Raw genomic sequence first — 491810 nt, forward strand, 5'->3', positions numbered from 1 at the left:
AGCATACTCACTCACCTATAGACCAAGAAGAAGATAATTTAGTTACTGTACAAGGCTTATGGATGCACATGAAATTTAAAAAGGAAAGAAGAGGGACTTCCTTAGTGGTCCAGTGGTTAAGAATCTGCCTTCCAATGCAGGGGACGTGGGTTTGATCCCTGGTCGGGGGCACTAAGATCCCACATGCCGTGGAGCAACTAAGCCCTCAACTAGAGAGCCCGTGTTCTGCACACTACAGAAGCCCATAACTAGAGAGAAGCCTGTGCGCCACAACGAAGAGCCCGTGTGCCACAGAGAAAGATCCTGTGATCCCGCATGCTGCGACTAAGACCCGACGCAGCCAAAAATTTTTTTAAAAATTAATAAATAAATATTAAAAAAATGGAAGAAGAAATATTTGAATATGTTGTAAGTTTCACCCACAACAATCAAATTTTCATAAGTAAAGACAGGGTGGCACTCCTCTCTGGCTTCTGCTATAGATCCAGGTGAATAAGATAAATAAAAAATGGCAGGGCTTCCCTGGTGGCGCAGTGGTTGAGAGTTCGCCTGCTGATGCAGAGGACGCGGGTTCGTGCCCCGCTCTGGGAAGGTCCCACATGCCGCGGAGCGGCTGGGCCCGTGAGCCATGGCTGCTGGGCCTGTGTGTCCGGAGCCTGTGCTCTGTAACGGGAGAGGCCACAACAGTGAGAGGCCCGCGTACCGCCAAAAAAAAAAAAAAAAAAGGCAATCAACACAGACATAGAGAGTAGACTTGTGGTTTCTAAGGGGGAGGGGGTGGGGCAGGGATGGACTGGGAGTTTGGGATCAGCAGATGCAAACTATTATATAGAGAATGGATAAGATGCAACAACATCTGGATAAGATGCAACAAGGTCCTACTGCATAGCACAGGGAGCCATCCTGTGATAAACCATAATGGAAAAGAATATGAAAAAGAATGTGTATATATATATATATATATATATATATATATATATATATATAACTGAATCACTTTGCTGTACAGCAGAAATTAACACAACATTGTAAATCAACTATACTTCAATAAAATAATTTTTTTTTAAATGGCAGTCATTACTTTGGCAAGGCTTAAAGCAGTAACGTAAGCAGTTAAGCCCATGAACCCTGGAGTCAGCTGCCTGTTTCAGGTATACAGCCAACACTCACTAGCTGTGTGACCCTGGGCAAATTTCCTCACCTCTCTGATACTTCAGTTGCCTGCTGTAAACTGAGATAATGATAGAATTTACCTTTCAGGGCTACTGTGATGATTAAACAGGAACCCTTGTAAGTGTTTAGCAAGTGCTTGGCACATGATAATTAACTGCTTTACAAATGTTAGCTATTATTTCTCCCTGCCTGCCAGAACTGTGCTTGAGAAAAATATACATGTGCCTTTCAGGATTCAAAGCTTTTGACTCAGCCAGATCATTTCTTCATTTAATCACGAGACAAATATTTACTGAGAAAGGCACTGGTGGGAGCTGGGGATGTATTAGTAAACAAAAGCCATAGATGTTTTTCCTGCCCTGAAGATTACATACTGATGGGTAGAAAAGTATTAAGTAACTAATTGGCCAATTACTCATATAATTACCATTGTGATTAATGCTTTGAAGAGAAAGTACAGGATATTATTAGAGTTATTACTGGCAGAAATGACTTAGTCTGGAGGACTGAATTAAGGAGCTCTGGAGGAAGAGCAGGCTATCTGAAGGAAGAAATACTTGAGGTGGGATGTGAAGTGTGAGTACAAATGAACAGAAATTGGAGGGTAGCGGGGGAAGAATAAATGTTCCAGGCAGAGGGTAAATTACACGTGGGAAAAAAACAATCCTCATATTTCAGTGGCTAAACCCAAGAAAGGTTTATTTCTCATTCACTTCACGTACGAATGTCAGTCAGAGGCGTAAGGGGGTGGTTGTGCGAGGGGTTTTGCCCTATCCAGTCGTTAAGAACTCTTGAATCCTCCCATTGGTGGCTCTTCCTTTTCCTGGCATCCCGGAGATCTCCCTGACATCCTATACGTGCAGCCAACAAGCAAATTTCAATGTCTACATATCACCTGGAGATCAGGTTAAAAACACAGATTCTGGGCTTCCCTAGTGGCGCAGTGGTTAAGGATCCTCCTGCCAATGCAGGAGACACAGGTTTGAGCCCTGGTCCGGGAAGATCCCACATGCCGTGGAGCAACTAAGCCCGTGCACCACAACTACTGAGCCTGCACCCTAGAGCCCACAAGCCACAACTACTGAGCCTGCATTCTAGAGCCCGTGCACCACAACTACTGAGCCTGTGCCCTAGAGCCCATGAGCCACAACTACTGAGCCTGCACTCTAGAGCCCGTGCGCCACAACTACTGAGCCTGCGCCCTAGGGCCCACGAGCCACAACTACTGAGCCTGCACTCTAGAGCCCGCGCGCCACAACTACTAAGCCTGTGCCCTAGAGCCTTCAAGCCACAGCTACTGAAGCCCGTGCGCCTAGAGCCCGTGCTCCACAACAACAGAAGCCACTGCAATGAGAACCCGCACACAGCAACCAAGACCCAACGCAGCCATAAATAAATTTAAAAAACAAAACAAACAAAACAAAAAAAACACCACCACCAAAAAAACCACACAGATTCTGATTCAAGTTGGTCTGGGGGTGGATATGAGATTCTGTATGTGTATCAAGCTGTCTGGTGATACTGACCACTGCCTGGTTTCTAGCCCCCCCACTCTGATCAGCAAGAGCAGGGAGAATCTCTTAGAAGGTGTTAGGGGCCAAGCACAGCGGGGCATGCATCATTTCTACTTAAATTTCACTGGCCAAAACTCAGACACATGGCGCATCTAGGTGCAGGGGCTGGAAAACCTAGTCTGACAACGTGCCAAGGAAGAGAGACATCCACCTCCTACCACAGTTTGCTGAAACACTAACCAACCTCTGCCACAGATGGGGAGAATCCCAGTGTCTGGCAGAAGATCACCACTTTACAGAACCCAGAGACAAGACAGCACGGCGTGTTCGAGGAACCTTAGGGAAGTCCAGTGTGACTAGAACCTAGGCAGGGAGAAGGCAAGTGCCAAGTAAGCCTGGAGACGTAGGTAGGCAAGGGTCAGAGCATGCAAGACACGGGAAGTGATAAAGATTTTGGACAGTGAAAAGTCATGTGGCTATTGAACATTTGAAATGTGCCTAGTGCAACCGAGGAACTGAATTGCTATTTTATTTAATTTTAATTAGTAAATTTACTAGCTACATGTGGCTTGTAGCTACCATTTTGGATAGCACAGCTTCAGGAATTGGAATAAAATGTTTACATGGGAAGATAACCAACAACACTTCACTTGACAGTATAGGATCAAAACCAAATAAATCACATAGCACAGTATACACTATGCAGGATAGAAGAGATTGCAGATGAAGACAGTTTATCCTGATATTGAGAGTCCCTGCATCCAGCCATACCCGGAGCATCTAGCCCTCATCTTTCCAATTACAGTGAGCCAATAAATTCCCTTGGTTACTTGAACCCCTTTGAGTTGGGTTTTTATAACTTTAAGCACTATAAACAGTACAGTGTCTACATGTAAGTGTTCAAGAAGCATCAGATGTTATTATTTTTTTTTTTTTTGTGGTACGCGGGCCTCTCACTGCCGTGGCCTCTCCCGTTGCGGAGCACAGGCTCCGGACGCGCAGGCTCAGCGGCCATGGCTCACGGGCCCAGCCGCTCCGTGGCATGTGGGACCTTCCCGGACTGGGGCACGAACCCGTGTCCCCTGCATTGGCAGGCGGACTCTTAACCACTGCGCCACCAGGGAAGCCCCCAGATGTTATTTTTATCTCAGTAGACTTGAGTAACCAGGTAAAATCCCAAATGGAGTCCTGACAGGTAGAAGATAATAGCGCAAACAGCAGAATCCACTCCAGCCAGTTTAAACAGAAAAGTAATTAATTCAAGGTTACCTGCTCACAGACCCTCAGGAAGATGAGACTGAGCAGTTTTGAAATCTCCTGGGATTGCACACAGAAACAATCCAACTATGGATACAACGAGGAATTCTGTGTAGAGCCTGCTTCCTCCCCTGTTCTCTTCCTAATCAGATTCTTCCGGATGTGAGGGTGGCTGGTGGAGCCCCAGATTGCACGTCCGGATCACAGCTTTTCTGAGCAAAAGTGAACTTGAGAATTGAGTCATCCCAGCTGCTCTTTTGGGGTAGAAAGACTTGTAATGTGGGATTTGCCCAAATATAGGAAGGGTATTTAGAAGGTCTAAATTTGACAGATGACCACAAAGGATGATGATGTCTTGGTGAAAGTGGAATGTAGGATAATGTAGACAACAATTGAAGAGGAATAGCTCAAGGATATACTGTATTGATGTGACATTGCAGGGGCCCAAATATGAGTGTTTTGTTGGCTTTTGTCGAGTTATTTGAATAAGCTTTTTCCTTCTTTTCATGTGGGGTTAATAAAGCTAGTGATATGCCCCAGATGTATGTATGATTCCCAACTACTTGTGAGTTTTCTCATAACCAAGATTAATAATAACCTCCTTCTCCCAGGAGATCAATGCAAGTCCCAGCTCTAGCCATGTGGTTTGAGTTATTTATCTGAAAATAGGAATGCCTTAGTGCTTTGCTACTTCAAGTGTGGTCAAAGTACCAGCAGCATCATCGACTTTTGCAATCTCAAGCTCCACCCCAGACCTACTGAATCAAGATCTGCACTTTAACCAGATTTCCCAGGGGACTCATATGCACATTTTATTCCACTTCCTCTTGTGACCAACCAGCCCGTCTCTGAAGACCGGCCCCTACTTCGCCCCAGCCCCAGCCATTAAGGAACTAAGCTAAGTGCCAAGATAGCCAGAGCAGGGCATGTGAATCATGTTTCTATTCCAGTTCCCTCCCATCTCCTGACAGCACTTAGGGGAAGAGGTCCAGACCAGATTAATAACCAGGATTCTCCTGATTCTCTCTCTCAAACAGTCAACAAATATTTGTTGAACAACTAATGGGTACTTGGGAATACAACCACAAGCAAGGTAAGATCTTTGATCTCATGGAATTCGTATTCTAGTGGTAGAGACAAAATAAACAAACAAAAGATCTGATAGTGGTGATAAGCAGAAAATTGAGATAAAGTGATTGTGTTTGGGTGGCTACATTAGACTGGGTGGCTCATAAAGGCTTTTCTGCTGAAGTGACATTTGTATGAAAGATAAAGGTGCTGGTCAAGAACAGAGCATTCCAAAAAAGAGGGAAAGAACAAGCACAAATGTCCTGGGGTGACATAAGACCAGAGATGTAGGCAGGGCTAGATTGAGTTTTGTAAACCAAGATATTTTAATAATAGGAGGTCACTGAGGGATTTGGGGCATGGGAAATGACATAAGTTGTTTATCTTTTAGATCATTCTGGCTCTGTGAAGATATGGGAACAAGAGTGGAAGCTGCGAGACCGGTTAGGAAGGCCATTTCAGTTCAACACAGGATGATGACAGCTTGGACCAGGGTGGTGGTAATGAAGATGAAGAGAATCCTCAGTATCCTGAGGGAAACTTCAGGATTTGGTTTGGAGGCAAAGTCAGTGGGGACTTTTTTTAACTTTTTTTTTTTTTGTCTGCGCTGTGTGGCTCGCGGGATCTTAGTTCCCCGACCACGGATGGAACCCGTGCCCCATGCAGTGGAAGCATGAAGCCTTAACCTCTGGATGGCCAGGGAAGTCCCTCAATGGGGATTTTTATTGGGTATTTGTGCTTGTGGTAAATTGTTTCCAAAGATGACTGCAACCATTATCTTCCATCCTACATGCCTTTTTGTCGCTTCTCTCATCAAGAGGTAGGGTTTATTTCCTCTGCTGTGAGTTGACCCTATGACTTTATTTGGTTGTGCCAGGTCTTAGTTGTGGCTCGCTGGCTCCTTAGTTGTGGCATGCGAACTGTTAGTTGCAGCATGCACGTGGGATCTAGTTCTCTGACCAGGGATCGAACCCAGGCCCCCTGCGTTGGGAGCACAGTCTTAACCACTGCACCACCAGGGAAGTCCCAACCCTATGACTTTTTAAAATGACATCTGGGACTCCCAGACTGTTACCCCAAAACTGGGTTTGCCTCTTGGTGCGTGTCCAGCCAAAAGACACAACCAAGACAAAGACTGGGAGAAGGAAGGATTTATTATTGCAGCAAATAAAGAGAACACCAGGGATCTTTCCCAAAGCAGTGTCTTCCCAAACAGCAAAATTGGGTACGTTTTAAGCTAAGGGTACATACATATTCGTGAAAAGGCTTGTGCAGAGAAGAATTCAGCACAGACAGAACTGGGGCAAAGGTTGACTGAAGTCATGAAGGTCAGGAAAGGTCAACATCATCATTCCATCCTCCACCTGGGTGGGAGCCTTACTTCCTGCAGAACTCAAAAGATATGTTTCAGATTGCTAGGTACATCCCTTGAAGAGGAAATAGGACTCTGTTTTATCACTGAACTACTCTTTCTTTTTCTTTTTTTTTTTAAAGATTTAATTTTATTTTTGGTTACGTTGGGTCTTTCTTGCTGCGAGCAGACGCGAGCGGGCTTTCTCTAGCTGTGGCGAGGCGGGGGTTACTCTTCGTTGCGGTGCGCGGGCTTCTCCTTGCTGTGGCTTCTCTTGTTGCGGAGCACGGGCTCTAGGCGTGCGGGCTTCAGGAGTTGTGGCTCGCGGGCTCAGTAGCTGTGGCTCGTGGGCTGTAGAGTGCAGGCTCGGTAGTTGTGGTGCACGGGCTTAGTTGCTCCGTGGGATGTGGGATCTTCCTGGATCAGGGATCGAACCTGTGTCCCCTGCACTGGCAGGTGGATTCTCATCCACTGCGCCACCAGGGAAGCCCCTGAACTATTGTTTCTTGACTGCTTTTCCTTTGTTTATGCATCATCTCTTAGGTTCCAGTTGATCTGGTGGTTGAGTGCTGGACAGGGGGGTTGAAATTCTGCAAGACAGCTCAATAAAGTGCTCAGGCTATCTTTACCATTGAAATAGAACTGGGAGTTTTTACTGATTTATTATCTTTGCTATTGTCACTTCTCTTGCCTGTTAACAGTTTGTTCTTTTGTTTCCTTAAGATCGTTATTACTGAGACCTGTTCAAGGGCAAGCATTGTGGCCAGGTTTACATCAAAAATGGCTTAGGCCAAAATGGCTTCTCTTATGTCAAGAAAGCCATGCTGGTTGTCTTTCTCCAGGGACCACCTACCCTGTCTGCTTACAAGACCAGGTTTTAAGAGGCCTTTAATTATCCCGTCACAGAAAAAGAAAGAAATCCTGCTGTCTGCAACAACATGAATGAACCTTAAGGGTGTTATGCTAAGTGAAGTAGGTCAGAGAAAGACAAATACTGTCTGATCTCACTTACATGTAGAATCTAAAAAAACCCTGAATTTATAGAAACGGAGAATAGATTGGTGGTTGCCAGGAATGGGGTTGGGAGGGATGGGGGAAAGAGGTCACAGGGTACAAACTTCCAGTTGTAAGATGAGTAAGTTCTGGGGAGTCAATGTACAGCATGGTGACTTATTTATAAAGTCCAGGCCATGATGCTGGAGAAAGCTATGTGGACAGAGATGCCTTGGAGGATGAGATACCTCGAGAAGAGAGCGTCCACATGGAGAACTGAGGCATGGAGCCCAGACATGTGAGTCCACTTTGGAACTTCCAGCCTAGCTCAGCTGATAGCAGGTGGAGAAGGGCCAAGCTGTCCTCGTTGAGCCTGACCCATAGGATTGGTGCTTTAAACCACTAAATTTGGGTGATTTGTTAAGCAGCAAGAGAGAACTGAAACAATGCTGGTTTTTTTTGTTTGTTTGTTTGTTTGTTTTGGGGGGGGCTAATGTAGTTGATAATTTATCTATTTCAATGCTTCCCCCTGCAAAGAACGAACGTCTTCAGTTTTCTGATTAGGTCCTACAGTCTTTTCCTTACACTCCTCCAATACGTTTATGCTGGTGAAATCAAACCAAAATGAATCCAAGTGTAGACACTAAAGGGGAAAATGACTTAACACATATGCAAAATGCAGCCGGAGCACATGTTGCCAAGGGGGTAGATTTGAAAGGGCTGCTGTATCTGCCTGTTTCTCAGGCTGGTAAGGACTATAGGCTGAATGAGTGCACCTATGTCTCTGGTTCTCTTTTAGTATCAGCTCATAAAGGCTGTGAGAATTCCAAGCAACACAGGGCCAGCTTTGAACCCTGCCACCTTCACGCTAGCGCAACACTGGTCACAAGTAGAAGATAGAATCTGTGCTCATTGCCTTTAAAGACAATACATACCACATGTCATTATCTGCTGGGCAGGCAGGAGACTGGGAATGTGGGGATCTAGCCGCCTTCACACAGGCCCTGTGGCTGGCCTCTGCTGGTCTTACGCTCGCATTTTTTCTGCTGCTGATGACGTGGAGAACCCAACTCTCTCTGCTTCCCGAGGTAGCTGTGGATGTGCTGGCTTGACTCTTCCCAAGCCACTCTGGCACTGTGGGCTCTATTGAGACCTGTAGGTTTCCACACTATTCACAGGTCACAGGTCCCTCCCTGGTGGAATAAAAAAAAAACAAACCAATTTCTTAGCTTGGGGGAGGGTTCAGATCCCTACTTTGTTGTCAGCTCAGATGACAAGCTAATTCTTTTAAATTACGGTTGGCAAACACACTTTGTACTCCAGATTCACAAAAACATACCCAGTATATCCATGTTCTTTGTGGACCAAAGGCTTAAAAACCTGTAAGCCAGGATTCTCCTGGTTCAAGCCCTGGGCTGGGAAGGTCCCACATGCTGCAGAGCAACTAAGCCCGTGCACCACAACTACGCAGCCTGCACTCTAGAGCCCACGAGCCACAACTACTGAGCCCACGTGCTGCACCTACTGAAGCCTGTGCACCCAGAGCCTGTGCTCCACGAGAGAAGCCACCGCAATGAGAAGCCCGAGCACCGCAACAAAGAGTAGACCCTGTTCGCCGCAACTAGAGAAAGCCCGTACACAGCAACGAAGACCCAGCACAGCCAAAAAAAAAAAAAACAACAAAAAAAACACGTAAGCCATATTCTCAGTTTTCTAATACATAAGGTAGCAGAAATGCCCACAAAGTTATTAAATACCCTCTATCATCCCCCAAGGGGCTGCTGGAGCTGCTAATATTGGCACAGGTAAGAATAACTCATCTTACTGATAGAAGTACTACCTTCCCCTAAATATGGTCAGTGCTCTGGGAAAACCCACAGCCAGGACTGTGGGACATCTGAAGCTGCCTTTAGGAAGGTTTAGGGTATGGGCCAAATCACACCTTTAAATGCCTCCTGTGTATGCTTCTTCCTCCCATCGTTTTTCTATAGGTGAAATCAGATTTTAGATCAAAACAGGAGAATATAGTGTAGGGAATGCGTGCATAGTTTTGTAACGTGTGTGGTGGTGGGGTGATGTCAACAGTATTCCCATGTGACTGTCGGGGGACAGGGGTGGAGTAGCCTTGCTCCGCTTTCCTCTGGACAGTCTTCAGCTCCTCCAGGGTAAACCAAGGGTCTAGAGCAAAACTTTAGGTGTAACGTACAGCACGATGACTAGTCATTAATACTGTGTTGTACATTTGAAAGTTGCTAATAGATCTTTAAAAAGTCCAAAAAAAGAAACCTTACATAGGTTTACCAGGCTTACTGCTGCAAAAGTTAAAGAGAATATTCAGAGAATTGAAATAGACCATAGGATTGTAGTTTTGTTTCCACCCCCATGATTAAATAATAATTCTTGCTGCAATGTTGGCCCTAATTACGTGTCCTCTCCATCTCTGACTCTCTACAGTCAAAAATTAAATTCACCAGTCCTCGAAAGTGAGCGATTTTCACAGTCCTCACTCTTCTTTCTCTGTGTATGGCTCCTTAATCTGACATGGTTTAAAGGCAGCTCCCACTTCTCCCAGGAGCACAACATTCATAATTGGGATGCACCAGCTTGTGGGGAAGTCCGGGATTCCCCGGGACGAAGTAGGGCTTTGCGAATGCTCTAGAAGGAGTGAACATCTGCACCAGAGCCTGGTTAACACCTACTGCTCTTGAGTTGCAAAGTAAACCCCTAGCCTGGGCTGGAAGCCAGTCAGGCTGATGGCTGACTGCCCTGCCTCCGACCCCTACTCTGGGTTTCTCAGCGGTTTGACTTTGCTGGGCTAACAAATGGTGAAAGCTTTCTATAAAGTATTTGAGCTAAACGGGACAACTGGGTGCTCAAAATACCAGCTAAAAACACAAATTCTTTACCGAACTGAACATAATGTTCTATTTTCATTGTAGATGAAATGTTCTATTTGTTCCTATTTTCATGTTCTATTTTCTGACTATAAGTTTGTTCATACTCAAAATTGTCTACAATTGACTGGAATTAACTTATGAGAGAACGAAATGACATGAGTCATACCCACAAGAAACACTCCCACAGAGAAAGTGATGCTTTGTGGAATATTTGTAAAACGAGGCAGTTTACTGTCTTTCATCTTCCTTAAGTCTGAAATTGAAATCTTCAAGACAGGTTAAGTCTTCAACACTGACTCTCATTGAAAAACATGACTTTAATTTACAAAAGACAAAGTGGGTATACATTTGTAAACATTTATTCTCTTGAACTGAAAAAGGCTTGCATCAGCACACATTGTACAGCCTTGCGAATTGAAAAAAAGGTTCCTTGTTCATAAGTGCAATGAATCTTTGATGTCCAGTGATCCGCTGCAAACAATGAAAACACATTCTAAACCACTTGAAGAAGTTTCCAGCATTCATCAAATGCATGTCCTCAGGTGACAAAAAAAATCCACAAGGAAGGGAATGAAAATAAGTAGCATTTAATTATTGGAGGGAGATGTAAAAAAAAAAAAAAAAGTGGAAGTATTTTCCTGCCTAGGATGATTCCTATTCCCCTTTGAACCTAAGTGGTTTGATTAAGAGGCGTTAAGAACATAATTTAATTTACCCTTAATATTCATACGACCTAAGTGTATAAGGAAAAGACCCTACGAGGGAGTTCTCTATTTTCTGGAAATTGTTTCTGTGTTTAGAGATACAGGGGAAGAGTAATTTTCTATTTGTGGGCTCTCCTTAGTCACCCTCCAGCCCCCCAAAGATAGTGCATGGTTGTGACTTGGTTATTACACTCCTGCATTCTTTTTCCCCCAAATTCTATGTTGGGTCACACTGTGCTGGCTGCAAAAAAGGAAATACAGGTTTGCAACTGGTCGTAATCATTCTGAAGAATGATTTGCTGTACAACAGAGCTTTGGATCTGATACAAGAATTCAGAAATATAAAACAAAATAACTATAAAAGTTAGGAGGCAGTTGAACAGCATTTCCTCAGAAAAAGCTGCTAACTCTGTATCATTCCGATGTGGATTCCTACAGTCATTTGGGGTGAATTTTCCCCCCTTTGCTGGATCACTGGCCTGTCTTCAGAAGTTGTTAACTCCACGACCACACATCCTAGGAGTCTCTATCATGTTAACATAACAGAAGCTCCAAATACCAAGCCAGTTAAAGATGGGCGAGGACGGGGGAATCACAAAGGCCATGGGTCCAAGGTGGCTGTTACTGAGAACTTGCCCTTTCCAAAATGTGAAAGTCATAGTGCTTCTGGCTCGTTCTCAGCTTAAACTTGTTAACCGAGTTAATCTGTTTCTTCAGAGCATTCTGCGCGGCGGAGATGGAGGGGAATGTGGCTAAGACAGTGTACGTGGAGGCCAAGTCACTGGGTTTAGAGCGTTCGGGGTTGACAGTGCTGTCCCCGCTGCCACAGCAGAGGGGGTGACGACGCAGCTGGGGCTGGGACTGGGGGTCCCGGAGCCACCGGATCTTGGCGCCAATTTTAAAGAGTTCCCCAAAAAGCTTCTCGGCTTCCACGCGAGTTATTCCATCTGGTAGTTCAGTAATTTCCAAGACCTTCCCAACAACTAGAATGGAAAAGGTGTACAATTAATAACCCCTGTTACCCATAGGTGGGCAAAAAGTACTGCAGACACAAATATGACACAGGAAACGAACATAACTTTCTGAAACCATTCAAATCCACAGAGTTATACGTGTTACGGCAGTCTTCTAAACATTTCCTACCTACTCCTCAGGCGGCCACACTGGCAGCCTCACGTACAAAACGCAGCCTGTGCAGTGGCGTCTCCAAACTAGGTGTGTGATCCTGGGCACACAGGTTCCTGCACTTTTAATTCCCATTGTAAAACTGCACAGGATCTTTAAAAGAGCACCTGCCCTAACGCCCCCAAGGCTGTTGAAAAGCAAGTTAAGGCACCGACTTGAAAACACCCTGCCATAGAAAGGCAAAGTATTTTGTTTGTTCAGCCTGTCGCCTAAAGGGTGTAAGGACTATTTCCTTTCTCAAAGAATACAGAGGCAACGCGTTTCATTCTACCTGTTCCTCTCTCACATCTCTTTTGAATCCCTTTGGTCCCTTCACCCCTCCTAAACCCACCTGTACCTCAGTACTCTCAAATTCTGAAACGAGACGGAATCAAAAGAACACGTTCAAGAACCCTACACTATAGATGGCATAATTTTCTAAGACTCTGTGCAGGACTCTAGAAGAGGAAAACCCGTTTCTGTGGTGTGGCAGTTTTACAGACTGTCAGGCCAACAGTTTGTAGAACCACATCCGGATGTCTCTTGGGGACACACCTGCTTCTCCTGCACCAAGGTCGGTGGATGCGGCTTTTTTAGCTTGTTTCCTTCCTCGGTTTCCATGCCTGCTGCCAGACTGACCCTGAAAATCCACAAACATGAATAATAAGGTTAACGATGCCGCAAAACGTGACTGCAATTGTTCGACCGCTTAACGCATAACCATACTCGGTCTGGGTTTTCTACTTCAGCAGAAAAAAAAACCCAGTTCCAGGCCTTCTGAATTCTGCCTCGGCGGCAGGGGTACTTTGGCCTGTCACTATCACCAGGCACTTGCCGAACAGTCTTTTGTAAGTGAGAGCGCCCAATGGCCTCCACCGCCCCCCAATATCTGGACTGCGCTCAGGGACCCCTGCTCTGCCAAGCGGCCCACCACCTTCTCCCTCTCTCTGCTCTCGGACAGGCCAGGACAACACCGATACATCTACTGGCCCAGGCACACAGTTCTCCTTAGTGTGCGGTGCCAACTCGGGGGCCAGGTCACTCCACACGCTCAGCAACAGAAGCATGATGCTCTGCCAACAAAGCCCAGGAGGTCAGACAGCAGGCTCTCACACCTGTTGGGCTGGTATGTGTCCGTGCAGAACAGCAGGAGGGTTGTACTGCAGGGGCTGGCCAAGTAACGGGTATCTGGCATCTCCTGAAAGTTGATAAAAAACGATTTTTACGTTTTCCTCGGGTATGAAGTACTTCTCAGTTTTCTCAACTGTCTCAGGATGAGACGGGGAAACATGCTTAGTATAATAAAATAGTGTAGGTATTGACATATTTTTTTAAAAGAATTAAAAGCCTCCATCTAGCCTTTAAAGAGCTGGGGTAAACTTCTGAAAGGACTAAGAACTAATAACAATGGTTATGAGGGAGGTTAAGTGGTACGAGCTGGGGAGACAGGTTAGCACGGAGAGAACAGCTCTGTAAACCTTAACATTCTATGAGAAATCCACCAAAGTAACTGTAATAGCTCATTACGCCCACTTGAGATGCTAAAATCCGCATTTTTCTCTGATGCTTAAAAATTAACAGAAGTTACATTTCAGGGGATGGAAAAAAACCTTGGAAAAACATGAAGCTCTCTATCTCTCCAAATTCATTATTAATTACTATAAACATATGCCTTTATACATATACATATCCTCATGCAAACATTTTTCTAGGCTTAATCAATGGGTATATTTACATTCTAGGTCTTGGGTCTGCTCTTAAGCTCGCTTTAAATGAAAGTCTGTAACAGTATTTATAATGTAAACTTGCTTAGAAAGACTGGCATAGTTCCTCAGTGTTGCTCATGAGCAAGCAACCCCTTCCTAAATCAACAAGTGAGGGGTAGTCAGGATGGAGATACTCCAATTATTTTCTTTCACTCATGAGTGCCTATGTCATCCCATGGAAAGGGCTTCATAAATGCTGACTGCAAAAGCCTTGTCCTGGAGAATAATGTTCTCACTTGTTATATTCTCATTTTATTTTAACTGTAAATCCCCCAAGGTAGCACACTCAGCGTCTGGAGAAGGGTTATGTGTAGCTGCTAGGACAGCATCTTCAGGAAACCATACAGTGTTTCTCCTGACACTTTCCTAACAGAGAGAACCAAGGCATGAACCTCCTGTCACTCTTTTCTTTTTCTTTTTTTTTTTTTTTTTGCGGTACGCAGGCCTCTCACTGTTGTGGCCTCTCCCATCGCGGAGCACAGGCTCCGGACGCGCAGGCTCAGCGGCCATGGCTCACGGACCCAGCCTCTCCGCGGCATGTGGGATCTTCCCGGACCGGGGCACGAACCCGTGTCCCATGCATCGGCAGGCGGACTCTCAACCATTGCGCCACCAGGGAAGCCCAGTAATTAATTATTAATTGTGATGAAACCTTAAGGTTAGGAGAGTGAATGGTAATAAATAAAGATGCCTGAGTGAGGTGAAAATGCAGTCCTGTGGAATAATGAAAGGTAGTGGTACCAAGTAAATCACAAAGTGACTGGGAATGGATGTCCTAAAATTCTCTGAGGCTGTGACTAGCTTTGTGCACACTTACCTTGCCCAGGGACAAAGGGTCTAGAAAACTGGGGTATGATGGAAAGTGGCGGTCCAGAGGGACGGACAGTTTTCAGGGTAGACAGCTGAGCTGGTGCTGGCGACTGAGCTGGTGAAATAATGGGACTACTGAGTTGAGGACTGTGCTGCAATTATATCAAGAAAAAAGGTCAGCATTTTAGGCTTTTTGCAAATTTCCTTTTGGACAGAAATTTTTACTCTTTCTGATTACAGATATGTACTTGTTACACCACTGCAATAGGTACTTTGTTATTAAAAAAGTTAAAACAGTATAGAAATTTATAATTTCCAATCCCCAAGGATAAACACTGGTAAACTGTTTCCATGCACATGCATCCATACATCTGTTTTACAAAAATGGAAACAGACTATACATCCTATTTCTGAATCTTGCTTTTGTACCTTTACAATAATATTGTAGATACTTTTCCATGAGAGAATATACACATCTACTTCATTCTTTTTTTCATATTAACTGTTTATTTTAAACTTCATCCTTAAAACAGTTGCAAAAATAGTCCAAAAAATTTCAGATTTCCCAAATGTTAATATTTTATTATATTTGCTTTCTCTCTCTATATATAGTTACTTCTTTTCTGAACTATTAGAGAATGAGTTGCTCACGATACCACTCTATTTCCAATATAGTTAGTGTCTATTTCCTAAAAACAAGGACATTTTCTTAAATAAATAACCACAGTGAATTATCAAAATCAGGTGACTAATGACATAATATCACATAATTGATATAATTTATTCAAATTTTGCCAACTGTCCCACTAAGGTACTTTATAGCAGAAGAAAAAAAGAAAGAAAAACTTCTTCCTTCTAGTACAGAATCCACTGTAGAATCAACTGCTGCATTTAATTGTCTTGTCTCTTTAACCTTCTTCACCTAGAAGAGTCTGTCTTTCTTCTCTCTCATGATTTTGACATTTTGAAGATCAGTTTCTGAAGGTCACTCTGAAGACCAGTTATTTTGTAGAATGGCTCTCAACTTGGGTTTGCCTACTGTTTCCTCATCAAAAAGCTTATGATATACATTTGGGGAAGGGAATTCCAGAGAAGTGATGTTGTGTCCTTCTCAATGCATCCTGTGAGAAGGTACATGCCATCCATTTGTCACCACAGTACTGGTGATGTTTCTTTTGGCTGCTTGGTTAAGGTGGTGTCTGCCAGGTTTCTCCATTGTCAAGTTACTATTTTTTCCTTTCTAGTTATAAATGTCTCGTGGGGAGATCATAGTATCTCTGAACAGAGACAATTTTACCTCTTCATTTCCAACTGGGACACATTTTATTTCTTTTTCTTACCTAATTGCATTGCCTAGAACCTCCAGTACAATCTTAGTTGGTGAAGATACTTTGTATGATATTTACCTTTTAAGATCTGTTAAGGCTTGGGGACTTCCCTGGTGGCGCAGTGGTTAATCTGCCTGCCAATGCGGGGGACACGGGTTCCAGCCTTGGTCCAGGAAGATCCCACATGCCGCGAAGCAACTAAACCTGTGCGCCACAACTACGGAGCCTGTGCTCTAGAGCCTGTGAGCCATAACTACTGATTCCGTGTGCCACAACTACTGAAGCCCGCATGCCAAGAGCCCACGCTCCACAACAAGAGAAGCCATAGCAGTGAGAAGCCTGTGTACTGCAATGAAGCGGAGCCACCACTCGCTGCAACTAGAGAAAGCCTGCACACAGCCACAAAGACCCAATGCAGCCGTAAATAAATAAATAAATAAATTAAAATAAATAAATAAAATCTGTTAAGGCTTTACATGTGGCCTAACAATAAAATCTATCCAAGAAGATGTGCAGTGTGCACCTAAGAGGAATGTATATGCTGTTGTTGTCAGGTAGTCTGTGTATGTTTGTTAGATCTAGTTGGTCACTGTGTTTAAGCTAATTTTTTACTTATCTTCTGTCTGGTTGTTCCATCCATTATTGAGAGTAGGGTATTATGTCTCCAACTATTAATGTAGAACTGTCTATTTCTCCCTTCAATTGTGTCAGTTTTTGCTTCATATATTTCGATGGTCTGTAATTAGGTGTGTAAGAGTTTAGAATTGTTATATCTTCTTGCTGTATTGAACCTTTTATTAATATATAATATTCTTTGTATCTTGTAAAGTTCTTGGATCTGATATTAGCATAACCACCTCTGCTCTCTTTTGGTTATGATTTTTTTTTTTTTTTTTTTTTTTATAAATTTATTTATTCATTTATTTATTTTTGGCTGTGTTGGGTCTTCGTTTCTGTGCAAGGGCTTTCTCTAGTTGTGGCAAGCGGGAGCCACTCTTCATCGCGGTGCGCGGGCCTCTCACTGTCGCGGCCTCTCTTGCTGCGGAGCACAGGCTCCAGACGCGCAGAGCTCAGTATTTGTAGCTCACGGGCCCAGCTGCTCCGTGGCACGTGGGATCTTCCCAGACCAGGGCTTGAACCCGTGTCCCCTGCATTGGTAGGCAGACTCTCAACCACTGCGCCACCAGGGAAGCCCTCTTTTGGTTATGATTTGCATGAAGTATCTTTTTTCATCCTTTCACTTTCAATCTATTTGTGTCTTTAGATCTAAAGTGAGTCTCTTGTAGACAGCATATAGTTAGATCATGTGTTTTTATCCATTCAGCCAATCTGTCTTTTGAATGAAGATTTTAATCCATTTCCATTTAAAGCGATTACCAATCAAGGGGGATTTAATTTTATCATTTTGCTATTTGTTTTCTGTATGTCTTATTGCTTTTTGTCCCTCATTTCCTGCACTACTGTCTTCTTTTGTGTTTGCTTGACTTTTTTGGTACTGAAATGTTAAAATTCCTTTCTCATTTCCTTTGGTATACATTCCATAGCTTTTTTCCTTCGTGGTTACCTTGGGGATTACACCTAACATCCAAAAGTTAAAATATAATGCTCAAATTTGAATTTATACTAGCTTAACTTCAATAACATACAAAAACTGTGCTCCTCTGTCTCTACCCCCTTTGGTTGCTGATGTCACAAAATTACATCTTTATACTCTATATGCCCCCAAACAAACTTATAATTCATTTTTTTTTTTTGGCCGCACTGCATGGCATGCAGGATCTTGGTTCTCTGACCAGGGATCAAACCTGTGCCCCTTGCAGTGGAGGCGCAGAGTCTTAACCACTGGACTGCCAGCGAAGTCCCAAACTTATAATTCTTTTAAGTGCATTAGTCTCTTAAGTTATGTAGAAAACAAAATGGGGAGTTAGAAATCAAAGTTATAACAACACTGTCTTTGAGATAATTGTTTAAAAAATATTAATCTCTTAATTCATGTAGAAAGCAAAAAGTGGAATTATAAACCATTGGAACAATATTACTAGCTTTTATAATTGCCCATGTACTTAACTGAGAGCTTTTCCCCCCATATGGCTTCATGTTACTGTTAGCATATTTTCATTTCACTCTGCGGGACTCCTTTGAGAACTTCTGGCAGGGCAGGTCTCAAATTTTCTTATCTAGGAATTCTTAATTTCTCCCTCACTTTTGAAGGGCAGTTTTTTTTTTTTTTAAATAAATTTATTTATTTATTTTTGGCTGCATTGGGTCTTCATTGCTGCACATGGGCTTTCTCTAATGCCAGTGAGTGGGGGCTACTCTTTGTTGTGGTGCGCAGGGTGCGCGGGCTTCAGTAGTTGTGGCTTGCAGGCTCAGTAGTTGTGGCTCGCGGGCTCTAGAGCACAGGCTCAGCAGTTGTGGTGCATGGGCTTAGTTGCTCTGCGGCAGGTGGGATCTTCCCGGACCAGGGATTGAACACGTGTCTTCTGCATTGGCAGGCGGATTCTTAACCACTGTGCCACCAGGGAAGGCCCTGAAGGACAGTTTTGCTAGATATAGGATTCTTGGTTGACGGTTTTTCTTCTTGTAGCACTTTGAATATATCGGCCTGTTGCCTCCAGTCTCCAAAGTTTCTGATGAGAGATCTGCTGATAATCTTTTTGACGATTCCTTATATGTGGTGAGTTGTTTCTTTCTTGCTGCTTTTAATATTCTGTCTTTGTCTTTCTTTTTTTTTTTTTTTTTTTTTTTTTTTTTAAAGGTCTATTTGTGTTATTTTTTATTTTTTTGCGGTATGTGGGCCTCTCACTATTGTGGCCTCTCCCGCTGCGGAGCACAGCCACTCTGCAGCATGTGGGATCTTCCCACACCGGGGCATGAACCCGTGTCCCCTGCATCAGCAGGCGGACTCTCAACCGCTGCGCCACCAGGGAAGCCCTGTCTTTGTCTTTCTAAAAATTGATTACAGTATGTCTCAGTGTGCATCTATGAGTTCACCTTACTTGGAGTTTGTTGAGCTGCTTGATGCTTACATTCATGTCTTTTATCAAATTTGAGAAGTTTTCAGCCATTATTTCTTCAAATATTCTCTCTGTCCCCTTCTCTCTTCTCCTTCTGAGATAGCCACAGTGTTGGTCCACTTGATGGTGTTCCATAGGTTCCTTAGGCTCTGTTCACTTTTCTTCATTCTTTTTTGTCTGTTCCTCAGACTCAAATCATTTACATTGTCCTATCTTCAAGTTCTCTGATTCCTTCTTTTGCCTGCTCAAATTTACCAATGAATTCCTTTAGTGTATTTTTTCATTTTAGTCATTGTATTTTCAGCTCTAGAATTTTTCCTAAATGTCACAGAAATTTATTTAATAATTTACCCACTACTGAATATCAGCTATTTTCAGATTTTCAGTGTTACGACAGAGAAGAAAGAAATATCCTTGCAAACGTATTCTTGCATGTTTGTTCCACAATTTTTACTAGACAAAGTTCTAGAAGTGAATTTCTAGAATCAGAGGCCTTCCACATTTTGAAAAATGTTACTAAACTGCACCCCAAAAAGAGTTGCATCAATCAATTTACCAAGAGTCACAAGAGAGTTTACAACTGGATATATTTGCCAACACTGCAAATTAATAGTCTTCCTAAATATCCCAATTATACAGATAAAAAAACTATTTTTATCTCTTTAATGGCCACTGGCCATTTATAGTTTGTGAGCTAGCTTATAAGTGACCGTTGCCTTTTTTATTTTGATATGATTTTGTCACGTGCATTGACAATTTTTTTTAGTTTGTCTTTAAAAAAAAATTAAAAACCTTTCAATGTTGTAAACAAACTTTCAAGTATATAAAAAATTTCAAGTATATAAAAGTATATACTCATCATAGACAGATAAGTATAACAAATTTCCATATACTCATCATCCAGCTTTGATTGTGATATCCCCTGCTTTTTTTCTTACTAGACAATTTAAAGGAAATCTCAGATTATCACAGCATTTCACTTGTAAATATTTCAGTATATAAATATTTCTAGCTAACAGATAAGAACTATTACAAAAAACCCCACCTTTATCACACTAACAAAATTAACATACTTAACTGTCCACTTTTTGCCCCAAAATGTCTTTTGGCTGTTCAGTATCCAAGGAAGATCGCCATATATTGCATCTGATTGTTATAACTCTTAAGTCTCTTTTAATCTACAACAGACTCATCCTTCATTTAAAAATGCCATTTATTTGTTAAAGAAATAGGCCAATTTATCCAATAAAATATTCCATTGTACATATAAATTGCTTTATATTTTCTTCCTTTATTTTCTGTAAATTAACAGCTAGACTTAGAGAGGCTTGATTAGACTCAGGTTCAATATATATATATTTTTTGGCTGCACTGCACGACTTATGGGATCTTAGTTCCCCGACCAGGGATCAAACCCGTGCCCCCAGCAATGGAAGCTCAGAGTCCTAACCACTAGACGGCCAGAAAATTCCCAGGTTCAATAGTTTTGACAAGAGTATATCATAGGTGATGCTTCTAAACCACATTAGGAAGCAAATAATGTTTGGTTGGCCCAATTTAATTGATGCTACAATTGAACAGTTGCTTCAAGTGCTGTCTGCCTAATCTACCCATTTTAAAGTTCCCCATAAATCGTTTCCTAATGTTTCTGGCATTTGCTGATGATGTTTCCCTGTTCATTACTTTAACAGGATTCCAAAATAGTGATTTTTAAATTCTATCATTGCTTTTAAATTTATTAGTTGTATTTCTTCTATGATGAAGAGCATTCCCTCATCAACTTTCTGGCTACAGTAAAATACAGTTCAGATGGGAAAGGTAGGATAACAGCTTAATTCATTCATTTTCTTTACCAAATTTCAGACCTAGTTTATCTTCTGAATTTTTAAATTAAAAAAATTTAAATTATGCAAACGTTGGGAAACATATTTAAATATTGAAATAAACTGTCTGGATATAGAGAATGTTCAAACTTCTTTACTAATTTGTTTGAGAAGATTTCAAATTCGGCATCAAGTCTTATAGGTTGGTCAATCTTATGTACCTAAATATTGAAAGTTTTAAAATTATAATAAAAGAAGCATCTTACCTGAACAATATTGTCTATACTGCTAAATTCCACACACTTCTGTCCTCTCTGGTGATCACAGTAATATTTGTTTTGCTTCCACAGTGGGGGTGAATGGGCACGAGACTGTGGATTGTTTGGTACACTGAGCTGCATCATCACCATTCCGCCACCAGCTGGTGGAGGTGGCACAGCTGAAAATCAGAATCAGGACACTGCAATTAGCAAACTTTAGCAAATAGCTGGTATCTTTAAACACCAAGATAATGGCAATAATTTTACATCTCTGAAAAAAATTTTACTGCTATTTATGCAAGCCAGATTTAAACTCTAATGCTTATACCACATACAAGTGCTGTGTTTAAAAAGACATTGAAATTGACTCTGTAGACCTAAACATCTCACTTAACCTCAACATAGTAAGTCAGGAAAGTCCAATTATCTACAACAAGACCTAGTATAGAGTCGGACAACTGCGACATGATCTACAAAAGTGCTTAATTTTTAAAATAAATTCATTTTCAAACGAGCATTATTCTAAATACATAAAGGAACACTGGGAAAAATTAGTATCCTATAGAAATTTTGACATACAGAGAAAAGTCGTCTTTTGAGTGAATCGGTCTCATGCGGTGGGAAAAAGTTTGGGATACAGGAATCAGAAAGCACAATTTCAGTGCCCTGAAATGTCCTATAACTCTGGGGAAATTATTTTTCCTCTTTTATCGTATTTTCTCGCCTGAAAAAGGCTAGGAAGACCTCCTTGGCTGACTTTAAAGAGTTATAATAATCGTATGCATGTACAAACACTGCTAGCTGTACAGTACCTGTGGACTACAATATCTACCTTCTTATCTGATTTATTCCTGCCATGGCACTGGTACTGCAGCACTACTAGTATTCGGAATGTAACTCTGCCACTCACCACTTCAGTGTAAGGTAAGGTGCCCTGTGCCCCACCTCCAGGGCCACTGTTTGCATTGCAGAAATCGTAATGGTAGTTTCCAATTCCCCAGAAATAGCACCACCCTGACCTGGCTAGGCACACCACAGAAGGGCTGACTGCTTAGGAACATCTCAAGGTTCTCGTTGGCCACAGCAGCCCATGCTGATGCAGCCACTATTAATCATGTATTTGATAATCATTTATTGTTTCTCTGCTTCTTTGAGATTACATATGTCAACAGATCATTACAATAAAATATGATAAAGGATTGTTTAAGACACTATGGAAGCAGAGAAAATGAAGCAACAAACTCTGTTTTAAGGACTGAGGAAGGCTTTGCAGAAGAGGTGATTTCTGAGTCAAACTTCAAGGATAAGCAGGATTCTGGCAAACTGGATGGCGGACAGGCATGCCAGGTGGAGGGAAGAACAGGTACACAAGTATCTTTGGCATGAAAGAGCATAGTATATTCTACAAATAGAGTTCTGTATGACTTGAGCATATACGTATAAATAGAAGGCTTAATTGCTAGGGAGTGTAGATGGAGAATCTGTGCAAATTTTTAATTCAGAGGAATGACATGAAGAGACATCTGTTTCAGGACAGTGATTCTTGAACTGTGTATATATGTGTGCATGTGTTGTGGAGGAGGAAAGCTGGACATGGGGCAACATGAAATAAGCAAAACACATAAGAAATTACTGTGAAGACATGAAAAGAACTGACCAAAAGTAGAGGCAGTGAGGAAGGAAAGACGGTACCAGCTTTGAGGAAATGGTGAAGCCTGAGTGTGAAAGGGGAGAACGGAAGAGAGTTATAATTTTGTCATTTGTATTGGACCCTAGATAGAAGGTGAGGAAAGGGAGGCAGGAAGAGGGAGAAATATTAAATCTAGTGCCCCTGACACATCCCTGAGTAGGAATGTCCAGCAGGCAGTTGGCTATGTGGTCTTGTCTTGGCAGAAATAAAATTTGGGAGACACTGGCAAAAAGCAGTTGTTGAAACCGAGGAAGTGGTTGGACCTCCGAGGAAGAAGCTGAAGAGTAATGAGAGAAGGTATCCCAGAGAACATCAATACTTATGAGGCAGGCAGGAAGGAGAGCCTGAGGAGGAGAATCGGAGAGCAGCGGCAGTGGTAGCAGGGGAAAAGGAAGAAGTGGGCGGAACCTGTTAGCTCTGATTTCTCATGGCACCCTGCATACTCTGGGTACATCTCAGCACCTAACAAGTTGAAAACCTTTATCTAGAAATGTCCAAAGAATTTATTTCTCAAATGGACAAACCATTGCCTTCTTTTTTTCCAATTGTCTATTCATACCTGCACACTGGTGGCCTTGAAGCTGCTGGGAATTGCATGGTGAAGTAGTTCGAGGCAACTGTACTTGTTCTGATCCTGGAGGTTGCAAGTAACCTACTGAGGAGCTATGGGGAAAAAAATCAAACATACACAAAAACACAGCACAATGAGATGGAGATGACTGTAAAGATTCTTTGAATGAACAGTCCTATAAATTTATTTAAATAAAATTATTTTTCAAGTAGGTCAGCTTAGTAAAAGTCAAAACTAACTCTTTTCTAAACTGAGAGTTATAAATAATTACTTTTTGGATAAAAGTCACCTTGTTTTTGACAATAACACAGATTTTTAAAAATAACTCCTGATTTCATTGCTCTTATTCTTTTACGACTTATTCTAAATATGATTTTTGTACTGTTCAAATAATTATTTTAAAAAGAAGAAAAATAACTCACTGATTTTACAGAATAAAAAGGTACTTTATTTGGATCTCACTAAGCTATACTTTAGAAGAGAGAATATGCAGTTAGACAATGATGAGACTCAGAAAAAAATACATTATTCCCTAAAAAATGTGCTATCTAAGGACATAAGGTACTATCTAAGGAATAAAATAAACAATAGAACATGATTCTGACATATTCTAATAGAAATACTGACAAAAATAGAAGGCTGTTATTGTAAAACCATTAAGCTATTACTGTATTTTTCAATGGTTAGTCTTTGAGAATCAAACTAATATGAGATTTGTCATAATATGTCTTTAAAGTTTTCTCCATTTAGCAATTTCAAGAAAATAGTGAAAATCATAGAGCAATACTGTGAATTCTTTCTGAGAATTCTCAAGGAATCAGAAATCTTAATTTATTATAAAACCCTGTTACCACCCTTTTTTAATCATTTAAATCAACTTTCTTTACATGGTATATTATTTCTTAATCTAGCTTTAACAACTTTTTGCATTTACATCTCACATAACTGCATCAAAAATACTACGTTAGATCCAAGTACTGAATTACAGAAAATACAGGGAGACATGTTAAACAACACCATGATTACACAATCAGTCAAATCCAGACTCTGGGACACTCTACAAGACAAATGTGTGAAAACATAAGCAGTACTTGTGAGGTAGCTGGTAATACAAAGACCAACTGGATATTGGATATAATTAAGAAATTAACTGTTAAATTTTTTAGAATGTGAAACAGTACTATTAAGTTAGGTAGGTTTAAAAAAACCTTTTAGGGATACCTATACTGAAATACTCGTGAATGAAAATAATATGATACCTGGGTTTATTTCAAAATAATATGGGAGGAGGATGACATAGAAGTTTAAACGAAAACAGATTAGTCATTAGTTGATAAATGTACAAGCTAAGTGATGGGTACATGGGGGTTCAGTACACTTCTGTTTACAATTATGTATATTTAAAAATGTCTGTAGGGACTTCCCTGGTGGTCCAGTGGTAAAGAATCCGCCTTCCAATGTAGGGTGCGTGGGTTTGATCGCTGGTCCGGGAACTAAGATCCCACATGCTGTGGGGCAACTAAGCCCGCGCGCCTCAACGAGAGAGCCCAAGTGCTGCAAACTACAGAACCCACGTGCTCTGGAGCCCTTGCGCCACAACTACAGAGCCCACGTTCCCTGGAGTCTGCATGCCACAACTAGAGAGAGAAAACCGCACACCACAACTGGAGAGAAGCCCAGGTGCCACAGCTAGAGAGAAGTCCACATGCTGCAAAAATGAGCCTGTGCACCACAACCAAAAAAAAAGAAAGAAAAAAAGATCCTGCACACCACAACGAAGACCCGAGGCAGCCAAAGGAAAAAAAAAAAAAGGGACTTCCCTGGTAGCGCAGTGGTGAAGAATCTGCCTGCCAATGCAGGGGACACGGGTTCGATCCCTGGTACGGGAGGATCCCACATGCCTCAGAGCAACTAAGCCCAAGCGCCACAACTACTGAGCCCGCACGCCTAGACCCCATGCTCCACAACAAGAGAAACCACTGCAATGAGAAGCCTGCACACCGCAACGAAGAGTAGCCTTCGCTTGCTGCAACTAGAGAAAACCCGCACACAGCAACGAAGACCCAATGCAGCCAGAAATAAATAAATTTATTAAAAACAAACAAACAGGGCTTCCCTGATGGCACAGTGGTTGAGGGTCCACCTGCCAATGCAGGGGACGCGGGTTCGTGCCCTGGTCCGGGAGGATCCCACATGCCGTGGAGCGGCTGGGCCCGTGAGCCATGGCCGCTGGGCCTGCGTATCCGGAGCCTGTGCTCCGTAATGGGAGAGGCCACAGCGGTGAGGGGCCCGCGTACCGAAGAAAAACAAAAACAAAAAAATCCAAACAAACAAAAACATTAAAAAAATGTACCAAGGACCTAAAAAACAGTCATATCTTATGATTTATTAATCCCACTCTAAAGACCCTATAAAAATGAAGAAATTCAAGTTGCTCACCAGGGTTAATAAATTATTGTATATTCATAAAATCAAACATTAAAAATTATATTTACAAAGAAATTTTTAATAACGTGAAAAACCCTACACCACACGAACAAAAAATATCCAATAGTATCACAACTATGTTAAAACTACATACAAAGACTTCCTTGGTGGTGCAGTGGTTAAGAATCCGCCTGCCAATGCAGGGGGACATAGGTTTGAGCCCTGATCCGGGAAGATCCCACATGCCGCGCAGCAACTAAGCCCGTGTGCCACAACTACTGAGCCCACGTGCCACAGCTACTGAAACCCGTGTGCCTAGAGCCCGTGCTCTGCAACAACAGAAGCTACCACAACGAGAAGCCCGTGCACTGCAACAAAGAGTAGACCCGCTTGCCGCAACTAGAGAAAGCCTGCGCGCAGCAACAAAGACCCAACACAGCCAAAAATAAATACATAAATAAATTTATTTAAAAAAACCAAAAAAACTACATATGAAAAGAAAAAAGATTGAGAGAATAATATGAACGTGACAGTAGCAGTTAACTTTTCCAAAAATGCACACATGCATTTAATAATTCTAATTACTAAAAATACCCTATGAAAACTGCCTGAAAAGTTCAACTTTTAAATGCTGTATCAGGGATTTAATATCAACTAATAATCTGAATCTCCTTCAGAAGTCTTCAGAAGTCACAGTATGCCGTGTGAAGACAATTACACTGTTCTTCTGAAATATAAGTCACCTTCAATTCATTTGAAGGGTAGACTTCAGTCAGGTTTGCTGTCTCTGGAAGAAAATATTAGCTTTCTGCCTTATAAGCTCTTTGCAATTCAAGGTGACTTCTACCTTATGTATTTTTGTGATGAGGATATCTAGCTAGGACAATATAAACAAACCCTCCACCAATTAGAATTTGACCAAACTATATGCTCAATTAATGAAAATAAATGCCAAATAAAACTTTTATTGTACAATATTTGGAGTTTTCCTTACATGCAAATGGCCAATTTTTCTAGGCTTTCTGGTTAAATGTTTATATTCCTAGAAGTATTCACTTATAGCTCACCTATTTCCAATGTGAAAGATTAAAAAAAAACAGTATACTAAAAAACAGAGAAGAGAAAACACTTAAAAGCAAAACAGAAATGGTGTAGGGACATCTGGGATAAGATTGTTGTGTTCACTGAGAACCGAATCTACTTTGTGTTTCCCGGCAGCTAAGACAAGTTGGTGAACCCAGAGGATACTAAGACTCTGCCAGGAAGATAAAGGAAGCAAACATTTAAGCCTCTGGCAGACGCTGGGTTACAGGCATATCATAATTGTATTCTATGTTGAATTTAAAGCAAGTAGTTAATTGTAGAGGAATTTAGTCCTTTGATAGAAGACATGAAACGCAGTTCATAACTTTACCAGGAAACTGAGAAGCTGAGGGGGAAATCTTGCCTGAAGAGAGGATTACTTCCTGTTAAAAAATAGGTAGGATGTAGAATTACTTGCAGTAAGGGCTAACACTTTCCTTAAAATGAACTTTGTAGTTTTCAAGTACTTGAATGAGACCCAAGGGTCTGCACTGCACATTTCACATAAAAGATGCCTTTGGCTTGAGAAATATAAGGGTAGCTATTATCACACACAATCAACCACAAAGATATCTGTGGTGCTCCTGGGAGAATGACTGAATTTGAGAAGGGCCATACTCTAACCACCCCACTAGTATAAACTGGTTATTATCAAGCAGCTCTGTCAGTGCAGAGCTAACGGATATATCACTTTAGTAGCTCACTGAAGTGGTAGCAAACATTCACCAAACAGTAATTTTAGCTTTAGTATAGCTGATCCTAAGGTGCTCTTTTTAACAATTACTTAGCTGCTTATTAAGTCTGTGAGATCGTAAAATTGTCACTGGCACTGAGGACGATGCTTGTATGCCTGTGTGATACAGCTGAAGAACACGTATCCCATTCCTCAAACAGCTTCATAAAATCTTTTAAATATAATTTCAAAAGACAGGATGCCAGAACAGTATAATTTCTTCTTTTTTGAATCAAATTTCACCAATTAGAGACTGATTTCTGGCATGACAGCATGAGTTTACCGATCTGCTTTCCCCACTGAAAGTGGTGAAAGCTATAAAAAAGCCACCATTGAAACCCTATGGAAATGATCCTAAGGATGAAGAGCAAACTAGAAACATCTATTCAAGAACATGTATGAAAACTCAGTAAGAAAAGTGAGTTTGGGGCTTTCCTGGTGGCGCAGCGGTTGGGAGTCCGCCTGCCAATGCAGGGTACACGGGTTCGTGCCCTGGTCCAGGAAGATCCCACATGCCGCGGAGCGGCTGGGCCCATGAGCCATGGCCGCTGAGCCTGCACGTCCGGAGCCTGTGCTCCGCAACAGGAGAGGCCACAACAGTGAGAGGCCCGCGTACCGAAAAAAAAAACCAGAAACAAACACGAAAAGTGAGTTTGATATTTGAACCAATACTACTCCTTCCTGCCCCTCCCAGTTTAGTGAAGTACAGACTCTACTCCAGACAGCTGTAGCCAAGAACACAGAGCTCCCTCTCCCCACAGCACCAGAGGGAGGATTTCTTCCTAGGAGGAGTGGTATGTCAGCTTTCTCATCCTGCCCTCAGGTACCTGTTGCTGAAGCTAAATCTGGGGTGAATGAACATGAGAGGCGGGAACTCCTTTCCACCCAACCTCCGCTTGTACAACAGAGGGTCTACTGTGGGTGTGATATGCAGAGAATACTGGGGCCCTGGCCTGATCACCCTTGCCCCAGCTCCTGAAGTGGTGATTTTTCACACTAGGAGAGGTAAGCCAGTGATCCTAGGCTGTGGTCTCCCCACCCTCTACCAAGTGCTCAGCTCATAGGATAGGGTGTCACTTTTAGAGAAGCTAATCACTGTCCAAATCCCCAGCTTCTGAGCCCTGGCTCAGAGATTTTTCTGGGGAGAAAAGAGGCTATAAAAATACACCTAATGTATTCTCCAAAGAACTGTCTTTTTAAAAATTTATTTATTCATTTATTAGTTTTGGCTGCGTTGGGTCTTCATTGCTGTGCATGGGCTTTCTCTAGTTGCGGCGAGCGGGGGCTACTCTTCGTTGTGGTGCATGAGCTTCTCATTGAGGTGGCTTTTCTTGTTGCGGAGCACAGGCTCTAGGCGCACAGGCTTCAGTAGTTGTGGTATGCGGGCTCAGTAGTTGTGGCTTGTGGGCTCTAGAGTGCAGCCTCAGTAGCTGTGCGCACGGGCTTAGTTGCTCTGCAGCATGTAGGATCTTCCTGGACCAGGGCTGGAACCCGTGTCCCCTGCATTGGCAGGCGGATTCTTAACCATTGCGCCACCACGGAAGCCCTCCAGCTTTTTTTTTTTTGTTTGTTTGTTTTTGCGGTAGGCGGGCCTCTCACTGCCGTGGCCTCCCCCGCTGCGGAGCACAGGCTCCGGACGCGCAGGCTCAGCGGCCATGGCTCATGGGTCCAGCTGCTCCATGGCATGTGGGATCCTCCCGGACTGGGGCACGAACCCACGTCCGCTGCATCGGCAGGCGGACTCCCAACCACTGCGCCACCCGGGAAGCCCTCCAGCTTTTATTAATTACAAATAATACTGCAGTAAACACCTTTAGCATTATCTTTGCACCTTTGTGCTGGTATTGCAACCAGATAAATTTCTAGAAATAGAACTACTGGATTAAAGGCAGATTCTTAACCACTGCACCACCACGAAAGCCCCAAAAGAACTGTCTTTAATTGCAACAGAGTGGGACGAAGTTCAAGCCTACAGGTGCTTTCAGGAACAGTGATGATTGTGGTAAAGACAACTGGGAAGAGATTCAAGATTCAGGCTAAACTGTAGGCTTGCTAGTTTGCAAGAGGGAAACAGGTAAAAAGACAGCAGGAATGAGCCTTCCTTATGTCAGAATAAAAATCAAATATTGACTACAGAAACTTTTTCTTCAAAGGAGACAGATTTTGATTGAATTACTTTGTAGAGCAATTTATGAGTCAGTGCATTATTGAAAACAACAGAGTAATCAGCTAGCAGTTAGTGGATGTTGTCAAGGAAAAAGAGAAATAGAGTCCAACCGAAACCACTGTGATTCCAGGATGACTGTGAGAATACCCAAAATAGTTTTCCCTGCTTGAGGAAAAAAATCAGAGGCTGAACATTTGCTGGTGGTGGGAGGTTTAAATAGACTTCATTAAAATAATCCAGTCAGTCACTAAACAAATTAACAAGTGAACAACAATAACCAGACCTGCTACAATACATTATCTAAGATGTCTAATTAAAAAAAAAATTTACAAGGCATGAAAATAAACAGTAAGGTGTAACCCATACTTTGGATGCAAGCAGGGAACAGAAACTGCCTGTGAGAAAGAACAGATTTTTCACATTTATCAGAAAGGCTGTAAAGTACCCATTACAGACATGTTCACAAAACCAAAGGAAACCATGCATAAGGAAGTAAAGAAGGAACGGTGACAAGGTTGCATTAACAAATAGAGAATATTGGGACTTCCCTGGCGGCACAGTGGTTAAGAGTCCACCTGCCAATGCAGGGGACACGGGTTCGAGCCCTGGTGGAGGAAGACAGATTAAAAGAGATTATATAAGTTAAAGAACAAAGAGAAAAAGGAACACAGAAAAAAGAGCTTCAGAGAAATGTGGGGCGTTGTTAAACAAACCTACACATGTATAATGGGATTATCAGAGAGGAGAGAAAGCAGCAGAAATGACATTCCAAGAAATAATGGCTGAAAACATCCCAAATTTATTGAAAAACAATAACCTACTCATCCAGAAACCTCAACAAACTCTAAGCAGAATAAATGCAGAGATCCAAAGAGATACCATAGTAAAAATGCTGAAAGTCAAAGACACGCAGCAAGAGAAAAATGACTAGTTACTTATAATGTAACCCCAGTAAGATTAACAGCTAACTTCCCAGCAGACCAGATGGTCAGAAGGCAGTGGGAAAACATATTCAAAATGGTCAAGGGAAAAACCTGTTAACAGAGATTCCTATATCCAGCAAAGCTACTTTTCAAAATGATGGCAAAACTAAGACTTTCCTTAGTAAATACAAACTGTGAATTTGTTGACGGCAATAGGCACTTTACAATAGGCACTAATTAGAACAAACACAAAAAGATAAAGAGTACAGTATTATGGACTGAATGCTTGCATCCCTCCCAAATTCATATGTTGAAACCCTAACCTCAATGTAATGGTATTTGAAGATGGGGCCATGAAGAGGTAACTAGGTTAGATGACGTCATGTGGGTGGAGCCCTGGTCCAATGAGATTAGTGCTCTTATAAGAAAAGACATCAGAGAACTTGCTCTTCCTCTGCTTGCACAGGCTGAAGAAAGGCCAAATGAGCCCACAATGAGAAGGTGACCATCTGCAAACCAAGGGGAGAAGCCTCACCAGGTATCAACCCTGCTGGTACCTTGATCTTGGATTTCCAGTCTCCAGAACAGTGAGAAAATAAATTTCTGTTGTTTATGCCACCCAGTCGTTATGGCAGCCTGAGCAAACTAATACAACCAAGAACAGGTAATTATGTAATTGGAAAGACTGTAGAAATACATATTTTCCCTCCTTTCTTCTGATTTTAGAGGCAAGTGTATAAAATAATATGTATATAATATAATGTTGGGCCTATAACATATACAAATGTAACATATTTTTTTTTTTTTTTTTTTTTTTTTTTGTGGTATGCGGGCCTCTCACTGTTGTGGCCCCTCCCGTTGCGGAGCACAGGCTCCGGATGCGCAGGCTCAGCGGCCATGGCTCACGGGCCCAGCCGCTTCGCGGCACGTGGGATCCTCCCAGACCGGGGCACGAACCCGCGTCCCCTGCATCGGCAGGCGGACTCTCAACCACTGCGCCACCAGGGAAGCCCCAAATGTAACATATTTGCCAATAATAGCATGAAGGATGTGGGTGGGAACAAAGCTGTATGGGCTAAGGAAATGCCTACTGATGGTAAGGTAATAGTTATAACAATGTATTGTGTTTGTAATATTAATATAATATGTATAACAAGAATACCAGAAAAAAGGGGGGAAGAGAATAGAGCAGTGTAGCAGTAACTTTTCTTTATATCACTAGAATTAAACTAGTGTAAATCAGAAGCTGACTTGGATAAGTTAAGACATATATGGTAAATCCTAGAAAAACCACTAACAAAAACCCTCTAGAAAAGTAAAATAGAAAGAAATTAAAATGCTGCATTAGGAAATATTCATTTAATGCAAGAGAAAGCAGGAAAAGGAAGAATAAAAAAACAAACACAGGAGATAGAAAACAAAAAGCAAAATGGAAGACATAAGCCAAGTACATTAATAATAACATGAAATGTGAATGGATTAAATGATTCCATCAAAAGACAGAGATTGTCAGGATAAAAAATGATCCAACTATATGCTGTCTACAGGAGACACAAAGGCTGAAAATAACAGGATGGTAAAAGATATATCACACAAACAGTAACCACAAGAAAGCTGGTATGTCTATATTAATATCCGACAAAACAAACTTTAAAACAAAAACTGTATGAGATAAAGAAAGCATTTCATAATGAAAAAGGGTCAGGGAAATATAATAGTTGTAAACGTATCAGCTCCTAGTAAAGGAGCACCAAAATACATGAAACACACACTGAAAAGAATGTAGAGAAATATACAATTCAATGATAGTAGCTGGAGATTTCAACACTCCACTTGCCTTTTTTTTGGCTGCACCGTGTGGCTCGTGGGATCTTAGTTCCCAGACCAGGGATTGAACCCAGGCCCACGGCAGTGAAAGCAGGGAGTCCTAACCACTGGACTACCAGGGAATTCCCAACACTCTGCTTTCGATAATGAATAGAACAACAATACAGCAGATCAACAAGGAACAGAAAACCTGGATAACACTATAAACTAATTAGACCTAAGAGACATCTACAGAACACTCCATCCAACAATAACAGCAACAATACAATCTTTTCAAGTGTACGTGGAATATTCTCCTGATAGACCATATGCTGGGCCATAAAATGAACCTCAGTAAATTTAAAAGGATAGAAATAATACAAAGTATGTTCTCCAACCACAATGGAATGAAATTAGAAATAAACAGCAGGAAAAAACTTGGGACACACACAAGTAAGTAGAAATTAAACACCACAATACTATGTTACCAATAGGTCAAAGAAGAAATCAAAATAGAAACCAGAAAATACTTTGGGATGAACGAAGATGAAGATACAACATGCCAAATCTTATGGAATGCCACTAAAGCAGTGCTTTGAGGGAAACTTATAGCTGTAAATGCCAATATTAAAAAAGAAGAAAGATCTCAGATCAATAACCTACACTTCCATCTTAAGACATTGGGTAGAGGGCTGGGGGACAGATCACCAAACCAAAAGCAAGCCAAAGGAAGTAAATAAGAAAGATTACAGTGGGAATAAACAAAATAGAGAACAGAAAAACAAGATGAAAATCAGTAAAACCCAAAAGCTGAAAAGATGAACAAAATTGACAACTTTTTGTTAAATTGACCAAGAAAAAAAGAGAGAAAACTCAAATTACCAGAATCAGAAATGAAGAGGGGAGATTACTAGACTAACTACAGAAATAAAAAGGATAATAAAATAGTATGCAAAATTGTATACCAAGAAAATAGATCAAATTCCCAGAAATATACCAACTGCCAAAACGAACTCAAGTAGAAACAGATAATCAGAATGGATCTATAACAAATGAAGAGATTGAAGTAGTAATCATAAAACAACTTACACACACACACACACACACACACGCCCCTGCATAGAAGGTTTCACCACTGAATTCTATCAAACATTTAAAGAAAAATTAACAATAATTCTTCATAAACTCTTCCAAAAAACATAGAAAAGAACACTTCCCAACTCATTCTATATTACCCTAATACTAAAACCAGACAAAGGTACCACAAGACCACAGACCAATATCTCTTATGAATATAAATGCTAAAATCTGACCAAGTGTGATTTATCCCAGGAATGTCAGGGTCATTTAATATCTGAAAACCAATTAATGTAATACATTATATTTTCTCAACATGATACAGAGTACCTATGAAAAATCCACAACTAACATCTTTATTAAGGTGGAAGACTGAATGCTGTCCAGTCATGAAGAAGACAAGGACGTCAGCTCTCACTACTTGTATGGAACAGTGTACTAAGCATTCCAGCCAGAGCAATAAGGCAAGAAAATGAAATAAAAGGTACTCAAATTGAAAAGGAAGAAATAAAACAATTTCTTCACAGATGACAAGATCATGTATATGGAAAATCCCAAGAAATCTATTTAAGAAGTATTATAACTAGTAAATGAGTTCAACAAAGTTGTAGGATACAGGATCAATACACAAAAAATAGTCTGCATTTCTATACACTTCCAATGAACAATCAAAATGAAATTAAAACAATTCCATTCATAGTATCATCATGAAGAATAAAACACTTAGGAATAAGTTTAATAAAACAAGTGAAAAATCAACTCTAAAAACTACAGAAGCATTGTTGAAAGAAATTAAAGATCTAAATAACTGAAAAACATCCCATGTTCATGGAATGGAAGAATTAACATAGTTAAGATGCCAATTTTCCAAATTAATCTACAGATTTGACACAATCTCCATCAAAATCCCAGTTGACTTCTTTGTAGAAATGGATAAACTGATTACAAAATCATATGGAACTGCAAGGGACCCAGAATAGCCGAAACAATCTTGATAAGAGAACCAAACTGGAGGACTCACACATCCTGATTTCAAAACTTCATCAATACAGTGTAGCACTGGCACAGGATAAACAGATTAGTAGAAGAGCACTGACAGTCCAGAAATAAACCCAGACATCTATGATCATCTGATTTTCAATAAGGGTACCAAGACCATTCAATGGGGAAAGAACAGTCTTTTCAACAAATAGCACTGGGAAAACTAAATAGTTATGTGCAAAACAATGAAGTTGAATGCTTGTCTCATACCATATAAAAAATTAACTAAAAATGGATCAAAGATTTAAATGTCAGACCTAGGGGCTTCCCTGGTGGCGCAGTGGTTGGGAGTCCGCCTGCTGATGCAGGGGACATGGGTTCGTGCCCCGGTCCGGGAGGATCCCACGTGCCGCGGAGCGGCTGGGCCCGTGAGCCATGGCCGCTGAGCCTGTGTGTCCGGAGCCTGTACTCTGCAACGGGAGAGGCCACAGCGGTGAGAGGCCCGTGTACCGCAAACCACCCCCCCAACAAAAAAAAAGATTTAAATGTCAGACCTAAAACTATAAAGTTCTTAGAAGATATAGACATAAATCTTGGTGATCACAGACCTGGTAATAAATTCTTTGATATGATACCAAAAGCATGAGCAACAAAAGGAAAAAAAGATAAAATGGACTTCATCAAAGTGAAAAACTTTTGTACTTGAAAGGACTGCGTCAATAAAGTGAAAAGACAACCCACAGAAAGAGAGAAAATATTTACAAATTATATATGTTAAGGAACCTGTACCAGAATATATGAAGAACTCTTACAATTCAACAATAAAAAGACACACAACCCAATTAAATTGAGCAAAGGATCTGAATATACATTTCTCCAAGGAAAATATACAAATGGCTTAAAAAGCACAGAAAAACATTCAGTATTATTAGTCACCAGGAAAATCAAAATCAAAATCACGAGATATTACTTCACACTTACTAGAACGGTTATAATAAAAAAGTCAGATAATTAACAAGTATTAAAGGATGTGCAGAGGACTTCCCTGGTGGCACAGTGGTTAAGAATCCACCTGCCAATGCAGGGGACATGGGTTTGATCCCTGGCTTGGGGAAGATCCCACATGCCGCGGAGTAACTAAGCCCACGCACCACAACTACTGAGCCTGCACTTTAGAACCCGAGCGCCACAACTACTGAGACCGCACACCACAACTACTGAAGCCTGCACACCTAGAGCCCGTGCTCTGCAACAAAAGAAGCTACTGCAATGAGAAGCACGTGCACTGCAATGAGAAGCACGTGCACCGCAATGAAGAGTAGCCCTCGCTTGCTGCAACTAGAGAAAGCCCACGTGCAGCAACAAAGACCCAACGCAGCCAAAAATAAACAAAATAAATAATTTATATTAAAAAAGAAGCATGTGGAGAAATTAGATCACTCATGCACTGCTTATGGAAATGTAAAACGTTGCAGCTGCTTTGGAAAACATTATCCTCAAATGATTAAACATACAGTTACCACATGACCCAGTGATTCCACTCGTAGGTATATACCTAAGAGAAATGAAAACAGATGTCTACACAAAAATGTACAAACTAACGTTTACAGCAGTAGTCAAAGGTGGAAACAACCCAAATGTCCATCAACCGACAAATGGATAAACACAATGTGATATATCCCTACCATGGAGTATTATTCAGCTATAAAAAGGAGTAACCTACTGGTAATATGCTACAACATGGATGAACCTTAAAAACATTATGCTGAGTGAAAGCAGCCAGTCACAAATGACTACACATAATTCCATTGATATGAAATGTCCGTATCAGGGAACTCTACAGAGACCGAAAGTAGATTAGTGGCTAGGAGATGATAGTGGTGGTGGAGGGGTTGGAGGGCGATAGCTAAAGAGTACGGAGTTTCCTTTTTTTCCCCCTTCATCAGTATATTCACATTGAAATTTTAAAAACTGTGAGGAAATACACATAGCATACAATTTATCAACTTAATCGTTTTAAGCATATAGCTCACTGCCATTAAACACATTCACATCATTTCACAATCATTACCACCATCCATCTCCAGAACTCTCCATCTTGCATAACTGAAAGTGAACCCATTAAATGGCAACTCCCCATTCCTCCTTTCCTCAGCCCCCGGCAACCACCATTCTACTTTCTGATTCTATTCATTTGATGACTCTAAGTAACTCAAATAAGTAGAATTATACAGTAATTGGTCCTTTTCTGACTGGCTTACTTCACACAGCATAATGTCTTCAAGATTCATCCATGCGGTAGCATGTGACAGAATTTCCTTCCTTTTAAAAACTGAATAATATTCCAGTGTATGTGTACACCACATTTAATTTATCCATTTATCTGCTGATGGACACTTGGTTTGCTTCTACTTCAGGGTTTTGTTTTTTCTTTATAAATTTATTTATTTTATCTTTGGCTGCGTTGGGTGTTCGTTGCTGCGCGCGGGCTTTCTCTAGCTACGGCAAGTGGGGGCTACTCTTCGTTGTGGTGCGCAGGCTTCTCGTTGTGGTGGCTTCTCTTGTTGCGGAGCATGGGCTCTAGAGCGCAGGCTCAGTAGTTGTGGCGTGTGGGCTTAGTTGCTCCAAGGCATGTGGGATCTTCCCGGACCAGGGCTCAAACCCATGTCCCCTACATTGGCAGGTGGATTCTTAACCACTGCGCCACCAGGGAAGCCCTACTTCAGGGTTTTTGTTTGTTTTTCTGGAGAGAAAAATGTTCTAAAATTGACTGTGGTAATGGTTGCTGCACATCTGTGAATATCCGAAAAACTATTAAGCAGTACACTTAAGTGGGTGAATTGTATGGTATATGAATTTTACCTCAATAATGCTGTTTACAAAGAAGATAAATAAGGAAATAGTAGAACGGACAAAAATGGTGCATATGTAAAAGGTACACACAAAGAAGTCATATTATATGAAGTCATCCACAAAATGGTTGATGATTTAGGAAAAGTAATAGTATTCAAAACCCTACATAAAAATGTCATTGCTATCATTCACCTCTTCTCTTTATGGTTTTGCAAATATAATGACTGTTATTTCAAATTATTATTATTTTTGATGGGAGAATAGGACCCAGTGTATTCTTCTTAAGCAATAATTAGTTCACTTGAAAAGCAAGTCTCACATGTGCTACAGTTTTTAGTGACTACTAAAGATGATGTCATTGAAAATTTATGAATATTTGGCAAGGTGTGCTTTGGTTTTCTGCCTTTTTAAACCATCTGACGTCTTACTGCCAGTGACAGTCAAACAAACTTCCTGAACTTAATAACATTGCTTAGTAGACATGTGCTGTGTTCCCTGAAGATGCTGTAAGTAATCGATATAATCCATTTGGGGACTATAGTAGTCTGGGTATCACACGTTTAATTCTTTAATAATGAATTAAAGAGACTGAAGCAGGTAACAAAAAACAAGCACTCTGAATCTCATTAGTCCCAATGACTGATTCACCATCTGTGACAACCTGAGCAAATTTCACCAGAATTTAAACCAAATTTAATCAGCCTAGCAGAAAAAATAAAAATTAAAAATGAAAGTAAACTATTCAAAGGTTACTCCATATTTCTCTTGGATCAGTTTTGTTGGATTTTCCTATGAATAACAACATTTTTTACAACTTGTTTTTGGAGCAATTTTAATTTTGGGGGTGGATTATATTTGTGGTAAACCTTTTAGAGGTAGAATTACAGAATTAAAAAGTACAGCAGTTTCATGTTTTGTTAAATATCATCAGACTGATTTATAGAATCAGTTTTCATATACCTAGCACCCAGCAATGTTTGTCTCTCTGCTTAGTGTTAACTGTTTTGTCCTCCTTTTTTGGTTAAGGTTGCCTTAATTCTCATTTCTTAAGATTGTTGGGGAGAGTGAACGTTTTCTCATGTGATAATTTATTATTAGTTCTTGTCAAATGGGTAAACTACTTATTTCCATGAATTATTTGTGGAGTTCATTCTACAACTCTACAAATAATTATCATTAATATTATTATTCTAGAACATACAGAAGTGATACAAATGTTTATACGCTTTTATCAGACATCTGTCACATTTCCCCACATCTCGACGCTTTCTTTTTGAAATCTGTCTTAATGTAACTGTGCTGAATCTTTATATCAAAACAACCTTTAAAACATTCATCTACTCTTTGATAATGCACTTCACATCTTGAATCCTAAATCAGTGAGAAAAATAAAGCAGTCAGAAAAGTATTTTCATAAACTCTTCACCACACCTATCTACATACTAACATCTGAGCCCATGCACTCTGCTTTTCCTCCATTTACCATACGCAAATCCTCTGCATTTTATTTATGGCTAACTGACTTCCATTTGAGTGTTTACTCTCATCCGCCTTGAGGACCTTACAACTCTACCCCCTCTCTCCTATAGCAACACACCTCTTTCTGGTGTCTTTCATTTCAGCATGCAAACACTTTTTTTCAATAAAGAACAGGACACTCTCTCTTAACCTCATTTTCCCCTCCCATATACTACTGAAATTCAATGCTCCCTTTAGGGATGCAATTCTCAAAAGTTGTCTCTATTTAGTGTCTCCAGTTCCTCTCCTCCCATTCTCTTGCCCCTTATCTCTTAAAGTCTTCCCCCATAGTTAATGATTTTATTACCTATTTAGGGGTTTGAAATATATATACAACAAGAGTACCCAGAAATATATTATACATTTTAAAGAATTATAAGATGAAGAACTATGTAACCTCCATTTGGATTAAGAAAAGAACATCACTAAGTTTCCACAACTTTCCTCACCATGTACCTCTAACTATTGTATAGCAGTGCTCCACACGTAGGTTTAACTTTTTAAACAAATTGTTTCTGAAGGTGTTTTTTTTTTTTTAATTACTGAGGTTTGAGAATTCTTCATATCCTCTCTACATAAGTACTTTTTCAGATATTTGATTTCCCAGTCAGTATATTGTTTGACTTTTCATTTTTATTGTTGTGTAGCCAGTTTCCATCTGGTATAATTTTCTTACCGTCTGCAAGACTTCCTTTAACATTTCTTGCAGTGCAGGTAAGCTGGTGATTGTTTCAGTTTTTGCATGTCTGAAATAGTCTTTATTTCATATTTGTTTCTGAAAAATATTTCTACTGGTATAGAATTCTGTTTTTTCTCTCATAACCCCAAATACAGATGTTGTACCACTGTCTTCTGGCTTGTATTGTTTCTAACAAGAAGTCTATCGAATTCTTATCTTGTTCCTCTATATGTAACGTGTCTTTTCTTCTCTGGCTACTTTTACAATTTTCCCTTTATAACGTTTTGAAAAGTTTCCTCCATACTTCTTTTGCCTGAGTTTGTTGAACTTTTTGGATATGCAGGTTTATGACTTTCATAAATTTTGAAACATTTCAGCCATTACTATTCAAATATTTTTTTGTCCGCCCTTTTTCTCTCTTTGGAGGATGCCAAATGCACATGCATTAGGCCCCCTGAAAAGCACGGATGCTCTGTTCATTATTTCCTAGTCCTTCTTCCTCTGTCTGAATTTTATACTGGCATTGTTTCAGTCAGTTTCAATTGACTGATTTTTCCTCATTATTGGCCTTATTAGTTTCTCACTTCCTTGCATACTTCCTAATTTTTGATTGGATGCCAGGCATTATGAATTTAACCTTGTTGACTGTTGGATATCCTTGTTTTTTTTTTGTTTGTTTTGGCTGTGTTGGGTTTTCATTGCTGTGCGCAGGCTTTCTCTAGTTGCGGCGAGCGGGGGCTACTCCTTGTTGCAGTGCATGGGCTTCTCACTGCGGTGGCTTCTCTTATTGCAGAGCACAGGCTCTAGGTGAGCAGGCTTCAGTAGTCGTGGTGTGCGGGCTCAGTAGTTGTGGCTCGTGGACTCTAGAGCACAGGCTCAGTAGCTGTGGGGCATGGGCTTAGTTGCTCTGTGGCATGGTATCTTCCAGGACCAGGGATTGGACCTGTGTTCCCTGCATTTGTAGGCAGATTCTTTTTTTTTTTTTTTTTTTTGCGGTACGCGGGCCTCTGCCTGCTGTGGCCTCTCCCGTTGCGGAGCACAGGCTCTGGACGCGCAGGCTCAGCGGCCATGGCTCACGGGCCCAGCCGCTCCGCGGCATGTGGGATCCTCCCAGAACGGGGCACGAACCCGTGTCCCGTGCATCGGCAGGCGGACTCTCAACCACTGCGCCACCAGGGAAGCCCGCAAGCGGATTCCTAACCACTGCGCCATCAGGGAAGTCCCCCTTGTATTTTTAAATAATATTTCTGAGCTTTGTTCTGAGCCACAGTTATCTGGAGACAATTTAATCCTTTTGGGTCCTGCTTGTTTAAGGCAGGACCAGAGCAGCTTTTAATCTAAGGCTAATTGTCCTCCACTACTGAAACAGTATTCTTTTAAGTCCTCTACTCAATGCCTCATGTGTTATGAGGTTTTGACATACTGGCTGGTAGGAATTTAAACTCTTCCTGTCTTTGTGTGAGCTCCAGGGATTGTTCTGCCTGTTCCTTTTGAATGGTTCTTTTCCCTGCCTTGAGGAGTTTTTGCACATAAATGCACCAGTCAGCAATCAACTAAGACTCAAAAGGGTCCCACTTAGATCTCCAGAGCAACCTCTTTGTAACCCTCTTCTCTTCAGTATTCTGCCCTGCAAACTCTAAGCCACCTTGGCTTCCTGGGACTCCTAATTCCATCTCCTTAACTTAGACAGAGGGTCTTGCTTGGGTTCCTCCTCCCTGAGATGTGGCTAGGAAACTCTCCCCAGGCAGCAAGCTGGGGCAATCGTAAGACTCACTTGTTTGTTTTCCCTCTCTCAGGGTTTACTGTCCCTCACTGCCTAACAAAAACTTTTGTTTCATGTATTTGTCTCTAGTTTTAAAGTTATGGTAGGAGGATAAATTTGGTTTCTATTATTCTATCATGGCTGGAAATGGAAATCAAGAGGATGTAGGTTTTTAAGATCCTTTCATCAACATGTCTGATATTGTCCCCAACACTGATAAGTAAAACACAGGAGCTGTTTTACACAGGAGTGTGAAACACAAGAGTTGTTTTACACAGCAGTGTAAAACACACTCTCAATAGAAATTATTCACAAAATAAAATAAATAGAATATGCCAAACGGGCACTTCCAACACAAACCTTTTCTGCTTCCTAAACTTGGAGTATCTCAGGGGATCGCTTGTTATCTAGGTTACCTATGGCCTGAAGAAATAACAAATAAAATGGCAAGCCATTCAAATTCTTGGGCTGTGAAGAAAGTCAGGATGGATTTTGAGAAACAATTTGGAAAAGCTTAAAATTTACTTGAGGAAGAAAGCTGTAAAAATCTAACGAATAATTCAAAAGTGGGTGGGACGATTAAGAGATGTACTCCTTTTTCCTTATGTTTAAACAAAAAACTAACTGAATTTCTCCTTACATAAGTTCTTTCCCTTCCGTCTTTCAAAAAGGTACTACCTATTTTTGAATAACTACTCTTCTTGACCTTTTATCTGTAAGACTTCATGAACTGCAGAACTTGTAATTTCCTTCTTAGAGTTCTTTATTTGTTATTTTGGCCACATTGTGGGGCTGGCTTATTTATTTATTCATTACAAATTATTTATTTATTTATTTTTGTCTGCATTGGGTCTTCGTTGCTGCATATGGGCTTTCTCTAGTTGTGGTGAGCGGGGCTACTCTTTGTTGCGGTGCACGGGCTTCTCATTGTGGTGGCTTCTCTTGCTGCGGAGCACGGGCTCTAGGCACGCAGGCTTCAGTAGTTGTGGCATGCGGTCTCAGTAGTTGTGGCTCATGGGCTCCAGAGCACAGGCTCAGTAGTTGTGGCGCATGGGCTCAGATGCTCCGCGGCATGTGGGATCTTCCCGGACCAGAGATTGAACCTGTGTTCCCTGCCTTGGCAGGTGGATTCTTAACCACTGCGCCACCAGGGAAGTCCCTGGTTTAATTTTTAAACCAGAGCTTATGAACAATGTAATTAAAAATATAGAAAATATAATGTCTAGAATATATGATTCTTAACAAAGTTCACATATTATGTGTACACTGAAAAATAACTTGAATGAAGACACCAAAATTTAACAGTGATTATCTCTGAGTGGTGAGATCGTGGCTGATTTGCTTTTTCACCATTTTTTACATTTTGAAAATTTTATATTTTCAAATTTTCTACAATGACTCTGTATTGTATGTATAATCAGGAAGACCCAAACAAGTTAAATAGAGAAAACACTCTTTTAACGGACAAAATGTAGATGCAGGAGAATTATTTTGCCCAATAGAAATTCACTGAGAAAGACTGAAAAATGAAAAGATTTTTGCATGAAATAACACCTCTCGTCCTTATTCTTTAAAGATATCTACTTAAAAATTATTAATCTAAAATAGAGACTTCCAAAAAAATAAAAGAAAATAGAGACTTCCCTGGTGGTGCAGTGGTTAAGAATCCGCCTGCCAATGCAGGGGACAAGGGTTTGAGCCCTCGTCCGGGAAGATCCCACATGCCATGGAGCAACTAAGCCCGTGTGCCACAACTACTGAGCGTGCGTTCTGGAGCCCGTGAGCCACAACTACTGAGCCCGCATTCCACAACTACTGAAGCCCGTGCACCTAGAGCCCATGCTCCGCGACAAGAGAAGCCACTGCAATAAGAAGCTTGTGCACCTCAACAAAGAGTAGCCCCTGCTCACTGCAACTGGAGAAAGCCCATGCGCAGCAAGCAAGACCCAATGCAGCCAAAAATAAATAAATAAATTTATATTAAAAAATTACTATTGAAACTAACACACCATTGTAAAGCAATTATACCCCAATAAAGATGTTTAAAAAAAAAAAAAAAATTACTATTATCACTCATTTTTGGTGAGTTTACAAGAAATGGAATAGCTATAAGCATCCTCTTCCCTTCCTATTTAACATTATTTTTGTCCATATAACTTAATTTACTAATTAATTTTGCTGATAAATAAAAGCTGTTATATCCAATGAAGAGAAAATAAACATTCTGAAAAGGCAATGTTTTAGCACCAGAAGTAACTTTCTCAACATTTTATTTCTCTAGGCTAAGTGTTAACAAGTTCCCTTTTAATAACAACAGAAGGAAAAGTTCACTAAAACATATGGTTCAGATTGAGACTCTGTTATTGACAAGTATTTCAAAGGATGGCTGAGGCAAACAAAAAACCAAAATGCAAAACTAGAAGTTTAGGAGAAATTAAATGAATCCAAAACAGTTCCAGAAGTAGGACAAAGGGGACACTAGAGGGATACTAGTTTACAAAATGAGGAAAAACAGACTATGCAGATGGAAAAAGGAAAAAGACTTAAAAGTAGGTTTTCTTTTTCATTATTTCATAAAGATTCTGTGAAACCTTTTTTTTAGAGTTCTGAAAAATAAAGTTTACAGTGTCTTCAAGTTCCCCTCTCTGTACGCTAGCCCTTTGAGATTGCAGATCAAAGACAAAAGTATATTCTCCTTCTGAGTGTCAAGATAAAAATGGGAAAATAAATGGTAATACAAAAAAATCCCAAATGGGAGCATTCTGAAAATATTATCCAACTAGCCTGCCCATTTTTGCAGACTGTAGGAATGAAATTAGATTTTTCTCTACATCATAGACAGAAATACCATGATTTGTTGTAAAACTAGTTTCTCTGACCGGTACATGGCTTGCTGAAAGGGACAAGACACATGATTTGTATCAGGCTATGCTAAATCCTCATAGTACACATAACAACACAATCCAATCCAAACACAAAATTGCCTCAGTGATAACTGATTGGTTGAGCTGAAAGTAAAGATAATTCAAATTCCACTTTTCTGCATAAGGAGCCGCCACAAGAAAATGGATTGCTAAGCAACTCAAGCTAAGGAAGACATTTTTCAGAACAAAGGCTCACTTAGTGTTCTTACAGAAATCTTATAATCTGGTAATGTTTTAGTATAAACATGAGTGTTTGGATCAGGACCCTATAGCTTAGAGTTTAAGATATACTTTCCCCCTGTGAACAAACTGAGATTTATTATACTTGCTGGTATGGAGTAATCAACACAGTTTTACCTTAGGACACTGGGTCTTGGATGAAATTTTACAGTGACAGATATTATGACTTTCTTGCAAATGTGTAAAATGTTACTGGGTTATGGCGACTTGTGCATAGCTGAAGTGTACAGATGAAAAAAAGGGCTGGTTAGCATAGGTCAGTGAGTCTCAACTCTTATTGCCAGAAGAATCACCTGGAAGGTTTTAAAAAATAATGGGAAATTTTAACACAGTATAAATTTCTATTTTCAGGACTTCCCTAGCAGTCCAGTGGTTAAGACTCCGTGCTTCCATTGCAGGGGACGCAGGTTCAATCCCTGGTCTGGGAACTAAGATCCTGCGTGCTGCACAGTGAGGCCCAAAAAATTTTTTTTAAATTTTCACTGTGCAGCAGCTCTACCACAAAAGAGCTGGGGCTCATCATTGTATAAAACTCCAAAGTTGCCTGTGAGATTTCAACCAACTTGTTTAAAAAGCCTGGGCTTGTTCAGTTTGTGGCATCCACAGAAAGGAGGAAATATGTGAGTTCCTCAGGTGTGTATGTATGTGTGTTTATGACAATAAATAAAATGAGAGTCAAGTCCCCATTTTCCCAAACAGATTCAATGGAGCAAGTACTGCAACCCCTTCTTCACCTCTAAATACCATCTGTAACCATAACTGGGTGACAACCTCTTATCAGCAATTCTACCTTCAGACTCCTTATTAAAAAGAGCACCAAGGCTACTCTGGCAACCTTACAGAAATGTCATGAGAATAAATGAAAGACTGTAATCCACTCTGAACAGCAGACTAAAAGTACCCAACTCAAAGGAAGACTATTTTTTTTTTTAACACATTAGGCTTATCAGAGAAGTTTCTGTTCTTTTAAGTTAAGTGGCTAATGGAATACTTCACGACTTGCTTTAATGTAGACCTACTATCATTTGCTTCTCATATGCCTCCCTCCTCTTAACTGATGAAAAAGGAGCTCCCCAGAGCCTGAAAGATTCCAGCAAGATATTTTGCTCTTGAAGTTATATACAGGAAATACATTCTCCCCAGACTCTTACAAAAACCTTAAATATTAACACATAAACGCTCTTCACTCTAAGATCTATGGCCAACTATTGATTCCACTTAGGTGAGTAAAAGGAGACTGGCCTACTACTTTCAGGCACATGAGAGAAAATTTGATTCTCCATTGGTTTACATATGGAATGCCTTGCTTATACTGATTTTGTTTAAAAAAGTGCTAGATAAATAGATTGTATTGTAGTTTTTCTGTTCTAGATTAGAGAATGATCTCAGGTAATGCCCCTTAGGCAACTTTAAAATTAGCAACAGACCGTAATCCTGATAAACAATGAGGAGCTATAAGATTAGGCTTTTTATTCATACTCACCTTAAATTATTTTGTTGGCCAGGTGGAATGATGCTATAGTAAACTGGCATTCCTGCTGTAGGCATAGATCCTTGATTAGACTGATTAGGGAACATAACAGGCTGTTGATAAGTCTGATGGGCAATTCCTTGAGAACCTTGAGGCAGTGAAACCTAAAATTTGAAAGGCAATTTAAAGGCAAAAAACGTTCTTTAAAACCTTGCAAATGTTAATGTCTCCAGCCTCCATAAACTTTCAAGTGTGAGCAGTTAGGAATAAGGTAAAACTGCCAATAGGCTGTCCTGATAAGTTAGTTACAGCATTACCACTTTATTTCAATGTTCCTTTTAGCTGGTTATTGTTTTTGGCTAGCATTTATCAATAGTACAGTAGGCTAGGAGTTATGACTCACATCCCAAAGTAGAAGTTATCTTATTATTTTTATTTTAAAAATTTATTTATTTAATTTTTCGCGGCGTTGGGTCTTTGTTGCTGCATGCGGGCTTTCTTTAGTTGCAGGGAGCCAGGGCTACTCTTCGTTGTGGTGTGCAGGCTTCAGTAGTTGTGGCAGGCGGGTTCAGTAGTTGTGGCTCGCGGGCTCTACAGCACAGGCTCAGCAGTTGTGGTGCACGGGCTTAGTTGCTCCGCGGCATGTGGGATCTTCCTGGACCAGGGATCGAAGCCATGTCCCCTGCATTGGCAGGTGGATTCTGAACCAATGCGCCACCAGGGAAGTCCCAGAAGTTATTTTTAAAAAGAAACAGTTTCCAAATAAGGATGACCCTTTCACATGGGAAGAGTAATGCAATTTACCTCAGGTAGAGAGAAGTAAAACTCAGATAGGGTACTAGTGAGATACACTGGATCAGAAAGTGTGAGCTCTGAAGCTTAAGATATCTAGATGTGATACTGACTCCAACAACTTTACTATATATGTGACACTGGGCAAACGACTTAACTCAGATTCTGAGGCCCCAGAGTTCATTATCTGCAAAAACAGGATGCCACCTCCACCTCAGGAGGGGTATTATCTCCATTATAATCTCCATTTACAGGATCTGGCACAGCAGGCATCTGATGAACAGTGGATCTTTCAATTCTGTTTTCCACATTCATCTACATAGAAACCACATGAACATAATCAGGACTTCCCTGGTGGTGCAGTGGTTAAGAATCCGCCTGCCAATGCAGGGGACACAGGTTTGATCCCTGGTCTGGGAAGATCCCACATGCTGTGGAGCAACTAAGCCTGCGAGCCATAACTACTGAGCCCTCACGCCACAACTACTGAAGTCCACAGGCCTCGAGCCCGTGCTCTGCAACAATATAAGACACTGCCATGAGAAGCCTGCGCAACACAACCAAGAGTAGCTCCTGCTCGCCGCAACTACAGAAAGCCCGCGCACAGCAATGAAGACCCAACGTGGCCAAAAATAAATAAATTAAAAAAAAAACAAAAACACATGAACATAATGGATTCATTTCTCTAGTTTCCAGTTTCTAAAATAGAAACCACAACGGCATAATGGTTTTGTAATTTACAAGTGCACCACATTAGTTGCATTACAATGATTTTGGTAAATAAAGCCTGTGTAAAAGCTTCTGATGATGATGTCAGCAACAGTAGTAACAGTGATAACAATCAAAGTTAACATTACCGAGTACTTACTACCATGTTCAGGTTCTGTTCCAAGAACTTTATGTATATTATTACATCAAGTCTTCCTAACAACCCTAAGAAGTTACTTTTATCATCCTTGTTTTATAGAAGGGGTTAAAAATTGAGGTTAATAACTTGCCCAACGTTGTATAGCTAGTAAGGAGAAAAGTCGGGGTTTGAACCCATGCCCACTGGCTCCAGAGCCTTAGTTCTTTAACCACTTCATCATTCTCTATACCTGGGCTCTGTGATTTATAAGTTGATGATTAACTTCTAAGTCTTGCCTTCATAACATGTTTCTAAACTAGTAACTAGTCCTTTCAAAATACACAGTAATCTCTTAAACTACTTTCAGTTTGGCTCAGCAGCAAAGATAAAGTTGTTGGTTTGATTTATCCAATTTTTTATGACAAAATATATTTCAGTCTTTTTGTCTACTGAGGCAGTGTAACATCCTAAGATTATTTCTGATTGTATCTAAGTTAGTGTATATGCAACATCTAGGAAAAATGGCAACTCAATCTAGATGATTTAAGCTACAGAATAGATTTGTAACTAGTGGTAAAGAAAAAAACTGAAGTACCAAAAGAGAGGAAACCGTACTTGAGAATGTACAGCCACAGAATATACTCTACTGAGTAGATGACTTTTCAGGCTTATTATTTATTTGTTAATTTAAAATTTTATTTTTTTCAGCCGTGATGCACGACTTGCAGGATCTTAGTTCTCCGACCAGGGGTTGAACCCAGGCCCTTGGCAGTGAAAGCGACGAGTCCTAACCACTGGACTGCTAGGGAATTCCTTCGGGCTTATTTTTTAGATGACAGTTTATTGCCACCTAGCTTATCTAACCAAATGTAGTAGGAAGCATGAAGCAGCCTGTCATTCACTGCTTATCAGAGCAATACATCTCACAGTCATTCACCCAGTGGAAGGATTACATGAAATACCATGAGAAAATAATTTATAACTTGTAAAAAAGTATGCTATAGAAATGATAATAACTGTCTTAGCTCTGAAACACTTTCAGTATCTAGCTCCATTTTTAAAAACTACACTAACAAGGATGTAATTTATTTTAAACTTATATTTCTTTTTTTTATAGTTAATCCACCAGTCAATTTTCCAGTGTTAAACTAATCTTTCTTTTATTTATTTGTTTGTTTATTTATTTAGTCTAGTCTGCACCGGGTCTTAGTTTTGGCACGCAGGATCTTTAGTTGCGGCATGCGGACTCTTAGTTGCAGCATGCATGCGGGATCTAGTTCCCCGACCACGGATTGAACCCGGGCCCCCAGCACTGGGTGCACAGAGTCTTACTCACTGGACCACCAGGGAAGTCCCTAAACTTATATTTCAAGGGAGATCTTATTTACACAGTGCCTGGGCATCTAACAGATGCTCAGCAGACTAGATTAGGTAGCATGACCAGTGTCCTTGAGAAGGGAGAGCTCCTGGCTTGGTAGTGATCCTGTCTAATATCTAGCTACAGAGGAAGTAGGGGATGGGCAGTCTCATGGGCCTCGGCTTAAGCAGGGTGGACTGGAGTAAAAAGCATGGAGGATTTGAGAGAAAAGAAAGATATAAAATCTAGTTTCAGGATGTATCTTCTTTTTTCCTTAGTTGCTTTCTATTATCAAGGGGCTTCAAAAGTAGACATATTCTTAGTGCTCAAAAGTCCTCAACAATTCCACATTTTACATTTTAATTACAATTTTCATTTTCTGAAATTACAAGAATATGCTACTGCCTTTGCTCATATCCTTCCCCATCCTCAGAATGCCTTAACTAATTTACGCCCATAATTTTCTTTTAAGAGCTGATTAAAGGTTTATACCTTTCTAGAAGACTTCTGTATTAAGTCCCTAACCTATTCATGGCCATATTTCACAATTCCTTCAGTTAGTGGTCTGTATATTATCATCAATTTGTTGACCTGTGTTTAGATGTACATTTACCTTCCCAGCTAGATTATTTTTACCTTGTTGAGATGAATGACAACGGCCTTTGGATTTCTTAACATTCGAGTCAGTTATGGGAAACCATGAGGCTAATAAAACAAACTCACTCGCAGGTTATTCCAGAAAGGTAAAGGAAGGTAAAATAAATTTCTGGAAATGTGCCATAGATGGGCTAAAGAAATCTGACTTATTCATGAAACAGTAGGTGTTTCTACTTTAGAACTATAAATTAAAATCCATGACATTTTCAATACATGACATACTCTTCCTTTTTTTGATTTAGTGAGGGGGAAAAAGCTCAGTTCCAGCATGGGAAATTGCACATCCTTCTCTATTCTATAAATACTGACTTATAATCTGTACTGTATTTCATATACCTACCTCTACCTTTATTTTTCCCTCCCATTCCATTCTCCTCAAGAGATTTTCTAAAGAGCTGAAGAATAGAATAAGACACTTGCTCATATATTGATACTTATGTATTGAATAGCTGGAAACACAGACAATGCCAGAAAAATCTACTTCTCAAAATTAATATGGTTCAGATATTTTTTTCTAAGTTAATGAAGTGAATGAATGATGCAATAAGTGAGGACAGAACAAAGCTGCAATGACTAATAAAACTCTTAAGACTATAAAGTTATGCATTACAGAAGCATTTTCCCCATATTAAAAGGAGAAGAATGTAGCTACACATTTTAGTTATTCAAAATCCCCTCTACCCAATGCAGGTAAGAGCGACCACGTACCTGATATGATGGCACTGAAGGATAGGGGATGACCACTCCTTGAATCTGATTTCCAATGCTGTTGGGCTGGCCACCAACTAGGCTCTGACTCTGGGGTTGCTGAACTCCAACTATCCCCTGGTAGTTTTGCTGCTGGTTGGGCATAACTTGATAACCTGTAATGGCACAGTGAGTTAAATCCTGCTTTGAATTTAATTTATTTCACTAGCAGTATGTTTTTGTATTTTAAGCAAGTACTTTGTGTTCTAAGATGACAGTTTTGTTTAAACAGCAAGTCTCAAAAATCTTCTGTTATGCGAGCTAACATTTAAAAGGTTTACTATGTAGGTAACCCAAGTCAGCTACCCTCTCTGCCCTCCCAAAGTAACACTCAAATAAAGTTTGGGTACAAAGATTTCCTTTGCAGTTGAGGAAATTTATAGGGCCACAGACTTGGTTTATATACACAATTACTAGTTAGTGTATAGTACAGTCTGTTATTAAAAATAGTTTCTGTGGGCCAGGACTGGCTACATAATTTGTGGGACCCAGTACAAAAGCAAAATGCAGGGCCTCTTGTTAAAAAATGGAGAGTTTTGAGTTGGTAGTAGTAGAACTAGTCCTTCTGGAGACTGAAAATAATGGTAGGGGGGAACCACTTTTATAGAATAGTTCTATGTTTGAAAAACCACACTAAGATACGAATCCTTATATTAGGAATGTGTCAAGGGCACAAGGAAAAATTGAGTTACCTAGCAATTTTTAAGGTTATTTCCCTATATTATTAAGGTCACTTAACAGAGGAACCGATCATTAGAGGGGTTAAGCAATCTGCCCAAAGTTCACAAATCAAAAACCTAAGGGACAGTTCTTCCTAAACTGAAGGCACTGTTGGTAATTTAACTAGTAAGTTAAAAGTATAAACATACTTTTATTAAATGAATTTATCAGTTATTTAAACAAGAATCCACAATGATAAGCTTTGAGTAGTGAATATGAATTGTACAATATGTGTCTCCTGACCCTAAGAGGATTCCTTTAAATAAACCAGTTAGCTCAAGACTTATGTAAATTACTAAAAACTACCACAAATCCTTTTTTTGTTTTTTTTTAAGAGAAACCAGATAAAAATAAATAACTGACCTTCTAATCAGGGTATCTAAAAAGCTTCCACAAAGATAATAAACCAAACTATGGCATTGCCTATACAAACTTCCACAACTAAAGGTCAGTGAAATGATTTCTCTGATAGCACCATAAATCTATTCTGCTACCTTATAAATATCAAGATTTCATCTCCATCCTTATTAATTCCTAAAGCAACAGGAATGGCAAAGATCCCATCTCAGGTATTGATTGTAGACAAGGGTATCACTCACTGCAGTTGCCTGGAAGCCTCAATGATTCCACTCAATGGCTAAATAATTGAATAAATTCTAACATCAACCTTCTCTAAAGATATGAATACAAAACATATCCGGTAACTAAGCAACATATTAACAACAAAGTAAGAATCAAGTACAAATCCAGTTATAGTGAATACTTTAATAGTGATGGGTTTTGCTGTTTCTGAAACATTTCTCCCTGTGAAATTCCTATAGTCCTCAAATCTGGTGGTAAAGAAGCTTCTTTCTTTCTTTTTTTTTTTCCTGGTACGCGGGCCTCTCACTGTTGTGGCCTCTCCCGTTGCGGAGCACAGGCTCCGGACGCGAAGGCTCAGCGGCCATGGCTCACGGGCCCAGCCGCTCCGCGGCATGTGGGATCATCCCGGAGCGGGGCACGAACCCATGTTCCCTGCATCGGCAGGCGGACTCTCAACCACTGCGCCACCAGGGAAGCCCAAGAAGCTTCTTTCTTGCTCCTTAGCCTAATAATTAACAATCAACCCTATTTTCAGTTTACCAAATAACAAGTATTTCAAATTCATACCCTAAAGTCCAAATGTCATCGAAACGTACACTGACACATTTCCACCCCTAGGAAAAGAAAGGGCAGGAATGGAAATGGGATGTGAAGACCCTTTTTTGTGTTGGAAACACCACCTCTCATCCACACATACATCTATTGCAGGGTCAGAATTTGGGCTCAGCTCTTTATAGACTGGGAAAGTAACTTCTTACAATGGTCTTGTCCGAATTACAGTCCACTAAAATTAAAAAGAAAAATGTGACCACCTAGCAGAATTCACTGTAACATAATGTGACTTAAATACCTTGACTTAAATAGTCACATCTCCCTAAGAAACTCAAGTGTTTTTCAAACTATTTTTGTATTTTATTCATTGTCAGTATTTGGAGGTTCACCTTGTTTGCCTCCTGCCTGCAACTCCCTCTTATAAAAAGAAATCTGACACAGAAAACTTCAATACATAGCTATAGATTTCATGACACAGTGGTCTAATGCAGCATCACCTGGACACTACACCATGGAATTTACACCGATAAATTTCCAATGGTATTTTAGATTCTTTAATGCAACCTTAACTCCACTAATATCCATTCCTACGAATGTATATATATATATCTCCACACAAACATCACAGTTTGAAAATGTGCAACATAACATAAAATCTAAAACATCTGACTCTAGAACCTCATTTGTCATAGACAGTTATGTAAAGATGCTGTGAGCTCAAGATGTGCCTGGAGGGTGATAAAAGGTGAGTGAAACACGGTCCCTATCTTTGAAATTAGGCATTCTTAGCCATGACACCATAACAGAAGAGCAGAATAAACAGGGCATTATGAAATTAAGAGGGAGACGTTAATCCTGGCTGGTATTCACAGAGGAAGTAACATATGAGCCTGGACTTAAAGAAAAGGTCTGGACAAAGTAAAAAACATGTTTGAGGAACAGGGAAGAAAAGTGGAAGATGAAGGCAGAATATTGGTGGAGAACCAGAGATTTTACAAGTAGAAAAGCAGTGAGAACTACTAAGAGGTTCCAGATTTTAAAGATTGTGAAAGTAGAAAAAATAACTAATATTAGTACTTCATTCAGAAGTAGCACAAATAAACTGGGAACATGTTTTTAAGTAACAGTGGAGCTAATAAAAATAAGAATGTCAAACACTTTAAAGAAAATACCTTCCTAAGAAGCTCTCTTATTAATCTTCTCATAATTTTGTTCATTGCCTTATTCCATATTTCTTTCTTTTTTTTTTTTTTTTTTTTTTTTTGCGGTACGCGGGCCTCTCACTGTTGTGGCCTCTACCGTTGCGGAACACAGGCTCCGGACGCGCAGGCTCAGCGGCCATGGCTCACGGGCCCAGCCGCTCCGCGGCATGTGGGATCTTCGCCGACCGGGTCACGAACCCGTGTCCCCTGCATTGGCAGGCGGACTCTCAACCACTGTGCCACCAGGGAAGCCCTATTCCATATTTCTTAAAACTCAACAGGTAATATAAAATTGTTCTTGTTAACTGTTCTCTCATGGCTTGTGTACACGTTTAAAAAACCCCCAAAATAGAAATGGTGTGCTTTTTAAGGGCAGGGTTAGAAGCTTTTAACACCCTACCCACCCCATTAAAGGAAAAAAACCCCAAAATATCCATGTTGGTTATCAAGCAAATAAGCCAAAAAAGTGGGCACTTAATATTTATACTTACTAAATAAACAGCGAGGAAGAACATATTCTTAACAGAATGGAATCAAAATAACACATGCTTCTACACAAAACCAGGCTGACTGAGAATGAATGGCCAGTTTCTCTCCACGTTTAGTGAATGGCTTTTGATAGCAAAAGCAGTACTTAAGTTTTAAGATAACATGTTTATATAATAAGGTTAAACATATTTGCCTTTTCATTAAAATGAAACTTAATCCCATGAATACAAATCACCTCAGTCTAGAATCATGGATCACTCATTATGCCTCTCCTTAAAAAATGCATAGCATGGGGCTTCCCTGGTGGCGCAGTGGTTGGGAGTCCGCCTGCCAATGCAGGGGACACGGGTTCGTGCCCGGTCCGGGAAGATCCCACGTGCCGCGGAGCGGCTGGGCCCGCGAGCCATGGCCGCTGAACCTGCGCGTCCGGAGCCTATGCTCCGCAACGGGAGAGGCCACAACAGTGAGCGGCCCACGTACCGCAAAAAAAAAAAGCATAGCAGCCGAATCACAGTAATTTTCATGTAATTAACCTCAAAGTGTTTACTTGATAAGGAAGAAGAGAACTGTTTTAGTTTATATCTAATATGTAAAGCTTGAAATGAAGGTTTAATTTGAACACTGCTGGGGAAAAAGGGACATTAAAAACACCTTTGAAAAAGCTTTATTTGATTATAAAATAGGTTTTCATGGAAGAAAATTTGGAAAATACAAAAAAGGGGAAAAGTCAGGGTGGAAAAAACCATTTTTGCATAACACACTTGTAGATAATCACTATTTACATATTGTATATATGGTTAACCTTATTTTCCCTGCATAGATAGCAACATACATACCCACTTACATTGTTTATAGAAATGGACCGTATGACACATTCTGTTTCAAAACCTTTCTCCATACAATGTTTCCACAGCTAATCAATAGGGCTTGTACAAAGCTATGGGAAGGAAGCATTTAAGTAAATTTTCTTAGAACATATTTAGACCTCAAGTTAACAATAAAAGGATGAGAAAAAAACTCAGCTGATCTGAACTCTCTACTGCCTTTTAGGAAGAAGGCATGTGTCAAGAAGATTACAAGACAAAAAGACCAAGTATTTTAGGACAAATTATGTCAGCTTCTGGTTTCCATTCTGCAACCCAGCCCAAACACAAATTTAGCCCAAATCCCTAAGCATTTTCATTCAGAATACTACATAATTATCATTTCTTCGATAGCACGACAAGGCAATAATAGTAGCTAAAATTTACATGACATCCACTAGGTTTTAGGTACTGTTCTAAGCACTTTCATATGCTAACTCTTTTACTGCTCCCAATCTCATGAAGTCTATCTCCATTTTTCAGATGAAAAAAAAAACAAAAGCACAGAGAGGTTCACATTTTGTCCAAGGTTACCAGCTGTTAAGTGCTGTAGCTGGGATTTGCACATAGTAGTCTGATTGTAAACTTTACTCTTCTCGGGGAAAAATGCTGAAGTAGAAAGAGTACTACAGTAACACTGCTCAAATAAGCAGAACACTTAAACACATGACCTCCTTCCATTTTCTGAGAATTTTAGTTAATGAAGACTTTTACTGTAGTTTAACAGAAGTTAAACAGAGTCTAAGTCTTAACAGAAATTTAATTATAGGAAAACAATTATTGTAAATAGTCAATCAACCAGGAAAGTTTTTTTTTTTCATTTGAAGATTATTTGTGAGTATTAAGTGTTGTTACCTAAAACAGAATCAGAGTGAAAGGTGGTTGAGCAGTTAGTCCAGACTGGAGCTATACAAACTTCCGGGCTGGAAACAAGACCAGGTGTCACAGGGTTTCCACCACTCCCCAGATGCATGGTTTGTGACCTCTTTATTTCAAGGTTACATTTCTTTGTCTCATTATAATAAGATTTCACATGTATATAAAACAACTGGGAAGGGGAAGACGACACTCAAATGGTAACACAGTTCAGGTTCCATGTTCCCTGTTCTGGGTCTCTCACTCAGCCTGAGCATTTCCACGTCAATCTCCAATGTTCCTCTTTGGGTTTTAGCTTTGCTATTTTACCTCAAAGCCTGCCTTTACTCAAAACGTATACTCTCCTGCCATATTCCGGATGAGTATACAGAAGATTTCTCCAGCAGAATTTTCATAAATGTGGCTCTCCTCTCCATCAAGTTGAACTGCTTTGCCAAGAAGGGAGCTTTTACCAATGGGGCAATGCCAGCTTTAACCTGGACACTGTGTATATAAAGGGGCATGTCCTGTAACAGGGGTGAGCCCTTCAAGTTCTTGTGAAGCAATGGCTCTTTTCTACATACTGAATAAGCTTTACATTCATTTTTACATTCCAGGCAGGAAAACCCACGAGGTTTGAGGTTTGAACCACACTGAACAGGAAGCTGTCAGGGGCTGAGGAATCTTTCTAACTTAAAAAAAAAAAAAAAAAAAAAGCAAAAAGCATCATTTAACATTTGATACATTGTATGGCTGGTATCCCAGGAAGGAAATTCTACTGGCATTAGGACAAGTACCTGAACTGTTTTTCAAGAAGTCATGATGTTTGATCACTCATTCCAATACTTAATGACAAACAACAGTCCAGTAACTAGTTACAAAGTATATAATTTTAGAGTATACTCTCTAAAGAACATGATATTAAATGCTGCAAAAAGATTACTGGACTTTTTTTGAATGACATAAGACCATGGGATCTATGTTGGTTATTAAAGTTACTATAATCACAAGCAAAACTAGAAATATTCACTTGGAAAGCACTAAAAAAGACAAGAAATGCACAACATCATTCTACTAATCCAATTAAAGATAAGCCCCTTACTATTGTTTATGCAAGACAAAATCATTAATAGTTTATTAGCAACATAAAGGACCATGTAATTACAGACATGCCTCACTTATGCACACTTGCTTAATAAAATTTACATCTTAAAGAACTGTTCAAGTTGCTTTAAACCTGTGTTTAAACATTCACGCTGCAGAGCATCAACTGTTACAGTGGCACTTATTAGAGAAGTGGCACTGTGCTTCAGGTTCATTATCTAAGTATTCAGACCAAAGGAAGGGAGGGACATAGCTCTGATAGTTTCAAAAGTATAGTTTGAAGACTGCCAAGTATGAGAAAAAAAATCCAATGATCTGGAAAAGAGGGAGAAGGTTGAAGATTAGGAAGGGTAAAGTGATTCCTAGAGAATGAAAAGTACCACTATGTTTGAAAAATGCTACAAGAAGAGTATTTCCAGTATTCTGACGCTCAATACATCCCCAACTTGGCTACTACCTAAATTATTCTTTCCTCAATAAAGTGTGTTTCAGTACATCATAATTAAAAAAAAAATCCTTCCTGTGATATATCTGGATTTAACCTGGGTGTAAGAGGAAAATAGAATATCTTTTATAGAAATTTGTGAGTATTGTGGGATAGCATCTATTTTGTAAAGCAAGCAATGCCTATATTAAGTGATACCAAACAACAGAATATAAACACCCAGATCTCAATATAAGGTATTATTTAACACTGACATTCTCCTTTGTTAAAGGACTGCACTGTGGCAATATTATCCCGTTTCTTCCAGCACTTTCAGAGGAAACCACAATCAATTTTGCAAGCTGAGAGAACTAGGACAATATAAATTGATGGCTCAGGCTCTTCCCCCGAGGGCTCCAAAGAATATTCTATTTTTAACTCTCTTTCACTTCAACAGAGAAGAGAGCAAGAAGGAAACACAGTGCTCAGCAGAAAAGTATTGCACCTGCTTTAACAGGCTAGTTTTATTTTATACAGGTGATCTCAAATAGCATTTGTGTTAAAGGAAAGCATTCTTAATAATACGGATTAGACATAATTAGAAAGATAATAAAAGAAATTGAAGAAGTGCTTAGTCAGAACAGCCATTTAATAAATCTAAGGTTATTTCATTTAACAGTATTATTAAATTTTTTCAAGACTGAATTTGTACAGCAGAAGCACTGTCAGGGTAGATTCTTCCTTTTTTGGATGAGCCATTTTGCCAACTTTAAATTTAATTGTAACTAGGTATCTACAAGACAGTTTGTGAGAACTGTTTCCAAATCACCAAAATCTCAAGTTTGCAATCTGGTTTGTCTTATGTTTGCGGCACTATTCTAGTGAGCAGGCAAGTTCAACTAAGGATAGTCTGTTAGGTGAATATGGAAGAACACACAGCTGCCAGCACATCTTTGCTATTCTTCTCCTCTATCACCCTCTGCTCTCCTACTTCTGTGCCTGAAATAAACATAAATACAAACATAAAAAACAAATCTAATAAAAACAGCCACACAGAGGTTATAGCTCAAAGCTATTTAAATGACAGTCCTGTGGAAGAGGGCATACGACTCAAGGAAATCTGTGGGTACTTACCAGATACATTTGGCTCCAGTGGCGGCAGGTTAATGGAGAAGGGAAAAGGGAAATAGGTGGATTTGTAGGTAATATACAATGTTTAAGTCTGAGCTGGTCAGGCAATGCTAAGAAATGTTTACAGAAACAATGAAAAAACAAGGATAGTCAGCGCTACCACCCAGCAATATAAATACAAAATTCCTATTACTCAAGTCAAAAGTTGTCAGTAAAGAAATTGACTGTGTAGATAGAGTCCCTATTTGACATAAGTAAATCTCTTATCAATATCACCCCTCATCCACTTATCCAATAGGGCCCTTTCTTCCTTGCTTGCCTTTTACACCCTGGTTACTTTTAAATTTGTGCCCTGCAATGCTGCCAGTATTCTGTGCACCTTACAGACTATTTAACCTGAAATGTTCCTCCTGTGGTTGTGGTTCATCAGGACCCTACTGTAGTCTGCTGGTTGGAAAGCTAAGATTAAAGGTATAAATGCATTGATAATCTTTGAATTTAACAGAGGTTGCAAAACTAAAATGATATTTAGTTCTATGAAGTCATTTTGCTTCCCACATGCATACAATATCACAGTTTGGAAAAAAATTAAATTATATCCCTTCAAGTAGCTTCAAATGCATTTACATGTCTTAGGTCCATTTAATGGCATGCATAATAATATTCCTAAAAAGTTATTTAGCAACAGGGAAAGAGATGTATTTGACTTTCGCTAATGAGTCTGGCATGCTTAAGACATTAAACTTTTAAGAAAAGCTCCAATCAAAATTAATCTACCATTCAAATCTGCTTTGGAAAAGAAATTAAAGCAATAGCTTTCATGAATTTTTAAAAGATAAATATATTAAGCCAAGGTTGTCACTTAAATTCAAATCCCTATTTCTGAGTATGATGCATGATTAAAAAGCATTACAATTAATGGAAAATATAAGCAAATGTTAATATACTTTAATACAGCATTAAAAAGAAAAAAAAAAAATGGCAGTGGAAACCTGAGTAAAAAGAAGCCAGGAAGCAGCTGAAAAAGAGACCGGTTCACTGTGAGAAATGTAAACCTCTCAGACAGTGCTACGGCCCCGAATCCAACAGCTCAGGAACAAGGCCAATTATTGCAAAATAGTCAACATATATGGTGAAGCTGCAAACTTTTCAAAAGAGTCATAAGAATGAAAGCAGCTGCATAGAAAACAGCCAGGCCTCATAAACCTAAAATCTCTGCTACAATTACTACCTGCCGGAAAAGTTTCTTTATAGTATACCAAGCTTCTTATATGTAGTATACTTCATAGTATTCGAGCTGTAAATTTTATGATAAAGGGTTAAGATAACAAATCCATATTACTGCAGCTGGCAAGTAACCAGATCTTTTGAGATCTTTTCTTGTATGGCTCCAGTTTTGACAGTATGTCACTAAGCTACTGCACACCAGTTCTCCAATGTTCCACCTTTCTGAACTAGAAATGACTCACGTAAGACAGACACACAGAATCATGGAATTTTAGAGTACACAGAGGCTTCAATAGACGATACAGTAAAACTCCTTTACTTTGCAAGTGAGTAAATGGAAACCCAGAAGCTTTAAGTGATACACCTAATACCACTTAAATACAAATAAGGGTTGTCAGGATTTGACTCCTATTTTGTTTTCTTTCATGTTATATAATACATTGTCCAAAAGGCCTTATGTAGCCAGAATTTCTTCTGCTTCTGTTGACAGGGGCTGACTCAACCTTGTTTTAATGACCATAGTAGTTTTACATTCATAACAAAGAATTTGTACATTTATTCCCCAGCAGTAATGTTAGTACTGATTTCAATTCAGTCCCCATAATAGATGGGTTTATTGTCAAGGAGATCAACAACTAGTGCAGTTCTCTGGTACACACTTGCATGGAAGACCAAAGGCATTTTATCCTTGAGATATTTCCCCAACCTCCTTCCTGCCCCCAAAAGGGAAAATAACAAAAAATCCTATATTTCTATTGCCCATACCCTACCTGATCTAAGAATATTTGATTCAATTGGGTTCGTTAATTTAGGGCAAAATTTCTTTAGAGTCATATACAAACATTTAAGAATTATTTTTTTGTATGTACCTCAGTGAAAAAAAATTGTTCCAAGTTTATCAATGCTTTCATCATTTGGCTGAATTATTAGTTTCACCCTTTTATGTAATAAAACAATATGCTTCTTGACTAAATGTTATTTGACAAGAAAAAGAAAAGTAAGGGATGTAACAAATTATTTCTAATTTTAATCAGATGGGGATGATGGAATGTAGAGAAATATTACAAGGAAAAAAAAATGAAATCCAAAAAGTATGATGTTTGCATATAAAAATGTAAATTACTGAGAAAGAAATTGCTATAAATCTGTACAGAAAATCAGAACAAAAAGTTCCTGTGTCCATTTCCCAGTGCATTTCACTTTTCTGTTAGGAGACACACAAACATAAACGCACATTTTTTCTGTCAAGTTTGACATAAAAAATAACCGTTGGCTAACAATAAAAAAATCTTTAGATTATATAATCATCCAACTCCTACTAATTCTTCAAAAAGGTTCAGTATAATTACCAACACAATACGTGGCACTGGCACAACTGAACTTTTTCTTTAACGGGAAATTTTCTCTTCTACTTATTAGCATAACAGCATTTCTTTCGCTTTCATGTAAGGGTGCTCTGAGGATTTATTTCTCTTCTATTCTTCAAACTGAATGACATGAAACCAACTCTAGTTATAAAGTGTTATATTATGACTGACTCTCTTCCCAGACCGGGGCACGAACCCCTGTCCCCTGCATCGGCAGGCGGACTCTCAACCACTGCGCCACCAGGGAAGCCCATGACTGACTCTTAAGAGTCAAACACAATGTCAAAAGTCATTCAGACACACGCACTTTTCTGTGCCTGTACTGTCTAGATGCAATCTGACTTACTGTTTCCTTCCTTCTCACCATAACCAGCATTAGGAAAAACCCCACAATTGAAACATCACCGATGACAAACATATGCCATCTGTCATGTAGATATTTTGGCCCTGAATTAGGAGGCGTAGCATTTACAGTTGCTGTCCATTAAGTGGGAATATTTTTGAAAGAGAGGCATTTGCATGAGCACACTGGTCCTACCTGTGATTAAAAGTTTTAATTTTGTAGGCAGTTTGACAATGGAGAGGAATAAAAATTTTGCCGTGAAAACGAACAGAACTAAGAAGCCCACACAAATACAGAACAAAGTTTCTTTGCCTGCCTCATTAATAGGGTGTACTAACGAACTAATAAGTTAACTAGTCACATGCAAGATATTTGAATGGGGAAAGTTAAGACAAATTTTTTTTTTATTATCGTAACATTAGCTGTAATCTGTATTGTAATTTTGGAAGAAAAAAATCATGACAATTATGATAATGAAAAGTCAGTCATGGAGGCTCAGGAAAACTTAGGAAATAATTTCTATTAGAATAAAACAACAATGTATTTAAAGTTAGTGAGCAGTGTCATCACCAATGTGCCCAGGTATAAAGGACAGCTTCTGATGCCTTTCAAAATTAGAGAATATACTAGTTTAGGTTATTTGAAGTGGAATGTATTATTAAAGTTTAGGAACAGAGGACAAATTCTAAGTTGGCCAAAATGACCATTGTATACACTCAACATCCTTTGGAAGAACATTTGTCACACATACAATACAAGGCCAGTAACATGAAAAAGGGGAAAACCTACACATTAAGTACAAGATAACTCCTGAGAGCAAGACTGAGGACCTGTAGGTTCCCCTGCTGGGGAGATATAAATAAGAGTAATATCTGGTAAAGGAAGTTGATGAGACACAATGATGAGTGAAGACTGCACAAGTGAGGAGAGGTAAGAACACTTCTCATCAGACCGCCCAGTGCAGATGTCTTTCTCCTGAAACTGTGGAACCCCTCAAGAGTTCCACACATTATCAAGAGCAAGAAACTGCGTAAGTAGAGGTGGAGGGTTATGTGGCCTCAGCTAATCATGTTGACATAGTCTGAGCACCCTCAAATGGTGACAAGCAGCTAAAAAGGATTCAAAGAAACCAATAAAAATTCTCCTTCAACACCTAGAGTTATAAAAGGCTGAAAAGAATACCTTATTAAACATCTGGGGCAGAAGTACACATGTAGGTGGGAAGCATAGAGAGGAATGAGTTCAGTCAAATTAGTAAGGTAGCTTTTATACTGAGATCACAGTTGTTTCCATGGAATGCTTAAAGAAAATTTGAAAGGGGCAAAAGAAAAACTATCTTTTCAGTTCTAATATGTTTGATATGCTTAGGATTAGACTGCATTTGGTTTCAAAATACCTTTCACTATACAACCACAAAAACAAAACACAAAAAAGATGTGTAAGAACTTCATTCCTTTTAAGGCACTCCTGCGGAGACTAAGACATCAAAATATCTTCACTAGACTAGAATTCTCAACCACAGTTAGGTCATTCTGGTCCTTGTTTTTGGTTAGCTGTTCAGCAGACATCTTAACTCGCCTTGTCTGCCTTTTGCTGTTTACCACAGGTGGATTACCAGGCTGTAGAGGAGGCTTCAGCTACAATGGCAGTGAGTACCTGGAAGCTGCTCACCTGGTACAATCTTCTCATTATGGCTTCCAACTCTTTAGTATAGAAACCTGACACTCTGGTATTCCCTGGAGGGTGCTAAGATCGGCCCACTCTTTTCATCTCACTGGTTTGCATATTCATAGGTATGCACCTGTCTGAAACCTTTGACAGACTGAGTGTGGCAGTATCTTAACAGTAAGACTGAAATAAAAGCAGGATGAAAAAACAGCAATACCGAAAGCTAAGAATTCCTAACCTCACATACTCACCTGCCTGCTGTGCAGGCTGTGGCAGTGGTTGGTTTAGATGTGAACTGTAATGGACAGAAGGGACTGGGCGATACTGAGGTTGACTGGAGTGGTAGTGGCCTGGAGCACAATAACAGGCTGGCATCTAGGATAAGCATTAAGGAAAAAAGAAAAAATCAATTTTACTTTTGCAGCAGAATTTTTTTTTTTCCTGCCAGGAACATTGCAGTGTAATAAGTAATAATTCTCCCAAATAGTAATCATCTGAAAACTGATTTTCTTAGCTTTAAATTTACCTGAAAAAAATTTTTTTAAATTTCAAACATAGTATACATAACAAAACACACCTACCAATTTGCCCACCGATCAGATTTAGTAGATTTAAATTTTGGGGCCATATTTGTTTCAGATTTTTCTCTCTTTTACCAAGTACTACTGAAATAGCTAAGTCTCACTCCAACATTCCTTTTGCTCTATATCCCATAGAAAAAGCATTATTCTGAAGTTGGTATATATCATTCCCATAAATGTTTTTAAGCTTCTAGTGTGTGTGTAATATTATCCATACATACAATTGTTGAGAATTTTAAAAGTGTACATTTATGGTACTCTATATAACTTCATGCAACTTATTTTGCAATTAACATTGTTTTTGAGACTCATTTTGGTTGAAGCACAAATCGCTAGCCCATTCAATTTAACTGCTGAACAGCAATCACCACATAAATAAGCCAGTTTATCCATTCCTACACTAATGCACACTTGCACTGGTTCCATTCTTTAATTTTTCTCATATTTCTAATACAAATTAAAATGCCAATACAAATTTTGTTTGTTAATTATACTTAATAAAGCTGGAAAAATGCCAATAAGACTGTCTTGATTTAGTTTTCCCTCCAGAGCTATCTGTATCAGCTGTGAATTTCTCTAAAAGTTATCTGATCTGGTTCGGGGTGAAGAATAAACAATTAATCCAACGATATGGAAGTATGTGTTAACTTTATTAGGTTCATGGGTTCTCTTAGGTTCTGCTTATCTGATTGGGTTACTTCTAAAAGACCAGAGATCTGTGGAAATCTTAAAGAGTGCCCATTTCATCTAGAAACCAGCCAAGCACAGAATTCCTGGATCAGTTGTAAGCCAAGAGTCGCCTAAATTTTCTGTAATATTCTTCTGTTTTTGAAACATTAGACACAATATACATGTGATCCCTTAATTTTTCCTGGAGGTATCAGCAAGCAACAGATATATCCTGATTTCGGATCTAATCCGTTATTATACTTTTCAGTATGTGTGATGTGTATAAATAATACATTCTTTTCTCCCAATTAAAAAAAGAAAAAAAGATACTACTAAGGCAAAAATTATAACATCAAATTTTTCTTTATAATGTATATACATGCAATAAATATGACAACAATAGCACAAACAATGGAGAGAGGGTAAATGGAATTATACTTTTAACATGACTAGTACATTTTTCTTGGAGTTTTATATGAACTCAAAGTAGATTTTGATAAGCTGAAGATAGCTATCATAGTCCCTAAGGAAACCACATAAGCACAAGATTCAAAGGGCTCTAGACAAAAAGGCAACAGAAGAGATAAAACAGAACCCTGAAAGAATTCAAATAATATAAAGGAACGAAAGCAAGAAGACAGGAGTAAAATACAGATATGACAAATGGAAAACAAATAGCAATGTGGCATACCTACATCTAACCATGTCAGTTGATATATTAAAGATAAAAGGACTAAACACTCCCAGTCAGACTGAATAAATCAGCAAATACCAACTATATACTGTATGTGAACAACATACTTTAAAGACTGCAAATAAGAGGATGGAAAAAGACATATCATTTAAGTGCTAATCAAAAGAAGCCACTAATATTAAAGTCAGATAAAACAGGTTTCAAGGACTTCAAGATCAAAATTGGAGGACTCACACTTTCTTTCTTTTTTTTTTTAACATCTTTATTGGGGTATAATTGCTTTGGAGGACTCACACTTTCCGATTTTAGACCTTACTAGAAAGGTACAGTAATAAAACAGTGTAGTACTGGCTAAAGATATAAATAGTGTAAAAACGAGAGTTGAGAAATAAACTCTTACACTTATGGTCAACTGATATTCGACAAGGGTACCAAGATTATTCAGCGGGAAAAGAAAAGTATCTTCAACAAAGAATGCTGAAATAAGTAGACATACACATGCAAAAGAATGAAGTTGGACCCTTACCTCATACCATACATAAAAATTAACTCAAAAGAGATAAATGCCCTAAATATAGGAGCTAAAACCATAAAACTCTTAGCAGAAATCAGGGATACATTTTTATGACCTTCGGTCTGGAAATGGATTCTTACATATGACACCAAAAGCATGAGCAACAAAATGAAAAGATGGATAAAGTGAACTTCACCAAATAAAAAAAAAAACTTTTATACATTAAAGACATTATCAAAAATGTGAGAAGACAACCTACAGAATGGGTGAACATATTTGTAAAACACACATCTGATAAGGGTCTAGAATCCAGAATATACAAGGAATTCTTACAGCTCAACAACTAAATGACAATCTGATTTAAAGACAGGCAAAGGACTTACACATTTCTCCCAAGATTGACAATGGCCAACAAGCACATAAAAAGATGATCAACATCACTAATCATTATAGACATGCAAGTCAAAACCATGAGATAACCACTTCACGCCCACACGATGGCAATAATAATAATAATGGTAAATAACAAATGTTGGCAAGGATGTGGAGAAATTAGAACCTTTATACACTGCAGGTGGGAATATAAAATGGTTCAGACACCATGGAAAACAACCTGGTAGTTCCTCAAAAAGTTAAACATAGAATTATCATATCATCCAGTAATTTTTTCCTAGGTATATACCCAAAGAAATGAAAACAGATATTCGAACAAATCCAAGAACCTACATGCTCATAGAGCACTATTTACAATAGGCAAAAGGTGGAAACATCCCAAATTCAATAATGGTTGAAGATGAACAAACTGTGGTATATATATAAAATGGCATATTATTCAGCCATAAAAAGGCATGAAGTACTCATACATGCTACAACATGGATTAACCCTGAAACATTACGTTAAGCTAAAGAAGCCAGACACAGAATATAACATATTGCATGACTCCATTAATATGAAGTATCCAGAATGGTAAATCCATTCTTTATAGAGAATAAAGACTGATGGTTGCCAGGGGCTGAGGTGTGAGGGGAATGGGTATGAACTTTTCTTTTGGGGTGATAAAAATGTTTTGGAACTAGACATAGGTGATGGTTGCAAAACACTGTGAATGTACTAAATGCCACTGAATTGTTCACTTCAAACTGGTTAATTTTACATTATGTGAACTTGATCTAAAAAAACAAAACCACAGGGCTTCCCTGTTGGCGCAGTGGTTGAGAGTCCACCTGCTGATGCAGGGGACACGGGTTCGTGCCCCAGTCCGGGAAGATCCCACATGCCGTGGAGCGGCTGGGCCCGTGGGCCATGGCCGCTGAGCCTGCGCTCCGCAACGGGAGAGGCCTCTCCGCACAGTGAGAGGCCCGCGTACCGCAAAAAAACCCAAAAACCGAAAAAACAAACAAACCCCCCCCCCCACGTAACACTGAAATGATAGAGTACAAATTCTTTTCAAGTACAGACAAATCATTCCCCAAGAGACTACATGCTGGGACATGAAATAAGACTCAACAGGTTCCAAAACACTGAAAGCTTAGAGTAGATTCCCTGACCATATGTGACTAAAATAGAAATCGGTAACCATAAGCCCCAAACGTTTGGAAATTAACATGCTTCTAACGTAAATCATGGGTCTAAAAAGTCATAGAGGGACTTCCTTGGTGGCACAGTGGTTAAGAATCCACCTGCCAGTGCAGGGGACACAGGTTTGAGCCCTGGTCCAAGAAGATCCCACATGCTACAGAGCAACTAAGCCTGTGCGCCACAACTACTGAGCCTGCACTCTACAGCCTGCGAGCCACAACTGAAGCCCGTGCACCTAGAGCCCATGCTCCGCAACAAGAGAAGCCACCGCAAAAAAAAAAAAAAAAAAAAAAGAGAAGCCACCACAATGAGAAGCCCGCACTCCGCAACAAAGAGTAGCCCCTGCTCGCTGCAACTAAAGAAAGCCCGTGTGCAGCAACAAAGACCCAATGCAGCCAAAAATAAATAAATAAATAAATTTATAAAAAACAAAACAAAACAAAAAAACCTTATATTAGTAATACTTCAAATAGAAAATGAATAAACAAAACTAATGAAGCCCTAAGTTGTTTTTCTTTTTTCTTTTTTTTTTTTTTGTGGTATGCAGGCCTCTCCCGTTGCGAAGCACAGGCTCCAGACGTGCAGGCACAGCAGCCATGGCTCACGGGCCCAGCCGCTCCGCGGCATGTGGAATCTTCCCGGACCGGGGCACAAAGCCGTGTCCCCTGCATTGGCAGGCGGACTCTCAACCACTGCACCACCAGTGAAGCCCTTCTAAGTTGTTTTTCTTTTAACATCATCAAGAGAATTGATAAACCTCTAGTTAAACTAATAAAGGAAAAAGAAGACTGAAATTACTAATATCTTTAGATCCTGAAGATACTAAAAGTATAAAAAGGGGATATTACATATGAGCAACTTTATGCCAAAAAGTTTCACAACATAAATGAAATTGATACAAACTACCATCCAAAATGAAAAGGAAATTGTAACGGCCCTATATCTATTTAATACTAAAAAATAAGAATTCATAATTTAAAAACCTTCCCTGCAAAAGAAATCCAGGTCCAAATGGATTCATTAGTGCAATTCTAGCAAATATTCAAGAAGAAATAACACCAAATCTACATAAACTCCTTTAGAAAATAAAGGAGGGAACACTATCCAACTCATTTTGAGGTCAGTATCACCCTGGGTACTACAACCTGAAAAAGACATTACAAGCAAACTACAGACTGATATCCTTCATGAACATACATGCAAAAATCCATAAGAAAATACTAGCAAATTGAATGCAGTGATATATAAAAAAGATAACTATATCATGATATATATATCACTATATATCGTGAGGTATGTTCCAGAAACAAAAGGTTAGTTTAACATTCAAAAGTCAAAGTAATTTATTGTATAAGTAGACTAAAGGGGAAAAAACCCCACATGATCACCTCATAGATGCCAAAAAATTTTTTTTACAAGATTAATATCCATTCACGGTAAAGACTCTTAGCAAACTAGGAATATTAGAAAATTGTACAAAAACCCCCACATATAGTATCACAGTTAATGATGAAAGACTGAACACTTACCCTTATGGGTGGAGACAAGGAAAGCATATGTACTTTCAAAACTTATATTTAAGTTAATACATGGATTCTAGAGATTTTTACTTCCCTCTGTTGTGTTGAAAGTATTCAACATAAGGACTCCTAGCTAATGTAATAAGGCAAGAAAAAGAAACAAAAGGTATATAGATTGGAAAGGATAATATATGTAGAATAATCAAATTTAGAAAGTCCACAGGATAAAAGATCAGTATATAAAAAACAATTATATTTCTACATACTAGCAATGAACAAATAGAAAATAAAATTTAAAAATAATCTCCTTTAGAATATCACCTTAAAACATTCAATATTTAGGGCTATATTAAAAAAATACGTGTAACACTTGTGTGATGAAAACTACAAAATACTGTTGACAAAAAATTAAGGAAGATCTAAATAAATGGAGAGAGATACCATGTTTGTGCATTGGACAATTCAATGGTGTTAAGATGTTAATTCTCCCCAAAATGATCTACCTCTTCTTAAAATGTATCATTTTATTTTCATAGTGCATTTACTTTACTGTGTTTCTCTTAAGCTAATTAGAACAAAAGAAACCTCTCAGAGTCAGAAGGAAACTCAAAGATCACATACTGTAACCCTCCAACTGAAGTGTCTATATGTCATGTGGTTGTCTAGCATGCACTTGAAAATCTCCAAAAGGGAAGATGACTACAAGCTTTGCTTACAGGTTCTCACAAATCCTATCCATGCGAAATTAAAAATAAGCTCTCTAGGGGCTTCCCTGATGGCGCTGGGGTTGTGAATCTGCCTGCCAATGCAGGGGACACGGGTTCGAGCCCTGATCTGGGAAGATCCCACATGCCGCGGAGCAACTGGGCCCGTGAGCCACAACTACTGAGCCTGTGCGTCTGGAGCCTGTGCTCCGCAACAAGAGAGGCCGCGACAGTGAGAGCCCCACGCACCGCGATGAAGAGTGGCCCCTGCTCGCCGCAACTAGAGAAAGTCCTTGTGCAGAAACGAAGACCCAACACAGACAAAAATAAATAAATTAAAAAAAAAACAAAAAACTCTCTAAAGTTAAAAGTGATCTTAAATGAGAGGCTTCCACAGGAGAGAAAAGATGAAAAACCAATGTACCTGTGGAGAGGGCTGTTGAATATATCCTTGCTGCTGGAGCACAGGCTGGCTGACAGGATGACCAGAGGCAGAATAGCCAGCAGTAGGGACTGGCTGCCCAGGTGGTAGCGGAGGAGGAGGCGGTGGCGGCGGTGGTGGAGGGGCTGCTGTCATGATATAACCAGACTGCTGTGGGGACTGAAGAACAACAGTGGACTGGAACATGGTGGCGTGAGGATCAGAACCATCTGCAGATGGCTGGCGGGCAAGACTCATGTGGCTAAACTGAGACCCAAGGTTGTCCTGCTAACAAAGGGAGAAGTCAGAAATCAGTAAGCTTTCCATACACAGACCAAACTTATCAAAGAAAAATACTTCATATATTTTAAGAAGAGTTGCAGTAGTATATATTATGGAAATCATGTATCTACAACAGACATGACTTAATAGAAGAACAGCTTGAAGAAAATTAGAACTCTAAGGCAGCAAGGTAGGACTATTACAATGCTATCATTGCAAATTACTCATAAAATATATCTAACGGAAATGTATAGCATGCAGAAAAGAGTAGGGTGTAACATTACACAATAAAAAAATGAAAAGACACTATCTAAATAAAGACTAAAGGCACACTTTTATATTATACAATTAACATTTTCTGAAAGGACTTCGAAGACCAGGAGTCTAGCAGCGCACGGTACTAATTACTCTTTACTTTAAATCGGTGCCCTTCTTCCCAGAAGGCAAGATTCAGGTTCTATGCATTTCTGTATCTCCTCCCATACCTAACAATCAAATATACTAGCAGAAATGAAATAAAATATATAAAATCTACCCTCCCTGATGTACACTCTAATCTCTCAACAATAATTTGGTCATAAACTCTTCCATAGTGTTTATCCGTAAGTCAGATGTTAGACAAATATAATCCAAATGACAGTTTCCTACTGCTTTTGCTACTTAAGAGAGCCGGCAATGGTGCCCAGCCAAGAAAGGGTTACGATTTATATGCCATCTGACAAATGTTTCTCTGACTCAACAGCGTAAGGATCAATTCTGACTAGTCTACATAATATCACTGATATGACAATAATGGGGTTAAAAAGGCATTCCCTTGCTCCCAAGGAGCCACAGATTGGCGACAATATGTACCGTATTTTGTTAAGAGGGAAAATTTGAAAAAACGTTACTTAAAATATTGTGGTAATTGAGTTGTTAGATCAAAGCTGTTGACATGTCTGCAATTTCTATAATCTGCTGGTTTCTGCAAAGTAAATTAAGGCTATGGAGATGATAAAGGGACTGAAAAAAAAGGGAACCTGACTTAGTGACTGAAAGTATATGGCTTTACTCTTCCCAGATGGCTGTTCTGACAGAGTCTAGCACTAGTCATAGAATTCAATGAATAGTTTCAGAAGAGGAAAATATACTTACAAATACCTACTAGCTGTAATTACAATGTAATGTGGCCAAATATTTTAAAAAGAGATACCATAACTATATACCACCATCAGAGTCATCTTGGTAAAAAAAGTCATTTTCTTAATCCAAAGATCTGCCATTTTTCCAAAACATTTTTGAGGCTTTTATGGTATTTCTAAAAATGTTGTCAACCTTCTCAATGCTGGCAAAATTTCATTTTTTCAGACTGAAAGTGATTTTCGAAAATCATTCAGAGCCAAGGCTGGTAAATAAGGTTGCCTCAAGCTCAAAACAAAAACACCCCCAACAAAACAAAACATTTCTAAAAAGTGGCAAGTGATTTTAAGATATAGCTTATAATTTAACCTGGATGTGATTTCAAAATGTGATGGCCAGATAGTCTGAAAAATAAGAGCATCACTGGGAAAAGTATGCTGGTGGTTAGGCAGATTCATTTAAAGGGAAGGACATTAAGACTTATTGAATATCTATATCATGTTAGGCACTATGCAGGAGGTACTTTATACGGTGGCCTCATATACTCAGTAACTAGAGAAGGTCACACAGAGAACACATGGCAACGGTGTATCTGAGTTCTTACTGAGACGTATAACTTGGGGCATACTTTGGATTCAATGAAGTACCATCATTTTTAGTCACAGATTAAATATCTAGAGATCTTCTTTGGAAGTATACTAAGGAGGATGTCTTATGTAATTGGAAGCTCCAATTCACCCTAATGACTGATACTAAGTCTACTGGACCTGGGGCACTGGGGAAAGAACAGAAAGCCTAAACCCAGATGAAAGCTGCCACCCCAGGACCACACAGACCTGCACTGGCCTCATTGAGAAAATTAGCTAAAACATCTTAGGACTTGAAAAGGGAGGAAAAGATTAGGCTTTATACAATCACTGTGATAAGCCAATATAACAAATATTTTATGGAAGAGAATATATTATTTCTAATACAGGTTAGAAATGCTTTTTCAAAATGTATGTAACCCTGACTTTAGAAAATCACAAAAGAACATATCACATCAATCACATTCACAAGGATTCATCACACATCTACCCACAGAAACAACGCAGGAGGTGAATAGAGATATAGTACCACGGAGTATTGCTGGGTGGGTGAGACTGGCAGGAACGGGGATGGGTAAGGGGCTGTAGAGTACTGAACAGGCTGTGAAGAGGGCTGCAGAGGACGAATAGGCTAAGGAATAACAGGTTGGCAAACAATGTTAATGTCGGAATAAAATGTTAGAAGAATTGCATAAAATGGAAAGTTATACTTTTTTTGGCAATAACTTAAAACTACAAAGTCACTTAAAATACAACATTATAGGAAACAACAAAAACAATACCAAGCGAAGAAACTCTACGTAGAAAAATTTTGAGAACATACATTTAAATTTAAAACATAATTAGAAAGATAATTTTTTTCATAAAAGTATTTATTAGATTCACTGCAACAGGTAATTTAGACATTTCAAATCCTATTATCTAACAAGACACCTGGGTTAAGTCAGTAAAAGCAAAACCATTTATCCTTACTTCCTGGTTTGATGACAGGGCTGTTCTACTTAGCTATGTAACACTAAGTAATAAAAGAAAAACTTCACTCACTCTTATTATCAGACAGTATATCTTACATAATACCTATGGCCAAGTATCCTCTCTATTTGATAAGGCATGATTAGATAACTCTTTTGGGACCAAACTGCCTAAATTTTAGCAATTTTTAAACAAAACTGTACTGTGAGTACCATTAATAGCCTAAAGAAAACACACACATACATATAAGCGCGTGTACACACACACAAACAGACCTTTTTACATAAGGAAGATAAACACAGTTTTCTTCTAACTAAACATTTTTATTGAGAGACTATTAGGAGCTGAGAAACTACACTTGGTCTTTGAACAACTCAGGGATTAGGGGCACTGACCCTCTGCATAGTCAAAAATCTGTGTATAACTTATGGTTGGTCCTGTGCCTGCAGATTCTACTTCACGGATTCAACCAATCACAGATCATGTATACTGTAGTTATGTATTTAGTGAAAAAAATCTATGTATAAGTGGACCCTCGCAGTTCAAACCCATGTGGTTTGACGATCCACTGTAATTATTTGAAATTCTTTTTACTAACGAAATACTCCTGCATTTCAGAGAAAAAAAATTTTAAGTTTTATGTTTCCCAAGGGCACTCAAAAAACAGGTGTTCTGAAACATGAAAGAGGTTTCAATCCTTTCTAAATTTTAGGGAATACAGCTGGCCATCTATAGGCTAATAATGGCATTTAGTTTCCCAGTCTTACATTTATATAGTTTATTACAAAGGACAATATATATATTGGTTTAATGACTATCATAATCTACCATTCAGGTGGCAATCAGGTTAAGGGAAATTAAGTGACCTGTATACAATCATTTAAACAAGCACTGGAGGAACCCAAGTCATTTTATCTAATGAAAACTCTTAGTTTTGGTTACATATACATACATGAATCTCCCTGGACAATATCTCCAAACAGTACACTTTAGAAACGCAAAATTAACTAAATAAGATTTAGTTAATTTTGGGAACTAAAATTAACTAAATTAACAGGGAATAATCTAGATAAGGAGAAATTCTTAGGACTAAGACGTATAATGATGAGTTTGCCCTTTCACCACAAAATCAACACAACAGTTTCTGGAAAAAATGAAAGGCTTAGATTAGTTTAGAATTCCACAAAAAATTCTAGAGCTAACATACTAAAAAAAAGTATAAGCTGAAAATCTACAGAGTAGCCACTGGTTCCTCACTAACCTCTTGACTAGAAATTAGCAAGCTTCCTAATGGATGACAGCACATATCACACTAAATGAGGCGTTGTGGCTTTAAAACTACCAAGTACAAGCTATATAATGTGTTATTAAGTCAGACAACCATTAAGACACAACTTTCTTCCAGAAAACGTGACCTACTAGGTCAGTGTCAGATGAAACAAAAGCCTTAGTCTGCTGGGGCGTAAAAGAAAGAAGAATACTGTAAGCACTAAGGGTAGGACTTAATGTCTGCTAGAGTGTCAAGTGGTAATGAGAAAAATGTGGGCTAGAAGACTGGCTGATCAAAGTGAAATTCTGATACTACGTAGAAAAGAAAAAGCGTTAGCACTTCCTTTTTCCTACTTAAATTGCAACTGGCTGTAAAATAACATCCACTTAAAGTGACTGGTTTCAAGAACGCAGCCCATTTGAAGGCTTTGGAAATCACAGCATTACTGTGTTTGGTTATTTGAAATTTCATGGATGAATTATCTCAGTGTGCAAGAGATCGCTACTGAGTATCATTTGTTCATCAATTCTCTATTCTTGTATTTGACGAAGAATTACCAGAAACACCTGAAGCAATGCCAGGAAAAACAGCCATGGAGTTTGAGGCATACCCCAAAATTTCAAGTTATAGTCTATTAAGACAGCATTTCTTTTTATTTTTTGCAGTATGCGGACCTCTCACTGTTGTGGCCTCTCCCGTTGCGGAGCACAGGCTCTGGACGCGCAGGCTCAGCGGCCATGGCTCACGGGCCCAGCCTCTCCGCGGCGTGTGGCATCTTCCCGGACCAGGGCACGAACCCATGTCCCCTGCATCGGCAAGCGGACTCTCAACCACTGTGCCACCAGGAAAGCCCTAAGACAGCATTTCTAAACTAAGCTGCCTACATCTTCACTTAGGGCTGTCTTTTAAAGCTAAATCAGTCAAAGCTATTTCTAAGAGATAATAATCTGAAACATATAACCACAGATAAACCCTTAGGATTTTTTGAAGGTGCCTGACTAACATTATTTCCATTGAATTAAATCAAATGAAAATCAGCCCTATAAAGCTCCTGGTGAAATTCACAGCACTGCAAAGATGACCATACGATAGCAAATGAAAGGGAAACACTTCAAGACCAAGTTGAATGAAACCAAGGCAGAGAAGGCCAGGGAGGGAGTTTTATGTAGTTTAATATGTACCTGAGTGTATGTAATCAAACGGGGTTGGGAAGTAGGTATGGGAGTCTTTGGAAGTAGTTTTAGACAGTTTCCTCTACATATATGAATTCATTTGTATGGTCTTGGAAGTGCATCAAACACCTTGAAGTCCTACTGCAGAGAAACTGCCTTGCCCAGTATTACAAGTCTTAATTGCCAGAGCAATAATTATTTGCATTAGTTTAAAAATATTTGATAACTTTATCAAACTGCTCATACATTTTTCACCCCTGCAGTACAAATATAACTTGTGAATAAAACTAATGAAATTTCTCCAGTTCAAGTTTATCACTATACTTCTTTCACAAAACATTACTCTGCGTGTTCTCACCAGTGGAATATTTAGATCGTCTTCCAGGGAAAAAGGGGTGCAAATAACTGTACAAACTGCCTTTGATATGCTACACAACCTTTAAAAGATAGAATGAAAGTAAGAATTTACACTAGTATAGTCAAGTTCAGCAAGAATGAGTAACACATCTACAGGGGAAAAGCTTGAATGTGAAAATGCATGTGTAAACTCTAAACATTTATACAAATTCAAGATATTATTAAGAGTACTACTGAGAATTCTAAGTCAATGTTTCTGTCTTTATCTTTCATAGAGCAGGTGGGGTGGAGAGTACCTTGTAGCGAGGCGAGTCAACTCAGTTTCTTCTAAGTGCTTGATCTGTTGAATCTTAGAACAACTCACTTTGCTCACTGGGGTAATGAACTATCTTAGTTTTGCTTTTTATTCCTCTGGTCCCTTGCCTGCTGTTGTGAAATGCAAGGTATAAAATACTCACCATACAGGGTCATGAGATAAAAATTTCCCTTCCTTCCAATATATATTCTGTTTTCATTAGCAGAAAAGCCCTTGAAGTTAACCTCTCTTCCTACGAGCGATGAGTAGGACATCACTGGTGGAGAATACTAAAGTTCTAAGAGACACTTACTTGGGCTCTCTCGATTATAATTAGTGACTTTAGTCCCAAATATGCAAAGGCAGGTGAACTTAGCATTGTGTAATCGTGGACGTGTGCACCTGTGAGAAGATGTGATGGGCTGCTTGCTGCTGAGGTGGCAGTGCTGGCAGAGGCGGCTGTGGAGGTCCAGGCACTTGGGCTCTAACTGGCTGTTGAGTCACAGGAGGGCTACACACAACTGGACTCCCATCTGGGTTTAGGAAGGGCTGACCTGAAAATTTTAAAAAGGAAGAACAAAAGATCATTTACGATGGAGACCAAATATAGGTCGCTCTACAGACAACTTTACAGCACATGTCTGCAGTCCTGATTCATAATTCCAAAAGCGTCAAGGTTCTGGAAACCAAAAGCTTTTCTTACCTTGGAAAGCAAAGCGTGACCTTACACGAGCCTATTAATAGTCTTTATATTTCCCACTTAGAGTAAATATTCAAAATTTTTGCTGTGGTGTTTTACTATGGGGATGCCGCGCCAGAAACCACTTGAGTTGTTTTATACTACACAGTATTTTCCAAGAAACTCAATTCTGAAACACATCTTGCTCAAGGGATTGAGTTACAGGATTGTGTAACATTTCAGTTTCAAGGGGAAAAAAAAAATACCTGACTTTGGGATACTGGAAATTTATTAATTAGCCTGTTAGATGGTAAGAAATATCTAATTTACAGGTCACACTGCATATATTTAACTAGTAAGATTAAAAGCTGATGAAAATTAAAATGGTTGATAACTTCAAATTTCAAATTGTGGAGCTGATGGCAGTGTCCTTATTTTATAACTTCTAACTTGTTAAAGTAGAAAATAATTTAAAAATTCTAAATAATTTTCTAAAAAAATTTCCTTTCACTTCCAATGAGCTTTACTCATAGGTAAGAAATAAAACGAGAGAGAATTTTAGTACTGATTTTGAGGCTTATTCTTATTGGTTACCAATTATGGGAGGAATACTTTTAAGTAACTCTCTACACATACATTCTAAACAAGTTTTTCTTATTATACAAAGTAATATTCTTAGAAATAACTAACAAATACAGAAAAAACCTAACAAATACAGATCAGAAAGTAAATAAACTCCCCATAATCTTATCATCAACAATTTGGATACCTTCCTCCAGACTTTTTCAATGTACACATAAACAGATTCAAAGAGTAGTATTTTTCCTTACTATACACTGAATGATTTAAAAAAACACACCAGATTATTAAAAAAAGAAAGAAAGAAAAATGAAAGGACTATGTGAAATAAAGAGATCATTGACTACATACCCTTTTAGGATGGGAAGAATATCTATGTGTCTTAAACTGCCTTCAAAACATCCTCTCTTTTTTAAAAATAAACTTGTGACATATAATAAAATAGTATTTGGGAAAGCAGAATACACTGTTCCATTGCTGTCAAGTGGGAAAAGTTCTCCAAAGTCAAATTATTTTCATCAGTTAATTTCCTGATAATTTATGTGATGGTTATAGATAACTAAAAGCAAGCCATGCTGGATATTTGTTGATTGTTATAAATAATTTTGAAAAAAAAAATGGTAGAGAAGACTTGAGTGAAAGCATGTTTAAAAGTAACTTAAGGATTGTGTGAAAAAAGCTGGATGTGTGGTGATGCTGTTCTCAAAAACAAAGAGATCACTTTTGGGCTAATTTAAAATTAAGTATACAATTTAATTTCAGGTTGCTTAGTTTCTCATTTCTACTCAAATGAAGCTTCCACGTTACCAAAACCATGTTAACTAATATTCTGAATTAAAAATAACAGAAAATAGTAAAATATTAAATCATCTTATATTCTGCCCCAGGAAAACAGGAAGTTTAGTAATATAATAGACTTGAAGGATCAGAAGATAACGGTTATAAAGCAAAAACTGAGTTTTTGAAGAGTCAGTTATTTACGCTAATTCCATTTTTACAACAGAAACAAAAGTTTGAATACTTTATCTTAAAAAAGAGATGCAAATGAAATCTGAAGGTAACAAGTTCCCAGCCATGGTTTTTTCTACAACAAACAAAAGGCAAGTTTCAGAACACTCAGAGACTCTGACACTCTCACCTGTATCTACCTTGCCCAACTGTTACCATGCTGGTATGACCACATTAGCTAAATCTGAATCTTTAAGGAAGGTTATTGAATGACTTAAGGTTATTTTCATTATCTTACCATATGATTGGGCTATGTTATTTTCATTAGAAACCAAAACTTCTTGCCATTTAAAAAAAATTTTATTTTCTCAATATAAGTCATTTTTGCCAATATACATAATGAAAGGTATTATGACTGCAGTTTCTTAATCTCTCTGAAGTTCAGTTTCCTTATCTGTAAATGTAGATCTCACCTACCTAACAGGGTTGCTATAAGTAATGTATTTAAAGCACATAACACAGTACATGATAAACACTCAATAAATACAAAGTACTATCTAATTGCAAAGAATGTGTTGTCAATATTAATTCATAACGACTATCTATTTTCTTTCACTACTAATAAGATGTTCTTTAGCTTTTCCTAAGTAGAAAGCAGTTACCGTATTCAGAAGAGCAATTACTTATGGGTTCTTTCCACCGCATTACGTAAGAAGTAAGAGCTGCTAACGTTCTCCTTCTTCATGAAATGCATACTATTTTTCCCACGGTAAAACTGTTCTATCAAATAAAGTTCTTTCAAAGGTGGTTGTCCCATTTCTAGGAAATGAATTGTTTCTTAATTATTTGGCCTAAAAGATGATGTCATGGATGTCACAAGGAGAAAAATACTTTCTGATATAAATGTCTTTTAACATTCTCTAGCATAAAGTGTTTTTATTAAAGTTCTAGGGAAAATGCTAATCACACATGAAATATAAAAAGCTGACAATGCATATACAGATAATACATTTAATACATATTCTTTAGTTTTCAGATAACTCCTGATATCTCAACTGAAATAAACCTTTTTCTGGATACCAACCTGTTTGTGGGTTGATCAGAATACTGCCAGGTGGTATGCCTGTCGCTTCCAAGGGAAGCAAAAAGAAGCTAGTGCTAGGAGATGCGACTTGCCCATTTAGGCCACCATCAAAGGAAAGAGAACTATGAGTGCTGACAGTTGGATAGACGACAGGTGCGCCATGAGAAGACTGGCTGAGAGCTGTACCTGGAAGAGGCTGCTGGATGTGAGAGAGAGAGCCCGTAGATGACCCTACACTACCAGAAGACTCAGAACCTAGGGGAGGAGTAATGAAAAAGAGGGAATTTTTTAAACCTCATATAAAAACGCAGGTTTTAAATATGTAACAATAAAATTCACATTGCATAACATGCAGTTACCACATAAAAGCATGAACTATTTTTGACTTACTGTACAATTTTGCTTCCCCTCCCCACCAAGAACATGTTTAACACAGCAAAACTGATCACATAAGTTGCAAGAGAAGTCATAGCCAAAGCATGCAACTAAAGCAAGTCTATAATACTGGGGTGGCCAAAAGATTCGTTCGGTTTTTTTCCGTAGGATGGCTCTAGTAGCACTTAGTTCTCTTTAACTTCATTTGAAACAAGTTTGTTAGACTGTATGTGACAGCTGCAGTTAAAAAAAACTTACCAAAAATTGGTGAATTTTTGTAAAGCCATTTTAATATTGAAGATGGAAGAAAATAGCAACATTTTCGGCATATTATGCTTTATTATTTCAAGAAAGGTAAAAACGCAACTGAAACGCAAAGAGAGATTTGTGCCGTGTATGGAGAAGGTGCTGTGACTGATCGAATACGTCAAAAGTGGTTTGCGAAGTTTCGTGATGGATATTTCCTGCTGGACGATACTCCAGAGATGAGTAGACTAGTTGAAGTTGACAGCGATCAAACTGAGACGTTAATTGAGAACAATCAACGTTATACTACATAGGAGATAGGTGACATACTCAAAATATCCAAATCAAGCATTGAAAATCATTTGCACTAGCCTGGTTATGTGAATTGCTTTGATGTTTGGGTTCCACGTAAGTTAAGTGAAAAAAACCTCGACTGTATTTCTACATGAAATTCTCTACTGAAATGTAATGAAATCGTTTTTTTTTTTTTTTTTTTTTTTTTTTTTTTTTTTTTTCGGTATGGGGGCCTCTCACTGCTGTGGCCTCTCCTGTTGCGGAGCACAGGCTCCGGACGCGCAGGCTCAGCGGCCATGGCTCACGGGCCCAGCCGCTCTGCGGCATGTGGGATCTTCCCGGACCGGGGCATGAACCCGCGTCCACTGCATCGGCAGGCAGACTCTCAACCACTGCACCACCAAGGAAGCCCCGAAATCGTTCCGTTTTTAAAACACATTGTGACGGGCGATGAAAAGTGGATACTATAAGATAATGTGGAATGGAAGAGATCATGGGACAAGTGAAATGAACCACCAACCACACCAAAGGCCGCTCTTCATCCAAAGAAAGTGATTGTGTAAATGGTGGGATTGGAAGGGGGTCCTCTATTATGAGCTCCTTCCGGAAAACCAAACGATTCACTCCAAGAAGTACTGCTCCCAGTTAGACCAAATGAAAGCAGCACTTGAAGAAAAGTGTCTAGAATTAGTCAACAGAACACACATAATCTTCCATCAAGGTAACGCAAGATGGCATGTTTCTTTGATGACCAGGCAAAAACTGTTACAGCTTGGCTGGGAAGTTCTGATTCATCTGCCGTATTCACCAGACATTGCGCCTTCGGATTTCCATTTATTTCAGTCTTTACAAAATTCTCTTAATGGAAAAAAATTTCAATTCTCTTGAAGACTGTAAAAGGCACCTAGAACAGTTCTTTGCTCAAAAAGATAAAAAGTTTTGGGAAAATGGAATTATGAAGTTGCCTGAAAAATGGCAGAAGGCAATGGAACGGTCACTATGTTGTTCAGTAAAGTTCTTGGTGAAAATGAAAAATGTGTCTTTTATTTTTACTTAAAAACCGAAGGCACTATTTGGCCAACCCAATAACAGCAGCCACAGACAGCCACAAAAAACACATTACCCACATTCCCAAAAGGACAAAGTTATGTATATTTTTACCTTTTAGATTAACACCTAGGAATATACAGATTATATTTTTTCCCCCAGGACAAAGAACTTAGCACAGCCAAATGCCCAAAACCTCTTATATCAGAAACCCCTTATCTATAAGAACACAGAAAGATTAAGAGTAGTGTAGGAAATAACAAAAATGATAATTCTCTATCAAGAGAAACAACTGTCAGGTTTCACTGCAGACTTTCATTTTCAGCTCATAATCATAGCATCTTCCTGTAACGTAAAGTCAACTTTCAATTTTTTATCATAGCAAGGGACAAAGGTAGAATAAAAATATTCCAAGTACTTACATTAGCATCAGCTTAAAATTTATTTCTCACTGTACTTAATAAGCTAATTTGATAATTTGTTTTTAACTGCTTTCCTGCCTCCAATCTACTTAATTTTCTATTATATAGAGACTGAAGAAGTCACTGACTTTCACTATAATGGCTTAAGGTAGACAATGAGACAATGAAAGAAAGGAAAAGAGTTTGATGATGTAAATAGTTAATTAGGCTTTGAATAACAGAATTGACTCTGGGATGGAGAATTAATTTTTAATGAATGACATAAACAAACATGATACACTACAGCGATTGCCTCAGAAGGATAACTTCTATTTTAAGTTGTGCCAAAAATGACTATCTCCAAGAACTATATGAAAAAAAAAATTTTCCTAATAAAAGAATTAAATATTTATTTTCATCTCTGAAGATAATATAGATTATAAATAGTACATGTTCTAAAAATGTTTTAGGGACTTCCCTGGTGATCTAGTGGTTGAGAATATGTCTTGCAATGCAGGGTCACTGGTTTGATCCCTGGTCAGGGAACTAAGATCCCACATGCTGCTGGGCAACTGGGCCCGTGCGCTGCAACTACTGAGCCTGTGCACCGCAACGAAAGATCCCACGTGCCATAACTAAGACTCGATGCAGCAAAAAAATATAAATAAATAAATTTTTAAAAATGTTTTAATTTGGCTGTGTGTCTAAATGACTTTCTCACAACACATGAGTAGTTTTTTTCCTGTTATGATGACATGATGACTGACCGTTTATCAAATAAATGCATATTTGGTACATATGCATATTTCTTATATTCCTAAAATTTACCTATCTTTAGCAAGAGTCTATCATATACACTAAGACATTTTAAATATCCACATTATAAGTTAAAAAGATGACAAGTGCAATTCACAAACCTTAAGAATTTAAAGTACTGAATTACAGTCAGAGATGAGAAAAATTTACTCTGTCACCTTCAAATTTACACCTCTCCCTTTAATTGTTATCTGTGTAAAACCATATATCTAGGCTTTACCCGAAAGGATAAAGAGCCATTTCTGCTGATTTTCATGCTTATTTTGGGATACAAATAAAGATCCGTGAGGATCCTAAAAGAGACATGAACTTTAGTATCGAAGCCAGTGAAAGTGAAAAGAGAAAAATGCTAGGAGCCTAAAAGTTATGTAATCTAAAAGCAAAGAAGCTAGTAGAATGAGAATGTTATTGAAATTTCTACTTATCCATAATAATTACATTGTATTATATTTCTTTAGTTTTTAAATTCCTCAAAAACTTCTCAGCAATTTTATATGTTTTTTGGAATGGCAAATGAACTTTATCATGAAATGCACTCAATAATATGATAGTATTAGCTGAATTTCAGCTAATGATAGTATTAGCTGAAAATGCAATCAATGTTAACTAATCCTAGGTAAGGTAAGATGCCTTCTGTAAATCTCTCTCACACAGAGAATAAATCCTAATGTCAGTAAACGCGTTACCTCTTAAGTACTTTGGAGGTGCTCAATGTACTGCTGGTAGGAATCCTATATTTTAGGATAACTACAGAAGCCACATGATGAATAAAGAGCTAAGACAACATTAGGGAAACTAATGTTTTGACTGCACAGTTCTAGACAGATATTTATACCTGTTTTTGAAAGCCTGCCTATGCTTTTGCTGCTTCCAGAACTATCACCTCTTGTCAGAACTGAAATTCCACTGAAGCTGCTGGCTTTGGTTACAGCGGGCTTGAAGTTTCGGAGAGAGCTGTCTGAATCTGTGCTGCTCCAGGGTCGTGGTTCAGAGTACTTCAACTCGTTCTCAGTGCTGCTTTGATGGCTATTTGTTGATCTCCCTGAAGAATCTTTATTAACTCTGTAATTTAGAAATAAAACTTTGAAAAGCTAATAGAGACAAAAAGGAAAATTATAAAAAAATGCTTTAAATATTCAATACTGTGTAGTGCATGAAAACATGCTTCCAATACCTAAATATCTGGCGCCTCTGCTGGGTGCTACTAGCATCCTCGTCTTGGATTCTGTTGGCATTTTCATAAAACATTTTTATTTTTATTTTTTTAAAACATTTAAATTTTTATTAGCATCAGTGAGACACTTAGCAAAACAAATATTAAAAAGCCTCTCACCTTTTGTCAATAATATAATTCTCTTGGGAACACAGGGACTAGAAAGAAAGAACAGATATAAAAAGTTGAGCATTTGTCAGATAATGCCATCTGGAAACTAATGATGACAACAAAAATCGCGTAATAATTTTAAAAAAGTAGTTACCCTCACCCCTCAAATCAAACATGGTGATAATTTGCAAAAATAAGTGACAATGAAAAATTATTTTGGCTTGGAGATAACTATGCTTATTTTTAACAGATATACATTTTTGAAGCCACTCATTTTTGTTGTACAAAGTAACTTGAAATTCAAATATCTCTCTAAAAAGTGAACCCATTTTCACTATTACATATTCGAAGTAAACACCTGTCTGTAGATTCCACCTCCTTCACTCAACAAATATTTTGATCACCTGTGCTTTGGCAGTAGCTGTAGCAGTGAACAAGCAGCTACGCCTCAATGTAGCTTACAGCCAAAATCCTCCAGTGCTATTAACCTAACTCAGGCAACCATCTGTTTTGCATCTTGTATTATTACAACAGTCTTCTAGTTTTCCAGCTACCAGTTTTGCTCTTTTCATCCAATTTAAACAGCAGAAGCCATAGCTATCTCTCTAAAATATCAATCTGATCACATCTGTTCCCTCCTTAGTAGCCCCCTTCATTCTAGCACAGGGGTCCGCAAACTACAGTCAGCTACCTGTTTTTGTAAATACAGATTCATCGGAAGACAGCCATGCCCATTCATTCGTGTATTGTCTATGGACGCTTTCATATTAAAATGGCAGATCTGAGTTGTTGCAATAAAGACTATATAGCTTGAAAAGCCTAAAATACTCATTATCTGTCCCATTATAGAAAAAGTTTGCTGACCCCTGCTCTAGCTAAAAGCCCCAAACTCTTTAACTAGCTTTCAGGAGCAAGTCACCTGCTTCCTGCTTATTTCTCCAATTGAAACGTCCCTCAATTCTTGTCACCTAGGCTACAATCCAGGTACTCTGAATCTTTCAATTCCTCATGTGTCAAGTTCTCCTTTATCTCTGGCTCTCTGCAGATGTTGACCCTGGACACAGAATACTTCACTCCTTCAGTTCTTCTCTTGGAAGCTAACTCTCCCTCTCACTCCTCAATTCTGTTTTGTGGTGCTTCTCTGCTGTGTTCCTTATTTTACCTTCATGTTTCTATACAAATCACACACCATATTGTCATTATCTGAATACTCATCATGGGTAAAGACCTCATCCATCTTACAAACTAGAGAGAGGAAATAGATCTAGGTTAGGCTCTGAGTTCAGAAGACATGCGCTGAAATCCCAACTCTGTCATTTTTCTAGCTGGATGATCCTTGTCTATTTTCCTTAGCTTCCTGGAGCCTCAGTTTACTTATCTATAAAATAAAAACAGTGATAGTATCTACCATATATAGGGCTGTTTGGGAGATAAATTAATGTAAATGTCCATGGATATGTTCTCCAGTGCCCAGCACAGCACCTACTATACATGATCAATAAGATTTGTTGAATATTATAAAGTTTTAACTGACAGTCTAGATTTTAATGTCATTTAGTTTTTTGTGTGTGTGGTACACGGGCCTCTCACTGTTGTGGCCTCTCCCGTTGCCGAGTACAGGCTCCGGACGTGCAGGCTCAGCGGCCATGGCTCACGGGCCTAGCCGCTCTGCGGTATGTGGGATCTTCCCGGACCGGGACACGAACTCGTGTCCGCTGCATCGGCAGGCGGACTCTCAACCACTGCGCCACCAGGGAAGCCCTACATATATTCTTATATCCTTGACTAGTACCCTGTACTGCACAGAGCAGGTGCTTAACAGATATTGGTAAAATCAAACTGATTCTCCCTTAAATATATGTGTAAAATAATCAGCCACTTAAAAGATCTCTTCCAGGACTTCCCTGGTGGTCCAATGGTTAAGACTCTAAGCTCCCAAAGCGGGGGGTGTGGGTTGGATCCCGGGTCAGGAAACTAAGATCCCACAGGCCGCACAGAGCAGCCAAAAAACAACAACAACAACAAAGATCTCTTCCATATAATCACTTATAAAGTAGAAAACAAATATTAAACTGAAAAATCAATTAGCTGTATTTTAAAAGAAGAAACAAGTTATTTATCAAGAAAAGTCCACTAACAAGTAGGATTTAGAGTACATGATTTTGTAGACAGTGAACAATGTTCTAAAAATCTCAACTCTGAGAAGTCTGGAAGAAAAAAATATTACATAAACTATATACTCAGTCTAATATACTACTCCTTAGTCGATCTGCTTTCAACTTTTGAAAAGTTTATACAACTGGTGCAAAGTAGTATTTTATAAATTACTAAATCATTAACATGAACAAGACAGACTGCAGTATTTCTAAAGGGGTGACTTTATATGTAACAAATGTAGTTAGAAGTATATGTGATCAATAGATTGAGGGAGGAGTGAACCCCTATAATGCAATTAGCATATATTTACACATGAAGAGCTAAATATAAGTTAGAACATACATCTTGGGAAAATATTCGGTCTCTAGCTCTCTGGTACTCTTCTTCTCTTTCTTCTATAGATTTGCTTCTCCTGTCATCTTTCAAACGTATTCTCATCTGAAGAAAAGAGAACAATTAATCTTGGGAAAATGGTCTGCTGGTATAAGTCCAGCACCTATAAAAATGCTCTAATCATGCTAGGTTACCTGGTTATCATCTTTGTCAAAGCTAGAGTTATCTCTCTTGAGGATATATCGTTTCTGAAAGTCTTCACCTTTATCATCCTTAATATGTTCATTAAATTTCTGATCAGGTCTAAAAAAAAAAAGCAAAAACCAAGGGAACAAAAGAGATAATACAAAATATTTACAGAAAAGTTAAATATAAAGTTTTATAGAAGGTGATAAATATAAGTTACCACTCACTAGTGCCATTAATAGATACTTATGTTATCTCAATTACTCCTCAAAACAATCTTATGAGAAAATATTAACTACCCCATGTCATGACTGAAAGGCTGTATGAAATACATTGTGGGCTCTGGAATTTGACTGCTAAGGTTCAAATACTCAGCTTTAACACTTAGTTGCTTTAGGACTTACACAAGTTACTTATTAACCTTTATTTCCCCTAGTTTCCTCATTTGTAAATAGGAATTACAGTGTACCTACTTCATAAGGCTGTTGTGAAGATGAAATGAATTAATAGATGACCAGCACTTAAAGCAGTAAACACTCAGTAGAAGTTTGTCATTATTATATTACTGAGAAAACTGAGGTTCAAATGGCTAAAGCAAGGGTCCAAGGTCAAAGGGCAAGTACATGACTGAGCCATACTTGGAGCCCTGGTATGTAAGACTCAAAGCCTGTATATCATCTTTGCATTGCCTTCTCTAAATCTAAGAAACAATTCTGGGACAAAGAAAAAAGGATAGCACAGTATTTTATGTTACATTCCTATAGTACCTGGCTTGGTGTTAATCAAATATTTTGTGGCTGAATTTAATAAAGCTTAAGAGACTACTTCAAAATGCAACCAAGTTACCAAGAATTCATAATTACAGCAGGGTACATCTTTGTTTTATATTAATTGAAATAGGTTAAAAAGAGAAGTTCTTTTTTGAAGGTTAATGTTACAACCTAAAGAAATGATTATGAACTCTTAACAACATATTTTATGGCTGACTGGCCAGTCTTTCCTCTATGGAAATGTTGCAAATTCTGCTGAGTTCCAGAAGACAGACATAAGGTTGTTGCCCTTGGAAAATTACAATTATATAAAACTTCACTTTCTGAAACGTATTCTCAGCTTCAACAAATTAATCCATTCAACACTCTTGAGACGTAATACCATCCTATTATAAAACTGAAATATGTGATATATAAAAAATATATTTAGAGGAAATAAAGGCTAATTGAACCCCTAAGCAATTTTTTACATATACTTTAAATATATATTATGTAGTCACATAATATATTATGAATACCCTAAATAAATTTCTAAACCAAATAAACCTGAGTAATGACATTTTCAGCAAACTTGACCAGATATTTCAATATGTAGTAATCAAGTAACACTTCTGAATATTTGTTTTAACCTAGTGAATTTTTAGTAAAATACTGTATCTACCTCCTGTCAAATGATGCAAAAGATTAAAAAAAAAATAAATTTATTTATTTTTGGCTGCATGGGGTCTTTGTTGCTGCGTGCGGGCTTTCTCCAGTTGTGGTGAACGGGGCCTACTCTTAGCTGTGGTGTGGTGGCTTCTCTTGTTGCGGAGCACGGGCTCTAGGCGAACGGGCTTCAGTAGTTGCAGCTTGCGGGCTCTAGAGCGCAGGCTCACTAGTTGTGGCGCACGGACTTAGTTGCTCTGCGGCATGTGGGATCTTCCCGGACCAGGGCTCGAACCCATGTCCCCTGCACTGGCAGATGGATTCTTAACCACCGCATCACCAGGGAAGCCTGATGCAAAAGATTTTAAAATGAGAATTATGGGGCTTCCCAGGTGGCGCAGTGGTTGAGAGTCCGCCTGCTGATGTAGGGGACACAGGTTCGTGCCCCGGTCCGGGAAGATCCCACATGCTGCGGAGCGGCTGGGCCCGTGAGCCACGGCCATTGAGCCTGCGCGTCCGGAGCCTGTGCTCCGCAATGGGAGAGGCCACAACAGTGAGAGGCCCGCGTACCGAAAAAAATAAAAAATAAAATAAATAAAATGAGAATTATGTAAGTAAGCTGAAGAAATCTCTATTTTAAAATATACTTAGATAAGTGAAACAGAGCACATCACATAAAGCGATACAGAGAACTAAAGAGAAAAATAAAAAGTAAAAAGATTTCATGAGCAAACTGATAAGAAAAAGATTGCTTTCTTTAGGAATTTGAAGGATTATCTATTTAGTTCTGACAATGGCAGCATGTTGTTATTTATTTGTCGATGATTGCCCCATTTACTTATATCAATTATTTCTGTAGCTGTTCAAAATCACATTTTCTTATTGAAGGAATTTGTACTTGGGTGAAAAAAGAGATGGTTATACCAATATGAACTATAAGATTTAACCAAGAGCCTGGCAACTTTTCTAAGAGCAGCTGGATCCCCACACCAAACAGCATTAGCAGGCATTTCAGCTAACCTTAAGACTGTCTTACCTCTGTCTTTTATAGATGCCTGAATTTACTGCCCTGCAATCGCCAACTTCCCGCTCCAATGAGACACCCCAGTGGACACCGGGTTGTTGACATCCACAACACCACTGGTTCAAGGCTGGAGCGGGTAATCTGCCTATGAGGAAAAGGCAAGTTTGTTTTTATTCATTGTGGAGCAGATCTCTAAGGTTTTCTGATTTACATCCTTCTTCATATTCCAGAAGAAATAAAATAAGAATACAGTGTAACTTCAATGATCTGAAATGTCTAGTAATAATTGCGCTGTTGATCCATTCTTCTTTAAGTACATCATAAACATCTGCATTTAGCTAAACTTTTCATTATCTGGATAAAGAGAACCTTGACATCACTTGCAGCATTCAAATAACTGAGGTTACACTGTATTGAAAACCTTAGAGAGTCACCAGTCGAAATGTTAGTCAAAATGCCTGCTAATGTACACATGCTTGGGCATCCAGCAGCTCTGAGTAATGTTGAAAGGTACTGGTTAAATGAAGTAGAGTCCTGTTCACCTTAAGTCCAGCTCATATGTTATGGTTACTATCCCACTTTAGCCATGATATAACTAACTAGGAAAAAGCTGAAAGATGAGGATATTTTCAAAAGACTGAAAGACAGGCATAGGAAAATTAAATCAGATTCCCACTTGCAGGTAAAATTTAATGCCCCTGAAAATATGGGATCCTTTTCAAAGACATCTGTCTTCATTAATTTAACTTTAGTTGTAGTAACAATCATTTAAAAATACTAGCTCCCACCAATATATCTATTTAGTTGACAAAATACTATTTGAAATGGAAGAAAACCAACTTAGTCAAGCAAACAATATGACAGCTACAAGGGTAAAGGCCATTATAACAAAAAGGAAATTAACGAATTTATTTATTCATTTATTTATAAACAGTGCAAACTGAAGGGTTCATAATAGACAGAACCCTGAGAAGTCTAGCTTCAAGGAAGGAAGAAAAACAATGAACTGAAAAGCATTATTTATGGCATCTGAAGCTGTCTGCTGCTCATTTTCACAGATCCACTGCTGCCACATATGAAATTAATATAGAAAATTCTTTTGATAGGAAACCACCGCAAAGTATAATGTTAGCTGAACTCAACTGCGTTAGCTTCACACATAGGCCTCTGCATTGGGCCTTTTGCTCCCAAATATCAGCACTGATTTATCTATTTCACCATACTGTACAGGTATCACTTTTTAAAGCAAACGATTCCTCTTAACTCCTTAAAATTTCTTCCTCAGTCAATTACACATAGCCCAGAAGGGTACAAAACATTATGGATGATACTGGATTAACCAGTAAGTCTCACCGTCCTGAGATTTGTGGAAGAAAAGGAGCAAAAACGAAGGTGGAAAAGACAGTAAACTGATAGAAAATTAATTAACTGTAAGGGTGTCAAAGTTTGCTCTCTTTTTCTTTTTCTTTTAAATTTGCCTGAGGTTGGCCACAGGTAACTAAATTATATTAATTTAAAAATCCACAAGAGAACGATTATTAAACATTACTGATATTATGACCTTTGAGGGTTTTTTAAAACCCATCCTCATTCATCTGTCTTATTTCAGTCCAGACTGGTGCATTTTACACCTCGTGAGTTAAATCTACTTTTTGGTCCCGTCACATACGGTTGTCACGAAGCTGAATTAGGCTGCTAAAACATGCGGAAAACCTGAGATAAAAGGTGCTACAGAAAGATAAAATAGTATCACACACATAGATAATATATAACTACATTTCTTGATACTTACATTCTTGTATTGCTAGTTTTGTTTACTATGACAGACTTCCCACTCTGATCAACATTGTGGTCTAATCCAAAGTAAGCAGCGACTCTGTGTAATAGCATCCTATGGTAAGATGTCATTGGGGGGAATTTTTTACGTGGAGACCTAAAAGTAGAAGAAAAACTAATTTAGTAAATCTTGAAGAACTGTGATGACAATTTATTTTCTTGTTAAAGGTTAGGACTTACTCATTATTACCAATGAAATCTAAAATTTCTTGTTCCAATTTCAACAGCATCATTCTGTCCCTGAAACAAAATATGAAAACTCTTATATGTAAAATTTAACACTGACCTAATCATATTATAAATGTTGAATTTACAGGGCTATTTTTTTTTTGGGGGGGGTAAAACCTGTATATTGAAGAACATCACAAGCTTGATGCTAGAATGTTTACATGCTTTCTAAAAATAAGTAATATTTTAAAAGATGACTTTTTAAAATTTTTTGGAAAATTTCACACATACACAATTGTAGAGAGACTATCATCCAATTTCAACAATTACCATCATGTGGCCATTCTTAAAACAGATATATCTTGGTCTGCTAAATATTACTATATTAGATTCTGTTCTGCAAATGTATGGATTATAACAGCATATTAGTCCTTACTTCCCTACTCAATAAAGCTAAGAGGTAGCAGGAAAACAGACATCTTTAGTCAGGCTCATGACTTTGTTATCATCCTGAACTCCACAGAAACAGTACTCTAAAGAACACGCAATGCCAGTAACAACAGGAATACTCCTATGGGAATCCAATGCTAGTCTATATAAGTGGAACTATAGCAGAGAAGTATGAACTATATTACTAACTCTAATTCAGAAGGAGAGGACTTTTCAAATCATTCTGAAAATCACTATTATATATTTCTAAGACTTTGGGAATTTTTCCCACAAAGAATCAAAATGAACCAAAGACCTCCAACATGTAAAATAAATAGGGACGCTAGGGAACACCTGCATGTGATCCTTTAGACCACTAGGGTCCTATTTAGCACACTTACAAAATAAGTTACTGGTACCACTCCCTTTCAAAGGACCTCCTTGCCCACACACCAAGAACATGGCTCAAGAGAGTATTCCTGTGCTCACTGTAAATGTCATGCGCATGTGGGAAAAACAAAACAAAACAAAACAGAAACAAAAAAAACCCTCAAAGAACCTTAAAGCTAGAAGTAGCTTTACAGATCATTCAGTTCTGTTCCTAAAATTTTATAGATCAAGAAAACTAGGCCAAGAGGTTAATGTTTCCCTCCCAAATAAACACTATATAGTAGATCCCTCTCAAATTTTAAAAGGAAGCAGTGCCCCTGCTTAAGTTGCCTGAAAGTCTATACATCAGCTCTGAGTTTGATCTTCTATATTGTGGAAGAAGTCTTATAAAAAACTGAGTAATATTAACCATACATCTTTTTATATCAGTTGAAAAAAATCAAGAGAATAACATGCCTATGTGGTGATTTCAAACCCAAAGCTGAAAACAGGATTACATTTTAACTCAAATTCTAGCAACATTCAATTTTGCCCCTAAACCTGTTTCTCCTTTAGTATTCTGCATTATCAGCATGTGGCACTACCTTTCACTTGGCATATTGTACTAGAAGCATTTTTGGCCCATTACTGTGCTTTTAAAAATCCTCCTATGCAGTTAATTACTATTGCAAAATTTATCTATCTTCAATCTATTTTTCTTCTATTTCTACTGCCACTACCCTGGATCCAAGCAATCAGGATCTCTGACTTGACTACTGTAATAGTAGTGTATTATCTCTCTGTATCCTCCCTTGTTCCCTCCTAATCTGTTCTACCTGGAGCATCCATAACAATCTTTTACAAACACACATGTGAGCACAACTCATGGCCTTGGTTAAATATTTATCACAGGTTTCTCACTGCTCATAGGTTATAATTGAACACCTGTAATGTGGCCTATAAGGTAGGCATGATCTGGTCTTCATCTACCTCTTTAGCTTCTTTTCCTGCCCCTTACTCACAAAACTCTTATCATTTTAGCTTATCCCTGTAATTGTCAAGCTGGTTCCTCGAACAAGCTGTTTCTTTTGCCTAGGACAGCTTCTTATATTCTTTCTTAGAACCTGTTTCTTTCATGCCTTTAATAGCATTTATCACAATTACCATTATATATTTATTTGGACTACAGAGAGGAGCTCAACAAATGTAATTGTGTGGAATAAATTAATCAGATTATTTCATCCATGTCTTTTAATATTTTTTTCCTTAAAATTTTGGGGGAGGATGGGAAATTTTTACTTCATAAGGTTTTCCCCAAAAAAGGACTTATTTACTTAACTATAAGACCCTCTTTTCTTCTAATTTTTTGGGGGTCAATTTGTCTTGAGATGATATAATTTTCAGTAACTTTCCTAATATATTTTATATACTTGTTGCAGGGGAAAAAAAAGGAATCTGAGGCAGGCAACTTATTCAGCATTCATGAAACAGTGCATTTAAATTCGTTTCCTCTGTTTGAGCTCAACAGCAGGCCTAAGATATGTGAAATGTTCTTCAGTGAATGAACTGGCATTGAAAACAAATTTCTGTTGTCTCCATGAAAGTAAACAAAATCTAACGATTTTACTAGCTATTGATACAAATTCAGGTTTTTATTTTTTTTTCCTTTCGCATGTAGATCTATGGATTGCAGAGGATTTTCTATTATTACCTGGGCCATTTATTTAAATAAGTTCCAGTACTTAGTTTACGAAATTTTCAGTTAGTAAAAAGTAGAACTTGTTAGGAAAATAGCTTTCCTAAGTTCTCAAGATTTACACTTCCTGCCTGTATCATATAGCTATGTATGTATATGATACATGTATGTATGTATATGATACTATGTATGTATATGTATATGATATATCTATAGCTTGGTCTAAGTTTCCAAATTTTCAAATCTGTAATCAAGGTTAGATATTTTGGTAATGGCCATAAGTTAAAAATTAATAATCCTTTATAGAAGCATTACATACATCAAACTAACAGACCCACAAATTCATTTTCTTAAGGCATAAGGTTTATTAGCGCATGAACCTAAAAGTAGGCACGCATTGAATTTATCATATAACCTTTAAAAATAGACCAATAAATGCTGTCTATTTATTAAAGAAATAATAAAAACAAAGATCTCAATCAAATTAACCAATAAACTACTACCTAAAGTGAAAATGAAGGGGCAAGAATCTTTTAGTTACCAGTGTTCTAGTCATTATACCAGAACTGACTTTAGAGAAAGCGTGTGCAGCTGGTATACAAGTGGCAAATAAAAAAGAAGAAAACAACAATGCTTCCATCTGACCACCCCCTTCCCAATGTTCCACATGACCTGGGTCAAATATCTGCAACAGGCAAGAAATAAGATGATTTAGACATTACCTCCAGTAAAAGTAATTTTAGGAAATATTTCAAACACAGAACAATTGTACGATATTCCCCAGAACAATACAGTTTACTTTTACAATATCCATTCTCAGGATTTATCCATGGGGCTGCTCCCCTCCATTAGCGATGTAATATAGTTGCCTATATTGTCCATGTTTCTTTAGTACACTGTGGAATTTACACAAAACGGGTATAAAATCAATACAAAAACAGGTATAAAAACCATGTGAGTGAGTGTAATCTCTATTTGGACAACTTCAGGTTCCCGGGTTCTAATCTAGTAATGAGTAGTTATTATAGTTTCCGATAATATTTCTTGAAACAGGAATTCCAGATAAACTGTTATTTAACACCTGAGGTTAAGTTTATTCATCGGGATGAGAACAAGATAAAAGATTAATGATCTGAAGAAAAAATTTGAAATAAAACGTTAGCTAAATTTTAGTATCACTAAAAGTAAGCCTGCTTAACATTTAGAAATCTCTGAGCAACATTCAATCTTGAAAAAGCTCTAATGGAAATTTGCCAGACTTATTACTAACTTTGTGCCACGTATATCTGGCAATTAATTGTGTGTTTCATTGAGAGAACACTGAGCCATCACTTAGGCAAATTTTGTTTCTCACAAAATTTAACATTAGCTACAACTTTCTAATCCACACTGACATTAGTAATAACTTATTCATTAGCCATTAAATGAATGATTCACCTATATATTTATTCAAATAAAAATGCATACACAGAAGGATTAAAGTTGTAATACATGCTACACAACATGGATGAACCTTGAAAATATTATGCTAAGTGAATGAAGCCAATCACAAAAGACCACATACATATGATTTCATTCACATGAGATATCCAAAACAAGGAAGTCTGTAGAGACAAACTAGATTAGGGTTCAGGGCATAGAGAGGTGATAGCAAAAGGGTTCAGGGTTTCTTTCTGGGGTGATGAAAAAGTCCTAAAATTGATTGTAGTAATGGTTGCACGTATCTGTGAATATACTAAAAACCATTAAATTGTACACTTTAAAAACACATATGCAGATAACTTTAAAACTTTTTCATTTATAGAGGAAAACAAGAGAATTGCACAAAAGAAAAATATTTTGGAATGTATAAATATAGATTTCTATATTTGTCCTTATTGATGTTTCTCCTACAGGCTCAGAAGAAAGAAGAATTCTGCCTGTTTAAGATCCCATCTTGTTTTACACAAACTAGCTATGTATTTTCTACCATGCTCCTATTCCTTAATCTGTTGAGTTCTAGTTTCCACCATCCTACCGCAAATGAAATGGTTTGTTAAAATAGCCAACAACTTCCTAGTTCCTCAATCTAATGGATTGTTTCATTTTACCTTTCATGATACTGTTGTCGATTGGCTGACTTCTAAGACAAGCGTTCTCATGATTCTTTTGCAATCTTTAACACCCACGGTCTCTTCCTTCACACATCTACCCTTAACACGTTGCCTTTCCACAGAACAAAGCAAGAGTCACTTCTACTGAAGACTGATGGCTGCCGATAACAGCAGCCAGGCTCATTTACCTGAAAACCAGAGCCTTTTAACTGCTGACACACTTCATCTCACTGTGGCTTTCCATCAGGCACCTCAAACTATACTTATTTATAACAGAACATGCCTTACTCCATTCAGGCTTGCCCTTATTTACTTCCCCTGTTAATGGGACTAGCTGTCAGTCCAGCCAGAAATCTAGCAGCTGTTCTGTTCTGCTCCAACGTGCCACTACTCTTCCATATCCAAATAATTACCAAGGCCTGCCACGGTACTTCTTAGATGTCTTTCGAATGTGTCCTTTCCTCTCTATTCTTCTCTATGTTCGTCAACCCACAGTCCTTGCTTCTGATCTTGGCCCCTCACTGACAAAGTAATCTTTCTAAAACATAAATCTCATTATAGCATCACCCTTTTGAAAATTCTGTCATGACTCCTCAACGTAGCATGCCATACTCAGTATTTCTCAAACGATGAACTACTGGCATCTCAAGTAAGACTATTTTTCGTCGATCATTGCATCCCTAGCTTACCAGTAGCACTCCTTACTCAGTCACCACCCCAGTGTGTTAGTACTATCCTAGGTTGAGGACAACTGCATAATCTGCCTTCATTCCTCAACAACACCCTCCACCTCATTTTCTACAATCACTTGCCACATGCCTCCCTGCTAGAGCCAGAGTGTACAATCTTGTCTTTGCTTGGATATGCCACCTCTCTCTCGTACGACCGTGCCCTGGTGATGCTCTTGTCTCCCTCGTGCTGCTCATGTCCCAGTTTAAAGCACTCTGAATTCAAGACTCAGCTCAGGCATTATCTTTTCAGTGAAGCCTTCCCATATCCTTTCAGAGGTTGGGATCCCCTCTCTGTGCTTTTAAAGCACCCTGAAAAACTTCTTTTACAACATCTATTCTATTTTAATTACATATCGTGAGTTTTTTTTTTTCTAGCACACAGACAATGAATATTTTAGGGTCAGAGATTATATTTTCTTCATCTTTATATCTACAATGTTTAGCACAATGCTTAGCACATGATATATACCCAAGAAATGCCTGTTCAATGGACTAATGAATTCATCTTTCAGCTGGGACCGCTGAGGAATAAGTTTGTGGAGTTGACTGACTTCTTCCTCACCTCACACTTATACATCTTCAGCCCATACTACACGGAGACCACTTTTCATTTTGGTGGGTCCCCTTTTGGGGTTTATGTTAAATGTAAAATAGGAAATCAAGATGGTACTGAAACAATAAATCCTGAATGAAATTAAAGGTGTATCTTGAAGCAAGACATGAGATAAGGCTCAATGATACTAAAGAGAGTTGTCTGTTTTCTTTCATGTGCACCTACCCAATGAACTGAAGATTTCACAAATTTTTACTACCACTCTGGGAAGCTAACATCTGGAGGAGGGGTTCTTAACCTTCAAGTCTTCTACCCCATGAACATGTTGGTCAGATATTTTGTGGATAAACCTCTCTGTGGGGAGACTGCCTCACTGGGGTCGATGACCTGCCAAAAAGCTAAATCTATTTACCTAGTACCTTGGCAAAACAAAGGACTTCACAATTAGTTAAAGTTGTGACTCAGATAAGCACCTTAAAAATCTTTGGGCTGGAGGTTTATAAACTAAGCAAGAAGAAACAAAAATACTGCATTCAATTAAGTCCAAAAACTTGTTATAAGTGAATACACTAAGTTATCTGGTTGAGTGCTTTATCATGAGGTATATTTCTCTCTCTCCTATTTCATGATTAATGATAACTCTTCATCTCAATTAAGAGTCAAAATAGCTTGGTGATTCTGTATTTCCCCAAATTCCTAAAGAGTATGAATTATCTTTATATCATGGTGATATACATAATGCCAAAAGATATTTATACATGTGCATATAGAGGCCAACAACATCTTAGCCCTAAGAAACTAAAATGTTTCTGGTGTACTTTAAATATTTTAATCTTATTCTAACTCAGTAATGAAAACATATATAACAAAATTATGGTACTCTAGAAGCAATGTAAACCTTATAAATTTAATTTTTACCTGGGATTGTTTTTTAATGTATTTACTAAAAATTCATGTAGATCTATGCCAGTTGAATCAGTGTATTCTTGACTGGAATCTAAAAAACAACAACACAAAAACCCAGTATAAAGTTGTTTGAAACAAATCCCTTTCCCTTTACACATGATGTATATTAAAATAAAATGAGATGCCCCACATTGAAAAAAAACTGACAAAGTAGGAAAATGGAATTTATGATGAATTCAGATGACCACAATTTTGCTACTCCCATATAATGAGCATGACATGGATTTACGTAACTGTATGTCTATGTACATTCTTAAAAAAATTTATCTCTCAAATGTGCCAGTTTAATTTGTTCTAAATTCTTAAAGATCCTTTTATATACTCACCACAATCCTCATATTCAAAAATGTCTCAAGCAAAAAATCAGAATGATTTAGACAATTAACTACGTTTGAAGCAAATTGAGTCTGCTTAGTTCAGTTACAAATATAAGTGCAGGCAATAATTTGGAGATAGGCAGGAACTGTAGCTCTGAAAGAATATTTAATTAGATTTGATCCGGTCTATCACAAAAAGCTCGCTTTCAAAATGTTTCTTTACAAACATTCATGTTTATTTCTTCCCCTTAAATGTAATAGCCTTATGCTGTTTATAAAACTGGCCAACATAACTGGGTCTATAAATTAAAAAAGTATTTTTATAGACTTGTAATGATATATGATGAAGTCCCTTAAAATTTATTATAAAAGATAAACATTCTAGGTTTCCAAGAATATTCTTACTGGATACTGAACATTTTGGCATCAGCTCTCTGTATCATAAGGAATTAAAAAATATATATATTTTTAGTGGAATCAGTATTCAAATTATAGTGATTCCATTATTTCAATACAAGAGACAGACCAATAAGTGATCATGACAGTTATCTTCCTTGGTGACTTTTGCATGTGTTGCAGTTTTTTGGCTAAAGCATCTTACTGATGTTCAGCAGAACCGCCTTATGCCATTTTGCCCAGAACAGTATCATCCCTTTGGTCTGTTCGAGATCATTTTTAGTAGAAATACACTATGTAAAATTATTCAAGGGGTAAAGGATGGAATTATCGACAGTAAAACTAAAATTTTGTTTAAAAAACACAGAAATAAATTGCAAACCTCTTGATAACATTTTTCTGGGCAACTTATCACTGGCTTTTTCTTTTTCTGCTTCATCTTTTGAGGGCTTCTCCTCTTTTTCAAATGATTGTGTTAACTGGATCTGAATTTTCTCCTGTTGGAAGGTAAAATCAGTTATTAAGTGAAAATATAAAGTGATTCAGTTAATACCTCACATTTGTATTTTTTTGAGTAATACAAAATTGTATGGAGAAAAAGATTTTTATTTTATCCAATTAGATTCTTCAAACTAGAATACAACTTAAAATATTTTTACCGTTTTAATCAACTCTTGATAAAAAATGTTAAAATTAAGGCTTTGAGTTGAATTTATCAATTGAAACATATCCTGAAAATTATCTTAGAGAAAATAAATGTTTTTTTAAGAATAGTTTAAATGAATCTACTTGTAAAACCCTTGGAGGACAGAACAAAGGTCTTTTTAACCTTTTTTTTTTTTTCAGTGGAGATGCCACGGTCAAGCAAAAGTATGACAATTATCATCAATCATGACAATAGGAACATATGAGTCAGGTCAACACTTATCAAAAAATACTTTGAGTGTCCATTATAAATTCATATTTCTTCATTTTCTTGCCACATAAAACTGTAAATAAAAACTTTCCAAAACCAAATCCCCCACTTTGCTTATTTCCTATTTGAGCCTACTATCACTGTTCCTCCTTCAATCACCACAAAGTTGTTTTAGAAAGATTTCAAACAAAATTGTTTTCCCTAGTGATATGTAATATTTACTTGTAAAGTAACTATATTCTCTAAGACTGAAAAGGAGAACTATGTCTACATTTTATTTTTGAAACAATGTCATTACATGCAATTTCAGAACCCAAAGGAATTACTGGAAATTAATTCATATAGCTCAAATAGATAAAAATCACATAGCTCTGTTTGTTTATTCAGGCAAACTTATAAAGAAAGGCAGACTAACTTCCAGACCATTTCTACTAAAGATAAAGGTACAGCCTATATGCAGGCTAAATTACTGTATACAGTTGTTCTTTAGAGATGAAAAATATTAATCAATTACTTTGCTTTTCTAGGTGAGGGTTGGTGGTGATGGTAGGTGCGATAAGTCAATATTGAAGAAGATATAAATTTCAGGATTCTTAAACTTGCAGCCACCAGGATTTCTATTACCCATTTTCTCCCCACATAATTTTTTTCAAAATAGTATTTGGCAGAAGAATTTCAGATCAAATACATACATATTTTTTCCTATGGGGTTGCTGACTGCTATTTTCATCTTTTTTCAACTCTGCTTCCCATTCCATCCCAGTTCAAAGTTGTGCTCAGGATATAGGACAAAAGCTATGCACTGGCAATTTCCACTAAAATGATGAACACCTGCTTTAAGCCCTCCTTTGTCTTGTTTACCAAACCTCATACGTTAATCAATGTCATACGTTCATCAACCAGTCATTTTTCTCATTATGACTCATTTTCTAATCCACTTTCCTCATTCTTTTTTAACTGTAAAATAGATATTTAAAAATGAATCCCAGAACTATGCTTCAGAAGTAGAATATTTAGAAGTTCTCCTGACTTACAGCTTCTCTATTGCTGTTACTCAAGGATAATCTATAAAATCCAGGCTGGAAGAAAAGATTTCACATTTACAACTTCACTAAAAGGCACTTATAATGACTATCAGATTTCATTTCCAAATTCTCTTTCTAAAGTCACATATTTTAATTACAGATATTAAACTATTTATCAAGATGAACTGTATTTAAAAATCCAGTATGCATAATGTACTGAGGCTTGTCTTCAGTTGGTACTGAGCCCTTGTTTTCAGTAGCAAATAAACAAGACATATTTTAAATGCCTAAGTCCTTATACACAAACTCTCCTGACTATAAATAACTCAAATGAGAGCAATATCTCCATAGGTAGCTGTAATTCCTTTACTCTTCACTTTGTAATTGACATCATTTATTGAGGTCACTTCCCTCTCATTAGCTCTCATCAGACACAAATGACATCTGTCTTTTAATTGCCTCTCAACCTTTCGAACAATGAGTTTTATTCCAGATTAATTCCTCAAAAATCACATTCTGAAGCAAGCATTATTAGTTGGAAAGTATCTCTGCCGTCAAGGATTTGATACTAGTACATTTTATAAGAAATAACTTATTTTCCAATTCCCAGTCAGATGCAATTTAGTTAACTCAAGACTGGGAAAAAGACTTTCTATCAAAAAGAATATCTTTTGTTCAGAGAGGGTAATAATAGGTTATTATCCCAAAAGAAAAAGTTAACTGTATCCAAGAGAAACTGAGAAAGACTGTATTACGTGGAATAACTGAACTCTGGCATAACCACCTTATTCATTATCCAAATGCTGTAACTCAGCTGTTTTGAACAATATATACATTAATATACAACATATACTTCTTATATTAATTTTTTCTCATAAATTTTCACTAGACAAATTTATGCAGTACTATAAGAACCCTCTCCCCCCTTCTGCCTCCCACAATAATTTTTCAGATAGGTGAAATGTACCAAATAAAACCAAAGATCATGTCTGTTACAGTTTTTCTCAAAAAAGGCACCTTTTCTGGACTAACAGTCTTATGAATGCCTGACCCTTCTCATTTCCTCTATCTCCTTGGACTAATTATTCCAAGAGGCTAAGATGGTATAACATTTTGGTCAACAAAACGAAGAAACTAATTTTCAAAAAACATTACATTGCCAACTGCTCCACCCTGAACAGGTGCATTCTTTACTCTGAATGTACAAAACAACTTTTAAAAATCAAAAGTAAATTTTGAACCCTATGTTGCTTGACACTTGAACAAATTTCAAAGGAAACTGATATTAAGTGCATTGACAATAAATAATCTATCAAAAAAATCCTTTTGTTATAATTCAGAGACAGAGTTGTAGTGCTTTTAAAAACAGAACACATTCTAAATATGTGACAACTATCTTCAGTATCTATAGGCTTCTGACGTCATCATCTTCTAAATCAAGGCAAAGCATAACAGTCTTTGCTTGAATTAACAAACGTACAATTAGCATTAAAAAAAAAAAAAGACATACAACCTGTCATGGCTTTTTTTCTCTTTTCCTTTATTCAGTCATGTGTCTTAACCACAAAATTGCCTCAATTCTTTGGAAACTAATTGTTGGAATACAGAGGGATTTTAGGTTATTCAAACTCTTAAAAAGTAGAACAAGCCACAGCCAAAGTTATCACATTGATAAACACTGGTAGAGGGTCCAAAAATAATTATATGTAAATGTCCAAACGTAGAATAAGACAAAGATCAATCCATAACTGAGATTAACAGAAAAGTAAAGTCATAGCATTAAAAAGAATATAAAAAGCAAAAACCAAACTATTTGCTTGAGCCTTGGTAGTTCTATACTTTGCAAACATAGACAGAAGAGGAATTAGAAATATTAGACAACTATTAGAGCCACGCTAATATGAAAACTGACTTCACCACGCATTCAGGTTAAGTAAAATGATATGTAAGCAGAAGTCTTAGGTAGTCTCCTCTTCACACTCAAGAGGTGTTTGACAAATTTCTAAAAGCCAAAATCAAATTTGGGCAAATTCAAGGGCAAATTTCATCACAATCACATTAACTGGAAGTAGTACTTTAATATAACTTTTCCATAACAACTTATAATTCCCTTAAAGCCATATTCTCAGTTAATTATACGATCTCTAAGTTTTTCCAGTGAGAAATCATTGCACTAAGCCTTAGACTTAGTAGTTTCACTTAGTAAAAACATATATAACACACGTACATGCACATCCAAATTTTATTTAACATTATGAAAAGATGTTCTCCAGGAAGCAGGTTTTTCCCATAACTTTAAATAATTAATTTTTTTCTTTTTTAATTTTGCTTATTGCTTTTGGTTTTTTTACCTGGTTCTCCTGTGATATCTCTGCTGTAGGGGGTGGTGGAGATTCTTCACACACTGCAAGGCTCCGAACTAGCTTTAACTTTGAGCTTGACTAAAGAAAAGTATTTAAAATTAACGCTACATTCCATAAATCTAGGGCATATCCAAAAGCCCCCTAGAGTTTCTTAAGTTTCTTTATAATAGTTTCTGCCATGTACAGACGTAGGTGAAATGTGCAAGTTAAATATATCATTAAATACCATTAAAACCTTTTGTTATGAGGGAAAACAATAACTGCAGTTTTGAAAATAACAGCAATAGCAAGAATGGGAATAACTCCAATCTCAAAACCCAAAGAATGATGAGAAAGCCATTTTCTCTACAGATGAAGAACCATTAAAGATATAAAAGCAGTGCACAAAAGCGACTAGGCAAGACAAAAACCCCAAATAAAACAAAATAAGCTTTCTGCCCCAAAGAAAATATGACAAAACTAAACTGAATGCAGTGCTCTATGAAAACAAAGATTCATCAAGCATGAAGGCCCTTGGCATGCCAGCACAAAATATTTACTATACCTTAGACCTTTTTCCTGTCTGTCCAAATGACTGCAGTGGCCGCTGAATACACAAGAAACATTTGTATTAAATTTCATACTGAAACAGAAAGATTGCTTCTTAGTTCATAATCCTAAACCACAGAGAAACTAACTGCACAAAGAATGGAAAACGAGGAAATCAAAGTTGGTTTCAGGTAAAGAAGTACTGATTCCTCCCAAAAGCACACTTGCAGAAGATTCTCTAAAATCCTTCTGTGGGTTGGCATGTCCTTTAAGTGAGCAAATAGCCACAATTTCTGTGTTAATTGAGCTAAATTGAATTTATAAGGTAAATTCTTAGACAGTAGCAAAATAAAATATACTTCTTTGGTATTCTATAACATATTACACTTTAGCCAAGGTTAGGGGGAAAAAAACCCCACAAAAGTCCTGAGGAATTTTAAGTGGCTGTGCTCAGCAAAGTTCCAAACTTACTAAGGAGAATGTTTCAAATGCCCATTGAGTCAGGGTACAACCACCTCTCTACTGAGCCTTTTCAGCACTGTACTTCATAGTACACCCCCAGTTTACTAGCACGGAATCCTACTTGCCTACTCTAGGGTAAGGCAATGAAGCAGAAATGAAGAAAAGTGGGCAAGCTTCTCAATCACGCGAATGGGGAACCCACTGGGGTGAGTAGCTCTAGTCTGTGATACCAGGCTTTGGCTTGGGAAAGCAGCTGAAGTCCCTGTGAACCGAAGCCAGACAGGTTTTCTTTCCTTCCACCTCCTTCTAATCTACTTGTTTAACACCAACCCCAAACAGTACAAGGTCCAGGTATCTATCATTTATACTCAATGCCAGGGAGCCAGTTTGGTATCAAACATAAAACAAAGTCCTTAATACCTAGATCAGTATGCTTCACATATGAAAAAAAGCCACCATTTCATTCTAACATCCGAAAAAACCTTCCTTGTAGACCAACAGAAATGAGAATCTACAGTACCAGGGTGTTGTCTCCCATTTTGAGGCTAAAGTTCTTGAGATAAGAAGCACTATATTCTTGGGAATTTTGACCCTGGATTATCCAACGTTAAAAATCAGCAGTAACAACAACAAAATGAAAATAGAAAAAAAAAGAAAAATGATCTTCTGTTTCTTACAGAGAAGAAAATGGTACAGATGTATGAACAAATGCACATGGCATTACTGCCTAAGAGAGCTTTTGCATGTTGCTTCTGTCTTCTCTATTTACTCACTTCTTTAATTTAATCAAGAGGATTTCTGTTACTCGCAACTAAAAATAGAATTAAAAGAAGTTATGTTACATAGAGTAAGGGTTTACAGGAAAAAAAAAATCCGAGAAAAGTCAATAGATGAATACGAGCAAAATGCACATGACTAAATGAGTTCTAAGGCAGCAGAAAAGAATTTACGATTTACTCCAGTCCTCTGCTTTAATCCCTTATAATTCTACGTATCAAGGGCACAGCACTTTCTCTTAAAAGTTTTTTTAAAAATAAGAGAGATGATTAACTGACAAGTAAAAGCTGCATTCACATGTAGGACTGGATTTAAATTTCTGGCTTTGCTTCTTATGAATAGGTGACCCTGGTCAAGTTATTTCAGTTTACTTTTACCGGTATAAAAGTTAATATTGTTTGTATTAATTCTCAAGGTTCCTGAAAAAGTTCAGTGAAAGGGTAGATTAAAAAAAAAGGAGGGGGGGGTTGGGAGAGGCTGTATATTGTCCCTACAGTAATGTTTTAGAATTTTCAATGACTTACACATGCATTAACCGTCTCAGTTTTAATTCATAAGAAAACTTTGATGAAGGAAGATTAAAAAAAGAAAAATCGGGCTTCCCTGGTGGCGCAGTGGTTGGGAGTCCGCCTGCTGATGCGGGGGACGCGGGTTTGTACCCCGGTCCATGAGGATCCCATGTGCTGCGGAGCGGCTGGGCCTGTGAGCCATGGCTGCTGAGCCTGCGTGTCCGGAGCCTGTGCTCCGCAACGGGAGAGGCCACAGCGGTGAGAGGCCCGCGTACCGAAGGAAAAAAAAAAAAAAGAAAAAAGAAAAGAAAAATCAAAGAGGGGTAAAATTATCTCACTGTGACTTAATATGTTCTAAGCTCCTGCTGTAAGCCACTCTGTGCCAGGCACTAGGCCTATAAAGATGAATAAGACACAATTGTTGGTCTCAAGAGCCTTATAGTCCAGTATCAGAGTTACTGAATAGTCAAACAGAACCCAAGATCTTTAGAATCTTAGTCCTGTGTACTTTATATCACACACCTATAAAAAATCTTGCTGGGAGTCAAATACTACTTGCGAGAGAGAGAATTCTAAAGATGGCCTCCTAACAGGCCCCTCCTCTGGTAATTTAATCGAACTCCAATCTAAAGAATGTTGTGAAGGGATTCTGCAGATGTAATTAAAGTCCCAAATCAGTTGATCTTAACATACAGATAATTCAGCTGGGTCTGACCCAATCAAGTGAGCCCTTTAAAAGCTGAGAGCATTCTTCTGTTGGGAGTGGGGCGACAGATCAGATTCAAAGGGTGAGAAGGACCTGACACTGCACAGCTGGCTTTGAAGATGGAGGGGACAGATGAAGAGGCCTACAGGCAGCCTCCAGGGGCACAGAGTGGCCCTTGGCCGACTGTCAGCCAGGAAACATGGACCTCAGACCTCCAGCTGCAAAACACTGAGGTGCCATTGTTGTCGGAATGAGTGTAAAGACAAATTCTTCCCCAGAGTCTTCAGATAAGGGCCCAGCCTGGCCAACCCCTTGGATTTCAGCCTTGAGAAACCCTAAATAGAACTCAGCTGAGCTCAACTAACTTCTAGTCTACGTAACTGTGAGCTGATAACTGGGCATTGTTTTAAGCCTCTAAGTTTGTGGTAATATGCGACGCAGCAACAGAAAACGAATACACTGCTACGTAAGTAAACTATATACTGCCAAAGTGGCATTATTCAACAAAAATCACTTATTATTTCATTTCAAATAGCAAAGAACCAAAATTACATAATAAATACCAGAAAATCTACCATATACACACGCACACACAACAACAAAGCAGAGAAAACAAGTTTGGCATTAAATAAGAATAAATTACTTTTTAAATGAATTTAGTTATTTAAAGCATGCCTTTCACTTTTCTAGCCCCATTTTTTTTTCTTTAATTTTTGACCCTGGATTAAGCAGGTTACATATATATTTAGATTAAGTAGGTTACATATATTTAGATTTTAGCCTAGCCCAAGCCAAGTCTCCTTCTCAATTTTTTTTTTTATTGTGGAAAAATACACAGGAAATTTACCATCTTAACCATTTTTAAGTGTGCAGTTCAGTAGTATTAAATACATTCATAATGTTGTGTCACCATCAGCACAATCCATAGTCGTAACTCTTTTCATCTCATAAAACTGAAACTCTGTACCCATTAAACATTAACTCCCCATCTCCTCTCATTCCAAGCTCTGGCAACTACCATGCTACTGTCTGTCTCTTATGATTTTTTAAAAAATTAATTAATTAATTTATTTATTTATGGCCGTGTTGGGTCTTCATTTCTGTGCGAGGGCTTTCTCTAGTTGTGGCAAGCGGGGGCCACTCTTCATCGCGGTGCGCGGGCCTCTCACTATTGCGGCCTCTCTTGCTGCGGAGCACAGGCTCCAGACGCGCAGGTTCAGTAGTTGTGGCTCACGGGACTAGTTGCTCCGCGGCATGTGGGATCCTCCCAGACCAGGGCTCAAACCCGTGTCCCCTGTATTGGCAGGCAGATTCTCAACCACTGGGCCACCAGGGAAGCCCTCAGCATTGACTCTTCTTGGAAATACCACGTTATCTCTCTGGAAAAAGTGAACTGTTCCAGTAACTTTCTTCCTGCTGTCTGCAAGGACAAGATCAGCATGTCACTGCTCTGGGATGCATGTTTCTGTTGTATACATCACAGCGGGCCTGTGATCCTGGAAGATGCCAAGGGGCAATAATCATTTGATTAGAGTAGCTTCCACAGCTTAACAGCTGTTTTCAGTGTTGTTCAAAGTTCTGCCCACAGACTGCCAACGGGCAACACCTGGGAGCTTGCTGAGGTGCAGAATCTTGGCAGTCTCACCCCACACCTTCTTCAATCTCTTTTGTGGTTTTACAGTCTTCATCCTTTGCCTCCTTAAAGGTGTTGATTTTAAATGGATCTGGCATCTCTGGCTCTGTGGCCCCTTCCCTCTTGGGTGTGCAGTTTATAGCAGGCATCCCTGGGCAATGGGGTGTCTTGGAGGTGGGGCTGGGACTGAGAAAGCTCCCTTGGCTGGCCCCTTTGGTGCCCTAAGAAATCATCGCCAAAACCAAAGTCATAAAGCTTTACCTCAATGTTTTCTTCTAAGAGTTTTAGGGTTTTACAGCTCTTAGGTTTTTGATCCATTTTGCGTTAATTTTTGTTTATGGTCTTAGGTAAGAGTCCAACTTCATTCTTCTGCATGTGGATATCTAGTTTTCCCAGCACCATTTTTTAAAAGACTGTCCTTTCTCCATGGACTTGGCACCCTTGTCAAAAATTGTTTGATCATATACACAAGGACTTATTCCTGGGCTCTCTATTCTATTCCACTGGCCTATGTGTCTGTCTTTATGCCAGCACCACATTGTTTTGATTACTGTAGCTTTGCAGTAAGTTTTGAAGTCATGAAGTGTGACTCTTCCAGTTTTATTCTTTTTCAAGACTGTTTTGACTATTCCGAGTTCTCTGAGGTTCCATATGAATTTCAGGATGGGGTTTTCTAGTTCTGCAAAAATGACATTTGGGTTTTGATAGGATAATTACATTGAATTTCTAGATCACTTTGGGTAGCATTGACATTTTAACAATATTAAGTTTTCCAATCCATGAACATAAATGTGTTTTAATTTAGTTATGTCATCTGTAATTTCTTTCAGCAATGCTTTGTAGTTTTCATAGTACAAGACTTTCAACTCCTTGATTAATTTCTAAGTATTTTATTTTTTAATGCTATTGTAGATGAAATTGCTTTTGTAATTTCCTTTTCAGATTGTTCATTGTTAGTGTATAGAAATGCAACTGATTTTTGTGCACTGACTTTGTGTCCTGCTACTTTACCTGAATTCATTTATTAGTTCTAACAGGTTTTTTTTTGAACATGTGTGGAATCTTTAGGGTTTTTGTTTTTTTTTTTAACTTTTTTACATTGGAGTGTAGTTGATTGACAATGTTGTGTTAGTTTCAGGTGTTAGGGTTTTATACATATAATATCATGTCATTTTCACAGATAATTTTACTTCTTCCTTTCCAATTTGGATGGCTTTTATTTCTTTCTTGTATAATTGCTCTTAGAATTTCCAGTACCATGTTAAATAGAAATGGTAAAAGTGGGCATCCTTACCTTGTTCTTAATCTTAGAGGAAAAGCTTTCAGTGTTTCACCATTGAGCATGAAGCTCAATGTGGGTTTTTCATATATGGATTTTATTGTGTTGACGTAGTTTCCTTCTATTCCTAGTTTGATGAGTGTAAGAACAAAAAATCTTAATAGGTTGTTGTGTTCAATTATGATGATCAGGTTACCTCCCCCCCCCACGCCCCCCACCTTCATTCAGTTAATATGGTATACTGCATTGGTTGATTTTCATATGCTGAACCATCCTTGGAACCCACTTGGTCATGGTGTGTAATTCTCTTAATATGCTGCTGAATTCAGTTGGCTAGTATTTTGTTGAAGATTTTTGCATCAATGTTTATAAGTGATAGTGGTCTGTAGTTTTTTCTTGCAGTGTCTTTGTCTGGCTTTGGTATCAGGGTAATGCTGGACACATAGAAAAATAAGTTACAAAGTATTCCCTGCTCTATAATTTTTTGGTAAAAGTTTGGGAACTATTGGTGTTAGTTCTTCTTCAAATACTTGGTAGAATTCCTCAGATCTAGGACTCTTCTCTGTCAGGAGATTTTGATTCAATCTCCTTATTAGTTATATGTCAATTCAGATTTTCTGTTCTTTGTGATTTAGTCTTGGTAGGTTTCGTGTTTCTAGGAATTTGTCTATTTCATTAGATTATCCAATATGTTGGTCTGCAATTGTTCATAGTACCCTCTTTTAATCCTTTTTATTTTATAGAATAGATAGTAATGTCCATACTTTCTTTTTTTTTTTTTGCGATATGCAGGCCTTTCACTGCTGTGGCCTCTCCCATTGCGGAGCACAGGCTCCGGATGTGCAGGCTCAGTGGCCATGGCTCACGGGCCCAGCCGCTCCGTGGCATGTAGGATCTTCCCGGACCGGGGCACAAACCCCTGTCCCCTGCATTGGCAGGCGGACTCTCAACCACTGCGCCACCAGGGAAGCCCCATACTTTCATTTTTTATTTTAGTAATTTGAGGTTTTATCCCTGGGTTCTTTTTCTTTTTTTCTCTGGTTCTCTCTTTTTTTCTGGGATCATCTAGCTAAAGGCTTGTCAATTTTGTTGACCTTTTTGAAAAACCAAATTTTGGTTTCATTAATTTATCTCTATAGTTTTCTTTTCACTTTTAACAGAATTTCATTCATCGTCACAGTAAAAATTTAGCAGCTCCTTTAGCAGACTTTTACTACTTCGGAAAGATCCTAATTAAATTAGAATTTATAAGGCTTAGGGCTAAAGATGCCAATTTATAATTTACATTGTTTGATACTACAGTGTAGGACAGGAATTAGGCCAATAAATGGGTTCAGAATATGAAACATCCCTAATATAATTTCAGTTTGAAACTGATATTAATACACTGTCAGAGCTACTAGCTCCTTGCTTAGAGAAAAACTGAGGTTCAATAATAAATGGTTAAGGTGTAATATTACAATAAACACAGACTGCTTTTTAACATACTGCCCTGTAGATCAACTTCGAGGGCAAAGAAAAACAAACATAACTGATGATTTCAGTACTTTGGTCTTTTGTTTACAATAAAAGAACTTTAAACAAATTTAAAATTTATTTCAGAATATGGATCTGGAAGGATCCTCAAAACATTACCCATGTCTTAATTGCTATCCCAAACCAGAGACCTTTACAATCAGTAACAAAAGAAGCAAAAATCTAAATCCATGTAGTCAACTTAATATTAAGGAATAATCTATAGGTTTTGTTTTCTAATGTTTCTTTGCTTATCATAATGGCTCTGTCTCTCCTTTTTTTTTTTTTTGGCTGCACCATGCAGCATGCAGGATCTTAGTTCCCCAACCAGTGATCAAACTCATGCCACCTCAGTGGAAGCGTGGAGTCCTAGCCATTGGACTGCTAGGGAATTCCCCATAATGTCTCTTTTGGTCTAATATTTTCAGTAATCTTCTTTGCTATCTTTGTACTGCTAGGACGAGTTTAGATCTGTTTAAAGTTTATTATGAAAGAAAATAAAGGAAAAAAAAACAAAAGCACTGAAATCATGAACTATGAGATTTATGTATTGCTAAGAAAGAACAAAATAATCTTTATGAGTTGTACTGTGTTTTCATAAAACTAACTACCAATTAATATCACTCAATTAAGAGTAAATCTAACTTATTTCAAAAAGAGGATCATTTTTTATTTGTAATTATTATGAACAAAATTAATGATAACAGTTGACACCTTTCAACTAAGGCTCTTAATATACTTTGAAGACCTTACTAATTCTCACTACTTTTCAAGATAATGTTAATTATATTTTTTTAATAACTTTTTTGATGTGGATCATTTTTAAAGTCTTTATAGAATTTGTTATTATATTGCTTCTGTTTTATGTTTTGGTTTTTTGGCCGCGAGGCATGTGGGATCTTAGCTCCTCAACCAGGGATCGAACCCCCACCCCTTGCATTTGAAGGCGACTGTTAACTGCTGGACGGACAGGGAAGTCCCCAATGGTAATTATTGAGAGAAGATAATGAATTGAAGTGTAAATGTCAGCTAAAGGTCAAGAATAGTAAGAACAAAAGACGCCCAGGCTGATATTTTCTACCGGAATAACAGAAAACAACAAAGTTTTCTGAGTTGACAGAGTGGACTTTTAAAAAACATCAATAAACTGACAAACCACCCCCAATCACTAATTTGTTTATACCATTTAATGCTCTGGGCAAAAAGGCACAGGATTAAAAACCCAAAGGCTGTGGAATCTAAAATTGATACAAATGAACTTATTTACAAAACAGAAACAGACTCACAGACTTAGAAAAACAAACTTATGGTTACCAAAGGGGAAGGGGGGGGAGGGATAAATTAGGAGGTTGGGATTAACATATACACACTACTATATATAAAAGAGATAAACAACAAGGACCTACTGCACAGCACACGGAACTCTACTCCATACTCTGCAATAGCCTATATGGGAAAAGAATATGAAACAGAATAGATATCCGTATATGTATAACTAAATCACTTTGCTGTACACCTGAAACTAAACACAACATTATAAATCAACTATACTCCAACAACAACAACAACAAAAATCCAAAGGCACAGGATTAAATATCTAAGGTAAAGTCCCTGGAGAAAGTCAAGGACTCTGGTTTATAGTTACCCCGTATATTAAATGAAGATAAAGGATCTTACCATCCACCATCCTAATGATGATATATGTGAAAGTTATTGGAGGAAGTAAAAGTATTATGTAAAAGCATTCTACATCTGCAAGATGTGGGGAACATCTTCTTTATACATGTCATAATAAAGCACTGTGAAAAGCAAATGTGCTAGCTATCATGTGTATATATCACCCAGGTTCAATAGAAAGAGCACCAAATCGTAGAAATAATTAGAAAAGTAAAATGTACTATGGGAAGTCAATTTTAAGTTTTAAAAGTTGAACTCATTAAATACTTTTAAAGACAAAAGTACAGTATACAGATAGGGAACTTAATACGTAGAAAAAGTACTGTATTGAAAATTTTGGGAGCTTATGTCAAGAAATAAATTTTACTTTTTTTTAATTACTAAAGAAAAAATCTGATGTTGCATGACAATAAAGGGATCAATCTGAGGAACAATATAGTTGTGCTATTGCTAATGAATAATTAGTAATGATTATGATGATGATTATAAATATCATATTACTAACAGCATCTACCATCTGTTGGGCTTTTACTATGTAGCAGGTATATTACATACAGCCTTTTATCTTTGAGGAAAAAATAGTTAAGATTTGTATGATTTTACATGGACATAATCTTACTGAGCCCTTTAAACAGAAACTTCTTTACATGTTTCCTCAATTAAGGAATTTGATGCCCATTAACCTCACGGTTGGAGAAGTGTGGTCTCCCCCCTGAGCTTTTCTGATAACCTTATTAGACTGTCATTGCTTTCCTGTCCCTTACTTGCCCTATCCTCCCCCTTTTAAATAAATACATTGGAACTAACTTGGGGAATACAAGATGTAAAAGTCGCATATTAATTATCACAGGGCTTGCTATAGAAGCTGAGGATATACTAAACACCTGCTTCAACTGATTCTGTGTATAGAAAATTCACTCATATATATCAGAAGCTGTTCATGCACTCTGGCACGTGAGGCCTACTTGTTAACAAAAATCAGTTCTATTATTTCCTCCATAACAAGGGTTACCAACACAATTTGGACTCGCCATCCTACTGTTCAGTAGTTTGTGGGAAGAGGGATCAATGTTTGAACTGCTCCGAAATACGTTTTGGATTGTATTTATAGGTACATGTATACAGATGATCATCCCTAGACAAAGCATTTGTCAAGTACAAAGATACAATTGTAAAACCATGGGAAAGCTGACTTTGAACCTTAGAGCATAAGATTCCTAATTTTACATTTCAAATAAATGGCGGAAATAAACACAAGTAATTTACCCTAAATTTAATGTGAAAAATCTATCTCTGAGAAAAATCAAACCACAACGACCACATGATTAAGTTATACAAAGGAAACCAAAGCAAACACTCCCCCCACCCATTTATCCCATGTTAAAGGTTAGTGGTAGTCTAACAAATTAAGATTTTTCTGGATTTAGAAACCTGACACCTCACTACCCCAAACCTTCCAAATATTTAATAATCATACAAAGTCCAACCTATCACTCAAGATTTGCAAGAGGAATGGTGTGTGTGTGGCAACAGAAAAATTACTAAGCAAAAACCCTTTGTACAATTATTTGGGACCATATCAACAATTCAGAACAACTCCAAAGCAATTATGTGGGAAAGTGAACTTCTTGACATTAATGCACACATACTGCTTGAATTACTTCTAAAGCATTCTTAAGAAATTCTTAAGAAAGTAACCCTAAAAATTCTCTAAAAGATTATATAGTTTCAAATAAAACTGAATAAAAAACACAATTAACATTTCTGAAGAACAGAGTCACAGAAGCGAAATTATTTATAGAAGAAATGGTCAAGGAGCTCTATGAGATAATATCTGCTTGGAACCATTCAAGGTGATGCCTAATGTCTGCTGGCCTCTCTCCAGCTTGATGAAATTATTATTATTTTGGTTTATGCAACTTTATTGAAGAAAAATCAATTAGTAGCAGAGCTACCAGTTTATCACTTATCCATTGACAACTTGCATCATTTACTCAGTGTTATATTAAACAGTGTATTGGAAGATAGATTAACTAATAGCTCCAAGCCTCCTAACAATGTAAATGAAAATTACAAAATGTGTGAGACCCTATTTTGGAATACAAAGAGTGTTTGACTTCCAATTTCCATTCTCTGTAGAACAAGAGCAGGTCATTCCTTTATTGACATGCATAAAACACATCACATTTTCCATTCTGCTGATGCTATCAATTCAATACCAATTCTCCAGCCACATCAGTTATGAGCATAAAGTATATCATGCAACCTCAAATCTCTAACAGTGGAGGGTTTAAACAAGAATGGATGCTGCTAGAATAATGCTGCTTGCTTTGATGTGACAACTCAGCTTCCACCTTCCTCCCCCTCAGATGATTCTTCAGCACATTAGAGCAGTCAGGAATGGTTTTAGTCTCATAACAAAGTTAGAGTGAAAACACTGGCCACATAATACACATGCTCCATTTTTTAAAAAAACACTTCTGAATCTTGGGTAACTGTTCTCTTGTAACTACTCTACAGCTTCTAAAAGCAGTTACTGTCCAAAGCTGGAAGAACGTAAGTATTCTCAGATGAGCATGTGAATGAATGGAGGGAGGTAAACAAAATGTAAAATGAAAAAAGATGAGGTCTGACAGGGGAGCAGCCAGATAAGAAAATCAAAAAAGGAACCATAATTTAAAGTTTATTCCAGTTGTAATGAAGGTTATTCTGACTTTAAGGTAGCATCACATGGCATACTTCTGAGTCCATTCCCGAGACAGCCTGCTGTACTTATCTCTGTTTTATAGATCCATGCAACCTCTGGCACTAGGGGATCATCTGGGTTTGGATCACATAGCAGTGAACAAATGAAGAACATTTTATGTAAATGTTATCCTTAACAAACAGTAGAAAATCATAAGATTTCTTTACAGTTTTATACTATGACATCCCTTCATTTAAAAATGAGTTTTTCTAAATAAAATATTAAGGGGATGGTCAGGAAATTAAGACTTGGAAATGGATGAAATGTATGCTTCCTTAGGAAAACATTTCCATTTCCCTAAGTCACTTTATTTTTTCGGTATGCGGGCCTCTCACTGTTGTGGCCTCTCCCGTTGTGGAGCACAGGCTCTGGACGTGCAGGCTCAGTGGCCATGGCTCACAAGCCCAGCTGTTCCGTGGCATGTGGGATCTTCCCGGACTGGGGCACGAACCCATGTCCCCTGCATCGGCAGGCGGACTCTCAACCACTGCGCCACCAGGGAAGCCCCCTAAGTCACTTTAAATATTACGATGCTGAAGGAAGACAACACACATAAATTATATTCACGGTAGCTAACTTTCAGAATGATAGAGAGGAAAGCAGAGAATATATTGACTAATTCAAAATTCTTAATAGGGAACCTACATTAATTGGTACATACATCTAAAATTTGAGTAAAAATAATAGTTGCTATTTAAAATTAAACCTTCAGGCAGTATCTTAGAGGTAACAAAAGAAGACGAAATGCCTAGTAGTATTTTTTAAAAAAGGCATTTCATAATAGGTAACTCCCTATTAAGTTAAGAGGTAACTGTATATTAACCGGATTATTTTTTCAACAAGACGCTCTATTCCCTGTTGATTCTTAAAACAGCTGACTTTATTTTACATTATGCGAAAACAGAATGACAATTTTTTTCTAGTTTTGTATACTTCATTCCTAGTTTCCATTACTTAAATCTCTTCTCTGTATATTATTCCAACTGTAAGCCCCTTGCCAGACACCTTGCACAGAGGCATCTTGGACTTCAAAATCTCCAAGCAGAGTAAATATACCCACATACAGTAAATTCTTAATAAACATTTGAGTAAACAACAAATATAGCATTCAGTGGATTAACATAAAACAAATTCTCATATTCTCCTTGTTCCTCCCCCAGTCGTTACAGTCACCATACTATACGGAATGTGATGTCAGAGACCAGGCCCATTTTTCCTTGCTACACTATGTCCTTGCCATGGAATAGGTTTTCAGTAAGTGTTTGGGGAATGCATGAAATTCTCCTGTAGTATGAACAACTGGGCCATGATTCAAGAATGGTCGTCAAAACGTTTTTGTGCTTATTGCCAAGGGCAACACAACAGACCTGGTAGGAAATGCAATACAGGCATACCTCATTTTACTGCACTTGTCAGATACTGTGTTTTTACAAACTGAAGGTCTGTGGCAACCCTGCAAGTCTATCGGCACCATTTTCCCGACAGCATCTGCTCACTTTTGGTAATTCTCAGAATATTTCAAACTCTGTCATTATTATTTTATTTGTCATGGCGACCTGTGATCAGTGATCTTTGATGTTACTACTGTAATTGTTTTGGGGTGCATCAAACCACATCCACGTAAGATGGCAAGCTTAACCAGTGTGTGTGTGTGTTCTCACTGCTCCACCAACCGGCCAGCCGTTCCTGTCTCTCTCCGTCTCCTCTGGCCTCCCAGTTCCCTGAGATACAATAACACTGAAATCAGGCCAGTTAATAATCCTATACTGGCATTTAAGTGTTCAAGTGAAAGGCAGAGTCACACGTCTCTCAGTTTAATTCAAGAGCTAGAAATGATTAAGTTTAGTAAGGAAGGCATATCGAAAGCTGAGACAGACTGAAGGCTAGGGCTGCTGTGCCAAGCAATCAGCCAAGTTGTGAGCACAAGAGAAAAGTTCTTGGAGGAAAGTGCTACTCCAGTGAACACACCGACAGAAAAGTGAAACTGCCTTACTGCTGATACGGAGAGAGTTGTAGTGGTCTGGATAGAAAATCCAAGCAGCCACAACATTCCCTTAAGCCAAAGCCTAATTCAGAGCAAAGCTCTGACTCTCAGCAATTCTGTGAAGGTTGAGAGAGGTGAGGAAGCTGTGGAAGATTGAAGCCAACAGAGGTTGGTTCATGAGGTTGAAGAAAAGAAGCCATCTCCGTAACATAAAAGTGCAAGGTGAAACAGCAAGTGTGATGTAGAAGCTGCAGCAAGTTATCCAGAAGATCTAATAGCCTTCTACTGGAAAAAGATGCCATCTAGGACTTCCATAGCTAGAGAGGAGAAATCAATGCCTGGCTTCAAAGTTTCAAAGGACAGGCTGATTCTCTTGTTAGGGGCTAATGCAGCTGGTGACTTTAAGTTGAAGCCAGTGCTCATTTACCATCCTGAAAATCCTAGGGCCCTTCAGAATTATACTAAACCTACGCTGCCTGTGCTCTATTAGTGGAACAACAAAGCCTAGATGACAGCACATCTATTTACAGCATGGTTAACTGAATATTTTAAGCCCACTGTTGAGACCTACTGCACGGAAAAAAAGATTCCTTTCAAAATATTGATACTACCACTCACTGACAATGCACCTGGTCACCCAAGAGCTCTGATGGAGATGTACAACAAGATCCGTGCTGTTTTCATGCCTGCTAACACAACATCCATTCTGCAGCCCATGGATCAATGAGTAATTTCAACTTTCAAGTCTTATTACTTAATAAATACATTTTGTAAGGCTATAGCTGCCACAAACAGTGATTCTTCTGACGGATCTGGGCAAAGTAAATTGAAAGCCTCTGGAAAGATTCACCATTCTAGGTGCCATTCAGAACACGTGTGATTCATGAGAAGCTGTCAAAATATGAACAGTAATAGCAGTTTGGAAGAATTTGATTCCAACCCTCCTGGATGACTTTGAGGGGTTCAAGACTTCAGTGGAGGAAGTAACAGCAGATGCAGTGGAAACAGCAAAGGAACTAGAATTAGAAGTGGAGCCTGAAGACATGAATGAACTGCTGCAATCTTATGATAAAACTTTTAACAGACGAGGAGTTGCTTCCTGTGGGTGAGCAAGGAGAGTGGTTTCTTGAGATGGCATCTACTCCTGGTGAAGATGCTGTGAAAATTATTGAAATGACAACAAAGGATTTAGAATATTTGATAAACTTGGATGATGAAGCAGCAGCCAGGTCTGAGAGGATTTAATTCCAATTTTTTTTTTTTTGGGGGTACGCGGGCCTCTCACTGTTGTGGCCTCTCCCGTTGCAGAGCACAGGCTCTGGACGTGCAGGCTCAGACGCCATGGCTCATGGGCCCAGCCGCTCCGCGGCCTGTGGGATCCTCCCAGACCAGGGCACGAACCCGCGTCCCCTGCATTGGCAGGCGGACTCTCAACCACTGCACCACCAGGGAAGCCCTAATTCCAATTTTGAAAGAAGTTCTACTGTCAGTAAAATGTTACCAAACATCATTGCATGCTACAGAGAAATGGTTTGTGAAAGGAAGTGTAAATTGATGCAGCAAACTTCATTGTCTTATTTTAAGAAATGGCCACAGTGACCCCAACCTTTAGCAACCACCACCCTGATCAGTCAGCAGCCATCAGCATCTAGGCAAGATGCTCCACCAGCAAAAAGATTATGCTTTGCTGAAGGCTCACATGATGGTTAGCAGTTTTTTTAGCAATAAAGTATTTTTAATTAAGGTCTGAACCTTAATTAAAAGTTCACTACGAATTAATACATAATGCTATTGCACCCTTAACAGACTACAGTAGAGCATAAACATAACTTTTATATATGCTGGGAAACTTCGTGTGACTTGCTTTATCGTGATATTTGCTTTACTGCAGTGGTCTGGAAACGAACCTGCAGTAAGTTCAAGGTATGCTATAATCCAAATTAATTGCTTGTTGATAAACGTGACCTGAAAGAGTGAACATTAGGTGTAGAAAAGAAACTAGAAGGAAATCTTTTACTATTTCAATCACAAATGCAATAGAATTTAAGCATTTTCTCTGATCCAATCAGGATACTGGCATTCTGTCATCACTGAGTGTACTGACTGCAGGCATGACAATTTTTTGCAAGTGCTATTACTAAAAATGACTAGAAAAATTATGTTATTCCTCCAAATTTCTTAGATAATTACCAACTTACTATACTGAATCAGTGGGGCCTAAATGCTTTTTTACTGCTGTATGAGTTGCTATCAATTTCTAACACATTTCTGGCATATAATGAAGAATAAAGTTTTTGACTGAATGAAGGAATGAAATAACCTTTAAAAGAACCTTCTTAAATTATTCTACAAAAATAAGATACAAGTTTTGGCATGTAGCCCTCAAGGTCTTTAGGATGTAGAAAGAATGACAGAATATTTTCTCCAAAAATGAATTCTTTATTCACAGGGTTAAACTGAAACAGAAATGTTTGGCTTCCCTGGTAGCGCAGTGGTTGAGAGTCTGCCTGCCAATGAGGGGCACACAGGTTCGAGCCCTGGGCTGGGAGGATCCCACATGCCGCGGAGCAACTAAGCCCATGTGCCACAACTACTGAACCTGCACTCTAGAACTTACGAGCCACAACTACTGAAGCCCGCACGCCTGGAGCCCGCGCTCCACAGCAGGAGAAGCCACCACAATGAGAAGCCTGCGCACCAGAGAGAGGAGTGGTCCCCGTTCACCGCAACTAGAGAAAAGCCAGCGCGCAGGGTCTTATGCCTCCTCCCTTGAATCCAGGCAGGCTTTATTGACATGTGTCATCAAAAGACAGCAGTGGAAGTGACATTCTGAGACTTCTGAGCCTAGGTCAAAAGAAAGCTTGCAGCTTTGCTTGGCTATTGGAACATTCTTTCTGGAACTCTGAGTTGCCCATAATGAGTCTGATTACCTGAGCCTACTGTGCTGGAGGGACCACAGGTAGGTGCTCCCAGTTCCAGCTGAACCTACATTCCAGCCATTCCCACCAAGGGGCCAGGTATGTGAGTGAAAGAGTTGTGGACCTTCCAGGCCAGCCCACCTGCCATTTAAATATCAGTGAGGGATCTCTTTTGACGCCTTGTATGAGAGAAGATTCACTCAGCCAAGCCCTTGTGCCAAAACCTGACTCACAAATCATGATCTATTAAAAAACAAAATGTTGTTTTAAAATTGTGAGCTTTGTTTTGTGATCAGCTGTTGTACAGCAATAGATAACAGGAACACTGAGAAGTGAACACTGTGAGTCCTACTTGAAACAATTTTTATCTATCTTGAATCTGTGGACCAACTCATCAATTTCTATCCATGCCTAGAATTAAAAGCCTTCTGAGTGGTTAGTTCTAAGTCATCATACATGTGTAGCATCAAAAGCCTCAAGTGACCTTTTCTTCCCCACCAACCTCTTTTCTCAGTCATAGTTGATCAATTGCTTCCCCTAGGGTTGTTTTTGCCAACACAACTCCTGCAGTTTCAATCTCTCTAATTCTAATCTCCTCTAATCTTAGGTTATTTTCGACTCTCACAACAGGGATAGGCACAGAACAGAACAAAAAAGTATAAAGCCACTAAAAAAACATATTGGCCACATACAAATAAAAAGAAATATATTACATGATACAAGCAAATCAAAGAGCTAGACTCAACAAGCTAATCCAGATGATTCCAAAAAACAGCTGGTAGGCATGTCTCAAAAGGTCAACTTACCCTTTTACAATTCTGAAAGTGAGTTTTGTATGAAAAGTATAATTATATATAGAATATTTAATATTTGTAGCCGGGGGAAAAATCCTGTTTACCTGCAAATCAATATTGTTGTCAATGCAACGTTCATTCTTCTCTGCCAAAATCTTCCCATAGTTTTCAGATTTGATAAGATTTTCAACTCCGGTTGTATCTTTCACTTCTGCCTCCAAATCCTTCATTGTTTCAGTTTCATTTTTTACAGTAACAGTATCAGACATCCTCATTAGCAAAGGTTATTTTAGAATTCTACAGGGAACCTGAAGCCTTAGCAAGCAAGAAAAAAAAAATTAATTCAGTTCGAAATATTTCTTACATTGAGTTCGTGCACAACACTGACTAAGTGCCTTCTATGTTCCAGGAATAATGTAAAATATACACGGATAGAAGCAAAATTCCTGCTTCTAAGGAGCTGCAAAATACAGTTTAGTGGCAGACATATTCAAAAATAAAAAATCATAAAACAATGAGATAAGGGCTATAATAAGGGTATGAGGTGATTTTGACGCGCGCACCACTTGTGAAAATTCCCAAGAAACATTAAGGAATAAGCCCTATTGAGATGTAATGGCTGGAGAATTATAAATGCATATTTAGATGACATCAGAAATCTTTTTCTCTGAAGGGATATTATAAGTATTACCCTGTGAAAAAAAATTTTCCTGTCATAGCTTTCATCTAGATTTCTGAAATTTCTAATTTGTTACATTAACCTGCAATTCCAAAAGGAAATAACTTAAAAAATAGACAGTAACAGTCTATACAAAACACAGTTGTGAATCTTCACTAGTAACTGTTCAGCGTTATGAATCAAGCATTGGAAACTCTCCTGACTCATGTGATTCAGGGCCAAACAACACGTATGGGCTCTATAGATCAAATATATAAGATGCCAATATATTTCATATCTTTAGTGAGTTTAAGACAACAATGGGGACTTTACACTGAATATCAAATAGGAATGTATCAGATAAAGCTGTCATTTTAGGACCTGTGAGAAATGTGAACCTGAACAGCAGAACTTGATGTAAACCACTCGGTTTTTTCTAGCCTTATTGAGATATACTTCATATATAACAATGTGTAAGCCTAAGGAGTACAACGTGATGATTTGATACACTTATATACTGTGAAGTGATCAACACAATCCATCACACCACATAAATAAATTTTTGTGTGTGTGGTGAGGACAAAGACAACTTATTTCAAAATGCATCCAAAAAATGTAGATGAATTGATGGAGAGGTAGAGGGATGGATATAGATGGACAGATGCAGGTTAAAGCAAGTAAGATAAAATGTTAATAATAGAATGCAGGGGTGGTTAAATGGCTGTTCACTGTAAAATTCTTTCAACTTCTCCGTATTCCTGAAAATTTCTTAATAAAATCTAGAGGGGGGTGAAAAAACCAGTAGAACTTCTCTTTCCTATATAGAAAATTCAAGAGTTCCTTTCCTGAAAGAATGTTTTGCAACTAAGTATCTAAACAGATTTCAGAAATCCATAAATACATCTGAAAAGCTTAAAAAAAAAAAAGTCTTCCTTAATTATATCCACACCAAAGTTAAGTGGTTCATTCTCAAAACACTAAGGTTACTAAGGCAGGAGGGGGTACTTAAAGTACTCTGGCTCCTTGCTTTTTGTATATAAGATTTTGAAAGAAAAAGTGAGATGTTTTTCTCAAGTGACAAGACAGGTTACCTGATGTGTTCTATGGATTTGGGATTGTGGTGTCCCACAAAAATAAAATAAAATAATCCAAGGTTCTTTCTCACAGTTGTCAGCCAGGATGTCAATTGTCTTGACCAATTTGGAATCTGGCAGGAGGAGTCCCATGTCCTTGTCACCACTGTAGATTCCTGGACTGAAATGGACTGTCTTGCATCAAATATATCATTCCTTTCAGTGGCCTAAAATTCAAACAAAAGAAAACATTATAACAAAACAGCCGAGGGAAATGAAACACTACACAGTAAATTGGAAATAAAAAATATTACTGCTGGTGACTTTATTATTTTCTTGTCCTAAACAAGAGCCAGAACACTTAATTACAACCAATTCTGACATGCATTGGTTTTGTGAGCCTGGGTAAACCATGAGGCCACCTAGAGAGTTTTGCAGTAAAAGCAGAAGGAAGAAGAAAGCAAGGGAATGTATTAAGAACCAAGTACGTGGTCTGTGCTGTAAGGGAGATATAATTTTCGTTTTAAAAGGTTTTCCCAAGATCAGAACCAGGAACACTTGCCTCCAAGAACTATGATTTTTAGAGTTTCTTCCAGAGCTACAACTCTATGGACTTAAGACAGTAATTCTGAAAAATAATCACATTCCAGGTTTTTAAAAGTCCAAAAGAACAAAAGCTATGATAAGCCATTTAACATTTTCAAAGAAACGCACATTGCCTATAAAGGGTGGTGTGACTATTTATAAAGACATCTGAAAGACTAAAGCCAAAATTCTCTCAGTGTCATCTGTTTTGAAAGTTAGTTTCATTTAAAACTTTTCTGGTGCAAGTGACTACATCACAGCAAAAAAACACTCTAAAAATCCTATATAGCTCTTCCATCTTCCTTTGACAATTTTGTTGTCAATAAACACAAAAGCACAATTTTAAGGTGAAACAATTGTGCATAATGAGGTCCAAGTATCAAGAGATAAAATACTAATACTGCCGAGCATGCATCACAGAAGAATTCACATCTTATACTAACTCTTCAAAAAACAATTTTGAAATGGAATTATTTAGAACCCTGATACAGATACACATTAGTTTTCACATCTCAATGTCACTCTGTTTGACTACAGGATAACAGAAAAGGAGGTATCATAAACAAATGTCAAAACTGTTTTTAACTGACATTGTCATCTCAATATGACCAAGGTTCTGGGCCACTAAATCAAATGGCTAGGCTTAAAAAAAAAGAAAAATCCACCCAAAACAAACCAAAACATACTTAAATATAATTTTTGTCATTAAAAAATTTTTCTCTCATAAAATGGTAGACACAAGATGGCAGCACTCACTAAGCAGCCAAATTCTTTGTGTTCCTGCAGACTTTGGGATTTAATCATGAATCCTTTAAAATCGAAATTCTAAAGAAGCATGGTTGTAATCCATTTAAGAAATGAATAAGGCATCACTAAGGTAATAGCTGCAAGGGGTAAAGAGGGAGAGGCACAATGTGAAAAGGTGAACGCATCAGAAGATCCTCTGAGGACCTGTGCAACCTTAGGGACCACCAAGTCCAATCATAATTTACCATGCAAGTTATTAGCGCCCAGGAGTATAATAAAATGACTTGTCCAAAGTCATACAACCAATCTGTAAGACCAATACTTGCTAATAAGCCACATCACTTGACCACAGATTTAATGAATGCTGCTGAACCAAATGGCCAGTTATTGCCTGGGAAGGAGACAACTGGTATAATAGAAAGATCAAATGCATTAGCCTTAGACCCGAGTTTAAGTCCCAGCGCTGCCAGTTAACGACCTCGGTAAACTGCTTAATCTCTCTGAGTCACAATTTTCTAAACTGTAAAGTGGGGAAAAGATACTTAGCTGATAAACTGTTAGAAGAACTGAATGGTTTAAATGTAAAGCACTCGCCACAGCCTCTCTTACACAGTGGGCGCTCCAAAAATGTTAGCTTCCCTCCATGGCTAGAACATGGCTAGGGCAACAACTGGCTGAGGCTTAGTCCGCTGTGTCCTGGCTACACCCTGCACGATGGGAGACTGACAGCAGGCCCACCACAGGTGCGCAGGGGCTTTGCACACCTCAGGCCTCCTCGTGCATGTACCCTACAAAGCTCAGCAGAGGAGAAGGACGAGCGTTTGTGTGGACGCGCTAAGTTACGGGAGGAAGTGCAACAGCCTCAAGGGGCTCTCACTAGCGCCTTCTCATTTAACGTCCAAAATTCACATAAGCTTTGCATTCTTCTCATGAATATTAATATCTTTGTCTTAAATACAAATGTTTTCCTCTCTAAATCTTTAAGCAAAAGAGGTATTCCAGCTTTCTGGTCTTCGCCAAAACAAAATCCCTTTTATCTTGGCACAAAGCCTACACTTTTACAGTTACCTAAGGCTGTGTGGACGTGTAGGCGTCAAGTACATAAAGGCACAGACACATCATATTACATCTCTGCCACAACACTTAGGAGTGAATTAAATGCATCCTAATGTAATAAATAGTTATACAGTAAGTCAAAGTGATTAAGGAACTTAAATGAATCTGGTAGGTTTCTACAATAGAAAGACAACTTAAGAGAAAAAAAAGTTGGCATTTATTAAGTGCATACATCTGAGTACCTACAGTTAGTGATGTTTAAAAACTGAGTTTCTCAGACTCTGTTTCAACCTAAAAGAGATGGATATATGTGCTCAAAATTCATACTCAACTTTGAAAAAACATTCTTCCATTCGGTAACATGTTACTTATTAGGGACATACCAAAGATTTGATTACATACAACTTCTGTGCTACCAGGTAGCCAACAAAAGAGAAATGCCACATGTATGTATGTAGACATAATAAAATCTTCAGAACCTTAGGCACAAAAACGTTGGCACCCCCTCAGCACCATAAGCAAAAGGGAATTAAAGGGAAAACTAAAGATTATAACCTATAAAAAGTAAAACTATAAAAGTACAGGAAATATAGGAAATATTTTATAATTACTGGGTGAAAGAGTCCTTCCCAAACATGATGTAAAAATCTAGAAGCTATCAACGAAAAATAGTAACAAAACTTACAATGATGTTTTAATATATTTCTGTACAACAAAAATATAACAGAGATTAAAAGGCAAATGATGTAATAAAAAATATTCCCAACACAGAAGTGCCAAAATCTGTAAAGTAAACAAGGTCTTAAAATCAAAGAGAAAAGGAGAAATAGGAACTGCAATTTACAAAAGAAACACAAATAACTACCACCCAAACTACTCATAAATAGCTCACCATGTGCAGGTACTGTTCTAATACCTTTCATAATTAATTCATTTAAAGCTCACAATAATTCTAGAAAGTAGGTTCTATAATATCCCTGTCTTACAGATTAGGAAACTAAAGCATGGAGAAGTTGATTTGTCCAAGTTCAAATAAGTCACATAGCTGGTAAGAGTGGGATATGAAGCAGGATATGAACTGGGGCAGACCGGTGCTCCACTGTAAGCTCTTACCCACAGTGCTGTATCATCATTCAGGTGTACCAAGAAGAGGAGCAATTTGGGCTTACAGAGCATCTTTATTTCAAAAATACTTAGAACGTGTGGTAACGGTAACGTGTTCAAGACAGAAAGTACTAAACTTATCCTTTTCACATAGATAGGAGTTATGTACTACTGACTTCTTATCCATCGTCAGTCAGGCTAATCACTACTGAGTTATCAGAACTGTCAGGTAATCATCCACTTTCTCTTATTCTCTCTATCTCTTTTGATCTTAAGTATTAAACTATGTAAACTTGGCTGGCAATAAGGATTCAATTTGTGGCAAAGAACAACATGAAGCCTAGGAGCTTACAAACGATAACTATGCATAGTTAAGTGCCTTCCTCCAGGTAACAAAGCAGGGCAGAATTAAGATCAACATTTGGAAAGTATACGCAGTCTATGAATGAATAGTTTCTCCAGTGAAAATGTCAGATACAATTTTTGGCAATAAAAATGAAACACTGATACTGCTAATTCAAAGGATCACCTTATTCTGCCTATGGCCTAATATTTGGTTCTACAGCACAAAGAATTGAAGAATTAGGCAATCAAAAATAATATTCTAATATTATTAGAAAAAATTCTAATTTCACACAATGAAAACCAGTTTATTCTAGATAAAACAAAAAAAATTATTTAAGGGAATTCCCTGGCAGTCCAGTGTTTAGGACTCTGCACTTCCAGTGCCAGGGGCCTGGGTTTGATCCCTGGTAAGGGAACTAAGATCCCACAAGCTGCATGGCACACACACATACAAAAAAAGTTAAAATTTTTGGGGGGAGGAAAGAAATGTGGCCCTACAGGTAAAAAAAGAAAAGGAGTTCTCTTCACATGAATATTGGGGTGGGGGGAAGAGTCACATCATTGAAGTTACCTGAATAGAATTTGGCAAAGCACACAGCATTGTTCTTCCCTTATTCAAGGTCATTTCATTAGACAGACACAATGCTGTATTTCTTCCCTTAGAGAAAAAATGTAATCAGGCAGGCACATTTATAAAATAAACCAAAGGCACAAAACCAACACACAGTTTCTCCTAAGGTTATGAATTGACACAATGAATTGGCTAATGGCCTCTAGGGAGAAAGGTGGAAACCCCCCCCCCCCCACTGTTTATGCTTTTCTTAGAAATGGTAGAAATTCACATTCTCAGAGTCAATCACTTGTCGGTTACTTGAATAAGAATACAAGCAGCAACATTTCAAAATGCTAAATGTCTATGTGATTTATAAACAGTTGCTGTCATCCAATAAAAGTTTACTGAGTAACCTCAGAAAATAGTACAGCTGCAATAAGTATTAGCTATACTATTTAAAATGACCAAAAGAGAAAAGAACTACCTTGACCTGAAAGAGTTTGTTAAACCCAAATGAGGAGGTTAATAATGACACTTATCAACAAATACATAAAATAATTTTAAGAGGATATTTAAAAAGAGAAGAAAAGGCTTGCTAAGTTTAAAGACCAGGAGGGAATAATTTATTAGTGGAGTCCTACCATATTACGAGACAAATTACTTTTATGTAAAAAGTTATATGGCGATGTAAGGTGTTACACAAATTCATTGCATTCTGAGTAGAAAAAGAGAGAAGGAAAAAGAAGCCCATTTAACGGAAATAGAGCGTATGAACGGAGGTTGAGGACAAAAAAATGTGATGATAGCTAGAGTTGGCAGGGCATGGTGAAACACTCTCAAACACTGTGAGTTCACATTAGTAAACAATTTATGATAACGAAGTTTAAATTCCTCCTATTCTGTGCCCAACAGATCCACTTCTGGATCTACACAGTGAAGAGACTCATACACGTACATGAGCAGACATACAATAATATTCACTGAATTGTTTTATTTTAAAGGATGGGAAAGACCAAATGTCTACCAATACGGAAACTGATTAAAATAAAAAGCTTAACAACTATGGTATACCCATATTGCACGACACGCTAAAACAATTAAAATGAATGAACTAAAGCTGTATCAATACAAGTCCCCAAAAGAATGTTAGACTGTTTAGTGAAAAAGCAGAATGATCTCTATAATACAGTGCAACTTAGGTAAAAATTTTAAAACCACACAATCATGAATGGGAAGGATACACACCTATTTCATGTTAGTAATTCTCTCTGGAGAAAGAATGGGTTTCTGGTGAGACAGTAAAGGGGTTTTAATCATGTCTTTATTATTTTATTTCTTAAAGAAAAAATCTGTAGCAAACACAACAAAAGGTTAACATTTGCTAATTCTGAATAGTAGGTACTGAATGTTTGTTATAATTAAGTACTGAATTTTTTTTTTTTGGTCTTGACATTTTTTTCATTAAAAATGCTCTAACAACAGGAGAACAACATCAAAGGGTGGATGTATTTGAAGTTGAGAAGTTTGGTATTGATCTCATAAGGGACAGAAAGCCTGAATAATAGAGGAGCATATTTTAAGAGAAGCCATGGAGAATTATTTTAGCTACAATATAGATGGACTGTGTTCTAGCAGGTAAAATGTTATGAGAATTGTGATGGAAAGTGACTACAGAGTTTAGACAAAGAATTAAGAGGTGAAGGCTGAAAAGGGAAAAGGAGATTTCATTCATTCATTCTCATCATTTGGTTGGTTGCTCTAAGTGCTGAGGATATAACTGAGCCACGCAGGCAGGATCCCCAGTACTCATGGTGTTTACATTCTACTGCAGAAACAAAATAAACAAGACAATTACTGTGATATGTGTGTTAAAACCAATAATATTAACAACAAACTCTTAAATAGCTACTTATTATTGATGAAGCACTATTCCCAATGCTTTAACTGTATTATTGATATTTCATTTAATCCTTATAACTACCCTTCAGATAGGTGCTCTTACTGTCTTCATTTTACAAGTGAGGAAGCTAAGGCAGAGAAAAATCAAGCAGCTTGCCCAAGGTTGTATGACTATTAAGTGGCAGAGTTAGGATTTGAATTCAGGTAGTCTGGCTCCAGAGCCCCTGCTATTAGCCACTACCTATATATACTGCCTCTAGAAATGAAGAGGTTGACATAACAGAAAGTAATTAACTGGGGGAAGCCAACTGGATACAGGGGTGGTCAGGGGAAAGTTTAGGGATGCGACAGAATAGTTATGACAGGATACAATAAAGGTGTAGGTGTGCTTGCTACCCACTAACAGGAAACACAGGAGGGGAAAAAGAGGATTTGGTGCAGAACAATAATTTCAGTTTTGTATACAGCAAATTTAAGGTACCTTCAGGACATTCAGGTGGAGAAATCTAACCATGAGTTGGATGATCAGGTGCTAAGGACAGAAGGCAGGGCTGATGCTATTTACTGGGTAGAATCGCTGTATAGATGGAAGCTCTGAATTATCAACCTACATGAAGTTGCTGAGAAACCACTGAGTAAGAAAATTAGTGGCCTTGGGATAGAATCCCTGGGGAATACCAAACCTTTAGGAGATAAGCAGGAAGGTGGAGGAACAAAAGGAGTCTACTGGATTTGGTAACAAGGTTAGCAGGAGATGCAAAGTTAGGGGAAGGCTGTCACGATAGAAAGCGTGTAGTAAAGAGAAAAGGCCACTAGAGAAAGGATGGAGAGAGGCTGGAGGCTTAAAAGGCAAAAAGGGCGAGACTGAGAAGGAAAATCTGAAGTGGAAAGAAATGAAGAATTGGGGTCACAAGCACAAATGAAGAGATATGCCTTACAAGTATTCACTGTCCTCAGAAACTGAACGGAATGTGACAGGAAACTGAGGGAATTCATATCTAATATAAACACTTTCTCTATTTTACCTAGAACATTAATTTGCTAAAAGTGAGGAAGCTGGGACAGCCGTGGAGTTTTGGAGGAATGATGGGTGAGGATAAATATTGGAGTGAGTCCATAGGGGGGCCTCATTATGGCTGACTCCAATATCCAGAACTGTTTAGGCACAGTCCTTCCAGGGGGAAGTCTGCAGATGACAAGACTGGAGGTTTCTGAGATTCTTTAACTGAAGTCAGTGCAATGGAAATAACTGAAACGAGACAGCTCAGGTCCTACTTGGCTACTGGACAGGCTAATGTCCTTTCACAGCCATTTCCAGACCTGATGTTATATCACCGTATATACAGCGCTTAAGAAGCCAAATCAAAATGTAAAAAGTTGGATGTTAGGTATGCTAGAGCCCTAAAAGAAGACTTTCTATATTTTTATGTAGTGGGGTTCTAGTCTGAGCTGAAGCGGAAGCTAAAGGAAGTGTTTCCATTAGAGAACCAAAGCAGGGGAGAGGGGGGAGACAGACAGCTCGTGGTGCGCAAGCAATTGAGGCAAGTACATTAGATTCTAGCGAATATGGCACCCTGAAGACTAATCACATTAGGGAGCTCTAGGAGACAGAACTTTTGGCAGGGACACGAGCCCATTTATGGCAAGCACTAGCAAAAGCGGCAGCGAGCCATGGGCCAGAGAAGTACAAAATTGAAAGAGCATGGAAGGGCTGTTCAGGAGCTAACGAGATACCTTGGAGAATTCTGGGACAACTTGGTGAGATTCGGAAGGTGTTTAGATATTGGCAGATGAAGGTAAGAGACAATGCAATTTTAGTCTGGGCCATTAATGTAACTCTGTACCTGAAGGCTTTATAAGTTACCTCCTAACAGAGTGCTAGTGAGGGGGAAATGCATTTTGCCTTAACTCTAAACCTATCATGGACCATATCGGGAGCTCCCGACCTATATGTGAAATGCAGGACTGAAATAAATCAGGCTGTGATAAGACCTCTTGGCACATAATAAGATTCCCTTTAAAGACCACGTGGAAGAAAAAAGACTGGTCTTACCATCTGATTGTGCTTTGGGAAATAAAGAACATTCAAAGGTTTAGACTTCTGGAAACTGAGCACAGATAATGAGGATGTGAGAGGATAAATTAAGATAATGGGCATGTATGAAGAGAGAATATAGATTTTTGTTCCATATTGAGTTTGAATTGATTATAATTCATTCTTTACATAGTATATTATCTACTTAGAGATGCTTTTAAGCTATGGAACCAGCTAAAGGGAGCTATTTAAAGGGAGACACATCTGTTTTTTTTTTTTTAAGTTGTTTAAAAAATTTTTTTTTAATTTTTGGCTGTGTTGGGTCCTCGTTGCCATGTGCAGGCTCTCTCCAGCTATGGCGGGGGCTACTCTTTGTTGTGGTGCGCAGGGCTCCCAATGTCGTGGCTTCTCTTGTTGCAGAGCATGGGCTCCAGGCACGTGGGCTTCAGTAGTTGTGGCTTATGGGCTTAGCCGCTCCTCAGCATGCAGGATCCTCCCGGGCCAGGGCTCAAACCCGCGTTCCCTTCATTGGCAGGCGGACTCCCAACCACTGCGCCACCAGGGAAGCCCAAAACATCTGTTTATTCAGCCTTGACTTCAGAGTTATCTCTTATAATAACCAGAACCAGAAAAGTAAATTATTTCCCTAATAAACAATACCAAAGACACTACCAACAGTTAGAAAATAAAATATTGTGTAGTAAAGCATTTGGCTGGCCTTTGTCCCTGGTTCCTGGGAGGTAGTTTCTAAATTTTTGGAATTTTGGGTAATTCCCTGGTGGTCCAGTGGTTAGGACTCAGTGCTTTCACTACCTTGGCCTGGGTTCAACCCCAGGTCAGGGAACTAAGATCTCAAAAGCCATATGGCAACAGCCAAAAAATAAGTAAATTTAAATTCTTGGAATTTTTGGAGTGAAGGGAATACTGATGGTGGGTCCTGATATTTTATGCTAATGAGGTAACTTATGGTGGGGCCCCTACATAATTTATGCTAATGAGATGACTCAGGATGGGGATTGGCCACACCTGAGAGACTAACCATGTGATTAGAAAGTTGGGGCTCTGAGCCAACATGATATCAGCATGACCTCTGGGAAGGGAAGGGGGGAGATTGAGAGATTGAGTTCAACTGACTGGCCAATGATTCAATCAACCATGCCTAAGTAATGAAACACTAATAAAAACTTTAAATGCTGACGCCTGGGTGAGCTTCTCAAACTGCAATATCCTGTCACACATCTCTGTACTGGGAGGGTAATACATCCTACCTCCATGGAGAGAGGAAAAGGGAAGCTTTGCATTTGGGATCCTCCCAGACTTTGCCCTATGTATCCCTCCTTTTGGCTGGTTCTGATTTGTATTCTTTACAATAAAACTGTAATCGTTAAGTACAGCGCTTTCCTGAGTTCTGTAAGTCATTCTAGTGAATTTTTCAAACCTGAAGGGGTAACGGGAACCTTCGAATTTGTAGCCAGTTGGTCAGAAGTGAGGGTAGATTTATGGAGGACCGTGCCCTTAACCTGTGAAGCTTGGCCTAACCCTGGGTTACTTAGTGTCACAAGCCATTGCAGTCATCAACCTTTTGCATAGTCTAGTCTCATTCATTACGTTCTTGCCAATGTATTTTGTGCTAGGTTATGATAATTTTGTGCTACAGATATGATGATGTCTGTAGTTTACAGTTCCTGAATGAAAGTGAATATCATGAGCATAATCCTAGTTTATTCAGCTATTCCTAATGCCATCAATGAGAAGGCATATCTTTATACAGACTGTGGCAAGTCCCAGGCCACTCTATCAGAAGCGTTCTGTCTTTATGGTATTTTAGCTAGACTCTGATGTGGTGTTCCCTTTACTCCTTCAGAACTCTATTTCACTTGATTTTTTTTTTTCCCTCTGTACTACAAATGTAACTAAATGAATTTATCTCTACGTACTTTTTATCCATGACTAGCATTTCATTCTTATCACAGGATCACAATGGAAATTCTTTGCGGGCCTTAAAAGTATTAAGCTCTGTCATCAAAGAGTCTTTGCAAAATTCATGCTGGGCTCCTGGCACATTTATCTAATCCACCCGAAGGTTCTTTGATGGCTTAATGTATTTCATCAACATGTGAAACTTCGTTTTCTCTAGCATTTGAATCACTAGGTCTAACATGACCCACTTCCTCCTTATGACAAAAATGTTTCCATTATAGGATTTTAATTTAGGTTACAATTGGCAGACATTCTGTTTTATAACTACTAATGTGCCACTCTTCACTTCTTGAACTGCCAACTACATTCTTTCTAACAAAGGATCACAACCCTCTTTCAAGAAAGCACCTAGGGATTTTGTTCAGGGGAAAAAGGCTCAAAAATGTTTTATTTCTTTTCAGTCAAAGAGCATTTCATAGTCAGTAAAAATAGCTTAAAAACAGCTTGAGGTAGAACAGGTGTTGTCTTTCAGTGGCCATGATCTACCTTCATACTCTATAAAAGGATGTGTACAACAAAGTGCAAACACTATTATAGCTTGAAGATGCTGCTGCTAGGCATGCGTGAACACCGCTGAGAACCTCCCGGTCTCTAGAAATTCACACTATCCACTATACTTGTACAGTGAGCAGATATAACTTCTCTTTAAGGTACCTAAGGTTCTGTCCAATTTAATTGGTTCAACTTCCTATGTCTGTGCACAAAATGAATAGATCCAGTGTAATACGTTTCACATTGAATTTTTTAATGGCTTGCTTTCATTATTCCTTAAGCTATGTCCACTACATCATACTGTTTTGGCAGTTATTAATATTTAATAAGTTTCTTTTGCTTTCTTTACAATTGTGTCACTGGAATTCAATGGGGGCATTCAGTCTACAATTTTTGTTGTCATTCATTTTCTACCTGTTAAAAGAAGTTGTGGTTTAGCTAGCACTTTCAAAGTACTGAGATAATAAAACATTGTGCTCTCTCTCTCTGGTGATCCTATATTATAGCCTGCCATCAGATGTGCTTGGTAATCAGCATTGCATATGTTCAAACTCCTTGAAAAAAACAAAACAAAACAAAACAAATGGTGTATGATTTTTGTGTAAGTGCCTGTTGTTGAAAAAGGAAATCATATACTCTTCTAACTATTTGAAAATAAAGGAAAAGAGAGATGTCAAATCAGCATAGATTAAATAATGATTTATAGATACCATAAAGCAGTAATTCTTTTTTTTAACATCTTTATTGGAATATAATTACTTTACAATGGTGTGTTAGTTTCAAAGCAGTAATTCTTAATTATTTTTAGACCATAAAAGAATCCTGCTTGAGAAACTTATTAAACCCAAGGATCCTTTCTGCAGAGATGCAACACTCAGGGACGTGTATGTTCACAGATATTTGGCTTGGTTTTAGGGGTTTTTGGTTGTCTAGAAGCACATACATAAAGCCTAGTTAGCAACTGTTGTTTTATATTTTATATATGCATGTTACATACAACATTTTTATATGTGTGTCATATATGATATAAAACAAGGGTTGTTAATTAAGATTCATGTATAGGCTCTGGAGAAACACACATATCCACACATGCACATGTATATACACACACACACACATACATACACATATATATATTTTACACAAGCTTGTAATTTTCAAGTGAGAAGTTGGGGCTGGATCGAGAGATATTTACTGGTCTTCAAGCTTTTCTCTAGTTACTAAAGTACACCTGTGGAACTCTAGGGCTTAGAGGAACTTAATTGAGAAAAATCATTATATTAACTCTATTAAAGATATCATATCAATTAGAATGGGGGTTGCTCAGCTATGGAGGTGTGACAAGAAGATGTGCAGAGACAATGTTTTTTGTTTTTTGTTTTGGTGCTATTTCACTCCTACCCCATGCCCCACACGACCAGGACTCTGATTATATAGCATAGACAAGAACTATGACAATCAGTAGAGGCACCAAAAGGATGCAGAGAAGTGCTACATAATTTCACAGGAGGGAGGGTTATACATGAAAGTGACGTTTAACTCAGCTGTGAAAAAGAATTTCATCTTATACATCTTTCTTTGTTTCTTAAACATATATAACTTGTTAATTGCAAATTTAATTGTGTTCCCTGATAGCTCTATGTGAGTTATACAAAACCACAGTGCCATTAAGACATACTATGCCTTCATCAACTTGCTGTCTTAATCTATTTTACAAAACAAAATAAAAACAATATGATGACATTTGCTAGGTTTGTGATTGTGTAAATAGGTAAATGCTAAGTGAATTTCTGTTCCTCAAACTATTTTAAATACGGAGATACAAGGCACAAAATCTTGAGAAAAACATTTAAATGTTAAAAATCTTTTAAAAATACACATGGGACTTCTCTACTATTTTTGCTATTTCCTGCGAATCCACAATTATTTCAAAATAAAAAGTTAAAAATCCCAACATATATCTACTCTACTATTATTGCTATTTATGCTATTTTTGCTATTTCCTGCGAATCTACAATTATTTCAAAATAAAAAGTTAAAAATCCCAACACATTTGGAAAATACAGAATGGTATATTTTTTTAAAAAAGCCATATAGGTATAAAAAAATACAAGTTTACCTATAACCTGGAACACAATTATGAAGTAGATATTGTCTTAAGAATCTTGAAAAGTGAAAATTCTAAAACTGCTTTCTAAAAAAACAGGAAAATTAGTAGAAAAATCATTTAAGAGAAAAAGAATTCCCTTTAACAGTCTAAAATGTGTATCTTTGGAAGGCAAAATATTTTAAATGACAATTTCAATATATGATCATTTCAATCATTTCAATCCACTTATAAGGCCCGAAACATAAATTTAAAAAAATTAAAGACATTGAGGAAAGGGTAAAATCTGTTTATTTAAAATATATTTAATTATTACCCAATAGTTTCTTTTAGTAAGTGCAGAGTTTAACATAAATTAAAATGCAACCAGTAACTGCTATTAAATAACTGTTATTAAATAACCAAAAAACATTTAAAGTCAAGTGCAAATTTGGTTCTAATGAAAACTGAAAACCTGTATGACAATGAAAATTTGGAGACTGCAAGTGTGTGAGTGAAGCTTGGACGGGAACGAGAAAGACCTGGGGGTAGGGTGGAAAAGGGAGCAAAATGCCAAGAGGGAGAGAGAAATGGAGGCAGAAAGACTAACAGAACAGCAGCAAGAAGACTGGAGACACAAACAGGGACAGAGAGGCAGGGAGAAGGCAAGGCACGGAGGAGTAAAAGGAGGGTGAGACAGGAGAAGGAAGGGGTGGGGGACAGACAGAAAGACGGAGGAAGGGGCACACTGGAGGGCACACCAGAGACAAAGGGAGAAAGATGGACAAGATTAACAGAGAGGGAGAGGGAGAGGGAGAGATAGAGACAGAGAGAGGGAAAGGGAGAGGCAGATGCAGAGACAGCTGGGCAGTGAGAGGGAGACACCCACAGAGAGAGGGAGATACCAGGGAGAGGGAGAGAGTGAGGTGAGCAGAAAAGGAAAGACAGACATACAGACAGAGAGACTGATTCCGTCAGAGCGCGAGAGGGACTCTGAGACTCCAGGCAGCAATGACAGAAAGGGAGACAGACTGAGACAAAGTGGGAAAGACCAAAAGGCCAGTGGAGGGAGACAGAGGGAGAGAAGAGACAGACAGCAAGGGAGACAAACACTCAGAAACACACACACACACACACACACACACACACACACACACTCTGTGCAGGGGGGCAGAAAGAGAGAGACATAGAAAGAAACCTAAAGAACAGAATAAATGAAAAAGAGGAAAGATATTTAAAAAAGAGAAAAGTGGAATGCAACAAAGGATGGATAAAGCAGCTGTAGGTAAGAACTAAGAGTATGTGCTGTTAATTTTCATTTTTTTCTTTCGTAGTTCAACACAAAATTTAAAACCTGAAGCTTAAAAAAGAAATGATGATGAAATTCTCCTGGTATTAGGTTGAAATAATGTATCTAATAAAATACAACATAAAATTTAAAACCTGAAGCTTAAAAAAGAAATGATGATGAAATTCTCCTGGTATTAGGTTGAAATAATGTTATCTAATAAAAAACCTTAAATTTAATAATAGCTATTAATATTTTCATGATCCTAATTACTTACACAGTTGGGAATGAGAAAGAAACAAAAGAAAGAGGAGTAATGATATTCAGCATTGAATAAAGGCCATTTAGTGAGTTTCCCCTTATTTCCTCTAAAAAAAGATGAGTTATTTCTCAAGATCAAAATAATTGTTACATATTGGAGAGGGGTTTGAAAACATCACAGCAATTCCAAATACTGTTAACATTTCGGCTAAATCCAGGTAAAAAAGCAAGCAAAAGTCTCAAAAATCTTCCAAACAAGTCGATTATACACTAATGGACATATTTTAGTTCACCTGTATGGCACGATTCTGGTTTTGAAGAATTATAAAATGTCAAGATAAATGTCAAAGTTTTTAGATAGTATGGTTAGAAACCAGATAGTTCTCAAAAATTAGTTTGGTTTTAGCACTTGCACTCTTTTGCAATGTGATATCTGATTATGCTAATCAGAGCAAGGACAAATCTAGGTTTTGCTGTTATAAGCACTTTAAAAACTATTCTACTCCTTCTCCCAAAAAGGAGTACAAAAATTAACACAGATTTTGAAAATTAAGGTTCTTAGTTTTTTACTTTCCAAGAGTCTCATCCACACTGTATTTGTTCCACAATGAAAATTTTAAGATGAAAAAACCACACAGCATGTCTGTTTTGAGATGAACCTGAAAGAGAAGTCATTTTCCCGACTGACAAATTGTTCTTCTATACAGAAATACCAGTGAGCACTCAGGTAAACCATTCTATCAACAAGGTATGAAGAGTATCACAAATCTGGGGGGTAGGGGAGAAGAAACTTGTACTACAGCTGAGAAGTAAATGAATCCTAATTCTATCAGTCTAAACAAACATATCTTTGCAAAAATAAACAAAAACCACTTAAAAACATGCTCTCACTTTGGACACAGTAAGGATTTTTACCACACATCTCCCTAGCAGAAATTAGGGTACTAAGCGAGCACGAATAACTCTTCATACGTTTGATTACCTTTTGTACACATTATTAAGTGAATTAAGAGGCACATACCTTCATCGTATTGGTATTTGCTTCATCATACAGAGTGAATGAAGATGTACCTTCCATAGTATCTGTAAACTGATGCTCTGCATTGCTCCTCTACAGAGCTCACCGCACGCACAGCCGGCTGATTAGTCAGGCATTGGGAGAGTGCTGCAGGAGTAGACTAAAGCACTTGCCGAGGACTCAGAGACAATAGAAAGTCAACAGCTGTATGTTATGATGTCAGTAACACTCTAGCCAGTCACCAACCAGAATATCTGAAATGCATCGGAAGCTATATTGAGCTCTTCATTAGCAATTCAGAAGCAATGATGCAAAAGCCCATGAAACTGTGCAATGTGCTAAGACTACCAGGATTTTTGAGATTTCTCACTATTAAATTTTTGTTGCATGCTGATGACAAAAGTTGAGATAATTATGTTTTCCCCTAATTCGCTAAAGAACAAAATGTATGGAATCTAGGCATGGTTAATATATCAGATTTTTAATAACTCCGTCTGACACTTTTAATGCCACTAACAAAAAGCCTTAAAAAAACAAAACTCAAAGACAATCTGCCTACAAAGGCTGACATCCCATGATAGTTTTCCATCTTCAAACTGACTTACCTGTCACAAAGAAAGAAAATGCAGTAACAGCACAATTCCTTATTTCTTAATTTGTTTCTGCTAAAATTAAAATGAACTGGCTTAATCTGGCAAGAGCATTACTTCTTCATACCAACAGATGGAGATAGCAATAGAACTGTGATCAGAAGACAATTCTGCCTTGTGTCAGATGCTTGTTGTCTATATTAGCTCAAGTGGCAGACTTAAAAGAAAAGGAATTAACTGAAACTCAACGTTCAATAACTATGAGAAGAAAAACAAAATAAAATGGGAAAAAAAACTAATTGTGTCTATTGGGTAAAATACTGAATAGACAATATTTTATCCAATAAAATAATGGGTAAAGCACATGCCTCTGTCTCCCATTTTGTAAAACAAAGATCATGCTTTCCATAAACATACAGGAATGCTCCAAGGATCCTAAATCAGACAAGACATACATTACCTATACTATCTGAAGAAAAAATGTATACCATTAATCAGAAATAATACTTTTCTCTGCCACTAAAAGGTTAAGTCTTACAGAGTTTATATAACTCTTAACATATCAGCAGTGCTCTGTATATCAGCTTAGCAAATGGCAAAAGAAAAGACACTAACTTTATAACTAGAAAATGTTATTGCTTTTTCAAAAATAGGCTATATTTTAGACCTATATACATAGATTTAAGTTTATAATATATATAAACCCACAAACCCTTCCCTGACTATTCAAACAACAAAGGTGGTAAGACAGTGATTCTTGTCTGAGAGATTTCACATTAAATTAAAGTTTCCCAAAATACCTATTTCCCCAGTGTACGATCTTTTACCATGTCCTGTACTTTTTGGCACTCATCTACTTGTAAGAGGTTAAAAATCAAGTACCAACCCAAGTACCCAAAAAACAAATAACCAAGTCCCTGACTATTCCATAAATGGTTACTGCTTCCATCAAAGGACACAAATGATATTTTCTCAGATAAAATTTTTGTTACTTATGAGAAATATAAATTCAAGGCAGCTTTCCTTAAAAACCATAACAAAAGCTCTTGTTATGAAACAGAAAAACAAACTGAAATGAATAATGAAGGAACACACTTTCATTGTAGCAAAATTAAAATGAGTATTTCTACTAGTCAAAAAGGTCAGGATAAATCCACTTGTATACATGGATGATAAAATTTCAAATGATTCTATTTATCTTTGAGCTTTGGAAATTGTTAGGCCTTATCAATTCAATTAACTCTGAATTAGTGAAAAATCATAATTAAGAATACTTTAAAATGTAGTTTCATCACTGTCAGGTAGAGGCCTCCCTCTAATTCTGAAAGGAAAGGACTTAGCTGTCAATAATGAATTCCATCTATAGTGAACCATGAATTTAGGAACAACCTACAACTTGCCCATAAGACACAAAATCTTCAACATTCTCTTTGGATACTACATCATTAATTACGTAAATTAGCTGTCTGTACCCTGTAAATGTTCAACATAAACAGTAGTGACACAGATTTAGAAAGGTTTCTTACAATATCTTGGGACTGCGCTTACAACTTGCTACCAAGGTCAGGCAATAGAGGAAACTCTCAAAGAATAAATCCTCATTAAGAACAATATGAATTAGTAAGATTTAATTTTTTGCTTGCACCTCAAATTTCATTCTGTACTTCTTAGAATGCTCAACAACTTCCTCTGCAAAAACATTAAGCACACTGACTCTATTAACACAGTATTTAAGTGTAGTTACAAGGTAAAAACATAATTCCCAACTGAATTATAGGAACTGGGGCAACTATGGGACTAATAACAGAAATTTAATTTTCTAAATCTAATTACTGACACTGCTGATAAACTTTCTTAATTTTTTGGTGCCTGAGCTCTTAGGAGGTGACTTTTTAAGTGATCAACCTTTAAAGGTGAAAACAGCATTTGAACTTAATTTTCTCACATATTTCCTAAGACATTCTAAATAAAAACAGTAAATGACTACCGTAACCAAGGGCCATCTTACAGGAGCTAATTTTTTTAGAAATTTAACATTTTCTTAGAAGTAGAAAATCAGTATTTTGCAACCACTAATGTAATAATTGATTCCAGCAAGGATCATGAATAAATGACAAAAACCTACCAGATGAAAGACTGTTATTGAAGAAGATAATCTTTGGTTACCATTAACTTTTAATTTCAAAGAGAAAAAGTTGTGTTTACAACCAGTAGACTCTACCTTAACGAAGTGAGCAAGTTTGAGCAAGTTTAACATCACCAGTAATAAGACAGGCTAACATTACATGCCTCCTGATGTAATGTAATAGGGGACAAAAAAAAAATCACCTATACAGTACTCCTCTGAAAATATTTAAACTGAATCTATCGTGAGGAAACAATCAAATAAATTTAGACTGTGGACCACTCTACAAGACAGCTAGCTTGAACCCTTCAGATATCAATATTATAAAAGGAAAAAAAAATAGGCAAAATTATAACAGACTAGAGAGACATGATAACAAAGTACTTGAGTGGATTCAATATCATAAATATCATAAAATGTGGCATATATAGTATGCCAGGTAGTAGTTTGCAAATATTAGTTATTCCTCATGACAATAATCTTAAAAGAAACATTGCCTCCCTACCCCAAGTTTTAAAGTTGAAAAGACACAGGCATAAATGGATTAAGTGATTTTTCCTGTGTACTGTTAGACCCAAGATGTGAGGCTGGATTTAAATTCTACAGCCTTTACTCTTAGTTGGTACCTATTTCCTCTCTATGCAGAAATTAAGACTAAATAAATATTGGCTTAATTATGAAAGACCTTTAAAATCAAACATCAGAGTTTGAAACAATACTTCCAATTCACTGAGATAATTCAACATCAAAGCTTAGAATCAACATAGTTCTTGCAAACCTAAGTTGAGGATAATGAGGCAGAGAAATTAAGAATGTAAATTGGGGGCTTCCCTGGTGGCGCAGTGGTTGAGAGTCCGCCTGCCGATGCAGGGGACACGGGTTCGTGCCCCAGTCCGGGAAGATCCCACGTGCCGCGGAACGGCTGGTCCCGTGAGCCATGGCCGCTGATCCTGCGCGTCCGGAGCCTGTGCTCCGCAACGCGAGAGGCCACGACAGTGAGAGGCCCGCGTACCGCAAAAAAAAAAAAAAAAGAATGTAAATTGGGAGGTTCTTGTAACAATCTAGATATAAGATGACTATGGTTGGGGTAAAATTTAGACAGTGGACAGACACTTCAAAGCAAAACCTGGTTAGTCATGAATGACTCATGAAAGAGAAGGTTAAGTCAAGGGTAATCCAAACACTTTAAAAACTGGTAACTGAAAGAACATTATGAAAGAACTAATAAGAAGTAGGGAATTTAGCATGGGAAACTGGTATAGGGGCAGAAAAACCACTAGTTTCTCATCTACTCTTGGCCACCACCCACCAAAAGCAAGTAAACAAACAAGCAAGTAAGCAAATAAACAAGCCCAATTATCCTCTTCAACTCAACATGTGAAGAGAAGATTCTACAGTGGTTAAGGAAGAATTGAGACATTCCCCAATTAGTCAGAAGAACTGAATCAACATTTCATAACCAGTGGGATATCCAAAGTGCCAGCCTCACAGACCTCTGCAGACAATTACAGAAATAAGGTATCAAGACAGTTAAGGGTATAGTGAAATATTCCATGCGCAGGAAACAGAATTGGAGTCATGATTATAAGGCAGGATTTGTGAGATTTTCCCTGCTATAGATCTAACGGCAAACAGGACAAACTGCCCTCAAGGATCTTACAAACCTACTTTCTGAGTATCTGGATTCCACCCCCTACTGCCAATATCCTAATGTAGGCAACCATTATTTCCTGCTTGGATTTCCCCAAGAGGCTTCTTACTGGTCTCTAACCTTTAAAATGGTCTTGCCCCCTTCTAATTTATTCTTTATACCACAGACAGTCTAGAGAAAGATACAAACATTATGACAACAGTGTGGGTAAGTGCTAGGACAGGATGCTACGGAAGCACCTAAGGGGGCACTGAAGGCTTGTTCTGGAGGGTCAGGGAATGTTTTGTGGAGGAAGTAACATTTAAACGATCATTTGAAGGAATTTGCCAGGCAAAGAAGTATTAAGAGAAAAAGAAGGATTTGGGGGAGACAGAACATTATGAGCAAGGGCCAAAAAGCATAGGATTGAGTGAATTCGGTAAACTGAAAGTAGCTCAGCAAGGCAAGAGCTTTAAGTGCAAGGAAGAGTGAAGGAAGAGTTTTTAACACGAGGCTGAAAGATGGTAAGTAGGAGCAGAAGAGGCAATGCCTTGAGAGCGAAGTTTAACAGGTGGAACTTTTCCTGAGGCTGATTAGGGAGACAATGTAGACTATCAGGTCAGTGGCATGAACAAATTCTTCCCTTAGAGTGACAGCTAATGCCAAATAAACGAATGAGCCCTCTATAAGAAGAGTATATAGAGAGAATAAGCAAGGAGTTGATGGTTGACTCCTGAGGAATAAAAATAAACCCTATTTAGGCCAAGTTTCAATAATATCGCAACAAAAATATCCATAACAGACACAGGTATCTTGTGAATCTATTCAGCCTAGTTCAAATAGTGAGAGTCCTGATAGCAGAGGTGTTATCAAAATCTGTTTGCTGAGTTTGGGTATCAAGAGTTCAGGCAGCAAGAGATACTTGGACCTCAAGCTCTTACTTATTTTTTAAACTTGGAAATAATTTTAGACTTCCCAAGTTGTAAAAATAGTAGACAGCATCTGTATATACTTTCATTCAATTTCCCCTAATGACAACATGTCACATAATTAGAGTATAATTACTGAAATCAGAAAATGAACACTGATAGAACACTATTAATTAGTAACTAATCTACAGATCTTACTCAAATTCCTTAAGCCAAGGAATTCTCCAGTTTCCCACTAAGGTCTTCTTTCCTGATCTAGGATCCAATCCGGGATCTCATATTACACTGTCATGTCTGCTTACTCTCCTCCAATCTGTGACAGTTCCTCGGTCTTTTGTGACCTGTATGCTTTTGAAGAGCACTGGTCAGTTATTTTGCAGAACGACTGTCAATTTAGGTTTACCTTATGTTTTCTCATGATCAGACTAGATTGACCTCATTATGCATTTTTGGCAAGAACACCACAGAAGTGAAACTGTGCCCTTCTCAGTGCATCATAATCACAGTATACATGATGTTGATATATCTTACAAATGGTGATTTTTACTTTGATTACGTGGCTAATGTGGTATCTGCCATGGTTTTCCTACAGTTACTGTTTTCCCCCTTGCAATTAATAAGTATCTTGTGGGGAGGTATTTTGTGACTTTGAAAATATCTTGTTTCTCATCATAATTTCTATCACTAATTAGCATCCACGGATAGTTCTTGCATGCAATAATTATTACAGTGCTGTCTGCCTACTGGTGATTTTAATTTCCCTGGAATTCGATTGTAAGAAAGTGCTGTCCCTTCTCCCTATTTATTTACTTCTATGTATGAATGTCTGGATATGTATTTTATTCTGTGGGTTAAAATCCAATATTCCCATTTTTAAAATGACTTTCTGGTACATGATGTTCCAGGCTCATCTTGTATTTTCCATACTCCAGCCTCAGACTCAACCATTTCTCCAAGGATCCATGGTTCCTTTTTCTGGAGAACGCTATTTAGAGAAGACCTGGGCACTAATGTGTTCACTGTGACTAGGGTCTCGTCTCACTGCTCTTTGTCACTCTCAGGATAGAACTAAGACATGTACATATGTACACTAACACACACATTCACATGTCTATGTTTATTTCTGAATTCTGCATCTGCATACATGTTAAAAATCATGGGTTCATATGAATACCTCCAACTCCAAAGAAAACAGTATTCATTATTGCTTATTTCCTTATCTATAACTTCCTTATCCAACAGAGAAAAAATGTACTTTCATTATCTACAATATATTCACTTATTTGTTCAAACTCAGTATGCACAAAGACAGTTTCAGAATTCCTAAACAATATCTCTGTGAGAAACACATTTACCACATAGAGTACCATATTTGTTCTTTTAATCTTTAGCCCTAGAGTATATAATCAAAATCCTGTTTTCCAAAGTTACTTAGTTCCTTTCTTCCCCACTCAAGTCAGTGTGATTTTGTCATTCATTTCTAATACAGCTAGGTTCATTTGTTAGTGTTTGTATTCCATTTTAGAATCACCACCCACCAAACATGTATCCAGGTTGAGTTTTACTTATTTTTGGAGGGTATGTGAAAAATTATGAGTTCTAAGAGTCAGAGTTATACAAAAAAGTGTTGCTCCTCTTTGCTCCCCCAGTGTCTTGTCCCCACTATTGCTAATCTTTCTACCCTATTTCGAACCCCTTCCCTGTAGGAAACCAATTTTATTAGTTTCTGGTTTATCATTCCTGGATTTCTTTTGCAGGAATAAGCAGATATCTGTATATACATCTCCCTTCTTACATGAAGAATGGCATATTACAGATACTCTCGTACTTTACTCTTCACTTAACTACACCTTAACAGTTCAGAAACTTTCCTCATTCCTTCTTACAACTGCATAGTTCTTCAACGTGTGGCTGTAGCGTAATTTATGCCGTCATTCTCCTGTATGAGCAGTTAGGTTATTTTCAGTATTTTGCAATTACAAACACTCCTAAAATGAATAAATTTGTGCACATGCAAGGGTGTCTTTAAAGAAGATTCCCAGAAGTGGGACTGCTGGGTCAAAAGTGCTTTGTAGATTTATTAACTATTGCCAATCGCCCTCCAGAAGAAGGGCTGTTGCCGGTTTGTATTTCTACCACCAGTGTATGAGAAGGGTGCCTACTTCCCAACACTTTTTTTTTTGAATTTTATTTTTTTATGCAGCAGGTTCTTATCAGTCATCAATTTTATACACATCAGTGTATACATGTCAATCCCAATCTCCCAATTAATCACCCCCCCCAACTTGCCCCCCTTGGTGCCCATACATTTGTTCTCTACATCCGTGTCTCTATTTCTGCCTTGCAAATCGGTTCATCTGTACCATTTTTCTAGATTTCACATATATGCGTTAATATACGATATTTTTCTCTTTCTGACTTACTTCACCCTCTATGACAGTCTCTAGGTCCATCCATGTCTCTACAAATGACCCAATTTCGTTCCCTTTTGTGGCTGAGTAATATTCCATCGTATACATTTACCACATCTTCTTTATCCATTCGTCTGTCGATGGGCATTTAAGTTGCTTCCATGACCTGGCTACTGTAAAGAGTGCTGCGATGAACACTGGGGTGCATGTGTTTTTCTGAGTTATGGTTTTCTCTGGGTGTATGTCCAGCACTGGGATTGCTGGGCCATATGGCAATTCTATTTTTAGTTTTTTAAGGAACCGCCATACTGTTCTCCATAGTGGCTGTATCAATTTACATTCCCACCAACAGTACAAGAGGGTTCCCTTTTCTCCACACCCCCTCCAGCATTTGTTGCAGATTTTCTAATGATGCCCATTTTAAACGGTATGAGGTGATACCCCATTGCAGTTTTGATTTGCATTTCTCTAAAATGCAAATCAACATGAGTGATGTTGAGCATCTTTTCATGTGCCTCTTGGCCATCTGTATGTGTTCTTTGGAGAAATGTCTATTTAGGTCTTCTGCTCACTTTTGGACTGGGTTGTTTGTTTTTTTATTATTGGCTGCATGAGCTGTTTATATACTTTGGAGATTAATCCTTTGTCCATTGATTCATTTACAAATATTTTCTCCCATTCTGAGGGTTGTCTTTTCATCTTGTTTATAGTTTCCTTTGCTGTGCAAAAGCTTTTAAGTTTCATTAGGTCCCATTTGTTTATTTTTGTTGTTATTTTCATTACTCTAGGAGGTGGGTCAAAAAAGATCCTGCTGTGATTTATGTCAGAGTGTTCTTCCTATGTTTTCCTCTAAGAGTTTTATAGTGTCTGGTCTTACATTTAGGTCTTTAATCCATTTTGAGTTTATTTTTGTGTATAGTGTTAGGGAGGGTTCTAGTTTCATTCTTTTACATGTAGCTGCCCAGTTTTCCCAGCACCACATATTGAAGAGACTGTTTTTTCTCCATTGTATATCCTTGCCTCCTTTGTCATAGGTTAGTTGACCATAGGTGTGTGGGTTTATCTCTGGGCTTTCTATCCTGTTCCATTGATTTATATTTCTGTTTTTGTGCCAGTACCATATTGTCTTGATTACTGTAGCTTTGTAGTATAGTCTGAAGTCAGGGAGTCTGATTCCTCCAGCTACATTTTTTTCCCCCTCAAGATTGCTTTGGCTCTTCCCAATACTCTTGCAACAGAATGTGCTATCATTCTTTTTAATTTTTCTCAGTTGGATAGATAAGAAATGTTATCTCAATGCTGTTTTAATTTGTAGTTCTCAAATTTTGAGTGAGATTAAACTTTATTGTGTGTTTAAGGGTTGCATCAATATTTACATTGTTCATGAATTCCTATCAGGTCTTTGTTCCTTTGTCTCAATTTTTTTTTTTTACCCCTTATTAAGAATTCTTATATAGTAGGAATATTAGCCTTTTTGTCTATGGTATATGGTGAAAATATTTCTCCTACTTTTTCAGGTCTTTTGACTTTTTTCATGATGGTTGTGCCATAAAAAATTTTCTTATTTTTATGTGGTTAAATTTACCAATCTTTTACTGCTTCTGGATTTTGAGTCACAGTGAGAAAGTCTTTCCCTAAACCAACATTAAAGAAGAAAAGCCATGTTTTCTTTTAGTACTTGTATGGTTGGTCTGTCTCTTTTTTTTGGCTACCCTTTGGGGCTTGCAGGATCTTAGTTCTCTGACCAGAGATTGAACCGGGGCCCTCAGCAGTGAAAGTGCAGAGTCCGAACCACTGGAAGCCCCAGGGAATTCCCCTGTTTCTCTCTTTAACATTTAGATTCTTAATCTATTTGGAGCTGCTGCTGCTGCTTCTTTTTTGTGTGTGGTAACAGCTTCATTGATATATAATTCAAATACCACACAATTCACCCATTTAAAGTATCTAATTCAATGTTTTTAGTATATTTATAGGGATGTATAACCATGACAACCAACTTTAGAACATTTTCATCACCTCAAAAAGGAATACTGTACTTTTTAGTAGTCTTTCCCCTTTCCCCAGACTCCCTCAACCCCTGGCAACCACTAATCTACTTTATGCTGCTGTAATTTGCTTGCTATGGACATTTCACATAAAGAAAGTAATACAATATGGGGCCTTTTGTGACTGCCATCTTTCACTTAGCATAATGTTTTCAAGTTTCATCCATTTGTAGTACCGGTACTTTTAACTGCCATATAATATTCCATTGTAAGGATATACCACTTTTTGTTTATTCATTTATCAGTTGAACATTTGAGTTGTTTCCATTTTTGGCTACTATAAGTAATGCTATGAACATCTGTGGACACATTTTTTTGTTGAGTTTATTCTTGTGCAAGATGTAGATCTAATTTTATCTGTTTGCAAATGGCTACCCAGATACGCTGGCACCACTTATTAAAAAGTTCATCTCTACCTCAGTGATTTGAAATGTCACTTTTATTGTTTCCAATGTGTACCTCGGTTTGTTTCTGGGCTTTCTATTCCACTGCTCTACTTGTTTATTCATGTGACAGTAGCACACTGTTTTTAACTGTAGAAGTTTTATAGTGCATGTTTTAATGTCTGGTAGGGGTAGTCCCTTCTGGCAATTTTTCTTTTTATAGTCTCTTTCTGGCTACTTTTAGATGTTTTTTTCCAAATATAATTTAGTATCAGTATTGTTTAACTTCATTTTTTTTTTTAAAAAGTACTTTTGCTGCAACTGAGTTAAATTTAGAAAAAAGGAGAACGGACATCTTTATAATTTTGAGTCATCCTATTTTTGTGGCTTTCAAAAATGTTAAAAATTTCTTCATATAGGTTTTGCACATTTCTTTTTAAGTTTATTCCTAAGTAATCTTTGTCGCTATTGTAAGTGGAGTTTTCACTACCATTATGACTGTTAAATGCTAACTGTTTTATATGAGGCTATTGATTTTTCTAAGTTAATTTTATATCCTGCTACCTTGCTGAAATCTTTTACTGTTTGAATTAGTTTTACCAGTGATCCTCTATGGGTTTTCTAGCTATACTAGCACATAACCTGCAAAGAGACAGTTTTACTTCTTTACCCATCATCATACCTCTAATTGAATTGGTTAATACCTACATAACAATGCTGAATATTAGTGGAAACAGTGGGCATTTACCTTATTTTTGTATATTGTGGAAATACCTCCACTATTTCCCAATATATAAGATTTCTGGCTTTAGGATTAAGATATAGATATTTTTTATTATTTTAAAAAAGTATCCTACAATTCCTATTTTCTTGAGTGTGTTTGTTTTATTTTTATCATGAATGAATTTTTTGAAGACTTTCTCAGCCAGTATCTATAGACATAAATGATTTTTTCTTCCCAAATCTATTAATATGAAGTATAATTATTAATGACTAACACTATTATTTTACTTAATATTTTGTATCGGTATTCATAAGGGATATTGATTTGTGGGGTTTTTTTTTGGTACCGTTCTTATCAGGTTTGAATACCAATATTATATTTGCTTCATAAAAGGAACTAGGAAGGTTTCTATCACTTTCAACCGTCTGGGACAATTTACAAACCAGTGGAACTATCTGGTCTTTGAAGGTTTGGTAAAATTCCTCTGTGAAACCATCCGGACCCGATGCTTTTTAGTGGGGTAATTTCTTAATAACATTCTTTATTTCTTCTATGGAAATTGGTTCATTCAAGTTTTCAAACTCAATCTTGGTAATCTGTATTACCCTAAGAAATTTTTCATCTAGGTTTTCAAATTTATTGCTGTGAGGTCTACGAAGTAATATCTTGTGATTTTTAATTATTTATTTATTTGGCTGCACTGCACGGCTTGCGGGATCTTAGTTCCCCGACCCAGGCCCTGGCAGTGAAAGTGCCGAGCCCTAACCACTGGACGGCCAGGAAATTCCCTATCTTGTGACTTTTAAAATAAAAAAATTGTTTTCAATAACTATTTTCAACCTTGTTATCTTACTTTTTGCATATTTATGCTTTACTCCTTTACATGATCAAAGTAGTGATTTGTCTATTTTGATAATTAAAAAAAAAATATCATAGTAGGGCTTCCCTGGTGGCACAGTGGTTGAGAATCCGCCTGCCAATGCAGGGGACACAGGTTCGAGCCCTGGTCTGGGAAGATCCCACATGCTGCGGAGCAACTGGGCCCGTGAGCCACAACTACTGAGCCTGCGCGACTAGAGCCCGTGCTCCGCAACAGGAGAGGCCACGACAGTGAGAGGCCCGCGCACCACAATGAAGAATGGCCCCCACTCGCCGCAACTAGAGAAAGCCCTTGCGCAGAAACCAAGACCCAACGCAGCCAAATAAATAAATAAAATAAATTAAAAAAAACATAGTATATATTAATTAGGTCTACTGTTTTTCTATTCTCTAACTCATTAATTTCTACTTTATTTTTTAAAAATTATTTATTTATTTACTTTTGGCTGCATTGGGTTTTGCTGCTGTGCGCAGGCTTCCTCTAGTTGTGGCGAGTGGGGGCTACTCTTCATTGTGGTGTGCCGGCTTCTCATTGCACTGGCTTCCTTGTTGCAGAGCACAGGCTCTAGGTACGCGGGCTTCAGCAGTTGTGGCACGTGGGCTCAGCAGTGTGACTCGTGGGCTCTAGAGCACAGACTCAGTAGTTGTGGTGCACGGGCTTCGTTGCTCCACGGCATGTGCGATCCTCCCGGACCAGGGCTCGAACCCATGTCCCCTGCATTGGCAGGCGGATTCTTAACCACTGTGCCACCAGGGAAGTTGTGTTGAACCGGAAATTTACCTCACTTCTTTTCATTTTTAAAGATAAATTTGTTTATTACTATGACTTTTCTTTTGCACACTATTTTACTGGGATGTTTTACAGATTCCTATTTTAATGGTGCCCTCTTTTGTCAATATTGCAAAGTCCAGATATTTTAGCCAATTGTTTTATTCTAAGGGGAGAAGTTGGTTATGAATCCTACAATTTTGTGGTTCTCTGTCTTGCTGGATTATGAATTTCCTCCCTTTGCTTTATTCTCCCTTCACTACCCACCTGCTGAAGGGTGCTTCTCCCTTCTTTGTGTGCCTTTTTGTCTCTCCTAGAAGCTATGCATTTTGAAGGCTGCCCTTTTAAACTGCATGCATTTTTAAGTCCCTTCCCTATAGTTCCTATTCCAATCTAGATCCTTTTTTTTCCTTTTAGAATTTTCAGGGTAAACTTAGTCTTTCTGGCTGAGTGTTTAGATCAAGCTTAGCTTCCCTCTGTGTTTTGCCCCCTTCTTTTTTTCAATTGAAGTATAGCTGATTTACAATATTATATTAGTTTTAGGTGTACAACATATTGATTCAATATTTTAATAGATTATACTCCATTTAAAGTTATTACAAAATAATGGTTATATTTCCCTATGCTGTACAATGTATCCTTGTTGCTTATTTATTTTATACATAGCAGTCTGTATCTTAATGCCCTGCCCCGTAATACCCCTCCCCCTTCCTTCTCCCCACTGGTTACCACTAGTATGTTCTCTACATCTGTGAGTCTGTTTCTGTTTTGTTATATATATTTGGTTTGTTTTTAGCTTTTAGATTCCACATATAACTGATAACAGACTATTTTTCTTTGTCTGACTTATTTCACTAAGCATAATACTCTCTAGGTCCATCTATGTTGTTGCAAACAGAAGAATTTCAGTGTTTTTTATGGTTGAGCTTTTTTTTTTTTGCTTTTGCTTGCCACGAAGTTTTGTGGCAGGCAGGAATGGAGTAAGAGTGTGAGAAATCACATGCTGAATTTGGTAAAATCTTTTTTTTACTTAAAGCTATTTTGAAGTCTGAAATTCCCTCAAATTATGCTGTCTTTAAATTTTTCTTTTTCTTTTTCTATATTTTAAAGGAAAATTGGGAAGCAGTATCTAGATGACCATCATTGCCTTCAGTTATCTGGAAGTCCTTGACATTTATATTTGGTAACAGCTTTAGTGAGATATAATTCATATATCACATAATTCGGCCATTTAAAGTGTACAATTCAATAATTTTTAGTATATTCAGAGAGTTAACTATTATCACAATTTTTAAACATAAAAATCATCCCATAAAGAAAACCTGTACTGTTTAGTCATTATCTCCTAATCCCTCCACCACTCCCCCACCCAGCCCTAGACAATCACTAATCTACTCCTGTTTTATAGATTTCCCTATTCTGCAAAGTTCATATAAATTGCTTTCTCTATCAGCTGATGGAGGACATTTGGGTTGTTTCTATCTTTTGGCTATCATGCGTATGCTATGAACATTCATTACGAGTATTTGTGTGGACGTATGTTTTCGTTTTTATTGACTGTATACCTAGGAGTCGAATTGTTGGGTCAAATGGCAACTCTGTATTTTCCCAAGTGGTTGTACAATTTAAATGCCCACCAGCAGTGTAGGAGGGGTCCAATTTCTCTATATCCTTGCCAATGTTTATTATCTTTTCAATTATAACCATTCTAATGGGTATGAAGTGGTATCTCGCTGTGATTTTTGATTTGCATTTCCACTGATGGCTAATGATGTTGAGTATCCTTCCATGTACTTATTGGCCATATGCATATCTTCTTTGGAGAAATGTCTATTCAGATCATTTGCCCATTTTAAAATTAGGTTATGCGTCTTTATTACTGAGTTGTAAGAGTTCTTTATGTATTTTCCACATATAAATCCCTTACCAGATAAATACTGCAAATACTTTCTCCATTTCTATGTCTCCCTATGTCTTTTCACTTTCTTAATGGTGTCCTTTGAAATACAAAACCTTTTAATTTGATGAAGTCTAATTGATCTCTCTGACATCTTTGAAAACAATTTTCAAAAAAACATTGTATACTACTCACTAACTAAAAAGTACATACTAACTCTAGGAATCCTGGTAGCATGAACATGTTTAAAATTTTTTTTTTGGCTGCGTTGGGTCTTCATTGCTGCACGCAGGCTTCCTCTAGTTGCGGTGAGCGGGGGCCACTCTTCGTTGTGGTGAGCGGGCTTCTCATTGCGGTGGCTTCTCTTGTTGCGGAGCATAGGCGCTAGGCACACAGTCTTCAGTAGTTGTGGCTTGCGGGCTCTAGAGCACAGGCTCAGTAGTTGTGGCGCACGGGCTTAGTTGCTCCGTGGCATGTGGGATCTTCCCAGACCAGGGCTCGAACCCATGTCCCCGGCATTGGCAGAAGAATTCTTAACCACTGCGCCACCAGGGAAGCCCAACAGCTGCATCTTGATGTTCTCTGGGATACTCCACTCTACCAGTGTGTATCAGATGTGGCAGCACTTAAGGCAAACAAGGAGCCCCGGCCCTCTCCTCTGCAGTGGTAAAAAGACTACACTTTGGGAGTGAAAAGTAAAGCTTATGTGTATATGCTTGCACACACACACACACACAAATAATTACCCATCTTTGGGAATAAATCTGTAAATATGACTCCAGAGTTGAACAGTATTCAAAGAACATGGATATATAAATTCAAGCAGTGATTACTAATTTTTTTTTTTTTTTTTTGTGATTACTAATTAATTATATTGAGCCCTAACTGGACCAAGTCTGAAAGAGAAGCACAGATTAGGCTACAGCATGGACTACCAGCCTACGGGATACAGATTGCTAGCGTACTGCTGATTTATAGCAAGGGATTCATATATCCATCTACATACAAAGCACTACTACTGAACTTTTTTGAACTTAAAAAGAAATTCTTTCACACTTGAAAAAGCTGAGAACCTGACTTTGGAGACAAGTAGAAGAGCCCATAGTGCCAATCTCAACAATGGAGAAAGCATTTCAGCCAGTCCTACACTTGACTGCTTCCTTTCCTATGACAGGTATATTCCTAGCAGACCAGCTAACCAATCAACTCACTTTAATCTGAACCCCTGCTTGTCAAACAGCCTTCTAATTACAATCTGGCTAGTCCATGCAGATTAATCTGAAGAGAATGCAGTGGTAATGCTGACAGGAGCAGAACTCAACTCTCACAGTAAATTAATAACTGACATTCACATTTATTCAGTCTCTATAAACTTCATTAACATATATGACCTGAGTATTTGCTTTACTTTATGTGATTCTACAAAAACAAAACTTTTGAGTTTTCAAAGCTGAGGCCCCAATCACTAGAGCTGTGTGAATCCATCAACATAAATGTGCTGTGAGGTCTTATGGCAGTACCACTCTTACCCCTAACTCATCCCCTTTCTAATAGTGGGAACATGTAAAATAACAAAGAGTTTTACACATATCCTAGATCAGTATTCCAAAGAAACTGTCAAGTTTACAAAGAAAGAAAATCTTGTATTCTATGTACTTAAATAACAAATGTCTAGCTCAGGGAGAGTAGAAGTTGTTTAGGAGACCATTTCAGATAAAATAAGATGCAATAGTGGTATCTGAATCTCAAATTAGTTAAGAAAGTTTTCTGCTCATTGTACCATTACCTACAATAGTCAAGATATGGAACCAACCTAAGTGTACATCGATGGATGAACAGATAAAGAAGTCGTGGCATACATATACAATGGAGTATTATTTAGCCATAAAAAAGAATGCAGTCTTGCCATTTGCAACAATACGGATGAAACTTAAAGGGCATTTAAGCTATGTGAAATAAGTCAGAGAGAGAAAGACAAACACAGTAGTCCCCTCTTATCCATGGGTGATATATTCCAAGACCTCCAATGGATGCCTCAAACAGTAGAAAACCCTATATATACTATGTTTTTTCCTATACTTACATACCTTTGATAAAGTTTAATTTATAAATAGATACAGTAAGAGATTAACAACCATAACTAATAATAGAACAATTAAAACAATGTACTGCAATAAAATTTATGTGAATGTAGTTTTTATTGCACAAGGCAGTAATTTAGCTTATTGTTATTGTTGAGACTGTAAATCTTCAGTTAGCTCTGTGCAGTAATAATTATCATTAAAGGATATTTCTTATTTTGCAAATAAAGAAAAAGATGAACATACCTGTGAAAAACAGCCAAAGAAATAAATAGGTATTTCACAGAAAAGAAATTAAAGATTTTTTATTAAAGAAAAGCGATTAAAAAAAAAAGTATTTTCCACTAGCAATGACAGATGAGAACTCTGCCTCTGCCAAGTGAATGGAGGGGTCAGAATAACTGACATTCTCATACACTGTTTGTGGGAGTGAAAAATGGTCCAAACTCTTTGTAGGTCAATTCAGCAGTATATATCATCAAAAGTCTCATACTGAACACAGCTTTGGTCCAGGGAGACCACTTAGAGGATTTTATCCCAAAGAAAGCATTACAATGTACATGATAGCGCTGTATAAAAGAATGAAAAACTGTGAACACTATAGGACTGGCTGGCTAAATGGAAATACACTCAATAAGCTGTAGAAACTCATTTGTTGGCAGCCAAGATGATGACATTTTAGGTGAAGGAAAAAACAAACCAGTTCATGAAACAGTATATACAATATGATCTGATTTTTTGTTTAAAAAAAAAAGGAATGACTTATTTAGTGATAACTGTTTGCCAGGGAATATGGAAAATACATTTTTAAAGGTCTGGAAGAATATATACCAAATGTTAATGGTTTTCTCTGGGTGACAGTAACTTACTGGTGGTTAGTTTTCATAGTTTTGTTTGTATTTTCTTATTTGTCTTCCATGGATGTATATTATGTATTTATTTATAAAATATCAACAAGAATCTATATGCTAGGATCTATACTTAGGGAAATGTGACTCTTTCAGATCTACCTTATAGCTGTCTCTTATTTGTAAGTACAAGACTTTGCACATAGGAAGTAAGCAACTGTACATAACTAACTTACTGCCTAGGTAGAAATACAAAATACACAGGATAACACATAATACAGAGCCAAACTGTAAGCATTAAAAATGATCTTAAGCCTAGTATTGGGTGGCTAGCTTATTTTTAGTGATTGGTCTTCTTTCTCTATACCAGGGTTTTAAAAGTATTCCACTGGGCTTTGGGTACTTTCCCCACTCAGACTCAGTTTATTTCAAAAACAGTAATGATTAACATTTATCAAGCGCTGAAAATGTACCTGTTATGATTTTATATCCAATACCTTGCCGAAAACTTAAGATGGTTAACGAAGAGCCAAAGAGTATATACTTTATAAAATCACTCCCACCAAAAGGAAGACAGATGCTAACCATCAAAATAGCTAATAGGGATACTTGACTGAGGATCAAATTTGAGTCTGAGTGTTACAGCAACAAGGGCAAAAGGGAAACAAGACAGTCACGCAGTTCTCATTCTCAGAAAATGAGGAAATGTACCAAATCCTTCAGAACAGAGAGAATTTCTCTTTCTTTAAATTAAAAGGTAATTCTTATATTTGCTTCTGCAGTGCATAAACAAAAATTAGATTATATGGCCCTTGCACAAGGATGGCACACACATTCATGAAATATTCCCCTCCTAAGGATTTTAGACTCTCCAAATATCATCTCATAGACTACTTGCTGATGTAAGAGATAAATGAAGGAATCAGGGTGCTATCAGCCAAACAAAATGGAACACTTTAATACGAGACATTTCTGCCAATCATTGCCAGAAGTGAATGATCAACAAGATAATCATACAATTTTTTGTCCAAACTGGGCAGAGTGAAAGGGGGTATGTTATTTTGCTGGACAACAGGTGTAAACTGGTACATGTGGTCACCCTAGTTTTCAACCTAACAGCAAATGGTAAAGGTAGCAAGTAAAAGAAGGAATAGTTCATTTATTTCCACCAGAAATTAAGTGAAATGAACAGTGAACACCAACTGAAGTTGAAACAGGATGTTTACTTTTCCTACAGTTGAGTTTGTCCCAGGCAAACAAGGTTAGGTTATTAAGGATACTTGGCTTTAAAAAGAAACCTGCTAGGGACTTGCCTGGTGGCGCAGTGGTTAAGAATCCGCCTGCCACTGCAGGGGACACGGGTTCAAATCCTGGTCCGGGAGGATCCCACATGCCACGAAGCAAGTAAGCCCATGCAAAACTACTTAGCCTGCGCTCTAGAGCCCACGAGCCACAACTGAGCCTGCGTGTTGCAACTACTGAAGCCCGCGAGCCTAGAACCCATGCTCCGCAACAAGAGAAGCCACTACAGTGAGAAGCCTGCGCACCACAACAAAGAGTAGCCCCTGCTCGCCACAGCTAGAGAAAGCCCGCGCACAGCAACGAAGACCCAATGCAGCCAAAAATAAAATAAATATATAAATAAATTTATTTAAAAACAAAAAAGAAAGAAACTTGCTAAAATACAGGAATAAGCTAGGGATAAAGAGGTGAATGCACCTAGCCAACCTAAAATTAGTTCAACTGTTCAGGTTTTCATAAACCTGAAAGTGTAAATAAGACTGAAATGAAAAGTTTTATAAAACTAAGAAGATAAAATTTTTCAAAAGGGACTTCCCTGGTAGCACAGTGGTTAGGAATCCACCTGCCAATGCAGGGGACACGGGTTCAATCCCTGGTCTGGGAAGATCCCACATGCCGCTGAGCAACTAAGCCTGTGCACCACAACTACTGAAGCCTGCGTGCCTAGAGAGTGTGCTCTGCCACCACAAGAGAAGCCACCACAATGGGAAGCTCGCGCACTGCAATGAAGAGTAGCCACCGCTCGCTGCAACTAGAAAGCCTGCACGCAGCAATGAAGACCTAATGCAGCCAAAAATAAATAAAATTAAATTTAAAAATTTGTTAAAAGAAATTTCAACAGTCTATGTACGGATAAGTCATCTCCCATTCTTCAACACATGATGTTAAGGATTGGTAAATGTGATATCAATCCCCAGGAAAATTATTAGGGCAAATTTAGGGCAACTAAAAATTTAGGGCAAATAAAGGGCAACTAAAAAATACATGATTACTAATTACTATGAACTAGCACAGAGTAAATCATGTAATACTAAACCTTGTATTTTTTTTTGATAGGGTTACTATATGGTTAATATACTACAGACTATATAATTTATGATTTCAGAAAAGTTACTGACCAAATATCCTATGGAAATTTGCCATACTGGAAAATGCTGGCTAGAAAGATCAAATGCAAAGCTAACATTCACTTTTTGGAGCAAGTGCTTAAAATGCACAAACCTTGAAAATCTGCTATCTCAGCCTCATCCAAAGCCTGGATGCCCATATGCCTTATCCTACAAACAGCCATTAGTCATCCTCCGTGAAGACACTTAAAGAAAACTAATAAAAGATGGATTTCATTATAACCCCTTGAGTATCACCATATGATGTCCAATGGCCTGTTTCTCTTTAAAAATAAATATCCATGATTCCTTTAATCATCCCCTCTGTGATATGGTTTCTAGATTTTCCTGGTAACCAGTCCTCTGGACTAACTTTGTCAATTTTTCCTTTAAAACTCTGTTGCCTTTAATTGAATAGACGTGGTTGGACTTGCTACCAGTACAACAGAAAGGTAACCTGACCTAAACAAAAAGCCATGTCTACAATTGGATTAACTTCTTAATTGTCATTTTACTGTTATAAAACAGTAAAGCTGAACAATTAAGATGACAGTCTTTTTCTCATGAACTGACTCAATTATCTAACCATTTGTGCAACTGATTTTTCTAAACTTAAATGCAGTTTATCATATTCTAGTTTACATAACTTTTACTTTGAGCCTTTTTTTTTATTGTTTAATATATTATTCTGTTTTCTTCTAAGTTAACAGACCAGGGAAGACCTAAAAACTATCCTAGGATAATAAAAAGCTGCCATAAAGTGTAAATTTATCAAGAGGTAGAAGGGGAACCAACAGATAAAATGGAATCAGGACTCTGGCTCACTAAAAAAAGAATAGTTTCTCTCACGCATGGAGTTGTCCAACAGTGGAATAGGCCATTTCATAGAGTGTGCAGTATAGAGACTCCTGACATCAGAAGCATTCTTCAGGAATCTGCTGGGGTTAGGGAGTCAGATGAGATTACATGTGTATTAGTCAAGTATGTTGTGATAATTAACACCTACAGCTCACTGGGTTAATACAAAGACTTTTGTCTCTCACTACATGTTTGATATCAGTCAGGTGACTGTCTAGTACAGTTAGTAACCTAGGGCCCACAGCTTGTTTTCATATGTCCTTTGAGCTACAAATGGCTTTTTTTTTTTTTTGCGGTACGCGGGCCTCTCACTGTTGTGGCCTCTCCCATTGCGGAGCACAGGCTCCGGACGCGCAGGCTCAGCGGCCATGGCTCACGGGCCCAGCCGCTCCGCGGCATGTGGGATCTTCCCGGACCGGGGCACGAACCCGTGTCCCCTGCATCGGCAGGCGGACTCTCAACTACTGCGCCACCAGGGAAGCCCTACAAATGGCTTTTTCATTTTAGAGATTTGTGAAAACAATATAAAACAACAACAACAAAAGAATGTGTGACAGAAATGGTATGTGGTCTGCAAAGCCTAAAATACACCATCTGCCCTTCATACGGTGACTCAGATTCGGCTACTTCCATCTTGTGGCTCTTTGCTTCTTTCTCAAAGCGGCTCTGCCATCTCAACACCTAGCCTCCACTATGGTCTCTTCTCACACTCCAGAATGAGTCATGCGGCACCACCTAACTGCAATGGGGCTGGGAAGTGTGCTGTTCCAGACGTCCAAGGAAGCAGAAGAATACCGGCATGGGAAAGCACTATAAGTCTCCGTCACTGCTTGTATATTTTATTCTAACTCAGAGATTCTATGATTCTATATATTTCAACTATAATTTTCATTTTTAGTATAAATCTTAATGAAGTGGTTTTAAAATTGATTTAGAAAGAACGTATCAAAATATCACAGCTGGTGGTAGAGTAAAAATGCTTTATGTTTGAGTTAGAACTAAGACAAAGGAACCTAAATATCATCTGCAGCATATCTGGCTTAAATTCTTTAGTTTGCATAGCCTTCGAATTTTAGTATGGCCACAATGTTACTAATGAATCATAAAAACCTGAAATTTTAAACATTACATGACTGGAACAGAAGAACTGATAGGTCTTGCAGAAGAATACGTATGTGTACCGACTTTGTAAATGGAAATAAAATAAGTTCTATGCCATTACTGCAGGGAAAACTTCGTAAATTGGTCATTTCAAAATCTCCTCACTTCTCACTGAATTGATTTAGTAAGTATGGAACAGCTGCAAGCTGAATTATACATGATGATAGTGAAATATTTTATAGATTGTTTAGCCATATCTACTGGGCATACTAAAAGACATAAATTAGAGTATCTCTTTTTCCTTTAGTCTAGCAAGTGAATGTTTCATTACTTTGAAGAAGACTTCATTTACACAAGCATACCAAGCATTAAAAAATTAGTTCAGGGCTTCCCTGGTGGCACAGTGGTTGAGAGTCCGCCTGCTGATGTAGGGGACACGGGTTCATGCCCCGCTCCGGGAAGATCCCACATGCCGCGGAGCGGCTGGGCCTGTGAGCCACGGTCGCTGAGCGTGCGCGTCTGGAGCCTGTGCTCCGCAACGGGAGAGGCCACAACAGTGAGAGGCCCGCGTACCGCAAAAAAAAAAAAAAAATTAGTTCATAGTTCAAACTTGTAGTCACACGTAAGTCAACATACCTACTCTATTCCAATCTGTCAGGCACAGGAGGAAACTATATAAATGTAGTAAGAAATACTTAAAAATGACAGGAAAAAAAGGGAAATTAATTGTACCAGAATATGCTTTTATACTAGGAAGACAGAAAAACAATTTTAAGAGTGTACACCTCACAAGCAAATCACAAAAAATGGGACTGCCCTTACATAAGATGTTAATAATCAACTGTCAATATGCAAAATGAGGAAGGAGGTATGAGAAATTAAATAAGAGGATGCATGAAAATATTTAACTCAACAAAGCTCACCAATATAACTATGAGAAAGCTAAAAACTTGAAATTGACTTCACCTGCACATTTCAAAAGGCTAAAGGGCTCTGTCAGGGCACAGTTCAAATATTCATTGGGATAGATCTTTCAAGATACTAGCAGTAAGAGACAATAAACTACGAAACAACTGTCTAAAATATTAAATTACAGAATTAATGGAAAAAATTACAAAAATCAAGGAAATCAGAATACAAAATGAATCCAGTGATTTTTCCAACATCTCAAAACATTTTAGGGGACAAAATATTAAACTGGTATTACAGAATGAAAATAAGGATGACAAGTAACATATTTTGTGAAATCATGAACACCAGTGATAAAGGTATCTTGGTTTTCAGGTTTCATTAAACAAATGATTTTAAAACGGAAGTAGATTAAAAAGTAGTAACCTCTAAGTTTTGTGTAATTGTATTTTGCCTTTCAAAGAAGTCTTTATGAATTTTCCTTAAAGAAAAATTCTGCTAAACATTTCTATTAGGAAGGCCACAGGTATTATTGGCAAATAACCTGAAACTGTTTAAAAGTATTTTTTAAAACATGATTATCACTTTAAAGATTTAAAAATACATTTATCTACCTTAAAGACGGAAAATACTGACCAAATCACCATGAAGTATGTTCAGGGACCTTGGTCTGATAAAACTAAAAATTTTTCCATTTCCCTTGGCAACCAATTCCAAGAACAATACTTAGTACTGAAATTTCTTCCCTAAATCTCCCCAAGCTACATTTTAACCCCATTTTCTGTACTCAGTAAACAATAATATATATATTATCAATAAACAGCCCAAGTATTACAGTTCCAAAGACCTCCAATAAAAAATTTTAATTGTTGGACTACTGGCCCCTCATTTCTTTAGCTTCCATTCCAAGGTGGTGGAAGGATGGGGACAATAAAGATGATAATGACTAACACTTGAGTGTGGCACAGCAGGTGCTATGGTCTAAATGTTTGGTCCCCCTAAAATCCTTATGTTGAAATCCTAATCCGATGTGATGGTGTTAGGAGGTAGGGCCTTAGGAAGGTGCTTAGGCCATAAGCCCATAATTCATGGAGCACTTATGAATGGAATTGGGGCTCTTGTAAAAGAAACCCCACAGAGTTTCCTAGGCCTTCTACATTGCAAGAAGTCTGAAATCTATAACCCAGAAGAAGGCCTTCACCAGAACCCAATCATACTGGCTCCCTGATCTTAGACTTCCAATCCAAATCTGTGAGCAATACATTTCTGCCGTTTACAAGCCACTCAGTCTGTGGTATTCTGTTATAGTAGCCCAAACTAAGACAGTGAGTGCCAAACACATGTACATGAATTAAGCCATTCAATCCTCAAAATAACCCATTGAGATAGGCATCAATATATATTTATCCCATTTTACAGATGGGGGAAATAAAGGCAAGGAGGGTTTTGTAAAATGCCTAATGCCTTAAAGCTATCAAATAGAGGGGGCAGGATACTATTCAAGGTATTCCAAGTCTAGTGAGCTGTGCTGTCTAATAAGGTACTTACTAGCTCATGTAGCTGTTTAAATTTAATTAATATTAAATAAAATTACATATTCAGTTCTTCACTTGCACCTGCCACATCTCAAGTGCTCAGTAGCCACATGTGACTAGTGGCTACCATGTTGGACAGTGAGGATATGGAACATTTCCGTGACTGTACAAAGTTCTATTGGACATTACTGATCTGTCTGCAGTCTTAGCCACCACATAATATACCTTCCTTGTATGTGAAAAGTGATATGTGCTTAAAGAATTGTCATTACACTTGAACGAATTAAACCATAATTCAATATTTCTACTGTTTTGTTATTCCTCCCCACCCCAACTCATTATCATTTAATGACATCTACCACACTGAATCTCTTAAAAGGTGTACTTCTCCAGTACTGTAGTCTCCAGGCCTCAATTTGAAGAAATATAGGGCTAATGTATTCTAAGATCTTATGTCAAAATTTATTTTGGACTGTAACATTCCTTCATTTATGGGTCCATTATTTTGTTCAATGAATGATGACTATATATATATATATATATATATATATATACACACATATACTGTCCTCTGTTATTTCTGTCTATTGAATGCCCTGTTCCTCTATTTATTCTATTTCCCCACTCATCAGTGGCCTTACCCTGCACTTGACTCAACATCCACTTCCAGCCCCAGGGGTGAGAACATGACCTAGGCATATACTATACACCATGAACTATACTGGACACATTTCAAGGTTGAACTTGTGACTTAAGTTGGGTCATTTAGAATGTGCCATAAGATCTTCCTTGTCACCAGCTCATTCCTACAGGGATCAACAGCTCTAAGGACCAAGTAAGCCAGGATTTATAGGCAACCACTTTTTCCTGGTAACATGGATGAAGTTGTCTACAGAATGCCTGCAGAGAGGACATAAGAGGCAGATAATAGCATTTGAGGCCTGGACATAGCATTCATATGAGTTATGAATTTCCCCTTTTGTTGAGTTAGTACGCTTTGGATTTCTGTTGCTTATAATTAAAGGAACAAGAGAAAACTAATAAGAGATGAGTTCAAAGACCTTTGGTATTGTGTGGGAAGGACAATAAGACACTAAAGATATACTTAGGTTAAACATGAATGGTTAAAAAGGGTAATCACTAAAAGAAATAAAAAATAAGAGTGCATAACTTCCACATTAGTAAAGCAAAAGCAAAAAACCCAAAAAACAGAAGCAAACCAACAACAATAAAATACTATCTTAAAATAACTATATTGCTAATTACCACTAATTAAGCCCGTGTACCACAACTACTGAGCCTGTGCTCTAGAGCCTGCGAGCCACAACTACTGAGCCCACGTGCTGCAACTACTGAAGCTCGCACGCCTAGAGCCCATGCTCTGCAACAAGAGAAGCCACGGCAATGAGAAGCCTGCACACCACAATGAAGAGTGGCTCCCACTCGCCGCAACTAGAAAAAGCCCACGAGCAGCAACAAAGACCCAATGCAGCCAAAAAATAAATAAATAAAAATTTTTAAAATGAACTTATCCCAGATTTATAGACTAAAATAATTATAAAATAGCCACCTAACATAGGTATCTGAATTTTGGTATCAGCATTTCTTAGATGCTTGACACTTTTAACCTGAATATGACTGAGTTGTAAAAAATCAAGTTATAAGTTTATAAGCCTTCTTAAATGTCTATTAAGGCAGAATTCGAATTGAGAATTAAAAAATCTTGTAATTATACTATACTCTTAGATTGATTTATTAAGAATTGACTGGGGACTTCCCTGGTGTTGCAGTGGTTAAGAACCCGCCTTTCAATGTGGGGACGCGGGTTTGATCCCTAGTCAGGAACTAGATCGCACACGCATGCTGCAACTAAGAGTTCACATGCCACAACTAAGGAGCACATGTGCCGCAACTAAGGAGCCGGCCTGCCGCAACTAAGACCTGGCGCAACCTAAAATAAATAACAAAATAAAATAAAATAAATTTAAAAAATAAACTTATTAAAAAAAAGAATTGACTGAACACTAGTTAATCTGAAAACCACACATACTATTTTTGCATGTCTAACGTAGACCTCTGGAAACAGCATGAAGCTATACAGTATTTAATTTTATTTTGATAAATTGCTTCAATAGTTGCTAAAAAAAATACTAATACTCCTCATTATATTATTACTTTACGAAGGACCCAATATTTAGGCTTCTAGTTACATGTACAGCACATTTTAACACATTTTGTGTCATTAAATAATAATAGAGTCTGATTTTTAAAAAGTATTACTTAAAACTGAAGCCCAAGAAAGCTATGATAAAAACAAAACACACCTACAACACAACAAAAAAACCAAACAACTCCATTCAAAAATGGGAGAAGAAGGGGATTTCCCTGGTGGTGAAGTGGTTAAGAATCCTCCTGCCAATACAGGAGACACAGGTTCGAGCTCTGGTCTGGGAAGATCCCACAGGCCACGGAGCAGCTAAGCCCATGTGCCACAATGACTGAGCCTGTGCTTCAGAGCCTGTGAACCACAACTACTGAGCCCACGTGCTGCAACTACTAAAGCCCGTGCGCCTAGAGCTCGTGTTCCGCAACAAGAGAAGCCACCACAATGAGAGGCCCGCGCACCGCAACGAAGAGTAGCCCCTGCTGGACGCAGCCAGAGAAAACCCGTGCAGCCAAAAGTAAATACACAAATAAATAAATTTAAAAAAAAGAAAAAAGGGAAAAGGAACAGAAATGTCTCCAAATTAAATATACAAATGGCCAAACAAGCACATGAAAAGGTGCTCAACCTCAATAATCACTAGGGAAAACGCAAATAAAAACAACAAAGAGATAACACTTCACGCCTATTAGGATACCTACTATTAAGAGAGCAGAAAATAACAAAGAGTAGGTGAGAATGTGGATAAACTGGAACTCCTGTGCATTGCTGGTGGAAATGTAAAATGGTGCAGGCACTGTGGAAAACAGTATGGTAATTCCACAAAAACTTAAAAACTGAATTATAGACATACCTCAGAGACACTGCAGTTTCAGTTCCAGACCATCATAATAAAGTGAAAGCTGCAGTAAAGTCAAACAGACATTTTGGTTTCCCAGTGCACAAGTCATATTTACACTATATTATAGTCTAGTTAGTGTGTAATAGCATGTCTAAAAAACAATGTATATACCTTAATTAAAAAATACTTTATGGAACTTCCCTGGTGGTGCAGTGGTAAAGAATCTGCCTGCCAAAGCAGGGGACACGGGCTTGATCCCTGGTGCAGGAAGATCCCACATGCTGCAGAGCAACTAAGCCCATGTGCCACAACTACTGAGCCTGCATGCCACAACTACTGAAGCCCGCGCACTTAGAGCCCATGCTCCACAACAAAAGAAGACACCACAGTGAGAAACCTGAGCACTGCAATGAAGAGTAGGCCCCGCATGCTGCAACTAGAGAAAGCCCACGTGCAGCAACCAAGACTCAACGCAGCCAAAAAGTAAATAAAAAATACTTTATCACTAAAACATGCTCTCATCTGAGCCTTTAGCGAGTAGTAGTAGTAATATTAAAGATCATCATAACAAATATAATAATGAAAAAGTTTGAAATATTGTGAGAATTACCAAGATAAGACACAGAGACAAAGTGAGCAAATGTTGGAAAAATGGTGCTGGTAGACTTGCTTGACAAAGGGTTGCCACAAACCTTCAATTTGTAAAAAGCGCTTATGTGAAGTGCAATAAAAAGAAGTATGTCTGTAGTATATGATCTAGTAATTCCATTTCTGGGTTATATACCCAAAAGAACTGAAAATGAGGTCTGAAAGAGATATTTGTATACCCATGTTCACAGCAGTATTATTCACAATAGCCAAAAGTGGGAAACAACCCAAATGTCCATCAACAGATGAACAGATAAACAAAATGTGTTATATACAGAAGACAGATTATTATTAAGCCTTAAAAAAGAAGGAAGGAAATTCTGACACATGCTAAAACAGGATGAACCTTGAGGACATTATGCTAAGTGAAACAAGCTAGCCACAAAGAGACAAATACTGTATGATTCCACCTAAGTTACCTAGAGTAATCAAATTCATAGAGACAGAAATAGAATGCTTGCTGTCAAAAGCTGGGGAAGAGGGGAATGGGGAGTTGTTTTTTAATAGGTATAGAGTTTTGGTTTTGCCAGAGTTCTGGAGATTGGTTGCACAATGTGAATATACTTAATATCAGAACTGTACACAAAAATGGTTAAGATGGTAAATTTTATGCTATGCGTATTTCACTACAATAAAAAACAAAAACTTTTCACCCACCAACAGTAACAAGATGTTTTTTGCCCTATGTTTAGGACTGCAGACACACAAACTCATAAAAGTAAATGAGAGCACATATTAACTATATATTAGTACCACATTCCAATAAGATTGTACTGGTATACAGATAATTGGAGTCGAAATATACATAAATTTCACACACATATATAGCTCATACATGTGAAATAAGGAATTACTGGATTTAAACATGTTGAAAGGTTGGGATTGATAAATCAGATACAGGAATCCTTACCACAGCAGAGAGCTTCAGCCTTTCTTCCTGCCACCACACACCTGAGAGCCCAAGAGATATAATATACTCCTTTCTGAAATCTTCTCAAATGGGAAGAAAGAAAAGGTATCATTTGAAAGACACTCCCTCCTCTTATCTCCTTGAGGGAAAGCAATCTTTTCCCTTCCCATTTAAAATTTCTCTAATTCTAGAAGTACAAAGAAAAATGCACAAATGACAAGTTTGAGAACAAATAATGGAAGGAGCAGGAAATGGGATCATAAACACAGGTCATTAAGCTTCTTAAGGGCAAGTCAGAATTCTACCCTAGTCCTTACAGGGTCTCCTAGAAATCCTATCATAGTCCCTGGTACACAGTTACGGATCAACACATTCTAAAGAGAGCTGGAGTAGGTTTGAAGAAAGGGACACCTCTTCAGTTGAGACTGGTAGAAGAAAAAAGAGGAAAAGTATTGAGAGAGGCTTTTAAAGTATCCACGGTTAATTCAGTGACCTCAAAACTATAATAAATAGCCCCAATATCTTCACTAAGAGAGGAGAGAAATTTATGTACGAAAAAAAGGGTAGGAGGTGGCAGGCGACTTAGAGAGAAGAAAAGACAATTCGTAAATGCAAGTTTGGAAATACAAAAGAGATAGTTATAAAAGGATTACAATCACCAAATCAAAGCAGAAAGTGATTAACACTTTTTAAAAAGGTTAAACCTGCTTAGTTCTCTATCTTCTTTCAACAGCCCCCACCTATCAGAAAAAGCCTAAAAAGAAGACCATGTGGATGACCCAGAAACGAAGGTCAGGACACTGGCCTCAGTGAAGTAAGACAGCAGGGAGAGTTTACCATGAAACAAAATGGGTGAGCAGGCGGCCAGCCCTCCGAAAAGGTTCTTTAGTGAGGTAATTTTAATATGGCTTGATAGAACAAAAGCATACTACAAAACCTTTTTTTCCAGTTAGTATTCTTTAGACTCGGCAATTACATTACCAGTTCCTTCTATGGCAGAATTCAAAACAGGACCATGTTAATCAACATAGTTTTGAAAATCAATTCTCTTAACTAGGCAGAAGCACAAGTTCCTCAAGCAGCCCTGAAGACATGCATCAGCCTAGAGGAAAAAACTGAGAATATCAGGAAGGATAAGGACAGTTCAGCGCTCACGCTCATATCAGCTAATGCCAGCGTTGAGACTGGGATATGGTATTCATGGGATACGGACATTAGGAGTAAGTCATCAGCTCATTCAATAAAGTTATCTCCCAGCTATCAGACTGTAATCACTTTTTATTGGAGACATAAAGGAGAGAAATTTTATGCAAGCCAAAGTTCTGACAGAATTTTAACTTGAAGTGGAGTATCTTTGAATTTTTGAAAAGGAAGTTTATTTTTCTAAATCTGTTTCTAAGTAATTTTTCTTGACCTGTAAGTTTGATCTCTACTATTATCTCAAATCAATACAAGATATCTAATTATATTCAAATCTACAAACATTTATTAAGTTCAATTGTGTACAAGGTATTATGATCAAGCTGACAAAGTTTTTGACTCAACTAATTTTAAAATGGAGCAGTGTCTCTGACTGGGTGTAGGGGAAAGGCAGGTGGTAGCAGAGGTTAGGGTTGTGTACATGATGAACTACACATAATCAAGGTACACAGACAGTAATAACTGATATGAAAATGACACACACACACATATATATAATGCCACAGGAAAACACATGGGAGAGTACACTTCTGGGTTTTTTTTTGTTTTTTTTTAACATCTTTATTGGAGTATAATTGCTTTACAATGGCATCTTAGTTTCTGCTTTATAACAAAGTAAATCAGTTATACATATACATATGTTCCCATATCTCTTCCCTCTTGCATCTCCCTCCCTCCCACCCTCCCTATCCCACCCCTCTAGGTGGTCACAAACCACCTAGCAGATCTCCCTGTGCTATGTGGCTACTTCCCACTAGCTATCTATTTTACGTTTGGTAGTGTATATATGTCCATGCCACTCTCTCACTTTGTCACAGCTTACCCTTCCCCCAACTTACCAAGTGGATTTGTAATGACTTATTAGATTGAGCTCCTCTGGGGCAAGAGTACATATCATTGATTTTTGTATTCTCAAAGCCAGGGCTTGGCACATGGCAAGTATTCACTAAATGTTTTTTTCAAGGAATGGCTGATTAAACAAATGAGTGAACAATAGAGTGGAATCAAATTAGAGAGTCTTAAATGCTTATTATTTTCTTCCATAGGAAAGTAAATGAAAATAATTTATGTCGTGTCACATTTAAGGGACAATTAATTCCTAGGAAATAAAAGAAGGGTAATATAATAACAAAAATGAAAATAGAAAATTAATATAAAAGCCTAAAAATGTTAAAAGCACACAAATTCCAGTGATTTACCACTGTGAAAAAACCTGCACTATTAGATTCTCATAACCCTTTAAAAGTAAAGCATTTCCACCACTTAGGGTCATGAATTCGGCTTTAAGATAAACAGTTGAACTGCTTATGTGTATTTCTTCATATTTTAAACACAGTTTTTATTTGTATACCTGAATTAAGAAATCAAACAATGAGATGAGAATAGGAAAATACTCTTCTCATTTTACCCTCAACTCTACATTTATAACTTCTAGGGATTCTTTGACATTCCAAAAAAGGGGGGAGGGATATTCTTAAGCTGAATGTGCTTTATTCTCTAAATATATATATTTTAAAATAAAGGTCAAGAAAGTAATGACAAGGACCTACTGTACAACACAGGGAACTATACTCAATATTTTATAACAGCCTATAAGGGAAAAGAATCTGAAAAGGATTCATGTATGTATATAACTATATGTTATACATATATGTATGTATATGTATAACTGAATCACTCTGCTGTATACCTGAAACTAACACGATATTGTAAATCAACTAAACTTCAATTAAAAAAAAAAGTAACGAAACAGTATAACTTTGGATCATCACATACAAGGAGGACCCAATATGTTTGAATCTTTCAGGACTCCAAATGTTGCCTACGATTCATATTACTTGGAAACTCATAATATTTTCTAAATTAAGCCATATTCTAATTCTATAATAGTAATGATATATCTTTCTCTCCCTCTCTCTTCTAGGTCTGGTATTATTACTTTAAGTAGAGAGATTTGAAAATACTTAGAAAAATAAAGAGGTGATAGATTGACTATCGAAGACAATTTAAAAATAAATTTCCTGACAACCACAATGGAAGTAGGAAAGGAAAAAGGTCTACAGCATAAAGAGGAAGAGGTGACATAGAAACAAAGAGTCCCAGTAACAATAAGGCAATGAAATCTGTATCAACACTATCTTGCTCAAAAGAATCTCCAGTGGTTTCCCCTTGACTCAAAGAACACAAGTCAATCCTTCAGTTTGGTATTTAAAATCCTCTACTATTTTGCTCAAATTTAACTTTCCACTGTGATTTCCCCTCATCCATTCTAGACCACAGCCAAGCTAGGCAATTCGCCTTTCATCACCTGTACTCACCGGTGCTTCTCTCTTTATCTAGAATGCTCTTCCACCCATTTTTGCCTGGTCAATCACATCTATTCTCCAAGCTCTAGCTCAAACTCGTACTTACTGTTTGCTCTACGTTTTCATGATCGACTTTCTTCCTCACAATTTCCCCTCACCAATCCAGTCCAGCCATTCCTTACTCTTTGGAACTTCTCAAGCATTTATTATACCATGTCCTTAATCTGGCATGTAATTATTTGCTCCATTCACTCAGCTAAATATGTACAAATGAAAAGTCACTAGCTCTTGAATTTTGGAGAGAAGAGTACCTGCTCTATAAATATGGACAAGTCTTAATAACAACTCAATGTAATCTTCTTCCCGTGCATAATTCGCAATGATTTCCTCAAGTTAAATTAATGGGTCATTTCAATTCTCTACTTAGTAACTGTATCCTTAGAAGACAAATTATAATGGCAGACTTGCCAGAGTATCAATTAGAAAACCAGCACATCTTCAAAATATACACTTTGAATACAGCTGATTGTACATCAATTGTACCTCAATACAGCTTTTTAAAAAAGTTCCTCCCCCCATCCAAAGAGTTTCTGGATGAGCTACTACAGTGTGGGTACTTAGATTTAAGGCTGTGTTGCTTGGTATCACAGCTAATAAGAGTTAGCTCAAGTTTCCAGTAATGGAGACATCATGAGGCAACAGCTATGCTGGGATACACATAAACTCCTACCTTTTAAGCCATTTCCTAACTTATTTCTTAACTCTGTTGCATTGGTGCTAAAAGGTAATCAATCATATAAGCAAGTATGAATGGCTCAGCACAAGACCCTCCACAATTAATGCATATTACTTTATACTGAGTCAAATGTGTTCACTCATCTTGAAGACAAAAACTGTACAATTAACAAAAAAATATATCTTAAAACCCAGATGGGCATCTCTGACACCTACTGTATAGATATCTTATAAGTTATGTAGATATCTTACATGTGCTTGGCTTACAAACAACCCTATGTGCAAATATTACCAAATCTCACTGACCCCCAAATAAATAAAACCCAACAGTACTACATTCTATCTTCCTTCTAACATAGCCTCAAAGTCTGAAAGTACTTCTTCTGCCTCCCTCCATCCCCATTAATTCTTTTTTTTTTTTTGCGGTATGCGGGCCTCTCACTGCTGTGGCCTCTCCCGTTGCGGAGCACAGGCTCTGGACGCGCAGGCTCGGCGGCATGTGGGATCTTCCCGGACCGGGGCACGAACCCGTGTCCCCCGCATTGCCGGGCGGACTCTCAACCACTGCGCCACCAGGGAAGCCCCATCCCCATTAATTCTTGCTCCTAGTTCTCAGGTATGAAGAACACCTTCTTGAATTCTTCTCTTACTCTCAGCTAACTCAAAGGAAAATATTATTGAGAAGCTCAGCTTTGTTCACTGCCTCTTACTAGAGGTCTGTCCTGAGATCATCCTACTTCCAGTAAATTATTTCACTTTACTTACTGTCTCATACCCTCCGGCCCCTACAAGCCAGTCCAATGTGCATGTTGATACTCCTCCCCTATCATGACTTTAAGGAGATGGGTGGTGCTAGGCTATCAGGTTAGATTATTTCTCTCCAATTTTAACTTGGAACTCACTGTCCCACTAAAACAATGATAATTGGTTTTGGGTCATAGAGCAACACCAGCATTCTGCTAGAATGATACATTACAAATGTGCTTGACCCTGAAATTGCTAGAAATATAGCTTCACACTCCTTTCTTCTGGAGCTTCTAATTTAGTAGATAGCAAGTATGTATTTAAATAAGTACTCTAGGTTAATTGTCAGTAGGTTGGCCGTATAATTTATCATCCAAATCAGGGCATACTTCAGAGTGAAAGATGGCACTTTTATAATTAAGCCAGGACAACAGGCATAAACTGGGACTATCCCAGGCAAACTAGTAACTGCCCTATTTATCAGTTAAGTTTGGAAAACACTAATGAATCACTCCAATTCTCCAATACGTCTCAGAGCTAATCCTTTAATGTGTTTGTATACATACTGGTATTTTATATGGAATACAGTGCCTATATACTGATTAACTGTAGAGTGCATAAGAGCTACACAAACAACATTTAGATATCAAAGTTCACATAAAATCAAGTGGCCAATAAGAAGCACGGGAGAAGACTCTCAACAACTTTAATAATTAGAGAAATGCAGATCAAAACCACAAGGAGATATTACTTCACATCCACTAGGATGGCTATAATCAAAAAGACAGACAATAACAAGAACTGACGAGCATGCAGAAAGACAGAAATCCTCTTATATTCCTACTGGGGATGCAAAATGGTGCAGCTACTCCGCAAAACAGTTGATGAGTTCCTCAAATGGTTAAACAGAGTTACCATATAACCCAGCAATTTCCACTGGTAGGTACACACCCAAGGGAAATGAAAACATATGTTTATACAAACACTTGTACAAGAATGTTTACAGCAGTGTCATTTATAATTGCCAAGAAGTAGAGACTACGCAGATGTCCCTCAACTGATGAACTGATGAAAAAAAATGTGGTATATTCATGTAGTGGCATATTACTCAGCCACAAAAATGAAGTACTGATTCATCCAACAACATGGATGAACCTTAAAAACCTTATGCTTAAGTGAAAGACAGTCACAAAAAATGACATACTGTGTGATTTCATGTATATGAAATTTCCAGAAGAGGCAAACCTATAGAGACTGAAAGTAGATCAATGGTTGTCTAGGGCTGCAGGAAGGGGAAAAGAACATGGAGAATGATTGTTAATGGATATGGGGCTTCTTTTTGAAATGATGATAATGTTCTAAAACTAGATTATGGTGATGTTGCATAACTTTGTGAATATATTAAAATCTAATGAACTGTGAACTTAAGTGTATTTTATGGTATGTGAATTATATTTCAATAAAGCTATATTAAAATATCAGCATAAAAAATTCAACATTGGCCAATAAATTTCAACATGATTTATATGTCAGGTTTTATACTAACTCTTTAAAAAGCCCACACCAGGGGACTTCCCTAGGGGCGCAGTGGTTAAGAATCCACCTGCCAATGCAGGGGACAAGAGGGAAGGTCTTTTAAGTTCGTAAGTAAATAGTTTTAAGCGACTGGCAGTTCTAGGAGTAACATTATAAAGTCTAGAAGAACAAAGTATGGAGTCTGATAGTAATTTGTCTGACAAGCTATCTATTTTGAAATATTCCCCAATAAATGTGCCCTTATTACATTCTGGGACTAAAAAAATAGGCACATTAAGTGACCTGATTAATTCCTTTATCCTTGATATAGTATAAAACTGGACTTGGAGTATAAAATCCTGGCTGGGCCATTAACTGGTTATGTTAACTTTGGTTAAACAATTTAATATCTCTGAAGTACAGGATGCCAAGTGAAAAGCTGTGCGAGAAATGAGGGCAAGACAAAAATGCTTGTATTTAAATTTTACCACAGGCTATGTAAAAGCAATTCAATTAATGGTTATCTGACCACCAACTTTCACTTGGTTCTCTATTGTGCATTTAGAAGGCGTAAATCTCATGTAATCCTTGGAACCTCATATATTTAATTAAAAAGGCCACCCACTGAGACTCAGTTTCTACTTTATCATAGTTCCATTAATCCTGTCTTATCTTAAGCAAATTTGTCCAAAGACGAGGGGAAGAAGAGGAGGACAAGTAGGATGAGGAGAAAAAGGAAATGGAAGCTGCAGCCATTTATAATACGGAAATTCTGACTCAAGTGGATCCCAGATTAAGTCGTGAGCTTCTTGAAGGCAGAGGTATGTCTTTAAGAAGAACAGAAGCAATTTAATTACTAGCCATTTCTGTGATCTTAGTGTAACTTTCACAAACAAGAACACCAATGATCCCTAACTAGCATTTCTGTAAGCATTTTCACAAATGCCACATAAACCAAGAAAAAAATGACACAAGAAAAGATAAACAAGCCCTTTCTAAAATTAAAGTATAGGCATTAGATGCAAATAAAGTAGATATAAGCTTCATTTAACATTTAAGTCAATCCTCTTAACACTGTCACCTGTTTTATCATTGGATTTTCCATTTTAGTAGTAAGGTAAATGCAACCGAAAAGTTGTGTAGCTGTATGCAGTTTTCAGAAAAGCCATGAAGTAACTTTCGTATGCCACAAATACAGCTTGAATACTATACTAAAAACCACTTTACTTTTTTTACTTGAATTAAATTTCAAAATCACCATTCATTAAAAAGAAAATTAACACTCACAAAAAGCTGTGGTATGTGTACACTGGATATTATAACAGTATAAAATCCTTTGTGTAATGCGGTATGGCAATGGGAAAATGTCATTCTTAATTTATCATATGGATTTAACAAAACTTAAAGAGCTACAAAAAACACTCCATGTCATGAATATAAAATTTTAAACTTGGGGACTTCCCTGATGGCACAGTGATTAAGAATCCATCTGCCAATGCAGGGGACACGGGTTCGAGCCCTGGTCCAGGAAGATCCCACATGCCATGGAGCAACTAAGCCCGTGTGCCACAACTACTGAGCCTGTGCTCTAGAGCCCATGCACCGCAACTACTGAGCCCATGCGCTGCAACTACTGAGCCCATGCGCTGCAACTACTGAAACCCATGTGCACTAGGGCCCATGTGCCGCAACTACTGAGCCCATGCACCGCAACTACTGAAGCCCATGTGCTCTAGGGCCTGCTTGCTGCAACAACTGAGCTTGTATGCTGCAACTACTGAGCCTGCGTGCCACAACTACTGAAGCCCGCATGCCTAGAGCCCGTGCTCCACAACAAAGAGAAGCCACCACAATAAGAAGCCTGCACACTGCAGCAAAGAGTAGCCCCCCGTTGCCGCAACTAGAGAAAAGCCTGCTTGCAGCAACGAAGAACCAATGCAGCCAAAAATAAATTAATTAATTAAAAATTTTCTTTTTAAAATGTAAACTGCCATTCCAAAATTACAACAAATAGAAGTAATAATCTTTATTAAAAAAGCAAGTGGGGACTTCCTTGGTGGTCCAGTGGTAAAGAATCCGCCTTCCAATGCAGCGGACGCGGGTTCAATCCCTGGTGGGGGAGCTAAGATCCCACATGCTACGGGGCAACTAAGCCTGCGTACCTCAACTACTGAGCTTGCATGCCTCAACTAGAAAGCCCGTGTGCCACAAACTACAGAGCCCACACGCTCTGGAGCCCGCGCCACAACCAGAGAGAGAAAACCTGCACGCCACAACCGGAGAGAAACCTGCGGGCCACAACAAAAGATCCCACACGCCACAATGAAGACCCAATGCAGCCAAATTAAAAAAAAAAAAAAAAGCAAGCAAAACGCATTCATAACTGAAAAAGTCATGCCTCTCTGGATCAAGGACGATTCACATACAACGTCAGACTAACATATTCTTTAAAAACTTCTATCTCTAAAATTCAACGACTTTATAAGCTGAAGTACTAACTTCTAAGTAAAGACGCTCTTAATTACACCTAATTACCTAAAGTCAATCAGTGGACTAGAAAAAACAGGTTAATTTTAAAGTTTCAACAAAAATATAAAAAAATTTTAAAAGAGGGGATGATTTTAAATAATCTTCCTACCTGCTCTTTATATTACTGAGGACAGCAAGAAATCATACAAAGTATGACAGTATTCTCAGCTAAGTTATGAGTTAATTTTTTATTAAAAATTCAAGAGTTAGGAAAAGAATGGAATAAAGAAGAAATGAAACGGGACTTCCCTGGTGGTCCAGTCATTAAGAATCCGTCTTCCAATGCAGGGGACTCGGGTTTGATCCCTGGTCGGGGAACTAAGATCCCACATGCCATGGGGACAACTAAGCCCGCGTGCTGCAACTACTGAGCCCATGTGCTCTGGAGCCTGCTCGTCACAACTTGGGAGAAGTCCACATGCTGCAACGAAAGATCCTGCATGCTGCAACTAAGACCTGATGCAGACAAATAAATAAATAAAGAAGAAATGAACCAATGTATTTCTGTGCAGTATATTGCATGTTAGTATGTATTTCTTATTTATTTGTTTGTTTATTTATTTATTTATTTATGGCTGCCTTGGGTCTTCGTTGCTGCACGCAGGCTTTCTCTAGTTGCGGTGAGCAGGGGCTACTCTTCGTTGCAGTGCGTGGGCTTCTCATTGCACTGGCTTCTCTTGTTGCAGAGCACGGGCTCTAGGCACGTGGGGCTCCAGAGCGCAGGCTCAGCAGTTGTGGCGCACAGTCTTAGTTGCTCTGCAGCATGTGGGATCTTCCCGGACCAGGGCTTGAACCCATGTCCCTGCATCGGCAGGCGGATTTTTAAACACTGCGCCACCAGGGAAGTCCCAGCACGTATTTCTAATTTGAAGATTTAAAATTTATTCTCAAATACTCTTGTGAGTCGCTTCATTTACAACTAAAAATCAGAAAGAGCACACAGGTGGCCATCAACAGAATAGAAACACCATCTATATATTTACTCAATAAAATACTGTTCTAGTATAAAAGAAACTATTCATACAAGCAACAACTTGAATAAATTTGAAAAACATGCTGAAAGAAGCCTTACACAAAAGAATACATATTGTATAATTCCATTTATGTAAGTCCTAGTACAGGAAAATATAACATATGGTGGAAAAGAATCAGAACTTTTGGTTCTTGTTTTGTGGGGTGATGATACTGTTCTATATCTTGATAGACAGGGATGTATATAATTTGTAAAAAACTCACTGAATGGTATGTTTGTGATTTGTGCATTTTTCTGTATGCATATCTACCTATAAAAATGTAACTAAATACTGAATTCTAGTTACTTATATGCAAGCCAAAGTGTTCAGGACTGAAGTATACTGATCCTTGCAATGTATTTTGAAATGCATCAAAAAATAAGATAGATTGATAAAGGATAAAGCTAATAGAACAAAATGTTAATAATTATAGAATTGAGTCATCCAAAAAATTTTGTACGCTTGGAAAATTTCATCAGTATATCTGTGAAAAGCAACCTAGATGTCACAAGACACTAGTGCTATGTCTAAGTACAAGGGAAAAATGATTTTGAATTTAGCATTCCATACTACCAATCAGGTATGATGGCAGAATAGAGACCTCAGGCATATAAGGTCTCCAAAGCTTTACTTCCTAAGCAATCTTTCTTAGGAAGATACTCCAGGCTACTATCAAGCAAAATCAGTGTAAAAATCAAGAGAGAGGAAGGATCCACAGGATCCAGCGAACAGTTGATTCAACCTAGGAGGGCAGTGAAGTCAAGTCCCAGGGTGAGAGCAGGATACAGAATCCAAGAGAAAATCTCTGAAGGAAAGAGGCCTCCATGAAACAGACATTGAATAACTTTGAGGATATGTTGATGGTACATTATTATTTGTCAATCAGGAAAAAAAGAAAGAAAATTAGAAACTCCAGGAAAACTGAAAAAAAAAAAAAAAAAAAAAAACCCTCCAAAAAAAACAGGAAATCCATGCTTCTAATGTGTAACAAAACAAATTGACATGGATTTTGATGAACTGATGGAAGCTTAAAAAAGAATCCATTTGGGCTTCCCTGGTGGCACAGTGGTTGGGAATCTGCCTGTCAATGCAGGCGACACAGGTTCGAGCCCTGGTCTGGGAAGATCCTACACACCGCGAAGCATCTAAGCCCGTGCGCCACAAATACTGAGCCTGCGCTCTAGAGCCCGTGAGCCACAGCTACTGAGGCCCACGCACCTAGAGCCTGTGCTCCGCGACAAGAGAAGCCATTGCAATGAGAAGCTCGTGCACCGCAGTGGAGAGAGGCCCCTGCTAGCGCAGCTAGAGAAAGCCCACGGGCAGCAACGAAGACCCAGTGCAGCCAAAAATGAATAAATTAAATAAGTTAATTTTAAAAAAACTAGTAAGAAAAAGAATCCATTTGACTTTTGATGCTAAGAACATTCTAGTTCTCTTCAAGTGACTCATCAATTCTGATAATAACAGTAGATAAGGGAATAATGATCAATTACAGATCCACTGTACTGTTTGATTTTTTCGTGTATGCATTGTTTTGATTTTTTTTGAAGTTTAAAAAATATATAAACTTTCCAAAAAGTTAAGTTTAGAAATGTACCAAGTTCTATAATAGCTCAGCTTGTCAGTTTTCTATTGCAGTAAAAAAAAAAACAAAAACAACCCAAAACAAAACAAAAGTTTACAATCTGTTGAGTGTACTGAATAAACATGAAATGCTTTTGATTTCGAAAGACACAGAAGTTGGCGCTATTACCTGAGTAAAACCACTCAAATCTAAGCATCATTTTTTTCAAATTGACTTGACTGTTATCAAAATGATCTAAAAATAGGTTTTAAAAGTGTCCACCAAGACTATCATTTCCTACAGTCATACCACCTTGAGGAAAACAAAATCTAAAATCACAAAGATACCATTATGGTCTAGTTGCCTGGTTCTCTGACAAGATCTAGTGTGCTTTGAAGACTAGCTGTAGCTTCTCTGCCCACAACAATATGGAATATAACCCAGCAAATCTAAGAAGGGCGCTAAACAGCCAGGGTGGGTATAAAGGGGCGAAGTACCTACTGAGGACATCTGTAGGATTAGTCCTCCAATTTCTCTCATTTTAGACAACAGGGCCAAGCAGGAGGGTCTTGGGCCTGGGCAACTAAAGTCTCCCATCCCTACCAACACTTCTGTTCTCTGGGGGTGTGAAGGGAGGGGGAGAAGGACAGGTGACTGATACTGATGCACCTTTATGATATAACATTTCAACTGTGTCTGGGACCAGCTGGATCTCCTCTTCTCTGACTATGCTGTCCTTCCCTACACTTCCCCGCCAATATATATATATTTATCTCTACCATATAGACATATAGTAGAGACAAGTCCCTTAAGAATGCAGTTCTGTCACTAGAATAGTTCAAGCAAAGGCTACAGGACTATCTGCTTGATTTTCCCGTCATGTAAGGTCCCCACAAGAGCTTGCTCAAAAAGGCATGAATCGGGTATGTACCCATCTCCCCATTCTAATACACCCTGAAAGAAAAAAGGAAAGGAAAAGCAGCTAACTTTATGAAAAGCTGCGCAGGTAACTGTCACTGGACTGATACTTGAGAACCACTGAAGTTGGACCAGATGACCTCTCACATTCCAATACAACAATTTACCTACTGGTCTATGTAAATGCAGGTAATTGTAAGAAAAACTACCGCATCTCTTGGTTTAGCACTGAAAAGACAGGAAACCTTTGATAAGTGGAGATTAAAGATTTGCGTTTAGACTTTGCAAATGCCCCTTAAAACTCAGTATGTTTGGGATTAAGAGGATCTACAGTGGAAATGATTCACTTAGCTAGTAAATATGCATAGTTGACAGCCCCAGAGCCACACTCTAGAGTGTTCTTAGTGTACTTGTTCCTTTAAATCCTAACTGTCTTTGGGAGAACACTGCTGAACTTCAGTAAACAAGTGTAATTTCCATCTCCATCCAAGTATGCCCCCGTGCCATGGCCTTTGTACTTTCTGTTCCTCCTACCCAGAATGTTGTTCTTCCCTCACATGACTCGTTCCCGCATTTCAGTCTGGTGTTTGTTCCAATGTCAAGAGGTCTTCCTGACCAACCTGTCCAAATTGGACCCCACACCTCATTCTGTTTCTCAACCTGCTTCGTAAAAAAACTGCAATAATGTCTATCTGAAATTTGGTTCAATATTTATAGAATCACTGAGGATTTGGAATCATTTATATTTTAATTTAATTTTATTAATTTTAACTGGGAAAATACATGCTGAAGAACCATTCTCTAATTTAAGGGCAGAATTTTTGCATTTTCCTTCATTCTTCCAAAAGTTAATAGCAGGACTGCAGTAAGGCAACAAATGGTCTTAAAGGAGACATCAACTTACTCTCCCATTTCTTAGAAATTCCTTTACCCTTTCTGTTGGCTCTTCTCTTCTCTACTTGTTTGCTATCGTAATATGTAGTTAAAAGGACTGACAGTAGAAAATTTTCTGAATAAAGTTCAGCTTTTAAGTAAATACTATACAATGAACCAAATTTACATGAAGGTTACCATGCTGTGGTATGTGCACTTTCAGTGGAAAAAAATTAGCTAACCCTATAGAATAGAGGTAGACAAACATAAATGAAAAGACAAGCCTCAGTTCTTTGGTGGTCTTTATATACCCAAATCTTTACAGGCATGATCTTGTTTCCTCCTTATAAAAACCCTAAAAGGGAGTGTCATTATCCTCATTTTACAGAAGAAGACTGAGAGGCTAAATAACTTGCTCAAAAATCACATCAGCTGTTAAGTGGCAGACTTATGACTTTCACCAAATTTCTGAGTTTCCAAAGATATTTCTTTCCACTGAACAAGCTGTTCTCAAAGTATGGACCAATGACCACTGCAGATCATCAAAATGCTTTCAAAGGGTGTATAAGGTCCTCCTCTTTTCCCCTACGTATCTGTATGAGGCCAAATTGTCTTATGTTTCTACCAAAACCACATATCATATTAGAGTGAATGCAAAAACATATATGAGAACCCGGCTATCTTCTTATAAACCAGACATTATGGAGATCTGCAAAAATGTAAGACAATGCCATTCTTCTCGTTATGTTTTTATTTTGAAAATATATTTTTCGTAAAATATGATACAGTTATCCCTCAATATCCATGGGCGATTGGTTCTAGGATCCCCCTTGGATACCAAAATCCATGAATGCTCAAGTCCCTCATATAAAATGGCACAGTATTTGCATATAACCTTCATATATCCTCCGGTATACTTTAAAGTCATCTCTAGATTATTTATAATACCTAATGCAATGTAAATACTATGTAAATTGTTGTAAACATAATATAAATTCTATATAAATAGTCTCCCAAACATGGCGAGCTGTTTTGTTTTTGGAACCTCCTGGAAATTTTTTTTTTTTTAAACTATTTTTTGACTCACTGTTCGTTGAATCCATGTATGCGGAACCAATAGATATGGAGGTTCAACTGTATTTAGGTTAACAAGCAGTAAGTTTATTACTTTTCAAAAAATGAATCACTAAATAGTAAAGAAATCCTCTCAATGTTGTTAAAATGGCAATACTCCCCATATTGCCAAATTGACCCACCTATTTGACACAACCCTATCAAAATCCAAGCTACTTTCTTGGCAGAAAGTGGCAAGCTGATCTTAAACTACATATAGAAATAAAAAGGATCCAGAATAGCCAAGCAATCTTGGAAGAGAATAACAAAGTTAGAGGACTCACATGTCCCAATTTCAAAACTTCTTTACAAAGTTACATAATCAAGCATTGTGGGACTACTGGCATAATGACAGACATATAAATCAATGGAATATGTATCCACCTAGAGGGATGGGATAGGGATGGTGGGAAGGAGATGCGAGAGGGAGGAGATATGGGGATGTAGGATATGGGGATGTATGTATATCTGATTCACTTTGTTATACAGCAGAAACTAACACACCACTGTAAAGCAATTATACTCCAATAAAGATGTTAAAAATAAATAAATAAATAAATGGAATAGAATTGAAAATTGAGAACTAATCTACAGTTATGGTCAACAAAGGTGCTAAAACAATTCAATGGAGAAAGAATAACAAATGGTGCTGAGATTAAAAAAAAAAAAAGGATACCTGCATGTAAAAGAATGAATTTGTACTCCTACCTCACACCATACACAAAAATTCATTCAAAATGGATCAAGATCAACCATATCACAGAAAGTGTACCTTCCCCAAGTTGGTGGCCTACAACTTTTACTTCTGACCTCCTCACAATCTTCCCACATTGCTTTAAAACATTTAATACTTTTGTATTAAAAGGTTCATGGTCGCATTATAACCATAGTATAACTTAACAAGCACTAATATAATTTTCTTCCCCCAAATTATACCTCATTTGCTGTCTTTACAAGAGAACAAAATCTTTTATTTTGTCTTACAGATGATCAATTGCTTAAAATGCAATTATTTAGTTGAATAATGAATGTACAGCCTCTCTTGACAAAATCCTTTTCTAGCAACAGGAAAATGAACAATATAGATGACTGATATCAGATTCTTTCTAGTTCATATTAAGTGAGCTTGTAAAGTGAAAGGCAGCAAGCCCTAATAAAATAAGAATGAACTGGCATTTAGGGGAAACAAGGCATATAAAATGAAAATGGAAACTGCGTGTTGGGTATGCTTGACGTAGAAGTATTTCTATTGCATGCAGATGTACATGAATAATAAGAAATGTATGACTGGTATTTTCCAGAGGATATTTGTTTAAAACAGAGGCTTTGGGACTTCCTGGTGGCGCAGTGGTTAAGAATCTGCCTGCCAATGCAGCGGACATAGGTTCGAGCCCTCGTCCAGGAAGATCCCACATGCTGCAGAGCAACTAAGCCCGTGTGCCACAACTACTGAAGCCCACGTGCCTAGAGCCCATGCTCTGCAACAACAGAAGCTACCGCAATGAGAAGCCTGCACACCACAATGAAGAGTAGTCCCCGTGTCACAACTAGAAAAAGCCCACATGCAGCAAGGAAGACAAACGCAGCCAAAAATAAATTAATTAAACAAAACGAAACAAAAAACAGATGCTCTTTTCCCAATACTATACAGGAACATACATGTAAGTAACGGGTATTTTTTTTCTGTAATTGACTTAATAATTTTAAAATAATTATAGATTCACATGAAGTGTAAAAAACAGTACAGCAAGCACTCATGTACTCTTCATCCAGTTTCCGCCAATGATAACATTATACAGTTGGCCTTCCATATCCATAGGTTTCATATCTGTGGATCCAACCAACAGACTGAAAATACTCAGGAAAAAAATTTCAGAAAGTTCCAAAAAGCAAAACTTGAACTTGCCATGCACTGGCAACTATTTATGCAGCATTTGCATTGTAGTTATCAATACAACGACTTACATAGCATTTGGTATTATAAGTAATCTAGATATGGTTTAAAGTATATGGGAAAATGTGCGTAGGTTATATGCAAATACTATGCCATTTTATACAAGGGACTTGAGCACCTGTGAATTTTGGTATCCAAGGGGAGTCCTGGAACCAATTCCCAGTGGATAACATGGGATGACTGTGTAAGTGTAGTTCAATATCAAAACCAGGTATCGACACTGATATAATCCACAATTTTATTCAGATTTTACCAATTTTACATGCACCCCTTTGTGTGTGTTTCTATGTAATTTTATCACATGTATATAGATTTATGTAACCACCACCACAATCAAGATACAGAGCTGTTCAATCACCGCAAAGATCCCTCATGTTAATCCTTTAGAGTCACAACCACCCTTATCCTCCCACCCCATCCCCAATGCTTGGCAACCACGGATCTGCATTCTTATTTTGTCATTTTGAGAATGTTATATAAATGGAACCATGTGGTTATCCCACTTCAAGACTGTTTTTTTCACTTGGCATAATTCCTTCAAGATCCATCAAGTTGCTATATACTATGGTTTGCTCCTTTTTATTGCTGCATAGTATTCCACGGAATGGATACAGCATATGTTGTTTAACCATTCAGTCACTGAGGGGTATTTGGGTTGTTTCCAGTAAAAAGACACTTATTTTTAAACACAGAACTTCTGCAATAAGCTGCTTCCCCAAGAGGACTTTTAACATGAAGGCCTTATGCTCATTTAAGCCATTGCTTTGCATATAGGTACAGATTTTTTTCCCCCACAACATGAAAACTTAAAGAAAAAAACCCCTTTAAATCCCATAGCTGCCCTCCCCAGTGAGGGCCAAGACAACAAAGTGAAATCTGCAGTTAGTTAAACTTCTAACTCAGACTGTAAGGTGATATTTTATACCACTATGGAACTTCTTTCATGCAGAAGGCAGATTAGTGAAGTTAATTGCACAAGCAGACCACAAAAGTAAATTATATCTGTCACTGATCAAGCTAAAGTTGGGAGAAGTCAAATTATAGTACTTTAAACTCTTAAGACAAGACAATATCAAATTATTGACTTTCAAGAACAAAGGTCAAGAGTTAAAAATGAATGTAGTTTATGTTCCATACTTAATTTCTTTTGGAGAGAAAGTAGCTTTAGGGAGTTGTAGATGAAAACTTTAGTCAAGCAGGCTACAAGAACAATCATTTAAACATGTTATGTGGTCTAGTATTTATGAAATAAGAAGGCTCAAAAACGTCACAATTTGCTTGGAGAAGTGAGCTTACAGGTAGAAATTAAGAAAAAAGTCACAAATCTACAACTCAGATGGCAAAGAGAATAACAAAAATCATGAAGTGTAGGCTTTCAAAACTCATAGGAAAAAATTTCAAGTTAATAGGTATGTGTGGAAACTAAAAAGGTAAGAAGAGGCAAAATAATAAAGGATAAAATCTGGGAATAAAAAAACAAATTGCAGGAAAATAAGGTAGAGAACTAGTTTTGAGCCAGGATTAAATAACTCATCTCTTATTTCAACCATCAGCCAATAACTATTGAATTAAATCCTAGAAAAATACACATACTTATCAGGTATAAGGAAATCTGTTACTATGTAACATATCCTTATTTGGAAAGCAAAGTTAACTTAATAAAATTGTTTGATTATATGATTTGACTCTTTGCCCATGTCTGTATTACTAGTAAGCATTATCAGAAATCACAGGGATCAGGTGGGAAAATTATTTTACTCCTTTAGAAAAAGACTACTATTATACCGAGAACAAACTGACACACTCCCTTCTCTTTATAATAACATCTTAGTTTATTCATCTTAAGTTATAAGTAGTAAGTTATCATCACTGTATGTAGATATGACTGAAAAGATAGTGTACTGATTCTGTGGTTTGGAGCAGCAAGTGCTATCTGAAAAGTTCACTACCATTTGGAACCACACCTTTTTGACATACAGGTTGCCCAACATATTTACAATAGATCATGAAAGTGTTAATAGTGAGATTTTCTAATGCAAATAGCAACAATATAATATAAACCTATCAGTCTTAAGGATTTATTATTGTAACATTTTCAAGAATGGAAAAAATAAAACTGTTATCAACTCTCAGTGCTTCTTTATTTCTAAGGAATTAAAACTTAACATTAGGGACTTCCCTGGTGGCACAGTGGTTAAGAACACACCTGCCAATGCACGGGACACGGGTTCGATCCCTGGTCTGGGAAGATCCCACATGCTGCGGAGCAACTAAACCCATGCGCCACAACTACTGAGCCTGCGCTCTAAAGCCCGCAAGCCACAACTACTGAAGCCCACGTGCCTAGAGCCCGTACTCTGCAACAAGAGAAGCCACTGCAGTGAGAAGCCTGCGCACCACAACGAAGAGTAGCCCCCGCTCGCTGCAACTAGAGAAAGCCCCTGCGCAGCAACGGAGACCCGATGCAGCCAAAAATAAAATAAATAAAAATAAATATATTTTAACCCACAAAACTTAACATTAACTCAAACGGGTATAATTATGTGTTCTATAGTGCCAGTACAAGAACATCTCTTTCATTACTTGGCAATTCTTATCTTCTGCATAATATTTGAAAAAGTGTATTTCAATTTACAAAATTTTCTACGCTGCTGCCATTTAATGTCCCTCGAAGGAGCATCCAACTGTACTGGGTTCAGTAACTTCGGAGGTCCACCATAACATTATATATTTCAACTCGCTATTCAGCATAAGGTGTAGCTGCCTTGAACCCTGGCCTGGAATTACTGTCAGAAGGCTTCATAATAAAACTGTTTTCAGGCTAACTTTAAATCTGTCTCACTGTACAAACTCCAAGGACACTATTATGTGTGAAGACCCAGTATGTTTTCAAAAGTGTCTGGGAGGAGAAAGGAACAGTGTGTCTGGCATGTTGTACCACAGAAAAGAAACACTTAAGAACTGATAAATAACGAGAACTAAAAACAGCAACAAAACAGTAGTAAGCCTATGGCCATAACAAATTCAAACAACTTGCTTAATCTTAACACCATAAAGAGTTCAACGGTTGCTTGCCCCTGGTAGCACAATGAATGTGGAAAGCAACTATATAAACTTGATCTTGAAACATCAGCTAAATAAAATGTAAAGGTATTATAATGATTTATCACTAAAATAATTTACCACACACTTTTATTCCAGATAATCCATTTGAAATAGTCAACAAACACCTGCATTTTACTGCAAAATAAAAAAATCTCCTATAGGGACTTCACTGGTGGCGCAGTGGTTAAGAATCTGCCTGCCAATGCAGGGGACACAGGTTTGAGCCCTGGTCTGGTGAGATCCCACATGCCACGGAGCAACTAAGCCCGTGTGCCACAACTACTAAGCCTGCACCCTAGAGCCCACGAGCCACAACTACTGAGCATGCAAGCCACAACTACTGAGCCTGCACTCTAGAGCCCACGAGCCACAACTACTGAAGCCTGTGCGCCTAGAGTCCGTGCTACACAACAAGAGAAGCCACCACAATGAGAAGCCCACACACAGCAATGAAGAGTAGCCCTGGCTCGACGCAACTAGAGGAAGCCTGTGCACAGCAAAAAAACCCAACGCAGCCAAAAAAAAAAATAATAATAAAAATAAATAAAACAACAAAGACTAGATGTTTCCAAAAAATTATTTTAAAAAAATCTCCTGTAAAATAAATAACTCTTTTGTACCTGATGATCAATTTCCCACAAACCTTTCCCTTTGAAAATGGCTAATTACAAACTGCACTTAAAGTCACAACATAAATGAAAATCCCCACAGTACTCCTCACTAACAGAACATGTTCTGAGGCTCCAACAATACTGTGTGCATTTGAGAAACAAACTCATTCTCTTAATGTGTGAAAATAACAATAGTTAATATTTAACATATTGATACATACTATGTGTTAGGCACAATGTGAGAGGCTTTACATACTTCATCTCTAATCCTCACAACTCCGTGAGTTAAGCATAACCACCCCCGTTTTATAGATGAGGAAACTGAACTGAGGCTCATAGAGGGGTCCTGCAGCTAATAAGAGAATACAGATGCCTCCTACATTTTCATCAGCCCTTTCTGTACATAAGGCACATGAGATCTGAAAGCATTATAGTAATTTATCAATTACCCAAACAAGTTTTAGAAAATGCTATGCTGAGTAATGTATGCTATGGGTACTTTTTGAGGGGAGCTGAGGGGACTCACCCTTCAGGGTTATACTCAGGGTTTCATTTTTTAATTCTAACACACCATCCAAATTTCTTTCAGGTCCTGAATCTGTGGATCTATGTCAATTCTCTATCTAGGTATATTAGTTATGGAATATGGAAGATCATTAAGCCATTATAGTCTTCTCAGACCCTGAAGAAATGGTCCAATGCTTAGTCAAAACTCAGCTATTTCTTCAGAACCCAAGTTTATTCTGGTAACAAGTAAGCCTCAGGACTGGGCCCGGGGTTTTACCTCTGATTACAGACATGTCTACAACAAATTATAGAATCCATTATTTAAGAACATATTCACCCCCCACAAAGAAGCAAGGGCTGAGAAGATGAGCACTCAATCAACGCGTAAGAAAGAAGCATTCCCTTTCAAATATGGCCAAATATGTCAAATTTTGTTAGCATTCCCTCTCAATTATGGCCAAGTATGTCAAATTCTGTTAAGCTGAGGTGTGTCCAATTAACCTAGTCACACTGGTATCCTACTATGTTAAATATTACACAGATTTTACTGTTTCAAATATTACAAGTAGGTGGGCTGCCAGTTTGACTTTAACCATCTTTTCATTATTCCAAAGTTCTTGTAATTATAGACATTTAGGCTAAAAGCAGAGAGTTTCTTCAGAATTACAATCAGGCAAACCATAACCTCAGAGAGATATATACATACATGCATATACATATATACAAATATACACATATATATACACACACACAGTTTTTTTTTTCACGAAAATCATATTAGAAAAATCATCTGCTATTTACTAAGCTCTCTTTGTCTTTTACTTAGTTGACTTGCTACCCCAATTATACGCGGGACCTGATGGCCTCAACAGTTTGTTTCTCCATAAGAGCAGAGGCACTCTCCTCTGCACCTAGCAACAAAAAAAGAGAGCGACGAAAAACTTCAATCACACAGGAATCTGGGGGGCAGGGCCTAAGGCTCACCCATAATGTGTGTAAATCTGATCCCCGAAGTCCGTGGCACTGACAGTCATTCAACTTTCTTTGTAATATTCCCATTGTGCTTTTTCTGGTACCACACGCAAAATGCACCACCTACCATTTCACCAAACGGTCGGAATGCCTTACTTCCTTTCTAAAAATTCTCGGGGTGCAAGGCCGGGGATGACGGCCGTGGGGTGGGCCGGGGAGCCTGAGGCACCGACGCCAGCCACCCGGGAGAGCAGAGCCACGCACGGCACCCGTTCCGGGCAGGCCTGCTGTGGCTGGTTCCCGAGTCCCTAAGGCTGCAAAAGCAAGCAGCAGCAGCCATGGCAGGGACTTGGGAACCTTTCCCCTGCCTCCTCCGCTAGGCCTCGAGGGGTTTGCTTTTCACATGGCCCCCGGGTGGGGGTGGTGGGCACAAGGTACTGGATGCAGATGCAGTCGCAGCCGCAGCGGCGGGCCAGGCGAGCCGGGGCTCCCTCGGAACCCGACCTCCCGGCGAGGCTGGCAGCCGCAGCACCTCGGCGGGGCCCTGACTGGAGCGCCGACCGCTCGGCGGGGAAGGCCACCTTCGCACACACCACATCTTCTCCCCTGACTGCCTCCTTCTCCGTTAGCGCTACCGGTTGGCGGGCGGGGGAGGGGAGCGAAGCGCGTTATTCCCGGGGAGCTGGAGGGAGGAAGGGAGGGCATCTCTTACCCGCGTTACTGAGGAGGAGGAGGAGGAGGAGGCGGTTGGAGCGCGGAGCGGCGGGGCGACGGCGGGGCTGGGTGGGTGCAAGTAAGAGTCTTACGAAAGGGAATTAACCCCATCACCAGCCCGGACACCGGCTCCAGCGGCAGCCACGGCTGGCAAAATCCCGCCCCTTCCCACCACGCACTAGCCCCGCCTCTTCGTTCTCTTTGAGGGGCAGTAGACAAATCATAGGTTGTACATCCTCGGAGTGACATGAGGATCATCCAATCACGCCTGAACAAATTGCCTTCTCTCCACCCCTTCATCTCCTCCCGGGCCGCGGGAGAGCCAAGCCAAGTCTTTCTCCACCCACAAGGGAAAAAGAGCCAATCGGCTGTAAGTATCCGCCCTTGAAGGACGCAAAGGACAACCAATGATAAACCTAAGAGGACAGCCATTTTGCCCACTTGTAAAAGACCCACCTTTTCCCACGAGTCGGAGCCCGAGGTGGGAGAGTTCTGGAAGTTTTTACTGACCTGGAGGTATTGGAAAGACAAACATATTTTTTCAAGGAGTATTTATATTGCTTTGTAGGAGTAAAGGAAAATTTTCGTCCTCCATGTGGTGGGAAGTGGGGACTGCTGCTTAACGACTTGGCTCCTCCCCTCAGCAGTAACAGGCTCTAAGCCGAACACCTGGTTCTCCAGCCTCAGCGAGGGAAGGCGGGGTGATTGCCCGCTTCGGCTTGCAGCCGACTACAGTTCCCAGCGTGCTTTGCCTCCGCCCATTTCAGCTCATCCGTTTGCTTCCCGCGAGGCCTGACGGGAATTGTAGTTCTTGGGAGGTACCCACGCCGCTTCATTGGCCAATGAGAAAGGACAAACTTTTAAATGATTTGGAGTTTGGGGCGGGGAAGTAGTCGCAGGGCTGTGGTGAAGCCTTTTCACCAACCTAGCAGAAGAGAGAAGGTTTACAAGCGAAAGGTAGTCGAGGAAGAGTTTTCTAAGAACGCCGTAGGAGTTTTAGATTCCTGGTATTTACACTCTCTTACTTTCAGTTTGTGTCTTTGAAGGGACTTCCGCTTTGCGGCGGACACAGGCCAAACCTGTGGCGGGAGTTGGAGATTCTGCAGCGAATACACCAGGTGTGGCCGTCTGGGAGTGGCGTGGCGGGCAAGTTGTTAGTTTCTTACGTGAGAGATACCTAAATGGAATTTAATTGCATTTTAATTAAGAGTGGGTGAAATGGGATGGGGGCAGTGTAGTTTCCAAGTCCAGAATGCCATGCTCCACCGCACTCTTCACTCCCCGAGTCTCACTTTTTTTGTCTTTTGAGTTGCTCAGGATTAGATTGCACCCCTATATTTGTGGAGGGTGCCTCTAAAACCTTCACGTCTTCAGTTTGACTAAAAAGAACCGGTTCAGAAGTTCTGAGCTAACTCCTCCCACTTACAAACTAACTTCTAAAGTCTAGTTCGAAGGAGAAACGCTACAGAAGGGCTCATGATTGATGAGAATCGTCCCATTCTTTTGTTTGTTTGTTTGTTTTTAATGTAAAGCATACATTAAACAAGTGTCGATAGGGTGCCAACTATAGTACACCGATGAACACAGGTCATTAGAAAGACGTTGGAGCCAAAAGCCTAACAAGCTTAGCACGTTAGGCCCTGGTTTATGCCCCCACGCCGTCGGGGGACAAAGTTGAGTGTGTTTTTACTGTTGGACGTTCCTTTTGAGGTTGTTTGGGAAACTCATTGAACAAAAGAGATGCAGAAGGTGTTATCAGGAAAGGCCTTCCCTCCCCAAACCTGATGGCTCTCATTTTAAACTCTTTCCTATCATTTTGACTGAGACTTTCTCAGATAAATTCTAACTCAATTTTCCTCGCGGTTTCACTAAGACTTTCTCTTAGAAATCATGTTGTAAATATTTATTGAGCACTTATACTGTATTAGGCACTATGCCAGACTTTGCGGGGAGAGCAGTGCCAAAAAGACAGGCTCCTCGTCCAAAAGTAGTGAGAACAGGCCAAACAAAATGAATCGTAGTGTTACTTGTTCTTCTAATCTCTCTAAACTAAGTCAAATCTTCATTAGTCATGTTTTGTAGTTACTTTTTCCATTCTACTTGTGGACTGAAATAAGCATATTTTCTTTATTTTTTTTTAAATTGAAGCACTAATAAGTCTGTGTCCTATATTCATGAGTTGTGTTTATGCATCAACTAGATGGTAAATTTTATGTTATAATCCTTCTAGATATAGGAATGTAATCATACATTTCAGCCACAGTGTTCTGGTTCCACCAAAGAAAGTGTTGACTCTTGCTTTTTAATGTAGCTGGGAATTTCATACAATTAAGCAGAAGAGTCTTATATAAATGTTTATTTTTATTTTGTCGTGAGGGCTTCTAGTGTAAATCAAGTCAATAAATAGTAATGGCCATCATTTTATTGAGTGTTTCCTCTGAGCCAGGAATGGTGTTAAGTGCTTTCAGTACATGTTCCCTTCAGCAATGGGCAAGTATTGTTCTGTGATGTTTTATACTTGAAGAAGTTGGAGTTCAGTGAACTTCAATAAGACTTAAAAAAAATTTTATTGTGGTACAGTTGATTTAAAATGTTGTGTTCGTTTCTACTGTATAGCACAGTGAATCAGTCATACATATGCATATATCCACTCTTTTTTAGGTTCTTTCCCCATATAGGTCATTACAGAGTATTTAATAGAGTTCCCTGTGCTATACAGTAGGTCCTTATTAGTTATCTGTTTTATATATAGTGGTGTGTATGTCAATCCTGATCTCCCAGTTTATCCCTCCCCACCCTGAATAAGACTTTAAGGCCTTGATTAGAAAATTTTGGAGCTGAGATTCATATCCAGATCTGTCTCATTCTTGAGCTCTTAACCACTGCTGCTTTCTGCCTCTCAAATATTTATTGATCCCCCAATATGTGCCAGGCATATAGTGAGAAATGTGAAGTTCCATCCTAGGATTCTGGAACCAGTGGTGGCAGTCACTTCCTCTTTTGAGCTATCCTTTGGCATCACATAATACATACTCATTGTATTTAAAAATACAGGAAAATGTAAAAAAGAAAGTAATCTGTATTCCTGTTAGAGATACGACTATTAAATCTTGCTGAATATACTTACAGATCTCTAATAGGTACAGACGTGCGTATGAGTAGTATAATACTACTTTGCTCTTTTTAAAAAAAGATATTTATTTATTTTGGCTGCGCTGGGTCTTAGTTGCAGCATTCAGGATCTTCGTTGCCTTGTGAGGGATCTTCATTGCATCCTGCAGGATCTAGTTCCCTGACCAGGGATTGAACCTGGGTCCCCTGCATTGTGAGTGTGGAGTCTTAACCGCTGGACCACCAGGGAAGTCCCCTACTTTGCTCTTCTTGTAAACTGTTTTTGACTCAGAAATAGGCTGTGGATATGACTGAAAATCAGTAGCTTTTTTAAAAATAAATTTATTTATTTTTAGCTGCGTTGGGTCTTCGTTGCTGCGTGCAGGCTTTCTCTAGTTGTGGTGAATGGGGGCTACTCTTCGTTGCAGTGCGCGGGCTTCTCATTGCGGTGGCTTCTTTTGTCGCAGAGCACGGGCTCTAGGCGTGCAGGCTTTAATAGTTGTGGCACGCGGGCTCTAGAGCGCAGACTCAGTAGTTGTGGCGCACGGGCCTGCATTGGCAGGTGGATTCTTAACCGCTGTGCCACCAGGGAAGTCCTCAATATCAGTTTTGATGGCTCTCTGGTATTACATTGTATGTTTCTAACATAACCAGTTCCTAGCTGATGGATATTTACATTATTTTTGATTAACTTCTTTTTTGATTGTGCTAAAAAATATATAAACTTTACCATCTTAACCAATTGTAAGCATACAGAACAGTAGTGTTAAGTATATGCACCTTGTCATGCAACAGATCTCTGGAACCTTTTCATCTTGCAAAACTGAGACTCTGTACTCGTTGATCAACAACTTTTCTTTTCCTGCCTCCTGCAGCCCCTGGCAACCACTATTCTACTTTCTGTTTCTAAGAGTTTGACTTTAGATGCCCCATATAAATGGAATCATGTAGTATTTGTCCTTCTGTGACTGGGTTATTTCACTTAGTGTCATGCCCTCATTGTTCATTCATGTTGTGGCATATGACAGGACTTCCTTTTCTTTTTTAAGGCTGAATTAATATTCCATTGTTTGTATACACCATATTTTATTTATCCATTCATCTGCCAGTGAATATTTAGGTTGCTTCCACTTCTTGGCTATTGTGAATGATGCTGCAGTGAATGGGTGCGTATATCTCTTCAAGATATGTTTTTAGTTCTTTTGGATATAGGTGTTCTTTCGGATATATGTATATATGTATGTATACTTCTGGGTATGTATATATATATATATATATATATATATATATACACATGTATTATTTACTTATTTTTGGCTGCGTTGGGTCTCCTTTGCTGTGCATGGGCTTTCTCTAGTTGCGGCGAGAAGGGGCTACTCTTCGTTGTGGTGTGCAGGCTTCTTGTTGTGGTGGCTTCTCTTGTTGCAGAGCATGGGCTCTAGGCACGCGGGCTTCAGTAGTTGTGGCACGAGGACTCAGTAGTTGCTCACAGGCTCTTGAGCGCAGACTCAGTAGCTGTGGCACACAGGCTTAGTTGCTCCGTGGCCTGTGGGATCTTCCCAGACCAGGAATCCAACCTGTGTCTTCTGCATCGGCAGGCAGATTCTTAACCACTGTGCCACCAGGGAAGTCCCGATATATGCATGTATATACATGTACACGTACATGTGTATGTATACTTCTGGGTATGTATATACATGTATGTATACCCAGAAGTAGGATTGCTGGATCAATTATTAACTTTTAAAAGCAATGCTGTCATGAACACCATTTTTGTATGCTTGCCTGATTATCCCTTAAATCTAACTTTTTAGAAATAGTATTATTTAGTGTTATTTATTAATACAATACTCTGTAATTCCTAAATTGCTCTACAGAAAGGTTATGCCTATTTTCTTTCCTAACAGTGTGTGAGGGCACCTGTTTCCCATCTTTTATTCTATCCAGTATGATTGTGAAAAGTGATCCCTCATTTATTTAATTCTGTCTAGTTGAATTCTGTTTGTGTTGAGCATCTTTTATGTGTATATTGTCCATTGTTGTCTACTCTTTTTTTTAAAAATAAATTTATTTATGTATTTATTTTTGGCTGTGTTGGGTCTTCATTTCTGTGCAAGGGTTTTCTCCAGTTGCGGCGAGCAGGGGCCACTCTTCATCGCGGTGCGCAGGCCTCTCACTGTCGCGGCCTCTCCTGTTGAGGAGCACAGGCTCCAGACTTGCAGGCTCAGTAGTTGTGGCTCACGGGCTTAGTTGCTTCGCGGCATGTGGGATCTTCCCAGACCAGGGCTCAAATCTGCGTCCCCTGCATTGGCAGGCAGATTCCCAACCACTGCGCCACCAGGGAAGCCCTGTTGTCTACTCTTTTGAATAGACTGTTATTATCTATCATAGTCCCTTAGTAATTTTAAAGAAATTACTTCCTAGGTTTTTAACTCCTTGTCATGTATTTTGCCTTTATTCTCATTTTGAAATTTGTCTTTTTAGCTTTTTAATGCTCTTTTTCTATGACATAGTGTAAATTATTTTAGTGTCGGAATTTATGTCTTTTCCCTTAGGGTTTCTAGATTATTTGTGATGCTTAGAAAAAGCTTTATGATGATTAGAAGTAGATAATAAAACATAATATGTATATATAATTTTTATTTGTTGTTACATTTGGTTTCACAATATATATACACTTGGTTTTGTTTGGATTCTCTACTCTTTCATTGTTCTGTCTTTTCTGTGACTTGTACCATACCCATTTTCTTAATTTCTATAACTTGATAGTATGTTTTGATATCTGGCATGTATGGTGTGCTTCCACTTTTTTAGACATTTTCTTGTCCTCGTCACATTTTCTTGTATTTTGGTGTCATTTTGTCAAATTAAAAACAAACATCTGAAAGAAACAAAACAAAACAAAACAAACATCTGCACTTTTAGTTTTTAAATTTTTTGGCTGCTTCGGGTAGCTTGCCAGATTTAGTTCCCCAACCAGGGATTAAACCCGTGCCCCCTGCAGTGGAAGCATGGAGTCTTAACCACTGCACCACCAGGGAAGTCCCAACATCTGCACTTTTATATTTTAACAAAATACAAATTTAACTTTATATAGATATGAAATACTACTTAAAGGCAATACAGAATTTTTCTTAGTACGGTCAGTGTTCAATGAGGCATTCTGTGCTTTGTTAAAACATGTTTTTATTACAGAGTTGGATGTAAATGGTGACAGTTTAAGAGCACATCTAATTTTTTAAATTATATAATCATTTTTTAGGGCTTCCCTGGTGGCGCAGTGGTTGAGAGTCCGCCTGCCAATGCAGGGCACACGGGTTCGTGCCCTGGTCCAGGAGGATCCCACATGCCGCAGAGAGGCTGGGCCTGTGAGCCATGGCTGCTGAGCCTGCGCGTCCGCAGCCTGTGCTCCGCAACTGGAGAGGCCACAACAATAAGAGGCCCGCATACCACAAAAAAAAAAAAAAAAAAAAATTATATAATCACTTTTTATACAGAGGCTAACATTTTGTAGGTGGCTTTCTGTAGGACCTGCTGACTTCTGAATTCTTATCTCTATTTTTAACTACTTATTCCACTGTACCTCATAGCCTTTTCAGAGTACTTCAAATTCATCATATCCCCTAAATCTATTCCTCTTCTCTTCTCCTTTCCTCTCTATCTCAGTTTATTTGGTCAAGAAATATTAACCATCTACTATGAGAGGTATTAGATAATGGTCAAGAGGATGGGATCCAGGCTGCCTAGGCTTGATTGTGCTTTCTGCCTTGTACTACTTGAGTGACCATAGGCAGATTACTTTATCAAGTATCTTTGTTTCCTTATCTGTAAAATTGAGATAAAAGAAGTCACAGGCCATTATGAGGCTTAAATGACTTAATATATGTAAAACACCAGAAATAGTGCCTGGTACTTAGTAAGTGTACGTTGGGTTTTGTTTGTTTTATTTTTAGTAGAATAAGTAGCTTTTTCAATATATTAATCTCCAATAAATCTTATTCCTATGTACAGAAATTTCAAGTTTGTAAAGTATAATTCTTTGGTTCTATAATGGAACGTTAAGACAAATTACTTTTAATACACATCACTTTCAACCAGAAAAAAAAGGGTTTTGTTAATATTGTTTCTGCTGACCTGGCTGATGCTAGAATACTGAAGTAAAACAGTGATAAACAGGACATTTGTGGTCCTTGACATTATGAAGGCATTCTAATAGGAGGGAGTAAACAGATGAAAATAATTGTCAATCACAGTTAAGTGCTTAAAGGAAACGAATTGATATTAAGGAAAATGTAGGAGAGTCCATTTGGGAACTACTGCAGTATTCCAGTTGAGCACTGATGGCTTGGGGTTGGTGATGGCAATGGAACTGGAAAGAACTGAATAGATTTGAGATATATTGGGGGAATAATTAATAATAAGTGATATAATTTGGTGGTTAAGAAGCAGAAATCAAGAATGAACTCAGGTTGCTGGTTTGAGTAACTTGCAGGGTTGCACTGTTACTGAGAGATTTGGTCACGGAGCACACAATTTGATACAGAAATCAAGACTTTGGTTTTGGACATTTAGGCTAGAAGTGTCTGTGTATGGTCAGGCCACTTAAGGTGGTTGTTCTCTTGCTCTCTGTACGTCCCCTGCTCCATCCCTGCATGCTTCACCTACACCCAACTCACCTGACTGACCTTCCTGTGAGTATTTCCCCCAGGCCCCAGCTGGTGATTGTTCTTATCAAAGGGGCAGTGAGGGGCGTGCCCCACTACTGGTTTCCTTGGTAACTAATGCCCCCACCTGCGTCAATTCCCCTATAACTGGTAATCTCCCCTAACCCCTGGGAGCGATTACTGCCACCTTGTCCTGCCCACCTTGCACTGCGATTGCTCCAGGACCCTGCTTCAGGCATGTAAACTCCCCCATCCATTAAACCACTGATGCCTCTGTTGCTGACTCCGGGCTCTTTCTTTGGTCTTAAAGCTGGGCAAGTACAGGCCTTGTAGGCCTACCAGGTGCAGCCCAACACTTCGAGATTTTCAAAATGTCAGGTAGGTAATTAGATGTAGGAGTCTGAAGCTAAAGAGATTATAAATTGTTCTACCTGGACTATTTGTGGTAGCCTTCGAAAAGGTTGTCCATTCTCCAAATTTGACAAGGTAATCTTTGTAAAGTAGCAACTTGGTTAAACTCTAGAAAAGGCTCCCAATTTCTTACAGACTAAAGTCCAAACTCTTTTTAGCATGGCATATGAGAACCTCCCTGACCTGACCTGTTTTTACTTCTTTACCATTCATCACAAAGCATCTTATTTTTTAGCTATACTAAACTGCTTAGTATTTTCTGAAACTGTGGTATTGGAAATATGGCTTCTTTCTCCCTAGAATATCCTTATCTTGATTCTCCACCGGCAAACTCCATTCTTCCTTCAAGTTTCAATTTAAGAGTGACATCAGATATTTAAATAAGGTGTACTATGTTCCAAGCATTTTTTTCTCCTAACTGAAGCCTTCTTTGATTGCTTGCTACCTTAGAGGATTCAACACTCCCACTTATGTTTGGTATTCTTATGCATACTTCTTTCATATGTGCTTATTGCCTTGTGTTGCAATTATTTGTTTATAACTCTTATTTTCATCTTAGATTTAGCTGGAAGGTAGGCTACAATGACACAAATTCATCTTTGTTTACCTGGTACTCTCTGTGATACCTATTATATGCCTACTACGTAATAGACACTCAATAATTAGTTGTTGAATGAGTGATTTTAAGAGGCAGTGTTGCATAATAGCAAACATTCAGACTTTCATGTTACTAACTGGTGATAACTTATTTAATATCTCTGAACCTCAGTTTTCTTGTCCTTAATGTGAGGATAATGATACTTATCTTTCTGAGTTGTTTTGGGAATTACAGGAGATTTCCTAAAATTTCCCAGTGTACTGCCTCACAGAAAGAGGTCAGTCAATAAGTGGGAGTTATTTTATCATTATTCTGAAAACAGTTGCCTGTAGAATGAAAGACTCTAGGGTCCTTGCTTTTTTTCTTCTTTATTTTTTCCCTTTTATTTTATTTATTTTTTAATCGAGGTATAGTTGTTTAACAATGCTGTGTTAGTTTCTACTGTACAGCGAAGTGGAGTTCCCTGTGCTATACAGCAGATTCTTTTTTTTTTAATTTAATTTTATTTATTTTACATACAGCACGTTCTTATTAGTTACGTATTTTAAACATATTAGTGTATATATGTCAATCCCAATCTCCCAATTCATCCCACCACTACCACCCCCACCCCGCCACTTTGCCCCTTTTGTGTGCATACGTTTGTTCTCTACATCTGTGTCTCTGTTTCTCCCTGCAAACTGGTTCATCTGTACCATTTTTCTAGGTTCCACATATATGCGTTAATATACGATATTTGTTTTTCTCTTTCTGACTTCACTCCGTAGGACAGTCTCTAGATCCATCCACATCTCTACAAATGACCCAATTTCATTCCTTTTTATGGCTGAGTAATATCCCATTGTATATATGTACCACATCTTCTTTATCCATTCGTCCGTCGATGGGCATTTAGGTTGCTTCCATGACCTGGCTATTGTAAATAGTGCTGCAATGAACATTGGGGTGCATGTGTCTTTTTTTTTTTTTTTTTTTTTTTTTTTTTGCGGTATGCGGGCCTCTCACTGTTGTGGCCTCTCCCATTGTGGAGCACAGGCTCCAAACACGCAGGCTCAGCGGCCATGGCTCACAGGCCCAGCCGCTCCACGGCATGTGGGATCCTCCCGGACCAGGGCACGAACCCGTGTCCCCTGCATCGGCAGGCGGACTCTCAACCACTGCGCCACCAGGGAAGCCCGCATGTGTCTTTTTGAATTATGGTTTTCTCTGGGTATATGCCCAGTATTGGGATTGCTGGGTCATATGGTAAATCTATTTTTAGTTTTCTAAAGAACCTCCATATTGTGCTCCATAGTGGCTATATCCATTTACATTCCCACCAACAGTGCAAGAGGGTTCCCTTTCCTCCACACCCTCTCCAGCATTTATTGTTTCTAGATTTTTTGATGATGGCCATTCTGACCAGTGTGAGGTGATACCTCATTGTAGTTTTGATTTGCATTTCTCTAATAATTAGTGATGTTGAACAGGTTTTCATGTGCTTCTTGGCCATCTCTGTCTTCTTCGGAGAAATGTCTATTTAGGTCTTCTGCCCATTGTAGGATTGAGTTGTTTGTTTTTTTAATGTTGAGCTGCATGAGCTGTTTATATATTTTGGAGACTAATCCTTTGTTCGTTGATTCGTTTGCAAATATTTTCTTCCATTCTGAGGGTTGTCTTTTCATCTTGTTTGTAGTTTCCTTTGCTTTGCAAAAGCTTTTAAGTTTCATTAGGTCCCATTTGTTTACTTTTGTTTTTGTTTCCATTACTCTAGGAGGTGGGTCAGAAAAGGTCTTGCTGTGATTTATGTCAAAGAGTGTTCTTCCTATGTTTACCTCTAAGAGTTTAGTAGTGTCCGGTCTTATATTTAGGTCTCTAGTCCATTTTTTTAACATCTTTATTGGAGTATAATTGCTTTACAATGGTGTGTTAGTTTCTGCTTTATGACAAAGTGAATCAGTTATACATATACATATGTTCCCATATCTCTTCTCTCTTGCATCTCCCTCCCTCCCACCCTCCCTATCCCACCCCTCCAGGCGGTCAGAAAGCACCCAGCTGATCTCCCTGTGCTATGCTGCTGCTTCCCACTAGCTATCTACCTTACGTTTGGTAGTGTATATATGTCCATGCCTCTCTCTCGCTTTGTCACAGCTTACCCTTCCCCCTCCCCATATCTTCAAGTCCATTCTCTAGTAGGTCTGTGTCTTTATTCCTGTCTTACCCCTACATTCTTCATGACTTTTTTTCTTAAATTCCATATATATGTGTTAGCATACGGTATTTGTCTTTCTCTTTCTAACTTACTTCACTCTGTATGACAGACTCTAGGTCTATCCACCTCATTACAAATAGCTCAGTTTCGTTTCCTTTTATGGCTGAGTAATACTCCATTGTATGTATGTGCCACATCTTTATCCATTCATCTGATGATGGACACTTAGGTTGTTTCCATCTCTGGGCTATTGTAAATAGAGCTGCAAGGAACATTTTGGTACATGACTCTTTTTGAATTATGGTTTTCTCAGGTTGTATGACCAGTAGTGGGATTGCTGGGTCATATGGTAGTTCTATTTGTAGTTTTTTAAGGAACCTCCATACTGTTCTGCATAGTGGCTGTACCAATTCACATTCCAACCAGCAGTGCAAGAGTGTTCCCTTTTCTCCACACCCCCTCCAGCATTTATTGTTTCTAGATTTTTTGATGATGGCCATTCTGACCGGTGTGAGATGATATCTCATTCTCATTTTGATTTGCATTTCTCTAATAATTAATGATGTTGAGCATTCTTTCATGTGTTTGTTGGCACTCTGTATATCTTCTTTGGAGAAATATCTGTTTAGGTCTTCTGCCCATTTTTAGATTGGGTTGTTTGTTTCTTGTTATTGAGTTGCATGAGCTGCTTATAAATTTTGCAGATTAATCCTTTGTCAGTTGCTTCATTTGCAAATATTTTCTCCCATTCTGAGGGATGTCTTTTGGTCTTGTTTATGGTTTCCTTTGCTGTGCAAAAGCGTTGAAGTTTCATTACGTCCCATTTGTTTGTTTTTATTTCCATTTCTCTAGGAGGTGGGTCAAAAAGGATCTTGCTGTGATTTATGTCATAGAGTGTTCTTCCTATGTTTTCTTCTAAGAGTTTGATAGTTTCTGGCCTTACATTTAAGTCTTTAATCCATTTTGAGCTTATTTTTGTGTATGGTGTTAGGGAGTGTTCTAATTTCATTCTTTTACATGTACCTGTCCAGTTTTCCCAGCACCACTTACCGAAGAGACTGTCTTTTCTCCATCACATATCCTTGCCTACTTTGTGATAGATTAGATGAGCATAGATGCATGGGTTTATCTCTGTGCTTTCTGTCCTGTTCCATTGCTCTATATTTCTGTTTTTCTGCCAGTACCATATTGTCTTGCTTCCCGTAGCTTTGTAGTATACTCTGAAGTCAGGGAGCCTGATTCCTCCAGGTCCATTTTTCTTTCTCAAGATTGCTTTGGCTATTTGGGGTCCTTTGTGTTTCCATACAAATGTGAAATTTTTTGTTCTAGTTCTGTGAAAAATGCCAGTGGTACTTTGATAGGGATTGCATTGAATCTGTAGATTGCTTTGGGTAGTAGAGTCATTTTCACAATGTTGATTCTTCCCATCCAAGAACATGGTATATCTCTCCATCTATTTGTATCATCTTTAATTTCTTTCATCAGTGTCTTATAATTTTCTGCATACAGGTCTTTTGTCTCTTTACGTAGGTTTATTCCTAGATATTTTATTCTTTTTGTTGCAGTGGTAAATTTGAGTGTTTTCTTAATTTCACTTTCATATTTTTCATCATTAGTGTATAGGAATGCAAGAGATTTTTGTGCATTAATTTTGTATCCTGCTACTTTACTAAATTCATTGATTAGCTCTAGTAGTTTTCTGGTAGCATCTTTAGGATTTTCTATGTATAGTATCATGTCATCTGCAAACAGTGGCAGCTTTACTTCTTCTTTTCCGATTTGAATTCCTTTTATTTCTTTTTCTTCTCTGATTGCTGTGGCTAAAACTTCCAAAACTATGTTGAATAATAGTGGTGAGAGTGGGCAATCTTGTCTTGTTCCTGATCTTAGTGGAAATGGTTTCAGTTTTTCACCATTGAGGACGATGTTGGCTGTGGGTTTGTCATATATGGCCTTCATTATGTTGAGGAAAGTTCGCTCTATGCCTACTTTCTGGAGGGTTTTTTATCATAAATGCGTGATGAATTTTGTCAAAAGCTTTTTCTGCATCTATCAAGATGATCATATGGTTTTTCTCCTTCAATTTGTTAATATGGTGTATCACATTGATTGATTTGCGTATATTGAAGAATCTCTGCATTCCTGGGATAAACCCCACTTGATCATGGTGTATGGTCCTTGTAACGTGCTTTTGGATTCTGTTTACTAAGGTTTTGTTGAAGATTTTTGCATCTATGTTCATCAGTGATATTGGCCTGTAGTTTTCTTTCTTTGTGACGTCTTTGTCTCATTTTGGTATCAGGGTGATGGTGGCCTCGTAGAATGAGTTTGGGAGTGTTCCTCCCTCTGCTATATTTTGGAAGAGTTTGAGGAGGATAGGTGTTAGTTCTTCTCTAAGTGTTTGATAGAATTCGCCTGTGAAGCCATCTGGTCCTGGGCTTTTGTTAGTTGGCAGATTTTTAATCACAGTTTCAATTTCAGTGCTTGTGATTGGTCTGTTCCTATTTTCTATTTCTTCCTGGTTCAGTCTCGGAAGGTTGTGCATTTCGAAGAATTTGTCCATTTTTTCCAGGTTGTCCATTTTATTGGTGTATAGTTGCTTGTAGTAATCTCTCACGTTCCTTTGTATTTCTGCAGTGTCAGTTGTTACTTCTCCTTTTTCATTTCTAATTTTATTGATTTGAGTCTTCTCCCTTTTTTTCTTGATGAGTCTGGCTAATGCTTTATCAATTTTGTTTATCTTCTCAAAGAACCAGCTTTTAGTTTTATTGATCGTTGCTTTCGTTTCCTTAATTTCCTTTTCATTTATTTCTAATCTGATCTTTATGATTTCTTTCCTTCTGCTAACTTTGGGGTTTTTTTGTTCTTCTTTCTTTAATTGCTTTAGGTGTAAGGTTAGGTTGTTTGTTTGAGATGTTCCTTGTTTCTTAAGGTAGGATTGTATTGCTATAAACTTCCCTCTTAAAACTGCTTTTGCTGCATCCCATAGGTTTTGGGTCGTCCTGTTTTCATTATCATTTGTTTCTAGGTATTTTTTGATTCCTTCAGTGATCTCTTGGTTATTAAGTAGTGTATTGTTTTGCCTCCATGTGTTTGTATTTTTTACAGATTTTTTCCTGTAATTGATATCTAGTCTTATAGTGTTGTGCTCGGAAAAGATACTTGATACGATTTCAATTTTCTTAAATTTACCCAAGGCTTGATTTGTGACCCAAGATATGATCTATCCTGGAGAATGTTTCATGAACACTCGAGAAATGTGTATTCTGTTATTTTTGGATGGAATGTCTTATAAATATCAATTAAGTCCATCTTGTTTAATATATCATTTAAAGCTTGTGTTTCCTTATTTATTTTCATTTTGGATGATCTGTCCGTTGGTGAAAGTGGGGTGTTAAAAATCCCCTACTATGATTGTGTTACTGTCAGTTTCCCCTTCTGTGGCTGTTGGTATTTGCCTTATGTGTTGAGGTGATCCTCTGTTGCGTGCATAAATATTTGCAGTTGTTATATCTTCTTGTTGGATTGATCCCTTTATCATTATGTTGTGTCCTTTTTTGTCTCTTGTAATAGTCTTTGTTTTAAAGTCTGTTTTGTCTGATGTGAGAATTGCTACTCCAGCTTTCTTTTGGTTTCCATTTGCATGGAATATCGTTTTGCACCCCCTCACTTTCAGGCTGTATGTGTCCCTAAGTCTGAGGTGGTGTCTTGTAGACAGCATATATAGGGGTTTTGTTTTTCTATCCATTCAGCCAGTCTATGTCTTTTGCTTGGAGCATTTAATCCATTTACATTTAAGGTAATTATCGATATGTATGTTCCTATTACCATTTTCTTAATTGTTTTGGGTTTGTTATTGTAGGTCTTTTCCTTCTCTTGTGTTTCCTGCCTAGAGAAGTGCCTTTAGCATTTGTTGTAAAGCTGGTTTGGTGGTGCTTAATTCTCTTAGCTTTTGCTTGTCTGTAAAGGTTTTAATTTCCCCGTCAAATCTGAATGAGATCCTTGCTGGGTAGAGTAATCTTGGTTGTAGGTTTTTCCCTTTCATCACTTTAAATATGTCCTGCCACTCTCTTCTGGCTTGCAGCGTTTCTGCTGAAAGATCAGCTGTTAACCTTATGGGGATTCCCTTGTATGTTATTTGTTGTTTTTCCCTTGCTGCTTTTAATATTTTTTCTTTGTATTTAATTTTTGATAGTTTGATTAATATGTCTTAGCGTGTTTCTCCTTGGATTTATCCTGTATGGGACTCTCTTTGCTTCCTGGACTTGATTAACTATTTCCTTTCCCATGTTAGAGAACTTTTCAACTATAATCTCTTCAAATATTTTTTCAGTCCCTTTCTTTATCTCTTCTTCTTCTGGGACCCGTATAATTCAAATGTTGGTGCGTTTAATGTTGTCCCAGAGGTCTCTGAGAATGTCCTCAATTCTTTTCATTCTTTTTTCTTTATTCTGCTCTGCAGTAGTTATTTCCACTATTTTATCTTCCAGGTCACTCATCCATTCTGCTGCTTCAGTTATTCTGCTATTGTTCCCTTCTAGAGAATGTTTAATTTCATTTATTGTGTTGTTCATCACTGTTTGTTTCCTCTTTAGTTTTTCTAGGTCCTTGTTAAATGTTTCTTGTATTTTCTCCATTCTATTTCCAAGATTTTCGATCATCTTTACTATCATTATTCAGAATTCTTTTTCAGGTAGACTGCCTAATTTCTCTTCACTTGTTAGGTCTGGTGAGTTTTTTCCTTGCTCCTTCATCTGCTGTGTGTTTCTCTGTCTTCTCATTTTGCTTAACTTACTGTGTTTGGGGTTTCCTTTTCGCAGGCTGCAAGTTCATAGCTCCCGTTCTTTTTGGTGTTTGTCCCTAGTGGCTAAGGTTAGTTCAGTGGATTGTGTAGGCTTCCTGGTGGAGGGCACTAGTGCCTGTGTTCTGCTGGATGAGGCTGGACCTTGTCTTTCTGGTGGGCAGGTCCATGTGTGGTGGTGTGTTTTGGGGTGTCTGTGGCCTTATTATGATTTTAGGCAGCCACTCTGCTAATGGATGGGGTTGTGTTCCTGTCTTGCTAGTTGTTTGGCATAGGGTGTCCTGCACTGTAGCTTGCTGGTCGTTGAGTGAAGCTGGGTGCTGGTGGTGAGATGGAGATCTCTGGGAGATTTTCATCGTTTGATATTACATGGAGCTGGGACGTCTCTTGTGGACCAGTGCCCTGAACCTGGCTCTCCCACCTCAGGCACAGCCCTGATGCCTGCCTGGAGCACCAAGACCCTGTCCTCCACATGGCTCAGAATAAAAGGGAAAAAAGAAAGAAAGAAAGAAAGAAGAAGATAAAATAAAATGAAATAAAATAAAGTAAAATAAAGTTGTTAAAATTAAAAAGAAAAAATAATGATTTAAAAAAATTTTTTAAAATAATTAAAGAAAGAAAGAAAGAAAGAAGAGAGCAACCAAACCAAAAAACAAATCCACCAATGATAACAAATGCTAAAAACTACACTTAAAAAGACCAAAACAAACAAACAAAAAAGGACAGACAGAACCCAGGGCAAATGGTAGAAGCAAAGCTATACAGACAATACCACACACAGAGTCATACACATACACACTCATAAAAAGAGAAAAAGGGAAATAAATATATATATCGTTGCTCACAAAGTCCACCTCCTCAATTTGGGATGATTCGTTGTCTATTCAGGTATTCCACAGATGCAGGATACATCAAGTTGATTGTGGAGATTTGATCCGCTGCTTCTGAGGCTGCTGGGAGAGATTTCCCTTTCTCTTCTTTGTTCACATAGCTCCCTGGGTTCAGCTTTGGATTTGGCCCCACCTCTGCATGTAGGTTGCCTGAAGGCATCTGTTCTTCGCTCAGACAGGATGGGGTTAAAGGAGCAGCTCATCCGGGGGCTCTGGCTCACTCAGGCCGGTGGGAGGGAGAGGTACGGATTTCTGGGTGAGCCTGCATCAGCAGAGGCCAGTGTGGCGTTGCACCAGCCTGAGGCGTGCCCTGTGTTCTCCTGGGGAAGTTGTCCCTGCATCATGAGACCCTGGCAGTGGTGGGCTGCATAGGCTCCCCAGGGATAGTGGTGGAGGTGTGGATAGTGACATGTGCTTGCAGGTGCTCCTTGGTGGCGGCTGCAGCAGCCTTAGCGTCTCATGCCCATCTCTGGGGTCCGTGCTGATAGCTGCAGCTCATGCCCATCTCTGGAGCTCCTTTAAGCAGCGCTCTTATAACCCTCTCCTTGGGGACCAGGAAACAAAGAGGCAGGAAAAAGTCTCTTGCCTCTTTGGCAGTTCCAAACCTTTTCCCGGACTCCCTCCCGGGTAGCTATGGCGCACTGGCCCCCTTCAGGCTGTGTTCATGTAGCCAACCTCAGTCTTCTCCCTGGGATCTGACCTCTGAAGCCCGAGCCTCAGCTCCCAGCCCCTGCCCGCCTCGGCGGGTGAGCAGACAAGCCTCTTGGGTTGGTGAGTGCTGGTCAGCACTGATCCTCTGTGTGGGAATCTATCCGCTTTGCCCTCCGCACCCCTGTTGCTGCGCTCTCCTCCATGGCTCCGAAGCTTCCCCCCGTGCCCTCCCGCGGTCTCCACCCACGAAGGGGCTTCCTAGTGTGTGGAAACCTTTCCTCCTTCACAGCTCCCTCCCATTGGTGCAGGTTCCTTCCCTATTCTTTTGTCTCTGTTTTTATTTTTTCTTTTGCCCTACCCAGGTACGTGGGGAGTTTCTTGCCTTTTGGGAGGTCTGAGGTCTATATCAGTGTTCAGTAGGTGTTCTGTAGGAGTTGTTCCACAGTAGATGTATTTCTGATGTATTTTGAGGGAGGAAGGTGATCTCCAAGCCTTACTCTTCTGCCATCTTGAAGCTCCCTCTGTTGGAAGATGTTTAATCACAGTTTGAATTTCATTACTTGTGATTGGTCTGTTCATATTTTCTACTCCTTCCTGGTTCAGTCTTGGAAGGTTATACCTTTCTAAGAATTTGTCCATTTCTTCCAGGTTGTCCATTTTATTGGCATAGAGTTGCTTGTAGTAGTCTTATATGATGCTTTGTATTTCTGCAGTCTCTGTTGTAACTTCTCCTTTTTCCTTTCTAGTTTAATTGTTTTGAGTCCTATCCCTCTTTTTCTTGATGAGTCTAACTGAAGGTTTATCAATTTTGTTTATCTTCTCAAAGAACCAGCTTTTAGTTTTATTTATCTTTGCTATTGGTTTTTTTGTTTCTATTTCATTTATTTCTGCTCTGATCTTTATGATTTCTTTCCTTCTACTAACTTTGGGTTTTGTTTGTTCTTCTTTCTCTAGTTCCTTTAGGTGTAAATTTATATTATTTGTTTGAGATTTTTATTGTTTCTTGAGGTAGCCTTTCATTGCTATAAACTTCCCTCTTAGAACTGCTTTTGCTGCATCCCATAGTTTTTGGATCATCGCGTTTTCATTTTAATTTGTCTCTAGGTATTTTTTGATTTCCTCTTTCATTTCTTCAGTGATCTCTTGGTTATTTAGTAACGTATTGTTTAGCCTCCATGTGTTTGTGTTTTTTCTGTCTTTTTTCCTCTTATTGATTTCTAATCTCATAGTGTTGTGGTCGGAAAAGATGCTTGACATAATTTCAATTGTCTTAAATTTACCAAGGCTTGATTTGTGACCCAAGATGTGATCTATCCTGGAGAATGTTCTGTGTTCACTTGAGATATGTATGTTCCTATTACCATTTTCTTGTTATTGGTTTGTTTTTGTAGGTCCTTTTCTTCTTTTGTGTTTCCCACTTAGAGAAGTTCTTTTATCATTTTTCGTAGAGCTGGTTTGGTGGTGCTGATTTCTCTTAGCTTTTGATCGTCTGTAAAGCTTTTGATTCCTCCATCGAATCTGAATGAGATCCCTGCTGGGTAGAGTAATCTTGGTTGTAGGTTCTTCCCTTTCATCACTTTAAATATATCATGCCACTTCCTTCTGGCTTGTTGAGTTTCTGCTGAGTAATCAGTTGTTACCTTATGGGAGTCCCCTTGTATGTTGTCATTTTTCCCTTGTTGCTTTCAGTAATTTTTCTTTGTCTTTAATTTTTGTCAGTTTGATTACTGTGTGTCTCGGTGTGTTTCTCCTTGGGTTTATCCTGCTTGGGACTCTGCACTTCTTGGACCTGGGTGGCTATTTCCTTTCCCATGTTAGGGAAGTGTTCGACTATAATCTCTTCACATATTTTCTTTGGTCCTTTCTCTCTCTCTTCTTCTGGGACCCCTATAATGCGAATGTTGTTGTGTTTAATGTTGTCCCAGAGGTCTCTTAGGCTGTCTTCATTTCTTTTCATTCTTTTTCCATTATTCTGTTCCGCAACAGTGAATTCCACCATTCTGTCTTCCAGGTCACTTATCCGTTCTCCCTCAGTTATTCTGCTATTTATTCCTTCTAGTGTAGTTTTCATTTCAGTTATTTTATTGTTCATCTCTGTTCTTTAATTCTTCTAGGTCTTTGTTAAACATTTCTAGCATCTTCTCGATCTTTGCCTCCATTCTTTTTCTGAGGTCCTGGATCATCTTCACTATCATTATTCTGAACTCTTTTTCTGGAAGGTTGCCTATCTCCACTTCATTTAGTTGTTTTTCTATGGTTTTATCTTGTTCCTTCATCTGGTACAAAGTCCCCTGCCTGTTTATTTTGTCTATCTTTCTGTGAATGTGGTTTTCCTTCCACAGGCTGCAGAATTGTAGTTTTTCTTGCTTCTGTTGTCTTCCCTCTCCAGCAGGTTCTTATTAGTTATCTATTTTTTACATATTAGTGTATATATGTCAATCCCAGTCTCCCAATTCATTCCATCCCGCACCCGCCTGTCCTTGCTTTTAAAATAATTAGATATTAGATATGGCAGTTTTTTTTAAAGCCACATTAGTGATTTCTAAAACATTATATAATTTTGTAGTTTACTGAAATTGATCTTTTATCATTGTAGAATATTTAATTTTAGTAACAAAATGTGATTTTAATTTATCAAATTTAGTTTGTAGCTTACTGACTGACATTCCATAAATATAGCTATATCAGATAAAACATGTAAGCTGAGTGTATACTGTTATGTAAGCATGAAGTATGTTTAGATATGAAATTTACAAGTCCTGATCAAATCTGAATAGTTTCTGAGACTGAGTATATGATTTTGTGTGTAATCACTGAAGATATTTCAGTAGGTAAGAGACATCTTCATTGACTGCCTTTTTAAACTCATAATCAAGCTGTTGTTGTTAGTCTGTGTGTAACTGAGCAGGACCCTATGGGGCCTTCCTGGGACAGACCGCTCCCCTATATCCTCTCCTTTAGCTTCTCTATGAAGTATCTATATAATAGTATCTGATACATGTTTCCTGAGTGGTTTTACAGGGGCTAAAACCCCCCGCAAATGGAAGAAATTAACTACTTGATGACCATGAGTACATAGCCCCAGGCCTATAGGTGCCTAAGGATTGATAATGTTAACCTCTGTGACAGGGCCCTGTTACTTCACCATCAACCAATAAGAGAATTGTACATGAGCTGATCACATGCCCTGGGATGCCCCTCCCTCAGTGTGCCTTTAAAAATGCTTTGCTTAAACCCATGGGGATTTCAGATGTTTTGAGCACTAGTTGCCCTGGACTACTTGCTTGATGTCCTACAGTAAATGCCATGCTTTCCTTCATCACAACCTGGTGTCAGTATATTGGCTTTACTGCATGTCAGCATGTGGACCCAAGTTTGATTCGGTAACTTGTGGTTTTTGGATCCATGTACTTCAGAGCAGAGGTGTCCAGTAGACCTCCATATTCACCATTTGTGGGAACTAGGAATTTATTCAAGCTAAATTTGTATTTCCAATAAGGAACTTGGAATTACTTGTGTTAATACTTGGTTACCTCTGTACTTACTTAACTTGGGAAAGGTATTTACTGGGGTTACTAGATTCTAGTCCTCCTCCCTCACCTCTGAACACCTGCTTCCTATTATCAGTGGATGGAAGAACAGAAGGAGTGAGTAATCAAATCTTTTGTCATAGGTCACCCAAGATTTAAGATATTTTATTTTTACAACATTTACTTGTGTCCATGTAGCTAAGTTGCCATAGTAATTAGGATCATTTCCACTAACAATTTTTGTTTGACTAGGATGAATTTATAAAATTGAATTATCTAGATTAACTGAAATTGTTTTTTGGGGTGGGGGGTTTTTGGTTTTTTTTGCAGTACATGGGCCTCTCACTGTTGTGGCTTCTCCCGTTGCGGAGCACAGGCTCCGGACGCGCAGGCTCAGCGGCCATGGCTCACGGGCCCAGCTGCTCCGCGGCATGTGGGATCTTCCGGGAGCGGGGCACGAGCCCATGTCCCCTGCGTCGGCAGGCGGACTCTCAACCACCACGCCACCAGGGAAGCCCTGAAATTGGTTTTTTTTTTTTTTTTTTTTTCTGAAATTGTTTTTAAGTTGAACAGAAGATTTGATTGTGACTATGTATTAGGAAGAATTTTCCATAGTAGGCCTCGTTTCTAGCTTAGAACTTTCTATGGTATTCTAATACCCTAATATCCTAATGTGGGGCCTTCATCCATATACAATAAACTACCCCGTCTAATCTTAATCACTTTTCAAACTGTGTCCCCATTTTCCCTGCTATAACTTGAACTTGGCTTACTGTCTTTCTGTCTACCTACATGCTGACTTCTACATTCGAATGTACAGCCCAGCTGATGCAACATGTTAGTTTCTTAGTTCCTCTACTGCCATATTTCCTGTCAACTTTATTTCCACACTGGTTCAGCCATGTACTCCAGTGGTCCCACCTTATACTTTTTCATCTCTAGGAACTATTCTACCTCTAGACTGTCTAATCATGGTCCTCGTCCTTTGAAGTTTTAATATAACGAATAATATTGGCTGTATGGTGCCAGGTACTGCTCTAGGTGCATGGAATACACTAGGAAACAAAACAGACAGAAATGTCTGCTCTTACGAAACTTATGCCTTAGTGGGGAGAGACAGACAATAAACAAAACCCATAGTAAATATGTAATTATATAGTTTTTACAAGTTGATGAATGTTATCAAGAAAGAAAAAGTAGAGCAGGGAAGATATAAAAGGGAGTTAAATTTTTTTCTGTTTTTTTGTTTTAAAAATTTTAAACTTTTATTCTCAAAAAACTTAAGACTTATTAGAAGGTCCCAAGAATTGTGCAAAGGACTCCCATATGTCGTTGACCCAGAATCAAATGTTGTTAATATTTTGCCACATTTACTTTAAATTTTTCTGTCAAAAATATGTAACACTTTATGAATTTGTGTGTCATCCTTGTGCAGGGGCCATGCTAATGTCCTCTGTATTGTTCTAATGTTAGTGTATGTGCTGCCCAAGCAAGCACGAGAGTTGCAATTTTAAATAAGGTCGTCAAGTTAAGTGTTCATTGAGAAATTGATATTTCAGGAAAGACTAGAAGGAAGAAAGGGAAGTAGCCATGCAGATATGGGGGCAGTGCGGGAGCAGGGAGAGTGGTTTAGGTAGATGGACCAGCTAGTATGGAGTCCTAAGCAGGAACATGGAGGGATATCAGTTTGACAGAAAGGAAAAAGTGAGGTAGAGAGGTAATAGGAATAGGGTAATAGGTGATTGGCAGATTGTAGAAGGGCTTATAAACCATTAATAGAGCTTTTCCCCAGTATAATCAGGAGCCACTGAGGAGTTCTGAGAAGTGATATGATCAGACTTACTTTTTTAATTAGGAGGTAGAGGTGGAGGTGGTAGGGAATGGTGGGATTCTGGGTTTATTTTGAAGGTAGAGCCAACAGGAGATGCTGATGGATTACATGTGCAGCATAAGACAAACAGTGAAGTCAAGGAGTTGGTATGAGCCACTGGAAGGACAGGAGGGGGAAGGCCCTGGATGGAATATAGTTTGAGAGAAAGATCTGGAGTTCATTTTGGCCATATTAAGTTTGAGAGGCCCATTAGACTGCTAGGTAGGTATGTCTGTTTAAATATACGAACAAATCTGAAGTTCAGGAGAGGTGTGATCTCCATATATAAATGTGGGAGTCATTGGCATAGAGGTAGTATTTAAAAGCTTTGAAACTAATGAGATCTCTAAAGGATAGAGCAGAGGATACTAAAACCTGAGCCCTGGTACACTCTAAGAGGACAGGGAGATGAGGAAGAACCAGGGAAAGTTTAGACTGAGAAGGAATGATGTAGGATAAAATCCATGAGGATGTGGTGTTCTAGAATCTAAGTGAAAAAAAAGTGATTTAATGAGGAGGGAATGCTTTCCTAGTAGGTCCAGTAGATGAAGACTGAGAATTCCTTCCTGCTGTCTTCCTTTTACTTCCAATTCAGGGCATTTGTATGTTAAGAAGCCTTCCAAACCCCAAATTTGAAAACTGAGTTCCTCTTATATGTTCCCTCAACACCTAGTATTAATACATTTTCTATAGTATTTCTTCAAAATTGCATCTGTGTTCTATGTTATTATATATCCAGAGCCTAGTGCAATGTCTGTATCATGTAAACACTCAAATGTATTTTTGTAGAATACATGAAAGAATGAAATTCATTAAATGGTTATTTTCTAACTGTAATTCTTTACAGGGCAAATATTCTGACTTTTTAAAAAAAAGTTTTTTTAATTTATATTTGGCTGTGTTGGGTCTTCGTTGCTGTGCGTGGGCATTCTCTAGTTGTGGCAATTGGGAGCTACTCTTGGTTGCGGTGTGCGGGCTTCTCATTGCAGTGGCTTCTCTTGTTGCAGAGCCCAGGCTCTAGGTTTGTGGGCTTCCATAGTTGTGGCGCCCAGGCTTCAGCAGTTGTGGCTTGCAGGCTCTAGAGCGCAGGCTCAGTAGTCGTGGTGCTCGGGCTTAGTTGCTCTGTGGCATGTGAGATCTTCCCGGATCAGGGCTTGAACCTGTGTCCCCTGCATTGGCAGGCGTATTTCCAACCCCTGCACCACCAGGGAAGTCCTCTGACTATTTAAAATAGATATTTTCACTGGGGTTTAGTCCTGAAGCAGAGATGGAGCATTCTTGTGTTAAAAAGGGAGCAAAGACCCAGTTAGATATCTTACCTCTGCCACTAGCTACATGATCTTCTTGGAGTTTTATCTTTTTGGTCCCATTTTCCAAAACTTTTAGATTCATTGGTATGGGTTAGGCCAGTGTGTTGCTTTTTCCATTTTTTAAAATTAAAGTTTTAATTTTGAGATCATTGTAAATTCATATGCTGTTGTGAGAAATAATGCAAAGAAATAATGCAGGTACAATCCTGGGTACCCTTCACCTAGTTTCCCCCAATGGTAATGTCTTGTAAAACTATAACACAATATCACCACCAGAATATTGACACCATCAAGATAGAGAAAATTTCCATCCCACAGGGATCCCTCATGTTGCCTTTTTAGAGTCACAACCTCTTCTCTCCTTCCCTACCTTAACCCCTGGCAACTACTAATCTTTTCTACAATTTTGTCATTTCAAGAATGTTTTATAGGGCTTCCCTAGTGGCGCAGTGGTTGAGAGTCCACCTGCCAATGCAGGGGACACGAGTTCGTGCCCCGGTCCGGGAAGATCCCACATGCCGCGGAGCAGCTGGGCCCGTGAGCCATGGCCCCTGAGCCTGCGCGTCCAGAGCCTGTGCTCCGCAGCGGGAGAGGCCACAACAGTGAGAGGCTGGCGTACCACAAAAAAAAAAAACAATAACAGAATTATCTCCTCAAAGTACATAATTTCCCTGACCAGCCATTTGCTTATTTCCAAAATAAACTTCTTGGTAGTATATTTTAACAATATTTGATTCTCCTCAACACAGTTCCACTGTTTACCTAAGAATGCATCAGTAAATTCCTATTGAATTTACCTTGTTCCCAGTAGATTACACAAATGCCATCTTTAGCTTAAAATCTTAAAAGATTGAGAAAACTTTTCTTTATTCTCTTGTCAGGTGTTGCTTATCAAGATAACTGCTTAGAAAATGAGTTCTCCTAAATTTGCTTTCGCTAAATCTCCTTAGCCAATAGTTGTTGTGTTGATAATTTTAGTAACATGATATTAAAAGTTATATATTGCTGGTTCCATCTTAATGCCCCCCCAACCTTACTAAAAGTAAACTAGTATGTATAGATTGAATAAAACCTTTTTTGCTGAATTTCTAAACTAAATCCTCTACAGTTTTCATGATTAGAAAGATGTTTATTATAACTGTTAGTTTCTTGATAATTTAGAAAGAAGATTAAGCCTGAGTCTTCTACTATTAATGTAATGTTGGTTACAGCTGACCTTTTGCAGCACATGAACGTGTATGACTGATCTACATACGTATTTTTCATTATAAGTTTTGTACTTTAGAAAGATATTATAAATGGGAAAGCGCTTTTTACAAATGTCTTTATTTTGAGTATTAACTAAAACATTCCTTTTCTATTAATTAGATTGTACCAGTACATATTTTTAAGTCCTTTATGTATTCAAGTACCTATTTGAATTATCAGTGAGCCAGTCACACCATAATTTTAGTTTAATTGAAATTTTTTCTAAACATTTCTGTTCTATTTTAGACATCTTCCATCTTCATATTTAAATAATTATTTTTTCTCTTATTTGTTACTCTATTAAAACATTTTTTTATTAAGATGGCTTTAGTTTCATTGTTTATTTTTACTAATATAGTATCTGATTCAGTCCTCATAAAATAAATCATATAAGTTGCAATGTGACCTCAACATAGCAGATTTTTTTTTTCTTGGAGTATTTTAAAATTTTTTTTACAACTTAAAAAAAGCAAAGATAATAGGTAGTAGAATGGTTTTTGTATATTTTTCTTAGCTTCTTGCCAGTGTTCCTCACTAAAATTTGATGTCCCTTGTCCTACTCACTCTGAAGGGCTTCTGGAAAGTTGACATGGCTCTTTCTAATGCTACTACCCTTAACAGGATAAATTTCACTTAATCCCAACTCCTCTGAATTTTGACTTTCTAGATTGAAGTCTGGAATGGGTATATCTGATTAGCAAAATCAATAGCTATAAGGAAGCCTGGGAAAGCAAGAATCTGGTATTTCCAGCTTTATTATCGGAAGGTGATAATCTGACTCCCACTCATATTTGTAATGTAAGGAAATTTCTAAACATAACAGGGGTCCCAGATGTTGGGTGGCTGCAAAAAATGATATAAGTTTACTATCTCTAGGTGGCTCCCAATATATGTATTCACTCTTGTGCTCTACCTAGAGTTCCAGACTCATGTTTTTTTCAAGTCTATTTGGCATATCCACTTCATATCTTACAGTCATCTCAAACTACATAGATTGCTAAAGGATTTGTTGATTTTTTTTTCTCCCCATCCATTTGTTCGTTAGCCTTTAAGCTCTCAGTAAATTGCACAACTCCATCATGCTAAATATATCAATACATCTTGATTTCACATTTCCCTTATTCTCCACATGTACTCCATCAGCAAGTCCTGTTTGCTTTACCTCTGAGACATTTCCCAAATCCAGTTCCACTGCTAAAGATGATTTTTGCCATGTCTTTTGCAGCATGATAATAGGTTTCTTGCTTTCATGCTTTCCCCCTTCTGAACCATTCTCTATTCTCTCTCTCTTTTAAAAAATTTTTTGGCCACACTGCACGGCTTGCAGGATCTTAGTTCCCTGACCAAGGATCAAACCTGTGCCCCCTGCATTGGAAGCACAGAGTCCTAATCACTGGACTGCCAGGGAATTCCCCCCATTCTCTGTTCTTTACTCAGTTTTATTATTGCTATTGAGAAGGTGCTAGGGATGCTGACTCATTGGTGCTTATGAGGACCTTATCAGACAAGTGTGAGTCATAAATCATCTCTTATATCCAGTTGCCATTGAGGCGGTGGGGGCTTTGTGGACTGGCAAAGTCCTGTAGGAACATTTTCCCATGCCTTTCTATTGATAGCTTTGTCCTCCTCTTGTAGTTTTTGAAATGTAAGTCAGATTGTGTCACTCCCCTTCTTAAAACTTTCCAGTAACTGCTATCCAGTATGACTTTCAGTGAAGAATGAAATGTTCTATGTTCTATTTGTGCACCGTTCAGTGTGAGGGCCACTAGCCATATGTGCCTATTGAGCACTTGAAACATGGTTGATGGAGGAACTGAGGAACTGAATTTTTAATGTAGTTAAATTTAAATAGCTACATCTGCCTAGTAGTGTATTTGACAGCACCTCTCCTTTGGCTTCCCTTCATTCTTAAAGTGGAATCCAAAGTCCTTATCAAGGACTTCTATGATCTGACTCTTGGTTATCTCAGTAACTTCATCTCATATCATTCTCTTCGTTGGTCTAACCACATTGGCCTCTTCTCTGTTTCTAGAAAACACTAAGCCTTTTCTCAACTCAGGGTCTTTTTACTTATGCTGTTTGCCTGGAGTGCTCTTCTTTCAACTTTGAACCTGACTGGTTCTTTCATATCCTTTAGACTGTAGACCAAGACCAAGTATCACCTAAGAGTGGCCTTACCTTGTCATCCTGCCTAAAGTGGCCATTACCCTCTTAAGTTTCTTCATAATACTTGTACTATACTGTAATTAATCTTGTTTATTTATTTGTTTATTTTCATCTCCCCCTCAAGAATGTTAGTTCTGTGGGGGTGTGATCCTTGGTTCTCTAGATTGTGGCGTGTAGTACTTATTTGTTATTAATAAATACTTGTTGAATTCTTGAGATTCTTAAACATTGTACACAGAGGTTTATTACTTTTTTAGGGGAGAGGGAGGCTAAAGTTTTATAAGTCTGCAAATAATTGAGAATTAAAGCAAATTTGTTTTAAAAATGAGATTATATATAAACAGACGAATGGTTCAATCTAAATACCAAGTGTTATTATTAGAGAAGCTTTATAGTTCAGTGACTTAATAGGACTTTTCTTCTTACAGCGTTCTAAGAATTTACTGATATATGAAATTTTTATGTGGTGGAAAATTAAAATTATAACTGTGGAAAGCCACTGGTGAGGAAAGTGCTAATCAGGCAGAGTTGTTTCTTTTTGAATTTTATTTTATATTTCTTTTTGAATTTTATTTTCTTTTTTTAAATACAGCAGGTTCCTATTAGTTATCTATTTTATACATATTTATAAATGTATATACATTTATACATGTATATATGTCAATCAGGCAGAGTTTATACTGTGGATTCAAGTGATTAAAGAATTCATTTTAATATTTAAAAGTCAATCTCATTCAATAATATTAAGTTAATTTAATTATAAATTTGGAGTTGATGCCTTTGCTTAAAAAATTTTTTTTAATGCAATTTAACCTCATTCTTAGAAAATCTAGTATAATATGAAAATGAACACCTATTAAAGGATTAATTATAAAAGGATTCATCTTTCTGTAACAAATTCATCCCTATTTTAAAAATTATTTAGTTTGTAAAAATCTAGTTGATTTATAACTTTTTAATGATACATTTATTGCTTAAAATGGGTATGGCTACATCATGGCTGAATTAGAAATACAAATGAAGTAGAGTATGCTGGTTCTTAGTGCATTAAGTAATTGCTTTTGGACTCAGTGCTTTGAATTTTCTTAATAGCTTATTCTGGGAACATGATTTAACCAATTTATATCTAGTATGTCAAGGCTATTGATAAGTGCTTTCATATTATTATTTATGTTTAATTCTCTAATACACTTAGTAATATCTATTTCCCCCGCCCCTCCCTCTTGTGATTTTTTTGTTTTTAGGATCATCATGCCCAGAGGTCATGACGTAAAAAAGTCTCTTACACCTCAGATTTCTTGTTTGACAAGTGAATCTTATAAACAGCTGGATTTTTTGCCTGACAAACTAAGAGCAAAGCTGCTTCCCTTCCAGAAAGATGGCATCACTTTTGCCTTGAGAAGAGACGGCAGGTAAAGTACTTTTTTCAAGACATGCTAAAATGCTAAATCCCTGGCAAGTGAATAAAAAAACAAAGCTTTGTGGAAAAAAAATCTTTTTGTGTATACGTAGTCTTCCCCGTTCTTTTTTTTTTTTTTTACTGGATCATGAAATAATAATTTCAGGATATATTTTATTTTGCCTTCATTCTTGAATGATACTTCAGTTGGCAATACAGCTCTACTTTAATAGCCTTTTTTTTCTTAGCACCCTGAACACTGTTTTCTGCTGTCTTCTGGCTTCCATAGGTGCCATTAAAAAGTGTGCTCTCGGGCTTCCCTGGTGGCGCAGTGGTTGAGAGTCCGCCTGCCAATTCAGGGGACATGGGTTCGTTCCCCGGTCCGGGAAGATCCCACATGCCGCGGAGCGGCTGGGCCCGTGGGCCATGGCCACTGAGCCTGCGCGTTCAGAGCCTGTGCTCCACAACAGGAGAGACCGCAACAGTGAGAGGCCCATGTACCGCAAAAAAAAAAAAAAAGTGTGCTCTTGAGTCTCAAAATATTATCCTACAGGTGACTTATTGATTACAAAGAGAAAAATTACACTTAAAATGGTCAAGGTTGGTATCTCCGATAATGGTACAGGTACCGGCATAATGTGGTACACAGGAGGTCTATAACTTTCTTTTTTTTTAAGTTATTTATTTAATTTATTTATTTTTGGCTGTGTTGGGTCTTTGTTGCTGCACACGGGCTTTCTCTAGTTGCAGTGAGCAGTGCGTGTGCCTCTCATTGTGGTGGCTTTTCTTGTTGCGGAGCACGGGCTCTAGGCATGTGGGCTTAAGTACTTATGGCATGCAGGCTCAGTAGTTGTGGTTCGAGGGCTGTAAAGCACAGGCTCAGTGATTGTGGCTCATGGGCCTAGCTGCTACATGGCAAGTGGGATCCTCCCGGACCAGGGATCGAACCCGTGTCCCCTGCATTGGCAGGTGGACTCTCAACCACTGCGCCACCAGGCAAGTCCCAGTGTATAACATTCTTACGTGGTGTTCTTCCTAGAAATATTTGACCTGATAATCCTGAGGAAACAGTCAAACCAGTTCAGCATGTGGGACATTTTTTCAGGACAACTGACCTGATCTCTTCAAATGATTAAATGTCATGGAGAACCAAAGGAAGTGGTGGGAATGTTCTAAATTGAGAAGCAACCTAAGAGCTAGAACAACTGAAAGTAATGCATAAACCTTGATTAGATCCTGAATAAGTAAAAAGAAAAGCTTTAAAGGTCACTTTTGGGTTAACTGGGAAAACTTCATCTGGACTCTATTAGAGTGCTGTTATTGAATTAATGTTGATTACCTTAGATGTGGGAATGGTGTTATAGTTGAATATAAGAATGTTCTTGTTCCTGGGAAATGCATGATAAAGAATTTGGGGATGAAGAATCCTGCTATCGGGCTTCCCTGGTAGCGCAGTGGTTGAGAGTCCGCCTGCCGATGCAGGGGACACGGGTTCGTGCCCCGGTCTGGGAAGATCCCACATGCCGTGGAGTGGCTGGGCCCGTGAGCCATGGCCACTGAGCCTGCGCGTCTGGAGGCTGTGCTGCGCAATGAGAGAGGCCACAACAGTGAGAGGCCCGCGTACCGCAAAAAAAAAAAAAAAAGAATCCTGCTATCTATAGCCTATTTTCTACATTTTCCCAAAAGGGAAAGGCATGTATATGTTTAGAGAAACTTTGAGGAGGTCAGCCAAAATATTAACAGTGTGAACACTTGAGTGGTATAAATGTATTCATTGTATTATTCTTTTTGACTTTTATGTGAGTTTGAAAATTTTCAAAAAAAATGAATCAGTCTAATTTTCATTTCTTTGTAAACTATCTTTTATCTGTATCTGATTTTAAGATTTTCTCTTTGTCTTTGGAGTTTTGCAATTTTGCTATAATTTATTCTATATGTTTTTTTTTTTTTTTTTGCGGTATGCTGGCCTCTCACTGTTGTGGCCTCTTCCGTTGCGGAGCACAGGCTCCAGATGTGCAGGCTCAGCGGCCATGGCTCACGGGCCCAGCTGCTCTGCAGCACATGGGATCTTCCTGGACGGGGGCACGAACCCATGTCCCCTGCATCGGCAGGTGGACTCTCAACCACTGCGCCACCAGGGAAGCCCAGTTTTCTTTTTATTTATCCTGCTTGAGATTGTTGTATGTTTTTAATCTGAGATTTGTGCTATGTTGATTCTGGGAAATTCTCACTCTTCAAATATTGATTCTTACCCATTCTCTTTATTTTCTTCTGCTGCTACTCCAATTAGATTTATACTTGTCCATTTCACTTTATCCTATGCTTCCATTAATGTCTCATATTTTCTATGTCTATCTGGGCTACATTATGGCTGTTTCATTGTTGTTGTTTTAAATGGGCTTGACCAAAAAGTTCATTCGGGTTTTTCTGCAAGATGTTACAGAAAAACCCACACGAACTTTTTGGCCAACCCAATAAATATTTATTTATTTTATTTATTTATTTGGCTGTGCTGGGTCTTAGTTGCGGCACACAGGACCTTTGTTGCCACGTGTGGCATCTTTTAGTCGTGGCATGTGGCATCTTTTTTTTTTTTTTAGTTGTGGCATGTGGGATCTTTAGTTGAGGCCTGTGGGATCTAGTTCCCTGACCAGGGATTGAACCTGGGTACCCTGCACTGGGAGCTTGGAGTCTTAGCCATCGGACCACCAGGGAAGTCCCTATGGCTGTTCTTAAGATATCTCTTATAGTTTATGATTCAGCTTTTTAATCTGTTAACTCACATATTCAGCTTTAAAGAACTTTTTTTTTTTTTGTGGTACACGGGCCTCTCACTGTTGTGGACTCTCCCGTTGTGGAGCGCAGGCTCAGCGGCCGTGGCTCACAGGCCCAACCGCTCCGTGGCATGTGGGATTTTCCCGGACCGGGCCATGAACCAGCGTCCCCTGCATTGACAGGCGGACTCTCAACCACTGCGCCACCAGGGAAGCCCCCTAAAGAACTTTTTTTAATGATGAATAACATATGGAGAAGTGTGTGCAGATCATAAGCATATAACTTGAAGAATTTTCACCATATAGCCATCACCACAATGAAGAAATAGAACGTTACCTGCATCCCAGAAACCTTCCTTTTGCTTTTTCCCAATCACTACCGCCTCCCTCCTTTCCAAAGGTAACCACTATCCTGATTTCTCACACCACAGATTACTTTTAGATGTTCAACTATGTTAATTGTAATCATCCATATGTACTCTTTTTTTAAATTTATTTATTTAATTTATGTATTTTTGGCTGCGTTGGGTCTTCGTTGCTGTGTGCGGACTTTCTCTAGCTGTGGCGAGCGGGGGCTACTCTTTGTTGCGGTGCGCAGGCTTCTCATTGCAGTGGCTTCTCTTGTTGTGGAGCTTGGGCTCTAGGCACGTGGGCTCAGTAGTTGTGGCGCACGGGCTTAGTTGCTCTGTGGCATGTGGGACCTTCCCAAACCAGGCTTGAACGCATGTCCCCTGCATTGGCAGACAGATTCTTAACCACTGTGCCACCAGGGAAGCCCCGTATGTACTCTTTTGTGTCTGACTTTTCTCATTCAACATCATTGTGAGATCCTTCCATAGTGTAGCATGTAGTTGTAATTGGTTCATTCTCATTGCTATATAAAATTCCATTGTATAAATATACCATAATTTATTTATTCATTCTACTGTTGATGAGCACTTGGGTTGTTTCTAGTTTGGAGCTCTTAAAAATAACAATACTATGAACATTCTTAGACAATTGGTAAACATATATACACATTTCTGTTGTGCATATACCAAGAAGAGGAATTGTTGGTCATAAATATGCATATATTCCACTAAGTAGATGCAGCCTCTGTTAGTTTGTCAGGGATGTCATAACGAAGTACCATAACTGGGTGGGTTGAACAACTGAAATTTATTGTCTCACGGTTCTTGAGGCTAGAATTCGAAAATCAAGGGGTTGGCAGAGTTGATTCCTTCTCAGGACTGTAAGGGAAGGATCTGTTCCAGGTCTCTCTCCTTGGCTTTTAGATGCGTATCTTCTTCCAATGTCTTTTCACATCATCTTCCCTCTATTTGTGTCAGAAATTTCCCTTCTTATAAGGACATCAGTCATATTGGATTTGGGCCCACCCTAATGACTTAATTACTGATTACATCAGTAATGACCCTATTTCCAGATGAGGTCACTTTCTGAGGGACTGGAGCTAAGACTTCAACATATGAATTTTGGGGGACACAGTTCAACCCATAACTTGGCCAAACATTTTTCAAAGTGATTTAACCAATTTATACTTGTGTCAACAGCGGATAAGAGTTCCATTTGTACCACAGCCTCACCAGTACCTCATATTGCTTATCTTTAGTGCCATTTTAGTTATAGGAATATAGTGATATCCATTGACTTTTCAGGTACATTTTTCTGATGACAAGTGAAGCTTAACACCTTTTCGTATGCTTATTAGCCGTTTGGATATCCACTTATGTTAAGTGCTTGTTCATGTCTTATCCATTTTTCTCCTGGGTTATCTGCCTGCCTTTTTCTTATCATTTTGTAGAGACTTATCAGATTTATATTCTGGATGGGTCTTTTGTATCTGTGTTGCAAATGATTTTTCTCAGGCTATGGCTTGCCTTTTCACTCTCTTAATTATGCCTTTTGATAAGCAGACATTCTCAAATTTAATGTCCTGTTAAATATTCTTTATTGGTATTGTCTTTTATGGCTGACACTTTTTGCATCCTATTTAAGAAATCTTTGTCTATTACAAGGTTGTGAAGATAATTTCCTGTGTTTTCTTCTAAAAACTTTTTTGTCTCTTTTTTACATTTAGATCTACAACCTACTTGGGTTTTTTGTTTGCTTGTTTGTTTGGCCTTTTGGTTTGTGGGATCTTAGTTCCTTGACCAAGCATTGAACCCGAGCCCTTGACAGTGAAAGTGCGGATTCCTAACCGCCAGTCCGCCAGGGAATTCTCTACAATCAACTTGGAATTGATTTTTGTATATGTTATAAGGTAGAGGTGATGGTGGATTGATTGGTTATATTTATTTATTTACTATTGTATATGGAATATAATTGAACCATCACAATTTATTTATTTATTGGCTGTGTTGGGTCTTCGTTGCTGTGCGAGGGCTTTCTTTACTTGTGGTGAGTGGGGGCTACTCTTCATTGCGATGCATGGGCTTCTTATTGCGGTGGCTTCTCTTGTTGTGGAGCACGGGCTCTAGGCATGCGGACTTCAGTAGTTGTGGCACACGGGCTTCAGTAGTTGTGGCTCACGGGCTCTAGAGCACAGGCTCAGTAGTTGTGGCACACAGGCTTCGTTGCTCTGTGGCATGTGGGATCTTCCCGGACCAGGACTCGAACCCATTTCCCCTGCATTGGCAGGTGGATTCTTAAACACTGCACCACCAGGGAAGTCCTATTCTTCCATTTCTTTAATTGCCCTCCAGTTACTTCATCTCAATTATTCTTTTCCTTATTTCTTTTTCAGTAATTTTTTTGTAATTTTCAATATATAGTTCTTTCACATATATCATTGACTTTATTCCTAGGTATTTAATATTTTTGGTGCTGTTATAAATGGTCTTCCCCCCGCCTCCTACTGATTTTAAGGTTTTCTCTTTGTTCAGCTATCCAAAATTTTACTATGATGTGCCTAAGTGTGGTTTTCTTTGCATTTATACTTAATCTGTGGGCTGATATCATTCATTAGTTCTGGATAATTCTCTGTTGTTTTCTCTTCAACTGTTATTTTTGCTCATTCTTAATACTCCTTGCCTTCAGTTATACCTATGTTAGACCTTTTCTCAGTGTCCCATATATCTCTTATCTTCTTTTTTTGTATTTTCTTATTTTAAATTTCTCTGCTTCAGTTGGATATTTTTGTTTATCCATATTCTTGTTAACTAATACTATCTTTTGCTGTAAGTTAATCTATTGGATTCTCTTAAGGAAGAGACCATCACTCAAAATATCTTAAACCAAAGCCCACACAATATGTCTGACACAGGGAATTACCTGGCGGTTCCTTGGTTAAGAACTCTGCACTTTCACTGCTAAGGGCTGGGATTCAATCTCTGGTTGGGGAACTAAGATCCCGGAAGCCGTGTGGCATGGCCAAAAAAAAAGAAAAAGTCTGAAACAAAGAAGTTGAATTTATTACTTGCTAAGCAAGGGAGAACTGTCCTCCTTGGACATGGCTCTCCAAGCAAAGCAAGGAGTTAATATTGTATCTGGTTTGGGAGGAAGTCTGTAGACTGTAAAAAACAGGAGTGTTTAATGACTTGATGAATTTCAGAGTATAGATGAGAGATTAGCCGACTAATGTCAAAGAACAGTCACTCTGTTCCTTTCTTGAAATTGGAGAATAGGAACATTTTATTTTCTGTTCTTAATGTCACGTAGTGTATTTTTAAGCCCTAGAATATCCAGTTTCTATCTGCCTCGTTATGATGTTGGTATCTTGTTTCTTGCCAACTTTTAATTTCATCTCTTATTTCTGTAAATATCTAGAATATACTTATTTTACATATCTGAAGTGTTTTGGAGGCTAATTTACCTTTTGTTGTTATTGTTGTTCATGATAGCTTATTTCCCAATGTATTTGCTAATTAAAAATTTTTTTGTTTTAATAATTAGGTAATTATTTTTGTTGTTATTGTTGTTCATGATAGCTTATTTCCCAATGTATTTGCTAATTTAAAAATTTTGTTTTAATAATTAGGTAATCTTAATCTCTGGGAATTTTGAGAAACCTAAATAGTGAGTAGATTCTTTTAGGAAGGACTTACAAAGTTAAGTCTTTGGTTTAAGGTTTTCCAGGTCACATAGGCAGTATCAAATTCATTTTTAGGTAGGCTTATGATTATGAATTTTGATCATTAATTTTCTCCCCATGCCAAACCTTAAGTTTCCTTATTGGCTTTAAAAAAATTTTAGGTATAATTAAATTCAGTAAAATGCACAGATTTTAGCTGTACAGTTCAGTGAATTCTGATATATGTATACTTCTGTGTTTTCAAACACGTCAGATACAGAATACTTCCATCACCCAGAATAGGCCTCTTTTTAGTCAACTCCTTCCCCTTGAATTAGGCAACCACTGATTTGATGTCTGTCACCAGAATGTATTGTTTTGTGTTAGTTACTTGATGCTCTCTTAATTTTTTAAAGAATTTATTTAATTTACTTACGTATTTTTGGCTGCGTTGGATCTTTGTTGCTGCTTGCGGACTTTCTCTAGTTGAGGCGAGTGGGGGCAATTCTTCCTTGCGCTGCACGGGTTTTCTCATTGCGGTGGCTTCTCTTGTTGCAGAGCACGGGCTCTAAGCACGTGGGCTTCAGTAGTTGTAGCATGCGGGCTCAGTAGTTGTGGCTCGCAGGCTCAGTAGTTGTGGCACATGGGCTTAGTTGCTCCACGGCATGTGGAATCTTCCCGGACCAGGGCTTGAACCCGTGTCCCCTGCATTAGCAGGCGGATTCTTAACCACTGCACCACCAGGGAAGTCCCTCTCAATATTTTTTAACTTTTTACTTTGAAATAATTTTAACTTATAGAGAAGTTATTAAGAAAAGTATAGAAATAACTTTCATATACCTTTTATCTAGTTTAATTTTAAACATTTTGCCACTTTTCCTTTACCTTTTTTTAACATTTTATTTTATATTGAAGTATAGTTGATTAACAATGTTGTGATAGTTTCAGGTGTACAGCAAAGTGATTCAGTTATACATATACATGTATCTATTCCTTTTCAAATTCTTTTCCCATTTAGGTTGTTACATAATATTGAGCAGAGTTCCCTGTGTATCTGTCACTGTATCTGTCAGCCTCTCACTGGTGGTATTAATTTTTATTGCTAGTGAAAGTGTTGTAGTTTCTCTACCACATATATAGTTACTATTTTTCCCTCGCTCAATTGTTGCCTATTTAACAAACAACTAACATGAGATGTTAAGACCATGCAAATATGCTTCTCCTTATTTGATTTTTTCCTCTTGGATTTGCATCCATAGATGATTCTTGCTTAAAATAATTTTTGCCATGTAGTTGTTAAAATGTTGATTTATTGACTGGCATTCTGCTTTAAGGAAGAGCCCTCCTCTGCCCAGCAATCTCTTTCTCTCTCTCTCTCTGCCCATCCATCTGTCCTTCCGTCCTCAGTATGGGCTCATGGAATCCTATATATTGAATGAGTTATAATCCCTTACTCTACCATAGCTTACGTTTGTCTTTTTTGGAACTTGGTATGAATGGAAATCATATAATTTATGTGTGTCTGACTTCTCTTGTTCAACATGTTTTTGAGATTCATATACATTTTTTTGATCTCTGAATGTAGGACAGTTATTTTATTCATTCACTTGCTGACAGACATTTGGGTTGGTTCTAATTTAGGAGTCTTATGAATAAAGATGGTATTAACATTCTTGAACAAGTCCTTTTGTGGACATGCTTTCTCCTGCTACATTTTAGGGTAGGTATATCTGTTTACCTTTGTAAGAAAACTGCCCAACTTTTTTTCCACCCCATCAGCAATATATGAGAGTTCTCGGTGCTTGAAGTCTCAGCCTATATCATTTTAGCCATTTAAAATTAATGGATCTTCATGTGGTAGCTCATTGTATTTTAATTTGTGTTTTCCTAATGACTAATGATGTTGGCATCTTTCCCTGTGCTTATTGGGTGTCTATCTATATGAGATAGTTATATCTTATATTAATGTTTTACCCATGTTTTAGTTGTTGTCTTTTTTTTTTTATTTTTTGGCCTCACTGCATGGCTTGTGGGATCTTAGTTCCCCGACCAGAGATTGAACCTGGGCTGTGGCAGTGAAAGCACTGAGTCCTAACCATTGGACTGCCAGGGAATTCCCGGTTGTTGTCTTTTTACCTCTGATTTGAAGGAGTTTTTTTTATACTCTGCATAAAACACCTATGCCACATACATGTGTTATGGGTAGTTTCTCCCAGTCTATAACTTGCCTTTTACTTTTCTTCACATTATCCTTTGATCAACAGAATTTTAGAATTTTGATAAAATCCAGTTAATCCAGTTCTTATATGGTAATGCTTTTTATGTTGTCACCAATAAGTCTTTTTTACCCTACAATCACAAATATGGTCTCTTATATTTTGTACTGGAAGTTTTATAGTTTTAGCATTTGTGTTTTGATATATGATTTATCTCAAATTAATTTTTGTATATGGGGTGAGAAGAGAGTTCTAGGTTCAGTTTTCTTTCACACCGATATCCAGTTATTCCAGCACCATTTGTAGAAAAGTCTATATTCTTTTCCATAAGTTACGTTGGTGCCCTTGTGGCACAGCAATTGACCATACATGTATAAATCTACTTCCTGTTGGTTTCCTTTTGCTTATATCTCTCTTTCTATTGTCACCCCTTTTCCACTTTCATTTATGTTGTAGCTTTCTTAGGCTCATGTTTTGTTTAGGAGCCTCACTTCCACTGTTCATTTTGTGTAGATCTAAGACCCTATTCCTATTGCTCTGCTTGGCTGTTAAATCTTAAGGTTCCTTGTTGATGGTGTCTGTAGACACCTTCATTGTGACCCATGGCTTTATTACTCACCTGTTACTCTGGGTTTGACTTTCTCTTTTGTTTCTGGTCATTGTAAATCTTTTTTTTACTTTTCTTCAGGCCAGCTTTGCATTTTAAAATATAGTATTTTATCTAATTTCCATATTTCTAGGTATTTGCAAAGGAAAGGGCTTATAGAATAACTGAACCACTATAGTACTGGGAGCATGAATTTTACTGTTAAATCTTCATTTGGGATTATACTCTGTGTCATTCATTATATAATAGCCTTATTATAAAATTACTTTCCTTTTGTACTCTAAATTTAATCTTGTATAATTAATATTCCAACAACTATTTCTTTCTCACCATAATTTTTTTGTAGTGTACTTTTAACCATCTTTCTATTTTCAACATTTTTGAGACACTTCCTTTAGATGCTTTTTAAAATTTCAAAGTCAGATTTCACTTTGTGATTCAGTTTGTCTTTTCTCTTAAGTATTATTAAGCTTACTTTCATTCGTTGACATTAGAGCTATGTTTGGTCTTAATTCCATCATCATAGTAATTGTTACTGTTTCTGTTCCTAAAAATATGTTACTATATAATCACTTTGTGAACCACCAAATATATTACTATGTGATCCAAGTTTTCTTCTGTTTAGTATGTGCTTTTAGTAATTTGAAAGGTATAGACTTTGAATCCACTGGTAATCTTTATAACTATAGCTTTGTATAATATACTTGTATCTCCATTTTATTAGGCAGTGTTTTCTTATTCCCAGTTATGTGTAGTGATAGTTGGTATGTAGCCTTTTTCTCTTTCTATCCTTCTTTCTCAGCACATCATATTAATTGGTTAAATTATTCTTCTGATGTTACCTTTGTATTTTGAAAAATATTTATAATTTATTCTACAATATACTTAGATTATTTTCTTTACCAACTTTATGTTTTTATTTTTTTTTAATTTGGCCACGCCATGCGGCTTGTGGGATCATAATTCCCTGACAAGGGATTGAACCCGGTCCCCGACAGTGAAAGCGAGAAGTCCTAACGACTGGACCGCCAGGGAATTCCCCTTTACCATCTTTAAATGATCTTTGCCTTTTTCCCCTCTTACCTCTTGTTAGGTATGTAATTTCGATGTTGTTGTTGTCTGTAACTGTTACATTCTCTTCTGTATGCAGATTATTTAAACCACTAAGTGATTTCATGCCTTCCCTTCAGTCCATTTTGTTTCTGCACAGTGTTCTTTGGTTGAAGTTATCTCCTCAAAGTTTTTCAGGACTAAACTAATGGGAAACCAATTCCCCAATTTCTTGCATTTTAAAAACGTCTTTACACAGAGTTTATACTAAATGACAAAGTGGCTGGGTAAGAAATTCCTCAGTCTCACTTTCTTTTCTGGCTGATGTTGTAGGCATTGCTCCACTGTTTACTGTAGACAAGCTGAGGGCCGCCTGGGTTTTTTGTTTTCTTCTTAGGGATGATTGATTTTTTTTGGTTTCACTACCCATTTTGGCAATCCAGTACTGGACTATGTCTTGGTGTTGATGCATCTATATCTCTTTCTGGATGGGCTATATTATTTTAATGTCCAGTTTACACTTTTCTATCATTTCTGGGAATTTTTCTTGAGTTACATGGAGAGCAGTTTTTCAGAGCTTTTATTTTGGTTTTCTTCTTTGAAGCCATCAAGTATGCTTATGTTTTTTGATTCATTTTGGTCTATCATCTCTATCCTTTGTATTTTCTTTCATAATTTATTTTTTCTCTAAAACACTTTTGGTCTGTTCATTCCCTTTGAAAATTTTCTTTCAGTCATGTCCTATGTATACTTTCCTGTTTTTTTAGCGGTGCCTATTCTCTTTTCTGCTTCCATTTGGTCTTCATTTCAGTGGTGTTTATTTTTCTTTTACTTCTCACACCCGTCAGTTCACATTTAATTTCTTTGTTTTTTAACATAACTTCATTAAGTTTCTGTACCTCTACTTTATATATCTTGTTTTATAGAGGTAATTAAAGTTTAAATTTGTGGCACACTCTTTAACTATGATTTTCATCTGCTTCATAGGTACTTTTTTCTGTGTTTTTCCTTTTGATTTCCATTTTGTTTCCTTCTTATATTCATAGCATCAATTTTTTTAAGAAATTACTGCTCATCATTCAATAAGGAACATTTTTCCTGAGCCTGCTGTTTGTGAAAGATCACCTCAGAGAGGGCTACAGTAATGTTCTAGACTAAAACCTATTCTCTTTACGACACTATTTTTTTTTGATTATTTATTGTTATTTTTATTTATTTTTATTGAAGTACGGTTGATTTATAATATTGTGTTAGTTTCAGGTATACAGCATAATGATCCAGTATATTTGCAGATTATATTCCGTTATAAGTTATTATAAGATAAAGGGTACAATTTCCTGTGCTATATAGTATATCCTTGCTGCTTATCTAATTAATATATAGTAGTTTGTTAATCTCATACCCCTAATTTGTCCCTCCCTCCTCTCTCCCCTTTGGTAACCACAAATTTATTTTCTGTATCTGTGAGTCTGTTTTGTATATACATTCATTTGTATTATTTTTTAGATTCCACATATAAGTGATATCATATAGCATTTGTCTTTCTCTGTCTGGCTTATTTCACTGAGTGTAATATTCTCTAGGTCCATCCACATTGCTGCAAATGGCAATATTTCATTCTTTTTTATGGCTGAGTAATATTCCATTGTATGAGAGAGAGAGGGAGTGTGTGTGTGTGTGTGTGTGTGTGTGTGTGTGTGTATCACATCTTCTTAATCCAGTAGTCTGCTGATGGGCACTTAAGTTGCTTCTGTGTCTTGGCTATTATAAATAGTGCTGCTATGATCATTGGGGTGCATGTATCTTTTTGAATTAAGTGTTTTTGTTTTTTCTGGGTATATTCCCAGTAGTGGAATAGCTGGATCATATGGTAGTTCTATTTAAGGTGTAGTTAAGGTAGTTTTTTTAAGGCGCCTCCATACTGTTTTCCACAGTGACATAGTTACATTCCCACCAACAGTGTACAAGACTTCCCTTTTCTTCACATACTCTCCAACATCTGTTATTTGTAGACTTTTTGATGATAGCCATTCCGATAGGTGTGAGGTGAAACCTCATTGTGGTTTTGATTTGCGTTTCTCTAATATTTAGTGGTGTTGAGCATCTTTTCATGTGCCTATAAGCCATCTGCATGTCTTCTTTGGAAAAATGTCTATTCAAGTCTTCTGCCCATTTTTTGATTGGATTGTTTGGTTTTTTGATATTGAGTTATATGAGCTGTTTATATATTTTGGATATTAACCCCTTGCCACATGCATCATTTGCAAATATTTTCTCCCATTTTGTAGGTTGTCTTTGTTTTGTCGATGTTTTCCTTTGCTGTGCAAAAGTTTTTAAGTTTAATTAGGTCCCATTTGCTTATTTTTGCTTTTATTTACTTTACTTTAGGAGGCTGAGCCAAGAAAATTTCTACTATTTATGTCAAAGAGTGTTTTGCCTATGTTCTCTTCTAGGCGTTTTATGGTTTCATGTTTATGACAGTATTTTTATATGTAATTTATTTCTTTTGATTATATGACCTGAGCAAAAGAAATCCACATAGCAGGGTAACTAATGGTATAAAGACTCTCAGTCCTCTCTTAGCCTCTCTGTGCTACCCCCATTTGGGGTTTCATCATTGAGCTCTGGCCTGGGGTTTCATCATTGAGCTCTGGCCTCTGATTTCTGCTTGCAGCCAGACTGGACCCAGGGATATGCTGGCTGCTGGTCAGTCTGTCTAGCCTGTTGTGTTGACTTGCAGAAGGGATTCTTGACTTGGCAACACAAGCGTCCCCCTCACTTTGGAACTGCGTCGTACTGTTTTGTTTTGTTTTCCTGAGATGTGAAGCCAGAAGTGTTTTTTCTAGATACACTCCTTCATTTGTTGTTGTTGTTGTTTTACTTTTTGGCCACGCGGCATGTGGGATCTTAGTTCCCCAACCAGGGATCGAACCCGCAACCCCTGCAGTGGAAGCGCAAAGTCTTAACCACTGGATGGCCAGGGAAGTCCCTGTTGTTGTTTTAGTATTTAATATTTTGGGTAACCTATCCTTGTTTTGTCTAGTTTTCAAAGATGATAAATAATCATGAGTTATATTTTTGAATCTGTGCTCCACCAAGCTCAGTGTTAAATACATTGCATAAGTAATTATTAAGTGATTTTTTTTACATATGTATTTTTGTCTGGTTATGTGTATACAACACGGCTGAAAATAATTGACAAACTTATTAATATGTGTAGTTTTTAGTATATGGTTGAACAAGAAGAAGGTTTGCTGTAAATGTCATTTACTTATTCACATCTGGTAAGATATAAGACGACTGTCAAAGAATTATTAGGCTTAGGCTTGTACACTGTCACTGGTACCTTCATCATTAGTTAATACTCATGTATAGATGGTGTTCTGAAATAAACTGATTTTCATTTCTTCTGGAAATCCTGGCAGAACCATTTGTTTTAATTATTTGTCTGCATGGGGGAAGAGAAGACTTCATGGTATTTAAGGCTTTTACCAAAAGTATGAGATGATGTTATAGTCATTTGTATTCTTTAAAGGTATCACTTGACAATGTAATTTGTTTCATTGTTTTCTTTTCTTTCCTAAAATTGAAAAGTATTTTGTTATAATACCCATTTAGATATATTGCCTTTGTAGTGTTATAATCCCTACTAGTTTGGCTGAATATAGATTGAATTTTTGCATCAGTGAACAAAAATATTGAAACACCTGGTCGTTTTGCTACAAGAAGTTTTTTTGTTAAAGTATTTTAATATGGGGCTTCCCTGGTGGCACAGTGGTTCAGAGTCCGCCTGCCGATGCAGGGGACGCGGGTTTGTGCCCTGGTTCGGGAAGATCCCACACGCCATGGAGTGGCTGGGCCCGTGAACCATGGCCGCTGAGACTGCACGTCTGGAGCCTGTGGTCCGCAATGGGAGAGGTCACAACAGTGAGAGGCCTGCGTACCGCAAAAAAAAAAAAAAAAAAAAAAAAATTTATTTTAATATTATGGTGTATATCACCATGCTTATCATCTCAACTTAATAAGATAAGGATAACTAGGTGAAGGTCTGAATGAACCTTGAAGTTGGGTATAAGAAAGCTGAAGAAATAAGTAGCAAAAATTTACTTATTAATTTCATACAATCTGAGTAATCTAATTCATGAGAAATGAAATCTTGACATTCTAAATAGCATTAATTTGAGTTGTAGAGCGAAGTCATTGTTTTGCTCCCTCCCCAAGCAGTGAGGGCCCTATAACAGTATCTAGAGCGAGATTTGGCAATGTCAAAAAGCTTTATTGATGCATACATCAATAGGTATAAATTTTGCATAAGCAAAAAGAAACAAAACAAAAATAAACAAGTGGGACTGCATCAAAGTAAAAAGGTTTTGTACAGCAAGGGAAACAACCAACAAAATGAAAAGGCAGCCTACCAAGTCGGAGAAAATATTTGCAAATCATATATCAGGTATGGGGTAGTATCTAAAATATATTAGGAACTGGTACGACTCAAAAAACAAATAATCCAATTAAAAAATGTTCAAAGGACCTGAATAGACATTTTTCCAAAGAAGACATACAGTTAGCGAACAGATACATGGAAAGATGCTCAGCATCACCAGTCATCAGGGAAATGCAAATATAAAGTCACAATAAGACATCACTTAATACCTGTTAGGAAGGCTTTTATCAAAAAGACAAGAAATAACAAGTGTTGGCGAGAATGTGGAAAAAAGGGAATCCTAGTGGTGTTGATGCAAATGTAAATAGGTATAGCCCTTGTGGAAAACAGTATGGAATTTCCTCAGAAAATTAAAAATAGAACTACCATGTGATCCAGCAGTCCCACTTCTGGGTATATATCTGAAAGAAATGAAATCGCTATCTGGAAGAGATATCTGTACCCCCATGTTCATTTCAATATTATTCACAGTGGACACAGTAGCCATGTGGAAACAACCTAAGTGTCCATTAATGGATGAATGGATAAAGTTGTAACAACATGGATGAATCTTGATGGCATTATGCTAAATGACATTAATTCAGACGGAGAAAGACAGATACTGTATGAACTCACTTATATGTGGGATCTAAAAACACTGAACTCATAGAAAGTAGATTAGTGGTTTCCAGGGGCCAAAGAGTGGGGGGAAATGGGGAGTTGTTGGTCAAACGGTACAAACTTTCAGTTGTAAGATGAATAATTTCTGGATCTAATGTATAACATGGTGACTATAGTTAGCAGTACTGTACTGTATGTTTGAAAGTTGCTTAAGAGAGTAAATCTTAAATGTTCTCAGCACACACACAAAAATGGTAACGATGTATGGTGATAGATGTGTTAACTAACCTTATTGTGGTAATCATGTCAAAATATATATGTATATCAAATCATCACATTGTACACCTTAAACTTACAGGTTATATGTCAATTACATCTCAATAAAGCTAGAAAAAATAGATATAATTTTTATAGATGATCTTAACTGCTACTTTCATTTTAATAAACCTACTTAATCAGGCTTTTTATCTACCTGCTTTCAGGCTTTTTTATGCTTTGAGGAATAAAGTTAAGTGTGCTTATAGATCAACATGTATGCTAATTTCTGTTGAAGATACAGTTTCACTTTCTTAACATTTGTATGTTCACTGGAGTAACATTTTTAATTTCCTTGAAGAACTTTTCCTTTGCAGTCACAACTTGACTAACTGGTGCGAGAGGACTAGGATTCATCCTGTCTCGGCTTTTGACATGCCTTCCTCACTAAGTTTAATCATTTCTAGCTTTTGAGTTAAAGTGAGGGACGTGTGACTCTTTCACTTGAACACTTAAGAGGCTATTGTAAGGTTATTAATTGGCCTAATTCCATGTTATTATGTCTCAGGGTATAGTGAAACTTGAGGAGAGAGATGGGGAATGGTCTGGTTGGTGGAACAGTCAGAACACGCTCAACATTTATTAAGTTTACTGTCTTGTATGGACGTGGTTCATGGCATCCCAAAACAATTACAATAGTAACATCAAAGATCACTGATCAGTGATCACCATAACAAATAAAATGATAATGAGGAGTATATTTATTAAAATTTCCCCACTTATCATAAAATGTCTTTCTTTGCACTGTTGGTTTTTTTGAATTGTTTCTAGACAAGGTCCACACTTTGCATTTGGTTGGCTCTTTTAGATCAGCAAATCTATAGGAATATTATAGTATTTTCACTTGTAAACTTGACTTATTAACCTTTAAAATTTTTCCTTGGTTGAGCTGCAGTTTATTTTTAAAATAAGGGAACATTCTATGATGAATTTAAATATCTATCAGCACTTTGTATTTTTTCATGAATCCTCAAAACAGCCTAATGGAATAAAGTAATATTTTAATGGCTGCCTTTCCAGAAATTATCTATGTAGTGCCTACTATGGTATTGTGCACTTAATAACACTGGTGTGGAGCTGAAGCAGCATGTTCTTTGGCCATAGCTGGCTTCATGGTCTTCCTGTTTCACCCATTCTACCATTATGATCACAGGCATATTCTTAAAAGTCTTTGAAGCTGGGAATGATAACATGATGCCCAGTTCAAAGAGATACTCAAATATTGATTGAATTATTATGAATTACTTATTTAAATATTCATGAGTAGATGAATTATCTCTGGAAACCTCAGGGTTTCAGAATGACTGCAGACACAAAAGTAGACACAGGGCAGGAAAAGCATACTCTAGAAGTGAAGACAAAGTAACTGAGACCCCAAAATTAAGTGAACACTTCTTGTGTAAGTATAGACTCAAAGGTTAGACCTGATTAGACTATTGTACATAGAGGAATAGCAGATTTTTATCAGTAACAAATCTTTTTACTGAAAAATTAGACTTTTGGGAATAGTGACAAAATGAGAATTTTACATTGATCACTAGTTACTGTTTTGGGCTGCAGTTAAAACTGGTCACTGGGAGAGTGAATGGTTGATTTCAATCATCACAAAAGGAAGAAACCACCAATGAAGTGCAAAGTAAAACAGCCCTTTAGTCTGCAGAAGAAAAATGCCACCGTTCTTATCTGAGAACGGCCATGAGAGGCAGATGGCCGATTTTCTTCTGTGAGTCCTGGTGTGTGAGTGGAGGGTGTGGTGTGTATTTGGACCAGTACTCTCTCGAGTTGCATCTCAGTTCTGGGTCTATGATACCTTGCTGGTGTGTGTGTGTGTGTGTGTGTGTGTGTGTGTGTGTTGGGCTGGCTATGATACCTTGCTGGTGTGTGTGTGTGTGTGTGTGTGTGTGTGTGTGTGTGTGTGTGTGTGTTGGGCTGGCCAAAAAGTTAGTTCGGGCTTGTCCAGGAGATGGCTCTAGTAGTGCTTAGTTGTCTTTAACTTTATTCAACAATTTTGTTAGATTGTATTGTGACAGCTGTCATACCAGTGTGCATTTAAAAAAAAATCAAAATTGGTGAATTTTTGTGTAGCCATTTTAATATTGAAGATGGAAGAAGAAAAGCAACATTTTTGGCATATTGTGCTTTATTATTTCAAGAAAGATAAAAACGCAACTGAAACACAAAAAAAGATTGGTGCAGTCTATGGAGAAAGTGCTGTGACTGATCAAACGTGTCAAAAGTGGTTTGCGAAGTTTCATGCTGGACGATGCTCCATGGTCGAGTAGACCAGTTGAAGTTGATAGCGATCAAATCAAGACGTTAATTGAGAACAATCAACATTATACCACAAGGGAGATAGCTGCTGACATACTCAAAATATCCAACTCAAGCATTGAAAATCATTTGCACCACCTTGGTTATGTGAATTGCTTTGATGTTTGGGTTCCACATAAGTTAAGCGGAAAAAAAACCTTCTTGACTGTATTTCCACATGCAGTTCTCTACTTAAACATAACAAAAATGTTTCGTTTTTAAAACACATTGTGACGGGCAAGGAAAAGTGAACACTGTACAGTGTTGTGGAATGGAAGAGATCATGGGGGAAGTGAAATGAACTACCGCCAACCACACCAAAGGCCGGTCTTCATCCAAAGAAGGTGATGTTGTGTATATGGTGGGATTGGAAGGGCGTCCTCTATTATGAGCTCTTTCCGGAAAAACAAATGATTAGTTGCAGCAAGTACTGCTCTCAATTAGACCAACTGAAAGCGGCACTCGACAAAAAGCATCTGGAGTTAGTCAACAGAAACCACATAATCTTCCATCAGGATAACACAAGACCACATGTTTCTTTGATGACCAGGCAAAACTCTCACAGCTTGGCTGGGAAGTTCTGATTCATCTGCCATATTCACCAGACATTGCGCCTTCGGATTTCCATTTATTTTGGTCTTTACAAAATTCTCTTAATGGAAAAAAATTTCAATTCTCTTGAAGACTGTAAAATGCATCTGAAACAGTTCTTTGCTGAAAAAGATAAAAAGTTTTGGGAAGACGAAATTCTGAAGTTGCCTGAAAAATGGCAGAAGGTTGTGGGACAAAAGGGTGAATACGTTGTTCAATAAATTTCTTGGTGATAATGAAAAATGTGTCATTTATTTTTACTTAAAAACCAAAGGAACTCTTTGGGCAACCCAATATATATATCCCCTCCCCCACCTTTTTTTTTAAGATTTCTATCTTAGAACAAATAATGTCTGACGCTTAGATGGTTAACCTTCAGTTTATCATGGTAACTGAACTGTATAGAAACCAAACCACAGGTATTATTGAAAATATTTCAGTATCCATTCATTTGTAAGAGGAAATTCAGGGTTAGAGTTAGGTTGAGTCAAACATATGGCAGAATCCAAAGGATTCATATTGTTCACTCAAACTGGAATGAAACTAATTGTTCTCTGTTTGTTCCTGTAAGTACATTTGTCTGCAGGCAAGGTAAGGTTCCTTTTTAAAAGGGCGTGGTTTTGTGTTGGGAGCTCTGGAGCTGAGAAAGTGAGGGCTACGGCTCTGGGCCACACTGCCACCTGGGGGCTAATAGGAAACTCTGTCACGGTGTTGTAGTCAGTGCCAGAAATCTTTGAAATTGACCCTGGTTCTGTTAAGACAAATACCAAAATACCATTATCTGTAGGCACCAGTATAATGCTGTTGGCTTACCTAGTAATGTGGTATGATACAATATTATAAAAGCATGTTTAAAAATTTAATGTGATACTTCCATATTACTTTTTTTTGCTGTCTTGTACTTTTCCCCTGTATTTTAAGATATTACTAACTATCTTAAGACAAAGTTAATGTACATTTCCTTTTATATGTATACTGCTACTTAGTACTTATAAAGAGTATTATATACATACTGGTAATAGTTTCCAATTTATACCATAAAATTGATTAGCCAATGAATGTTCTTTTCCTAGCCCAAGTATTTTGAACATATGTAAGCATTTTTATAATGTTGATATGTATGCAGTTATTTAAATGTTTTTTCTGAAAGGTGATTTTCTTTTATTAAGTATAATGCCACTGGATTATTTGACACTTTAAAATGTATAGCTGAAGAACAAAAATTGTATGATTCCACTTATATGAGATGCCTACGATAGTCAAATTCATAGAGACAAGAAAGCAGGATAATGACTGTCAGGGCCCAGGGAGAGAAGGAAGAGAATTGGAAGTTAGTGTTTAATGGGCACAGAATTTCAGTTTGGGATGATGAGAAAGTTCAGGAAATGGATAGTGGTTGGTGATGGTTACACAACAATGTGACTGTACTTTTAAAAATTTTTTTGGCTGCATTGGGTCTTCGTTGCCATGCATGGACTTTCTCTAGTTGCGCCGAGCAGGAACTACTCTTCCTTGCGGTGTGCGGGCTGCTCATTGTGGTGTCTTCTCTTGTTGTAGAGCTCAGGCTCTAGGCACGCAGGCTTCAGTAATTGTAGCACCCAGGCTCAGTAGTTGCGGCACGTGGGCCCTAGAGCGCAGGCTCAGTAGTTGTGACTTGTGGGCACTGGGGCACGTGGGCTTCAGTAGTTGTGGTACGCAGGCTCAGTGGTTGTGGCACACGGGCTTAGTTGCCCCGCGGCATGTGGGATCTTCCAGGACCAGGGGTCGAACCCATGTCCCCTGCATTGGCAGGCAGATTCTTAACCACTGTGCCACCAGGGAAGTCCCTGTGACTGCACTTAATGCCACTGAATTGTACGCTTAAAAATGGTTAACATGGTAAATTTTATGTTTTATACACTTTACCACAATTGAAAATGTATTACTGTACTAGTAGTGTTGAACGGTACCCTTTCTTAGGGCATAGGAAGGAGTAGGTACATGAATTTAATTTGAAAAGCACATGTTAGGTGCTAGAAGCTTTACATATAGAAAGGTAGAATCCTATGAGGTATATACTTATTAATAACTTTCTTTTACCCATTAAGAAACTAAAGCTCAAAGAGGTTTGTTTGTAACAAATTTACAAACAGCGTACTGTTTGCTCAACTCAGGATAATTTGTCTGAAATACAAAACTTCTAAGCTAATGAAAGATGTAGCTGAGGCTTGGATCTATTTCTGTCTCATTCTAAGGCGGGTACTCTTCCTATTCTATTACCTTGCCTTCCATGAGAATATTTCAGCTTCATGTCACAGTGAAATACTGACATGGCATTCTGTTATACTATAGATTCTGACATGTTACGGTTCAAGACTGGAAACAGAAAAATCACATAGCAGCAGTGGGAGCACCCTGAGATAACCCCAAGCTGTGTGTAACATCTGTGGGCTTTAAACAGTTCATGTCTAATTTGAGTAGACTGTGTATGGTGGAAATGACTCATGTACCATGAGGTCATCTATTACAGTATTTTTTATTTTGAATTAATTTCCCATCAGATATAAAGTCAGTGCTTCTCTTTAGAGTACCAAGAGTCTCTAAGGGAAGAGATTTACTCTTGTATCTATTTGCTATTTTAAATTGCATCCTTCATTCCTATCTGCTTTTCCTGCTTTCCTTTGGGAGACTCCTTCCTTCCAATGAAAGAAAATGAAGGTTTTCTCATCATGATAAATAATTTAATAGAAAATGTCTCAATATAATTAAGATTTTCAAACTCTAGTCATAGAATCAGTGTTTTCCAAAATACTATAAACAAAAGACTTTTAGAATAAACAACATAATGGTCTGGGCAGTCCCTTTATATTTGTAGTAATCTGATTTCGCATATGTACCTTTCCAATTACCCTTCAGAAATGGAATATTTGATATACCGTAAAACTAAATCAATCCTACTTCTCTTGAACCCTAGTTCTTTTATTTTATTGCTGTACGCGGGCCTCTCACTGCTGTGGCCTCTCCTGTTGCGGAGCACAGGCTCCGGACGCACAGGCTCAGTGGCCATGGCTCACAGGCCCAGCTGCTCCGCGGCATGTGGGATCTTCTCGGACCGGGGCACGAACCCGTGTCCCCTGCATCGGCAGGCGGACTCTCAACCACTGCGCCACCAGAAAAGCCCAAACCCTAGTTCTTTAACTATCCTTAGTAGCCGTGGAAGTAATCCCCCCAGTAAGAGTGTAGTTGCTAAATCACTGCCTAATTACTTGGTTTTCTTTATTTACAAAAATGAATAATATTTGGTAAAATACCTAGATTTTAAAATGACGTTATGTTATCTGATTACAGAGAAACAGTTTACATATTTTCTTAACATGTTCTGCAAAACACTTACAGTACTGAAACACTCTGGAATGCTTCTTTGGAAGCCAAGGAGCTTGTTGCTGACATAGTAATAATTTGGTTGTTTGCACATTTTATAAAATATTAAAATGTAAGTTACCATATTCCTTAAATAACTCATGGTGAGATGTTATCTCTGAAGTGTTGGCTTGTGAGTAGGAGGGAAATTATATGTTACAGTGTTATATAAAACTGACTCATATGAGTGGGTAAAAAATCCTGAGAATACCAGGACACCCACACTTGCAAAAGCCAATATGTGCCATTTCTCTTTACACCATGTTTCAGCAGGCTGCTTAAGTGAGCTGTAATCATTAAAGAAATTGCTATACTTTCTTTCATTGCCTTGGTGAAAACTTCCTGTTAAAAAAAGTAAAATAACATTTTTTATCCTTTAGGATAAAAAGTTTGATTCAGTATTTGAAGTAATTCACTTCTCCGTGCTTGTGTGTGTTTTTTGTTTGTTTGTTTGTTTTAATTAGGTAAAATCAAGAGAATAAAGCACACCTACTTTTGGAATATTTTAGAATATTTATTACATCTTAAATAAACACAATTACATATTTTTTAGCAAGTAGTATTCCAGGTCTTGATAAACAGCTAAACAGCTAACTCACACAGTTTTACTGATAGTGACAAAAAGAGAAGAATGTTACATTGATCAGTAGTTAACTGTTACTTGGAGCGGTTAAAACTGGTCACTGGGAGAGTGAATGGTTGATTTGTAGTAACATTAAATATTCTTATATATATATTTGTTGTATTATCCAAGATGTTGTTTTGGTAGGTTTTCACAAATTATATTTTGTTTGTATGGAGATTTTTTTGTTGTTTGATTTTTAAAGACTGCTTTCTAGGTTCTTTCACTATATGCTAACTAAGCCTTATTGTTTTTTTGGAATTCTCTTTCCTTTTTTAACCAAGATTCTTTGTCCAAACTCAGAATCTCAACCAATACTTAAAAAAAAAAAAAAGTTTTTATTTTGTTGACAAGAATGCTAACTTCATTTGAAAATAGCAGGGCAGCTCTTGCTGTGAAACAAGCCTCTAAAGAAACACTTAAATTTATGTTATTTAATTGTTTTAAGATCTCTGCAATGGTGGTGGTGTTATCCCAACTTTTTTGAGGAGGAAGCTGTAGCTTTGAGAGATAAAGTAACTTGCCCATCTAATGACATAGTTGGGATTTGAACCTAGATGAAACCTCTGTTCTCAATTTTTCTTGTGTTATAACCATAATATATCTACATTTGTGCATAAATCTTTTTATGAGAGGTGTTTTGCTGCTGCTTACAGATGTACCACATATGTGATTTCTATTGCATTGCATGCCTGTCTCAGACTTTGTTTTAAAAAAAATCTAACAAGCAATTCGTCTCCTTTATCTTCTCAAAAAGAGATTCTATTCAAACTGATGTCTATTATTATTATGGGTACATTTTAAAAATGAATTTAAAATTATTAATCATATTCTTAATCTGATAATGATTAAAATAACTCTCCTTATGGCCAGATAGTTTTTTATCTTAGAATGTTCATACCTCATCAAGTAGCTAAAATAGTGATCAAATAACCAATATTATTTTTATGAGCTGCTTGCTTTAGTAAAGAGGAAGCATTAAAGTATTTTAAGTAACTTTAATTTCTGTGATATATATAGATATAGATATATTAGGTATGTATATATGTTTATCTTTGTGTGTTTGTGCGTGTCAGATAAAATTTTAATTAGGGTATGTTGCACATGTAGAAAACTATTGATTTGCCATTCTTTCAGTCTTTTTTTTAGTCAATGAAAAGTTAATTTGATCAGCACGGACCTACAGAGGTTTAATTTTAAATTATAATCAATTGTACTTGTATTTGTGGTGATCGTTACTCAGATTCATGTAGAATCGTTATTTTTTATCACTTACACTTTAATTTCTGTGATCTCATTTTAGATGTTATTCCTACTGTATGCAGGTACATATGTTGAGGTGGATAATTCTTGATGATTTTCTCAATGTTGAGTATTACCAGATAGGAGTAGAATTCAAGCTGTTTATGACAACTGACCTTAGTTCTCACCACCAAATCATTGTGTGCAAATATGTGTTTCTCAGATCTGTGAGAAATTTTAATTTTGTCATTTTATTTTGATGATAAAAAATAAGTTCCATAGGTAAAAACTAATTTCCAGAATGAATTCCCAATTGGAATGACTTAGAATGACTTAGAATTAGAATTGGACTTTGTTTCTCAAACAGGGTCCAACTACCCAGTTTGTGAGGTCATTTCAAATAAATACCCATTGAATGGCTCTGCATTGGGCACAGAGAGAGGCCCATGAAATGCAGAAATGAATAATACAGTGTCTTATCTTCAAGAGATGCACTGTCTAGGGCTTCTCTGGTGGCGCAGTGGTTAAGAATCTGCCTGCCAGTGCAGGGGACACGGGTTCGAGCTCTGGTCCGGGATGATCCCACATGCCTTGGAGCAACTAAGCCCGTGTGCCACAACTACTGAGCCTGCGCTCTAGAGCCCATGAGCCACAACTACTGAGCCCGCATGCCACTCCACAACAAGAGAAGCCGCCACAATGAGAAGCCCACACACCGCAACGAAGAGTATTCCCTGCTCAATGCAACTAGAGAAAGCCCACACTCAGCAACGAAGATCCAACGCAGCCAAAAATAAATAAATAAAATAAATTAATTTAAAAAAAGAAGGAAATACACTGCCTAGGGGTCTTCCTTGGTGGTCCAGTGGTTAAGCCTCCATGCTTCCACTGCAGGGGGCATGGGTTCGATCCCTGGTCAGGGAACTAAGATCCCACATCCCACATGCCGCATGGTGTGGCCAAAAAGAAAAAAAAGATAAATACACTGCCTAATAGCAGAAGATACATAAAGAAATTTTCTTACAGTGTGATAGATGTCACAGTAGAAGGATGTTCAAATTATAGAGGGGATACTGAAGGAAGATGGAAGCATGGAACAAAGGTGGTTTCAGAATGTTTCTCAAGGGACTAAGCTAGGTTTTGGGAAGGACAAATACACATTTACTAACAGAGTGGAATATAGATAGGGAGTTGTAATTGGATGTTTCAGCAAAGCGAACAGTGTTTAGGGAAATATCATATGGAAGAAGAATCCACTGTTGTTCCAGAAGATTATTTTAAAGATTTTTTTTCTTGCTTTGCAAGTGCAACAGTGCAGTAACAGAGCATTTATCAAATAGTACTTGCACTGATCTAAGTTTCCAGCCATCTGTGATCATTGCTAAGTATAAATGGTGGCACTAATGAAAAATAAAGCAACTAGACAGGAGGTAATAAGAGGGAAATGGAAGGATAAGGTGCCTGGATTATCTGCCAACTTTTTATACATAACTATACTATAGTTCACTGAAAATTTAACTTTTTTATTTTTTTTTTTTGCGGTACGCGGGCCTCTCACTGTTGTGGCCTCTCCCGTTGCGGAGCACAGGCTCCAGACGTGCAGGCTCAGCGGCCATGGCTCATGGGCACAACCGCTCCGCGGCATGTGGGATCTTCCCGGACCGGGGCACTAACCCGCCTCCCCTGCATCAGCAGGCGGACTCTCAACCACTGCGCCACCAGGGAAGCCCTAACTTTTTTTTTCTTAAGATTTAATTTTACTTTTTTTTTTTGGCTGCATTGGATCTTTGTTGCTGTGCATGGGCTTTCTCTAGTTGTGGCGAGTGGGGGCTACTCTTCGTTGCGGTGCACGAGCTTCTCATTGCAGTGGCTTCTCATTGCAGAGTACAGGCTCTAGGCGTGCGGGCTTCAGTAGTTGCAGCATGTGGGCTCGGTAGTTGTGGCGCACAGGCTTAGTTGCTCCACGGCATGTGGGATCTTCCCTGACCAGGGATCGAACCCGTGTCCTCTGCATTGGCAGGCGGATTCCTAACCATTGTGCCACCAGGGAAGTCCCTATACGTTGTTTAAAGTATAAAGCCTGTGCAGAATTTATTTATTCAACTCATGTATATTGAGCTGGTGTCCCTGCTTTAAAAATCATTATCCCCACTTTACAATCCAGAAAACTAAGGTACAGAGGTGAAGTAATTTTCTTAGTAGTGTAAAAGGAGGAGCCAGCATACATTTTGTTTCCAGAGAACTTGTTTATAGAAATTGTAAAAAGGTCAGTGGGTCTGGAGTAGTAGGGGTGAGAGAGGCACGAAATGAGGCTGGACGCTTGGCTGTCAATATAGAGAGGCAAAGTAAGGACCATAGAGGCATTCTTGTTTGTTTTTTAGGTGGGTAATTCTTAGCATGTGTAAATGCTAATAAAAATGATCCAGCAAAGGCAGAGAATTAGAAGGCACAGATGACAGAAAGGATAATCAATACTGAAGTTTCTGAGAATGTAAGACAGGGCAGGACCCCTCACAAAAGGGAAAGAAATGAGCTTGGTACAGATACAGGTGAATCAAAGTTGGTGTTAGGAAGTTAGAGGTGGTTAATATATCACATGTGTTAGCCTTTTGGGATGCTTTACTTGTGCACATTATCTTTAACTGATCTCTGTGATATACCTGAAAGAAGAACCACAGTTTAGAAGTGCTCATCTGGGAGTCTAATTACAGAAGAGAACGGGACAGAAGGCTTGGTATTTGGGAGTCTTAAGGGGGAAAGCTGTGACTGCATAGCACAAGGGGGAAAATGAGGTAATACTCTGCTCAATTGTTTATATGGAGAACGAAAACCACTTAGCACAGTCTCAAGCTGAGTCCAGGAGAAAGTGTAACAAGAAATACAAACTAAGCCATAGGAAGAGTAATTGGACCGAGAGAGACATAACGTCTCCAGTTCATCTACTTTAAAGGAAATGAGAACCTCCTATCTACAATAATAGTGAGAGCATTACATTGAAAGAATCTAAACTTTTTCTAAGAGCTTCTATATTCTATATACAGTAACTTTTCAGATCATTGAATAATAGAATTCTAAAACTGAGGGGTCCTTGTATACTATTATTGTCCATTTAATAGAACAGATAACTGAGACCCATCCATAGAGGTTAAATGATTCAGCTGAGATCTGAAACACAGCTTTTAGTGGCAAGGTCCAAACTTGAACCTCAGGTTTCTAACTTACAGTTTACTGTTCTTTCCACCATACCATATGGCCTCCCATTTCAACCCATTATTAAAACTATTTTTGCAAGGCCCTTATGTGCATTTGAAGATCCTCACCTCCAAACATTTTCCCTCTTATAATAATTTATTCATCCATTCTTCATGTGTTTTGTTTTTCTTCTTTATTATCCTAGTAACTCTCCTCTGAGTTCTCAGCATTAAATCGAGATTTCTCTTAGACTATCTCATTTAGATTGTCAGCTACTTGGTCTGCAAAATATCTGTTAGATGAAACCATCAACTTTTTTTTGCTACTCAATTAATATTCATGATGTGGTAAGATAAATACTCTCAGTGAATATGCTATTTCCTTATTAACTTACATTTCAATTACCTTATTTTAAGATTATATCAGGGCATCTTTTTTTAAATTTTATTTTATTTACTCTTTTATACAGTAGGTTCTTATTAGTAATCAATTTTATACACATCAGTGTGTACGTGTCAATCCCAGTCGCCCAATTCATCACACCACCATCCCCAACCCCCCATGGCTTTCCCCCCCTTGGTGTCCATACGTTTGTTCTCTACATCTGTGTCTCAACTTCTGCCCTGCAGACCAGTTCATCTGTACCATTTTTCTAGGTTCCACATACATGCATTAATATACGATATTTGTTTTTCTCTTTCTGACTTACTTCACTCTGTATGACAGTCTCTAGATCCGTCAACGTCTCTACAAATGACCCAATTTCGTTTTGGCTGAGTAATATTCCATTGTATATATCTACCACATCTTCTTTATCCATTTGTCTGTTGATGGGCATTTAGGTTGCTTCTATGACCTGGCTATTGTAAATAGTGCGGCAATGAACATTGGGGTGTATGTGTCTTTTTCAATTATGGTTTTATCTCGGTATATGCCCAGTATTGGGATTGCTGGGTCACATGGTAATTCTATTTTCAGTTTTTTAAGGAACCTCCATACTGTTCTCCATAGTGGCTGTATCCATTTACATTCCCACCAACAGTGTGAGAGGGTTCCATTTTCTCCACACCCTCTCCAGCATTTCTTGTTTGTAGATTTTCTGATTAAGCCCATTCTAACTGGTGTGAGGTGTTACCTCATTGTAGTTTTGATTTGCATTTCTCTAATAATTAGTAATGTTGAGCAGCTTTTCATGTGCTTCTTGGCCATCTGTATGTCTTCTTTGGAGAAATGTCTATTTAGGTTTTCTGCCCATTTTTGGATTGGGTTGTTTGTTTCTTTAATATTGAGGTGCATGAGCTGTTTACATATTTTGGAGATTAATCCTTTGTCCATTGATTCGTTTGCAAATATTTTCTCCCATTCTGAGGGTTGTCTTTTCATCTTGTTTATGGTTTCCTTTGCTGTTCAAAAGCATTGAAGTTTCATTAAGTCCCATTTGTTTATTTTTATTTCCATTACTCTAGGAGATGGATCAAAAAGGATCTTGCTGTGATTTATGTCAAAGAGTGTTCTTTCTAAGTTTTCCTCTAAGAGTTTTATACTGTCTGGTCTTACATTTAGGTCTCTAATCCATTTTGAGTTTATTTTTGTGTATGGTGTTAAGGAGTGTTCTAATTTCATTCTTTTACATGTAGCTGTCCAGTTTTCCCAGCACCACTTATTGAAGAGACTGTCTTTTCTCCATTGTATATCCTTGCCTCCTTTGTCATAGATTAGTTAACCATAGGTGTGTCGGTTTATCTCTGGGCTTTCTATCTTGTTCCATTGATATGTTTCTGTTTTTGTGCCAGTACCATATTGTCTTGATTACTGTAGCTTTGTAGTATAGTGTGAAGTCAGGGAGTCTGATTCCTCCAGCTCTGTTTTTTTCCCTCAAGACTGCTTTGGCTATTTGGGATCTTTTGTGTCTCCATACAAATTTTAAGATTTTTTGTTCTAGTTCTGTAAAAAATGCCGTTGGTAATTTGATAGGGATTGCACTGAATCTGTAGATTGCTTTGGGTAGTATAGTCATTTTCACAATATTGATTCTTCCTATCCAAGAACGTGGTATATCTCTCCATCTGTTGGTATCATCTTTAATTTCTTTCATCAGTGTCTTATAGTTTCCTGCATACAGGTCTTTTGACTCCCTAGGTAGGTTTATTCCTACGTATTTTATTCTTTTTGTTGCAGGGGTAAATGGGAGTGTTTCCTTAATTTCTCTTTCAGATTTTTCATCATTAGTGTATTGGAATGCAAGAGATTTCTGTGCATTAATTTTATATCCTGCAACTTTACCCAATTCATTGATTAGCTCTAGTAGTTTTCTGGTGGCATTTTTAGGATTCTTTATGTATAGTATCATGTCATCTGCAAACAGTGACAGTTTTACTTCTTCTTTTCCATTTGTATGCCTTTTATTTCTTTTTCTTCTCTGATTGCCATGGCTAGGACTTCAAAAACTATGTTGAGTAATAGTGGTGAGAGTGGGCATCCTTGTCTTGTTCCTGATCTTAGAGGAAATGCTTTCAGCTTTTCACCATTGAGCATGATGTTTGCTGTGGGTTTGTCATATATAGCCTTTATTATGTTGAGGTAGGTTTCCTCTATGCCTACTTTCTGTAGAGTTTTTATCATAAATCGGTGTTGAATTTTGTCAGAAGCTTTGCCTTCATCTATTGAGATAATCATATGGTTTTTATTCTTCAATTTGTTAATATGGTGTATCACATTGATTTGCATATATTGAAGAATCCTTGCATCCCTGGGATAAATCCCACTTGATCATGATGTATGATCCTTTAAATGTGTTGTTGGATTCTGTTTGCTAGTATTTTGTTGAGGATTTTTGCATCTATGTTCATCAGTGATATTGGTCTGTAATTTTCATTTTCTGTAGTATCTTTGTCTGGTTTTGGTATCAGGGTGATGGTGGCCTCGTAGAATGAGGTTGGGAGTGTTCCTTCCTCTGCAATGTTTTGGAAGAGTTTGAGAAGGATGGGTCTTAGCTCTTCTCTAAATGTTTGATAGAATTCACCTGTGAAGTCATCTGGTCCTGGACTTTTGTTTGTTGGAAGATTTTTAATCACAGTTTCGATTTCATTACTTGTGATTGGTCTGTTCCTATTTTCTATTTCTTTCTGGTTCAGTCTTGGAAGTCTATACCTTTCTAAGAATTTGTCCATTTTTTCCAGGTTGTCCATTTTATTGGCATAGAGTTACTTGTAGTAGTCTCTTAGAATGCTTTGTATTTCTGCAGTGTCTGTTGTAATGTCTCCTTTTTCATTTCTAATTTTATTGATTTGAGTCCTCTCCCTCTTTTTCTTGATGAGTCTGGCTAATGGTTTATCAATGTTGTTTATCTTCTCAAAGAACCAGATTTTAGTTTTATTGATCTTTGCTATTGTTTTCTTTGTGTCTATTTCATTAATTTCTGCTCTGATCTTTATGATTTCTTTCCTTCTGCTAACTTTGGGTTTTGTTCGTTCTTTTTCTAGTTCGTTTAGGTGTAAGGTTAGATTGTTTACTTGAGATTTTTCTTGTTTCTTGAGGTAGGCTTGTATAACTATAAACTTCCCTCTTAGAACTGCTTTTGCTGCATCCCATAGGTTTTGGATCGTCGTGTTTTCATTGTCATTTGTCTCTAGATATTTTTTGATTTCCTCTGATTTCTTCAGTGATCTCTAGGTTATTTAGTAACATATTGTTTAGCCTCCATATGTTTGTGTTCTGTACACTTTTTTCCCTGTAATTCATTTCTAATCTCATAGCATTGTGATCAGCAAAGATGCTTGATATGATTTCAGTTTTCTTAAATTTACTGAGGCTTGATTTGTGTTCCATGCACACTTGAGAAGAAAGTGTAATCTGCTGTTTTGGGATGGAATGTCCTAGAAATATCAATTAAATCTATCTATCGTGTCATTTAATGCTTCTGTTTCCTTATTTATTTTCATTTTGGATGATCTATCCATTGCTGTAAGTGAGGTGTTAAAGTCCTCCACTATTATTGTGTTACTGTTGATTTCCTCTTTTATCACTGTTAGCAGTTGCCTTATGTATTGAGGTGCTCCTATGTTGGGGGCATATCTATTTATAATTGTTATATCTTCTTCTTGGATTGATCTCTTGAGCATTATGTAGTGTCCTTCCTTGTCTCTTGTAACATTCTTTATTTTAAAGTCTATTTTATCTGATATGAGTATTGCTGCTCCAGCTTTCTTTTAATTTCCATTTGTATGGAATATCTTTTTCCATCCTCTCACTTTCAGTCTGTATGTGTCCCTAGGTCTGAATTGGTCTCTTGTAGACAGCATATATATGGGTCTTGTTTTTGTATCCATTCAGCAAGGCTGTTTCTTTTGGTTGGAACATTTAATCCATTCACATTTAAGGTAATTATCGATATGTATGTTCCTATGACCATTTTCTTGTTTTGGGTTTGTTTTTATAGGTCCTTTTCTTTTGTGTTTCCCACTTAGAGAAGTTTCTTTAGCATTTGTTGTAGAGCTGGTTTGGTGGTACTGAATTCTCTTGGCTTTTGCTTGTCTGTAAAGCTCTTGATTTCTCTATTGAACCTGAATGAGATCCTTGCTGGGTGGAGTACTCTTGGTTGTAGGTACTTCCCTTTCATCACTTTAAACGTATCATGCCACTCCCTTCTGGCTTGTAGATTTTCTGCTGAGAATTCAGCTGTTAACCTTATGGGAGTTCCCTTGTATGTTATTTGTCATTTTTCCCTTGTTGCTTTCAATAATTTTTCTTTGTCTTTAATTTTTGCCAATTTGATTACTATGTGTCTCGGCATGTTTCTCCTTCGGTTTATCCTGTATGGGACACTCTGTGCTTCCTGGACTTGGGTGGCTGTTTCCTTTCCCATGTTAGGGAAGTTTTCGACTATAATCTCTTCAGATATTTTCTTGGGTCTTTTCTCTCTCTCCTCCTTCTGGGACCCCTATAATGCAAATGTTTTTTTTTTTTTTTTTTGGCGGTACTTAGGCCTCTCGCTGTTGTGGCCTCTCCTGCTCCGAAGCGCAGGCTCAGCGGCCATGGCTCACGGGCCCAGCTGCTCCGCGGCATGTGGGATCCTCCCGGACCGGGGCACGAACCAGTGTCCCCTGCATCGGCAGGTGGACTCTCAACCACTGCGCCACCAGGGAAGCCCAATGCAAATGTTTTTGCGTTTAATGTTGTCCCAGAGGTCTCTTAGGCTGTCTTAATTTCTTTTCATTCTTTTTTCTTTATTCTGTTCCGCAGCCGTGAATTCCACCATTCTGTCTTCCAGGTCACTTATCCGTTCTTCTGCATCAGTTATTCTGCTATTGATTCCTTCTAGTGTAGTTTTCGTTTCTGTTAGTGTATTGCTCATCTCTGTTTACTTGTTCTTTAATTATTCTAGGTCTTTGTTAATCATTTCTTGCATCTTCTCGATCTTTGCCTCCATTCTTTTTCCGAGGTCCTGGATCATCTTCACTATCATTATTCTGAATTCTTTTTCTGGAAGGTTGCCTATCTCCACTTCATTTAGTTGTTTCTCTGGGGTTTTATCTTGTTCCTTCATCTGGTACATAGCCCTCTGCCTTTTCATCTTGTCTATCTTTCTGTGAATGTGGTTTTTGTTCCACAGGCTGCAGGATTGTAGTTCTTCTTGCTTCTGCTGTCTGCCCTCTGGTGGATGAGGCTATCTAAGAGGCTTGTCCAGGGCATCCTTTTACAATTTTAATTTTAACCTTTATTTTTCTTCATTTAGGTATCTTTTTATTAAAACCTTTTAAAGTCTAAAAATTCAGGTCAAGTGACAGTTCATCATCATTCTCAGAAGTAATCAGATTGGCTATTCCAAGGGGACTTTGGTGAACAAATGCAGAAACGACATTTCATATTTTTCTGAATTCTGTTTTTTTCTTTTGGTGGATTGAATCAATTTGCAGAACATGAAACTGAATATGTATGTAAAGTTGAAAATAAATGTTTAATGACTCAGTCTTGTATTCCTGGATATAGATTTCATTAAGTTCTTATATGAACAGATGGGTAGGATGATGACAGAATTAGGTAACTGCCAGTTAAGGGGGAAATGTTTATATGAACTTTAAAAAGCAACAAGAACTAAGGATTTCTGAATCTAAGATGTTTTGCATGGGTGTCCTTTGATAAATGTGCTTAGGATTCTTTTCCTCAACAATAGAATGAAGAGGCTTATCCACGTATGCAGGAATCACTACATCATACCTACTGTGCACCTCGAACCAGGGGATACCATTCCACTCCTAACCTTTGTTTATCCTCTTCTCGTTCTGCTCTTCTGTGAACTGCAATAACTTCTCCCAGCCCATTTTTAATTCCTCTTGATGCTAGTTTTTACTCAGGCTGAGGCTGTTTCTGAGCTCATCCTGCTTGCCTGAACTACAAAAGCTTCTAATTAAATGGTATTGGAGTAGTTTATACAGTTTTCTTCTCAAGGAGAGCCAGTGTCCCAACACATCTAAATAGTCTCCCATTTAGCAACTCTCATCAGCTTTTAAAATATTAAATGGTAGAAAGATCCTTATACTGAAGGAGTTAGATGCCTGGCATATCCAGGCTGTAAAATCAGCATATGTACTAGTTAACTTTCTTACTGTAGGTGCTTCTGAACCGCCCCTCAAGTTTTTATGAAATCAGCTTGCAGGGGCCAGGCAAGTGACACATCCCAGTGTGGCAGGTTGTTTGCAGAGTAGCACATACATCATTTCTCAGGGGGACAGCTGCTGCTCGGGTTCAGCCAGTTGTCATGTCAGAGGACCCATTCAGTGTTGCTAGATTTCCCAGTTTTTCAAAGATGTTTTTTGTGTGTGAAATATTCTGTTTTTTACATATTAGCAACTAATGTGAATTTCCAGAAAGCACTCTGGGGCTGAAGCAAATTCTCCTGTAAGCCTGACTGCCAGTTTGCAACCTCTGTTCTAAGGAGAACAGTGTGACATGGATCTTGGGCCTCCATACTGCCTCCAGTGCTACCAGTGCCATTCTACCCTGGCTCTGAAGACATTGGAGGGCTCTAGGGCTGTATAGGAGGAAGAAGAACAAAAGGAGGTGAGAACTTATTTGGTTAAGTTGTATTACCTTAGATGTTATGCTTTTTGAAGAGGAAAAGTGTTAAGCAAACGCTCATTTTCCTCTGAGAAACACTTTTTTTGGGTAAGTTTAGGTCAAAATGATAACAGCTTAATTTGGTTTCAAAAACTGACCTTACTTCTTTGTTGAAATGGACTCTAGCACATCTTTGAGATTTCCTTTGAGATAAAAATAATTTAGCCCTTTTTTCTTGTCTCTTTTGCTTCCTATAATGATGAGAATTGTAGATATTGGCATCTTCCACAGATGCAGCAAACTTTAATGTGTAGAAGCTCATGATTTTATGAATGGATGGATTTGGAACTTTTCCTTCCAAGGTAAAAGTACTTATTTTCTCTGAATTAAACCTAGTTCCCAAACTTAAGACTCTAAAGTCAGTATTGGTAGCCAATTCCTATGTCAATCAAGAGAAACTTTCTGATACATTTTTATGGGAAAACAGAAGGAAAAGTAGGGATAATTGGCATTTGTAAGCAAGAGCTAATGCAGTTTCTGGAAAGATAAGAACATTACAAATGACCCAATGAAAATTTCTAGTTACTTATGTCATTGTCTCATAAAATTGTGTTAAATGTTTAATGTAGATCTTTTCAAATATGTATATGTGTGTGTGACAAGTAGATCCCCCAAGCCCAATTCTGCCTCTGGATTTTTTTTTTTTTAAAGCAAATCACAGGCTTTTAAATGCTATGTGTGGTTGTATGTGTGTGCTCGTCTTAGTTACATGGAATCATAGTTATAGGTTATTTGTATAACTGGATGCACCCTTTGGGAACATGTTTTTAAAGTTACCATTGGGGTCTCATTTACAGGCAGGTAGGAGTTTTGTAGTATTTGTGGTCAATCGAAGTAATGAAAATGCCTTTGCGAGATTTGCTGGGGAGAGTGTCTATTGGTGCCTTCCTGTTTTTACCCAGTAGTTGAAGTGTTTATTAGTGGCGGTTTATTCACATGTATGTATAAGTGTATCTCTCTGAAGATTGAATAAGTAAGGTAATTTTTTGGTTTTATTCTACTTTAAATTACATTCGCCTTCTAATTTGAATTCACATCTAATTCAGTCTTTTCCAGGCTAAGAATGTTTATTGGATTCTTACTTTGCCTGGAGACTCTGCTAAATTATTTACAGGTTTTAAGTTATTTAATCCTTCTGACAATCTTTTTGAGACATAAACTATTGTCCAGGTTTTGCTGATGAGTAAATTGGGCTCAATGAATTTGATGTTTCTCAGCCAGAAAATGGCAGCACCCCTATTTGAATAGTTTGACATCAGAACATCTTTTTCATCATACCCCAATGCCAAAGAGCCTGTTCAGAGTTGTACTGTCAGTATAAGTACAGTGTTTTCAGTTTATAAGCTCACAGCTTTAGACCCATACTTACAGTACTATACTCTAGTATGATTTACTATAATATAAATACTGATTATACTTACCTATAACAAAAAACCCTCTATGAACTTGTCGCCAAATCTAATTTACAGGCATTTTGCTTACCACTTAATTGGTTGCAAAGGTCAAACCTGCCATTGTTATACATAGTATAATATGTGAGTCACTTATACATCAACCATCTAGGAGTGATGATGGTAATCATTACAGGTTTTCACACTCATCCTTAATGAGAATATCGACCTCAGTGATCATTTTCAAGTCCATACTCTGTCACTATCTAATAGAACTTGCTGTGATAAAGGAAATGTTCTATATCTTTGGCTGTCCAATATAGTACCTGCTAGCTAGTATGGCTTAAGAACTTAAAATGTGGCTAGTGTGACAGAAGGGCTGAATTTTAAGATTTTATTTAATTTTAATTAACTCAGATTTAATTTGGCTAGTGGCTACCATAATGGACAGCATAGCTCTAAGAGATTATAGTTTGTATTTGATATGATTTATATGTGTTATAAAATGTGTTTAAGACAAAAATAGAGTGCTTAAAGGAATTTGGTCTTGAAAAACCTTATTGGAGCAAGGAGCATAGTTTATCAAATTCAGCACCTAATACCTTTGAAGAAAATGAGAAATTGCCCTTACTCAGATACCAGAGACCTTTGGAATTAAATTTTCTTCCATTTATTTTATGTAAAAAATCACCAAGCAGGGGGACTTCCCTGGTGGCGCAGTGGTTGGGGCTCCATGCTCCCAGTGCAGGGGGCCCGGGTTTAATCCCCGGTTGGGGATCTAGATCCCACACGTATGCCGCAACTAAGGAGCCCACCTGCCACAACTAAGACCCAGCGCAACCAAATAAATAAATAAATATTTTAAAAAATCATTAAGCAGGAAGTTAGAAATATTATTTAACTGATAATAGTGCTTCTGGATGGGTGGAAAATTTTAAGTTCACAAGTTGTTAGCCATTCAGTCAATTTACTATTTAAGCAGTAGACAGGAAAATAAAATTATCATTGCAGTAGGGACTTCTTATGGCTACATTTATAAAACATTTTGAAATAGCAAATCTTAGATAGGTCAGGAAGAGAATTTTAAAAATCTCAAATACCTAGATTCTCCCACCCCTCACTGATCACTTTCCCACCCTCTGAATATTCTGATGTGTTCCCTTACTGTTTCGAGTGACTTTGTATAATGAGAAATGTTACTGATAGTGGTGGTGTGCCTATGAGGATGATGAAGACAAAGGGGAAGTAAGTCTTGATAGCCAGAGTTTTAAACTTTAATATTTGGGATGAATCAACTAAAGATTTGTTGTTTGAAATTCTTTCCATTTTTAACTTAATTTTTTTTCATGGCCACTGTCAGATTAGTGTAAATAAGTCAGGCTGCAGCTTCTTTCTTCTAAGTTGTTTTCCAGAGTTGGTACTCCAGAAGATTATGTTGTCATTGCAAATAGATACTGCTAACAATGACTGTGTTGTAAAAAGTTTTTCTTTTTTTAAAATAATTAATTAATTAATTAATTTTGGGCTGCTTTGGGTCTTCGTTGCTGCATGGGGCTTTCTCTAGTTGAGGTGAGTGGGGGCTACTCTTCGTTGTGGTGCGCAGGCTTCTCATTGCGGTGGCTTCTCTTGTTGCAGAGCACAGGCTCTAGGCTCACGGACTTCAGTAGTTGCTGCACGCAGGCTCAGTCGTTGTGGCTCACGGGCTATAGAGCACAGGCTTAGTAGTTGTGGCACACAGGCTTAGTTGCTCCACGGCACGTGGGATCTTCCCAGACCAGGGCTCAAACCTGTGTCCCCTGCTTTGGCAGGCATATTCTTAACCACTGCGCCACCAGGGAAGTCCAAAAAAAAGGTTTTCTTCATTAGGAGAATTTCCAGATATGTTATGCTTCTGAAACTGGATGAAAACTTTTTATTCAGTTCTTATTTTTAAGGTCTTTATTTTTTTCAGATTTTGAAAGACAAGTAGAAATGTAAAATAGTGTATGTTTTTTTAAAAAATCAAAGAGATAAACATAATTCCTTGGTGAAGCAAAGGATCCTGCTTTCTTCTCTAAGGGTCTCTCTTCAACAGAATAATAATAAGGCATTTTTAATAGGAATTTATAGTAATATCCATTCTCCTCTGGGCATGCTTCTTTCTTTTTCCTTTGATTTGGGCTTCCAACTTTGCTCTGGACAGATTGAGGCACTAACACAGTTAGTTAGAATAAGCTGAAAATGTATTAAAATGAGATGAAGAGGGGCTTCCCTGGTGGCGCAGCGGTTGAGAGTCCGCCTGCCGATGCAGGGGACTCGGGTTCGCGCCCCGGTCCGGGAAGATCCCACATGCCGCGGAGCGGCTGGGCCTGCGCGTCCGGAGCCTGTGCTCCGCAACGGGAGAGGCCACAGCAGAGAGAGGCCCGCGTACCAAAAAAAAAAAAAAAAACCAAAACTAAAATGAGATGAAGAGATAAGTTTTATTAGCATATTGATGGTATTGCAGCCCAAAATATCTCGTGTATATATTTTAATTGAGAGACGAATGAGGCAGAAAGAGTTAACAAAGTAGAATGATTATGTTTTTTCTATAACTACCAATTCCATTATTACTGTGCTGTGGTCCTCTGAAATGTTAGAATCTGGGAATCTGTCTGTCATGTATATAAGAAATAGTTGTGATAGCTTTCATTTGGTTTTGTTGTTGTTGTTGTTACTCAAGGGGAGATTATAAAGAGTAACATGGTCGGGGGTGGGGGGCGGGGGGGAAGAGGATTCAATAAATCTAGATTAGAATTCCCCAATCACAGTGTCTGTTAGACTAGCTATTAAGAGATGTGGATTCTAGTTTTAGTTCTAATGCTAATTAGGTTGTATTGACCTTGAGTAGGTGACTTAACCTCTCTTAATCAGTGTTTTATTTTTCCCTTCAAATATGTATTAGGGTTCTCCAGAGAAATAGAACTAGTAGGATGATATATAGATATCCCATTAATTCCCCCTGCCCCCCATTTCTCTTTCTTTCTCGAGATTATTATGAGGGATTTGCTCATGTGAGAAGTCCAAAGATCTGCAGTTGGCAAGCTGGATTTCTGGGAGAGTCAGTGGTGTAGTTCTAGTCCAGGTCTGAAGGCCTAAGAGCCAGAGGAATCAAAGGTGTAAGTTCTAGTCCAAAAGTCATAGGTTTGAGGCCCAAGAAGAACCAATGTTTCAGTTCAAGTACAAAGGCAGGATAAAAAACATTGTCTCAGTTTTAAGGCAGTCAAAGCAGTAGGAGTTCTCTCTTACTTACAGGAGGGTCAGCCTTTTTGTTTCATTCAGGCCTTCAACTGATTGGATAGAACCCACCCAGATTAGAGAGGGCAATATGCTTTACTTAGTCTACTGATTCAAATTGCTAATTTTATCCTGAAACATCCTTACAGACATACCCAGGATAATACTCAACCGAATGTCTGGGCACCCCATGGCCCAGTCAAGCTGACATATAAAGTTAACCATCATACTATTCCTTTTTTCTCCCATTTTAAGATGAAACATTTTAGTACATTCAAAATAATATATGTAATGTGTTGTTTCTAATAAAGCAAAATAATAAAATTAGCATTGTCAGCCTACAACCCAAAATAGAATATTAGTGATAGTATTATGTTTAGTACAGGGTGGTTTTATTTTGCTTTGCTTTCATATGAAGGGATTAGAATCCATCTCTATTTCCTCCTTATAAAATTTTTTGATTCCAAATAATTTTTATTTTATTGCATCCCTTTCTTTTGTCCTCAGTAGAGTCCAGTGTCCCTGAAATACCCATCTAATAAGTGATTGAGCAATTAACATAGTAGATAGTAAAAATGATGATTTTTCTCTGAACTCTAGACTTATTAACATCTTTCTATTTGTATGTCTAATAGACATGTCAAAACACAATATATCTAAAACAGATCTATATTACAGATTCAATGCAATCCCTATCAAGATTCCAGCTGCCTCTTTGTATAGAATTGACAAGCTGATCCTAAAATTCATATGGAAATGTAAGGGGACCCAGAATAGGAAGAACAATTTTGAAAGGGAAGGATTCACATTTACCTATTTCAAAACCACTAAAAATAAAATCAGAAACAAAAGATATCACAGAAATACAAAGGATCATGAGACTACAGTAAACAGTTAAATGCCAACAAATTTGACAATGTAGGAGAAATGGATAAATTCCTAGAAACATACAACTTACCAAGATTAAATCATGAGGAAATAGAAAATCGGAACAGACCACTAGTAAGGAGATTGAATCCCAACAAACAAAAGTCCAGGACCAGATGGCCTCACTAATGAATTCTACCAAACATTCAAAGAAGAATAAATACCAGTTCTTCTCAAATTCTTCCAAAAAATAGAAGAGGAGGGATCTAAACTCATTTTATGAGGCCAGCATTACCCTGATACCAAAACCAGACAAAGACACTGCAAGAAAAGAAAATTACAGGTCAGTATCTCTGATGAACATAGATGTAAAAATCTCAACAAAATATTAGAAAGCCAAATTCAACAATACATACACCATGATCAAACAGAATTTATTCCAGGGATGCAGCAATGGTTCAACATCTGCAAATCAATCAATGTGATACACCACAGTAATAGAATGAAGGATAAAAACCATAGTCATTTCAGTAAATGCAGAAAAAGCATTTGACAAAATTTAACAGCCATTTATTACAAAAACTCACAACAAAGAGAGTGTAGAGGGAACGTACCTCAGTATAATAAAGGCTATATATGACAAGCCCACAGCTAACATCATACTCAACAGTGAAAAGCTGAAGTCTTTTCCTCTGACATCAGGAACAAGACAAGGAAGGCCACTTTTATTCAACGTATTATTGGAAATCCTAGCCAGAGCCATTAGAAAAGAAAAAGAAATAAAAGGCACCCAAATTAGAAAGGGAGAAGTAAAACTGTCACTATTCGCAGAAGGCATGATATTATGTATAGAAAACCCTAAAAACAATACCAAAAAACTGTTAGCACTAATAAACAAATTTGTAAAGTTTCAGGGTACAAAATTAATATACAAAAATCTGTTGCATTTCTATACACTAATAATGAACTATCAGGAAAGAGAATTTAAGAAAATAATTTTATTTACAGTTGCATCAGAAAGAATACAATACCTTGATAAATTTAGCCATGGAAGTAAAAGACCTGTACACTGAAAACTATAAGATATTGATGAAAGAAATTGAAGAAGATACAAAGAAATGAAAAGACATTCCATGCTCATGGACTGGAAGAATTAATATTGTTAAAGTGTCCATACTGCCCAAAGCAATCTACTGATTCAATGCAGTTTCTATCAAAATTCTAATGGCATTTTTTCATAGTAATAGAACAAACAGTTCTAAAATTTGACTGGAGCCACAAAAGACCCCGAATAGCCAAAGCAATCTTGAGAAAGAAGAACAAAGCTGGACGCGTCATGCTCCCTGATTTCAAACTGCATTTCAAAGCTATAGTAATCAAAGCAGTATGGTACTGGCATAAAAACAGACACACAGATCAATGGAATGTAATAGAGTCCAGAAATAAACACACGAATATATATGGTCAATTAATTTATGACAAAAAAAAAACCAAGAATATACAATGGGAAATAAGAGTCTCTTTAATAAATGGCATTGGGAAAACTGGACAGCCACCTGCGGAAGAACGAGTCTGGACCACTATCTTACACCATACACAAAAATTAACTCAAAATGGATTAAAGACTTGAATGTAAGACGTGAAACCATAGCACTCCTAGAAGAAAACATTAGGTGATAAGGTCCTCGACATTGGGCTTGGTGATGATTTTTTGTATCTGACAGCAAAAGCACAGGCAACAAAACCAAAAATAAACAAATTGGACTATATCAAACTAAAAAGTTTCTGCACAGCAAAGGAAATCATCAACAAAATGAAAAGGCAACATACCAAATGGGAGAAAATATTTGCAAATTGTATATCTGATAAGAGGTTAATATCCAAAATATATAAGGAACTCATGCAACTCAATAACAAAAAACCAAACAATCTGATTTAAAAGTGGGAAGAAGGGCTTCCCTGGTGGCGCAGTGGTTGGGAGTCTGCCTGCCGATGCAGGGGACATGGGTTCGTGCCCCGGTCCTGGAAGATCCCACATGCCGCGGAGCGGCTGGGCCCATGAACCATGGCCGCTGAGCCTGCGCGTCTGGAGCCTGTGCTCCGCAATGGGAGAGGCCACAACAGTGAGAAGCCCGCGTACCGCAAAAAAAAAAAAGTGGGAAGAAGATCTGAATAGACATTTTTCCAAAGAAGACATACGGATGGCCAACAGGTACGTAGAAAGGTGCTTACCATTACTAATCATCAGGGAAATGCAAATCAAAACCACAATGAGATATCATACACCTACTGGAGTGGCTTCTTTCAAAAAGACAAGAAATCACAAATGTTGGTGCGGATGTAGAGAAAAGGGAACCCTTGTTCACTGTTGGTGGGAATGAAAATTGGTGCAGCCATTATGGAAAACAGTATGGAGCTTCCTCAAATTATTAAAAATAGAATTAACATATCATCCAGCAGTTTCACTTCTGGGTATTCATCTGAAGAAAATGAAAACACTAACTCAAAAACATATATATTCTCCTGTGTTCATTGCAGCATTGTTTACAATAGCCAAGACATAGAGACAACCTAAGTGTTCATTAATGGGTGAATGGTAATGAAAATGTCATATATAAATCTTTATATTTATACACACACACAATGGAATATTATTCAGCCATAAAAATGAAGGAAATTTTGCCACTTTTGACAACATGGATGTACCTTGAGGGCATTATGCTAAGTGAAATAAGTCAGATTTGGAAAGACATATACTATATGATCTCACTTATATGCAGATCTAAACAAAAGCAAACAAAAACAGAAAAGCGAAACCAAAACAATAACAGCAACCAAAAAACTCAGGTTCATAAATACAGAGAATAGATTGGTGGTTGACAGAGGCAGGGAATTAGGGAGGATGGGAAAAATGGGTGAAGGGGTCAAAAGGTGTAAACTTCCAGTGATAAAATAAGTAAGTCATGGGGATGTAATGTCCAACATGGTGACTATACTTAATAATACTGTATCGCATATTTGAAAGCTTCTCAGAAATTAGATATTAAAATTTCTCATCACAAAAAACAAAAATTTTGTAACTATGTATGATGACAGATGTTAACTAAACTTATTGTGGTGATCATTTTGTTATATATATTTACAAATATCAAATTATTATGTTGTACACTTGAAACTAATGTAATGTTATATGTCAATTATATCTCAGTAAAAAACCCAAAAAACTACTGCAAGGCTGCAGTAACAAAGACCATGTGATCTGGCATAAGGAGAGACATATAGATCAATGGAATACAGTTGAGAGTCCAGGGCTTCCCTGGTGGCGCAGTGGTTGAGAGTCCACCTGCTGATGCAGGGGACACGGGTTCGTGCCCCGGTCCCGGAAGATCCCACATGCCGCGGAGCGGCTGGGCCCGTGAGCCATGGCCGCTGAGCCTGCGCGTCTGGAGCCTGTGCTCCGCAACGGGAGAGGCCACAACAGTGAGAGGCCCGCGTACCGCAAAAAAAATAAAAAAAGAAAAAAAAACTTACGCAGGGAGAGTCCAGAAACAAATGCATACATCTATGGCCAGATGATATTTGACAAGAGTGCTGAGACTATTCAGTGGAAGAAAGAATAGTCTTTTCAACAAAAAATCCTGCAGCAACTGTTAATCTACATGCAAAAGAATGAAGTTGGATCCCTACATTACACTGTTACAAAACTTAATTTCTCACAATGGATGAAAGATTTAAACATAAGAGTTAAAACTATAAACCTTTTAAAAGAGGTATAAATCTTTGTGACTGGGAAGTAGGAAGTTTCTTAGATATGATGACTAAAATATGTAACCAAATAAAAAATAGATAGACTGGATTTAATCAAAATTTAAAACTTTTCTTAAAATGATACCTACAACAAAATGTAAAGATAACCTACAGAATGGGAGAAAATATTTATAAATCATGTATCTGATAAAGGACTTATCAGGAATGTATTTTTAAAAACTCTCTCTTTTTTGTTTTGGCTGTGCTGCACAGCATGTGGGATCTTAGTTCCCTGACCAGGGATTGGACCAGTGCTCCCTGTATTGGAAGTGCGGAGTCTTAACCACTGGACCACCAGGGAAGTCCCTAAAAAACTCTTATAACTCAACAATGAAAAGATAAATTGCCCAATTTTAAAATGGGGGAAAGATTGAAATATACATTTCTCTAACAAAGATATACATATTGCCTATAAGCTCATGACAATATTCTCATCATTGCAAGTCCCACCCACTAGGATGTCTATAATAAAAAGAAGAGACAGTAATAAGTGCTGACAAGGATGTGGATGAATTAAAACCCTTGTGTATTGCTAGTTGGAATGTAAAATGGTGCATCCACTTTGCAAAACCTGTTTGGCGGTTCATCAAAATGGTATACATAGAGTTACCATATGATCTAGCTTTTACATTTCTAGGGAGGTGCCCAAGATAATTCAAAATATGTATACAAATACTTGGGTACAGATGTTCATAGCAGCATTATTTAAGAGATCCAAAAAGTAGAAACAAGCCAAATGTCTATCAGCTGACAAATTCATAAAAATAGTAATGTATCCATACAATGGAGTATCACTCATCTTCAGAATAATACACTCTACAGCATGGATGAACCTTGAAAACATGCTGATTCAAAGAAGCCAAACCAAAGGCCACATATGATTGCACTTATAGAAAATGTCCTGGAATGAGATAGTGGTGATAGTTGTACAACCTGTAAATATGCTAAAATCCACTGAATTGTATAGTTTGAAAGAGGAAATTTTATAGTATATGAATTACATCTCAATTTAAAAATACTGAATTTACTGATTTCCTTCTCAAACCTGCCCCTTCTGGTCCCTGTTTCAAAAGTTAAGGACAATTTGAGGGTGTTCTGATGCTAGAGGTGGGGATTATTGAATCAGAAGGAGGCCCAACTGCAGTCAATAGAGTGATAGTTTGAGGTTCTCTAGGAATAGACTGTATACCTCACTCCTGTGCTTTCCACCCATCCAAAAAACTTTGACCTGGCATCAAATAATGCAGTGGTTTAACTTCAGGTGAATCAGTGAGTGTAGCTTTCTTGGAAAAATCGCCAAAGCTTTAGATGGCTGGCAGCCCCCAGGATGAATGAGAACTTCCTTACCCACAAGTTTAACTATTGACACAATCTGCCCCAGAGTACCTCCTATCTCTCCTCTGAAAATAGACTGTCATAAATAGTGCTTTAACAGAATGGCTACGACAAGACTGTTAGCTGTTCATCCCAAATTCATTTCTTCTTCTTGGGTATACAGTTAGACTACACTTCACCTTCCTTATAGGCGAAAGTAAGGCCATGTGACTGAAGTCTAGGCAGTGAAATATCAGCAAAAGACACTTCCCAGCTGTATTCCTTTACTGTCCACTTCTGCCAGCTAGATGGAAAGCCTAGGTAATGGCAGATCCTCCGGGAGCCTGGGTCTCTGAGTTACCACACGGAGGACAGCTGCTTGCCAACCAGGAACACCCCTCTCCTACTCTGTCTGGTTAGGAAATAGTTCCTTTTTTGGTTTAATTCTTACACACTGTGGAGTTTATTTGCTACTATAGCCAGACCTACCCTAACTAACACATGGGCTGATTGCAATTCTAACAAAAAATAATGACAAAACAAAGGAAAACCACCGAAGTAAGTATTGTGACAGAGGCATGTTGGTGCTGGAAATTTTTATATTCTTATGCATATTGTTGAGCTTTGTTCTAGGACACAGCTGATTTACTTGGAAATGATTTGATTCTTTTAGGTCTGTTTTTAAAGTTTTGTCAGGTAGGAAGGACCAAAGCAGGGTTTTATTCTAGGGCTAATTTTGCCTTACTGTGAAGCAAAACCCTTCTGGATGCCATTATCTTTGTGAATTATGAGCAGAAAGTATGCCTGGTTTGGACATTGTTCTACCCCAAAATCTCAAATGATTCCCTGGACTCAGGTAGTGTGCTTCCAGGCATGCCTTGATCGGTACTTGGCTAAAGAGAGTATCTTCTGTAGATGACTTGAGTTCTCTCTGGGCAGCTCATTCCTCTTTGGTATTCTGCCTTGTGAAGCTTAATCTTCTTTGTCTCCGTAGACTCCCAGCACCTTTGCAACTCAGGGACACTGTGGAGACTACCAAGCTCTGACAGCATCCCTATTGGAAGCTCTCTCCAGCAGTAAGCTTTGGCGCTTGTAGGGCTTAAATTCTTTGATTTCTTTCAGGGATGGGATCACTGCTCTTTGTTGCCTCGTGTCCTGTGTCTTAAAAACCATTGTTTAATTTATTTTGTGTGTTTTTTGGTTTGATTTAGGTAGGAGGATAAATCTAGTCTCTGTTATTCCATCTTGACTAGACCTCTTTCTGTACTTTTTTTTTTAAATTTGACCATGCCTTATGTGGGATCTTAGTTCCCCGACCAGGGATCGAACTCGCGCTCCTGCATTGGAAGAGCAGACTCTTAACCACAGGACTGCCAAGGAAGTCCCTATACTTTTTTTTTTTTTTTAATTTAATTTTGGCTGCGTTGGGTCTTCATTGCTGCACACGGGCTTTCCTAGTTGAGGTGAGTGGGGGCTAATCTTCGTTGCAGTGCACAGGCTTCTCATTGCGGTGGCTTCTCTTGTTGCAGAGCACGGGCTTTAGCCACGTGGGCTTCAGTAGTTGTGGCAAGTGGGCTTCAGTAGTTGTGGCTCGCGGGCTCTAGAGTGCAGTTTCAGTAGTTGTGGCGCACAGGCTTAGTTGCTCCGCAGCACATGGGATCTTCCCGGACCAGCTGCAACCCATGTCCCCTGCATTGGCAGGTGGATTATTAACCACTGCACCACCAGGGAAGCCCAGTCCCTATACTTTTAAGAATAATATAAAAACAATATGAGAAGCCTCTGAAGATTTATTGTTTCAGTTTATATGGTGGCTCTTCCCCTTACTAGCTATTTGTTGAGCAAGTTACTTAAGCTCTTGTGCCTCAACTTCCGAATCGATAAAAGAAAAATATAATTGTTTACATCATAAGGCTTTTGGGTGGGAAGAAATTTTTCTCTACTCTTCTAGTTTCTTCTGGCTGGTCTAAGAATTAAATTGACATGAGACAGATTAACAGGAGAAAATCAAACAAAAGTTTAATTACATGTATACGTGGGAGAGACCCAGGAAAACTGAGTAACTTGCGAAAATGGCTGAAACCCTCACCTTAAACACCATCTTCAGCTAAAGAGAAAAGAGGATGTTGGGGTAGTGGTTTGGGACTTTAGAGGGGAGGAAGGCATTTCATGTGGAGAAGAAAAAGCAAATGTTTGATAAACAAATGTTTGCTGGGCTGAGCAGAGACAATGGGACACAGAGTGGACTCCCAACTGTAGGCCCTGCCAGAGTTTCTCCCACCACATCTAGCACATGTTCTTTGCAGATATCTCTTCAGATATGGGCCTTTTATCTAAATGCTTTAGGCAGCTAAGGGGGAGGTTAAATGAAAGTCTTCCTGAGTCTTATGTTGCTTAAAAATAATTAGCCTGAATTAACCCTCATGCCAAAGAGACACATTTTTGGGGTGGCATATTTCGCTCCACTATATTGTGTTTGTGAGAATTAAGAGTTAGTACATGTGAAATGCTTCAGAAAGTGACTTGCATATAGCTCTGAATAAATGAGTTATTGTTATCATCATAGAAAATTTCTAATGCCGAAAAACTCCGACTTTGGAGTGAGAGGGATCTTTGTTTCAGTATCAGCTCTACCACTTACTGTGGCCTTACGTAGCCTCTGTTGATCTCATTCTGCTCATTACAGAAAGTGGATAATAATAGCTACTCATTAAATACTTGTGTGGATGAAATAAAATGATAATTGTGAAGCACTTGGCCCAGTGCCTGGCACAGAGCAAGTGTTCTGATTGTTATTCTGATTATCTATTGCTATATAATAAATTGCCACAAAGCATAGTGGCTTAAAACAGCAGTTAGTGTTTTATCATCTCTCATGATTCAAAGGTTTGGCTGGGCCCAGCTAGGTAGTTCTCACTCAGGGTCTCTCAGGCAGCTGCAGGCAGACAGTGGCAGGGCTGCACTCTTCTTGAAGGCTTTCATAGTCCCATGTCAGGCAGTTGATTCAGGCTCTTGGCTGAGATCTCTCCACGTCCTCACGGCATGGTAGCTGAATTCCAAGAACAAGCATCCCGGGAGGATGAGGTGGAAGGTGTATCACCTTTTGTGACAGCCTCAGAAGTCACCTGGTGTTCCCTTGTCTACAGTCATAGACCAACCTGATTTTGAGAGGAGAGTCAACATCACCTTGCAAGAAGAACATGTGTGTAACGGGAAGTACTGATGCAGTCATTTTTAGGCAGTACAGTCTGCCACAGTTAGCTATTTTTCATGTGCATGTTTACATATATGTGAACATTTTACATAAAATGTTGGTGCTCTCCACCCCTAGCACACAGACTTTTTGAAGTTTTCCATCTAGGCTCTTTTTTTGTAAGCTCTCTTGTCCACATCCAAAGTACCCCATGGCCAGCAGGTTGTATTAGCATTCTTCTAGCTTCCGGTTGAGACTTATAACTCATTAGTCCTTCATCAGTGCACCAACTCCATCTTTTGAGGCTAATGCCATAATCCCTTCTCATTGCTATCATTTATGAACCCTTTGATCACTCCTCTGTGTTTATGCAGGATATGTACATGAGGGTGAGGGGTACGTCTTGGGGACCATCTTAGAATTCTGCCTGCCACAAGCCTCTTGAGGAATTTTTTACTTTAGTTATTGTACTTTTCCATTCCAGATTTTCTGTTTGGTTATTTTTTATAATTTTTATTAAGATTTCTTACTTGAGCAATAGTCATCATATTTCCCTTTAATTCTTTGAACATATTTATAATAGCTTCACTTACTTTGTCTGCTAAACTTGGGCCTGCTCAATTTTTATTAACTAATTCTTTCCCCCTGTTTATTTGGATGCCTAGTAGTTTTTGGTTGAAAACTGTCCCTTTTAGATAATATAGCAGATTTGGATTCTGTTTTATATTTGTTACATAGTATACAGCCCAATGTTTCTGCTCAATGATTTTATTTTTATTTTTTTAACCTAGATTCCTAGGTGTTGTCTCTCTGTGTGTATAGTCTAGTCATCAGCCAATGATTTGGGTGGAGATTATGCTTAAACACCTTGAACCGTAAGGCTTCCACCTTCTGCCTATCAATTTGTATATGGGTTGAGGTACTCAATTCTAAATTGCAGTCAGTTCTCAAGCTTTCTTTAGTTTTCACTTTCCACCAGGCTCTCTCACATCTCCCCTGCACATGTGTCTGTAGTTTCCTTGTCAGCCAGGGACTGTGTGGAGAGCTCATCTCAGTCCTTTTATGACTCTCATTTCTAGGATTCCCCATTAAATTTTTGGTCTTTCTGCTGCTTGTCCCAGCTGGGACCACAACCTTGGATGAGTAGAGCGGATTTTCTCTGTCCATTTCCATCTAAGTCTACTATTTTTTTTTCCATTTGTATTTTTTATTAATAGGGTAATATACATTCAAGGCAGAATACCAGTATGTTCTTACTTAAGTATTAACAAGGCTGGCATGTAATGCTAATTCCGATATATTTGTTATACAATGAATACTTAAAATGTTTTTCTGATATTTTATATCCCCCTCCGTTGCTTTTCAAAGTTTAATCACTAGGTAAGTCCGCCACTTTTAAAGGGCATGGGGTTTTTTGTCCTCCACCTCTAATTGAGTTCAACCCCTCTGGTTTTCACTGCCAGCCTATCATGGTAAAACTGCTGTCCATAGAGTAGTCAAATTCATAGAGACAGAACATAAAATGGTGATTGCCAGGGACTGGAGGGACAGGGGGAATGAAGAGTTTTTGTTTAATGGGTATAGAGTGTCAGTTTTGCAAGATGAAGAGTTCTAGAGATTGGTTGCACAGCAATAAGAATATACTTAACATTGTACACGTAAACTGGCACACTTAAGTTGATAAATTTTATGCTATATGTATTTTACCAAGTTAAAAACAAAGAAACTACTGTTCTTGCCAACAGAATTTGGGAGAGTGGAGGGTAGTGCAGATGGGACCAGCCTCAGGCAAAAAGACCACAGTCTTCTGCTGTTCTTACCTGAAGCTTTAGTATGATTTTAAGCATAAATGTTCTCAATTTGTTTTCTGTATCAAAGTACAGCCCTGAAATGGTTGTTTTTTAAATTCTGTCCAGTTGAATTATTGATTTTTGTGGAGAGAAGTCACTGACCTTTTCACCGCACCAGAACTGGATATTACTTCCTTGGCCGCTCCTTCTTCGTGTCTCCTGAGGGTTCTTACTCATTATTCCTTCTTCTGAAAGATAGTGTCCTAGAACATTGTTCTTGGGCCTTTTCTCTCTCTCTTTTTTAATGCCTTCCCTAGGAGATTTCATCAAGTCTCCACATTTTAAATATTAATCTATATGCTGGTAGCTCCCAAATTTGTAACTCCCGAGCAGACTTCTTCCCTACTCTCCAAACCTGTGTATCTACCTGTCTGTATGACATCCTACTTAGATGTTTAATAGACATCCCAAACTGAATAAGGCTGAAACCAAACTCCTGATATGTGTTGCCAGAAACTGGCTTCTCAGTCTACACTATGTCAGTTATTGATGTGTTTATTCTTCTGTTTCCTCAGGCCAATAACTTTGGGTTGATTCTTGACTCCTTTCTTTCACACTGTAGGTCCACCACGTCAGAATATCCTGTCAATTTTACCTTCAAAATAGTCACAGAGTGTGATCCTCTTCTCATCGTCCTTACTGCTACCACCACTTTCAGGCCACCATCATCTGTACCTGAGATTATTAAGTAGGCTTCCAACTGTTTTCTTCTAATGGTCTTTTCCTCCTATAATATGTTCTCAATAGGGCATCAGAATGATCCTGTTTAACGTTAGTGGGATCCTCTCACTTCTGTTCTCAGATTCTCCTAGTGAAGCGTTTCTCATCGCACTCAGAGTAAAAAACCAAAGTCCTTACCAAGACTCACTACATCCTACAGAATCTTGCTCCTCCTTACCTTTCTAACCTCATAAGCTCCTAACCTCCCTCCCTCAGCTCACTTGGCTTCCCTAGAGCTGCAGACATGCATCTGTCTCAGATCTTTCTTATTCATTTTCCCTGCACCTGGAATGGCCTTTCCTTACCACACGTGTCCTCATGCCCTAGCTTCCTTACTTGCTTTAGGTCTTTATCCAGAATTCACTTTTGCGCAAGGCCTTCCTTGGCCACCCTGTCCAAATTTCCAAGCCTTCTTCCACATTATTTCTTATTCTACTTTCTTGCTTTATTTATTTATTTATAGATGTTGGGGGTAGGAGTTTATTAATTAATTAATTAATTTTTGCTGTGTTGGGTCTTCGTTTCTGTGCAAGGGCTTTCTCTAGTTGTGGCAAGCGGGGGCCACTCTTCATTGTGGTGCACGGGCCTCTCACTATCGCGGCCTCTCGTTGCGGAGCACAGGCTCCAGACATGCAGGCTCAGCAGTTGTGGCTCACGGGCCTAGTTGCTCCGCGGCATGTGGGATCCTCCCAGGCCAGGGCTGGAACCCATGTCCCCTGCGTTAGCTGGCAGATTCTCAACCACTGCGCCACCAGGGAAGCCCTTTGCTTTATTTTTTAACCTTAGCACTTATCACTATTTAATGTACTATACACTTAATTAATTTTGTTTACTGTCTGTTTCCCTCACTAAAATTTTAGCCCCATGAGGGCAGACTTTTTTTTTTTAAACTACCATCCTAGAACCTAAAATAGTGCCTAGCACTTAAGCTTGCAATATATAGAATGTTCATAGTGAAAGTTGAAGAAAGGCATGCAATTCCAGAGTAAAAGGTCTCCCTGAGTACCAAGGAGAATGAAGGAAACACATTCTTGGGAAATTTCAAAATATCAGGGTTATAAAAAAGATCCCAAAAAGCTTCTAGAGAAAAGAAATGAAAGTCTACAAATTAGCACATTTGGATGCTAGAAAGCAAGACAGTGGGACAATTTTATCGAAGTTTTGAAGAAAAATGAATTTTAACCTAGAATTCTGTACCCAAGCAAACTATCTAAAATGTGAGATCAAAATAAAGTCATTTTCACACGTGCAAACGTGTGAAGATAAATGGAGAGGTAAATGACGTTTATCTCTGAAATAGCTGAGGATTTTGTTTATCAAAACAAGGATGAAAACCAAGAGAGGATACAACAACCAGTGAAACTGACCCCAAAATCCAATGATTACAAGCTCCAGATGACATTTGTTCAGCAGTCAAGAAAAACAGTTAGGTTAAAGTAGGAATTTAGTTGTGTCCAAGAAGACTGGGGGGAAAAAATGATAAATTAGAATCAATAAGAGGCAGGATAATATTGGAACTGTAGTAAAATAGTATGTTTCTTATCTCAATAAAGACAAGAAAGATGGTCGGAAAGTTCAGAAAAAACAAAAATAACTAGATAAGAAAGTTAGTGTTCAGATAGCAGGTAGACTCAAAGTAATATGATTCTGAGAAATTAATAGAAGAAAAGAGATTTCTTCTGACCTTGAGGTAGCATGGAAGAGAAGGAAATGTACTGAACATACTGCTTGTTTCTACCCTAAGCAGTGTTCATATAAACCCTGATATCATACATGTTGTGTATTTTCATTTTTTAAATAAAGAATTGGCTTTGTAGCCAAAGCATGAAAGTCATAGTTATAGTCATAGAATAAAACCTAAATTTTATCAACCTAAGAAATGTTAAAAAAAAAAAAATTAGATGTGACACAAGTTGGGAAGGACAGGCACAACTGTTATTTCTAAAACATTCATTTTATATGGTAGTTCTCAAACTTTGTTGCATATTAAAATCACCACAGAAGCTTTCAAAATCTTGATTCCCAAGCTGCATCAAACTGCATCATACCAATTAAACCCAAATCACTAGGCATCAGTTTGTTTGTTGTCTTAAGTTTGCCAGGTAATTCCAAAGTGTAATCAAATTTGAGAACCAGTGGTCTAAAGTTCATGGAACTAGAACTAGAAGCCACAGTTTATTTTCTGAAGTTACAAATGTGACAAGTAGTAGAATCCTTCTTATAACTATTACCATTGGACAAAGAAGGAGAAGGTGAGGTTGGAGGGTGGTGGAAGTGAGCCAGATTTTCCTTAGTGGAAAGCCAAATCTTTGGTGATGAATCAGGGTTCTGCATTCTGTTTCCAAGTTAGTCTGTTAGTCATTTTATTTCACTTGCAAAGAGGAAATGTCCCTTTAGTCATGTTCCTAATGTTTTAAGAATCTGTACTGTCTTTTTATAAATAGTTTGAGTTAATTAGAGCTAGATCAGTGAGGTCATTATGAATACATTATTATCTGGATGTTAAAATCAACTTCCTATGGCAAACATAGAGTACATTTTTTTAAGTGAATAGATACAGTTTTCTATAAAAGACATTTTAACAAATGTCGTTTCCTCTGACAAACATTTTAGACAGAAGGTTACGTGTAAATAGTGTTAATAGTCCTTACAAACAAAACTTTCAGTATTTCAATGAAGTCATTTGTCTTTCTTAGCAAACGACTTGGGCAGAAACTCAACTTTTTGAATGCAACGTATAAAATAATTATGGTTTTTTGTAAATTTAATAGTAATAGGAATGTAAATATATATTCCAACCTTTTCTTCTCTAATGGCCTCAGCCTTTATCAACCTTGACAGTGCATTGGAATCCCTTGGGGAGCTTTCAAAAGTCAGTATCCTGTTTTTAAAACTTCTTCATTAGGAATTATTAACTAGAGCCTGGTACTCAGACCTCAGAGATACTTTTCTAGTCAAGCTAGAGTTAAAGAGTGTGAATTTATGATTTTCTTTTTCCACAGAAGTTAACAGATAATATCTGGAGTTGATGAATAATGAGATTGCAAGATAAGTATATTAGTACTTAAGATTATCAAGGTTGCCTTTTGGGAATGGTATTGGAACTGGGGGGTGAGGAGGGATGAAGGTGGGGACAGTTGTTCTTCATCGTAAGTTCTTCTGTACTATGTGCTTTTTAAACATAAAAACTATGCTCATGAACACTTGGATTAAATAAATTAATGGTTGTAAAAGTATTGTTCTCTTACATCTTTTTCCTTTTCTTTTCTTTTTTCCTTTTTTGGCTGTGTTGGGTCTTCGTTGCTGCATGTGGGCTTTTCTCTAGTTTCAGCGAGTGGGGGCTACTCTTCGTTGTGTTGTGTGGGCTTCTCATTGCGGTGGCTTCTCTTGTTGTGGAGCACGGGCTCTAGGCGCGCAGGTTTCAGTAGTTGTGGCTCACGGGCTCCAGAGTGCAGGCTCAGTAGTTGTGGCGCACAGGCTTAGTTGCTCTGTGGCATGTGGGATCTTCCCAGCGAACCCGTGTCCCCTGCATTGGCAGGTGGATTCTTAACCACTGCGCCACCAGGGAAGTCCTCCCTTACACTTTGAAATAATAAAATGTTCTTTATGAGACTCACAATTTATAAAATAGACATATTAGGATGTTTTTGTTTTGTATTAAAAAAATAATTCTAAAGTTTAAAAAAAAGATCCTTATAAGAAGTTTCTTACTGATTTTTTTTTTTTTTCTTTTTGCGGTACGTGGGCCTCTCACTGTTGTGGCCTCTCCCGTTGCGGAGCACAGGCTCTGGACGCGCAGGCTCAGCGGCCATGGCTCACGTGCCCAGCCGCTCCGCGGCATGTGGGATCTTCCCAGACCGGGGCATGAACCCATGTCCCTTGCATCGGCAGAAAGACTCTCAACCACTGTGCCACCAGGGAAGCCCTTACTGATCTTTTTAAAGTAAACATTTTACTAAAGTATATCATACATATAGAAACTGCCCTCGTCTTAAGTTTTCACAAGGAACACTCCTGTGTAACCAGCATCCAGGTCAAGGATTCTATGTCGCCTGACTCCAGGAAGCCCAGGGTGTGCTGTCTCCAGTCACTGGCCCCTCCTCCAACCACCACAGTCTTAACTTTGAACACCATTCTATAGTTTTTGTTTCGTTTTGTTTCTGAACATTATATAAGTAGATTCATACATTATATACTCATTTACCTTTGGCTTCCTTATGAACATTATGTTTGTGAAGTTTATTAAATGGCAACACAGGATTGGTGATAGTAAAACTCTGGGTATGTTTAAATTAACCTATGTCTCTTCAGGTTTCCCAGTAGCCTGGGGGATAATAATCAAAGGGTAAAGAATAACAGGCTTTGATTCTGTTACCTGAGCTGTGAAGCAAACTCCATCCCTGAAATACTCACTTTTGGCCCTATGTTTAAGGTGTACCATTGCACCTAGTTAGCTCCTAAAGTACCTCTCCACTTGCCCACAAGCCAGTATTTTAGGACATGCCATCCAATTCTGGCTTTGCTCTCTAATTCTACTTCTATTCTAATTTACCTCTTCAACCTTTGCACCGTTCAGTCTTCTCTTTGTTACTCATAACCTTCTTATTTCATTTTTGGGGGTCAGCTATTGGACTTTTTTCCCCTTGCCAGAGGACTCATATCCGTTTGTCAATGTTTGGGGCACTAACAGATGCTTCCTTATGGTCAACCATGACTGAGGTTGCCTTGTGTCAATTTTCCACCTCAAAATGTCTTTACTTGCCAGATTCATCTAGAGTTTTTTTTTGGGGGGGGGGTGTGTGCGTGGGTTGCTGCAGGAATTGAGGGATCTTAGTTCCCCGACCAGGGATCGAACCCGGGCCCCCTCCAGTGGAAGCACAGAGTCCTAAACACTGGACCACCAGGGAATTCCCCGTCTAGAGTTTTTAACTGGAGTCTGAGAATTTTAAACTTCCACCACAGGGTGAGCCTATCTTGGGTGCTTTCTGAAAGGAGAAAGTCAGTGTGTCCCATCTTTGATCAACAGCTCATTTAACTCTGATTTCTATCTTAGGGGATTCAGTCTTCTTTATCAACATAGAATACCCTGTGATCTGCCTCAGTTCTCCTAGACCTGCCAGAATTCCAGCCCAGGGTATACGGGTTGGCCCACCAACCCTGGCACTTGATAGGATCTCCCCAACTGTAAAATATGTAAAATCTCCTGTTTCATCCAAGAATTTCTCCTTGAAGCAGGGGTGAAATCAGCACGTCAGTCTAGTGTGGACTTATTTTCCAGAGGCACAAACTCCTAATGCCAAATAGCTATGGGCTGTTTGGAATCAGAGAGCGTCTCCCCCCGGTACACTAGAAACAGTGACATAGAACATTCTTGCCAGCCTAGAATAGGAATTTGCCCTATTATTGAAGGTATAGCCCTTCAATTCCAACTTTCCACTTTTCTGTTTGCTCCTTTCTGGCTTGGGTAAGGCGTTTCTGGTAAGACTTTCCTACTTTTCAGACATTACTCTTTGGGCTAACTGGAGCCTGGAAGAGGGGAAGGGATGGAAGGATAAGTTGGTTTAAAGATTAAGATCTACTCAGTGCCCAGTGCTACCACCTGTGAAAATGCCTGGCATCCTTGAATGTTATCAGTCCAGCTTGTCAGCTACCTTTACCTCTTAAAACTACAAAGTGTACCAAACTTTAGGTCTCCGTTAGTATTGTCAGAAAAATCTTTCAGATACAATCTCCTTTTACTGTAGTTTTTAGATTTAGGTTTTAAGTTGATGGCTTATCTTGACTTAAAATTTTAGAAGGAAAAAAGCAGTATCAATTTTACAACTTGTCGAGAGCACTAAAAATCCCCATTTTCATATAATGTTTCATATATTTGAGTGAATATTTATTTTTATTAGTTATCTGTTTTATACATATTAGTGTATATATGTCAATCCCAATCTCCCAATTCATCCCACCACCGCCCCCACCACTTTCCCCCCTTGGTGTCCATACATTGCACCCATCTAGGTCAACACAGAGCACTGAGCTGAGCTCCCTGCGCCATATAGCAGGTTCCTCTAGCTATATATTTTACACATGGTAGTGTATTTATGTCAAACCTAATCTCTCAATTCATCCCACCCTGTGTCCGCACGTCCATTCTCTACGTCTCCCTTTCTATTCCTGCCCTGCAAATAGGTGCATCTATACCATTTTTCTAGACTCCACATATATGCATTAATACACGATATTTGTTTTTCTCTTTCTGACTTACTTCACTCTGTATGACAGACTGTAGGTCCATCCACATCTCTACAAATGACCCAATTTCATTCCTTTTTATGGCTGAGTAATACTCCATTATATATATACCACATCTTCTTTATCCGTTCATCTGTCGATAGACATTTATGTTGTTTCCGTGTCCTGGCCATTGTAAAAAGTGCTGCAGTGAACATTGGAGACTTTTTGTGTGTGTGTGTGTGTGTGGTACGCGGGCCTCTCACTCTTGTGGCCTCTCCCGTTGCGGAGCACAGGCTCCAGACGTGCAGGCTCAGTGGCCATGGCTCACAGGCCTAGCTGCTCTGCGGCATGTGGGATCTTCCTGGACCGGGGCATGAACCCGTGTCCCCTACATCGGCAGGCGGACTCGCAACCACTGTGCCACCAGGGAAGCCCTGGGGACTTTTTTTAGCTTTATAAATAATCTCAATAATTTGAATCACACTGACATCTTTATTACAGTATTGGTTTATTTATTGCAATACTTTTAAAAGATAAGTTAATTGAAGTATAATTTACATATAATAAAATTCACCCTTTTAAAGTGTACGATTATATGTGTTAAGACAAATTTATGCAATTGTGTAATCACCACCAAAATTAAGATAGAGAAGAGTTCCATCACTGTAGGAAGTTCCCTTGCGCTGCTTTGTAATCAGTCCCCTCCCTCAACCTCTAACTCCTGGCAACAACTGACCTGATTTCTGTCCCTATAGTTTTGTGTTTTCTAGATTTCCATATAAATGGAATCATCCAGTATGTAGCATTTTATGTCTGGCCTCTTTCACTAACGTAATACTTTTGAAATTGATTCATTTGTTGAATGTTTCTTTCCTGTTTTTTGGGGGGTTTTTTTGATGAGTAATATTCCACTGATAGGGTATACCAAAATTTGTTTAGCCATTTACCTGTTGAAGGGCATTTTGGATTGTTTACAGTTTTTCATGATTATGGCTAAAGCTACCCTAAACATTCGCATGCTGGTGTTTGAGTGGGGTATGTTTTTATTTTTTGTATAAATACTTACGAGTGGGATTGCTGGGACATATGGTAAATATAGGTTTGACTTTATAAGAGGCTAATGCACTGTTTTTAAAGTGGATGTATATTTTCCATTGCCACCAGCAAATATATATGAGAGTTCCAGTCACTCTGCATCCTTGCCAACATTTGGCATTATACATCTTTTTAATTTTAGCCATTTTAGTAGGTGTGTAATGATATCTTATTGTGGTTTTAGTTTGCAGTTTTCAGATGACTAATGATGTTGAGCACATTTTCGTGTGCTTACTGGCCATCTGTATGTTTTTGTTGATGAAGTGTCTTTTCAAATCGTTTGCCCATTTAAAGTTGGATTATCTTCTTCTTATTGAATTATAAGTGTTACTTATATATTCTGGATACAAGTCTTTTGTTAGCTATTACATATTCTCCTAGCCTGTGGCTTGTCTTAGCTTTGTCTTTTGAAGAACAGATATTAATTTTGATGAAGTCCAATTTACCAATTTTTCAGTACTTTGTGCTTTTTTTGTCTAATCTAAGAAAAAGCCCAATCCAAGGTTACAAAAATATTTTTTCCTATGTTTTCTTCCACAAATTTGATACTTTTAGCTCTTACATATAGTTCTATAATCCATTTCAACTTCATTTTTGTATATAGTGTGAGATATAGGTTGAGGATTTTGTTTGGCTTTTGCATATGCATGTACAATTATTCTAGCACCGTTTCTTGAAAAGACAGATGTTCTTTCCCCACGATACCTTTGTTGAAAATCAATTGACTGTGTATGTGTGGGCTTATTTCTCGACTCCGTTGTGTTCTGTTGATTCATATATATATTCATATATATCGCTATGCAAATACCACATTGTTTTGATCATTATAGCTCTATAGTAAGTCGTGAAATTGGTTTATTCTTATTATGGGAAAAATAGTATTGAGCTGAAAATTTTCTATTTGTAGCTTCTTCCCCCTGGTTCTGTGTATGCCCTCTAGAATAAGATTACTTTCTGTTTTATATGACAGCTCCTCATTTATTTGAATAAATGTTCACACATTTTAATTTGGACTATAAGCTCTAGACCTTTCCATCTTGGGACATCTTTGTCTTTTTATATTCAGAACTTATCACTTTTCAGAGCTCAATAAATATTTGTTGAACTGAATTAAATTGAGCTCTGGAATAATTGTTCATTAGTGTCCTTAAAGCAGGTTACTTGAATTCAACATAGTGAAAAAGCATAGTTCTGGTGATATTCATGTCATTAAGGAACCATGGTTCTTTTGATCAAGAAATGAATCTTTCTTGGGCTTCCCTGGTGGCGCAGTGGTTGAGAGTCCGCCTGCCGATGCAGGGGACACGGGTTCGTGCCCTGGTCTGGGAAGATCCCACATGCCGCAGAGCGGCTGGGCCCATGAGCCATGGCTGCTGAGCCTGTGCGTCCGGAGCCTGTGCTCTGCAACGGGAGAGGCCACAACAGTGAGAGGCCCATGTACAGCAAAAAAAAAAAAGAAATGAATCTTTCTGGATAATTGCATTGTAACTTGTTTGTTTTTACCCACTGGAAAGATCTTGATTTAATTTTGAGTTCTATCAAAGTTTTCTGTGCACATAGTTTAAAGAATCAGTAGCTCTATAAGGCTCCTTATGAAAAATAGCCACATCCTGATATCCTCCAGCCTTCCTCTCCACAGTTTGCAATTCCCCAGTGCTGTCAGTTTCAGTTCTTTCAGTCTTTGGTTGTTTACACCATATCTGTAAATAATGTGCTTATGTTGCAACTTTTTTTTTTTCCCCAACAAGTCCAATTTACCAGGAAGTTTTAATATGTTTGCACTTAACTTCAAATTATATAGAGCCACAGAGCTACAAGGAAAAAATAGACAAATTCACTGTCATAATAGGAGATTTAACCTACTGCTGTCATTCACTGACAGAGGATACCTCTTTCAGAACCCCCCAAAAATTAGTAAGGATATAAAAAACTTAAATAACGTGAGCAGCAAATTTGATTCAACAAGCAGATATATAGTCACTGTAATCCAAAACTTTAAATTACAAATTATTTTCAAGCACACCTGGAACATTTTTAAAACTGACCACATTGTGTTATAAGGCAAATTTTAATAAATTTCAAAGTATTAAAATTATACAAAGTATGTTTCTTGACTTGTATAAGCTATAAATCAGTAACAAAAAAGTAACTAGAAGTTATGAAAAATACTACCTCTAAGTAACCCCCCCAAAAACAAATCACAATTGGAGTTAGAAAATAATTTGAACTGAATGATAATAAAAATATTATTATCAAAACTTGGATGTGACTAAAGCTGTGCTTACAGGAAAATGTATAGATAGTCCTTTTTTTTTTTCAAGGTAACAATAGTGTTTTTTTGTTTTTTTTTTTTTACTTTTTTTTTTGGGGGGTGGTACGCGGGCCTCTCACTGTTGTGGCCTCTCCCATTGCGGAGCACAGGCTCCAGATGCACAGGCTCAGCGGCCATGGCCCATGGGCCCAGCTGCTCCGCGGCATGTGGGATCTTCCCGGACCGGGGCATGAACCCGTGTCCCCTGCATCGGCAGGCGGACTCCCAACCACTGCACCACCAGGGAAGCCCTGTTTTGTTTTTTAATTGCACATGTCTATAAACCTAAAAAATAGGTTTTCTCTTTTTTTATACAGTAGGTTCTTATTAGTCATCAATTTTATACACATCAGTGTATACATGTCAGTCCCAACCTCCCAATTCATCACACACACGTCCACCCCCCAGCGGCTTTACCCTCTTGGTGTCCATACGTTTGTTCTCCACATCTGTGTCTCAACTTCTGCCCTGCAAACCAGTTCATCTGTACCATTTTTCTAGGTTCCACATACATGCGTTAATATACGATATTTGTTTTTCTTTTTCTGACTTACTTCAGTCTGTATGACAGTCTCTAGATCCATCCATGTCTCCACAAATGACCCAGTTTCGTTCCGTTTTATGGCTGAGTAATATTCCACTGTATATATGTACCACATCTTTCTTATCCATTTGTCTGTCGATGGGCATTTTATTTTCCAGTTTTAGACATTATCTATTGGGTCATTTTCATACTTTCTGCTAGACACTGGCTGGGCCAATTCAATATGGAAGCTCATTTCCTTAAGTTGGGAAACTCTAAAAGAATTATTAATATTAACATTATTTATATTCTTCTAGTTTTCTCCACATTATTTTTTTCTTTTTTCTTTTCAGTTTTTTGCTTGCTTTTTCCCCCCTCATTATTCAGATATTGGATGTCTTGAGTTGGTTTTCTAATATTTTTATCTCTTCTTTTCTGTTTATCGATCCATTGTCCTTTTGCCCTCCTTTGTGAGAATTTTCCTTAACTTTGTTTTCTAGTTCTTCTATTGAGCTTTTAATCTCTGTTATTATCATTTTTTAAAGTCTTTTTTAAAATATTTATTTTATTTTTGGCTGCGTTGGGTCTTTGTTGCTGTGTGCAGGCTTTCTCTAGTTGCAGTGAGCAGGGGTTACCCTTCGTTGCGGTGCATGGGCTTCTCCTTGCGGTGGCTTCTCTTGTTGCGGAGCACGGGCTCTGGGCACGTGGGCTTCAGTAGTTGTGGCACGCGGGCTTAGTAGTTGTGGCACACAGGCTTAGCCGCTCTACGGCATGTGGGATCTTCCCAGAGCAGGGCTTGAACCTGTGTCCCCTGCACTGGCAGGCAGATTCTTAACAACTGCGCCACCAGGGAAATCTCTGTTATTATGTTTTTAATTCCCAACACCTCTTTTTTGTACTCTGAGTATTTTTTTTAATAAATAAATTTATTTTTGTCTGCATTGGGTCTTTGTTGTTGTGTGTGGGCTTTCTCTAGTCGTGGCGAGCAGGGGCTACTCTTCATTATGGTGTGCGGGCTTCTCATTGCGGTGGCTTCTCTTGTTGCAGAGCATGGGCTCTAGGCACGCTGGCTCAGTAGTTGTGGCTCGTGGGCTCTGGAGCGCAGGCTCAGTAGTTGAGGCGCACGGGCTTACTTGCTTCTGCGGCATGTGGGATCTTCCCGGACTAGGGCTTGAACCTGTGTCCCCTGCATTGGCAGGTGGGTTCTTAACCACTGTGCCACCAAGGAAGTCCTCAGAGTACTTTTTCTTACTAGCATTCTCCCCCACTCCCCCACTAGCATTCTGTTCTTGATTCATGGGTGAGATCTCTTCTCTGAGGATATTAATGATGACTTTTCTTGAGTCTTTTTCTTTTTAAATAGTCACTGTTTCCTTAAATTTGCTTTCTTTTTGTGTTTTGAATTCTGTCTTTCATATTATTAGCTATCCTTAAATGTCTAGTGATCTATATCTTTTTAATGATATACTCTGTTTCACCCTCTCCAGAGGATAAACTCAGAGTTTTAACAGAGTGTGGGAGGACATTGTGTCAGATAAACTCAGAATTTTGGTAGAGTGTGGGAGGACATTGTATCAAGTAGGGGATCTGGGAGTTTAATTGTTTAATAAACTTCTGACCCATCATCCTGTTTTCTTCCCTATATTCACCCTACTTGCAGAATTACCTTGTTCTGCCACTCTGAGCTCTTTGGGGGTTCTTCAGTGCTAATCAAGTTGCTTTTCAGCTTTATGCTCTGCTGAAGTAGGGGTCCACTTGTCAGATCTGCTAAGACACTTTTCAGTTGTTCATCTGCTTTCCACCTTCTGAAATTTGCTTGCTATTTCTCCTTCTGTCCTGTGGGTTTATGCCTTCTAAAGAAAATCTGTTTATTGTCATTTTAAAATAGGCTTACTCTGATGAGGAAATAAGAATGATTTCTAGTTTAAAGATGGCATTTGAACATACTCATGTAGCTCTGTTCCTTCTTAAAACTTCTCTTTAATCAGAGATCCTTCTTAATTTCTTCAGCCAAGAACCCAGTGCTACTCTTTTTTTTTTCACACACACACATTGTATTTCATTTTTACAAGAGATAAATAGACTGACACCAAGCATTGTAAATGGATGACCACAACAAAAGCAACAATGATTGCAATTACCAAACACGAAACACACTCACACTATGTCATAATATTGACATTCAGTCCTGTAGTCCTCTACTGTAACAGCTCCTTTACTTTGCAGTGAAAATTGATTTGTGTATTTTTTGCCTCTGAATCCTTGTGGGATTTTTTTTTTATTCAAACAGAAAGTCACAAAAATTATAATCATCCTCATCAGTTCACTCAGTCCCATGTAATTAATTTTTTTTCATCTTGATCTTTTGTTAGCACTTTTATGAATCCATCAGTTTTCCATTAGAGTTCTGAAAATGCTTATTCATTCAGTTCAGCAGTATAGTCAGTTACCAGAAGCCTGTACTTGTCAGAGTCTTTTCCATGAATTCCTTGAAGATGAAACCCTTAAAATCATCATGTTTTTCATTAGTAACTGTGATTACATGTGGGCTATTGTGGGCTTCCCTTGCCTGTTCCCTGCTGCACTCTTGCAATATGCTGGTTGCTATACTTTCTATATGATATTCTGTAGCTTTACAGCCCTAGATGAAAAGTGATACTGAAGTTACCATTTAACGGTATCTGCCCTCCCACACACACACACACACAAAAACGAGAGAGAGAGAGAAGACATTTATACTTAGGGTCATTGTTTTCCCATGTAGCAGAAGTAGCTATTTTTTCATATCTTGCACATAAATACTCGTGGTATCTTTTGAGAGCTGCACCATTAAGCATCACGGCCTTTTGCCCTCCACATTTTGTATGCTTATTCTGAATTTCATCTCTAGGTTCCTGATTCTTGTTTTCTGCTATTAAGGGTATCAAATTCTGTGCTATATATTTCATTGCATCCTTTTACCTGTATTCTTCTTTTTTTAATTAATTATTTTTTATTTATTTATTTGTTTATTTTTGGCTGCATTGGGTCTTCGTTGCTGCACATGGGCTTTCTCTAGTTGCGGTGAGCAGGGACTACTCTTCGCTGCGGTGCACGGGCTTCTTATTGTGGTGGCTTCTCTTTTTGTGGAGCATGGGTTCTAGGTGTGTGTGCTTTAGTAGTTGTGGCACATGGGCTCAATAGTTGTGGCTCCCAGGCTCTAGAGTGCAGGCTTGGTAGTTGTGGTTCATGGGCTTAGTTGCTCCGTGTCATTTGGGATCCTCCCGGACCAGGGCTCGAACCCTTGTCCCCTGCATTGGCAGGCAGATGCTTAACCACTACGCCACCAGGGAAACCCCTTCTCTTCTTTTTAAAAAGAAAATAATCTCTTAATTTGTCATGTCTTTTACTGATCATTTCTTCTTTGATTTTTTTTTTCTTTTACCTAAAATGACTGACTTTCATGGACCTAACCTACCAACTACAGTATTTCTTCTAAAGTGGTGAAAACAAGCTAAGGTACTGGGTGTACTTATTGAGTCTTCTGCTTGTTAAAATTGCATTGGTTGGTTGTTTCATTTCCAGAGGAAACCTCTTTGATTTGAGAAGGGCCTATGCCTAGTTTTGAAGATGATTCTGGAAAAGATAAGAGTTTTAAAAGTAATTTATTTATTTACTTTTATGGTAATATGGTAATACATGTACATGGAACAACACTAAAAAGGCACAAAATAATACACAGTGTAAAGTTTTTCCTCTCTCTTTTACCTGCTCTCTGAGCCTCCCAAGCCCCCATTTCTTCTCCTCAGACGTAATCACTGGAATCATTTTTTTCTACACCCTCTAGAGAGCTATAAATATTTATGCATATATGCATATAGATCGGAAATGTAGTGTTTTTACTCTTGCCACATCTACTCGACATAGTACTGGAAGTCCTAGCCAGAGCAGTTAGACAAAAAAAAAAAAAAAAAAAGGAAGGAAGGAAGGGGCACTCAAATCCACAAGGAAGAAGTAAAATGCTCTGACATGTAGGTGACATGAAACGTAGATGACATGATCTTATGTATAAAAAACCCTAGGGAGTACACCATAAAATTGTTAAAATAAGGAAACAAAGTTGGTAAAGTTGTAGGATACAAAATCAGTGTACAAAATGCCATTGTGTTCTATACAGTGCCAACAAACTTTCAGAAAGATAAAATCCCATTTACAATAGCATCAAAAAGTATAAAATATTTAGGAATAAATTTAAACAAGGAGATGAAAGATCTATACACTGAAAACTATAAAATATTGATGAAAGAAACTAAAGAAGACACAAATAAGTGGAAATATATCCTGTGTTCATGGATTGGAAAAATTGTTAAAATGTCCATACTACTGAAAGCAATCTGATTAAATGAAATCTGTATCAATATTCCAATGGCATTTTTCACAGGAATAGAAAAAACAATCCTAAAATTCCTACGGAACCACAAAAGAACTTGAATAGCCAAAATAATCTTGAGAAAGAAGAGCAAAGCTGGAGGAATCACACTTACTGATTTCAAATTACAGTTGACCCTCGAACAATACAGGGGTTAGGGCACACAGTCGAAAATGCTTGTAACTCATAGTTTACCCTCCACATCCACTGTTCCTCCACATCTGCGGATTCAGCCAACCTGGAATTGTGTAGTACTGGAGTATTCACTATTGAAAAAAACCCATGTGTAAGTGGACCTGTGCATTTCGAACCCGTGTTGTTTAAGGGTCAATTATGTATTACAAAGCTATAATAATTAAAGTATGATGCTGGCATAAAAACATACATATAGACCAATGGAACAGAATAGAGAGTCCAGAAATAAAGCCATGCATATGCATTCAACTAATCAACTAATCTTCAACAGAGGTGCCAAGAATATACAGTGGGGAAAAGATAGTCTCTTCAGTAAGTGATGTTGGGAAAACTGGATGTCCACATGCAAAAGAATGAAATTGGATCCTTAACTTACACCATATACAAAAATCAACTGAAAATGAATTAAAGACTTAATCATAAAATCTGAAACTAACACTCCTAGAAGAAAACATAGGGGATAAGCTGCTGGACATTGGTCAAGGCAATGATTTTTTTTGGATTTAACAACAAAAGCAAAAATAAATATCTGGAACTACATCAAACTAAAAAGTTTTACATAGCAAAGGAAACCATCATCAAAATGAAAAGGCAAACTATGAAATGGAAGAAAATATTTGGAAACCATATATCCATTAAGGGGTTAATATCCAAAATATATAAGGAACACAAACAACTCAATAGCAGAAAAACAAATAACATGATCAAACAATGGGCAAAGGACTTTAATAGATATTTTCCCAAAGAAGACATACAAATAGCCAACAGGTATATGAAAAGGTGCTCAACTTCACTAATCTTCAGGGAAATAAAAATCACAATGAGATATCACCTCACACCTTTTATGACTGCTGTTATCAAAATGTCAAAAGATAACAAGTGTTGGTAAGGATGTGGGAACACTCGTGCACTATTAGTGGCAGTGTAAATTGATACACCCATTATGGGAAATAGTATGGAGGTTTCTCAAAAAATTAAAAATAGAACTACCATATGATCCAACTATCCACTTCTGGGTATATATCCAAAGGAAATGAAATCACTATCTGGAAGAGATATTTGCACTCCTATCTTTATTGCAGCATTATTCACACTAACCAAGATAAGATAGCCATCCATTGATGGATGAATGGATAAAGAAAATATTATTTCTATATATAATGGAATATAATTCAGCTTTAAAAAGGCAGTTAGTCTTGCCACTTATGACAACATAGACAGACATGAAGGACATTATGCTAAGTAAAATAAGCTAGACACAAAAGACAAATACTGCATATTTCACATGTGGAATCTAAAAAATGCAAAAGTCAAACTCATAATAAAAGAGAATAGAATGGCGGTTACCAAGGGCTAGGGAGTGGGGGGAGAGGGGAGATATTGGTCAAAGGGTACAAACTTTCAGTTAAAAGATGAATAGGTTCTGGATGCCTAATACACATCATGGTGACTGTAGTTAATATATACTTGAAATTTGCTAAGAGAGTAAATCTCAAGTGTTCTCACCACATACACACAAAAAATGGCAACTGTGGGAAGTGATGGATATGTTAATTAACTTGATTGTGATGTTATACCTATATCAAATTATCATATTGTATATCTTAAACATGTAATTTTTACATATAAACCATACCTCAAAAAGGAAATGTGGTATTTTTATTTCTTTTTGAATATATTGACAATTTTCTTTCTTTCTTTTTTTTTTTAATAATAACTTGTTATTTCACAATGTCCCCCATTAGAGCAAATCCCCTGACACTGTGCATCTCTTGGACTGTCCCATGCCCACCCTGCCCTTCAGTGTTCATGCTGCTTATCCTTAGATGGAGAGGTTCTCCATTATTGAGTGTAACTGGATTCCAGTCTTCAGTACAGCTGGGCTCCCAGGGCAGTTATTGTGTTTCCATTTACTAATTCAAAGGCAATATTCTGTAGTCGATTTTCGTTTGGTTTGGAAACAACTGATTCAGCAGTCTCACAGATTATTGTAGCCCTAAATGTCCATCTAATAAGTTTAGAAAAACAACTAATCACCAGTCCCTAGAGTAGAACCTTTGCTCGTTATCACCACACCGCACACAAAAGACTCTGTGATACTTATGGGAAAGGGGAAGGTGGAGAAAACCCTCTGCATGTGGTCTTGCTTAAGTCCATTCAGTCAGTGGAGGAATTCCTACATCCTTGGTCTCTAACCTTACACTCCACTGGGTGAGATCTCTTGCCAAATCCTTTAATACGTGTTGGTTCACTATACTTGAGAAGGTGAATTTCTCTTTCTCTTGTTGATTTATATATATCGAACATTTTGGTTTCAAGGAGTTGTTGCTTTATGGTAAAGTTCAAGAAATTGAAATTGTGGCATCTGTGGTCAAGACATATTCTTTATGGTACCTTTCCTACCCTTCTAGATTATATTGTATATATGCTTTCCATTCACTTCACCTTTCCTTTGAGCCTGGTCTGTCTCTTGCCCCAGAGCTGAACTCAGCAGAGAATCGATCTACAAACATGATCACCACTACTTCTCTGAGGATTCAGCCAACAATTTTCTTTCTTTCTTTTTTTTTTTTTTTTTTTTTTTGTGGTACGCGGGCCTCACTCCTGTGGCCTCTCCTGTTGCGGAGCACAGGCTCCGGAGGTTCAGGCTCAGCGGCCATGGCTCACGGGCCCAGCCGCTCCACAGCATGTGAGATCTTCCCGGACTGGGGCATGAACCCGTGTCCCCTGCATTGGCAGGCGGACTCTCAACCACTGCGCCACCAGGGGAGCCCTTCTTTCTTTTTTTAAAAAAAATTTTATTGAAGTATAGTTGATTTACAATGTTGTGTTAGTTTCAGGTGTACAGCAAGGGGAATCAGCTATACATAAACGTATATCCACTCTTTTTTAGATCCTTTTCCCATATAGGCCATTACAGAGTATTGAATAGAGTTCCCTGTGCTATACACTAGGTTCTTATTAGTTATCTATTGTATATATAGCAGTGTGTATATGTCAATCCCAATCTTCCAGTTTATCCCTCCCCGCTTTACCTGCTGGTAACCATAAGTTTGTTTTCTACATCTGTAACTCTGTTTCTGACAACAGTTATGTTTAACCCAGCACAATGTTTTTCTAAGAGTTGCCTCTTACCAGTGCATCAGAATTGCCTGGAAGCTTACTAAGAATACATATTCCTGTTCCAGATATACTGAATAAGACTCTTTGGGGAGAGGGGGTGGGGTCCAACATGGGAATCTACATTTTATTCAATTTTCCCTGTGACTACTACTGTCCTAAGTATTTTTTTAAATTTTTATTGGAGTATATTTGCTTTACAATGTTGTGTTAGTTTCTGCTATACAGCAAAGTGAATCAGCTATACATATACATATATCCCCTCTTTTTTGGAACTCCTTCCCATTTAGGTCACCACAGGGAGCTGAGTAGAGTTCCCTGTGCTCTACAGTAGGTTCTCATTAGTTATCTGTTTTATACATAGCAGTGAATATATGTCCATCCCAATCTCCCAATTCATCTCACCCACCCACCCGTCTTTGGTATCCATACATTTGTTCTCTACATCTGTGTCTCTGTTTCTGCTTTGCATATAAGTTCATCTGTATCATTTATCTAGATTCCATATAAAAGCGATATTATACGATATTTTTCTCTTTCTGACTTCACTCCATATGACAGTCTCTGGGTCCATCCACATCTCTGCAAATGGCACAATTTCATTCCTTTTTATGGCTGAGTAATATTGCATTTTATATATGTACCACATCTTTATCCATTCCTCTGTTGGTGGACATTTAGGTTCCTTCCATGTCCTGGCTATCGTAAGTAGTGCTGCAGTGAACATTGGGGTGCATGTATCTTTTTGAATTATGGTTTTCTCCGGGTATATGCCCAGGAGTAGGATTGCTGGGTCATATGGTAGTTCTATTTTTAGCTTTTTAAGGAAACTCCATAGTGGCTGTGTCCATTTATATTCCTACCAACAGTGTAAGAGGGTTCCCTTTTCTTCATACCCTCTCCAGCACTTATTGTTTATAGATTTTTTGATGATGGCCATTCTTACTGGTGTGAGGTGATACCTCTTTGTAGTGTTTTTTTTTGTTTGTTTTTTGCGGTACGTGGGCCTCTCACTGTTGTGGCCTCTCCCTTTGCGGAGCACAGGCTCCGGACACACAGGCTCAGCGGCCATGGCTCACGGGCTCAGCCGCTCCGTGGCATGTGGGATCTTCCCGGACCGGGGCACGAACCTGCGTCCCCTGCATCAGCAGGCGGACTCTCAACCACTGTGCCACCAGGGAAGACCCTCATTGTAGTTTTGACTTGCATTTCTCTAGTAATTAGTGATGTTGAGCATCGTTTCATGTGTTTGTTGGCCATCTGTATGTATTCTTTGGAGAAATGTCTATTTAGGTCTTCCACCCATTTTTTGGATTGGATTGTTTTTTGGTAATATGGTATTTTTAAACAACAACCTCAGACAGCGTTAGATCTTTATGGTGCATTCAATAGATGACATATTAAGTATGCCATCAACTAAAATTCACAGATTTTAAAAACACATACCATGTTATAGGAAAGAAGACCACAGACTTAGGGTTTAGAGTAGGAAGGAATGAGAGTGAAGACATAAACTGTAGTTGTTTGACTATCACACCTCAATTCCTAGATTGGCTTTTTATAGTCTTTCACTTTATGTTCTTAAAAGCATACAAGATTAGCAGATTTTTTTAGGCACTTTAAGTCACAAGATGATGTCAAAATGTTATAAAAATGTTATTTTGCTTAATATTCTGTGATGTTCACTTATAATTGAGTTGAGTGTTATTTATAAAGAATGCTGGTAATATGCTTTTGAAAGTGAAAGATCTCAGTATTTGGTCAGAGGGAGTGAAGCAGATATTCTCTTCAGTTTGAGACAACTTTTCTCTAATTGGTTATCTCTAACATTGTAGCCGTTTCTATATATGGGGTCTGATTTCTTTTCTTTTTCTTTCTTTTTTCTATTTATTTTTTTGGCTGCTTTCGGTCTTCATTGCTACGCACTGGCTTTCACTAGTTGCAGCGAGTGGGGGCTACTATTCGTTGTGGTGTGCGGGCTTCTCATTGCGGTGGCTTCTCTTGTTGCAGAGCACAGGCTCTAGGCATGTGGGCTTCAGTAGTTGTAGCACGTGGGCTCAGTAGTTGTGGCACACGGGCTCTAGGGCACATGGGCTTCAGTAGTTGTGGCATGTGGGCTCAGTAGTTGTGGCTCGCGGGCTCTAGAGCGCAGGCTTAGTAGTTGTGGCGCACAGGCTTAGTTGCTTCACGGCATGTGGGATCTACCTGGACCAGGGCTCGAACCCATGTCCCCTGCATTGGCAGGCGGATTCTTAACCACTGTGCCATCAGGGAAGTCCCTGATTGCTTTTTTTCTACCATTATTTTGTATTTCCTCAATTCTGAATTTATAACAATTCTGTTTTTATACTCAAGTATAGTGCTTTGAATTTATTCCCTATAAAATTTACATCTATCGGTATGTGCTCTGTGTGTTCACTCTTCTGATAAATCCACATTTTGTTTCTTCATCCAGTCTTAATAGAAGGGTTTTATGTATCAAGCTAAATTCATAGCCCATTGGCACTGTACCAGAAACTTCCTTCAGGTCACCATGGATGTATTCTAAGATAGATATTCGCAAACTTTTTCTATAAAGGGCCGGATAATAAATACTTTAGACCTTGTGTGTCATATAGTCTCTGTCACTAGTACTCACTTTTGTTTTTGTTGCACAAGAGCAACTATTGATAATACTAAATGAATGAACAGGACTGTGTTCCAATAAAATTTTATTTTCAAAAAAACATTGATAGGCCAGATTTGACATATGGACAGTAATATGCAAACTCTTGTTTTAAGGGAGTGAGAATTCCCTTTACTTGTTAAGTGCTGAGTTTTCCTTTAGAGTATAATCCAAAGAACAGTACTATAAGAATATTCTGGGGCTTCCCTGGTGACACAGTGGTTGAGAGTCCGCCTGCTGATGCAGGGTACACGGGTTCGTGCCCCGGTCCGGGAAGATCCCACATGCCTCAGAGGGGCTGGGCCCGTGAGCCATGGCCACTGAGCCTGTGCGTCCGGAGCCTGTGCTCCGCAACGGTAGAGGCCACGGCAGGCAGTGAGAGGCCCGCGTACCGCCAAAAAAAAAAAAAAAAAAAAAAAGAATATTCTGGATTATCTGAATAACTAGTTTAAAATCAGGCATTTATATATTTGGTACTCTGTTTGGCACATAGGGCTACATGCATGCAGAACATCATACTCATGATGGAACTGATTGATTTTTTTAGCTTCTGAACTTTAACATATCAGTAACCATGATAGTCCATATGAAATGAATTTTTCTCCTCTTAATTATAGTCATAGTTATATACCTGTTTGATACAGATTTCCATAACACCTCAGAGTTGACTTGATATTTATGTGATTGAGGTGTCTACAGTGTTTCCAAATCACTTCTTAAACTTGGTCGTGGAATTTGTGACAGAGCCTGATGTTACTTTCCCCAAAACCCTTATTCCCTTTTTCCCTCACTGACACAACCCAACCCTGGTTGGGGGGGGTTGTCTAAATGACCAGCTAAAACCCCACTTTTCTAAGCTCCATTTCAACTAGGAGTGGTTATGTGACACAGTGTAGCCAATGAAACATTAGTAGAAGTTGCTGAATAGGGATTCTGGGAAAACCTGTTAAAATAGGGTCAACCCAGTTGGCACGTACCCTTTTGTCCTCTTCCTTTCTTCCTGCATCAAACAATGATGCCAAACCTGGAACTGTCACAGCTATCTTTTGACCTGCCAGGAAGAAAGAACAAGAAAGTTGTAGAGGTGTGGCTCTGACATCTTGGCTGTTCCTCCAGCATGGACTACTAACTCCAAGCTTCCTGTTCAGTGGCAGGAAGGACGGAGTGAGGGGGAAAATAGGCCTATCTATTTTGGTCATTACTATTTGGGTTTATATTTTTGTGCAGCTATAAATTCTCTCTCATTAAAATAGTAAATACATGGGCTTCCCTGGTGGCACAGTGGTTGAGAGTCCACCTGCCGATGCAGGGGACATGGGTTCGTGCCCCGGTCTGGGAGGATCCCACATGCCGCGGAGCGGCTGGGCCCGTCCAGAGCCTGTGCTCCGCAACGGGAGAGGCCATGACAGTGAGAGGCCCGCGTACCACAAAAAAAAAAAAAAAGTAAATACAGGATATGGATACAGTTTATATATTAAGTAGATAGAAAGCTATTTCTTTTCACCGTAAAACCCCAAAGCATCAATTTAGTTTCTGCAAAATGACACCATCTATCATATTAAATTAATATTGCTAAGTAGAATTATTTTTATTTTGTGGTTTATTCTTCATTTTGTAAAAGTGTTCTCATTTTAAAAATACTTTCTAAACTCTGTAAGTATAAGGAATTTGTACCTAGTTTTGAGTTTGTTCTTATTTGACATAAAAAATTCTTAATTAACAGTAAATTTTTTGGAGAATATTTTCTTTTGAAATGAGTTTGATGATTACTCAGATATGAGGACCTGCTTGAGGCATTCATTTTGAACCCAGCCAATATATTTTTTTAAACATGACTTGAATTTAATTTAATTTAATTTATTTATTTATGTATTTATGTATGGCTGCGTTGGGTCTTCAGTGCTGCACTCAGGCTTACTCTAGTTGTGGCGAGCGGGGGCTACTCTTCATTGCAGTGCATGGGCTTCTCATTTCGCTGGCTTCTCTTGTTGCACAGCATGGGCTCTAGGCACGCTTGCTTCAGTAGTTGCGGCATGCGGGCCCTAGAGCGTGAAGGCTTCAGTGGTTGTGGTATGTGCACTCAGTAGTTATGGCACGTGGATTCTAGAGCGCAGGCTTTGTAGTTGTGGCGCACAGGCGTACTTGCTCCGCGGCATGTGGGATCTTCCCAAACCAGGGATTGAACCCGTGTCTCCTGCATTGGCAGGCAGATCCTTAACCACTGCGCCACCAGAGAAGTCTGAACCCAGCCAATGTTTTAAATCTTTTATTTCTTCGGCTGTGCTCTGCGGCACGTGGGATCTTAGTTCCCCAACCAGGGATCAAACCCGTGTCTCCTGCAGTGGAAGCTCAGAGTCTTAACCACTGGACTGCCAGGGAAGTCCCTCTCAATGTAACCTTTATTGAACATTTGGATAGAAGTGACTAATACCCTATTTTTGCCTTACAGTCTTTACCCCGAAAGGGTGCATAACATTAGTAACACTTAGTACACTTATGGCTTATATGTTTGTGTCCTGCTCAGACTAAGGGCCTAGCACTGTGCCGGGTGCTCAAAGGAGTGCTTGGTGAATGACCAAATGAATATTGTGTGCTTGGTGGTTATTGAAACTGAAAATAATTTTTGATATATACTTGCCTTAATTCACCCTCACATCTCCACAAGATAGAGACTATAATAGAAGTGCTCAGGTTTTATTAACGTATAATTCAATAAGTCCAAAAACTAGGCCAAAAGGAATTTGTAAACAAAAGGTTATTGTCCTACCATATTCTGAGAGAGCTCTCAGTTTTTTTTGTTTTTTAAACATCTTTATTGGGGTATAATTGCTTTACAATGGTGTGTTAGTTTCTGCTTTATAACAAAATGAATCAGCTATACATATACATATGTTCCCATATGTCTTCCCTCTTCCGTCTCCCTCCCTCCCACTCTCCCCATCCCACCCCTCCAGGCTGTCACAAAGCACCGGAGCTCTCAGTTTGTAATAAAACTATTTAACTTATTCCTCCATCTACCTAGCAACATTTAAGTATCAGTGGTACACATGTCTTTATTAAGGAATTCTAAAACTGTAAATCATTTTTACTACTTATAAAGTCTCTTTAGACTAGATCACGCAGAGCTGACTTACTTCTTAGTTGCTTTTTTTTTTTTTTTTTTTTTTTTTATGTTTTTTTTTTTTTAAACATCTTTATTGGGGTATAATTGCTTTACAATGGTGTGTTAGTTTCTGCTTTATAACAAAGTGAATCAGCTATACATATACATATGTTCCCATATGTCTTCCCTCTTGCGTCTCCCTCCCTCCCACTCTCCCCATCCCACCCTTCCAGGCTGTCACAAAGCACCGAGCTAATATCCCTGTGCCTTGCGGCTGCTTCCCCCCAGCTATCTACCTTACAACGTTTGTTAGTGTGTATATGTCCATGACTCTCTCTCGCCCTATCAAAACTCACCCCTCCCCCTCCCCATACCCTCAAGTCCGTTCTCCAGTAGGTCTGCGTCTTTATTCCTATCTTACCCCTAGGTTCTTCATGACATTTTTTTCCCTTAAATTCCATATATATGTGTTAGCATACGGTATTTGTCTTTTTCTTTCTGACTTACTTCACTCTGTATGACAGACTCTAGGTCTATCCATCTCATTACAAATAGCTCAATTTCATTTCTTTTTAAGGCTGAGTAATATTCCATTGTGTATATGTGCCACATCTTCTTTATCCACTCATCCGATGATGGGCGCTTAGGTTGTTTCCATGTCCTGGCTATTGTAAATAGAGCTGCAATGAACATTTTGGTACATGACTCTTTTTGAATTTTGGTTTTCTCAGGGTATATGCCCAGTAGTGGGATTGCTGGGTCATATGGTAATTCTATCTGTAGTTTTTTAAGGAACCTCCATACTGTTCTCCACAGTGGCTGAACCAATTCACATTCCCACCAGCAGTGCAAGAGTGTCCCCTTTTCTCCACACCCTCTCCAGCATTTATTGTTTCTAGATTTTTTGATGATGGCCATTCTGACTGGTGTGAGATGATATCTCATTGTAGTTTTGATTTGCATTTCTCTAATGATTAATGATGTTGAGCATTCTTTCATGTGTTTGTTGGCATTCTGTATATCTTCTTTGGAGAAATGTCTATTTAGGTCTTCTGCCCATTTTTGGATGGGGTTGTTTGTTTTTTTGTTATTGAGCTGCATGAGCTGCTTGTAAATTTTGAAGATTAATCCTTTGTCAGTTGCTTCATTTGCAAACGTTTTCTCCCATTCTGAGGGTTGTCTTTTGGTCTTGGTTATGGTTTCCTTTGCTGTGCAAAAGCTTTGAAGTTTCATTAGGTCCCATTTGTTTATTTTTGTTTTTATTTCCATTACTCTAGGAGGTGGGTCAGAAAGGATCTTGCTGTGATTTATGTCATAGAGTGTTCTTCCTATGTTTTCTTCTAAGAGTTTGATAGTTTCTGGCCTTACATTTAGGTCTTTAATCCATTTTGAGCTTATTTTTGTGTATGGTGTTAGGGAGTGATCTAATCTCATACTTTTACATGTACCTGTCCAGTTTTCCCAGCACCATTTATTGAAGAGGCTGTCCTTTCTCCACTGTACATTCCTGCCTCCTTTATCAAAGATAAGGTGTCCATATGTGCGTGGGTTTATCTCTGGGCTTTCTATCCTGTTCCACTGATCTATCTTTCTGTTTTTGTGCCAGTACCATACTGTCTTGATTACTGTTGCTTTGTAATATAGTCTGAAGTCAGAGTCAGGGAGCCTTATTCCTCCAGCTCCTTTTTTCGTTCTCAAGATTGCTTTGGCTATTCGGGGTCTTTTGTGTTTCCATACAAATTGCGAAATTTTTTGTTCTAGTTCTGTGAAAAATGCCAGTGGTAGTTTGATAGGGATTGCATTGAATCTGTAGATTGCTTTGGGTAGTAGAGTCATTTTCACAATGTTGATTCTTCCCATCCAAGAACATGGTATATCTCTCCATCTATTTGTATCATCTTTAATTTCTTTCATCAGTGTCTTATAATTTTCTGCATACAGGTCTTTCGTCTCCTTAGGTAGGTTTATTCCTAGATATTTTATTCTTTTTGTTGCAATGGTAAATGGGAGTGTTTTCTTGATTTCACTTTCAGATTTTTCATCATTAGTATATAGGAATGCCAGAGATTTCTGTGCATTAATTTTGTATCCTGCTACTTTACCAAATTCATTGATTAGCTCTAGTAGTTTTCTGGTAGCATCTTTAGGATTCTCTATGTATAGTATCATGTCATCTGCAAACAGTGACAGCTTTACTTCTTCTTTTCCGATTTGGATTCCTTTTATTTCCTTTTCTTCTCTGATTGCTGTGGCTAAAACTTCCAAAACTATGTTGAATAAGAGTGGTGAGAGTGGGCAACCTTGTCTTGTTCCTGATCTTAGTGGAAATGCTTTCAGTTTTTCACCATTGAGGATGATGTTTGCTGTGGGCTTGTCATATATGGCTTTTATTATGTTTAGGAAAGTTCCCTCTATGCCTACTTTCTGGAGGGTTTTTATCATAAATGGGTGTTGAATTTTGTCGAAAGCTTTCTCTGCATCTATTGAGATGATCATATGGTTTTTCTCCTTCAATTTGTTAATATGGTTTATCACATTGATAGATTTGCGTATATTGAAGAATCCTTGCATTCCTGGAATAAACCCCACTTGATCATGGTGTATGATCCTTTTAATGTGCTGTTGGATTCTGTTTGCTAGTATTTTGTTGAGGATTTTTGCATCTATGTTCATCAGTGATATTGGCCTGTAGTTTTCTTTCTTTGTGACATCCTTGTCTGGTTTTGGTATCAAGGTGATGGTGGCTTCGTAGAAGGAATTTGGGAGTGTTCCTCCCTCTGCTATATTTTGGAAGAGTTTGAGAAGGATAGGTGTTAGCTCTTCTCTAAACGTTTGATAGAATTCACCTGTGAAGCCATCTGGTCCTGGGCTTTTGTTTGTTGGAAGGTTTTTAATCACAGTTTCAATTTCAGTGCTTGTGATTGATCTGTTCATATTTTCTATTTCTTCCTGATTCAGTCTTGGCAGGTTGTGCATTTCTAAGAATTTGTCCATTTCTTCCAGATTGTCCATTTTATTGGCATAGAGTTGCTTGTAGTAATCTCTCATGATTTTTTTTATTTCTGCAGTGTCAGTTGTTACTTCTCCTTTTTCATTTCTAATTCTATTGATTTGAGTCTTCTCCCTTTTTTTCTTGATGAGTCTGGCTAGTGGTTTATCTATTTTGTTTATCTTCTCAAAGAACCAGCTTTTAGTTTTATTGATCTTTGCTATTGTTTCCTTCATTTCTTTTTCATTTATTTCTGATCTGATTTTTATGATTTCTTTCCTTCTGCTAGCTTTGGGGTTTTTTTGTTCTTCTTTCTCTAATTGCTTGAGGTGCAAGGTTAGGTTGTTTATTCGAGATGTTTCCTGCTTCTTAAGGTGGGTTTGTATTGTTATAAACTTCCCCCTTAGAACTGCTTTTGCTGCATCCCATAGGTTTTGGGTCGTTGTGTCTCCATTGTCATTTGTTTCTAGGTATTTTTTTATTTCCTCTTTGATTTCTTCAGTGATCACTTCATTATTAAGTAGTGTATTGTTTAGCCTCCATGTGTTTGTATTTTTTACAGATCTTTTCCTGTAATTGATATCTAGTCTCATGGCGTTGTGGTCGGAAAAGATACTTGATACAATTTCAGTTTTCTTAAATTTACCAAGGCTTGATTTGTGACCCAAGATATGATCTATCCTGGAGAATGTTCCATGAGCACTTGAGAAAAATGTGTATTCTGTTGTTTTTGGATGGAGTGTCCTATAAATATCAATTAAGTCCATCTTGTTTAATGTATCATTTAAAGCTTGTGTTTCCTTATTTATTTTCATTTTGGATGATCTGTCCATGGGTGAAAGTGGGGTGTTAAAGTCCCCTACTATGAATGTGTTACTGTTGATCTCCCCTTTTATGGTTGTTAGTATTTGCCTTATGTATTGAGGTGCTCCTATGTTGGGTGCATAAATATTTACAATTGTTATATCTTCTTCTTGGATCGATCCCTTGATCATTATGTAGTGTCCTTCTTTGTCCCTTTTAATAGTCCTTATTTTAAAGTCTATTTTGTCTGATATGAGAATTGCTACTCCAGCTTTCTTTTGGTTTCCATTTGCATGGAATATCTTTTTCCATCCCCTTACTTTCAGTCTGTATGTGTCTCTAGTTCTGAAGTGGGTCTCTTGTAGACAGCATATATAAGGGTCTTGTTTTTGTATCCATTCAGCCAATCTGTGTCTTTTGGTGGGAGCATTTAGTCCATTTACATTTAAGGTAATTATCGATATGTATGTTCCTATTTCCATTTTATATATTGTTTTGGGTTCGCTACTATAGGTCTTTTCCTTCTCTTGTGTTTCGTGTCTAGAGAAGTTCCTTTAGCATTTGTTGTAAAGCTGGTTTGGTGGTGCTGAACTCTCTCAGCTTTTGCTTGTCTGTAAAGGTTTTAATTTCTCCATCAAATGTGAATGAGATCCTTGCTGGGTAGAGTAGTCTTGGTTGCAGGCTATTCTCCTTCAGCACTTTCAGTATGTCCTGCCACTCCCTTCTGGCTTGTAGGGTTTCTGCTGAGAGATCAGCTGTTAACCTTATGGGGATTCCCTTGTGTGTTATTTGTTGTTTTTCCCTTGCTGCTTTTAATATGCTTTCTTTGTATTTAATTTTTGACAGTTTGATTAATATGTGTCTTGGCGTGTTTCTCCTTGTATTTATCCTGTATGGGACCCTCTGTGCTTCCTGGACTTGATTAACTATTTCCTTTCCCATATTAGGGAAGTTTTCAACTATAATCTCTTCAAATATTTTCTCAGTCCCTTTCTTTCTTTCTTCTTCTTCTGGAACCCCTATAATTCGAATGTTGGTGCGTTTCATGTTGTCCCAGAGGTCTCTGAGACTGTCCTCAGTTCTTTTCATTCTTTTTTCTTTATTCTGCTCTGCAGTAGTTATTTCCACTACTTTATCTTCCAGGTCACTTATCCGTTCTTCTGCCTCAGTTATTCTGCTATTGATCCTATCTAGAGTGATTTTAATTTCATTTATTGCATTGTTCATCGTTGCTTGTTTCATCTTTAGTTCTTGTAGGTCCTTGTTAACTGTTTCTTGCATTTTGTCCATTCTACTTCCAAGATTTCGGATCATCCTTACTATCATTATTCTGAATTCTTTTTCAGGTAGATTGCCTATTTCCTCTTCATTTGTTAGGTCTGGTGGGTTTTTATCTTGCTCCTTCATCTGCTGTGTGTTTTTCTGTCTTCTCATTTTGCTTATCTTACTGTGTTTGGGGTCTCCTTTTTGCAGGCTGCACTTTCGTAGTTCCCGTTGTTTTTGATGTCTGTCTCCAGTGGCTAAGGTTGTTTCAGTGGGTTGTGTAGGCTTCCTGGTGGAGGGGACTAGTGCCTGTGTTGTGCTGGATGAGGCTGGATCTTGTCTCTCTAGTGGGCAGGTTCACGTCTGGTGGTGTGTTTTGGGGTGTCTGTGGCCTTATTATGATTTTAGGCAGCCTCTCTGCTAATGGGTGGGGTTGTGTTCCTGTTTTGCTAGTTGTTTGGCATAGGTTGTCCAGCACTGTGGCTTGCTGGTCGTTGAGTGAAGCTGGGTGCTGGTGTTAAGATGGAGGTCTCTGGGAGATTTCCACCGTTTAATATTATGTGGAGCTGGGAGGTCTCTTGTTGACCAGTGTCCTGAAGTTGGCTCTCCTACCTCAGAGGCAGAGCCCTGACTCCTGGCTGGAGCACCAAGAGCCTTTCATCCACACAGCTCAGAATAAAAGGGAGAAAAAGTAGGGAGAATTAGTAGAAGTATGAGTAAAGAAAGAAGGAAAGGAGGAAAGGAAGGAAGGAAGAAAGAAGCAAAGAAGGAAAGAAAGGAGGGAGGGAGGGAGGGAGGGAGGAAGGAAGGAAGGAGGGAAAGAAGGAAAAAAGACAGAAAGAAAGATGATACAGTAAAAATAAAATAAAGTATAATATAGTTATTGAATTAAAAAATATTTAGAAAAAAAAAAAAAGGGACGGATAGAACCTTAGGACAAATGTTGGAAGCAAAGCTATACAGAGAAAATCTTACACAGAAGCATACACATACACCTTCACAAAAAGAGGTAAAGGGGATAAATCATAAATCCTGCTCCCTGAGACCACCTCCTCAATTTGGGGTGATTCGTTGTCTAAAGGAGGGAAGGAAGGAAGGAAAGAAAGAAAGAACGAAGGTAAAGTATAATAAAGTTATTAGAATTAAACTTAATTATTAAGAAAAAGAATTTTTAAAAAAAAGTCATGGACGGATAGAGCCCTAGGACAAATGGTGGAAGCAAGAGTATACAGACAGGATCTCACACAGAAGCATACACGTACACATTCACAAAAAGAGGAAAAGGGAAAAAAATCATAGATCTCGCTCCTAAATTCCACCTCTTCAATTTGGGATCATTCCTTGTCTATTCAGGTATTCCACAGATGCAGGGTATATCAAGTTGATTGTGGAGCTTTAATCCACTGCTTCTGTGGCTGCTGGGAGAGATTTCCCTTTCTCTTCTTTGTTCTCACAGCTCACAGGAGCTCAGCTTTGGATTTGGCCCTGCCTCTGCGTGTAGGTCGCTGGAGGGCGTCTGTTTTTTCCGCTCAGAGAGGACGGGGTTAAAGGAGCCGCTGATTCGGGGCCTCCGGCTCACTCAGGCCGGGGGTTGGGGGATGGGGGAAGGAGGGGCACTGCGTGCGGGGCGGGCCTGCGGCTGCAGAGGCAGCGTGACGTTGCGGCAGAGGCCGGCGTGATGTTGCACCAGCCTGAGACCCGCCGTGCGTACTCCCGGGGAAGTTGTCCCTGGATCCCGGGAACCTGGCAGTGGCGGGCTGCACAGGCTCCGCGGAAGAGGGGTGTGGAGAGTGACCTGTGCTCGCACACAGGCCCCTTGGTGGCGGCAGCAGCAGCCTTAGCGTCTCCCGCCCGTCTCTGGGGTCCGCGGTTTTAGCTGCGGCTCGCGCCCGTCTCTGGGGTTTGCGCTTTCAGCCGCGGCTCGCGCCCGTCTCGGGGGCTCGCGCCTTCAGCCGCGGCTCGCGCCCGTCTCTGGGGTTCGCGCTTTTAGCCGCGGCTCGCGCCCGTCTCTGGAGTTCCTTTAAGCAGCGCTCTTAAACCCCTCTCCTCGCGCACCAGGAAACAAAGAGGGAAGAAAAAGTCTCTTGCCTCTTCGGCCGGTGCAGGCTTTTCCCCGAACTCCCTCCCGGCTAGTCGTGGTGCACTAACCCCTTCAGGCTATGTTCAAGCCGCCAACCCCAGTCCTCTCCCTGAGCTCCGTCCGAAACCAAAACCCGAGCCTCAGCTCGCAGCCCCGCCCGCCCCGGCGGGTGAGCAGACAAGCCACTCGGGCTGGTGAGTGCCGGTCAGCATCGATCGTCTGTGCAGGAATCTCCCCGCTTTGCCCTCCGCACCCGTCGCTGTGCACTACTCCGCGGTCCCGAAACTCCCCCCTCTGCCTCCCGCAGTCTCCGCCCGCGGAGGGGCTTCCTAGTGTGTGGAAACTTTTCCTCCTTCACAGCTCCCTCCCACTGGTGCAGGTGCCGTCCTTATTCTTTTGTCTCTGTTTTTTCTTTTGCCCTACCCAGTTACGTGGGGAGTTTCTTGCCTTTTGGGAGGTCTGAGGTCTTCTGCCAGCCTTCAGTAGGAGTTCTGTAGGAGTTGTTCCACGTGTGGATGTATTTCTGGTGTATCCGTGGGGAGGAAGGCGATCTCCGCGTCTTACTCTTCCGCCATCTTCAAGGTCCCCCTTAGTTGCTTTTTTATATGACCTCTGTTTTTGTTTTTAACTCCAAAATATTGTAATGAATGTTATTGTCTAATTAAGCCCTAAAAATTCTCCACTAATTACTGCAGGAATAATCAACTGTTTTGACCTGCAGTTTTATAAACAAGAATAAATAATTGCATCGAAGCTAATATGTGGTATAATGGCCCAGTGGGAATTATTATACATCCTGAAAACAATAATAATTCTCTCAAAACAGTTGAGATACACCTTTTTTAAAAACAATTTAGGAGGATGCAGAGACTATTTCCTGTTTTGCTCTTGTAAAAGTTATAGGGTAATTTTGTGCTAATGAAGTCAGACTAACGAAGCATAATATTTTCAAAATATTATCATGCATTAGGGACTAGTTTAATTTTTAAAAACTCATGAACAGGAAAAGCAATTCTTTTTAAAACTTCATTGGTCTTTTGGTATACACAAGGATTTGTTTATAATACCCCACATCTCTTAATGTACCTTGAAATTATTACCAGGCTTTTATATCCTTCCTGTATGTGACCAGTGTTTCATAATAGGTAAAGAACTAACACAAAAGAAAACACTAAATGTTATTTTAACCTGTTTTTCAAATATGCAGCAGATGTGGGTTGCTTCACATAAAGTCTTTCTCCTTTTCCTTCCCTGTCAACAGACTCTAGAATTCTTTGGGTATACCTTCCATGTGCCTCTGAACATTGGTGGGTAAGGATATGTTGTCTAGAGCTACTTAGGATGACACAGTAGAAAGACGACATGAGTTACCTACTGAATTTATCACCTGGAACCATCCCACCCTGGATTTCTTGCTATATATTATATGATATATTAATTCTCTTTAGCGATTAAGCCATTTTGAGTTGTTTCTTTTCTTGCACTGCATCATTATGAAAACAGTGTTTATAAAACCAGTTTTTAAAGTCAGTCAAATTTCCTTCCATTAATAATGGCTAAATTGGAAGCTGCTGTCCTCTGTATCTTCCCTTTATTCATTGCCAGTATTTACTTACTGACAGTGAAGATAGTTATTTGGATTTTTTTTTAATAAGTTTATTTTATTTATTTATTTATTTTTGGCTGTGTTGGGTCTTCGTTGCTGCTCATGGACCCTCTCCAGCTGCGGCGAGCAGGGGCCACTCCTTGCCGTAGTGCGTGGGCCTCTCACCACGGTGCCCTCCCCTGTTGCGGAGCACGGGTTCCAGGAGTGCAGCCTTCAGCAGTTGTAGCAGGTGGGCTCAGTAGCTGTGGCTCATGGGCTCCAGAGCGCAGGCTCAGCAGCCGTGGTGCACGGACCCAGCTGCTCCGCGACATGTGGGATCCTCCTGGACCAGGGCTTGAACCCGCGACCCCTGCATTGGCAGGCAGGCTCTCAACCACTGCGCCACCAGGGAAGCCCTATTTGGATTTTATTGAACAGAACTTTTTCTTTTTTAAAAAATTTATTTGGTTCCGCTGGGTCTTAGTTGCAGCAGGCAGGCTCCTTAATTGTGGCTTGCAAGCTCCTTAGTTGTGGCTTGCCATCTCCTTAGTTGTAGCATGCGAACTCTTAGTTGCAACATGCACGTGTGATCTAGTTCCCTGGGATCAAACCCGGGCCCCCTGCATTGGGAGCTCAGAGTCTTAACTCACTGAGCCACCAGGGAAGTCCCTATTGAATAGAACTTATCATCACCATCATAACAGCAGTAAAGTTTTTATGGTATTCCCTTTACAAAGTACTATCTTACCTCATTTTATCACAGCTCACCTTACTTGGCTTAGTCGTTTCATAAAACAAATGAGACTAAGAAGCTGGATATAGAGGTCTAGGATATATTTAATTATATGCTTGCAAATAAGAGCAGTGCTCTAAGCTTTTACAGAAATGCAGCAGACCGATTTGATATGCAACCAAAATAAATACTGTTGTTTTGTAGTTTTTATTTGTAACAGAAATTTCCGACTCAAGGGTAAGAATCACAGACTCAAATCAGTTGTTTAAATAAACCCTCCAGAGATTTCATTTTTATTATTTTTTTTAAATCTGGGGCTTAATTAGCTTTAGTTTCAAATATAAACATGCATTGTATGTCATAAGAACTTCAGGATATTCCGGGAAAAGAGTCCAAAAAGAGGTTTTAAATGTGGATCTATCTGGAGTATATTGTAAAAAGCCTTAGGTACAGATTTAGGACTTGTATATGTGTGATACTTAAAACTATGAGAATGGATGATAGCTTTAGGGATTTAGGTAGAGCACAAGGAGAGAATGACTAAAGATTGAACACTAAAGAGGGTGGGTGGGGCTTCCCTGGTGGCGCAGTGGTTGAGAGTACGCCTGCCCATGCAGGGGACGCGGGTTCGTGCCCCGGTCTGCGAGGATCCCACATGCCACGGCGTGGCTGGGCCCGTGAGCCATGGCCACTGAGCCTGCGCGTCCGGAGCCTGTGCTCCACAACGGGAGAGGCCACAACAGTGAGAGGCCCGCGTACCACACAAAAAAAAGGGTGGGTGGAAGAGGAGGCACCAGGGAATGGGGCAGAACATGAAAGCTAGGAAGAGAGTCAGGATCGCTGGGAGGCCGAGGAGAGCTTTTGCAGGAAGTGGTTGTTCTATCCCAGACAACATGAAGAGGTCAGGCTAGATGAGAGCTGAAGCTGAAGGTGTCCTGACCACATCTACTTGCCATTTGCCAAAGCAAAGAATGTTTTTCTAATTTTCAACCTCAATTTTTTCCTTTTATCATGTTCATGTTAGTATCATGTTACAATATTATATTGTGCACTTTTGGGATTTTACACAAAATCAGTAAAGGTGTAAACCTTACGTTATTATTTGTGACATATAAATATACATGTATATTTATATACACCTGCACACATACCCACACATATAATAACTTGTGCTTACAAAGACTATTTCCAGAAGGCTACCCAAGAAATTGGTTACTTTATTGCCTTCAGAGCAGCCAACATCTGGGACATCCTTGAGGAATAGGGATTGAAGAGAGATTTTCTACTTTTGTACCTCTTAAATCGTGTGCATATAATGTATCTCCAATTCCAAAAATAAATAATATTAAAGCTAAACAAATAAAATGAAGGCCATTTTATCACGTTGAACTTTGATAATTATGGGGAAAAGTATTTTAAGACACTGCTGTGGCTGGAAAAAATGTTATGACTTGGTCCTCTGAACTCATGGTCCCTGTAGCTTGGTCTGTAAGGGAGAGTGGGTGGATTTATTAAAGTAACGTTGAGTTAGCATTGGTCAAATATACCATAGTAAAGAGTGGTATGGTAGCATGTTATCAACCATATATATATGTATATATATATATATATATATATATATATATATATATATATATATATATATAGTTGATTCCTGCTAATGGACAGTTAGCAAAATCCAGTTGCCAAAAGGTCAGTATTCTCCCTGGGGTAATAGCCCACTTCTGAAGCCAAAAGATGCATGGTAATTGATTAAGCAGATCCTGTTTTCTCGTACTGAGTCCTGAATTCTGTACTTATGATTCAAAACAGAGTTAGAGCATTAAATTCTCAGTGTAATCAAAATGTTCTCTTGGAGAGTTTTTCTGTTTTCTTTTTACAGACATGATTTATTCAAAAGAGATATGGGTGTTAATTATAGAAAAGGTGGTGTTTTAATATAAAGAAATTGGAGAAAAACATCAGGTTAAACATAAACTATTCAGTTCTATGAGTATTAGATTAGAAATTTAGCTGGTATGTAAAGTGATTGTCAGGAAAGTATAATGCTTTTCAGTTTTCTCTTTTCTATCTGTATAAGAATTTGGGTTAAAAATAGCAAACACTGAGCATGTGCATCATAGATACAGCTGCTGCAAACACCAGAGGTATGGATGCCGTGATACTGTAAGTGGATGATTAATGTAAGGGGCCTTAAGGTTTTGTTAACAGCTCAGTGAAATGAAAAGTTGCTTTTTGATGTCTGCAGCCAAGATGGATAAATTATGATTTAAACAATTAACAATGAATTTGGAACAAAGAATAATTTATTTTTTGTAAAAATGGAAAACTGAACTGCTTGTAAAATTCAGATAAAATTGCATAGCTGTTGGCATACCAAACCAGGTTTAGCAAATACAATGAATATTCTTTAATGAAGGAAGTTTTCTTTTTAGCTGTAGGTTAAAGTCCCTATAATTCGAATTGTATTTGCCATTTCCCAATGGGAGAAAAAGCTGTTTTTATTTCCTTGGATATAAAGTAATTATGGGCAGTCCTTCATTTACAAAGTAGACTTTAGTTTCATTCAAATGTGGTGTAAAATTTTTATGAAGTAAGAAATTGGATTAGCTATATTTTCCCTTTTTATATTATGGTCTCCATCAGTCATCTTTCTTGTTTCCCTTCTCGCTGTTGACTCCATGCCCACTGTTCAGGTTTCCAACATGTTATATAGCTACTGCCCTATTTTTAATTTTTCTTTTCTTTTTGCTACCAAAATTCCTTTCTGATTACTCTGTATCTGTCGCCTCCCTTTTTTACTATCCACAGTCCTCTTAACAAGTGAGGATTGCAAGTGAGCTTACAAGTGAGCTCCTGATAACTTAGTATGGTGGCCTTTTAGCCCTCATCCTTGACAACATCTTCGTGGTGTTAGACACTGTTAACCCATTTACCCTGTAGTGGATGTGTTTCCCCTGGACTTCTTAGTCCCCACTCCTTGTTCTCCACCTCCTTGAATACTTTTAGTTCCTTCCCTTTGCTTTTGAAGTAAGAATGTTTCCCGAGGATCTAGCCATGAAAAAAATTCCCTCCTTTTTACAGTTTACACAGGAGAATCTCATTCATTTCTGCTTCTGTTATCATCTTCATGCATAGCTACCTTCTCATTTTTATTTATTGTCTTGACTTGATTCCCAAGTTCCTGATCCACAGATGTTGCACTCATAGAGTCAATAAGATATTTATGGGGTTATGTATACTATTCTATCTTTAAAAAATCTTCTCTGTACCCTAGTTTTCCTGCTGGCTACTACCATATTTCTTTGCTCCCTTTACAGGATAATTCCTTAAGACAATAATGTCGTCTCACTCTCTCCCCTTCCTCTCTTCCCATTCTCTCTTGAACCCATTCAGGTAGGGCTTTTGTTCCCTACTGTTGTATCAGAGTTGCTCTTGTCAGAGCTATGAATCAAATGATCAGTTCTTGGACCTTATTTCACTAGACTTCTCAGCAGCATTTGTTATAGTTGTTCATTCTCTCCTTCTCAAAACACTTTCTTAACTTGGCTTCTAGGTCACTACATTCTTCTTGTGTCTTTTTACATTACTGGACAGTCCTCAGTTTCCCTTGCTGGATCCTTCTCCCTTTCGTGACCTCTAATTGTTGGAGTGCTCCACGGCTCAGTCAGTAGCTCTCTTCTCTTCTTCCTAGGTGATCTCATTTAGTCTCCTGGCTTTAAATATCATCTGTTTGGTATTCTGCTTTAGAATAATTTTAGTATCCCCTCTCCTTTGTTACCTCCCTTCAATTTTGCACATTCAGAATGTGTCCCTTCTTCTAGAGTCCTTATTTAGAATACACATCATCCATTAAATTCATACATATTGCTCACCAGATTTCCTTTTCATCTTCTCCTATCTTGAATCTGTGTTAAGGTGTTTTTATTGTTTGGCTATTTTTCTTAAGTATGTTTCCTCAGATGGTTTGCTTGAGTGATATAATCTTGGAGATCTTGGTTAACCTCAAATATCTTTTTGTTATCCCTTTTAATTAATGGGTATCTCAGCTGGATATAAGATCCATGAGTTCTTCTGCTTTCCTTTCAAGTAGTCTAGATTAGCTTCCATTGTTTTTTAGTCTCTGGTGTTGATGATAAAATTCCAATACACTTGTTTTTTCCCTTAATGATAATTGTTCTTTCTGTCTGAATACTTACAAGGTTTTTTTCTTTATTTATAAGATTAATGAATTTTATAAGGATGTGAGTAGATACTTGTCTTTTCTCTTCAATTCACCCTGAAACATGGTTACCCTTTTCAATTATCCACCAGAGGTGTTTCTTTAGCCCAGAGAAATTTTCTTTTATTATTTACTTAATTGTTGTCTCTCCTTCATATGGTGTGTCTTTTCCTCTTTTGAACACCTGTTTTTCACATTAGTTTTCTGGATCTATCCTTCAAATGTTTTTTTTGTTTGTTTGTTTTTTTCTTTTCCTTCACTACTTCCATTTATTTAACTTTCTGCTCTGTGCTTTGAGATAATCTTTGCACTTCATCTTCTAGCCTGCTCAGGTGTCAATAATGATCACATTTTTTTCAAAATTCATTTACTCATTTTAGTCTGGAAATCATAGAAGAGAGTGTGTGTGTATGAATGTGTGTGTGTGTGTGTTGCATTAGAATTTACTTAAGTGCTGAAACAATTTTTGTGTAGGTTTTTATCTTTTCTAGCACTTCTCTTTCACTAGATATGTGTCCTGATTATTCACTTGTATTCTGCTTTTTCAAATGCTTGGGCCTCTCACATGATCTGTTATTTTTCTGTGATAGCTCATTGGAAATCAGGTCTGGTTGCTGAACTGCCCTTAATAGCAGAAATGCCAGAGGTCGGGATAGATTTAGTGCCTAAAGTTGAAGGACAGCCCCACTAGAGATACCTGAAGGAAGCCCAGTGCTCTCTGATGTACTTGAACTGCCCTAGTTTCCAAAGTCAGGAAAGCCCACTTGTCTCCTGTTAAAATCCAGCATATCCAGAGGGCTCCAAGATAATCTTACAACTGGGGTCTTCAGATACTTGAAAGCCAAGCCAGTCCAGCAATCCACAGCCCTTAGTTGTTGCCTGGGGCTCTGATGCTGCTTTTCAGTCAGCCACCCACAGGGCAATTTAGTTGCATACCAGTTCTTCACTAGAGTCATAAACCTTATCTAGCAGCCTTCAGGTCACAGCCTCTGCTTCTCTTTAGAAAGTTAAGGAACTTGGAGTTGGGCATAGAGGAAAACAAGCCACAGTCAAGTTGTCATATTACAGAATACCCTGGATCCTTTCTCATTCCAATGCCATTACATTCTAATGAGTCTCAGATTTATTATATCTCCAGTTCCCTACCATTCCCCCAACTCACATATCCAGTGGCCCACTCAACAGTTCAACTCGGATATCTAATGGATATCACAAAGGTTACACGTCCAAACCGAACTTTGGATTATCATCTCCAAACCTACTCCTCTCCCAGCCTTTCCTGTCTCAGTGAGTGCATTACCCCCATTTTTCAGTTAATTGCTTAAGACAGTATCTTAAGATTCATTTTTCTCTGTCTCTCATTTTATATCCACATCCCAGTCGATCAGCAAATCCTGTTGGCTGTACTTTCAAAATGTACCTAAACTGACCACTTCTCACCTCCGTCATCTCTACCATGCATCCATCTATCCTTTTTCCTTTCCTGGTCTACTTCAGGTGCCTCCTGACTGCCTTCTGTGCTTCTGCTCTTGCCCTCTACAGTTTATTCTCTAGAAGGCAGAGTAATCTTTTTAAAAGGTAAAATGTTGCTTACTTCCAAAGGATTCTAATAAAATCTAGACTTCGTGCCATTGCATGTAAGGTTCACCGTGGTCAGGACCCTAGGTGCTTCCAACCTTATTTTCTACCATTTTCCATGACTCAGTCCACTTTAATCACGTTAGCTTCCTTCCTCTTGCTTAACTACATCATAATCATCTTATCTCAGGGTTCTTGCACTCCCTCATCCCTTTGCTGAGAGTACCCTTCCTCCAGATTTTCTCATGATTCCCTTCCTCATTAAATTTGTGATTTGTTCAGATCTGTTGGAATTGCCTTATCATAAAGATTATTCCTGACCACCCTATAAAATAGCTCCTCCCTTATTTCCCTATTCCACCTACCCTGTTTTAGTTTTTTTTAATAGCATGTATCACCACTTGAATCATTTATTTGTTCATTGTCAGAAATTCTTCCAGTTACCCTCTATGAGGGAAAGACTTTTAAATTCACTGCTATATCCCTAGCACATAGGACAGAGCCAGGTACATAGTAGGCACTCAATATATAATATATACTTAAAGTGACATCTTTTCCAAATTTGAGTTGGATTTTACAATGAAAAAGTAGGTATATGCATGAATCTTCCTGGAAATAAGTCATATTTTTCAAAGTATTGCTTTTTAGTTTTCTGCTTTTTAGGCTTGTTTGCAAAAAATGTAATAAACTTTTTACTCTTGCATATGTTTTAAATTTCAATTAAAGTATTTGTATTTTATTTTTCCATAAAAATACTTAATATGTAACCTGACATCTTTTTTCATTTTAAGAATGAAATTCCATTTTACTTGTAACTTATTCCTTAATGATATATTTATTACCAAATTATTAATTTGTGTCTTATGTTAAAAGAAACCATGTAGTATTGTATAATGTCAAGGCCATTGGGAATAAAGGAAGGAAAAAATACATATAGGGACTTTTTTCCTCTCTGATTTTTATAATATTCCAGTATTTTTTTTTACATTGCCTGGAAATCCCCTCAGTTAAGAGATAGGTTTTTCTCCTTACAATGTACTCACTGTTTCTAAGGGACCCCTCATGATCTTGACCATATCTGCTATTCTTTCTTTTTGCTCTTTGGTTTTTTCTTCTACTTAGGACCTCAGTTTATGCCCCCATCCTCAATTTTCAGTGGATAGAATTTACTTCTATAGGTTAACAAGAAAGAACAGAGAAGAGAGAACTCAGTAAAATAATAGTAGAAACCAAAATTCAGCTTGAAAATAGGCTTAGCATGTATAATATAGCGTATATACTTTTACCTGTAACATGCTAATGCACTTTAATACAGCATTCTTCTAATCTCTAGGGAAGACCAATTTTAAGGTTTATTGGTACGGAGGGAAGTCATTGGTACAGAGGGAAGTCATTGGTACAGTCACTTGCCATTTTGCTCACATTTTGAAGGGTCATTGTAGCTGTCACCATTGGTGGGATGTAGGAAACAGTACACCTGAAACTCGTAACACTCCCACATCCATATGCTGTTGGCAGCTGGAGAGTCTTATAAATCAGCAATGGCCCATTTTCTCATGCACACTTATAAACACCTCTCTCTGGCTTAGTACTTTAACATTTGTAAACTATTTTGTGGCAAGCTACTCGATCAGAACTTTTTAAATGGCTGACTTTGGTAATTAAGAGATTAATTTGGTTTTATTTTTGTTTTTTCCAGGTGTATGGTGGCTGATGAAGTAAGTGTTTTCATGATTTTTATGTCTTTTATAAAATTCCCCAACCAGTTTTTGTTATCTGTTATTTACCCTGTGTTCTCTGACTTTCATATGACTATATATCTGTATGTGGAGAGGACAGTGGGAGAGCGAGGGAGGGCGGGGCATGGGGGCAGCAGAGAGAATAAGAATGAGAAAGAGAGAGTGTGCGTGTGCACATGCGTGTGCACGTGCCCGTGTGCAAGGCATGCATTTGGAACATGTTAGTGTTAACATTAGTGATTCAAAATTCTATACTTTTGGCCTCAGAAGCATGAATGCAGCCCCAAATGAAACTGAACTCTTTTCTACTTGTCATAATGCTGCTTGCTTAGAAGCTGAACTTTTAAGATTTGGCTCTAAAGGTTATTGTTAATTGTTTTGTATGAGTGTGAAGCATAATGTTAAAATGGCATTTTACTATTACTAAACAATTTGATACCTTTAAGGGGCACGTACTCGTATACATTCATATACAGGTTTTTTCACTGAAATGGAAGTTCTTGCTACATAAACTACAATACTCTTTACATACATTCTCAGAACGATGTAGATCAATAAAGTTCTAATTTTTAATATCATTTTGGAAAATGTGTTGCTGTTTTCATGATGTCTTTAAGGATAACAGCAAAACATATACATTTAAAAATATAATAGAGGTGAGGAAAATGGATACTGAATTTTTTTAAAATATAAGTGAAACCATAAAAGATTCTCCCAATTAACTGTCTTTTAGTTTTAGTTACATGTAGGCTCACCAGTGGCTTATCTCCACTATCTCTTCTTCAGGAAAAAAATGAATAAGAGTATAATATGCATATGATTGCCAAGCAGAAGGTTCATATAGGGTTTCTTAGTTCATGCTGATTTATAATTACTGAAGTTTTTAGTTTGAACTCTTCATTCTATAGGCATTTGTTTAGACTAGATGTTATAGTTAGAAACAGTCATTGCCTGTGAAAAACTTCAACAGTGTAATTAAAGAGACAGGACATAGACATTTGGAAAACAGTAGAAATTTCTATTTTGGAACAGGATGCATTCCAAAAGAATCTTCATAAATTTATAAATTTGAGAGTCCAAAATGACTAGAAGAAGCTTATGTTTTTAATCCCCGAATATGTTTTCACCAAATAGGAATATAAATTCATCCTTCAACCTCCAAACTAGGCATAACCATTTTGTATAATATGTATAAAATATGTGTATGATATATGTATGGATGTGTGTCTCAGTAATTTTTTTTAAACAGACCAGTTTTATGTCCACGGGAAATATACCATAATGTGTAACATTATCTTGATAATTTCCCCAAGCAATTCATGGGGAACATCTTAGTGGCTATGACATTGCATTGCTACCTTGTTCTTCAATTTGATGTTGTAGAGATTTGCATAGGCCTTAAATGTGCAGAATCATTCATGGATTGAACTTGATCAGCACCTTAACTCTTCTTAACTTTTATATTCTCCAACAAACTCCTGTCTTCTCCTCAATTGACATTAGACTAAGGATTGTGCATGATGAGTTCATGATGAACCTTTTAGCCAACAAGAGTTTTTCTTTATACCAATCACTTTTCATCTCCAATTATTTACAGTTACATTTGTCACATGTTGAGTGATTTGTGCTTATCTTTCAAAACCATTCTTATTTTTTTATTTAATAAATTTAAAAGAACCATTTAATATTTTCTCAGTACTTAAAAGAAGATTCCACTTTTGTGTCCCTCATATCTCCTTTTTTTCACCAGCATTTTAAAGACTCTCATTCTTTTACAACTATTTGACTTTCTGAGGTTTATTATGTCAAATCCTATCAATAAGGTTAATTAAGGAAAAATCCTCAATTTTACACATAAGTACAAAAAACAGGCCACAGAAATAACGTAATGATGTACAATTCTAAGATCACAGCTCAAAACCACTAATATCCTCTGTTTTTGGTTGAGTTGAAATGCCATTTCTGTGGAATCTTACTGAGTTAGTGTGGATGAAAGTGAGTAAATTAAAAGTCTTGAAGTAGAAGGAAACTTGTATATATGTAAATTACATGAACTCTGGTTTGACCTTCATTTTATTTTCTAATACTGTTCTCCTTCTCTTGCTCTTATCACAAAATGGTAGTGAAGTCATAGGAGGAAATGCAGTTTATAATTTGGAGGTCAACCAAGTTTTGATTTTTAAATTAAAAAATATATTTTGAGGGCTTCCCTGGTGGCACAGTGGTTAAGAATCCACCTGCCAATGCGGGGGACACAGGTTCAAGTCCTGGTCCGGGAAGATCCCACATGCTGTGGAGCAACAAAGCCCGTGCGCCACAACTACTGAGCCTGTGCTCTAGAGCCCATGAGCCACAACTACTGAGCCCATGTGCCACAACTGCTGAAGCCCATGTGCCTAGAGCCCGTGCTTCTCAACAAGAGAAACCACCCAATGAGAAGCCCACGCACCACAATGAAGAGTAGCCCCCGCTCACTGCAACTAGAGAAAGCCCATGCACAGCAACGAAGACCCAACTTAACCAAAAATAAATTAATAAATTTATTTTTAAAAATATGTATTTTTTGATATAATGAATATTTGACTCATCAAATAGCTAAAAGCTTTAGGAGAGCAATATTACATCTCTGTTATTGAACCTACTTTTTTAAGATGCTTGAATACCCACTTAGAGTATTGTGTAATTTAGTTGTCTGCTGTGATCTTTCCTCCATAGCTTTAGAAGCAAATGACTTCCTTCACTGGAATAACTCCCCTCTCTTCTAGTATTTTTCTACTATTGTCTTTTTCTAATGTATTCAATCTTTGTGGAATTATGTAATCTATCTACTGTATAGGAGATAGTCATTAACCTAAAATGGGAATGATGACAAGTTCTGTTTAATTGTCTAATTGTGTGATCATTGAGTATTTCAATTATAAAACTATATTTCAGATAACCAACAAAGCTGCAACTTTTAATAAAACTAACTTTGCAAACTTAGCTTAAACTGTTTTAAATCCTTTTCCCCCTTCTTGGTTTAATGTAGTCAAGTGTTGTTTCAAGAACCGTGTAGTAAATATACAGAAACTTGTGAATTTGTATTCCTTTAATAATGGAATTCAGGTCACAGTCTGTAGTGAGGCTGTTGCACTATTATCTTTACTGTTCTTTAATAATTTTTTAACCACTGTGTCCTTGTTCTGTTGAAAATTATTGAAAATTTTTATTCATAAAAAGATTTTAAATATGAAAAATAATTTCATATTAACACACAACAGGTAATTTAATTCGATATACATGAGGAAAATATCAAACCTATATACTTACTACCTTATTTGTCAAGTATCTAAAGGCTATTATTCTTTGTAGAAACCGAGCATTTAGAAAATTTTTGTCATCTTCATTTTTACTTAAGAAGATGGGATTAACATCCTAGATTTATATGAATAGCCTAATAATTGTGTCCTTATAGACAAAATGCTGTCAGTACATGGATTCTGTCTTGTCTATTGAATCTATTATCAAAGTCAGAAGATTCTTATGTGACATTTTTTGTTAGTACTCTACTTAAGTCCCGCGCCCCTGCCCCCACCCCCAGCTTTTCCCTGAGTTTCCTTCCTGTTACTTGAGAAAACATTTGGAGTCAGGGGGATGGTATACCAAATAAAGTATTGCTTTCCTTCCTTTTTCAAAAGAAAAGGAAACCATTTGTCAAGGCTAAGCTACTTGGCTTGGCTTACTTTGTGGCTATTTTGGGATTAATAGATATATATTTGGAACAGAGACCATAGAGTTGTCATTATGGATGCTTTTCTTTTGGTCAAGGTGCTTCTCTGGAAGAGAAGTTTGGAGGGGAGAGGCTGTGGAACCTGTTGAGTGCTCGCAGAAGTTTTTCTGTAGGCTGAAGTTTGAAAAGCCTTGTCATTTTCTCTGCAGGCAGAAATCTGTAGGTGTCTGGAAACACTGAAGAACCCCCTCGGGAAGATTATTTCTATCAGAAGACCTTAAAATTGATATTGTGATATAGTCTCTGCCAACATTAACTTTATAGGTTTGAGGACAAAGAAATTAAACTAGACATGAAGAATTTTAGTTTTCCTTTTATATAAGCCTACCCTGGTTTGACAAAGTGAGCTGAGGTGATAATTTTTATTCCATTTGCTTCTACAAATCCTTGTTTCCCTTTACCAGACCCAAGTTGAACTGAATACTTTCCCCTCTGAGCTTTTACTCTTTCTGATTCATAACCCCTCTTTGTTGGTGGTCCATTTCTGTTGAATGAATGGACTGATTAAAGAGTTAATACTTAATTAACACATATGTGCCGGGTTCTGTTTTAGTGATTTACATGTATTAATTTATTTCATCCCAGGACAACCCAACAGAGTATTATGATTATTATTACCACCATCATTTTCCAGATGAGAAAGCTGAGGCACAGGTATATTAAGTAAATACAGCTAGAACATGCTAGGAGCTGATATCTAACCTAAAATAATTCAGCACCCAAGTCCATTATTGCTATTCTATACAAAATCTCCAGGTACTAGACTTTCTGTGTTTTTTTTGTTTTTTTTTTGCGGTACGCGGGCCTCTCACTGTTGTGGCCTCTCCCTTTGCGGAGCACAGGCTCCGGACGCGCAGGCTCAGTGGCCATGGCTCACAGGCCCAGCCGCTCCGCGGCATGTGGGATCTTCCCGGACTAGGGCACGAACCCGTGTCTCCTGCATTGGCAGGTGGACTCTCAACCACTGCGCCACCAAGGAAGCCCACTTTTTGTGTTTTGAAACAGGATTCTTAAGTACAGAAGAATCTGCAAGACATAGTGCTCAAATGAATGATATAGGTGATGGCATTTGTGCAGCTGAGATGGTCTATATTCCTCTAAATCAGTATCATTTGACTGCTTCCTTCCTTTCCTCATTTTTAAGGCCAGCTTTACTATTTTTTGAATGTCCTTTTTTAAAAATAAGTTTTAAATTTTAGAACAGGTTTAGTTTTATAGAATTATTGTGAACATAGTACAGAGAGTTCTCATGCCTCAAAGCCAGTCCCCCGTTACTAGTTACTTAGATTAGTAATGTCTCAATTAATGAACCAATATTCATATACTAGTGTTGTTAACTAAAAACCATACTTCATTTAGATTTCCTCATATTTTCACTGATGTCCTTTTTCTTTTCCAGGATTCCATCCGGTATACACATTGCATTTAGTAGTCATGTCTTAAATAGACATGACAGATAACCAATAGCCTCTCTTGGTTGTGACAGTTTCTCAGACTTTCCTTGTTTTTGAAGACGTTTACAGTTTTGAGAGTTAATGGTTCAGTATTTTGTAAAATGTTCCTTAATTGGGATATGTTGTCTGATGTTTTTCTCATGATCAGACTGAGGTACTGGGTTTTGGGCAAGAAGACCACAAAGGTTAAGTGCCATTGTCATCATGTCATACCAAGGGTACATAATATCAATATGACTTATCACTGTTAATGTTAATCTTGATCACCTGGTTTGATGTAATGTTTGTCAGGTTTTTCCCCTGTAAAGTTACTGCGTTTGGTTTTTTTTTTTGGTCCCTTCCCATACTGTATTTTTTGAAGGAAAGTAACTATATGCAGCCCATACTTAAGAAATGGGGATTTATGCTCTACTTCCTTAAAGGCAGAATAAATAAATACATAAATTATTCAGAATTCATTTGTTCACTCACTTACTTTATCATATCAGTAGGACTCATGCATATTCACTTTATTTTGTTGCTAAAATGGTTCCACCTTTGGCCATTGGGAGCTCGTTGAATTCACTCCTGTGTCCCTTTGATTTGCCCCCTTCATTGTAGGCTGTTCTGTTTGGGGTTTTGTTTTCTTTGGCTTTTCAGCATTTTCTTACTTTCTGGCACTACAAGATGCTCCAGTCTTATCCTGTATATTTCCTACCCCAGTACTTGAATCACGCATTTCTCCAGGATACCCGGGTTCTTTCTATTGGAGAGAGATATTAGAACCAGATCTAGCTGCTAGGTGTACTCATTTTCACCAGGGTGTCATTTCTTCTGGATCCTCTCAGCTGACGGAGCAAGGAGATGAATGCATGTGTTCTTACATATGCATGTGTATGTACATATTTATGAATATTTATCTGTGTAGCCATCTGTATCTGTATTTAAGCTAAACATGAGTTCCTGTTGATGTCTCCAGCTCTAATCCGTCACCACATGGGTCATTCTAACTACTTCCCTTGCTTAACTTTATCCTCCTCCTCCATCATTGAGTATCCTAGTTCCCACCATCTGCCATTCATTTAATTAATTATGCACTTCTAGTATAAATGCGTGGTGGTTTCAGTATTATTAACCTCTACCCCGACAGGAAGGAAAATTATCAACTAGAGTACAGTGCTTAGGTACAGTTCCTTTTACCTTTATTTTTACAGATTCCATTCATTTTCAGAATTACTTTAAGTCAGACCTTATTCCTTTATTCAGTGAGGTTGTTTCATATACCTATAATACATTTAAATTATTGTATCACACTTCACATTCCATCATGGGACCCTCTGACCTCCTGAATTATTTTTTAATTATTTGTATACATCAAAATGTACTTTTTGTAATGCAAATTTCTGTGGATTTTCACAAATGCTTAATGTCTTGTAATCACCATTACAGTATCATGTAGAATAGTTTTACTGCCCAAACAATCCCCTGTGCTTCACTTATTTAATTCCCTTCAGACCAAAACCCCAATAACCAAAGATGTGTTTAATGACTCTATCATTTTGCCTTTTCCAGAATGTCATATGATTGGCAGCATATAGTTCGTAGCTTTTTCAGACTGACTTTTTTCACCTAGCCTATGCATTTAAGTTTCAGCCGCGTCTTTTTGTGGCTTGATAGCTCTTTTAATCACTGAATAAAATTCCATTATATGGATGTACCACAGTTTGTTTTTCCATTCACCAAGATGAAGGGACATATTTGTTGCTTCCAGTTTTGAGGATTATGTAGGTGTTTGTGTGGGTATACTCAGTTGAGTAATTATCTAGGAGTGCAATTGCTGGATTGTTATGTTAGTTTCCTAGGGCTGCCATAAAAAGTACCACAAACTTGGTGTCTTAAAACAACAGAAATTTATCCTCTCAGTTCTAGAGGCTAGAAGTCTGAAATCAAGGTGTCAGGAGGTTTGGTTCCTTCTGAGGGCTCTGAGGGAGAATCTGTTTAATGCCTTTCTCCTGGCTTCAGGTGATGGCTGGCAGTCTTTGGCATTCCTGGGTTTGTAGACGCATCACTTCAATCCCTGCCTCTATCTTCATGGGGCATTTTCCTTTTGTCTATGTCTCTTCTCTTGTAAAAACATCAGTCACATTGGATTAAGGGCTCACCCTACTGTAGTATGACATCATCTTAACCCATTACATCTGCAACAACCCTATATCCAAATAAGGTCACATCCTGAAATACTGAGGGAATAGGGCTTCAATATATCTTTTGGTAGGGGGTGGGGGGGAGACACAATTCAACCCATAATACATGGTGAGACTATGTTCACTTTTGTCAGAACCTGTCAAACTGGCTTCAGAAGTGTATCATTTTGCATTCCCACCAGTAATGAATGAAAATTCCCCTTGCCCTGCATCCTCACCAGCAGTTGGTATTGTCAGTTTAAAAAAATTTTTTTTTAATTTTAGCCTTTGTACTGGGTATAGTTATATTTCATTATTCTTTAATTTGCAGTTCTCTAATAACATATGATATTGAGCATCCTTTCGTTTATTTTCCATCTCTAAGCCTTCTTTGGCAAGGTCTTTGTTCAGTTCTTTTGCCCATTTTTAAATTGGATTATTTCCTTTTGTTGTTGAGTTTTAAGAGTTCTTTGTATATTTTAGGTACAAGTCCTTTATCAGATATGTGATTTACAAATATTTTCTCCAATGCTGTGACTTGTCTTTTTATTCTTCTAAAAGTTTCTTTCACAGAGCAGAAGTTTTTACCTTTAATGAAGTCCAGCTTATCAATTTTTTCTTTCTTTGATTATTCTTTTGGTCTTCTATCTCATTGCTACACCTAAGGCCACCTAGATTTTCTCTTTTGTTGTCTTCTAGAAGTTTTATAGTGTCACTTTACACTTCGGTCTATGATCCATTTGGGGTATAAAGATATGGATGTGCAGTTATTCCACCAACATTTGTTGAAAAGAGTATACTTTCAACACTGAATTAGCTTTCTTCTTTGTCAAAGATCAGTTGACTTCATTTGTATTGGTCTATTTCTAGGCTCTCTCTTACGTCCCAATGATCTATATCTATTCTTTCACCAGTACCACACTGTCTTGATTACTGTAGCCTTATAATAATACTTGAAATTGGGTGGTGTGATTCATCCAACTTTGTTCATTTTCTTTAGTACTGTGTCGGCTATTCTAGGTCCTTAGTCTTTCCATATACATTTTAGAATCAGTTTCTCAGTCTCTACAAACAGCTTGCTGGGATTTTGACTGAGATTGCATTGCATTTATAGGTAAAGATGGGAAGAATCTATAGATCTATAGACCAAGTTGGGAAGAAACTTTAACAATGTGAGTCTTTAGTCCATGAACATAGACTATCTCTCCGTTTATTTAGAAATTCTTTGATTTTTTTTCTCATCGGTAATTTTCTTTCCTTTTTTTTTTGTACTGAGGTATAATTGACATACATTATATGTAGTTTCAGGTATACAACATAATGATTTGATATTTGTATATATTGCAAAATGATCACCACAGTAAGTCTAGTTAACATCTGTTACCATACAGTTACTAAATTATTTTTCTTGTGATGAGAACTTTTAAGATCTACTCTTGTAGCAACTTTCAGATATACAGTGCAGTATTATTAATTACAGCCACCAAGCTGTACATTACATCCCCATGACTTATTTATTTTATGACTTGAAGTTTGTACCTTTAGACCGACCCTCTTCACCTATTTCATCCACCCTCAATCCCCTGCCTCTGACAACCACCAATCATTTTTTTTTTTTAATTTATTTTCTTGGCTGCATCAGGTCTTAGTTGCAGCAAGCGGGGTCTTTCATTGCAGTGCGTGGGCTTCTCTCTAGTTGTGGTGCGCAGGCTCCGGGGTGCGTGGGCTCTGTAGTTTGCAGCATGTGGGCTGTCTCCTGGAGGTGCGCAAGCTCAATAGTTGTGGCGCGCGGGCTTAGTTGCCCGCCCCCCCGGCATATGGGATCTTAGTTCCCCGACCAGGGATCGAACCCGCGTCCCTTGTATTAGAAGGCGGATTCTTCTACCAGTGGACTACCAGAGAAGTCCCTGGCAACCACCCATCTGTTTTCTGTATCTATGAGCTCAGTTTTGTGTTGTTTCCACAAATAAATTAGATCATACAGTACTTGTCTTTCTTTGTATGACTTATTTCACTTAGTATAATGCCTGTAAGGTTCATCCATGTTGTCACAACTGGCTGAATAATATTCTGTGTGAGTGTGTGTTTATATATATATATATATATTTATTTATTTATCTCACAAATTCTTTATCCATTCATCCGTAGATGGACACAGGTTGCTTCCATGTCTTGCCTATTGTAAATAATTCTGCAGTGAACGTGGGAGCACATGTATCTTTTTTAGTTAGTGTTTTCATTTTCTTTGGATAAATACCCAGAATTGGAATTGCTGGATCATGTGGTAGTTCTATCTCTAATTTTTTGAGAAACCTCCAACCACAGTGGCTGTACCAATTTTTTTCCCCACCAACAGTGCAGGAGGGTTCCTTTTTCTCCTCATCAACACTTGTTATTTCTTATTTTGATAATACCTATTCTAATAGGTATAAGGTGGTATCTCATTGTGGTTTTGATTTGCATTTCTCTGATGATTAGTGGTGTTGAGCATCTTTTCATGTACCTGTTGGTCATCTGTATGTCTTCTTTGTACAAATGTCTATTTGGTCTTTTGCCCATTTTTTAATTGGGTTTTTGTTTTTGTTTGTGGGGCTTTTTTTTGCTGTTGAGTTGTAGGAGTTCCTTATATATTTTGGATATTAACTTCTTATTAGACATGTGGTTTGCAAATATTTTCTTCAATTCTAGAGGTTGTTTTCTCATTTTGTTGATGATTTCATTTGCTGTGCAGAGCTTTTTATTAGTTTGAGATAATCCCACTTGTTTATTTTTGCTTTTTTTGCCTTAGCTTTTGGTGTCAAATTCCAAATCATAGCCAAGACTGATATCAAGGAGTTTACCCCCTACGTTTTCTTCTAGGAGTTTTATGGTTTCAGATCTTACATTCCAGTCTTTAATCCATTTTAGGTTAACTTTTGTGTGTAGTGTAAAATGGGGATCAAAATTCATTCTTTCTTTTGCATGTGACCATCCAGTTTTCCCAACACTATTTACTGAAGGGCCTGTCCTTTCCCCTCTGTGTATTCTTGGTTCCTTTGTTATAAATTAATTGACCACATAGTCATGAGTTTATTTTTGGCTCTGTTCTGTTCCATTGATCAATATGTCTGTTTTGATGCAAATACCATACTGTTTTGATTACTATCACTCTGTAATATAGTTCAAAATCAGGGAGCATGATGCCACAGCTTTGTTCTTTTTTCTCATGATTGCTTTGGTTATTGGGGTCTTTTGTGGTTTCAAACAAATTTTATGATTGTTTTATTTTTGTGAAAAATGCCATTTTAATTTTGATAGGGATTGCATAGAATCTTAGATTGCTTTGGGTAGTATGGACAGTTTAACAATATTAATTCTTCCACTCCATGAGCATGAAATATCTTTCCTCTTTTTGATGTCTTCTATTTTTTCATCAATGTCTTAATAATTTTCAGTGTACAGGTCTTTCACGTCCTTGGTTAAATTTATTCCAAGGTATTTTATTCTTTTTGATGCAATTACAGGGTTTTTTCCCTTTATTTCTCTTTCTGACAGTTTGTTGCTAGTGACTAGAAATGCAACAGATATTTATATATTGATTTTGTATTCTGCAACTTTACTGGGTATGTTGATTAGCCCTCACAGTTTTTGGTGAGTCTTCTGGATTTTCTATATATAATAACATATCTACAATCTATATACCTTTTGTATCCTTTTCTTGTCTTTGTGCTAGCTAGGTCTTCTAAAACAGTGTTGAATAGGAATGGTGAGACAAGACGTCCTTGTCTTGTTCTCAGTCTTAGGAGGAAAGTTTCCAGTTTCTCACCATGAAGTATGATGTTAGCTAGGTATTTTGTAGATAACTCTTTATCAAATTGAGGAAATTCCCCTGGGTTCCTAGTTTTCTGAGAGCTTTTGTCATGATTGGGATTTGGTTTTTGTCAGCTGCTTTTTCTGCATCAGTTGATAAAGTCATATGATTTTTTTATTCTTTAGTCTGTTGTTGTAATGGATTACATTTATTCACATTCAAGTGTTGATGAACCAGTCTTGCATACCTAGGATAAATTCTACTTGGCCATGGTATATAATTCTTTTTTATACATTCCTAGATTTGGTTTGCTAATATTTTGTTGAGGATTTTCACATCTATGTTCCTGAGAGGTATTGATCTGTAGGTTTTTGGGGTTTTTTAAAATAATATCTTTGTTTTTGGTGTTAGGGTAAAGCTAGCCTTGTAGAATGAGTTAAGAAGTGTTCCCTTTGTTTTACAAAGGCCAAAGCTGAATCAAATGAAAATAGCTACTCTTTACTGCTGCTAGAGTTGTATTCCTCAAATTCTCCATTTCCGCCTGTTGCCTATAAAGTAAAGCACTTTACATCGTAGTTGCTACCTGTGTCTTCTATTCTCTTCTCCCCTTCTCTGGCATCAATTCTAGTGACACTTCCATCTCCCTACCTATTATAATATCTACCACTTATTATAAATGTTATATTAGATAGGTTAATCTCTCTGAGCCTTTGTTTCTTTATATAAATTTGGGAGTAATAATACTTTTCTCATGAGATTACTTACGTAAGGAACAGGAAGAATATATCTCAGATATTCCTTTCCCCTATTCTGCTCCCAAACACCATGACTTTTTAAGCTTTGCTATCTCTATATATGCTGTTCTTTTTCTGATTAATTCCTTTCCTTTTGTGTCCCCATCTTTCCCCAAGTTCACCTAACAAAAGCATCATTTAAAACCCTCTTCAAATATCACTTCCTCTGTGTCACCATCTGTATCACCAGCCTTTGAGCCTCTTGGTTGCTGTGTGCTCTCACTTCTACTTTAGTTTGAATCATGTTCTAGTGTACTTTACTGGTTCTCTCCCAAAGATTGGAACTCCTAGGACTTAAGCCATATCTACCTAGCAGTGTCTAGGGAATAGATTTCCAGTTAACGCCTTCTGAATGAATGAGTAAGAGAGAAAAAGAGAGAGAACTTCTTTTGTCTCATTAATTGTTGGTGTTGGTTTGAGACATTTGGGCTCATCTCAGATAAGCATCTCTTTATCTGAACAAAGGGGACATCTTGTCTATAGTCACCAGTACTTTAAATTATGTCCACTACCACCCACCTCCAGTTATTCTTGTGGCATGGAGGTAACGGAGAAAAGATTCCTCTAAGTGGGATTTGGGGGTTGGGGTCCTTTTTTTTTTTTTTTTTTTTTTTTTTAAATTTTTGCTGTGTTGGGTCTTCATTTCTGTGTGAGGGCTTTCTCTAGTTGTGGCAAGCGGGGGCCACTGTTCATCGCGGTGCGTGGGCCTCTCACTATCGCGGCCTCTCTTGTTGCCGAGCACAGGCTCCAGACGCGCAGGCTCAGTAGTTGTGGCTCACGGGCCTATTTGCTCCACGGCATGTGGGATCCTCCCAGACCAGGGCTCGAACCCATGTCCCCTGCATTAGCAGGCAGATTCTCAACCACTGCGCCACCAGGGAAGCCCAGGGATCTTTTTTAAAAAACTATTAAAATGTCTAGCATAGGGCTTCCTTGGCAGTTTAGTGGTTAAGACTCTGTGCTTCCAATGCCGGGGTCACCTGTTTGATCCCTGGTCGGGGAACTAATATCACATGCCATGCGGTATGGCCAAAAAGAAGAAGAAAAAGAAAATCAACTTAAAAAAAAAAAAGTCTAGCATTGAGTTGTCTTGCTTTCCTTCTGGTCATCCTCAGTTTCAAATGTTTTTATCTTGAACACTTGAAATGTATAATACTAATGCAACTGATTTCAATTTCAATTTTAAAGAAGAAGTTTACCCTGATTTCTTTAGGGAATGATGTAATTTTGCTCAGGGCTCCTGCTGTTTTGCACAGCTGGGCTATTGCAATGTTCTCTCCATAGTCTTGGACAAGATTCAAAATGAAATGCAGAGGTGACAGCAATGGTGAGTTAAACCGTACCCAGATAGAGTCAGACACAGAGCATCTTCCTGGAATATAATGTTTATAACTCACATAAGCATTGAAAGGCACAAAGCACTAATGCCATTGTGTCACCCTAAGGCACTTTTATTATATAGTAATACTTCCAAGTACATTGTAAGGAGGATGTTGCAAACGTTCCTGCCTCACCAATTGTTATTAACTGAAATGTTCTTAATGGGATAGAAATTATTTAAAATCTGGAGGGGAGGTTCAAATTAATTATCACCCCATAATCTGCTTCTCCTTTTTTTTTTTTTTTTTTAAAGTAATGGACTTAAGTTTCCACAGAACTGAACAGCCCTAAGGGGCCACATCTGCACTGGGAATTGGACAACAATTCCGCTCCAGATTTTTCATAGATAGCAGCTAGGGATTGTTATCAATCCAAGTCTTATTTCTTTACATTAGAACATTTTAAACATTTTTTCCTTTAGCCATTGATTAACCTACCTTTTACCCCTGTATATTATTGAGGGTCTTCTATTTGAAAAATTATTATGAATATAGACTAAGAAACATGTCCACTATCTGAGAAGCTTTCAATCAGAAAAGGTTGTGGGGTGTGTGTCTCTGTATGATATATGTAAAATGTAGAATACTAGAAATATTGGAAATTAAGTTTACAATATAACTTCCATGGTACTTTTGTGGAAGGAAATTAATTCCAGCTTGATTAAGTCAGGATGCTTTGTAAAGGAGGTAGATTTAAGGTGAGTCTTACAGAAGAGGTAGGTATAAAGCCAGCACCTGAAAAAAGGTAAATTGACGAATTTATTGACTTTCCGTTGTTTGTGAGCTGTATTTTCACAGAACTGAGGTTGAGACTCGAGGGTATGAGGCTGTGAAGTTTCTGCTTTACTTCAGCTACAGCTGCCTCACTTTTTCTCCTTGATAAATGTTGAGTTTCTGTGTAATGTTTTATTTGAAAATGGCTTACATTGCTTTTTAAATTTTAAAAACTGCTTTTCTCGATTCTTTAGTGTCTTCTTTTTCTGTATTACAGTGATGTGAAGTATGTATCTTTCTTAACCTTTATCTAACTTTATTCATAAGTGATCCAAAAGTTTTCAATAGAATGAGTCAATCTTTGGCATTTTCTGCAAGTTTTAATCACATTTTCTTTCTCTCAAGCTATAAAGTTAATTCAGAAAGTTAAACTAGACACAGGGGAACAAGGTCATGAGGAAAGGAAGGCTTGGTGTGCTGCCTCCATTTCTTCCACCTTCAGTCTTTGTGCCTTTCACAGTTTCCGACACAGCTGTGCTGGGACAGACTGTCTGGAGGTTCACAGCCCCTGTGGTGTGTAGGAGCCACTATGAGGAGGGTCCGGGGGAGTATTTACTATTCTAGTGGAAAACAAGTAGCAGTTACTACTTATGATCACTTTGTACTTTGGATCTGGATTTGCTGAACCTTTCTTTGTAGTAAGACACCAACTGCTTAAAAAATAATCCATGAAACACATATGAAAAGGAGTATTTTAAGAGGTGCACTCTCTTTGAAAAAAGATCTGACTCTTGAACTTGATAAATGGAATATTTATAAATGGAATGGAATATTTATAAATGGAGTATTTCCTGCCATATCAATAAACAAAGGATGTCACAGTCACCAGTGATTGCAGCCCTCCAAAGTGAGCTGGTGAGCCCTGAGGAAACTCGGGGCTGAAAAGAATACCTGCCATCTAGCAGCCATCAGACTGCAGCTATTCCCTGCGGTGAGCCCTGAGGAAACTCAGGATGTGAAAATACAGGTCCCAGATAGCTAAGGTGCACATCAAAGGGATGATTTCTGTGAGCCCAGACTCTTGGATCTTTCCATACATAGAAAAGCACTAAGTTCCTTAACTTGAGATATCTGGTTTTCTTTATTTAAGATAGTCTTTTGACATCCCAGTTACTTGCTCTTTGTTGCAAAACTCCTATATATCCTGGCTCCTCCCCCCACCTCTTCAGGAGAAGTTTCTCAGAGTTATCTGAACCGCTGTCTCCCGGGCTGCAGTCTTCATTTCCCCCCAAGTAAAACTTAACTCGCAACTCTCATGTTATGCATATATTTTTCTTAATTCAACAAACTCAACATACTAAATATATTTGTAAATAAACTTAAGGCATTAACAAAAGAAAGAAAATTAAACTACTATATGTATGTATACATTTGTATACATACATATATATATTATTTTTAATTTTTTTATTTATTTATTTTTTTGGCCACGCCACGTGGCCTGCAGGATCTTAGTTCCCCAACCAGGGATCGAACCCGGGTCATGGCAGTGAAAGCACCAAGTCCTAACCACTGGACCACCAGGGAATTCCTCCCTACAATATATTTTTTAACAATGATAATATTTTCCTGTTGTTTTATAGTAAATGACATATTTCCAGAGAGTAAAAGTTTATAGAACGGCGAGGCATTCAGTTTTTTTTGCCATGACATTTGAAAGCATAATTTAACTTTTTTTTTTTTTTTTTTTTGCGGTACGCGGGCCTCTTACTGTTGTGGCCTCTCCCATTGTGGAGCACAGGCTACGGACACGCAGGCTCAGCGGCTGTGGCTCACGGGCCCAGCCGCTCCACGTCATGTGGGATCTTCCCGGACCGGGGCACGAACCCGTGTCCCCTGCATCGGCTGGCGAACTCCCAACCACTGCGCCACCAGGGAAGCCCAATTTAACCTTTTTTTAGTTACTCAAAGTTACCAACTACTGAGACAAGTTAGGCCCTTTACTTAAATCTCTTAGACTGTTTTAAGTTATGTGTTTGCTTCTTTTTTGGCTGTGCCGTGCGCCATGCGGGATCTTAGTTCCCTGAGCTGGGATCGAACTTGCACCCCCTGCAGTGACAGCACAGAGTCTTAACCTCTGGCCTGTGTCTGCTTCTTAGTCTTCATTTTTGCTACTCCAAGGCCTTTTGCTTCCCTGTCTTAAGTGAGTTTACACATAAAATGAAATGACTCTTTATATATTTTTATTAATATTAGTACTGAGGCTATTATGATAAATAACATTAGAAAAAATAAATGAAGTAATATCAGCTATTCCTTCACTTTTCAGTACACTTTTATTTAAAATCCCTATTTTAGGTTATTCATAATATATTAACTTTTCAATTGAGTTTCTTATCTTTTAAAAATTTACCATTAATTCCTAACATTCATTACTTTTTTTTTTTTTTGCGGTACGTGGGCCTCTCACTATTGTGGCCTCTCCCATTGTGGAGCACAGGCTACGGACGCGCAGGCTCAGCGGCCATGCCTCACCGGCCTAGCCGCTCCGCGGCATGTGGGATCTTCCCGGACCAGGGCACGAACCAGTGTCCCCTGCATCGGCAGACGGACTCTCAACCACTGCGCCACCAGGGAAGCCCCATTACTTTTTTATTCCAACATTTTTATAGTATTTAAAATTTTCTTTACCTTATTAGTTTATGACAGGGTGTTCAAATGAATCTAATGAACTGTTTTCTCTATTTTTAACATCACTAGCATTTCCGTAAAGTCAAGTCAAGCCCAGGTTAGATCTTAATATATGCAACTTCTCCGTATAAATTAACTTTTATTATTTATTGTTATACTTACTAATACTTTGCAAGTAACATTTATTTTGATTCTAAAGCCAATTTGAATTTGTGTCATAAGACAATTTTCTTAGATAACATTTTCACTAAAATTTCTGAAGTTCAGATATATACATTTTCTCTAGTCAACTGGTTCCATAAAACCAGAATCAGGGGCTTCCCTGGTGGCGCAGTGGTTGAGAGTCCGCCTGCCGATGCAGGGGATATGGGTTCGTGCCCAGGGCCGGGAAGATCCCACATGCCGCGGAGTGGCTTGGCCCCGTGAGCCATGGCTGCTGAGCCTACGCGTCTGGAGCCTGTGCTCCGCAACGGGAGAGGCCACAACAGTGGGAGGCCCGCGTACTGCAAAAAAAAAAAAACCAGAATCAGTTTTTTATTTTGACATGGATAATATTTAATAAATGAGGACTGTGACTAGCATATGATTCCATTATCATAATTTTGACATATCTCATTTCTTTTTATGGAGTAAAATTGAATTCCTTAAATAATAATTGATGGGCTGTGCACTTCTGAGCATATTCTGTATATAGATTCATTTAAGAAATTTGGAGCCATTATTAGTTCTAGTAGAAGACAAAGAAAGAGAAAGAACACAGAAGTTATTCTACAATATATTTAGTTATATTGGGAAAACAAGGCACATCCCTATCCAATAAAAATGTTAGAAACCAAATATATTTCACTTTGCTATATAATACTTCCCTGGGGTTCATGTGACATTGCATTGTAGGAGAAATTATCTGTAACTCTGTCTAATACAGAAACAATCTATACAAATTCCACTCTAGAGGGAAAAACTTCATAGTTCAGACCCAGGAAATTTTATCTTGATGTGGGTTGGTTGATTTTTAGCCCCCAAAATCATCTCTTTAAATATTCTCTAAACATACAAAAATTAATTTTTAGGTATTTAATGTTTACAAACATTCCTGGTTTTCTTATTTCTTAATAGTCCTAGTGTTTCTTTATTGCCTAAGCCAATTTAAACAGCAGTTTTTATTTTTGATAGCATTCCACGTCTTTTCCTTAGAATGACAAATTGATTTTGCAGCCTTATTGGATTCACATTCTTGTTTCCTTTTCAGCAAATAATGCCTAATCCCAGTCTTTGATGATCATCCTTTACTTTTTAACCTTTGACAGCTATCTACCCAACTCAGTAGGGCTCTATTTTTAGTCAATAGTGGCATTTTGGCAAGTGGTAGAAGATGTGGTTAGCATTTTTTTTCCTCTTGCTTGTTTGCTTTTCATTTTATGTAACCATTTATTATTCTTTTCTTAAAAAAAAACTTATCTTATGAAGGCTTCCTTTTTACTTCCTTTGTATTCTAATATATGACCCATTTTAAATGGGTCTCAGTTCTGAACTTGAGTAGTGAATCTCTGACATTGCTTAATTTACATTTTCAAAAATTACTGGATTGAAATTTCAGTTTCTTTCTAATGGTTCTAAAGTGATTGCTATGTGTCAACACAAGAATGACAGATTAATACAAGTACTAGTTCAACTGAAAACATTCTAATAACCTTGTAAAATTTTTTCTCTGAATCTTTTGATTGATTTGCATTTGATTTCTTATTTTGAAAGCAAAAGTAATTTTCTTCCTGTCAGAAATAAGTGGTGACCTTATTTACTTCACTTCCACCACGATTATATAAATGAAGAAAATATTATTTTAATATACTGTCTGAATTTCAACATGAGGTTCTTTATTCTGATGTTGTCTTCAAATTAATTATAGTGTTACCACATAAAAAAGGATATAAAACACCATGCTGTAATTATTTACACTATCCAAGTAAAGAATCATTTTCTCTTTTATAAAATCTCTGGTCGAGTCGATCTCTGATCATTATTGGCAATAATCAATTTGCCAAGTGCAAATGTTCACTGTCTTTCTTTCGTTTCTTAGTCCTTGTTTTCATATACTTTTGAAAGACTCCTTTGTTTACATTTGTGATCAGCATATTCATAGCGTTATTATACAACATGGATGATTTTGTATTTTTCATACATTTTTCTTTCCTTAAATGCACTCTTTTTGATTTCTCTGTTCATTACAACTAGAAATTTTAGTGATATAAGTTATTTATTCCTCCAGTTGTTAAACAGTTTTGTTTATAATGGCTTAAATATAGTGCTCTGCTTACCTGAAATAACAGATAATTAAATTAATACACAAATTAGAATCCTTTCCAGAGCCTTTATTAAACTTCTGAAATTCTTTTTCTATTAAATTGTTAGTTTATCTAAATAGATTATGAAGTTAGAAGCCAAATTCTGTTTTTGTTAAAGTTATTCTAAAAGCAATTATACTCCAATAAAGATATGTATTTTTTTAAATTATTCTGTATACTATATAGCGAAATAGAAAGCACTGTGTTTATACTGCCTTAGAATTGGAGTTGAAAATCAGTTAAGGAACAAGGTTCTCCAGCAATTAATAAGAAGTTCAAGAATAAAATTGTGAAAACGTTAAGTTTGGTTTTTCTCTTTTTTTTCTTCTGGGGAGAAAATGGCAAAAAATTAGGGAAAAGCACTCCGAGATATTTTTCTCTAAGGTTTAATCTTTAGAGTAGTTATTCTCAAAATGCAGCCTGAGAGCCATCCCCATGAGAATTGCTTTAGGGGTCCTTATTTTAAAAGTCCAGTTCTTTCAAGTCAGGATTTGGGGATTTGGTGCCTTAGAGTCTGAATTTTTAACTAATATCCAAATGATTCATAAGTATAATAGATTTTAAGAACCTAGAACATTACCAAAAGATTGGATCATGTTTTCTTTTTTTCCTTTTTTCTTTCTTTTTTTCCCCTAAGCATCTATAATTGTGCTCTTTGTGTTGTTTTGGGCTCTGATTTTCAAGAAATTGCCAAGGTACTAATCCTATAATACATATGGAGAAAATGTAAAGAATCTTATTAGAGTTCACTTACGTGATTTTTTCTTTTTTCTTTTTTTCGCGGTACGCGGGCCTCTCACTGCTCTGGCCTCTCCCGTTGCGGAGCACAGACTCCGGACCCGCAGGCTCAGCGGCCATGGCTCACGGGGCCCAGCCGCTCCGCGGCACGTGGGATCTTCCCGGAGCAGGGCACGAACCCATGTCCCCTACATCGGCAGGCGGACTCTCAACCACTGCGCCACCAGGGAAGCCCTCTCATGTGATTTTAATATTACAAAACAGATTTTTTAAGATATGAAAAATATATGGAACATATACTTCTGAACTATCGAGCATTATCAATCTGTATTATTCTATCATGAACTTTTTAAAAAAATTAATTAATTTTTGGCTGCATTGGGTCTTTGTCGCTGCGTGCAGGCTTTCTCTAGTTGCGGTGAGGGGGACCTAGTCTTGGTTGTGGTGTGCGGGCTTCTCATTGCAGTGGCTTCTCTTGTTGTGGAGCGTGGCCTCTAGGTGCATGGGTTTCAACAGTTGTGGCACACGGGCTCTAGAGCGCAGGCTCCGTAGTTGTGACTCACGGGCTTAGTTGCTCCGTGGCATGTGGGATTCTCCCGGACCAGGCTTGAACCCATGTCCTCTGCATTGGCAGGTGGATTCTTAACCACTATGTCAACAGGAAAGCCCCATGATCTTTCATTAATTCAAATTGTACCTTAGGAGTATTAATGGTTGAATGATAATACATATACATTTGAACTTGTTACATCATAGTTACCTCATTTTTACTATCTTGTGACCATTTTAAGATTAAATATGAATGTAGAGGAGGAAAAATAATTTTTCCTCTACGCTTCTCAATTCTTGGTTGAGAATCCCTGTAATAAAATACAGATTAGCAAGAGAAAAACGAATAGGAGTTTATTAACATGTATACAGAGGAGATACCTAGGAAACATGAGTAAAATTCCTTAAATGGCCCAAGCCACCACCTTAAATACCATGCTCAGCTAAACACAAAGGAAATAAGGCAGGGGCCAGGGGTGGAGGAGGGGTTTTATAGGAAGTTTCCAGGAAAAGCATGGTTAACAAGTGTAAGATTTGTTGTGTGGATTTGTCAGTGCCTTCTTCATTGGTAAGAGTTTCTTGTAATTTAAGAGTTATCCCTCTATACCAGGTATGGAGAGGGAGATGCCCTTAAAATAGAGTTTTCTTTTATAAATTTTCCTTTCAAAAGGGTAACTTCTACTTCATCTTCAAAGCTTTTCCTGTGTGTGCTATTTCTCAAAAATATAGCACAGAGTAATCCTTATGCCAAAGAAGCATATTTTGGGGTGGCATATTCTGCTACCCTTCAATGAACATCACAGAAGATTTTGACAGATTGCTGCCCGTATTACACGTATAACTCAAAATTCTTCTAAAATATTATAGTCTGTGTTCATTGTTTTTCTTTCTGTGTTCTGTAGTTCAAAACATTGTGATTGTTCTTTCTTTTATTGAGTGAAATTGTTTTTCCCCAGGAAACATAAATTATTCCTTATACATTTTCCCACTTATTCCCTTGAAATGAGTAATATAATACATAGCCTCCACACTGTTACAGATTGAAAATCCAAACATGTTAGGAAAAGTGACTTACTCTGAGTCTCGACCTTATCATCAGCAGAAGTAGGATGAGACATCATGCAACCCTAGGCTTCTACATTTTTTGCTTCTTCATTTTTCCTTACGTGTGAGTTTTACCATTATTTCTTTTGGAAGAGTTCTTCTTTCATTCTGCACTTAAATATGTGCGTTTAATTCATGTTGCTCCCTCTCCTCATTCCTCTCCCTCCTCCACCACCCCCCACCCCACTTAAATGTCAGAGTACTTTAATAGACTGACTTTGTTATAAGGTCACAGTTGATGACCAGATTTTGGCATAAACACTTAAGTGGTTTATTTTGGCGGTACGTGGGCCTCTCACTGTTGTGGCCTCTCCCGTTGCGGAGCACAGGCTCCGGACGTGCAGGCTCAGTGGCCATGGCTCACGGGCCTAGCCACTCCGCGGTATGTGGGATCTTCCCCGACCGGGGCACGAACCCGTGTCCCCTGCATCGGCAGGCGGACTCTCAACCACTGCACCACCAGGGAAGCCCAACACTTAAATTTAATACTCAGAAATTTGCTGCTTCTCGAATAGCCTCTTGCATATTTTTAAAAGAACTTTTCTCTCTGTCCCTTAGCATCCCCCTCCAAGTAATATTTTTTCAGACGGGATATGTACGCAGCACGGAAGACTTAATACGAGCTCAAGGTCAGCATTTTCCTTCCAGTCCTATCCCTGCAGGCCCTCCCTCCAGTGGTAACACTATCAGTAGTTCCTTCCATCCTCCCTCCTTCCCTTCTTCCCTTTCTTCCTGCCCCCCCTTCTGTCTCTCTTTCTCCCCTCTTCCCTTCTCTCTCTCAATACTAACTGGATCATATTTACCATACTGTTTTTCTTTTCCACATATTTTGCAGCCTATGACTTACCAGCCTTTCCATATCAGCATATAGATCTATTTCCGTTTTTTTAATGATTAGATAATATCTCATTGTATGGAGGTACCATAATTTCTCTAACTAGTCTCTTCTTTAATGATTCAGCATACTGTGCAAGTATATCCCTGAATAAAGTCAAAGTATTGGACTTGCTGGATGGTCAAATCACTATTTATATCTACAGTAGTGTACAAGTGTAAATTTCTCCAAACTTGCTCCAACACTTATCAAATCTTTAGTTTTTATTCATCTTATTCTGTAGGTGAAAAAATGGGTTCTCAAAGTTTTGATTTCTTCATCACTAAGTATGAGTGACCTTGGGCATCTTTTGATGGTTGTTGAATGTACTTTACATATGTGAGTGGGTTGTTCAGTTCTTTTCTCCATTTTTCTATTGGATTGTTTGTCCTTTTTTTTTTTTTTTCCTTTCTGGTAGAAACTTTTCATAAATTGAGGAACTTGGCCTTTTGTCATTTGTATTACAATTCTGGGTTTTTTTTGGTTTCCACGTAGTTCTTTTTGTATTTTCCTTTATGCTTTTTGGATTTGATATAATGAATTTAAATGTCTACTCTGTTTTTATTTTTATTTCTACACATTTTTTTTCTATCATTTTTATATGTGTTACTTCTTAGTGTGTATATATATTTTTTTGAGGGGGGGAGGGTGGGGCATGCCATGCGGCATGTGGGATCCTAGTTCCTCGACCAGGCATCAAACCCACGCTCCCTGCATTGGAAGGATGTAGTCTTAACCACTGGACCACCAGGGAAGTCCCAGTATATATATATTTGATCTTTCTGGAAATTGACTTCTAGTGAGGGGTGTGGCAAAGACCTACTTGTATTATTTTTCCAAGTGGTTAGTGTAGAGGAGTAAAAAGTTTTCCCTGACCCTCTTAGGGTCCCTGGCTGGCTGTGAAAAGTAAACTGACAAACAAAGACGGATAAACAGGAGTAAAGCATACAAATTATATTGAATTTTTTCATATACATGAGAGCCATCACAAGAGAATGAAGACTCAAAGAAGTGACCAGAGCAGGAAGTTTTTATACCTTTCAGACAATCAGGCAATAAATTTGTGAAGAATTGACAAGGCAAAGGAGTTTGGGCTAGGAGTAGTAAATGGTGAAAATGTAACTAGGAAGATAAGGGTTAGTTTAACAAAGTTTGTTTGTAGATTCCTCTGGTGCCTTCCTGGACTGATAAGAGTCTGTCTCCAGGAAAAGGAAAATGTATTTCCTGCCTTTAGGTGGGAAGGAGGGAGTTTTTTCTGCATTTAGTACTTCTTAATTGCCTTCAGCTCAAAATAATTTTTATGTCAGAGAGGCATATTTTGGGGCAACATATTCTGGTTTCCTTTATTAATTAATTTTCCTAACATCATTAGTTGAATAAACCATTTTTTCCCCCAAAATGCCACCTTTATCACATGCTCAATTCCCATATATGTCTTGCTTCTACATTCTCCTCTGTTTCATTGCTCTGTTTTGAATATTCCTTCGAAGGACCAGACTTTTTTCATAATAATTTGGAAGTAGCCACTTACCAAAATTCTTTAGGTGATACTTAGGTATTACTACCAATAGTAGTAATCATTCTTCTATTAATTCTTTTGGTTTCTGTGTACGTGGTCACATTATTTGCAACTAATACACTTTTTGCCCATCTGTTCTAATGTTTATATTTGTCATTTCTTTCTCCTGTTTCTGATATTGGTGGGAACATTTTTTCTCCATTAAACGGTACAGCCTTTTTGGTTGAGATACGTACTTTTTTCTAATGTGAAGAGATCTTCCTTTTAGTAATAGTTAATAATAAAGAGTTTTATCAAAAATTAAAGTCAAATTTTTTAGTTGCCTTTTCAGCATCTAAGGATTATATGACATTTTCCCTTTGATTTATTAACGTTGTGAATTATAGTAACAGACTTTCTTACACTGAAAAGTTTTTTTATTCCTGTACTTGAACTCCTCTTGGTCATGTTATTTATTCTATTAAAGGTCTACTGAATTCTATATTCTTAGTCTCCTTAAAGTGTTTTCTCAATAATCACATTGAGATTGATCTTTGAAATTGATCTTTGATTATCTTTTGTGCTGCCTTTCATGTTTTAGTACCCATGTTTTGCTGACTTTTTAAAATAATTTAAAGAGAATTTAGAAGTTTTTCTCCTTTTAGTACTGTCTGGAATAGTCTAGAAGCATTTCTTCTTGGCCACTCCTTTTAAAATATAGGACAGCCCTCTTGTCCTTCCTCTCAGCACAACCGACAATAGGTCGTAGAGCAGTAACTTTTTTTTTCCAGTTTTTTATTTGCAAGTTACTTCGTCTTTACAGAAGAGTTGCGGGAATATGAATAGTACAAAGAACATCCCTATACTCTTTACTCAGATTTGTCTGTTGATAATACCTTACCCCATTTGTAAAGCTGTGACTTTTAATAAAATTTCCTAGAGACTTGGTTAGAATAAAACTACAACACTAAGGGTGTAGCAGTTAACTGCTAATACTAGAAATAGTATTCTTCAAGCACATTTGCTCCGATCCAGCCTCTCTGTCCATTGCAGGGGCTTCTCACTGCTTCACTTTTTGCTATCCCTCTCATGGGCATCATGAACCATGCTTTGGAGTACAGGCCTACTCGAGTTCACTCAAGTGCTTCAGCCTCAACTCGGTGTCTTTGTCTTTAGAGAGAGAAGATTTCTGCCCTGTCCTGCTGCCCTCTAAGGCCTACTTCCTTTCCAGCCTCACATGGTCCTAATGTATTTCCTTCACGGGAAAGCTTGCTTCAATCCATGAGGAAGAGCCAGACCATCAGGGAAGTGTGACAGCACATTTCCCAAAGCGTAGCCTCTTCATTCTTGAGTAAAGAGAAGATCAGGCCTGTATGTCCATATTCCTGTGGTCTATTTCCTGCTCCTAGTCCCGTGTGAGACAAGAGCACATGAATGAACACACACACACACACACACACACACACACACTCACACTCACACTCCCTCTCTCTCTTTCTCTCTTTCCCCTTTAAGAATAAACAATAATTTTCAGATATACCATCTAAACCTCTATATAGGAAAGAAAATTAAGAACATTTAAATACTTCTGCTAAAACATACACTTCCTTAACAATGATAAATAATAGAACATAGGATTTCAGTCTAACATTTTTATGTGGGTTTCTTTACTTAATTTAGTTCCTCATTAAGATTTAAAATCTACATACCTTAAAAGTCCTCCAAAGGGGTATCTTCTAGAACAAATAGGCCACCTATTCTAAAGACAATCCACAAGCTGCTTATAACTGTAAAATTGGTGAAATTTTCTAGTTTCAAAAAATTTTCAATCAGCAGGCATCTTTTGTATACAATTGCTGTATAAAAGCCATCACAATACAAAAAATTGAAACTGAAATTCAATGTGTCAGTTAGGATTATTGTTATTTAGTTGCTCTTAATTTTATGGAAAAAGACATTTAGAAAACCTAAAATTGTTCTCAGTATAATAGTGATTCATTATTTTGAAAATATTGAAAAAATGTTCTCTTGAAATTAATGTATTCTTTTTAATTCTTCCTATGTAGTTAACCTAAACAGTTGTATTATTACTGAGTCAAGGCTTTTGTTCCAAATAGGTGATTTAGGCTTAATCATTATGAAACACTGGATGGTTCCACTTTAACAAATTCTGTGGTAGTTAGAGCTCAGAGCTTTGAACCACCTATACGTACATAATTAAAAAGTTTATTTCTAGGGGAAAAGTAGTTTCAGCCAATTATTTTCCTATTGATAAATTTTATCTAGAACTCAGCTATTCTATGCTATGTATAATTTCTTTCCTTAATGGGAACATGAAATTACACTAATATACTTTTATTTTTTAATTTGGAATCATGTTTTGTTAGAGTTTGTCCTATCAAACTTTATCTTCTACTGATGGTGCCAAAAAAAGGAACAATCAACAGCAAATATTTAAAAAATAAATACCTAAGAACATTAGCAACTGATTATCTTTCTAATTTGTAGAAATCACCATTAGTCATTTAACTACATGATCTTTTAACAAAGAGATGATGAATAGAAGATTTGTGGTTGTTACCATGAAAAATAACTAGATAAAAACTAATGGGAATTTCATTTTTTAGGTGAATTCTCCAACCAGGATAGGGTATTATCTTCAGATAAATCAGATACCTGAATCAGGTATGCAGATTCAGAAATTCATTCTTTTCAGTGATTCCAAGTTAATCAGATTCTGAGATTTTTCATTCAAGCTAACAAAACTCAACGAAAACTTTTCATTTAGCTCACAATGCCTGCTTATTGATGTATATTGAGGAATGGCTTTCCTTGGCTGTTGTCACCCTAAAGAGGCAGAATGGACTCTTTCACCCAAAATTTGGTTCAGATGTCCAGAATGATGATGCCACACAGATGTCAATAGGATGTGAAAAAGTTTATTTACTCACATACTGCTTTCCAGGGAGAGCAGGGTAGGCTCCTAAGCAGGTATGAAAATGGCTGGAGAAAACAAGGAAAGGAGACTGGCTTGGTTTTTTTTACTGGGTTTAGTGCTGCTATGAACATCGCCATGCATGTATATTTTTGAATTAGAGTTTTCTCCAGTTACATGCCATGGAGTGAGATTGCTGGGTCACATGGTAACTCTATTTTTAGTTTTTAAAGGAACCTCCATACTGTTTTCCATAGTGGCTGCAGTAATTTATATTCCCACCAGCAGTGTAGGAGGGTTCCTTTTTCTCCACACCCTCTCCAGCATTTACTATTTGTAGACTTTTTGATGATGGTCTTTCTGACTAGTGTGAGGTGATACCTCATTGTAATTTTGATTTGCATTTTTCCAATAATTAGTGATGTTGAGCATCTTTTCATGTGTCTGTTGGCCATCTGTTTGTCTTCTTTGGAGAAATGTCTAATTAGATCTTCCACCCATTTTTTGCTTTGGTTGTTTGTTTTTTTGATATTGAGCTGTATGAGCTGTTTGTATATTTTAGAAATTAATCCCTTGTCGGTCACATCATTTGCAAATATTTTCTCCCATTCTGTGGGTTGTCTTTTTTTTTTTTTTTTTAAACATCTTTATTGGGGTATAATTGTTTTACAATGGTGTGTTAGTTTCTGCTTTATAACAAAGTGAATCAGCTATACATATACATATGTTCCCATATGTCTTCCCTCTTGCGTCTCCCTCCCTCCCACTCTCCCCATCCCACCCTTCCAGGCTGTCACAAAGCACCGAGCTAATATCCTTGTGCCTTGCGGCTGCTTCCCCCCAGCTATCTACCTTACTACGTTTGTTAGTGTGTATATGTCCATGACTCTCTCTCGCCCTGTCAAAACTCACCCTTCCCCCTCCCCATATCCTCAAGTCCGTTCTCCAGTAGGTCTGCGTCTTTATTCCTATCTTACCCCTAGGTTCTTCATGACATTTTTTTCCCTTAAATTCCATATATATGTGTTAGCATACGGTATTTGTCTTTTTCTTTCTGACTTACTTCACTCTGTATGACAGACTCTAGGTCTATCCATCTCATTACAAATAGCTCAATTTCATTTCTTTTTAAGGCTGAGTAATATTCCATTGTGTATATGTGCCACATCTTCTTTATCCATTCATCCGATGATGGGCGCTTAGGTTGTTTCCATGTCCTGGCTATTGTAAATAGAGCTGCAATGAACATTTTGGTACATGACTCTTTTTGAATTTTGGTTTTCTCAGGGTATATGCCAAGTAGTGGGATTGCTGGGTCATATGGTAATTCTATTTGTAGTTTTTTAAGGAACCTCCATACTGTTCTCCACAGTGGCTGAACCAATTCACATTCCCACCAGCAGTGCAAGAGTGTCCCCTTTTCTCCACACCCTCTCCAGCATTTATTGTTTCTAGATTTTTTGATGATGGCCATTCTGACTGGTGTGAGATGATATCTCATTGTAGTTTTGATTTGCATTTCTCTAATGATTAATGATGTTGAGCATTCTTTCATGTGTTTGTTGGCATTCTGTATATCTTCTTTGGAGAAATGTCTATTTAGGTCTTCTTTTTTTTTTTTTTTTTTTTTTTTTTTTTTTTTTATGCGTTACGCGGGCCTCTCACTGTTGTGGCCTCTCCCGTTGCGGAGGACAGGCTCCGGACGCGCAGGCTCAGCGGCCATGGCTCACGGGCCCAGCCGCTCCGCGGCATGTGGGATCCTCCCAGACCGGGGCACGAACCCGTGTCCCCTGCATCGGCAGGCGGACTCTCAACCACTGCGCCACCAGGGAAGCCCCCTATTTAGGTCTTCTGCCCATTTTTGGATGGGGTTGTTTGTTTTTTTGTTATTGAGCTGCATGAGCTGCTTGTAAATTTTGGAAATTAATCCTTTGTCAGTTGCTTCATTTGCAAATGTTTTCTCCCATTCTGAGGGTTGTCTTTTGGTCTTGGTTATGGTTTCCTTTGCTGTGCAAAAGCTTTGAAGTTTCATTAGGTCCCATTTGTTTATTTTTGTTTTTATTTCCATTACTCTAGGAGGTGGGTCAGAAAGGATCTTGCTGTGATTTATGTCATAGAGTGTTCTTCCTATGTTTTCTTCTAAGAGTTTGATAGTTTCTGGCCTTACATTTAGGTCTTTAATCCATTTTGAGCTTATTTTTGTGTATGGTGTTAGGGAGTGATCTAATCTCATACTTTTACATGTACCTGTCCAGTTTTCCCAGCACCATTTATTGAAGAGGCTGTCCTTTCTCCACTGTACATTCCTGCCTCCTTTATCAAAGATAAGGTGTCCATATGTGCGTGGGTTTATCTCTGGGCTTTCTATCCTGTTCCACTGATCTATCTTTCTGTTTTTTGTGCCAGTACCATACTGTCTTGATTACTGTTGCTTTGTAATATAGTCTGAAGTCAGGGAGCCTTATTCCTCCAGCTCCTTTTTTCGTTCTCAAGATTGCTTTGGCTATTCGGGGTCTTTTGTGTTTACATACAAATTGCGAAATTTTTTGTTCTAGTTCTGTGAAAAATGCCAGTGGTAGTTTGATAGGGATTGCATTGAATCTGTAGATTGCTTTGGGTAGTAGAGTCATTTTCACAATGTTGATTCTTCCCATCCAAGAACATGGTATATCTCTCCATCTATTTGTATCATCTTTAATTTCTTTCATCAGTGTCTTATAATTTTCTGCATACAGGTCTTTCGTCTCCTTAGGTAGGTTTATTCCTAGATATTTTATTCTTTTTGTTGCAATGGTAAATGGGAGTGTTTTCTTGATTTCACTTTCAGATTTTTCATCATTAGTATATAGGAATGCCAGAGATTTCTGTGCATTAATTTTGTATCCTGCTACTTTACCAAATTCATTGATTAGCTCTAGTAGTTTTCTGGTAGCATCTTTAGGATTCTCTGTGTATAGTATCATGTCATCTGCAAACAGTGACAGCTTTACTTCTTCTTTTCCGATTTGGATTCCTTTTATTTCCTTTTCTTCTCTGATTGCTGTGGCTAAAACTTCCAATACTATGTTGAATAAGAGTGGTGAGAGTGGGCAACCTTGTCTTGTTCCTGATCTTAGTGGAAATGCTTTCAGTTTTTCACCATTGAGGATGATGTTTGCTGTGGGCTTGTCATATATGGCCTTTATTATGTTTAGGAAAGTTCCCTCTATGCCTACTTTCTGGAGGGTTTTTATCATAAATGGGTGTTGAATTTTGTCGAAAGCTTTCTCTGCATCTATTGAGATGATCATATGGTTTTTCTCCTTCAATTTGTTAATATGGTTTATCACATTGATAGATTTGCGTATATTGAAGAATCCTTGCATTCCTGGAATAAACCCCACTTGATCATGGTGTATGATCCTTTTAATGTGCTGTTGGATTCTGTTTGCTAGTATTTTGTTGAGGATTTTTGCATCTATGTTCATCAGTGATATTGGCCTGTAGTTTTCTTTCTTTGTGACATCCTTGTCTGGTTTTGGTATCAAGGTGATGGTGGCTTCGTAGAAGGAATTTGGGAGTGTTCCTCCCTCTGCTATATTTTGGAAGAGTTCGAGAAGGATAGGTGTTAGCTCTTCTCTAAACGTTTGATAGAATTCACCTGTGAAGCCATCTGGTCCTGGGCTTTTGTTTGTTGGAACGTTTTTAATCACAGTTTCAATTTCAGTGCTTGTGATTGGTCTGTTCATATTTTCTATTTCTTCCTGATTCAGTCTTGGCAGGTTGTGCATTTCTAAGAATTTGTCCATTTCTTCCAGATTGTCCATTTTATTGGCATAGAGTTGCTTGTAGTAATCTCTCATGATTTTTTTTATTTCTGCAGTGTCAGTTGTTACTTCTCCTTTTTCATTTCTAATTCTATTGATTTGAGTCTTCTCCCTTTTTTTCTTGATGAGTCTGGCTAGTGGTTTATCTATTTTGTTTATCTTCTCAAAGAACCAGCTTTTAGTTTTATTGATCTTTGCTATTGTTTCCTTCATTTCTTTTTCATTTATTTCTGATCTGATTTTTATGATTTCTTTCCTTCTGCTAGCTTTGGGGTTTTTTTGTTCTTCTTTCTCTAATTGCTTGAGGTGCAAGGTTAGGTTGTTTATTCGAGATGTTTCCTGCTTCTTAAGGTGGGTTTGTATTGTTATAAACTTCCCCCTTAGAACTGCTTTTGCTGCATCCCATAGGTTTTGGGTCGTTGTGTCTCCATTGTCATTTGTTTCTAGGTATTTTTTTATTTCCTCTTTGATTTCTTCAGTGATCACTTCATTATTAAGTAGTGTATTGTTTAGCCTCCATGTGTTTGTATTTTTTACAGATCTTTTCCTGTAATTGATATCTAGTCTCATGGCGTTGTGGTCAGAAAAGATACTTGATACAATTTCAGTTTTCTTAAATTTACCAAGGCTTGATTTGTGACCCAAGATATGATCTATCCTGGAGAATGTTCCATGAGCACTTGAGAAAAATGTGTATTCTGTTGTTTTTGGATGGAGTGTCCTATAAATATCAATTAAGTCCATCTTGTTTAATGTATCATTTAAAGCTTGTGTTTCCTTATTTATTTTCATTTTGGATGATCTGTCCATGGGTGAAAGTGGGGTGTTAAAGTCCCCTACTATGAATGTGTTACTGTTGATCTCCCCTTTTATGGTTGTTAGTATTTGCCTTATGTATTGAGGTGCTCCTATGTTGGGTGCATAAATATTTACAATTGTTATATCTTCTTCTTGGATCGATCCCTTGATCATTATGTAGTGTCCTTCTTTGTCCCTTTTAATAGTCCTTATTTTAAAGTCTATTTTGTCTGATATGAGAATTGCTACTCCAGCTTTCTTTTGGTTTCCATTTGCATGGAATATCTTTTTCCATCCCCTTACTTTCAGTCTGTATGTGTCTCTAGGTCTGAAGTGGGTCTCTTGTAGACAGCATATATAAGGGTCTTGTTTTTGTATCCATTCAGCCAATCTGTGTCTTTTGGTGGGAGCATTTAGTCCATTTACATTTAAGGTAATTATCGATATGTATGTTCCTATTCCCATTTTATATATTGTTTTGGGTTCGCTACTATAGGTCGTTTCCTTCTCTTGTGTTTCGTGTCTAGAGAAGTTCCTTTAGCATTTGTTGTAAAGCTGGTTTGGTGGTGCTGAACTCTCTCAGCTTTTGCTTGTCTGTAAAGGTTTTAATTTCTCCATCAAATGTGAATGAGATCCTTGCTGGGTAGAGTAGTCTTGGTTGCAGGCTTTTCTCCTTCATCACTTTCAGTATGTCCTGCCACTCCCTTCTGGCTTGTAGGGTTTCTGCTGAGAGATCAGCTGTTAACCTTATGGGGATACCCTTGTGTGTTATTTGTTGTTTTTCCTTTGCTGCTTTTAATATGCTTTCTTTGTATTTAATTTTTGACAGTTTGATTAATATGTGTCTTGGCGTGTTTCTCCTTGTATTTATCCTGTATGGGACTCTCTGTGCTTCCTGGACTTGATTAACTATTTCCTTTCCCATATTAGGGAAGTTTTCAACTATAATCTTTTAAAATATTTTCTCAGTCCCTTTCTTTCTTTCTTCTTCTTCTGGAACCCCTATAATTCGAATGTTGGTGCGTTTCATGTTGTCCCAGAGGTCTCTGAGACTGTCCTCAGTTCTTTTCATTCTTTTTTCTTTATTCTGCTCTGCAGTAGTTATTTCCACTACTTTATCTTCCAGGTCACTTATCCGTTCTTCTGCCTCAGTTATTCTGCTATTGATCCTATCTAGAGTGGTTTTAATTTCATTTATTGCATTGTTCATCGTTGCTTGTTTCATCTTTAGTTCTTGTAGGTCCTTGTTAACTGTTTCTTGCATTTTGTCCATTCTACTTCCAAGATTTCGGATCATCCTTACTATCATTATTCTGAATTCTTTTTCAGGTAGATTGCCTATTTCCTCTTCATTTGTTAGGTCTGGTGGGTTTTTATCTTGCTCCTTCATCTGCTGTGTGTTTTTCTGTCTTCTCATTTTGCTTATCTTACTGTGTTTGGGGTCTCCTTTTTGCAGGCTGCACTTTCGTAGTTCCCGTTGTTTTTGATGTCTGTCTCCAGTGGCTAAGGTTGTTTCAGTGGGTTGTGTAGGCTTCCTGGTGGAGGGGACTAGTGCCTGTGTTGTGCTGGATGAGGCTGGATCTTGTCTCTCTAGTGGGCAGGTTCACGTCTGGTGGTGTGTTTTGGGGTGTCTGTGGCCTTATTATGATTTTAGGCAGCCTCTCTGCTAATGGGTGGGGTTGTGTTCCTGTTTTGCTAGTTGTTTGGCATAGGTTGTCCAGCACTGTGGCTTGCTGGTCGTTGAGTGAAGCTGGGTGCTGGTGTTAAGATGGAGGTCTCTGGGAGATTTCCACCGTTTAATATTATGTGGAGCTGGGAGGTCTCTTGTTGACCAGTGTCCTGAAGTTGGCTCTCCTACCTCAGAGGCAGAGCCCTGACTCCTGGCTGGAGCACCAAGAGCCTTTCATCCACACAGCTCAGAATAAAAGGGAGAAAAAGTAGGGAGAATTAGTAGAAGTATGAGTAAAGAAAGAAGGAAAGGAGGAAAGGAAGGAAGGAAGAAAGAAGCAAAGAAGGAAAGAAAGGAGGGAGGGAGGGAGGGATGAAGGAAGGAAGGAAGGAAGGAGGGAAAGAAGGAAAAAAGACAGAAAGAAAGATGATACAGTAAAAATAAAATAAAGTATAATATAGTTATTGAATTAAAAAATATTTAGAAAAAAAAAAAGGGACGGATAGAACCTTAGGACAAATGTTGGAAGCAAAGCTATACAGAGAAAATCTTACACAGAAGCATACACATACACCTTCACAAAAAGAGGTAAAGGGGGAAAAATCATAAATCCTGCTCCCTGAGACCACCTCCTCAATTTGGGGTGATTCGTTGTCTAAAGGAGGGAAGGAAGGAAGGAAAGAAAGAAAGAACGAAGGTTAAGTATAATAAAGTTATTACAATTAAACTTAATTATTAATAAAAAGAATTTTTTAAAAAAAATCATGGACGGATAGAACCCTAGGACAAATGGTGGAAGCAAGAGTATACAGACAAGATCTCACACAGAAGCATACACGTACACATTCACAAAAAGAGGAAAAGAGAAAAAAATCATAGATCTCGCTCCTAAAGTCCACCTCTTCAACTTGGGATCATTCCTTGTCTATTCAGGTATTCCACAGATGCAGGGTATATCAAGTTGATTGTGGAGCTTTAACCCGCTGCTTCTGTGGCTGCTGGGAGAGATTTCCCTTTCTCTTCTTTGTTCTCACAGCTCACAGGAACTCAGCTTTGGATTTGGCCCTGCCTCTGCATGTAGGTCGCTGGAGGGCGTCTGTTTTTTCGCTCAGACAGGTCGGGGTTAAAGGAGCCGCTGATTCGGGGCCTCCAGCTCACTCAGGCCGGGGGTTGGGGGATGGGGGAAGGAGGGGCACTGCGTGCGGGGCGGGCCTGCAGCGGCAGAGGCAGCGTGACGTTGCGGCAGAGGCCGGCGTGACGTTGCACCAGCCTGAGGCCCTCCGTGCGTTGTCCCGGGGAAGTTGTCCCTGGATCCCGGGAACCTTGCAGTGGCGGGCTGCACAGGCTCCGCGGAAGAGGGGTGTGGAGAGTGACCTGTGCTCGCACACAGGCCCCTTGGTGGCGGCAGCAGCAGCCTTAGCGTCTCCCGCCCGTCTCTGGGGTCCGCGGTTTTAGCCGCGGCTCGCGCCCGTCTCTGGGGTTTGCGCTTTCAGCCGCGGCTCGTGCCCGTCTCTGGGGTTCGCGCTTTTAGCCGCGACTCGCGCCCGTCTCTGGGGTTCGCGCTTTTAGCCGCGGCTCGCGCCCTTCTCTGGAGATCCTTTAAGCAGCGCTCTTAAACCCCTCTCCTCGCGCACCAGGAAACAAAGAGGGAAGAAAAAGTCTCTTGCCTCTTCGGCAGGTGCAGGCTTTTCCCCGAACTCCCTCCCGGCTAGTCGTGGTGCACTAACCCCTTCAGGCTATGTTCAAGCCGCCAACCCCAGTCCTCTCCCTGAGCTCCGTCCAAAACCAAAACCCGAGCCTCAGCTCGCAGCCCCGCCCACCCCGGCGGGTGAGCAGACAAGCCTCTCAGGTTGGTGAGTGCTGGTCGGCACCGATCGTCTGTGCAGGTATCTTCCCGCTTTGCCCTCCGCACCGGTCGCTGTGCACCACTCCGCGGTCCCAAAACACCCCCCTCCGCCTCCCGCAGTCTCCGCCCGCGGAGGGGCTTCCTAGTGTGTGGAAACTTTTCCTCCTTCACAGCTCCCTCCCACTGGTGCTGGTGCCGTCCTTATTCTTTTGTCTCTGTTTTTTCTTTTGCCCTACCCAGTTACATGGGGAGTTTCTTGCCTTTTGGGAGGTCTGAGGTCTTCTGCCAGCCTTCAGTAGGAGTTCTGTAGGAGTTGTTCCACGTGTGGATGTATTTCTGGTGTATCCGTGGGGAGGAAGGCGATCTCCGCGTCTTACTCTTCCGCCATCTTCAAGGTCCCCCCCCCCCCGTGGGTTGTCTTTTCGTTTCTTTTATGGTTTCCTTTGCTGTGCAAAAACTTTTAAGTTTAATCAGGTCACATTTATTTATTTTTGCTTTTGTTTCCATTACTCTAGGAGACAGATCCAAAAAAATACTGCTGCAGTTTATGTCAAAGAGTGTCCTGCCTGTGTTTTCCTCTGATAAGAGTTTTATAGTATCTGGAAAGACCTACATCCTTGATCTCAGTAGCAGACAATATTAGGAAATTTTGGAAACTAGTTTATCAGTGGGTGCCTGGCAGGCCAACACAGGACACTGTTAGTCACACTAAGTGAAGAGCACCAAAGTCCAGGTAGGCAGGTGATTGGCACTAAGTAAATTTAGCAACAAGCAAAAGGTAAGGGCCTGGTGATAGAATCTGAGTCCCAGAGAAAGTATCCTATTTCCCAGGATATCAGGGAAGCAAAACAGACCCCTATTTCTAGAGAAATTGAAATTAAGAAAATGAGTGATGAAATCATGGAAGGAAGCAAAACCAGGGACTCATAACTAGGGCACAGGTTCATGGTATGGTCCACACACACAAAATAAGGCCATGGCTCAGTTCCTGGAACTGTGCTCATGGTCAGAGTTGTTGCAGGAAAGAAGCAACTCTAATGATCTCAAGCTAGGTGATGATCTATAATTCTTAAATTTCTACTGCCTTGGAACTAACTTGGTCCCAGAATTTTGTTTAAGTGGTTTCAGCTCTGAGGATTGGCAGGTTTTGAGGACAAGGAAACATATCAGTCATTATACTCTATATTGGTGCATAATTACTCTTTGGTTCGGATTTACAAAACTAAGTTATGTGAAAGCTTGTTCTTTTCTCTTAGGGCTAAGATTTACCACTAGGTGAATCTTAAATTTGACTCTGCAGGCCTAAAGGTTGAGTTGTGTGCTACTTCTTGGAAAGAGATATAGACTATTAAGGTGTTAAATTATTTAATTTTATAATAAAATATGTAGGGTGCTTTGTGTATGTGTGTGTGCATGTGTGTGTCAGTTCCTAAGTTCCCTTAACCTGTTAACAAGCCCTGCCGAACTTATCCTCAATTTTACTCTTAAAATACTAGGTAGAAAAAATGTTTTATCTTCACCTGCATCTTGTTTCAACGCTGAAAGCTTTTAGACTTTGTTTTGACTCTGTACTTGAATGTTATGCCTCAAAACTTTGAAATGGTAACTAAAAATATAATTGCTCTTGGACTAAATACTTTTCAGTTACCTTCCTCCCTTTTGTTAAAAATCGTAAACACCTTTCCTGTGCCTTGGTCTTGCCTGTCCCAGAGAATTTAAAGTCCTTGATTTTTATTTAGTCATCCATTCACTCATACCTTCAAATAATGTCTGAGCATTTACTATATGCCAGGTCAGAAACAAAATCACTTCCTGCGTTCCATTTACCATGTTTCCATAATGGAAGCTTGCTAAAAGTCCACAACTTAATTTTTCTCTTTTTCTTTCATTTCACTCAGCATTTAAAACTTACTTTAAATTGTTTTATGTTTCTGTCTTTTTTCTCCTTGAAGAGTCTTGTAAGCAGGGTCTATGTCTTTTAGTCTTTCTCATGGTTCATAATAGTAACTACTTTTTTGCAAAGACAGGATTATTGAGGTATAATTCACCCTTTTAGGTAAATTCACTTTTTTTTTAATTGAAGTATAGTTGACTTACAATGTTGTGTTAGTTTCATGCACACAGCGAAGTGATTCAGTTGTACTTATACATATGTATATGTATATATCCATTCTTTTTCAGATTCTTTTCCATTATAGGTTATTGTAAGATATTGAATATAGTTCCCTGTGCTATACAATAGGTCCTTGTTGTTTATCTGTTTCATATATAGTAGTGTGTATCTGCTAATCCCAAACTCCTAATTTATCCTTCCCTCCTAAATTCACCTTTCTTAGTGTACAGTTCCGTGAGTTCTGCCCAATGCAGGCATGTAACTGCCACCACAAGATACAGAACAGTTCAGTCAGTCCCCAGATCTTCTCACATGCTGCTGTCCTCCTCCCACCCCACAGCCCCTGGTGTGCTTTTTGTACCTGTTGTTTCGTCTTTTCCAGAATGACATAAAAATGGAATCATGTAGTACCTAGTTTTGGGGTCTGACTACTTTCAATTAGCAAAATGCATTTGAGATTTTTTTTTTATTAGAGTATAGTTGCTTTACAATATTGTGTTAGTTTATACTGTACAGCCAAGTGAATCAGCTATACGTATACATATATCCCCTCTTTTTTGGATTTCCTTCTCATTTAGGTCACCACAGAGCATTGAGTAGAGTTCCCTGTGTTATACAGTAGGTTCTCATTAGTTATCTATTGTATTTTATTTTTTTAAAGGAACAAACACTATTTATTTAATAAATTTATTTTATTTTATTTATTTTTGGCCGTGTTGGGTCTTCATTGCTGCACGCAGGCTTTCTCTAGTTGCAGCAAGCGGGGGTTACTCTTTGTTGTGGTGCGTGGGCTTCTCATTGCAGTGGCTTCTCTTTGTTGCAGAGCACGGGTTCTAGGCGCGCTGGCTTCAGTAGTTGTGGCACGTGGGCTCAGTAATTGTGGCTCACGAGCTCTAGAGCACAGGCTCAATAGTTGTGGCACACGGGCTTAGTTGCTCTGTGTCATGTGGGATCTTTCCAGACCAAGGATCGAACCTATGTCCCCTGCATTGGCAGGCAGATACTTAACCACTGTGCCATCAGGGAAGTTCTCTATTTTATACATAGTATCAGTAGTGCATATATGTCAATCCCAATCTCCCAATTCATCCCACCCACCCCGCTTCCCCCTTGGTATCCATACGTTTGTTCTCTACGTCTGTGTCTGTTTCTGCTTTGTAAATAAGATTGTCTATACCAGTTTTGTTCCTTTTTTATTGCTAGATGGTATTGCATTGTATAGATTTACCACAGTTTTTATTCATGCACCAGTTGAAGCACATCTGGGTTGTCTCCAGTTTCTGGCTATTATGAACAAAACCACTATAGACATTCATTTAGTAACCAGTTTTTAAATGGGAACAGCTTAGAGATCGGGCAGTGTGATATAACTGTGAAAACAATCGAGACAGCAGTGATGTGGGCTTTCATACTATTTCATCCAGTTAACTGTGAACTTCAACAAATAGTTTAACCTCTCTGTACTTACTTCTATTGTAAAATGTGCATGATTTAGGACTTATTCTAGCTTTAAAATTACATGATATTGTACTGTATAGGTATTTACTCTTGTGTTCTCCAAGAGGAGAATTATACATGGTCACATACATCTTTGTAAAATTAAGTTGTATGAAATCAGTATAACTAATTTTTTTGATATTTGAAATTGAAGTATAGTTGACTTACAATGTTGTGTTAATTTCTGCTGTATAGCAAAGTGATTCAGTTACATATATACATATTCTTTTTATATTTTCTTCCATTACAGTTTATCATAGGATATTGAATATAGTTCCCTGTGCTATACAGTAGAACCTTGTTTGAAACCAGTGTAACTACTATTTTAAATTAGTGGTCCTTTTGTCTCTAAGTTCAATCACAAATGACTTGAAAATAATATAATTTTCTTAATAAATTTTAAATGTCATGATAATCTTGAGCTCTTTATTAACTGTGTAATCCAGATGATTTTACATTGGAAAATTATTTTGATAATACTTTTAAATAAAATATTTGATAAACATTTTCTTTCAAAATATTTTAGCATTTATTTATTTTTAATTTAGATGGGTCTAGGAAAGACAATTCAGGCAATTGGTATCGCTTACTTCTATAAGGAGGAATGGCCACTTTTAATCGTGGTTCCTTCATCTCTGAGGTACCCTTGGACAGAAGAAATAGAGAAATGGATCCCAGAGCTGGGTCCAGAAGAAATCAATGTTATCCAGAATAAAACTGATGTTGGGTAAGAACAACTTTTTAATCTTTAAGAAAAGAAAAGCCCTCCTGTGTGTATTTAGCATATAACCATGTTTAGAATGAGATTATCACAGAATTTGGAATGAAGAGAGTAATATGGCGAATTTTATTTTACACTTTAAAATATGAATTATTTATCTAAAACCCAACTGTGTATTTGATGTCATAAGCTCCTTTATGGTATATTTTTAAAGTAAATGTAAAGTATACATGATTTAAAAATATATGAATATACCTATGCTGTATATACCTTAAATTTACTTTAAGCAGACTATTTTAGGGTTGAAAAACAAATTTTACAACTTTTCAAGGATTAACTTGAAGATTTTGAGCTTTTATTATCAGCAACTATGGCTGGTTTTGCTTTCTAAGTTGTTAGTATGCAAGTTTTATGTATAACTGAAAAATAATGTTAGGCAATTTTACTTTTTTATTTTAATTTATAATTTTAATTTTTTCTATATTGAAAATATTTGTTTTGTGGTTATTTGAAGTCCTTACTCTAAAAATCAGTCATAGTATAGCTACTGTATTTTTCTTCTTTTGTTTTCTAGCCATTGGAAAAAACCAATCAATTTGAATAAACCAATCAATTTGAATATTAATAATTTATTACACTGAGTTTCTGGGTGAATCATGCAAATTATCATGTTCTCAGAAGTTGAAAATTACCAATTTCTCATCCACAAACAAAAAGCGATGTACCTACTAGAAATAAATGTTAATACTTAGATTTTTTTGTGCGTGTGTGGTAGTATTCTACTATATTATATTCTCTAAGGTTGTAAACATAAAGAGTGTTTGTAGAAATAAAGGTGGCCTTTGTGAATGTGGAAGGAGGACCCAGATAAAACAGATGGCAGCCTTTTTCTCTTTCAACCTTGGAACTCTAATTCAATGAAATATGTCTTCCTGGGCCGAAGAAAATTTAGACACTATTTGCATGGTCAAAATAAAATGTATGCAATAATTATAAATTTTCTCTCTTACAATAAAACTGCATAAAATTTAAGACAAGAATTTAGAGAATGTAGAATTTATTAAGGCCTTTATAGTCATTTTCTGTAGGCTATACCTTATTTAAAAGTTAAATTTAAGTATTTTAAAAATGTTTCTCTATCATTTTTAATAGCATTTAGGTCTTCTAATTTTTATTGTTATTTTGGAAATATATTGCGATTAAACAGTGGCTAGTATTTTTATTTAAATAATAGTTGGGATATGTTTGATAGTACTACAACCCTACAGTGTAACTTTTCTGCAGGACGTTAGCTAAGGGCAGAAAAACTTACCCAATGTCTTCCAGGTACTTAAAGAAAACAGCTTTAGGTATATAGCAACATGTGGCAACATGTATTTACTGCAAATACATATACCTCCTTTTGTCATGCCAGTTATTCCTGGACTGTCCACTAGTCAAGATGTGGCAGGATAGCAGCTACAGTGACCTTTGAAGCCCTTGTCTTCTGTATATTGCTCTTAGTCTATCTAAGTGATATTAACCCTAAAATTTTCTTCTGCAGCCTTTTCTGGTATTTGAGTACAGTAGGAAATTCTTAAGACTCTGTATTAAGTAGATTTATCCAGGAATTAAATGTAGTTGTCCTTAAGAAAAAAAAAAATTCATGTTAGTACTGGCTCTTTAGGAGATGTGACTTTTCTGTTAGAGAGTAGAGAACTGCAGAAGACTGACACTGTCATGTGTTTTTCACTGGTGATATAGAAAACACAAGAGTGATATGTTTTATTGTTAATGCATTTATTTGTATAATTATTTCATTCTACAAACTCATTGGGAGCGTAGCATTGTACATACAAAGCTGAAGAAGACACATTTCCTGTCCTCAGCCCATCTTATGATATAATAAGGGAAATAAATATATAAATGAATAATTTCACTACAGTTTGATAAAGAATATTATAGATACGTGAATTATAGAGATAGTCCAAAAGATCAGAGATAACTTTAGCCCAATGTGTCTCTGTGTGAGGTGGTACCCTCCTCCTCTTTTCCCCACACTCTGTCACCCCAGGGCCAGGGCCTCACTTGTTGTCAAAGTGACAAGGACTCTATTGGCCTTTAATGGGAGGGTTCAAGAATGTGAAATGCCCTGAAGTGTTCTGGACAGACCTGTAATACTAAGTATCATCTTGCTCGAAATCACAACAGCACCTCAGCTGAAAAACACTGCTATCCTGTTTGTGGGAAGGCTTCATTGAATAGTTAACTAATCTTTGAGTATCTACTTTTTTTATGCATGATTCTAGGTGCATGGAAGCAAATATTCTCAGAAAGTAATGTACTTATCCTAGTAAAATGTGGCTACCTGGATGTCAAAATATTCCAAAAACCATTTAACCAAAAATTTGGTTTTGTTAACCAAATTTTAAATTTGGATTCTGATTTGTCATATTTGAAGATGGTAAAATCTTAAGAGATACTGGGTTTTAGCGGTAGTACCATCTCTTCTTATTTTTCCTCTTCTTTCTCCTCTGTATTTCTTCCCAAATAAATGTATTTTTTATGATAAATTGGTTACTAAAATATTTTTAAAGTACATGGATTTTCTTTTCTAGGAGAATATCGACCAGCAAAGTGACAGTTCTGGGTTATGGTCTTTTAACCACAGATGCGGAGACTTTGATAGATGCACTGAATAATCAGAACTTCAAAGTAGTTATTGTAGATGAATCACACTACATGAAGTCCAGAAATGCAACTCGCAGCAGGATTTTATTGCCAGTAGTACAGAAAGCCAAACGAGCCATTCTTCTTACAGGAACTCCAGCACTTGGAAGACCTGAAGAGGTATTAAAATCCTTATACTCTGGGCTTTAAAAAAAGAATTGAATCAATCACTGTTTTTTGCAGTTTTTAATTTTAAATCAGATGCCTCAAATGCCATAAGAGCACATTGGGAAATTCTAGATATCTGTTTATAGTTAAATAGATCTTTTACCATGACTGTTTTTATCTGTTTACATGTGAACCATAGCCATGCTTGCAGGTATATATAAAAAATAGTTTTTACCGTCATTATAAGATTTTCATATTTAGTACACATTTGTAATATTCTTCACACTTGTGTTCTTATGGTTCTTCTATGGTCTCAGTTTTCATTTATCTAGTCTATTTTACATTATAAGCTCCTTATGACTGGTGTTGAATCTACTTCGTATCTTTTATACTGTGTTACATAATTTCTCTCTGTTCCTCTTTCGCTTCAAAATCCACATTTCGGAAGGTAGACAGAAAGTAGAACTTATATGAAGACCAGATAGGGTATCCACTTTGAATGGAGGGATAAGGCATTTGTTGGATTCCCTATTTAGCTTTTACAACTCTAAGAGGCAGATGGGGTATGGAAGGCTGAGAGGAAGAAATGAAGGGTGAAACACTCTAAGGGTCAGTGTAACCTAGGGAAGCACTGTCTATTAAGGTACACTTAGTCATAGAAAAAAATATGAGCCTATTGTCTGGTAGGGTTGTTGTAAGAAATAAAGGAAATATTGCTTCGAAAGTACCTTGTCATGTGCCATAGTAAGCACTCAACTAAGGGTGTCCATTGTTATTTTTGATTCTTAAGCCAAGCCTGAGAAACAGCTATTGCATCACATCTCTACTAGTATGACCAAGGCTCTGCTTTTATTCTTCACACTGGGAGTCTTCTGAAATACACATAACAGTACATAGACTGTGATGGTAAAATTCTCAATTTTACCTTTTATATTTTTGCTCTGGATACTCACTGGAAGTGGGAGAGTGGACCCCAGGTAATTTACTTACGTTCCAAAATTATGTCGCTGAATAATGGGGTTTATTATGTCTTAATAAAAAATACATAAAATGTGTCATTTAAGAAGGAGAATGTATAAAAGATATATGTATTTTAAATGATAGTAGTAAAATGAATACTCACTTACTGATTACCTACCGTAAGAAAGAGAGCACTGACAATACAGTAGTGGCCCTTGTGTCCCGTGTGATTACATGCCAGTCCCTTCACTCCTCACCCAGGATAGCCACTATTCAAAGCAAGGGTAATTCCTGGTTTTGTGGATCACGATGGTTATACAATTGGGGATGTTTGGGACTCTTTAAGAAAAAACTATAAAATTACAAGTTCTAAATTAGGAGTTCTGAAACTGGTATGAGTCCTCCAACTTTGTTTTTCTTTTTCAAGATGTTTTTGGATATTCTGGGTCCCTTGAATTTCTGTATGATTTTTTTTGTAGAACTTGGCATTTTTTGCAGAGAATTCAGCTTAGATTTTCATAGGTATTGTGTTGAACCTGCAGATCACTTTGGAGTGTACTGCCATGTTAACAGTATTAAGTCTTCAAATCCATGAACATGAGATATCTTTCAATTTATTTAGGATTTAATTGTTTTCCAACAGTGCTTTGTAGTTTTAACAGGATAAGTCCTATGCTTCTTTTGTTAAATATTTTATTCTTTTTGATACTGTTGTCAATATAATTGTTTTCTTAATTTCATTTGTAGAATGTTCATTGCAAGTATATAGAAATACAATTGATTTTTATGTATTGATCATGTATCCTGAAACCTTGCTGAACTCATTTATTATTTCTAGTAGTTTTTAGTGGACTCCTTAGGATTTTTTGTAGACAGGATCATATATATGTTGCTTTAATTTCCCTGGCTAGAACTTCCAGTACAATTTTGAATGGAAATGGCAAGTATGGGCATCTTTATTTTGTTCCTAATCTTAGGAGGAAAGCCCTCAGTCTTTCACCTTTAAGTATTACCTGTGTTACCTGTGGTTTTTTGCAAATTTCTTTTATCAGTTAAGTTCCTTTCTACCTCTTGTTTATTGAGTGTTTAATCATGAAAGGATATTGAGTTTGTCAAATGCTTTTTCTGCATTTATTGAGGTACTTATATTTTTTTTGTCCTTTATTCTATTGATAGGGTGTATTATAATCATTGATTTTCGGATGTTAAACCAACCTTGCATTCTAAGATAAATCTCACTTGGTCGTGATATATAATCCTTTCATATGTTGCTAGATTCAGTCTGCTAATATTTTGTTGATGATTATTGTGTCTATATTCATAAGAGATATTGATTTGTAGTTTTTTAAAAAATTATATCTTGGTCCAGTTTTGTTATTAAGGTATTACTGGCCTCAAAGAATGAGATGGAAAGTGTTCCTTCCTCTTCTATTTTTTAGAAGAGTTTGCAAAACATTGGTATTACTTCTTTTTTAAATATTTGGTGAATTTGATGGTGAAGCTATATGGGCCTGAACTTTTCTTTGTGAGTCAATTTAGGTTAACAACTCATTCTCTTCATTGAATAATGTCCATTCAGATTGTTTCTTTTTGAGTCAGTTTTGGTACTTTGTGTCTTTTTAGGAATTTGTTCATTTCATCTACGTTACTTAATATATTGGCATACTATTGTTCATAGAATTCTCTTATAATTTTTTGTATTTCTGTGAGGTTGATAGTGATGTCCCCTCTTTCATTCCTGATTTTAGTAATTTGAGCCATCTCTCTTTTTTTCTCGGTTGTTGGAGCTAAAGTTTTGTCAATTTTGTTGATCTCTCCAAGAACCAACTTTTGGTCTCATTGATTTATTTCTCTGTTGTTTTCCATTCTCTATTTTGTTCATTTCCATTCTAATCTTTGTTACATTATGCCTTCTGTTTGTTTTGGGTATAGTTTGCTCTTCTTTCCAGTGTTTTAAGGTTAAAAATTAGATTATTAATTTGAGAGCTTTCTTAATACAGACATATACAGATATAAATTTTCCTCTAAGCACTGCTTTCATTGCATCTCATTTTTGGTATGTTATCTTCTCAGTTTCATTTATTGCAAAGTCTTATCTACTTTCTAAATAATTTCCCTTGTGATTTCTTTTTTGAACAATTTGTTATTTAGGAGTATGTTGTCATATAAAAAGGATGTAAAGCAACAAAGCTACTTTGGAAAACACTTTGACAGTTCCTTAATAAATTAAAAATCAAATTACTATAGTACCTAGCAATTCCATTCCTAGGTATATACCCAAGAGAATTGAATATACAGCTGTTCGTAGTAGCATTATTCATGATATCCCAAAAGTGTAAAAAAGCCATTGTCCATAACTGCTGAATGGATAAACAAAATACAGCCATAAAAGAAGTAAAGTACTAATATACTCTACAACATGGGTGAACCTTGAAGACATTATGCTAAGTGAAAGCCAGACACAAAGGCTACATATTTTTTTATTCTATTTCTATGAAATGTCCAAAATAGGCAAATTCTTGGAGATGGAAATATATTAGTGGTTGCCAAGACCGGAAGAGAGGGGGAATGGGAAATGACTAGTAATGGGTATAGATTTTATTTTTGGAGTGATAAAAATGTTCCAGAATTAGATAGTGGTGATCGAGGTACTTTTTTTTTAAAATATTTTTGTTTGCTTTTTTGTTTATTTATGGCTGCGTTGGGTCTTCATTGCTGTGCACAGGCTTTCTCTAGTTGCGGCGAGCAGGGGCTACTCTTCGTTGCGGTGCATGGTCTTCTCATTGTGGTAGCTTCTCTTTTTGCAGGGCACGGGCTCTAGGCACGTGGGCTTCAGTAGTTGTGGCACGCGGGCTCAGTAGTTGTGGCTCGCAGGCTCTAGAGTGCAGACTCAGTAGCTGTGGTGCACGGACCTAGTTGCTCCGCGGCATGTAGGATCCTCCTGGACCACGGCTCGAACCCGTGTCCCCTGCATTGGCAGGCAGACTCCTATCCACTGCGCCAGCAGGGAAGTCCCTGGGGCACATTTTGAACATACTAAAAGCCACTGAATTTATACTTTAAAAGTGTGAACAGTAAAAGTGTTATATGAATTTATATTTCAATAAAGCTGTTGTTTTTAAAAAGCATATTAACAGTGAGACACTACTATGTGCATTCTATTAAAGTTATAAAAATGAAAAGATTTTATGACACTATTGATGGGAGTATAAATTGGGACCATCTTTTTACAGTGCAGCATAGTAACATCTATCACATTTTTAAAAACATATACCTTAACCCGACCTGTTTCATTTCTAAAAATGTACCCTATAGACCCATCTAATATAAATGCAGATGGGGGATGGATGGATGGATGGATGGATAGAGAGATGATTGATAGATGTAGATGTAGATACATATACCTACACCTACATATATTTACGTATTTGCACTCATACACACAGACTTACACCAAGTTATTAATTTTTATAACTGCATAAAAGCTAGAAACAGTCTATATGTCCATTATCAGGAGACCTTTAAAATATTTTCCAGTACGTCTACATAATAAAGAGTTGCTATGCAGCCTTTAAGCAGTATTTATTATTATTATTATACATTGCTTATATAATTTTTAAAACTAAGTAAAATTAGGTATATATGTACTTTAATGATGTCTAAGACATGTTTTGAGGGACGAAATTCGAGTTGTGTATGTTATATGATCCTCTTCGTGTGAATAGAAGAGAATATACAAATATGCATGTATAGGCATACAAAATATAGAAATGTATATTGAAGAAAAGGATAGGAGTTATTCCAGAAGAATAGGATGGCATTGTTGGGTGGATGGAGGGGAAGGAGGAGCCTTGATGAAAAAGAGATAGATTTTCTTTTCTACTTTTTACTATTTCATTAACTGGATTTATCGTAGTAACTAATTTACTTGAAAATATTACAACATATTGAGAACACTTGTATTGTTACAGCTTTTTATGCAGATTGAAGCTCTCTTTCCACAAAAATTTGGAACATGGACCGAGTATGCCAAAAGATACTGTAATGCACATGTCAGGTAAGACAAACTATTTTCTGTAAGTTTTAATCCTCACATATTTACCATGAACATTAAGCTCTGTTAGTTATTCTTTGTTCCAGTGTTTTTCAAGCTTGTGGTAGTTATGGAATAATTTGAAGTAAAATCTTGGGTGGATGACCCATATATAAAATAAGTAAAAGGAGTAGATAATGGCAGTTTGTTTTTCTTTATTTTTTACCTTTCAGGTATTTCATTTTTAAAATTATTTATTTTTATTGACTAGATGGATGTGTACATTGCACAAAAATGAAAAGTAAGTGCCCATTCCACCTGTGTTTCTCAGTTAAACATTCTCTTCTGGAGAAGCAGTATCCTTCTGGAGATACTTTATGTGTGAAAAAGCACATGTGGTTATGTGTGTATAATGTTATTTCATTTTATTTCTACGTATATAGTATTGTAATGTACATACACACTGTTCTGCAGTTTGCTGTCTTCACCTACTATGTATTGGAGATCCATGCATATCAGTTACTAGAAGAGCTTTGACCTTTCTTTTTAAATGCTGCATGTATTCTACTGTTTGGATGCCCTGTAATTGATTTATGCAGTGTACTATTAATAGACGTTTCTTTGTGGTATATAGCTGTTACATACAATGCAGCAATGAATATCCTTGCACATGTTGAGAGGTAGTATATTATAGTGTCAAAGAGCATGTAAAACTAGAGCTAGACCACCTGTGTTTTATTTTCATATTCAGTGCCTACCAGATGTTTCATTTTAGGAAAATAAGTTTACCTCACTATCTCTTAATTTCTTCAGCTCTAAAAACAGAATAATTATTCCTTCCTCAGAGTTATTATGAGACTTAAATTAGCTTATATTTATAAAGGCTTGAACAGTGACTGGCACATAGTGAGCTCTCAGTAATTTTTAGGTATTTTAATATTTCATGTAATATACATGGGAATAAATCTGTAAGATAAATTTATTAGAAGTGGAATTGCTGGTAGAAAGGGCACTTGCATTTTTATATTTTTTAGACGTTTGCAAATTACACTCCATAAAACGTATACCGATTTATATTCCTATCAGCAGTAAGATTGTCTCTTTCCCCACACCTTGCCAACATATTCAAATAGAAATTATTTTGTATTGCCAGTGTGATTTGATAGTAGTTTTAACGCACATTAGTCTTCTTGCACATTACTAAGTGAAGCTGAACATTTTTTTCATATATGTAAGAGTCATTTGTACTTTTATCTGTCAGTTATCTGTGCTCTTTGCCCTTCATTCTACTAAGCTTATTAGGTTTTTTTCTTATTGATGTACTGGAAATCTTTATATATTGTGAGCATCAGGTCTTTATCTGTGATTTGAGTCCCTTATCTTTTTTCTCAGTATGTGTGTGTGTATTTGATTTTTTTCTTTTTACAATTCCCTCAAATATCCCTATGTGGTTGTGATGTTCTGATGCCTTTTAAAGGGCTCTAAAGCACAGAGATACAAAGAATCCTTCCAAATTGTTTATGTGAGGGCAGTTTAACACTGATACCCAAAATCAGAGAAGATAGCACACACACAAAAAGAACCAAGGCTCTTTTTCTACTTAAGACTATAAATGCAGAAATAGTCAATATTAGTATAAACCAGATACTCATTAAAGGGCCTAATATATTAATCGTATACAAATGGGATCTATGTCAGGAATGCAGCCATAGTTTAATATTAGGAAGTCTATTAATATATTTAGCCATGTTAATAATGAAAAGGAAAAGCTTCATTTCATTTTCCCCATTTATGCTGAGGTAGAATTTAATAAAGTTCAGCATACATCTTTTTTAAAAAAAATAAATTTGTTTATTTTTGGCTGTGTTGGGTCTTCATTGCTTCCTGTGGGCTTTCTCTAGTTGCAGCAATCAGGGGCTACTCTTTGTTGTGGTGTGTGGGCTTTTCATTGTGGTGGCTTCTCTTGTTGCAGAGCACAGGCTCTAGGTACACGGGCTTCAGTAGTTGCAGTGGGTGGGCTCAGTAGTTATGGCTCGCAGGCTCTTGAGTGCAGGCTCAGTAGTTGTGGTGCACGGGTTTAGTTGCTCCACGGCATGTGGGATCTTCCTGGACCGGGGCTCAGAACCCGTGTCCCCTGCATTGGCAGGTGGATTCTTAACCACTGCACCACCAGGGAAGTCCCCAGCATTCACCTTTGATTACAGTTTTTAATAATTTTAAGTTATTCATGTGTGATATTTATATACATATCAACACATATAATATATACGTTTATTATCTGTATGTGTTTTAATCCCAAAGCCACCATCACATGAAACACTAAAACCAAGGCAAGGGTGTTAATTGTCACACACTTTACCTTTATTCTCCGGGCATTAGTTTAACTACTCAAAAGAAAAATAAGAGGTAAAAATTGGAAAGAAGGGCTTCCCTGGTGGCGCAGTGGTTGGGAGGCTGCCTGCCGATGCAGGGGACGCGGGTTTGTGCCCCGGTCCAGGAGGATCCTGCGTGCCGGGGAGCGGCTGGGCCCGTGGGCTGTGGCCGCTGGGTCTGCACCTCTGGAGCCTGCACTACGCAATGGGAGAGGCCACAACGGTGAGAGGCCACAACGGTGAGAGACCCGCGTACAGCAAAAAAAAAAATTGGAAAGAAAAAGGCAAAATTATTATTATGTGCAGCTGATATTATTTATTTAGAAGACCCAAGACAATGAGCTCAAAAATGTTCAAAACCAAAGAGATTTCATTAAGGTGTCCTAGCACAAAGTTATCATTAAAAAGTCAGTTGTCTTCCTGTACACAAATAATAATAAATAGTTTTAGGATATAATACCAAATAGGTACAATGGTAGATATTGTTGGGGAGCCCTTAGTTATAATTCTTGCAGATTATAAATGTCAAACGTTTGCCTGCATGAAACAGATATATTAATATATTAATTACATTTTGGGGACTAGCAAAACCTAACTGGTCAGAATACATTTCTTTTTTTTTTGTTTTCTGATTAGGACTTGTCACATGACATTAGAAGTGTTAGAAGTGTATACCTGTCCTTTTCTTGCTTATTAATGTAGACACTGTTTCAAAGAAAAGTTTATCTTTATGAAATGCTTTATGATTGTGTTCTATTTCCTGTTTACAAGAGAAAACCATTTCAAGATTATTATCATGCTTCTCAAGGCATTTTCTTTCAGATTCCATTTCAAAAGTTTTATGTTATTCCTTTACTTCTTTACCTCGAAAGCCCTATGGTTTCATAGACTCTGATTCAGATCAAGGCACTTCTTGGCATTTTAAGTTAGTCTATGGAATGTTAAATTTTTTTCCATAATGTTTGGATTCTATGAAGTTGTCATTTTCACACTATAATTTTGCAGAAGCCAAATTATGGTTAGTTATTCAGTTCTAGACCCTTATTTTATACTTGAAATGTCATGACTATATTAAAAATAAAATTAAATGAAGTTTGAGTAAAAATGTAACTTTACCTTTGTAAAGTTTATTAAATACATAAGTGATGGTAAACAGAAGTATACTTACATGAATGTGATTTTGAGATGAGAAGTCTAGGTGTAGGTAACCACCTACCTGGTTTACTTTGAGAGGAGCAAGAGAAAGAATTACTCAATCAGAGCATCTCATATCTAAGATTCCTTACATCATTCACTCTACTAGGTTATATTTAGAAGAAGCTATAAATACAAATATGACTTGGAGAAGACAGCACATTCAGTTTCAACCATTTGCACGTTAGAGCTAGAAAGACTTTACAATCATGCAGTCCCCCTCTGTCATTTTATAGGAACCTGGCAAGGTTAAATGGCTTGTCCTGTATGTGACTTCCTGTTATTTTTTTTTTTCACTTTTCCTGGCAGTAAGAAAGACTTTGGCAACGGCAACTTTAAAAAATGTTCTTTTACATAGAAAAAAAGGACACATAGATAGTCCAACCATGCATCCCATTATTAGCAGCCACCTCCCTGATGTCATGCTTAAAGGTTAAGAATATCTTTATAGTAATTTATCAAAATTTCTGAACTTTCTTTACAGCTGATATTTTGTGCCCATTCTACCTCTTAGGAGAAATAGTTGTCTAAATTTTTATGAGAGGGAAAATCCTGAGTGATAGTACATATAAAGGTATTTATAGTCATTCTCCAAAAGTGTTAATTAGTAGGTCACGTCAGCTTCAAGAAATGTCTTTTATGGAAGTGCACGGTACCTTGTCGTTAGCACTGTTGCATTTAATGTTCTAATCCATGGCTAAATAGAGGTCAGGTCTACTCCATTTGCAAATGGCTCAAATCTGAGAGAAATAGTTAATATACTGGATGGCAGAGATGAGTTTGAAAACTAGATAAAAATTAATAGGATAAATTCTGCACTTACGCTTAGAAAGTCTGCTTTGTGTGGAAGGGATTTGAGAAATCCTCACCTTTTATCAGTCGTTCAGTTCAAAAAGACTTCTGGTTTTAAATAATGCTAGGCTAAATTAAAGTCAAGTGTCTGTCATAACTGATAAAAATAAAGTAATATTAGGGTACACTAATCAAAGTAGCATCTAGAGTAAGGGATGGTTCTACTCTGCTCATTGATTAGACTGTCAGGAGTATGGTTTAATTTTGAATTAATCCATTCATTCAAAAAATATTTATAGGGTACTTGTTACATGCCATGCCATGTGCTAGGCATCAGGTATGCATTAGAGAACAAGACTCAAGTGGTCCTAGCCTTCATTGAATTTTCTAGTCAGACGCTAACCAGATAATTATAGTTGTGATGAGTGTCATAAAAGGGAAGCAAAGGATGTTATGGCAGAGTTTAATAGAGTGAACTAAAAGTAAGTCAGAGAGGAAGAAGAGGCATCCTGTGAGTAAGTGATATTTATTTGCATTCCAGGAAGAAGAATTTTCTGTGGTAAGGCCCAGAGCAAGAGAGACTGCTATGCCTTTGAGGAACTAGTTCAGTTCAGCTTGAATATTCTTGAGTGAATTGAAGAGAGGGTCTCAAGACAAGATGGAGTTAGGCAGGGGTCATATTATACAGGGTCTTGTTCTTCATCATAATAGCAGTAGGAAGGCACTGGAGGGTGTTTTGTGTTGTTATTTTAGTTATCACTATTGTGGATTTTTTTATTTACACTAAAATATACTTGAGGAAGTTTATCATTTTAACCATTTTTAAGTTTATAGTTCAGTGACATTAAGTACATTCACATTGTTGTGCAGCCATCACCACCATCCATCTCTAGAACTTTTTTTTTTTTTTTTTGCGGTACACGGGCCTCTCACTGCCGTGGCCTCTCCCATTGCGGAGCACAGGCTCTGGACGCGCAGGCTCAGCGGCCATGGCTCACGGGCCCAGCCGCTCCGCGGCGTGTGGGATCTTCCCGGACCGGGGCACGAACCCGTGTCCCCTGCATCGGCAGGCGGACTCTCAACCACTGCGCCACCAGGGAAGCCCCATCTCTAGAGCTTTAATGGGCACTGAAACTATGCCCATTAAATAATAATTTCCCATCCCCCCACTGCATGCATGAAAGGACATGCATGATTATATTCACAAGTTTTATTTGTTATTTTTTAAGACAACATTTTCACATGGTTCAAAATTCTAAAGCGATAGAAACGTATATACTTTGAAAAATCTTCCTTTCACCCCAGTTTCCCTCCCTTTAGGCAACTGTGTGTAGTTTTTAATCTTTCCGCATAAATTGTGTGCCTTTTCAAGCAAAGTCCTATTTTTTACTAGTTGTTATAAACATACACGTTATTTTGTACTTATTTGTCCTTTCTTTGTATACCTAAATACCTTCAGCCTTTTTATGGCTTTATGATATTATTTACAATATCCATAGTTTCTGGGCTGGCTAGAAGTTGAGGGAGTTTGCATACTTTTATTTTCTCTAGGAAACTGGAAAAGTTTCAGAGAAAAGTTTCAGAGAAATGGAAAAGTTGAGGGTTAAAAGTTTGATGAACATTGACATGGTGTGAGAGTTTGCTGAATGGGGGAATGAGATAATGAGATTAGTGTGGTAGAATTGGTGCAGCACTGAATAACCAATTGAGATCAGCAATTCTAGATTTGTTACTGGAACCAGTCTTCTCTAAGGTATATTTCCCAGCAGCGTGGGTAGAGGCTTGGAAAAGGCTTATAGTTGGATCGATCCAAGATTTTTTTTTTTTCACTAGCTTGCAATGCATGGACTGTGGGACAAGGGAAATTATACTATACTGATAAAAACAAAGGTAATGTATGGACTCGGAAATCAAAGTAAGGTGAGGAAGGATGTGAAGACAGGAAGGATATTGTGGATATGGTAAAAGTTGACTGAAAGGTCCTGATGAGATAGTATAGCTACAGTGGGTGCGAGTGAACAAGAGGGCTAGGAGGACGGAGGTACTAAAGAGTGGAAGGTCTGAATTTACCAGGTAGAGCTCTTTTTCAGGATCGATTATTGCTGTGGGTGTAGAATGATTGGAGTGGATTTTAGAAGGTCACTGGAGACAAGGAACTGAAAGGGAACTAAAAGTCACATTTTAAGAAGCATGTTAACAAATGAAAACATATCTGGGAAAGGGTTACCGGAATAATGAGGGGATTTCATACTCAGCTCTACAAATGCCTAATATTATTGATTGCCTGCTATATTTAAGACATTATTTCAGAGCTGCCGGCAATACGAAGATGAGTAAGATGTAGTGCTTGATCTTAGGAAGCCTATAGGAATTTGAAAAAGGGAAGACCTAGAGGGAACAAGTCTTTAAATACTTAAAGATCTGTCATGTTTTAAAGGAATTAGACTTTTATCTTTGTGGTCTCAGAGAGTAACATTATTATCAAGGAATGAAACTTAATGGGGAGGTAGATTTGGGTTTAATATAAGAAATAGTAAAATATTCATATGTATATATGACGAGAAGACAATAAAATATATAACACCATACAATAAAAATGGAATGGAAAAATACCATAATCCAACTATACTAACAAGTAAATTGTTTTCATTTTTGTCTTTATTTCTAGGCTTGTCCATATATCTAATAATTTTTACATAGTATTAAAGTTTAACATAGCCTACATGTAATGCTGTCATCTACTGTTTTCACTTAGTATCATCTTGTCTCATGCTTTAACATTGTCTTTATAAGTTATTTAATTAATTAATTTATTTTTGGAGCTATACAGGGACAAAGTTTTTATATACTGTTAAAATGAAATTTGTATTAATCTTTACATCAACTATAACTCAATAAAAATTTTTTTTTGAAAACTTGAAAAACACTATAAACTTGATAACAAATAAACCTGGCAGACATCTATCAAACACTCCACACAACAGCAGTAGAATACACATTCTTCTCAAGTGCACATGTAAGGTTTTCCAGGATACGCCATATGTTAGGCCATAAAACAAATCTCAATAAATTTACAAGGATTAAAATCACAAGTGTGTTCTCCAACCACAGCAGAATAAAATCAGACACCAATTACAGAAAGAAATTAGGGGAATTCACAAATATATAGAAATTCAACATGTTTTGAAGTAATAAATGAGTCAAAGAAGAAATCACAGGAGAAATTAGAAAATACTTTGACATGGGGGTTTCCCTGGTGGCACAGTGGTTAAGAGTCTGCCTGCTAATGCAGGGGACATGGGTTTGGGCCCTGGTCTGGGAGGATCCCACATGCTGCGGAGCATCTGGGCCCGTGAGCCACAACTACTGAGCCTGTACATCTGGAGCCTGTGCTCTGCAACAAGAGAGGCCGCGATAGTGAGAGGCCCGCGCACCGCGATGAAGAGTGGCCCCCTCTTGCCACAACTAGAGAAAGCCCTCACACAGAAACGAAGACCCAACACAGCCCCAAATAAATAAATAAATAACTTAATTTTAAAAAGAAAAAGAAAATACTTTGACATGAATGAAAATGAAAAGATAACATATCAAAACTTACGTGATTCAGCTATGAACACTGGGTGCATTTATCTTTTAAAATTAGAGTGTTTGTCTTTTCCCGATAAATGCCCAGGAGTGGGATTGCTGGATCATATGGTAACTCTATTTTTAGTTTTTTAAGCAATCTCAATACTGTTTTACATAGTGGCAGCACCAATTTACATTCCCACCAACACTTTAGGAGGGTTTCCTTTTATCCCCACCCTTTACCCTCCAGCATTTATTATTTGTAGACTTTTTGATGGACTAGGAATATTCTCTTTCCTCAGAGAGTAAATAATTCATGAAGGGTTGTTTCATGGAGCTATATTAGTATTTTTAGGTAACAAAGTGAAAGATGAGAACTTTTTAATGCAAAATACAAAATTTGAAACCCTCAAGTTAGGTTTTAGTTGGTTTGTTTCTTTTTTTTATATTTTTTTGAATTTTATTTAATTTATTTATTTTTATACAGCAGGTTCTTATTAGTCATCCATTTTATACACCAGTGTATACATGTCAATCCCAATCTCCCTATTTTATTTTTTTTAAATCTCTGTTTTATTTTTTAAATATTACTAATGTAAAGATAGTTTATTGCTTTTGTGGAAAGGATTCATACTTATTTTATCAAATCAAACAAAGAGAAAAGAATTTTAAAATAAGTACAAATTAACTAAACTCTCACTGTCCAGAGGTAACCAGGACTAATTTATTATAGTAACTTTCCCTCTAGATAGCTTCTCTGCTTACATACATAAGGATAGGTAGATTGGTAGAGAGAGAGAGAGGCAGTTTTATATAAATTGGGCCATATTATGCATACTCTTCTGTAATATGCTTTTTCACTGAACACAATTTTTAAGATGTCTTTCTATATCAGTAACTAAAATACATCTTTTTTATTGGCTATATGGTATGTCATTTTATGTATAAGATACTATGCTATATATTTTAGATGTATTATCTTTAATTCTTTAAACAATCCTATATGATTGATATGTCCATTTTATAGATGAGTAAACTGAGACTTGAAAAGATTAAGTAACTTGTCCAAATCACAAAACTAAAAAGTGAAAGAGTAGTAATTTAAACACCCCATGTCATCACTTTTCTGTTATTCCTTTTTCAGTATTTGAATTATTTGGTAATTCAGTATCCGTGTTTATATGATTGGCTAAATAAATAGACTAAATAGACTAAATAATATTGTTCTCTAATAAATCAAATAGCTGACTCTTCCTTTCTTGGTCAGCTTTTTATCTTTAATTATTCCCTTTTATTCCATCTTTTGGTTTTCTATATAGCTATCACTATTTTTTTCTTTTTTTACTCAAAGACTTCAACAGATCTGTCAACTTCCAAAAGGTCATACAAGCTCATAGAATTATCTTCTTTTTTTTTTTTTTTTTTTTTTCTTATTTCCTGGAGGCCTCCCTCCCATAGCCTCCTGTTCTGCTCCACTCTGGACTGGTTTTTCTTTAGGCATGGTGCAAAGCTGTCTTTCTGAATTTTCTTTTGCCGTTCCATTCCTGGATTCGATGACTTTTGTTTCTTAGTTTATTTCTGGTCTTCTTTTTAATATTTTATCATGGAAAAATTCAATATATGTAAAAGTAGACAGAACAAAATAATGAGCCCCCCCATGTACTCTTCATGAGCATCAACATTTGTAAACTTATGGCCAATCTTGTTTTAGTTATAATCTCATTTACCTCCACCACCCTGTATTATTTTGAAGCAAAGCCTAGACATCACATTTTATCCATAAAATGTTTCAGTAAATATACCTAGAGAGTAAGAACTCTTTTTTAAAAAAAATTAATTATTATACCATTATCATGCATAAAAAGATTAAAATTAATAATGATCCCTTAATAACATTAAAAACTCAGTGTTTCAATTCCCAGTTATCTTGTGAATATCATAATTGTACAGTTTTTTAAGTTTTTTCCCCATTGTTTGAGTCAGTACTCAAATAAGGCTCACACATTACAAATGATAGATCTCTCTTAATCTAAGTCTCTCTTAGTCTCCAAGTTTCTCCTCTATTTCCTTGTTTATTTGGTTAATTTTAATTTGTTGAAGAAACTAAATTGTTTCTGTAATCTGGATTTTGCTGCTTGCATCTGGTGTTATTTAACATGTTCCTCTGTCCTCTGTATTTGATATAGAGATTTCAGGTTTTTTAGCAATTCTACTTTTCTAGGGATGTTGTGTTCTTCCATTAGAAGGCCTGTGATATCTAAGGACTCTCTTTTTGTCATGTTAGTAGCTGTCAACATTCAGTACATGATTTATTATTAAATCATTAGACATTGCAAAATGGTGATATTCTAATACTCTTTCTTCATTTATTACCTGACATGCCTCTATAAAGGAATCAACCATGCCTCATCCACTATTTGGACACTCAGTGGTTCTCTTTGTTTACAAAAGGCAGGATAAATGCTTAGTTTTTCCTTTTTATTTATGAGTTTTCAAAATAATAAGTTGTTTTGCTAGCATTCTCTAATAGTGTCCAGTGAGGGCTTTTATTTTTGAAATTAGTAAATTTAAATCCTTTAACTTTGTTCTTTTTCAAGTTTGTTTTGGCTGCTCTGTGTCCCTTGCACTTTCATCGAAATTTTAGGATCAACGTGTTGATTTCTGCAAAGACGTCATCTGGAATTTTGATAGAGATTGCATAGCATCTATAGATCATTTTGGGGAGTTTTGCCACTTTAACCTATGAACAGAGATTTGTTTCCATTTATTTAATTTTTAAATTGATTTCTGTGGTGTTATGTACTTTTCAGTGTATGATTCATAACATTTATTTTGTTTTTTTCATACACTAGCAGGTTGAAGAAATTACCTTCTAATCCTAGTCTCTTGAGTGCTTGAGAGGTTTTATTTTTATCTCATATTTTTTCAATCCATTTTATTTATTATCTTTATTGATGGTCAAATTGTCCCACATTTGACAAAAGGGACTGTCTTCAATATGGTACTTTTGACAGAACCCTACTAGTCTTTAATTGCTTCCTTGCCATGTGATATGACCAGATGTTACAGGGTCATTTGTACATTTTTTTTCCTTTGTTCCTCTTAGCATATTTCCTGTTTTTTTCTGAACACATAACCCTGAATGGTTTCCTAAGAAACGTGCATAGAAAGTACATTTTTTGAATCTTTATATGTTTGCTTATAGATAATCTCTTGATTTTTACATTGGTTGGGTATAGATTTTTGTTTTGGAAATCATTTTTCCTCAGGAATTTGAAGCATTTCTCCACTGTCTCTAATAACCATGCTTGCCATTAAGAATCATAGTGCCATTCTGACTTTTGATCCTTTCCATGTTTCATATATTTGTCTATTCTGGAAGCTTGTAAGATTATCCTTTACCCTGTTACTGTTTAATTTCATAAATATGTGCCTAGGTTTGTGTTCTTTTTTTCAAATGATGGACACTAATTGGTCCCTTTAGTCTCAAAACTTGAGTGCTTATGTCTGGGAATTATTCATTTTAACTTTTTCTTTCCCTTTCCTTCAGTGTTTCTTTCTGGAACTCCTATTATTTATGTAATATTTGTCCTTTAACTTTCTTATTTTTATTTTTTGTTTTACTTTTTTGAGAGATTTCCTCCTTTATCACATGGTTCTTCTGTTGAATTTTTGTTTTAGCTAAAGAAAATAGCTAAAATATTATGAATTGTTAGCCATCCTTTCTTACTCTTTCTCCCCTTATTCCCTGTAGTCTTGTAACCTCCTCTTTTTGGATGCTTGTTGTTGCTGGGTGGGTTTTCGGTATTATTTTGTTTTATTTTTTATTTTAAAGTTTTCTTCTGTTTGCTGCATTTTATGTTTACTCTGAATTTTTTTTTTGGTATTGTTTTGGTCTTCATTGTTCATATTGGAGGCTTTCCTCAATATCTTAATGGTCATTCGTATTAAAAACTGATGTTAAAAAGCTCATTAGAAGAGCTTTTTGACTAGAAAAGAATGAGCTTTTCATTGGGGAATCCCCAAATGTCATTATGTGGTGGACATCTTTCTGACTTTTTAAATTTTTAAAAGAAACAAAGAACTGTCCATTCTTCTGCTGTGAGTGTTACGGAGGTTTAAACCTGGCTACCATGTTTTTGGCATGAACAAGGGAAGGAGAATAATGTACTCAATGCTTAGTATGTAGACTTTATCTCAATCTATCTGGTTTCCATATGGCACCTTTCCCCTACCTTCTACTGTTTTTGGTTTCCCTAGGTTAAACTTTAGTTCAATTTCTCTTGTAGAATAAAACTATAATCTCATGGTGGGGGATAGTAACAGGGTGGCATGGGATGGGGAGAGAATCAGGGCATGTCACCATGCCTTATACAGTCTTTCAACCAGTGTCCCCATTTTTAGCTATCACGTCACACTTATCCCCACCTTCTAAGGTACCTGATCATTTTAATTCCTGAGACATTCTGGGATTTTGTGGACACCCCTCTTTAGGTCCTTGGTATTCAGCTTTCTCTGTTTCGTTAGCTTCTTCACTTTATTTTCTGCTTCTAGAAGTATGTTCACATTGTTTGCTGTTTCTCTTTCATTCTATTTGTCCTGGTGGGTTAATATATCTTTATGTCTTTGGACTCATTTTGATTGAGGATACTATTTGTGTTCAGTTCACCATGTTTTAACCAGGACATCTCCTCTACTTACTTTCCCTTTTCCAAAAATTGCTTGAAATCCTCGTCTTCTGTTTCTCTCTCTCTTATTCTCTTTGTTCTTATTATGTAATACATTTTATTTTTTTTTAAATTTATTTATTTATTAATTTATTTATTTTTGGCTGCATTGGGTCTTCGTTCCTGTGCATGGGCCTTCTGTAGTTGCGGCGAGCGGGGGCTGCTCTTCATTGCGGTGAACGGGCTTCTCATTGCAGTGACTTCTCTTGTTGCGGAGCACGGGCTCTAGGTGCACGGGCTTCAGTAGTTGTGGCACGTGGGCTCAGTAGTTGTGACTCTTGGGCTCTAGAGCACAGGCTCTGTAGTTGTGACACACGGGCTTAGTTGCTCCACAGCATGTGGGATCTTCCCGGACCAGGGCTCGAACCTGTGTCTCCTGCATAGACAGGCAGATTCTTAACCACTGTGCCACCAGGAAAGCCCCTGTAATACCTTTTAAATTCCTTTCCTTTCATGTTAGAAGGGTTTTCATAGAAACAAGTAATAAATACGATTAATTTGCCACATTTAACCACATGTACCTTTCCAAACTCTGGTTGTTGCTTCGGTTTTTGCTTGCTAAAGAATTGCTCTTCTCAAGAACTGTGGGGTGTATTCATTAGTCAGTTCATCCATTTATTCATTAATTCATAAGCTACTTATTATATGTTAGGCACAATGCTAGGTGCTAGGAATGCAAAGATTAATAAGACATGGTCCTTGCCATTAAGGAGCTTACACTCTGGGTATTCATGAGTCTAATCTCAGATTTTCATGGTGTTTCTAAGTTACGTTAAAATTTTGAGTTATTTTGTGACATAATATATTTTCATAGATCCAGGGAGATTTTTAACTTGCTCCCAAATTTATCTAAATAGCCAGAAAAACAGTTCTTGGATTCATATGTTTGTTTATCTCTGTAATTCCAGAAGTACTTTATTTAGGTGAGTAGTTTGCCTCAGTTTATTCACCTGTTTTTGGTCCTGACCACAATTACTTTGATGATTCAAATACATCTTTTTCTTTTTAATGGGTGCAAAGTAGTATCTCATTGTGAGTTTTAAAAAATATTTATTTATTGGGGCTTCCCTGGTGGTGCGGTGGTTAAGAATCCGCCTGCCAATGCAAAGGATACGGGTTGGAGCCCCAGTCCGGGAAGATCCCGTGTGCCGCGGAGCAACTAAGCCCGTGTGCCACAACTACTAAGCCTGTGCTCTAGAGCCTGTGTGCCACAACTACTGAGACCACATGCCATGGCTACTGAAGCCCGCGCACCTAGAGGCTGTGCTCCACAGCAAGAGAAGCCACTGCAATGAGAAGCCCATGCACCACAACGAAGAGTAGCCCCTGCTCGCCACAAATAAAAGAAAGCCTGAGCACAGCAACAAGGACCCAATGCAGCCAAAAATAATTAATTAATTTAAAAAATTTATTTATGTATTTTGGCTGTGCCAGGTCTTAGTTGCGGCATGTGGGATCTTTTTTAGTTGAGGCATGTAGGCTTCTTAGTTGCGGCACACAGGCTTCATAGTTGTGGCATGCGGGCTTCTTAGTTGTGGCATGCAAACTGTTAGTTGCGGCATGCATGCATAATCTAGTTCCCCGACCAGGGATTGAACCTGGGCCCCCTGCATTGGGAGTACGGAGTCTTACCCACTGGACCACCGGGGAAGTCCCTCAAATACATCTTAAGATTTGGTTTGCTTAAGAAACACAAAACATTACTTCCATCTATGTGAATTTCTTCTACACATTTGAACTCCTTTTCACTGAATTGATTCCTAGTGCTTCAGAATCTGCTATTTTACAGAGCTCAAAGAGCTTTACTAACAGGAGATGAACACACTCTTGAGAAGCCATCTGTCCCATGCACGTGGCTCAGCTGCATCTGAATTCCTATACTCTCTTAGACCAATGCAGCAGCCTCTTTTTTCTTCCTGCAGTTTCAAGTTTAGAGCACTCGATTGTCCAGTTATACTGGTAAACATGTAAGGTCTTCTGAGCAGCATATTTTATCTCAGAACACTGGGCTTTCTAAAATTCTTGATCTCTACAGTTAGTTCCCTAAATGTTAAACATTTCCAAAACCAACTGTCTCACTGCATTGAAGAAATAAATTCTTCATGTTTCTTCCAGTATTTTCCATATCTTTCATTCCATCAACCGACTATGGTTAGGGTGAAAAAAATCACAATTTGTTGATTCCTCTTTTCCACAGCTTGATTACATTGTAATGTACAGTCTGCTCTTTTCATGGTGATACCTTTCTTGAGTTTCAGAGCATCCTAATATTTCAGGATTTGGGGAACAAGTTTATGTTTTATTTATCTAGACTGTTGCTCTTTATCAGTTCTATCTGTAAGTTCTCTTAGTGTTTTCACTCTGAATAATTCCAATTTTTCATTCTATCTTCCTATAATAGAACTTCCCTACTTCATTTTCTCCCTCTGGCTTTTTTTTTTTTTTTTTTTTTTTTGCGGTACACGGCCCTCTCACTGTTGTGGCCTCTCCAGTTGTGGAGCTCAGGCTCCGGACGCGCAGGCTCAGCGGTCATGGCTCAAGGACCCAGCCGCTCCGCGGCACGTGGGATCTTCCCAGACCGGGGCACAAACCCGTGTCCCTTGCATCGGCAGACGGACTCTCAACCACTGCGCCACCAAGGAAGCCCACCCTCTGGCATATTTACATTAAATTATTCCCATTTCTAAACATTTTCTAGTCTGTGGTATTCTTCTTGGGTGATAAAACCAGAACTACACACTGGATTAAATATATGGTTTATCATTATTTAATATGAGAATGGAACATTCTAAATTTCTCCAATTTCTATCATTTGTCAAATTGTTTAGTTGTTAAACACTCAAATATTGTAGTGGGAAAACAAAATTCTACAGCCACCTTTGGAAAAAAGTTTGGCTGTTTCTTATAAAGTTAGATATGTATAAACTATAAAACATTAAGGAAAAAATGAAAGATTTAAATAAGTGAAGTGGAATACTGTGTTCATGGACTGGAAGACTCAATGTTTTTGAAATGACCTTTTTTCTCAAATTGTTCTATAGGTTCAATGCAATAATAATCAAATTACCAGTAGAATTTTTACTATACCATGCATTCTGCCTCCCGCCATGACTATGATGCCAGCCCAACTGCCTCTACTTCATCTCCTTTTGTTTCTCTTATTTTGTTTCCTCCCTTTGTTTCTCTGTCACTCCCTTTTACAGCCTTAGTCCTTCCCTTAATTAACTAATAGTTGGAATTCTCCTGTACTGTGTCTGCTGAGCCCATTTTACAAGAATAGAGCATTGTTTTCTAGATATTGAATGAGAGGCATTGACTGAGCGGAATCCAGCTTTCCTCAGAATGTCCTTAGTCTGGTGACATAGGTCTTGATTTGCTTTTATGGTCCAGTTTATTCAGAATTAAGGTGTCATGAGGGTACGCTCCGGGAAGAAGGGATTTTCTCATTAACGTCTTATGAGTTATTTCTTGGGAGATACAGAGTCTTTTGTTTGTGCAGCACCTTCTTGGATCATGTGGAAAAAAAGAGATATGGTGAACTGAAGATTGTATGTTAAATCTTACTTCCTGCTTGTCCTGAGGTATAGTTTACTGCCAGATTCTGTTGAATTTCTTTCTTTCTGCTGTTTTTTTCTAGGCCTTTGTTAATTCTTTTTAGGATCCATCATCCAAGTCAAGGCTGATAACGTGAGGTTGGCTTAACACCTTCAGGGCCAGGTTCCAGGGTCAGGTAGGGAAGCATGGATTCTCAAGGGCTCAAACGAAGCTCTGGGCCTCTAGACTCTTTGACATTAATTTTCTTCCCGGGTCCTCCTTAGTCTTGTCAGAAATTCCAGTTTTGTCCTAAGTGTTCAGAAACAGCCAGATGGAAGAGATGCACAGGACAAGGTATGGGGAAAGGGTGTGGAGCTACCATGCCCTCTCTAGGTGCTCCACTCTCCCCGAAATCTCCATGTGTTCACCAACCTGGAAGCCTGGTAGTCAATTGATTTTTGGCAAAGATGCAAGGCAGTCCTATGGAGAAAGTTGTCTTTCGACAAATGTTTCTGGAACAATTAGATATACAAATGCAAAAAAAAAAAAAAAAAAAGGAAAAGCAGCAGCAGCAGCTCAGTTCATTTCTCACACCTTATGTAAAATTTAACTAAAAATGGGTTTTAGAGGATTCTGGAAAGTGGTGCGGTAGGAAACATCAGGAATCTGTCTCCCCACCTAGACAATAATTGCACTGGCAGAGTCTGTCTGATGTCAGTATTTTGAAAGTCTGGAGTATATATGAAGACTTGCAACTTCCAGGGGAAGACTTAGATAATAAACTGTGGTTAATTTCAGTCAATTCCAACTCTTGCCACAGTAAACAGCTACCCATCGCCCATCTCCAGCCTCGTGGCAGACAGCTATATACATGTTCCTGGAGCAACTTGCACACAGCTTGTGGGAGCCAGGCTGGGCAAATAGGCCCCTGTTCTCCATATTATCAAAGATCTGTACTCTGATCACGGATTGCTGCTTCTGATCACGGAAGTGCAGATGAAGTGGGAGCATCCATTGTTGTTTCACCTTTCCCTATTATTGCAAGCCCTTTCCCCTCCAGATTATGTCACTTCCAGGTAATTTAAGAGGTTAGTGCCATTTACCTCCTGCCTTCACTTTTCTGTTTTTCCCCTTTTGGGGGCCAGACATTAGGACATTCAAAAATAACTATATACATGGGTTACATTTGAAAGGGACCACATATGCCCAGGAAAAGGCACAGGCTCAGAAAAGAACTGAAAAGACCTTAAGTTTATACCTCAGGCGGATCCTTAGCACAGAGACAGTCTACAAAAATTTAAAAAAGAAAAATGAAAAACAAAACCACAATAAGCAATAACAACAAAAAAAAACCAGTAGAACATGGGGAAGGGGAGAATCTGGTTTATAGAGTTACCATATTATTAGATTCAAATGTCCAGTTTTCAACAAAAATATCACAAGGCATACAAAGGAAAAGGAAAGTATGGCCCATTCATAGGAAAAAAATAAAATAGAAACTGCCCCGGAAAAGACCTGATGGCAGATCTCCTAGACAAAGACTAAAACAACTGTTTCAAAGATTCTCAAAGGAACTAAAGGAAGATGTGGAGAAAGTCCAGAAAATGATGAATGAACAAAATGGAAATATTAATAAAGAGATAGAAAACCTAAAAAAGAATCCTAAAAAGAAATTCTGTATCTGAAAAGTAAAATAACTGAAAGGAAAATTTTCCTAGAGGAATTCAAAGGCACATTTGAGCAAGCAGAATTAAGAATCAGAGAACTTGAAGATAGGACAATGGAAATTTTCAAGTCTGAGGAACAGAAAGAAAAAAGAATGAAGAAAAGTGAACAGAACCTAAGGGATCTGTGTGAACCATGGAACAGAGCAGCAGGTGGATTGTAGAGTCCCAAGAGAAGAGAGAAAAAAGGGGCTGAGAATATTTGAAGAAATAAGGACTAAAAACTTCCCAAATTGGATGAAAGATATGATTATAAACATCCAAGAAGTGCAACAAACTCCAGAATAAGATAAACTGAAGGTGGCCCATATCCAGATACATTATAATCCAGCTTTCTAAAGACAAAGACAAAGAGAATCTTGATAGCAAGAGCAAAGCAACTTGCCACATAGAAGCGATCGTTAAAATGATTATCAGCTGATGTTTTATCAGAAACTTTGGAGGCCAGAAGGCAGTGAGCTCATATTACCATATAATTCAGCAATTTCACTTCCAGGTATGTACCCAAAAGAATTAAAAGCAAGGTCTTGAAGAGATATTTGTACCCTTGTTCATAGCAGTGTAACTCACAATAAGTTAAACATGGAAGCAAACCAAGTGTCCATCAATGGACGAATAGATTAGCAAAATGTGGTTTATACATCCAGTAGAATTTTCAGTCTTAAAAAAGAAGGAGGGCTTCCCTGGTGGCGCAGTTGTTGAGAGTCTGCCTGCTGATGCAGGGGACACGGGTTCGTGTCCCGGTCTGGGAGGATCCCACGTGCCGCGGAGCGGCTGGGCCCGTGAGCCATGGCCGCTGGGCCTGCGCATCCGGAGCCTGTGCTCCACAACGGGAGAGGCCACAAGAGTGAGAGGGCCGCCTACCGCAAAAAAAAAAAAAAAAAAAAAAGAAGGAAATTCCGACATATGCCACAACATGAATGAACCCTGGACATTATGTTAAGTGCAATAAACCAGTCTCCAACAGACAAATACTGTATGATTCCACTTATATGATGTACTTAGAGTAGTCAAAATCATAGAGACAGAAAGTAGAATGGTGGTTGCCCTGGGTTGCGGGTCAGAGGGAATGAGGAGTTACTATTTAATGGGCATAGAGTTTTGGTTTTACAAGATGAAAAGAGTTGTGGAGATGACCTGTGGTGATGGTTGTATAGCATTATGTATTTATTTAATACCATTGAACTGTTTACTTAGTAATGGTCAAGATGGTAAATTTTATATTATGTGTATTTACCATAATTTAAAAATTGAAAAAATCAATTAAAAATGGATTGTAAACTAAAATATAAAACCTAAAACTATAAAACTCAAAGAAAATAAAGGAAAAACACATTGTGACCTGGGGTTAGGCAAACATTTTTTTATATACGACACAAAAAACATGAACTGTGAAAGATAAAAGTGATGAATTTTACTTCATAAATATTGAAAAGGTCTCTTCCAAAGATACTGGTAAGAGAATGAATGGACAAGCCACAGATGAGTAGAAAATATTTGTGGGAATTCCCTGATGGCCCAGTGGTTAGGACTCTGTGCTTCCACTGCAGGGGGCATGGGTTCCATCCCTGGTTGGGGAAGTAAGATCTCACATGCCCCTCAACGTGCCAAAAAAAAAAAAAAAAAGGTACACACACACACACATATTTGTAAAGCACGTATTTGATAAAGGAATATATATATTCATATGTCTATAAAATATAATTTTTAAAATATAAAAAGGAATTTATAAAAGAATATATCAAATAATATATCAAATCTCTCAAAACTCCATTATAAAAGAAAGAGAAAACATTTTTCAATGGTTGAAAGAGAGGCCTCACCAATAAAATAAGGTGAGGTCAAATAAGCACTTGAAAAGATGCTCAACATCATTCGTCATTAGAGAGTGCTAGTTAAAACCACAATAAATACCAGTACACATGCATTAGCACAGGTAAAATTTTTACAGACTGACAATACCAAATGATGGTAATGTATGATGCTGAACAACTGAAATTCACATACATTGTTGATGGGAATGCAAAATGGCATAGGAACTTTGGGAAAAAGTATGCCAATTTCTTATAAAGTTAAGCATACACTTAACATACGACCCAGCGATCCCATTTTGGGTATTTAGTCAAGATAAATGAAAACATATGTTCATTCAAAAATATGTATGCAAGTGTTTACAGCAGTTTTATTTATAGTCACTTGAAACAATCCAGATGTCCTTCAACTTGTGAATGTACAAACAAATGATAAAATATCCATGCAATAATGGATATCCATCACAATAAAAAGGAATGAAGTACTAATACACTCAATAACATAGGTGAATTTCAAATGCAGTATGCAAAGTGAAAGAAATCAGATTTAAAAGGCTGCATACTGTATGATTCTATTTATGTACCATTCTGAAACGTGCAAAACTGTAGGAGCAGAAAACAGATCAGTGTTTCCCAGGAGCTGGGAGTAGAAGAAAGGGATTGCTGCAAAAGTACACAAGGGAACTTAACTTCTAAAAAAGAAGTCAGAGGGTAATTTCCAAAGTCCAAAGTTAACTCTGTGTGTGCGCGCGTGTGTGTGTTCATGAACACAGATAAGCATGTATGTTCTTTGCCATAAACTTCCAATTTCATCATCATAAGCTAATATCAAGTGCCTATGTAGAAATGCCTCTTTTTAATTATACATGGTCAAAAAGACAGATACAAAAAAGTTTATGTTTATTGTTTAGAAAAGGAGAAATGAGTTTTTACTTACTTTGTAAATCTGAATGAGAAAATGGCTATATTAATTCCAAAAAAGTTTTAAAGGTTCATGTTTCCTAACTTCTTTAGAGACATTTGAAATTTTGTTGTTGTTGTTAATTTTAGGTTGTTAGGAATTACATTTTCTTTATGTTTAAATGTTTAATTATACCCTAAGGCATACTGCTGCTGCTTGGTCTTTAAAAAATTTTTTTTTCTTATTCATTTACACCTTTCCTCTTTCACGTATACACCTTCTTTGCCATTGTGCTTACAGACTTGTTTTATAATTTTCCTTCCTTCCCATAAAACTAATGAACCTTAAACTTCAGAATCACTCACTTACATAGGCCCATTTCAAGGCTCTGGGAAGGACTTCGGCAATTTTCACAATTTTGTGTCCTGTCAAATTTATAGATGTAGGCTACTTTAATCTCAATAGATTGAAAGATCTTTTTTCAGTCCATCATTTATATATATATGTATTTTTATATATATGTATGTATATACACACACACACATATATATATTTGTGTGGTGGTGTTGGGTGTCAGCGAGCAGTTTTTGGATCAGGCTAAGAGGAAACTCTATTGGGGGTACACTTAGTTTGAGTTCATGTGGTTCTCCGTAATTTCCATTTTTAGCTATTTTTAGGTGATAGCTAGCCATCCCAATGTAGGAATGGCTTCCAGGAATACGCACAGTGCAAGGATGGCAGTTGTACTGCAGTGTGAGCTTGTCCTCTGGCACTCACGCTGGAAGGATGTAAGTAATGGAAGACAAGCAAGGTTGAAAGGTACAGAGCCAGAGGATTAATCTGTAAATAATTCCAATTCTTACAGCTCATATATAGCAGAAACTTGATGGAAGATTTTTCAAATTTGACAATTCCAAAAAATTTTACACAACATGGTAATGATAAGTTATGAACCTGAAAGAAACTTTTAAAAATTATTATTAATAGAAAATAAAATTTGGTCATCCATGCTTGAGTAAAATCTGAATTATCCTATTTCTTTAAAGAATATATTACAGAGGCAATTAAAGGGTAAGCAGTGGAAAATGTGGGAAAAGCATTATAGATGTGTGTCCAGTTAACTAATAAAAATATGTTCTTTTCCTGGATTTGGAAACAAGTGTAGGTGTTTATAAACATTTTTTTAAATAAATTTATTAATTTTAACTTTGGCTGCATTGGGTCTTTGTTGCTGTGCCCAGGCTTTCTGTTGTTGCAGCGAGTGGGAGCTACTCTTCATTGTGGTGTGCGGGCTTCTCATTGCAGTGGCTTCTCTTGTCACGGAGCACGGGCTCTAGGCGTGCGGGCTTTAATAGTTGTGTCACACAGGCTCAGTAGTTGTGGCTCGCGGGCTCAGTAGTTGTGGCTCGTGGACTTAGCTGCTCCGTGGCACGTGGGATCTTCCCAGACCAGGGCTTGAACCCGTGTCCCCTGCATTGGCAGGTGGATTCTTAACCACTGAGCCACCAGGGAGGCCCCTATAAACTTTTTAAATTGTGAAATTTGTTGTGATTTTTTTTCTGAATTGAATTTTTTAAATTACAAAAGCATTATTTGCTTATTATAAACAGGTAGACAAAGTACAGGCATACTTCATTTTATTGTGCTTCACTTTATTGTGCTTCTCAGATACTTTATTTTTTCATACATCGAAGGTTCTGGCAACCCTGCATCTAAGCAAGTGTATCAGCACCATTTTTCCAGTGGTGTTTGCTCACTTCATGTCTCTGTGTCACACTTGGGTAATTCTCATAATATTTCACATGTTTTCATTATTATTATAGTTGTTATGGTGTCTGTGATCAGTAATCTTTGATGTTATTATTGCGAAAATATGACTCACTGAAGCTGAGTATTTTTTAGCAATAAAATATTTTTATTAGGGTATGCACTTTTCTTTTGGACATAATGCTGTTGCACACTTAAGAGACTACAGTATACTTTTATATGCAACTTTCGTATGCAACTTGTATATAACTTTTATATACACTGGGAAACCAAAAACTTTGTGTGACTCGCTTTATTGTGATATTCACTTTATTGTGGTGGTCTGGAACTGAACCCACAGTATCTCTGAAGTATGCCTCTAAAAACAAAATGGGAGTTAAAAAAAAAAGTTTTTATGTCAACCCTTTTAATCCCCACCACCATTACCCCCAAGATTAGCAATGTTATATTTTGCTGCATATTCTTCCAGCACTGTTTCCATTATTATACAGACATACACATGTACACACACATATACATAATCTTTCGTATCAAACATATTACTCTACAACTTCTGTTTTTCATTTATTGTATACCTTTGACATTTTTCTTACTCCATACATATAATCAACTGCTTCTTAATGAATAGTTGCTTAATAGTCCCTGTTTGGCATCACCTACATTTTATTCAACCATTCCCCCAAAATAGTGGGCTTTCACATTTTACGCATTTTAGAAACTAAAGATCAGGAAAGAAATGGCTAAGACCTAAAGTCAGGAATGTTTCCTAGTCCCAGAATCTCCTGCTTTTGTACACCATACTCCCCAACACACACACACACACACACACACACACACACAAATTTGTTCTTTTAACTTCATTTAAAAAAAAGCCTCATAGGCCTCTGAAAATTCCTTGGTCTTAGGCACTTAAAAGCTCCCCAGCCCAAGATCTCAAACAGTCTGACATCAGCACAGGCACCCTTAGCTCAGAAGTTCTGTTGCCCTAATGGGCTTTGGGGAGGGAATCCTGGAAATGTGCAGGGTAGAAACCGAAATATGCAACACCCCCTTTTTTAAATTAATAAACTTTATTTTTTAAGAGCAGTTGTAGGTTCTCAGCAAAATTGACTAGAAAGTGCAGGGAGTTCCCATATATCCCCTCTTCTCACAAATGCACAACCTCCCACACTATTGAAATTCTGCAACATAATGCACGTTTGTACTATCATTGAACTCCATTGACACATCATTATCACCCTATGTCCACAGTTTACATTAGGGGTCACTCTTGGTATTACACATTCTATGGGTTTTGACAAAGGTGCAGTGGCATGTATCCACCTTTGTTAGAATAGTTTCACTGCCCTAAAGATTCTCTGTGTTCCACCTAATCATCTCTCCCTCCCCTGTAAGCCCTAGCAAGCATTTATCTTTTTAGTGTCTCCATAGTGCCTTTTCAAGAATGTTATTTGGTTGGAATCATATAGTGTTGCCTTTTCATATTAACTTCTTTCACTTAGTTATATACATTTAAGTTTCTTCCACATTTTTTCATGACTTGATAGTTCTACCATTTTGCATTCCCTCCAGCAATGAATGAGATTCCCTATCACTCCACATCCTTGTCAGCATTTGGTGTCGTCAGTGTTTTGGATTTTAGCCATTCTAATAGATGTATAGTGGTATCTCATTGTTTTAATTTGCAATTCCCTAATGACTTATGATGTTGTAAATCATTTCATATGCTTACTTGAAATCTGTATATCTTTCTTGGTGAGATGTCTGTTCAGGTCTTTTGCCATTTTTAAAAAAAAATAACTTTATTTATTTTTGGCTGTGTTGGGTCTTCGTTGCTGCACACAGGCTTTCTCTAGTTGCGGGAGGGGTCTACTCTTTATTGTGGTTCGTGGGCTTCTTGTTGCGGAGCATGGGCTCTAGGTGCGCAGACTTCAGTAGTGGCAGCACATGGGCTCAGTAGTTGCGGTGCACAGGCTCCACAGTGCAGGCTCAGTAGTTGTGGCTCACGGGCTTAGTTGCTCCGCGGCATGTGGGATCTTCCCGGATCAGGGTTTGAACCCGTGTCCCCTGCATTGGCAGGAGGATTCTTAACCACTGCGCCACCAGGGAAATCCTGCTGTTTTAAAATTGAGTTACTTGTTTTCTTATTCTTGGGTTTTAAGAGTTCTTTGCATATTTTGGATACTAGTCCTTCATTAGTGTGTCTTTTGCAAATATTTGTGTCAGTCTGGAGTTTATCTTTCCATTCTCTTCACTTGTCTTTCAAATAGCAGAAGTTTTAATTTTAATGAAGTCCATCCAGCTTATCAATTATTTCTTTTATACATCATGCCTTTGGTATTGTATCTAAAAAGTCATCACTATACCATGGTCTAGCAACGCTATACTACTTCATGAGTAGCGCAAGTATCTTATATTAACAAAATAATCCTCATTCTTCCCTCTAGTACCTTGTATCATTGCTGTCACTCATTTCAGTTATACATAAGCATATATATAGAGAGATAATGGAATACACTGTTGCTGTTATTATTTTGAGCAAACTGTGATCTGTTAGATCAATTAAAAATAAGAAAAATAAAAGTTTTTATTTTACTTTCACTCATTAATTCTCCAATTCTCTTGCCTTCTTTATGTAGATCTGATATTCTGACTTACATCATTTTTCTCTTTCTAAAGATCTTCATTTATTTATTGATTTTCTCTTCACAGGGACTTTTATTTTTCTCACTTGGTTCTTTTTTTGTTGTTTTTTAACATCTTTATTGGGGTATAATTGCTTTACAATGGTGTGTTAGTTTCTGCTGTATAACAAAGTAAATCAGCTATACATATACATATATCCCCATTTGTCCTCCCTCTTGCGTCTCCCTCTCACCCTTCCTATCCCACCCCTCCAGGTGGTCACAAAGCACTGAGCTGATCTCCCTATGCCATGTGGCTGCTTCCCACTAGCTATCTATTTTACATTTGGTAGTGCATGTATGTCCATGGCACTGTCTCACTTTGTCCCAGTGAAGATCTTCATTTAATATTTCTTGCAAAGCAGGTCTTATGAACAAATCCCCTCAATTTTTGTTTGTCTGAGAAAGTTTGTTTCACCTTGACTTTTGATGGATAATTTTGCAGGGTACAGAATTCTAGGGTGGTGGGGTTTTCTCTGAACACTTTAAATATTTTACTCTACTCTCTTCTTCCTTTCGTTTCAGAGGAGAAGTTATATATAATTCTTATTTTTGCTCCCATATATGTAAGGTGTTTTATTTTTTTTTCCTGACTTCTTTCAATGTTTTTTCCCTTATTTTTGATTTTCTGAAGTTTGAATGTGGTATGCCTGGGTGTAGTTTTTTGGGTGTTTATCCTGCTTGATATTCTCTGAGCTTTCTGGATTTGTGGTTTGGTATCTGACATTAACTAGGGGAAATTTTCAGTCATTATTATTTCACTCATAACTTTCATGATTATGAGTCTGGGGCTGGCAATTGAGAGAGCATGAGATAATAGGAAGAACTAATTTCCCATATTTAGTGGTGTTTTATGACTATCGTCTAATCTCATAAAACTGATAAAGCGTGAGAGACTCCTGGTTTAGTATTGTATTTCCAAGCTGAATTTTTAAGAACACTTAAAAACCATAAGAGGGACTTCCCTGGTGGTCCAGTGGGTAAGACTCCATGCTCCCAGTGCAGGGGTCCTGGGTTCAATCCCTGGGCAGGGAACTAGATCCCACATGCATACCGCAACTAAGAGTTTGCATGCAGCAACTAAGAGTCTGCATGCCACAGGTAAGAACTCTGCATGCCGTAACTAAGAAGTCTGCATGCTGCAACTAAGAAGTCCACATGCTGCTACTAAAAAAGATCCTGGAGACTTCCTTGGTGGTCCAGTGGCAAAGAGTCCACCTGACAATGGAGGGGATGCAGGTTTGATCCCTGGTCAGGGAACTACAATCCTACATGCCATGTGGCAAGTAGGCCCACATGCCACAACTAGAGCCCACGTGCTGCAAGCTACAGAGCTCATGTGCTCTGGAACCTGTGCACCACAACTACAGAGGCCACGTGCCCTGGAGCCTGCCTGCCACAGCTAGAGAAGAGAAAACCCACACGCCACAACCAGAGAGAAGCCCACGCACTGCAACAAAGAGCCTGTATGCCACAACTAAGACCCAGCACAGCCAAAAGTAAATTAAATAAATAATAAATCTTAAAAAAAAAAAAAATCCTGCATACTGCAATGAAGACCTAGTGCAGCCAAAATAAATTAACAAACAAATAAATAAATCTTAAAAATAAAGTAAGAGTTTATGGTATTGGAAGAGAGAAACATCATTGCTCATATTTTTCTTGAAAGTTTTTAAGGAAGGGAATAATATAATTTGCATTTGAGAAACTAAACTTAGTGTTGTGTGGGAGCAATTAGAAGGTAGGAGATGGAGTAACTCATAACTACCAACGTGCCTTGGTGTACACCTATCCAGGTAAAGAGAATTTGACTGTATGAGGAGTTCCGTTTAATACCTTTTTTTAGCTTATGAGCTATTTCTTCACATTTTATTTGTGGTAAGAGTCACTATTCTGCCATCTTTGTAGCTATGTTGTATTGCATGTCATGTTACATTTACCTTCATAATACTTACAATTTTCTAATTTAAGATCTTGTGCGTTCATCTTCCTCAAACGTTGTGGGGGTTTTGTTTGTTCGTTTACTTTATTTGGTCTTTATTGCTCCTTACGGGCTTTTATTTATTTACTTTGTGTTAAAGATTGACATGCACAAATATTAAATAACTTTTTTTCTCAGAACTTAGTCTTACATATATAGTACATAATAGGTGTAAATGACCATGATAAGAGCAGGGAAGTAGTAGTATTGTAGAGCAGTGTTTCTCAACCCTATTGACCTAATGCCCACGTTTTGTAATAAATATTGTGTAATGCTCCCCTAATACTGAAACAAAATACATAAATATAATAATCTATGTCTACTGGTAATTTTTTTAAAAACTAATACAACCCAGCATAACACAGGGGAAAAATAAAAATTATGCAAACTAAAATAAAATAAAATAATATGTACTTTTGAATGTAAATAGATAGGAGCTTTTCCATTTGTAATTTTCTTGTTTCTAGTTGTGGTCTTTTCCATCTAGAGAAGTTCCTTTAGCATTTGTTGCAAAGCTGGTCTGGTCATGCTAAATTCTCTTAGCTATTGCTTGTCTATAAATCTTTTGATTTTTGTATTTTCTTGATTCGTGCCTCTATTCTTTTTCTGAGATGTTGTATCATCTGTACTATCATTACTCTGAATTCTTTTTCAGGTAGATTGACTCTCTCCACTTCACTTAGTTGTTCTTCTGGGGTTTTGTCTTGTTCCTTCATCTGGGACATATTGCTCTGCTGTCTCATTTTGTCTAACTTATTGTGATTGTGGTTTCTGTTCCACTGGCTGCAGGGCTATAGTTCTTCTTGCTTCTGCTGTCTGCCCCCTCATGGATGAGGCTGTCTAAGAGGCTTTGCAGGCTTCCTGCGGGGAGGGACTGGTACCTGCCCACTGGTGGGTGGAGCTGGTTCTTGTCCCTCTGGTGGGCAGAGCCATGTCAGGGGGTGTGTTTATTGGGAAGCTGTGTGCTTAGAAGACTTTAAGCAGCCTGTCTGCTGATGGGTGGGGCTGTGTTCCCATGCAGTTGGTTGTTTGGCCTGAGGCGTCCCAGCACTGGAGCCTGCAGACTGTTGGCTGGGGCCAGGTCTTGGTGAGAAAATGGTGGCCTCCAGGAGGGTTCATACCAATGAGTACTTCTCAGAACTACTGCCACCCGTGTCCTTGTCACCACAGTGAGCCACAGCTGCTCCCCACCTTCGCAGGAGACCTTCCAATTCTAGCAAATAAGTCTGGAGTCTCTTTATGAGGTCACTCATTTTTTCCGCTGGGTCCTGGTACGCACGAAACCCTGTGTGTGCTCTCCAAGACTGAAGTTTCTGTTTCCCCCAGTCCTGTGGAATTCCTGCAGTCAAACCCCAGTGACCTTCAAAGCCAGATTCTCTGGCTGGGGAGCTTGACGTGGGGCTCAGAACTTTCACTCCTGTGGAAGAATTTCTGTGGTATAATTATGTTCCAGCTTGTGGGTTGCCCACTTGGCATGTATGGGATTTGATTTTATCACAGTTGTGCCCCTCCTATGTCTCGTTGTGGCTTCTTCTTTGTCTTTGGATGTGGGCTATCTTTTTGGGTAGGTTCCAATGTTTTTTTGTCAATAGTTGTTCAGCAGTTAGTTGTGATTTTGGTGTTTCTTTAAGAAGAGGTGAGCTCACATCCTTCTACTCCACCATCTTGTCTGTATAATCATTAGATAGGAATGACTACACTGGAAGTCAATTTTAAAAAGAGTGAAATAAGTATATTTATACTGGATTTTATTGAATCTAAGACAGCCTTGATTATAATATGCACTATTATTTTACATACCATTGAGGGAAGAACTGCTACAATTAAACTAATAGATCTCTGTGAATTTCATATTAAAGAGGGGAACCTGAATCATAAAATTGATGAAAGTTGATGTCTGTATGGAATCATTATAAACACTTGCTCTACAAACACAAGCTAATATAGCCGTGTGTGTTTGCAAGGCAGCTACTTCAGTGTCACTGTTGCCAGTGACATGATTTTCCAAAGTGGCAAACAACTTTGGGTTAATTTTCTAATAAAGCAAAGTACAATATCCTTTTGCGTTAACAGCATTTATGGTTCCTAGAAAATCCATTTTATATTAACACTGTACCAAAAATACTTTGTCCTTACAACCCTGATTCTTGATTCTTACTGCCTTCTCTTAAACATAAAACAGCAGCTTCATGGCTTTAACCCTGCTCTCATCTTTACATTTTTGTTCTGTTTCTGGACTACAGAGGCATTTACCTTGTCTTTATCCCCAAATGTGGATTTTTGTTTTCTCTTTATATTTTACCTATCCTGAGTTTGAAGCAAAGAGGATAAATCAAAGCCTGAACTTACTGACCCTATTTCCTTGGAAGTCTTTTTATTTGAAGTTTAAAAACTATTGCATGTGTCACTTTGATTTTTTTAAAAATTCATTAAGAATATAGTTCTAAAATAAAAACCAGCAGCCATCTATACAAAAGTAAGTTTGAGTGGCTACAATAAAAGTAGATGGTGAATAGCTCCTATTAGGGAAAGACTGGTCACCTTTCTTTATTCACAGTGTGCATCATCCTTCCCAACATCAAGTAACAACATGCTATAAGGTCCCACTTCTAATGTTATTTAACACAACAAGGTAAATAACATTAGGATTTAACATCTGAAATAAATGGTAACTTAAGCAAACAAAGTTGTAAATAGAAACAAATGAAAAGACAGCCCACAGAATAGGAGAAATTGTTTGTAACTCATACATTTTATACAGGACTTGTATCTAGATATATTAAGAATTCGTACAAGTCAGTATGACAACCGAATTCAGAAATGGGTAAAGTATTTGAATAGGCATTTCTCCAGCAAAGACATACAAATGGCCAATGAGCACATGAAAAAAAAAATGCTTGACATCATTAGTCATCAGAGAAATAGAAATCGAAACCTCAGTGAGATACCACTTCATACCCACTAGCATGGCTAAACTCAAAAAGTCACGTAACAAGTGTTGATGAAGTTGTGGAGAAATTGGAATCCTTGAACACTGCTGGTTGGAATGTAAACTGGTTTAGCTACTTTGGAAAACAGTCTAGCACTTCCTCAAATGATTAAATGTAGAATTGCCATGCAAGCCAGCCATTCAACTCCTAGGTATATACCCAAGAGAAATGAAAGTATATGTCCACAAAAAAACTTGTACATGAATTTTGATAGCAGCATTGTTTATAAAAGCCCAAAGTTGGAAACAGCCCAAATGTCTATCAACAGATAAATGAATAAACAAAATGTGGTATATCCATACAATGGAATATTATTTGCTACAACATGGATGAATCTTGAAAATATTATGCTAAGTAATAGAAGCTAGTCACAAAAGACTATACAGTGCTGTATGATTCCATATATATGAAAATTCAGAATAGGAAAATCTTTAGAGACAGAAAATAGATTAGTGGTTGCTTAGGGCTGGGTAGACAGGACAGCGGTTAAGGGAGTGATAGCTAAAGGATACGAGGTTCCTTCTTTTTCTTTTTTTTTTCTTAATAAATTTATTTGTTTTATTTATTTATTTTTGGCTGCGTTGGGGCTTCGTTGCTACGTGCAGGCTTTCTCTAGTTGCGGCAAGGGTGGGGCTACTCTTCATTGTGGTGCGTAGGCTTCTCATTGCAGTGGCTTCTCGTTGCGGAGCACGGGCTCTAGGCACACGGGCTTCCGTAGTTGTGGCTCACGGGCTCTAGAGTGCAGGCTCAGTAGTTGTGGCGCATGGGCTTAGTTGCTCCGCGGCATGTGGGATCTTCTCGGACCAGGGCTTGAACCCGTGTCCCCTGCATTGGCAGGCGGATTCTTAACCATTGCGCCACCAGGGAAGCCCGAGGTTCCTTCTTGAGATGATGAAAATGTTCTAAAATTTACTGTGGTGGTGGTAGTTGCACATATCTGTGAGTATACTAGAAATCGTTATTGAATTATACACTTTAAGTGGGTAAATTGTATGGAATTATGAATTATATCTTCGTAAAGCTGTTTTTAAGAAAGAATAGGATATTCCAAAAAGTATGTATAATTTACATCAAATTTAAGGGGAAGAGACCAGGTCTTTACAGGTGGCATCTCTTAGCCCTCCCTCCCCTTCTCATTTGCCTTTTGCACCCCAAACTTGAGTCTGAGGGCTCAGAAGCCAACACTCTTTAAAGTCAATACCACCTCAAGGAGTCTGACTCCAGCTAAAAGAGAAGTGAGAATTAGGGAGGGTGGATGAAAGGATTTCTCTAAACCATCATTTACACCAAGCATAGAACTTGCAATCAACCAGTGACAAAGCACCCAGGAGGCAACTGGCTACAAAAGCTTCTCTCAATAGAGTGCTTTCTCCTGGAGGGGTGAAGAAACCTCATTGTTACAGGCCTGGTACTGGTAGTGTGTGGCACCTGAAATTAGATTGCTCCGACTTCAAAACAGACCTGTGCATGTGGTGCTCAACTATTTTGTGCTCTGCAGGAGGCAGGTGAGGCCTATGTGGTTAGCCTGTGTGACAACACCTGTGTGCTTTCTGTACCAAAGTGGAATAATTGTGCCAAAAGACCTCCACTTAGCATGTTGTACGCTTGCCCAATGTTTTGCAAAGGTGGAGAATGTGCTTAAGAATTCATTTTAATGGCAACCAAAAAAGACCCAACATCTTTTTCTCATTTTCTGTAGTCCTAAACATTAGATTTTTTTCCTGTTCAGTTTATTTTTCCAGTTTTATTAAGAGATAATTGACAAAAATTAGATTTTTTTTTCTTTTTTTTTAACCGTGAGGTCAAAATGTACTTAAGTATCTTGATTGTGAATGGAAAAATAGGTGACAGAATCGGTTATTGGCAAGTATTTTTCCATTTTCATTAGTGTATAAAGTTTTAATATAAATATGGAGACATAAAGCATTAAAAAGTCAAAATATTTCAATAAACAAGTTTCAGTAATTCAATTTATAACAATTATAACTAAACCTATTAAATTTTTTACAATGCCAGCCCTTAGTTTTTTAAAACAAGTACATTTCTTATTGATGACAACTAAGTGGGGTCTGTCATTTTATCATACAGTAGTTCCATCCATTCACTATACTTTTCTAATCAATTCTACATGCAAATACATGATTTTAATGTTTTTGGTACTATTCCTGTATGTTTGCTATCAAAATACATTAAACTAAAAAAAAAAACAATGTCAGCCAAGTTCCAGGTTTCTCAAAATGACACTGTTTGCATTATATACCACCAAATCCCACTAAAATGAATAGTTATTTAATTTTTAATATTAGTAATTATAATACAACCTAACAGGAATTTTTCCTTTGTTAATTATTCTCTAGTAGCTATTTTTAGTAGTATTGGCCCCTGAAGATGATTGGGAATTTTGTGGATTTGTGTGGGGTTGTCACAGTGATTCAGGGATGCCATTAGGCCAGCTGTCCTGATGCCTAAGTTCAATAGGTCCACTCGATTTAATACCTACCCCAGTCCTTGGTGCTTCCAACTCCTGGTCTTCTCAGAGATCTAGAGGATAAGTTCCCTATTGCAAACATTTTAAGTTGTAGCTTACTTTCTTTTGTCGGGTCAGCTATCGCTTGTCTGTCTGACTTAAACGTTTGTTGAAATCACTTATTCTCTGATGTTTTCTCTGCCATCTCTCTTTCATAGGGCATTTGTACCTTTTTTTTTTCCTTTGCTGTCAATCCAGTGGTTCAAAAGAAGAGATCACCAAGTGATCTATCTGCTGTGCTTAACAGTTCAATGGGAGATAATATTGCCTCCTAGAATTTGTAGAAATCATTTTAGTTGGTTTTGGTTGTTACGTATACTGGCTGGTATACTTGCAGTTAGTGCTTATTTAGGGCTAGATCTGCTAAACACACTGCCACGCGTGAGGTCATCCAAAGGTCATCCACGTGTGAGGTCATACAATGCCAGTGGTATTCATAGTTATCTGTTCATCCCACCCTTTTATTAATTCAGTATAAACACTATGTTTAAACACTAACATTTACTACAGCTGAGAGTAATGTGTAATCTTATTCATTACTATTTCTAAAGCTGAGCTTTTTGAAACTAATTTGCATTCAAAAATAAAAGTAAAGGGACTTCCCTCGTAGTCCAGTGGTTAAGACTTCGCCTTCTAATGCAGAGGGAGCGGGTTCGATCCCTGGTCAGGGAGCTAAGATCCCACATGCCTCGTGGCCAAAAACACCAAAACATAAAAACAGAAGCAATATTGTAACAAACTCAATAAAGACTTTGAAAATGGTCCACATCAAAAAAAAAAATCTTAAAAAAAAAAAGAAATAAACAGCGTCATGGCTCCTTATTAAAAGGAAGAACACACTGGATAAATTGTTTTCTTACTCTAAAGTTCAGCTTTGCTACATGTGTTTTCTTTATATTAACAGATATTTTGGTAAAAGACCTCAGTGGGATTGCAGAGGGGCCTCAAATCTTAACGAACTTCATCAGCTATTAAGTGACATAATGATTAGAAGATTAAAGGCTGAAGTTTTAACCCAACTGCCCCCTAAAATCAGACAGCGTATTCCATTTGATCTTCCAGCAGCGGCAGCCAAGGTGAGAACCCGTGTTTGATTGAGAGTCTTATTTGAAATCATTTTAAATTATACTGTGAAAGATAGCACATATTTCATTTTTCACAGAAGGAAAAGTCCACTTTCTTAAAATAGGTTTAATTAATAGAGCCATATGAATTGGCTTTGTATCATTTCAAGAAGAGAGCAGGAAGAATTTAAATTTAGTCATCAAATAATGTGAAAAGATTTAGTATCTTAGTCATTAAAAAATATATTTCTGCTAAATAGAGAAAAAAAGCACTTCAACTGCAACATAGACTTAGTATTAAGAATTCTAAGGGAGACACAAGAGGGAAGAGGTATGGGGACATATGTATATGTATAACTGATTTACTTTGTTATAAAGCAGAAACTAACACACCATTGTAAAGCAATTATACTCCAATAAAGATGTTAAAAAAAGAATTCTAAGTATATGTAGGGTGTGAAGCCCAATAATTATCAAGGGAAGTTATTTTTCTTGCTGTAGGATTTTTTTTTTTTAAAGTACGAGTAGCTGTCTTCTAGGATAATTTGGATCCAGCCCCCTGTTCTTGAAATCCTGAAGCTCTGTGATCATGTTGTAAGATGTAAAGTTCAACATATTAGAAACCAGAATTGGTAATACAAGATTAGGTAATCCTTGTCTACATTTACTTTTGGGGAGTACAGTGCTTTTATAGTCTCTGAAATTTCTTCAAATCTGGATATAACTTTGTCAACAGAGACTGTTTATTGCCTTGTTTTGTCTTGAAAGCTGAGACTAAGAATTTTGTAAACATTGAGCAATATATTATTGGTAAAATAAAAACGATCTGATTTTCTGTATCCATTATTTTAACAAAAGAAAAATAAGAGTTAATATATGACTATGTTACATTTTATTTAACTAATATTCCCCATCTTTATGCTTATTTAAATAAATTCAATGCTTTTAGTAAAAGATGCTTTGCTACCATATATATTTTTGCTACTATGAGTTCTTTAAGTTTTTGTTTTTACATAAAATTTTTATTTTTACTTGACTGCATGCTCTTCTGTAAGAGAAGGCTGCAGTTGTTTGATATATGATGTTAGCAAAGGGCTTGGTTTCCTCCCACACCTTGTCATTGCTTTCTGTCATTAGCGTAAACATGTGTCTGACCTACATCCACACTGATTGATGTTTTTTAAATCAACACACTGGCACCTATGGGAAATTTTCTTCATATATATATATTTCTGTATAAAAAAATAAGTAGGACATGATTCATTATTGCATTAATTGCTATGTTCTTTGTGCTGTATTTCTAAACATTATTTTCTCCTACATAGGAATTGAATTCCAGCTTTGAAGAGTGGGAAAAATTAATGGGAGCTCCAAATTCAGGTGCCACCAAGACTGTCGTGGGGTTGTTTACTCGCATGTTTAAACAAACTGCTATTGCCAAGGTACTCATTGCTGGGCCATCATGTGTTTGTCTTGATACAAATTATTTAATGTATTTAATTTTTTTAAATTATGCAGCTTATTTGCATACTGCAACATGTCTTTGCCATTTAATTTTTAATCTCTATTATGGAAAAATTCAGACATATTCAAAGTAAACAGTAGTATAATGAACACTATTATACCTGTTCATATATCGATCCTTTTCTATATATGGGTATACTTTGATGAGGGAGTATAATATATATTACACTTTCTCATTTAAAGGACTTATATATATTCATGTTTGTTGCCAGCTTTTTCCATGGTGTTCCTACATAATTGCTACAAATAATCTTTTTTTATGTAAGTCAATCATTTTTAATTGGTATTATGTTTTTAGATCCCTACAGATAGATGTGTTCACATTCTGTTTGTCCAAAACTGCAAATTAGAGTTTTTAAATCTCAGTATGACTCTCAAGTAGACACATCACACATTGTCTGCTGTTTTTACCGGCATGGTTGAACTTATACATACTAATGAGTGTCATCTTTCTCCAATTCTGAGATCTTTTATAACATAATTTTTTTTAATTTTATTTTTTATTTATTTTTGGCTGCGTTGGGTCTTCGTTGCTGCGTGTGGGCTTTCTCTAGTTGTGGCGAGCGGGGGCTACTCTTCATTGTGGTGCACAGGCTTCTCATTGTGGTGGCCTCTCTTGTTGCGGAGCATGGGCTCTAGGCGCACAAGCTTTCAGTGGTTTTGGTTCGCGGGCTCTAGAGCCCAGGCTCAGTAGCTGTGGCGCACGGGCTTAGTTGCTCCACGGCACGTGGGATCTTCCTGGACCAGGGATGGAACCCATGTTCCCTGCATTGGCAGGCGGATTCTTAGCCACTGCAGCACCCGGGAAGTCCCTATAACATAATTTTTTTTCTCTATAACATAATTTTTTAAAGAGAGGTTTATTGAGGTATAATTCACATACAGTGAAATTTGTCTTTTTAAAACATATTGTTTGATGAGGCTTGACAAATACATATAGTCAGTTACCACTACCATCAAGGTAGAGAATATTTGCATTACCCCCAAAAGTTTCCTCATGCACCTTTGTAGTCATTTCCGTCACATCTCCCTCTAGATGGTGGTGGTCACAGATCTGCTTTCTATCACTATAGTTTTGAATTTTCCAGAATGTCACAAAAATGGAATCCTATAGTATGTAGCCTTTTGTCTGGCTTATTTCACTTAGCATAAAGCTTTTGAATATTGATCCATTCGTTTTTTTCATTTATATTGCTGACTGATATTCCAATGTATGGGTACATAAATATTTATATATCTATATTAATATAACAATTTTTAAAAATTCCTTTACCACATAATGGCCATTTGGCATAGTGTCAGTTTGGGCTATTGTGAATAAGCCTGTTTTAATCATTCATGTACAAGTCTTTGTATAGATGTATTTTCATTTCACTTGAGTAAATAGCTGGAACTGGGACTGCTGGGTCATATGGAAAGCATAGATTTAACTTCATAAAAAGCTGTGAAATTGTTTTTCCAAGTGCCATATCATTTTGCATCCCTACTGGCAATGTGTCGGAGTTCCAGTTGTCCTGTATCTTTGTTAGCACTTAGTATTGTCAGTCTGTTTAATTTTAGTTATTTTTCTCAGTATGTAGTAGTATCTCTTGATTATTTTAACTTGCCTTTTCTTAATGACTAATGATATTGAGCATATTTTCATGTGCCTTTTAGCCATTCATTTTTTTTTTTTGGAAAAGTGTTCATATCAAGCCCATATTTATATTGGGTTATAAGAGCCCTTGATATATTTTGGAAACAAATTCTCTAACATATATGTCATTTCCAAATAATTCTTCTAAGTCTGTAGATCCCATTTCTGTTTTATTTATATATATATATGTAAATTAATTTATTTTATTTTTGGCTGCGCTGGGTCTTTGTTGCTGCGCACAGGCTTTCTCTAGTTGCAGACAGTGGGGGGCTACTCTTTGTTGCGTTACTCAGGCTTCTCATTGTGGTGGCTTATTCAGGGTGGAGGTTCAGTTTGTTTTCTGATCTTGTGGTTTTTTTGTTTGTTTGTTTGCATATGGATTTTCAGTTGTTCCAGCACTCTTTGTTGGAAAGACAGTTTTTCCCTCATTGAGTTATCTTGGCACCTTCATAAAAAATCACTTCTTTATATATGTATAGGTCTGTTTCTGAACTTTCTATTCTGTTTCATTGATCTATACATCTGACCTTACAGAATACTACATTGGCTTGATTACTCTACCTTTATAATAAGTCTTGAAATCACATGGTGTTCACTCCTACTTTATTCTTATTCAAAATTGTTTTGTCCCTTATAAGTCCTTTGCTTTTCCTTACGAGTTTTTAGAATTAGCTTAAGTATGTACAATTTTGAGTGGAATTGTTTTGAGTCTATGGATTAATTTGTAAGAATTGACTTCTTTTTTTAAATTGAGATACAGTTGACATACAACGTTATATTAGTTTCAGGCGTACAACATAATGATTTGATGCTTGTATATATTGCAAAATGATCACCACAGTAAGTTCAGTTAACCTCCATCACCATGTATACTCACAAAATTTTTTTCTTGTGATGAGAACCCTTAAGATCCACTTGTTTAGCAATTTCAAACATGCAACACAGTGTCATTAACTACTGTCACCATGCTGTAGATTACGTCCTGTGACCCATTTATTTTATAACTGGAAGTTTGTACCTTTTAACCTCCTTTGCCCATTTCACTCACTGCCCCCAACCCCTTGCCTCTGTCAGCCACCAGTCTGTTCTCTGTATCTGTGAGCTTGGTGGGGTGGGAGTTGGAGTTGTTTGTTTTTTAAGATTTCACATATAAGTGAGATCATAAGGTATTTGAGTTTCTCTGTCTGATTTATTTTGCTTATTAGCATAATACCCTCAACAATACATGTTGTTGCAAATGGCAAGATTTCTTTCTTTATTATGACTCAATTATATTCCATTGTGTATATATATACGTACCACATGTTTTTTTTTTTTTTTGGCTGCTTTGGGTCTTCGTTGCTGCGCGTGGCTTTCTCTAGTTGTGGTGAGTCGGGGCTATGCTTCATTGCGGTGCGCGGGCTTCTCATTGCAGTGGCTTCTCTTGTTGCAGAGCATGGGTTCTAGGCATGTGGGCTTCAGTAGTTGTGGGTGGCGGGCTCTAGAGCGCAGGCTCAGTAGATGTGGTGCATGGGGTTAGTTGCTCCACGGCATGTGGGATCTTCCCGGACCCAAGATTAAACCCATGTCTCCTGCATTGGCAGGTGGATTCTTAATCACTGCGCCAACAGGGAAGTCCCCTATATACCACATTTTCTTTATCCATTTATACATCAGTGGACACTTATGTTGTCTTGGCTATTGTAAATAATGCTGCAGTGAACATGGGGGTGCATATATCTTCGAGTTAGTGTTCTCATTTTCTTGGCTAAATACCTGAAAGTGGAATTGCTGGCTCATACGGAAGTTCCAGCTAAATTTTTTTTTTTTTTTTTTTTTTTTGCGGTATGCGGGCCTCTCACTGCTGTGGCCTCTCCCGCTGCGGAGCACAGGCTCCGGACACGCAGGCTCAGCGGCCATGGCTCACGGGCCCTGCCGCTCCGCGGCATGTGGGATCCTCCGGGACCGGGGCACGAACCCGTGTCCCCTGCACCGGCAGGCGGACTCCCAAACACCGCGCCACCAGGGAAGCCCTCCAGCTAAATTTTTGAGGAACCTCCACACAATTTTCCATATCAACTGCACCAATTTTCATTTCCACCAATAGTGCACAAGGGATCCCTTTCTATACATTCTCGTCAGCACTCGTTACTTCCTCTCTTTTTGATAATAGCTGTTCTAACAGGTGTGAGGTGGTATTGAGTATTGACTTCTTAATATTATTCAATCTCCTGATCCATGAAGAAAGTATCTCTCTCTTTTGATTTAGGTCTTTAATTTCTCCCAGCAACGCTTTCTAGTTTTCTTGAATACATTTTGTTAGATTTATTTCTAGGTACTTCATGTCTTTTTATGCTCTTGTAAATAGTACTTTTTTTTTTTGTAAATAGTACTTTTAAATTTAAATTTCTACTTTTTCATTGCTAAATACAGGATGTTCATTGATTTTTGTATATTGGTCTTTTATTTTGTAACCTTGCTGCACTCACTTAATAGTTCTTATGGCTTTTTGGTAAATTCTTTGGGATTTTTTACATAGACATCATTTTGTCTGTATGTAAAGGTACTTTTATTTCTTCCCTGTAATCTGTATGCCTTTTATTTATTTTTGTTGCCTATCACATTGAAGGAACAAAAGTACAATTTTGAACAGAAGTGGTAGGGTTGAATAGCCTTCCCTGCTGCCAGTCTTAGAAAGAAAGCATTCAGTCTTTCACCATTGATTATGATGTTATCTTTAAGATTTTTACTGATGCCCTTTCCGAGGTGAGAAAATTTCCTTCTTTTCCTAGTTTGTTGAGAGGAGAGATGAGACATATAAAATGTTTTCCTTTGGCAGAGCAGCAGTAAGAACGTAGCTACCATAAAAGTGGATAAGAAGAAAACAGATAAAATGTAACAAAATTATAAAAGCTGAGCATAGGCTGCCATGACAGTCCAAAATAATAGGAATTCCGGACACAGGGAGTCCATACTCACTCACAAGCTTTATTTCCATTGGCCTCTACCACATGCTGACTAGGAGATGAGAGAGCACCCCTACTGGTAGCGTACAAGCACAATACCCTACCTATTTCCTGTACCCTTTTCTCAACTCACACTAATCAAAAGCCTTAAGCCACTGTGAGAGAGGTAAAGTCCCCCTCCCCGAGCCTCCAAAGTCCAGTTCAGGATCAGCTGCTTCTGGGGGCTGAATAGAAACAAAAGCCATCTACACCTGGGAGTTGGGCAGGAAACCCTATTGAAATCAGGACCTTTATTAAGACAGAAATCTGTTACTACTGGAGGAGAGGCAGGAACCTCTGTCCTGCCCAGGACCACCCACAGTTATATGACATAGTTTGGTTGTCTTAGGGGAGCGGGACAGAAACACCAGGAAAGCCACACCTCCAAGACTCAGCTGGAGCAAAGGGCCTACCTTATACCGATGTGCTACCTGTAGATCCAAGAAATCTTCCGTCCATTATCATGAACTGAACAATGAGAAACCATCAAGATTAATGTAGTACAGGGGGAGAGAGATATCTCTCTATAGTGCAGGCATGCAGGGACTGCTGAAAGCTTAGAGTGCAGTTGGGACACTTAGAAGAATTCTTGGCACACACTTTCACAAGGTAGAAGCATCCCACTGTTGGGGGCATTTCAAATTTGTGGTGCACTGAAGGTAAAGCAAAAGAACCTAAATAGAACTCAGTATTGACTAGATTGTCGCAGTCCCTCACATACTATCACCTTGATAGAAAAAGAACCATGCCCTTTTTTGGGTGTAAATATAATTTATCTCAGTCTGTCCTGTTCTTCCACACATAATTACTAGTATTTAATAGAAATTATGAAATAAATAAAAAAGAAATTTAAAAAAACATCATCCATTGTCAAAGATAATGTAATCTATAAAGCCAGATGGAGAAATAACTCAGATTTTAGAACTGTTAGACAAGGACTTTAAGAAAGCTATGAATAATATGTTAAAGGAGCTAGTAGAAAAGGTAAACAACATAAATGAAAAAGATGGAAAATTTCAGAAGAAATATAGAAACTGTAAAGACAGTAAAATGCTAGAAATAAAAACATAGTATCTGAGAAAAAAATAATTCTTTCAATCAGCTTATAAACCAATAGTTGATAAAAAGTAATCATAAAAATATGTAAATCATAAAAAAATGTGAACTTTTTTTTTAATCCAAATTTCTTGAAGGGTATCTAGCCCCCATTTCTTTTTTTTTTTTTTAAACACATTTATTTATTTATTTTTGGCTGCATTGGGTTTTTGTTGCTGCATGCAGGCTTTCTCCAGTTGCAGTGAGCGGGGGTTACTCTTAGTTGCGGTGTGCGGACTTCTCAATATGGTGGCTTCTCTTGTTGCGGAGCACGGGCTCTAGGCGTGCAGGCTTCAGTAGCTGTGACATGCGGGCTCAGTAGTTGTGGCTTGCAGGCTCTAGAGCACAGGCTCAGTAGTTGTGGCACCTGGGCTTAGTTGCTCCTCGGCATGTGGGGTCTTCCCAGACCAGGATATTTATCTTAGAGAAATGAAAACTTGGGTTTACACAAACATCTTTACAAGAATTTATTTATAATAACCCCAAACTTGGAAACAACCCAAATGTCCTTCAGACAAATTGTAGTACATCCATATAATGGAATACTCCATTAAAAGGAATGGACTATTGATAAATGCAAAAGCAGTATACTTAGTGAAAGAAGCAAATATCAAAAGTTTACATATATCGTGGCACCATTTTTATAACATTTTCAAAATGGTAGAATTATAATGATAGAAAATATCATTATTCCAATGTAATTTTCTGGTGTTGATATTGTACTATAATTATATAAGAAGTGATCATTAGAGGAAGCTAGGTTAAGGGTACATGGGAACTCTGTATTATTTTTGCAGCCTCTCATGTATCTAAACTTTTTTCAGAATAAAAAGTTTTAAGTGGTATATATATAGTGGACACAATAAAGTAATCTAATGACAGAAAAAAAATTCAAGTTAATCCAAAAGAAGAAAAGGAAGGTAAAGAAACAAAGAACAACTACATCAAATAGAAAGCAACTTACAAAATGGTAGATTTAAATCCAGTTTTATCAATAATTGTATTAAGTGTAAATGCTCTAAACCCAACAATTAAAAGGCAGGAATTGTCAGATTGCATAAATTATATGATATCTATAAGAAGTTCTCTTTAAGTACAAAGGCTAAAGGTTAAAAATAAATGGATGAAAACAATAATCAAAAGAAAGATGAAGTAAATATATTAATATGAAATGATGTAGGCTTCAGAGCAAAGAATATTACCAGGATTAGAGAGGAAACTTACATAAAGATAAAGGAGTCATTTCTTTCTGACTCATAACAGTCAGAAATATGTGCATATCTATTAACTAAAACTTTTTTAGAAAACAGAAGAGGAATAAATATCTCTCAAATAATTTTATGAAGTGGAATTACTCTGACACCAAAACCACACAGACACATCAGAATAGAACTACAGACCAATATCCTCTATGAATATAAAAATCCTTAACAAAATATTAGCAAATTAAATCCACCAGTATGTTAAAAAGTATTTATACCAGCAATGCAAGGTTTGTATAACATTGGATTAATTAATCGGTATTTCACCACATTAACAAAGTAAAAATGGAAAACCATTCAATTATACCAATGAAAACATTTGATAGAATTCCACATCCATTCATGATAAAACATCTCAGCAGACTAGGAGTAGAAAGGGACTTTCTCATCCCAGTAAAAGGCATTTTTGAAAAACTTACAACTAACATAATAGTTAATGCTCAAAGACCGAATGCTATTCCCTAAGATCAGGAACAAAATAAGAAAGTCTGCTCTCACCACTTCACTTCATCACTGTTTGCTTCAACATTGTTTTCATAACTGTGCAATAGCCTAGAAAAAGGAATAAGAGGTATGCAGATTGAAAAGGACAACATGATTGTCTACATAGAAAATCAAAGAACACTTCAAGCAACTAGAACTAATGATTGAATTTATCAAGGTCACAGGATTCATGTTCAAGATACAAAAATCATTTGGAGTTCCAAAGAAAATATTTGTAATAATTCCCCCTGTTCCATTTTCCCATATCATAATTTTTGGTTTTATCAGTGTTCATTGTTTACAGTATAATGACTGTTAAACATTTCACAGTTGAGCTATAATTACATTTCTTTGACAACTATTGTTTTTCTTAGAGTTAATAACTATCTTGTTTTTTGTTTGCTTGCTTGCTTACTTAGCTTTCTTTGTACTTAGTACTGAGTATAGAATGCTGCTTAAAGGAAAAGAATATATATGAGAACCTTGTAGATAATTTCCTGCGTGCGTAAGAAACCCTAGTTGGAAGTCAGAAGTGTTGATAGTCAATAGGAAGTTGCACCTAATTCCTAGGATCCTTGAAGAAAAAGAAAGGAGATGAAAAGTCAGTTGTCCCAGATTGGAATATATTCCCAAAGATTATTGGTAGCAGAAGGCTACCCCGACTTCCTACATTATAGATGTAGGTAACTTTGAGGGGAGGTATCTGGTTATTACATTTAATATTGTTTCCATGTGAAAATGTGTTTCAGAGTTCTCCCAAACCTCTTTGTAAATGAACTTCTGAAATACCACAGATTATAAATTGGTTACTATGTTGTGTGCATACTAACAGTTGAAGCTTCCTTTCTTTGGCTAAATGTTTTCCTAATTCAACAGACATTTATTGAGTGCTTACTATGTGGCAAGGATTATGCTTGGTGCTAGAGAGGCATGGTGAACAAGACATGGTGTAGATTACCTCTACACTGTGGATCTATGTAGTAGGAACTATGTAGTTCCTACCTCTCAAGGAACTTGGAGTCTGTTGGGGAAGACAGTAAAAGTAAATGTTCAACTACAATAGAGCATATTTAGGGCTTAAAAAACAGAATATTTTGGAAGGACATGGGAGGAGATACTTGGCCAAGTCTTGGGGATTCAGGAAAAATGTTCCAAGGAATGAAAAAGTTAAGATTTAGCAAACCAAAGTGGAGGGGAGTGAAATGGGAATGGGATGGAGCTGATGGAATGTATTTCAGCACATGAATCATTTGTGCAAACTCACAAAGATTAACCAGGAATGGTATATTTAGGGAACCAAAAGTAGGTCATGGCAAAAGCCTAGTATGTCAGAGAGGAATTCTGAGAGAGACTAGGTTGGAGACCACAGAGAGCAGTACCACATCATGAAGGTCACAGTTCACAGTGTGTAATTTATCCTAAGGGTTCTGAGCAATCAGATATTGTGGAGTAGAGTAAAATGATCAGATCTGTGCTTTAGGAAAAGAACTGTAGCTACAGGCATGCCTCATTTTGTTGAGCCTCACTTTATTGCACTTTGCAGATCGCATATTTTTTTACAAACTGAGGGTTTGTGGCACCCCTGCGTCCAGCAAGTCTCATTGGCATTATTTTTCCAACAGCATTTGCTAACTCGTGTCTCTGGGTCACATTTTGGCAATTCTCGCAATATTTCAAACTTTGTCGTTATTATTATATTTGTTATGGTGATCTGTGATCAGTCGTCTTTGATGTTGATATTGTAATTGTTTTGGGGTGCCTTGAACAGTGCCCATATAAGAGGGTGAAGTTAACCAATAAATGTTGTGTGTGTTCTGACTGCTCACCAGCCAGCCATTCCCCCATCTCTCTCCTTCTCCTCGGGCCTCACTATTTGCTGAGACACAGCAATATTGAAATTAGGTCAATTAATAACCATACAATGGCCTTTAAGTGTTCGAGTGAAAGGAAGAGTTGCATGTCTCTCACTTTAAATTAAAAGATAAGAATGATTAAGCTTAGTGAGGAAGGTGTGTTGAAAACTGAGATAGGCTGAAAGCTAGGCCTCTTGCACCAAACAGTTAGCCAGGTTGTGACCGAAAAGGAAAAATTCTTGAAGGAATTTAAAAGTGTTACCCCAGGGACTTCCCTGGTGGTCCAGTGGTTAAGACTCCTCGCTCCTAATGCAGGTGGCCTCGGTTCAATTCCTGGTCAGGAAACTACATCCTGCATGCCACAACTGAAGATCCTGCATGCCGCAATGAAGATCCTGCGTGCCGCAACTAAGACCCGGCGCAGCCAAATAAATAAATGCACATATATATATATATATAGACATTAATTATTATATATTATTATGTGTGTATATAACACATAAATGCATACATAAATATATATTAATTATATATATATATATATATATAAAACTCCAGTGAACACACAAATGATAAGAAAGGAAAACTGTCTTACTGATGATATGGAGAAAGTTTTAGTGGTCTGGATAGGAAATCAAACCAGCCACAACATTCCCTCAAGCCAAAGCCTAATCTAGAGCAAGGCCCTAACTCTCATCAATTCTTTGAAGGCTCAGAGAGGTGAGGAAGCTACAGAAGAATACAGTAAGTCCCCTACATACGAACCTTCAAGTTGCAAACTTTCAGAGATGTGATCATGTGTTCGTGTGTCCAGTCACGTAAGTTAGTTCACAGTCTGGCATACATTATCACGTGCATGCATCCTCTACAAGTGGTTGTGCTCTTCTGTACTTTACTGTACAGTCCTCTATAGAGTACAGCAGTACAGTATCTTTATTTCCAGCCCAGGATGTCCGGAAGCAAGCGTAAAAGCAGCAGTATATAGCCAATTGTGTTAGTTGGGTACCTAGGCTAACTTTGCTGGACTTACAGACATGCTCTCAGAATGGAACTTGTTCATATGTAGGAGACTTATGTAGTTTGAAGGTAGCAGAGGTTGGTTCATGAGGTTTAAGGAAAGAAGTCATCTCTGTAACATAAAAGTACAAGATGAAGCAGCAAGTGCTGATGTAGAAGCTGTAGCAAGTTATCCAGAAGCTCTAGCTAAGATAATTAATGAAGGTGGCTACCTTAAACAGCAGATCTTCAGTGTAGATGAAACAGCCTTCTACTGGAAAAAGATGCCATCTAGGACTTGTATAGCTAGAGAGAAGTCAGTGTCTAGGTTCAAAGCTTCAAAAGACAGGCTGATTCTCCTGATAGGAGCTAGTGCAGTTGGTGACTCTAAGTTGAAGCAAGTGCTTGTTTACCATTCTGAAAATCCTAGGGCCCTTAAGAATTTTGCTAAATCTACTTTGCCTGTGCTGTATAGATGGAACGAGAAAACTTGGTTGACAGCACATCTGTTTACAACATGGTTTACTGAATATTTTAAGCCCACTGTTGAGAACAGTGCTCAGAAAAGATTTCTTTCAAAATACTACTGCTCATTGACAATGTACCTGGTCTGATGGAGACATAAATTGAGATTCATGTTGTTTTCATGCCCGCTAACACAATATCTATTCTGTAGCCCCATGGATCATGGAACAATTTCAACTTTCAACACTTATTCTTTAAGAAATATATTTCGTAAGGCTGTAGCTGCCATAAATAGTGATTCCTCATTTAGATCTGGGCAAAGTAAATTGAAAACCTTCTGGAAAGGATTCACCATTCTAGATGCCATTAAGAACATTTGTGATTCATGGGAAGAGGTCAAAATATCAACATTAACAGGAGTTCGAAGGAAGTTGGAGCCCAACCCTCCAGGATGACTTTGAGGGGTTCAAGACTTCAGTGGAGGAAGTAACTGCAGATGCGGTGGAAAATAGCAAGAGAACTAGAATTAAAAGTAGAGCCTCAAGATGTGACTAGATTGCTGCAATCTCATGGTAAAACTTTAGTGAAAAGGGGTTGCTTCCATGGATGAGCAAAGAAAGTGGTTTCTTGAGATGAAATCTATTCCTGGTGAAGTTTGTTGAAATGACAAAGGATTTAGAATATGACCTAAATTTAGTTGATAAAGCAACGGCAGAGTTTGAGAGGATTGATTCCAGTTTTGAAAGAACTTCTGCTGTGGTAGAATGCTATCAGACAGCATTGCAGGCTACAAGGAAATTGTTTGTGAAAGGAAGAGTCGATTCATGCAGCAAACTTCAGTGTTATTTTAAGGTACTGCTACAGCTACCCCAACCTTCAGCAACCATCACCCTGATCAGTCAGCAGCCATCAACATCTAGGCAAGACGCTCCACCAGCAAAAAGATTATGACACGCTGAAGGCCCAGATGGTTAGCATCTTTTAGCAATAAAGTATTTTTAAATTAAGATATGTACATCATTCTTTTAGACATAATGCTATTGCACACTTCATAGACTACAGCACAGTTTAAACATAACTTTCGAACACACTGGGAAACCAAAAAATTCATGTGACTCACTTTCTTATAATATTTGCTTTATTTCTGTGGTCTGGAACTGAATCTGCAGTATCTCCAAGGTATGCCTGTGTGTGGAGAATGCATTGGGAGGAATAAGCCTGTAGGCAGGGAATCCAGTTGGGATGCCGCACTGGTCACCTAGGTGATCTGAACCAAGGGTAGTGGCTGTACCACATCTTAACTGGAAAGAAAGAATAATTCAAAATATATTAAGACATTGGTGTTCGACTGAATATGGAGGAGAGGGTAAAAGCCTACTAGATTGTTTTGCTTGGCCAACTGGGTTGATGTTTCTGCCATTCACGGAGACTGGGAGAAACAGGAGATACCTTTTGTGCGTAGTTTCCCATTCAGTATGATCTGTGCCAAATTCACAAGGCTCGAGCTATGAGGTAATAGAAGATTTGTTTCGTACTCTGCAGCATCATATCGGAAATGTTTTTCTTTTTATTGAATCACTTGAACAATTAAGTCGAGAAATTTAAGGATAATTAGAACTATCTAATGATAGTTTATATAAATTTGAAAATCTTGATGAGAGTAAGAAGGAACATTTAAAGAAAATGAGTTTTCAAGTAAATGCATTTGTGTGAGTATACTTATAGGATGTGCTATTTTATTTTATTATTTTATTTATTTATTTGGCCGCACCACGAGGCTTGTGGGATCTTAGTTGCCTGAGCAGGGATCAAACCCGGGCCCTCAGCAGTGAAAGCAGGGAGTCCTAACCATTGGACCGCCAGGGAATTCCCCAGGATATGTAATTTTAGAGGCATATACTTAATTACTACCTAAAGTAAAATGAACTCTTCATGATTTGTGATATTTAATTTTTTAAAGGCTATAACTTCATAATAAATAACATGTAAAGTGTAAAATCTCATTCTTGTCAGATCTTCTGAGGAAGCAAGTACTTCCCACATCCATCTATATCACTGTTGTAACACTGTCCATTCATTGTGGTTAGGGAGCAGTGGGCTAGAAAGGACCTCTGTGGGTCATCCGCTCGTACTTTACTCCAGGCAGAGTTATGCATAAAATCTTCCAGACAAATGGGTCTCCATCTATCCTAGTTTTATAGATCTCCAGGATAGGTTTCTTTGTCTGCTCTCATCTTTTCTCTTTTTCTTATATCCTGCAATGTCTTAGCAGATGGGAATACAGTACCAGTGTTTCAAATTAGGTCATGTCAGCAAATTAGGTCATATTAATCTGATAATTTTTCATGTATACAATGTGATACTATGTAATGGTGTTGACATGTCATCCATGTGCTGTATAAACATTTATCCTGTTCTGCCTTTTGAGATTAAGTACTTGTACTTCTTAGGGGGATAAAGGCTGTATAAGTTTTAAGTATGTTTGTTTTTACATTACTGAGATCTCTTTTTCAGATATTTCTTAATAAGAAATTTAATAATGATAATGGTAAGCAGTAAATGATAATGATAAACACTAAACAAAGGAAAAGACCATAAAATAATAAATTACTAGTACAAAGTCAGTTACTGAAAGATCTCAGATAAGTATAATTACTTTTCTTCCTCTATAACATTATTTTTATTTCTCTGTAATATTTGTTGAAAATATAATAGATGAAAATGAACAGATTCTTTTTTTTTCAGTTGAAGTATAGTTGATTGACAATGTTGTTTTAGTTTCTGCTGTACAGCACAATGATTCAGTTATATATGTATACATTCTTTTTTATATTCTTTTCTATTATGGTTTGTCACAGAATATTGAATATAGTTTCCTGTGCTACACAGTAGGAACTTGTTGTTTATCCATTCTACAATAATAGTTTACATCTGCTAGTCTGAAACTCCCAATCCATCCTTCCCCCATCCCCTCCCTTCCTCTTGGCAACCACAAGTCTTGAACAGATTCTTTAGATTTAGGATCAGCCTAATACTCTCCTAGAAAAAAACAGATGTAAGCTGTATGTGAACTCTCGGTTATTTTCTGGTACTTTGTAACAATGTCTCATTTTTAGAGAAAACCATTTTAAGAGAAATGCCAGTTATTTTTCTATGAAAGTGATTAAGTCAACCCATAATTTTAAATTTCCTGTCACTGTGGGGATGGCAGCATTTCTTAGTGCCTTAAAAACTTTGCACAGGCAAATTGCTTTAAACACAAAGCACATTTTCTGTTTGCTGTGTTGCCTCAGCCGCTTAAACAAGTAGAATCCTACTTATAATATGCAGTGAGGTATAATGAGGTCACTGCAATGTTCCTGCCACACAGGGACTGGGATGTCGTGAGACTAGGGTGCCTCTTCCTGAGCCAATTGTTTTGTTTAGGAAAGGGTGTCTGGCTCTGAACCGGGCACTGTAGGCCCCTGTTTATTAGTAAGGAGATGGTCAGTAATAATAAAGGGCAAATAAAACAATGATATTATCATTTTAGAGCAGGAAGGAGTTGGTATGTTAGCTACGTGGCTATGTGGAATGGAGGAAGGCTTTAGTAAAGATGTGGAAATATCCACTTGAGAAGGAAGAGTGGTTTAGGTATTTGGGATGGCAGGAATGGTTAAGTCTGGATCACAGGTGGAGGGATTTGCCTTAGAGAAGAGAAGAAATACCTCTCTTGTACAAAAGGAAAGGAAGTGACGATGAGTAAAAGTAAGGAAAGGTAACAGAATTCTCACGTGATGAGTTCTGTCTTCTCTGGGCAGTGGGAAGTTTGAGAGCTAAGAGGCATAGGTTCTGATTTCGAAGAAAGTGGCAAAAGTTGAAATTGTTTTTGCAGTTTACTGGAGGAATATAGTAATAATAAGAGCTAACACTTTTACAGTGTTACCACGTGCCAACTGTTCCAAGCATATTTTATGCACTAACTCATTTAATTCTTACCACTCTAAAGGTAGCAAGTAATTTTTACCCCCTTTTATACGTTGGGGAAACAAGGCACAGAGTTTAAGTGACTTGCTCAGGGACCCTTAGATTGTAAATGACGGAGGCAGGATTTGAACATAGACAGTTTGTGTACAGAGTACGTGCACTTACCCATCATTCCACTAGGATAGCAGAATATTTAATATTTGTCGGTGACCATGGGTTTATGGTGACTCCTGTTTCCCTATTAGTGATTTTTTAGCATCCCTGTACAGGCATAGAGAAAGATGATATAGAATTTAGAAGTCTATACATTCTGTATGTTATCATTTTAAACACCCAAAGAAGATTTATTCATGCTTAACTTCAGTTGTACAAAGTTGATAACCTTATTGACATGATCGATGGATGGAATTTAGAAAGAAATTGAGAATGTTTCTCAAAATTGATTCAGTTTTTAAAGAATTAGATTAGCTCTTTTGATCAATGCCTTTTATGATCAAATTCACATGAAATCAGCCTTTATGAAGAAAGTTAAGTTCCTAATGCTATTGCCTTTACTTTCTAACTTTGTCTAAATTTGGTTAACCCAGTGGAGTAGGTTATTCATGGGAATGTTCTCTCTCATCCATCCTTGCCAGATAAATAGATTAGATAGGATGATTAGGTAGAACAATTGCTTTATTATATCTTGTTCCAAAAAGTTTTATGGAAAGGTTTAGGATCTCAGGTTCTTTTGTAAAATTGTGTTGGCTAAGGTATTAAATTGGGGTTACTCTCTTCTTACATACGGTATCATAGCCCTTCTGTTTCTCAGTGTAAAATGGGCTGCTTGCAAAACTGGGCCAGTGTCAAAAGATTAGATGTATTAGAAGTGTTAGATTTCTATTTACAGATGGATTCATAAGCATGCCTAGAGATAAGAAAATCATGCTTCTAATAGTTCACCCAAACTATTTTTGGAAGTTTTCTATGGGGAAATTTTGGCATGGGGCTCTGTAAGAATGTCCAGAACACTGATAGAGTATAGAATGACCATTTTCCCCTGAAGGCTGTCTTCTACCAGATTTGAAAATATTTTTTCAGGTTGATGGAATGGTTTCTAAATTAAGAACCATTGGCAGGGGGAAAGGGATAGCAGAAGACAAATTGCTAGCCTTTCGTTGTGATGGTCTGCAGGGCAAGGAGGGAGGTGAATAAGCAATGCATGTTCTCTTTTACTTGTTACTTTCCTTTCCTCATTTAAGATCATTTTAAAGGATAGAAGGTAAGTTATCAGAAATAAATTAGTAAGAAACACTATAAGGTGAAATAGATAAGTGAATAAAAACAAGAGAGGTGGGACTTCCCTGGTGGTGCAGTGGTTAAGAATCCACCTGCCAATGCAGGGGACACAGGTTCGATCCCTGGTCCAGGAAGATCCCACATCTGTGGAGCAACTAAGCCTGTGTGCCACAACTACTGAGCCTGCGCTCTACAGCCCACTAGCCACAACTACTGAACCTGTGTGTCACAACTGCTGAAGCCCATGTGCCTAGAGCCCATGCTCCACAACAAGATAAGCCACCACAATGAGAACCACACGCACCGCAACGAAGAGTAACCCCCACTTGCCGCAGCTAGAGGAAGCCCGCGTGCAGCAACAAAGACCCAACACAGCCAAAAATAAATAAAATAAAATAAATAAATTATAAAAATAAAAGAGGCAGAGAGGATATCAACTGATGAATGGACAAATAAAATGTGGTATGTCCACACAATGGAATGTTATTTGGCAATAAAAAAAAGAAGTTAAACACTGAAAAATGCTACAATGTGGATTAAAACATTATGCTAATAAAGAAACCAATCACACAAGACCACATATTATGTGATTCCACTTATATTAAATGTCAAAATAGTCCAGTCGGGCTTCCCTGGTGGCGCAGTGGTTGAGAGTCCGCCTGCCACTGCAGGGGACATGGGTTTGAGCCCTGGTCCGGGAAGATCCCACATGCTGCAGAGCAGCTAAGCCCGTGCGCCATAACTGCTGAGCCTGTGCTTTAGAGCCTGCAAGCCACAACTGCTGAGCCTATGTTCTGCAACTACTGAAACCCACGCACCTAGAGCCTGTGCTCCACAACAAGAGAAGCCACTGCAATGAGAAGCCCGCGCACCACAACGAAGAGTAGCCCCCGCTTGCCACAACTAGAGAAAAGCCCGCGGGCAGCAACGAAGACCCAATGCAGCCAAAAATAAATAAATAAATATATTAAAAAAACAAAATAGTCCAGTCCATAGATACAGAAAATAGATTAGTGTTTGCCTACAGCTAGGGGTGATCCAGGGACCTGCAGTGGGGGTGGGGTGATTGCTAAGAGATTAAAGATTTTGTTCGGGGTAATGAAGATATTCTGAAATTGTGGTGAAGGATGTACAACTCTGAATATACTAAAGGCTATTCAATGCTTTCATCAATAGCCTCCATAGTAGCCTCAGGGTGACCGCTGCAATTCCTGGTATCAAGTACAGGCCATATGTCCAAAGCAAGGAAGAGCTTTCCATAATGTCCCTTTTGTCAGTTAGGATTTTTTTGAAACCTCCAGCAAACTTCCCATGTTTCTTACTAGTCAGAATCACTTGTAGGGGGAATGAAAGTGCTAGGCTTGCTTAGACCTATCACAATTCACCTCTTGTTGACTAATAAGGGCTTAAAGAGTTGTCCTTAAAGTATGTGCCCACCAGATATCTAAACAGAACTGCCATTTAGTCTGGGGCCTGAGGACTTCAAAACTTAAGGAGAAGCTTCTTTTCTGATCCTTGTTAAAACAGTAAGGAAGACTTGGAGTCAACTCTACTGCAGTTGAGGAGAGAGATCACTCATCGCTGAACACAGGGAGAGGTGGGGATTTATAGCCAACAAGCAGGATCAAGAGGTTGGTGGATGGAAAATTACTAAGAGGAGACATCAAGGGTAGGGGGATTCTTGCTAAACTGGTTGCTCCTGCCAGCAGCATGTGCTTGTCTGGAAGATTAAACTATGCATGTCTAAGTACGCAGGCTGGTACAGTGAAACTATGAATGGCTCATTCAATCATTTATGGTTTCTTTGGTCGCTCAGTCTCCTACTTGGATAACCGGTGATTCTAGAGCTCCTTTGCTGCGGGGTTGTCTGCACTTGTCAGTTTGAAACCAAGGCCAAAACAGGTTTCTTGCTAAAAGAAGGCGAAGGAATTAGCTATCAAAAGTGGGGATGAGGAACTTGATCAGATACCAAGAGTCGATCAGGTGTCAAGTGTGGAAGCATTCTTGATAAACTGACTTGGCAGGATTCTTGTGAAGACTGGGCCTGGCAAGGGCAAGACAGAAGGCCAAAGTTGAGGCCTAGTCAAAAACAGGGCTCAGAGAAGCATAACTGAAGTTCAGTCAAGGATAAGTCTTTGTCACAGCTCCAGTTGGGTGTTGTTTTCTTTTTTCACTCTTTCTCCGTCTTATTTTATGATTAAAGGCTGACAACGTAAAGTACCTTTCATCAGGTCTTTAATGCAATGTAGGTTTTTCTTTAACTACTTTTACTTCAAAATGTGATGTACACCTATTCACTGAAAAAAAAATGTAGAAATAAATTGTACAACATATTCTCTTTATTTCTGCATTTCTTTAAATGAGATGAAGTGTGTAGTCTTCATTAATTATTTAAATTAGAACTTTGACTCACAGACACAGTACTAACAGACCAATTTCAGTAAAATAAGATGGAATTGTGAACATGGCAGCTTCTACAAAACCTGAACCAGTATAATCAAAATGCTGACCATTGACAGAACCTGCCATTCCTATATAATATGCACTTAAGATACTTTAAAAGCAAATTTCTGCTCAGATACCTTAAAATATGACAATGCAGTGACTGTTTTATTTAGAATAGAATCAGACCAGGGGAAATGCATGTATAGTTAATTTTAAAATGCAAACCTGTGCAGTCCCCAACCTAAGAACCTAAGAGAATCCCGAAGTTCCTTTGTTACGTAGATGTTTTGGTTCTCCAAACACATTCTCTCCTAGGAAGCAATGTCACAATGATGGTTAAGTTAACAGGTTAGTCCCGAGAGACTGTTCAGGCCATTGAACTTTATATAATTGAACTTTATGTTAATAGTAACCATAAGCCTTTCTGAACCTGTGATTGGAAGGAATAGGGAGTGGGGGCTTGAGCTTTGGCATGAGCAGTTTCTGGTTGTACTGAGGAGGGTTTGATGTTAGTGGAGGAGACTGGCAGAAACAGCTTGCTTGTGAAGAGGTGGGGAATGCATCTGAGACTAGGGGTACAGTGATTATATAGTTTGTAAGTCTGCAGTGGCTGGTAAATGAATGCACCTTAAAAATACTCCAACTTGATATGTACTTTTTGAAAGGCTTATCACAGTAAATATAGCTCTTTAGGCAAACATGCAGTTTATTAAAGTGGTTCAGTTACCATGGCAACATATCTGGAATTTATAGCTCCTTATTTTGAGAGGGCTTCATTTCCACTTTCTGAGGCACTGAAGTCCAAGGCTAAAGTTCTTAACAGCCTCTAGTCTCATTGTGTGAATTTTTATTGTTTAGAAAACTTAGACATACAAAATTTAGCTTGCAGAATCAATCTTGTGACTTCATAGTCATATGCATGAATTTTAAATAGGTATTTTTCAATTTCAAAATACCCCCGTTTAAAAATTTTTTTAGTTATTATCAAAGCTACATATGATCATAATTTAACGAGAAGCAATAGACATTTCAAAAAATAATGGTCCCCTAAACTTATTCCCCAGAGGCAACCACTTTCTTTTCTTTGAGCTGATTTTTTGGGGATTTACTTCAAATCCCTCAGCAATGTGTTTATCTTGCTTCTTGGTGTGTATTACTGCTTGCTTTGTAATTTGAGCTGTCATCTATTGGCTTCCCAATATGGAAGATACAATTTTAGCTCTTTCACCCCTCAGCCCCACCCTCACACCCAGACCTTTCCCCTATTCCCATTCTTCTAACAAAGTGATAGGTAGGGAGGTAGGTAGATTGATAAATTGACAGATCAATCTATCAATAGAAAGAGTTGAAGAGATACAGTTTTACTAATTTTATAGAAATATATACTAATTTTGGCTTGATCACTTTTCACCATGTATATTATTAGAGCCATGTTTATAATATTTACAGATGAACCATGTAATATACTATCGATATACTATGGAGATTTTCTTTTTTCTTTTACAACTCATTATCACTAATTCATCCTCAAACTTTACCTTAGTCGTTCAGTCTTCTCTCAGTACCTTTAAGCATTAGAATTGCATTAATTTTATCTTCTTAAACAAATCTTCCCTGCAGCATTTGATCAGCTGCAGTCTGGACCATTGCTCTTTGGATCTGTTGCAGAGCTCTCATCCAGGGGTTTTTCTTTATTTCTCCTGTGTGCTGAATTACCTCTTTTTTTACATATTTATTACTTTCTTTATTTGTTTACTCCATTGTTTGGCTGGACCACATTCTCTAGTAGCCTCCCAAGAAAGCGTATATTGGAGGTAAATTGTTTGAAACCCCTGCCTGTTTGAAAATGCCTTTGTTCTACTTTTATATCTGATTTTTAATTTGGCTGGACATAAATTGTTAGTTAGAAATCACTTTCTCTCAAAATTTTCATTATTGATGTTGAGATATCCAATGCAATTCAAATTTTTTATTTTGTTTTGTTCGTGAAATCTATTCTTCCCCTTTCTGGAAGCTTAGAGAATCGTTTGTTTGTTCCCAGTGTTCTAAAATTTCATGATGATGGGCCTCGCTCTGGATCCATCTTCATCCATTGTGAAGGATCTTCAGTGGGCATTTTATAGTTTCCATTTTGGAAACTTACAGCTTTAAGTTCTATACAATATTCTTAATTTTTTTATTATTTCCTTTTTTTCTGTATTGTTTTCTGGAACTTTTATTTTTCATATATTGCCCTCATGGCCTGGTTCTATAATTTTCTTATATTTTATATTTTCTGTATTTTTTTCCATCTACTTCCTGGAAGATTTTCTTAGCTTAGTAACCAGTGCATTTTTAATTTCTGCTACTATATTTTTACTCTTCAAGAGTACTCCCCCACCCCCCCAACTCTTCCCTTTTTTGTAGCATCCTGTTCTTGTTTTATAAATGTAATCTCTTCTAGTTTTTTTCCTCTCTCTGCATAGTTTATCTGTTCATATAGGTTGCTTTCCATAAATGTCTGGTGATCCTTGGTTGTTTGCTTATATTTACAAGTAAGACATTAAATGCTGACTAGAAGCTCTTCGTGGATATGTCTTGTAAACTATGGCCTTCAATAAAAAGTGATCTGATTGGGATGTCTTGTTGAGGAACCCCAATATCAATATCTTTAGTCTTTTGTCTTTGGTCAGATATTCTAGAAAAGGATCATTTTATGTGATTCTGCTCCCTGCCTAGAGGACATAAGCCTGTTTGTCTGTTTTGGAACCCTTGGGGATAAGAAGGGGGAGGGGGAGGGATAGATCTCAGCCTTTATTATGTAACTTTCATTTAATTCCCATGATTTTTGCAGGATGACCTACCATCAATGTAGGATTCCTCCATCTAGATACCCTCTATTTTGCCCTTTCCAGAAAATAAGTCTATAGTTTTCTGCCAGGATGGATTGGAAAGTCATCTATTATGTGGACTACGTAGAGAAAGGATATGGATCAGTGTTGCACATATTCAGCTACTTAAACAATCTTTCAAACAATCCTCCTGTTTTAGCCACACCCCCATCCTCACTTCCAGAGGTGACATTTCCTGATCACTTTCAGATCACTCCATTTTAAATCAGGTACTTCTCAACACTCCGTACTGGCAGCTTAAGAACTGTCAGTTTGGCTAATCAGTTACCAGGCATCTGTCTACTTTTTAGCTTCCAAAGTTTTGTTGCTATTGATCTGTCTCCAATTTTCTTTTTCTCTATACATTTTTCTGTCATTTAAATATAGCACTGAGAAGGAGTGGAGGTTAAATATATTCAGCCTGCTATCTTTTCCCAAAATGTCTAACTAGTTTTTCACAGTTAAGAGACACTATATTCATGTTTTAAATTTAATTCATGCTATCCACTTTAAATTTAACTCCTATTTAATTCATCTCATATTGATTTCTTACTCTTAATTGGTAACCTGGCCTCAAGTTAACTAAGAAAACCCTATTCAGTATGAACTTGTTTGATTTTCTCCCTTCTACCTCACAATTTTTTTGTATTCCTCCCTGTTCTCTCTTGTGCTCTTAATCGCATTACTCCAGCCTCTTCTGAGAACTTCTCCATCCTAGAGGCAAGCTAGATTCCCCTCATTTTCCATTTCTCTTAGCCTTTCTGCACCTTCAACAACCTATTTGTAAACATACCTAAGTTTCTTAGTTTAAAAAAATGAATAGCCCAACTTTTCATAATCTTTAAACTTCAGCCCAGCTTTCTTACTTTTTCAGTCTTTCCCACACACCAAAAAATGTCATTTGACTTTTTATCTTCCATTTTCTCCTTCACTCTATTCCACTTAGTCTTCTATATGAGCCCTTTTAAAAAAAATATTTATTTATTTATCTTGACTGTACTAGGTTTTGTTTTTTCTTTTTGTAGTTTTTTTTGTAGTTTTTTTTGTTTTTTGTTTTTTTTTTTTTTTTGTACTAGGTTTTCATTGCGACATGTGGGATCTTCCTTGCAGCATGCGGGATCTTTAGTTGCAGCATGCAGGCTCTTAGTTGCGGCATGCAGACTTCTTAGTTGCAGTATGCATGTGGGATCTAGTTCCCTGACCAGGGATTGAACCCAGGCCCCCTGCATTGGGAGGGCGGAGCCCTACCCACTGGACCACCAGGAAAGTCCCTATATGAGCTTTTTTTTGAAAATTACTTTCTAAACAAAAGCACCAACCCCTTCCTGGCCACAGCCAACTTGACTACCTACTTTCCTTTGAGACTCTTTCCCTGTCTTGTTTTTTAAAATCTAATTCTTATCTTGCTCTTGTTTTACTTCTCAGTTTTTTTCCCTCTCTTGTCCCTCTTCTTCCATGTGCTCCTTTACTTGTGGGCTTCTATTTTAGGCTACCTAGAGAACAAAACAATTAAAAGTTCATAGAAACTTACTGATTTTCCAAGTTTTTCTTGCTTTATTAAAGAAAATGACATGATTTTTTAATAAACATTTTTATGACATTAATAATGTTTAACTTTTAATATTTAGGCAGGTGCTGTAAAGGATTATATTAAGATGATGCTTCAGAATGATTCGCTTAAATTTCTGGTTTTTGCACATCATTTAAGCATGCTCCAAGCTTGCACAGAAGCCGTCATAGAAAACAAGGTATGTTACCATAATTCTATAAAGTACTTCTTAGAATGCAGGGGTTTTTTTTGGTTTTTGTTTTGTTTTTTCGGTACATGGGCCTCTCACTGTTGTGGCCTCTCCCGTTGCGGAGCACAGGCTCCAGACGCGCAGGCTCAGCAGCCATGGCTCACGGGCCCAGCCACTTCGCAGCATGTGGGATCTTCCCAGACCGGGGCACAGACCTGCGTCCCCTGCATCGGCAGGCAGACTCAACTACTGCGCCACCAGGGAAGCCCTAGAATGCAGTTTTTAATATACTAAACATCCATTGTAGTTTTATTACTGAGCTTTTTTGCCTTCTTTAGATGATGGGATGGTATTATATCTATAAATTATTATGTATTTTTATTGCAGTTATACTAATATTATATTTCTGTTGTATTGCTAATATACTATTAAGTTTTCCCTTTTATACCAGTCATAATTTTCCACTGATCAAATTATCTGGATTGATTAAAATATGCTGCCTTGATAGGCTATAATGTGAATTCTGGTTTTGTTACTGGACCATTTGAGATTGGTATAGGCAGTTAAACTTTTTTGTTTACCAACATGGTGGCCTTAGAATGTGGGTGATTTTGAGGGGAGAAAAGAATGATTTCAGCCAATTTTAGTGCCCAGCCGCAGTCATACCTTTTAAACTTCCAGGCAGCCTACTCTATAGAATATGATTATTAAGATTTAGTGTAGGTGGGTTTGAAACATATGCCCAGGTAAGCGCCACCAAACCTGCTGGCCTCACTGCATTCTATTCCGTCCACCTTGTTTTCCAACAGCCCTATCGGCCACAGCATCTGCCATTTTTTCTTTCAGAGTGTAAACCTTGTTACATCCAGTGTAAACGTGTCATATGTGCTAAGGGCTTCCAGAGGTGCTCTGAATCCGCCAGAGAAAGTTCCTGACAAATTATATGAGCTTAATATACATGTAGCAGCAGAACCACTTGCCTGTGCAGGTAGATATTTTAAAGGGAGGAATAAAGCCATATTTTTTTAAAACTTTGTATACATATTCAAGCATTTGCTAATATGTTCATTAACATTACCAAAGATGTAATTCTAGTGTTTTCTTCATAGAAAGATATATGATAATATGATATAGTAAAGTGCTGTATATTAAAAGATGCTTTATCATTATCATATTGTATCTGTGAAACACCCTCTGAGGAAGAGATAATTAGCCTTAGAAATAAATTTTAAATGATTGAACAGTAATGTTAGATTTTTTATTCTGATTCATTACACCTTAAAACCACCGGAATCTTTTCTAAGTGTGTCTCTTCCCACTCCCACTTTACTGGTATGTTTAGAATCCCATTTAGTGTCACTAAGAGTTAAAAACATAGGTAAAACTCTCCCTAGCCTGACAATGTGTTTTCTTTAGAAAGATCCTCGGAAGATTCTGTAATCTCCCTTGATGGATATTAAGTGGATCACTGGTCAATTTATGTCTGTTTTGTGAAGACATAGAAAGTTGATAAGGGGCATTCTATTTAATGATTAACTTGATGATTCCCTTATAAAACTGAGTATTTGTATGTCTCAACTATTTAAGGCAACGTTTTCCATAAAAGTGCATATAAAAATGAGGCAATTTGAAATTCAGGGCTTATATTTGTTTTTACAAAGTTGAGTAATAAGTTCTTTTTAGCTATTCTAACACACTGATTGCTCCTTTTTCTCAACTCACATCGTTCTTAAAAGATAGCACTGTTCAGTTTATCATTTAATGTTTCCTCACTTTGTAAAAATGTATTTGGGTGTCTTGGTTCCCTACCTCAGTGGAGATGACCATGTCACATATTTCGTTTAAGTTTAATAATGCGAGAAAAGAGAACTCAAATGGTACATTAAAAAAAATGTTTTCCCAGTTAATGTTGCGACATTTCCGGACTACTCTTCATGAATCCCTAATACATGGGCAGAATCTTCTTTTTCTTTTCTCACATGTCTGACTTTATTTTTACTTTGGAATTAGTGATCCTGTTACTTTAGAATTAGTCTGATCCATGATTTAAAGTTTGCTTATTAATTTACATAGAATGTTACTGATAACAACATTAGCTTAATCCAGTAATGATTATAGAGCTCCTGTTATATCTGTGGCATCACACCTGGCATTGATGGTATGAAGATGAACTAGACATAGATCCCACTCTCAAGTAGCTTAAAAGACTTAAAAATACAAAATTGTTATAAGAAGCTATTAAGAAATCTGGTTAAGATTCTTCTTGTATTGGCCTTTCTCACCTCCTGAGATGACCCACACTCTGTCTGGGGAGTGTGTTTCTCTGAATAAATCCGCTTCTTGCCTATCACTTTGTCTCTCACTGAATTCTTTCTGTGATGAGACATCAAGAACCTGAGGTTCATTAAGTCCTGACACCAGCTAGACCAACTCCCGCTCATCGTCAACACCATTGGGGACACCTTCTGTGCTGTTTCTTAGCAACAAGTTTTTGGGCACTATCATCTGGTTGGGAGACTGCCTTGGAAGGGATAACATTTAAAATCGATCCAGGACTTCTACTCCTGAATACATACTTCAGATAAACTGACACAGGAACACAAAGAGACAGAGACATCTGTGAAGGTATTCCCGGCAGCACAGTTTGCAATACCCCAGAACTGGAAACAACTGTCTATCAAACAACAAATAGAGTACGATGATATTAGTAAAAAAAAAAAAAATTCTTCTTATGTAACATTTACTAACCTGTCATCTTCACCACTTTCTGTTTTATTATGTGAACATAAAAATAAGCTGTAAAATATGTATAATAAGATGGATGCATAGGAGCTTGTCCTAATTTTGCCATTTCCCTTGTTGGTGGTGGTAGACTCGTTACATTAGGATTGATGGAAGTGTTCCATCTTCAGAAAGAATACACCTGGTTAATCAGTTTCAAAAGGATCCTGAGACTCGTGTGGCTATTCTAAGCATTCAGGCTGCTGGTCAGGTAAGAAGTTTCAGGTCTGAATTTGATAATGAATTGTTGAGATGATAAAAATGTCAAGATGATTAACCATAACTATAACTTTATATCTGATGTGATAAATATTCATTCTACTTTGGAGAGTGCTAGAAAGTGTAACAGAAGGAGACCTCAACACCTCTGACTAAGCTTCCTAAATTTTCAAGGAGATAATTTCCTAAAAGAATATAGCTAGTGTGATTATAATACTTTTCCATGATCTTTTCCTTCCTTTGAATTTGCATAGACTTTTCTCATCCCTTTCTTTATAGCACTTATCTGACTTGGTTGTTTTCATCAGAGTCTGTGAGGCAAGGTGGCCTGAGGGAAAAGAACTCTTCTGTCTTTCTGAACTTTTCATAGAGTGCCCTTGGTTTGTCCTTTAGAGTTAGGTTTGGCTGTAAGTAAATGAAAACCCAAATTAAGAATGACTTAAATCACATAGTTTTATTCTCTGATATAGGCAGTCTAAGGCTAGCATGGTAGTTTCTTAGCACTTAGGCCCCTTCTGGTTTTCTGCTTTACCACTCCTAGCAGATATCTCTTTTTTTTTTAATTTAATTTAATTTAATTCAATTTTTTTTATACAGCAGGTTCTTATTTGTCATCCATTTTATACACATCAGTGTATACATGTCAATCCCAATCGCCCAATTCATCACACCACCATCCCCACCCCCTGCGGCTTTCCCCCCTTGGTGTCCATACGTTTGTTCTCTACATGTGTGTCTCAATTTCTGCCCTGCAGACTGGTTCATCTGTACCGTTTTCTAAGTTCCACATACATGCGTTAATATACGATATTTGTTTTCCACTTTCTGACTTACTTCACTCTCTGTGACAGTCTCTAGGTCCATCCATGTCTCTACAAATGACCCAATTTCATTCCTTTTTATGGCTGAGTAATAGTCCATTGTATATATGTACCACACCTTCTTTATCCATTTGTCTGTCGATGGGCATTTAGGTTGTTTCCATCTAAGAGGGCTGCTAGAGCTTATCCATCACATCTGCGATCCAGGCAGTTGACTGGAGAAAGGCATGCTGTATCTCACTGGCCTGCAGTTAGTCCCAGGGCCACAACTAACTTCAAGGGAAGTTGGAGAAAGTAACCGTTATTCCAATTAGCCATATTAAACATCAGGTGTCACATTACAAAGGAATAAGAAAAGAATAGGTATTAGTCTCTGCCACCCTGTGTAAGAGGGGATCCTTCTGGATGTCTTTCCTACTAACATTCTAAAATATTTTGATGTAAATGTTAAGCCAGGATATTTCACATAGGGAAAAGTAATTGAGCATATTGCTGTTAAATATCCAACCTGCTATATGGCATATCTGGCAGCTTCTGTGGATTCTGGAATCTGGACCAGGGCCAAAGTTCTCCTTTTACCCAGCTAACTGATGTATATAAAATTGTATATATAGCGAGAATCCATGAGGATGAAGAAGTTCTAGAACTAACTCACTAGGAGTTCTAGCCAAAAGGAGGGTTGTCTCAACACTTTCCTCATGTTGGATTAAATTTCCAGTAATCTAGTTTTATATCGGTTAGAATATTTCAGCCATAGAGAATATCATCAAAAAGAGCTTAAAAGTAGAAATGGAATACTGATAGCTCAGGAGAAGATAAGTAGGAGGAAGCTGCAGGAGAGTCTTGGAGTGACCTGATAAAAGACTTCCTGAAATTAAGATTTTGCAAGGCACTCACATTTTATTCAAGGCTGTATTCCTGAAGACCTTGTATAGTTCAAAACTCATATACTTGAATACTCATATCTTCATAGCAATAAAGGAAGGTATTGTAGAAAGGGCTTTGTTTTGGAGGTTTGTGACTCTTCCATTGTAACTTAGTAGCATCTTTTTTTTTTGGCCATGCAGCACCACAGGTGGGATCTTAGTTCCCTGACCAGGGATCGAACCCACGCCCCTGCAGTGGAAGCACAGAATTTTAATCACTTACTGCCAGGGAAGTCCAATTTAGTATCATCTTTGTGTGACGTTGATCCTGCCAATGTCAACGTGGATTCTTGTATGGTCATATGATACTTCTTACACACTTAAAGGTGTCCATCTTTAAATATCAATACTACTTAATTTTTCTGCATTATCTCTCAATGTGTGGCATTTTATATCCTAAATAGCAGCACAGTTTAGCATGGTGTTTATTTGACTCTCTCCATGTTTTTATTACTTCTAAGTTCTGTTCCAAAGTAGTTGATCTTCAGCTTGAGAACTGGTGCCACCATTTAATGAATGCTAGTATGATGGTATGTGATATAAAAATATTTCAAGTTAAAATAACATATCAAAATAACAGCACAGCAGTCACAAAAGTCACTTATAGAAGTTCCAGTACACGTGAACAACAGCATAGATTGGATTAGATGACACTTCGAAAGTATAGTAGGTATTTCTGCTGACCACCTAATATCACTTACTACTATGTAGCAATAGCATAATTATGGTCCACGTTTCGCTCGGCCTATCCACTTTAAAGTCATGCATTTTTGGACACATTTTTAGTTTGAGGAGATTTGCATTATTTCATATATTAATTGTAAAACAAGACTTAGTTAATATTTTTAATGTTACACTATTTCAAACTGATATAAAATGCAATTGCACAAAAATGCAGTTGTGTTTTATACATCAAGATACAAGTCAGTAAATGTCAGAGTCTTTGGGATGCAACATGAGAAATTCCATAGAAAGAAAAGAGTGTGACTGTAGACATGACTTTCTTGCTTTCTAGAACAGCAGTATGAATTAAATGAATAGAGGATGTCATTGCTGTCATAGTTGCCATGGATACCATGTGTTAGAAATTATATTCTCATTTATAATGTATTTTATTAGATTTTCCAGTGGTAATGTGAATCCAGTCTTCATCAGAGGATAAAGTGATTTTGTTTATATATGTATCCATTAAACTGACTTTTGAAATATTGAAGTACCTTTTAAATGTGTTCTTTGTAGTTCACCTGGCTATCTTGCAGTAAGCAGTCTTCATTTGCCTTTCATGAATTAAATTTTCTTAATTTGGCTTAAAATGAAAGACTCATTTGTTTTTAAGTCCTTCAGTGTTCTCTTGTCCATTGAACATACTCAAAAGACTTTATTATATATGGCTCTATGCTAAATTCTCAGTTTATTTGCATCTCAGTTTCTTTATTTTGCTTAGGGTTTGACATTTACTGCTGCAACTCATGTTGTATTTGCTGAGTTGTATTGGGACCCTGGACACATAAAACAAGCAGAAGACCGTGCTCACCGGATTGGACAGTGCAGTTCTGTGAATATTCACTACCTTATTGCAAATGGGACTCTAGACACCTTTATGTGGGGAATGTTGAATCGCAAGGTAAAGCTTGAATTTAAACCAGGTTACCACTTACTCATTATTACCCATAGCCTGCATGAGTTAAGAGGCTGAGTTTTAGTGTTTTCAGGCGAAGGATATCGAAGTACACTAAGATATTGATGTTGATAGGGACCAAGTCCAGAAAAGGCTTCAACTGGTAGTACTCTACCTGCTATCCTCGGTGTGTTCCTATTGTCTTCCAAGCCCTTCTTCTACCATTTTAGCAGCTAGGGGAGGATGAGCTAGTAAGGAACTAGAATGCTTTCAAACCCCTTAGCTTTCTGTAAGCTAAGAATAAACCCTTTTTCAACAAGATTCTTGAGTTCCGGGCTAAATTTTGGACAGAGGACAGCCTGTAACCGGATTCTAGCAAAGGTATTAGGGATGTTGCTTGCTCCGTCCACTCAGCTGTCTCTTCTCCCCAACCTTGAGGGATGTTTATAGAAAGGACTTGACTAAGGTCTAGAGGATGGCTGTCAAGCACTGAGTATAGATATTCAAAATGGCCAATCATATGTATGTTCAACTTCAAAGTTTATAAATATTAGAATAAAAGTTTTTATGAGAAAAGCAAATAGTATAGCTTCTCTAGTTAACCTTTTCCTCATTAAGCATAGGAATCATTGACTTGGCAATTTGGTTGTAATTATAAATAATTATATTACTAAAGCCCTTGATACGCTGAAACAGTAAGATTTTCTTTTTTGGATTGCTTGTGATTTAAATGCAAAATCAAGTTACTACTTAGTAAATGTCAGCTGTGAGGTGACCTGTTGTAAAATTCGTATATTTTATCATCTTACAGGCTCAGGTTACAGGGAGCACACTGAATGGTAGGAAGGAAAAACTTCAGGCTGAGGAGGATGATAAGGAAAAATGGGATTTCCTGCAATTTGCTGAAGCTTGGACTCCAAATGAAAAGTCTGAAGAGTTCAGGAATGAAATGTTGTTCACTCATGTAAGATTATATGACATTCTTTTCAATTTTTTTAAATATAACTTGATCATGTTGTTTTAAATAGCAATTTTCAATCGTTCATGCTATTGAAAAGCCTCCACATAAAGGTGGAAAAACTCTAAGAACTAAAAGATGACTTTGATATAAGGAGGCTGCAACAGTGGCTTGTATCTTCCAACAGTTATAGATCAGTGCTTACTGTTCATGTCCTTAGAAAAACAAGCTAAGTAGAATCCAGCCTTAAGAAGAAAATATGGGAGACTATCTCTGTGACCCTGAGGGTAGGGAAAGATGTTTTTTATGTGGAATCTTACTAAGTTTCTTATGTATCCTATTTGGAGGGCTAGTATATTTTTCTTTTCTAGAATACTAGAATGCCATTCTGTCAAATTTGCTAAAAAAATAGAAGAATTATTTCTAAGACATTTTAATTTTATTTTAAAAACTTTTCTTTTAGTAGTGCTTATTATATTATATTTTGGTCTATAAAAATCAATAGATATCATAGGTATTTAAAAAATATAACTAAAACCATGACTTGTAGCTGTTCTGTCTCTAAAATTCCCTGTTGAACTATGTCTGAGTTAGTTTCTAACATAAATATTAAGAACTTGAAACACATCTTCCCACATTTATACATGTTTATTGTTTTTAAGTGTCTCTGAAGAAAAATGTATATCTGTGTACAAAGTTTAAAAAAAAATTGCCTAGTCATCCTTACCAAATCTTGCTTTCCTGAATTAGGTGTTTATCTTTCATAGTTCAGTGTTACCTTGCACAGATTTCTCAATGCATGTCTTTTACACAGATGGTTTTATATAAACTGGAATCTTGTAATGTGGAGACCATTTGTTCAGTTTGCTTTGTTTTGCTTTGTATTTGTTTTTGTTTCTTTGTTTGTTGGCCAGGATGTGAAGTGTGTTTTAAAGGACCTTAGGTGAAGTTGCTGCTCATTGGTTTGTCTTTATACCCTCCAGCTTCATGCATCTTAAGAAATGTCCAATTTGTTGAGAGGTCCTAAGGAAATTTAACCAACATGTTTTTCTTCTGAATGTTGCCAGAATTTCAGCATTTCCTATGGGAATTTTTCTATCTATAATGATGTCTTTCAGATCCTTTTTTAGAGCCTTTTAAAAAAATTGCCTACATTTAGCATTTTTAGGATACTTCCAATTTTGCCGATTAAACTTTGCCAAATTAACTGATTTTGCCCATTGTCATCAAAAACTTGTTTAACTAAAATGTTGATAACAGTTCTAATTGGATGGTTTTTAACAGCTTATGAATATTTCTGTAGTGTCAGCATTTTAAGGAACGTTCATTTTATCTCTGTCCCAGCATCTGGCTGCTGCAGCTGGAGGTTAGAGCTGGGGCAAAGAAGAGGGACCTTCCAAGGCCAGAGGAACAGACTATGTGTTAGTGCATGGCTCAGCCCAGGCCGTCAGCTCTAGAGAAAGAGAGACCAGGAGGCTCAAATAGGAGGAGACCGGGGTGCGGAGAGTGAGCCTGCAGGGCAGGGAGAGGATGAACTGAGGCAGAAAGAGTCAGGAGACTCCAGGTCCCTGGGTCCCTAGTTCCCCATAGTCTTCTTAACCCTCCCAGTATCATCACATTCAAAATGCTGTGGACTCTATAAATGATTTTTTAGAAGGCCAATAAATGTGGTAAATTTGGCAAGTTGGTCTTCAGTGAATTGGGTTTCAGGTGGATTGACTTTCAGCATATGAGCTTTTGGCAAATTGTTTTCTGTGAATTAACCTAGAGCTAATATTAGTATGATTATGGGTCCTGGGGACAGAGAGACCTCTGGTTACGAAGAAGAGAAGGAGAATGAGAGAATATTTTCCTGAAAAAAATTTTTATATTAGTTTTGCTCTTTCCTGCCTTCTTTCTCCCGTGGGGTTCATTCAGAACGGCATTATTTTTGTCTCCCTCCTCTCTTAATCAGAATTCTCTGTCTGTCACATAACTCAGCTAATTTATCGGGATTAAAAAATGTATGGAACTGGGGCTAGTACTCTACCAGTATATATGGATATAGGTGTACTGGCTGTTAAATGTTAAGTATTTTGGTAACGGTCCATAGCCACTTCTTCAGTCCCTTCACTGTACTCCCTCACCCCACCGCTAGGGCCTCCTGGACCTCCTTGTTATCCTGCACAGCATGGGCCTCTAGGAGTCTGGTTTATACCCCTGCTGTAGCTGTTGCTAAGTATTTAAATGACACCCTGCATGGAATTAATCCACACAAATGTATGAGTCACAATTCTTTACCCATCCTAGATATATTTACACTTTTAAAGCGGTTATTTATTAACCCAAATAAAGCTCAAATTGAAGTCCAACTCAAATGAAAAGAAATAATTCCACCACCACAAGGAAAGCCTAGGTGGCTATCCCTTCAGTAACCAGTCCCGCCTGGGAGTCCATCACCAGGGTGACTCTCAGATGCGATCCACTTTCTCGAGCTTCTTCCTTTATTCTACGTTTGAATGTGCATGGCTTCTAAGTACTCTTGGTTTTGCAGTGTTTTGATTTTCCTACATTGGCTTCCATGGAGTGATAAAGTAGGGCATCTCCAGATGGAAGGAGAGAAAGGTATGAGCTATATTATTCTATATTGTCATTTCCAAGTAACTACAGGCTGTTTCTGAATAAAATAGAATGAGTGGAGTATTCAAATAGGAAGCCTGCCTCTCTAATTTTCATTTTTTCCTGCCATCATCTCAGGGGTATCCCTTCTTTTAGCCATAGCTGTGGGAAATTGGGCCCTTCCGTTAACCTCTTTAGGACCTTTTCCAGTCCTCTTTTGGCCCATAATGGATAAGAGCCAGCAGCAGCATTTATGCAGCCATTTAAGTCCCTAGATCACGAGATGGCTTCTGAGGTCCCTTTCATTTATTTTATATATATATAAAATAATGTATCTGAAGAGAAACTTGGTGTGTAAGAGATTCATAGATAAGCAAAAGAAAGGACTCTAACCTAATATGGGTAACAAGTCCAGCTCCTGCGTAGGATAAATCTTCTTTCTGCTGGGTTTCTCTTCTCCAAATCTCGCTGAGCCAGAGCTGCTTCCATTTCGTTACTTCAGACAGTAGTTCTCTTTCCATTTTGGAACAGATCTCTAGATAGTTCCCAAATTTAGCCACACTGTGGTCTCTGCTTTCCCTCAGCAGTTGTTTTCATTTTGTAGGCTTTTAGTTCAATTATCCCCCGATTTTCCTTTCTTCTCACTAGCCTCTCCCTGGTTGTCTCATCTTCCTTTCCTTGTGGTAGTACTTACATCTTTGACCTGGCTCACACCCTGCCTTTTCTCTGTCATAATCATTCTTAAGTCCCCTGGTCTGCTGTCCTCAAGGCCACCTAGAACATTTCTTCACCCAAACCAAATTTACATTTGAAACACCCATATTTGCATTAAAAATATACAGGATGATTACTGGTCTGCTGAAAAAAAATTCTATGTAGTTGAAAAGGAACTTTTTTAAAAAAATTTATTTATTTTTGACTGCATTGGGTCTTTGTTGCCGTGCGCGGGCTTTCTCTAGTTGTGGCGAGCGGGGGCTACTCTTCATTGCAGTGCATGCGCTTCTCATTGAGGTGGCTTCTCTTGTTGCAGAGCACGGGCTCTAGGCACGTGGGCTTCAGTAGTTGTGGCACGTGGGCTCAGTAGTTGTGGCTCGCGGGCTCTAGAGCACAGGCTCAGTAGTTGTGGCGCATGGGCTTAGTTGCTCCATGGCATGTGGCGTCTTCCCAGAGCAGGGCTCGAACCCACGTCCCCTGCATTGGCAGGCGGATTCTTAACCACTGTGCCACCAGGGAAGTCCCTGAAAATGAGAACTTTTAGGCACGCTGTGAAATTTAAAAATATGCCCCAAAAATTCAAAAACAAGCTTTACATTTTTTATTAAATGACAGCATTGTACAAAATGTTTGTTTTGTTGTGGGCTAAGAAGCGCAAATAAGAAATTGTCTCATACATATAAAAAATAACCTTGTTTCCCACATATTGTCTACTTTAAAAAATGGTGAAAGCAAAAAGAAAGTTGACCACAGGAGCTCTATATTCATGAAGTATAAATCATTCTTATCCCAAATCTCTTGTTTCTCAGTATGCTAAAGCACTACTTTCTTGAAGGTAACACATCTTAAATTAGAATATTTATTTAATATGTATTTTAGAATTCAAACCATTATGTAAACATGATGTAATTAGTTTGCATAATTGCCTAATAATAACAAGAGGGTAGCCTCATTGTTATGGATAGAGACATAAATATCTCTGTCACAGCTTACATCATATAGTGCTATTATTAGGCATTTTTCTTGTTTACCTTTATGACTTCATTTCACTCAGTGAAAATAATTAACATGTACTGAGTATTCCCCATAGCCACTGTGCCAAGCCCTTAACACTCATGACCTTATTTAACCTTCACAGCTACACCATAAGGCAGATACTGTTACCATGCCCCCACTAAAGCTCAGGAAGATTAAATTGCCTGCCCGAGTTCATACAGCCAGTAAGTAGCAGAGTTGGGATTTGAACTCAGGCCTTTTTGCTGCAAAGTCTACCTTCATAACCTTGCCAAACTATACTAGATGCATTAGAGTTAGCCCATTGTGGATCAACAGTTATTTGTGGAATGAAAAGAACATTGAAACACTTCAGTTTGGTTAGCTAGTGTTTATGGGATGTTTACTACTGTTACGGACCAGGGTTCTTGGCCTCCTTATTCAATAGAAATTGATCAGAGGCCAGACAAGAAATTCAGGCAAGGCTCTATTGGGGCCCCTGCTGCAGCACAGCAGCGGGGGAGTGGGAACAAGCAACACCTTCCCTTGCTTGCTTGCTCGCTCAGGGGGAGTCAGCTGGATCCTTATGTGGGGTGAGGGTGGGGGTGTGTCCAGGGGTCAGGCCGGACCGGGGGCTTAGGTGGTCTGCCCACCCCTTCGGTGGTGTTTTGTGTAGGGAGCATGTGCAGTCGCTGCTTTTGCTCCCAACCCCCTGCTTTTGCTTCTGGCTCTTCAGAAGTGGCAGTTGGGCTTTTTGGTCTTTTTGCATCTTGGTGTCCATAATTTGCCCCAACTGCCATGCACACAGTTATTTTTAGTTTCTTATAGTTTCTTTGTATTTTGTTGCTGGAGGAAACCTTTGCTCAGGTGCAAGCACTGCAGCAAAGGGTCCCAGGTCCCAGGTCCCAGCCTGTCTTACTATGTATAGGGTATTCAAAGATTATTCATTATATAAACAGTTATTAAGATTATTATGTATAATTCTTTCACGTTGCTGTACAGCAGAAACTAACACAACATTGTAGGGACTTCCCTGGCGGTCCAGTGGGTAAGACTCCGAGCTCCCAGTGCAGGGGGCCCAGGTTCGATCCCTGGTCGGGGAACTAGTTCCCACATGCATGCCTCAGCTAAAGATCCCACATGCCACAACAAAAATCCCGCATGCCACAACTAAGAGCCGGCACAGCCAAGGGAAAGAAAGAATCATCTTTCCAAAAAAAAAAAGAAAGGCAAGAAACTAACACAACATTGTAAGTCAACTATACTCCAATAAAAATTAATTTTAAAAAAGATTATATGAAATGCAAATCAAAACCACAAGGAGATACCACTTCACACCCACTAGAATGACTAAAATTAAAAAGACAGACAACATGTATTGGCACAGATGCAGAGAAATTAGAACATTTATACACTGCTGGCAGGAATGGAAAATGGTGCAGCCATTTTGAAAAGCAGCCTGACAGTTTCTTAAAATGTAAAAACACAGATTTAATGTATGACTCAGCAATTCTGTACTCCTAAGGGAGTTGGAAACATATATCCACATAAAACCTAGTACATAAATGTCATAGCAGCATGCCTCATAATAGCCAAAAAATTGAGAACAGTCCAAATGTCCATCAGTTGATGAACGGATAAACAAAATATGGTATATATATATATATATATATATATATATCTCCATACAATGGAATATTATTCAGCCATAAAAAGGAGTAAAGTTCTGATGCGTGCTGCAACATGGATGAATCCTGAAAACGTTATGCTAAGTGAAAGAAGACAGACACAAAAGGCCACATATTGTTTGGTTCCATTTATATTTAGTGGCCAGAGTAGGCAAGTACATAGAGATATAAAGTAGATTAGTGGTTGCCAGGGGCTTGAGGGAGGGAGGGATGGGAAGAGGCTGCTTACTTGGTATGGGGTTTCTTTTTGAGGGTGATGGAAGTGTTTTACAATTAAACAGTGGTGATGGTTACATAATTATACTAAAAGGCCCTGAATTAGACACTTTAAAAGAGTGAATTTTATAGTATATAAATAGATTACATCTCACTAAAGCTGTTATTTTCTTTTTTTCTGTTTTTCTTTCTCTTTTTTTTTTTTGGCTGTACCACACTGCAAGCAGGATCTTAGTTCCCTGACCAGGGATCAGACCCGTGCCCCTTGCAGTGGAAGCGCCAAGTCTTAACTACTGGACCGCCAGGGAAGTCCCTAAAGCTGTTATTTTAAAAAGACTATATACTAGGTGCAAAGATAAGGAAAACAGCTAACTTTCTTTTGGAGCTTACTCTGTAACTGGGAGAGATGATCATAAGCAAATCATTTTAATGCAATATAATGTGAAAATAGAGATATATAACCAGGCTCTGGAAACATAGGATAGAATAAATAAATACTTGGGGCATGTGGGAAAGTTTCCCTTGAGAAACATCAGAGCTGGATTATGAAGAATGAGTTCAAAAGGAGTGGGTCCTGGTTCAGGCAGAGGGACCACCAAAAGCATGCCCCAAAGCCCAGTGATAGGAACAGACGTCCTGGGAATGGGAATTCCATGCAAATGTGTGAGTGCAGGCCACACTGAGAAGTGAGTCAAAGGAGAGGAAGCCTGAACCTTTGGCACCAATCAGATGGAGTGGAGCCCACGCATGCCATGCCAAGTTGCACTGTATCCTAGGGAAGTAGTGAAGTGTCATCAGAGGCTTTTAAGCAGATAAATAACATGGTCAGATTTCTGTTTTCTCAAGGTGCTCCTCGTGGCAGTGTGGGAAATGAATGGGAGGGAGAAGGGACAGAGGTTCTTGGAGGCAGCGGGATCTGGAGAATGGATTTCTTCTGCCTTCCCTCCCATCCAGTTTGAACCTGTGGTAAAGGGATTTTCTGTTTCCATTCCTCAGGGGTTTCTCCCCAACCCCAGAGAAGGAGTTGTTAATCTAATTTTTTTCAGCCTGAGAACTTGGGCCACAGTTCAGGGCTAGTGCTTCACAGAGGCATGCTTCTCCTGTACTGTGTCTCCACTGGAAGCAGGCCCTGTAGTCTTCTCTGTTCGATTTGGGGTGAGAAGTAGGAAGTCCCATTATGGCCTTGGGTTCTGGTTGGTTTCTTTAATATACCTTTTACCAAATTTTACTTGGGTGCTTTTAGGCACTTACAGGTTTATTACTAAAGCCAGTTCCTTTTTTTTTGCGGTACGCGGGCCTCTCACTGCCGTGGCCCCTCCCGTTGCGGAGCACAGGCTCCGGATGCGCAGGCTCAGCGGCCATGGCTCACGGGCCCAGCCGCTCCGCGGCATGTGGGATCTTCCCGGACCAGGGCACGAACCCGTGTCCCCTGCATCGGCAGGCGGACTCTCAACAACTGCGCCACCAGGGAAGCCCCAGCCAGTTCCTTTTTATTCATAAGGCTATTACTATATAAAAGCCTCCTTTGTCAGGGATTCCCAAACGGGATATGGGGCACTAAACTCCACCCTGAACTCCTAACAATGGTAGTGGGAATAGAGATAGAAAAATTCCAGACATTTCAGAGGTAGAATCATCACAGTGAGGCCTGGGAGGTACCTGTCTAACAGCAGCAGGTACAGGAGGAGTAGAAGGGATTGAAGCAGGCATTTAAGGGAGATGCCATAACCAGAGGCATGCCAGTAGGTAAGGGCAGGACAAATGGAAGCCATAGGAAGTGATCCAGTTTAGTCTAAAACTGGAGAATCTATAGCAGAAGACTTCATATTAATTTGGTAAACAGTGAAGGGCAAAGAGATTGTGATGGTAGAAGGTGAGCAGGCTTACGGGCAGAGTGAAGACCCCACTCAGGCCCCCTGGAGTTTGAGGAGCCTCTGAACCACTCAACTGATGTCTGTGAGGCATTTGGAGATCAGGCCTAGAGCTTAGGAGAGAGATTATGGCACATCAGCCCTGATGAATTTACCCCTGTCCGTCATGTTCTAGTGATCCGTGCACTGTGTTATATGTAATATTTTGCTGTGAATTCTAATTGCCCTTATTGAGGTGGCTGTTCCCAAAGACATCTGCCTGCACTGCTTTTTTTTTTTTAATTGATTTATTTAATTAATTTATTTTTGGCTGTGTTGGGTCTTCATTGCGGTGTGTGGGCTTCTCATTGCAGTAGTTTCTCTTGTCGCGGAGTACAGGCTCTAGGCGCACTAGGGCTTCAGTAGTTGTGGCATGCGGGCTCAGTAGTTGTGGTTCGTGGGCTCTAGAGCGCAGGCTCAGTAGTTGTAGTGCATGGGCTTAGTTGCTCTGCAGCATGTGAGATCTTCCCAGACCAGGGCTCGATCCTGTGTCCCCTACATTGGTAGGCAGATTTTTAACCACTGCACCACTAGGGAAGCCCAGCCTGCACTGCTTTTGATGTCATCTTTAAAAATAACTAATAACATCTTCTTTTTTACCACTTTGGTTTTTTAACCAGAGTGTTGTTTTATTTTGTTTGCTTTGTTTTCTCTATGCCCACAGAGAAAAACTTGTTGTGCCTAAGAGTGGATCACTGCCAAAATTTTATTTAATTAGTACACAGGGATGGACATTGTGTGAAATCTGAAAAAGTCATTTCTTTTTTAGGAGAATTTAAATTCATTTTTCAGTTAGATGATTGAAACCCTACTTTTGTCAGTGTATATCCCCTGGCTTGTTTAAATGTTAGTGAAGCCTTTTTAGTTCCAGTTCCAATCATCAGCCGCCTGCCATTCAAGAGACCAGCAAGATGTCCCAATCACCCATTTGTAAACGGTGGTTTTGTTAATTCTTTGGGGAACAGGAGAGGAAAGACATGAGGCAGTACTGGTTTCTCCCAGAGCTGCCCTTTGATCAAAGTCTATTAAACCCGACACCAGTGCTCTTGTTTGTGGCGTGTGCTGCACTGGAATGGCACCAGGCTTTGAAGTGTTTTATTGTGTTTTATGAGTTTAACCAGATTTCCTTTTCCTCTCCTTCAGTTCTAATAACAGACTTTTAATCCTGTCATCATGGCCAGGGGATTTGTCTCTAAAGAGCAGTTGTTTACCATGGTGCAAAACAGAGCAAATGTATTAGGTCCCTGAACCTTTCAAATAAACACACGCATTTTGCCACCTTAAGCATTTTGCAGTTTTTATTCCCAGCACTTCTCACCAAAAGCAATATTTCTTCTTTTGCTTTTCAAAAACAGTATTGAACAAAAGACAGGAACACAGTAACTGAGTGTCAGCTGTATAACTGAGGGCAGGAATATGTTCTTCCGTTTTCTACATTTCTTATTACACAGGCATGTTGACTTAACTGTATTTTCCCCAAAGCCTTGTGATAAAAATCACTATAATCTTAGATTGCTCCTCTTATTTAGAAACACCTACTTTTAAGTTCCTTATTTATCACACATTAAAAGGGTCACTTAATACAGTTTCTTTACAAACAGTCATGATTTATTGTAAGATAATTTACAAATATCTTGCTATCTTTAGTAATTTAACCAATGGACCAACAATTTCTTCTGACAAGGACAGCAGTAAGCTAAAAACAAAATCAGCTGGCTGAATCTTCTTTGCCTCTTGTGTGAGGATGAAACTCGATTTTCATTAGTCCAGAGCTGCGGCACTGGAGATGATTTCAGTCAGCTCCTTGGTGATGACAGCTTGGCGGGTGTGAGCTGGATGGACAATTTCAGGGGTTTCTCAGGCTCACTGAAGGCCTCTTGTGAGAGGCCCATGGATCCCAAGTTAAGAAGTCCTATTCAGTAAACCTTTTAACCCTTCTCTGTTCCCACCTTAATGCATGTAATTATCGTCAGGATGTGTCCCAGAGATTTTCTCACCTATTTCTCTGTCAGTCATAGCCATTGAATGTCAGAGAAACCTAACCAACCAACTTCCTGCCTGACTGCTCAGAGGCTTCAATCTAAAAACATACAACTGATAATATAGACCAGGTTTCTAATTGATTAGCTCAAAGGAAGTCTTTATTATTCCTGTTAGGCCTTATGCTTCTGCCAGCCCTGTGGCCGGGGCACTAACTCGTAAGGTCCACTACCTGTAACCACATTCATCATTGTGCAGTTCAGCCATCATAACATTAAAGTCTGCTGATTAATCTTGTCCTCTCCTTTTTCTAAAATTATACCTCAAGTGTATCCTTTGGTTCCCAAAATTATATAAAATGATCCCCTTTCCACCCACGGCTCCTTTTCTGTATTTTATATTCTCCAGTCTCACTTTATTTTTACCCAAGCAGCCATGATTTCAAAATTGCCCCCATACTGCTCTAAGTTAACCCTTGCCGTGGTGGAGGTATACATCAATTTCTGATTGCTGTCAGTCACCGCTAACCCTTACTCTCAACCTGCTTCTGATACATAATGGGAGTTTCTCAAACGCTAATTTCTAAAATTAGTCACTGCTTACATAGTAAATGAAGTTATTTTTAAAACAGCTTAATTAAATAGCTTAATTAAAGAGGTCAGCTGTAAGACCTGATATTTTAAGGCCCTGAGAATTTTTTTTTTAAAGATTTCTTAGGTTTTGGGGAGGGTTGTTTTTTTATAAATAAATCTGAAATAATCTTTTTAATTTTTATTTTTTGGTGGCGGGGAGATGGAGAGATTAAAACGTTTTGGACAGCTGGAAACAAATCCTTTAAAATGTAGCATGGGACAAAAGATGCTGATGTTATTGAAACATTATTCAGCATAGGTGACAGTGGCCTGCTTTATATATTTTATTTATTTTACTTTTTGTATTCTTTGTTTTTGACATTTTGTTCATTTACTTAGCTGTTTTACCTGTTCCTCTTTAAAAGCATATCTCCGCAAGGCACAGGGATATTAGCTCGGTGCTTTGTGACAGCCTGGAGGGGTGGGATGGGGAGAGTGGGAGGGAGGGAGACGCAAGAGGGAAGACATATGGGAACATATGTATATGTATAGCTGATTCACTTTGTTATAAAGCAGAAACTAACACACCATTGTAAAGCAATTATACCCCAAAAAAGATGTTTAAAAAAAAAAAAAAGCATATCTAGGAGAAGGGCCAGTTGAGGGAGTGGGGTAAGGCAGTAAATTGAAAATAAACATATTAACTGGAAGACTCCATTATCAATGGTGAAATCCTTAGCACCCTTCTCCTGATCAGCCCCCAGGTCACTGGGTAGCCAACATTGTATCCTTCTGGCAGGAGATTGAAGGACTCCTTTCTGGAGAAATTGACTGGACCAAAAAAAGACTATGGAGCCTGAAAGGAATCCCCTGACAGTCACTGATGACCTTTAGTGAGGTCCCCCACTTGGAATTTCCAATGGCATTTTAGTGTCTTATTCTTAAATGTGAATGGACAGTGAAGGCCACCAGGTTTGGAGGAAATCCTCTCATGGGTGATGCAGAGACAAAAATAAGCATGCAAGAGAAGAAAGGATACAAAAGAAGCAGAGATGGTGTAATGAGCTGAAGTAAACAAAGAGCCTTTCATTGATATTCACAGAGAAGTAAAAGAAATTACTGCACCCAAGAAACAAGAACAAGGAAAGGGAAAAATCAGAGAACGAGGAAAAGCTCTTAGAAATCGAACTTGTAATATCAGAAAATAATAATCTGACAAGGATGGAAAGGAAGATAATGAGGAAATCACACAAAAAGTAAAACAAAGAGAAATGGAAAAGTGTGCAAAAAAGTGAAGATCAAATGATCAGTTCAGAAGATTTTGCCTAATAGGAATTCCAGAAAGAAAAGACAGAGACAACAGAGGAAGAGAAAATAATATAAGAAAATCTCCCAGATCTGAAGGACATGGGTTTTTCTGATTGAAATGCTCCCTGAGTACCTAGGATAATGAATGGAAACCAAAACACAGGCACACTAAAGCCACTACTCTCCTGGCTTTTCTACCCTTCTTACTGTTCCTTCTGTTCCCTTCCTTGGTATCTCTTCCTCCTTGTTCCACCCTTAATGTCCCTCTGCTCATGTCCATGACTTTTACCTTTTCTTACTTCCTCCTCCCTTTGTTCATGACATCCAGGCCTCTGACTGTAACCACCTCTGTATGTCAGTGGTTCCCACACGTGCAAACCCAGGTGTCTCTTTCCCTTGAACTCTGGACCTGCTTCCTGGAACTCGCCACCCTGGCACACACCAGTCCTCACACATGTCTAAAAATGAACTTCTATTTCCTTACCTCTTCTCTTTTTGCCTTCTAATGAGCCCATTTATCTTCCTATATTCCCTATTACAGTAACTGAAAATGTCATCCCTACAATGGAGTCCGAGTATCACTGTGGTCCCCTCCATCTTCCTCACCCCTCGCGTTCAATCAGTATGTCCTACTCGATCAACTTGATGATAAGCCCCATGTGTCCTAAGTTCCTAGGCAACCTTCCTATTCCTTCATTCTTATGTATGAGGTCATTGGAAATTTGAGGAGGAAATCTGTGGCATGAAAAATGTGAACAAAAATAAACTAATAAAAAAATTGATCATAGAGATAACTTTTTAAAAACTAATTCGTAGTTTTAGATTTGAGATGATATTGCAAATATAAATAAAATCAGAATACTATTTTTAAAAAAAGGAACTTCTAGATATTAGAGGGAATTCCCAGTGGTTAGGACTCAGTGCTTTCACTGCCGGGGCCCGGGGTTCAGTCCCTGGTCGGGGAACTAGGAATCCTGCAAGCCACGCACTGCAGCCAAAGCAAACAAAAAACAAAACAAAAAAAGAACACAGATGTTAAAAATATGACTGCCAAACTAAAATAATGTTATGGAAGGGTTGAAAGATAAAATAGAGCTAAACACCAAGAGTTTAGAGGGTGAAAAGACAAAAGGAAGGAAAATATGAGAACAAAAGATGGCATAAATATCTAGGTTCAACATTCTGCTAACAGGAATTCCAGAAAAAGATAAAAGAGAAAATGAAGAGGAAGAAACTATCAAGGAAGAACAGAAGTTTCTAAGAACTAAAGATGATCAATACTATACAAAATTAATAAGGTGTTCAGGGTGCTGGGCAGAAAGCATATAGATATAGGTGACACAGATAGATATATAGACATTGATCATTGTGAAATTTTAGAATACCAGGGATAAAAAGGCCCCAGAAGCCTCTAAAATGAAGAAAGAGTTTGCAGCCTACAAAGGAACACTGTCAGTATCATCAGATGTTGGAAGAAATAGAGCAATGTCTTTAAAGATTTTGAAGAATTGTATGCCCAACAAAACTACTGAGAGTTAGGGCAAAATCAGGTCATTCATTTCCAGACATGTACAGGGACTCAGAAATGTAACCTGTCTTGTAAAATCATTGTGGTTTAACTAGAAATAGCCAGTAGAATTTGTTCACATTTGCTGAACATTTGCCAATATTTTCAAAATTCTATAAGCTCTCTTTGCAGTCCTATTATATGGAATAGAACATTCTCTTTAGATACATAACTCTCTTTGTATCCTTGTTACTTTTTAAACACCAAACTCCATTAGTCTGATAATCTCTCTGCTTTCCTCCACCCTTTCTTAGAATTTCCCTTGTGCATTGTTTTAAAAATCTTGTCTTATTGATTTCATTCTTTATATTTTAATCTAAATTCTGTAACTTCCGCAACTTATTAGATAACTTTTTAATAGTATATGAGAATATATAAATAACAGTCATACAAAATCAAAGTTGTACATTATTGGGGGGTGGGACTTTTTTCCTATAATATATGTTTTAATTTTACCAATATGGGAACAACATAAATATTCCTTCTTCTTTTCTTACTTTTAAACCTTTTTTGAAATTAAAAAATTTGTGATTATATATAATCGTAAAATTTGCCATCTTAACCATTTTTAGTGTATAATTCAGTGACATTAATTACATTCACGATGTTGTGCAACCGTCACCACTATTTTCAAAACTTTTTTATTACCCCAAACAGAGACTCTGTAACCATTTAGCAATAACTCCCTGTTTCCCTTTCTCACAGCTCCAGGTAACCACTAATCCTTCTGTCTCCATTAATTGGCTAAATCTTTCTTATGCAACACTACTAAGAAAGAAAGATAAGATTTATTATGTAAACTATCTCTTTGCAATATTTGGATGTCATTATCTATAGTGTCTGTCTCCGTAATCTATTGTGACGTAACAAATTACCCCAAAACTTAGTGCCTTAAAACAACAATAGTTATGTATTATTTCTCATGGTTTCTGTGGATAAGGAATTCAACCAGGGTACAATGGAGATGACGTATCTGCTCCATGAGGACTGGGACTTTGCTGGAAGATCCCAAGACTGGGAGCAGGAAACATCTGAAAGCCTCTTCACTCCCATGTCTGATAATGGATGCTGGCTGTCACCTAGGGGCCTACATGGGGCTGTCAGGTTGAATACCCATACATGGTTTCTCCGTGTGGCCTGGGCTTCCCCACAACATGCTGGCTATGTTTTCAAAGGCTAGTGTCCCTCCCAAAAGATATAGAGAAGAAGAGACAGACAGAGTGCCAGCAGCCACGTTAGCTTCTAGAACCTAGCCTCAAAAGTCACACAGTGATACTTTCACTGCATTCTGCTGGTTGAGACTGATACAAAGGTCCACCCAGGTTCAAGGGAGAGGAACACAGACCCCACCTCTAAATGTAGGTGTGTCAATGTCGCAAGTACACGAAATGGGATAAGAATTGGTATATGACCATTTTTGGAAATGCAGTCTGGCACAGTGTGTGTCCACCATGGTACCCAATTCAGGCCTTAGCAGGACTGCTCTAAAATTAACTCCTTTAATTTACCTTAACTGCTGGCTAATCATTTGTGGAGATGGGTATCCTCCTTTCTCTAGGAGATTGAGATTTACACATTGAAAAGAAGATGAAAAACATGAGACAGTGAAGTTGCTGTTCTTAGAAAAGAGAGATATATTTCTTAAAAAGATAATTATTAAACTGTGTCTATTAAAGAAGCTGTTCTAATTGATATCTTTAATGCTATTTGAAAAATGCTCCCTGGTCAGGAAAGTATTTTAATATGAAAAACGTATTGTTTATGAACATTGTTCGTCTTTATAGTTTGGTCATGAAAACGTTTTTCTAGGTCTTGATTGACTTGAAATTTTTAAACACACAGTTGCCTCCTTTCCTTGACATACATCTAGAGCAGATAGTTTATAAAGTATATTTTTATTATATAACTCATATAGCCAAGTTACCTAACTTCTCTAAAGCTTTAGTGTCCTCATCTGAAATATGGGAAGAATAACAGTACTAGTACCTGCCTCACAGAGCTGGCATGAGGATTAAATGAGTTGATTTATGTAAAGTACTTGGCACATTGTAAGTGCTAAAAAAAGTTAGACACAGAAAGTATATGGAGGTGTTAGTGGTATTCTACATGTATGGATATGGAAATGATTGAATTCATTTCCAACAAGGGATTCAAAAGGTAAAGGAATATGGCTAATGAAAAGAGTTTGTTAACCTGTTTCATTTAGGAAGAACATACTCAATAGCCTCTTAATTTAATACCTTTATTTTTCCTAGTTTGAAAAAGAAAAACAGCATGATATTCGATCATTCTTTTTACCAAACCCTAAGAAGAGACAGTTGGTGACCTCCTGTGATGAATCAAGGGTCTCCCAGGAGAAAAATACTGTAGTACCTGCAGACCTTGGAAAAACAGCTACAAGAGATTATGAAAGTGATCTTGAACCTGAAGCTAAAATAATGAAATCAGTCACCACCGATGACCACTGCAGTCCCCTGGAGGAGAAACCATCCCAGCCCAGGCAGACCAAAGCTCCGCTCATGGACAGGGTCTGTGAGGCCAAGGCCCAGGCCACCACTCCACCCCTTCCTGGTAAAGGCTGGCAGTGTGCTCTCTGCACCTATATTAATAACAAGGTAACTTCACAGTTACCTTGCTGTGAAATGTGTGAGAATCCTCGGGGCAGTGCTGGTGAGTACACAGAGGGCAACCATGAGGGGGGCTGGCAGTGGTGTCCTCAGATAACCTGTGCTTTTAGAGACAACTGCTATCTGTGTGACTGGGTACCAACTTTAGCTTTTAAGCTGGAGGAAGAACTTCACATAGTGAAGACTGTGAATTTATCCCCTTGTGGAATGTGAAAATCTCCCAGTTCTGTCAAGAATGTATATCCCCCAGCGTCTGTGACATGGCATTAATTTGGCACAAATGGACATTTCTGATTAATGCCAACAGGATGTGAATTCAGTGGGCAGGAATAGAAGCTCTGTTGCTATGGCAGCAAATATGCCTTATAGTCATAGACCTGCTGTTTTCTTTCTTTTGTAGATAATACTTGTTTTTAAATAAATTACAGATTATTATTTTTAATAGCAAAATGAATCCGGCGTAGCTTCTTTGCCTAGTAAAATATTCATTGTGCCAATGTTTCTTCCATGACAAATCATAAAAATTCCTCTATAGATCTTCTTTTAAAAACCAATTTCATGTCTATTTTATGAATTTATTCTTTTCTAAAACATGCTATTTAAAACTAGAAATCATAAACATACCTCAGAGTATATTTTTCTAGCATGATATGCCATTTGCTGATGTTTTATTTTTGAAATGATTATTAACAACTGTGGTTGTCTTAAGAAAAGATCATTAGTATTCCTTTTGTTTCCAATTCTAGAGACCCTTTTTATGGCAACTGAAAATGCCAAGTTGACCGTTTTGGAAACTGGAAAAAATCATAAATAAAATAAAATTTTATCAACTGTAATAATTATACACATCCACTTTTCCATCTTACGTGAATTCTTCTGAGTATTGACATTAACGAAGACTCAGCAAAGATAGAAGCTCTGATGCTCCAGTTCCTTCCTGCTTTCCTTGCTCTCCTCTGCCTTAGTTTTGATGTGAAAGAAAATGTAATCAGTAGCTGAGTCTTTCCTCCTTCAATTCTGGGTGTTCCTACCAAAACTGACAAGTCTGCCATCTGGGTAGTTATATTTGTAATGTGGACACCTGTTGTCTATGAACTAAATTGGAGCCACAAGCTTATTCCATATAATATCTCCCACAATTTGCATTATCTCATTCAATTTCCAACTGCTACAGGCAATAAAAATAAAATATCTCGTGACTACAAAATAATATCAGTTCACATGAAGTCTGTAAATTGAGTGACTGAGCAATAAAAATCATAGTTTAATAAGGTTTTTTCTTTTTTTTTAATTTTTGGCTGAGTTGGGTCTTTGTTGCTGAACGTGCGGGCATTCTCTACTTGCGGCGAGCGGGGGCTACTCTTCCTTGTGGTGTGTGGGCTTCTCATTGTGGTGGCTTCTCTTGTTGCGGAGCATGGGCTCTAGGCATGTGGGCTTCAGTAGTTGAGGCTCACGGGCTCTAGAGCGCAGGCTCAGTAGTTGTGGCGCACGGGCTTAGTTGCTCCACGGCATGTGGGATCTTCCCGGACCAGGGCTCAAACCTGTGTCCCCTGCATTGGCAGGTGGACTCTTAACCGCTGCACCACCAGGGAAGCCCTAATAGGGTTTTATAGTCCTGATTTTTCTCTGTGATACTAAGAGCAGCAATGAAGATTTCTAGAACCATGATTTAATAAGCAAACTGTCAAGCAGTCTAAGAAAACAAAACACCTTTTGTGAATATGAAACAGTCTGATTAAGAGCAATACATATTCTTTCTTTTTTTTTAAATCAATCTATTTATTTATTTTTGGCTGTGTTGGGTCTTCGTTGCTGTGCGCGGGCTTTCTCTAGTTGCAGTGAGCAGAGGCTACTCTTCGTTATGGTGTGCAGGCTTCTCATTGCGGTGGCTTCTCTTGTTGCAGAGCATGGGCTCTAGGTGCGCAGGCTTCAGTAGTTGTGGCACACAGGCTCAGTAGTTGTGGCGCACGGGCTTAGTTCCTCCGCAGCATATGGGATCTTCCCGGACCAGGGCTCGAACCCGTGTCCCCTGCATTGGCAGGCGGATTCTTAACCATTGTGCCACCAGGGAAGTCCCCAAGATCAATACATATTCTAAGTAATGGTGATATTACTGTATATGATAGTTATAATTATTAGATTAATACTACTGCAGTTTGACATAATGATTTCCAACCTTGATGTGGATGCATCCCAAAAGCATTAAAAAGCAGAATTAATTCTAATCCATCTACATTTTAGTTTAGTTTATTATTTTAAACTTTTTATTTTATATTGGAGTATAATTGGTTAACAGTGTTGTGTCAGTTTCAGGTGTATGACAGAGTGACTCAGTTATGGTATACATGTATCCATTCTTTTTCAAATTCTTTTCCCAATTGGGTTGTTACATAATATTGAGGAGAGTTCCCTGTGCTGTACAGTAGGTCCTTGTTGGTTATCCATTTTAAATATAGCAGTGTGTACATGTCTATCCCAAACTCCCTAACTATCCCTTCCCCCCCATAATTCATCCAAATTTTTAAATCAATACCTGCCGTATAACAGTTTGAGGAAACAGTGGAATTCAAAAAATTAAAGGAGCAATATTAGGATATAGGACTGGAAAGTCCTATAAAGGTTGCTAACGCAGTCTCTAGTATGTTAGATAAAATTTGGTATAATGTACATTGAACACTAGTATTGTGCTTTGTTCTTAACAGCTAGTGCTTATACTCAGCATCTTATAGCTCATATGCCCAGATTGGATGTATCTTGAATTCCAGATTGGATGTATCTAGTGGCCTATGTAACATCTCCCCCTGGATGTCCAAATGGGTACCTCAGGCTTAACTTGTCCAAAATGGAATTCTTGATTCACCACCACCACATCTAACACTAAATCTTCTCTCCCCCCATCTTCCCCACATCGTGTTAAAAACCTAGAGGCAGCATCTTTGATTCTTCCCTCTCCTGCCACTTCATGAAGTTCTGCTAGTATAACCTCTACAATATATCTTGATTCCAGCCACTTCATCTTCACTGCTACCGTCCCACTGGAAGCCACCATCATCTCTCTCTCAGGACCTCAGAAGCCTCCCAGAGGCTGGTCCTTCTCTACACAGCAGAGTGATCCTTTAAAAACTCAGATCATTACATTCCTTTGCTTAAAACCCTTTAATGGCTTCCAGTTACACTAAGAATCTAATCTAAGAATACAGGCCCCCTGGGGCCAGGCTTCCTAGATTCCTGAGCAGCTCTCAGCTCAAAAGGGCCTGCTGACTTTTCTCCTCCTACCCCATCCCCTTACTCACTTGCTCTCTTTATCTGAAAAGATCCTATTTGTTTACCTGTTTATTTCTGCCCCTTGGAATGGAATCCCCAGGAAGCAGGGAAATTTCTGTCTTGTCTTGTCTTCTGCTCTGCCTCTCCAGCACCTAGAGTAGTACTTGGTATTTAGTGACTCCCGATGCATGTTTTGAAAGAAAGAACAAACATTGTTGACTTTGTTTCTTTTTATAAAACCTAGCTGTGACTTTTTTTTAACCTTACTTTTCTATATTGGGCTTAGAATACATAATGACTTTACCTAAATGTAAATTATTTGTTTGATTTTAATAAACAAATTAATTTGTTTATTTGTTGTACAAATTTGTTCTACAAATAGATAGCCTCCACCACACCCAGTATAAAAACAGAAACGAGAAAGATGATTCTCGGAAAGACACCTCCGAAAAAATACGGACTAGTTCTGACGGGGAAAAACAAGTCCTTGCCAAACATTCAGCACCTAAACCGTTAGCTGAGAGCCAGGAAGAAGTTTCAAAAACTGAGGGTGAGGACAGACTCACACCCCAGCCAGGTGATGGTAAGTCTTGCTTCCATTTCCAGGATCCAAATAATAACCATATACGTAGACACATAATACTGTTAGTAGACTTGCGATTACTACCTTGTTCCAGGTTCCTTGTATTCCCTTTTGTATTAAAAATACCAACTACTTGTAACTACATACATAAGCACCATATGGCTGGAAGAGCAGAGCTGCTGACATTCAGATGTTACACAGAGAGCTAAACCCATATGTGGCCGCATGTACTATCTCCGGCCTGTTGCCCGGCCTCCACTGAGCCTGGCCCATTCTCCCGGTGAGAGGGTGGTTTTAATGTTTGGGGGTTCCTTTGGACCATGTGGATTGTTGTAAGATTGACAGATTATTAACAGCCACTTAGGAGGTCATTAACCCTTCACACATGAATTTCTTTTAAATGGCTACAATTAACTGGCATATTTTATATTTAGGGTTTTGAGGGTTTTGTTTTTTTTTTTTAATAATTTCAAGACTGTGTGAATCATGAGTGTGTTTGGAACCAGCCATGTAGTGTCTCAGATTTATTTACTTTTTTGTTGTTTCCATTCATCATTTATAGCTGTGATGGTTGACAAATACCAGCCTATATGTCATACATCACTCTTTATGGGCCAACTGGCAAAAGATTGTGAGTACTTTTGGGTTATTTTCTTTGTTACCCAGTTGGTGACCATAGTAACCCACAGGTCGATGTTCTCATTATAACAACCCCAAAATGGTTGGGATGGACTGTCAGTTTTTCTTTTAAGGTAGTTGCTGTTAAACATAGATAATTTAGAGTTGGGTTCATAGCTCTAAAATGAAATGTTCGTTTAAGTATTTCTGAGCTCAGGGCATCCTCCTTTCTTCTTTACTCAGCTTTCCTTTCCTCTAATTCCTCAAGGTCTTCCCAGAACTATCTTCCAATGGATCCTGTTTAGATCTGTTAATTTTAACGGCCTTTAAGTAGACAATGTAGACTCAGACTCTTTGTCTCTAGTTTCCTTGTTCTTGCTGTGACAGTCCCTCCAGTGCTGATGAAGCTGTTGCTCTAGGATAGCGTACTGCTCAGTTAACTAAACATCAGACCCACAATCAGCAACTGGCAATTGTCGTCACCTGGGCCATGAGTCTCTCCATCTATGGCAGGGAAATACTGGCATATCAGTTACAAATTGGTCCCTTGATGAAGATATATGTTAGCTTTACTTACACATACTTTTCAAAAATGACTAGACTTTTATTTATTTATTTATTTACCGGAGTATACTTGCTTTATAATACTGTGTTAATTTCTGCTGTGCAGCAAAGTGAATCAGCCACACGTGTACATATATCCCCTCTTCTTTGGGTTTCCTTCCCATTCAGGTCACCACAGAGCATTGGGTACAGTTCCCTGTGATATACAGTCTGTTTTCATTAGTTATCTTTTTTTTTTTTTTTCCGCGGTACACGGGCCTCTCACTGTTGTGGCCTCTCCCGTTAACGGAGCACAGGCTCCGGACGCACAGGCTTAGCGGCCATGGCTCACGGGCCTAACCGCTCCGCGGCATGTGGGATCTTCCCGGATTGGGGCACGAACCCATGACCGCTAGCATCAGCAGGCGGACTCTCAACCACTGCGCCACCAGGGAAGCCCCATTAGTTATCTCTTTTATACATAGTAGTGTATGTATGTCAATCCCAATCTCCCAATCCACCCTACCCGCCTTTTCCCCCTTGGTATCCAAAAATCACTAAACTTTTAAAAATTCTATTCTGCTAGTGAAACTTGCATTTCCCCCATACCTATTCCCTCTTCTCTCTCTCTCTTTTTTTTTTTTTTTACTTCTCAAATCACTGGGCTGAGACCGCCACAGAAGCGATATGCTTCACGTCTACTCACTAACATGAATTTACTTGAAAAACAGAAGGAAGACAGAGAAGGCACATTATAGTAAAATGCTTCTTCTATCCACATATGCTCTTTTAGAACCAGAGTGGTATATACCACGCTGGAACTGTAGTTTTGTTCTAACTGGAATTCTAGGGGTCTGGAAGGATGGCTGTATCTTCAAAAGATACGTTATCTGTAGTTTCAAACCATTAAATTATACTTCATGAAAACAATGAAAAGAAAAATGTCCCCTAATGTAGCTACTAGCTACCAAGAATGTCAACTGACTTGGAGTTGTTCTCGTAATGCTTTTTATCAAAGAATGACTTCTGATCTTTAAGCATTAATGCATTAACCGTAGTTCTTCAAATCTGGAGACACAGTGATTATGAGATGCACTTACTTTATGTACATTAAAAAAGAAAACAACTCTGTCAATTAAGCTACGACACAATAAATTAATGATAGCCCAGACCAGATCATAAGACCCTCTGTTGCCTTGACATCACTTTCATTTGTTCTGAGGGATCTGGCAGCTTCTCCTGCCTTCCCTTGCCTTGCTTGGCATGTAATAGACAACCCTTTTGCACATTTCGGTATTCAAATATAAAACATCTTTCTCTGTTTGCAGTGATCTCCCTTTCTTAGGTCCCGTGAAGCGCTTGGTTATTCCTTGGCAAGAATAAGAAATTTCTCAATGAGAAATTCTGGTTATTCCTCTGGTGATACATAGTTGCTTCTTTAATAACAAATTTATGCTCTTCTGCTCTGTGTCCAAGTTTTTCGTATACGTGATAACTTTTCATTTCAATCCCAAACCATAGTGAAACATTTTGAAGACATTTTAAAGGTAATTAAACTTAATACTCAGTAACAACAATGCTTGTATCTCAAGTGTAGTGTCAAAGTGACAACGATATTGTAGTTATGACTAAGCTTATGCTCAGGCAGTGACAACTTCCTCACAACTGCCACCTGGCCAACCATGGTTGTAAAATGCCACGATTATTGACTGTAAGGCATGCCGATTTCAGAGATGTTAAAGTGTGGAAAAAAATGTACATTTTGAATTTATGAAATATGGGAACAGTCCACAATCCAAGTTTGTAAAGTGACTGATGCCTTGATTAGAAAAATTAAAATAGATGACATTGCTAAATAGAATCTCAAACAAAAATCATAGACTTCTAGATCTGGAAAAATACCTTAAAAGGTCACTGAGGAACTCTGGCAGAGGTTAAGAGCACAGGCTCTGGAGCCAGATTACTGGTCTCTTACTAGTGGCCTTGGGCAGATGAATGTGTCTCAGTTTCCTCCTCTATAAAATGCCCTACTTAATTTCTGAGAGGTGTTAATATATGTACTTGGAACAGTACCTGGCACATTTTAAGTGCTTGCTAAGTGCTAACTGTAATTATTATTTAGATCTGCTTGAATAACCCTATTTCTCTTGCAGAATATATCAGTCAGTAGGACTGAGAAAGGAAACATAAAGAGGGATTATCAGAAAGGAGGCTTCTCCACTCATCTCCTTTTGTGAATGTGAGGCACCAGGCCATAGGCCATCAGTCATTTAGGTGGCCCTCGACATAGCTGTATTGCTGCTGAGAACCAAAATGGTGCTCATTCAGTCTTAACTTAAACCCTCTCTAGCAACAGGAATAGATTCTAGAAGCCTTCAAGATCGATAAGGACTCTTAAGGGGCAGGAAACTCTCCCTTATGCCTGACTCTTATCTTTTTAGCGAATGCTGCATTTCTTTTTTTCTTGTTGGGTCATTAGCAACAGTTCAAAGCAGCTGGTTACCACATAAGCCAATATGCTCTTAGATGGCCTACCATGTTTTATTTCACACCCAGACACATGTACTTCGTCAAATATGTTGATATATTTGTTATAGCCATTTTATCATCCTAACCCACAGAAGATTAGAATAAGCTGTTTTGGACAGAGGGCAGATTCACCTTCAGGTTCTTTTTTATCTTGTTTATTAGAACAGTTGAAGAGTACGGACACTTTGCCAGTGTGTGATACCTTAATGTTTTGTGCAAGTAAGAACACTGACCGGATTCATGTCTATACTAAGGTAAGCTTCATGTGGATTCTGGAAACGTACAGAAGGCTTCCTTTTCTCATGTTTCAGTGGAGATAATTAATTTTATTAGCAATGAGATAGGCATCAAGTTCTTTTCCTCCTTAAAGCTAATTTTCACATTCCTCTGTTAAATCTAAAGGCAATGAGAGGTAAACAGCATAGTAGTTAAGAGTGTAGACTTCAGGGCCAGGGTGCCTCAGTTCAAATCTGTCACTAACTGTGGAATCTTGGACACAGTACTTAACTGCTCCGTGCCTCAGTCTCCTCAACTGTAAAATATGGAGGAGTTGTTGCCAGGACAAAATAAGCTAATTCCTGTAGGGCACTTAGCGCAGTGCCTGGCCGTCATGAGCTCTCACTCAGAGTTGGCTCCTGCACTGATCCTGCAGCTACAGCAGCAGTAGCGTCTTTACAGAAGCCTAAGCCTGCCCATCCGTGTGGAGTAAACCCTAGGAAGCTTTAATAATAGGATTGCTCCTATTCCCGCCATAGCCCGGGTTAGCAGCACTCAGACTTTTCAGGACCTCTCTGCACTCCTAAAATTTGTTGAGGACCCAAAGAGCTTTTGTTTATGTGGGTTATATTTATTGATGTTTACTGTTTGAAATTAAAATGGAAACACTTTAAAATATTTGCTTAAGAGTAAGTCCATTATATATTTATAGAAGAAGCATATTTTTATGAAAACTAATTATATCTGACAAAACAAAAACAGTGTTCAGTGAGGAAAGTGGCATTGTTTTACAGTTTTAGCAATTTCCTCTGAAGTCTCAGTAGAAGACAGTGGGATTCTCAGATATGCCTGTGCATGGGAAACTTCACTGTACATTCATAAGAGAATGAGAGTGAAAAAGGCCAATGATGTTGTACTATTACTATAAAACTCTTGTGACTCTCTGGATCTTCTGAAAGGGTCTTGCAGACCATGTGAGAATCTTTGGTCGAGAGTAACTAGTGTGAGTGTTTGAGAGAAAAAATTGCTAAGATTATGAACACTTTTGTTTGTTCTACGGTTTCAAACCTCTAATCTTCATAAGTATCATAAAATAGTATTTGTGCGTTTTTAAACTCATGGGTCACCCTATTGAAAGAATGCCTTTTTGGTCTTGTTTTGTTTTGTTTTGTTTTTTGGCCGTACCACACAGCATGCGGAATACTAGTTCCCCGACCAGGGCTAGAACCGTCACCCATCCTGTCCTCCACAGTGGAAATGTGGAGCCCTAACCACTGGACCACCAGGGAATTCTCAGAATGCCTTTTTAAAAATAACTTATTTGGAGCTGCCCAAACACAGTTATGGGTTTTCTGCTAAACCAAATATTAGATACAGATAGATGGTGTACCACGTAATAATCTTCAGTTCTAACTGAATATTAGAAGATACTGCTAGAAGATTAGAGATGGCTAGGATCCTGAATACCAGAAGCCCCAGGCAGCCTCCACTGTAGGACCACCACCAAGAGCGATACTGAGAATGAAGACAGGACACATTCCCCTTAAAGGCTTGGACTTTGGTCCACCATGTGGAACCTCTAGACTCGGGGAGCACCAAGGACCCCTCTGCTCACCTAGAGACAGGTCTAAGTGCCTGTGCTTCCTTGTCCCCTCATATGGGGAGTTCCAGGCTGTGCTTCTCAGACCATCATGTCTACATGATCTGAGAATAACAGAGAACGGATCCCCCAGGGGCTGGAAGGTCCAGAAGCCGGAAGGCGGACCCCAGGCAGAGCACATACAGGAATTCAGAAGCCCTTAAACTTCTTACTCTCAGTGAAGCCTCTGCATCCTGGATCATCTCTGATCAGGGTGTTTCCCCCTTGGGTGGAGACCGGAGAGAAACTGCAAACTCCTGGTAGAGTGGAGTGTGCCCACCGCCGGGCAAATACCGTGGCCTCCCTGACCCACATTCTGGCTCAAACGCCCCCGCCTGTGCACTAGTCTCAAGTGCATTTTTATGACTCTTCTAAATACTTACATGTCCCCTTGCCATGAAATGTTGTTCAATCAGTTTTCTAAACCTGAGACACTAAGCAGATGAAATGTCAACAGGGATTTTCACAGCTACAGGAGAGTTCGGATGAAAGCTTTCCTTTTTACCTTAGGAGATCTGAAATAAAATCTAGAAACAGAAATTTGGATAAAAATCCTAGTTCAGTGCCTAAAAGAGCACCCTTTAAAAGGAAGAGCAGTAACAGATGTTTAGCATCTTATGTCATGTTAATAGTATACCTCTAAAGAACTGTTCATTTCAGCCAGAATCCCGTGTCTAATGCAGAGTTTAGAGTAACGATTACATATCTAAACTTTTAATCACTATGTAAGTACTTTTTGTATGTTTTTTCCCCCAAAGTGATGTGGGAACTGTAACGTTACCTTTTGGCTGAGAGAATTCTATAGAATGTGGGTTCAACTATTGTTTATACAGTAGATTTCCGTATACAAAGATTCTTCTTTCCCTTTGTAAAAGAAATACTTCATGTTTAAACCTCGTATTTGACTGACCACACCCCTCTGCATGGGATCGTTTGCCCTTAAGATTGAATGCAGTGAGGACACCCAGAGGCCGTGAGAGCCTGGCCCTCCTTCTCCACTCAGCATTCTTTCAGGGGAGCTGTGTGGGTGGAATCTTGTCTAGAATGAGCCTCCTCAGTTTATCTTTTAGGAGACTGGGCATGCGATGCCATAATAGAATTCTTTACTTTTAAAATAATTATTAGTGCCTACAGACAAAATGTATTAATATTGCCTTCCTAATCCATAATCAGGATGGAAACCGGATGAACTGTAATTTCATTCCTTTGGATATAAAATTAGACCTTTGGGAAGATTTACCAGCAAGCTTTCAGCTGAAACAAAATCGCTCCCTGGTAAGAACAGTCCTGCGCGTTTGTTCTAAATGAAAATTTGTTGAGTAATTTTAATGACCTTTTTCGAGTTTAATAAAAGCAGAGCACTTTGTGGCCCGTTGCAGAGTCAAATCACTGGTTGCATTTTAATCAGTCCAGGCAGTGCCTATGAATTACCCTGGTGCTAAGAATAAACATGAAATCTGTTTCCTTGGCAAATGATGACACCTAGGTTTGCTGTTTCTGTGTATAGAATCATCCCCACATCATTTAATTCTCATTCACACGATTAGCAACTGTGATGTCTGTATCTGACAGAATCACCTTTTATCTTTGTAGATTAAGTTCTAACACTGACAAGCTCTGAGAGCAGGGATAAATACCACGTGGGGTGACTCCATTCGTTGCTGCAAGCATCTGTGTGCAGCCACAGGCCACATACCCGTTGGGGAGGCCTTAGTTCTCCTCTGTGGCTGATTTATCTTCACTGCTAAGAAGGGTCAGCATCGCAGGGGCTGAGCCAGCATGCAGTGTACCACTTTTTACAAGAAAATAGTGATTATGTTTTTGCCCTTTGAGCGGAAATGAAACATTGCCCCTGGTTGGCTGCACCTGTCTCAAAGGAAAAGGTAGCCATGAGCTATTTTCTTTGGTATCATGTAATCTTGATTCTCAGATTGCCAGAAAATAGCCAATTACCTATAACTGACCAATAAAGTAAGAGTAATGGTAACCCTAATAAAAGGTGCCGGATTTATTATTGATGGCTTCTTTCCTGTGAGAATTTAGGTAGTCAGGTACAAGCGATGCTCAGATGTTGCACTGTGACTGTCACCACCACAAGACCCACTGTCCCCAAGACCAGTTTTGCCTCGGCCACTGGTGGGGTGTGTCCTTCCAACAGCCAGACCACTTTTGGTCTCTGTGTGCATTAAAGACATAGGCTGAGTGTCCTGAAGGGTGCCTTTAGAGAGTCTATGGTTTAAACGAGACCTGTGCAGAACTGGCCATAGATAGTTCACAATAAAGATAGGAAAACTGCATCAAATTGAAGAAAGCCTTAAACTGTGAAACTCAAAGCCTATTTGGGGGATATAATAAAACATCCATTTTCAGATGTTATAAGTAGCCTCACTTTCAAAGGAAGATGCCTGGCGAGCTGTACACTCTTTTCATTATCTCATTTTCTGCCAGATTTTGAGGTTTGTTCGAGAATGGAGTAATCTAACTGCTATGAAGCAAAGGATGATCAGGAAAAGTGGGCAGCTGTTCTGCAGCCCAACTCTTGCTCTGGAAGAGATCACAAAGCAGCAAACCAAACAAAACAGTACCAGGAGGTATGAGTTGTCTGTCTTTATTTCGTACTTTATTACTTGTCATGGTTATTTCTACCGGAGGGTCTAAGGCATTTTATTAACCACTAATGAGATCCTGATGAGTTAAGAGAAAATTATACATCAAATGACAGCTTATATTTTGTGAACTTGATCATATCTGCTGGAAAGGATTCAAGTTGTCTGGGTCTTGCTCACTATGGGTCCTGCTCGTCAAGAGAGAGGCCAGAGTCCCAGGTTGATCTGACCTGTGACCTGCCCAGCCTGGGCTACTGGTTGACAAGAGGAAAACATTTCCCTGATATAACAGTGGAACCTGCCTCTGGGCCCCATCTGCCCTTCATTCTTGGAGTGTGAATCTTGGGTGCCATGCAGCATGGGAGCTGGTTCTGTTTGATGTACTACCAGGCAAGTTAGCAGAAGGTTAACAATTTTCATACCCATGGTTGGAAACAAAGTAATAGGAAAGGTTAAATGTCTCACATTTGTAACTGTCTTGCCTTTATCATTATAGGTCCCTTTCTACTCTCTGTACACTACCTGTCCTTTCTTGGCATCATCATCGTCTTTGCCTCACTCAGGCATCCCCTTGTGTGATCTGAAATCCCCATTCTCTGTAGACTCTTTTTCAGCATGAAGCAAAGATTCACAGGAAAAGCAGTCAGCCATTCTACACCCCAACTCCTGCTTTGGAAGAGATCACAAAGCACCAAACCCAACAGCAGCATTGGCAGAAAAAGCCTCTTCCTTTAGCTCTTGCTGTCTCCATATACCTGTAATCTCTCTTCATCCTCACATTCCATCATTTTATGATCTCTAGCTTTTTCCATGCACACAGGTGAAAAAAATCCATCAATGCAATGTGAAGGGGTGCAGCTGGTTAACTACATTATATTGCAATACTGTGAAAATCTCTTCAGCCGTTTCCAAATAGAGCTGTGGTGTATTCACATGCGAGAACAAGGAACGATGTTTGTGATAAATTGTTAAGGGTAAAGATAAGTATAAAAAAGGATGGAGACACAAACATATAATTGCTATCATTGACATAGTAAGTGTCGGGGAGGATACCTTAGAAACACGTATCAGAGGTTTCTCTAGGACATTGTTCTCAAACAGGGGCAGTTTCTTCTCTGGGTAGCAGTCTTGTGAGACATTTTTAGATTGTCACGATTAGGGGATACAACTGGGAACATCTAGTGGGTAGAGGCTGGAATATTGCTAAAAATTCTGCAGTGAACAGGAACAAATAGTTACTGATTTCAAAATGTCACTAGTGCACTGTTGAGAAGTTTTACTCTACACCATATGATTAGAGGATTTGTGGAGATGGTAGGCACTTTATACTTTTTGCTGGGATTACAAACTCATGTGAGTAAAAACAAAGCAAGGAACTGTAAATGAATGAATGAGATCAGGTGTAAAACTAGAAAAGGAAGGGGTAGGGAACAGAACTATAGCAAATTAGAAAGTACATAACCCATCTAACGTCACTCAAATTCAGATTAAAAAATAAAACACTGTAAGAGTCAAATAAAGCCTTTTGACTCGTTGGATATATCCATGAGCTGCCAGTTTTGAACTATCGCCTCAACTCTTTATACTGGTTGAATTTTCCCCTGAGTGTGTATTGCTTTATGTAAAAAATACATTAAAAATATATGTGTGTATTTATACATACACACACAAACCTACACATACATATACACACACACTTAACAAAAAACACGATGCCTATTTTATTTTTCTCAATACTTGCAGTCCTCTCCTTTTTTCATTTTTATAACCATAGTCTTAGTTGAAGTATTGGTCTTCTCTTTACATGATCATAATACCCTTCCTAACTGAATTTACAGCATGCCCCATTGTTTCTTCTCCAGCAGACATGGAAGCACCACCTCAGAAAGACGGCTGGTCAGGTGTAAAAGCAAAAGTCATAAAATCAATATAAAACCAAGTCAGACACACAGTGTTATTTATTAAAATATATGTAGGTGATATATTAAAGATAAAACTATGTTAACAAGCAGCAGAGTAAATAATCAGATTTGTATTTTAAGAGCTCACTCTGGCAGCAGTTAGAAGGTTAGACTGAAAGGGCAAGACTCGAAGGGAGACAAGTGGCATTAGCTTCCTGTGGCTGCCGTGACAAATTACCACAAACTTAGCAGCTTAAAACAACAGAAATTTATTATCTCACGGTTTTTAAGTCAGCAGTCTGAGTTGGCTCTACTTGTTTCTCTGCTCTGGATTTTACGAGGCTGAAAAAAAGATGGCTGGGCTCTTACTGATAGTCTGGGAAGAATCCATTTCCACACGCATTCAGGTTGTTAACAGAATTCAGTTCATTGTGGCTGTAGGACTTAGGTTTCCTTGCTGACTGTCGACTGGGAGCCACTCTCAGCTTCTTTTTAGTTCTAGCACATGGGCCCCTACATCTCAGGATCAGAAGTGGTGTGTGAAATCCTTCTCGTGCTTTGAATTGCTCCCTGTCTTAAGGTCAGCTAATTCGTAACCTTAATTACATCTGCAGCATCCCTTTACAGCATTACCTAGATAAGTGTTCAATTGAATACCAGGCGACAGGACTCCTAGGGGAGCTATCTTTAAAATTCTGCTTACCACAGAAGTTAAGAGACTATTACAGTAGACCTGGAGAAAAAAGATGAGGGCTTTTATTGAGGCGTTAGAAATGGGAATGGAGGAAAGAGAGTAAAGAGATGTGTTACAGAAGTAGATCTAGAGACCTTGGTCACTGATGAAAGAGAGGTGGAGAGAGGGGGCTCCAGGGACATGGACTTAGCAGAGCCATGAAAATGAAACATGTGCACCTGCAGAGGGGGATGCTTTGAGGAAGCATGCTGATTCTGGCTGTAGAACCCCAGTAAGTCTCAGTAAACTGGAGTAACTGTGTCTCTCTGAAAGCAGGTATGAAAGATGGGGCTACACAACAGCATTGATTGGAAGTCTATATGAGGAGCAGTTAGACATTGGATGCCTTGCCTTCCCACTGTCCTCTATAGAGAAACTGAACGAGAGAGGCACCAGTCTTGGAAAAACCAACCTCAGTGGAGATAAAGGGAGAGGCGTTATACTGGAAACTACACTCCCCAGATCCAGTTCTTGGCTCAGCTGCCATACCAGCAGCCACATTTTACTTTCTAGGTGTAAGATTAGAGGATTCATCTCTGAAAAGATGGAATGGCTTCAGAATAAAGACACATATATACTAGTTTTCAGGAATTCTCCCAAAAGCAACGGCTAGAACTCCCAACGTGATCATCCTCCAGTGGCATCCACTCATTTGCAGGCTGCGTCCAAGCTCAGAGTTTGTAGTCAGCTTTTGAGCAGCTCGCTCTTAAATATAAATAGAAGCCAGGATCACCAGCCATTGTTTAGGTTCCTAAGCGGGTTTCTACTTGTCAAAGGGCAGGTCTGATTCACTTGGAAACCTGTGGGTTTAGAATGCCAAATTTATCCTCTAGCCACAGCTGATCTCTAAAGCAAGTCAACAGCCTAGAGCCCAGCACTGTTCTTTCTTTTTTTTTTTTTTTTTTTTTGGGTTGTGCTGGGTCTTGGTTGCAGCAGACGGGTTCCTTAGTTGTGGCATGCATGTGGGATCTAGTGCTCTGACCAGGGATCAAACCCAGGCCCCCTGCATTGGGAGCGCAGTCTTAACCACTGCACCACCAGGGAAGTCCCGAGCCCACCACTCTTCTCATTGGTTCAGGCCACCTTCCAACTCACTCCTCTTTTATTGCAAAACTTGGCATCTCCTCCGATCACCCCCATCCAGGAATTACTTGAGTAGACAGCATTCTTCCTTCCCTATCTGTCAAAATTCGGATTTACCATAATCCTTTTGAAAGTTGGTGTGCTTACATGAACATTTTGGCAAAACTCAATGGAAAATTAAATATTGGTAACGCAGCTACGTTTGAAAAGTTGCCAGCAACCCACTTTGGGGTTGATTGATCCATTTCTTGTGGTTTCCAAAAATTTGTACTTAAACCTCTCATAGGAAGTAACCTCTGGTTATTTTTAGTTCTTAAATCTCTGAATAGATTTCTCAGCATCTTTTTTTTTAATTAATGAATTAATTTATTTGTGGCTGCATTGGGCCTTCGTTGCTGCGCACGGGCTTTCTCTAGTTGTGGCGAGCGGGGGCTACTCTTCGTTGCAGTGCGTGGACCTCTCATTGCGGTGGCTTCTCTTGTTGCGGAGCATGGGCTCTAGGCACGCGGGCTTCAGTAGTTGTGGCTTGTGGGCTCTAGAGTGCAGGCTCAGTAGTTGTGGCACACAGGCTTAGTTGTTCCGCAGCATGTGGGATCTTCCCGGACCAGGGCTCGAACCCATGTCCCCTGCATTGGCAGGCGGACACCCAACCACTGCGCCACCAGGGAAGTCCCAGCTTTCTCAGCATCTTTTAAAGTTACTAAATTAAGCTTCTAAGCTTTTAAACATTGAATAATCCCTGAGGCAAGGCTTAATATCCCATTGCCCATCAAAGCTAGAAGCTTTTGAGTTCTTTTAGAATATGCTGGAATACTTTAGCAAAGTGCTTTTGTCAAGGGAATGAAATGGTTGAAGATAGGAGGGGGGAGGGAATTTAGGAGCTAAAAGGGCAAGTTAAAGAATACTTAAAGAATTCACTGTGATTCTTTTTTTTGCTTTAAGAAAGACACACAAGTAGAAATGCCAACATGTGAAAAGATAGTCATCCTTCCTCTTAACAGAAGAAATGCAAATGTAAAGCTATAACAAGATACCTATCACCATTAGCAGAGATATTTTTAACTGATATACCTTGTGCTAGTGAAAGTGTGAGGAAACAGGGGCTCTCCATTGCTGGTGGATGTATAAATTTGTACAAAACCAGAGGAGAACAGTTTGTCAAAATCTGTCCAAATTTAAAGCACCCAAGATCTTTGACCCAGCAATTCTACTTCTGGGAATTTATTCTACAGCTACTTCTTGTGTAGAAAATAGGGATATTTGGGATGGGGATATTTTGTACAGCATTGTTTGTGATAGCAGAGACTGGAACATCCTAAATGGACATTAATCGGAGACTGGTAAGATACATCATATGGTTTGTCGAAATGATGAAATAACATGCAGCCATTTAAAAAAATAGGACAATTCTATGTGTGCTAATATGGAAAGATCTCCAAGATGTATGTTTAGGTAAAAAGAGCAAGGTGAAGATTAATGTGTATATTATGCCACCATTTGTTTTTAAAAATAAAAAGTATAATGGGGAGTGACTGCTAATGGCTATGGGTTTCTTTTTCGGGTGATAAAAATGTTCTGGAATTAGATAGTGGTGAAGGTTGTACAGCCTTATGAATATACTAAAATGCACTGAATTGTAAACTTGAAAATGGTAAATTTTATGGTATGTGAATTGTATGTCCATAAAAATACAAAGAAAGAAATAAAAGTTATACACATAAAAAATGAACTATTTCTAGAAGGATGTATTGAAAATTGGCAACAGAGATAGTTTGGGGAAGGGGGGAGAAAAGGATGGGAATGGAAGGGAAACACTGTTCACCATATAAAGCAGTGCGTGCCTTTAAAATTGTGAACTATGTGCATGTATCACCTCATCAAAAAATTAATAAACTACTTTATAAAAAGGAGGAATTCTATTAATTACTAAATCTACTTCAACAACATAAAAGCAAATTTCTAAAATTTTACCTGTAACTGCACAATTCCATTGTGATTTAACTTGAATTTTATTGTCAAGTTACCAAATGAAGAAGTATTTGAGAATATGAAAAAAATGCATGTTTAAAGTAATTTTTAAAGAAAATTGCAATAGGTGTAAACTACTAGAGAAACTAGGCCATGCTAATTAGAAGGAATTAATTGGGTAATTGCATTTCACCTACTTAAATTCCCCCGTCACCTTTAATTGGAATAACTTTCCTCTTTACTTCCAGTCCCTAAACCATTATGTATGGTATTGACAGTGTTGTGTAATAAGGTTCTGAATCCCACATCAAGAATGGCTTTATTTCAGTGGAAGATTCCATAAACTCTATATGAGCTGATAATAATGGAAACAACCTTAAGATTATAGACAATGTGATTGAATCTAGTTAACTAAAAAGAGAATCACTTTATCTGAATACACTGATACACTGTTATAACTGATTAAGGTGATGTGAGGAGCCTTGAAGAGAAGACCAATAGGGAGGTGAAAATCCAGTTAGAGATTTTCTGCACAGCTTGGCAAGCAGTTTACTTACGGCTATCAGTGGTGCATGTATTTGATCATTTCTTATTCCTACACCCACGCCTTTTTCCCCCTAAGTGAAAATTTGTCCAAAGGATATTGAATGACTCTTGAATTTCTTAGAAAAATAAATCTTGAGAAAACTAATTTGGAACAAAGAGATGTGTTTCCTACATGTGGAGACCAATGTAGAGGGAAAAAATTCCATTCCCTAATTTAAGTATTAGCACAATGAATAGACTCATATATTTCTTTTTCTCCTATTGCTTTCACAAGGAGAAATGTGAACATGAAATAGAGAAACTCTTACAGGAGAGAGGAAATCTACTTCACATGTATTTGTTTTAGATACATAACCAAAGAAGATGTTGCTGTAGCCTCAGTGGACAAGGTGAAGAATGATGGGGGCCATGTCCGTCTGATCACAAAGGGGTCCAGGCCAGGGGGCCCTTCTACAAAGTAAGGGTTTTTTTTTTACTTGTTGGGCATAGTAGTACTATTTCTTTAAATTTACGCTTTCATTTTTGTAATAATACTTTACCTTTGTGTGGCCACTTTACAGGTTACAAAAAGCTTTTACAATGTAATAGCTCTTCTATCCTCCTAGCAGCCCTGTGCGGCTCCTGATGCCCTCATCTTAGAAATTAGAGGTAAAGAAGGATCCTGCAGGTGGGTCAAGTGACCTGCCCCAGGCCACCAGATGCTAGCAGAACTGAGGTCAAATCTGGGCTCTGTCCCCAGTCTTGAGTTCTTACTATCATAAAAAGTTTTTCTTTTAACACTCTAACAAACAGCCATGGAAAATGAGCAAAGCAGCTATTGTAATTTCCATGTAGGACTTTTCAACAAAACTGAGTAATGTACCTTTTCCTTTTATTCTAACAAATGGAGTTTATGTCCTACCATGTTTCATCTCTAATTTTAATTCTGTCGACTCAGAGTTTACCCGTAGGAGGTGCGTATTTAGCAAGTCTCCTGTTCTAATTCCTATCAGCACTATTAACTCCCTGGCTCTGTCACTTAATGGATATGAATGATCTTTTTCCTGAAGGCCAGCAGAGGCCGGAAGAGAGTGTTCCTGGAAGCCTTGGTAACGGCCTCTCGGTCCTAATGGGGTGTGTGACCTGACACATCTAGAGAGCAGGGTAGCCACTAACTTTAGCTGAGGTTTTCCATCACCCTGTCCTTTCCCAGCCTAAAGAAGCATTTTCTAACTTCTCATTTTCCTTCTCGAGAGTCTGAGTGTGTAACTTGAAGACATATAAGTTCCCAAGAGAGGCAGCATATTTGTTTGCAAATTTATTTTTTTGAACACAACTTTCTTTCTTTTACTTGCCGTGGAGTAGTGTGTGTAGCTATTTCATTTCCACACTGAATCACAAAATCTGTGGGCCCCATGTTTACTGCTTATCAGTATAGAAACTTTGAAGACGTTTAAATGAAGTAAAAATTACTTTGAATAGAGTAAGCCTTCATTAGTTACCTAATCAATATTTTGCTCATTCTAGAGAATTTTTTGAAGATGGAGCTTGTGTCCCATTTCTAAATCCCAGCACAGCCCAAGCTGATCTCACTGTGAAACCTTCTACATCCAAAGGCTATTTGCAAGCTGTGGATAATGAAGGAAATCCACTTTGCCTTCTCTGTCAGCAACCCACTTGCCAGAGTAAGCAAGAGCATAAAGCAAGTGCTTGGGATTCACGGTTTTGCTCTCTGAAATGTCAGGAGGAGTTTTGGATTCGATCTAATAACAGTTACCTGCGAGCCAAAGTATTTGAAATTGAACATGGCGTGTGTCAGCTATGTAATCTGAATGCACAAGAACTCTTTTTACGTCTGAGAGATGCCCCTAAAAGTCAGAGGAAGAATCTTCTGGATCTTACCTGGACCTCAAAGCTCCCATTAGAACAGGTAAATTATAATCACGTGACTGATAGAAGGCAACATTGCACTGAGTGATGAATACTTGACTCACTGACTTTCTTTTTTTAAACTTTTTAATATGGGAATTTTCAAATACATATACAAAAGTAGAGAGAATGATGGACCCACATACCCATCACCCAACCTTAACAGTTATCAACATTTTGCCATTCATCTTCATCTGTCCCTCACCTCAATTCTTTCTCTCTCCTGGAATTATTTTAAACCAAATTCCAGACAGCGTTTCATTTCACCCTTAAATATTTTCATTATGTATGTCTCACAGATAAAGACTTTCTTTCTCCCTCCCCCCCTTTTTCTTTCTCTCTTTTATTATTTATTTATTCTTTTAATTGAAGTATAGTTGATTTACAATGTGTTAATTACTACTGTACAGCAAAGTGACTCAGCTATACATATATATACACATTCTTTTTTTAATATTCTTTTCCATTATGGTTTATCATAGGTCTGTCTCTCTTTTAAATGTTCCAATATCCATTATCACACCCAACATAATTATAATAAGTCCGTGTTTGGTTTCCCATATTCTCTCAGAAATGTCTTTTTACAATTGCTTTCTTCAAGTTAGGATCAAAATGTGACCCACACATTGCATTTGGTCATTATGCCTTTTACGTTCCATATAATCTGTAATATCACCCCATCCCTTTTTTACACTATAAATTGTTACATTTGCCTTTAGAATTTCCCACATTCTGGATTTGTCTCCCTGTATCCTCATGATGTTGTCTGACATGTTTCTCCATCCCCCTGATTTCCTGAATAATGGTTATAAGATCTAGAGGTTTAATTAGATTCTGACTAGATTATTTTGGGAAGAGACCTTAACAGATGGTATATTGCATTGAGAGGCACTTATGGTATGCTTGTTCCACTTTTCATGGTGTTAATATTGAATGACAAGGGGTAAACAGATAACCCCCAAAATGTAGTCGTTACAATGAGAAGAAAACTTATATGTGTTTATCCCATTGTAAAATGTAATTCATGACAAAAACAGTATTCTTAGCACACTATTCTCAGTATTTACTTTGACTCCCAAAACTCAGTTGGATTTCCAGTGTTGTGATCTAATAAGTACTAAATTTCAAGCTAGAGCAAAATGTGTAATTTTGTAGTAAGCTTAGTTTTGAAAAAAAATCACTCTCCGTCTGCTAAAGTATTGGGTAAGTTCCAGCCAGGGAGTCAAATCTTATATTTTTATTTACCTAGTATTGCTGAATCATGACAGAATTAATAAGCATTTCTGCAAAGATGAACTAGCATGACTTTGTTAGGGAAATACACTCTTCCCCTAATGTTATCCAGAGTTACTGAATGATCCTTTGGTCTCACTGGTGAGGGTCACGTCACACCCATCCCGGAGATGTCAGCCAGACTCCAGTTGCTTGCTGCTGCCTCCACGTGGAGGCTTCCGGAAGACACACAATGAAATGACTCAAGAACATCTTGAAAGCAGTCAGTCCAAGAATGCAGAAGTAACACAGTACACATCTAAAAGAGAAGCGCTCAGAGAATCAGGAGCACTGCAGGGCCCAGATGGAATGACCAGTGGGAGAGGGAGTGATTCTTTCTGGAGGTGAGTTTAGGATGTTGAAGACTGGCCCCAAGTGATTCCGAATTGCTGGGAAGAATAAAGAAGCACCTTCTGGATCACAGGATCTGTCAGAATGGAGACTGCTTGGCACAAAAGAATCGGTTACAAAAGACAGAACCAAAATGGATTTTTTTCCCTAAGAATATGCCATTTGCTTGATGCACAAGACTGCCATATGAAGTCTCCTCCAACAATGCCAACCTCAAAAATAAAAATCATTATATATCTTCTAACAGAAGTTGGGAAGTTCAGTGCAGAAGAGAAATCAGTCCATCTGTAACAGAGTTAAGGTGGACAAAGGTTACTGCTCCAACTTGCTGCTTCCTGGGGCTGCTCTTGGGCCAGACACTGCTGCTAAGGTCCCTGAGCCATCCATGGGCCTGACAACTTTCCTGAAGCACTTTAAGAGCTACGTCACAGATTCCCATGGCCAGCAGCCTTGAAGTCGATTATAATATCTTCCTTGTTCAAGACCAAGGAACAAGAAAGATATTATAATATCGTCTTCACACTCGTCTTTGTGATATTTAAACAACTCTACACTGCTATGTTGTGAGCTGGTTTTACTACCTCAGATAAAATGCTAAAATACATCCCGTTTGAATGTAGGTTATTATTCGTTAAATATGAAGTATGCATATATGGACTGGCCTAAATAGTGGCTGCTTTAAATGAACATCTTTGTTTATTCCAAATATGCAAGCAACAGAGATTTGTTCTAGAAATTTGATTCCAGTCCATGTAACCTAGGAGGTTCCCAGGTAATAGCATAAAAGTTCTGGGTGATAACTGTTAATATTAAACTGTCATTGGTATACTAACAAATGCATTTAGGTCAACAATTAAAAGACTGTCTGAGTCAGTAATATTCAGAAGTTTTTCATTTCTAATCTGTTCTTATTTTTTTCTCAGTTTTGTTTTAGTGACTATATAAACTAGCTCAAAGGTGCAGAAGCAATTGATTTTTCCCAGTCTGTCAGAAGGCTTGGTATTTTATACTTGCTTGTAATTTTTTCAAAATGGGTTAGGTAAGGGGGGAAAAAAACCTTTTTCAGAAACATATTTTTTATTGCTTTCAAATTGCTAACCTAGAGGGTTTTTCCTACTCACAATAAAAGCTATAAAAAACCATCCTAATGTATTTTTCCCTGTGATTCTGCTGTGTGAACATGATTGCACAACGCAAACCCAACAGTTCCTACAGTGTATGTTGAAAATTGCTGATCTTGTGTTCTTATTACAGCTTAATGAAATGATAAGAAACCCAGGGGAAGGGCATTTCTGGCAGGTGGACCACATCAAACCAGTGTCTGGTGGGGGAGGACAGTGCTCCCTGGACAACCTGCAGACCCTCTGCACAATCTGTCACAAAGAGGTCAGTGAAGCTCGCAGACACATTTGACTCCATCTTGAGATATCAAATTGAAAATTGTGCATACAGGTGTGGAAGATTACGTGTGTGAATCTATATCCCTAGTCTGGGATCCGAGATGTATTTTATTCTTTTCATCACTTAACACTTGAGTTTTCTCTTGGGGCCTATGCAAATTCTCAGTCACAGATGAATAAGAAACTGCTTCCCTTTCTATTCATTCTAGGACCAGGAAATTTTCACCACCACCTAGAAGAAAATGAATACAACTTACATATTGCATAGTCTTGAAAAGATCCAGATCCTCAAACTAGAAGTTTAGTAAATGGGGACAGTGACATATGTTTGCATCTGCAGCTAAATATGTCCTGAAATATTTGAGAACATTAATAAATTATCTCTAGGACCAACTCAGTTCAACATGCAAACATTACACTGCTGACCTAAATGTGAAACCTGTTAACCTTGGTACATCTTGGAGCAATTACCTATTGCTTAAGAGGAGAAGAAAAGAATGACATAATATTGTCTGTCAACTAGGATGAATTTTTAACAGGCAGTTCAGCAAAAGGTCATAGGATCTGCCTCTTGAGATATAATCTTAGAAAGAAGCATACATTCAATATGCAACTTTGCATCCAACTTTTTTTTAAAATTATGGCAACATTTAAGCATTTTCCCATCCCATGATAAGCATTCAGCGTTCATCATCTGCAATGGCTGCATATTGTCCTATTGAATACGTTTCTACTTTGGTTTATCCAGCCATTCTCATACCGATGAACATTGAAGTTGTTTACATTTTTTGGTGCATATACACAATGCTGCCAACCGCGTTTTTTTGTATATAATTTTTTACATTTTGAGGTTGTTCCTTTAGATTCTCAGATGTAAAAATCACTGAGTCAAGTGTTTAGATATTTTTGAGACTGTAGGAGATAAATTTTCTCCAAGCTGTTTTCCAAAGGACTACGCTCATATACGCTCCTTCCCCCCCGGCACTGAACGGGAGTGCCCGTTTAACTGCACTTGTTATTGCTGATGCGGTGAGAGAATTATTGTGTTTACAAAAGACCCTGATGTTTGTAAAAATGCTAATCAATTGTATTTACACCTTTTTTTTTCTTTCATTTTTTGGCCGTGCCATGCACTATATGGGATCTTAGTTCCCCGACCAGGGAGCAAACCCATGCACCCTGCGTTGGAAACGTGGAGTCTTAACCACTGGACCACCAGGGAAGTCCTACACTTTTGAGAACTGTTCAGATCCTTTGCCAGTGTCCATATCATATGAGCACTTTCTTAGCCTCCTTTTAATATTTCAGATTCCTCAATTTCTCCACAAACATAATATTTACATAAACGGGATCATCTCATAAGCAGGGTTTTTTATTTATTTTTAGTTTTAACCTTTTTTCTCTCCTTACCCCTTCCACCTGGATCACTTCACATGTACATGGACTTCAGCTGGGGGAAAAAGTCATCTGATTTCTCAGCTGTGCAAATTATTAGCACATTCAAGACCTATAAGAAAATGAAGATATAGCAAAAGAGAATGTTGCACCCTCTGTAATCACTTTTTCAGAGTCTTATGAAAAACTTTATTTGTGGGAGCAGCAGAAGAATCCAGTTCTGTTCTATCTCGTTTTGGTTTTTTGCATTGGCTTGGCTGTTGGGTTGGGAAAGGCTTCAGAGCCCAGAGAACAGGAGGTGGGTGGGCCCTGCGCACACTACATTCTGGGAAATTGCCATGTGGGTGAGGGGAATCATGGCCTCCCCTAGTCCCCAAATGAGGTATTTACCATCTCACTGGGTAGCAAGACAGCCCCCAAAGCTGTGCATTTTCTCCTCAGCATCTGTTCCTAAGTGAACCTACGACCTCAGAGCTACTGGAGTCCTCTGCTTGTGGCTTAGTAACCCCCTCATTGCAAAGCACTGGTAAATGAGCGTGTTGATAATGTATATTTTTTTTAACAGAATACAAAGAGTTTTTGAGTTTCTGTAGCCAGTACTTTTTTTTTAACATGTGTACACATGCATTTTTTTTTTTTTAACTCTTAGAGAACTGCAAGACAAGCCAAGGAAAGAAGTCAGGTGAGAAGACGATCTCTAGCATCAAAGCATGGATCAGACATCACACGATATTTAGTAAAGAAATGAAGTATAAACATTTTTGAATAGAAGATTATGGTTCGTATGTGGAGAATTCAACATAAATTATTTTTCATGTTAGTGTAATCTTTTTTTATAAATTTATTTTATTTTTTTGACTGCATTGGGTCTTTGTTAATGCAAGCAGGCTTTCTCTAGTGTGGCGAGCGGAGGCTACTCTTTGTTGCAATGTGCAGGCTTCTCATTGTGGTGGCTTCTCTTGCTGTGGAGCACGGGCTCTAGGCATGCGGGCTCCTGTAGTTGTGGCTCACGGGCTCAGTAGTTGTGGCTCACAGGCTCAGTAGTTGTGGCTCGCAGGCTCTAGAGCACAGGCTCAGTAGTTGTGGCTCACGAGTTTGGTTGCTCCGCGGCATGTGGGATCTTCCCGGACCAGGGCTCGAACCCGTGTCCCCTGCGTTGGCAGGCAGATTCTTAACCACTGCGCCACCAGGGAAGCTCTCGTGTAATATTTGAAGAATGAAAATTTTCAGAACAAAAATCAAGACTTCAACTTCCCTTTTCATGTTTAAAGCTTTTTGTGTTCAATAGCTTTTGAAAGTTTTGACAGAAAATGAGATACAATACTAAATATTTCTATGATCTTCTTAGTTTTGTGCAGACTCTCGTTTCGGTAAGGTTTTGTTAAGCTTTCAATTCCTTTGTACCCTAATTACAGTATTATGCATAGATTGCTTTTGAAAAATATACTCTCAATTACTTGAAAAATGCTGCTGGATTAGTACTGGTTCTGGACTGCTGTGTGTCTAAACGGAACATTGTAAAACTATAAGGGAAATTTCAGAGGCAAATCATCATTATTTAGGACTTCTGGGCCAATTGTGACCTGCCTGCTTAGTATGCAGTAGAGACTCTTGTTCACTAAATGCCTCCAAAATGGGATTGGGGTACACATTTTGAATGTTGTCTTCTTTGTTTTATTTCTGAGCCAATTGTCTGTTGAAAAGATGCTTTTGAAGATAAGCTAATTGGACCCATGGTGTTTGTGGACAAATTCAGCGGTTCTGGCTAAAGTAACTGTTAAAAATGTTTAATAACTGAAAACATAAAATGCCACTTAAACTTCATTTTTTAATTAGTTTGTTTTAATGCATAAATCTAGGCATACTGTCAAAGCACCCTTTGTCTCCTAGTTACCATTTTTTGTTCTTAAAATCCTGTTTTATTAAAGGTGTATTCCTGGAACCTCTTTTAAAAGGAATGATGATGATAAAACACTTTATACTGAAACATGATCAGATGGAGATATATGTTAAAGTGCAAGGGTAATATTAAAATGTGACTGATATTCAAAAATAAAAGAGTGATGGTAAAAGAAAACCAAGGCATAATCCTGCAGTACATCAGAATCATGAGAGCAAAGTGTCAGAACTCCACAAAATACAGGGCCAAGGAAGAACTACATTCACAAAAGGCCTGTTTGTAAATACTGTTTGGATGTAAACCACATTAGTTTGAGCACTCTTTAGTTTTAATTAGTAGCTAGTATTTTACAACATAGAGGACTTATTTTTATAAATATTATACAATCGTGAACCTTACAGAGTTTTTATTAAGTTTACAATATTTCATTCTTTGAGATCCAATAGTATCGTTCATTTTATAAATTAGTTGGTCTTTCTTTGGCCTCCTTTCTGCTTTGCTGGTCAGGCTTTTTGCAGTTTTCTGCCTCATTGCCAGGGTAACCTAGGATTCCTCACAGCTGACAGCTGAGAAGCCAGCACACTGCTTTTCCTCCAGCATGAGGTGTCTGCAAGTGAGACTTTGGTCTAAGTAGGTCAGATTTGAGTGGAGCTTGCTCTTTAGATCAAACTAAAGTGGTAATTCTAGGGAGAAAATTCTTAGATGTAGGAACTGTATGATGGTTTGAGATGGAATGACCCATGAAGATGGTTTCTCTATTTGCCAGATTTCAAAATTCCAACCAGTTAAAAATGCTATAAGAGCATCAAAAAAATTAAAGTAGTTAGGAATATATTTAACCAAGAAGGTGAAATATTTGTACACTGAAACTACAAGTCTTTGGCGAAAGAAAATGAAGAAGACACCAACAAATGGAAAAAATTCCACGTTCATGGATCAGACAAATAAATATTGTTAAAATATCCATACCACCCGAAGTAATCTACAGATTCAGTGCAATCCCTATCAAAATTCCAATGGTGTTTTCAAGTAGAAAACAATCTACTTGTCCATAAAATTTGTATGGAACCATAAATGACCCCAAATAGCCAAATCAATCTTAAGAAGAACAAATGTGGAGGTATCACTCTTCTGCCCATTTTTTTGATCGGGTTGTTTGTTTTTTAGATATTGAGCTGCATAAGCTGTTTGTATATTTTGGAGATTAATCCCCTGTTGGTTGTTTCATTTGCAAATATTTTCTCCCATTCTGAGGGTTGTCTTGTCTTTTTATTTATGGTTTCCTTTGCTTTGCAAAAGATTTTCAGTTTAATTAGGTCCTATTTGTTTATTTTTATTACTCTAGGAAGTGGATCAAAAAAGATATTGCTGCGATTTATGTAAAAAAGTGATCTGCCTATGTTTTCCTCTTAAGAGTTTTATAGTGTCCGGCCTTACATTTAGGTCTTTGATCCATTTTGAGTTTATTTTTGTGTGTGGTGTTAGAGAATGTTCTAATTTCATTCTTTTACATGTTGCTGTCCAGTTTTCCCAGCACCACTTATTGAAAAGACTGTCTTTTATCCATTGTATATTCTTGTCGTTTGTCATGGATTAATTGACCATAGGTGCATGGGTTTATTTTTTTCTATTTTATTGAATTATAGTTGATTTACAATTTTGTGTTAGTTTCAGATGTACAGCTTCAGATGTACAGCAAAGGGATTCAGTTATACATATACGTATATTCATTCTTGTTCAGATTCTTTGCTTATATAGGTTATCACAGAATATTGAGTAGAATTCCCTGTGCCATATACTAGGGTCCTTGTTGGTTATCTATCTTATGTAGAGTAAGTAGTGTGTGTATGTTAATCCCAAGCTCCTGATTTATCACTCCCCACCACGTTTCCCCTTTGGTAACCATAAATTTGTTTTCAGTATCTGTAAGTCTGTTTTGTAAATAAGTTCATTTGTATCATTTTTAAAATTAGATTCCACATGAGTGATATTATATGATATTTGTCTTTCTCTGTCTGACTTACTTCATTTAATATGATAATCTCTAGGTCCATCCATGTTGTTGCAAATGGCATTATTTTGTTCCCTTTTGTGGCTGAGTAGTATTCCATTGTAAAAATGTAGCACATTTTCTTTATCCATTTCTCTGTCAGTGGACATTTAGTTTGTTTCCATGTCTTGGCTATTGGAAATAGTGCTGCAATAAACATTGGGGTGCATGTATCTGTTTAATTATGGTTTTCTCCAGATATATGCCCAGTAGTGGGATTGCTGGGTCATACGGTAACTCTATTTTTAGTTTTGTAAGGAACCTCCATACTGTTCTCCATAGTGGCTGTACCAATTTATATTCCCACAGTGGAAGAGGGTTGCCTTTTCTCCACACACTCTCCAGCATTTATTGTTTGTAGACCTTTTGATGATGGCCATTCTGACTGGTGTGAGGTGATACCTCATTGTAGTTCTAATTTGCATTTCTCTAATGATTAGTGATGTTGAGCATCCTTTCATGTGTTTGTTGGCAATCTGTATATCTTCTTTGGAGAAATGTGTATTTAGGTCTTCTGCCCATTTGGGGATTGGGTTGTTTTTTGGGGGGGGGTTTGTTTTTGGTATTGAGGTATTTGAGCTCTTTGTATATTTTGGAGATTAATCCCTTTGTAGTTTGCTTTGTTTGAAAATATTTTCTCCCATTCTATGGGTTGTCTTTTCATTTTCTTTATGGTTTCCTTTGCTGTGCAAAAGCTTTTAAGTTTAATTAAGTCCCATTTGTTTATTTTTGTTTTAATTTCTGTTACTCTAGGAGGTGGGTCAAAAAAGATCTTGCTGCGGTTTATGTCAAAGAGTGTCCTATGTTTTCCTCTAAAAGTTTTATAGTGTCTGGTCTTACATTTAAGTCTTTAATCCATTTGGAGTTTATTTTTGTGTATGGTGTTAGGGAGTGTTGTAACTTCATTCTTTTACATGTAGCTGTCCAGTTTTCCCAGCACCACTTATTGAAGAGACTGTCTTTTCTCCATTATATATTCTTACCTCCTTTGTCACGGACTCATTGACCATAGGTGTTTGGGTTTATTTCTGAGCTTCCTATCCCATTCCACTGAATTTTGTCAAAAGCTTTTCCTGCATCTATTGAGATGATCATATGGTTTTTATTGTTCAGTTTGTTAATGTGGTGTATCACACTGATTGATTTGCAGATACTGAAAATAAATAAATTTTTAAAAAATCTATTAAGACGATTTATAGCCTAGTATACATATGATCTACCCTGGAGAATGTCCCATATGCCCCTGAGAAGTATGTATATTCTGTTATTTTTGGGTAGAGTGTTCTGTATATTTATGTTTGATCTAGTTGGTTTATTGTATTGTTTTCTTTCTCCTGACAAAGAAAACAAGTCTTTGTCTTTTTTTTTTTTTTGGCTGCATTGCGTCTTTGTTGCTGCACGCGGTCTTTCTCTAGTTGTGGCAAGCAGGGGCTACTCTTCATTGTGGTGCACAGGCTTCTCACTGCAGTGGCTTCTCTTATTGTGAAGCACAGGCTCTAGCTGCGTGGGCTTCAGTAGTTGCAGCATGCGGGCTCAGTAGTTGCGGCGTGCAGGCCCTAGAGTGCACAGGCTTCAGTAGTTGAGCCATGTGGGCTCAGTAGTTGTGGCACGCAAGCTCTAGGGTGTGTGGGCCTCAGTAGTTGAGGCGTATGGGCTCAGTAGTTGCAGTGCACAGGCTCTAGGGCACGCAGGTTTCAGCAGTTATGGTGCGTGGGCTCAGGAGCTGTGGTGCGTGGGCTCTAGAGCACAGGCTCAGTAGTTGTGGCACACAGGCTTAGTTGTTCCACAGCTTGTGGGATCTTCCCAGACCAAGGATCGAACCCATGTCCCCTGCATTGGCAGGCAGATTCTTAACCACTGCACCACCAGGGAAGTCCGTAAGTCCTCTATTTTTGTACTTATCTTCTACCTGTCTTTTCTATCCATTGTGGAGAATGAGATATTGAAGTTTCCAACTATTATTTTAAAACTGTTTCTTCTGTCATTTTTATGCTTTATGTATTTTGATGTCCTGTTATTAGATACATTAATGAAGTTTATAATTATTTTACTTTCTTCTTCTATTGAATTTTTTATTAATATGTAATATCCTTCATTGTCTTTTGTAACCATTTTTGATTTAAATAATACTATTTTGTCTGATATTATTATAGCTGCCCCTGCTGTCTTTGGTTGCTGTTTGCACGGAATATCCTTTTCTGTCCTTTCACTTTTTTTTTCTTGGTCCTTTCACTTTTAACCTGTTTCTGTCTTTGGATCTAAAGTGAGTCTTATAAACAGTATCTAGTTGGATCGGTTTTTTTTGTTTGTTTCTGCCAGTCTGTATCTTTTGATTGTTTTTTTTTTAATTTTCTTGGAAAAGTCTCACTGTATTATTTGGTTATGTCTATTCTGATTTTTTTTTCCACAATACTTATGGCTTTGAGACTGCTGATTTTTTTTTTTACATCTTTACTAGAGTATAATTGCTTTACAATGGTGTGTTAGTTTCTGCTTTATAACAAAGTGAATCAGTAATACATATACATATGTTCCTATATCTCTTCCCCCTTGCATCTCCGTCCCTCCCACCCTCCTTATCCCACCCCTCTAGGTGGTCACAAAGCACCGAGCTGATCTCCCTGTGCTATGTGGCTGGTTCCCACTAGCTATCTAGTTTACGTTTGGTAGAGTATATATGTCCATGCCACTCTCTCACTTTGTCACAGTTTACCCTTCCCCCTCCCCATATCCTCAAGTCCATTCTCTAGTAGGTCTGTGTCTTTATTCCTGTCTTGCTCCTAGGTTCTTCATAACCTGTTTCCTTTAGATTCCATATACATGTGTTAGCATACGGTATTTGTCTTTCTCTTTCTGACTTACTTCACTCTGTATGACAGCCTCTAGGTCTATCCACCTCATTACAAATAGCTCAATTTCGTTTCTTTTTATGGCTGAGTAATATTCCATTGTATATATGTGCCACATCTTCTTTATCCATTCATGTGATGATGGACACTTAGGTTGCTTCCATCTCTGGGCTATTGTAAATAGAGCTGCAATGAACATTTTGGTACATGACTCTTTTGGAATTATGGTTTCTCAGGGTATATGCCCAGTATGGGATTGCTAGGTCATATGGTAGTTCTATTTGTAGGTTTTTAAGGAACCTCCATACTGTTCTCCATAGTGGCTGTACCAATTCACATTCCCACCAGCAATGCAAGAGTGTTCCCTTTTCTCCACACCCTCTCCAGCATTTATTGTTCCTAGATTTTTTGATGATGGCCATTCTGACTGGTGTGAGATGATATCTCATTGCAGTTTTGATATGCATTTCGCTAATGATTAATGATGTTGAGCATTCTTTCATGTGTTTGTTGGCAGTCTGTATGTCTTCTTTGGAGAAATGTCTATTTACGTCTTCTACCCATTTTTGGATTGGGTTGTTTTTTTGTTATTGAGCTGCACGAGCTGCTTGTAAATTTTGGAAATGAATCCTGTGACAGTTGCTTCATTTGCAAATATTTTCTCCCATTCTGAGGGTTGTCTCTTGGTCTTGTTTATGGTTTCCTTTGCTGTGCAAAAGCTTTGAAGTTTCATTAGGTCCCATTTGTTTATTTTTTTTTTATTTCCATTTCTCTAGGAGGTGGGTCAAAAAGGTTCTTACTGTGATTTATGTCATAGAGTGTTCTGCCTATGTTTTCCTCTAAGACTTTGAGAGTTTCTGGCCTTACATTTAGGTCTTTAATCCATTTTGAGCTTATTTTTGTGTATGGTGTTAGGGAGTGATCTAATCTCATTCTTTTACATGTACCTGTCCAGTTTTCCCAGCACCAATTATTGAAGAGGCTGTCCTTCCTCCACTGTACATTCCTGCCTCCTTTATCAAAGATAAGGTGACCATATGTGTGTAGGTTTATCGCTGGGCTTTCTATCCTGTTCCATTGATCTATATTTCTGCTATTGCGCCAGTACCATACTGTCTTGATTACTGTAGCTTTGTAGTATAGTCTGAAGTCAGGGAGCCTGCTTCCTCCAGCTCCATTTTTCATTCTCAAGATTGCTTTGGCTATTCGGGGTCTTTTGTGTTTCCATACAGATTGTGAAATTTTTTGTTCTAGTTCTGTGAAAAATGCCAGTGGTAGTTTGATAGGGATTGCATTGAATCTGTGGATTGCTTTGGGTAGTAGAGTCATTTTCACAATGTTGATTCTTCCAATCCAAGAACATGGTATATCTCTCCATCTATTTATATCATCTTTACTTTCTTTTATCAGTGTCTTATAATTTTCTGCATGCAGGTCTTTTGTCTCCTTAGATAGGTTTATTCCTAGATATTTTATTCTTTTTGTTGCAGTGGTAAATGGGAGTGTTTTCTTGATTTCACTTTCAGACTTTTCATCATTACTACATAGGAATGCCAGAGATTTCTGTGCATTAATTTTGTATCCTGCAACTTTACCAAATTCATTGCTTAGCTCTAGTAGTTTTCTGGTAGCATCTTTAGGATTCTCTATGTATAGTATCATGTCATCTGCAAACAGTGACAGCTTTACTTCTTCTTTTCCGATTTGGATTCCTTTTATTTCCTTTTCTTCTCTGATTGCTGTGGCTGAAACTTCCAAAACTATGTTGGATAAGAGTGGTGAGAGTGGGCAACCTTGTCTTGTTCCTGATCTTAGTGGAAATGCTTTCAGTTTTTCACCGCTGAGGTGTTGGCTGTGGGTTTGTCATATATGGCCTTTATTATGTTGAGGAAAGTTCCCTCTATGCCTACTCTCTGCAGGGTTTTTGTCATAAATCGGTGTTGAATTTTGTCGAAAGCTTTCTCTGCATCTACTGAGATGATTGTATGGTTTTTCTCCTTCAATTTGTTAATATGGTGTATCACGTTAATTGATTTGTGTATACTGAAGAATCCTTGCATTCCTGGAATAAACCCCATTTGAGCATGGTGTCTGATCCTTTTAATGTGCTGTTGGATTCTGTTTGCTAGTATTTTGTTGAGGATTTTTACATCTATGTTCATCAGTAACATTGGCCTGTAGTTTTCTTTCTTTGTGACATCTTTGTCTGCTTTTGGTATCAGGGTGATGGTGGCCTTGTAGAATGAGTTTGGGAGTGTTCCTCCCTCTGCTATATTTTGGAAGAGTTTGAGAAGGACAGGTGTCAGCTCTTCTCTACATGTTCGATAGAATTCGCCTGTGAAGCCATCTGGTCCTGGGCTTTTGTTTGTTGCAAGAGTTTTAATCAAGTTTCAATTTCAGTGCTTGTGATTGGTCTGTTCATATTTTCTATTTCTTCCTGATTCAGTCTTGGCAGGTTGTGCATTGCTAAGAATTTGTCCATTCTTCCAGGTTGTCCATTTTACTGGCAGAGTTGCTTGTAGTAATCTCTCATGATCTTTTGTATTTCTGCAGTGTCAGTTATTATTTCTTTTTCATTTCTAATTCTATTGATTTGAGTCTTCTCCCTTTTTTTCTTGATGAGTCTGGCTAATGGTTTATCAATTTTGTTTATCTTCTCAAAGAATCAGCTTTTAGTTTTATTGATCTTTGCTATTGTTTCCTTCATTTCTTTTTCATTTATTTCTGATCTGATTTTTATGATTTCTTTCCTTCTGCTAACTTTGGGGGTTTTTTGTTCTTCTTTCTCTAATTGCTTTAGGTGCAAGGTTAGGTTTTTTATTCAAGATGTTTCCTGTTTCTTAAGGTAGGCTTATATTGCTATAAACGTCCCTCTTAGAACTGCTTTTGCTGCATCCCATAGGTTTTGGGTCGTTGTGTCTCCATTGTCATTTGTTTCTAGGTATTTTTTGATTTCCTCTTTGATTTCTTCAGTGATCACTTCGTTATTAAGTAGTGTATTGTTTAGCCTCCATGTGTTTGTATTTTTTTACAGATCTTTTCCTGTAATTCATATCTAGTCTCATAGCGTTGTGGTCGGAAAAGATACTTGATACAATTTCAATTTTCGTAAATTTACCAAGGCTTGATTTGTGACCCAGGATATGATCTGTCCTGGAGAATGTTCCATGAGCACTTGAGAAAAATGTGTATTCTGTTGTTTTTGGATGGAATGTCCTATAAATATCAATTAAGTCCATCTTTTTTAATGTATCATTTAAAGCTTGTGTTTCCTTATTTATTTTCATTTTGGATGATCTGTCCATTGGTGAAAGTGGGGTGTTAAAGTCCCCTACTATGAATGTGTTACTGTCGATTTCCCCTTTTATGGCTGTTAGTATTTGCATTATGTATTCAGGTGCCCCTATGCTGGGTGCATAAATATTTACAATTGTTATATCTTCTCCTTGGATCGATCCCTTGATCATTATGTAGTGTCCTTCTTTGTCTCTTCTAATAGTCTTTATTTTAAAGTCTATTTTGTCTGATATGGGAGTTGCTACTCCAGCTTTCTTTTAGTTTCCATTTGCATGAAATATCTTTTTCCATCCCCTTACTTTCAGTCTGTATGTGTCTCTAGGTCAGAAGTGGGTCTCTTGTAGACAGCATATATATGGGTCTTGTTTTAGTATCCATTCAGCCAATCTGTGTCTTTTGGTGGGAGCATTTAGTCCATTTACATTTATGGTAATTATCGATATGTATGTTCCTATTCCCATTTTCTTAATTGTTTTGGGTTCGTTATTGTAGGTCTTTTCCTTCTCTTGTGTTTCTTGCCTAGAGAAGTTCCTTTAGTATTTGTTGTAAAGCTAGTTTGGTGGTGCTGAACTCTCTCAGCTTTTGCTTGTCTGTAAAGGTTTTAATTTCTCCATCAAATCTGAATGAGATCCTTGCTGGGTAGAGTAGTCTTGGTTGCAGGTTTTTCTCCTTCATCACTTTAAATATGTCCTACCAGTTCCTTCTGGCTTGCAGAGTTCCTGCTGAAAGATCAGCTGTTAACCTTATGGGGATTCCCTTGTGTGTTATTTGTTTTTCCCTTGCTGCTTTTAATATGTTTTCTTTGTATTTAATTTTTGACAGTTTGATTAATATGTGTCTTGGCATATTTCTCCTTGGATTTATCCTGTATGGGACTCTCTGTGCTTCCTGGATTTGATTAACTATTTCCTTTCCCATATTAGGGAAGTTTTCAACTATAATTTCTTCAAATATTTTCTCAGTCCCTTTCTTTTTCTCTTCTTCTTCTGGAACCCCTATACTTCCAGTGTTGTCCCAGAGGTCTCTGAGACTTCCCTCAGTTCTTTTCATTCTTTTTTCTTTATTCTGCTCTGCAGTAGTTATTTCCACTATTTTATCTTCCAGGTCACTTATCCGTTTTTCTGCCTCAGTTATTCTGCTATTGATCCCATCTAGAGTATTTTTACTTTCATTTATTGTGTTGTTCATCGTTGCTTGTTTCCTCTTTAGTTCTTCTAGGTCCTTGTTAAATGTATCTTGCATTATGTCTATTCTATTTCCAAGATTTTGGATCATCTTTACTATTAGTATTCGGAATTCTTTTTCAGGTAGACTGCCTATTTCCTCTTCATTTGTTAGGTCTGGTGGGTTTTTATCTTGCTCCTTCATCTGTTGTGTGTTTTTCTGTCTTCTCATTTTGCTTATCTTACTGTGGTTGGGGTCTCCTTTTTGCAGGCTGCAGGTTCGTAGTTCCCGTTGTTTTTGGTGTCTGTCCCAGGTGGCTAAGGTTGGTTCAGTGGGTTGTGTAGGCTTCCTGGTGGAGGGGATTAGTGCCTGTGTTCTGGTGGATGAGGCTGGATCTTGTCTTTCTGGTGGGCAGGTCCACGTCTGGTGGTGTGTTTTGGGGTGTCTGTGGACTAATATTATGATTTTAGGTAATCTCTCTGCTAATGGGTGGGGTTGTGTTCCTGTCTTGCTAGTTGTTTGGCATAGGGTGTCCAGCACTGTAGCTTGCTGGTCGTTGAGTGAAGCTGGGTGCTGGTGTTGAGATGGAGATCTCTGGGAGATTTTCACCATTTGATATTATGTGGAGCTGGGAGGACTCTTGTGGACCAGTGTCCTGAAGTTGGCTCTCCCACCTCAGAGGCACAGCACTGACTCCTGGCTGCAGCACCAAGAGCCTTTCATCTACACAGCTCCTCAATTTGGGATGGTTCGTTGTCTATTCAAGTATTCCACAGATGCAGGTACATCAAGTTGATTGTGGAGCTTTAATGCACTGCTTCTGAGGATGCTGGGAGAGATTTCCCTTTCTCTTCTTTGTTCTCACAGCTTCCAGTGCTCATCTTTGGATTTGGCCCCGCCTCTGCGTGTAGGTCACCAGAGGGCGTCTCTTCTTCGCTCAGACTGGACGGGGTTAAAGGAGCAGCTGCTTTGGGGACTCTGGCTCACTCAGGCTGGGCGAAGGGAGGGGCATGGAGTGCGGGGCGAGCCTTCGGCAGCTGAGTCTGGCGTGACATTGCACCAGCCTGAGGCGCGCCGTGCGTTCTCCCGGGGAAGTTGTCCCTGGATCCCGGGACCGTGGCAGTGGCGGGCTGCACAGGCTCCCCGGAAAGGGGATGTGGATAGTGACCTGTGCTTGCACACAGGCTTCCTGTGGCAGCAGCAGCAGCCTTAGTGTCTCATGCCCCTCTTTGGGGTTCACACTTTTAGCCATGGCTTGTGCCCGTCTCTGAAGCTCCTTTAAGCAGCGTTCTTAATCCCCTCTCCTTGTGCACCAGGAAACAAAGAGGGAAGAAAATGTCTCCCGCCTCTTCGGCAGGTCCAGACTTTTTCCCAGACTCCCTCCTGGCTAGCCGTGGTGCACTAACCCCCTGCAGGCTGTGTTCACGCCGCCCACCCCAGTCCTCTCCCTGTGCTCCAACCGAAGCCTCTGTATCTTTTGATGGAAGGGTTTGATCCACTTATATTTAAAGTTATTACTGACAGTGATGTCAGCATTCTCTCCCCTTTAATTTATAATTAATCAGACATCCATAACTAACCAAAAAAGAGTACCTCTGCACATCATACCAGGAAACCCAAGAGATCATCCATATGTGAACCCAAATGTGGGTGGATTGTACCACGGACGAAGCTGTGGAGCAAGAGGAGTTGCAGTGTAGCCAGCAGCAGCACAGAAGGCAGCAGCAGGTCCAGGGGTTGGTGGCACAACCTCTTTGGCAGAGTGAGTGAAGAACGGAAGCAGTGAATGGTATCTGTCCTGTTGCACATCTGCAGCTAGAGGGATCTGCTGCTCTCTGAGGAGAGACCTCAGTGACTGGGAGAGAAAGGAAAAGGAGGTAGTAGACAAAGAGAACTGAAGAAAAGTGTCTACTGCTGTCTGCCCCAGGATTCTGGCAAGACAACCACCCACAATCCTCTACAACCCTCCCACTTGAGGATGCCCCTACTGAGCCATGGGCACACGCAAAGCTGCAAGTGCTAAGTACAAACCTCCTGCCACTCTTCCACCGCCCCCCCCTTTTTTTTTTACCACCAGCATTTTGTGTGTGTGTGTGTGCTTCCAGCCTTAGTGGCAGGTAGCTATTAGTTTTGTAGACTTCTATATCCAGCTCCTTTTCCCAGGTTTGGGAAGTTCTCAGCTATTATTTCCTTAAATAAACTGTCACCCTCTTCCCCTTCTCTTCTCCTTCTGGAATATCCTTATTCTTTTGTTGGCTTTTTAATGGAGTCTGATTGCTCTCATAGGATTTTTTCACATTTAAAAGAGTGATTTCTCTATCCTGATTCATTTCTAGTTTTCTATTTTCCAGCTTACTGATTCTCTCTTCCATCTGATCTGCTGTATTTCTAATGCATTCTTCTTCGCACTTACCAAGTTCTTTAATTCCAGAATTTCTGCTTACTTCGTCTTTTAAAACTTTTATTTGGTAAAGTACTCCTTCTGTTTATTAATTTTATTCTTGAGATCATCATATTGCCTTTTACCAACCTCATATTGGTCAGAATGGCCATCATCAAAAAGTTTACAAATAATAAATGCTGGCAAGGGTGGGGAGAAAAGGGACCCTCCTATACTGTTAATGGTAATGTATATTGGTACAACCACTATAAAAAACAGTATGAAGTTTCCTTAAAAAAGTAAAAATAGACCTACCATAAGATCCAGTAACTCCACTCCTGGGCATATATCTGGAAAACACAAAAACTAATTTGAAAACATACATATACTCCAGTGTTCACAGCAACACTATTTCCAATGTCCAAAACATGGCAGCAACCTAAATGTCCATCAACAGATGAATGGAGAAAGAAGATGCGGTGTGTGTATGTGTGCGTGTGCGTGTGCGAATTTAATGGAATATTACTCATACATAAAAAGAATAATGCCATCTGCAGCAACATGAATGGATATAGAGATGATTATCGTGTTAAGTGAAGTAAGTCAAAGACAAACATCATATGATATCATTTGTGGAACCTTAAAAAAATGGTATAAATTTATATATAAAACAGAAATAGACTCACAAACGTAGAAAACAAACTTATGGTTACCAAAGGGGATAGTGGGGAGTGGGGGGAGGTAAATTAGGAGATCAGGATTAACACATACACACTACTATATATAAAATGGATTACCAACAAGGACCTACTGTATAGCACAGGGAACTATACTCAATATCTTATAATAACCTATAATAGAAAAGAATCTGGAAAAGAATATATGTATTACATATATATATATAACGTATTAACATATGTATAACTGAGTCACTCTGCTATACATTTGAAACTAACACAACATTGGAAATTAACTATACTTCAATAAAATAATAATTTAAAAAGAAGATATATTACTGTAAATATACAGGCTCCCAACTCCCAAGCACCAAAATATATTACGCAAATAATAACAGATATTAAGGGAGAAATAGACAACAATACAGTAATTGTAGGGGACTTCAATACCTCTCTGTCACCAATGGATAGATCATCTAGACAGAAAATCAACAAGAAAATACTTGAATTGAACCACACTTTAGAACAAATGGACTTAATAGATATACAGAACATTCTGTCCAACAGCACCAGGATACACATTCTTCTCAAATGCACATGGAACATCCTCTAGGATAAATCATATGATAGGCCACAAAAAAAAAAATCTTTGCAAATTTAAGAAGATTGAAATCATCCAGCTATCTTTTCTGACCACAATAATATAAAACTATAAATGAGAAAAGTGAGAGTATCTACAAATATGTGGAAACTAAAAACACACTTCTAAACAACCCTTGGGTCAACAAAGAAATGAAACTGAAAATGAAAAATTATTTTAATACAAATGAAAATACAACATACAAAATATTGTAGGATGTAGCAAAAGCAGTTCTCAGAGGCAAGCCTGCAACAAAAGTTCATACAGTAAGTGATAAGCAATATCTCAGATAAACAACCTAACCTTACACCTCAAGGGACTAGAAAAAGAACAAGTTAAGCCCAAAATTAGCAGAAGGAGGAAAATAAAAAAAGAAAAGGTATAAATGAGATAGACACCAGAAAGAAAACAATAGAAAGAAACAACAAAAGTAAGGTCGGTTCTTTGAAAAGATAAATAAAACTGACCAAACTTTAGCTGGACTAATTGATGATGAAATAGAGAAGACTAAAAATTAGACACAAAACAGGAGACATTACAACTGATACTGCAGAAACACATAGAATCATAAGAGACTACTATGAACAATTATATGCTAACAAATTACATAACCTAGAAGAAATGTATATATTTCTAGAACATATAACCTACCAAGACTGAAGAAAGAGAAAATCTGAACAGACCAATAATGAGTAAAGAGATTGAATCAGTAATCAAAAATTCCCCACACAGATAATTCCAGAACCAAACAGCTTCACTAGAGAATCTTAACAAACATTTAGAGAAGAATTAACACCAATCCTCCTCAAATTCTTCTAAATTACTGAGAAGGGAACACTTCCAAACTCATCCTACAAAGCCAACATTATGATACCAAAACCGGATAAGGATACCACAAGAAAAGAAAACTACAGACGAATATCCCTGATGTATATTGATGCATAAATTCTCAAAAAAAATTAGCAAACCAAATTCAAGAACACTTTAAAAGGATTATGCACCATGACCAAGTGGTATTTATCCCTGGGATGCAAGGATGATTCAACATATGCAAATCAATAAGTACATCACATTAATAAAATGAAAGATGAAAATGAAGTAATCAACTCACTAGAAACAGAAAAAGTATGTGACAAAATACAATGCCTTTTGTGATAAAAACCCTTAACAGATTAGGTATAAAAGGAACATACTTCAACATAATAAGGGCCATATATCACAAACCCACAGCCAACATTTTCTCCAACTCAGTGGAGAAAAACTGAAAGTGTTTCCTCTGAAATCAAGAACAAGACAAGGATGCCACTCTCACCACTCCTATTCAAAATAGTACTGGAAATCCTAGCTAGAGCAAATAGGCAAACAAAGAAATAAAAGGTATCTGAATCAGAAAGAAAGAAGTAAAATTTTCACTATTTGATGATTATATGACCTTAGATATAGAAAAATCCCAAAGAGTCAGTCATAAAACTGTTGGAATTAATCAATGATTTTAGTAAAGTGGTTGAATCAACATACAAAAAGCAACTGTATTCCTTTACACTAATGATGAAGCATCTGAAAAAGAAATAAAACTGTCCCATTCACAATAGCATCAAAAATAATAAAACACTTTAGAATAAGTTTAACCAAGGAAGTGAAAGATCTGTTCAATGAAAACTACAAGGCTTTGCTGAAAGAATTTAAAGAAGATACAAATAAATGGAAAGACATCCCTTGTTCATGGACTGGAAAAATTAATGTTGTTAAAATGGCCACAGTACTCAAAGCCATCTACACATTCAGTGTAACCCCCACCAAAATACCAAAGCCATTCTTCACCAAAATAGAAGAAACAATCCTAAAATTTGTATGAAACCACAAAAGACCCCAAATAGCCAAAGCAATCCTGAGAAAAAAAGAACAGAGTCAGAGGTATTACAGTTCCAGATTTCAAATTATACTACAAAGCCATAGTAAGGAAAACAGTATGGTACTGGCACAAAAACAGACACACTAACCACTGAAACAAAATAAAGCCCCCAAATCAAATCCTGCTATATACTGTCAACCATTATTCAACATGGGAGCCAAGAATACCCAATGGATAAAGGATAGTCTCTTCAAATAATCTTGCTGGGGGCTTCCCTGGTGGCGCAGTGGTTGAGAATCCGCCTGCCGATGCAGGGGACACGGGTTCATGCCCCGGTCCGGGAAGATCCCACATGCTGCGGAGGGGTTGGGCCCGTGAGCGATGGCCGCTGAGCCTGCGCATCCGGAGCCTGTGCTCCACAGCGGGAGAGGCCACGACAGTGAGAGGCCCGCGTACCTCAAAAAAACACAAAACAAAACAAAAAAAATCTTGCTAGGAAAAGTGGAGAAATACATGCAGAACAATGAAATTGGACCCCTGTCTCATACTGTTCACAAAAATTAACTCAAAACGGATCAAAGACTTAAACATAAGACCTGATAACATAAAACTCCTAGAATAAAACATAGGGAAGAAGCTCATCAATAATGTAACTACATCGGGCTTCCCTGGTGGCACAGTGGTTGAGAGTCCGCCTGCCGATGCAGGAGACACGGGTTCGTGCCCCGGTCCGGGAAGATCCCACATGCCGCGGAGCGGCTGGGCCCATGAGCCGTGGCCACTGAGCCTGTGTGTCTGGAGCCTGTGCTCCGCAACGGGAGAGGCCATAACAGTGAGAGGCCCGCATACCAAATAATAATAATAATAATAATAATAATGTAACTACATCAAATGCAAAAGCTTCTGCATAGCAAAAGAAACAGTTAACAAAATGAAAAAACCTACAGAATGGGAGGAAAATTTTGCAAACCATATATCCAATAAGTGGTTAATATCCAAAATATATAAAGAACTCAATAACAACAACAAAATCCAATTTTTTAAATGGGCAAAGAACTAACTAGACATTTTTCCAAAGAGGATATCAAAATGACCAATAGACACATGAAAAAATGTTCAACCTTACTAATCGTCAGAGAAATGAAAATCAATACCACAATGAGGTATCACCTCACACCTGTTAGAATGGCTATCATCAAGAAGAGACAGCAGGTGCTGGTGAGGATGTGGTGAAAAGGGAACATATATACATTGTTGGTGAGAATGTAACTTGGTCCAACCATTATGGAAAACAATATGGAGGTTCTTCAAATATTAAAAGAATAGAGCTGGAGGTATGCTCCCTGACTTCAGACTATACTACAAAACTACAGTAATCAAATAGTATTGTACTGGCACAAAAACAGACACATAGATCAGTTGAACAGAATAGAGAGCACAGAAAAAACCCCACACACTTAAATTCAATTAATCTACAACAAAGGAGGCAAGAATATACAATGGAGAAAAGACAGTTTCTTCAATACATGGTGCTGGGGAAACTGGGCCACTATCTGTAAAAGAATGAAATTAGAACATTTTCTAATACCATATAAAAAAAATAAACTCAAAATGGATTAAAGACCTAAATGTAAGACTGGAGACCATAAAACTCCTAAAAGAAAACATGGGAAGAACACTCTTTGACATAAATTGTAGCAATATTTTTTTAGATCTACCTCCTAAGGCAAAGGAAACAAAAACAAAAATAAATAACTAAAATGTAATTAAACTTAAAAGCTTTTGCACAGCAAAAAGGAAAAGACAACCTACTGAATGGGAGAAAATATTTGCAAATGATATGACTGATAAGGGGTTAATATCCAAAATATATATACAGCTCATACAATTCAGTATCAAAAAAAAAAAACAGAAAAAAGAAACAAACTAAAAGTGGACAGAAGACCTGAACAGACATTTCTCCAAAGAAGACATACAGGTGGCCAACAGGCACATGAAAAGGTGCTCAACAGCATTAATTGTCAGAGAAATCCAAATCAAAACCACATGAGATATCACATCACACCTGTTAGGATGACTATTATCAAAAAGAGAAGAGAAAACAAATGCTGGTGAGGATGTGGAGAAAAGGGAACCCTCAAATACTGCTGGTGGAAATGTAAATTGGTGCAGCCACTGTAAAAACAGTATGAAGATTCCTCAGAAAACTAAAAATGGTACTACCATATGATCCAGCAATTACACTCCTGGTTTATATCTGAAGAAAATGAAACAATCAATTCAAAAGATATATGCAACCCAAAGTTTCTAGCAGCATTATTTTCAATAGCCATGATATGGAAGCAACCTAAGTGTCCACCAACACATGAATGGATAAAGATGTGGAATGAATACACACACACACACACACACACACACACACACACACACACACAATGGAATACTACCCAGCCATAAAAAAGAATGAAATGTTGCCACTTGCAACAACATGGATGGACTTGGACGGTATCTTGCTTAGTGAAATAAGTCAGAGAAAGACAAATACTGTATGATATCACTTACATATGGAATCTAAATAAATAAACTAGTGAATATAACAAAGAAGAAACAGACTCACAGATCTAGAGAACAACCTTGTGGTTACCAGTGGGGAGAGCAAAGCGAGGAGGGTTAGGGGATTAAGAGGTACAAACTACTATGCATAAAATAAATTAGCTACAAGGATATATTGCACAGCACAGGGAATGTATAATAACTATAAATGGTATATAACCTCTAAAAATTGTGAATCACTCTGTTGTATACCAGAAACTTACAAAATATTGTAAATCAACTATACCTCAATTTGTAAAAAAAAGGGAAAAAATTAAAAATAGAAATATGGTCCAGCAATTACACTTTTGGGTATATACCCAAAGAAAATGAAAACAAGATTTCCAGGAGATACTTGAACTCCCATGTTTATTGCAGCATTATTCACAATAACCAAGATATGGTACCCAAATGCCCATCAACGGATAAATGGACAAAAAAAAGTGGTACGTATATACGATAGAGTATCATTCAGCCATGAGAAAGGAGGATATCCTCCCATTTGTGACAACATGGATAAACCTTAAGTACATTATGCTAAGCAAGATAAGTCAGAAAGTACTGAATGATGTCATTTATATGTGAAATCTAAAAAAAATTAAACGTGTAAAAAAACAGTGAAATGGTCGTTACCAGGGGATGGGAATAAGGATAAGAGTGATGGTGTTTAAGGGTACAAACTTGTAAACAAGCAGTAAAGGAGCCATAGTGATCTAATGCACAGTATAATGAAATGGATATAGACAGTAATTTTGTACTATAATTACGTGATGTGAGAAATAATAGCCTCATCAGCAATCATACTACAATATATAAATGTTTCAAAGTAACATGCTATATAACTTAAACTTACATGATGTCGTATTGTCAAATTTATTCAATAAAAAATAAAAGTAAAAATAAAGTATCATTTGTTATTTGTTTTCTATATACCTTATAGCTTTTTGTCCCTCAGTACTTGCATTATTGTCTTCTTTTGTGCTTAGTGGATTTTTTTATAGTGAGACATTTTAATTTCTTTGTGGTTACCATAGGGATTACATTTAACATCCTAAGGTTCTAACACCATCTTAACTTCAATAACATACAAAACTGTTTCCATACAGCTCCATTCCCCAACCCCTTTCAGTTACTGATGTCACAAAATTACATCTTTATGCACTGTGTGTTCAAAAACATAGGCTAATAATTTTTCTATGCATTAGTCTTTTAAATCATGTAGGGAAAAAAAGTGGTATTCCAAACCAAAGTTACAATTTACTAGCTTTTATAATTTCCCATGTATTTATCTTTACTATAAATATTTATTTCTTCATATGGATTTGAGTTAGTGCCTAGTGTCCTTTCATTTCAACCTGAAGGACTCCCTGTAGCATTTCCTGCAGGGCAGGTCTACTGGTAATGAATTCCTTCAGCTTTTGTTTATCTGAGGGTGTCTTAATTTCTCTCTCATTTTTGAAGGACAGTTTTGGTAGATGAAGTATTCTTGGTTGACAAGGTTTTTTTTTCTTCTTCTTCTTCTTGCAGCATTTTAAATATATCAACCCACTGTATACTGGCCTCTCAGGTTTCAGATGAGAAACCTCCACATGATCTTATTTAAGATCTCTCTCTCATATGTGATGAGTCACTTCTCTCTTAATGCTTTCAAGACTCTCTCTTTGTCTTTGTCTTTGACAGTTTGATTAGAATGTGTCTCAATGTGCACCTTTTTATGCACATTCTACTTGGTGTTCATTGAGCTTCTTGGATATTGATATTCATGTATTTCATCACACATGAGAAGGTTTTGGCCGTTGCTTCTTCAGATAATCTCCCTGCCCCTTTGTCTCTCTGTTCTCCTTTGAGACTCCCACGAGGCATATGTCCGTCTTCTTTACAGTATCTCACAGGTTCTGCAGGCTCTATTCACTTTTCTTCAGTTTTTTTTCTTTCTGTGACTCAACTCGATAATTTCAATCATCTTTTCTATAAGTTTCTTTCTTTTTCTTTCTCAAATCTGCTTTTGACTCCCTCTAGTGAATTTTTCATTTCAGTTATTGTACTTTTTGGTTCCAGAATTTTTTTTAGTTCCTTTTTATGTCTTCTCTTTACTAATATTTACAAATTATTCCTACATTGTTTTCTTGACTTTGTTTTCATCTTCTGATAGCTCTTTGAGCATCTTTAAGACAGTTGTTCTAAAGTATTTTTCTAATAAGTCCACTATCTGGTCTTTCTCAGGGATGGTTTCTCTTGATTTAATTTTTCCTTTGAATTGGCCATACTTTCCTTGTGATATTTTGTTGAAAATCAGACATTTGAATTATACTGGTAACTCTGGAAATCAGATTCTCTGCCTGCTCCAGGGTTTACTGATGTTGTTTTTGTTGTTGTTGTTTGGTGCCTTTGTGCCAAGGATTAGCCTGAGGTATAAAGTCAGGGTCTTCTCCTGTCTTTTCTGAGCCTGCACCTTTCCCTGGGTATACACAGTGACTTTCTATGGATATTCAATTGGTTTTGAATGTCCTAGTCCTTAAATGTCTAGTGCCCAAAAGGGGAGAAAGGGAATAATGAATGAAGGAATAGATAAGCTCTGGGTCTTTAAATCCCCTGTAAGTCTCTTCAGATGGTGGGACTGGAACAATGGCTGCCCACCACAGTGTCTGTATCTCTGCAATCAGAAGCAGCAATCAGAACGCAGATCCCTGATATTTGGAGGACAAGGTTCTTGCTGTTCACCCTGGCTCCCATAAGCTGTGCACAGGCTACTACAAGTACATGTGCATGGCTGCCTCTGGTGGGGGGATGGTAGTGGTTGACGGGGAGCCACTGATGTGCTAAGAGGTGAAATTAACCAAAATTAACCACAATTTACTGTCAGGGCTTCCCCTGGAAGTTGCAACTTTTGAATAGACTGCAGAGCTCTAGAAGAGTCACATCAGGCAGATTCTGCCAGTATAGTTGTCTAGGTAGGGAGATGGACTCCTGGCACTTCCTACTCTACCATCTTCCCTAATGTCACTCCACATACGTAACTTAAAATTTCCCAGTAACCACTTAATAAAGCAAAAAGAAACAGGTAAATACTTTAACAATATATTTAACCTAGTGTATCAAAAATATGATTAGTCAGTATGTAATCAACATAAAAAATTTTATACCGTCTTCAGAAGTATGTATTATTTCATACTTAGAGAACATCAGTTCAGATGGTAAATTTTCAACAGTTTGAAATGTTGTACTACCAAAACAAAAATGTGTTTAACAGAAAAATATTTTATATTGCTTCAGTTTCTCAAGTTAAATTAATTACATTTAACACAGTTTGAAACTCAGCTCCTCAGTTGGAGTAGCCATGTTTCAAGTGCTCAGCAGCCACAGGTGGCAATGGCCAATATATTGAACAACCCAGCTCTAGACTCTCACCTTATAAAAAAAGGAGATTTGTGAAGTTAAGTTTGGTTTGGCTTTACGTTCTGTTCTTTACTGAAGGGCTTTCAGTTCCTTCTTTTTTCAAAATGCCCACTGGATTAGGATGGATCCTTCCCTTGTAAGGCAAGCATGAAATGTGTAGACACCTGGGAAGCCACTGTTGAAGCAGACGCCTCCACAGGGAAACCCTGTAGCCATCCTAGAGGCTGCCATGCAGCAAGTGAGTGAGTTGTATCTTCCAGGCGTAAGGTTCCAGAAGGGACTGGAGTCCACACAAGTCATTGGTACTTGTCTTCCGTTCTAGAAGCAGCAAGGCTTTCACACTCAATCTAGCAAGGAGCCTGTCACTTCTGAATAACAGTGCTGGTAGCAGCTCAGCTTCATGTTACAACCCTGAAGATGTTTTGCTCTGTTTGGGGGGATCATGCTGTGAACATCCATGTGGAATCCCAGTTGCTTCCAGGAAAGTTGTTTATAATACTGCCGAATGGGCAAGACAAAGAGAAGTTCTGCATTTTTTTTTTCTTTTTAAGGTAACTAACCCAATATGGTAAACCTCAGCAAATGCAGGTTAAAACCATAGTAAGATAACATTTCACATGCATCGAATTGATAAAAAAAATTTATCTTTGTCGGGACTTCCCTGGTGGTGCAGTGGTTAAGAACCCGCCTGCCAGTGCAGGGGACATGGGTTCGAGCCCTTGTCTGGTAAGATCCCACATGCTGCTGGAGCAACTAAACCCATGCGCCACAGCTACTGAGCCTGCGACCTAGAGCCTGCGAGCCACAACTACTGAGCCTGAGTGCCATAACTACTGAAGCCCTTGCACCTAGAGCCCATGCTCAACAAGAGAAGCCACCACAATGAGAAGCCTGCGCACTGCAACGAAGAGCAGCCCCTGCTCGCCACAACTAGAGAAAGCCCGCGTGCAACAACAAAGACCCAAAGCAGCCAAAAAATAAATTAATTTTAAAAAATTTGTCTTTGTCAATATCAAGAGCTAGCAAGAATATGGAGTAAAAAAAAAATCTCATCCAGAACTAGTGGGAGTATAAATTAGTTCAACTACTTTGGAAAACACTGTGAATCATCCAATAAAATTGATGGTGCAGATCCCTCACCAGGTACATACACTAGAGAAACTGCGTGTGGATGAGGAGTGCCCCCAGAATGCTCACAGAGCACTGTTTATAATAGCGAAATGTCTGGACCACCCGAATGTTCTTAAAGAAGATTGGATAAACTGGATATATTCCACAACAAAACACTATACAGGGCTTCCCTGGTGGCGCAGTGGTTGAGAGTTTGCCTGCCAATGCAGGGGACGTGAGTTCATGCCCCGGTCCGGGAGGATCCCACGTGCCGCCGAGCAGCTGGGCCCGTGAGCCATGGCCGTGGAGCCTGTGCGTCCGGAGCCTGTGCTCCACGACGGAAGAGGCCACAGCAGTGAGAGGCCCACGTACAGCAGAAAAAAAAAAAAACAAAACACTATACAGCTGTGAAAATTAATAAACTTAGGTTATGTACGTCAACATATGAGTGGTTATCACAAATAGAAACTACAATCCAAGCAAGTCAGGAAGACTACACACACTTTGATTTCATTTATATGAAGGTCAAAAACACACAAACTTGATAATGTGTCAGGGAACACTAAGAATGTGTTTAACACCACATTCCTGTGTGGTCAAAGTATAAAGAAAAGCAAGGCGTGGCTAACAGAAAACTCACAGAGAGTGATTACATTTGGGGGCTGGAGGAAGGGGCATGTGATCAAGGAGAGGACAAACTCAAATACGTATGTGGTTATGAATAGCAAGTTTTCTGTCTGCTCAATGATCTATTCCAAGATAATTACTGAGAGAAACTCTGAATTCACCAATGAAGTGGCAGTACTACATTTTCAGGTTCTGCCTGGAAGACATTCCTATAGGCCTATAGGTGAGTCTTATTGCTCTGTCATGTGGCTGAATGACCTACTGACCATCTCTCATTATTTCAGGGAAATACTTGTTACAAGAGTTTTTTGGGGTAAAGATAGATGACCTTTCTAAATGTCTCATGTAAAGGAGACATGTCCATATGTGCTGCATCCTGTTTAACTATTCCTGTCGCTGGACATTTAGGTTGCTTCCATGTCCTGGGTATTGTAAATAGTGCTGCAATGAACATTGGGGTGCATGCATCCTTTCAAATCATGGTTTTCTCTGGATATGTGCCTAGGAGTGGGATTGCTGGGTCATATGGTAATTCTGCTTTTAGGGGGTTTTTTAATATAAATTTAACTTATAAAAAGACCCAAAGGCTGTGTTGGGTCTTCCTTGCGTGCGGGCTTTCTCTAGTTGCAGTGAGCAGGGGTTACTCTTCATTGAGGTGCGCGGGCTTCTCATAGCAGTGGCTTCTCTTGTTGCGGAGCATGGGCTCTAGGTGGGCAGACTTCAGTAGTTGTGGCTTACAGGCTCTAGAGCACAGGCTCAGTAGTTGTGGGCCACAGGCTTAGCTGCTCCACAGCATGTGGGATCTTCCTGGCCCAGGGATCGAACCCATGTCCCCTGCATTGGCAGGTGGATTCTTAACCACTGCGCCACCAGGGAAGTCCTGCTTTTAGTTTTTTAAGGAACCTCCAGACTGTTCTCCATAGTGGCTGTACCAATTTACATTCCCACCAACAGTGCAGGAGGGTTCCCTTTTCTCCACACCCTCTCCAGCATTTACTGAATATTACTCAGCCAAAGAGGAACGAAATAGTGCCATTTGCAGAGACGTGGATGGACCTAGAGAATGTCATACAGAGTGAAGTAAGTCAGAAAAAGAGAAAAATATATAATATCGCTTATGTGTGGAATCTAGAAAAATGGTAGAGCTGAACTTATTTGCAAAGCAGAAATAGTGTCACAGCTGTAGAGAATAAATGTATGATTACCAAGGGGGGTTGGGATGAATTGGGAGATTGGGATTGACATATATACACTGCTATGTATAAAACAGATAACTAATGAGAACCTACTGTATAGCATAGGGAAACTTACTCAATGCTCTGTGGTGACCTAAATGGGAAGTAAATCTAAAAAAGAGTGGATATATGTATACGTATGACTGATTCACTTTGCTGTACAGCAAGAAACACAACATTGTAAAGCAACTATACTCCAATAAAAATTAATTTTAAAAAATGAGACATGTCCATGTAAATGAACTAAGAGACTTAAAAAATTACTGTTCAGAACCAAAACCTTTTTTTTATTGTATGATACGTATAAAAAGGTGCATATAAGACATTGCCACATGGCCTTTAGCCATAGGTCTCATTCTGTGTGACAGAAGAGGAGACACAGAGGGAAGGGTGAGGTCAGGTGGCAAAATGGCAGACAACCCTGACTCCTGGAGTGGAGAGGCTAAAGGCAGGTGTCCGCATTTCCTAATCCTCCCTACTAATCCCTCTGAAGTTCCACCCGTCGTAAGATCCAGAATTGTCCCCATCCACATTTAAGCCAGGGTAGATATCTAAGCCGCCAAAAACTGGCATCAAACTGCCTCATGGACCAGACAAGTTTGGATCTGACAGCCAGACCCCCAGAACTGGCCGGCAGGTTGGGCAGGCTTGCTCGTCATTTCATTTACCTCTCAGTCACGCAGTCCTACATCTCACGTGACTGAAACTTTCAGTTCCCACTGAGTATACTATTTTTTAAAATAGTATACAGCAGTGAACTCACCACCTAGCTTAAAAATAGGCTATCCCCAGTATCTTTAACGCCTGTATGCTCTTCCCGTTATCTCCTTCCCTTCCCCAAACAGAACCACTGTCCCCAGCCGCAGTTTCTGGCTCAGCAGGTCTGGGTGGCTGGAGAACGTGCATCTCTGCAAGTTCCCAGGAGATACTGATGTTGCTGGTCTGGGGACCACACTTTGAGAACCACTCCCTACAGCACACACCCAGGAACAGATTACTGGGCTGTAGGGTATGTACTTGTTCAGATTTTATTAGGGAATGCAAAACTATCTTCCAAAGTTGTACCAACTTACACTCTTGCCAGCAATAGGTAAGAGTGTCTGTTGCTGGAAATCCTTGTCAACACCTGAGTATTATCTAACTTTAAAATTTGTGCCCATCTGGTATGTGTGAAATGGTATCTTACTGTGACAAATCTCTTTTTCCAGTCTGTAGTTTTGTCTCTCATTCTTTATGGTGTTTGTTGAACAGAAGTTCCCTTATTAATATTAATGCAGCCAAATTTATCAGTCTTTTCCTTTATGGGTCATATTCTTTGTGTTTTATTTAAGAAGACCCCCCTACTCTAAAAATTTAAAGCTACTTTCCCACATAGTATTCTAAACATTTAATGTGTTTTCCTTTTACGTAACAGTCTTTAATCTGCCAGAAATTGATTTTTGAGTATGGAGTAATATATGGGTCCAATTTCATTTATTTTTCCCTCTTGAGATACAAGGATGACCTCTTGTCCAAGCACTATTTATTGAATATCCCATCATTTCCCCACTGATCTGCCTTACTGTCTCTATCAGAACTTAAGTGTCCTTATATGTCTGGGTCTACTTCTGGGTTTCTGTCTGTTCTGTTGAACTACTCTGAGTCAACAGCATACTCTTTTAATTACTTTAACATTATGGCGTCTTACTATCTCATATAGCAAGACCTCCTAATTTATTTTCTCCTTTAAAAAGCTTGCATATCTTTTGCCATATTTATCACTAGGTAAATAATGTTTTTTGCTATTGTAAATTGTATATTTTTTAAAAATTAAAGTCTGCATATGTGCTTGCTTCGGCAGCACATATACTAAAATCTGCATAGTATGCATTTTAAAAGACATTTAATATTTATCCAGAATTTCAGTTGCTATGGATATGGTTTTTCAGAGTATCTAGGATGCCACTTTCTTTATCTTTCCTTAAACTTTAATTGCACTGATTTTGTCATACATAATAAAAATATCACTAGATCACTACAGCATCTAATAAGGAGGATTCAGATTTGAAAATGTATTTCCTAAATCAGCTCAGTGACTGTTCTGACAAGTTCTTTCCTGAGAATCGACCACACATAGCTTTGGTCATTTCTCTCCATCAGAACGTGGTGGGGAGGAAACGTTAAAGTGGGCAGAAGGGGGATGGGGGATTCATAATTTCTATCTAACACAGATAACTTGGCCTAGAAAACCAAAATGGCAAAATATTTACAATGGGTGAATCTGGGTAAAGGATTTACAGGATTTCTTTGTACTATTCTTGCAACTTTCTAGGTTTCAAAAAAAAAAAAGTTAAATAGAAACCTTCAGGAATAACTAAAATCATAAACCCAACCATGCTGGAGTTACAGCCACACCATCTTCTAAAGGATTCTTTCTGGTTCATGACCCTCCTAAGGGGACAGTAAGCATGTGATATCCATGAACATTTCTCACCACAGCTGAAGGGACAACCCAAGGCTGGCCCACAAATTATGCCTAACGGGCTGGATGAAAAGGTGAAGTGGGCTGATTGGATGCTTCTCTATGGAACTAGAAAAGTGAAAGACCGAGCTAGTTATCAACAGAAGGTGGTATTGAAAAGTGGTGATGTAGAAGGTGGAGAACTTGCCATGGACCCCGAGCAAGCGGAAAGTCCAGAGGAATCAAACTGGACAAGAGGAGGAAGCCAGCTCGTACAGGGACAGAAAGACAGTTACTCGGAGCCAAGTCACATTCACGGTCATACACTAGGGTGAGAAGCCAGGAATCCCTGCTGCAAAGATTCTCTAGAGCTGACCCAAATCCGAAACCCCAGACTCTAGACTCCATGTGGTCAGGCCTATGATGGCTCAGTTTCATTTCATGGCCCTCACTGCTCCCCACTGGTCTTTATTGCTTACAACCAAAAGAACCCAACTGCATCCCTCTAACCAATAGTTTTCCGCATGAAATTGAAAAATATGTGACCTTTAATGATGTTGTGAATATAAGCCTGAAGTCATTTATAAAGTTCTGCCACTAATGCTGTATTATATTCATTGTGTTTAATTACATCACTAACCAAGCAAAAATTTGAAAACCACTCTTTAATTTAAAGCCAGCCTGTCTTAGCTCAAGCTGCTGTAACAAAATACCTAAACTGGGTGGCTTATCAACAAGAGAAATCTCTCTCTCACAGTTCTGGAGGCTGGAAATCTGAGATCATGGTGCCACCATGGCCAAGTTCTAGTGAAGGCCCTCTTTTGGGACACCAGCTGCTGACTTTTCACTGTATACGGCAGGAAGAGGGGGAGAGCTCTCTGGGGTCTCTTTTATAAGAACACTAATCCCATGTGTTAAGGTTCCACCCTCATGACCTAATCACCTTCCAAAGGACCCCAACTCCTAATACCATCACACTGGGGATTAGGATTTCAACATATGAATTCCAGGGGGACACAAACATCCAGTCACCCTTTTACTAAATCTCTTCCCCCTCTAGCTTTCTTTCTTTACAGAGCCAGTTTTTCTCATGGAACCTACGTGAACACGGAGAGGCAGGTGCTGGGTGGTCAGCTAGAGTCACCCACTAGCCTTATTTCCAGGAATGATACGAATCCGTGCGTCAGCCTAGTGACCACACGTCACGGCTACCTCATGCTGCACCCGAGACATGCATGTGGACTGAACCCTTGACCTTCCCGTGCATCTGGCCAAGCCCTTCAGCTCTCACAGACTAGCTTCTTCCACCCTGCACAGCTCCTCCCATCACTAACCCTGAGAGTACGTACGATGGTCATAGACAAACCTAGAACTGTCCTCTCCACAGAGGTGGGAGGAGGGCTAGGAGAACACCTGCGCCCGTGGGCCTAAGTATACTTCTTCAGGCCAGGAACATCTTGTGTGCAGTAAACCCTTGGAGAGGATGTGTAGTTTCAGCTGGGTGTTGCTCATTTTTCACAGGACTGTGAGTATTAAGCTAATGTGCTATGTTTCCACCTGGAAGCAGCTCTCTGCCACGTCCCACAGGTTGCACAGGCCTTTCTCCCACCACAGGATCTGAGAATGTAGTCTCTGGGGTCTGAGTTCTCTGATCCTTTTAAAAGTGTTTTTTCATT

General features: G+C 38.1%; 3 protein-coding genes and 1 non-coding gene across 23 annotated transcripts; 2 read left to right on the plus strand and 2 right to left on the minus strand.

Moving 5' to 3' along the window:
• Positions 1 to 10550: 10550 nt before the first annotated feature.
• On the minus strand, positions 10551 to 188410 carry R3HDM1 (R3H domain containing 1). 16 transcript variants are annotated; one of them, XM_032637469.1, is made up of 27 exons: positions 188224 to 188362; positions 121737 to 121945; positions 120092 to 120302; positions 103004 to 103045; positions 102448 to 102537; positions 98538 to 98652; positions 97395 to 97473; positions 90618 to 90677; positions 90394 to 90534; positions 86171 to 86279; positions 85986 to 86081; positions 83496 to 83533; positions 83337 to 83387; positions 82998 to 83224; positions 78984 to 79238; positions 76096 to 76247; positions 72157 to 72258; positions 69643 to 69927; positions 63209 to 63332; positions 50392 to 50546; positions 46043 to 46194; positions 23375 to 23478; positions 21132 to 21304; positions 14705 to 14849; positions 13237 to 13319; positions 12677 to 12761; positions 10551 to 11940 (listed from the first exon to the last, which is right to left on the minus strand). In XM_032637469.1, the coding sequence occupies exons 3-27, from the start codon at positions 120260 to 120262 to the stop codon at positions 11579 to 11581; spliced, it is 3396 nt and encodes a 1131-aa protein (XP_032493360.1). In that variant the 5' UTR covers positions 120263 to 120302; positions 121737 to 121945; positions 188224 to 188362; the 3' UTR covers positions 10551 to 11578. The 16 variants fall into 16 exon arrangements, with proteins under 16 accessions (XP_032493360.1, XP_032493345.1, XP_032493343.1 ...); XM_032637454.1 differs by lacking the exon at positions 72157 to 72258 and having other exon boundaries at positions 69643 to 69924; positions 188224 to 188382; XM_032637452.1 differs by lacking the exon at positions 72157 to 72258 and having other exon boundaries at positions 188224 to 188382.
• Positions 188411 to 189099: 689 nt separating this feature from the next.
• ZRANB3 (zinc finger RANBP2-type containing 3) lies at positions 189100 to 465053 on the plus strand. Of its 5 annotated transcripts, XM_032638607.1 has the most exons (22): positions 189100 to 189182; positions 189257 to 189343; positions 216914 to 217081; positions 308551 to 308569; positions 347661 to 347839; positions 350431 to 350662; positions 355582 to 355667; positions 389119 to 389290; positions 390604 to 390720; positions 413764 to 413883; positions 416747 to 416866; positions 420066 to 420245; positions 421051 to 421203; positions 436999 to 437413; positions 441017 to 441217; positions 445070 to 445161; positions 447936 to 448037; positions 449211 to 449353; positions 455946 to 456056; positions 457106 to 457508; positions 460385 to 460516; positions 462575 to 465053. In XM_032638607.1, the coding sequence occupies exons 3-22, from the start codon at positions 216921 to 216923 to the stop codon at positions 462671 to 462673; spliced, it is 3237 nt and encodes a 1078-aa protein (XP_032494498.1). In that variant the 5' UTR covers positions 189100 to 189182; positions 189257 to 189343; positions 216914 to 216920; the 3' UTR covers positions 462674 to 465053. The 5 variants fall into 5 exon arrangements, with proteins under 5 accessions (XP_032494498.1, XP_032494499.1, XP_032494501.1 ...); XM_032638608.1 differs by lacking the exon at positions 189257 to 189343 and having other exon boundaries at positions 189114 to 189232; XM_032638610.1 differs by having other exon boundaries at positions 189116 to 189343; positions 436999 to 437314.
• Positions 210466 to 210572, minus strand: LOC116757256. Its single transcript, XR_004350903.1, has one exon. It is a non-coding gene; the product is annotated as a U6 spliceosomal RNA (small nuclear RNA).
• On the plus strand, positions 323106 to 323377 carry LOC116756764 (cytochrome c oxidase subunit 7C, mitochondrial-like). The gene is given in 2 exon segments (XM_032637677.1): positions 323106 to 323271; positions 323274 to 323377. Coding segments are annotated over 2 exon segments (270 nt in total).
• Positions 465054 to 491810: the final 26757 nt, after the last annotated feature.

The sequence above is a fragment of the Phocoena sinus genome, chromosome 7 (assembly GCF_008692025.1).
Source record: "Phocoena sinus isolate mPhoSin1 chromosome 7, mPhoSin1.pri, whole genome shotgun sequence".
NCBI classification, from domain to species: domain Eukaryota; kingdom Metazoa; phylum Chordata; class Mammalia; order Artiodactyla; family Phocoenidae; genus Phocoena; species Phocoena sinus.

What these genes read in the sequence shown, in the direction of transcription:
- R3HDM1 (XM_032637469.1), bottom strand. Translation starts at nt 120,262, where the DNA reads ATGAGGATGTCTGATACTGTTACTGTAAAAAATGAAACTGAAACAATG. An exon ending in CAGAAAAATGTTATCAAGAG is followed by an intron (nt 97,474 to 98,537) that starts GTTTGCAATTTA and finishes GTTGTTTTTTAG; the next exon opens with ATTCCAGTCAAGAATACACT. An exon ending in AGGCAGGCTTTCAAAAACAG is followed by an intron (nt 79,239 to 82,997) that starts GTATAAATATCT and finishes CTCCTCCCCTAG; the next exon opens with GTTCTGAGTCTTCTGGTAGT.
- ZRANB3 (XM_032638607.1), top strand. Translation starts at nt 216,921, where the DNA reads ATGCCCAGAGGTCATGACGTAAAAAAGTCTCTTACACCTCAGATTTCT. An exon ending in CAGAATAAAACTGATGTTGG is followed by an intron (nt 347,840 to 350,430) that starts GTAAGAACAACT and finishes TTTCTTTTCTAG; the next exon opens with GAGAATATCGACCAGCAAAG. An exon ending in CAAAGCTCCCATTAGAACAG is followed by an intron (nt 457,509 to 460,384) that starts GTAAATTATAAT and finishes TTCTTATTACAG; the next exon opens with CTTAATGAAATGATAAGAAA.